Here is a 496,032-nt window from a genome sequence, read left to right as displayed (position 1 = left end):
GTGTTCACTGAGATATTTTCTGTGTCTACCATATTGAAGAAAATAGCACGAAGGGCTGAGGAAGCTTTCAAAGATACAATATCTTCATTTATCTCCTTTTCCTTCACTGGCTCACACTTTAAAGTGTCCAACAGCACTGCTGCTGCTAGTTAAGAAAAACAAACTACCCGAGCCTGAAACAACAACGCCCCCCCAGCCCGGCCAAACACAATGCACAAACAAAAACCCAACTCCTTTCCCACCAAACCCCACGTCCAAAGTGACCATTTTGGCTTTTTTATGACTTCACGTCCTTCCTGTCTTCCTGAAGATATGTGACAATTTCATATAAAAAGAAAGACAGCAGTTTACTCTTTATTCACAAATATACTTCATATTTCCCCAGAATTAGAAACAGGTCTGTCAAATTGTTAAATTCTTTCAACAGCTTGAAAAAAATCTATTTCTTGATAAAATCATGCTTATATTTGCAGTAGCTTTTTTTTAATTTAAAGTTTCTTTCAGTGCAAATGTTAATGACATTCCTTAAGTAATATTCCCTATGCCCTTCCTCTGAAGGCAGGGAATGATCAGCTTTCTGAAGATGATGACTTTGATCTTCAGAGTAAGTGACCCTTATTTTTTTTTTCAACTTTTGTACCTCATTTTGCTGCAGATTAATCTTATCCTGTTAGCAATAACAGCAATCAATTAAAATTATCTTTATTCCTTCATTTGACAAATCTGTTTGGTCCGCTAATGCTTACCATTTGAGTTCAGCAGTTAGCTCAATCATCAGATTTTTTTAACCAGGTTGAGATGATATTTGTAGCCCACTGGGATAAACTTAAGGTATTAGGTTTCAAGCTTGTCTTTTTGGCTGGTATAAGAAATAAAAGGCTGAAAATGCTGCTTTGTTTTTTTTATCTAAATACGTGCAAGAGTTTAAATGTGATTGTAAGTTTCATAGTTTTGTGATGAAAATAACTCTTAGTTATAACATTTTGAGAGGATAATTCCAGCAAAGTCAGCCAAAAGAACCTAAGGTAAGAGAGAGAAAATTGTCCTCTGCTGTGAAAATAGGATTTAAGAGTGCCAGCAATTGCTCGTATCATTATAGTAACAAGTAGGTTTGTGATGCAAAGATGAGTAAGTGCAATTGCTGAAGAAACCAAACACATGGAGCTGAATTCTAGAAAGGTGATGAAAACTTCATGTCCTCAGCAACTGCCAGGGTTGGCCCTGTGGTGGCAAATGTGTATCACTTTTATCTGGGGTTGGCTGAACTGTATGGCCTTGGAAGAGCTTCTGGCTGAAAGCATATTTCTAGCATTCAGATGAATTCTCATACTTTTATATCCTAACTTGTGCTGTATTAAAAAATGTGTTGTTAATAGCTGCAATTATAATGTGATCTGTTGAAACCTTCTCTGACTGATTTTCAGTTCAATTATTTAGAAATCATTTGTCAGGGTGGCACCACATATTTCGTGCTAGAGTGACTGTTTTACAGCTGCAAAATAATTCAAGTGAAGTTGTAAAAATCAATTGGACATCCTCCCCTCCTCCTGATCTTTACATGGCAATTTCCATCAGAGCTGCAAGTCTTGAACTGCCATGAGTTCACTTGAGTTCCTGTCTGATGTTGACACCACTCTACTGTCCTGCACAGTGATCAGAGCTGTTCCCTGACAGTGTGGGGTGAGGAAGCATTGAGTTTTTGCCTGGGTTAAATCTAGTGAAATGCTTCCAGTTCTGGCTCCATAGGGCAGTTCTGTGCCTTCCAGAGCCAAAATGGGATTTCTGATGGGCAATTGCTGTGTTTTCCTTTCAGTAGTCCCTTTTCTGCTAAGTAATCATACGCAGACATGGAGTTTTATCAAGTGCTCCATGAAATTGTTCTCAGCTTAGGAGTGAGGTTGTAGTTTGTGAGAGCTGTGTTACGGATACATCACAAGCTTTCCCCTTCTTTTACTGTTACATGTGGCTTTAGTTTCCCTTTGCTTTATAGTCTTTCTATCTCTAGTAGATAAATCTTCTGTCAAGGTCTGTCCCTTATCCAGTGCAGCCTTTCCTGTTTGCCCCATTCCTTGCTTTATGCTTCACTTACACATCTAAACTCTCAAAGATATTTTTTCCATTGCTGATGCAACCTAATCCCTCCTTCCTCGCCCTGTTATCTAATGCTAAAGTATTTTGGGACATTATGTAAAGTCTGTTTGTTTCACAAAGCATACTATGTGGTTGTGTATTAATCACTGGTTTGATTTTAAACACTCCTTGTCCTCACTGTTGATGATCTCGTGAGCAGCAGTGGCTGATCCCCTCCAGCATTCAGCAGCCAGCAGTTTCAGGTAATGTTTTAGCAAGGTCTGCCTGTCTGCAGTTTCTGAAAGTGATGCCTTGCTATGTTTCCAGCAGTGTCAGCAGTACATTTGTAGCAGGACATACTTGGTAAGCCACAGAAGACAGCTTGAGAAAGTCCACAAACCTGCCTTAAGATTGTGTGACCTCTGCTGGCTTACAGAGGCTTCAGTCTTTGGATTGATTTGGATTTCTCTCTGCACTATTCAGGTTCTGTGATTAACCAGCACTGACTGGTAAGGTATGCAGAGGTATAGCTGAATTGATTTGCTGCAAATTACTGAGATCCACAAATGGTGCCTGACCTTCACTAGAAATGAACTAATATTAGTCTAACCTGTTTTGCTATCACATAGACTATTACTGGAGTTAAAAGAGGACAGTTTATAAAAAGTTCTGAAACACTGAAATTTGCCAGAAGTAGCCATTTTTATCTTGTTTCTTTTCCACCCTACTCTTGCCCTAAAGCCCAGGTTTAGTTTACACCCTCTGTAATGTCAGCCATTTCAAGATGCAGGTAGTCTGTAATACACAATATAGTGGAAACAACAAGAGCTGCAACAACCACTGTTTAATGTTGCTACTCATGGGCCCTTAAAATCATTTTTCAATTCTCTTAGTTGAAGAAGGAGCCACTCAGAAAGAGAAATCCTTCCTTGAAACAATTAAGACAGAGTTTTGAAAGTTATTTTCTTTCTTGTTCTCAGTGCTCTGATAATGAGACTTTCACTATCTGGCTCCCTTATTTTTAAAAATCTGATGTCCAAACCAAAAGCATCTGTGGCACCTTAATACTTGTTCCTGTGAAAATACTATTTTAGCTTCTCTGCCTCAGGGTATGTACTTCATTATGTAGACTACTTTCAGCTTCTGTTTTATTAGATGTAAGCCCCATCTATTTCAATGATTTTATGACTTTTTGTTACCCCCTGCTGTTTATGGGATGTGGTTTTTTTTGTTTAAATAAAGGGCTTTTTTCCATCATAACCCATCATCCAGATTGATGGTGTGAATTCATGGTTGTACAGTCACTCTAAACTGAAGCGTCCTGCTTCTCAGTGGGGAAAAATGTTAGGCCAGCTAAGCTATCCAATGTAGGACTGCCCTTTTCATGTATTTATGTCCCTGTGTTTTGTGAGTGGAGCATTTTTCTCTTTTTTTTTGTTTGTTTGTTTTGTAAGTTTTAAAAATCTAATTCTGCAGATAGCACACACACCAAGAATCTTGTCTTGCAAATCAGTGGTGCTACAGGATAAGTAATTGACCAATATATGGAGTTTTAGTCATTGTGAAAGGAAATATGGCAAAATAGTTTAGAGTGAAGCTGATGAGTCACATAAAATCCACAAACCCCTGATGCTCTGTTTTCAATTATTTAGCCTTGTGTTTAATTTTAATATACCTGCCTTAAAAGGGTGTTATTAGCCTGAAAGTTACATTTGGAAAATAAAAGTTTTTGAATGGGATACTTCATGTAATAAGCATTGAAATGAGACATTCCTGAAAAAAAAAAGCTGTTCTATTTCATCTAGGTATTTACTATTTTCCTGAAAAAGATCAGTAATTTCTGAAAAAGAAAGTACCCTTTAAAAGCCTCAAGCTGGCTAATGAAAACAGGAGCTATACTACATAATTGCTCATTGTTCAAAGTTGTGCTTGTGGATTTTTTTTATGTGTAGTACAGCATGTAAAGTGATTAGAGAAAAAAATTATTTCTGGTATGTGAGAGAGAATGAGTGTTTATTTTCACAGTGTGCTAATAAAGCAGTGCAGAAACTGCAACAGAAAAAAAGCACTAAAAACTATTTCTTCAGCAACACGTGGATTATGACTTGTATTTATCAAATTATTATTTTAAAATCTGAGAACCTGTCCCTTGATGCAAACTTACACATCGAACACCTCTGACACTCTATTCATTTTTAGAGTTACAACATCTCATTTATAGTCAATTCATGCTGTATATAGCACTGATTGTTTTTCTTGCAAGATTAAGAGAAGAGTTTTCAACTGTCTTCCTCAAGGTCACAAGCCTGGCAGTAAATTCTTCTCTTGTGTTTTTTTTTTTTTTTTTTTAATCATGAAGTAGTTCAATAACAAACAAAAAACCTTCAAAGAAAAAATATAGCACACAAACGTGCTTAGCATTATGAAAATCAAATGATATGTATTCTAATACAATTTCTTCCATAAGACAGAAAGTATCAGCAAAATCCATGGTGAGAACTTGCAGCCCTAGTGATGACTCTAAATCAGCAGCTGCCAGGCAAGGTATGGAAAAACAAAGTAATTGAATCTTAAAATAATGTATGTGACAGTCTATAATGCAAAATCAGTGGGATTCCAAATATTGGTGGTTCTGAGGGGATTGAAAAGTATTGCATATTGCTTATTTGTAGATCCAAGATTTCTAGCATGTTAAACTCAGACACCTCTTACGGGCTATTTTATAACAATCACTCTAAATTGATGAAGGCATACTAAGCCTTGTATGGCCACGGACCTTTAGTTGAGACCAGACAATAATAATCTAGTCTCTCAAGTATGCAGAAAGCATGAGAGAGCATCAGGCTCACTGGCTTAGTGTCAAGTCCTTCTTATAAAAGGTATGACTTAAAATGGAAAGCCTTTGTGACAGTTTATGCAGACTAACTTAATGTGTATAGCCTGTGCAGACAGTTATTTTCCACCTATTCATGAATACACAAGCTAGAATATTTGGCTTTAAACGTAGAGGGGTGCAGAGAGTTCTTTTGTTTAGTCAAATAAATACTTTCCAATATTTAACCAGTTTTAATTTATGGGGAACAGATGGTTTTTCTTCATTAGTAATTGTTTTTCCAGAAGATAACCTTGTATTAAAATTTGTGAGGATTCATGAGCTCTTTATTTTAAGCACTTTGTTGAAACCACTCATTTTTTAAAAAAATAATTGAACCAGGAGATTTTTTTCAAGCTTCCATACCCTGTTAGTTTCTTATATTCTGTTTTTTTCTTAGAGGCAGAGACTTTCAAACATGTTGTTGCACTCTGCCTTGGAAGAAAGTCTGTAAGTGCTCCTAGGATGCAGGCACAACAAAAGCTCACTAAAACTGCCTCTGCTTTTAACTCAGGTAAGATGCAGTGGCATCGATGAAGATTTCAGATGCAAGTCCTGAAAACTTTTGAATCCACCTGTGACTAAAATTAAGTGTTCACAATTTCATGAAAATGAAAAGGTTTTGGTTCTGGTTTGAGACTAGTGAATGGTTGGATTTTTCTGTCTGCATCCTTGTCCCACTAAAACTGACACCTTGCTCCCTGCTATAGGAGCAAGAACAGGAGCTGAAGCCCATCACACTTTAAATGCCCCTGTCAGAAGCATATTGTGAAGTTCTATCTAAAGTATATTCAGTATTTTGAGTAATGGAAGCAATAGCAGGCAATTTTAACCCCCATAACTGATATGCGGGTTTGACAAGGTTTTCACAGCAGAAGTCACTGTTGTATAAGCCTTCATGGATCCAGTGCTTTTCTCATTATGGAAACATGTACAGCTTGAGTAGCATTTTCCTTTTATGACATATTCAGAGCTCTCTGCAGTCCTTTACAGTGTATTCATACAAATTTACAGAGGAAGCCCTCTAAGGCACAAGTTTGACATACCAGTTTCTAGTTACTTGGACCTTGAGCTTTTAATTTTTAAGGTCGGGAATTCAGTGATAACAGCATATTTCTCACTGACAAGATGTACGCTTTTAGGTACCAGCTTCCAAAGTTAGACTTACAGAACTTCCTTGTGCTTGATGAGGCTACAGAGTTGCATCTTCTTTTGTTTAGCCACCAGAGTAAGCAATACAGTCATTAAGTTGTCAACAAGCTCCTCTGCCATGTGTTGCTGTCTTGTACCCAGCCTATGCGAATCGTGCCAGTGCCTCACGAGAAGTCTCTACGTGTCTTTCCTTCTGCGAGCTGTGCTGGGCCGTGACCTTTCACTTTGGGGCTTCTTTATTCAGGTTACAGATGGCACCTCTGTGTGCAGGTTTTGAAGCTCTGTGTGCCTGTTGCCAGTGCTAACCTCTGCCATGGAAGGGCACGAGGAGCAGGCTCGCTCTGGCGCGAGGAGGAGTGTGGCTGCGCTCCAGCTCTGCCTGCTGTGCTTGCCATGTACATTTTGGGCTGCTGCTTTTGAAGGGACTGAGACACTGACTGTTTCTTGCTTCTCTCATCACCCTGCTAGAGGCTCCAGAGCCCCTGTTTGCTACACTTTACTTGTTCATTTGCTTTGACCCAATGGATGTGCTGTAAAATTACCTGTGCTTTACAGGTGTCTTACCTGTCTGCATTAGTACAAAATCTCATGTCAGAGAGAGGCAATGAGGCAGGGAGGTCCATGAGTGGTTAGCTGTTCCTTCAAATAGGAAAATAATTAAAACAAGCTCTTTAACAGTGAAATTCTCTGTGAAAGGCGGAGCAGCACATTCCCAGATGTGATTGCAGGGGTGGGGGGTTTCAGTGCCTCTGGTTCTTGAGAGAGCTTGTGTTTTATCCCAGAAGATTATAGAATCCTTTTTATGCAGCTTAATGGTTTTTTGCAGATATCATACAGATAGGAAGTTGTATCCTATTTTACAGACAGAAAGTTGCAAGGCAAATAAAGACCAGGTTTGAAGAAATCATGTGGGATTTTTAAAATATGGCTAATAAAATGTTCTAAATGATGCCATAAAGAGGAGAAGCATGTTAGAGCTCTAAGTATGTAGCCTCTCCAGAGAGCTGTGCTACACAAAGCTGTGTGAAGTGTCAAACTACCTTAAGTGTAGCTGATTTCTGAGTACTCACTGAGGCAAATAATTACTCCAGGAAATAACATTTCAGTATCTCGCAATCAGCATTTCTCTGAGTTTATTCCTTGCATCATCCTGCTCCTTTTTCTTCTGGTCTTCCAGAACAGAGTGAGCTCTTGCCCGAGTGCCACTGAAGGCAAGAGCATTTCTTTTGCAGCTCAAAGGCAAAACTTGTTGCTGCCTTTTGTTGTTTTTCAGCAGCCCAACAATTCTGACCTGTGGGGATAGGGGATGCAAACTTTTTGTTTTGTTTTTTTTTTAATGCAGAGAGACTGATGAAAGATAAATTTGTTACTCGGTTGTTTGTGGGGGTTTGGTTTCTAACTTTTTTCTTTCTCTTTTTGGGTTTGTGGGGGTGTTTTGGTTTGTGGGATTTTTTTTTAAGTAAAATTGAGTTTCTTCAAGTATAAAGCTGGGTAGTCCCACATAATTCATGTTGCCATGGCCTCCAGCCAGAGTTGGAGCAGTCATCAGTTAGTTTTAGCCTGGAGAAGAGCAGAGAGGGACACAACTCCCTCTGTCCAACAAGATGTAAATATTTGGCTTTTCCTTTTTGTGAAATATGTAGAACAAAGGGAGCAATTTGAAGGAGAAAGGTCTGGAGCGTGTTGGTTCTTAGCTTGTTAATGCAGTTTGTTCTGCTCTACCACCACTTGGTGCTAGAAGATCAGTATTTGTTATGCAGCTGCTGTGTAGCTCCAGTTTTACATACAGGACATCTAAAAGGCAGTTGAATTACAGCCTTGATCTCCAGCAGGCTCTGTGTACCAGCATCCCATCCCTTTCTTTGCTGACAGAAGGGAGTCCATGACCAGGAGCTGCATGGAGCTGTGCAGGTCACCTCTCCAGTGCCCTCCTCACTGTGCTTGCAAATGGGGTGTGCACCTCCCTGACCTTCTGTGGTCTGTCCTTTCTGCCCAGAACAACAAGCACTGCCTGTGCAGCTGCTGGGCTGCAGCAGCTTCAAACACAGACTCAACCTGTGGCACTTGTGACAATGTGAAGGATGTTAGACTGCCTGTGTTTATTGACCTTCCCAACAAAGTCATTTCCCCCTAATACAAAGGTATTAATTACACACAGGGAGAAACATAGTGACTCCAAGGTCAAGAGATGAGAGCATGCAATCTGGAATTTCCATCACAACTGATTATGATTATGCTTCAGCTATTAACAGTTACAAGGTTGCATTTGTTACGTGGATGCTTGCTTCTAATTAAAGAAAATGCCTATCCTTTAAGAGCTCAAGAATAAATAGGTTCCAATTTTTATCTTCAACTTAGTTTTTCAATAGCCTTTTCATATATGAATGCTAGCTTATTCATTTTCTGTGCTAATGTGGTTTGTGAATTTGTTGGATGAATTAAGGACTGCATTTGTGCTCACCTGATACCTTTAGAGACAAGCTTTGCCTGCAGCATGAGATAAAATGAGATTTGTAGCCCTGTCTTATTCTTTTCTTTGTCTATGGTGCATCTCTTTTCCTTATTTACTGTCTGTCTGTGTGGAGGTGCTTCAGACAGTTAATCTAGTCAGGTGAATTTAACATTGATTGCACAAACCAAAATGGACTGTGTGGATATACTCATTCAAGAACAGAGGCTTTTTGAAGTAAGTTACACTGCAGAAATAAAAGCTCTTTGAATTTTGATTCACATTGCAATGTGAGATGTGCAAGTGCTTCACTTACAAATAAATTCGAATTACTTTTTCCCAAGTGACTCTTTGCAAACACAAAGGACTTGGTTCCCTGTACTCCAACATCTTGATAAAAGAATTAATCTGTGTTTTAATCCTCACCCCAGTACTGATGTCTATTGTAGCAGAAAGATATGCACAATTTCCTATATAGAAAATATCCTGTTTTCACCAGTAACCTTGCTGCTTTATTTGTGTTTCAGTGGTCACATTTGTACTCGTTGCCTCCCTTCCTTATTGCTCTCCTATTCATCTTTTTATTATTTGTTATGGTTTGCTTATAGTGTAGATGGAGTACTATTTCTTTATGCAAGTCCTTCATGATGTATATTGATAAGACATTTGTGAGAGCAGCCTCATTGTACCCTGTTAGCATTTGTGTTTCACGTTCACGTGCAGCTTTTCAGAGCCTTTCTGTAACTGCATAAATGAGACTCCCAACCGAGAGCAGTTCACAACATCTCCCTTTGGCATAGTAGCTGCCTTTCTATTTTACCTGAGAGTCAGTGAATGTACTGAGTCTTGGATGAATATGTGCATCTGAAGCTACAGTAGTTTAGATGAAGATTGCACGGGATTTGTCAGGTGTGTGCTTCCAAAGACCTGCTCACTTATAGCTGTACATATTTATCATATTTATATTATGAGGCAGTTTTCTGCCAGTCACATAGCTTTGAAAGTTTATCAGGTAGTTTTTTTCCATCCTTTTCAGAGGCCTTGATGTGTATCTTGACTAGAAAAAGCTAGGATAGGAGCCTACAGACTCCTGCATAGAGCTGTTCTGTCTCTAAACAACAGATTCTTTTTTTTTTTTTTTTTTTTTTCAGAGCCAAGGTTGCATTCAATTTACTGGAAGTGGTGTTGAAAGATGCAGAAATAAGGAAGGGAAGGTATGATAAGGTACTAGGTGAGGATTCAGAAAATTGTCTCCCTGTTCTGGGAAATGATACCTTTTATTAACCTAGGCAAGTTGGTTTGATACTAGGTATTCTGTGAAAATCTCAGAGCTGAAAGGAAAGGAAAAAATATTACAATCATAATGACCTTGAACTGGAATAAATCTACCTCAAATTCAGAAACTTTGCCCCAGGTTGTCTATATCTTCTGTAGTGTGTTTTCTTCATGGGCCATCTACACTAAGGAGACACACCCCAAAGAAGCGTCATTCTCTGTCTCACTTGGGTGAAGAATAACACCACTTTTCTTTCCTTGACAGTTTCTTTGACTTCAGGCTCTAGCTTCTGATCAGTAAATTTGTATAAAACCTTGGAGAAAGAGGTTAGGATCTCATTTGTGACCCCTGAGCAAACCAGATAGGAAAATTTCCAGAACTGTTATACATGGAAGAAAGCATTAATGTAACAGCTTTTAGACAGCATGTCTGTTTGGTGAAAGGAGGGGGCTGGAGCTGCAACTGAGACACAAACCAGGGAGTGTTATTTGTTGGTCACAGAACATTCGGTGCTTTACAGTGCCCAGCTGAGTGACATGAGAGAAGTGCTGGTTCTCCCTGCTCTCCTTCCCCCATGCCCTTCTGGTTTGAGCTCTTTGTGAGTCCACAGAAATGGTCAAATGCATTTTCATTGCACTACCAGCCTACATCTATCATGAAACTTGAGCAAACAAAATCACTGCATTTGGTGCAGAGAAGAAACCAAAGGGCACAAGTGCCACAATGCAGTTTCTGATTTATGGAGAATAGAGCATTTTGCAGGTACACACAACAATTAATACATAAATGGATAAACTGCAGAAAACTGGCTAATGGAATATATATAAATGAATTTAATGCAAATTTTCAAGCACTTTGGGCAATTAATTGTGTGCCTATCCAGAATTTTGACTGCACAGATAAATGTACTGATTGCAGAGCAAATGTGTCCCCCTTCATTCATTCTTCCCAGTAATGAAAATAGCATTTAGTGACGTGGGAGTTGGATTTGCAAGTACCCAAGCAGTGAAGGCTGAGGTCAGGCCTGCAGTGACAAGCTTTGCTGCCAACTGCTGTCGAGTGGCAATATTGACAGCTTGTAGCATCACTGGAATACCCATCTTGTGGCTGTTCCTGCCAGTATCATGAACTTCTCACAAAGATGTTTTATAGCTGCAGCAATTGTAGGCACAGACTGGGAAAGAACCCAGGGCTTTCACCTGTTGCCATTGCTGTTGTGCTGGCTAAAATCAAAGGGCTGCGGTGTTCAGGGAAGAAATCCAGAAAAGGGAGCACTGCTGCTTGAGTGAGGGAAAATCTATGCTGAAAGAAGAGCGTCCGTGTTCCAAGAGCTTTGTAAGACAAATGAGTGCAACTAAACTATATGCCTGGGGCATCTTGTGGGTAATTTTGGACAGTAGGTGTTTATTTCAAGGAATGCTTCCTCACCAGGAAACCTAGGGCACTGCAGGAAGGAGCACTGAAATTGCTGGACACAGGTCATGCCTGAGCTCGGCCTCCAGGCTGGCCATGGGTACAGATGTCTCTTTCTTTGGGGGGCTCCTATTGCTTATTTACTTTTATTACTGACAGCTGCTCTCTTTTGCAAGTATGATATCCTGGTCTGATATTCTGGCCAAATTCTAACTATAATCCTTACCGCCTGCTTGACTCAAAATAGCCCATACATTAAAATGTGTCATTTCTCTTCTAACTGAATGTGGTGTTTTTAAACAATTTCCATTTTTCACCCCAAATATGGCTCTTTCAGCTTTGGATGTTTCTCTATTTCTAGCTTGTTAAAGTACTTGGAAGGCATTATGCATTGCATGCATAAAGACAAGCTATTATAAATATTTAGCTAGCTAAAGCATTTGTGATTTTTTAACTTCAAAGTTAGAAGTAAATGAGGTATTTGTAATGACTCTTGTATTTTTTGCAGAAAGTTATCTAAGTCAATCTTTCACAATAGCTTAGGACTTTCTGTGGTGTGCCAAAATATATCCTACCTCAGTACCACTGGGATTCAGGAATTGTACCAAGTGTCAGAGAGGCTAAAACCAAGACTCATGCCTGCAATAATCCTAAAAGAATCCGACAAGCATCAGTGCTCTGTGACTGAGTGGTGCTGTTTGGGGAGGGTCATTTGGTAATTTAGTTTTCCTTTTTATTTGGGGAAGGAAAGGTATTCCAGTGGACTGCCTGTTTGTTTTCCTTTTTCTCAAAGGCTCTGGGTGATCTCTACAAGGTTGTTCAGCCTCTCCAGGCCTTGCTCTTAGGACTATAAAATAGGAGCATTGGTACATCCTTTCCATACAGAAACATTTTCTGGATTAGACTGTGAGGTACTTAGTTCTGCCTTCTGCAAAATAACTGGATAAATGTTTCTTAATTGTTAATATCCTCTTAGCACAGTACAACAAAGAACTGAAAGTATATTTTCTTTTAAGAAAGTGGAGAATTTTATCTATGAGCAGTATTCTCATCTTACCAGTATTTTAGCAAGGAAGTTTGAAGAAATCATGGCAAAGAATGTTTGTGAAACAGCTAATCTTAGACAAATAGAAGTATTTAAAGAAGGCAAATGTTGAACTCTAGGACAACTGTTTGCAAAAGCAGTCTGGTTTCACTCTAATGGAAACAGCTCACATGAGCTATTTATCAAGTGGTTTGCAAGACTAGGGTTTAAAAAATTAAATTTTTTAGTCTTTAGCTTGAAAACCTATTGCAGAAATCACTTAGAGAATATTAGTAAATGTGAGAGTCAGAAAATGTTCAATAGCAATTCATAACCAAAATATTTTTTCTAGTTTGTTAATCTCCTGGACCAGTAGTTCTTTCTAGATGTGACCTTTACCTTGCAGTCAGGCACTAAGAATGGAACTCTGAAAAGGAAGGTATTCAAGATTGTTTTAAGATTATGGAGAAGTTCCACTATAAAAGTCTTTTTGGCTTCTCAGACCAGGTTTAGATCATAAGACATATACACAGGGTGGCACAAGCACTGCTCAGTCTCAAAACCATCCTTGTCTGCCCCTTTGTGCTAAAGGCATCACAAGCCACTGCAGAAAGCATTACACATTTCCATCATGTGTTTTTATTTTATTTGGACTGGACTTAAGCTATGTCCAGATGCTCTTTCAAGATGCTGTGGCTTTTGTATTTTTTACTGAAACTGACCAGAAGTGATAATTTATATCTTGTAGAGCTGATGACTTAGCACTTTCCAAGTTAGATCTGGAGCCAAGCTCTGCAGTAATTATTCTGCAGTTGATTTCTAACAGACCTTTGAAAGCTCAGTGTGGGGATGGGTGAGGCACAGAGGCAGTGCTGCAGAGCCTCTGACACTACAGCACAGGGGGTCACTAGCAGTTCATGCAAACTCCAAATCTCACCCTTGCCCTTCTTTTTCAAAAGAAGCTTCCAGTCTGTGATGGGAGTGACTGGTCTTCCTCTGTAGAAAGCAGATCAAGAGTAGAACACATAGAGAGTTTGCTGAAAAGATGTGCTAAATTCTTTGCAACTTAGTGCATCACATTTTGCTGCTCCTTCCAAAAACTGAAGGTCCATAATCACATTATTCAACGGCCTGAGGATCTCTACATCTGCTTTTCACTTACAAGTTTCACTTCTTGATTATTCTTTTAAGCTCATAAAACAATGTGAGTTGAAATGTATTTCAGAAAGAAACAAAGGTGGAAAGCACGAGGGAGTCAAGATACTGCTCAGACTCCAGGGGTATATGGACACTGCCTGCTAGGTGTGACGTTTATCTCTGTGGATTTTACCTAGCTCTTTTGTGCTTGAGAGAAGATGAAAACAAGGGAGAAGCAGTTTCTAGCCATACTTGTGCATAGGAAATAGTTGCCTGCCTTTCTGCCTCTGCTGTTTGCACCAATATTTATTCCACAGTAGTTCTGCAAGCTTAATTTGTCCCGTAGTTCTCTTTAGTAATTTCTTGGGAATGCTATTTCTTTTATAACCTGACAGCTTTTAAAGGAGGAGTTAAAATCAAACTTTAATCAGGCAGAGTGTAAGCCACAGCCTTCCCTCCTCTCCCAGCCCCTCAGTCAGCTCCCACACAGGGTCCCTGCCCTGCTGAGCCGTGACCCTGCGAGTACACAGTTGCTTGTAGGAACAACACTCTCCAAGAACTGGCTATGTGCTGTCCAGCATCTCATCATGACTCAGGGAGTTCTTCAAATCTCCTTCAAAGATCTACTCCTTCCAGGACTATTTAAACCTCACCAAGGTCACTTACTACAGTGCCATGGTAGGCAACCAGGTGTGGATATGAGATCGTAACTTGCAACAGCACCTACAAAAACAATTGACATACACATGAATATAATAAATGATACTGAGAAGGCTTAGAGGACATCTTCACATATACTCTAAGTAGTAGATGTATATGCATTTTCTGTTTTCTGCAAGACTTGAGATATGCTTTGGCAGCCCCTTGGTGCTCCCATCTGTCCACTGGGAATTGAGCTGCATGAAGTGCTTTGGGAAGCTGATAGTGCCTCTTGCTTTTGAAACAGATCATTCAGAATGTCAGATGCAATTTCATGCATTTCAGGATAATGCAGGGTCTGGAAATCAAACTGTGATTGAAAAGGTCTTGAACTGTCTCCATGGAAGTCTGTATTGAAGTAGTCCTTTTCTAAAAATAAGGAAAGAAAAAAAGAAGAAAGCTATGTAGTGTTGTCATTTCCAAGTTATCTCAGGTGAATATCCCTTTTCTGACGCAGAATTATCTCAGCCAGAATTGAGAAATAAAAGCTGCCGACACAAAACCATCTCTTTTTGGCATATCTAGCAGAATACTCTTCACTGCCCTCTCACCAATGCATTACCTCACTTCCCCTGCTCCTGTTGCCTGAACACTGCCTATAAAGCCTGGCTTCTAGTGATATGTATAGATTGAGTGGCATGCTTGGGCCTTGGTGTAGAACTTCTGAAATAATACAGTTTATCCAAAGTCTTTCTGCTGGATTTAATGACTGATTTTCATTGCTGCTTTGTTTCCTTCCACTGGCATAAGCATTTTAGGATTTTGTTTGTTTTCAAGTCGATCCTCCCACCTGGAGTATTTACTTCTGTTTTTCCAATAGCTGGGAAATGCACTGCCTCATTTGTCTGCTATAGTTGGCCCTTATTTCCATCCCTCCATGCCAAACACTGATTTAATTTCTCTCTTCTTGACCTTTCTTGTCTTTGCCCTGGGAAGATCTGGTGACTTGTTAATCTTTGCTTCTAGTCTTGTCTGAGCTGTCAGGTAAAGGAGGGAGTAGATGTTTTTCCCTCTTCATAAAGGGTCTTGGTAGATATTGCATATACCCAAAGACTGGGTAGAGAGGGTAACCTTTAGTCCTATTCACTCCAGAAGTGTCACATTTTTATTCCTCTTTTGGTAGATATTTCCCTGTGCAAGGATACACTTTTGCAGAAGACATGCCTATTTGGCCACCTGGCTAACCTAATCAAGTTTTCCTCTCATTTGGGTTTATTTAGTTGAAGCTACCACGAGCATGCTTCTGTCAGTCATCTTTGACTGCCCCAGTGTATGTAGGCAGACTAAAAGACATCAGAGTTCATTCAATTTGCAGTTGAGATGATGGTATACTCTGTCTCAGGTCTCTTTCTTACAAATTCCTGAGTAGCTCATTTCCAAAATCATCTCTCTTGCTGATGGGACAGGAAGAACAAATCTGATTTCTTGGTTCAAGGCCCACCACACAATTTTTTTTTCTGACCCTCATGTTGCAGACTATTTCCTTGTTTCCTTTCTTGGCAGTCTCCTGCTTTGTGGTCTAGCTCCCACAGCTTCTGCTGGCCAGTACCTCTGAAATCTCCCTGGCTCCGAGGCAGTGTCTGCCTGGCTACTGCCTCTGTCTCCCACAGAGGAATGTGTGTGCAGACCACTCTTTAACTCCTGGGCCACTGCTTCCCATGGACACAGACACCAAATCCTACCATCTCCTGGTTAGCAAGGCAGCCCCTGCAGAGCTCTCTGCAGAGACAGAACTGCTGTTTTCAGTGCTCAGCTGGACTTCTACACCTGTTCCCTGACCAACGCCAGAAGTGTGCTTAGATTTACTAGTGATCTACCCATTATAGCTCTTTACATCCTTTATTATGGTACTTTAATGACTTCCATCTATCAAAATATAGTTGAGATTTCCTTCTCTTCCATATGTGCTTAGGCTTGACAGGAGGGGGAATATCACGCGCAGGCAATAAGCCTGCCTTGCTTAGTGAGCTGAATAATTAGTAATTTACAAACTCAGTAAACAGTAAATGTGCTCTTGACCTTCCACTTGCACCAGCTGCCTGATGAGGCACCCAGCTGACACGTCCAGCTGCCTAATGCCTTTTCCTTGTGCAAAGCCCCCTCCGAAGCTCCTGCTTGCTCTGTGCTGGTGTTTCAGAAGGCAGCATGGTACTGCCTACGCTGCATTGTGCTTTCTGATTCATGCTAATCCCCTCATCTTCCTATGGAACATTAAACATAATCACGATATTGAAAATGAAGGCGTTGCAGATTTAAAAGTGGGATCTGCTTAACTAAAAATAGCATTAAAGCAAACCCTGTCCTTCTGTACTGAAGGACTGGCTGGTATTTACAGTGCTGTAGAGTCATCAGACTCGAGCATAGGAATAGGAAAGAATGCCAACCAAGAGGGACCAGGAATTAGAGGCTTGTTCTGGTTTATTCCAAGATCTGCTCCTCCTTAACTGGGTGACCTTGAGCTTGTCATGTGGTGTGCCCCAACCACCATTTATTCTTCCGTAACGTAGCTATAAGGCTGGTTTTGCAATGCCTGCGTGTGAATGAAAGAATTTGTATTTCCAGAGTGCTTCAGGAGCCTTAGAGCTGTCCTAGTGATCAGCAGGCAGCCATAGATATAGTCACTTTTTATTTCTTTGAATTCTAAAAGAAAGAAGTTTTTACAATAGAAAAGTTGAAGTCTTTCCTTGGGAAGAAGATATCTACAGTGCACCTTCCAATTTCCAGCTCCAACTACCGTGATTTCAAGATTCATTTTGGACAGGACTATGCAGTTTGAAGCTAGCCTTTAAATACTGCGTACCAAGGCAGCTACAATGGAAGGAAAACACTGTTCTTTCTTATCTTATTCTCATTTAGCTCTCTGTGCTCCAAAACTTTGCTGGTTCCTTTCATACTTCCATGTGATTCTGTCAAAGTAGTACTGACATTCAAAACAAAACAAGTAGTACTGACATTCAAAACAAAACAAGACTATTTATGTTAAGAACATTTTGCTTCTCAATAGATGAGTTGTATAAATGGTGCAGCTCCTGAATGTTTTTCCCCTTTCTAAAGGATTCACTGTTTTCGCTAATGTGTAATTTCAGAGAGGCTGTTACAAATTTAATGTTGAAATGACCTGGTCAAGAGCTAAAAGTATGCTAATATTAAATTAAATCAATCTCTTTCTTTAGTCCCTTAATTCTAAAAGCTGAAGCCCTAAGGAAATCACCAAGTGTCACCAGTCTTGCCAATCTGCTTATGCATCTCACATTATCAAGTTTTCTTTCCCTTCACTCTCCCTATCCTCTGCAGTTGACTCAGGCATTTTTTCTAGGTCTTAAAAACCTATTTAAAACTCTACATCTTGCCTCCCACACTGTCCTCTCTATAGTAACAAGCAGCTACAGTCTGTGTTCACATGTCCTGTGGTCTGCTTAGGGCCAGGGTCTACAAGCTTGTCTGGGTGTGGTACCTGTGTTCAGTATGTCAGGACAATCTAAGTACTCAACCTTTTACATCAAATCCAGTGAGAAATTATTGAGCATGATAATTACTGCAGGTCTCATTAGCATTGGTGAGCCAATTAAAGCCCTATTCCATTAGATCTTGTTCCTCTTTTCATTCTGTGAAGTAACTAAAAGAACCCATGAAGAAGTTGTCTTTCCCTTTTACCAGAAGTAAGCAGTCTTTGATAGACATCTAGGGCTTCTAGGGCTTTCAGAATATTTGATACTAGCCCTTGGCTGAGCTTAGGTAAGTCTCCTGATTGACTGTTTTACCTTAAACCACCAAGGTACATCTTGCACACTCACCTCTCAGCTTCCAACTGAGACTTGAGCCTGGGGAAAGCTGAAATGTTAGGATATTTCTGCCTTTGGAAGTGCAGTGAACAGAATGCAACTCCAGACAGTCAAAACAGTGTGAAAGATAAGAATTGTGCTAACTGTTGTCATGGACAACCCTACGTTGTGAAGGAATAAAACTGCTATACTTAACTTTTACCTTATGTAGAGCCAAAAGGAGTTAAGGTCCAGGCAATGCTTTTTGTTGTGACTTGCTGGCTATTATTTTTGGAATGGCTGCCTGAACCTCAAGAAGATGGTATTGTAAACAAGGTTGTGCTTTTCTCATTCTTCTTGTCCACATTTAGACATGGAGTGAACTATGGTGATAATATGTGTTTGGTTTCTTTGTGTCTATGAAGTTGTCATTTGCAATCAGGTGCTATTGTATTTTTGCTGTCATAAAATTGCAAATTTTGAGAGGTCATATTTCATTTTGGGTTTTCTACTGAGGTTTATTCTGGCTTAGGTATTTCTCAGACATCTATTACTGCTGTCATGGCTATAAAATAGAGACAAGGATAAGCAGGCTACAGGAGATATTTTTTGAACTCAATGGAATTAATATTTTTCTCCTATCAGGCTGGATCTGCTCTCTTGGTAACATACCCATAGTAATAAATCTGGTTCTATATATAGCCACAGACAGCAGCAGCTAACTAAATTGCATATAGACAGCACAGGCACGGAATCCAGGATCCACTGCCTGAGAAGCTGCAGGTCTCCACCACTGCTGTTCAAGAAGAGCAGATCATGCTCTCTTGGTGACTTGCAGTCCATCCTCCGTGCAGGGGACACTGTGACAGGCACAGGGAGAGGCACACGCTCTGGCTGAGCTGATGCCACCGAGCAGATGCACACAGAAGCAGACATTTACATAACAGAAGGTGGCAGAACTTATGTAAACTTGACGTTTTATCTCCAATGCACTCAAACATACTCTTGGGTGCTGCTAGCCGAAATTCTGATTTTCTGCTTCTAAATAAAAGAGCATCTGTTTTGAATATTCTAGAAAATGATTCCAGGCTACAAGACAAATCCAAAAAATAGCTGCTCCTCTAATTAGGATGCTGAATGCTTATCTGTTTTTCTTCTTCCTTGTATTAAGTGGTCTCATTGAATTTGGTGTTCACTTCCATTGAAAGCTATCCAATAAATCAGAACGGAGTTGTCAAACATGTACCACATTTTAAAGAATGGTTTATGTATTAAAAATAAAACAATGCACCTTTTCGTGGCATATAATGACATTTACATAAATGGCATGATGAGCATAATGTGGGATATGGCATTCCATACTGTGCTGTGACTTGCCATTTTAGTGTTCAAGATCTAGCAGATATATTCAATAAAGAACAGCCTTTATTTTAGGGAGAAATGTTGAAAATAACCCACTGCAGTAGGATTTTATTTTATTTTAATGACTTTCAAAGGTCAACATGATTCCACAGCCATGTAAAGGAAGTAATTAAAGAAATTTTTAAAAATTCCAACACTTAGTCTTTCCAAGTAGAGATTGTTTCCATGCAGGCAACAATGAATATTGCTCATTAAAGCTACAACTGGAGTATTCTATTAGAGATATGAAAGCTTATCTAAAAATCTGGTTTTATCACATCAGAACTTAGGAAGGTTTTGAGACAGTTGTTGGGAGCAAACTGTTGATCCAGGGTATAAAAGGAGCAGTCAGGGAAGATAAAAGGCATTGCTGAAAAGCTAAATATATTGGCTGCATTACTATTCAGGGAAAAGGTGATCAAAGAAATTCTTTTACCTGTACTTTTTTTAAAAACTAGGCATTAATTGGAGACATATTGAAGATACCATAAAAGAGGTGTTATTTACAGAAATCCTCTTCTCTCTTAGTAAAGAGTGCCAGGATTTAAGATTATTTACCTTCACATTCAAAAATATGTTAAATTAAAATGGTTCATGTAGCAACGTGCTATGTTACCTGTTCCTCAAAGTCTTACCAGAGCCAGAGCCTGGGATGTCTCTGCCTTGGGTCCAGGCTGCAGGTTGACTGCAAGTCTGATTTGCATGCTAGGCAAATTACTAGAACTGTAATAAAGAATACAATTAGTCGACACAGGTAGCTGAAATATGCTGGAGAAGAGGTGAGAGAAACTTTGTAAAAGGAATGGCACAACCTCACACCTCTCTGTTTATTCACACAGTCAAAGGCTTCGTGAGATCAGAATGCAAAATGATTAGGGTTTTGGGAAAGCAGGAAAGGAGATTCTTCATGAGGTCTATAAGGGCAGCTTAGTAACCCTGGCATGAGAGGAATAGTTCAGTTCTGAATTAAGAACAAAATAACAAAACAAAGGGGACAACTCAGTGCTTAGTTTTCCATCAGAAGGAGGTTGCCAGTAGCCTATTCCTATGTTATCTGTAAAAGAGAGAAAAAGTGACTTGACCAAAGTTCCTTCAGGGTGATCAGCTCAAAAGCCAACTACAGGGAATTGTAAGATGGCAAAGCAATTTATAAAAAGAAAAGAAACAGATGTGTGTGTAGCTGATGTGATTCATAGCTAACCACTGAATTTTGCACGTGTGTTCCCTGCACATACGTGTTGGTGTCACATCACTGCCACCCCTGCAGACCCAGGAAACTCCACAAGTGGCTTCCTGCATTTTGGATCCCCAAGGCTTCCTGCTCTTGGTTCAATGAGGCAGCAGGTAACTGAGAACAGAAACACCTAATGGAAGAAAGCAAGGCAGGTGAGTACAAATTTGTACAGAATATATCCTGTAATGGTGAGCCCAGCCCTTTGCAAAGTGAATCCAGCCAGCTTATATACTGCTCTGCATAGCTCATAATGTCCATGAAAATCCAACATGGGCAGCAAAAGAGCAGAGCAGCTCTCATGCTTTCTGTGTGAGAAATATAGCCATCAATGTACAAAAATAATTGTTTGCATACTTTATGTCAGCACCCTTGTCAGTTTGACAATGGCTTCAATTCTTTATCTGGTTACAACATAAAAAATAAATATTTTTTTGCATTGCCATTACAGACTCCAATGGTGGTGCTGTGTTTTTGATGATAGATTCTTTCCAAGGTAGCTCAAGTTTGGCCATAGCATTTGTTCTGGCTCGGCTCATTGAAAACATATCTTACTAAAATAGACTGAAGAATAATAACAGCAAATGTATGTTGCTGGTTATTCTGCAGTTTTGTTGCGTTTTCCCTATCTTTGGTTAATGGTACCTTTGGCATCTCCAGCTGGCATCATTATAAATGATGCTCCATAGCTGCAAATGGCCTGGGCTGAAGAACTGTACATTTTATCACTTCATTGTAATAACAAATTTACTGTCACCTTCGGAGAAATAAAAAGCTGAATTTCCAGGAAAAAAAAAAAAAGTAAAATATTTCACTCAGGATAACAAATGAAAAGTGTACAGAAACTTTAGCACAGAACTGGAGAATATAACTAGCATGAAGACAGGAGTAGTTTGCCATAATCAGTGCCTTTCTCTTACAGGGCTAAGTGAGAAATAATTCATGGCTAAGAGTTTGTCAAAGCCAGGAAAATAATTCACATTATAGGCATTTTTTTCTTCACAAGTTCCCATACATGTAGATAGCTCCTTGCATCTTGCTGGGTGCAGACCCCTGTCTGAAACAGGGTGTGTGTTTACATATACAGCCATCAGATGGGAATTTGGATGAGATCTCAAATGGCAGTTTCCCTGTGAGCTTGTGTAAATCTTTATTCCATGTTTTTTTAGAGACTTTGAATTTCAGGAATCCCTTGTGGGGACTCATTTTTAAGAATATTTTAACATTTTTTTCATTCCAGGATCTACTATAAATTTTAAAAATACATGCTATTTTGTGCATAGCTGCATTTGGTTACATCAGCTGTAATATTTTGGGTGTTTTTCCAGAGTGGGTGACCATGAAAAGGGGGGACATTGCACTTTTGGAAAGCAACTGATGCTGATAGCTAGGAAGTTTTGAAATTCAGTATCTTCATGTGAACAAACTCAAAATCCCATTCTTCATGCTTATAGAAAGCAAAAATAATGAGCTAAAATTTAAGCATCTTTGCTTAAACCATATGACAAATGGCTAACAACATACATTTTTTATATACATGTAGTAAAGGTCATTTGCTTCCCTTCCATACATGATACCTAATCAAAATAGATTTAAATCAAATTAACAGAAAACATGTTTTAAAACATTGTCAAGGTCCAACTGATGACTATGTTATTACTTAGCATTTCAGTAATTAATCTTGATTTAGCTAAAATAGGTTTGTCACTGACCTTTACTAAATTGATTTACTATCCCAAAAAGAGAGTGTATGCAGAGATTTACACTCAAATAATCATGTTCTGCACATCTTTGATTTGATTGGTATAAATGCTTGCTGAGATGAGTTATTAGATGGGAGGGGAATGACGATTCAGCAGCAGAATGTGTGCATGTCAGATGTGAGCCGTGGAGCAGGCAGGCTGGGGACATCCCACAGACTCGGGCACTTGAATAAAGGCTGAGCACTTGCTAGCAGCTGTTGACGTGGCAATGGAAAATACTGAGGGTTCCAGAGATTACAGAGCTATAATTTGGCCTGCAGTGAAAGTAAGCAGAAATGCTCTCTGAAAAGAACTCCTGTTGTAATCAATGAGGTTTTGCCATTAGCTATAATGAGAAAAGCTAATGGGTATTTTTCTCTGTGTACATTTTTGCTCAGTAAGTATTTTAATGAGAGATTTTTATGCATAGTAGTGTATGAGTTTTTTTACCAAGATAGAATCATATCTGGTAAGCAATACTTCCAGCTGTAGTTAAATCTTCATTGTATTTAAAATCCATCAGAATATAGTATCTATTAGAAACACAAGGAATAAATGTTCCATAGTTTACAGTATATTTCAAATCTATTAGAATTTTGGAATTCTGCTAGGAATTTAAAGTGCTGTTTTTCATTTTGAGTTTACTTCACATTCACAGATGTCATTGTTTTAGGGACCATTAACAAGCCCTCTAATTAATTTCATGCTATGTAATACACAGTATAATTAGCAGAAAAACATTGTTCCCAGAAGGTGTGATCCTGCTTTCTTTTGAAATCAAGAGAGGACATTTTGTTGTGGCATTAGATCCTACTACTGAAGCATCCAGAATAAGGATAGTTAAGGTTTATAACTTTCCATAACAATTATGAAGCTCTGTGCCAGGACTACTGTCCATATAAGCACTAACTCCATGAACTTCATGGAGCAAGACTAATTCTGATTGGGTTTGGGGGGAAGGTGGGAGGAAGGAGGAGAGGGGTATTCTACCATCAAATGTATTTTCTATGGGGTTTTTTCATGACTGTCTTTGCAGCCAAAATGACTTATGGTAAAAAGTTAGATTCCTCCCATCCCTTGCTAATTAGCCACACAGAGAAATAAAATCTTTAATAGGTTTGGAGAACTTAGTTTCATGTGGCTCAAACAGAACACTTCTTAAAATCCTCTCTTGCAGAAATGTGTATCAGACCGTAACAGCATAGCCTAAGCTAAAAAAAAATATTTGACAGACAGGGAAACAAGGTTTCATGTTAAATTGATCATGGTGTGTTCTTGCTTTACTCATTCTATGTATTCTCCCCAGGAGTTCACTCCTCCTTTGGACCCTTTGGATAAAATTTCAGTGTGACTTCCCTATGCCCAGAAGTTTCCTAATGGTGTGGATTTTCAGATCAAGGAGAAGCATGCATTCTGGGCTCTTACTGTTTGTCTTGAGGCAGATCAGCCCACAGACCTATCCCAAATCAGTTTATCATAGAAATTGCTTATTTCATGGTGACCTTTCCCAAAAGACAAGCAAAAATGAAAAATTATTTAGGATATATTTTTTCCTTATAAGATTTACTGCATCTTTACTGATGACAAAATAGCAACATATCCCCTACTCTCATGATCTTTTCTCATCTTTAAAATATCTCAACTATGTGTAATATTAATTTTCATTACTGCTGTCACTATGAGATAAAATGAATGCTATCATTCCTAACTTACAGCAAAAGAACTGAAAAAAGCAGTTATTTATTCTAAAGCTGTTCCCTGGTTCTGACAATCTATTTTCATACATACAGGAATAGGATTTTTTCAGAGCACTTAATGTTGTGTAGCATTTCATGGGTTAACAGAATAATTAATATCTGAAATTTACACCTCAATGTTGAATTCTAAATGAAAATAGCCCATATTTTTAAAGCAGTCACTTGGACAGAAGGTCAATCAGCAGATGTAAAGGTTTAAAAAAAAAGTCACTTAATATGCCTAAGTGAGGTTTACAGAATTCCTAAGATCTAAGGGGGAAGAGTTTTATAGAGAAAAATCAGAAAAAGAAACAATGGAGAAATCATTTAATTGCCTATTTCCCCAGCTGCAGTGTAGCATCTTCCTTTTACATTTTCATTCCAGGATTATAACTGTCACACCACATTATGCTTTGCAAATGCCTTCAAGAATAGTTGCCACTTTGTAAAAGCACAAAACATTTAGAAAATACTACTTGAATCACAAAACTTTGTAAAAGCACAAAAAATGTTGAAAACACTACTTTAATCACAAAGCTATTTTTCTTCCGCCAACCCCAAACAGAAACTGATTCAGTCTTTATTCTGCTTCTGACAATAAGAAGCATTCTGAAAACAGCCCTTCCAATGACATTTTTCACTGTAACATCCAAGTTGTTATATCCTCTATTACAGCATGATGTTTAAGTGGTTTTTGAGAGAAATAAAAAAATGTATAAATGATGATAATTAAGGTTTCTGAGGGATAATCATTGGAGAGAGACCCCAGTCAGGCAAAGAGAGTGTTTCTTTATCGTTACAGTAGCTATTTTCTTCTTCTACCTCTTCTTGGTAGATATTTTCCTGCTGGCTGATGCTTAGCTCACAACCTTAATGCCACTATAGGATTCTGTAGGATTTGGTCTCCTATGCCTGCAGCTGTTTTCGTGCTCCAGAATGCATACACATTCTGTCCACCCTTTTAACAGCTAAAGTTTGGAGTAAAGAAAGTTAAAATTCTTTTGATAGTTACCGTATCTTCCCATGCCTGGTAATTCCTCCAACAAGCTTGCACTGGATTCCATTAGTGAAGCAGAAGTATCTCTTGACAATCACAAAATATAGTGAACAACATCACTTATTTTTTTTCCTTAAAGTTACCAGTTCTGAGTCTCCAGCTAGAGGTTCTGCACCAGAAATATAATGATTTCACCTGCAGTGGCATCAGCAGCAAGCATCAAATGAAAAGAGATTGAAATAGAGAGCGAGTGCTTCTATTTCTCATTCTCTTCTGTGCGTGTCATCATGCTGCCATTTCAGATATTGAGATCACTCAGCCTTGACATGAGAAAAACTTGTCTCTGAGGACAAGATGGCAAGTGAAAGAGCAGCTTTTAGACTAGTCTCTTGAAAACACAGCCTTGCAGGCAATTGTGAAAATTCAGCATTTGCCTTCCCCAACTTAAACATTTTCCTTCTTCCAACATGTAAGTATACATTCTTCCACCTTGGAAATAAGAAAGAAACCCCAAATTTTCAGCTTTTTTGAGGATATTTGAATGATCCAGCCATCCCAGTAGCTACAGTACACAAGCTGGTAAAAACACCTGTTTCAAACACAGTCTGATTTGTTTTAACCAAACTTTGCTGGCACTGAAAACCATCCTCATAGAATTAAGGAGCTACATTCTTGTGCATCAAGAAGCTCTAAATGTATCTTGGGTTTTATTTCCCCTGCACTTTTACTGTTTCTATCAAGAATCACTCACAGACTTTTAACTGGCATAGTAAAAAAAGAGAAAAGAGAGAAAAAGCATTAAATGGAGTGAGGTTTCCTATGTCAGACGAGAATTTGGCAAAGTGGAGCTCTTATTCATTCTGACAGTTTTCCTGGAATCCTAGGTACAATCTTAAAAATCTCAGCTCTGTTACCCATCAATAAAATGGGGGAAATTGTTCTTTATCTTTGTTTCACTGTGATGCATTGAAGACAAATACATCTCAAATTTTAAGTTTCATAGATACTTCAGGAATGGGCAACACGGAAGAATGAAAGATAGCAGCTTCCTCAAGAAAGATGAAATTTAACAAGTTTAGCCAAGGCAAACTCTTAAGCAGTGAGTAGACAACAGTCTGACCTGCGTTGGTGGATGATCTCAAAGTGTACCAGCTTCCTAAATAATCCTTTCAAGCAAAGTTTTCCTTCCTTTAAGAGCTTCAGTAGGTGCCCTTATGTCCTTTGAATCTTTACACTGTGACTGTTCTGCCGAGCGGGTCGCGCTCGGGAGCAGCTTTCTCTTTGCACATCAGGACTGTGTGATGTGTAGCACCAGCAAAAACTCAAAACATTTCCTGTAGCTGCTGTTACTGTCCCTCCCTATGTCTGAGATGAAGATAGGAGCAAGTTTCAGGATCACAGGTGTGCTTTGCATGTCTGCCCTACTGCACAGGGATGATTTTTATTACATCTTAGGTTAACAGATGGTAAAGGAGAAAGATAATAAAGGGAAGTGCAGGGAGACACAGAGGGTTTTTTTGGTTTGGTTTTTTTTTTTGCCTCTACAGAAATAAATTGAGACCTTCTGAAGATCAGAAGGTTTTGAACATTTATTTGAGACAGAATAGAAATGTCCTACTGAGACACTGAATGATTTCTATCCAGACATGCTGCTTCTGTGTTAAGTTTCATCTATCAAGGTCCTTGACAGTGTTTTGAGAACATCAGCTATAATGAGATGAGTTTAGGAGATCAAGGAAGGACAAAAGTTCTGAGAAAAACTGCTACTGAAATTTTTGAAATTCTGAGTTAGAGTAACTTTAGCCATTAACTACCTCTTTTTATTCCTATTAGATCACAGTTGAGTTTTAAATGGAACAGCACAAGTAGGATCACATAAATCACATTTTTCCTGTCAAATTGGTTTGATTTCTTTTTGGTGTCATGTAAGCTTTAGTTTATTGTTTCCTTTATCATTTTACTAGTGATTGCTGACTGAAGAAGGAACTATATTTGTCCTTGTTAGGCTGGTGCCAAGCTAGAAATATATTACTGCTGCTGTCCAGAAAGTTGAACAAGAAATAAGATGTTTGTAAGGCATGGCAGGGGTCTTGGGAAAACACAGTCAAAATTTTCTTGTGTATCCAGGTTGAAGTCACTGGTTGGAGAATTTGTCTTTCATCTGTTTCAGTACCTTCTGTCTCTTGCTGAAATCAGGTTTGCTTGCTGTGTAGATAGAAATGCTTCAGCTACCTCTTTGAAATTTCATAATTTATTTTCTTTGTGGTATTGGACAAAAACTTCTGGTGGGAGTAGGGAGTTGGGGCAGCTCTTAAAGGATCAGCTCCCTCAGGGTCACACATATCTCTGCTCTCCCTTTCAGTTACTGCTAGATGAAACTCGTAGTTAAAATACCAGGAGAAGAAAGGTTCCAAGACTTTGATTCCCAGTTTGAAGTTCATGATTCCCAATAAAGGTAAATATGAAGGCAATGATAGCAGCAGCAACTTCTCGAGGACAGGCTGTGTGCTTGCTCAGGTGGAGCTGTGTCCTGTTTTTCTGTTACTCAGATGGCAGCACGGTAAACACCCTGCTTTGTGCCAGCCTCTCCTGGTGTAGAAGAGGAAGGGATTGCTGGTTTTCCAGTAAAAAAAAATGTGATGGGATGGAATGTTTTGCAATTCTGCAAACCTTGGAAGCAATTGACCTGCACAAGGACAAATAATCAAAATATCTTGTTTAGAGTCTACTTAAGAGTTATTAATGATTAAGAGGTTCTCTAGATAAATTCTTAATATGCCTAAAGACATTAACAACATAAAATTTCACCCCATTTCAGCTGAATTTTTTTAGTCTTTCCCTGCTTTGCTTCTCAAGGCTGGGATCCTGATGGCCATGTGGAACTGTTCTTTTTATAACCATTATAACTGTTTTATAACGGTTCTTTTTATAACAACATTTAGGTTTTGAAAAATCACAACCATGAGTTCCTTCAGTCTCCTGCATTGTAGTCTGAATTCCTCCTGGCTTTGTTAAGGGTCCTCTTCCTCTAAGCTTATTATCCTGTTAGCTGTTTTAATGTGTGCTCACTGCAGCTTGTTACAGGTTTCTCTGTGCGTTGCTCCTGGCTCCTGTTTAAGACTTTACCTCAGTCGAGGCTTCATCAGCACAAAGCAAGGTGGAATAGCTTAACATGTAATGGATCTGGTCATTTCATGTATTTAAGATCATAAAATTCTGCTCACCAAGTTGCCTTATTTTTCTTCTGTTTTATTTCAGAGTTTGAAAATGAACCTTTCTAAGCTCTGATTTATAGTTCTACAGAGCTCATGTTGCCAAGACAACTATTGTAAATGTTCTCTTCTGGAAAAACCCTTGTAGACATAAGAAGCTTTCCCAGAGATATCATTCAAGCTGAAATGTTGTAAAATGAATAGTGAATTCACTAACATTTTTCCTTACACTGTCCATTTAATTGACAGAGTGGGGTTATTCCCCATTCTGTATTTGCAGTTTGTCATTCTTCATCCTCGTTTGAGTAGCATAAAGGAAAAGAAAAAAAAAAAGTCTTGATGTTTCTTGAGTTAAAAAGGACCGGGAAGTGTTTCTGGTCAAATATTTTAGGTACTAGAAATGCATGTTCTCTGTGTTGCTCTGACATCAATTATGAGTATCTTCATAGGGAAAAAGCGGAGGAGGCTTAATTTCTGGCAGAAATATGTTAGCTGCTAGAGCAACTAAAGAAATTAGCAAGATTGTTGTTGGGTTGTTTTATCAATTTCTGGATTTTTTTTTCATTATTTCATATTTCACTTTCTCAGCGCTGCATAATGCAAGGTGTCTAGAGGCAACAGTACTGACCCTGGACTGATTATTCAAATTTGGAAGCTGTAGAAAAGAGAGATATAAGCTACTACCTTAATTTTACCAATGGAGTCAATTAGACCTGTGCTTCAGTTCATTAACATTGTCATGGGTCTTTAGTGTTCATATTTGTTTACAAAAGAACCAAAATCACATTGCATAAATATTACAGGATCCATACTGAATAATTTAACGCTGCATCTCAACTGTTATATGAACAATCATAAATTTACATTGTGGGTGTTAATGAAAACCATGGGAAATAATCCATGTAATATTGTGAATGAAAACAGCTCTGTTTCCATCTTGAGATGGAGTAGTGGGGTTATTCTACAGCTGATTTTGGATAAATTAAATCTGTAGATGCACAGCACAATCTCCTCTTGAGAGAAGCCTTGGACATTGCATGGACACATAGTGAGGAGTCACAGCTCACAGGGGAGGAAAGAAGTTGAAGAACACTGCAGGCAGCATGAAACACTAGAGCAAAGCTTTAGAAATAAATTAATATAATAATAAAAAGTAATGCATTTTCAAACTCAAACTAAGCTGCATAAACTCAGCAATCTTAAAAAAAAAAAGTGTGTGACTGACTAGTTAGCATCTCCTAAGCAAAGCTGTTTGAACTGAAATGTTTGGCCATTACTCTATTTTCAGTCAAGGTAGGGAACACAGAAGCTATCCACATAAGCAGATTCCAAAGCATTCTATTTTTGCAAATGGGTTAAGCTGCAACTGATAAATGCACAAAGGGCTTTAGTTCTCCATTTATTGTTTCTTTTTCACAACAGCTAGTTTCAGAAAGCCCTAAAAGAGCTTTCAGAAGTAGAATGAGGAGCTGGTGGGAGCAGCCATGAACACATGCAATCACTTCCTCCCACCAGCCCTCCAGAGGATACAGAGTACTGGGAAGCTCATTTCAAAAAACTATCATTAGCCATGACTTTTCAAAAAGGCACAAGTTTTTACAGATATAGCTGTTCTTGTTCTAAACATGTTTCAGTCATCAGAATTTGGAAGATAAAGAGACATCTGAAAAGCTGTACAACATAATGGCTGATTAAAGATGCTGCATCCCCAAGAGCATGTGAACACAGCTAGGACAGAATTTTCTTTCTTTTGTGAAAACACACACCAGTTCTGCATTTATATAAAGTAATGCTTTGAGGTGGATAAAAAGAGGTTCTTGGCAACAGAGAGGTCTTTGTGGAGGAATATGTTACTTTCTGTAGAGTTCCATCAACATATTCAAATTTACTTCCAAGAATCTTCCAAGAATTAGCATATTTTTTTATAACTCCTTCTCAGATACACTGTGTCACTTGCTCTCACAGTTCCCATTTATAACTGATATCACATGAGCGTCATTAAGACACGGAGCAGAGCCTGAGTTGGTATGACACAGAATCACATATATGGGCACAAACTTTCTTTGGCAAGTAGTTTAGAGATTTTTTTATTATTATTTTTAAGATAGTGTATCTATGCTAAATATAACTGCAGTCAAAACTGAAATAAATGGGGGTCCTGGGTCTCATCAAGGTTTAGTTCCATTCCAGATCATGTTGGCAAGAGAGCAATTTCCCAGAAAATTGTGAAACACTTTCAGCCACAGGAACCATGAAGCCAGACACCAAACTCAAATTTCTTTCACAGTAAGCTGTCCTCTCATTTGAAGGTAAGAACCCAGTCTTTATTTCATGCAATTTTCTTCAGTCATGGTGGGGAGAGCCCAGATCAGGCTGCAAAGCCTTATGGTAGGTTTCCACCTCCATCTCTGCACAATCACTAACTAGGGTAATTTACAAGTTTTATTTATTAAGCTCTAGGTGTGATTTCTCTTGACCCCTCCTGTTTCCTTCCTGAGGCACATTATGATGAGGATATTCTTACTGTGGTGCTGTCCTGTGACCTGTGCCATAGGCAAGGAATAGATGTTGTGTGACTCTCCTGAAGTAGGTATCTCCAGCATGGTTACCTGAAACTGGGAGTGCTGCTGGGGTCACACAATGCCTGCCTTCCTGTCCTGTCCTCCTGTCTCCTGAGAACATTGCCAGCACTGCCATCCCTGCATCTCACACACAGAAGAAGCAGCCAGCTTTAAACTCCACAAATGAAATACAGCTATCAACAGAGCTGTGGCAGACTGGAGCTCAGTGTGGGCTCACTGCCTGAATATTTATTTAGTTTCTGGGCAAGTTTTCCAGCTGAATCTGTCTGCAGCAGCTACATGGCTAGAGCTTAGCTGTGTGAATATGTGCATTAACCTGCAGTACAAGCTTGAGAATGAGCTGCAGGGAATGTAGAACAAGATGACTGGCATGAGCACAAGAGTATTGGGTGCTTTTAGCTAACCCCTCCCTTGAGGTGTCCTCCAGTGATTATGTACTAGACTTACAAGTTCAAAGTTAAAGAATAACTTTCAACCAAAGTAAAGAGACTAAAGCAATATGATAGACTGGGGAATGATGCAACTTTGGATTTTCTCTGATGGTTCAATGGCTCAGCAAATCTGTATTTCTGTCATGTACAGGGTAAGATTCACAGTTTATATCCCCAACAAAATGTTGAGAACATGAATCATACTGAATCTTGCAACTTGAGGCAAAGAGAGAACTCCCAAAGCAGCCATATTCCAAGAAGAAATAAAGGAATATATAGCAACCTACTACTATCACAAGTTAAAATAAAATATATCATCTCTAATGAAAAAAGCCCAGTGCATCCAAATAAAAAGCGATAATCAACTTGTAGATGGTGGCAGACTCCATAAATCTTATGACTCCATAAATCTATGGCTGCAGTACAGTGCTGGGTGGCTATTAAATATACCACGTTACAAATTACGGAATGCAAGACCTGGTCCATGCAGCTATTTGGATACCAATGCTAAGGGGAGGGGACAGCAGCCCTTAGGGCAATTAGAATCTCCCAATGGGCTGCTAATGCAGTTGGAATCTTCCTCTTTCCTCCTCTGCGCTCTTATTTCTTCTCATTTCTCAGGTAAGTAAAGTTCAGGTAAGTAAAAAGGTAATGTAAGTAAAAAGCTTAGGGAAGTAAAAAGTTCATGTAAGATGAGAGATTCCTTAGATCTACCACACAACATGTAACAGAGTTAGGGATTACAACATTCCCTATGGCTCTGAGGTATTACTGTCTTGTTGGAGATTTTTCTTCCAGATATTCCAACAGCAAATGTTTGCACAGTGCAAGAGATCAGAGTGATAAAATAAATAAACATTGTCCAACTGAATCTGGAAAATCTCAGCTGCTTTGCTAATGTGTGCATGTGTATATATGTGAATATACACACACTACATTAACAGGAAGAATGTGAAATGGAAGCCAGGGAGGTCAGTGTGACACCAGCTGTGCTGCTGGATCTTTAGCTGACTTCACTGAGTGAACTGCCTCTCTACAACCTTTGTAATTTGCCATGGTCTCCTTCTTGCTCAATTAGAATTTTGTAAGGTGCTTTTGGTCCATGTAAATCTGCACCTGTTTGAATGTATCACCTTGTGTTCCCTATGAGCACTCTGTGAATTCTTCAAGACTGAAGTAGGATGTAAAATGCTACCCAGAAAAACTTAAACCAGCACTGTCTATACAGTGAGTGTGGATTCCAAGGGGCTTCAGGGAGTACTAGGTTATGTATTTGGACTGCAGGGCAAAGGGAGAGTTTTGGAATAGCATGATGACATCTAGATGTCATCTTATCAGCTCTGCAGAGACCCAGGAGCTCTGTGTATTGCACTAAGGGCATGGTTGAAAGCCTTGTTAGGAGATGGCAGAGTGTGAAGAGCTGTAGTGTGATCTCCTTAGCTGGCATAGCTACAGAATCTATCAGCAGGAACATTTGTCATACAGATTTTGTATCACAGTATAGAAAATGGAAACTTTTATTTTAGTCTGAATAAGTATTATTCTTACAGTAAAGAATCAGAGTTGAAGTGTGTGTCCCCTTTGGCAAAGAGTGATCCCCTAGTCTAAAGAGGTTAGGAAAAAAGATATTTCTTAAGAAAAAAAAAAGACATCCTGTTCACTAATAAATTTTGCATTTTCTTTTTCATCTGCACGGAAGTTTATGAAGCACTAAAATAGTTGTTAAACAGAAGTGCTATCCAGATTTTGCAGGGCATTGCTGCCTTCCTGCTGCCTTCCTGCAAGCCTCAGTACAAAAGGAAAAGCAGAGGAACCTGGTAACCAGGAACTCCTCTCAAGGTGGAGATTTTGAGTCTGGATACCCTTGAGTCCAGTCATGGCCCCCATACCTTGCTGCATTCAGAGCTGTGGAGGGGTAAGCTCAGAGCTCTACCATTGTTTCTTCTCCTATTTCACTGTTATGTGAGTCTTGGCTTCATCTCCAAACTCCCCTCAGCTGCAGTGGTTGTGTGAAAGGGAAAGCTTTGCTAGACTTGTGCCAGGCAGCAAAGAGCCCTCAAAGACAAAGAGAGAAGTTCAACTTCTCTGTGTTTGATCTGGATAAGCTGATGCAGCACAATCCGTGGGCAGGTCTCCAGAGCTTTTCCCAGCAGAGTGTGCAGAGTGGAGCTCAGGCCAGAGCAAGGCTGACAGCCAGCAGTGCAGGGAGCTGTTTGGGCTGCTGCCTTCCTTGTGTCTGCCTCAGAACAAGCTTTCAGCCTTGCTACAGGTGCAGTTAAACGTGGATGACCAGAACATACTGGTGTGACTGGGAAGGAAGTGGCAGAAGAAAGCTTATTGAAAGTTTGTCTAATTTTTCACACATCAAAGACTTCCAGCAGCACTGAGGATTAATTATCCATCAGTTTCCTATGAATGACATAGGTTTGTACTACATGGGGTTAGAACTGCACCAGCAGACAGCTCATTTCACATGCTAATAGCCTTTAATATTCTTCTGTCATGTTTCACAATCCAATTATTCATTTATTTAGCAAATAAAGCTGAAGGGGAGAGGGAAAGTGTTATTTATAGAGAATCTTAGCCACAGAAGTGGCTTTTATTTTAGAAACTGCCCCTTTCTTTTTTTCTTCATTGACAGCTGTTGACACAACTGGTATAAAGCTTAGGAGGGAAGGGTCTTACCCCAGCAGGGCATCCTGCCATGAATTCCTGTGACCTGGCTGTTCTACTCAACCAGGTCCTTCCATAGGCTCTATTTGTAGGCTCCCTCCTCTCTGTAATTCACCATGCTGGCAACATTTGTGCAGGCATTTAAGCACTTTATTTCCTTAAGTCAGATTTGATTAAAGTGACACATCAGAGACACTTCCTGCTGTAGTCCTGTCCTATGTATCCACCTGTTTTAGGGCATTCTATCCTTTAGCTGGTCTTTTGTTATATGCATGAGGTCCCAAGAGTGAGTTTCTTATTACCAATGGAGTATCCCTCATTACCTTTCAGCTCATGTCTCCCTTTTAAAGTACACTCTAGCTTTTTCTATTCAGCTTCACTGCACTGATGTGTAAGCTGGGTCCTCTTTGATAACTGTTCCAGAATAAATCAGCATCTTTTCCTCTCTCTGTGAGAAGGGAAGGGGAGAAAATTGAAGAAAATTTTCTAGACAGGAAAAAAGCATAGCAGATAAAACTTGAGGAACAACTTACAATGAAAACCTGAAGAAAAAGAACAAGGCAATCCTGTTATTTCCTTAAGGTGCAGCCTGCAAGCAAAAGTCCAGAGATATATGTCCTGGACCCAAAGTAAATAAAATCCCTTTTCTTTTCCCTATTTTGTCTTATTTTTTTCACTGGAGAGGAGAATTACTAAATAAGAAAACATATTTCTTTGCTATGTAATGATGCATGTAAAAAACAAAGGAGTAGAATGCAGAGAATAGGAAATAAAATATGAATGTTAGCTTTATAGGACTGAAGGAGAAAAACCCTGCAGGCATTTCCAAAGCCTCTTGCTAATTACTGTTATTTCTAGCAGTTACTGAATGCATCCAGAGTATGACCATTGCTTGAATTCTGCTTTTGAATTATTCATCACTTTTACTTTCATGTAGAATAACTATTTGCAGTCTTTAAGCCTTTAATTTTTTTTTTTTCATTTAAGCATGGAAATTTAGGGAGGACCTTGTGATTTACAGAGATGTAACTCTGTTAAAAACCTTGCCTAATCAGAAGGGAGTATGAGAGACAGCAAATAGGAGTATGTCTGTAACTGTAGCATACTTCATAGCCAAAATGGTCAAGAAGGTCAAGGGGACACAGAGCCAAAAAAGAAGATCTTGTACAGGACAATGTCAAGGCCAGGAAGAGAGCACAAGCCTATGGCCCTTGTAGCTCCATCCCTTACATGTGTGTCCTCCTTGCATTTGACCACTGGATAGTTGTTAAACAATGAAATTAATTTTTTTCCCATGTATTCAATTTAAAGCTGCTGCTGGCAAGATGGAATGTCAGAACAATGTGAACTTTTATGAAACTCTTTGTATGTATTCCAGAAAATGTTTCATTAGCCTTCAAACTTTTCTTTCTGCCTTTTCATTTTCAAGCTCCACATGGAAGTGGTTGTTGGTGTCTCACAGCCTTCTGTTTTGCAGAAAATGGGCTGCCATTCTCTGTTCACCTAGCTTTTCATAGACTGTTTTCCTAAAGAAAGGCAACTTGCTGGGCTGTCCTTGTCTGTTTCCTGCAATTGCTGTCTCTCTCAAATCACTTTTAAACAGTTGTCTGATTTCATCTTCATTTGGGAGAAATGCAAAAAATCTGTAGGAAAATGAGATTTCTACAGATGAAGGGAAATACACTGGGCTGGAAAGAGAGGGGAGATTCTGCTAGTGCTCTGGCTGAAGGAGGGGGCTGCAGGATGAAGCTGTCCTGCTACTGGTACCCAAGGAGCTACTCTCTCCTACCTATGCCCTCCTCCTGTTATTCCCACTGACTACATTTGGATGGCTTACCAGGGAGAAAGAAAAAACAAATGGTGCAAGTGCTTTTCACATGAGCAGCCACCATTAGCCCTAGAAAACATTGCTGGATTCCACGTAAGTAGAAGTACAGAGGGGACACAATTTTTCTCAAACCTTGATTTTTTATTTCCATTAAACTGTTTTCAGTTATTTAGAACTGAAACATTTTTGGCAGTTTTAAAGCTATTTTATTTCTTTTTATTCATACTTCATTTCTATGAAGGGAAAAATTTAAATAAATAAGGTGAAAAGAAACAGAAAAAACCCCAAAGTTAATGTCATAGTTTCTGCAATTTCCATTGAAATATTCCCCTCAAAAAGTGTTCCAGTAATTTACAGAAGAACCTGTAGTCACATAATGGTCTCTTTCCTCTCATGGTTCAATCCATTTAATTTCAGGAGACTTGTTTGGTCAACCAGCTTCTTCCTGAAAAATTACTATTATTAAGAAAGGCTAAAATTTTTACTTTTCTTCCAAGAAATGAATTGGCAAGCTCTCAAATGATCTGTCTTGACTATATTGGTTTGTACTTCCAGTTTTTGGTTAAAATATCTGTCTTGTTTCAAATGGGATATATGGTAAAAGCCATGATATTTTATTTTCTGCTCTGTAGCTAATGATGAAGCATCCCTAACATCTGAATTTTTTCTAGCAGAAATGAAATCTAAATCTGTCAGTTAATAATAGCTCTCTCAGGGATTTGAGGCTTTTCAATCCCTTTACACAGTCTTCCCTCGTATTATTTTGTTCTCTTCTCTTGGCAGGTGTTCTGAGGCTGGGATTTCACTTTTAAGGTACTGTGAATAGTGTCTGTAGAATCTGAATGACTCCGGTTTGCTCATCTAAAAGGAAAGCTAAAGGCAGTGAGGCATCCTGTTGTATTTGTTTGCTGGGAGAGATATGCTTTTTAAGATGGATAAGATGTGACAGGGTGTCCATTAGGGCTACCCCTTTTTAGCCTCCTTTATGGAATGAAAATGTCTAATGATGTTAACTGCTGTTTCTGACAGGGGCCTAAAAATCAAATATTACATCTTGGACTACTTGCAGAACCCTTTTCAAACACATAAAATGAATAATCAAATGTGCTCTGGAAAGAGAGAATAATTTGCCTTTATTTTCTAGAGGAGGAATGTACTTATACATCCTTGTAAAGATAAAAGAAGAAACTTGTGGTTTTAAATTAGATCCATTACTTGAGGAACAGATATCTCTGAGTTTGAAATTGCATTGTGCAAAGAGCCCAAACACACCACACAAAATACAACCCAAATGTACAAAATGACTGAGGATGATATTTGCAGCTCTGTTTTTTATGACACAAGAAACCCTGTGAGAGAAAGTTTTTGTTTTGCCTAAGGGAGAGTATGTAGGCTCAGGGGAGGAGGAGATTGATAATCACAGCTAACACTGTAATGACTCTTGCCAGAAAGTAGCTGGCTCCACAGGGTGGTAAGATTAGAGTCTTTCCTTCTGGAAGAGCAGGCAATGCACCAGAGCTGAACTGCCCTGTGCAAGTATGCAGTAAAAGCTCAAGCCTGGGCATAGCCCTGGCACTCAGTTCCTGCTGCTCCAGCTGGACAGGCAGCTTTACTGTCTCATCACCTGCTAGGTGGAAATGAGGTTTTGTAGCTTTTCCAGAAAAGTGCAGTGCTGGCTGTTAAGACCTATCTCAGTTCTCCCCTTTCCTTTTGGACAGGAGGAAGAGTGAGGTCTGTAAGTGAGCAGGCTTTTTACTGGCAGCAGATGGTTCAGGATGTAAGCTCACATCCCTGACCTGAAGGGATTTGGTGATGGGATGTAGGAATTGTCACTCTCAGTCATTGCCTCAGTTCAGATCTAACTGTTATTTCTGAAGATTTGACATCACTGACTCAGTAGTTTAAAGTCTGAGGTCCTCTTGGGGATGATGTAGTGTTGAAAGTTTATTTCCTAATGAAAGGGAAAAGCCAAAACCCAGCCAACCAACAAACAACCAACAAACCAACAACCATCCAAAAAAAATCCACCAAACCAACACAAAAAGGAAAAACACAAAAAAAGACTTTTGTTGTCTATCTCAAATAAGACTGGGTGAAAAGGTCTTAGAAGAAGACTTTTGCTTGGGTGGGGAGTAGCCCACCAGGGCTGTCAGTACTGCATATTTTCAGTAGTGACACAAAAGAGCTTAACAGAGCTTACAGATAGCAAAAAGTATGTTCAGACTTTTTGCAAGTCACTTGAGAAACTTGCTTGAAAACCTCATTTCAGAAGGTTTTTCTATACTGCATTAATAATTAAAATAATAAGGAAGGCAGAAATCAAGACATTTATACCAGTAATACTAGTAACTTCTGCATTTTTCTTAAAAAAATCTGTATGACTGGACAGCACTACAGTGATTGGCATCAGTATGATAATTTATGATATATTACTTCAAGCTTGCAAGTTTGGGGTTTTGGTCAGTTAATAGAGAGTGTCCATCTGACTCCATGCACATTTTGCTTTGGTAACAACTGGTCCCTGATTGAAAACCTTATAATAGAATGGAGTTAACTGAGCCAGCTAAAATGCTCCAGACTTCCTGTAGCACATGGATTCTCTGTTCAGCTCAGTGCTGTACTTCATCCTTTGCTGTTATATTTTGTGCTGTGGTATGTCAAGTAATGGGAATCGCATAGGCCGGACGTCACCGCATTGCTGAGATGGTTAAAGCCTGAAACTGTTGACATGTCTTCTGAGGAACAGGCCCCTTTGAAAGCAGTACCTTCTACCTGCTATCTGGTCATATTGTGTCTTCTAGATACAGTAATGTTTTCCTTACATCATCAGCTGAGAACCTCTTTTTGGGACTAAGGAAACTAATACCATTTGTCTGCTTCGGATGCTAACATCGATTACAGGAGAAATGGAGGTAAGAGAGAACCAATCCATAAATTCCTTTGAAGAAAGAGAGAAATGCTTTATATTTCCAATGGGGAACAATTCTTCCTGGGCAGCAATTAAGATAAATACTCTAATATTGTTTATATAGGCTGTCAGATAAAGTCCTTGGGAGCATATATTGAGCAATTGCTCTAAGTGGAGCATTTGTCATTAACCTGAGATGCGCTCTCTGGTTGGTGTGGCTTGTGTTGCAAACTGAAGACTGAGCCTAAACTGGGGTCATAAATTTTCTGACTCTCTCCTGTTTTGAAAGTAATGTGGTCGATAGCTGGGAGAAAGCCATGTGGCTGAAAGCTGTAATTGCCTGCCTGGCACAGAAATATCATCTCTCCTTAGGTTAGAGGCATGCAGGGAGGGGAAGGCAGGCTGCAAAGAGTCAGAAATGAACTAGCCAGGGGCAAGATCTTAGCCTGAGAGCTTAGGGTGACTCTGGCCAGCTGGGACTGCCTTTTCTTTATCTTATGTGGTTGTACATACACCGCTGCTACAGCTACATTTTTTCCTAAATGTGGCAGGGCAAGAGAGATTAAAAATGCCAGTGTGAGGAGCTCTGCTGTTCTCACCCAGAGCCTTGCTTATGAGGCAGAGTGGAGAGGGAAAGTCTGAGATTCTCTCTTTTGAACAGACCTGTCACAGCCACTTATGCCTTGTGTTAACAGCCCATCGACCACCTACTGCTTAACACACAAGGATTAGCAGGGAAATCCTGACACCTGCATGGATTAGGGTTATACACCAGGAATAATTCATTAAAAGCTGGTTGTCTCTTGACTGTGAAACTGCATGTGCTGGGTCAACAGCAAAGCCCACCTTGTAGCATGAAGTGGAGCATTAGGCTTACAAAATTCCAAAGTCAGAAGAAGAATTCAGGATGGGATTTCCACTGCTATTAACCAATTAAACTAATCAATGTTTAAAGGACATTAAATCAATGGATCAAGGTCTGTTAAAATAAGCAAAAGCATTTTTACATGTAGGCTGGTAAGACTGTCTTTATTCTTATTTATACAAAATATAATTCAATATGGCTGAAGCAGAGAGAGGATCTTGCCTGGAGGGAACATGCTGACGGCCTAGTGCCTCAGCTGGATATTCTTTCTAGTAGAAATATGTTGACTGTCCTTTACTTGAATAGAAAATGCACAAATCAGTAATGGAAAAAGTCCAGAAATTTAGCAATGAATAATCAATTGGGCTCCTTCTTATTCTTATGGGCGTCTTATGAGACCCCTTGAACTGATTTCAGAGGAGTTTACAGGAGTTGTTTCTGACAGTGTCACAGGTTTTGCATCCTGAAGTGAAGGCACTCTGGGAAACCTTATGCTAATCATTAATGTTAAACCTGTAGAGTCTCTGTCTCCATTTCAGAGGGTGCCCAAACACAGCATGTTGTTTACCTTCAGAAACCGATCTTTTTGGTGCACATCTCACCTTCACTAACAACATGGGTTGTGTAGGCTTTACATCCAAACAGCCACTTTCCCCAGCTGAGTTAGCATGCACTGTGTGCCAAATGCAGACCTGGAGATATCACAGGAGCCCCACCCCTGCAGCCATGCTGTAATGCAAACCTCTTGGCATTTCTAAAAGAGCAGTTCCACATATCAAAGCATGCTTGTCTCAATTTGTGTTCAGATTTTCTCATCTGCTGTAACAGCTGTCCCTTAAGTAGCACAGAATAGGCTCTGCAGACAAATCCCACCATGGGAATTCTCCTCCAAGGGAAATCTTGCACTGTGGTAATTAACAGCTCACATGTTCAGAGTGATGCATGCCAGGCATCTCAAGCTGGGGAGATGTTAAAGGAGCCCTGATAGGGAAAGCTGACTGGCTTCAGATTCGGGTGTAGGACAGCACTGTTCTACATAACTCTTGTACATATGCCAGTGCACAGGAGTTACAGAGGAAGATGCACAAATGGGGTGTCTGAATGGAACTGAGAATTGGTATTCACAACTGCTTGGCTTCGATTGGTTCTGTTCCTTTGTGTAGCTTACCTGGCTGTCTCATTATTTTCCAACTGTGAGTGAGGGAATATTTCTCATACTTTTACTTTTCTACAGATGTTGGGGGTCACAGCGAGGCTTGGATTCATGAAATCTCTGTTAAAGCTTTACTGAAAGCTCTAGGGCAGGGGGTCTAATTTCAGGATGACCTCAACTTCTGTGTCATACTTTTCTTCTGATAAGCAAGTGGTGAGGGTTTTTTTCCTATTTTTTACTCTGTTCAGAAGCCATTGTCATAGCAACTTCCACTTGAGTCGTATTTAGGTGGTTACTATTCAACCTCAGGGCTATCTATGTAACTGCTCTGATTTTACCTGAAAAATTAAATGATTCTTAGCTTTAGGGAATAAACAAACATCATCTAAAAAACCATATTTTTATGGTCACACACTGCAAAAGACGCTACTGCTTCTACTATGATATGATAAATAACCAAGTAGGACAGCCTCATTTAGAAAGACTTAACAGTACAGAGTTAATCATTTTCATTTTTGAATTTTAGCTTTTCGAGAAAGGGACCATAACTGAATTATAGTTATATCTTAATAAAATGCATAATACAAAAATCTAATAAAGGCCAAAAATCTGAGCAGCTCTCAAAATGGAACAAGCACAATCACCCTAAAACAGTGCAAAGCCTCAGAGAACTTAAAACACCTTGTAAAATTTAAGGGCTCTCCTGTCTCCCATCTATTGCTACTGCTGCAGCTGCTCCTGCAAAAGTTTCCTTCTGCAGAAGTTAGTTTTAATATCAGTTGGAAAAGGAGACTAAAATATTTTTGCTATGATCAGTCCAGATGAATTTCACACCTCTCTAACAGAACCAGCTAGGCCAACAGCAGTGAAGTCACACTTAATCCTTGTTTTGAGGGTTTAAGGGAAATGTAAACCCTGTGCTGGTTCTCAGCTAAAGAATTAACGCAGGGCGAAATCTGCCCCTCTCCTTCAGCTGCTGGGGGGAGTCTTGCAGTAAACAGGAGGCCGCAAAAGGGAACGCAGCACACAGCACTTTGCAAGCGCTGGAGCTGACCCAGCCGGGGCTCCCGCCTTACCAGAGCTGTGGTGTGCTGAGCCCCCAGGACACGGGCATGTCCCGGTCACGGTCACCGTCCCCGTCACCGCTCTGCTGCTGCGCCCAGGAGCTGACGGGGACCAGCAGCACCCACGGCTCCCGGAGCTGCTCAGGCCCGGGCTCGCCTGCTTGAGCTGGGCCTACAGCAGGGACTCTGGCATGCCTCTTTGGGCTAATTGGCTTGACAGCTAATTAGAGCTCACGAGCCCGAAGCACAAAATAAACATGACATCTATGCTCTGCCTTTTGTAACGCCGGCATTTCGCTCATTTTGGTGAAGCCTATTCATGTCACATAGATTGAAATACCTCGTTGATCCTGTTACCCATATGACTGCCCTGAGCACATGGTAATGCCTCTCCTAATGCCAGGAAGCATATGAATTACACAATTTAAGTCACTGCAGTGTTAACACAGGTCATCCCAATGGGAGCTCTACCATTTATTCAGAGATGTGGTTTAAGGATTGAACTAAAACTATTATTATTAAGTGGAAGGACACACATATGGAAGATTGTTTGCTGAGCAACTGTTCCAGTGAAGGTTTGAATTGGATGCAATAAGTAGTGAAAAAGGAATAGCTGCTAAAAATGATGACTGAAATGATGATATTTTAATTCATAGGAAAATGAAAACATGAGTGGCTGATTCATGAGTTATGGAAAGAATAACCTTAATACAACTGAGCTGATTCTGCTGCGCATTATGAAAAGAGCTGCCAATTTTCACTCTATACTGCTGAAAGATAAACATTGTCTTCACTGTTATTAGAAAATAAAACTACCAAAAGTAAAATAAAAAACAAAAACAAAACAGCCCACCCCCCCCCAAAAAAAAAGAAAAAAAAGAAACAAACCCAAAAAAACAACGCAAAACAAAAAACCCCAAAATATCCATCAATTTCTTCATAATCGAGCTGTACTTTTCCAGGTGTAAAGAGAATGCCTGAAAAGGAAAAGGCTGACCTGAGGCGTCCACATCCAGTTTTCATGCCAAAACACAGATGTACTACATTGCTACAATACATATTTGTTAGTTTGAATTGAGTGCCAGAAAGTTTTTGGGCAAGTGGGGCTGTCTGTTTCTTCTGTGGGTGGTTTGCAGACCCTGCACAAAATTACACAGGCATTGCAGTTGTATGTAGGTTATTTTGTTCTGTTTCTGCCTTCCAGGGAGGCTTCAGACATGTAACATCATCTTTTGGGCTGAGTCTGGGCAGTAAGTATGATTATTCTTTCTTATTCAATTCATTGTTTAGGAGAACAGATGAAGCAAACCTACCTTTTTAGATGTAATTCTGTTTCCACAAGTGAAAGTGTCACCACATCAGGTTCATTTTAAACTTACAGTTGGTATATAAATTATCAGAAACACTGCAGCCTGTACCTTAGCTGTTTATGAAAGATGCAGATACCACAATGACAAACATCACAGAAAACATTACAGTTACAAACCCACAGAACTTTTCTCTACCTATGGGTAGAGAAAAAAATACCATAAAGTATTGTTTTAAAGTATCCAATTTCTTTAGTAAGCTCATGGAAAAGAAAAGGAGATGCAAAATAGAGCTTTTTTTGCATGAATGGTAGTTACAAAGCACTTCAGTATCTGGTCCAATGAGATTCATCCTGATTAGGACATCCAAGTCCCATTATAGTGCAAACCGATAATACATCTAGATATGCTTTATATGTAGGTATGTTTAATGCATCTTTCCAATCAGGATTCTAGGAAGAAATACTTACCAAAATATTTATCAGGGATGTAAAAGCTCAGGCAATAAGGGAAGAATCAAAGACTTTTTATGGGAAAAGAAAACCCTGAACTTCGTGTTTCAAAGGCAATGACTGCAATTAAGTATGAAACAGCACCTTTCATGCCAGCAATTCACTCTGCATGAGTTTGCTTGGCCAGAAAAGTGCAGTTTGTTCTTAAAACTAGAGGTAGAAGAATGCAATGTTCAGTCTGGGAAGATTTCAGCCATGTGTTGATAGGGTAAAGAGTTGCTAAGGTTAATAGGAAGAAAAGGTCCCTATTGGAACCTATGCCTAAGGTTGAGAGAAAGGGAAAAGTGCCATTTTCTTGGGTAATTGTTTCATTCACAAAAACAGAGAAAAAAAGCATATGTAAGAACCCATGTGGAAGAGCATGGGGATGAAGGATGGGGTAGTTGTGATTCAGAAAGCATTTTAAGTCTTTTATAGAGGAAAAATTACCCTAATTTTCCTTGAATTAGTAGGCAGGAGTTCCCATGAGCCTGGTTCATTCTACCATTGCAAGAAGTAGGGGAGGTGATATTCAAAAGCCACTTCTTTCACATTGCATGACTCTTCCTCCTGGGTTATTTCAACAGGATTTTCAGTTCCCAGTCATAGGATCATCACAGACTATTTGCCCCACATCCTTTAATACAGGATTCCATTGTTTGTAATGACATACCAGCTGCTATGCATTTAACCAGTTCCTAAGGAAATGAAGCATGTTTATGTGTCCAGTTCTCATGTAATACAGTATATTATTGATTTTTACCTACAAAACCAAAACCACTGTGTCTTGGGATTACATATGTTAAGAATGAGCAGGCCTGAAATTAAATAAGATTTTTAGTGACCATCCCTTACTAAAAGTAGTAGGTGCATATCTCAATATTTTACATGGCATTTTTAAACTATATTAGCTTTTAGACTACTTTTCACAGTCTGTATGATTTCCTCATTATAATTTCATTCTCATTGAAAATTATAAACTGCTTATGATAAAGACTCTTTTGAGCCTTTTGTTAAGTGTCTCCAATTGAGGGAAAAGAAAAATATGATTCATATATACAGGAGGATTCTGGGGATCCATTTCAGGACCTGTCATCAACCTGGTAGTAATAACAACAACAACAACAACAAAATTATTATTATTATTATTATTGTTGTTGTTGTTGTTGTTGTTGTTGTTATTATTTCTCCAATGATTCTGCAGTGCTCAATTCATAAGCAAAAACCTCAAAACTTCATGCCAGAGATATTAAAGGAAGCAATCTCTATGTCTGCCTCATTAGAAGGAGTTGCTCAGGAACATGTTGTCCTTCCATACAGATTGCCCCTGTAAGGCTGCCAATGTCAGCAAGACCTTGGGTGCATCTGTCATGCTTCTGACTTTAGACTTGATACATGCTCTTCTGTGCATTTGCTCATGAGTACAAAAAAATTCTTACTTTTTCTTTTTGTGAGTTTGCTCCCTTTGCTTCTTGCATTATATGAAAACAAGCAGCTGGAATCAGAAGACAAAGTCTCTTTTAACTACAGAATTCTTTTCTGATAATTGAGTTAATATTGCAAGTCAAATTTCTTATCTGAGACTTCAGGTCCTGAATGTACTGTGTAAGTAAAAAAATAAATTCCTTTAAATATACTAGCTAAACAAAATAAGGATTTTGTAACAGTACTTGTATGGATTTTCAGGGCCTGTTATTTTACTATCTCAGTGTACAAATGTCTTTCAGATACTTTCCTTGAAAGGTTTCTTCAGGATAAGAGTGCCTGTGGTACTGGTGGCTGCTTGCATTGAATTATTTCCTAGTTCACAAGGTGGTCAGTGACAGATTTCTTCTCACTGCTGCTCAGAATATCATTGCAGCAGGCTCAAATGCTCAATTTTGTGCAAGAGTGATTCCCTATTAAGAGTGTTGACTCTGTCCAACAGATCTTGTGATCCTTCCTTTAATGGCTGCTATTGTCTTTCACCACCTCCTATTTGTTTTTAATCTGCTTAATGTATGCCTTACCCTGCAGTGCTCCCAAAGCTAATAGTTTATAAGACATCTCAATGTAGTAGGGCTACATGACTTGCATAAATCTACTAAAATGGTGACCTATTGCATATTGCCTTCAAAATCTAATAAGCATTCAACTTTGTTTCTCAGCCAGCTGGCAGACCTTTGTGATATCATTGTGATTTTATGATGAAACACTGATGCAAAGCAATCAAACAGATGCAAAGCAATGATAACTAAAGCCAGCTAAACAGAGATAACAAACATGAACCTAGAATGAAAGGTGAAGCAAAGGTTTATATAGAGCAGCTGAAAAAACATAAAGAAAATGAGTGTGATGGCAGCCATGGCAATGCCACCTTGGGGTCCAGCCCATTCTGCTGCCTTTTGCCCACATTTGTTCTGATCACGTGCTCAAAAAGGACTGAGCATTAACACTGTTTAATGTCTGTGTCCATGGGGGTATCTGGAGTTTGCACAAAAGTGTTTCTCTGGTCAAGACCAAGGAGCTGAAATGATGAACGCTGACTCCAAGGCCTCTGTTGGAGCTCTAGAAGTAATCCTCCAAATGGAACCCAGTCCTGCCACAGAGGAGGGAACCAATCGAAGTATGCATGATCTGCAAAGCTTACATTGTAAAATGTGTGAAAGGGAGAACAGCTAGTTGACAAAACAGACATTTTCCCTTCTGGCTTTTGGAGTTAATGAGAAAATGATAAATAATCTTTCCTAGCAGTCCTGTTTTTCAAATAGACATGCTACTGCAGGAGAGAACCAGAGATTCTCTTCAAAAATAGAGATGAGAGCTTTGTGACCAATGATATCCAGTAGGCAACGCTTGGAATATTAAGTCCTCTTTTTTCAAAAGGTAAGGAAGAAAGCATAATGATAAATGAAAAAAAAAAAAAAAAAGCCATGCCTCATGCCTTGCTTACAAATGTTAATTTGTCCAAAGAGGATATTTCAAACGTGAGCCCCCCAGGACAGCAGGGACACCTGCATTCTCATCAGAGTTGAATAGTTAATCACAGAACTGGTTCTCAGACGTGACAGGGCTCAGCCCCGTGCTCATCTCCTGCTGGGAGGCTGCCTCCCCAGCTAAGCCTGGGCATGGAGGCTGTGGCTTCTGAATCTGTCACTCACAAGACTGCTCCAGCCAACCTACTTCTCAGCCCCAGACTGCTCCAGCCAGGAGCCCCTGTGAGGCTCAACCTTGCAGGTTTCACAGAGCAGGTTCTGCTACAGAACATTGTCACTCGCAGTGACATTTCCCTGACTCAGTAAAGGCAGGGAGGAAATGTACTGTAACTTTGAATTTAGGTTTTCCAAGTTGTCTAAGTCATCAAACAACTATTATTGGGATAAATAACAGCCATTGTATGTCTTTTTACCACAAAAATGAAATTGATGTAATTCATGTCAGACATTGACATTGTGCTTTGCTGTGTAATGGGAAGGTGATGTTGGATTTGAGATTTGGTGAATGCAGCCTAAGTTTATCAGATGGTTTACCAAATTGAATACCTCTACAGGCATCATCTTTTTGGACAGTGATAATATCTGCTTTAGGATTGAGCCAGATTTGCCATTGTTTTTAACATTGATCTGTAAACTAATGTGGTTTAGAGTTGGGAAAAAGGAATTGCAATGATATTAAGGCAATAATGACTCGTAATAAGATTTAGCTCAGCCCTGTCACAAGATAACTTTCTTCAAAACTCCTAGCAGTCAGATGTATTCAAGGACAAGTCAAATTGTTTTAATGCACATGGAGTAGGGAAGAAACTAGTGTCTCTTGTGGGAAGGAGTGAGCTATCTGAGAAAAAAGTGATGTAATTAATTTCTAAATCCCCCTACAAGACTGAACTGTTATACACCTGCTGAATTTTGTGCACCTCTCAGACTTAGCACTTTTCCTTTCCTTTTTTCCCTCACTCCATCTGTTCGTATAGCACCTGTACTTCTATGCCTCACTGACTCTCCATCTGTTTCTAGAATTTGTATCTTTCTCCCCTGCTCATGGCCCTTGAAATTTATAACAGAAGTAAGGAGACATTAGGAATGAATGCCTCAACATGTTCATCTGACAAAGTCTTTACACTAATACTTTCAGTTCCTGCCTGCTGCAGGAACTCAAGCCTGTTCCTGCCATTCCAGGGCAGCTTTAGACGATTTCTAATAGCCCACCATCTGGTTCCTATAAGAAGTTAAGCCTCATTTTCACCCAGCTGCTGCTGCTGCTGCAGTTTGTACCTTTGTCCATGTTCATTCTTCATTAGAGAGTACGATCCAGCAGCAGGATCGCTGTAGACCACTGTGACCTGGTTTCTTGCTGCCAATGACTGACTGGCTTAGCTCATGCTATACTGACAAAGTAGGTTTCACTCCCAGCTGGATGATACTAGCCTGGAGAAAAAAAGTATTTCTCTTTCTGTGTTGGTATTGGCCATTTACCAAGTTTACTCTCACCTCTCACTTTGTTTCACAACAGACATATTAAAAAAGAATTAAAAAGCTGCCATTCAGTGTGAAATATAAGACTAGAAATTGATCCTCTAGTACATTAAAACTACAACACATTAAGTGAAGATATATTTGCATTAATGTCTTTAGTTACAAAACTCAAAAAATACACACACATAGGCATATTACTGCCAATGCTATTAAAGCAACCCACACACTAATGCTCTACATTACAATACTTCAGCAGGAAAGAGAAGCTGAATAAATGGATGGCATTTAGCCCTTCAGAACTTCAGAACTCCAACCATATTTTAATACATAGGATCTTAAACAAAGTCCAGCAATGGTTAATTATAGGGTGGCACTGTAAGTTCACCAGCCACATGAGAGTTAGTTTGTGCTCCTGTATCATGTATGGTCTGGTATGATGAGGGTTTGGTTACAGCTGTTGAGCTACTGCTGGAAAATTGAGGGTTTGGCACTTTTAAAAAGAACAATCCAGGATCCATGAAAACTAGGAGAGGTGCAGATTGTAACACCATTGGTGTTGGGGTGAAACCAAGTTGGACCAAAAAACAGGTGTTTTCCAAACTAAAAGTCATACCCATTTCTCATTGTACCCTCTGTCAATCAACTGACTATCAAAATGGAAAATCTTCAGGAGTTATTATTCCAAAGGTCTGAGCCTCTCTGCCATTTTTAGTTTATCATAATGCAATTCAATCTGTCACTGAATGTCACTTTGCTCATGTACACTTTGCTTGTAATGCTTTCAGTGTAACAAAATATAGTCACTCCCACCATTTCTTAATCTTCTGCTGGTATTCAGGCCATTTTAAGAAGGTGACCTAGTATCATTCTCTCAGGCATTTAGTTAATCTGGTGCAAAAGAACTTTAAATAAGTAGCTGCTCTAGTCTGTTTTATTGGAGAAGACATGCAGCTTTGCACAAATCCCCATGCTGGATGCCTGAGACATAACCTGGAAAGATATGTGCTTATATATTATTCATAAGTCATACTTTGAGCTTTTAAAGGACCTTTAGCCTAATGCTCTAAAAGTGCTGTAGAGATATTTACCCCCCACAATATCCGTTGTACAGACGTAAACACAGGACCCGTGGAGTACACGTAACTTGCTCAAGGTCACAGAGCAAAGGCTGCATGTGCATCTTGGCCTAGAGATTCTGCTCTAATAGCTAAGCTACAATCCCAAACCCTCAGAAAACAAGCAAAAAAAATCCCAAAACATAGTAATTTTCTGTGGTCTGGTAGGACTGGCTGAAGTGAGGTATACTTCAGACAATTGCAAAATGACCTTACCAGGTAGGTAAGTTTAAAACTCAATTTAATTTTATATGGAATTATAACAGTAATGAAATGAGATTGAACTCAAATGAATAATGAGTTCTAAATTGAGGAATGGTGTGATAATGCTTTCCATGGTTCAATTAGTCAGCCATCTGTAGTACTTTCTACTAATAGTTACATTGCCTGGTTTAGAAGAGATTTAAACGCCTCTGTCTAGTTTTCAAGAACATGTACCCATTATACAAGAGATATTAGGCATATAACAGGAAATGGTGTGTACATTGACCCACATCCAATGGATCTAAGTTTAATATGAAGACAGTCTGAATATTCAAAATTCTGGAAAATAACTGGAAAAAAAAATCTGACTGCAGCTGAAATGACCATGCATTTCCTGTAACCAGCTACTCCAAAACCCTATCTCAGACTTGAATATCTTTTTTGCCTTCAGTGGCCATTTCCATCATGAAGCCCCCATCCCCACCAGGATGTTGCCTGTTGTGTTCTCACTCAGGGGTAAGGGTAGGGCTGTCTTCTGTCACACTGCAGAAGCATTTGAAAGCACTGATTCCTCACGTACAGCTTTATCCTCAGTAAGGGATATCTTTTCCTTTGTACCTTGAGTTTATAAGGATCTCATTCTTCACCAAGGAGAGTTTAAAAAGCTACTGAGTTTGGATATTTTTATTATTATTAGACTGGGATGCCAAGACAAGATGTTTCTGTGCTGCAGAACTATTGGTCCAAGGTGAGAGCTGGTTAACATAGTAGTTTTGAAGAAGCTGGAGCAAGCTGAAGAAGGTAAGCAAATCTGTTCTGATTGTCCAAAGAAGAGATAGCTCTACCTCTAGTATTTCCTGGAACCTGATATTATTCCAGAGAACACTGAAGAGGTTACACTCCATGTTTAAAAATGGTTAATACTGAATTTATTAGTCTGGAAGGCAGGATTTTTTCTCAAAAGAGAAGTTAAAACATGGAGGAAGGTTGGCTGTATGTTTTAGTTTGTGTTAGAAAGCACTTACTGTACCATCCAGGAGAAAAGGCAGTATAAGCCCTCTTTTTTAAGAGAAAAGGTGACATAATCTATGTCTTTACTGATATTGATAAAGCCTGGGTAAATCTTTTACTTTGTGATTCATGCAATGCATACACAAGTGTGTTGCATTGACACATCAATTAGGATTTAAACACATCTTAATTAGTTGCCAGTGCCTGTCACTGAAAGGGCACTAACCTGATGCACAATGAATGAAGTATATTGCCTAAATATTGTCTATGAAAATAGTATTTATTTACATCAATGTTAACCTGCCCTTGGTAAACTTTTACTGTCCTATGGCTCTATCGCAGTTAGTTAATAATTTACTCATAATTACTTGCCTATAAGAAGCTGAATCTTTCATGAAACAAAAGATAAAGTGTTTCATGAATGCTTTTTATGTAAGCAGGGCGCATTTGCTTCTAGGAAAGCAATTTAGTAGTAAGCTGGTTTTGTCCATGGGACAAAAGTACCCCTGAAATTCTAATTTAATCTTTCTTGTTTTAACATGGCATGAATACTGTATGGCTAGAGCTTCTCCAGAATGACACTTATATCACTGAGGTAGTGGTTATTCTATGTAATATAATGTTAATATAGCTGTAGGGTTCTCTAGCACTTAAAACAACGGGGTTTTTTAATTGTGGGAGATAAACTCATTACATGGCTTTGCATTTCACCTGCCTTAATCCTAAGAGACATGGAATGATTATACAGCTTCATCTCTTCACAGACCTTGAAAAGTTCTAGGCTACCCATTTCTTGACACAAAAAGAGAACACTAGAAATTTGACATTGTGGACATTCAGAGAAAAAATAGTTTTGATGATAAATTTGGTAAAGTTGATAATTCCAAGTAACACTTTATAATACACATTTATACATATAATACACATTATCATAATAGGTACAATTTATGAAAAACAGATCAAGTTCAAGTTCCATAAACATGTGTAAACATTAGAAATATTCTAACCATTGCAGTTGTGAATAGACTGCATAGATCAGTTTCTAACATCCTGAGGGTAGGAGAGCAATAATGTATTCTCACATGTATAGCAGTGAACTTCCTTTTAGGAGAGGACACGCTGGGAAAACCTGTTGTGTGAGATAAAGTCATAAAATCATAGGAGTGTATTATCAGAGACTTTGAATGGGGCTTGACTGAGATGGTGAATAGGTGGAAGGTTTGTGATCAATGTGTCTCACAGTGAAATACAATTCAGTATTCCATTGCCTAAACCTTCATGTTAATTAATAATTAAAAGTTATCTGCAGAATATCTGCCTGTGAACATTTATGAAAATACTTTATTATGCTTTTCTCCAAAGATATTGCTCCACTTATTACAAATTATCCTGTGTCTAACTACTGTTAGATATGCACATGTGAATTATTATTAGATATCCACCTGTATCCTTCATTGCTGCAGCTACAGACTTGTATTCAAAGGCAAAGCTGCACCCACTGCCTAAGACACAAACAACCCATGCCTCTTCTCAAATAACTTATCATAGTTTTGACCATAGGTTGAATTACAATTAGCTTCTGAGAGGAAACAGAAATTAGCATCTGCCCATAGATCAGATTAAATTAAAGCCATGAACATGAGTTCAGCATATGAAACTATTCAGTCAATAAAGCTTCATTTTACCATTATTATATTGCCCAGAGGCTGCAACTGAAGGTGAAAACTGCACTTCCTTTATGTCAGTTGCCATTAGGTATCCCAACATTACACTGAATTTAGCACAGGAAAAAAAAAATTTGTTGCTGGAAAATACTTCATTTTTAAGGCAGCTTTCATTTTGGCCTTGAACTCAACTATTTTGAATTCAGCCTGAGGGTATTTTGTTTGATAGCTTGCTGCAGGCTTAGTACTGCATGTAAGACTGCTGCATTAGCAGAGCTCTGACATTTGACACTTATCTGTGACTAATGATACATATTTGAGCCTTAGCAGCACCATTGACTTGTGAGGGGACATATTTGAATCTATCCATGCACCACTGACTAGTGAGGGGACATATTTGAATCTGTCCATGAGAAAACAGAAAATTATATCTTTAGAATGCTATTTCATAGATTCATCTTTTATCAGGAGTATAAAAAATGTCAGTTAATCACTGATCCTTCAAAAATTTTGACTAAGTTGGGTATTATTTTTTATTATTTTGTTAATTGAAGAACATATAGTTCTAAACAGCAAAGAAAATGCAAAAGCTATATTAATTCTGGAATTAAAGGTCACCTTTCGCATGGTAGCAAATACAGCCCCAGTAAGATATACATGCTGATGAAGTCAGCAAGCAATTAAGGACATGACTCCTACACAACCTCTTCAGCTTACTAGTCACTTAATCATACAAGGTGTCGAGCCTTGTCACCCTGGACCTAAAACACATGCTTAATTTTAAACATGTGACTCGGTTACAGGACTCTGTGAGATTACTTGTGCATAACATTAGACACCTGTTTAAATGCTTTGCTGGATCAAAGCAGGAATGCTCAGCATTTTGCAGGATTGCGTGTTAAATGTGTTTTATCTCATCCTCGTATTGGAAAAACTCTTTGGTGGATATATGTTTACGTAGTGGGAAGAGAAAAAGTGTCCTAGTGTCTTCTGATTATGGTGAGATTCAGCTTTTCAAACCTTACTGTATGGGCTGATGTTTGATAATAAAAGATTTATTTTGTTCCAATTTATTTTCAGTTGAAAATTGCCAATTCTCAGCTATTTACCTCCAGACAAGTGTGAGAGACAAGAAAGCAAAGCAGGTCATTGCCAACACTGCTCTTCCTGAATGATGTTGAGGCTATTGTCAAAAATAAACATCACATTCCTAAATGTGAATATATCCTGGGGAGAGCAAAGTGTAAGTGTCATAATGAGTTGCAAAAAAATGGCGTGGCTGCTTGTAAACATATGGTCTCCCCTTTACGGTTTTAGTATGATGTCTGATGTCTGATTTTTCAGTGTTAAGCAGAGTTACACCCTGTGGATTTGAAATTAGCTAGTGCTCAGAGCTGTTCTTCTCAGGGGCTGGTTTCAGAACACACACACACACACATCTTCACATTTTTCTTGGTTTTTATGATTAGCTGACTTTTATGAAAATTTCCCTTGGCCTAATAGGAGCAGAGCAGCAGTACTGTCCTGCTATTGCTTTGCTCCTCAAACCCCTTAAACTGTACACAACAGATTCTGGAGCCCTGCAGTAGGTTAGGGCTGGTGGCTGCTTTCGGGAATGACTGGCAGAGCTTCCATTGTAGGGGCTCTGACTCTGACAGCAGTGACTCACTGCCAGTGCCACGTGGCAAAGTTGGCTGATGGACTTAAAAAAGAATCATCCAATGCAAACAGGCATCTGCGGGTTTGTATTTTACAATGATGCTTTTTTTTTTGCCTCCATAGCCTTTTAGTTATGCCTTAGAAGGATCTAGAGTCAAAGCCAGATGGTTCCTAGAAGCAAGCAAATAAAACTACCTGGCCTGCACAAGGCCAGTATGCAAGATACCGAGTAAAAAGAATGGAAAATTCTTCTAAAAGGAATGGAAAATAAAAGATGAGGCAATAAATATTTAGTTCTCCAGATTAAATCCATTAGAAAAAAATTAGTTATTTGTCTTTGTGATCACTATGGCAATATCTGAGCAGTTCTGGAATGCTGTGCTTGTAGATAGTAGCTATGGCCACAGCATGAACACTTGGAAACTGGGGGACACTGACTGCTCTGTGCTGTTATAGTTATGTAATACACAGGAGATAGATATAGATATATACACACACACATATGTATTTGCTTCACTGCTATAACAGTTGCTGTATTGCTCCATTAGAAATTTCTGGGCCTATCAGGAATGACTAATGGGTGTCAATATTTATACAAAGAACTGGAGAGCTTCCACAAAACCAAAAGAAGGAAGTCCTGGCATTACCCTGATATGTTTGCAGAGTGAGGCAGCTGTCCTGATTTGATACAACTGAAAAAACCCAACACAAACCATGGAGAAGTTTTACCCTGCTTCTTCTTACTGCTCCCCTGCAGTGGTTCTTTGCACGCTACTGCACTTCTCTGTTGTTCTGTCATCACCATTCAGCAGAGGGTAAAGAGTTTGCTTCTACTCTCTGGTTTGGTCATCAGGACCCACTCAGAAGAAGGGGAACTAATGCTTTAAGAGAGATATTTTAAAGGTCTTTTTATGTATGTGATTTATTTTCCATTTTCCTGACTGCTATTTCTGTAGCTCCTTTGTTAGTCTGTGTGTTAACAGTGACTGCTACTATTCTGTCTTCAGAATATCCTGGTATCTTCCTACTTTCTTCTCTTCTGGCTGGAAGGAAATCTCATTAGTACAAACAGTAATAAACAGGCTCTGGTTTGCGGGAGTCAAGAGTGCTTGTAAGTGTGTGGATTCATATTTATTAAATGTACTTACAGACCTCAGGCCGTCCAACATGGCTTAATTAATATCACTTCAGAGGTCATCATTTTGCTGTCACATTTTTTCAGATTCTGATTACATGTTCATATTCTGTTAATGCATAAACCATACTAATTTTCCAATAAGAAGTGATCCTACTGGCAAGAAATATCACATCTAATCAAAAGCTATGTGATTTGGGAAACTTGGTAAGAATGAGGAAGTATGTATGGGTCTAACTCTTAAGCAAAATGCAAGGATATGAAGAATTGCTTTATTAAAATGGTAAAAAAAGCCCAAAGAAAATACTCTATGTTTGCAATATTAATTTGAATTAAATTTCTATTCATACCATATGGATTAGCATGAACAAGGGATTTTCTTTAATATATTATTTGGCTGGATTGAGTGCAAGGGTTCCAGTACTCTGGAGATGATCACTCTGAATGACTGGGTGACCCATTAAAGCATTTTGCTGAGGTATGCCTTTGTCCTGCCAGCTGGAGGATTTTGCCAGGGTTAAGTGCCAAAATAGATCTCAATACAAAAGTTTTAACTAATTCAAGGAAATCGTTACATAACCTCACTGCCAAGAATAGTGTTCACGTATACAGTTACAGAGAGATGTGATGAGGTTGAATATATTCCTATTTGCAAAGTACTTTGATAAGAAGCTGTTACAGTGTGCAATATATTATCATGCTAAATATGTACTTCAGTCTTTGAATAGGGATTGGGCAGATAGAAAGTAAACTAAACAGAATTTTCAATTAATATACGCTGAAATAGGTTGTCTAAATTCTATGAAAAAAGCAAATGCTGAAGATAATAATTTGCCATGTGCAAATATATAGTTATGTGCATATTGGTATAATCACCGGCTAAAATTTCCTCTTTTGAGTTTTTAATACAAGGACAGTAGATCCAATGTGTTTTACATCAGCATCTCAGACAGCAACCATTTTGCATTGCAACAAGAATCCCAGAATTATTTCATGATATGATTTTGTTCCAGTATCCATCTAATCACTACAAATGCATTAGTTTTCACTTTGTTCTCAAGAAAAAGTAGGAATAGTAAGGAATAGTATTAGAGTGAGGCTCAAAATTAATTATGCAAGACATCTGTGCTTATATCTGGAGTCTGGTTGACAGCGGGTCTCCAGCATTTGAAGTCAAGACCAAGTGCCCCACTGACCTCAGAAAGACAAACCTAGCCTCTTGACTAGAAGTACTTTTATTATTATTTTATGCTATTTCTGTGTGTAAGTGCTTGCCCTGCCACAGCTACTGATGTTACATAAAACTCAATGGTGTATTCTATAGGGACAACAAAAATGTGAAGGAGGCTGTTGGACACAAACCACTGGAACTCTGGGGTTTTTTAACCTTGAATGTATATACCTTTACTGACCCTTAAGCTGCCTCTTTAACATTTACTCTGTACCTTTAATCAAGGTTCAGGAAGGCTTTATATATAACCATTTAACAAATACATTGTGCTAAGCAAGTTTAGGGTATATATAAAGGCTTTTAGCCTTTTTTAATATAATTTCCCTCAGGTTAATAACATGCAAATGTTTTCTGTCATTTACCTGGATTCAGTGAGACCATATATGCCATTAGGAAGAACTGGGGAGTACACATTTATTCTCTCACATTATTCTTCTTAAGAAAAAATGTATTGTTTGTATAATGTAGTCATCATTTAGAGAACACATAAATCTTCACACTGTTACTCCATTCATGCGTTGTTTTTTTTTTTCCCTAACTGCCATGCCAAATTAATCCCTGGTGCAATATTGTGTCACCAGTGAAGCTGTGCCACTTGCCTGGACTCTAGTTTTAACTGAAAGATTTATCATTCCAGAGTTTCTTTGTCTTCTGTACTTAGTACATGGATCCTTGGAAACCCTGACTGCTTTGCCATTACTGCCTCTTTTCTTTAAATAGTGTATCTTTTCCTTGTTTTTTAATCATGGTTTCTCTTAATGGAATGTGTGGAAAGTTTCCTCATATAAGCAAAATAAAAAGCCCCACTGTGATTTGCACTTGACTCATATAGGTACAGTTATGCAACTTTATTTAGCTTGTTATGTTTATTGCACTTTATTAAATAATTTGTTATTGATAATGTGGAATTGAGCAAGTTGTATTATGATTAAATGCAATAGCTTGTTCTTCCTCACATATTTAATTGCTAAAATCAAGAATGCCAAGGGGTTTGGGAAATTGATGAACAGAGTTGGGGGTTTTAATTGCAAAGATCCAGGACTGATGAATATTTTAAATACTTCTGTGATACTCTGCACAGAATATCCACAAGAGGGAACTGTTTTACATAAAGAGGAGTCATTCCCTTGCTGCTAAAACACTGCTTTCTGGAACCAAATCCTCCTGAACTACATTGAGTAGGCATGATTGTGTCCTGGACTATGCTACATGGTAAGAACAGGAAAAACACAGGTCAGCACAGCGTTTGTTTTGTTCTGTAAATAGTACTGTTAACAAAGTAAATTTTGAGCTCTTGAGTTGAAATATTAAATAGACAACTAATCTGAAAACAAATCCATTGAAGTTTTCTGTTTGTTTGGAATAGATCTCTCCAGGATGCAGAGCTTGAAAATCTTGTTTAGTCTGAAGGCAACATGAAATGGAGTTGTTGCCTCAGTAAATGAAGCATACAGCCCCAGGGGGCTTTCTCAAACTCTGCTTTACAGAGCCTGCACTGGAAAGCTGGCCTTTCTTTATTCATAAAGGAGCAAGCTCAAATGGGATTTAATGGAAGGGATATTCATTTAAGGATCATTTTTACCTCTGACTATGAATGGGTGAACAAAATTCAAAGTTACCTACTTGGCTTTGTCTTTTGCAGATATTTCCTAGTAAGGAAACTTTCAACTGGTAAGGTAAGTCTCACCAATTGATATCAATATTTACTTTTCAGTGCGAGTTTCACGGTAAATATTTGTAGAACTGAGCCATATTTATGTAAATAAAAGTTTTGTTTATATGGATAAAACAAAAGGTTTTCCCCTGGATATATAGAGTGAAATTTATATACTAGGACTCCTACTGTATGTGTTGGTTGGTTTACAAATAATTTTTGAGCACCAGAACTTTAAAGCAGCCTTTAACAAGTGATAACAATAAATCTCCTATCCTTGTCCAAATCTACAAGTAAACTCTGTGTGAACATGTTTGAATCAAATTATTTGAACATACAGACTACATTTTGTGGTGCACTTGCTCTGCTTTAGTCAGAGTCTTTAGGACCATCTTGGCTATGTGGGGGTACAGTATTATGGGAATGATATTTTAGAGGTGCATGATGATCCTGTTTGAATCTGGAGTGCTCGTGAAAACAGTGTCTGCACTGCTCAGCTGCAGCAGTGTTGAGTCCAATAAATACTTTTTAACTCATACCTTCTGAATGCATAAAGCAAGAAAATGGATTTTCAGACTCCAGCCTATCTGTCAAATCTTCCGGGCCCTCTCAAACAAAGCAAGAGGGGATGTGTGCCACAGCCATGGCTTCAGAGACTCAGCTCTTGTTATCTGCCAGAGCAGAGTATGGAAGAAATCCCACCATGCAAAAGCCTTCCCTGGGATATGCTGTGCGGCTGCTCTTCATTGTCCTCATCTTTCAAGGTGCACAGGGTTGTAGTTTCTATTAGCTGTAAAAGTGCCTGTAAGTACCCGGCACTTCTGAAGATCAGACATCAAGTGCCTGTGTTACGATGCTCCTGCCCTTGTTCCACTCCTGGTGTTTGCTGATGGATAAAAGGATCCCTAGGCGTGTGTGCAGCTGTGAAAAGGGTGCTCCTCACAGGATTGCCGAGCAATGACCATGAGGACCAGGTGCTGAGCCCAGGACCCAAGGTTGTGCGATCCTGTCATGGCAACACTTTGCAGTCCAGGTGGCTCTCTAGCTGTGGGGAGGGTTGGTAAAGAAAAGCCATGGGAGGGAGCAGCAGCTGTGGCAGTGCGGTCTGGGCTTGCATGTGGCAGCTGTGACAGGCAGTTTCTTTTCAATCTGACTAGTTTTCTACATCTAGAAATTCTCAACCAAATAGTTTCCTGGGAATGGCCTGCTTCACGTCTGCTTTGTAACTGAATGTTTTTCTCTGGGAAAAAGTAATGTGGCATATCTCTTACCTGTATACACTTCTGTATCATTATCAAATGCCTTCTCTATTCAGAGGACCTATTAAACCCTTCTGGGAAAAGGAAGCCTTTTCTTGAAGGAACAGACTGGAGGGGCAGACTGGAAAGAGACATCATGATGAACTCAGGCACAGTGGTGTTATTGCCTGAAAAAAGTGGGGGTGAAAGGGTTAGAGAGCCCCATAAAAAGCTTTGGGAACTCATAAAATCTCATTACCTTCACTTAAGTAGAAAACAGAAACAAACAAGCCCCTGGCAGATGCAGAAACAGACACTACTACTACTAAAGGTTAAGAGATTACTATTTCATAATGGTGGTTCTCTGCTGGTATAGCAACTAGATAAGATGGGGGAATGTCACGCACACAAAGCCTGCTGTATTTTACCCTTGGAAAGATGTCAAGAGGATCTGCATAATACTTTGTACAGACAACCCAGTGAGCAGACCATGTGCCAAACAGAGATTTTGATTTATGTATAAATGAATACACATATAGACATATGAATTTCTCTGCTTTTCAATGTGAATCCGAAAAAAAAGTAGGAGATGACTATCCAGATTTCCTTGCTGGCTTTCCCTTTCACCCCCATCCTCCCCAAAGGTGTCATTTAAAATTGCTATTTACATTCCTAAGGGTTAAATTCAGGAATGTTCTTGGGATGTGCGGCAATTTACGGCGTGTTTGCAGAGCATTTGCGGTACTTGCCCGTGTCAATTAAAGACAAGCCACGAATGCCTTCAGCGGAAAAACCCACGCCGCGGTCCCCGATGTTTATTTCACGCTCCCTTAGCGCGTTTCCATGCCAGCTCCCCCCTCCCGCGCCGTGCGCATCCCCGGGCACCTGCTGCTGCAGCTCAACCGCCTCCTGCGAGCCCCGAGCGCGCCCCGCTCCCTCCCTCCCTCCCTCCCCCGCTGCCCCCCGGCTGCAGCCCCGGGCCCGCCGCCCCCGAGGGCGCCCCTGCGGAGGGGTCGCGCTCTCCGCGGTGCCGCGCTGCGCGGCGGGCGAGGGGTGCGGGCGATGGGCGCGGGGGCCCGGCGGGGCTGCGGGGGCCGGGGCCGTGACTGCGCCGTGCGTTGGCCGCTGCGTCATGACATCCTCCGAACCGGCCCCGCGCACGGCCGGCGCGGGGGGGCCGCTGCCGCCTGCCCCCGCCCCACCGCGGCTGCGGAGAGCGCGGCGCGGCGGCGATGGACGCGCCAGGGCCGGCGGGACTTGTTGGACCGGCAGCTCCCCGGCGCGGCCGGACACCGCCTCGCCGCCACCTGTGAAGCGCCCGTCTCGGCACACAGCGCCCGTCTCGGCACACAGCCCCCGCTCCCGGCTCGCCGTCCCCTCCGGAGCGGGCGCTCGGCGCTTCGGCGGCGCCGCGAGCTGGACCGAGCGGGCGCGGAGCGGGGAGCGCTGCCCATGGGGCGCCGGGAGCCCGCCTGAGCCGGCGCCCCCACCCCGGCGGCAGCGGCAGCGCGGCACCCCCGGCCCGCCCGGCACCCCCGGCCCGCGGGGCCTTTGATGCGCTCCCGGAGCGGCCGCGGCTGCGGGCGCGGGGCCGTCGCGTCCCCCGGCGGCACAGAGGGAGGGGCGGGCGCCGGCGGCGCCGCTGCGCGTGTGGGAGCAACAGCCTGAGCGACAGCCGGGCCCTGGAGGGAGCTCCCGAAGGATGGGCGAGGAGGCGGCGGCAGCGGCAGCGCACGCACAGATGGGCCAGCGGAGGATGAATTAGGAGCCACAGGAGGCTGCTGCTGGCACCGAGGGGGGAAGAAGAGAGGAAGGGGCTGGACTTGAAAGAGGAGGAGGAGGAGGAGGGTGCGCGGGGAGGGGGTGACTGAGTATCGCTGATAACAAGTTAAAGACTAATAACAATAATAAGAGACCACCTCTGGGAGGATCCGCGGCGGAGGCTGAGTGAGGGATCCCCGCTGAGGCCAGCGGGGTCGCAGCGCTGGGTATCTCGGAGAGACGCTCAGAGGCATCAGTTTGTGGTGGTGGTGGATGATTTTTTTTGGGGGTGGGCGGGGTAGGGGCTGTGTATGCGGGAGAAGGAAGGGGTGGGAATCTGAGGAGGAGACTATATTTTTATTATTATTTTAAATTTTTTTTAATATTATTTTCGCCGTACAAAGAGGACGCTCGGAATTCACCGGCCTGTCGGCTCCCGAGAGGGATCCGGGAATTGTGCGGTCGCTTTTCTTCACCTGCTTTTTTTTTTTGTTTGGTTGGTTTTTTTTGTTTTTTGTTTTTTTTTTTTGTTTTTTTTTTGTTTCGTTGGTTGGTTTGGTTGTTTGTTTGTTTTGACTGGGGGCTTTTTTAATTTTTATTACTCTCCTTATGGTTCCCCGCTGAGCAGCGGCGGCAGCAGCAGCAATATGGCTGGTGATGGGCTTTTTGGGGGGCGCTGGCGGCGGGAGGAGCTCTCGGAAGCCCCTGCGCGCCCGGCTCGCTGTTAGCTATGGCAAATGGCAGCGGCGGCGGCTCCTACCCGGGCGGCAGCGGCAGCGGCATTAGAATGAGTAACAATATCAACGCCAACAATCTCAACACAGACTCGTCCTCCTCCCCCGTCAATGTGCCCAAGATGGATGCGCTCATCATCCCGGTGACCATGGAGGTGCCCTGCGATAGCCGCGGACAGCGCATGTGGTGGGCTTTCCTCGCCTCATCCATGGTTACTTTCTTTGGGGGACTGTTTATCATCCTGCTGTGGAGGACCCTCAAGTACCTGTGGACTGTCTGCTGCCACTGCGGGGTCAAAAACAAGGTAACTCCCCCTTTCCCTTCCCTTCCCCTCTTTCTGTCGGTGGTGGTTTGGTGCGGTGGTGGTGCTGAGGAGGAGCAGGAGCCCAGCCTCGTAGAGCAGGACACCTGGGCGAGGTGGCTTAGGGCTGCTGATGGCACTGTGCTGGCTGCTCTTGGCTTAGGGCTGCTGGGAGCTGCAACGTGGGCAGTGTAGCTGGAGGGTGAGGTGGTGGGTGCAGTCCCGAGGCGCCTCCCCGCTCCCCCTTCTCGTTTTCCTCTGGTGGCACGAAAGTTACACCTGCTGTGCGACACTCACCCTGCCCGAGAGGCACATGCTGTGAAGTGGGACGGGGCAGATCAGAAGTTTATGTGCACCCTTGGGGCCGCATGCGATGGGGTGGGAGCTTGCATATCCTGATCTAAACTCTCAGTTGCCATGTGGAATGAGAAACTTCGGTAGAATTGAAAGGGTCAATTTCTCACTCAAGTGAATCTTTATAAAGCTAGTTCCATTCCCTGGGAATCTTTGACATTTCTGTTTGTTAAATTAAGTGTATCTATCTGGAAGTATTCTGTACATTTGTAAGTATTCTCTTAACCTAAGTGTGAAGTCTTTGAGGCAGCCTTTCTGCCCCTTTGGTTTTTGCTTATTTCCAGCTGGAAGAAAGCATAGTATGTGAAATAAGTTCAGTTTCTGCTTTGAAGGGTCTATTTTCAAACCAAAGCTAAGAACTTGCTCAAGTCCAGACTTTCGTTTTTGATTACGAAAAATGAGATCCAAAGTGTTACCACTCTGTATTGTGAAAGTGGATTTTGACAGACCCCAAAATAGACCAGCAACTGGAGTTTCTCCCCTTCCCTTTTCACATTTTTTGAATTACAAATGGAATAATATCTGCTTCAGTTATTCCTGGCACACAGACACCCACAAAAACACACACACCTTTTAATATATGGTTGCTAGGTTGCTGGTTTGCTTTGACGTACAGTGAGCTGTCTTCCCCTTTCTCCTGTCCCCTCCCCCCTAAACACACAGCACATTCACCAGCTCTGTGGAGGGCCCAGCCTTTAGGGGAAACCAGGAACAAAGTTAGAGCATGAGAAGTTGATGTTTGTTGTGTAGTTTGGGTTGCCTAAATGAACCTCCACATTCCAGTTGGAAGTTAAACTCTTACAGTGGGCTTGGCCTGTCTATGGAAGGAGTGATTGCTAAAGTTAAGGAATAAAAGCTTTTAAGTCAGCCTTAAGTGTCAGGAATTCTATCAGGCAGCACTACTTTTCTATAGGCTTTTTTTTTTTTCATTCAAAACCAAACCTGAACTTTCTTAGAGAGGTGCTAGCCAGATATGATGACACAGCTCTAATGAATTTGTGATAATAAGATACTGTTTCCTACAGCAGTAAAAGTCAATTTTCAAGGAAGGGTGAGTAGTGAAGACTTAAGCTTTGGTTTTGTTGTGTATTTAGCATTTCTGCCTCCACGGAATGAGACAAATGTACAAAGGCTCTGAGGGATCTTGACGAAAAAGAAAAATCTGCGTGTTATTACCTTGTTATTACCTCATGCTTCTTCCCTTGAGAGAGTAAAAAGTTAGAGGCTTGTACGCAGACTTCTATGCATGGTTCCTTGATGGGTGCTGTTGATCAGATAGTCCCACCACTGGGACACAGTCAGTTAAAGCAGATCAGTCATTTCTTAACCAGTATAGAAAGATATGTGCAAATTGTTTTTAAAACCTCTTGGGCTAAATGTGGCAGTTTAGTAATAGGCTTTGTTGAGGGGTTCAAACACTTCCAGTCCCAACAGTTTGATGTACTATGGCTATGGCAGGTTGTAAGATTTCAGTTTATTTCATCTTTGAGACTGAAGTAGTTCCATGAATGTCACTCCCTGGGGCAGGAGGATAAAGGGCTCTGCAGGTAGGGGGAGATATATGTCTCCTTTTAGATCCTATTTGTTCCACTTACAAGGATTTTCAAGACTCTGGCAAAGAAGAATTTCAAGGGCTGATCCTGCATTCCTTATACGATAAAATGGGGAATTGGAGGGATTTCTGTGTATGCAAGGACGTTAGTTATAACTAGTTATTGCAAAACACTTTTCTAGTATTCAGGGTATAAAGGCTAACTGAAGGAACTGGAATTATCTGAAACTTTGCTGTTATCAAGCTCATACTTTGTTGCTTGGTGAGTTGGGAAAAGCTGCCGAGGCTGCTGGAGAGAGCTGTGAATGCGTATATATGCTGTGTTGACTCTATTTGGCCTGATATAAAAGCAGTTTTGGAAGAAGTAGCTCCTCCTACTGCAGGATTGAAGAAGTTTTCTGCATGTTAGGAGCTTTCCTTTCCTCTGCTGCCTCTTCTGCTGCTCCACAGGTTGCAGGGGAGTTGGGCTGTCCAGCATCATCTCCCTATCTACATAAAGAGCAGTCCCAGTGAGAGAGCTAAAAGAAATCTTCCTCATGTCTACTTTCTGTGGCCTCTTATTGAATAATTCACATATATATGTGAATAATTCAGAGTTACTCTGCTGACACTCATGTCTGTATCTGTTATTGCAAAGAACTGCAAAAAAGTTTCGTTTTTCTTCTCCCTGCTATATTCTAAGCATGACATTGTATTCCATGAATTTGTTGATGATTGTTTGGGATGTAAAACTTTTTATGACTATGTAGAAGGATTTAGAGTGTGATTTGTTTGGAGTATCCTGCTCTTCAACTCATTTAATTTAAAGCTGGAATTTAAAACCATGATATAAACAGTTTATTACTTTGTGGTATGAAATTTCATTAATTTTTTTCCCCTTGGAGATAAGAAAGTCAAGATACTGTAAGTCAAGAATATGAAAACAGCTAACAGAATCATCAACATTGTCCCTTAAAATTCCGTGTCTAATTTATGTAATTGTATATGAATAGAACATGACTCTTAATCGTGTACTAAAAATGATTGTTGAAGGTTTAGGATTTTCATGCTCCATGCTTGCTTTGTGAATTGGCATTTAAAAAAAAACTGTCCAGAAAATGTAAATCTTTACCTTTGTTGTCAGTTTCATGTCGTGTGACAGTCATTACTATCAGAGCCCTTGTATTTCTTTATTTAATATGGTATATAATTTTAGATGCGATTTTTCAAAATTAGCTACAGTCTATTTGCAACCAGCCTTGAAAAATGCTGTTTTTCTTCTCAGTGTTTACATCTACATTTTTAGTAGTGCTTAGATACTGCTAAAGAACTTGTCTGGTCATTGTTTGTTTTTTCTCCCTTGACCAACTAATTTCTGTTTGTGTATGAAAAGTAGAATGTGAGATTAAACTTCACTGGGTTGGACACTGACATTAGTTGTTCTTCTTTGTGGTAACAGCAGAAAAATAAAATGAATATGCATGGTAATGTACACAGAGGGGCTAAATGCATATTGTACAATCTATAGGTCTTTTGATTATATGGATTTGCCTCTACATTTTCTATGCTCCTGGAGGGCATTTTCTGCTGACATTCTGTTATGGCTTTGGACAAACTCTAAAACCATGAAGAAGGAGCAGCGGAATGAGAGAGTACAGGTTTGGGGCACAGTCAGCTCCTGGAGCTGGTCAGTGCAGAATCAAATGGAATTTGTTTCCTTTTGAAGAATATGATACCAGACCCTTTATTGCTGCTCCTTGGGTCCCCAGTCAAGGGTGCCTCTTACAGACCTTATGTCATCGGGCTCTGGCAGGTAGAATCCTTATTGTGATGCTTTCAGTGTTTTGGAAGAGCTTTTCCTCCCCACAACCCAGGACTTGTACACATATCAAATGAAATTATGATTATAGGTAGCAGTTGTTAGCCTCAACTTAAAAGCCCTTCTTTGACCTTGGTCTACAAATTTTTGAAATATAGTAAGTTACGCAGTGCTTTTTACTCAGTAGAAACCAAGCAAGGTTCACATTTGTTTTGAACAGAAAAAAACGTGGTTTTGCTGGAAATACAATATTTGCAGAAGTCATCTTTGAAAAGTTAAGAATTTCAACCCAGAATTCTAGAGCCTGAGAAAACTTGTAAGTGGAAAAATTTAAGTTGTCCATAAAACAAGCAGCATTCATTCCAAGCTGGCTCTAGCGTGGGCGAGGCTTGTTGGTTTCTGAGCAATACCTGCATAAACGTCCTCTCAAATGAAGAAAAGGATTTGAGGCACGCTCTGTTGAGGAAGGTTGGAGTGTCCACTGGAGGACACATGTGGACACACAATGCAGGAGAGCCCTTCATTTCAATCTGTGCGTGGAATCCTCACCTTGACTCTGGCGAGGATGAGCTGGGCAGCAGCGTGTGGTGAACAACTGGGAGGCTCAGGGGATTAGCGGGAGCTGTAACGCATTTTGTGCTCGGTCACATGCACGGCCTGGCTCAGGCCTTCCTGTCCCATGGCTGTCAGGTGGTCTGCACCCAATCCCCCCCTGAGAGCCTCCCCAGACAGGTTGCCAGTTGAGAGGTGGCCGTGGTGGAGAGGCCAAGGTCTGAGACAGAAGGTGCTCGCAGCCCTTTGCAGGTGGCGTTTCTACACGCAGGGATGGGCGCTGCTGTGGAGGGGTGCATGCTGCTGCTTTCATGCTCTGAAAAGGGAAGGTACTTCTGGCTCTCTGGAGCTTAGGAAGGATTTCTCATTTTATAAACACATGCTAAAATAGGTTTCTGCATGCAGAAAAGAGAATGTGTGGACAAGGATTTAACCCGTAACCAAACATTCTCAACCAAAATCATCATACTTATTTTCAAGGCTCTGCAGCACATACCTTTAAGGGGAACATCTGCATGCAAAAAGAACTTGAAAGTCTCACGTTTGCAAATCCGTAAGTGCTGGTTGAAAACCATTAGATTTCACTTTTTTTCCCCCCAGTTTAGCTCCATAGAAGAAATGCTTGTAATAGCAAACAAAAAGCTTTTAAGTAACACTGATCCATGTACTCAGTTTTGATGCATTGGGACTTCTGATTGCAGAATGAGGGCAGTTTCCAGCCCCAGAGACAGAATCACTGAACATTTAGAGAGCACTAGCCCTAAGTATAATCTCTGCAGGGACGGGATCTAATGATTATAATTAAAACCAGCAATGATGGTACTTGTATGTCCTGTATTAGTGAAAGAAAGTGGATTGTGAATCTTAGTCATTGAGTGTCCTTCCTGGGACAAATCCTACAAAGAAGCTGTAATCTCTAGTCAGGTGCAGCACAGAGCAGCAGTCAAGCATTCCTTCTGAGATTGGCTCTCCTGTGGAATCCAACCCGGAGTGACAAAAGTTTATATGAATTTCAGGGCTGGCTGGTGATAATTCCTCAGCAGGATCAGGGTGTAGTTCAGCAGCAGCAAGGCATCTTGTAGTGTGAAGTTGGTAGGGCAGCAGTCGCTGTGGAGGTATAAACGTGAAAATAACACTAGATGAAATTGGGGGACAGGGTACCCTTTGGTTCTACTAAACATACCTTGTCACGTTGCATAAAACTGTGTATATTTTACATGTATGAAAATTAGGAATTATCAGAAGTCTGAGGAGGGCACAGTGAATGCAGCTTGTGGAGGTTTTCTAAGGGAAAGATAGCTGAAACATTTTGTGTGGGTGTTAATGGTTAAAAAATATTTTTCTCCTGCACATATGATTTTAGTGGCAGAGGGAAAGGAGCTACACTTTAAAAAGCTGTGTTTCTGTAATGGGTTTATATGCTAATATATGGCTGAAGGTTTAGAATCTCAGAATAGCTTGAGATGGGAGGGAGCCATAAAGATCACTGAGTCCAGCTCCCTGCTCCTTGCAGGAATACAATGCCTGACTGGGAAGTGAGTGCAAAACTCTGTTAGATCACAAGACTACACTGGCATTTATGCAAAATTACACAGGGCTAAATACACCAGTTCCAAATTAGACCTCCTGGTTTGTCAGTGTGGGCACTTTGTCCAGGACACACAGGTCACCCTGGGTGAGAGTGGAGGGTGGAAAAGCAGCAGGGTCTGAGTAAATGAGAAGGAATGATACCTATCTTCCACGCCTGTCAGAGGCATACTGGTCAGGAAGGGCCCATTTTGAATCCTGATGGTATTCATAGCCTGAGAATACATCGGGTTTGCATCTTTGAGAGGAACACTTCATTTCCATATATAGTATCCATGGTTCTGTTTAAATGAATGTGCTGCCACTGAAATGTGTTAAGTTCCTTGCTTTGAGATGATATATTGCCTGTATTTGTCTGTTTGAGAGGTACAGAAATGAGTGAGTTATCCAGGGTCTGTTGAAATAGAGGGAAGCAGTCCTAATAACTTCAATGGCTTTGGACTCAGGCCTAGATGTTCACAGTGTCCTAGATGAATCAGATTTTCAAAAAAAATAATATTCTAATATTAACATTTTAAGCTTTTAAAAGCTTTTTTCTTTTATCATAGCAAGTTGTATTTACTTGGTTTATGGTCATCATGTCTGAGATTTCAACATTAGAAACATAATATTTAAAAGTCACACATGGTATGTTTCTATTCCAGTCAAGAATTATACCTTCTGCCAGGGTCCCCTGGGGAATCAAAAGTTGAGTGCTTGAATGGCTGATAATAAGGGCGTCTCTCCTGCAAGCTGATGTTTGCAATGGTAAATATTGGCTCTTTTTTTAGAACTGCAGTAAGGGCACATTTAGTGGAACTGGCAGAGGTCCCTTGCCCCATGGATCACCTGCAGAACAGACACATGTGCAGCTGCAGCCCTGAGTCCTGGAAACCTTTCTGCATGTCTTGAGCTTCACTACCTAACTTAAGTATCAGAACTGGTAACATAGAGTGGAGAAAATACCCTAAACTAGGACACAGAAATGGGGAGGAGTACTGTAACCTCATCAACAACTGCAGCATCACACAGACAACTGAACAGCTTATCACTGTAACTGTTAAATACAGGTCTACCATGTTGTTTTTGTATTGCTCTTTATAGAATAAATTTATACTACAGTTTTGCTTCCCCTTTGTCCAAGAAAATCATGACTAAATATTGGCATACTTGGGTATATTTCATTCATTTTTCATGGTATCTTTTACATTTTTATCTAATGCTTAGCTCTTCTTTTTTTCAACTAAAAAGGTGACTCACTTTTAATATGCTATTACTATTATTATTAGTAGTAGGGAGATTAGCATTACTGGTGTTGGATTAATTTTCTATTTTAAGTATAGGGAAAACATTGATACAGATATGTCAAAAAAAAAACCTGTTTGAAAATGGTGATGTTAATATTGCAAAAATAAAGAGAAATGTATTAGAACGATTCTTTATTTAAGCATCTTGTAAGTTTTCTAGTATAAACGCTGTTCAGTTTATTTTAGGTGGGATTAAGCACAGATATTCTGTAGGACAGAAATTGGAATGGGTTACTGGGGCACTCTGTGACCTATGGTGGTCCTAGTAGGTGCAGAGCACTTTAGGTGCTTCAAATAAGGTGAATCCTTTTGCTAGAAGTGATTTGACATCACTTTTTTTGAAAGTGAGTTTGCAGATCAACAGGCAGAAGGTTTGTGATGTTCTTACATTTTCTAGGTTATCATACTAAAAGTATTCTTTCATAAAGAAGCTGACAGACTCCACTTGGGTTTTGAAGACTGAAGAACAAAAATCTCCTATTCTTTTTAGTCACAGGAACAGCTTAGGTAGGAGAAAATACTGCAAAGTCTGTCTGTATGCAGTGCAAATCTTTTTCCCCATGAGGGATCTTTTTAATGCTTTGATTATGCACTTTTGATAGATTGGTTTTGTTATATGGGAAGTTTTTCCAGCATTTGGTGTTAGTTTTCTTGTACTATACATATATATATATATATATATATATATATATATATATATATATATATATACAATACACCTAAAGGCTTCTGATTCCTTCAGGATCAGAAACAGGGGACTACTAGCTTTATGTTTGTATTATTTTCATATTATTTAAGACTCTCAGCTATAAGTCTCCTTCTTTTCTTTCACCCTTTGTGGGTCTGGCTTCTGGTTTAAAGCCATACAAACTTTTACCTGACTAAATGCTGGTTTTCCTCCTTTGACACTGCCTTAAATGTGTAACTTCTGGTGTCTTTTTGTTAGAAGAGCTGAATTTGTATTACAGATCTCTTGTTCTTGAAAGGAAACAATACAAAAAAAGTCATGGTTTTGATATTTGCAAAAATAAGTTTGGTTGCTTTGCTGGAATGTGTCCCTAGGATATAATAAAATTTTAATTTACAAAAGTGGAAAATGCTGTCCAACGTGTGGAGCTTTAGCTCTGGCTGTATGATGTAAGTGATCAAGTTCTAATGTTAACCTGGATGATATGTACAATAGGAAAACTGTGGTATCTCTGTGTAGACAACTGAATGATTCTGGGAATGACAGAAAAAAGTGTCTGCTTCTTCTTATTTCCAATTTGTGGTATTATGTTTGTTATTAAGTTATGCATAATTTTTAAAGAAAACTTACACAGCAGTTATTTAGGTTAATATATGGAACTCGCATCACTTGCACAAAACAGCTGTTTGGACATCAAAATTTCTATTTAAGATCTTAATAAGATCTTAATCTGAATTGATTTCAGTCAGTTTCAGTTCATTTCAGAAAAAGGTATTGTTCTTGAAAACTTTTTTCTCTATATAGATGTTTGTTCATTAACATTTTTTTTTAATTTAATGTTGACTTTGCACATCATATTCTGGACTTGAGTTGGGTTTACTTAATCCCCTGGCTTCTCTGTATATATATAGGGGAAGGTAGTCAAGTGTTTGTAAAGTTATGCACTGTTTTAAAGCTCCATAAAGCAATACTGTCTCTTGCATTAACATCTAATAGTCTTAATTTTAATTTTCTTTTAGCTAAGAGGTTGATACATACCTAGTAATAAAAAAAATAGATATTATAAGCTGATTTCTCTTGGAAATAACTATAATAAAAATCAGGTTAAAAATAACTTTTCATGCTCTTATTTAAAAATGTTATAATTTCTGTGGCCATAGTTGCTTTAATAAAACTATACAAACTTTTGTCTTTATTGACTGTCCACGTGATTCTTTGTCTTTGGGTTTTGTGTTCTTTAAAGTTTTCTTTTTACTTTTTTAAACAAAAAGGCAGACACAGAATGTCATAGGCTTTTCTGTATACTTTTTATAGAATAATCAGTTTTGAAGATTTCTGCTTGCAGCAGCTGAAGGGTACTGCAGAAGGGACTCCTCACTTGCATCAGGTGCAGCAAGAAAGCAAACCTCCTGAGTTACTAATTGTTAAAATCCTTCATTAATGATCATCCAGGGTGTTGCTGAGTCTTGTTGAGAGGAGGGTCACATTGCAAAGTGAGTTGATTTAAGGAGCGTGGGTGGGTGTGTTGGAGGTGACTGGGTGATTGACAGAGCTCCAGACTGTCATCCAGCATTTAGCTGTGCTGCTCCTGAGTGCTCTGAGATGTAGGGGCACAGCAGCTTGGTTTAGAGTATGGCTGATTGCATGATTATTTCTGTGAAGGTGCCTAAGCTGCGTTTTGTGGTGTTTGCATCTCTATTATGATTTGGTATGAAGGTAATGTAAACCATACCTCATTTGATCTAATGACTCTTGAAGTTAAGTTACATCACTTACAACTTTTTTTAAACACAATTTTAATCCATCAGAGCAAGTGAGGTGTTTTGTCACAGCAGAATTTTTTTTTATTTATTTAGTCTTCCAATACTGGACTTACTGTCCTGAGGTGCTGGTTTGACAGTGCTAATAAATCCAGACTTTAATACTGTGAGACTTGTTGCAAGGTACCTCAGCAGTGTTGACTAGTAAGTAGTGGTAGCTCCACATCCTAAACCTTTCTATGTGTTTTAAGGCCTTTTCACTGAGTAGAAATGCTTTAATGGGTAAAAACTGAATGCTGAAAGGTTTAAAGAGAGAGGTTGTTCCATTATTGCCGTGCTAAATATTGATTTCATGGTGTCCTCTGCAGGATAGGGTTTTGTTAACTCTAGCATGTAGCTAGATAACTTTTGAAAGTAAGCTCCAGCTTCCCGGCATGGTTGGGTGAATTCCCTTCAGGTGAGACTGTGTAGGAAGATGAGCTCCATCAGCACACCTGATCTGCTCCTCCTGTTCATGGGCCTGAAGTCCCTGCAGCTGGGTTGAATTAGTCTTGTGGGTATAAATGCTGAAGTGCATTTATAGGTTCTTCACCCCTTTAATTATATTGATGGTGGATCCTGAATGCCTGGTTTTACATTGTCAGTTTATTTGGGTTAATTGGGCTGCTTGCTACTAATTACTGAGACCATCAGGTTGAAGAATTAGGTGATGAAAGCCACTGAGATTGGCTGGGTTGGTCAGAGTACAGCGTTAGCACCAAGGCTGTGGGTTCAATCCCTCTGTGGGCCATTCACTGATAGTTGGACTCAATGATCCCTGTGGGTCCCTCCCAACTCAGAACATCTGTGACTCATTCTTTCTTTTAAACAAGCCCTACCCTTACAAATCAATTATTTTAAATTTAAAAAAAAGTTTAATTCAATGTGGATCTTGTAGCAAATGCTACATTTATAGAAGATTTTTTAAAATAATCATTATAGTCTGCAGAATTTAATTTTAGGTGGTTTTTGTTTGTCCTCTGGCTTCAGGCATTTGATTAGATTATGTAGTCGAGTTAGCATCTCACTGGACTTCTGAAGGTGAAAACCTAAGATTCTTGTTTAGTTTATGTGACATTTGGAGCTAAAGCTGTGCACATGCTTTAATATCAGAGATGCAATACATCTGCTACAGAGACAGACTTTGGAGAATTGGCATCTCTTACAAGTGATGCAAGTTGGTTTGTGTTTTGTATTGATACATTTTAAGTAAAACTAATTCCTGTGCTATGTGTCAATGCTTCTGTATCATTTAAGTTCTATTTAGAGGGCTAAAAAGCTTAAGTTTTTTGTAGCATTTTATGCAAGTGGGAAAATTCATTCTTAGACTTCCAGGATACGATTGTGAAACATTCCACCCTGTATAAGGAGCATTGTGCCTTCAAAATTTGTCTTAGCAATTTAGAAGATCTGAACTATTTTTCTGTTGTAGTATGCTGAGGCCAGCTGGTTTTGCAGGCTTAGTTGTGCCACATCCTCTTACCAGCTTTGGCCAAGGGGCAATGCTCTGCCCCATGCATCTCATGCTGTAAAAGCAGATAATAAGGAGAAAGCCAGGAGAGGAGGACTGTCAAAGAACTGATTTGTCCCAGCCCATGTAAAGCAACCTAGTGATTAAGATAAGCAGATGATATAATTATCCATTCACCCCTTTTGTTAAATTTATGAAGGGAATGTAGTTTATGAGTCCTTTAGGGCAGTTACTATTTTGAAGACCTACAGGTAGTTATAAGTTGCCCTGCTGATCCAAGTTCTTGTGTAGATTTATTTTTTACATGAGCAGAGAATAGAAGGAATTTTAAAAAAAGCTTTAATTTGGGTGGGATGAAATTTTACCTGTAGTATATTGAGGAATTTTTAAGGAGAGAAAAATAATGTGGTGGAGGGAATGAAGGCTGGTGACAAGAAGGAGGGATTCTGTCTAGTTCAACAAGCAGTGCATGGTATTCACTTTATATGCAGACTCTTGGAATATGCCTGCTTCATTGCCATTAAGAAAAAATCAAACACAGTCTTAGAGTTCCCATATCCACGTTGGATTTAAAGAATAATGTTACTTTTAGGCTCTAGGAAGGTTCCCAGTTAAACATATGCTTGTTGGTTTTACTATTTTTAGCTTCTTTGAGCACGTGTTCTCCTGAGATATTTATTTGTGGATGTTGTATTCTGTTCTTAAAAGGAAAATCTCTGTCTAGATTCTTTTTCTGTATCCAAGAAAGGAAAGGACCAGGGTTCTTGTCCGTGCTTTACTTCTTGGAAATCCTAGGAGACAGGGTAAATTAATTAAATCTAAAATGGATCCATCTGGTAGTGCTAGCAATGCCAGGGGAGAACAGGTGAAAGAATCTGAGCCAAAGAAAACATATAGTGCATTATATAACATGTCAGGTTCTTTGGGATATATTGCTATCAGAAGGCTGATCTTGGTGTTAGGCTTTTTACTTTTTGTTTAATCTTGTTTTTAAATCAGAGGGTTAAGGGGGTAGTTTGAAATGCTTTTTTCTGTTCCATTGCTAAAAAATAACTTTTTTCATTATTAATAAATGGCAAATGTATTTAATCCAACATGTGAGAAACACACCATTCCCTTTATGGGTTTGTTTGAAAAGAAGTGGGTTGACAGCGTTTGAAACAAAAATTAAATGAAGTCAGTTTCGGAAAAATCATTTATCTTTTAAATTTAGAAAGCTGTTAGACAAAACAAAAATCATGGAAGGTATGGTGCCAACTCAGCTTTGCCCCCAAATTTGTATAAGAAGAATACAAAATCTCTATGCAGCCTTTTTGTTGCCAAAATTACCTCATTTAAATTCTCAGCAATATTTTCAAGGTAGTGATTGCATCACTGGGAATAGGAATGTAAAAATGACTGTAAAAATTGAATTGTATTACCTGTTTTGGGAGGCATGAAAAGGTAAACAGTACAAATGCTGGGAAGAAGTGAATTAGATTAGAGAAGAAATGGCAGTGAGGAGATTAACGGAGGAGGGTGTCTGCTCGCGGCTCCGGGTTTTGGTTTGGCAGGGCTCCTCAGCACACGTTCCCATTTTATTATGGCACCACTTTGACATGATTTCTGTGCCATTGCCTGTGCTGTGGGGTGAGTGTCTGAGAGAAGGCTGCTGATGTGCAGTCTCTGGGGAAATCTGTTCACCGGGGCAGGTGCCTGGCCCTTTTGGCGTGACTTTGAAACAAGTGGAGAAAGTAGGCCATAGAGCTTTTTGGGAACTTAGGAGCTTAGCAGCTAGATCTTTATCCAGCTTAAAAAAAAAATCCATCTCATTATGTACCTTTAAGTCAAATTCCATCCTTGTCTATAATTTTTTTTAGCATCCTCTGTTCTTTTATTTCATGCTGCTTAAGTTTCACCTTTTTTTTTGTAGTTTAAAAATCCCAACAGCCTCTGTGAGAACACGTCACATGCAGGTTGGAAGGAAAATTCTTGTTGGTCTCAGTTGAATTTGCATCTCTGAAGTGGAAGATTTTAGGTGGTTTGTAAGATTAACATAAATGTTGGTTGTCTTTTTGTAGCAGAGAGAATTTAATTCCATTTCTGATAAATAATTTTCAGGAAAATATACTTTCCCCTAAATTGGAGTACTTTCAAAACACTAATACAGTTTCAATAGCTAGGGGAAGGAGAAGGATGATGCAGGAGCAATTTTTTTTTTTTGGTCAGGTAAGAAGTATTTTAGCTTTTAGTCTTATATTTTATTTCATCTTGTAATGTCAAAACCAAAGGCAGTTAACAGCTTGATTCATGCTGCTTTGTCAGGAATCTTATTTTGACAAGTGTTTATAGTTTTCAGGAGTTGTTTCCATATTAGAAGTTAATTTGTTGATCTTAAAATTCTGTGTACATCAGTTCTACTCTCTGCTGAGCTGTAGTATCTGAATGTTTCCATTTCTAGAGTGTGGCTATATAAATATTCATGTCAAGTATACATTTTTATATATATATATATATATATATAAAATATGGCCAAATCTGTTATGAAAAATTACACCAAAGTTTAACTCTTTTTACAATGTTTAATCTCTGGAATATATTGTGGAAAGCATGCAAGAATAGGAGATTACATATATTTCTCATTTGTAGAAGTATATAAATTCTGCAAACCCCCTAAATCAGTTGATTGCATGACAAGTGATGTAGCTGCTAAATGACTGTAGAAACTGTGGTCAGCTATTTAATATGTTTCATTGGTTTTAATAATTCTTCTGTTTTCTTCTGTAACTGCAGATTTGTTAGGAATTTTGTGTGGTTTATTTGTGGAAGTAGCTATTTCAGCAGACACACTAGCACATTGGAACAGGCTTGCTCACTGAGTGATGAGCCCTTGGGAAATTTAGCACAGCTTTTGAGCATTGGAATGAAAGAAAGAAGTGGCAAGCTGAGAGCAATACAGATCACAACTGGTCTGTAAGAAGACAGTGAAAAGAAAACGTTGAATATTATGTAATTTTTTTTAAGTGCCTGGTGCATTCATGCCTTTCTAGGCCATTGCTACGCTGGGTTTTTTTATCAGTGTGCCTGTTGTGTTGTGGAGTTCCCTTAACTCTTCAGTGCAGGGGTTTTGGACTTAGCATTTTAATGCTGTTTTCTTTTATCTCATCTGAAATCTATCCTCTCAATACACACTGGGGTATACATGGCCATAAATTACACAGAGACTATAATTCCCTGTTTCAATGTTGTTCTTTCCTCTGAGTGAGCCATTATGATTTGGAGGCCTGTCGCTATATTGACTGTAATTCATAGTTCCTGGTTAGTGGCCAAATTTTGGCAAAACTGATTAGCAGAAGGCAGAGAAGGTTTGATACAGGTTCTGTATGTTTACATGAGAAATACATTGGTGATATCTCAGACTATTCTACTTTGCAGAGAGAGGTCTGAAATAGTTTTTTGCAATAGAGCAGGCTGATGTTCGATGTTACTGCGCCTCCACAGTGTTGGCCAATTGAGTTGTAAAACATGAAATCACAACATAAATTAGCAGTCTGGTATTGAAGATGGTGCTCTCGGGTTTTTTTTCTCCACAAGAAGATTAGGTATCTCACTTTGTTCCTGTACTGTCCTCCTTACAAGCCTAATGAGTACTTCCACAGCTAAGTCTGAATGAGACCAGGATTAGGCTTAGTCCAGGAAGGAGGTCTCTAGGTAGGAGCTGGTTGATCAGTGTAGCAGAAATAACCTGTGGCTTAGCAGAGCTCTGAACTCCTGGGCTTCTATGGGTGGTGAGCTGGCTGAAGTGTGGCTTCAGCTGGAGCTGCCAATGTGCAGCCTTGCTGAGCAATCACACCCTAGCTAGTGCTTCATTTATCCAGGTGATTTTCTGATTACCTGGGTTCTGTAATAATGTAGCTCTTTTAACCTGTTTGTAAGTAGCTTTTTTACTGCAGAACTTCAGTAGTAAACCTTCATGGTATATGTATTTAAAATACAGCTCACTGATGGGATAATGTCTAAACCAGAAGTTTTCTACTTTATACTTTCCTAGTAAAAAAATCAAGGTTGAGCAAATTCCTTTAGGCAGTGCTACTTAAAAACTACTGGTAGAGTACCTGGAGTGGCTTTTATTTTTCAATAATTTTTTAGATATTAATCCACAAATCCCAGCATTCTCATAACTGGGGTCTTTGTGTGTGGCATTTATACAACTGTACAGCCAAAACCATTCAAAAGACTTTATTTAGCACAAATTTAGTATTTCTTTTAATTTTTTTTTAATCTAAATTAGAGTACTGTGGTACATTGCATTAAGAGATACCATATAAAAAGCTTTGTTGTACTGCTCTTGTTCAGGACTTCACAGCAGTTTTATTTTTTCTTAGTGGTTAATGCTTCTAGGAGTAATTCTACAATTAAATACTTTTATCATCATAGACTTGAAATACTTGTTTTTGTACAGCTGAGTATCAGTTTGTTTACCCAAATTTTTCCTCTCTTCACCCAGTGCTCTGTTCCTTCTGCAAAGAGCAGCTATTCCACGACTTTGTATAAATACAATACACTTTTACTGTATTGTCTCTATGTAATTTTGGACAATACACGTCATGCAGGGCTGGTGCATTCTTCCGTAATTTATTATGATGTGCAACTTAGTGTTTGTGTACAGATCCCTCTGGTGTTCTAATGGTGCATGGACGCTGGGGATAAATGATAAATTCCAGGTAATGTATGAATCATATGGAAAAAAGTGAGATATGCTTGCAGGACTGGAGGATGGTGGCTGTGGATATCCATCTAGTCTGGGGTGCATCTTCCTTGGCAGCCTGTATATTACTTTGTCTGAGGGATTGTAGGGCTTCTTATTTTTTCTATTCCTTTAATTATTACTCAGTAGGGAACCTTCTTGACACTTTGATATGAAGTTTTATTATAATGCAGACTTATTTTAAGTCTCAATATTACCACAACTTCCCCCACAACCCCCAAGTGGAACTTCAGCTCTGTGTAGGTTTTGCTAGAGGAGTCCTGTGGAGGCTCTTGATATTGGGCTCACCAGCTACAGGTCTTTCCTGGGAATTGGAAGTAAAGGAGTATAATACAGGTGTTTTCTCATTCCAGAAAAGAAATAACATTATGTAGATTTACAAGGTTCTCACATTCTTTTTTTTTTAAATGCATCCAGCAAGTATTCTCAGTCATATCAAATCTGAAGTTGTACTTGAGTAATTTTATCTGATCAGGACTGAAGCACTTGTTCCATGATGTTCTGAGAACTCTCGGTTCATACTGAAGGCACTGTCAGCTGAGGTTCTTAAAACAGTATGAAATTCTTAACTGCATAATTTATTACTGCTAGGGATACAAATGGGCCAGTGCCAAAGCCTGAATTTAGATTCCAGTCCAAGAATTCAACGTAAATGTAGCAAATGCTTGGCCAGAGCTTGGTCCCTTTCCAGCACTCCAGGTCCGAGGCCATTCATTGTCATTGGTGACATCTCAGCATTTCAGTGTTTGCTGTTTAGTTCTGTAAGTACTGAAAGCCTCCCAACAGCAGTCTAAGGAGGTTAATGAGTTTAAAAACCTAAGATTGCCAGGGGTTTGTGATCCCCAGAGTAGACTTTTTCCAGAGATGAAATTTTCTCATCATTTTAAGGAAAATCTCGGAGTAACAGATTTTCCACAGAGATTAAGAATTAATGAAGGAAAAAAACCCAATCCCCAAACAATTCACAGCCAAAAGTACTTTCATGCCTTACAGGGCTGTTATTCTCTAGTACCAGAAACACTATTTTGTTTTTATCTACATACAGATCCTGGAGGTTAATGGAAGATTACATGATGCTTATATGATTATATTTTTTAAAATTTGTGTATTAAGCTCTGATAATTTCCTAGGTTTGTATATTTTCCTTTAAAGCTTATTTTTATTGAAACAGAAGTGTCTCTCAAGTTTAGGATAGATGTCTCAGATTTTGATTAGCTATAATTAATTTCCCTTTTTTTTTAAGTTTCAGAGAGTCCTTGCTAAGAAATGTCAAACAGTACCTGCTTAATTATTTGTTCTGTGATCACTGTAAAATAGAGATCTAAACCAGCCACATGTAATGCAGCAGCAGTTGCCAAAATTTCAGTATGTTACATAGGAATAGGAAGTTAGAGCTGGGCACAGTACATCTCAGAAAAAATGTGTATGGATGTGAAGAACATCAGTCATCAGTTAAGTGGAGCATAGCAGTTGTGTATGAGCACATGGAAGCACTCCAGGAAAGAAAGAGGAACAAGAAATATTATACTTAACACAAATTTGGCTTTAGGTACTTAAAGGTGTTTACCCACAATGAAATTTCTGGCAAGAAGCTCAGAATTTAAAATAATCTCAAGCATAAATGCACACGTGTAATTACTGAGAGCTGTGAATGAACCTAGAAAAGAAGCAAATTCTGCATTTCATTGAAAAGTTGAATTTTGGAGACTGTGAGGATGAAAAATGTCAGACCACATAAGAGCCTACCAAACATTATTCATTTCTCCACCCACATCTATTCCTCATTCTCTTTGTGCCCCATAAACTCTGCCTTTTCAGCTTCAGTGAAGGCCTCCTTTGTCTGTGTTACTCAAGTAAGATCACTTTCTTCTTTACTCTTGTGTGCTCTTCTGAATGTGTGTATTGTGTAACTTTGTTCAGGAGGAGAGGGAGTGACAAAAACCTGCCTGCAAAAAACTGAGATCCAGGGGTTGCACTTCAGCATCAGCTTATGGAAGTCACACAGGCAAAGATGTGCAGATCCCACATCCCACAAAACGGAGGGGTGCAGAAGTTGTGTGGAACACTGGAGAATGCTCTAGCCTTGGAAAGGGAAAGTAGAATCCTGAATGGGCACAAGGAATGGCCTGAAAATATTCCTTAGGCTTCAGTAAACCAAACAATATGAGAAATTATGTTAGTCACAGGCCTGATTTATGGAAGGAGAAATTTTATACAGAGAAATTCTTTACCTTTTGTTTTTGCTGCCTGCACAAGGAAGAGATTGAAACTTCAGCAGGAAAAGAGCAAAGAGTAGCAGCTATGAACCTTCATGGGGTTCAATGTTTGAATTCAAAATTCCTCATTTAAAAGATGAGGAGCAGAGAGGGCAAAAAACTCCAGCAGGTACCACGTTGTTCAGGATGATGAATTGCAGTAGAGGGTGGGAGAGTTGGATAGAAGTTGAAAGTTAGAATTGAAAAGTTGCTAGAAAAAAAGAACTCTTTTTACATTTGCTTGGTCAATGTCCAGTATCCTCTTTTTATCCAGTGTAAATAGGAAAAGTTTGTGGCACGTCACTATTGGTTTTGGTTTGTTGTCCAAACTCTTATTTTGCTGACTTGAGTGGCAATTTAGCGTTTTGTCCAAAGTCAAAATATTTCTCTCTGGTTTTAGAAAAACAGTTCCTTAAATAGATTGCCACTTATGTTTCTGTGGAGCATTTGAAGGCTAGTGGACTGCTGTGAAAGTTCCCCTTTTTTAAGATGAGCCTCAGATACTAAAGGAAACAAATATTTGTCATAAAATGAGCATAATCAAGTCCACAACAGGAACAAGAAGTTTACTTGGTAGAAATGGAAGATGAAATTATGTAATTGTTGTATGTCTCTTGGAAAAACAGCTTTTTAAATGACACAACTTTGAAAGGGCAACAGTACAAGGAGGATATTTTTTTAGTTTGAGTTTGATGGAAGGGCTTCCTAAATACAAATGACCTATGTAAATTCCAAGCTAAAAGCATGAGCAGAATTTCTTGGGTTTTATTCAAGCTTTATGAAAGAAGCTAAGAATCCAGTATGTCACAGAAAGCAGAGAAACCTGTATGATGCCAGAGTGTGTGCTGCTGGTCCTACTTGGCATGCCTTGGCTTTACTAGATGATTGGAGTTTTAATAGAAGCAGGTAAACTTGGCACAGCTGTGGTCCCACTCTGTAATACAAGCATCACAGTATCTTCTTTCCTGTTAATCATAAAGGTCAATGCCTTTTACTTCGAAGTAAGGTAATTTAGAAGTCTGGTATGCCTTTTGATTCAAATATCACATTTTCTGGCAACTGCTGAGTTGCAGAGCTACATAACTTAAAGACTTTTCCATGAGAGATTTTCATCTATTTCTGTGCTCTACTACCCGTATCAGTTACAAAAGATAAGCACAGAGTGAATGAAAATTAAGAGGTGACCTTAATTAGGCACAGGCTTTGAGTCTTTAAAACCCATGGTCTAAGAAGTGAAAGGTAGATTATATACTTTAAAAAGAAAATTATGGTGCCATGGAAAAGAAGTAAAAAGGAGTGGAAGTTATGAAACCTGCCTTGTAGCCTTACTGTACGGAAATTCTCAGGTCACAGTTTGGAGGCAGACACTGAAGCTGTAGAGGGATGAGATTTACACCTTAATGGTCTTGAGCATGTTTCTGAATGAATCCCAGATGGCAGAAGTGCTCCTGGCTCCTTATCCCTACATGGATATAAGCATGAGGTAAGTTTTTCCCCCTTACTTACCCCCCTCTGAGCGTGGGCTAAGTTTTAACTCTAGGTCTGCAAGTGTCCTGAGCCTCCAGAAACCAGTCTGTGCACCCAGAGCAGCTGGCTAATATCAATCTTCCCCCATTTCTCATTATAACAATTCTGGTGTGGTGCCATCTGCTGTTCTTTGGAGACCAAAAGATAAAAAAAAATGGCACCTCTAACATCTGTAGCCCCATGTAACACAGTCTTTGCATGTATTGGAGAACATGAAAATGGGTGCTTCTATTGAGATCCTTCCCAGCACAGTGTGTCTTCATGGATGAGTAGCTACAGCTTTTACCTAGATATTTGGTTTAAGTGGGATTGTAGAATGTTGTATTTAATTTTTTATTAATGTATGAGATACTAGCAGCTGCTAAATTTGTAGGTATATCTAAATATTGGCTTATTTGTTGAGACATGCAAAAACCATACCCTGTCTGAGACAGGAACTGAGTTGTGGCACTCAGTGTAACTTCAATTGTCTTCCCTCAGAAACTTCAAATGGGCTTTTTTGCATTCAGTCAGGCTCATAGTACGGTGGGAAGCTGAAGCTGCTAAAGAAAATAGGGAGAAAATACAGTCTTAGAAGAGGTGGTAGTACTAAGTACCTAAAAATGATCAAATTGGGAACTTGAGACCTTTGGATAATACCTTTCCCTCTTCCTTAATTAGAGGAAGATGGGTTAATCTAAATAAGAATGAAACCCTGAGACCACACACAGTTATATTCAGAAAATAAGAAATCTGAGTGCCTGGACTGGTATTTAAATTTTTTAAAACACAACTATCTCAAATATAGATCAGATCCAAAACTTGTAAGCATGTTTTGACCACAGTCCACTGGTGAGCAACTATCACTGTTGAAGGGAACATCCACTTTATATTAACTATAAAAAGCCTGAAGGCAGAGGTAGGGTGTTAATGGTTTTTCACCCCCTCTGGCAGTGCAGTGCATTGGGCAGTGGGTGGGTTCTGCTGCAGCTGTGAGCAGCTCAGGGATTTGTCCCCGTGCCGCTGCCCCTGTGACGGCTGGCACCACCTGGGGAAGTGTGCCGTGCTCTGCTGTCACGGTCCAGCATGGACCAGGGGAAAACAGGTTGGACCTGTACCTGGGAGAGTGCAGTCTCAGTGTTGAAGACTTCTCAGAATGTAGGTGCAGCTGCAATGCAGAAACTCCTGGATTATGTGATTTATTGCTCAGAAGGCTGTTTGGTAATATAAGACCTAGCCAAGAAATTTAATATCTTTAGGCCCATGTCTGATGATCACATTTTGAATTCTTTGTTTTTGGAATGGCAGCCAAACAATTCTGACAATGTCATTGCCATTATGTTTATCTGGTTTCCTCTCAGCTTTTAATTTAACTATTTTTCTAACTTCCTTTGAGTTTTTACTTTATAATTTCTGACAAAGTTCTACAAAATGGATTGAATGTTGTCATTGTGCTCTGATAAAGTTGTCTGTGAAGGATAGCTTCTTTCTGGCTTTCAAGGGACCAAGGTCTATGGAATCTGCTCTCTTATTGGCATTGTTCAGTATTTATTTCTCCTTTTTTAATGGCATCTTAATTGGGCTTTTTGCCAGCTTTATGTAGGAAGGTAACAATTTATAGCAGACTTACATCATTCTAGTAAATGAATTGTAATTTTATTCCTATTACTTACCTTTTTATAATATTGGAAACTCAGACTTTAGAGTTTAGAGTTTACTGCAAAAACACAGAAGGATTTTCCTTGGCTCTGAAACATGTGCACCTTCTGTATTCATAATTAACGACAGGGATAAAGTGCAAGTAGTGAACGTTGAGAGGGCTGGCTTATTTGTGATTTGCCATTTTGATACATTTACTTAGATTGTATTTTAAGTTCATGCCAATTCCTTCGTGAAACACTTGCAGCCTGAAGGCTCAAAAATCTCTCTCTGCATGCAAGTCTTCTAAATGTCTAAATTCTATATGAATATTCAACTTGTCTATCAACTTTTGCTTCTTGAGTATGATTTATGTAGGAGAAAGTGAAAACTTTCCAACTCTGCTTTACAGATTTTGTTGGCTATAATTTTCAAGTCTTAAAGCTGCCTTTGTTAGCATGTAGTGAATTACCTGTACTTGGAAATTCTCTATCCAGCATTGGAAGATGCCTTACAAAGTGCATGTAAATAAGAAAGAAGAATGTAAACCATAAAATTTTAGACAAATCTTCAAGTAGACATAATTCTGTTTGCTTTTCTTGAGGTTGATGAAATTCTTGCAGGCAAAAGCATTGAGTTTGGATCTTGGTGTTTTGGAAGAGAATTCTTCATCTGTTCTTGCACTTGTGATTATGTTGTATATACCTGCACCTATGTGAAGATCTTGATATTGTAGGCACCAAAGCATATTAGACTGTCTTTGAAAACTCTTAGAATGAAGCCCTGGTTTTGTTGGAGGTAGATTTTCTTAACTTCAGGGAAGGAAACATAATGATTTTTACCTTTGGTTTGGCTCCTCCTTGCCCTATTCCCTGAGGCAGCTGTTGAAGCTGCCAAAAAGCACTGAGTCAGAGGTTTGCACTGACTAGTCTGCTGTCGATACAATATCACATTTGCTTTGCAGAAGTGCCAGCTTACAGAGTGGCATTTCCTGTTGGAGTGAGCAGAAGAATGGCAGGAGACAGAATTTACACAGCTGTCTAATGAATATGCTAAAACGTTTTGAGTTATTTTAAAATGTGGCTCTGAAATTCCCCATTTAGCTTATGCAGTTGTGAGGAAATAAATGCAACTGCCTACAACGTGGTGAAACACTTCTGGAAGTTGCTTTTCCCAGCTGTACTACTACAAGGTCACTCGCTGAGCCTCTGCCTGAGGGGAGGGAGTAATTGGTGTCTATGCAAGGGTTCATCTCACCCTGTTCTCTCTTTTAGTTACTCTGTGTTCTCTAAAATCCTTCCCATGTTATCCTTCCACCTTTATGAGATAATTACTTCTGACTTGGAAATCCAAGTCCCTGACTTGGAAAAGATGGCACCATTGGTTCTGCTTTGTCTTGACCGGGCTTATTGGGTGCTTTTTCCAGTTCTTTAGTGACTCTTAATGAGTTGAACTCCCCAGTAGCCAGAGGGAAGTGCAGGGCAGAAGACCTGCATGGAGACAATATGTGGATGTATAAACAGGGGGAGTGTGGCCAACCTCGGGGCTCTGCCAGTGCAAGAGAGGACAGTTTTTAGTGACCTGGGCCAGATTCGATGAAAGGCAGCTGAGGGGAAAGTGCAGGATCTGAAACAAATAATGCTGAGGATGCAGACTCCAGCACTGGTATTACTGAGGAGCAAAGTGCTGTAAGCCTGATTGTGAGGGAACAAAAATGTGAATGCCAGTACCACAGCTAATATGGATCTTCAGATTTTGCCAGGATAGCAGGGCATGTGTGAATGGATGTGGGCAAAAGGGGAGCAGGGATGTAATGCTGAGCAGGGAGGAGAGAGCTGAGTAATGGGGTGATTTTGCAGCTGTCATAACAAAAGATACACTGCATAAAGCTATGAAAACAAAGTTATTGGGTGATACAGTGCTGCTTTTTGCAGAGTCTGTATAGCCTAATTCTGCATGTACTGAATCATAAATGCTTGCACGCTTCATGGAGGTTCTTGTGTGATTCAGCTAAGGAATTCTGACCCAGAAGTTTCTCTAGGTACAAAATATGAAATAACTAGAAAGAACTGAAATAAAGCCAATTTAGATATATTGGTTGTTTTATTCAGTGCAAGGGGCATTTACAAAGTATATGAATGCACTTTATGCTGTAGAATTAATTGTTCAAGCTGTTGATATTAGTGTTCCAGAAAAAAGTCAAAATTGTGTAGACCTTTAATTTATATACAAAAAACCACTAGTGAGACTATTTATGTACATTTGATTATTAATGCATGAAAATAGCACTAGTTTATGTTTTCTTGAATTTGTCCTTATTCATGTCTCACTTTTGCTTTCAGGATCCAATTTCACAAAAGTTGCAGAAGCAATAATCAAAAATTTTATTTTAAAATGGTTGAAATTTATCAGGTTTCATGCATGAGTGTGGAAGCTGAGTAATTGGATAGCAGGGAAAGAAGATGCTGTGTGATCTTGGACTTGCTGCTTTGTGGAATATGCATCTCCTACAATATATACTTGTCTTCTGTAAGCTGGTTTTTTTTTTCCTCTAAAATTTACAGGTATTACAGGCTGAGGTTTTTTTCCTTTTGTTTTTCTGTATATATGTGGCACTAGAATATATGCAGATGAAGCAAAGTTTTCTTATTGCCAGCTAGGGAGAGACTTGCAGTGTTGTGAGGATGTTCCTGTTTTTCTGCTGTGGTTTTGCATTTGATCACCTGCCATGTTGCACATACCTAGGCTCTCTGTGTAAAATGGTTTGATGGGGCAGTGCTTGCATTCTGGGCAGGATAACCTGCAGCAGCTGAAGGGGCAGTGGCAGCCAGGATTGAGGTGAGCTGCCAGTTTTCCATGGGTTGTGAGTACCCTGTTGTGTCAGAAGGCTCCTCTCACTTTCTCTGCCTCAGGACTGTTCCTGTGCCTGCTGATAGCAGGAGGGGGAAAAGGAGGCATCTCGACAGGCTTGGAGCCAAAGCCATGCTGCCTCCACCTCCATCTGCATTCAGTTGTCATAAATATTTCCTGTATGAATGCAGCCTCTTTGGTCCTATTCCTTCAATCTGGATGTAAACAAAATGTATGGGATGGAACAGCATTGAGGATTTCCTTGTCTACCCAGCTGGAAAACCACATCCATTCTGGCATGAGCTGGAGGAAGCTATGGGCTCACATCCTGATGAGGTTTGAGTAATTGGTTGGGAATTTATAGCCTCCTTCCTTATTACGCTTGAGGTGGATACTTGTTTTATTCATCCTCTTCCATTAGATCCCAGCTTGAGTCAGAGGGTATGCACAGAAATGCTGGCTGTGATTGGTTTTTGGAGACAGTGGGCTGTTGCAAGCTCTTGCTCCATTTCCTATGGAATATTTTTTTTTTGCATATTTTCCAGTTGAAACCTATTATACCTACAGGGGTGTGTGAGTGTGGGTTTTGATTTATTTAACTGTGGTCATACTTCTGATGACTCTTTCACTGTCTGCAGTCACTGACACATTGACTCTCCAAGGTGGAGGGGTTGCTTCTAGTGGTTTGGACAGCCCTAAAAGTGCTCCTTTTGTATATGCCTATGCATTCTCCTGTTTCAAAGGGATAATGCCATGTGCAGCATACAGCATAATCATGTTGCTATTCCTGTGCCTCTTTTTAATTTGTAGATCAGTAATTTTGAGTATATAGGTGCAAACATAATGAGAAAATAAATTAACAGTAATAGGAAAGATGTGAGTTACTTATAAATAAATTATCTTTTCAAATGTCATGCAAGTAACAGGGGAATTTTTGCACACAGCATGAATTTCTATCTGCTTTTGCAGGGTGGCCTACTTCTTCGAAAAAAAAAAGTTTTTAAGAGAGTTTTAGCATTTAAGAGCAGTAGGGATCTTTTTATATATGTGTGTAGAAGTAATTGCTAATCTAAACTGTGAATGATTGGCAGATGATGAGAAGAAACAGTGTTCTAAAGTTTAAATAGCATCAATTTCTCACTACAGCGCATAAGGAGGACCACAACCAAAGTAATATGACATAAGTTGGAGGTTTTTTTTTCTATTTTTATTAAGTCCATGCCTGGGCTGTAACTCTTCACCACTGACAGCAGCACAGAATGTGCTACCTGTTTAAATTTCTTGTCATGGCATAGATGAGCAAGGAACAAGGAGAGCGCTGATGGCTGTAACCTCAAGTAGAGCAGAATGTAGAACAGGGTACTAGAGATTTGATCTATAGTCTCATTTCTAGCTGAGAAGAAAAGAAACAGCATGTCATAGATAATATGACATAAAAAGTAAGTTAAAAATATCTTTTCAAGTACTTAAATAGCTAATACCTGTACTTGAAACTATTTGTTTTATATGAAGGCCATTTGGAAACACAGGGCAAATGCCCTGTGACAGGATACCAAGGAGAAAAGTAATCTCTAATAATAATTTAGAGTACTAAAAGTCATCTGAAAAATCTTCCGTGTACATACTGCTAACTGGGACTACAGCCCTGTTTTTTTTATCCTTTCTGGAGCTTTCAGCACCTTTTATATCTTCAGCTGAGTAGCTAAGATATGAACAACCACAAGACTTGGATCTTGGGGGTCGAGAGTGCAGTAGTGAGGAGCACCACTCATTTATTGACAGCATCAATATTAGTTACCAACACTGTAATTCTTGTTATATGGAAACTGGAATGAGCAGCATTTTTGTATTTGAATGTTTTCAAGTCTTCAGTGTGTGTGCACTATGCTTTGGTCTCTTCAGAGTTATTTCTGGTTTTCTTCCAGGACAGAACTTTTTAGGAGTTTGCTGTCTGTGGGGTATGTGTATGGGGTTTTTTAGTGCTTTTCTTTGGTTGATTGGTTGCTTTTGTTTTTGTGGTTTCATTTGTTTATTTATTTTTAAATTCCTGACTTCTGCCTCAAGATTCTTTTCTGGGTTTTTTAATAATAAAAGTTATTCCCTTATAGACAGCTCTGTTAGGGAGAAGTCTGTAGCTGGTGAGCACAAAGTGTGTGCTGCTGGACTTTTGGTTAGCATCATTAACTTTGTAATTTTACAGCTAAGAGATTTTGTTCCTGATGCTGGGGTTCAGCCTGATGGGCTGTCTGGAAGTGGCTTCAAAGTGCTGTTAGTTTTCTGAAGTGTTAGTATTTTTTTTAGTAGTTAGTATTTTGTTAGTATTCTGTAGTTACCTCACCATAGTGTTCCAGTGAAACAGCAGGACAAGGCAAACTGAGAATAGTGTGGAACAGCTCTGTTTTCAGAGCTCACATACTATACTGTGGTGAGTATGATACACTCACACAGACTGGCGTGGAAGAACATTTTTAATTCCCTCAGGAAGCAGAAGTCACTGTGTAGTCATCTGGCAAACTGCTCGAGTTCAGATGACGGGGCTGTTGGTTAATAAATCACCAACACCCCATCAAGGGACCGTGAAGATGGGGAAGAAAGTGCAGTGGAGGTGAATCACAAGGGCCCCACCAACAAACATTTCTTAGGTGGAAAGAATGTGTGCAGTGGTGAATCACCAGCTCCACCAAAAGTCTGTGTGTGCCTGTCCTAATGTTTGTGGGATGACGAGTACCGGTAATGAAAACCTCAGTAAGTAAAAATCAACACCTCTGTAGAACACACTGTAAGGTTCTGGGCCAGTATTTTAAACCTGAATTTGTTCTGTCTAACTACAAGAAAATGTACTTTTAAGAGACTCAGTTTTTTGCTCTCTAGTTCTTAAGATTTTTTTTTTTTGAGGTATCATTTTTATCTGCCCAGGTTCTCACCTGTATTTTTGGTGTCTAAGGTGCTGTGGTTGATTTAGTGGCAATTTGAATAAAAGCCTTCACATTCTACATTTTTTTCTCCATTCAGTGGAGTAAATCAAAAATGTTACCTGATTTTTTGCTCTATGATATTTTAGCCTAAGGTTGACAAAAACATTATACATGTGGTGATAAATATAAAGGCTGATGTAATTCTCACATTAGTCTGTTTCAAAGTAAAAGAGACTTGGTGCAAGAATTTCCTAAGTAACATTAGGATTGACCAGATAACTGCATGCCTCCAACTTCCTCATTTCTCCTCTGTGCTTCATAGATCACCTGTGCTCCTTCCACAATATTGCTGCTTCTCACCTGTCCCAATCAGTGGCCATCTTCTAGTCCTAATAAGGTGTGATCCGTAAGAGGAATGCTTTGTCTCGGCAATCTTTATTCATGGTAGTTTCTAAATTTTTAATTTCCAAACATATTGGACATTTGAGTGGCAATAGTGATGCTTGTTTCAGTTTCCAAGAGGACTTGCCTATAGTTAAATGGGGTGCTAATGGAAGTTAGGTAAAAGAAACAAGGATTTACCTTATGGTAAGGTACAAGGTCTTGGGTATGTGAAACACTAAAATTGTTCATTAATTATTGTTGAAATTGAATAGACCTCATAAATGAAAATATTATATGATTTGAAATTACTAGCAAATGTGCAATCTAGACAGCATTGTCTTGGAGCATTGTCTTGGAGCATTTGTATGAGGAGAAAGCGGAATTGGCCTTAAGGGATTTTGTTAACTAACTGAGCTTTTCCAGCAAGAAATATGTTCAAAGAAAGTGATGTTTACATGTCTATATACTGTTTCTTAATGAAAAAGAAAACCCAAACAAAGAAGAAAAGAGAAAAGGAATAGTTGCAACCTGACCAGAAAATCTTCTTTCAAGAGCAGTGTGCTCATTAGGAAGGGTGTTTTTTTCCCCTGATCTTGGGGATTGTTCTTGGAGCACAGTGGAGAATGTAAGGACTTGAGGAATATCCAGGAATTTGTGATGGAAGGATGATGAATGTGGGGGGATAGAATGTAAGAAAATAAAGTTAGTGCAGAAGGTAATCTCACACCTAAGGAGTTGCAGCTGTACCAATCACCAAAGATTAGGAACAGGCCTGCCCTTAACAGGCCACAGCTGTGTCCAATAAGAAGACGAGTGCTACAAAAGAGTGGGTTAGTGGGTGAGGGGAGAGCTGGAGTTGGTTGGTTGTGCTGTGAAGGGAGTGCTGGAGTTTGTTGGCTGTGCTGTGAAGGGAGCTGGAGTTGGTTGGTTGTGCCGTGAAGGGAGCACTGGAGTTGGTTGGTTGTGCTGGAAGGAGCTGAGTTGTGGCTGTGCCGTGAAGGGAGCTGGAGTTGGTTGGCTGTGCCGTGAAGGGAGCTGGAGTTGGTTGGCTGTGCCGTGAAGGGAGCTGGAGTTGGTTGGCTGTGCCGTGAAGGGAGCTGGAGTTGGTTGGCTGTGCCGTGAAGGGAGCTGGAGTTGGTTGGCTGTGCCGTGAAGGGAGCTGGAGTTGGTTGGCTGTGCCGTGAAGGGAGCTGGAGTTTGTTGGCTGTGCCGTGAAGGGAGCTGGAGTTTGTTGGCTGTACTGTGAAGGGAGCTGGAGTTTGTTGGCTGTACTGTGAAGAGAGCTGGAGTTTGTTGGCTGTACTGTGAAGAGAGCTGGAGTTTGTTGGCTGTACGGTGAAGAAGAAGGAGCCAGTGCTGTGAGGAGCTGCCCATGAGACATCACCAAGAAGGTATTGAACTTTTGCAATAAGATGACAACAGATGAAGGCTTTGCAAAATGCTAAGATGAGTGACTCTGGTAGTGAGGAGTCCTTGTTGTTATAGAGAAGGGTTTCTGATAGCCTCAGGGACGTTGTAACATGGTGTTTGGGCTGTTAATGCCCTGCCCTGTTCCAGGGGGAATTCAGGGTGATGACCTCTGGGCTGGAGCTGCTCAGAGGGGGCTGTGATGTGTGCAGGCTGTGGGAGCTGCTGAGATGCTCTTGTGAAGTGTGCTGTGCTTTGGCCAGACATGTGGCATATGTTCCAACCAGTGTGAACTCAGTATCTACATGTCAGTAGTGTTGACTCTCCTGCATGTGTGCAGTGTGCCAGGAATGGCTTGGCATTGCTTGGATGGAAACCTCTTTCATCTTGAGAGTCACCTGTTCCAGAGGCAGCTGGGGAGTGATTCCAGCTCTGGGAGCACTGGTGAGCTTGTGTAAGCTGATTCCTGTGTGATTCCTGGCTGATTCCTCACCCAATAGCAGAGGGACTCCTGGCTTGTCTCATGTCTGGCAAGTGGGTTACACTTTGGAACAAGTGGAACTGCTCTCCCTGTCTCAGCAACTGTTTGTGGCAAAATGAGGATGTTGGAGAGGAACAGAATTCCTGTACTATGCTCTTCCTTAAAGAGGTGCTGCACATGCAGAACCTCTGTTTCAGCTGCTCTTAATATTTGAGTAGTGACCTTTAAGTAGGTGCTGCTTTCAGGGAGGTGGTATGAGCACAGCTCACACACATTGATATGCTTGCTTTATCTATGCTCATGTTTACATGCTGACTTTATAACTTGCTCATGTACATAATATATCTATATCTGCTTTACTTACATAAAAAAGTAGTGTGTAGGGTATTCCTTTTTGTAATGGCAAGAGCTAATCCTATTAAGTGTACTTAGCTTCTTCTGAAGTGGGGTTTTGTGATACCATGCTTACATATCTTTTGAGTATTGTTGAGGAGAGAAAGCTGAAGAAAAGCATTTCTATTTGCTTTTTAAGGAATAGCTGTACAGCATAAAGACAACTTGTGTTTATTCTTTAAAAAAATATCCCCCAAAGTCACAGTTACATCTTTCCCTCACATCCTATTTTTCCATGATCACAACTCAACTTTTTTTTTTTTCATTTTAAAGAACTTGCTTAAAATGCCTGCTAGTTTTTTGAGTGACTGTGTAATGGATGTCCAGATCTATATATCAGAAGAAAAGTATTTATTTTCTTTAAATAGAAAGAAAAAGAAAGGTGTGTGTGAGTTTTTTGACTTTATATGTATACACACGCATATATACACAGTTGGAAAAGAAGTATTATTTCTAATCTCATATGAAGCAGACTTTTTCTTTCATTCTTCACCTTTTCAATGATGTAGAGTGTTAATTTTCGTGTAGTGATTTGCCCCCACCCAGTCACTTGGCAGTGAATTGGTATTGCAGCATAGAAGCCTTCAGCTGTGTTTCAGTGCACAGGTTAGCTGATAGGAAAGCTCTTTTCAAAGTCGGTGCAGGTGAAAACTCATTGTGAATAAGTGGTGAGTTCATGTTTGCATTCTTTTTGCATAAACTCTGGTTAAAAAAACCCCAAACTATGACACACATTTTTATATGTAGAGACATATACATGTAGGTCAAAGGGAAATATTGGCTTTTTAATAGCTTGACATGTTGACATTTTAATAAGACTTGTAACTCTGAAATTAGCATTTGTTTATTTTAAGAGAAGTGCTGGGAGTTGATTGCTGCAGGAAAGGGGATTTTGCAATTCCATGTTCTCATATGGGCTTTAACACAGGTAAAACTACTGGAAGACAATAAGTATTGCCATTTATGTGAAGCTTTTTTTGGCATATTTCAGTCTAGGATCATAGTAAAACCACCAGTGTATATCACAGGCTACTAAGTGGCAGATGCCAGATAATGATTCTCACTTGTTGCTGCTGATTTGAACTGATAATCTAATTCTGATCATATTTTAGAAGGGCACTATCATGCTTTTTCTAGAGCATGTAGTGCATCTAGTGCTTTTTCATTAGTCTTGTAGATCTAAGAGAATGAGTGATGCAAGAGATGGGAGGGATTTTATGCATTCAAAAGAAAGAACAATATTATCTAGCAGTTTCAGGTAAAATGTGGAATCCAAGGTTCATTTGAAGCTCATCTCAATTAGCAGTGTTCACTTTTGCACTTTTAACTCTAATGGTTTAATTTAGTTTTATTCAAAATGTAACTCCCCAATATCCTAATTCAGGATGCTGTAAATAGGATAGCTGCCAGTGCAATGCCATCCCTGACTTCTCACTCCTGTTTCACTGGGGTTGCTGTTTCTCTCAGAACATCTTGGCACTGGAGTTCAGCGTTCATTTACTGGTGCTGCCATGAAATGTCATTTAATTCTTGGCTTTAATGTAACCATGGTTATTAAAACTACCTTCAGAATGCTTTTGGAGATACCTACAGGTCACTGGTGTTAGTCCAGCTAGCTTTCATCCTGAATGTAATGAAAACAGTGGAACACTAATGAATGTGATTCAGAATGAGTAAACCCCTCAAACTGACCCAACAAAGAAAACACAATATGAAATTTATGGCCACACTGGCATGTGACTGTAGTTAAGGAGATGAAAATTACACAGTGTAACTGTGTCTCATGCATATAATATGTTCTCTTAACATTTAAAAAATTAATAGAGCTAAGATGTTTGGATTCAATGCATTTAAAGCAGTATAAGCAGTTTGATGCCACAGTCTGTATCCCTGTTGCTAAGAACACACTTTGTAATAGGCTAACAGCACAAAGAAGTCAAAAATGCAGGTAGATTTGTACTTGTGAGAGGTTAACTAAAAAAACAGCTGTGAATGTGAGTAACCTATGAAATGTAAGAAAAGAAAATGCATGCTTGTAAAACAAAGACTTTATCAGGATTTCCTCACCTCAAAATGGGTTACCTGGACATGAATCAGAGAAAAGCAGGTTGCTGCTTTATGAAAACTGAAGTGCTGTTCATTTAATGGCTATGCTGCCAAAGACCTGGTTGTGGATGAGGGTTATGCTGTATGCTTGCAGCACTGGCCACTGTCATCCTTAGAAAAGTGATCTATAATATGCTGGTTAATTTATTTAAAGCTTTGGAACGTATTCTGTTAATACTATTTGGCTGACTTTCTGCAAGTTGCCTTGTAAAGCAGAGTAGGGAAATGGTGACAGCTCCTCCAAAATACGTTTTAGTTTTTTGGCTAATGTTTCATGTGTTTAAGCCCTGCAGTTTTTTTGGTTTTTTCTCCTGGAAGTAATAAAGATTTTTTTTTTTTGTTATTTTTCTGAATTAAACCAGAGACTTTCATGTTATCATGACTTTAAGGCTACTGAAGACAATTTCCCAGATATCACCAGTGCAGAAGGTGACATGGTCAGATTGGATGGTCTAGAACATCAAGCTCCTTTAGATTATAATATACAACTACAAAATACAATTGAAGTGACAGTCTTTTAATTTATGGCTTTCCCCTATTATTGCAAAGATGTGTAAGGCCACTGTCACTGGTGGAGTGACTATGGAAGTGAAGTTTCTCTGTAGCCTAGCTGAATATAAACATTTGTGCTGCCCCGGCTGCCTTCAATTTGTTCTTAAGAATCCTTCATTTGATTATGTGACTGATTGCCCTGGTGGATTATCTCTGGTCAGCTGAAGACTGTACCTGAGCAGCTACATGAGACATGCAGGGAGCCTCTGAATTGTCACTGTGGGGTATTGGTAAAATATTTTGTTTTATTGAGAATAGGACAGATTATCTCTCTGAAGCTGGTCTCTTCCCTATAACTATCGATAGCAAGCATATTTTGATGATGGATTTGGCCTAGTTCTTGCACTGAGTTGAGATCAGGGCTCATTAAAGAGCAGGATTCCTAATTGCCTGTCAAGTGCATCCCGTTCTGTTGTGTTTTGAGAGTTAAAGTCTCCATCGCAGTAATTGGTGCTTGCTCCCAGCTCAGTTCCCTCGTATGGTTGTCTGCCAGTCACAACCTGCCCTGACAGCTTTTGCTGTTTCCTGATCAGGCATTGTGGAGGGATTCAGCTGGTATTATCAGTTCCATATGTAATGTATGGCAGGACAGAAATTACAGATAGTTGAAATTACATTTTTACAAAAACCTACTTAATAAAGTGGATTTGTGTTAGAATGCTATTCTGGACTGGCTTTTAGCTAATGTATTGTAATGGGAGTGCTTGAAATAATCAAAAGTTGTCAAAAAATGCATCCACCTTTAGCATAACTCTATCATAGCAGCAGTGCCAACCTTCCCAAGAGCCAACAAGCAGCAGCAGCAGCCCGTAGCATTAGAGCAGTTACAGAAATGCTAATACCTGAATATCAGGAGACTGTTACTAAGTCAGAGATGCCATTCTTCAAGGTCACTTCCAGGGGCTTCTTTGTGCCTCTTACAAATCATTACCACTTACAGTTAAGATCATCTTAGGGGGGAAAATGAGAAGGGCTGATCTGAATCAAAAAGGGAGGTAATCTAGAGAAGCAAGACTGCTGCTATTAAGAACATAGATTAAAACATATCTCTACTTATATTGTCATTTCATTTAAGCTAAAATAAATATACATTTATGTATATATATATGTACTTACTCTAATAGCAGCAGCATTTTTGTTTGAATTGTGAAGTCATAGTCTAATTAGTACACAAAAACGTTAATGTTAAATGTCTTCTCTAAGTGGTTTGCAGACCAATTGGAAAAGGCACATAGCACAAAGGAAAAGATCAGCAGGAAGGACAGTGGGATGGCAGACAACTGGTGTGTTGTGACCACTTGGAGTTTTGGAGTGGACGTCTTTGAAAAAGAATAACCTAAGGGGCAGGGAAACAGAAAGAGGATAAAAAGAAAATCTTTGAGAGACCAGGCTGGAGAGAAGAGACAGTACCTGAATCCTTTCATTGGTGCTGTGATTTGGGGCTTTTTCTTGATGTCCTGGGAGGAAACCCCAGAGATGGACCAGGACTTGGTGGTTTGTGCTGGGGGAGGATAGAAGAGGTAGAAAGGCCAGGTCAGAGTGGGCTAGCAGTGCTGGCAAAAGAACAGGATGAAGCAGTGGCCCCTGCTTCATGGCTCTCAGAAGTTGCTGCTGCCCTCTGTCCATGAGCCTCTTGGTCACAGCTGTGGTGGGCAGAGGCAGCCTGGCTTTGCAAGGTCGAGCAGTCAGTCATGGCTGTTCTGCTGCTCCCATGTGTTTGCTGTCCAGTGCAATTTTTCTGCTTTATCCCTGCCTAGAATTGACTCTGCTGGAGGAGGTTGCTGTTCAAATTAACTTAGATGCTACCAGAGGCCTACTGATAATAAAGGATTAAGGTGTGTGTTGAAAGAGTGCCAAGTCTACTTTGTTAGATTGTAAAAGCAGGCAAAATTCTGTTTGCAAAAAATGACTGGAGCGTGCATTGTGGCAAATGTGTGGCTTCTGCTGCTGGAATTTGAGCATAGTGTGCTGATGATAGTGTGACTAAAAAGACATGAATATTTAAAAAGTATTGAAAAGAGATAGGAATGAGATTTGTAAGTGCGAATGTCTTGAAGTCAAAGTAGGGAAGCTTTTAAAAGGCAGAAATGGGATTGCTTAGATATCAAACTGGTTTTATTGTATGCCACTTTGATACTTGAAACAAGCTAGAGAATTCTCTTGGGGCAAAGCTGGAACATCCAGGCTTAGTGAGTGAAAAATAGTAATTTGGTTCTTGCCATGGTCAGACCTGCCTTGTCATATAGAGTGTGACATAGTGAACCTCAGCTGAGAATGTGGTGGTTGTACCTCCTTTCCACTCAGTTTCTAGGAGATTCTGGATGTAAGGTTGTACTATGTTTTCTGTGCCTGGTTTCTTGGCTGCATCATGCTCACCTGTTGAGGAGAGGTGTCCTTGAGTAGCAAGGTAAGTATCCACACAGAACCAGCTAATCACTGCAGAAGGTTTGCTGCACATTCTAGTGCAGATCCATCCCTAAATCTTTGGTGCCTTTTGCACAGGTCACCTGGAACAGGAATATTACCAGTCTGGCAGGAGCCCAGCTGAGGCAATAACATGCATCATCAAATACTTACATAATGCTGTCACTGGAATAGCTAATGTTTTTTTTTCTTGTTATCTGGTCTAGCTCCTTGCATGACATATAGATTAGTTTTATCTGCACTTTGTGAAATTAGAAGTAAGAAAACCTGAAATAAAAAGTAGCTTATCAGCTCCTGTTCTGCAGACACAGAAATGAAAACTGTGTAAATATTGGCTATGTTTCAGCATCCTGTATTAGGAAACATGCCATGCAAATGAGTATGGGGAGAATGAATAGGGGATTGTACTTTTAACACAAAAGGGCTGAGGGAAGAGACATGGCTCTGCATGAGTACAGCTGAAAGGTGCATCCAACTCTGCCAGTGCAGCATGGAGCCTACTTTTAAACCTATACTGTTTGTGCTGCACAGATTTTTAGGTTTGTAGGTTCTCAACTATGTAATGATCAGCAGGTCCAGCTCTGTGTTTTCAGACAGAATTCCCCCCTCACTTTTTAAAAGCATTAGCATCCTGCAGTGGTAGAGAGTATGGTTGTTTGCCAGTTTATGCACTGCTGTTGGATCAAAGATAAAATTACCAGTCAATGAAATAGGAAGTCACTTTTTTGGTGTTCTAGCTACTTATTTGGTTCTCCTAATAGATTTTGGTTTTTTTAGTGTTGGGAATAGTGTTTATGAGCAGCACTTGTCACTGTCTGGGTCTCTCTGGTTTATGCATTGTAATGGTGCAGAAAGTCATGCCTTTGAGCACATGGTTCCAATAGATTCTATTTGTGTCACTATATAATTGTCTGTAAAGTGTGTGCTAGTGATCTTTATACTCAAAATTTTGTGTAAATATAGGGTGTTTTGAACCTTTTAATATAATGAACACCTTGAGGAAAGTGCCTTTTTTTTTCCCTTTAAGAATTTAAATAAAGTTTTTGAAGATGGGTAGAATTAATCAATAACAGTACAAGGTACCTAGATCTATGGACCAGATAATAACCTGAAATGGATGTTACAGGTTACAAAAATAGCTCTGGGCCTGATTAAGTAGTTTTCCTTAATGGAAGACAGGCAACTAACATCTTCTGACCTTCAGGAACAAGCGGCCTTGCTCAGCTTTTGCAGAAAATATCTCACAATTTATAATTATTTTGTTAGATACTCAAGAAATGAGTATGTTCTCCGTTGTTGTGAAGCAATTTTGAACTCAGATCTCTGACCTAAAGTTAGACTGCTGCTCTTCAGTGTTGCAAATTGAAGTGAGGCAGTTTTGCTCCCTGCGATCTCATCATGCCAAACCACTTCTATTTATACATGCACACCATCTTTAGAAATTCAGTAGGGCGTTTGTAAGGAAATGCCTGCTGCTTTGGCAGCTGGGTGGGGAGGAAAGGAGGTACTGAACTGTGTTTTTCTGCAGACCCTGTGAAATTACTCCTGGTGGGAGACCTGTGTGTTCTGAATAATCAGACTGCCTGCCTTTGCAGCAGTTACAGGTGGGCCTGGAGCTGGTGGGGACAGTGTTGCTAACTTTAAACTAGACAGCCTGAGTAATCACAGAAATGTAGCTATGGCAACACAGAGCTCTGCTTGGCCTAGGCACTTCTTCTGGGCCAGTTTTGGAGCCCATGTGGAACTCCAGGCTTTCATAGTTACGCTCCCAGCAGTACTTGGCATAGATGGTTTTAAGTTAACTAGATGCATCTCCTCCTGAGAGGGGTGTGGGACTTGCCCACCATTTGGGATGGATCAGTCAGGCTTGCTGAAGGAGAGCTGTCCATGCTGGTGTCTTCAGTCAAGCCTTCAAGGTAGTTGGAATATTGATAGGTCTATTACTATGTGTATATGACGAGTTGTTGGGACGAGTGTGTCTGGCAAGAGGCCAGACAATCTTTTTGTGCAGTGCAGCCTTTGGTAGTCTGGGTCTGATCAATCAGCCCCTTTGAGGGGAAGGAAGACTTTTCTTCCCTGAGAGCAATGAACTTGTTCAGGTAGAACAAGCTTCAGGAGTACTAGGGGGAAGCAGGGACACAGCTGGAGAGATAGGAATTAGGGATGCTCACAGCAGGAAGACCAATCAAGATAAATTGTGGTGAAGAGGGACCTTGCCTTCCCCTAAGAAGCAGACTTAGAGAGCCAATTATAACACTCTAGTCAGAATGTGGATCCTTGTTTCAACTTGAGAAACAACCAGGAGTGGATCAATTAGAAAACGAGGCTGGCAAATGGGTCATGTCCTTTCCTTTTCCCCATCTGCTGCAGCAGATGTCTATCTTTTGCCTGTTTGTTTTAGTTATATTGAAGCTTTGCTATAGTAGTTTTCATCCTTTTAGCAACTTCCAGCAAGTTCACTTTTGTAAATATAGCCCTGAAGTAGAATCCATGGAAGCAGCCAAATCTCAGTTCGGTTATATTTGCCTCAGCTGTCAAGTACTGTTGAAAGAAAGGAAGAGAGTGCTTAGATCCATGTTGGGAGAGCTACTTGAAATTATTGGGAGCAGTGATGGGAAAAGCAACTGCCTTTGGTGCTGGTGGGGAAGGAGCATGCCACTTGGTTGATCTTGCACTGTTGTTTTGCTTTCAAGAAAGGGTGATTGAGTTCTGTCTCAAGAGAGGCTGGACTGATCCTGGATCTTGTCCTAATGATCTTCACTTAAATGTTTTCTTGTAGCAGTAATGTCATCTGCAGATTTGTTCAGCTATCACATGAGAAATACAAAGTGCAGTGTTTTTTGATAAATTACTTTCCACTATATACACAAAAATAAGAAGTCCCTAGTTTATAACTATTTTCATTTTATTGCATCTTCTCAAGGGATACATGGACATTTTGTTTTAGTTTTCCTACCCGACTGGGAAAAGAAACTCATTACTTATTCAATTAAATTAGTTTCTATAAATTAATCAGGAATAATTGTGTTTATATGGGCCAAGACTTCCTCAAGGGGGCATTAAATGGGTAGTGATTTAAAATATATTTATTTAGAAATCAATGGCAGTGATTTGAAGCTACCAGTTGAAATGAGTGTGGATGGCAGTAGTGCACCAGTTTGTCAGATTTATTACAAGAATTGTGATAAATCAAAGAAATGTTGTTAATTTACTTTAACAAAGAATAAGCAAATAACAAGCACAGTAGGTTTGCTAAGCTACAATATTGAGTCTTCTTGAAACTATTTAATGAAATACAGATCTGATTTAGAACTAAAGAGTATAGGTGGGGATTCATCCTTGCAGAACAGCAAGCCTGCAATCCTAATTGAGACCGCAGTGCGTGTCCCAGGAGTCCAATTCCACGCGTATAACTGCTTTCTGTGGCAGCTTCTGGCAGTGTAGCTGTCCTGTTGGGTGAGTGTGTGTGCAGATATAAAATATCTAAAGCTCACTTATGGAAGTCAAGCTGTGATGCAGCAACGATATGAGAAATTCAGTCTCATGTCCTTTGTTCAGAGAGTCGAGTTACATCTGCTACCTGCTGTTTTGTCTGTCCCTTGCACTGGACACGTAGCTCTTTTTCCATCTGATCCTCATTCTTCTTTTCTACTCTCCCTGCTATTTTTACTATCTGTCAATCCCTCTCACTGTTCTGCCCTGATTCTTTTGGCTGATGGGATACTCCTCTAACAGTTATTTTTTTGCTGTGTAGTAAGTAAGACTAAACCCAAATGAAATAATTTGAATTGGTTTGTATAAACTTATATGCAATAAATACACAGTTTAAATTATATCCAGCACAAAACAGAAAATATAAAAGAAAAAAATCAATAACCTGATTTCTGGGGCAGTTTTTAATCCAAAATTTGTCTAATCCTTTGACTTTACCAGAGATACTGAATATAAGTGAGTAGCTTTTTTTTTCTTGTGTTTTATTTCTTTTACCTAATCTTGTTGTTAATATGTCTTATTAAATATACAAGACAAAAATGGAGCAAATAATTTGATTATTACCAGTTCATTAGGCTTAAAACATGAATTAGACCCAACTTCAGCTTAGAGATTCATTCACGTGGCTCACACTGAGGTTGGTGAGAGGCACATGCATATTCACAAATCCAGAATTTGGCTTTATGCCTGAGATTTTAGTAGACCAGTGTTCAGTGAAAGCTCTGAGGTAGTAGATCATTTGTTATTTACAGCAGATAATGAAACATTACTCTGATTTTATTCAAAACTTTGTTACATAAAGTCCTTAAGTTGGTAGACCAAAATATACTCTTCCTATACATTAAAATATAAATTAGAAGAGGAGCTGTCACTTTTGCAAATGATCAAAGATCTTGTTTAGAGGTGTTTTAGCTGACAAAATACTTGCTTGGACTTGGTGTTTCCCTGGTGTGGCATTGGATCTGGCTGTGTCTGAGTCACAGGTGCAGTCGCCTTGCTCCCAGCAGCTGGCTGCTCCAGAAACGCCACTTGGAGCTGGAAACGTTCAGAAATATTTCACAGTGTTCTCGTGGCGAGAAATGCTGCTCAGCACGTGAGGTTTTGGGCTGGAGGGGCTGCCAGGAGCTTTCCTGAGGTGAAGCCTGCCCTTGGTGCGCACGGCTGGCACGGAGGGAGCCGCTGCAGACCCCGGTGCCATTCCCTGCCCGGGAAATCTGCTGCCCTTGGCCCGGGCAGGGCACTGGCTTGTCCAGGGCAGCAGGCACTTCTCTGCATGCATAGGGCATCCTTTGGGATGCACGCTTTGGGATGCTTCCTTCTGGCTGCACACTTGTTTTTCAATCACACAGTGTCATTTAACAGCTGGTTTGGTTTTGTTCTTTTTTTTCTCTCCTTTGCACTGGATTTGAGCATCTCTTCTACAGTACACATGGTAATGGGGATAAAAGTAAGGGCTGAGATGTGCCAGCATGGTCTTTCTAATCATTACTTTTGAAATAAGCTGTTGATCAGTGAATAAAATCTTCTAAATTGCTGTTCCTGGGTTAGCTCCAGTTTAAAGGGGCGTTGGTCTCCCTCCTGCCAGGTATGTTTTGAGTGACCATGAACAGGTGGTACAATGCTTCATCATCCAGTACTGTGGCCGTGTTACCCACATAGGTGCTGCATCATGTCTCATTACAGTCCACATATCATTACAAGCCATGCACCCACAGCAGCAAAATTGCATCATGATTTCACTATAAAAAAATAGAGCAAATTGACTGGGGTGTGATGGGGAGGTTTGTAAAAGCAGCTGATTACCTTCAGCTCTTATGCAGGCAACTGATTTATTTTTCAAAAAAAGGCCTTGTCTTCTTGCTGCAGCCAGAGATGACTTCATTGCTGAATGGCTTTAGTCTTCTGTAGGTCTTCATTTAAGGAGTTTCCCCCTCCTTGTCTGCACACTGGATAGAACAATGCCCTAGAAATCAAAAATAGAAGTTAGTGTCCCAAAGGCAATGTCTGTCTGCCAGCAGTATGTATGACTTGTTTGGTGGCAAGTGTTTTAGAATTATGAGCATGAACTCATTTGGAAAAATGTAAAACCTGATCTCTTCTCCTAGATTTAATGCTGTCCCTCTTCCTTTATTTTTATGCTTGTATTGTGCCCTATGAATTTTAATTCTTTTAATTTAGGTCCTGTGGCAAGTGCATCTGTGGAGCTTCTTACCCACAGTCAGGTTCTCTGCCGCAGATGTTGACAGGCCTAGCTGTTTGCCTCATGGAGATGTGCATCCTGCTATGCATTTATATTATAACCCAAATCATCCCTTTAAGATACTATTCTCAGTGCAGCTTTAAATATCTTCAGGGTGTCTTGAGATCTGAGAAGATCAGGGAGATCCCTAATTCCCATGACCCCACCAGTATTTCCATTTAAAATGGAAACATTCTGTCACAGGTTGAGCTTGTGGGAGACTGGAGGTGACAGGGAATTTGTGATTTTCTTCTAAGATAATTCTCTTTGGGAAAGAAAAAAAAAATTTTATGGATTATTCCTTGAAGCCCTATTTTAAGTAAAAGTGTTTCCCATTTTCTTTGTGTAAATGCTTATTTTATATTTTTTATCACCATTAGATCAGGAATTGGCCTCTTAAAAAAAACAAAACCAAACCACCGACCACCACTTGTATACCTTTAGCACAATCTGACCCAACCTGATGGAGAGGCTATAATGCTGCTCCCCCTAATGTATGACATGCTCTGTGTCCCTCCTTGGATTAATGACTGAATCCACAGCTTTGTAGCAAGTGGCAGTTGCTGAGAAACCGTGCCAAGAGGTGGGAATGCTGGATCTTCAGTCTTCTTGCAGAGTACCGCGTTTCAGGTCTTAGCTGGAGGTTTGGGGAGGGAGTGGGAGCTAAAACTAACGAGCACCCATGGCAGGACTTCCACAGAAACAGGTGGTGATAATCTGCACCGAGTTATATTTCCAAAGTTACAAACTGAGTAATGACAGATAAGCTAGAATTATTGTTGAGGTAGGAGTGCTAGACCAGGAGGCAGATTACTTACATGCACAAGTTAGTTTTGTAAATCGAGTAGGTATCTCACAGGCCATAAATCTCAAGAAAACTTGTGTTCTGCCCTTTCATATTCTTTCTGTATTTTCTTTTGAAATTAAATTTGATCTTAGTACTATGATACATTTAAAAACTTGAAATTATATCATGTTGCTACTCTGCTAGTTGCTTGAAGTTGCTAGTTGTGTATTAAAATATATTAAAAACCTGCAAGCCAACCTTGTTTTCTTACCTCAGGTGCATGGCTAAACACAAAAGCAGGAGTCCTTCCAAAAAACTGCTCTTCAATGGAAATGCGATTCACTGAAATTCTGAAGGAATTTAAAACCCTGAAATGAACCTGTTTTTCAGTTATTAAATTTACCATAGCACAGGATCTACCAAATAATTTAAATTCATAGGTTGATTTAATTTTGTCACTACAGCTGAGACTTTTTTTTTTTAAAAATTAAAAATTTAAAACCAAGACTTGTAAGACTGCTTCCCACCCCATCTCCTTTTCTTATCTCAAGGTAAACTGGAAAGATCAAGTATCCATTACAATTCAGGCTATTACTATGTAAAGCCTTGTGTGTACACACACACACTTCCATCTCCCACTGAAATCTTGTGTTGAAGAGATTTGTTGGTATGGGAGCTATAGGTGTACATCTTTGTTGTCTTTATGATTTTTACAGTATACTTTTTTGGATTCTTTCATTATTTTTATCATCAATAGGATACCATTCTATTCCTTTTTATGTTTTTCTACTGACCCTGTTATAAAATAAAATTGAGCTTCCACATACCTTTCTGTAAATTCTGAGGTACTTGGAAAGGTTTCACTAGCCTGAACAGTTAAAGCCAAGTGTAATAGCTTCAGGGATGCCAGAGTTTAAAAACCAAGTATGCTGAGGTGATGTTTTTTTAAAGGAAACTTTTCAAATTTGCCTGTTCAGTGGTAAATTAAATTTTAATATAAATTTGAAGGCACAGAAATCTTTTGTGCGTGCATTGTATTTTTAATGAATACCTGTGAAGTTGAAAGATTGCAAATACATAAACCTCCAGAGATTTAATAGTTTTGAAAATGAAACCTAAACTTTTATACAAGGTGCTATGTGTAGTTCTACATTTCATGGTGAACCTGCACATTTCTAATGGAAGGCTGGACAAACCCTGTCTTTACACTGGATTTTTTTCCAGGATTCATTGAAATCTGGGTTCACTACCTGCGAAAAACGTTGGTTTGCAGGGGAATAAATGACAAACTAGAGTACTGAAAGTCTTGAGGTTTTGTTTTATTCATCTGAAATGTTTCCTTTGGGCAGAGCTGATTGAAAGAAAAGGAAAGGCTTAGACAAGAGATCTCAACTACAGCTGACTGGCAAACAGCCTGCACATTCAACCCCAGTTTATGGATTATTGATTGCAGAGGAGATGAAGTGCAGCTCCTATTCTCAAGGCAAGCAGACTGCCTTACACAGAGTGCAGCTTAACTTTCTTTCTTAATTAGTGTGGAATACATAATGTGTGTGGAAAAAAGGAGGTCTTGTTAACAGGTCAGAAGAAGTTACGTTAGCCTGTGTATTGCCTCTCGTGATGAAAGGAAAGTCAGGAAAATCAACCTGTCCTTTTTTCACTTAGTTTATTTAGGTAAGTTTCTCTTTATATGTATAAATATTGTGTATATACATATTTTTCAGTTGAGTACATCATCAGGTTTATAAAATAAGGGGTTTATTACAGAAGTCTAAATTCACTTCAACAGAGAATTTCAAGGAGCTGAAATATTATAAACAGAGGTGGCTCTGCAAGGAGTAGACAGTGAAGCTTCATTAAACACACCCCCTTCCCCAAAGAACTACCAACAAAATAAAATGCAAACAACTCTCACCTGATCCCAGCAACAACTAACCAAGGTCTAAAAATGATGCTTTTGAATTTAATGAAAAGGAAAACAGATTATGAAAATGGCACCTTGGGCAACATTTTGTAATCATAAACATTTGGGCAGTCTATGAACATAAACAATTTTTACTCATAGAGGGAAATAGTATGGTATCCCCTTAACCCTCTAAACTTAGTCTACTATGAAGCAAGTGCTTGTGTGCAGTTATGACCTGAATATGTAATACTCTACATGCCTTTTTCTTTTCTCCAGAGCAGCCCCTGGGATTTTGAGTTAAACTTAATTTTCATATCTAGTTGGCAGAGAATTTGTGCAGAAATTAAATTAGAGAGCTCTGCTGGCTTCTGCTGTGTCTGCTGTAGAGCAAGGGAGGGAATGTAAAGTGGATGATATGAAGAAGCAGAGTTCCCCTGATCTGGTAATGCCATCATAGGCGGGTGATCCTTAAAGGAAATCTTGAGTGTTTTTCTTCTATCTTCTTGGGCAAGGATTTTGCAATCCTGTGTTTTTGAAATTATTTAGGGCGCTAAAAAGGCCGATTTGTTTACTGCCATTATGATTTCAGAACCCAGCAGGTATTACTTGTACAACTTAGTGAAACGTTATTTGTATTGCTGTAAGGAAAATTCTTGAACATGAGAAATAACATAGATGGATGACTGAAGTGCCATGTGGCAAAGGATGGAGATAGAACATAATACTTTGCAGTTCAGGTGTGAAAAATGTGAGAGCTTATTTAGTCAAGGTGGATATAAAACAAACAAAGAGAAATCAGAAACCAGTACAAACCTTCTTTTTTCTCATAAATGTTCATCACCAGGGGAAGGATGAAATTAACAGAGTGCTACAATGTAATCAGGATGGGAGGTGCTGCATAATAAGAAATACGTTTGAAGTTGTCTGTCCTAGGACAAAACCTTAGCTGATAAAGAAAAAACTTAATTGGTTGAAAATATAGGAAAAGGTCAGGGAGTCATCTGGAATTTATAGAAATCTTTAGAAAAGATAGTTGCATTATTTTGCAACATCACATTTTTAATTTGATTATGAATAATGATTTGACTTCTGCAGGCCACTGCTGTGGGGGAGAAGGCCTGTCAGGGAGGTTTATTTGCTGTCTGAGAGACTTGACAAGGACAGACACTGCATTCTGGTATAAACCTAATTTTGGTGTTAAGTCAGGAATAATTTGCTAAAGTTTACTGACCTATAGGAACGTGGAAGTGTGGTAAATGATTTGTTGTGTGTACCCTCAGCAGACAGAAAGAGTGATTTTTGTGATTGCAGGTGTCCTGCCTGCCAGCCAGAGTCACCACAGTGCCAGGGCGGGTGTCCCCCTGCCAGGTGCCCTGTGATGAGCAGCAAGGGGAGCTCATGGACTCCTTCACAGGGCCAGTGGAGGCCCTGGTCACCTCACAAGGGTGTGGGGTGGCTCCAGCTGGATAATCATGTTCCTCCTGTGATCCAGTGTTTATGCCAAGAGAGTGGCAAGCATGGGCCTTTTTAGACCTTATACTGCTTGCTAAGAGTGAATTGTGTGAAGAGTTGATATTTTAGTTTGAACATTTTCCTTTCAGGAGCAATTAAAACAAATGGTGGCATAATGACAGTCACCACAAAGGAGTTTGCAGACATGGGAAGGGGATACTACATAGGAATACTACATCAGGGCAGTTCTTTGCTCTGGTTTAGGACAGAGGCCTTTCATTAGGATGTTATGTGTAGGTACACTGTGGTGATTGGGGTGGGGCTGGGCTGAGCCTCATCCCCAATGGGCTACAGGTGTGAGCAGCAGGTGAATCCTGTTGGAGCTACTGAGCCATGGAGTGCCCAGGGGCACTGACCAACCACCAAAGGGAACAGAGGGCACACAGGTGCAGTGCATCAACAGGAGGGGATAAAAGGCTGCGCTGAAGAACAAGAGGGGCCATTGCTTGCAGCTTTCTGGAGTGCAATGATGTTACTCTGTATGGGCAGATACCTGAAGCCCTCTGATGAGGTATGGTGTTACTGTGAATGGGCTGAAGCTTTGTGAAGTTGTGCAGTGATACTCTGTGTGTTGTGGCTGTCTCGACTGTGTCATATGCTGTGACAGTTATGGCTATGAATGTTTACTCAATTGCCCTCTTTGAATTTGGTCTGTGTGTTAGCAGAGCGTTTCTTTTCCAGAGCAACCTTCTGATTTTTCTGTATTGCACTGATTGTATGGGCAGTGCTTTTATACCAACATGAAAAAGCCACAAATTCTTCTGTGAACACCTTGTAGCATAATGGTATTGAAATAAAACTCATGGATGTAATTCAGAATATGAAATCCTACAATACAGTAATGGAAAAAAAAATGCTGTTTTCTACACTGTGTGAGATATTTGTTGTTTATCTTTAGTACACTGGAACATCAAAAAAAATTTGCAACTCAAGATAAGTGAGGACAGCAGTTCATAGCAAGGATATGTATAAAATTGGATACTAATGCAGATAATGCTTCCTAAATATATCTGGAGAAGAGTTCTTCTAATGCTAGTGCTAAAGTATTGAGTTGTTATATATTGTTCTATAATTAGTATAGTAATCTCTATGGATGATATATGACCCAGAATGATTTAGTTCTAGGTTCAGTTTTGCCTATCCATTCTGTGAACCACTGTCTTGATTTGGGTTTACCACCGACTGTCCTTCTCATCACAATATGTGCATCTAGAGCTGTACTGCCTTTGCTTGGTGAATGCTGTGATAGTCAGCAGAATACATTGTTTTGAAGGCTCTTTTTTTAAGGTAAAGCTTTATCTCTGACAAAGATTGACAGCTGATGAAACTACTATAATGAGGGTTTTACTTCCACTGTCTGTGCAAATGTATCACTGAAGTTTACTTTTCTCATTTACCTGTGGAAGTGTTTACCTCTGATGTTGTTCCCTTGTTATCTACAGCTGTTCCTTTCCTTATCAAAACAGCACTGGCTTGTGTACTTTGTATTAATGTAAAAAAATCAAGTTGGTGCAATAAAGAATGGTAGAAAGGCAAAGGACGTACTCCTTTAAAATACTCAGGGTCTTATTATTTGTTCTGCAGTGTTTTCCATGGTCACACATGGCCTGTGGAATACAGTCTGAAAAGAACTGGTGAGCTTTTTTGCCAGCTGTTTCTCATTATGTCCTCAGCAGACTTTTTTCTTCTCTCTGACATACATGTGTCAGGAGGCATCAGTAACCACTATTGATGGATGGGGAGAGTTGTTCAGGTCTACATCATTTGGTTGCTGCATGAACAGCCCAGCTTGCAGCACTTTGCTAGGAAGCATTCCAGGTGCACTTGTCTGTGCTTCCAACAGAATGAACATGAATTCACTCATTTGGGAGTAGTTTAGAATGATAAACTTCATGGAGCCTTTTTTTACAGTACTGCCAAGGTGCAATTAACCACTTGAAGCATCTCGAAGGTCACTGGTGGTTTTCTTGAGGTTGGAGCCTGTCATTCTGCATTTTGTCAATTCCTGTTTGTTTCTGCTACCATCCCCCTGACTACACAACAATATGCAAAGCCAGGCTTCTTTTTCTCTTCATAAGGTTTGGGCTGTTTATTTTAATAAAGCAGTGACTGCAACTGCTTTTTTTTTCCATGTATACTGCAATAAATATGTGACTTTATAGGGCACAGAGCAGAAACCATAACAATGTATGTAGAATTCTGGAGAGGAGGAGATGAACACATTCACACAGTAGCAAAGCCTTATTCGGCACGTAGACTCATCCAGATAAATGAGTCATAAGCAGGAAAGAAAAATAAGAATCATAATCAAAGGAAATTAGTTGTGGAAAGGGACATCCTAACTCACTTGCTGATTGAGCTTGTCGTTGTTTGTCTTTTTAGCCTTGGCAACTTCTTAATTTTGTTTTACAATTGTCCTTATGTCGTGAAGGAAGTCTTATTTTTAGTTCCAATTTTGAACCTCAGATTAAAAAGGAAAAATACAGGCAACTCACCCCTGCCCCCAAATAGTTAAGTATAAAAGCTTGTGAAAGGAAACCTGTGTAAGAAATGTAACATACAAAGAAAATAGAGGGTAATTTTTCTGAATCTCATAGCTCACTTCAAAACCCCAGAGAGCTTTTCTTTTATTATCATGAAGTATTCTAGTACACATGCTGTTAATTTGTATTTCCATTCTTTAGTCTTTCTGGCCTACAGACAGAAAATTCCCTCACATTGCTTATCATGCTTTCCTGTTTTGTTTCCAGTAGCATGAGAGCTTCCCTTTACTTGTGTCAATTTAATCTAGTTTACATTAATGTATTTGCTATAAAGTATTCAAATAACTATTGAAAATCCTTTAAGCTCTACCAAAATGGAGAAGGCCTGATCTGGAACATCTTTGATAAACCAGTGTGACTCATCCCTGCTGTGACAGCTTCCCTCAGAAAAGCAGTTGAGTGGAGAGATTCTCTGGGTTTTTTCTCTTAGATTAAATGATGTGCTTTAGAGACCTGTCTGTAGTGATATTTAGTGATTCTTTCAAGGCTTTGGGTTTTAGACTCATATTTGAATGGCAGACCAGTGGGAATGGAGGTGCTGCAAGAAAAATTAGCTATGGCCTTTGAGGAGAAGATATTTTGTCTTGTTTGAGAATACTGAAACTTGAATGTGATCTTGAATATGAATTATGTTTTTTACTGATAGTTTGCATAATATTTAGGAAAATAAGAGTATTGAACCATATTTCTTTCAGGCACTAACATCTCCCATTTATGTAAGAATTAGCTCACAGTTGCTTCCTGGAAGCAAAAGAGTGATGTCTTTAAATAAGCTTAAGAACAAAAGTGTTGTCTATAAACTAGCTGAAATAAAAATATAAACTGAACCAATAATAAGTAAAATTGCAGCTAAAGGAACAGAATTTTATTTGTTTAGGGATTGACAAGAAATACTTCAAGGTTTTGAATGGATGGTTTTGTGGATGTGCCATTTTTCACTTTGTGTGTTCACTGTATAAACCCCTGTGAATTGTTGTCCATGTGTGAGCACAGAGACTTTTCTCTGGCCTTCCAGTTAAATCCATGATTGGATTTTGCAGCCTGTGTGTATAACTCTACCCTGTCTATGTTTTCTTACCAGTTTGCAGAGTACCAGCAAATAACCTACCAGGTCTGTAGTGAATAACAGGAATAGGTTATCCAGTGGTGGAAGTTTCTAGTGCACCTTCTATTTCACTCTGACAGTGGTTGTTAGTTTTTTCCTCTTGAAGTTGCACCACTTCCTAATAATCAGCTTTACTGGAGGACTTGCTTCCTTGTGAAGAATAAAGCAACTTTCAGGACACTTGGAGAAGATTTGCAAGTGCCACACAAAAATGCCTCAACTAAGAATCAGAAGTTTTTTTCATACTCTTCTTGTCATTGAATGATGCTTTAGCTCTTGTTCAAGCACTCATTAACTAAATTACATTAAATGACACTGTTCAGGGATGAGATATTACTTAGCATGGCCAAAGGTGATATAATCTAGCCCAAATGCCAGTTTCCAGTTTGTATCAGCTGGACAATAATAAAAATGAAATAACTTAATTGGTACTTTTGGGATTTGCTGAAAATATGCTACAGAGGCATGCATTGAACTGTATTCAAAATAGCAACAGAAATATCTGTGCTGTCATATTTAAAATTTGCTTTGGCTAAGGGACTGACTTTTCCCTTCCTTCCCCCCCCCCTTCCTCTTGGCTTCTCCCTCTGAAGCAGTATTTGGGTTTCACTGGGAAGCATGCACTTTATAATGGTAAATACTGTTCAGTGTGACATTTTTTCAGGGAGATAATGTGTTTGGGAGTGTCTCCTTCCAGGCCCAATGACTCAGAAAGCTCTGAAAATATACCATGATGTGGAAAAACTCAGAAGCATTGCAGGAGGAATTGCTGGTGACTAATTTAGTGACAAAACAGTGGGGATCTGATGCATTTTGTGCTCGTGGTTGATCTGTGCTGTAACTTATTACATCCTTAGTGTATCTGATGGACACCAGTGTGATTTGGAATAGCTGCTACTCTTCTTACTATTTGTTACCTCAAAGTATATATCTGATATGCATACAATACTAATAATCAGTCTTTAATAATCTTTTTTAATATCCTGTCTGCTGTATGTTTGCACAAATTACACTGAAACTTTTGTCTTCTGTAAAATCTCTTTATATTTCAAGATTAGAGATTATTTATGTTAATTTAAAAGTCAATAAAGAACTTGCTGATAAAAGTTCAAGATCTGATACTTTAAACAGAAGAAGAGCAATATATCCTTATGCAGCACATTCCAGTTGAATATGAAGGCATATAAAGACCCTCAGTTCATCATTTTATGTAATTTAAAAACCTCAGAAAAGTGGACAGACTGGTCCAGATAAACATATATAGTATTGAGATGAGATCATCTTGTCTAGTGAAGAAGGACCCTACTCTTTTGAAATAGAAGTCAAGATCCATCTGTCTGGCCAAGTTAACCTTTTAGGGGTTTATGCCTATTGTAGATACATTAACAAAGATGATGATTCCAGCCTGTACCTTTTGTTTTTGGAGGTCCTGATGGGAAAAAAAATCTTTTCTGTTTCACAGCTGGGAGATGGCGTTAGGGTGGGTTTCATGTTTATTTCAATGTTCCTGAGACACTTACATTTGAGTTGAATTTTCTTTGTCTACAACTGTTGAACAGACTCTGGGAAATAAGGATCCTGCAAACAATTGAAAGATAGGTGAATAATCATAATAATAATAGTGAATTTATTTATTGAAATAATGATAGGGATGCAGTTCAGTAGTAAGCACCAGTGAAATAATTTTGAGAGCGGTTTTGCAAATCTGTACGCTAGAGAAAGGTCTAGAAACCGAATTGACTGAGAAGTACTACCCTGAGACTACACCTGTCTTGAGTGGCTTTCAGGAAAACAAAATCTTGACCTTAAGCAGTACCTCTTAACCTGTGAAGGTGGTAGGTGGAACGTTACTAGAAATGCTGGAGTTTGGCAGAATCAAGGAAGTTAAGAGTTCTGGAAAATATCCAATTAGATGGTTAACTGTCACCTACAATAATAGTGAGACATTACTTTAGATGTATAAAAGCAAAGTGGAATTAACTTCACTCTTCCTGGGCTGTTTTGTTTCGACAAAAGCCATCTGTGAAAGAACTGAACAACAAGCCATATATTTTGTAATGAGAACATCTGTCTTGGATAAATAAAGATGCACAGATACATGTCTGGAACAGGGAGTGATTTTTAAAATTTGATTGCAAAGCCTAGGTATGTTGAGGTTTTAAAATCTGCTAGAACAATCTCTTGACCTTGGATAGTACTTTCTCTGTTAGCTCCTTTAATAGCCTCAATTATTAGTCATTTCTGCGAGAGGCCTGTGAGCCTGGAGAAGTTGCCATTTATTTTGTTAGACCAAGTTAGTCGTAAATGAAAAATAAAATACAAATCTGTTGGTCTAGTAGGTCCTTTTTAAAGGACAGCACTCCCCTCAGAATTCTACATGTCACTGAGAGGAGCAGCACTAGAACTGTACAGTGAGTTAGCTTAGATTTAGAACTGCTGTTTGACTCTTGAATTGCAAAGTAGTATGGGGTCCTGATTTTGGCTGGGATTGAGTTAATTTTCTTCTTCATAGCTGCTACAGTGTTGTGTGTTGGACTTAGTATGAGAATAATGTTGGTACCACACTGCTGTTCCAGCTGTTGCTCAGTGGTGCTTATTTCAAGTCAAGGACTTTTCAGTTTCCCCTGCTCTGCCACCAAGGAGGTGCACAAGAGTTTGTGAGGGAGCACAGCCAGGACAGCTTTGGCTGAAGTGGCCAGAGGAATATTCTCCACCGTGGAGCATGGTGCTCTGTGTATGAACTGGGGGGACTTGGCTGGGGGGTGCCAGGTGCTGCTGGGGCCAGGCTGGGCATTGGTCAGCATGTGCTCAGCAATGGTCACCTTCATCACTCCTCTTCACTACTTTCTCTCTCTCTCTCATATCTCCCTTCTCTTTGTTATTGCTCCTCTTGCTGCTGTTACTATTATCATCATTATTTTTGTTTTTCCAGTTCTCCTCCCCCTCCCACCACAGGGGAGAGAGAGGTGTGTGACCAAGTGTCTGCATGGAACTGAGTTGCTGACTGGGGTTAAACCACAACACATGAAAATAAAATGGAACTTGAGGTTTAGAAAAAACAAGGGTTGTTGCTTTTACTCTTTCTGTTTTTTTCAACTGCCCATCAGCAGTGGTGCCAGACAGACCAAACATTTAATTTTTATCTAATTAAAAATGAGTAAATGTCATCAAGGAAAAACTTGCAAGAGGCAAATAATGTCAACTGAAATAAAAATTTCTCATTCAGTTATAAATAAGGTATTAGAGCTGATGCACATACTGGGAGCTGAAGAACAGAACATGCAGAAGATACTACCTTGGAGGTGCCCTGATATTTGTGTGCTTTTCACTACTGCTGCAATGAGAGACCAAACCCTGATGTAAATGTCCCTGGCCAGTCCTTGGGGGCACCCCTGGTAGCTGTAGGGGGTTCAGCCTCAGTTCATGGTGACTTTAACATAATCCACCGCAAGATGGTGAGGGTGCATGGCATATTCTTTTGTTTTCACTTCTAAGCTGCCTAGAAGATACTGGTATATTAGGAAGTGAGAAAGCCAGCCTAATAGAGGATGCTTGCAAGTTACTGACCTTCAGCGTTCCCAGAACTGAAGCCAAGCGTTTTGGTAACTGCATTTCAGTACTTCTGGTGAAAAGGGTCTGGCCTGCCTTAGGATTTGCTCATGTTAGATTCTCATCTGAAAATGTGTGTTGCAATTTCCAAACAACTTGCTCTATTATTAGTAGATTTGCAGTAATCCACCAAAGGAAGTAGCTGCAACATGTTGGGAGTATAGAGAACTTTATAAAAGCAAGACTAATTAGAAAAGAAAGTAAATTAATAAAGGAAATTTCCATGTTGACAATTCAAATTGTATGGACTTGACCTAATTTGGATTTTCTTGAAGTCAGTGGTAAAAGGTATCAGAATGGGCCAAAGCTGAGTCCCTTAGGAGTCGTACTTCTGCAGAAATTTAATTTCAAGTTGTTTCTAATTATGACTCTTCTGCATTTTTGTGCTCAATCCTGATTTTTGTAGTCCCTGTTTAGCAGAAGGCACAGTCTTGGTGTAGCTGGGATCCCAAACGTGCCAGTTGTAGAAGGCAAAGCAAGAAGAAATCTGGGTAACAATGAAATAATAGATTTTTCCCTCTTGCAGTCCTCATTCTCACTTTCCTGACATAGTGGGTAAGAGGGAACTTGGGGATAAAACTAGAGGACAAAAACTTCCCTGACTGGCATGGTGGTTTCATTCCTGAAGTGGCACTAAACACACTGTAGCTCTGTGGTACATGGTAAGGTTTCATAGTATTATAATTGTTTTATTTATTATGAAAAAGCTTTTAAGCATGGTCAGGATTTCTATGGTGCTGTCACAGAACAGCTGCATACACATTACAGTGCACCCTTTATCAAGGTATTAGTGCTGTTGACCCTTCAGTTGCAGATGGCTTTTTCCTAAGAGGCAGCCTTATTCTGTCAAGGTAATAGGATACTGGTGATAAATCCATACTGCTCTAGTAATACAGAGTGATCATTAAGATACACCACACCTGCAGAATATACCATACCTTTGTATTGGTGGGCTTCTTACCCCTGCTGTTTGGAACTGTGATGGTGGTTTACCTCTCTGTAAGATGTGAATCAATTTCTGTAATTATAAGCAGGTTGGTTGTTTCCAGGAGTTGGTACAAATGATGTTTTGATTCAGTAAAAGCATTATGCATATATATTGGCCTCAAAACATTTGACTTGTGGTTTAAATGCTATTTAAGGGCTCAGGAAGGGCTCCTAGGATGTATTAAAAAAACCCTCAAAAAACAGTCTAAAGTTCATAGTGATGACAGCTGTTTTTCAGGCCTGTTGAATGTCATATTTGAGTTTTGGCTAGTGCACATTAACCATATTTGTGTATTCCTATGCATGCATATCTGTAAATGAGCCATAGGTTGCCTGGGTAACAGAACAGAATTGGCCTTCTAAATACATAGAATTATTTGCATAAAGCCATATATATTAGAGAAGTTTATTTTCTGCATTAAAAGCTACAAGAAAAGTTATTGTTACATTTATTTTTAGATTTAATAATCTTCCCTTTCTCTTGCTACTCCTCATGAGGTTTTCATCTTTGGTGTAGTATAACTACAGTAGTAACTTTTCGTAGCTTAAGTTATATTAAATGCTGATAGACTTAGTTTAAATAAACCTTTTCAAGGTGAATTTATTACTTTGGCAGTGCATCAGTGCTGGCAGTCCTGGAGACCTGACTCTCCATGTCTGTTCAGATGTCACCTCCCTACACGCACGTCTTTATTCTTTTCAAACTTTATATTCTAACATTCTGGACAATTCCTGTGGTTTTTCAGAATTTCTCTGAACATGGCATTAATAAAAGTTTCCACCTTTGAGTGCAGTGTGAATACTATTTTCCTTATTTATTTAGGAAAAAAGTTAAGCTAATTTTGGACTGCTCTTGCTGCCTGGTCTAGATTGTGCTGATCAGTTTCGTGGAGGGGATGATGAACTGTTCCTAAAACCCTGAGGTAGATTCCCTCCTTAGTGGTCAACCCTACCAGATAATTCTCCATGATATTTTGTTTTCTGCCTGTCAGTTGCTGTGCTATATAGCATGTCAGTTCTCACTTTTGATCTTTTCAACTGTTGTCCTTCACCCCTTATGGAAGCAAGTGAGTACTAACTAGCTACCAAATGATTAAGAAAGGGTTTTTTAGACTTGGCAGTCTAAGATAAGGGGCAAACAGAGAGAACACAGCTCACCAGCGATGCCATCTGGAGAACAAAAAAGGTTTAGTCCTTTCAAATCTCCTGGTGACTTAGCACATCTCTTTATTGAATTGCAGGTTTGACACAGAGAAATAAACTTTCTGCCAGTCTGTCTGTTTCAGAAGTCTCTGTATGGCAATGGACTTCATTAGAATAAATGTAGAGAGGAACAGAAAAGATCTTTATAATTTAGGTAAAAAAGGAATTGTTGAAATCTCAATAAGCAGCACTTAAAGTGCCTGACAGAGTAGGTGCCACAGAGAGTTCTGAATTTATCCCCTACTGTATCTATGTCATGTAACACATGCAAAAAATAACTCTAAACACTTTTGGACTGAGTTACACATTTTCTGGCTTGTTGGTTAACATATACAGGTGGTAGAGTCTGACCTAATTTTCTGTGGTGGATAAACAATGTAATAAAACTGGAAAAATAATTGATTTCCACTGTATGTCAATTCTGATGTTTTACATAAAACTTGTGTGTCACAACTTGAATTGTGATATATTATTTTATTTTTGTTTTTTTTAAACAGCATCTCATTTATTTTTGGGTATGTAGATTACCAGAAAAATTCTTGTAGAATTAGTTTGTAAATCTTCTGCCACAGTTTGTGTTGTGTACTTTAAGTTACCTTGCAAATATATGCATGAAATAGAATTTTATAGTCTCTCTTGTACTCCTTCTTTTTCTTTGACTATACAGCTGATAGGCCAGGTATGAGTGGCAAGTTATACAGCTCTAGAAGCAAGTTCTAAGTTTTAGGCTCGAATGTACTTCAGCTGTTAAATACAGTGAAATTATAGCTGTGATTGAATAAACTATGCCATAACAGTCCAGACTTTATTTATTAAAGTTATATTAAATTAATTATAAATTAAATTATAATAGTAAAATGTAGTCTTGCAGTCAGGAAGATGAGAGGGGGGAGGGGAGGAGAGTAAAAAATGCAGCTGCTGCAGTGGCCCAGCGAAAGATAAATTCCTGGAAAGGACAGGGGATGTTGCAGAAAAGGGAAGAACAGGATGAGGTAACAAGCGAAATGGAAGAAAAATTCTCAGCAAACCAGAATAGGGTGAATTAGGGGGATTTTTTTCAGGAAGATAATTTTTAATTGATGGAAAACCCCAGAAAATGTAATTCTTTTGCGTCCTATGTGTGGCTGGGTTAAGCACAGGGGAGGAACATTTCAGTGCAATATAATAACTCAAGCCTTTGTTCCTTCAGGCCTCTTTTCTTCACCTTGGGCAGTATGACCATTTGGAGAATTTTCTGCTCCTCTGAGTTGTGAAGAGCACAGTGAAGAGAAGTCTATTCATAGCAAAGTTATTATTCATAGTTAAAAACCTGTGTTTACAGAACTGCAGGGCTGTTGGCTGAAAGAAGAAGTTTAACTTTGCATGATTGACCTGATCAGTTTTCAACAGTAGAAACAAGCATTGCACACTTCATACTGTGTGTATTCGTACAAGTCCGGATTTTAATATTGAAAATAAAATTTAGGAGAATAAGGATAAAATCCTCACTAGCTTTGATACTTGAAGAGTATTTACTTCTCTTTTAACCATGCTGCATACTTTTATATGTATCATTACCACACCATGGACCTGCTTACATTCTGTCCTGTCGATAGGCAGCAGCTCCATACTTTTTATTTACTGCTTTTTCTGAGGAAGCCTCTTGCTTAGGATTTACAAGAGCTTTGTGCCTCACTTGTCAGTGTCCTGATGGAAGACAAGGCTTCTTAATGTAGTAGGCATCTGTTTTTTAATGGCTTTCAGTTGATAAAGAAAAATCCAAACTAGATTTGTACTGTGTATTCACAGCTTTAACTGGTGGTTGATAATTTTTTCTCCCTCTCCTGTTCCTCTGACAACAGGAGATGGCCACGAAAGGTACTGCTGATAAGATGTGACGCATGTTTAATGTGTAACAAAAGTGCCCTGCAAAAACAGAGATTTAGGAAATGTCTAAAGATTTTGAAGTTGCCTGAGGGACAGCCCTCAGCATGGCAGGATACAGCATGTTGGTGGCTGGAAATCCAGCCAGGTTTAGTACAACCAGGCAGGCAGAGATTAGCTCAAAATGAAAAAGGGAACAAGCCATAATTTTCCCTCTCCAGACTGAGACCTCTACTGAGAATTCAGAACGCAATGGGAGAAATACTTGACACATTTATATATAAATCTGTAAACATCTGTATAGATGTTTATAGATTTCAGAAGTGCAAGTAAAGCCAGCGTGGTCTGAGAGAGCTGCCCCTGCTCCCTGTGCAGTGGAGCTGCAGCATCTGTGGGCTGAGGGACCAAAGGAGAAGCAGTGCCGTGCTCTTTGGCTCTTCACTTCATCTTTTAACTTCCTCCCACCTCCTCCACTTAAAAATGGACCCTGAGGGGGCGGAGTGGAGGTAACCTGGGCATCAAATACAGTCGTGTTTTTAAGAAAAGGAGTCTTTAGCAATGCTTGCAAACTATATCCTGATCATAAGTCTAATCTAGACTTTCCGAAGTGCTGATTTCACAGAAATCTTTGGTAGCTTAAAGGTGGGTTTTCAGCACCAGATTTCACCTTAAATCCCTGAAGTGACAGTGATTTCAGAAAGAGACTCTACATACCAAAAGCCAGATATTGGCTTTTTGTTGGCTCTTGTGCTTAGTGGGTATAGTATTTTGTTGAAATGTTCAGTTCCTTCCTAAGGCTTATTCTTTTGTTATTGTTATCAACAGGAATATTTGTCCAAACCTTAATAATTGACTAAGCCATCAGTCTTCACTTGGATAATTCCACTGAATTTAATTGAAACAGGAAACTTTATATCAGAATGTTGTATGTACAGCCACGGGCAATTACATGTAAATTACCATGCAGTGACTTATTCACATAAGGGAAAAACCAGGCTATGGCCTAGAAAAGAAAAAAAATCATAGGTTAGTTCATATTAAATTTAGAATGCATTTCATTCTCTTAAGTGTAGGTGTGAGCATATTTTATTCTGCTTTATTATATAGCATACTGAAATCCCTGTGGAAAAAGTTGTAATACCTTTGCCTTGGGGCAATTAGGATGCCAATTATATCAATTTTTACTGTTGGTCTTCCTATTTTTCCTGTAAATGCTATTCTCTTTTTCTCTTCTGTGTAGTTAGTTCCCAGCTGTTGCAAAGAATCTTTTCCTGTCCCTTTGCATTAATGCATGCCTTAAAGATAGTAAATAGGCTTTTCAGACTAGTTTCTTCTGGCTTAGAGACAAAGCATATCAGACATTACTATTTTTCTTTCGCTGTTCCTTGAGAGGGCTGCTTATTTCCAGTTGGAATAGCTGTAAAAGGATTCCTGACAAGTTGGTTTATCATGCACTATTTCATCCATTACTTTGAGAGAACCACTTTAAGATTCAAACCTCTCCACAGGGTATTTCACACGTCCAAATGAATGATGTGGACTGTTGGGCTGCATAACTGTCATCCTGCTCAGAGATGCAAATTGTACTCTGAATTTTTCCTTACTTGTTTAATCTTGTTCTCTCTTCACCAGTAACTTAAAGATTGAGGCTTGTATGAACCGCTTATTTTTCTTAACACTCTGTCAGTTAAAAGTTGAGTGGACAGAGGGTGATAGTTTTTTGTTTGATGGCATCTTCTGTTTTTCTGTATTGTGTTTGTATTCCTTTTTTGATGCAACAAAACTCTTGTTAAGACACTGGTTAAGAATGTGCAAGATCCAGGATAAAAGGCCTGATTTTGATTTAAGAGTGAAAAGTTCTTTTCCTGTTCTCTTGAAGGAGGGATTTTACTGGGCCTTGTGTTATGAACAGTCACTAGTGGGCGAGATATTCCACTTTTCATTCATTTCCATATATAAAATAAATAAGCAAAACCTCAAATGCAAAATATTTAGAAGTATTAGATCACTAGTAAATACCAGATTACCTCTAAAGCCGTTTGATAGAGATTTTTCAGAGCATTTGTGCTGGTCAGGGAAGATTATGTGTAGACCTGCTGCACACACCAGTTCCCACAGCTGATGGAGTATTTCTGCCTCTAGCAGTGATACTGCTCGAAGGAGAACAGCAAAATAAGTATTTCTCCCTCTAGGCCACAGAGCAGGCAAGAGCACAAAGAATAGCCTGCATGTCTGGTATTTTGGTAGGCATGGACCTTGCCTAAGGATTTAGTAAAATATTAGTAAACAGAGAGAAATAAACAGGGAAAGAAAATCTATAAATGATTTTGTTTGCCCAGCTCATATAGGAAAACATGAAATGGTGAAAGTGTTTCAGTTCTTGACTTTTTGTTTTGTTTTAACTGTCTCAAAATAACTTGGTATTTGCTCTCTGTGGCTGAGAATGGACGTCAATTACAAGTTGTTTGTGAGTTCTGTAGACAGTGGTCAAGGACAGTAGCTTGTGTTGTGAGCACCTTCAGCCATAAATATCATTGTCTGGTTTGTATGGCACCGTGGCAGAGATCTCTCGATGTTGCGTTGCTGCTGCCTCCCTCTTCTCTCTTCTTCCTCTCACCCTTCTTTTTCCTGTATCTCTTTGACTCCTGGAGAACCAGCTGCTCAGGAGATACAGGAGGTGGGATACTGTAGGCTGGTGACTTCACCTTATTCAGAGTAGGCTGTGGTTAAAGAACCTGGAAAAAAAACCACAAAAGGCATTTTTAGCTCACTTTTAAATTTGAGGCTTCGTGATCTGCATGAGCCATTTTATGCGGTACACGAGAGTTGGAAAAAAGTGGACTTGCTCCAATTTTTATCCCACAATTGTGTGTGGGTAAATTGTCCCAAAGAGAAACTGTAGGACAAGGAGAAATAGATAAAAATACTTACTTTTTTTGAACTTTGCTTTTAAAGTTTATTTTATCTATGGTTGCTGGCTTTCAAGAGAAAGCCAGGCATGGTGCACTGTTATTGCCTTATGCTGTAGTAGCTGTGTGCTGAGCTGCTCTTTGCATGTAGGAGTCAGTATATTCTTTTACAAAATTGCAGTTGCCTGTGGTGCTTAGGTGAGTGCACACACAGCAGCCTGAATTAGATTCAGATAATTAATTTATAATTTAAATGCTGTAATATTGCCAATTCTGACTTAAGTACTATCTAATATTTGTCTGGTTTATAACATTTACCAAGTGGTAAATGTGAATGCCCCTAATGAAAACCTCTTTTCAAAGAGCCTTTTTTGCAATGTCCTTTTTGAATGTGCCTGTGTAGTTTTATGTTGCTATATTTTTTTAGCTAACAAAATAGTGCTTAGTAACAGTGGCCAGTATTTTAGTTTATGCAGAAATAAAAAGCCATTGAAGTTAAAAGTCAGCAAGTCTAGGTCTATCCTGTTTTACCTTACTACTCAGTGTCAAACTTCTCAGAAAGGAGTGAATGGAAGAGAACTGTTAGGCTTTTTTATAGCTGATCTATGAGTATTTTTGTCTTTAATTTATGCAGTACATTTTTAGTTGTATTGTTCTCAGATCATAAGCTTTCAATAGATAATAACTGCTAGTGTCACAGGGTTGGGTTTTTTCCACTCTTTCTCGTGTTGCCAAGATAATAAAAATACTTCCTCCTTGGTATGTCTGTTTGCAGGGAGGGTCCTTAAGCTGTTTAATTCTTAAAAATGCAAAAATGTTAGCATGTTTCATGACAATGAGCTGTTAAGTAACTAGTACAAGATGTTAGTTAAGACTAGCCCCAAATGTGCTATGATTTTTTTTTTCTCTGAAGCTTAAAATATTTCATGATGAGGTAGAAGGAAACTAAGGGTGGAGTAGGCATTGCAGGTCTTCATATTTGTTATAAACTCTGCCATTTCTGACAGTGCTTACACATTTCAGATAACCTTGGATTACTGTTTCCACTCACCAAGCAACTGTTCAGAGCAAATTCATATTTCTTCTGTACCATATTTGTGTGTGTGTACATAGACATATGCTGTATTGCTTGTGAATGTGCATGTATGTACTCTATGTATGAAGTGAAATTCAGAATTCAGAGTCTCAGCTAATCATAGTGAGTTCAGATGCACAGCTCAGCAAACCTTGGCCCGTTGCTGCTGGAGATCACAGCCATGTGACAGCACTGGCAGGCTAGAGAGGGAGACAGGTATGGATGGAGGCTGATTTGTCCCACTTTGAAGGAAAGCAAGAGGAGACACATTTTCTCCTTGGAGGAACAGGTGTTATTTTTGTATTGTAGTGTAGCAGAACTGGCTTTACATTTTTACTAAATTTAACTTTTTCTGTGCGGATGTACCAGGCCCTTGACAGTTTTCAACATGGGTAAACGTCGAGGCTGCACAAGTGAAGGAGGAGGAGGCACATAGCCCCAGCAAAGCTTATCCTGGATTTTCTGACAACACGAGCAAGTTTGGCTGTGCTCTGAATAATGTATATTGGTATTGCAGACAAGACTTGCAAGATGAGATTTCTGTATGTAGGTCACATCTACAACAGGAATGCTGTAGCCTTCTAGGGCATTGGTATGCTCTCCTGGCAAGGCAGCTGCAAAGCAGATGTGGTTGTACTGCACAGCTGTGTTCTGTACTCACCACTGTGTGTGCTGCCCAGGCTCCTTTGCTGCTTCACAGCAGATCCTTCCCTAGCAAATTGTCCTAGGGACTCTGCTTTTTCATGTTGCAATCAGTGTTGAGTGTAGTTGCCATAGATCTGTCATACAGATATTGCTGTTGTCTGAGCACTGTGTTCCAGGCCTCTTTAACACTAAGCCAGTTAAGTACTTTGGAGGGTTTTTCCTTGTTTTTCCCCTGTTTAGCTACTGTGTTAGCCCAGTGCTTTCCACTATGCTGTGTCATGGGAATATTTGTCCCGACTTCTGGTAAAGATACTTGATATTTCTAGTTGGCTGGGCTAGTGCTTCTGACTTCCTTTGGATGTGTAGGGAGTTAATCATGAAAAGGAAGGAAGAACAGGATGTTTCCTATAATGCTGCTGGCCAAGAGACCAATAAATTGTTTCTTCAGCATAATGTAGAAATAACTTCAGACTGCTGGGAGGTTAAGTTTTACAACAGATGGAACCATGTGCTAATGGTATCAAATACTTTCTGCTTCTGTATTGTCAGATGGCTACTTTAAAGTGTTGAATGTTAGGTATGCCAAAATATTTCTGCCAGTTTTAGAAAGTGAAACTTCTGATTCTATTTTTTTTATATAGTTATTTCCATGTTCCATAACAATACCACCTGCAGAAATAGTTACAAGGGAGAAAACCTGAAGCGTTACCAGGTGTGGCGCATTATTAATTCACGCGGTGCCCTTGATGTGTGCACAGAGCTCACCTGTGAATGAGAGCGGCCTTGCAGACCGAGGCAGGGGATAAGTGGCCTAATCTGTAGGTTTTTAAAAGCGCTGCAGTGTCAGCAGTGCACGAGGGATTTAGTGTGCAGCAAACACAGAACACGTCTCCAGGCTAAAGAGCCGGGCAGTGGCAGGTAAGCTGATTGTCTGTGGCAAAGCAGAGTGGAGCTGCTGCTGGAGCTGCAGGAGGTGGGGCTCTGCAGCCAGTGCATTTCCCTGCCTGCAGAATGACTAAAAGATGAGAATGGAGAGATCTCTGCTGGCACCATCTGTGATTCACAGCCACTTCATGGCGTGCTCATTGCACTGTGGGAGTAGACTCAAGCTGGCAATTTTGTGGAAAAGGGGCTGCAATGTGAGGGCTAATGCAGAACTTTGAGTCACTTCAGCTGCATAACAACAAATGGCATACATAATTACTTGTATTGGCAGAGAGGGGCTTCTGCCTTATTCTCTGACTACATTCTACTAGATTATGCATCTTAAATATTTTTTAATTGTTTAGAACAGAATAAATTAATTGCAGAATTCTATCACTTTGGACTATTGGTAAGGGATTTTTAACTGAAAGTATCCATCTGGATTTAACCCAGTTTCTTTCTCTTCCAATTTATGAACAGACCGTGCTTTTGGCATTATGACAGACTTTAAGCGAGAAGCTCTTTGAAATCTTGTAGAACAATGTAGCGGTGGTGGCCAGCCTGTGTCCCGTGGTGTCATTTACCATCTTCAGTTTCCAGTGGTTGCCAAAATACCTGATCAGCAGATAGGTGATTCACTCTAAGTCCTCTTTTAGCCTTATAAGCAAATTCCTCTTTCCAGAGGATTGCTAATAATGAGGCTTCCTGCCCAAAAATGGGCCAGCATAATTCAGAGCAGGCACACGTTTACTTTTTCCATTTCACGTGGACATGAAATGAATCATAAGATGCCATGTAGATGGAGTATTCCCACTGCCATTCTGCCAATGTTTGTTAATTTTATTTTTACATTTTAATTTTGAGGGGTACTCTTTATGCTTGTATGTTCACTACTGACTTCTCTCTCAGCAAATGTCCCCATTTGACTGTGGGATGGTCTGGGAGACGTTGGGAACTATGAATGCTCTGTGCTGCTGAGACCTTGCCAGTCTCATCTCAGAAGCCATCACCTCGTGACACAACCTCTGACTTGCTCGTTCAGTTAGGCAGGGCACGTATGCCTTCTGAATTCTCAGCGTGCTGTTTGGGTTGTTGGTGCCCCCAGGGACTGCCAACAGCCTGCTTCCACTGCTTCATTGTCCCTGGGAGGCACTGGCAGTGTGCTTTGTGTGCTTACTTCGCTTAAACCACTACTTGATCTTAGACATGCCAAAAGTTAAAAATATAAGCTTGTTGTAATAAATTTATTTGTGATGTTCCATGCAAGGTATAGGAACTTGGAATTGGGATAGCAATGAAGTGCAGCTGTGTTTCATCTCAAGGTTATTTTCATAATTGCCTGAAAAGTTCTTGGAAACTGGTAGAATGACAGCAAAATGTGCTTTGGGAAGTAAATCTTAAAATCAGATCAGAAACATGTTTTCTTTGTCTTTAAATATTTTAAAAGATGGTTAAGGTGCTTGAAGTAATTTTTCTTTCATGTAGCTATAAATTGTACTTTCTTGCTATTCAGCATAAAAATACTGCATTATCTTGAGTTATTAAAAAAGACTGCATTAATTCTAAGTTTATTACTTAGAGCATTTGATTGAAACTCCCAAATTATTGGCATAGAGCTTTGCAGAATCCCAGCTGGACAATAACTGTCCTGTTCAGCTCTCCAACAAACAAATACTTTGCTTAAGCCTTCAGTGGGAAATCAGCAAAGGGCTTCTGTGTTCCCCAGGTATGAGTAATGTACAAGTGGTACAATATAGAAAGGAGAATGGCTTCTAACTTCTCTGTTGAATAGTTTAATGCCTGATAACAGCTATCAGAACCTACCAAGTAATATTTTTAAAACTACTATTTACAATTTCGGAGACTTCTACAGGGTATATGCTTAAAATGAATATGAAAGGATTGAACTGATAAGCTATGAAACATTTTGATCATTTTGTGTTGAGTATTTAAGAATAATTTCCTTTTTACTCAATATGAGATATTCTAGTACAAAAAAGTGATGAAGCTATACAACCCACACTGAAGCTGGATGATTTTGAATAAAGGATCTAGCAGAGATAATGGTCTTAACTTTAGTGGAGGGCTGCTTCCCCTAGATAGTAATTCAGACAGTTATTTCTGTCACAGCTAGCTGAATGGCAACATAATTCTCAGTGAAACTATTGTAATTCAAACAAGTCTGTGTGTATTGAAGGATTCAAGATGGAAAATGCATATCTGTTTTTGACTTAAGGTCAAATAAAAGTTGACAAAAGCATGAGGATAGAGGAATACTTTAGAAGTTGTTAGATGTTGAGGAAAATGTAATCAGCTGAGACCGGTTTAGTTTTTCCACTTAATGTAAGCACTAACTGCTGCATTAAAGGAAGTATTTAGTGCATTTTCCTAAAAACTGCAACACGTGTCTTTTCCAAGAATGTGTAGATCCATTTCTTTGAGATGAAAGTTCTACTCAAAAACTACTTTGAAAGTATTTTTCAGTCTTTTTTACTAAGAAGCAATTAGTTTGGTAACAAACAGTTAGTGTCCCTCTTTGCTATGTTCTAGTCAATTGAAACTCACTGCCTTCCTTAAAGTGTTTCAAGAAAATGGACTAAATTCAATGAAGGCATTGCTTGCCTTGTTGCTTGCCTGGTTTTTTCCATTACGTTTCACTTCCTCAACACGGGACCTTTGGCTTTTTTCTCTTTTATTACCTTGTTCAGGGAAACTTCACTCTTGTGAAGTTAATTCTGATACCTCTTCTCTTAGTGTGGTCTGTCTTCCACAGAGAGTCAGGTCAGGCTTTATTTGTATCCATCTTTGTGAACTAGTTGACTTATCTCTTTTTGATTTATGCTTAATGGTAGTGTTCTCTTCCCATCTACCCCAAATTGATTTGTGAATACTTAATTGCCTGTTATCTAAGGTATAGCAGCCCTTTGAGAAAGGATTGCTATGCTTTATGCTACATAAAGTTGAGCATTCTAAGCATAGAGTAAAATGAAAAAGAGGTTGGGTTTTTGTTACCCCTTGAGTAACTCTCAGGGCCATGAGAACCTGTGCCTTCTGGCCAATATAATCCAGAAAACGAAGTGTGTGCATGAAATAGCTCACCCAGTTCATCTGTAGGGCATGTAAATATGACTTGTTTTATTAGAGTTTCACCTTCTTCAAAGCAATGAACATTATGATGGCAAAGCAGAGGAGTTAGAGCTGTAAGTGTTGCTCTGATTACCCCTAAAGGCTTTATAGGGGAGAAAAGAGACTAGACTTAGTAGGAAATCAAATTTTTAATTTAACTGAATGGCACTCTCCATTCAGTTGGAAGAGTAGATGTAGTTGACTAAAAAAACCTCAATATCATAATGATATTGCTATTACACATGCAATTAGGAGGCCACTGACATCAAGCTTGCTCATTTTTTTGGGACCTCATAGAGGCCAGTTGGTAAGTCTGATTTTTGTTGCTGCAGTGATTGGTACCTGTATTAGACTGGCAAAATTACTTTTCCACATGATTGAGTAACACAGAAAACTGTTAATATTTTCCCTCTTTCTCTTCCTTTATTTCTCTGGTGATGGTAATGTAGGCACATTCTGTGCATAGTGAATTTTAAGCAGTGCTTGAATGTGAATTTTGGAAGTGAAGCAACTGGGGACAGAAGCACACATTACTGTTCCCTTGCAAGTGTTCTTGGAATAGCTGTCAAGGACGAAGCACACAGCTCCTTCTGGTGTCTGGCTTCTGTGGGGAAGATTTAATTTCAAGCATTCAGGAGAATGCTGCTTTAGTGAACAGTTTGGATTTTTACTGATGGCATTATCATTTGGTATGCATAAGTAGGATGTTTTAAGTGGGATCACTGTTAAGTTTCCTTGCTGGCTCATGACCGGTTGTTGCTAAGAGATGTTCACACGTATTTGCTGTGTGAGGGAGTTCATCTCTGTTATGTAGATTTTGATAGCACGATCCAGAAAATATGAATATGCTAATGATTGAGCAGTGCAGAGTGGGGGAAGAGCATGAAGCTAAAAGCTCTAGATTTTTTTTTTTCCAAAATTAGATTCTGTAATAATTTTATGTTGTAATTACAGCCATTTTCTGAAATATTTCTCTGGTCTTCTGAAGCAGAGCTTTCTAAAGGGTGGTGAGGTCATGATGCACACCAGAAATCATTACTGTGTGGGAAGGTGGCATCCAGAATGGCTGGTGGTGTGAGCCTTCAGCACTGGTGTGGACTGAGCCCTTCAGCAAATAATCCTTCCAGGAATGGTTGGTATATTTGTGTTGTGGTAGAAATCCTTGATGAGGTGCAGTGAGGGTGGGATATAAGGGTAGGGTTTCTCTTACCTAGGGCACAATGTTTTTCCTCTGTAAAGTGCATCTGAACCCCCACTACTTCAGTGAGCATTGCCTATTGATTTCCATGTCTCTGTGCTTCTTATTAGTGGGTGGCATCAGATGGTGAAAAATGAAGCGTTACTGGAAGCGTTTCTAAGTAGAGCTTAGGAACTGTGGGGTTTTAATGGCGTTTGGAATCGGAAGTGAGAAAATAAGATGGTGATGTCGTGCTTTCCATGTTTTTTCACCTGAAAAAACAAAACCATAAAATTGTGGTGTTGATGCTGTTTTTAGAGGGTAGAATTTGTTTACTTTTCTGCCTGCAGACCTATAAATCATGTTGCTGATATGAATTTCAGTAGGAATTTCTGTGGCCTTAAAACCTGATATTTTTCCATTTTCCTCAATTTAAAGATGAGCTGACATGGTTTATTTGAATTGGAACTACCCTTTTAAAGAAAATGTTTATTATGGCAATAATGATGATTCTTCACAGTAGTAATTTCGATCATAATGGATAATGATTTCACTTTTGATTGTTCAAGTAGGTAAATATTGGTGTCCAGAGAAGTAAAAACCAAGTCTCCCAGCACTGACCTTTTCTAATTGACGCATAACATTTTTTTTCAAACTTTTTTTTTCTGAGTCATCAGAATACCTTTTCACTTCTCCTTTTCACTTTGAAAATGCATTCTTTCTGTTTTTATAGATATAAATGTATTCAGTTCCGGCAGTCTGGCAAAGTAATAGATTTGGTATGTGAGTTTCAGGTAGAGGAAACAACTTTTTCATTGAAGAAACAGATTTCAGTTTCAAGCTTGGAAGAAATCATCTCAGATTGCACCAATACTGTTCTAATTAGGAAGAATTACCTTGGCTTTCTGTCCTTAATTGTTCTCCAAATGTCAGATAGTAATGACCAACTCAATACAGGCATAAAAATAACTACATTCCACTGGTTTGACTTTGAAATAATCCTGAAGTGCTTTGACTCTGGAAATATTAAAAGTAAAAAAGGGCAATGCAGAGCTAGTTGATGAACAACGTGCAATAGCTGCAGAGGTAACAGGCAAAAGAAGAGGATTTCCTCAGCTAGGAAAACATTCCAGGATAACTTAGAAGTTGGGCAGTGTTTCTAAAAAGCAAATGAAACGATCTTGTTCTGGGCTAATTGTGCTAAAATTTCCTGAAGCTTTAAAAAAATTGTCCTCTTGTGGAATTGTGTTAGAACAGAATAGATTTTGGGTGGTGAGTAGACCCATCAGCCTTGCATCCCTTTGAAGCTACCTTCTGATGGGAATTGTCCAGTACCATTTTGACTGTTCAGGTTAACTGTAACAGTGATGTAGAAAAACACCTGAAGTGCTATTTTGGTTCCGTATGACTGGGAGACTGGAACATCTTTTTAAGTTTTATTCTGGAAGGTGAATGTCCCCTGCAGCTGAGCTGTGTGTTGGGCAATATACAGTGGCCATGGTCTTATATCTATCCTGGTATAGGTCATTTGGCTTTTACATGGTCACGGAACAATAAGTAAGCAACTCCTCATGAGCAGAGTTGGAACAGGAGAAGTCTGGATTTCAGTCCTGCAGTCCTTTGGAGAAATAGCCATGACATACTCTTTTGGTGATTGCAAGGTAAGAGTGCAATGAAAACAAAGGAAAGTTTTGTCCACTTCAGTCAACCACATTGCTTCTAATCTTGTGGAGGGTCCTCAAAATGTCTTCTCTAGTTCTGGCTTAACGTGAATTTCAAGTCATTTAAAGGCTCAGCACAACCTGAAGAGTTGTCTTGGTTCCCCTGGTGTTTCAGGCTCCTGTTTTGTCCTGTGCTGGGTGATTTGTGTTTGTAAATGCTTACACAAGCATATGTCCTTCGGTGATTCAATTACAGGCACCAGAAATACTGGTTGCTTCAAGTTCCATACGTGAGACATCATGTGGTTTATTTGACACTTCTGTATAAAGTACAGAGAACTAGGATGGTTGAGCTCCGAAACCTTGTCAGTAGTGCAAGATAGGTGATGAGTGGTAAACAGATATCTGAGAGCAGTTAAAGGCCCAATTTCAGAAGCTGTCAAAGGCCCTTCAATCTAAATTCCTAACAGAAAATTTCCAGCGTTCATCTTGGTTATGTAGTAGGTTTTGAATGATTGCTGGTGTGGAATGCAGAGTAACATTCTTATTTAGTAATGAGGCTCTCCTCAGGTCTACCAATGCAACAGCATCTGCCTGTAAAATAATTTAAAATGGTATTTAAAAAGAGTAGGGGTTGTTGTTTCTTTTTCCAGGGACCAAGGAAACACTTGTTTTGTAAAACCTGAACAGTCATTTGGGCAGTATTTTAATTTGCAGTGTTTTCCTAAGGGGGGAGAAATATAATAGAGGCCATCAGTGCAGTTCTAGCATGCAGACTGTGCAATGCTAGCTGCTCTCCAGTAGATTCCTAAGGCCAGAGTCTTTTTATTGCTTAGAAAATTGTAACTACAAGATTCATTTATTCCTAATATTACATCACCTTTTCAAGATATTAATATTGTCTGGCATTTTTGGCCAAGATTAACCATGTATATCTAGACATAAGATAAAGCCACAACGGAGAATGTTAGTGGTGGCAGTTAAATGTAAATGTAATAATTCAAGGAAATGCCTTTCCAAGGACAGCTCTGCCTGTGCTTGATACCAAATGTGGAAGCTCAGTAACATTATGGTACAAGATCAGTTTTTGTCAGTGTGGAAAGGCCTTGCCCTGGAAGGTCCATGGGCAGATTTGTTCTTGTGTTTGTGCCTTGAGGTACCTTGCTGTGTGTGCTTGTGCCTGCAGCCATTCTGTTTGTTGTATTTGATTGCCTGTTCTGCTTCCTCTCACCTCTCCCTTTTCAGCTGCACTGTTACAAACATCTGTCCAAAGCTACTCCAGAGCCCTCACCATTCATCACCAAGAGTAAATTATGCACTCAGTAATGTCAGCTCCACCGCAGCATCCTCCTGGAAGCTAATCTTGAGTTTTCGTATCTTTGCCCCCAAATATTACAAATGTCCTTCTTGAAAGTTTATATCATATTTATATCTGTCTCCTGAACCACTATTTCACCAAGGCTTCTTGTTTTCCTTCAGAAATACTTTCTGTGTATGTGGTTTTTTGTCCCTATCTTCCTTTAAACAGATCCAAGGCTTTGAGAGCAGCTTATGGCATTAGATGCTTTTAAGCCGCTTTAACGCCTTAGATAATTTTGCATTTCCCTTACTTCCCTTGTTCCATAAAATAAAATGCTCCCCTGACCCCAAAACCAAAAGCACAGTTCTGAAGTGAAAAAAGGATATGTGATAATGGATAGATACACTAAGTACAAAACCCTTGTAGGCTTTTTCCTTTCTCTGAAGTGTATTTACTGTGGCCCTATATTTAATTGGTCTGAATTTTGTTGCTAACTTCAGATCTCCTGGAAAAATATACTGAGTTCCCTCATATTAGCTAATAAGTACTTTATTTAATTTAAGGAAAAGCTTAAGGCATTTTAAGGCAGTCTTCTCTTGCACAGAGTTGGTTTTAAAAATAAAACAATTACTGTAATGGTAGCTCTGTGAAGGAAGTCAGCAAGTAAGCACACAGGAAAAATATTTTGTATATGCTTGATATGTTATTAAATGTACTCTGTCTTGTTGCTCAGCTAAAAAGGGTGACTTAAATTGAGGGAAACTTTGGCTTCAGGTGTAGGGGAACGATCACAGATTTGCATTTTGGCCAATAATGAAAAATTTAACTTGTTTAACAGAAAATTGAATTACGTGGAAAGGATAGAAATAAGGAAGGACCTGAGGTGCTGCTGAAATTACAGAAAAAGATGAAATCAGTTGAGATTTTAGGGGGCAGGGGGAGGCTCTGCTAGAGTAGGTTATTTAAAACTTCAGACTGTCCTAAGCTTTGCTATGCGAACAGCTATTACTGTGAGGCTGATTTTCAGCAGAGTGAGAAATTGCTTTCTAGTGTGGGCTATACAAAACCTCTGAGAGTCTTCCATAGTTTTTGATAGCAGTTAAGAAATAGCAGGAATTATTTTTAGTGTTCTGAGATCTGGACATAATATTTTAGGTCCTGCTGAACTAAAGATAGAAATTCTACTAGGTCAAAACTGTGGCAGCAATTAATTTCATAGTCTTGCACGAGGAGGAAGAAAGGAAAGGTATGTGAGGGAGCAAAGTAGATACAGCTTTAATTTGCTTGTCATATCCTTGAGGCTATGCCACAATAAAAAACTCATTGTGCATTGTGACTCTGTGAGTTCTACATCATGTGAATTACCAAGTAAGCTATTTCCCTGTTGTGTCATCTTGAGGACACATTGTCTAGCTATTTCTGGCTTCAAAGCATTTTGCAAATGGGAAAATTTTGCTTGCTCACTAATGATTTATTGTCTTCTACTACAACCAGGTTAATCTGTTTTTAAAAAATCTGTACAATTAGCAAGTAAACAAACAATGTCTTGACTACAAAGATGTAGAATTTTACTAAAGGAAATCATATCAGGCTGAAGTGAAATTCAAAAATTTTTGAGGTGTAGTCATGTGTTTATTTCTCTCTTTCACTTCAAATGAGAAAATGATGTAAGAAAGTATTATTTATGTTTTATTCTCCATGAATAAGAAGCTTTCCATACCTTCTTGTAAATAGGTCTTTAACAGAGCCTAAAGTGATCTGAACAGTCATTAGGATTTAAATTGTGTTCTTTCACTTGTGTCTGCCAGTCTAATTACAGATTCTAAAACTAAAGTGAATTTTTCTTAGAATTCATACCTGAATTTACCTGAATTATCACTAGAAGTAATAGAAGTAGTATTTAAGTACTGAAAAATTGATAGCTTGCTTGAGACAAAAATATAATTCTAATTTTGTTTTGAATGGTAATCAACATTCCCAAGCCTTCAGTTTTACTGTTTTTTTATATCTTAGGGTTCATGCAGGATTGTTTGTTGAAATATATACAAACTGTTGATGAAATTGTTGATGAAATATATACGGGCTGACACCTTCAAGTTTTTTATATGAATCCAGACAAAACTGCTTTTTACAATACTATGCACATTTGCGAAAACTTGTGCTCTTATTCCCTGAGAAGTCACTAAACTCTCAATAAGAGCTTAAATTTCTAATAATTTCTGTTTTTGCAGTCTGATTAGCAAATCTAACTTGAAGGCTCAGTAAGCTACTCTTTCCATAATTCTTGATATAGGCAGTACTATGATTTCTGGTCCTTTAAGTTCTAGATACATAAAAACCTCATTTTTGCACTGTTTTACATCAGTCAACTAAGTCAAAGTGGTCCACAGGAAACTTGCACTAAATTAGTGATGTCTGATCAAAAGTGAATCCAGGACCAAATTTAAGGAAGTACTTAAAAATTCACATTTCTGTTGATAGTAAATCTCTGATCTCTTGAGTATATTTGGATCGGAGAGGATTTTGGAACTTTTGTTCATCTCCTCTCCCCTCTGATGTTACTTTCTGTGCAATATCCATAGGAAAAGCAGCTGTACCAATACCTAACTTGTCTACTTCAAATGTTGGTCTAAAAATGAATGAGTACCAGGCAGCTAAACAGTGGTATTAGAAACCTTTGCTTTTATTTCTAATTGGGACAAGAACAGAATTGCTGCCATAAATTACTAGATTCCTTGGCTGGTGGTTTACTTCATCTTTTTCAGTAATTTTGGACCTGAGAGTGTCTGCAGCAACATTTTCCAGTTCTGTGTGTTTTGGCACCTCCAAGGAGTGCAGATGGATTTCTCTGGCACCTGTTGTTGTACATTCTGCCTCAGTAACATCCAGAAGGACTGATGTAACCTACTTGAAAAAAAGTAATGATGGACTGTGTTTTTCATCACATCACAATTATCCTTTCATTGTGACCCAAATGTGACTGAGGGGGACAGTGTAGTGGTGTCAGTGCAGGGAGGAGGCTTTTCAGAGGAGCATGCACTTCCACATGGTTGTGCAAACATACTCCTTAGTGTGTAATGGAAGATTTCAAGCTCAAGTCCATTCCAGGCCCAAATGTTGACTCAGAGAAAGGGGTCTTCTGTCTCAACCCCACAAGGCTGCCTGTTGCTTCTCTTTTAAGCATTTAAGTAAAGACTCTGCTATGTAATCTAGAGTGATCTGAAGTTTTTTTCAGTTTTTTCTGGATCAAAGAGATGGGCTGTGTTGTTCCTGTCTGATCACATCTTTTTGCTGCTAAATTTATCTGGTATCCTCAGAAATGTGTACGTCTTGCAGACCTAATTCGATACTGCATTACTGAAGAATTTTTAATTCTTACAATGGCTCAGGCTGTAGTGAATAACTCATTTACTACTATATTAAGGATATCTTCTACTACAGAGACTTTTCTGTACCTGTTTTTCTCTCTTCTCCCTTTTCCTCACTTTTTCTATAGCAATTATTTGGTGTCTGGCAATGTGCTCAGGAAACTGCTGACCTGAGAGCCTGTATGGTGGTCCCTCTTGTCACTTAATGACACTAGAACCAAAAGCAATTACAGATTTCTCTGTAGGATGCCCTTTAGCTTTACCCTAGTTTCCTTACTCCCTGTCTCAATTCCCAGTCAGATCCCACTCTTAGTGCATTTCCACCCTGGTCAGGTGTGTTTCCGTCACTGAGGCTAAATGTCCTTCAAATGTAGGCTTGCTTTAGAAAGAAAAAGAACAGTGGTCATAAATAATTCTTTATAAGTAGGTTGTCAGTGTGACTTCTGAGTCTATTAGGGCATTTTTGGGGTTGATCCTTACAGTAACACTGGACATAAAACCCATCCTGGAGAAGGAGTTTGTTGTCCTTCAGCTGCCTTTTCTTCCAGAGACATCTGTCACATGCAGGGCATTAAAAATAACCTAGCGGTTAATAGCCATCTCAAAATAACAGCCCAGAAAGTATTTAGGAAAAAAAGGAAATGAGAACTAAAATTATATTTCTGAAAAGTGCCACTTAATTACTGATTTATTTTAACTTCTGGAATAATTTCTGCTTGGCTGCCTATAACTGGTTTTAGCCAAAACCAGTGTGTCTAAGCCTGTGGGTACGTTTTTAGAGCTACATTGAGCTGTCAGCACAGAACCACAGCCCTGCAATAACTTGATCATGCTTTAGTGTGCCATCAGGCACATTTTTTTTCTGTACACACCAAGATTTTAAAAGCTGTTTTAAATATTTCTTACATACTACTGTCATATTTTTGTGATTGTGTTTCTGCCAGTCATGGTGAACTCGAGTATTTAATATGAGGCAACATATCAAACATTAAACATATTCTGTAATAACATAACTGTAACACCAAAGTCCGGTTAAAAAATCCAATATCCAGAATTTGAATGATGCTAGTTATAGCATGCTTTTCTATTCAATGAAATTTTGCTTAAAAATACCAATAGAAAAAACCCCAACTTTAGAAATAATAAAGAAAGGTAATTTGTCTGCATTTGAACAACCTTCCATAGGAAAGAAAACCTGGTAAGATTCAGCACCTATACCAGCTGCTGTTCCTGGTGTAACTGAAGATCTAACCATAGCTGAATTTTCATTTATGACTTTGTTGGAGTGTTTCCTCTGCCTAGGGTGAGAGAGGTTAAACTCTATTTTGAGACCGTACAGCGATCTGTTTATTCAGTCTCTAGCTAATTCTCTAGGGCTGAGACAGCTCACATCTTGGTGTTCTCTGTATATAAATTTGAAATGTCTTGAGAAAATGTATGAATTTCATTGAGGAGCAGAGGTAGAAAATGTGTTTTGCATCTGCATTCTTTTTTGGGATAGATTTAATATAAGTGCTATTGGTATTGTGTGTGTGAGAATATCTCATGTGTCAGTCACAGAGGATCAATGTCCTATGGTGCCAACTGGAAAATATCTTCCTGTACTTCTGCCTGTAGGTGATAGTTTTCCAGTGTACTAAAGCTCAGATGATGCTTATTTTTAAATACTTTATTGGAATCTGAAATTCAGTTTGGTTTGGATACCCATTGAGGGCGACCATTAATCTAGCAAGGAAAATAAAAGCATGGAAATTCAGTCCTTTACCAGTTAGAAAGTCAAAAAAGTCACGTGGTAGTCACTATTGATGCACTTTGTACTCTGGCAACAGATCCTTTTGTTATTGGGGTGAGGGTTGAGGACAAGTTTTTTTCTGGAGTTTTCAGCAGTATGATACTGTGATCCCTCTTCCACCTCTCTAACTCTTGCACTTTGTGTCACTTCTGACGTCCCAGCTCTTTGGAGTGATTAAAAGAAAGGATGTAGCCACTGTTGATTGATGGTCTCCATTTCTTGCTAAGTGAAAAGCACACATCTTGCCTTGCTCCACCCTACCTTGTCTCTAGAAAATTAAACAGTGTTAGCAAAGGCCATTTATACCTAATGGATTAGTGTCTGCTTGTTATCACATCCAAAGAAACAGATGTTAAATAGTGCTCCAAATGATAGAAAAAAATCACTTTCATTTGGAAGTATTTGAGAGTAAGATTTATTGTGATATCTTATGAATACTCTCTACCAGTTCTTTACTATGGAGACTAATGGAATGTGAATATGGGAGTTAAAAAATTGCTTTCTGATGTCATGAGCTGTAATTAGCTGGCAGAATGGGCAAGGTAAGACCATCAAGCCTCCTTAAGAGGAAACCAAAGTTATGCATCATGCCCTGCACTTCAGTCTTCAAATGTGCAGTTCTCGTTTAAATGATCTATTTGCTGTGAAATGTGCCTGACTTCGCATTAGCAAGAGTGGCCTCTGGTAGACTACAAAATGTATATTGCAAGGGAAAATGCAACTTTACTTGTCCTCTGTGAGAACAAGAAGCTGTATTGTAAAGATACCTCCTGAGGCTCTGTGAAGATCCTTCCATTTCCTCATTCCTCTGTTTCTTGGCCTTTCCACAGAGGTTTGCATCTAGAAGTGCCTATTGTTCTCTGTGGCCTGGAGTGATTAGCTAGAGATTTATTAACTATCTCAAGCTACTAAATAGCTCAAGCTACTCATTAACACTGATGACTGAAAGGTTAAAGTCTTCTTCAGTTTATAGCATGTCCCCTTCAAATGAATCTTGCGCTCAGGAAGATACAGGAAAAAAATATGTTCTAAGCCTAAAACCAGTTAAATACAGAAGTTTCCCTGTTCCCTTTCCCTTCATTAGTAATTCTAACCATTCTCTAAATCCCCAGTCTTTTTATGAGGTTTCTTGTGTATGACCAGTGCTCCTTTATTTGTAATGCCTGTATATAAATTATAAATAAATATGTATATATCAGGGATGCACATTCAGAACTTCAGTCAAGTCACCTGTTGGTTTTGTCAATCTTTTCCACTGTACAGGGAGTTTGGTCAGAGAACAGGTTGAAGTTCTTAACTTGTAAAACTAGAGCTATTGTCAAGAAAGAAGGAGTAGGTGACATCAGCTGAGATCTTCAAAATGTATATTGTCTTCAGTTGGATTTCCTGCTTTTTAATGCACTGTATTTCAGTATGCTCTACTTTTAAGACCTGACAATTAGTGTTGAGGTTCTGGAGCTTTGCCATATGGTAAGATTCCTGCTTTCTGAATTTACTTTATCTCAAGAAGTAAAATTAATCTGTTTGTATCTGTATAAACTAAAGGTTTAAGTTTGATATTGAGATGTGCAGACTAGTTAGGAGGTTTATTCAATATCCCTAATGCTGCTTTGATGTTTCTGTCAGTGGATTAAAGACAGGTAACTTATGGAAAATTTCTTACACTTCTGCTGTCTGTTCAAAGCCATATGTTTTGTTTTTAGTATTGTTTTAATATTCTTCAAAGGAATTTATGTTCTAGATTTTTATACTGGATAATCTGCATGGGGAAAATAATAGGTAACTTCTCTCTGCCTTGAAAATAAATCTCTGCAAAAGTGCAACATAGTATAGACATAATGGTATCAGTGACCTTTAATACATGCTCTGGTTTAAATAATTCTAATCCCAAACAGAGTTGTAGTAGGTTAACAAAGGCTGCTGATACTTCCTCTGCAAGTAACACAATGCAATAGTCGCAGAAATATTTCATCTGTTTATGATGTGGCTTAGGGTTTAGAATGATAAAACCATTTTCCTGTAGTTTAGTTGATATAAAATGCTGTACAAAACAACATCTGTAATGTGGAGTGTGATGGAGGTTTTCAAAAAATAAGATTTTATGTTTCTCAATAGTGTCCCTAATGTAAGCAAAGGAATAGAGCAAAAACTCGAGCAGAATGTCACAGATCAGCAATTTTTTGTTGTTACACACAGGCTAAACCAGCGAGGAAAAATCCAGTTTATGAACAGGAGGTTTCCCTCATATCCCACTGGACTACAGGCCATGGACTTCTGTAAACCCATTGCTTTTGGAGGAAGCAAATTGGAAATTTTTATTGATGGTGTGTGCTAAGAGCAGTACGATGCAGGGCTTGGATGTAGTTCTTTCCCAGTAATCTGTCTGTTAATTTTTTGTTGGTCAAAGTTACCCTGGCAGTGCTCAGGGCTTTCAGAGAAGGGATAACCTGGTGTGGCCCAGATTTGCCCAGCTTAAATGCCATCTAATGCCACCTAAGTCCTTTTGTCTAAGGTTTCCTCCTGGCTACGTGCCTTTGGAAGCCTGGAGCCAGCCAATGAGAACCAACAGGCATGGGGCCTATTGTGGAATTATATGGGATTAAAACTGTGTAAATCTGAGCCATTGCTATGCTCTTCTGTTTTTTCCCTGGGTGTACCAAACAGCATCAGCCTTATCTGAGGGTGGTATGCAGACCACAGACTGCACCGTCTCAGTGAAAATGCTGCTGAGTCTTGGAGTGTCATTACAGCCACTGTTCCAAGCATTAACTTCTCCAGCAGCACCTGAGGATGTTCTTTTAGTTCCTGCTTTGGGAGTGTGGAGACAGATTTGCTGGACACTTCTATGATGCAGGCAGTGTTAGGAAGGACATTGTTTACACACACAACTGGCTGTTGAAGTGGAAAATACTCTGTGTATAACAAATTTTAAGATTATTTTGCCAGATATATTTTGAAAAAAAATAGTAAAATCTATTTTATTTTATTCTGTGGTTCTATTCTTGAGCCTCAGAAAGCACCAGGTCCTTCATACTTGGTTATGAGGTGCAAGATGTTTGCAGGAGTAGCTGAATTGTAGGTGGAGTCTTATTTTCTTTGCCTTCTCTTGTTGCTTTTGGAGTTGTTTTTGGTGTGGAAGTTGTTCTCTTTTGGGTTTTGGGGTTTTTTTAGGGATCTGGTACTATCTTTGGTGGGATTCTGAGTAAGAAAACAAGTTTTTTATATCTTGAGTTTTGAGGGATAGACTTGCAGAATTATATCTGGATATGCTCTCACAAGTGTTTGTTTCCTGGTTGCAATGTTTTGATTCTAATAAGAATATAACCTGTACTGGCTTACTACTTTGTGAGTATTCATGCTTAATCTCTGAAGCTTTATGACTGTTCTGTCATTCTGTATTTTAAAGAAGCTCGTGCTTGTCTTGTCCAGTTCCTAGGCCCTTCACTGTGCCTCACAGCATGGAAATTGGGAAGACAAAGGAGAAGCAAGTGCAAGGCCCATTAAAGTTCAGATCGTTATGTTATGAAAAATTTAACAATGGCTTATCAAAAATTTAATTCAGTCTGATGAATGAACTGCACAAATCTAGAATGAATTCTTTGCTTTGATTAAATAAAATGGAGGGACTTAAGAATTCATTCCAGTGCTGTAGGATAAAGTGCTTTTGGACTGTCATAATAAATGCAGAGCTCTGTCTTTCTGATGTAAGTTATTGAGGACGTGCATGTTCTTCCTCTCTTTCTTGGAATCAGATCAATTTAAATTAAAGCTGAAATCTGTCAGTGGAGGTCATTGTTACTGCTCTTGTTTTCAGTAGTAGTATTTGAAAAGCCATATGGAAAAAAAAATTATGTTTCTTAGGGAGGGGCTATTACATACAATTTAAAAGTATTTTCATTTTAGAATATGTGCTATAAAATTATTGAATACCTTAAAATTCAAGAATTGATGCAATTATTTTGGACAATTGTGTATGTATTTAATATGAAGTTAGCAGACTGCTAATGGAGGTGGAGGTCATTTCATGGCAGTGGTGCACTAATAGCTGTATGAGGTGCATCGTGAATCCTTTGAAGTGTAGCAGTGCTGTGGAAGGATAAAGCTGAGGATATGTATCCCCCTTAAAAGGATTATTGCTTTATAATGTATTTAAACAGTTAAATATAGTTATTTAGAAATTTTCATCTGATTATTTTGTCATTAATTTAGATCTAGAATATGCCTTCAGAGAATATATGAACAAGCATAGGTTTTTGAATGACCTGTATGGAATGCCTTGTTGCTGATAATTAAGTTCCATGTTAAAGCTGTCAGGACCATAACTGTTGCTAGTAGAAATTGCTTTCTCAATCCCTCTATACGTGTTTTTTTATAGGCTGAGGTACATTTGAAAACTGCTGAGAGCTAAATCTAGTTCACCCATGGGCTTATTAGATAACAGTTCTGCAGATAATGTGATAAAAGTAGACTAAAAGTTAGTGGTTTTGGTATTGGCTTATGTGGGGTGGGACTGTTACCATCTTGTCTGAGATGTTTCATCACTGTGGAAATTGCTTACATCATAGAAGGGGAAAGCAGTGAGAGCCTGAGAAGCCAAGCTAGGGTAAGATGTGCAATTGCTGTACAAGGAGATAATGGATGGTAGTCAGATGGTAATGTTTTCAGAACAGATACTAGAGGTAATTGAAAGTTTGGGCTCCTTGAAGCAACTTAGCTGCACGTTTTACTACTGCCTGATCCAGTGGTGAATTTGTCAGATATGTCTAGTTACCAATTCCATCCAGTTAGTATTAACTGAAATAGTGTTGTGGGGTGTTTTCTTTGGTTTTGCTTCATTTTTCACAAAGATCATGAAGAAACATAAAATAAAACCTGTTCAGCCCTATGGGTATTGTCATCTCTGTCCAGTTTGTTCTTCTGTAATAAAAATGAGTATTTCTGAATGCCCACTGCTTCTAGTGAATAGAAAAGGAAGGAAGAGATTCTTGTAGCATTATGCAGTTTCCATTCTGAACTGCAAAACAAACTTGTGAATTTTTAGTGGTTTATGGCACTGGTCTCCTTTGGAAGATGATGTCTATTAATTGCCAATTAATTAAGCAGTATGTTGCACTCCAGGTGATTCCAACAAGTTCAGGATTCCAGATTCTCTCATTTAGTCTTGCTATCACCAGAACCCTATTTTGTTTTCCATGGCAGCAAATGAGTTTCCCTCATTGCTGAACGGAACCTTGACATACCAAAGTAATCACTGGATTATTAATATGCCAGATTAAAATTAGGTTAATCAATAAATCACTGTAGATAACAATGGGGTAGAAGAAAAATCTATGTCAGTACTTGGAGAGGGGTGATGATCAGGACTTAGAGAGGAAAAGATTGCTCCTTGGAAATAGCAGCATCTGTGGAATGAAATGGGATCAGAAAGGTGAATTAAGTGGCCTTCAGTATCTGGAGGCAAGGGTTTAGGATTAGGAATCAGACAAGCATTGGAAATCTAATGAGAAAAAGCTCTTGCTGGATAAGAAATATTGATGACAACAGCTGAGTTTAGAAATGCCAGTGAAATTACTTCTCCTTGAGTTGATAATACACATTACTTTTTAGCATATTGCTATACCTCTTAAAGTGTGATTAAAGTAATTAATAAAAAAATATGTCTGCTTATATGGGTTGCAGTAATTGCAGTATATGTCTATAGGCTGCCAGCTCTGAGTGACATAAACGAGCTTTTCTGCTGAGTGTTGTTGGCAATCAGCTCTTCGTGTACCTTCAGTACCTTTGATCGAGTTCCAAGAGATTTTTCTGTACAATACAAAGGGTATTTTTTCTTCAGGACTAACTTGATGAGCAATCTGCATGGCAGGAGAAGCATTTTGTGTTTCCAACAGAAAGTTGGCATTTAGAAAAAGCAAGTCCAAACTATTGATTTCAGAGTCTGACTTTGGGATGCCCATTGTTTGATATTCATCTGCCACTCTAGACAGCAGTTCTGCTACATTTGGTGATGAAAATTAGGAACACAGATTTTTAGAATTCTTTATGATGTTCCTTCTGTCCGTCCTCTCTCACTCACTCACTCACTCATCCCTAAAATTCACTGCCTTTTAGATAGATTGGTGTGGAGGTTTCAGTCTTACTATGCTGGTTCTGGATTTTGACAGCTCATAGGATCTGTACAGGGAGATCAGAGGTGAGAGGCTCCAAATGTCTTCAGCAATATTTAAATATAGGAATAATACAACCACGAGAACGTTGTAGATTTTAGTATTTACTGGATAGAAATTGATTTGTAAATAGACAAAAATAGGATTTTTAAGAGTGCTATTTGTGTAAGAAAGGAAAAAATTCCTATAAATCAAATGTCACTTGACGGCTATTGTAGAAGTTTTTTGACTGTAGCAATCACACTTTGCAATCCACAGATGTCCATAGTTATTTGAATTCTGATCTTAGCAGAATAATTCCTGTTATGTCCCTTGTCAGAGACAAATTACTCTCTGAGATGAGTTATTTTGCTTGACAGCAGCTCACTTCCACCCCATACCTAAAGACGTAATTTGAGACTTCTGATCTAAATTGAATACTTAATAGCTTGTCACACTTACTATAAATAAATCTCCTTAAAGGCCAGCTAATGTAATTATTTTAATTAGGAAATAGTTTTAGTATGATTGCTCTCCTTTGTTCTATTAATTGCTCATCACTGGCAGAACTGACTCCATGTTTCCGTAGTCCTTGATACTTTGTCACTTTTCCCCTTTTCTCTTATTGTTCTGTCTACATCAGCTACCTTCTCAAAGTTACAGACAAGTGGAAGTTCTGAACTTGTTGCTGTGTTGTCTGCGTAGAATTTTTTTAATATTATTATTTTCATTTTTTTAGGCCTCAAGTCTTAGCCGTGGATTTTCAGCAGCTGGTTTTCTTACCAGCTTCTTACTCCTTTATCGTTCTCTTGTGTTCACAATTTTGGTTAGAAAAATAGGCAAAACCCCCTTTTTCTCTGTGCCTCAAACACTTGTTACTGCTCCTCAGGTGGGCCCGCCTCATGTGCTTCCCCTTTGTAGTTCTTGGTCATCTCAGGGGAGTCATAGGATGGGCGGCCGTTCACCCTCTACTTCAAGAGCTATGCCTGAACTCCAGTGGATTAGTTTTACAGCATCTTTTGTTGGCAGTGTACTATTGCCTTGTGTACTAGCAAACTTTGTCAAAATTTATTAGTAAAGCAATTGGCAAGAAGGCAGTGAGTCTAGATAGAAGTCAGCTTTGTAGTTTCTGTCCTGAAAGTCCATACAGGTTTCTGTTTGATATTTAAGAAGAAGGGTTTTTTTGTTTTCTGCTTGCCTCTGCTCCCCTTGATCTTTCCAGAGGCCGTCCTCGTATTGCTGGAATACTTTTCCTCAAGCTCTGCTGATTTGAATTTTTTTTTAAATTAAGGTAATTAATGCTAGTAAATTATGTATTGGGGAGGAGGGGGTGGGGGGCAGGGCATGAAGGTGACCCAATTCTGGGAAGGCAGAATCTGAAAATAACCTTAAGGCTTTAAGAAGGAAAAATTTAATCAGTTTTTATAATTAATGAATGTTCATGCTCTGGCAATATTTCCCAGAGGGTACTTAGAATTCAGATTTTTGAGCTCTGTTTGCATCTTGTATAAGAGTGATATGCTTGCAGTGCTTTTTGTTTTGTGCGTATGAAAAGGAAATTTCAGCATCTGAGAAGATGTGACATTTTTTCGGGCGTGTATAGAAATATGAAGGATGAAGGATAGAAAGCAATTGGGTTCTGCTGTGTATTTGTGTGTTATTGTTATCATTCCTCTTCTGCCTTGTAGTCTCTGCAGAGAAATGCTGAAAGAGCTCAGTGCCTGACCTCTGTGCTCCAGAGCTTTTCCCTCTAAGTGGAACATTGAATGAAATTAGTACAGGAGGACGAAAGCTTGTTTACATGTTCTGTTACTAGGAAAAACCCAAACTGCTAAAGATGTGTGCATAGGGATTTTGAGGGGTGAAGATGGAAAATGTACCTTTTTTACTAGAAGAAAATTAAATTTACAGAACAGCAAACTATTGGTTTAACTCAGAGTGATGTTAGAAGTAAAGCAGACCATAACGTCTGTAGTTAGTGACTTTTAATTTTTAGTTCTATAAGGCTCATCCTGAGGTACTTAAAAATCTTGGAGGCTGTGGACCAAAGAGGTAAAACTGACTGGAAGTCCAGAGTGAGGAAGATGGGTCATACTGAGCAGCATTTACTCGCTGGGTTGTACTCACCAGTGCTTTTTCTGTGAACTTCCACGTCCAATTTTCTTGAACTATGCAACCCAAATATTATTTGACTGAAATTTGAGTACAGTATTTCCTGTTTGTTTGATTTTCCAAATTGCTAGAGTCTGGGGGAGAATTATCTTTGAAAGAGTCCCTGCTGTTTAATATCTCTGAAGAAAGTATTTTTCCCTAATCATGCATCTCAGTTACTTACAGAGTTTAAGTTTTTTTTTTCAGCTTTTAGTATTATTTAATTTTATTCTGTAGAAAGATGAGAGATGAGGAAATCTAGTTGTTACTGTATGGTACTAGACGTGAGAGACCTCACTTGAACCTCTGTGGTGTCACAGGCTTCTTGGCTGGCACTGGGGGAATCTTGCTGGGTTGGTGCCCTTTGCAATTGAGTGATTCTATGGTCTTGGAGTTCTGTAAAGAAAATGTGGTGAAGAACTCTAGAGTCACACTGTAGCAGAGGCCTTCCTAATGGTCTCCAGAAATAGAATTTATCTGATATTTGGACAAGTAATTGATCATGGAAGCACTGCTTCCAATTTACTCCTGCAAATAGTTATCTGATAACAACTCCTTAGAACAAGTTAATTTGCATCTACAGCAGTCTGCATGAATGGCATTTGTACAGGAGACTTTTTATATCCCTGATGTGAAATGTAAACTTCAATAAAGCTCTTCATCTCCTTTTAACAGTAGCCTGTCCTTTGGAAGTCTTTATAGAATGATTTTGGTAAGTTTGAAAGATGCTGTCAGTTACTACCAAGAGGCCTCTTGAGGAAATTTTATCTCCCTGGGTGGTTTTTTTTTTTTTTTACTTTTTTGGTGTAATTTAAGTCACTGATAAGTTTTATCTGGGTTACTACATCATGATGCTTTATATTCCCATTCTCTCCTTGACTGGCAGCTAAAGATAAGATTGATGACCAAGATACTGAATGTCTGGCAATAAGGATGCTGTGAGTGCTGTGTTGTCAGAAGGCAGAGCTGAGGAAGGAAACCAATTCCCTCACTAATTCACTGTGGTCAAATCTGGACACAGCTAAACTCATTTAAAAGGATGGGTGAGGAAGTGAATTTTCTTTCTAATGAACCTGAAAATAATGAAAACATTGTTAATAATGCATAGATTGAGGTTTGTTTATTTTTCTTGCATTTTTAAATTAATATGTAATCAAGTACTGGTATGAGTGGTTCACAAATCCTCAAATGTAGAGAACTTTCTGAAATCTGGATCTCTGCCAGGAGGGGATAAATATTGATCAGACAATATATGTTGTTTTGTGATTACTTGAATTTTGTATACTATAGAAAGGAAAAAAAAATCCTAAGGCTTGGCCTAATTCTTGTCTTATTACCAGTAACCATCTCTCACCTTTACTATAATATGCAGTCTATGCTTTTGTTTTTTTGTACTTCATAATCTGATTTTTTAAGTTTTGTTTTTACTGTTAGAGAATGATTTTAATGAAGTGCAAGAGGAGAAATCCCATTTAAAAAGTGAACCAATACCTGAATAATTTCATCACAAACCATTTTTTCCATCTCCCCTATGTGGTTTGGGAAACTTGGCATGCCGGAGTGTGATGTGAGGATGGGAAGGAGCTGGGATGCTGTCAGTGGTGCTGCTGGCTGGCAGCCTGCCAGGGCCCATTCCTGGGCAGGGGTTTCCAGGTGCCAGCGGGATGCAGCCGCTCTCCGCCAGCCCTTCGGGGGACACTGCCAATATGTTTTGATTGCTCTGCTCTTTTGTTCTTATTTCCTTTCCTGATGTTCTTTTTTTCTTCCTGCCTCTGTACTGTAATGATGACAGTGTGATAACTTTTGTGAAGAATGATTTTAGCAAAGTCTGAGTGCAGGAGCAAGTCAGTGGCTGTTCGTGCTGGGCCAGATTTGCCACTGAAATACGGGCCAAGAACCAGTATGTCCTTGTTCAGCAAGTCTGTGTCGTAGCACGTATTCAGTTACAAAGCAATTGCTTTTCTTTGGTATTACTAACTTTAAAAAGTACCTACTAAACTCCCCTTTTGCTAAAGAGAATGTGAAACCTTCATGTATGAAAAATAAGCTATTTTATAACTTTCAAGTTATTATTTGAGGCCCTTTTGGGGTCAGGATGCTAGAGCATATGATGCCACTTTCAGGATTTATCCAGATTTTCATGATTTTGTTTCTTGAAATACTTAAATATGCTATAAGTACTGGAGTTATGTCTATGGTTTTAAATACTCCATATGAACTAAAAGAGAGCTTTGAAGTGCTTGTATTTTTTTACTAGTGGAAAGTTTAAAGAAACTTCAGGAAAATGAGTCTAAAACAGTTTTACTAAAAATCTGCTAGAAAGTAACTATGAAGAATTGTTATGATACCTAAAAAACTGAATTGTGGTTTGTGGTGATACTAGGAGACTAGAACTGACACTGAGATGAAAGAAAGGCTGGCAAAAGAAAGCTGATTCTTAGGAAGGATACTATCACATTTTTATCAGTAGCCAAATTAAAATTAGCAGTATCTCCCTATTTAGTACCATGTTTAGCAAAACATGCTTCATCTGTGCTATCTCTTAGAATGTGGTTTCTAATCCAGTCATTTCGTGGAGAGCAGGAGAGGGAAGCAAGAGACACAAAATCTATGGACATGGTAGTTTCATTTACTTACCTACTCTGTATGTGTTCTGTGAGGAGCAGCTTCTGTTCCACTCCAGGTTGGTCAGAATCCTTCCTGCTAGGTAGTTTCACAACCTCCTTCACTGTCACAACTGTGGGTGTTGGGCAAAAATAATAGATTATGTTGTCTTTTTTTAAGCTTAACTGCAAAAATCCAAGTCAGTTTTGTCTTTGAGCTTGGTCCCTAGACGTGGTTTTCACATAAAAACTGTGTATAATGGGACATTGGTGAGCAGGCAAGATAAGCTGAACTTGGTGGTGTTAAGGGTGCCACTGTAAGGAATTCTCAATACTTATCTTTCATTATCTTGGCATCTTTGATATACTATACTAATGTTTTGAAACATTATTTTCATATGGTTTTTACTTTGGCATACTGAAAGTGGTTTCCTAGCACTAAGACTAGCCTTGGTTCCATTTACTTAGTGCAACTGATTTCCTGCGAGTCAGAATTACTGTTGAAGTTTATTTGGAGATGTTAAGCGTCAGCAATCTTTAAGTGTTGCTGCCTGAAGATGTAGACTGTTGCTGGAGAACTCTTTAAGCTTCTGCTGCCCATAAAGGGCTCAGCATTAAGAAAAGATCTGAACACAGACATCAGTAGAGGCACTTGGCCATTATGAAGGTAGATAGCATTTCAATTCCTGCGTGGAGATGGAATAAAATAAATCTGGTTTTATATGCCAAGTGACACTACTGTAGCAATGCAAATGACAGTTTTGATTATAACAGTACTTATTTACAGCAGAATTAATTTCAAGTATTGTTTCGTTTAGACTCTGAAGGGAGCTCATCCCATTTCTCTAGATAGTTTATTTTGTCATTCTAGTTTATAACTTCCATTGCTTCCTTTAATCCTCATTAAATCTAGACTGTTGTGTAATTCTTCTGTGCTCAGTGACTTGAAAAGTAATTTTCAAAATCAATTATTATTATTTTTTTAAATTAGATACAGCTAATCTGGGTAAGTAAATGATGCATTTCATGCTAACACTGATAGGACATGACATAACAACCTGTTAAGTCTACTAATGCTGAGAAATTAATGCCTGAATTTGCCCCCTTCTGTAGTAATAAATTATCTCTACTATTAGTTGACCTGAGATTTAGTGAATTGTTCTCAGTTCCATGTGAATTTTAATGGGAGTTAAGAAATCCAAATATCTCTTTCTTTGAACACAATCAATGTCATTATTCCTATGTAAAGAAACCCTTATAAATGTAACAGTAAAAAGATGAGGCTTTTATGATTCTGCAGGCAGCCATGGCACAGGGGAGTAGGTTTGGCATCTCTGTAGGATTATTTCACTCATCACAAAGTAAGGAGTGTTTCCCAGCATTCTGTATTGACCAACATGTGCTGGTAACACACACACACACAAAAAGCTAAGCGTAGCTCAAATACATGTGATCCTGACCACCTTTCTAAGGCAACAGAAAGGCTTGGTCCTCATAACTAGTTTGACTATCTGTTTTTCTGTGGCTGGAGGCAAATTCTTTTTCTTTTTTTTTTTTTTTTCTTCTTTAAAAAATAAATTTCTCATAATCTTTCTGCTGTCAGTTGTGTTGGCTCATCTAAACCCAACTTGCCCTTGCTGTTTTAACTGGGAACTTGCTGTTTTAAACTCAAGTTGGATGAATAAAATGCATTAACTCAGAAAGTCTGTATTGTCAATCCAGTTCTGAAAAAAAAAACTTGTACAAGAGCTCTGATTAGCAAGTGAAGCTACTTCTGTCTAGCAGGCAGGTAGTGTGTCACAGAGGCAATCAATCCATATGTGACTAAGAATTACATAGAAATAGAATACAGGAGTTGCTGATGAACAGAGGAATACAGAAATGTGGATATAGTCAGGGATGTGTCTGCATGGGGTGCTCAGTGGAAATGCAATTTTCCACATCCCTTCTTGTTCCTGTGCAAGAATCATTTTGCAGGGATCTGTTTTCGTGGAATTCTTTGATGAATTTAGGCTGAGTGGAAAGGGAGGGAGAGAACATTGAAATATTGAGATGTTGAAATAAGACCCCAAATGGCAACATCTGAGTCTCTAAAAATTCCCATTTCTCTGTTGTGAATCCTAATTTGTCTCTGCTGGATGTTTGCCGCTTTGGATGGCACTCTGGAGAGTGCCAGTCGTGTCACCAGGTGCCTCTAATTGGATTAGACAGTCCCACTCCTAGCCCTTTCCTAAGCAAGATTTATCCTGGCTGCCATTTCAGAATATGATTTCTAACTGTTTTTATATTTAGATTGGATGAAAGCTGTGAGATACCTGCAAAATGGAAGGGGCTTTGATCCTGTCTCCCTTGCAATATTTATATGGAAGAAAAAATGGTTTTTAGAGCTTCTGAATCACAGGAGCCAAGAGCTCAGTTGGATGCCAATTAAATCTCTCCTGTCTTGCTTTCCTGTTTGCCATTTGCCCTTGTTTATGTGGACAATGCAGATCCACATGGTGCTTGGTGAATAAGCTCTGCTATCTTATTTATTGTGACACGTACTTAAATTATTCCGTAGTTAGAAATATTAGAGCAAGGTGAGCAGAAATTAACTTCCATGAAATTTGTGATTGCATTTTTTAACGTGAATGCGTTTTCACTGCTGCTAATAATATATTTTCTGGCTTTTAATATGTGAAATTAACCTATAATTCTGGGTTAATTCCTGTGCTTAGAAATTCAGCAGTGTTTCATTTATCACTTCATAAGCTTGTGTACTGCTTGAAGATTTCAGAAATCTCAATTACATTTCTAACTATTTAGCTGCTGGGTGCACATTTATTCTGAATAAGTGTTGTAGAATTTTTCCTTTGGGCGTAGCCTAGAATAAATTTTTTCATCTATATCATCCTTCAAAATGGTGGGAAGGGTTATTTCTGCATTCTGTTTTGTAACAGAATTGCTAGACTAGTCTTGAAGGACTAATGCCCCCCAGTCACTTAGAGAACTGTTCTTCTTAGGTCCCCAGATGAGAGTCAGAATGTCTTCCACGATAGATAGATGTTTTACTTTTGCCTTGTGACTTCATGAAATCTTTAGATATGTGAGGCAAATCAACTGCAAGCATAAATTCATGATCTTTTCATCTTACTTCCAAAGTAATTTTCAGCCAATGAATGGTCTTGAATGTTTTTTTCTGACGGTCTTTTCTCTTTCACCCAAGAGAGGTGAAACAAATATTTGTAATTTAAAAAAAAACAGAAGTGAAACAACCTAACACCCCCCACCCACCCAACAGGCTCATAATTGATTAACAATTTCCTAAAGTGCTTGACCTCTTTTCTTCCCCCAGAAGGTATAAGTTTAGCTATTTCCATTTCTGGAAAAAAATTTAGACTACTTAAGGCATTACCAATTGAAACCTCATACCTTTGATATGTACAATATTACATGTATATATGTTACAATGGTAATTGTTTCTACACCTTCAGCTAATATTGATTCTGTGGCAATAAAATAGTAGAAGTCTGTAACTGACCAAGTCTATAATCTTGGAAATTTTCTGAAGGGTCTTCAGGCCATTCTGCTAGAAACACCTGGGAGATACCTAGAGCTTGGAAACAAGGTCCTTCTGATACATTAATAAATGGTGACAGTTGTGAAACTGGAAAACTCCTTAAATGTGGTTCTGTTGTGAGGAAGGCAGTCATGACTTGTGTAAGTATTAACACACATGGAGTAAAATTCTAGTGAAGCTAGTGCAGTTGATAGGATTTATATGTGTTAAAGGCAAAGACTGTTGGATCTTTTCCTAGTAATTATTTCTAAAATTAAAAAAAAGGCTTTATTTGAGTGTCTTATGTTGATTACTAGAAATCCTGAAATAAGGTTTCAGTGGAGAGCAAACTTATGTTAGAAAAAGAAGCAGGGGGAAAACCCCCCTCAGCCCCCTAGGGTGATCAATCTCGTGTAAGAATTTTTGTAATATTCCACTTCTGTGATATTCTCCATTTTGCTCAAGACTTCTGATGCAAATGTAAAGCTTTTTTGTTAATTTGTTTGTGAAACAGTAAGAAGAAATGCATGCTATCTTGATCCATTTGGGGAGGGCAATTGCCAGAAGCAAACTGTCTTCTAAATCAAATATTAGTCTGTGAGAACACATGGTGGAAAATGGGTGTGTGAAGTTGGGTGTGAGTGGGTTTTTAGGTAGGTTTTTATTTTTGGCCTGTCTGGCACCAGCTCTCAACCATCCTTCAGAGAGCTTTGTTTAGAAATAATGGCAAAAAAAAGTATTTCATAAGCTACCAAATTTGAAAAGCCAGTAAATGCTAAATGGGGTTTTGTTTTGTGATGGATGACCCATATAACATTGTGTGGCTTGTCTTTAGTTGTGTCATTGATTTAAATATGTGTTAAATGTTCCTCAATGAACCTTCATCGAAATGAGTTTTACATGTTGCATTTCTGAATTGAACGGTAGTTTACGTGTTTGAAGTATGAAAAACAATAATGAAAGTTTTTGTTCCTGCTGTGCTCTGTAAGTCAAGCTGCATTTACACTGAAAGGGATATAATAGTTTGTTTTTTTCATACCCAGGCATGTTTTTTGTCTACTTGACATAAATTAGGAAAACAGCAAGAACATGGGCAAAGCTAACTGTAGAAGGTGACGCTATGCTCTAACTTTTCATCATAGCAAAGTGGCTTTGAATTCTCTTTTTTTTTTGTTTGTTTCCTTTAAATACTTAGGAAACAAATCGTAAACCACCAATTGACAGGTATTGCTCATTACCAGTTCTCTTGGGGAAAGCTGTGACTGAAGATGTGGCAATTCGCCCCTGCTGCTGCAATGTAGCTGCATGGTTCTCAGAAAAATACTCTAATCTTTCTTAGCATCTGTTCTCTTTTTTAAAAAATTTATATTGGGATATTTCTAGCAAGTAGAACTGTACATTTTTATACTTATTTAGAAACTTGTCCATACCATGAACCTCACCTTGCATCTCTTGGGCTTAAGTTGGCTTTTTCTTAACCAGTCATACAGAATGAAAAAAAAAAATCGAACTGAAGCTCCTATTTGTTCCTTGAAGTAATGTTTCCTTGGGTTGAAGCCACAGAAGAATGAAAACTGAATGGATAGACAAAACCAGAATTACGTGAATGAGATTACATGCCTGACCTAGTTTTCTTGGACTGCACAGGCTTGAATGACTGCAGTAGCAGCATCAGAAAAATAAATCAAAATGTGTAGATATTATTTTATTTTTTAAAATTATGGTGATCTTTTAATATTCTAATGCAACAATCACATAATGTTGTTTGGTTTAGTTATTTTATGTATAAGCTAATAATTTTTAATATGAATTTTTCAACTAGTCCTCTTGTTTCATTGAAGCACATTGACAGCCAGATTTAATGAGACACAGCTGCATCTATTGGTAAATTTTGCAGGCAAGGGCTACACTCCTTAATGTTACCTGTGAAGAATGAATTATCATTTCATTGCTCAGCTAGACTGGAATGGACAGTATCTCAAAGGGGAACACACAAGGAGTACTAAAATAAAACCCCAAACATCAAACAAATAATGCAGTTATTCCTTGTTACTGGTGTTATTATTATTTTTTTAATTAGGATAATTGAGGCCAGGTTTATAGACTTCTTTGAACTTATTTTACCCACTTCCCTTGTAAAGACTGCTGTGTATGAAAAACCAGGGCTACTGCTGTATGTGCTTATTTTTTATTTCTTTTTAAATTTTATTGGCATTACTCCTCATTTATACTGCTATTACCACAATATTACCACATACAATATTGTTCTAGAAAATACATGTAATGCCAGAAATCTAAACTTGAATAAACTGAAAACTGGGACATATTTTTGGCAAATAATGATGTGGTTTGAGGACATTTTATCTTTTTTTGATGACTGTTAGAAGAACAGAGCCAATATAGGAGATAATAATTTGCAATTATAATTCCCAGAGCTGCTAAAGTGTACCTTTGTTAGGAGGTATTCCATAACCACATAGCATCTGAGCCAGGAAAAGAGCTTTGTTATATCATTAGATTTCTATGCTTCTGTGTGGGAAATGAAATTTCAAGTGTTTTCAATACACGTGTGTAAGCATGATCTAAGTGGCACCTTTGAAAGATCTGAACTTCTTGACATAAAAAAAGAGCAAGTAGTGTAACAGTGAACTAATTAATAAAAAGTTCCAGCTTTCTATGATAATTTTGCTAATAATGAGTGTAGAAAAGCAATAACTGAAGGAAGTAACATGCTAGTGAATGGGGAATGTTTGGATGTGAATTATTTGTCAGTTGTGATAATTTTCTCCCTTCAAGGGGTTTACACTTTCTGTCGTGTTCTGTAAGGCTGTTGGTTCTTTGTGTCTTTTGTGTTTTTAAAACTTTTAAGTTTGTGAAGGATAGGTATTATGTATAATTATACAACTTTAAACTGCGTCAATTTTCAAAGCCCTGATTGTGCTTGGAGATCCCAAACACAGTTGGTTGACATTACATTTGGTAGTTTTTCAGTTTAGGAAAGAAAATCAAATACTGCCTGTTGTGTAGCATGGGACATCTGTCTTGCCTATGCCAACTGAAATCCTACTTGGAATTTATTTTTCTATGTGTTCTTTGGCTTCTTGTTGTAGTCTTTGAATTGTATTTCTCTGCTGGTTTTTTAATGGGTGATTTTTATAAGCATCAGGAATACATTATTTTAAACCATATATTAATTTTTGGGAATGCTGTGTTTATATTTAGTTAGAAGCTTTGAGGCTAGCACCAACACACCCTACTGGATGACAGAAAGGAATTTCTAAAGGATCATACTATATTTGCTTTTATATAAATCCATAGACTTTCTCTAAGCAATTATAATTTATTTTCCTAAATGTGCCCAAAGGTGGTTCTTAAGCTTCAGCTGTGTTTCCCATCAAACAGCACTTTCCTGGAAACGCCATAAAAGAGGTGGAATTCCAAAGACAACAGCTGAAAAAAACCACCTTACCTAAACCTATTTCTGGGAAAACCTCTACAGAGAAAAGCAGCTTTACAGATTTCCATAGTATTTAAATAAGCACAGACTTGGAGTTGGTTGGTTTCTTCATAATGGTTACTTGGTGCATTACATAGCTCAGAAAGCACTGCAGCTGCCTTTTGATTTATCTCCAAGCATACTGAAAAGAAAGAAAGGAATTAAGTTAAATTCTCTTGATTCTATTCTGTGCAATCTTCCAACCACTCCCATTTTTGTAAAAGCACACCTTATTGCAGTTTAGGTAGTTTCCCATCTTGGAACCCAGCACTGGAATTCACAGTTGCCCTAAAGTCAGTGTCTTTGGGAAATGTCTGAACTCTCTTGTGTTACTGTTTTCTTGTTCCTAAAACAGGAATAATGCATATCTGAGAGGAATCTCTGTCTTTCAATTTAGTTAGTTTTCATGTCCTTACCTGAGGACAGTATGAAAGGCAGTTGTACACTGTGATTAAAGCATATTATTTGGTGGGAAGCAGTAAACTTGCCAGGAGGACGCTTGGATGCAAGTTTCTGTAGATTTCTTGATTCCATGTATTATTTGTGCAAAATTGTAGGCAAAGGCTGTATTTTGGTTCATTTTTCTCTCAGGTTTCAGTCTTGTGCATTTTTAGATTATGTAATGTTAGAGCTCCTGTTATTTTTCATCAGAGAATCGCCATAGAGACATTGTTTTACCTTCTGGTGCTATGTGGATGCATCAGAATTTTGTCTTTCAGTTAAAATTGATGCTGATTTTTCTGAAGGTAAAACACATAAAATCTGATGTGCAAGAAGGAGAGTATAATCTTCATGATAGTACAGCCAATTTGAATATGCAAGGCTAAGTCTTTTATTAACTCATCTGTCTTTATCTTCCTTATGTATATGCCAAGATGATATTTTCATACAGTATATTTAGTTTTATTTACTTGTAGGCAGAAACAGGCTTTGAATTTGGGAAAGCAGTATACCTGTTTTCTGCTTTAAACTCCCATCTCCATATTTGTTTTACAATTCTTTCAAGGGAATTTCATTTTCAGTTAACTTCATGTACAGAATCCCAGGACAATAGTATTCAGTCATTTCTTCTGGTGAATTTTGTAATTAAAATGCAATACAGCAGTTTACAGTGTGCAGTAAAGTGATTTTTTTATGTCAAAGACTATACTGTTATGACTTAGCCCTTAAAATAAGAACCAGTTGTGCTGTGCATTATTAGGCAGTATGAGCTGCACAGACCTTTTGTGAGTGCATCAGAACCTATAGGGAGTTCTGAAAATAAGAAATAGTGATCTATGGAATGAACAGTGTTTGCTAAAGTCACCTTTTCTGTCATTCAGAGCTTTCCTCCAGCTTGTGCTTTATATGGTGAAATTGTCCTAACTTGACTTCTGGGAAGGAGTGATTTTTGGGTTTGCAAAGTTCAAATGTCAGAGTATTGGAGGGACAAATGGGAAGAGATAGGATTTAAGTGATCTCCCCCACCCCCAAATCTCCATAAAGAGAGCTGAAATGTTGAATTATTACAGTTTGACATAAAAATAGCTCTGGTTGCTAGGCAATGATGATCTGTTCTATAGGAAACCAGATTTGTGTGGCCCAGGATCTAAAATTGTATGCCTATCGTGTATGTGTTTGTTTCTATATGTATTGAATGCATGTGTGTGTACATATATATGCTTGCTAAATTCAAAAATTTGTATGAACTTGCCAGTTTGCATACACTAGTGGGTTGTTGGTTTTTTTTTTTCCACTTAGATTTCATATGTGAGTATAGCAAAGGCTTAATTGTTCCAAGCCCTCTCATTCTTAACATGACTGGAGTGTCATGAAAACGGGAAAAAAAACCTCCGTAACTTCTACATTCCAGTATTTTAAAAATGGAAATTTAAAGATTTCCATTTTAAAAATACTGGAATGCAGAAATTATGGGTTCTTTGACAGTAAAATATTATAGGTAGTTCGTTGTATATAGGTGATGTAAGAACATAGAATCATAGTACAATATGGAAATAAAAATACTGTGGTGATATTTCAGTGAAGATAAAAATGTATTTGAATTAAACCAGTAAGTTTTATCTCCTTAGACTTGCTTTTTGGTTTCATTCCATTTTTTTTCTCAATTTCACAACCATTCATTTTTTTATTATTGTTTTTGTCTGATTCACTATTATGTAATTATCATGAATTTGATAGATTTCAGTATATTTTATGTTCTTTGAAGTTCGTTAAAGGTAACATTAGAAACTTGGCTTTGACTTTCCTGTGTTCTAATAATACAGGGACCAGCCAAAGCTTTAGTTTCCTCAGCCACCTCTTAGGCTGCCCTCTAGAGCTGTTCCTTCATCTCAGGCAGTCCTTAGAGCCAGCTGGGTCTGAATTAACTACAGTAGCAATACTTGCTGCTCCTAGGAGGCTGAATCTCAGCCTTAATTGGCAACTTCAGTCATGTACATGGAGCAGTATGATTTCTTCAGTGCTTATTTCTCCATCTGCAGAGAAATGTGCTGCTGTTCTTCTCTCGTGGTTTTTTTTAGAATTGCACAGCAGTGTGAACCCCCACCTCAAACCTAAATACTCTACAGACACAACAAATTATAAGAGGATTTGTGTAAACAGGAAAATTAAAATTCCTTGTGGCATACTGATTAAGCCAAAAGCATATCTAAATTGGGTTTGACAGTGGCAAGAATAAGAGCTAAAATAGGGGCCTGTTTTGCACTTCATAAAAGGGAAGCATAACAATGGGTGAGGAGTGTGTCAAACATTGCAGAGGGGCGGAATACATATTTATCAGCCTCTTTGAACAGAGTACTTGAGCTTCAGTTTCATCTGCTGCTATAAAGAAGCAGTATCAGAGCGTGAAATTGGCAATCAAGTAATACATATGCCATAGCCAAAAGCGAAACAATTAGCTGCATGGATCCACAGTTTATCTACTGATTCTATTGCATTTGCAGCTCCAAACTTGATGGTTTTTAACTCACTGAGCAGCAAAGGCAGTAAACAAAACTCATTTGCTGAAAAAGTATTATTCTAGCCTGCAGCAGCAACATAGCCTTGTAACTTTGGTGGGCAATATGGTGCATGTAGCATCTGTAGGGAATGGTAAATCTGTGGCTCTGTAGTGTAGGCTAAAATGGACTGACTCCTGTTAAAATCAGTTGGAACTTTGTCTGTACTCCAATATATATCTTCATTTGTGGATGTGTTAGAGAGAACAATTCAGAAATCTGTGTTTAAGACCAAAGCTCATGAGCAGTGCATGTTGGTCAGGTTTGGATTTTAGTGCCTTTAAGAAGTGGGAGCATACTTTATGATCGTTTACACTGTGAACTACAAATATGCTCTTCTTACGTAGTGTTGGATTTTATAAAGTATCAACATATGTTAAAAACCCCAGTTTGAGTCCATTATTTTTTCTGTGCCTCCTGGTAAAGTTAAATCAACAGAAAATTGCAATGCTGGGTAAAGAAAATGCCTTTTTTTTAAATTACAGAACCATTTATAGGTGTGGCATCTATAAATTATGGTCTGTGGCATAATAATTGCCTAAGAAATCATTGTGTTGCTCAAACGTTATATATTAAGTAAGGAAATCTTAAGGCTTTAGGCATTTTTGCAGGCACAGTCATTTTGCTAGACTGTAATAAGGTGCACAGCATGCACTGGATCTCAGTTAATAACATTTATTTATAGTTTAAAGATGTTCCCTGTAGCCATGTTTTTGTGCTGTTTGTTTGCTCTTGTGGGCAGTTACAAAGCAGCATCACTGTTCTGTGAGAACAGGCACATATGGAAGGCAAGTCTTAAGCTCTGCCTTTCTAATCCTTATGAATGGGGCTTTAATTCTGGGAGTTTAACCTATAATCAGTGGGAGCCACAAATTCCAGTGGAAAGGATCTTCATTTGGCATATCATGGTAACAGCCAGCTGTCCTTCAATTACAGAATTACACATTCTATATCAGCCTTTTAAAAACAGAGTTAGAGAATGTTTCCCCTGATGTTTGCCTAAAGGCAATTTAAAGAAGGAACATGTGAAGGAAATAAAAAAAAAAAAGAGCACTAGATGTAATGCACTTGTCATGTGACTTTTTACAGTAATCGGGTATAGGTATTCCTCTTCTGTATCTTTTCCCCCCAAGATGTTACAGCGAAGCAAATTTTACAACAATCAAAACACACACGTGTGCAGGCTAGATTGTGTTCATAGGCTTTGTCATCAGCTTTCTTCTGGTTTTTTCTTTTTTTAAAATTTTTCTTCTTTCTTTAGCTCTTTTTTTTCTACCTGTAAACTTGATCATACAAGGAGGATATTCCTTGACATAGCCATGTGTGTAACTTGCAATTTCTGACACAAAACATGTGTTTCTATGTTGTGCTAAGTGACTGTAATCCTTTTAGCTGTACTGATTCAAAGTGTTTCCTTTCTTTATGAGGGCTTCTTTGCCCTGCTTTTTCCTTTTGAGCAGTTAAACCATGGCCAAACATTATTGTCAATAATCTAAGTAAATAATTCCCTTTTACATAAAGGGAACATGATTAACAGCTTTGTATCAAAGATAAATATTGCCAAATATTCTTTTGCAAATGGTAGCCAAGAATGGGTGCCTATAGAAGAGTATTTAAGTAAGGCTGGTATATATAATTGTCCCTCCTTTTCCCTCCAGACCTTCAGCTGTTTGCCATGTGAATGGTTTTTGAGACCTGTATAGTTTCTGTGTGGTAAGCACATCTCTTTTACTGCAACAATTGTTGCAGTACCCAATTAGTACATGGCTACTTTCTCTTCCATGAGCTTGTTCAGGGTCTTACCAAACCCAAACAGATCCAGAGCAGTAACCTGCAGTTTTTCCAACCGAATCTAGTGCGGTGACCAAAACCATTTAATTTTTATGACTAATGTTGTAGTTGTAAAGGTTGATACAAGATCAGAAATTATCCAAGATGAATTTCAGGTCAAAGGTAAGTGATACTAACATTTTTCAAAACAAAATTTAAACCTTGTGAATTTAAGGGGCTTTTCAGAAAATTGTGTTTTATGGGTGATTCAGAGACACTTGCATTTCCATGTGTGGGAGGAGAAATGTTTGGTTTTCCCTTGTTCAGACTAAAGGTATGCAGAAACTTTATCAGTGATACACAACTGCTTGAGACTTTCAGATCAAAATCTTCTTTACTACACAAAGCAAATAGCAAATCCTCAAGGGTTGCAATCAGACTGAGTAGGAAATTGCTTATTTCCTGCCCTTTTCTACAAGTCTGCATCCAGTTATCATAGGAAATCTGTTATCTAAGGAAAGTAAAAGTGGATGGAAGACATGGTATTGCTTAATCAATAAAATCCAGCTGTTCTAACCTTGGGGTTTTTGCTCATCCTACATGAAGGACTTTCATAATTTCATTATGTAAGACTAAATAAGAATTTTTTTTTCTGGTAGATCAGTATTTATAAATTCATTTTCACGTCACTATACTGTACTTGCACTTCACTATACTAGACTACTTTCACTCATTTTCAGGTAAAGCTTCCTGTAACCTTTAGCTTATGTTCCTATTGATAAAATTCTGATCACACTTTGTGAAGGGAGATGAGAATTCTTCTGGTAGATTTTTGAGCACTTAGTCAAGTGTTAGTTTATCAACTATAACTACATTGTATGATACAGTAATTTGTCACAATTGTTGTGGCAATTTAAAATGGTAACAAAATTTTTTGTGTACGTATTTTACTAGAGAAATGTTCCTTGATGTGCAAATATATTCAGAAGGAATTCAAGGTACAGCTAATTATAGAAGAGGTAACTTTCAAGAATATGTGCACTTGGCTGGTTTGTTTGTTTGTTTCACAGCAGGTCACTGAATTGTTCATCAGAGGGAAAATTAAGTGGTATCACAATCACTGTTCTATTTATTTAATAGGTTCCAAAATAGCATAATTTTTCTTTCCAGTATATGTATAGAAAAAAGGAATAAAAAAGGTTGAAGAATTAATACTTCTTCATTTTTATGATCTCTGAGCCATATGTTGTTGACTTTATGGTTAACAAATACAGATATGAAGTATAATTCAGAAGTGTGTTTGAAAGTGCCAGAAGACTATAAAAACTAATCTGGGATAGAATTCTGTATGTTCTGGAAATTTCTTATGTAATTTTAAAGAATGAAATTCAAACAAGTTGTTTAGTGTCTAAAAACACTGTATTGAAGTGGCTCTTCAGTGTTTTTATATATTTTTTGTCTTGCAACGGAGTAGCTGTCATTAAGTGGAACAGGAATGCTAACTGCAAAGCAAAAGGAAATCAACAATAACACACACACAAAAAAAACCCCAACCACAAAACAAAAAAACAAAATGCCAACCAAAAAACCCTAAAGCCCAAAAAAATTAGGAAAAATGAAAATAATGTTGTAATACAGTTAAAGAAATTGTACTGAGTCCTAACTGGCACAGTAAGAATTAAAAGACATGTAATTTGGTGTTCACAGAGCTATGGTTTCCCATGGTATGTTGATTAAGAAATAGGAAAGTACTCAGTAGTAGAGCTTCCAGTAATGGCCTTCTCTGTTTTAGAAACATAAATTTCAAAAGTGTTGCTCCTAAATGTTAAATTAATTGCTATCAAAAGACTGTTGGAAAAGTTCCATGTAGCTTTTTATTTGTTGCTTTAAACTGTTTCATAGCTATTGAAGAATTTTTTGCTGCTGCTTGGACTGTTAGAGTAATGCTTCAAAAATGCTGCAGGAGATTTTTGTATTCTGTGGTGAAATGTTTCCTTGGCATTGTGCGAAGGATGGGGCATATCACCTTTGATCTTGCAATCCAGTGATTATTGTGCTAACTGGATGCAGTACTGGTTAATAGTGATAGTTTAGCTTGTTGAATGTTGAATTTTTAGCAAAGCTGAGGCATGAGTTGAGATCTGACTATTCAGGAATCATAGCAGCCTGTTCCTGATTCTCTTTAGTCTAATGTTCACTTCTTACTTTCTCAGCTACCAAAAAGAATAAAACACAAACTACTTTTGTATCATTCTCAGCCAGTGGGTTAATCTTTAATTAAGAGATGTTGCTTTTGTATATACTGTGAGTCTCTGAAGTATTGAAGTGCTCTGTATTTAGTTCCGAATTATTAGCTTCTGCTTCCTATACCTCTACACGCAAAATAACATTATGTTTGGAATGTAAGTTTTCTTTCTATTTTCCATAAGGCTGAATTTATTTTCTTTACAGTCTGTAATATCAGTTCTTTGGGTAGAAAAAGAATGAAGTGTAGTCCTTTGTATGGCAGGCAGGAATCCAGGTTGATTTCAACTGCTGTATGCAGGAGTTTCTTAAGCATCAGCTAAATACCAGTTCCTTTTTTTTACTGAGAATATTTCAGATACAGTTGTGCTAAAAAAGCATTATTCAGGTGGAAATGGATCTTCTCATAACAAGAACAATGTTTTCTTGGGCTTAGAAGACTAGGACATGTGGATAAAGCTCCCTTCCTCGTTTATGCACTTCTGCTGTACTGGGGAGCTGTCCATTTGCTCTTATTTTATTACATTCCAGGATTGAGTTGCTGGTGGCAGACACAAGGAGTTACTCAAAGAATTAAACTGACAATGTGCCTTCTAAATGGCAACTCCATTGCAAGAGATCTTATGATGAGACACAGGCTTAAAAAAGCACTGCCAAAACTTGGTTAGGAGCTAGCTTGGGGTTTTATGAAGACCCTTTCGTTTAGTGAAAGGGAGAAAAATGAGGACATGGGCTAAATTTACCATCCTGAGAAGTAATATCTTCTAGCCCAATGGAAACTAATTAGAATAGGAAATTGTCAAAGGATCCAGACTATAAGTAAGGCATTTTGTGTGTACACCAAGTACCATGAGGTAATTTTTAAAAATGACCGAAAGGACACACAAAAGATGTCTCAGAATTAAGTTTAAGTCTGTGTGTGGTTTATTTAGCAAGGCAAAGGATTCTGCTTATATACATCACATGAGAGACGAAGGCTCGTCCTTTTATTAGTGCTGTAGCTTAAAACATATAACCTGATTTCACATAAATAATGATCATGGTATGAAAACTTTTCACTTTGAGGCCATAATTAATCAATCTCAAGTGTGCAAATGAGTTTGTCAGGTTGTCATCCTAAGTTCTAAAATACTACTTCACTTTTAAGGGAGGCACTTCGTCCCTTAGCTTTTTACCTTTCTGGTCCCCAAATGTTCCTTGGTTGTAGAATGGAGTGGAATTCCCAAATTGTATTAGTAATTGCTGTGTGCAAAAGCAAGTTCCAATTTTACAGAATCAGTGTTTTGAGAGAAGCAGCTGAATGAAAATGAGGGATTTTTGGTATTCAGTTAATTGTAATGAGGTTAATGTAGGTTGTGTTTATTCACGGGATTAGTACAGTAATTTCAGTTTGGGGGGGAATGCTGTAATATGTACACACACATTGTCTAACAGCATCCAGATCTGGTTCCCTGAGCGAATTCTTGGTAGTTTCAAGGTGTTTGCTACAGAGTAGCAAAAGTAAAACATTTCTTTTTCAAAATATAACTATTTTTTATATTTTATTATATTTTTGCTTTTCCTTTGCTGAGCATTTATGAGGAAATAATTTTATTTCTATTTATGTTATATTTTCAGTACTATGTTTTTCTTTAAAATGTGATGTTATAATTTGGGTTTTTGTGCCTGTCAGAAAGATATTTGTAGTATTTTTTTATTCCTAACTAAGGATGAGCATGCGTACATACATCTTCATTGACACAGAAAATAAAATCAGGCTTCAGTGTATTTTTCATTTATATTTTGTTTTGTTGTATTTTTATTTATACAAGAAAATTCTAAACTGTATTGGTGTTTATCTTGTACAGTTATGGGACCTAAGATGAATTATCAATTGGCTACTTTTATTTGGTCTAAATGCAGCTTCCCACATACAGAAAACTAACCTTTAATTGAAACATGATAGTATGTCTTTAAACTTGTTTTGCCTACAGATAACTGTTTTCTTTTTTTAGAAAAGTTAAATGAAATTAGCACATCTAAAATTAGACAGCTCAGATGAGAGTAACATGTCCTAAGAGGTTAGAGAAAGTAATCTGCATTGATTAATACATATGTTTCTGAATCCCAAGGCTACTGTTCCCATTCCTGTTAATAATGTTACAGAATCCTGGTTTTTCTCATCCCTCTTGCACAAAAGGTTGTGTTACTTGCTTAGGCAGATTTTAGTTTGCTGTTCAGCTTCCTGGGTGTCAGCTTTGTAGTAGCTGCTTACGCTGAGCATCAAATCCCCGTGCCCCAGGTGATGGTGCCTGGGCTGGAGGGTGTGAGCAGTGACCTGGGGTGGTGCTGACCCTGTGGCAGTGATTCCCACGCTCACTGGTGCTGCCAGCAGAGCGTGTCCTTGAGTGGGCATGACAGCATGTCCTGAAGGAATGAGTGCTTCCACATATTCCAAAAATCAAACAAAAGATCAGATTTATCACAAACATGTGTGCAGTTGTTCTCATTACCTGTTTCTAGCTGGGGAAGGGAATTCTGTAAAGTAGAGGGCTAAGTGGAAGACTGCTAAAAACTATGAAAAGTCTTGATATTATGTAGTAAAATTGGTTTTAAGTAGGAAAGAAAATTTTTGTCATTGCATCGATCATAATAGAGTCATCTTTATTTTAATATAAATTCTTAAATGTTTTCCTTTGCCTTTTGAACAACTGAATCCAAACCCCACTCAACTGACCAAACCAAAGTAATGCAACGGATTCTGTTGATGCTAGATCACAATTACTTGGTTTTTTTTTAAATTGGTTTCAATTAAGAAAGAAATGAAGCATGACTAATTTAAAAATAGAAATGGTTTCTGAGCTATGTTTGAGTATTTTTGTACATGTTAATTGGCTGTATGTATTTTGGGTTTGTGCATGTGAATTGTTGTGTGTGCTGGTATAGTATGTGTTATCAATTTTAAGAGAATATTCAGCAAGGAGGCAATGAATAATGCTTCTAATTACAAATTGATGAACCTCTACTTGTGAGATAACCTTATTTACTCCCTTTGACTCAGACATTAAAGTGTTTAGAATGTGATAATTTTTTGCTTTGGTCATGACTAATTCAACACCAGTCTTAAATTGTTACCTATTTTGACTGTAGTACCACTCCTCTTCTGAAGTAATTTTTTCATGGAATCATAGAATGGTTTGGGTTGGAAGGGACCTTAACCCAAAGCAGATGTATATTCATGCTAGCAACAGATATAACTAGGCAAACCTATTGCGATTTTCTTAGTATTGCAAAAAAAAAAAAAAAAAAAAAAGAGAAAGTGATGTTAAAACTAGTTTTCCTATTTGCAGCTCTGATATAATGACCAGAAACTTCAGTGAAACAAGTAACTCTTGTTAATAATAGATAATTACTAATTAGAAGCCTATGGAATAGGTTTTGGTTTTTTTTAAATTTTGACATTAAAATACACGTGTATTGGTGGTAAAATCAGGTTTAAAACATTGTATATGAAATAATAAAGGCTGGTATGTGTAAAATTATTATTACTTAATTGAACACTTAACATTAATATTACATGTTAAAAATGTCTATAAGGTCCTAGAGTGTGAATCAATACAGGTGATGCAATACATGAACCATAGCTTGCAATTTTACATTACTGGAAAGTGGAGGAGGAGTCATAGCAGAGTAGTCAAGAGAAGGGGAATTATGTGAGCTTGAGTTGAGAGGGAAACAGATTTACCCAAGCTAAAAAGAAAAAGTTAAAAAGTTTACCTTTACTTCAGCTAGAGAAACAGGACAGAGGTATCAGTCCTTAAGCCTTACATCTTTAACCCCTATTTATGCAGATATTCATTTGTCAGTTCATTTGTACCCTGAAGACAGACTGTACATCTTTTACTGTACATTGCTGACTGAAAAAAAACCAAAAACAACAAGAAACCAAAAATAATAATAGAAAAAAATCAAAACACCAAAAAACCCCCCTCCAAGCCAACACCCAGCAAAAAAACCCACCATATGGAGTAACTTATAGAGCCATATGTTTTGTCCTGTCCCAGTGGGAATGTGTGTTTATAGTTTCTGGCTCAGATCCTTATTGATTCTTATGAATCAATACACCTTTATTGTTTAGGTCACTGACTTGGCGTTTCTTTAAGTAAAAACAAAACAAAAACAACCCCAAAAAACCCCCTAGAAACAAACAAAAAAAAAACCCCAACAAAGCAAAAAACCCAACCAAAAAAAAAAAAAAACACCCCAACAAAAACCCAAGGTAACCAGCCAAAAATCCTCCTGGTTTTGTTCTGTCACTAGCTAGTTTTGTACCCTGTCTATTCTAATAATCAGGACTATAACTTGGATTAGACCATCTGGTCCATTTGTTGATAAAGCTATGTTTTGGTTGCAAAGAAACATAGGAAGAGGAAGAAGGATTGGCTCTATGCTTTAGAGATAAGTCTGCATGCATTCATAAAAGTAAAAGCCTTTGTTTTTTCATCTTCAGGGACTTCTGCACAATTTATAGGTTCAGAGGAGCTTGTGAAAGATTCAGAGTTATTAGAGGTGAAATTTTTGGATGTCTGAGTATGTTTGGGTAAAAATACTGATAGCATGAACAAATTGTTTTCTGGGGTAGCTTTGTCACAACATGAATATTGATGTAGGCTGGTAAGTGGAGAGGCCCTCAAACAGCTCTTTTGTCTCTCCAGCAGCTCAGTCCTTGCATCAGGTTTGTCTACTCTAAAATCTTGTCCTAAGCCTAGAGAGTATCCTGGAGGGAGAGTGTGTGTACATAAGAGAGTGAGTTAATTGTAAAACCAACAAACAAGAACCAATCAAGCTCCAACAAAACAAACCCCCAAACTCACACTGAGGGAAGGAGGGAAGAATTTTATTACAGTGAGTTGGAATTTGTGTTATACAAGTATGTAATTCTGTCATCACTTTTTCTCTGTGAAGTATTAGATTTATTTTTATACTTTTCTACTGTTTTACTTCAGCCATCTCATAAACAGCCTACCTAACAACAGTTTGAATCTGGCATCCAGCAGGGCTGACATTCTCATAATTGATATGCCTGTGTTGATGAAAAATTTCCCCCACTTAGGTTCCAGCAGAACACTCTGATTACAGGGAGTGCAGAGCACAGCAGAAAATCATACATTTTTTAAAAATGTATTTTTTTAGATGATTGATGATCACTTTATTAAATATCACTGTTGCTAAGTCTCTGAGTAATGAAATTAAAACACTCCTTTGAGATACAGAGTCTTTTTTTTTTCCCCTGCTAGCCTTTGTTGTGTGTAATTGCTTAGAACTTTGTGTAAAACATGCTTTGTTTTATAAAATATTAGTACAGATTGGAGTTTGCTTAGTTTATAGTTTTCTGTTACTCCTGTGGTTATATGCATGAGAAGAAATCAGTGTAGGAAAAGATTTCTGTGGATCTGAGGGATTCCACCTTCATATTATAGGTAATAGTAGTGGGCTTTTAGAGGAAATATAATTGTTTCATCATTTTTGAATCTCATAAAAAGTGAAAAGTGAATGAAGTTTTCAAAGTTTTCCATATGAATTTTTAGAACTCTTTCTGTTCAGCCAATCAATAACGAGGAGACTTTGTTTCCATGGAGAGCCCTTGAAAATGTATTTGAAGTCAGGTTTTCTTTAAACACCACAGTACAATAATCTGATATGACTTAAGGAAGAAGCTTGCTTCACAGAAAGTTCATTTTATTCAGCAGAAATCTTTTGCAACCTGGGGTGGGGGCCACTGGATGCTTCTAGGCCATGGTGGCTGCCAGTGTGGACATCAGGTAAAAACTACACAGCAGTTTTGGTTTATTGGGCACTTTACAGGTGTTACTAAATTGAAGCATTTGAATTATGCATGGTACATCCCATGGTCCCAGTGAAGACCTAGAAAGTGACCAAGAAGAAAAAACATCCTTGAATCATTTTCTTCAGTTTTAGATCTGCAGACAAAATGGGATTTGTTATACATAAGACTCCAGCTTTTGTAACCTGCAGATCCCATTTTCCTTATTAAACTACTTTGTGAGGATAAAAGCCATACTTTCAAACTCAAAAAAAAAAAGAGCTGATCTTACAGTTCATGCTTTTCCTCCCCAACCCCCCAATTTCCTTCAGCTGAATCTGAAATGCAGAGATATTATTTATTTCTCAAATGTATCCCCTAGTTACATGTATTACTTCAATGCCTTGTTGCTGAATAAACTAGAATCAGATATTTGGAAGATGTGAATTACTTATGTATGAATCAGTACTTTTTTTTTTCCCCCTAAGGCTTAATTAAGCCCTTTCTTCTTTTAAGAAGTAGTTAAGGTGAAATTTTTAATGTCATGTGATACTTGCATAGGCTTGTCAATGAATCTCATTTACAGATAAATTATGGGAGGGGGCACCTGGATCTTGAAAAGCTGTGTTAGGTAATTATGCAGCACAGTAAATGGAGAAAGTCTCTTATGGTAAGAGACTTATCCATGGTAAATGGAGAAAGTTTCAAGCTGATGAGTAGGTTCAGTAAAACACATCTTGTGAATAGTGCATAGTGTGACAACCTGCTTTGATGAACTCTTCAATCTTTATGCTGCTGCAAACTCTTTATCAAAATAATTAATATAAAATTTAAGAGAAAAAATTGGAGTTCCAGGCCCTGTAATAACATTATTACATTGCCACAGAATTGCAAGATATAAACAAGCAGCATTCAAGATTGAAATCTCCATAGTAGCCTTAACTTTATTATCTGTCATTGTAAACTTCTGCTCTGATTAAGGTCAAGCAAATTAAAACTCAATACTTTTTGATGATTTAACAGCAGTTGTACTTTCATTTCCTCTTATTCTTATTTAATCTTACCAAAAGAGCTAGAAATTGAAATTGACCTATCCTCTCACCTCTGTTCATTACCTTTTCTGCTCAGGTGACAATAACTGCCTGCTTTGTCATGCATAATTCATAGGCAGAGTGAGTGTTCAGAGGGAACATACTTTTGTAACACATGCTGTATCTGCAGCTTTGATAAATTTTGAAACCAAAAACTGCAGACTCATGAGACAGAACAATGCCTGCCTCACAGGCCCTCTGCTACTCATGCAACTCTGCCTGGGCTGCTTCTGAGCACTCAGGCCTCTGAGGAGCTTCAAAGAGTTGCTGTTTTCATTTAGAAAATGACCTATTCAGAGTAGGAGCTTCACATAGAAATTTTGGTACAGGCAGATTCAGTCCTCCCTTGGAACAGGATGCATTATGAGAGCCAAGAATGGATACAATGTATTTTTATTTTCCACTCGTTCAGCTTCTGATTGCTTAAAAAGGCAATGTTCAATGTCACACATCAATTCCTAGCATTGCATCACTGCACACAAGAGCAGGGGATGATCTCTGTGCTGCTTTAAGTTATTCCTGTTATTTAAGGCGATGAAGTTAAGAAAGTCAAAGAGAATTCACTGAGGTTGTTCTCATTCTCTATAGCATAAGTAACAATTAATGGAGATGTATTATGCAAGTCAGAAATGTATCGATCTTTTTCTCTCTGCCTCAGATTTCAGTCAGTATCTGTAAATTTGGAACAACTGTGTTTCCTTGTACCATAAATATATCGGGTGCTGTATTTGTAGTCTACAGGTGTTGACATTGGATAATTTGGGTGCTGCTAGTTACTGTCTAGGAAGTGAACCAAAGTAATATAAGCTACCTAAAAGAAATTTAACCTGAAAGAAGAAAAAATTCCTTGTAGATTAAAAACTTTTGTCTGCCATTTATGCATGGGAGTAATGAGATTAACATGACATAAAATTGTTTCCATAGCAGTGGGTAATAAATCAAGTCACATCTACTTGATTAAATAATAGCACTTGTACATTTTTTACAATGTGACGTAACTGGTCTTTTAGAGGGAAACGCTGAGTCTAATATAATTATTTCAAAGTAATCATTAAAACAGTTGGCAAGTAAATCTGCATTTTCAATATTTTGAGAAGTAGAACTGTATATCTTTGCTCCAGATTCCTGCACATTTGTGTGCTCTCTGACTCCCCCCTGCACCAAGTTCTTGCACTCTGAAAGCTGCATGGCACTCTGTAATCTCAGAGTGAGAAGTGTTGTGTGCTAGTAAATAGTTTTAATTACTTAATTGGCTGACCTGCTGCTCTTCAAATATTTATGTGCTGCATGCTGGAACTTATTTTCCTGCATCAGGATAGGATTAGATATGGATTTATATCCTACAGAGAGCTGCCTTTAATTCATTGTGCTTGCCTTTATGATTGTAATACAATGAGAATAAATGTTATGCACTACCCTTGAATCAGAAATGCCTTAGAGATGACTCTTTTATCGAATTTGGCAGATGACAGAATGCTTCTCTGGCAGTCTTCAAATTATTGTTATACATGTGTTTTATGATATTACCAACCTGTTATGTTTGTGAGTCTCTCAGGTTTGGTTTTTTTTTGTCCCCTGCCTTTCTCCTCATCTTTTATGCTGTAATCTTTAAAACCTTCTGAAAAATCATAAATCTATTTATAAAAATGTATATGCAAATAAAATTCTATTTGAGGCTCCCCATTGAGGATTGCCACTAAAATATTGAAAACTTGCTATTTTACGTATAAAGAAAACTCAAGTGTTTAAGTCCATCCCTTTTATGTGAAAATGTTTGATTTGAGTCAAATGAAGTTCTCAAATTCCCGTCAGCAAGTTTTTGAGGAGAAAACCTGTTCTTTTTAGCGAAGGAAATGAGTGGTTAATTCCTTTTATGTAAGGACCAATATTCTTTTTTTGGAGTAGCTATAGTACTTTGTGTTTTGTCCTTTAAGCTGGGCATTGCTTATCCTAATCCATGGATTCTTTGTGATTTTTGGGCAATAGAAGTGTGATTTTGAACATGTATTTCACAGAAGAGGGGAAGAATTTCCTACTGCAGTTCAGTCTAGATATCTTCTCTTGGATACCTCTGATAGCACGAGTGAGAGATGATTGGGAGGTTAATGCAGTGAATGAAAACATCCTGTGTGCTAGAAGGTACAAACCTCCCTTCTGTGACTGAGCAGGATGGAGAAAAACAGCCAACTGACAAGATGCTGTGAAGTTTCACTGCACTGACAAAGCAGTTTGAAACTAATTTTGTAAATGGTGCTTGAGTATATCTTTTAGTGAAATAAACTTTCTACTTTTGGAACTTTTTAATGGGTTATTTAATTGACTATTTCTGGCAGTGAGTAGTTATTTCATTATTTTTCTTACTGCTGGATATATCACATAGTCATTTTGTGAAAACTATGCTTGTAATCTAGATCCTATAGATGAGAAAAGATTTACTAGTCATACTTCTCTTAAAATTAGAAAAAAATAAATGTGGTTTGTTTTCTGTCTTTCATTCTTTCATGGCAGTAAAAAAAAGTGCCAAGAGGTAATGACTGAAAATCTTGGAATTGCGTATTACTTAATGCTAACAACAACAACAAAATTACAAGCAATCAACTAGAGTACTTCCTGTAATCAAGATAAACAAGTTAGGTAATTTCCCCACTGTTTCTTTCTTCTTTCTCATATTTGAGACTGTTTTCTCCCATTTGTGAAGCAGTTTGAGACTTTTGGATAAATCCTGAAAGTGTTTTGTCATCTATGACAGATAGATATTTCTCACTGAATAGGATATAGGTAATGCAGCAGTTTTCATTTCATGACAACATCTTTATCAATTTTATTTTCAATTGTGTGCTTACTTTGATTTGCCTTCTGTTAGGTGAGAGGAAGCAAAAAAGGAGGATACCAGAAAATGTATGCACCTTTTTGTCCTTTATTCTTTTCTATTCAGGAACACTTGTCTGTATTTTTAATAACTTAGTGCCATCTAAAGTTGTTTCATATATTTTTGCAAGTTTAGGTTCTATCATATTTAAGGCTAATCTACTTAAAAGGATTTTCAAAAGCATATTTTGAAAGAATGATGTCAATATAAGGCTTGAACCACAGAAAATACAGTTAAAGACTAATGCCTTACATAGGAATTGTCTAATTTACTTAATGGACATATTTCTGTGGTATGTGGGGACCAAAGAATAATGAAAAGTGTCATTTCATTTAAATTCAGTGCCCCCATCAATAAAGTGAAATGCTTGTTTGCCCTCTTGCCTGCTACTTGGTAATTGAAAGGGCCTTCAGAGACTATTTTAATGTGGTAATAATTTGGTCTTAGTAGAGAAAATTAATAAGAAATGCTCTGTTAACTATAAAAAAGGAAAATAAATGTAAAGGCTAGGTATTAGTTTGACATTTTGTGAAATATTTTCAGGAGTAATTTTAACCTGTTCATCACTGACTTATCCTATTTTTTTATTTATTTATGTATTGCAGACAGTAAGTTCACTTGTTACATAATCTTATGACAAGTTCAGAGGTTATTTATTTCTAAAAATGTGGTCTGATACAGAATCAGAAGCTACAAAAGCAAACTTAGTTCTATTTTTATCAATAAATTTACATGAAATTTTTGCCCAAAATTCTTAACTTATAGTGAAAGCTTACATAACTATTGACATAAACTCCTGCTAAATTGAACCAATCATGTTTTTGAAAAGCACTGTTTGTCTATTTGAACAAAAAGTTGCAGTGACTTTCTGTCCTTTTTCATTTCCCTATGTTGTCTGGAGTTCTTAATTGCTTCTCTTTTACACATATCTTAGTGTTTAATTGTCTTATATAACTAACCTAACAGCTTTTACCAGTAACATCACTTAGATTATGTCTGTGTTGTCTGTCTTTGTGAATATCAAGACACTTAAAATCCTACATGTATTTATCTTTTTAAGATCCCTATGCAACAGAAACTGTTGTTGCTCTTGTTTTATAGCTGCAGGGTGGAGACATGAAGAGGTTAGACAATGTGACTGAGGACTTTCAAAATTTGATAACAGAACAGGGACATTGAGCATGCCTCTCAATTACTAGGCTGGTATGGAAATCTGCCAGACAGTTTTTCAGTTATTTGAAAACACTGTTTCACATCAATGAAAGTGTTACATCATAACATTTCCATTAATGTGTAGAAATGTTTAATCTTTGAAATGAATCTTTTTGTACTTCAGATTTCAGATAATGTAGGTGTCTGCTGTTTCATATTCTTAAGTGAGAACCATACCCGGGAGCTCTTCATTTGACAGACTGGAGAACTATTTGTGGAATCATGGGTGGAACACTGTATTTTGCTAGTCTAGTTTCTCTTGTCTCTCAGGTCAAGGTTTTAGAATTAATCCCTCTACTGCAGCAATTTTTGTCAGTCAAAGCAATGATGTGAAAAGGGAATTCTGTAAGAGTAACCTGTACCAGAAATATGAAGGTCGCAGGACATGAAATCTGTGAGCATTACTGAAGGTTTGGACAAATGCAACAGAAAAGCTGGTCACTGCCAGAAGAGGAAAAAAGATTTTCTGGTGGTCAGCATAGAAAGTAAGGCTCTGGTTCTAAGGAAGGACTGGCAAGGTGCTTCTTAGAAATCTTGGGAATGCAGAAAACAGAGTGTAACATCTCAGTCTTAAACTAATAAGAAAACCTTTGTATTCTATTTTTGACTTATTTTTCTTCATCTTCCAAATTTGCAGACAACAAATTTATATGGCTTGTGAATATTTTATGAGAGCAAAATGCTGGGTTATCTTATCAGCCATGTTTTCCACAGATCATTCTGGTTCTTTTATTCAGTGAAAGGAATAATGTTTGTCTGGGTATCAATAATTAATCTTTTGAAACAAGTTGAACCATAGCTACAGTATGACAACTGACGTCAGTGTAACCTAATATGCAAAGAAATGCTGTGGCTAGGCCAGTTTAGAAGTACCTCTTACCTCACATTAGTTAGTTTAGCCTTTGCTTTCTCTTTTCTTACAAGTCTGACTTAAAAGAGGTTTGGAAGTCTCCATAAAGCTGTTCATTTCTCACATTGCCATTTGTTTTCTTTATTAATATTCCAGTGAAAACTTGTGTTTCCTAAACTGCACTAGAGCAGGTGAACAGCTGCAGGGTGGTTTTTTGTTTTGCTTGCTTTTAGCTCTGGATGAACTGGTACTCAGTAACTGTTTAGATGGAGACAATGGATGGTAACTTTATCTGACAGAAGGCCTCTGCCATGGCAATAGGTACCTGAAGTCTTTACACTCACTGTACATTGCCCAGCTTCAGAGAATCCAGCATAATATTATGGTTTTATAGAAATTTAAGACCCCTGTTTGGAGATGTGAAAGTGGTGAGTGGACGTATTGAAGGACATGAAATTAAATTATTGATAGAAGTCTTTTAAACACAGTGTTTTAGACATTTGCCCAAGAGAAAGGAGAAATAGTCTCATATGCAAAATTATTCCTCTTCACATAGCACCTCTTGGGGAAACAGGTGAACGAAAAGGAAGGAAAGGTAAATACAAATTCCTAATTTGTAAGAATGGCATTATCATAGTGTTGTTGATTGATTTAAAACATTTCATAAAATGCCAGGCTCTAGGAATGCAATGCTGTTAATTTAAGGGCAGTTAATAGAGATAAAATTGTTATTTGCTGGCATCATTATCTAAAGCAGCCCTTTCCTAACTGCTCCAAGTGATGTTTTCTTATTGTATTTTTACTGCATACTTTAAACTAGGAGCAGCTGCCATTCTGACAGACCCTTTCTCATCTCATGTTATCTAGGGTGGAAGTCAAAGGCCAATACTGTGTTTGCTTCATCAGTGTTACTGGTTTTAAACATCTGCTTAGACTGAGCATACTACTTTCTCTGGAGTGATGTGGTCATGACTCATTGCTCTATCTCATTGCAGGTGATACTTAATGATTTTTGTGTAATATACATCTGGTTACATGTTAGGTAAATGAGATTACCAAATCCTTTTTTTTTGTTTCATCACACTTCAACCCAGGTATTTTCCCTCACATTATTGACTCCCTGTTTCATGTGTTTTAAAACATATTTTAACAAGATAACAAATTTTTTCAGTACCATACATCAGAGACTACTTTTCAGGTTGTGTTCATGTTGTCCTGTGTTTTAGGACTTGTAAAAAGATTATTCTTAGATGGTGTTTTAAGGTTTCATAATAATTTTCTGATTTTATTTTGTGTTGTCCTGAGTTGGATGAGGTGTCTATGCAGTGGTTCTATGTTTGTATAGGTATTTTAGAGGTGAAATGGAAAAGATAGGACTATGCTTTGAAAACTGTTGCCTGTTTTTGAGTGAATTTTGCCTTTGAGTTCTTCCTTAAGGTGACTGTCTTCAAGAATCCCAGAATTTATGTAATCTAAATCAATATTTATTGCTGAAAATAGAAGACAAACCATTGAAGTTTCTGGTCCAGGTCTGTGCCAAACCATTGGTGGAACACTGAGTACTGATTCCTGTACACACACCACCTCATCATGCTAGTTTCCATTTAGTCATTAAGTTCAGGAAATATATATTTCATAATATACTGCTTCTCACTTAATCTACCTGCATGTTCCTGCCATGAAGTAATTAAAATAATGAAAACTGGTTAGCAGAATGGGTAAGGATCTCTTACTTGTAATATTGAACTTGTAAATAATTAAGCATCTATCATCACTGTCAGGTTATTACTTTAAGCACCTTTTTCAGCTGGTGGTGTTGGTTACTCAGTGCACTGGGGTGAGGAAATAGCAATCAAACAAGACTATACACTTAATAACAGGACTGAATTTTTTTGTTCAGTATAAAAAAAAAACAACAGCCTTTAAACCTCCTTTAGTGATCACTGCACAATTGCATAATGACTTGGGGATAAACTTTTCCTAATACTCAGCTGCCAATTAAGTAAGATAAAAGCTAGCCATGTAGATGAAAAATATAAAATATCCCAAATGAATACAAATATTACATAACAGCAACTAATCTGCATGTTAATTATAGCTACAATAATGGCAGGAGCTAGGCTGATCATGACAGTCTGTTCCAAATCATACTTGGCAGGGGATTATTATTTTACTTAAATTTTAATTAAGAAATAATATGGGTGGGAGATTTTAATAGAGGTGAAATAAGTAGCATAAATACAGAAATATAGCCATTCAATGCATTAAAGACTTTAATACCTTTAGAGAATCAAATACTGAATAGGTTTGTCATGTTTTACTGCTCTATTCTATTGGCAACCAAAAGTCAATACAGCAAAAGAACTGTAGGTTATGAAAACCTTTTCAAAATATAAAAGCTACCTTTCTCCTTCAATTAAGTAAATTGCCTACTATTTCATTGAGTGCTAGGAAATTTTAAATTATTTTTATATCTTATGAGCAATCACATCTATTGACAAAAAGATTGGGGATAAGGAACATGTACACAATCAAAGAATTTTCTAACCTTAATACAAGTTCAATAAAATTGACTTCTTTATTCAGCTTTTTATTTAGTGGTCTGTAGTTCTGTGACTTTCTGTAGTGAGGTCTGTAGCAAGGTGTGCATCTGTGCTCTTTTAAGCAAGCGCTGCTGGGTGAAAAGATCAAAAAAGACTGTGGCTTCATCCTGGCTCTGCCAGTGGCATCTCCAGTGACTGAGTTAGGCATCTAATCAACACCTCACTTTCTTATCTGAGAGGAAGAGATAATTATCCCTCCTTTACTATGAAAACCACATTAATTCATTCAATAGAAACTTGTACAGAGTATGAAAGTTCACTGTGCAATGCATAGGAGGACCATGGAGCAAAATCTGGTGTGAAGCTTACAGTTCTGAAAGATAAGCTCTAGCAGTTAGAAAAGGCAGAGAAGCTGGTGGGAAGAGAGAAAGAAATGTCATGTGTGGTGTTTTAAGCAGTCTGTAGCTGTCAGGGCTGTGGGGCTCCCGTGGGCCAGGGGCCTGCCCAGTGCCATGGCTGGGCTGGTGGGACAAGGCCTGGCCTGGAGCCTTCTTGGGCCAGCCTGAGACAGCAGCCTGTGGCTCGGGCAGGGGGAACTGGCTGTGGCCTCACCAAGGCTGGAAAGACAGGGCTGTGGGAGCCCTGGATGGGGCTGAAGGGGTGTCCTGGGTCACAGAGGGCATCTGAGTCAGGGGAGACCCTGGGGACAGCAGCTAGGACCAGTGAGGCCTTGGAGATATGTCTAGGCTGCTTAAGCTTCAATGCTGTTTGGAGTATAGAGCCTAGTGTTCTCTTTCCTGGTTTGTAATCGAAACCTTGATGGTGGTGAAGGCATTTCTTTGGGTCTGATCTCTATGGCTTTGGGTCAGTAGTTGGCTCCAGGCAAGCATTGCTCAGCTGGAGACGCCTCATTCCGAGTTGTACCTCGTTCTGTGTCGTACATCGCTGCATGAGCTCATCCTGTAGGTTGTGCTCCATGCGTGTGTGTGCGGCACAGGATATGTATTTCAATGCCAAGTGCAGAACATCTGATTCACTGTGTCCAAATTTGTCAGTGAATGAGGTCCAGCTATGCAAATACAAAGTAATTTTAAACTTATGTTGCATTATTTGCTTGGGAAGTGTACTGAATTACTGTTGTAACTGAATAATTTGTTATTATCAGTATAGTAACATCATACTTTGCTGTAATCGCTAGTAAGAACATGGAGCCTGCTTTCTGGGAGGGAAACTAATAGAGAAAAAAGAATCTGATTAGCTAATTAAGTTGCAGTGTTGAGCTTCTCTGAAAACAACTGTTGGTCTCCGTTTAACATTTTTAGCATTGTTCTGCTGTTCATTGCTGACAGATTCAATGACATTGCTTTATTAGTTCAGTGTTTCTCTCAGGAAGTTCCTGTACCCTTGTGTCCAGCTGTGTCCTCAAGGCCATCTCACAGCTATGGGTTTTGACCATCACATGATATACTTCTGCTGTAGTAATTAGCACATAACCACCATTTATACAGCATCTTTGCTTGTATAAGGATATCCCAAAGGGGATTAATGGCAATTGATTTCCTGCTTACTGGCCTACAGACAAGTAATCTATAAACAAGATCCTTCAAGCTGTTGGTCTGTGCAGAGTGCTTGGAACACTAATGCAGATCTAGTGCTCAGGACTTGCTTCAGTGCTGAATTTTGCTGCCTCTCCTATTTTTGTTTAGCATAACTTGTCAAGTGTTCAGCAAGTCATTAGTATTATGCTGTCACCAAAGTATCACTGTGCTCGTGGCACAGTGGTACTTTGCATGCAGTATGATTTAAACACTGTGCAATCCACGCTGGCTTTTCCTGGCATTTCCCTTGATGTTTGTGCAGCACCCATGACTGTAGCACATCCCAGGCAGTCACAGAGCATGACATCCTTGCTGCAGCATCCATGAGAGACTGATATGAATTCCAGTGTGTGTTCCTCATCAGTGAACTTGGTGCAGCTGAGGCTCCTCTAATTTCTAGCTCTTCTTTCTGTGAGAGCCACTTACTGACAGAAGAATTCCTGTGATATATTAAACACTTGCATTGAAACACAGGTTCACTGATAGCGTGGCAGCTCCCTGCAGATTCTTTATGATGGATTTTGTTCCCCTCACACTTCATAATTGCTGTCTTGTTACATCATGCTTCTCAGTGAAAGTTTACTCAGATAATTAATTCTAGTGATGGGAAATTAAAATTATACATAAATTACATTCACACCTAGTATGCAGTATTTTGAACTGATACATCGGAAGGTCTTTCGGTGTATGTCTGACAAATTCATTTGTATGTAACTCTGTAATTGCATACAGGGTTGTTGTCAATGATGTTGCTTGCAACAAAGTAACATATTGTATATTTAGTGCTAAGTATATGTTTTGAAGATGTAATGTCAAGGAGAGTATTATCTAGTTAGTCTGGTACCTTATAGAACATTTCTGTTTCTCTTATTTCTAAAAATGTGGCCAAATAGGTTCTTTGTTTCACCTAGTAGGGATCCAGGAAGAGAGATTTTCTGGTTTTTATTACTATTCTTGGCCCCACCTATATACTGACTTTCACTGTCAAATTGCTAAACATTAACCCAAGTACTTACTTTTCAGGAGGCCCAGAAGATCAATGGTGGTGGAGATACACAGGCAGATGGAGCCTGCAAACCAACAGATGAAAAAGAGGAGAATGTGGCAGCAGAAGTGGGATGGATGACGTCTGTGAAGGATTGGGCAGGAGTCATGATATCTGCCCAGACATTAACTGGCAGAGTACTTGTAAGTTTTCTCTGATTTTCTATGTTTTTATTTTAAAGGAAGTACTGTGTCCCAGCATTAGTGGAGGATTTTTGATTGGTTTGTTGCATCAGCACTGAGTCAATCCCAATTTTCTCTGCAAAATAGCAGACTAGTTCCCACTGCAGGAGAGAAGCAGAGACAGCAAGTAAGAAAAAATGACTGCCAGTCCACTCCCCAGCCTATTTCACAGCTCTGCCCCATGATTTTGAACTACAAACAGTGAATTTATTAATTTCATATAAGGTGTTAAAACTATAGACCTATTTTATCTGAAAGTAAAATTGTACCTGGAAGAATGGAAGCAAACTTGGAAATTAAGCCCAGTGTTACAAATGTAGAGAGTGGTCAGAACTGTAAAGCAAAGACAAGATTGAAATGACTATGCAACGAGATTTGTGATAAATTCAATAGACTAATAATGATTTTATATTCCCTTTATATTTTTCTTTATTAGTGTAAAAATCCTTCAGACCTGTGAGCAGTTACATATCAAATGGAGACAGATGATGATAATGTGTGGTTTAAAGGGAAAAAAACTTTTTCATTTTTCACTTTATTTAAACATAATTGCTTTAGAGCATTGTCAAATAGTAAAATGCAGGGGCTTTCTGTGGAGTTCACTGCAGTAAAAAGTGTCTCCTATGTAATTTGGATTCATTTTCTTTTTAGAATGCATATACTTATAAACTAGAAGCTAAAGTGATTAAAATCCCATTTAAAACTTCAGAGAATCCCAGTGAAATTTTGTAACTGGTTTGAAATATAATCATCACTGAAATATAATGTTCTTGGTGCCACAACCTTTGAAAATGGGACTTTTGCTCTTAAACAATGTGGATGGGAATTTGACATGTGATTTAAAAATGTGTCCATGTTAAATTGCATAAGCACGACTTGAGAATGTGCTAATTGAACCCATGCAGTTCTGTTTGCATTTGATGTTGAATGGCATAAATATAAATAACAGTAAAAGGTACAAGTTTGAATAAAATCTGTTCAGGAAAGTACTGATTTACTTTGAAGTGCTGTAAAATGCTGTAGATGATGGAAGTATCAGATTTCTGAGGTGAGTTTCTCTAAGAAGAATCAGACACATTGATAATTAATCTCAAGATGCAGGAAATTAAACATGTTTATGAACTGATTTTGCTTCCTGAAATTATATCATTTGAGTAAGAAGAAAAAGATTTACTTAATTAGATGGAGTATTTGATATACAGAATGAAGTCATATATATATATATTGTTGAATTTGACACAGTTCAGTCTATGGAAATCTGTAGACCCTTGACTGGCTTCTGAGAAATTATTAAAAAAGGGTAGAGGGCCTCACTACTCATTTGGGGAAAACCAGTGGATCTTTCATTATATAAGTATTTATAGTAAATTTTCCTGGGAAATACAGACAGGTATTTTATGCGCCTTCTGGTTTGCTTCCTTGTGTGTTTTGGTTTTTTTCAGTATTTTTCACAACTAGATTTGTTCTTGTTGCTTCTTATTTACTTTTAATTTCTTTTTTTTTTTTTTCTGAATGAGAGGACTCAAATTTTTAGTGTTGAGGAGGAAAATATCCCCACAACCTCTTGTGATATGTAATAGTTTTCTAGCTGCCAGAGTGAAATTTAATAGTTCAGAAATTGTGGGGTTTCTCACTGTTTACAAAGACACAGTGGCTGTTATCTCCTTGCTTTAATGAGAATAGGAGCTCAAAGGATAATTTGGTATTTGACAGATAAGAAATTGGACAAGCAGGTGTGATAGGTATACATATACATTTTTTGACAGTGTTCTTGACAGTATCAGCTATTTCACCAGCTTTTCAAAGCAGGAAGAGAAACCTTCAGTAAACATGAGTATGCAACATGTCAGAATTCAAATATGAAGTTTAATATGTTTTCTCAAGGATAAGACAAGTTCTCATAAATTTCTTTTTTTTTCTTTCTTTTTTTTTTCATTTTGGATCCCTCTCATCCTGGAAATGTCCTGTAACCAATCTTCTTGTGAAATTAACATAGATTTTTTTATTTTTTCTGGGCATGTGTAATATTCTTAGGATGCAGTTAATCGGAATAGGCCTTAATTTAGAGTAAAATATATTAATTGGCTAGAGAATAGGAATTGAATGCATGCTTCAGTGATTTAGTCTTTCATACTCATAATATTCTAAGCCTTTTACAAGTCCAATATGGCATTAGTTTTGCAGCAGTGAAGCACATGCATTCTTTGATAAAACAATTTGTTTTGCTCTGACATTACAATTTTTCTTAGATAGTTATGCAAGGTTTGGTGGGACTTACAGAATATTCTAGTCAGGCAAAAATAAATAGTGCCATATCTTCCCTTTAGCTGTGGTCTAGGTTTCTGAACTTAAAGGAGAAAAGGGAAAGTCTTTCTCAGCTTCTAGATCTGACTGTGCACAGGCAGGAATCACAAGATGTTCCATGCCCTGAGTGATATGGTGTGGTTTTGCTGGTGGCCCACCCCTCTTTTTTTTTCCCTCCTCTTTTTTGGTTTTGTTTCCTGCTGCCTTTTTTTTTTTTTTTTTTGAAGTTATTTTAGTTCTTGGAGATGGAAAGAATTACGTATGTATTTTAGATTATATACTATTACATTTGTATAAAATTTCCCTTTTCCTCATCGTGGTCAAAAAGAGAAATGACATAAGGATTGAAGAGCAGATTCTTCCCTAGCTGGGGCATTTGTAGCAGGACAGTGCCCAAACTGCTGGGCATGTACCTTGCAGTGTGTCAGTGTAACTGCACAGATCTGATCATTGCAGATGCTCAGACATTATGAACTTCTTGTCAGTGTTTGGCACTCACCTGCCAGCTGTTCATGGGGAATGGTTTAGATTCTGCTCATCCCTATTGAGAAATGAACTTTGTCTGTTTAGTTATTTTTAGTCTTTCATAGGCCTTGGTGGCACATAAAGGAATCCAAGGGATGAGTTCTAGATTGCCTTAATTTGTGACAGTGATGGGGGCTATTTCCAGGGTTTCCATAGGAATAGGAACAATGTTCTCCATGTAAGTTCATGAGGTAATGATAATGGAATAGAGTAGGAAGTGTTGACTAAGTCTTGTTTGTTTCTATGGTAACTGCAGCTAGTTTAAATTTCAGTTGTGCATTTTCTGAATATTTATTTATTATTGACAATAGTGAGGGGGTTTTTTGCAGGCTTTTTTGCTCTGGATTGAGGGTGGGATTCTGCCCAGAGTCTAGTGAGAAAGTTCTTCTATTGCACATAGGTCTTTAAAACTACACGTAGGTGCTACATTTAGATGTAGCGGTTCTGATTGTTGCTGTACTTTTTATTTCTGGGGAACTGCTGTAATTTCAGTGGATCTTATACTTAAAGGAATAATGCATACTGCATGGTGGTTCTTGGGGTGTCCTCTGCAGGACCAGGAGCTGGATACAATGATCCTAATGCATCCCTTATTTCAGCATATTCTATGATTAACATATGCTAATCTTAAATTTTCTTTTCTCTGAGGTTTTTCATTTAGTTATATGGCTAATCAAACATAAACTGTATTTTTTCTACTCGATTTTACCAGTTTTAAGTACTGCTATGTGAAGAATGGATAAGGTTAGCATAAGGTACATGAACTGGTCATGTAAAATCAAATGAAGAAATGAATAAACAGTACATTTTATAATGAAATGGCATGAAATACACTCAGAACTGGACTTAAAACATTGCATTTGAATTCTTAACTCAAAAGGTGGAAAAGTAGAAAATTAGTGTATACATAACACGTACAATTTATCTTAATTAAAACTCCTTATTTTTATAGGCCTCCTTTTTGTAAGCCAGATCTCACTCTAGCCTAGTCTACCTTATTTTCAGTCAGGTTATAGCTGCTGCTATGGAAGTTACCCATTTTAAAGTTATCTTCAGGCTTAGGGCTGTGTTGCAGTGACTTTCATGACCTTTAGATAGTTGACCATGCTTGCAGAAACCATTCTAATAGTATTTAAAACCATGAGGCTTTTCCTTACAGCGGGAATAAATATCTTCTGCTAAATATTTTTGCAAGTACCACTTCTTTTCTTGTCTAAATTAAGGTATGCATGGCATTCTGTCATTGAAATGAAGAAAAGCAAACACACTTTTAAAATAATGTATTAAGTTTTGAATGGTGTGATTATTTGGAGAAAGTAATGAAAGTGTTTTCTCTTCAGAAGGCAAACCTGGTTTAGGTCAACTTCTGTTAGACAGTGCTTCATTGGTGAAAAATTGGTCTAAGACTGCACTATTGATAACCTGTATTGCTGTATATCCATGTCAGACATGAGTTAAGGGCAAGTCTTTGCCACTTTTTTCTTGCATGAATCTAGCATGAAAGTGTGTAAATACAGAAATGTGCCTTGTTGTGATGCTGTGCTGATCCTCATGATCAGTGTGTAGTACAGGGGAAATTTACCTTCCACCTGTGGGTCACTGACAACAGCCAGCTATTGAACAGAAGATACTAACACAATTTTGCATATTTACAAAGCTTACTGGAGGAGACAGATGGCTTCCCCTAAGGCATTTGTGCTGTTCCTATGTGAAGGGCTGCTCTGATGATGCAGTTGATAATATTGGGGTTTTTATGTGGTTTTTTTTTCCTCTTTGTGCTTAATGTATTTGAAAAAATAGTGCTTGTAATCAAAACACTCATGTGATAATGAATATTTTTGAAGAAAATTCTGTGTATGTTTTTGTACAGCTCTCCCATAATTCACTGTTCTGAGGCGTAGGGTAAATGGAACAAACTGCTAAGCTTGTGGTAAACAGAAAAATCTCCATTTTGATGTTCGGCAAAATTTTCACACAAAATATTGTCTATCAAAATCAGTTTCCTTTTCCTTCTTACCTATTTTTTTTTGTTTTTGAAACTGTTTTTAGGTATTTCTTGAATATTCAGAGGTTTCTTGAGGAATATTCTCAACATATCCCTCCTGGTGTCAGTAGTTTTATGTGGCTCCTTAAATTTGCGTTGCTTTGGCACAGGAGATTCCTCTCTGCTTTAATTAATGCTTTGTTTTAGCTTCAAATGCTGCATCAGAGACAACTTCAAAGCTTACTACCAAAGCTGCAGGAAGTCCCACTTTTCTTGTGAAGTCTGATGTCTGTACTGGTAAGGTTTGGAAGGCTTGGTTCAATTGAAGTAGTAGTAACTCTATATTTGCCTTTCTGAAAAGGGAGCAGGTAATCCAATGGTAGAAACTAGCATGGAGAACTTGTCAATTAGAAGTGAAAATCAGGGAATATTAACTGCTTGTTCCATATGTTTCAGCTAGAAGCTGGAAGCTCTTAGAGCCTTCCATAAATCCACAGCAAAATGCCATGAGTTTAAGGGAGAAACTTCCTTGTCCTCTTGAATGATCTTGCTCCTCCTTCCTAGTTAGAGTCCTCATCCTGCAGACACTTCCCTTCAGCTTGGGATAAAGATAGGAGAAAATATTTTGGGTAGGGACTGTGGGGAAAAAAGGCAAAGAGACAGAACTTTTCACAAGTTTGAAACAGTCCTGGTGGCTCTTTGAGTCTCAGGAAAACTGCTTCTATTCATCAGAGCTATCTAGGATAGGTGAGTGAAAAGGCAATTTCTGCAATGTAATGCCATGCCTTCTTATGAGCTATGGAATTGCTAACTGTGACTGTGAAGAAGGAGTCACAAAACTGACTTAATTGAGGCAGGGTAAATATAGAATGAGAAAGGAAACAGAATCTGATTTTTCCTCTATTTCTGGTCCAAACTTAATAAAATAAAAATTTCAAACACAGTGTACTTGTTAGTGCTTAGAATGGGGATGCCACTTGGGAACTAAAAGTGAAATGTGGAACCCAATCCTGCCTTCTGTAGACTGCATGCAAACTAAGCCATCCAGTTCTGTCAGATGCCCACAGTCCCCTCATTGAAAAACATGTAACTCCTACAGACTGTTAAAAAAATCAGTTTGTGCCTGTCAGGGGTAAAATCTTGTAAAAATTACTTCAGTAGAGATGAGTAGATTTTAGTGAGCCATCTGATTGTTGTGATATACAAAATGTGATCCTGTCATGAGCCTGCTGTAGAATACTAAGCTCTTGGTTCTTGTCAGCCATTATATTTAATCCTGTAACCTGTATTCTGAAGGTGAAGGTCCCTTGAGAAAGTATAGCTATGTATCTTGGTAACAAGTATGGGTATATTGTCAGCAGTTTAGTAACAATGCAAACTGTTTGTAATGTTCCTGTCAGCTGTTTAAGTTTATATTTTTTCCTTATTTTTTTTTAATCTGTTCATTATAACAAGCGAGAAAGTCTTCTCTTGTGAGTTGGGATGCTTTGTTTTGGATTTTAAAATCGAGCCAACTCAGATGCTGGAAGGTTGAGTTCAGCTTTAGAGTGGCATTGGGACAGTTGGCACTTGATCTCTGCGGGCTGTGAGTGTCATTGGACTGTCTGGACAGTGTTCCCTGCTGCCATTTCTTGTCCATGCTGCAGTTTGGACCCCATGCATATGGGAGATGCACCAGTCAGTTCTATTGTTTCAGCTAATCAGAGAGTTCTGCTCTAAGAAATTCAGCACGATATTTCTTGAGAATTATGGTAGTTTGTTCAGATTTATTTTTTCAAGGCTGCAGGTTTGTGGTTTTTGTTCTCAACCATGGCCAGAGCAAATTTTGTCATTGGTGCTTATGTCTGATTTGCTTTAATGAATATGATCAAGCTGCACACTGTCAGACAAGGTTTGAAAACTGCTTTGTGCTATACTTAGAGGATTTTATAAGAATATCAATGTAGATGAGAATCCAAAGTTTTTTCCCTATTACAAAACAGCAGCATAAATCATCATGTCATGCTAACAGAAAAGTATTGCAGAAACCCATAGGTATTCTCATAGCAATCTTTAAAAAATGGTTGTAATAATTTTCCTATAGAATACATTTTCTGATTTGCCTTGTTTTCTCTCATGGTAAATATTGCGAAGATATTTTGGATGGTTGGTGGTTATCAATTTGCTGTTGCAGATGGCTGAAAAGTGAAAAGTAACTAAGAATATCAAGTTACCAGATTGATAGGTTTACAGTTGCTGTTTGGTATTTTTAAGTACAATGGATAATTTCAAGTGTCTCTAGGCTGGAAAAGGTTGTCAGCCACTGGCTTAAAGCTTTTGGAGGAGTTAGCTGGGCAGAAAACTCTTCTCTATTTGAGGTATCATCTAGAGGATTCACAATAGATGGAGTGGTCCGTAGCAGAAACTTTAAATTCCTAAGCATTTTTGGTCACTCTTCAAAAATAATGGGAACAGTGTGAATTCAGTAGCTGCAGCATGTGACTGCTTGAACTTTGTTTGACATGTTTTCTGTTCTCACATCTAACAGCAACTTGCATGACTTTGAACATGCAACTAAACTTTCTATTACTCCTTTGTTTCTGTGCATTAGAGGATTCAGATTAATTACCCATGCTTGTAAAAAGCATTGAAATCAGCTTTTAAAATTAGTGAAATCAGAACTTTTTTTTTCTCTCCCAATACACATTTTCTGCTCCAAAATACATTTCTGTCCTATGTAGTTAAATCAATGTAGTAATATGAAATGCATGTGTCTGCTTTATATAAATTTTGTATATTTATACATGAATGATTTTTACTTCCATATTATGCATTTGGAGATTGTATACTCATGTATCAATTTTTTTTACTATACAGGTTCTTTTCCTTAGTGTTTTCGTTCTGCACTTCTGCTTTTTTAAAAATTTCTTTTGGGTCTGATAGGTGCAGACAGATAAACAATCTGAATTTTTCCTTGCCATTCAGTCCATTAGAATTATTATGTATTCTCTTTTGGAAAAAGCCTTGGGCATCAACATTAGTTGCTTTTGGTCTCTTTATAGTTGATGTCTCTTAATATGAAAGATCAATTTTTTAATGATGCAGTTCCATTGGATATCCAAACCCACTGTTTTATTTCTACAAATGAAAAGCTTGTCTGTGTGAGAGGTTTTATTTTACTTAGAGAATGCATCTTGTAGTGTAAAAAAAAAGTTAGACCTTGTTTTATAAAAATGAAATTATATAACTAGTTGAGTTATCATGAGTTAATTCAATGCTATGGAATTACAAGAATAAGCATATGATGAAGCCTGAAAACTTTTAGTTTGCCACAAAGTAAGTGTTGGATTGAGAGAAGCTTCAGTCTTGTCTTACCTTCTGTAGCTAAGAATATTGACATCAGATCCTTGTACTTGTAATGAAATCTCTACTTGTCTTGTTGATTTTTCAAGGAATAGGAATATATGAAAAAGCTTGGAAAATCTTCAGCTTTGTAACACTTTCATAACTAGCATACTAATTGAAAATAGCTTTATTATCTGCTATTCAGTCTCATTTACAGGTACAGTGATGAGTATGTGTGGATCCTCTTTCCCATTTTGTTTCAAATATGTTAATATTGCAACAACTTCTGACTTGGCATGAGTATTGGTATTTTAGTGTTATTTAGGTGTTTATATAAGAAGGCCCATTGCTTTTGTCAGTAATACAAAAAACATAGAAGAAACAGTTTTAAGTTTGGTTTGGTGCACTTGGGTTTGTTTTTATGTCTTAGGTTTTTTTGTAATTTTATTATTAATCTCTGCATTAAATTAGGCATCACCATTTGATAGGGTTGGAGTCAAATTTCAAGACTCCCAACCTTTTCTCAGCAAATCATGGCAGCATGAGCTGTAGAGGAATATTATATGTAGTTGCCAGTAAAATACTCTACAGAGAGAATTTTGCTAAGCAAAGCTCTGTGTTTACCTGATGGAAATGCAGGTGGGTGGAACTAATGACACCATATTTCTCTAGATTTTTTACATTATTCCTAATGAATATTTCAACCAGTTCACTTGATACTAAGCTAAGGCATGCTCTTTTGGTTTTTTTGATGTGATAGCACCTGATACAACTTGAATACTGTAAGATGAACTACTAATGGCCTACTGGTGCATCATATCATTTATTCCAAATGAAGGAATTAATGGTTTTTGTTATCAGTTCAGCAGGTTTATTCTTAAACATTCAAAATGCTTGGTCCTTCTTAATTCTTGCCTATCTTTTCTCTTTGTACTGAATGTGTCAGACTATACCAGACTGGGAGATTTCTATGGTTGTTTAAAGGATTCTGCTTCAGATCAGGGATTTTTAGTCTGAAATGCAGTATAGTCTCTCATGCTTTACCCTTAAGTTGAAACAAACAATAAAAAGTGTGTTTTGAGAAACTGTGCCTTGCTCTCATCTCTCAGGTTCAAAGACCACCTTTGCTTCTCACATTTCCAGAGAGCTGTGTACATGCCTATTATTTCCTAACATAATACATTTTCTACAACATAATACATTTTCTAATGTATTTTCTAATAACATAATACATTTTCTAAGTTTTGTTCTTGTGGATGATACAAAGTCCTTTGATTTCTCTAACAGAATATATCATTATGTCCAAGAATTTTCGTTTAGACATTAAAGGAATACAGTAAGTGCCTCCTGTACCTGTTTCCTGGTCTTTTATGCTGGATTAGTTTTGGCATGAGAGATGTGAAAAAGTGACTTTTTGTTATAAAAATGAATAACTGACTACAAAGAATTTAGCTTCACCTGGGCAACAGTCATTAAATATTAATGCATATAATTAGTACTACTACATCTTGTGCTAGTTGCAGATATTATTGACTATTTATTTGGTGTGTGTGTGGATGTTTTATACTTTTTAGACTGGAGAAAAGGTAAACCAGTTGAATTTTAAAGCCTCCATGTAGAAAAAGTTGACAGCAGTATGTCTGCTGTGATAAGCAGTTACACTTTCAAGAACTGTAAAAACAAAATACATGCCTTTATTTGCTAGCAATGCCAAAAATATCTAAAAAGCATAAATTAGCTGACAGAAGTGTCGACAAGTGTGTTATTTGAGTTACCTTCCTCTGCGTGCTGGTTTGCTTCAAAAATACGTAGTGTGATTCTTTGTGAAAATGCTAAAAAAGAGTTCAGAGGAGAATCTAAGGCACTGTAAGACTGAAAGCATATTGGAACACAAAGTTAAATTCATTTCTAGCTTCTGGGTCGAGTTTTGGTCTTGTGCTTAACTGTGTAATTTAATTGAAGTTAGCTCAGTCGATCCATATTTACACTGCTTTAATTAAGGACAGGTGTAGATGGCTAAATTTGAGGATGAAAATAACATATATGGAATAGCATGTTCCTGTCAGAGAGCCAAATGAAGCTTTATCAGAACTGCAGACACCTGTCTTCCTACGAGAAATTTAAAGAGAATACATGTGCAGGCCCATTGGTAATGTAAAGCTAATTGTGGATTTTTTTCCCTAAAGGAAGATTAATAGGTTTTAGAATTAGAACAAAGCAGAAAAACTCTCCTGCCACAATCCTCTAGGGAGTTTCTAGGCTCAAGGTCAGATGCTGTTGAATAGAAATGAAATTCTGTCCAAACTCCCTCTGTCAAGCCTTTCCTTTGGCAGGACCAGATATGAGCATAATATTTAATGGTAGTGATAGTTAAAGTTTGAGCAAAAATTTGGCTGAAGCAGGTTCTTATAAATTTGGGGACATTCTGGTTTTTATATGGTTCTCTATAGCACTTGCAGTTTTCTAGACATCTTTTCAATGTTGGGATACTGTGCCTTATTTGCAGTTTGTGTATGTGAGCTTCAAGATGGAAAACTGACACTGGAAATTTTAGTACAACTTTTAGACTTGTCAGTGAGGTCTTCTCTCTTGTGTTTGACTAGAGAATTAGGTTTTTCCCTCCCCCACCGATGGAAGCCTTGCCATTTTTTCCTTGGTAAAATTCTATGAAATTAGTGAACCAATTTTTTTCCCCGTTTCTGTTGGAATGGAATATGAACCAATAAGTTTCAATAAAATATAATTTCTGATACAGTCATATAGTAGTGCACTTTCTGCTGAACTGAAGGTCTGTTAAGTTTGTACCCCTGCTTACACGGAAATGCATCCGTGTGATGGTTGTTCCCAAGGACATAAGCATCTCTACATGTTGTACTTGTATTATATTCTCAAAAGACAGCAAAGGAAACACAAACTCCTGAGTTGTGTGTATCTTCTGCTGATTCCAGTGGGAGCAGGGACTAGACATAATATTAACTTATTTAAACTGTATGCATAGGTTTTAAAGTATGGGGATTAGATTTGGTTAATGGTTTTGTTAGTCTTTTGAAACAGTACTTGCTCATTTGCACTACAGTGTGGCAAAGATACCTGCTCTAAATGCAGAATTGGAGAACTTGATTTCTTTTTTGAGCTTTTCTTAAGGACATTTCTCTTTACTGCCATGCTGATTTCCTTTAATGTGGCATAGATAAATCCATGTTTGATAATAAATAAACAAAGGTGAATTTTATTCTTGCAATTTAAACAGATTTAGATTTACAGATTTAGACAGACTTAGATTTATTGACAGATTCAGTGTTCTATGAAAACTGTTAAAAACCACAAGGTTTGTATTAAATTGTGTGTACTTTCCTACACTGCATGACATTATCTATGGGTCTATAGATAAGATTTTTTTTGGTAAAGTATTTTAATGCAGCCATGTAGAGACCTTCATGCTGCTGTATAATAAAGCAAGGTCAAGGGAAGTTATAATGCAAAGCTTAATGCTTGGGGTTTTTTTCTTCATCTTAATATTTTATTTTTATAGTTGCAGGAAACCATGTTTTTAATGTGACCATTGCAGCGATAAAGTCTCATAGTATTTCACTGAATAGAGACAACAGTTAGAAGTGAAAAGCCTTTATTGCATGGGAGGCACATGTCAGCTTAGTTTATGGTAGTTGGAAAAGGAAAGGGAAAATTTTTAGGGGTTTTTCTTGTCCTACTGTACTAGAGGCCCCCTGCCCCCCCCTCCATTTAGCCAGGTTAAGCCACCCTTGTGGGAAAGGTAATACATTTTATACTGAAAGCATTATATTAGTGTCAACATTTTCATTTAAAATCAATAGATCTAGTAATGTTTTAATTAACATAGTAAATTGCAAAGCATTTCTTTGAGAAGTACTTTGAAATAGTTACATGAAAAGACTATCAATCCAGTGTTAATATTATGAAATATCTTGACAACATAATGATTTCAATTAACTCTGGTTGGAAATTTAACTTGTACTCATGTAAAAAGCCCGAAAAGAGAAGTTGCTTAACATAAATTCTGGCAGGTGTGTAGTAATACTCATCTAAGTTATGTGGATATAAGACATAACCTGGAAACTGCTTCTTGGTTGAGCCAGCAACCTTTGGCTTTCCCCTGTAACATTTTATGTAGTTACATGCTACCATCTATGGAACACAGTAATCCATTACATTTTGTTCAGTTGGATGATGAGCACAGGCCACTGAGCCTCCACTTGAGAATCACTGACTTAGCCATTTTTAAAATTTTTTTTTATCCTTTTTTTTATTTTTTTTTTTAATTCTGTTTTTGTTTGCGTTCCTCTATCCCCTGGTACAGTACTCAAGATTATGGTGGGTAAAATGTACTTGAGATGTCCCGCTACAGGTGCAGTTATTTTGACAAAAGTTGTCTTTCCAGAAGAGTCTGTAAGAGCAAATCAGTTATCTAGTACCAATTTTTTTTAAGCTGTAAGATACTCTGAGATATGACTCATTCATTAGAAGAATGTTTCATTACTTAACTTTCGAATGCTAGCATGGAAAAAGTGATCAATTTCTCTTGCTTCTTTCCATTTTCACACAAACACTCAGGTTGGGTTTTCGTTTGAAGAAATGTGCCATGTTCAGCAGTAGCGATAAAGTCCTTTTTCTTTTCCCTGAAAGACAGAGATAGTGTCAGAACCATGATGGACAGGCTGAAGTTTCATACGAGGCAGAAATATCTACCACCTGAAGGAAAAAAGAAAAAGCCCAAGAATAAAGGTTTTCAACCAATTTAGTTCTTCCCTCATAAATCTTCTCATTTGTGCTTGGAATGTAAAGGCTATGCTTATTATTTATGTTTTTATATGTATTTATTTATTCTATGAGTGCTCATTTTTCATATCAGTCTTACCTAAAAATGTTGAATGAGTTTGCTGTACTGATATAACAGAAAGCTCTATTAGTAGCTCTTACTGTTTTACAAGGCCCTGTGGGCAAAACAAGGTCAATAAAAGAAACCTCGTCTAGGTTTAGGAAACAAATGCATAAAAACTGTAACATTTCCATCATGTCTCATAAATCAGAGCTAGGCTTTCCTAAGCATTGCAAAACCCAAGAACATGAGCAAGTGCTTTTCTAGAGAGCTTTCAGTTTGATTAAGATGCAAAGAGGATATATGAGAGCCAAACTCAAATTGTGTAATTAACGTTGACCCAGGCTGTTAATATCCAAAATCAGAACTGAATATTGATTCACTCTGCCTCATTATTGAGCAGTTCATTTTGTTATTTTTATGATCTTACACTACATCAGTTCCAGAAACTCATGACTACAGTTAGTTGTTTAATTGGTAAGACTGTTTAGTCAAGCTATCCTGTTTGGAAGAAATACCCCATTCTTTTGTGATTCTGGCTGTTTGTCTTGTAGTAATGAGGAAAAAGGCTTTATGACTTCCTTTTATTTTGGAGAAGAACTAGCACTGAGAAATAATATCTGTTATACCCCTTTCCAGCCTTGCAAGGCAGAAGGAAAATTTGGGCATATTTAGCATCGGCTTCCTCTGCATCTCAGATGGCTTCTTTATGATTGTCTGTGCATGAAGGTGACTTGGATGAGGGGAAATGCCTTGGGATCTATTGTGTAGACAGGTTACTATAGAGGGTTTTTCCCTTGGCCCTTTCAGTTGAGGTAACCTGCTCTCAAATAGTATTACCTTTAAATAGCATGCCTGGCCAATTCTGTCAGATTGTATTAGGAAACTCTTGTTCTACCTCTGTTTGGAAAAGAAGAGTAATATTATTACATAACAGTTGAAGTAGTTTCTGTTGTGTGAGTGTGAGGGGGGAAAAAACCCAGTAAGGTTAGCAAAAGATATTGCTAATCATACTATGCTTAATTTCTTCAGCTTTTAAATATAAAAAAAAATCTATCCAAAAATTTTATTAAAAAAAAGCCCACCCAAAAACCCAAACCAAAATGAAAATAAAAAGCAGCCCCAAAACCTTGAACACTGCACCAAAAAATTTCAGAGCATGGACCAGTTCAGAAATCAATATGAAGGTAGACTCCTTAACTTTCTCTATTATCCTGCTGAACACTTTAGGAAGAAACTTTAAGTGAACTTCATGCTGCTTGTAAATAATGTAGTAGTTAGGTAAGAGTTTTAAGCAGTAGTCATTATGAACATGAAGTGTAAAAATTCCAAGATTACCTGTCAGGTTTTCAGACCTACCATTGCCCAATTAGTTTTGTGCTGTGTTGTGAAAAGCCTACCATAGGATGGATAGAGGCTTTCTACAGTGAGTGTGTGATGATAGAAGAATCAGATTCTTATATTGCTTGCTTTGCAGTTTTCTTGGGTGTGTTCCCCTCCTTTTTTGTTATTGGTATATAAAATTTCCCTTTTTTATCTTTCTATACTCTGTTTTTTATCAGAATATACTTTAATGCTGAACTAAATATAGTGGAAGTGGAAGTAGCTGTCACCTTCTATATTGTATTTATGTGGGTATGGAGACTGTGGGTTTGACTCTGCACTTGCCTAGAATTCCAGAACACAAAACTTCAGTTTCTGGATTGGATATTGCAATCTAGTTTTAATGTGAAAAGAATGTTTTTTTGTAGTGTTCTTCATCACCTGCAAAATGTTTTACTCAATTGCAATGCCACTTTACTAGAAAGGCTTGCTGCAAGGTGTGTTTTGAAGGGGATTGAAAACCATGTCATTTGACTTCTGCTGACTACTTAAAAGGAAAAGTTTAAAGGTAAACTTAAAGGAAAAAAACTTTAAAGGAAAACTTAAAAGGGTAATGTAGGGATGGTTCTTCTCTTGACTTGGTAAAGAAACAGACTTAATGCCTGCTGGTTCTGTTGTTGTTTAGCTGAGATACTGGGATTGAAGATAATAGAAATATTAGTGGTCTCATGCACCTGTTGAATTTTGTACCTACTTCAGTAAGAACTTATAAATGTTCTCTAAAAGCAAATTTTAACTATGAACTCTACATCTGAACTGAGTTACTAAGTAGCTTCTTATATTTTTCAATATACAAATTTTCATATATATTTGTTTATTCATCTGTAAATAAGAGTAATGGTGAAACACTGGGACAGGTTGCTCAGAGAAGCTGTGGATGTTGCATCCCTGGAGATGTTCAAGGCCAGGCTGGATGGGTCTGGTGAAACATGTCCCTGCCTATGGCAGGATAATTAGAACTTGATGATCTTTAAGGGTCCTTCCAACTCAAGCCATTCCATGGAATATTCATCCCAACAACATGTAATACCTGAGAGCTGCAGCTATAACATAGTCATGCTCTTGGAAGAAATTCTGGACTTCTCAATAAACCTTTTATGATAATTAAATTTCTTTGATCACTTTCTTATTTCTACAGAACAAGCCTTTTTAATGATACCATCATTAAACAAAGGTATCTAGTTCTGCAGTCTAACGGTTAGCATTGTAGCAGAGCTCTGGTATTCAGATGTTTAATTCTTCATTTGTCCCTTGACAGGGTTTTGTCCTCATTCATGTTTCCAATTTGCTGACATTTATCACAAGAGAATTGTGGGAGGGTTTTTTTTCCTTCACAAGTAAAGACTCAAGATGAGCAGCTGCTAAGTGATGGTTTTCATCATAAAAAGGCAATGTAATGTCTCTTATACTTTTGACACCCTGTGTTCAGATGGTACACCAGATTAAATATTAATATTGGACACTGTTAAAATAGTACCACATGTAAAACAAGACAAAATAACAATTCTCACAAAGTAGAGATTGTTTGGGGCACTTAATTCACTCATTTGCCTCTTTGATTTTAGACATATGGATAGCAATAATAGCATCACTCTGTGCTGTCATACCTGCCTGTATGCTCAAAACTGATTAGACACTGTCTTGTGTACTCATCCAGATGATCAAACATGTGCACTTCTTTAGTGAGATAATTCTGTAATTTAATAGCTTGGAGCACAGTCTGTAATCCTCAGACTCTGAATTTTATCTGCTGGCTAAGGAATTTATATATTACCTATACCTTGCTGCTAAGCAGATTCAGGGCTTTTACATCTTTTTATCTTTAATTTTTTTCTGTCATGTTTAATACTGACATTGTGATTACATCACAAATGGTACGTGTGCAAAAATATCCTAAAAGTCTTAAAGGTTTTGCATCTTTTTGAAATGCAGGTCACTTTCAATTTGTTCACTTTTAATGCTAATCATGAATGGAAAATACAATGTGACAGTATAAGCTTTTAATTTAAAAAAATCTTCGCATGGACTTACTTCTAATTCTGCCAGTGTTTTTGAAAAAAGTGTTATAAGGAAACCACTATCCTTGGACAACTTTGTGAGACAAAACAAAGATGCATGGAAAAGTATAACCAGCCATACAGTTTGTATGGGATTTATACAAGAGTCCTACTAAATGCATTTTGACTGTAGACTGATTAGCCTTGTTTATATCTCTAATGCTCATATCCACTCCTTTCCTTTCCACAAAATATTATGAATTATAATAAATGGAAGTAAATCTTAATTGTGTATATCCCTGAATCCAAGGAATTGATGTTGATTTAACTTACTTGACATTTAGTTTAATTTAATTATGTGAAGTCTCTGTTGGTAACTAGCAGAGAGTGTACATGGTTGCCTCATTATCTTGCTGTGATAGTGTGTGGCTGTTGTGTTTGCTCATTGTCCTGATGCTTGTTTACTCAGGGCCCTCAGGGAAAACCATATTAAATAATTTTGTGATCATTTTTCCAGAAGCAACTACAAAAAAATCTTAGTGTTTTCCAGTTTTCAAAACTGACAAAAGCCAGTGAAACTTAGCTACTTTATAGCATGAATTCAACACAAGTGGATATATTAGTTTGGATTTGGAAACCCCACCATAACTTCTTATGAAACAAGGATTTCTAGAAATAATATCCAGCTGAAGGTTGATATTTTCATATAGTATCTAAACCAGCATTAGAACTTTTTTTGGCAGTCACTGAATTGCAGTGCTTTAGTGTTCTATGGGAAGCTGCAGCAGTGTGCAGTAGCCCCATGTGGGTGGCATGATGTGGGAACAGAAAGCTGTAGCTAATGAAAAAGTTAATGCTGCATTAGTTCCTGCATCAGAAATCTGTGCCAGTGTACCTGGCTAAAATGCTGTTAGCCCACTGTGACCATTGCCAGTCTGGTAATTTCTGTTAGGTTGCAACACAAGACAGAAACTTTCCACAATTGCAGTGTGGTTACCTGGTATTCTAGGGTGACTCATGACCTAGGGCAGTTCTACTGATACAATACTTTGTGTTCCCAGTTATTGAAGATAAAATTCATACCAGTCTGTCATGAAGTGAATGACATGAGTTATTGAAGAATCTTCTGGTTTTCAAGTGAGCAATATGACATGATTCTAGAACAATTAGAGGCACTCAATCAGCATTTGCTACACACACATCTGTAACAAATGGGGTATGTTAATTAAGGTGGAGTTTTTAATTTCAAGAGCCATAAGGAGCCATATATATACATATCTATTTATATAGCAAAGCTCAATCTATGCAACATATCTGAACAATAAACTTGTGGCTTGAATTTGGTTATGAAACATGCTCAGAAAGCAAAGCATGTTGCACAGTTTGCTTTTGAGGAACTAGAACTTCTTGCTGTCCTGACCAGAATGTCACCTGTGGCTCATTTGCTTTTAGCCATTTCTTGGATATATTCAAGTAGTCTTGATCTACAGCAGGTATCTTGTATTAGAATGTGATTAAGAGGCAGACCAAAAAATTTCTATCAGCAACTGATTTTTTTTTTAGTTCTAAGATATGTAGCCCTAATTATGCTTGCTCACTAAAGGGTGGGAAGATAGTGGAACATAAAACAAACAAAAATATAAATATTGTAAATGAGTGCAAGAGGTGAGACCAGCCTTTCAAACAAATCAGGATGTGATTGAGGACTGTGGCACCAAATTAATATTGCTCCCAGAGATTTTTTCTGTGATTTATGGAGATTTGTTTTTTGGTTTTGAGCAGGAAAAGCAAGTATGCATTTGTCCTGCTGTGCTTTACTGTGATCTTTCTGAGGAAACAGTGCAGTGTTTTCATGTACATTCCCTAAGTATGAATTTCCATTCAGTATGGCACTGTTCTGCACACCCCCCAAAAAATGCCCCAAAACCCACACCCAAACATCAAATCCAAACAAGTTCTCATTTTACATTTGTGTTGGTCATGCAAGTTTGAAATGACAGGAAATTCTAGATCTTGCCTAGTTTTCTTCACGATGGCCTAAAGTGGACTCTATTCTGGATAAATACAGATGAGTGTCATGGTCATAGGATGCAGCTTTGTGACTTCTTGTGGTTGTTTAAGGCAACATATCCCTGTCTGTTTCTGACAGCTGTGAGGTCAGAAAAGGAGTTTCTTAGTTCTTTTGCTTTCAGCACCCTTGAATGATGTTTTCTCACATATCACTGTACTATCACTTCTTATGGCAGCCTGCAAAAATGATTTTTGAGAAGAGCTTTTCCTTTTTTTTTTTTTTTTTCAAATTGAACTTTTATCACTGGCATAATGCATCATCCCAGTAAATGCTGTTTATTCTTAGACTGAGGACTCATTGGACCCACCCCATAAAGGACAATAAAGTTCAGGGCGAGTAGTGCTCTCTTTCACTTGAACATGGTTTTTGTGGACCTTTCTCATAATTTTATAGCTTTTGTCTTGACTTGCCCAAGACCAGAATAGCAAGAGAGAGCCTCAAACTGAAAGATGTGTTTTTACAGATGTCTTATCTAAAATCGTGCTTTTTAAAAATAGTGTTAGCTTTTCTATTAATGTAAAAAGTAAAGATATGGTTAGGCTAAGAGGGAATTCATCCCATACTATTTAGACTATGATAACCTGGCTAGAATTCATCAGGTGTCTCTTTCAGTAGCTATAATAAAAGGAAAGCCCACCAATTAAACTTTTAAAGGAACTGAAACCAGCAATGAGCAATGTAAATTGCTCCTGTTGTAGTGCCTCATGTTTCTGTTGGTGAAAGATTAAGTCTGTGTAAAACCTGTTTAGAGTAAGATAAAGCAGGAATAAAAGGGCATATGAAGAAATCAGTGGAAAAACACAGGCTAGCAGGACTAATCCAGATTACTTCTTGCCTACAAAGTATATGAATAATAGGTATGATCATTTCTTACTGGTTTTTGCAGGGGTTATTTTGTGATTAGTTGGCAGCTGAAATTCCTACCAGCAAGAAGGATCTCCAAGGAAGGGAGGGTTTAAAGACATCTTGTCCTTTTCAAAACTAGTGAAAAACATTTTTTGGAAACTGGCCAACAGTGTTTCCAACTCTGTATTTTACCACATTTTGTAATTTTATATTTTGAACCAGGAAGTGTTTTGCCCTAATAGTTGAGAGTATATAATCCTAGGGCTCAGTATTAGGAATTTCTTGTTTGCAACTGGTGCAAGTGTTCCTAATGGCACAATAGCCATTCTCTTCTCACTTTCAGATGGCTTACAAAAGAGACAATTCCCTATTTCTATGATTTCAGGATTTTGGTTTCTCTTATATAATGGACTGTCAACTACTCATTTTGGTTTTATGACTTAAACCACCAGCTCTTTGCAGATCACTCAAAATAAATCAATTGCTTCTATATGATCTTGAAACGTCCCTCATTACTCATTCGTGTGAGATTGTCTTTTAACATCACCCTAGCAGGAGCATGTTAGAGGTCCTATATTAGACACAGTATAATGTGCTAAGTAGTGCATTAAAATGACAACATAAGTGGTAGTTGGGAGCAGTATTCACTATTTCGGAACAAGTTCAGTTTGCTATTGCTGTTTGTCATTGAGTGAGTGCCACAATTTGATCCCTCGGTTTTTTGTCCCTCGTCATTGGCACTGTTGACAATGGTTTGGCACAATGCAAAGAGGTTCATCAGAACATTAGAGCACATGGAAGTTCAGGAAATACAATTCTCTGAAATGTGCATGCAGTCTCTCTGAAAGTTAGCCCCCTTTTTCAGTATGGAACTCTCTGAATGTTTGTCGTCTAATTCTGATATTAAAAAATAATTTTATTTAATCTAGCACTATGACTATATTAGGTCTGAGGGAGCAATGTTCCACTCTTGACATGCTGGTATACATGTGCAAATCATCAGATGTCATATTTAACTTGGTGAAGGTTTGGCGATGCTAATATTGCTGTTCTTTCTGAAGATCTCAGGCAGGCAATGATAATTTTAACTGCTGGAAAGTGTTTTTAGGAGAGGATGCTTTAGGACTGTGCTGAACAGCACTAAACATACTGGTAGGACAAGGTGCATCAACAACTAATAAAAATAAAGCAAGCTTCCTCAAATATTCAATCTTCTACCTTTATTTTATCATTAGTTTAAAGCAAGAGTGTAGTTGCTTGCAGACATCCAAAGTGAAATATCTTTGTTAAACTGCATGCTGACAAGCATCTTAGTACATGGAACATAATAATGAATTGCTATCTGCCTGCAGAACAGCATTTCCTTACCTCTATATCAGTTTTGGAGTCAATCAGGGCAATGTCCTAAGAGCTGGGGTTTTTAGATAATACCCCTTATGAAGTGCAAAACAAGGTCAAAACCAGTAAATGAATAGTGACATATTTTAGAACCACCCTTGATAAGAAGGCTTTTGTGTATAAAAGTTCTCAGAAACTGGGCTGGGTTTTGAACTCCTGTCTCTAATCACATAAAGATTAGGGCCCATGGAGTGAGCAAACCTGTTTTGATTAATGTAACCTCTTTTGTACTGATTTCAATGTTGAAGGTATGAAAAAAGTTTAAAATACCACCCAGAAATTCCACCAAGATGCCTTCAAACAAGCTTTTCTGTGTATAACATAAGGACTTCTTCCAAAACTTGATTAAACTGCCAGACTGGATACTATAAATATTGGTGATGTGCTCTCAGTATACTATGAATAGTACTGATCACATCACCTATAAAAAGACTTAGCAGTAATGTAAAGCATGTGGAAACAAAAAAACCCCAAAAAACCACCTAAACAACAACAACAAAAAACCCATAGAAAACAACTGCCAGCTGCCTTAGGTAGAAAAGAAATATTCTAAATTGTTTGGCATTTCTCTGTTATTTTTAAAATTCCTCCTGAAGATATTGATGTTCTCAGGCACACAGTAACTGGGAGGAGATAGGAAAGTGACCACTAAGCCAATCTGATTAATTACATGGTCCTTTTCTTATTTAATAGACCTGATTTTACCTGCTGGTTAAACTGATGTTACTGTGTATGTGGATTGCATAATGCAGATGTAAAGTTATTGTAATTAAATAATGTTTAAACTGTCTGCAAAGGGTTAGCTGTGGCAGTTCTGTATCGTAAATTCAAGTGAAAAAAGTATTTCACTGAGTAGGAGGACAGACATTTTGATCAGAAGGTCATTGTCCTATTAATAAGGAATTAATAGGTTTTCCAAATGAATGACTTGTATTTTCAATTTGAGGAGAGGTGAGAGTACGAGGTGATAGAATTGAGGTTCAATTGAGAGTTTAATCCATGTATCAAGAACCTTTGTCACTGAAATGATGGTGAATAGATGAATTCATTTACAAAGTGTAATGAGTTCCTATTGCGAATTAATTATCTTGGAACTTAGTTCTGAAACTGGAAACATATTTGACCCTTGAAATCAATCTTTCTTTTTCTCCCTTCATACCACCAGAAACTAGATAAAACTTCATGAGTTCAACATGATGAAAGTTAGTATTGATATTTTAAAATCTTTTTTAACACATTGTAGTGCAAGTATGGACAATGTTCTTATTCTCTTTCTTAGTTCTAGTACATGTCTGAATTCTGACTGCAGTTCTTCCTGAATATTGTTGACTTTTAGTTAATATATGTGGTGGTTTGTACTTTTGAGGGAAGGAAGGCATTGTTACATCCTAATGTGGTTGAGCACCTGGAAACGTCAAGAGAAAAGCCAAGGATGATTTTGGAATTTAAGGCAGAGAATAACAGTGAGAGGATAAAAGCCTCAGATATTGGCAGGAAAAAGAGGAAAATCATGGGAGGAACAGTGTCTGTCACAGAGAGAGACATTCAGAATAACAGACTAAGTGGCAGTGCAGATTATATGACTGGATTTTGTTATGTGAATTGTGAGGCAAATGACCTGGGCTGTTGCATCAAATTAGTATATTCCTAGAAAGTAAACAGTATTTATAAAGTAGGAAATTTGGGGTTTGTGTGTTAATTTATTTTCTGTCAGTTCATATCTTTGCTTCCTCTTTTTTTCTCTTGTGTCAGTACTGTATTGAAGGGCAGTTATAGCTGCAATTGCTGTGAGTTCTTTATAATCTGTTAAATGCTTTAAAATTGGTTAATCTTAAAAAGACAACCCACTAAAATCTAGATTTTTTTCATTATTAAATAGTTATAAAAATTAATCTTGTTCACAGACTTTTTAATATCTTCAGTTTTCCCTGTAAATTGCAGGTCGTGCTCACAGAAATTCAATCTAGATGACAGGCGAAACTAATTTTCAGTATTGATTGCAAGCAATCTTTCTAATTGTAGGATAGAATACACTTCAGTTCTTCAGTTTTTCCAAGATTCTGTAAGAAGTTGAATGAAATTTTATGCTTGTGGCTGCTTACGCAGTTGGTTCTTGTTGATTTTTCAAGGTTCAATATTGCATAAATGATTAATTTCACTTTGTATGTAAGCCTCCAAACTTCAGAGCTCTTCCAGAATATTCTCTGAAGGGATACCTTAGACCTCATAAGTGGTAAAAATGTCATTAATCCTATCTTTGCCAAATGCATGAGATGCCTTTCTAGATGTGTAGTAGGTTTACGAAATAGAAGTGTTTGATTTTTCAAAGCAGGTTAAATTGTATCGATGAATAGTCAGCCTGTGTAACCTAGGAAACTCACTGTGCCAGTTCTTCAGGTCTTGTTCTTCAATTGTCTCCTGAGTCACCACCTCAGTATCACGTCCTCTGTCCTCATAGTTCTGAAGTCCATATAGAATAAATCCAGTATCAATTCTTTCAGGGTTTGCATATACATGTGAGTAACTGGGAAGGAATAGGAAACTATGTGGTTATCCAACCATGCTTTGTGGTGAGGCTGGTGATCGTCTGCCCTACTAAATCTGTCCCAGTTAAAAATGTATGCAAACACTATAGCTACTTTCAAAGAAGAAAAACCAACCAAACAACCAATGTACAGAAACCCCTGCAAAAATCCCCGACCCAAAAATCAAAAACCACAACAAAAAAGGCCCTGATTGCAGCTGGTGGTTCTTCAAGAAAAGAAGATATCCTCTCATCCATTATGTCACTGAAATTATTGATTAATTTCAATTGAATTTGTTTATGAAAGATGTTCCAGAATAGGTCTGCTTTTCCTTGGTGATTGATGTGATAGCTAAGCCACTGGCATAATGTTGGTGTTTGAAGCAATACATTCCAGCTGCCCTGGGGGTGGTGCCCGTTATGATGACCATGCCTTTCACTACTTTACCCTTATAGCTACTCCCTCAGTGGTCTGCCAAACCCTGCTGCACCGTGTTTTGAAATCTGCCTTTGTCATAGAGTTTCCACTGAAGGAGCAGAACCTGAAATCTAAGAGGATGAGCACTGGAGCAGTAAATCCTGTTCTGTTGTGTGCAGTTTATAAGCATCTCTGGCACAGATCACTTTATTAAAGCAACATCTGCTACAAGCACAGTACTTGGATTAGGGAAGACAGCCATTTGCAGCCAAATGAACTCTTAAAAATAGAAGATATTTAAGTTTGACAAGGATTAATGTTTTATTAGCTTGCTAAATTCTGAAGGTTTACAGTAGCACTTTCTGTGGTTGTTTTCTCTGGATGCTCTTTATATTTAGTCTAATGTAAGTGTGATCTGCATCACCAGTTTTCTCAGCTTGCCTTATAAGATTGATTGGTCTTATATCTGTCTGTTCTCTGTCACGAAAAATCATGAGGTTAGAGATATGACGGCAGTGTTTTTCCCATTAGAGAAGCACTTAAAAAAATCGTTGGGAGGGCCCGTCTCTTCAGACACTTCTTCCAGATCTACTGCCACTGGAACATCTATATCCAAACACAACAAGCTTCTATTCAAGCCTCATCAGTGTCATTGCTATTCTTTCCTGCCACAGGATTCTTACTGTACTAACTTGAAATACGGACGGTTTGGTGATTTCCATACTTCAATTAGCTTCTCATTCACACCATTTCAAGCTATTGGGACATAGTAGCTGATTCCAGTGGCAACATCTGCCCATTGACTAGAGCAAGCAAATTATTTTGTGGTTTTGTCTGGTCCAGCATCTACTCCTTTTAATATCCTTTGCCTAGTCAGAAAACATTCAGGTCTGTTTCTCAAAGCTTCACTCATGTAAGTAGACTTATAAAGTAAGTGCCAGGGAAAACTTGTACCCAAGTGAAGAAAAAAACCCACTTTTTAAGTGCATTTTAAGAAATGCAAGCTGCCCTGCATTCAATACAGTCAGAGAAACCTTATGGTTCATATTGTATTGATTCAGTCTGTTGGTTCATATGGTGAAATAGACGTAGTTTGAAGACAAGCCACTGGCATGTTTGAATGTGATGTGTTACAGTTGCACTGACTGTATGGTGCTGCTTAAAGGCCCAACCTTGAGACTGGTGCCAGGTAGAAAGGTCAGAAAATTGCAATAGTAAAGATCAATCGCTGCTCTAAAAAGATTATGTTTAAACAGACAGGGCAATTGAAAATTTTGAAAGAAATCTTTATGCAGAAAGCTGCAGTGCTTTGCTTTTAGGAGAGACCCATAGCAAGTGCAGACAGAACAATAATTCAGTCCTTTCTGACATTTTTCCCAGACCCATTGAAAGATATCCATACTGAACTGGTAGGAGATGCTTCCTCTTTTCATTGCTCCTCCATTTGCAGTGAGCAAGGCACAAATCTTTCCTTTGTGACCCAATATCCATTCTTGCTCAAGAGATGTCTGCCAAATACAATTTTTTTGTGTTTTGGTGGCCTTCTGAGTTAATGTATTGCTAACATGGTGCTATGGACGTGTTTTTTTCTAATTCACTGATTTCATATCCTCATCTATTAAATGGCTGAACTTCAACCAACACCTCAATTTTCTGAGAGTTTTTCTCCTTGTAATAATTTTTTTGTACATATTGTGGTACCTGGAGTCAAAACCCCTTTTTAAAATTTTTTTACTGAAGGACAGCTCTTAATGAAAAGATTGAGCAAAAGCTGTTTCTATCCTCAATATTTGTTTACTGATCTTCCCTTTCCACTCGAAATACTTAAAATAGTATGAAATTTGGAGACACATTTATTTCTTCCTTTAGAGTGGGTTTTTAAGTGATATTGGTCAAGATGTTTGACCTCTCTGTGTGTCTTTCCCCCTCCCAAATGTGTGTTAGGGCATTTCTACCTTGTGGAACCTGCTATTTCACCTAACTAGTGATTAGATACTATGGTAACAGGGGCTATTTAAAGTAGTAGGATACTTGACTTGAAAATGGAATGGCTTGTGTGAAGGCAAAGCTGTAGGACTGAAAGAAACATGTTAGAACTGTAGGTGATTCTTTGGGTGCCCTGTCGCTCCCTTACGCAACCATTTTTTTTTTGCCTTGAAAAACTTCTTGTGTTGATTACTTAAAATTTTCTCAGAGACTTAATAATTATTTCCCCATTAAGCCAAGTCTAGAGTGCAAGTTGGTATCTGTTCAGAAGTACTTCTCTCTGGTTTTCATGTTATTTAACCTTTGTGCTCTATTTTTCCTGTGTCCTTCCAAGGTATTAAAATGCTGTCTGTAAAATTATAATCTTAACAGTTGAAGAATCCTAAAAAACTAAAAATGCTCATTTGTTTAAATATGTACTTAAATATGGACACTCCCCAGTGTGATCCCCAGCATAACTGTGACAGAGTGTTGTGTAAATGATGGTTTTCTCAGATTTAGGTTTATAATATTAACTACATGCATCTAAAATGGTTAATATCCAGGCTACAAAAAAATGAAGATGTTTCCTTAAGAGCTTTTGTTCACCTTAGACCCAAGAGGAGTGATTTCTTCATAGCATGTATGTTTTTGTATGATCACCTGATTCAATTTGGTTAATTACTCTTACAGAATAGAAGTGCTTCAGATACTGTGGAGTCAATAATATATTAGATCTCAGAATGTTTGAAACCAAGAAACACAAATGTTATTTTGGATTAATTTTACCTAAGTGTTTAAGACGTTCACTGTAGATGTATCTTGATCCTATACAGTCTATAGTCACTCTTTATAACTCAGCTAATCTTTCTTGAACATTATACTGGAATATGTAGTGTGTGAAGTTTGCATGGATTATCCTGATACTTTTGGACTCTGAGCATACATACTTGCATAAAAGCTTTTGAATTAGGTACAGAAACTGTGCTTTAAGCCTTTGAAAACATGGTTCTACTGGCAAAGTACAGTCAAGGGTAAAAAGTAATACTAATGGGTATAGTATATTTTCATTTTGAAGGAGATTTATTTTGTGCAGTGGTTGAGAGCTATCCACTGGTTCCAATTGTGTGGAAATTTCTGTGTCAGGAGGGTCTCAATTACCAAAATAATTTGATAAAATCCTTGCTGTGTGACTGTAGAAGAAAAATATTTGCCTCTCCTCATTTCAGAAAGAGGGAGATGGTTTAAATGTCATCTGTAGAATTTTAATCCATTGAATCTACTTTTGTATCAATTTATTTTTTGGGAAATTTTAATTTAAGACATTTATCATATCTCCCCCTCTTCCTGCCAGGTATGCTATGCTAGTGTATTGATTGATATTTGATATACTAGTTAGTGAATCATACACGAAATTAATACATCAGTCATTATGTCAAACAAGGCATTAATACCAAAACATTCCTAATAATTTATCAGTTAAATAATTAAAAATGTCAAAGTTGACAACCTACAGAATTTTTTCAAATAAATTTAATTGTGTCAATAGAGTTACCTCGATCTGGTGCCTCAAAGTATCAAAATATATTTACATATATCTTATAGTAATATTTTATAAAATGTTACAGAATTCCCTTGATTCCTTGTTCATTGGGAACAGTGGTTTCTCAAGGCAAGTTTTATGCTTCATGGTTATGTAAGGCACAGGATTTTGGCTGTTAAAAGCTGATTAATAATGTATAGTTTAATGAGCAAAATAAATAAATGTTAATTCTGTCAAATGTCATAGGAACAGTTGTCATACCTGAGGTGTTGATCATGCTTACTAGATTTCTTCTTTTGCCTTCACAAAATTTAGATGCAAGACTGGGCTTACCTCAGCTTGTAAAGCATAGCAGAGTTCTTTATAGATGTCAAATGGTAATACATTTTTTTGATTGGAAGAAAACAATGATAGACTTCTCTGACTTGCAGAATTTTGCTTCATTATGTACTTTAGTGATTGCTTTTATTGAAAGCCCTTGGACAAATATATACTCGTGAAGAAATATCAACGTGAATTGTTGCACTGTTTGGCAGATTTCAGCCCATTTAGTCTTCTCTGTTAAATTCATAGCTCCTCTTTTAAGTGAGTAGCTATTTCTGGAACATACACAACCATAAATTTATTACATAACAGCATAGCTCTTATTATCTGAAAACAAATTTAGTTCACAAATAATAACTTTTTTCATGGGGCAAACATAAGCATGAAAAGCATGAGAACTACAAAAAAAGCATTTTTAATACAGGTTGTTCTGGTGATGGGCCATAACAGGGAAAACTAATGAATGCCTTGTTATGGTGTGTTGTTGATAAAGATATAAGCATTACACTGTATTTCATTATTATTCATTTTAGTCCCTGTTAAGCCTTTTTCTTTATTTTATAAATTCTTTTCTGTTTCAAAGAGAAGTAAGTCAGAGTCCTGAGATAGCTTAGAAAAATAGAATGAAGCCTCAATAAGTGTTGAATGTTCTGTTGAGGAATTAAGTTAGCTGGCCTGTGAGCTACCGAGCCTCAGCCCTCTAATCCATGAAAGCCCAAGTTAAGAGCTTCATGGCATCAGGACAAACTCTTGGTTGTCTAGTCAGACATTGAATCTTAATGTGCATTAGCATTAGAAGCTTCTATAGGATTCCATTTTCTGAACAAGCTTCTTGCTTGAAGTACACTACTCAGAATTACAGATGTCATCAGATCTTAATGTCATTGATGAAATGAGCATTCAGCAGTTAAATATATATAAATAAAATAATATATAGTATTATCTAACTCTTTTGTAATCTTTACTCTCTAGATTATGAAAACGTCTTCAATAAAGATTTTTTCAGAATTTAGTAATAGACAAGTTTATATCTTTTTCTGGCCTCTGAGTTGTAGTCTCTGTTATAATTGTAGAATATTTTTTCTTCTGATTAATGTTTACCTCAGCTGTGCAGGAGTACAAGACTGTCTATGAAGTCAGCATCATTATAGGTGACTAGAATTAGATAACGTGTAAGCATTTGCTCGCTGTGAATTATTTTGTTCCTTGGCTCTGAGATAACTTCTCTCAGCAATTTCTGGTAGTTTCATATTGCATTTACATCTGATTTGGAGCCTGCAGCGTGTGATTGAGCTGTGTGATTACTTCAGCACACTGTTAGAACTGGAGAGGGCAAGCAGCATTCTAAGAACCTGTGTTTTGAACTGGTGCTAGGAGACATAGGGATACTGGAGTTCTGCCCTTCAGTTGAATTTTTTAAAAAATCATACAATTTAATTGAAATTTAAGTATAAACAATCAAGTGAGGTTAAAAGTTCTAGCATGAACTGATTGTAATTATGTAGTCTCAGTCCTGTCACCACTGATTAGACTACCATATCTCTGAATGAGGGAGAAAAAAAAAGAGGAACGAAATGTAAAAACAGTGGGGACAAAGGCTGATACAGATGGCGGTTTGGCATCTTGATTGAATTTTGTAGCCTTGTCCTCAACCTCAGAGGACCTTTCTGAAGATGCACAGGCAGAAGCTGTCACTTGCAGTGTTGGTTGGAGTGGTAGAAGGATGACTGGCTGGAATTGGATGGTTCTGGAAACAGTGATCAGTGGGCCCTTTTGCAGATGAATTGTTTCTCCCTGATAGTTTAGATGCAATCCCTTGGTATCTTATGCTTGCTAATAGCAAAATAATGGCTTGAATAATGAGTTGATCTAAATTATATAGAAGGGAAGCCCCAGAAGAGAATTTGGCTTAGCACCTTCCAAAATTGACAAGGGAACAGTATGGAATAAATAGCTTATGTAACAATGTCTTGTAATTATACACTTGTTTCAGCAGATGGATGTGCTATTTTGGGACTGAATAACAACTGAACATTAGCTCTAGTAACTTGCTTTTTCAGTGATGGCAATCTGGACAAATGTGCTGCAACTCCAAGAAGCTAATGCAGCTGGTGGAGGCAGATCTCTGCGGGCTGGCAGCCTGCTGTGCTCCAAGCCTACACCTTTAGGGATGACTCACTTTTTGTTCCTGTTCATGCTCAAGGCAAAGCATTGATCTGATCATGGAGTAGGAGTGGACAGAGTAGCTTCTTTCTGTTTTATCTGTACATCTAAAATACCAGACAAATGATCAAATATTAGAAAATCCACCCATGTGTAAGTGTTGGGTGGAAAGCCTACACACACTTAGGTATATTTTGTTGTATGATAAACCTAGCCTGAATGACTTTATCCAGTTCCACTCACATCATCACCCTATATATCTCTTACTACTTCTCTGTAAGAGATGAAGTTTTCTAGCCTTATTAGAGCTCAGTATGGGGAAATCATTGCAGATAGCTAACTACACACAGTTTATCTTTCCTTAATTTTATACCAGAACTTCTTTCATTGTGTACACCCTATATGGTATGAGTATTTTCTTTGTTTTTTTTTATGTTCTGTAGTTATTAAAAGATAGTATCTCTTTGTGTAAGTTAGGAAATTTAGAACTGTACTACTTTTTCTAGGTAACACAGTTAAATAAAAACCTGGTTTAAATTTATGTTTTCCTTTCAGTTTAGATTTTCAAACATGGCATTCAAACACATAAAAGGCAGTCCTAAAAGATTATTATTATTATTATAATCATCATCATCCTCCTCCTCATCATCATCATAATGTCTGAATTTTAATTCTGAGATATATTTCAGATTTGTTAAAATACCTTAGAGTCTCTTTTATATGTTTCAAAATGTTTTCATTATATGCAGCTCTTAGAAATGAGAATCCATTTATCATTATCAAATATTTTGCAAGTGTTACACAGGCAGATACTCTAAATGTAGGACTGTCTTCTGTGCAATTACTTTCATTCCTTCTTGATGTTTTTTTTGATTCATACACAAATGGCTTATCTTTTGTTTCTTGGTTTGTTTGCATTGAAAAGTAGAGTTAATCTACAGAGGCACAAAAAGACTACATAAAAAGAAAACACATTTCACCCTTCTGTTTGTTGAATACTGTATGAGAAGAGGTTCAATATTTAATGTGTTAAATTGCTTTGACAGTATCTGCTTCTAGGGTCTCCTTGCAGGTGTGTTTTGCTTGTGTGCTTAACTGGCTCTGTAATTAGAGCAGTTTGAAGCTTGTTCCATACTCGGAGCTGCTTTTATTTGGGTAGGGAAGCCAAAACTGTCATAACATGTGGTTCATAGTTACTTTCCATGGACCGTCAGAAAAGCACTTGGGAAAAAAACCTCTCAGAATTCCTCAATAGGCCAAATCCTGTTCTTGTTATTCTGTTGCGAGAATAACAGCATAGCTTGAGATGTGGATGAAGTGTGCAGGTGATTTTAGTTATTGAAGTTGATTTTTTTGGATTTTAGCAGAACTTTTTATATGTTCTCTGACGGTATTCTTCTGGGAAAAATGTCCAGCATGCAGCTATACAGGTCTGTAGCACACTGAGTGGAGAATTGGCTGATGAGTTGGGCTCAGTGTTACAGTAAATGAGGTTATGTAGGACTGGTGGCCAGTCACCAGCAGGGCTCCACAGGCTCAATTGTTTATAGATCACCTGGACACAAGAATTGAGTGTGCATTGAGTTTGCCAACAGTACTACAGTCGGAGGAGCCGCACAGAGATCTGGACAGACCAAGAACTGGATGTCAAGCGACTCTATAAGCTTTCAGTTTAACAAGAGCAAGTGAGGGATTCTACACCTGGGACTGGGTAGTCCTTGTTATACATCTGAGGTGGGGGCTGAGAGGCTGGAGAGCCTCACAGAAAGAGATCTGGGAGTTGGGGTTGATGGCAAGTTGAATATGAGTCAACAGTGTGCCCTGGCAGCCATAGGGCTGACCATATCCTGGGCTACATCAGGCAAAGCATTGCTGGCTGGGTGAGGACAATGATTGTTCTGCTCTGCTCTGTGCTCGTGTGGCCTCACCTTGAGTGCAGTTTTGGGTGCCTCAGTATTAGAAGGGCATCCACAAAGAGTGTGTCCAGAGGAGGAGTGTGACAAAGATGGTGGAAGGTCTTAAGGGCCAGATACTTGAAGAGCAGCTGGAGTCACTTGGTCCCTTCAGCCTGGAGAGGAAAAGGCTGAGGGGTGACTTAATCCCAGTCTACAGCTTCCTCAGTAAGGGGCAGAGGAGGGTTAGGTGCTGGTCTCCTTTTTCTGGTTATCAGTGAAATGGGATGAAGCTATGTCAGGGTAAGTTCAGACAGGACATTGGATTTTGCTCCTTCAGTGAGGGGGTGGTCAGTCACTGGAACATGTTCCCCGGGGAAGTGGTCATGCTCTTAGTCAGATGATTTAGTTTTAAATATTCCCATGAGGATCAGGGAGTTGGAATCAATGATCCTTATGGGTCCCTTCTAACTTGAGATATTCTATGATTCTGTGATATCCTGGTAATTCCATGTTTACTATATTACCATATTAAATGTACTAAAGATTTTTTCATATAGTGTATTCTGACAATTTCCACTTACAAAACACAATTTTCAGAATCAAGCTGTATTCTTTGTCTTCAGTTTGTGTTTTTGGCATGAGAAGAATAGTCTTCCAGTCTTTCCAGAGAATTAAAGCATCTTTCCTTTCTGTGATAAGCTATTGGGTGATTTCCCAGTATTTAGGATGGTTTGGGACTTCAGATGCTTTTACACACATTTTCTTTCCCCAAACCTTTTAGCTCTTTAGTGGGCTTTAGTGAGTCTTCTATTCTACTGAATCCTAGTATCAGCTTACTCTTTTCTTAATCTCAAAGTATGTAATTGTGCCTGTAATTGGAAATAGACTTGGGTGTATAAGCAAGCTCTATGTGTATTGATTATTATGAAGTCTAATCTTTGAACTAATGTTGCATAAGAAATTAAGCATAACTAAACTGCTATCTGTAATGGAGATTTCTAGGATTCTTAGATTAATACCTCTAATTGAGCTGCAGGATGAATTTGCTTGTCTTTATTTTTCAGCTTCAGTGTTTGATATTGACAGTCATTACAATAAATGTTTTTTTTTTCGCTTTGTCCCAGTGCTTCAAGGGGAGACACCATTATGTGTCACCTGTTCATCAGTCAGACAAACCTGCCTTCTTAGAAAGCAGTTAAACAGGAATGCCCTGAGTTTCATCTCTGCTTAAAAAAACAGCCGGCTATGACTTTTATATTGCCTGGAATAGGTGTTTTCCTATGTACATATGTTGTATGTATGTATATGTCATGAAGCTTGATTAAATAATTCTTTTAACTTAAAAAGCGGGTGGCAAATTGAAAATTAGATATTTGATGTTGTTTTTATAAAGAAAATTAACTATTAGGTAATGATGCAAGACAGCCCCATTAAAAGTGGCTTACAAGCCTTAAGCATGCCCAAGACAAGATGACAGGACTGGTCCTGCCAGAAACTTTCTCCAAAGACCTTAATTTTTACTGCTTGGGAAGAGCTTGCAGTACCTAACTGGAAACTCTTAATCAGATGAGTTGGGTACAAATAGGTACAAAGCCAATACCATTAGCTAAAGGTCTCTTTTTCTGGTATGTAAATCATGCCAAAGACTAAAATCACCTGATAATGCCAAGTACCACAGTTTCCAGGGATCCTGAACTTCCAAAACAACATCTTGGTTTGATTCACAGTATTGATATAAGTTACAATTTTTCTCTGTATATGCTGAAGTACTCCCACAGCACTTCAAACTTAGTTTCTTCAGACAAGAATAAGGTATTTGAATGTCAATTTCTAAATTCACTTACGGGTGCTAGGCTTGTATTACATTTACAAGGGGAAATATGCATCTGTTTCCATGTTTACAGTACAGCTAATATATAAGAATAATTGAAACAGGAAATAGAGGCTATTTCCTGTTTCAATTATTATCTGACTATAAGAGATCAATTACTACAGAATTTGACAATTACTACAGTAATTGTCCTTAATGGGTCTAGGCCTGAAATTATTTTTTAGAAAACAGCTCCTTTAATTTGATTTAATTAGTTTCTTGGTCTGTAAGAACTAATAAGGCCTGGGAATCTAATACATGCAACAAAGAAAATCCCCACAAATAGGTATGATTAAAATAGTAATTCATTCAAAAGTCTCAAAACATGTTTTAAGATGGCAAACTACTAAAAATTTGTACAGCATTCTTTGTTATAAATTAATAACATGATAGTCAATGAAATTAAGGATAGAATTGAAGTTACTAATTCTTCTGGCTCATTTTTTGGTATTTATTTTTTCATGTGGCTCTGGAGCAGAGCCTTAATTTCTTTCCATTTTTCCTGTTTTTGGCTAAGACAGCTTAAGGAATGGTTGTAAAATCATCTGTGTCAATACCAGCCTCACAGAAATCTTGATTTCCCTTCCCTCATAGATTACTTGAGCCAAAATAAGCTGGCTAGTGGATTTTGAAAAGTCTAGACATATGCCACAAGCAACTTTTTTGTGGTCAAAATGGGTTTTTTTCCTGTAGTGAATATATAGCATCTCTTTTATAGTGCATTTAAGTCTGTTTGGCATGAGATCACCAAGAATTTGATAGGCAGAACTGTATGATATGTCTAAATGTGCAGCTATATGTGAGGAGGACTAGTCAGTATCTTGCTGATGTTGAGGAGACTCAGCCTTCTGGACTTTTGTTAGTTTGTTTTTGCAGTAAATAGGAATTAGTTGGTCTCAGTGCTGATTCTAACCAGGGAACATATCACTGAGGCAATTGCAATACTATTTAGCTTCACTTTGATGTAAAGGAAAGGAATTGTAGAGGAAATTTGTTTCACATGACTGACAACTTAAATGTTTGGTTTTGAAGCTGAAGTAAGTGCATGGATTCTCCAAATAGGAACAACATGGAGAAAATTTTCTGTGCAAGATGGGAATGAATTTGACGGGGCTCCCTTCACAGGGCCATTTTGCTGCTGGGTTTGACAGCAATGTCCCCCAAAAGTCCCCAGGCTCCCACTGAGACTGCAGAAACTCCCAATATAGTAAGCTATGTCAATTTAAATACAGCATCAGTGTGTTTCGCATCCTTTCACAGCATGCAGACACAGCAGCTGACATCATGCATTTCCATTATTTAGGTCTGATGTTCATTGCATGATGTGCAAAGAGACACTTGGCATTCAAAACTCATGAATAAGTCCAGGCTGCTTGTTCTGTTCTGCACATGGTTAGTATGGACATTTTATTTAAATTTGTGACAAGGAGGAAATCTTTGCAGATGTTTACTTTGACTCAGTGTTGTATTGACAGAGATCTTTAGGGATATATATATATATATATATATATAACTATGTACATACCTAATGTCAGGAAGCTAGATGCAGACATCATACTATTTTGCATTCATGTTCTTCCTTGTTTAGTTAATGTAATTTTAGAAAAATGAAAGGCACAGCAAAGAGGACTAAAGGCCTTATATCACAATACAGCATCATGAGGACTCTGCTGCTCAGTAACTGCTTCCAGCCATCTCTGGCTAATTTGCATGATTTGTGAGGATGCTTGTGAAAAGGTTGAGCACAAATACCTAGTCCAAGATTAGCTGCAGATAGGCACTAAGCTCCACCAGAAAAGCTTCCTTTCATCACTCATTTGCTTCATTCCTAAAAACCAAGTTAAAATTTTGCAGGTGTATATATATAAATATTTGTACTCTGTGTTCCAAGGATTGACATATTTCCTCAAGGGAAGGCAGTAATATGAGTTTAGTGAGTGGATTTAATGGAATTCACTTTCTCCATACACTGACCATGTGATTTAAAAATCAAAGATGGCTTTCATCTATGAATAATGATTAGTGAAGAAGGTAGGGCTTATATGAAATTTCTAGTTACCACATACGAGTAGAGCAGGTGGTTGCTAGAGGCAATGAAGTGTTTACTGGACATTTTATTGTGTGAATGATTTTTAGGCTGTGCTTGACAGGCAGATTTTAGCTTGCCCTGAGCTTTAAAAATCCTTGAGCTGACAACAGTGGTGTTACCAGTCTTAGCAAGATGAGCCTCATAAATATTAGAAGAACCAAGAAAACTTTCAAGTCTTTAAACGTGAAAATACTCATTAGGGTGCCATTGCTTCTAAACTTTAGTTATTCTGTTTCAAACTTCCCTAACTTGTTTAGATACTGAACTTGTTTCTTATCCAAGTATGTTTGTGATTAGCGTTTGCAGCTCTAACTCAGTTTCTCTTTGGATTCTGCTAATGCTGTTTTCATGTAGAGGTCACTTCACTGAGCATTTTCTATAGAACTTCTCTGGAAGTCAGTCTTGTTCCTTGTTTTTCCTATGAAATTTTTCTGTCATGCACAGTATAAGACAGGAACAATATAATTGTAAAAGTATTTTTCCTTGGCTTTTGAAAAAGTCTATCAGCACACAGAATAACCAACTTCTATGCAAATTTTTGGCACATCTCTTTGGGGAAAATAGATTATCTTTAAGTCTTTATAAATTGGCAAAAGTTGTTTATGAGCTGGTCGATGAAACCCTTTTCCGTTTAGTTTTAAAAGTATCTCTAACAATTGTTAAATGCTTCTGAAAAACCTAGTCCTTTTTCTACTGAGGTTCAAATTTCATATGTACATATGTTTGTTTGTATGCTTTTTGTGTGTATAAAGTTTTGAATATCAGATTACAGTTAGACTTTATAATTTCTACCCTTTACAGTTTAATAAATCTGTGCCTTATCTGGTATTCTTGGAATGAAGGAATGTTTCAATCATTTATATAGCCTTAAAATTCAGGACAGCCTTTAAAAAGTTTCATTTTAAAACATGCTCTGATTTTCATTCAGGAAGTTTGCTGTTATGATTCAGAAAATGACTATTTCTTTTGGAATAATTTTTCTCTATAAAATGCTGCAAAACCAGGAAGTAAGGGTCTGAAGTATTTTCTCTTGCCAGTGTGCTCCCACCTCACCTCTTTGTGTTATCATTCAAATCAGATGCTTTCCGGAGAACAGTGGAGATAATTTTTAGTACTAAACCCACAAATTGTTAACCTAATCTGTTGAGTGGAACATACCACTAGCACTGAGGAAGATACAGCATGCATCGTTCAAGGTACCACATTTTCATTACTGTAAAGAGGAGGGTTTTAAGTAGGAACTACTGCCAACTTGTAGAGTAAGAAGGCTAGCATTGGTTATTTTTCTCTTTTATTTACTTGGGCTGAATTTACTAACTGCATGTTCAGTGTAGTAATTAGTAATGGAAAGGTTTGATTTAAGACTGATTTTCCTGCCTTGGTCACTGTAGCAGCATTGTCCCACTACATGGAGTCTGAAAGCCAAAATTAAGTTGGAACTTGCTAGTGCTAAATATAAAATGGAATCTAGCCAAAATTATTTGTTTGCTTAGTTTAGAGAGACCACTAGTCTGTGATCAGAATTCTTACTAACTATATATGCTTCCTAAAGATGCACATGCTTTAGTATAATAGCTTCCCAAAAATAAAACTCATTATTACTGTGCTAGCAAGATAAGCCTCAGGCCAGTGTCATATGTGCTGGCACATGGGGTAATCTCTTCATTGTTTTATGACTGAATTGTTTGCTGACTGATTTACTTTGCAGTGATGCTCCACAAGTATTCCTAAAAAATTAAATATGTTTTTTTTGTTGTTGTTTTAAAGTAGCTTCCCTACTTCATTAACATACTGAATGCCCAGTGTAATTACCATACTCAAAAGAAGTATACAACAGCTTTTTGCTGTCTCTACTTCATGGAGAAATCACAAACTGCTCTTGTGTTGAGTCACGTACTTAATTCTATGAAATGCTGAAAGTATTGTAATAAGCAATAACTGTCTTCACTGCTTGTCACCCCTAAGGGAAATGGAAACAAAATCCAAACCACTCAGTATTATAGGATATTTTTAAAAGAATCAGGGAGCGCCACCTCCTTACTCTTTTTTTTAGCTGGTAATATTTGCCACTCAGCACTAGCTTAGATAAGTGGAGATAATGAACTTCCTAACACATTTCATGGTATATAGTGAACCAGACAGATGCACTGAGGGCAGAAATGCTAAGTTAGTTGAATAGCATCTGCAGGAGGCCAGATTTATTAGTTTTTAAAAGCCTGAAGCTATTCTGTGCATTGCTTTGCAACAAAGCAGTGTTTCTCTGTCTGTGCACTCTCATGTTTCACTCTAACCTATATAGCAGGATTTATTTCTGGATCATGTAAAGAGCCTGGAAAGGCACAATGCTGAGCTTACAGGGTTTGAAATGAAGACAGATCCATAGTCTGTCTCACACACTGTTTTAATTGCTTGTGATTTATTCAAACTTCCAGGATCGCCAAGTTACTTCTTGTGGGATAGATTTTAGAAACTTTTTAGATGTTATCACTGCTGTCATTTAAAGGCATTATATAATTTCTGTTGCCAGATAAAACATGTTTTAGAGGTACATTTTTCCCTGAGGGTCAGTGAGAGTGCAGTTTGCATTCAGTGTTCCCAAATTCTCTCAAGTACTTTGTTGCTATTGTTTTGTTCGTGAGCACCCAGATAAATGGGGTGTGATAGGCAAAAAGAAAACATAAAGATAAGAATATAAAGCATAAAAGAAGGAAATCCTTTACAGGAAAGTAAAAAAAAAAAAAGAAATCAATAAAATCCACTCTTTTCTATGCCATAATTTTTATAAGAATATAACCGTGCATTTTAAAATTTGACAGTTATAAACCAAGATTTAAGAGAGATTTGAAATGGATAAGGGATGTTTCCAACAGACTTGTTCTATATTTGAAATTCTTAATGGAGTTCAAAACTGTTAATTTCCAAACACTATGTTGCGAATAAGGAGCCAAAAATTATCTCATTGGTGCTGGCTGACTGAACCAAGATGTGGCACTAACTGGAATGTACTGAAAAGTGAATTTCTAGACTCTTGAATATTGTTGTTGGCTGTTGGGTCTTGTTAATGTGACTATATAAAAAGTCGGTCCATTTTCCATGAATCCTTGAATGACATCATAGTGAAATTGAAGTGACTGACAGAGAAAAAGCAAGGAGCAAAAGAACAATTTAATGACCTCGGTGGATTTAGGACCTGATCCAAAGCCAAATGAGATCAGTAGAAAGATGTCTGTTGAGCTCATTGGACTCTTAATTCAGATCTTGAAATCTTGAACGTAAACAGTGTGTTAGCCAGTTCAGGTGTTGCAGGATGCAAGGAAAAGCTTATGGGAAGTGTACTTTATGCTGTGATTTAAGGTTTTTTAAAATTTTTGCTGTCTTTTGAACACATTGCCTGACTGTACCTCAGAACTTCCAAGGCAGATCAGGAAGATATAAAAGAAGGTGGTACACAGACTGCATGAGTGAAAGAATTTTTAGCACAAGTAAGAATTTCATGGAACTAAGATTGCTTTGGAAAACATGGTAAGACAGATGAGAACTATAAAAAAGGAAAATGTGATTCTGGCAACCACATCACTTTGAGTAGTGCAAATAAATGTGGACAGAGAAGGCTTGTATGTGACTAGGGGTTTTACCTTGCTCTTCCCTTTTGAAGATGAATAGATGTCTTTAGGGGTTGGTTGTAAAAATGAATGATAATTGCTTCTAGACCACTAAGGAAAAATACTTCAAGCAATGTATTTAGAATAGTATGTTAAAATAGAATGCTTATCAATAAGGGATCTCTTTAAAATATATTTTGGTTGAAGACTGTACTCTTAGTTCTGTGTGGTTCTATATTGTCAGTGTATATGCAAAGTTACTCTATAATGGGGAATAGCTATATGACTGAAGTAACTGTGACCCAGCAGTGTTGCATTTTTAGTAAATCCAAGCACATGTACCTGGTTTTTGGAGCTTTCATGTAATGGATGTTCAGTTCACTGCAATAAATAGGGTATTTAAATTTTCTGCTGCCATTTAATTTATAAGAATGACCTTCTGAGGGAACTGTTTAAACCTTCTCCATTACATTTTACTCTCCTAAAGTTTTTCTTCCATTGGTTTTTCTCAAATAAGAAAATATATCCATGTATGTGTATATCTCCATATGCATGGAACAGTGTAACTTTTTAAAATATTTTGATTTATTTTTTTGCAATAGAGGGTTGTAGTTTGAAAGCAGCAATGGCTTTTACTTCCAGAAGCACAAAAAATAACATGATAATGCTTTCCAAACCAATTTATAATAGCAGGTATGATTCAAAAGATGCCTGAGTCATAGTAGGCAACCTGTTCTTTTTTGCCTTGAGAAATCTCATTGAAATGTGATGGTAGGCACGGTATCAAGACAGATTTCTGCAGCTATCCAAATTTATTTTTTAAGTAAGATGGCAAGCTAAAAAGTCCACATCTGTGTTATTCAATAAAAATAATAAAGCTAAAAAAAAAATACAGCTGACGGATGGCATAGTCATTATGGAGATTTCCATCATAGTTTACAAGCTCAGGCATGATTTCCAGGTTATTAGTGCCACTCAGGATCAGATGTTTGTTTTTTGGCCACTGACATGATGACCCCATCTTCTTTTTTGTTTGCTTTTTCCATCTTTAAGGAGAAGTGGTCTGAAATAACATTCATGTATCTCTATACTTCTAGTTTGTGAATAGCAAAGTTACATTTTCCTCTTCTTAGGTTCCCTCTAAGAAAATATAGTCATTAGCACTAACTTTTCTTAGAAAGGACTCTTAACTCTGTTCATCCATCTAATTGGCCAACAGCTGTGAGACCTCAGTGTGTGACAGAATTAGCAGCTTTTCAGAGTTGAGATGGCTCACAACATGGTGTGTGTATGTACCCATCTGTTCTAATGGATGTATAATATCCTTGGACAACATTTTCAAAGGAAAGAGGTAATGCAGCACCTGCCTCTTATTCTAAGAGAAACATTTGCTGGATAGGTAAACTGCTCTTTTTAATACTGTGACAATGGGGAGAGGATGAGAAAAACAGGAGTAAAGCTATATTAACTAGCTCACTTCAGTGGCCGTTTAAAAACGGCCCAATTTACATGTTCTGATTTGTTATCTGAGACATCTTAAGAGTATGAGCCTTAAAGAAATGAAAGGTTTTTTAAAACATAAATATATTATTAGTTTTAACAAATGAGATCCCTAAAGTCTTGATTCCTAAACTTTTGATTATTTTAGTTAAAAGTGAGAACAGGATCAAACACCTTTTGGCCATAATCAGTGCGGATATGCCATCTTAGCAAAAGATAGAAATGTTTATCTTTGGACTGTATATTATTTTGAAATGCCCTTTTTTTTGTTTTCCTCTCAGTTCAGAGATTGAACTAGGCCAGTAACTTGAACATTGATTTTAGCCAGTAAGTCAGGTGATAAAAGAAAATAAAAATAAATATTTGAGTAGGATTAGTTATGTTACAGATCATTACCTCTTTTCATCAAAGTAGTGAGCGAGCCAGATGCTACACTTTTGAGGAAAATTATAGCCTTTTCTGAAGAAGCAGAAACTGTTGAATGACTTGTCTTTTTACCCTATTTTTTCCTTTACTTCTGCTTTTCCTCCTGCATAATTCTATGACTACGTATGTAGAGTGCAAATTTCCAAAGATAGTCAATTTTCTGAACTTCTTTCTACTGAGAGGGAAAACCCAAATTTTGCCAATAAAACCCCCTGAGCCTCTGTGTAAATTCTGGGTGGACAGTACAGTTAACAATGTTTGGCACTCTTGCAGGCCAGTTCGAAGTATATGCTTGTTTGCTTTGTTTTGATTTTGCTAAAGTTTGAGGTGGTTTAGAGCTATTTTTCTGTTACTAGTTCACAGATTTAGACAAATAGTACCATATTTCACACAGTTCTAATATCGTGTAGTCTGTACCAGAAGAGTCTTCAGTGGTTTTTTTTGTTCTTTCTTGCTGTGACATTAGCCACTAGAAATTCTCATTACACTTTGTTCTCATTAATCAGGTTGGTGTCAGGGACCTTGCATCTGTTTTTTATGTAGACATGTCACGGTGTTGACAAATCACCTTATAAATGTTATAGCAGAAGTGCTGAATGGATTTTAATGAGAAGAGATTCACTGGGGGGAAGGAAGTGTTAGCAATAGGAAAAAATAAGTAGGATTTCATCACAAGTATGCAGTACTTTGCCAGAATCCCAAACACCTTTTGAGGCTGGGGAGTTATGGGGGGTAAATGTGCTCACATCACTGTGAAGTCTCTGACTGTCATTGGTTTTTATTATGTAAAACACAGTAATAGTTTAGGCTTTGCACATTTTGCAAATGACAATGTATAAACATACCATAAAAAATTGGTCCTTTATCTGCAGAGCTTATGATCTCTGATTGCAGCTGTCAGAACAGATTAGATGAATGAATCCATTTTTTCAGCCTAGATACAGAAATGTTTAGAAGTCCTCTAGATACTTGTGAAATAACTGCACAGCTTTCAAGTACTTAGAATGGTGCACTAAAAAAATAAATTGATTTTGTCCACACTCCATTTGTTTTTCTATATCAAAATGAATTATCTGTTCACAATGTTTGTGTTGAAATATTTTTTTGCTATCTTGTGATTTGTTATGTTGGAAGCATGACACTTGGGCTAACTGGTTGCATTTTTTTAAAATATATTTTATTTTATAAACCATGTTGTTGACCTCCACATTTCTATGAATAGATTCAGTGAAAAAAAAAAAAGCATATTAAAATTAAGGTGGTCTAATGAATTTATAAGTTTTGTCTTGAAATAGAATAAGATTATAATATGTACCCTTTAAAAAAGAAGGACATATCACATCTTTTAAATAGTTTACTGTGAAAAAATTAGAAAAATGTTGTCCTAAGTGTTATGCTGACTATTCATAAGAAAATTAAGGACTATTCATTTTTTGTTATTACTAAGTGTCAGTTCATCCATCCTTATTGGCATTTTATAATCTCCATATATTTTAGAGCTTTCCATGTCAATCTAAATTATTTTTCATCAATGAAAATAATTATATTTGCCTTTCAAACCTGGTCTTTTAGGATATATGAATGATAGATTGTTTTCATCACAGAACGCTTCATTAAAGAAGGCTTTACATAAATATATATTTGTGGAAAAGGTCACCCACAAATGTGTTACAAATATGACGGTTTTATTGTATCTCTAAGAGTATTGGCTTGTTTTTTCTTCTTAAAACTTAATTAAAGATATATTCAAGAACCTCAGGGCCAAGCTTAAAAGCATGGTCTCTAGCTAATTCACACCAGAAGATGACTAAAAAGAACATTGAATTTGGTTCTAAAACAAAGTTTTTTAATAATTGATGCCTGAATTGTAAGCCTTGTACATTTGGGAAGGGTAATCTGAAAATACTCATTTTGTTTGCCATACAGTACATTTGTAAAATTAATACCTTTATAATGCTGTCCCTGTCATGTGATCATGTAATAAACTCATAGGCTAAATTGTGACATTTTAGAGATTGAAATACACCTTCAGTAGTTCAAAGGTAAGAAGAAATAGAAAGGGAACAGAGAAAAGGACATCTATGCTCTAAGTAACATATTCTGAAGAAAATGAATAACAGCTTTCTACTGTGTAAAATTCAGGTATTTTTTGTTCAAGTTTTTAAAGCATATTTTTTTCTCTGCTAAGGACTTACTATGGTCAGTCTTGCTTAATAAATTTGTAGTTGTTGTTTCTATGTGCTCTTTCTCGTAGAAGAGAGCAAAATAGATTGAGGAGACAAACTAAAGTCTTCACTGTGTTCTGTGTAAATGCCAGTGCTTGCCTGTACAACATCCAGGAGGACATCACTGGTGGAAAGGCTTCCCAAATAGTGCTTAGTGTATGCTCAAGTTTCACTTTTCTTCCTGAATTGATAATTTCCTACAAGTCCAGCAGAAATCAGTCAAGTTTCTCAGCAACTCCGGATCTTTGGTCTCTTTTGTTTGGTGTTATTCCTGCTCTGTGGTACCGTTGCTTTTTCTGTTCAGTTGGTATTCTCTGTTACTCAGTCAAGCTTATTCTTGGAGTCGGGAATATGCAAAATTTATTTTGAAAAAAAACTTCTTAAACCCCAATAATTTGAAAGCCTGTGCATCTAATACTTTTTGCAGGTTAAACTTGCTCCTATTAATCAAAAAATATCTTCAATGAGAGGCCTTAGAGATGGAAAGTCACAGATAACTTCTTCATATCCACAATTCACCTGATCAGTGAAGCTGGGAGTTGTAGATATGGCTTTCTAGACTGTTTGAGTCACCTGTTCCATTTGGATCCTTTGCCCTTAGAGCTGGGCTGTGGATTATTAGGAGCATATCTGAATTATTATTTTTTTTCCTTTAAGTGCCCATTAAATAGAGAACCTCTGCCTGCTGTTTCACCTATTGTACCTCAGTAGCTTGTGCCAGGGAGCAGCAGGGCTGGCTGCCTTGTTGGGAAAGGGAGAGTGGCAGGCAGGACCATGCCCGCAGCAATCAGGATCATTCATCCCTACCCCCAAAATAATTTCGTTATTTTAATGGCATCAGATGATAGAATTAGGCATTACTTTGATTTTTTTTTCTTTCAGGCCAATTACAGTGATGGGTGCTTTTTACTTAATTAATAATTTTTGAAGCAACCATCCTGCTGAGATCAATTTTATGAGTTTTCTGTTTCTCTCAAGGCTAAGATTATCTGAGTCTGCAAAAAAATGCAGAGATAAAGGAGGTGTTTGTATTCAGCTGCTCAGATGATATGGTCATGTTGCTCAGTCCTGAAGCAGGACTGAGACTCAACTACCATTTGTGATAACTACTTGAGAAAGCTCTCACACCAAGCTGCTTTTCAAAAATTTTGCAAGTCTGTATGCGGTTTTTTGAACTTGAACCTATTACAGTACTAAACAAAATATTAGTTTTGTTTTCTTTCTGTAGTACAGTCAGGGATCTGTGGCCTGGCTGAAGTCTGGTAATTTCACATAATTTTTGTCTCTTCTTCCATGTCTTCCCAGTACTTAGCATTATAAATTATTTATCCCTGTGCCCTATTTAACTTCCTAGCCATCAAAGGGTTTATTTTTCTGCACCTTTTCATGGTAAATTAACTTGTTTAGAAACAAGGTGATTATGCAACTTCTCTTATGTGTCTGTTTTCATCAGAAGACTGACACTCTAAATTCATGCAGTTAATCCATGGCAAAATGTCTTTTTTTCTCAATTCCATTTGCCAGGATACAATAGGCAACAAAGAGGTGGCAAAACTATTAAAATTAGATAAACATTATTATTTAAATCTGTTTTATGATTTCTTTAGATCCCATCCCCCAACCTCTTAATAAAAAGCAAAGCTAGAAGATGAACAAAAAATCTAATAGTGGGGAGAGAAGGTGATTGTTTTCTTTGGTGTGGGCTTCGTTTCATGCTGCACTAAAGCATGAGGCCTATTGCAATTAATAATTTGAAAAGGAAATGTTGAATGGGACTAATGAGTGTAATTAGGCTCTATTAGTAACGTCAGAAGTTGCATATGCATTAAAGGGAAAGTACAGTCCTGAGTTTTAGTCCAGCTTTCCATTCAGTGGAACAGAGCATTGCAAAGTTTATGATATAGGTTCCTACTGTATGTGGGTCTTACTGAAGGAAATCAAACATGCCTATCCATATGCTTTAGAAAAAACTGGTTGAGAGAGTGCTGTTGTCCTTGTACAGACACCTTTCCTAGATGAATGTGGCATTTGTGTAAGACAAAGGTCATAGTTTGGCATGAAACAAGACTGCTTGTCTACTGTAATCCTCTGCAGATAATGCTTTAACTGTAACTCTTTAAGATCCTGCTTAATCTCAGTTTATTTTGGTCCAGGTCTGTTTATAAGAATTTTAACCATGACCTTACAGCCTCCAGGTAAAAAGGCTGTTTAAAATTAAAATAGACTTATGTTTGTGATCATTTTCAACTACCAAAACCATTGATTTTAAGAGAACATTTCTACGAGAAACAACATCAGGCATGTTGCACATGGCAAACTGCCCACATTACTGTAATGACCTTGAAAGTGATATTATAAAATACATCAGAAAAACTTCTGAAATCTTAATTTTCAGCTATTATATCCTTGTAACATTTTGTAGTTTATCTGAACTTGTACTTTTTTTTGCACTCTGGTCACCTCAGTTTCTATTCCATCCTACTGATCATTTTCTTGGTCTTGAATTTCAAATTTATGTTAAATATATGCTTGGTTTTTTCCTTTAAGTAGTTACTTCATTTTTTTCTTTTTAACTTTTTTTTCTTATAAACATATTTAAGAGTATTCTGCAGTCACCTGACTATGCAATTTGGTTTATTATGTCTTTTTATTTGAGAATTTTGTACAATTCAGCAATGTTATAGTGCTTATAAACTTTATTTACTCTTCAGATTAACTGGGATAATGCTCTTGGGCACATGGTGTGATTCTTGGGGTGTCCTGTGCTGGGCCAGGAGTTGGACTTGGTGATCCTGATGGGTCCCTTCCAACTCTGTGTATTCTATGATTTTGTGGTTGTGGGCTGCTCATTCCCCTCCACTTGGGGACTCCACAACTGATTATTATATAGCTGAGAGAACTTCCTGAAACTTTTGCAGAATGAATCCTTGCAGGAGTAAACTACCAAAGAGATGAGATTGGCTCTGGTTTTATTTGACTGAGTCTTGAAAGCCTTCAAGGACAGGGATTCCATAATGTCTCCAGGAGAGCTGTTCCTGTTGCACTGGCCTCCAATGGAAGCCTTTTTCCTGATGACTGGCAATGGACATGTTAGGATGATATTCAGTTTTTTGGTTAAATTCTGCATTTCAAACAATTACTGTATGTTTGAAAAGTAAGCACAATGTAGTAAGTACATGTTCACTACTGGGTCATTCTTCTTGTATGCATTCTGATTCTATTAATGCAAATGTCTAAAGAGTTACAGTAGGAAAAAAAGTGATTAGATGGTAATTTCAATCCTGATTAATGCATGTTTATCCCTTCAGTATATTTATGTACTAAGCAAAATTATCAAACTCTAGAAAGCTAGCACTCTCCATTATTCTCAAGTAGTTCTATTTTTTTCCTTCGTTTATTTTTTTGTAATATGGATGAATGAGTTGTTGAATTTGGTTAAATGTTGTGAGTATGGAAATCTGACAGCAATTAATGACTTAAAATTCCCTTGGCAGGAGATGGAGTGTGGGTTGGAAGCAGAGCAAAAAAAATTGGTCAGAAACATAGCAGGGTGAGTGGAAAAAAACACAGGAGATTTTGTAGAATGAACAAAGGAGGAAAGAGATGCCAGTTAAAGTGAACACAGAATCAACATCATATTGTCTATAGGGGCACGCTTTTAAAGCTTCTAGAAGGATTCTACCACTCCTCTAAAAAAGGAATAAAAACACAGGCTTCACCTCATTTAAAGTAAGCAAGTTTTTAATTAGCTGAACCTCAACAAAAAATAAAGCAATAATGGGGAAGAACAAAGACTCAGAAATTCAGATTGGTTTCACTGTTCTGTAATAGCCTGCAAGAATTCATTTTCTATTGAAATGTAGGTATAAATAAATTTTACATTTTTTTAGACTATATTTGAAATGTGTAGTATTTTTAGTATATTGGAAGATTGTTTTCTTTCTTGTTCTTCTGTGGCCCATAAATTCAAATTCATTGAAGCACCCGTAAACTTAGCAACCAAACTTGGGATATGTGATTGTGCATTTCTCTACGTCTATGAGAGAAAGAATTCTCAAAAGAGACAATCCTCATCCTCATATTTACCTTCTCAAAATTTTTAGCAAAGGAAAAAGTAGTATTTCTGGTGTAAGCAGAGAAGATGAAGAATGTGTTAAAATATTGTGTTGAACAAGTCATGTCCTGTAACTTTGTGTACTGTCAATCTTTGTCGTGTAAGTGAAAGCCTGTAAATCCCTTTGTTAATCTCATTAGCTAGATAATTTCTTAGTTAATCACAATTAGGTCTGATTCTGAGTATCTATATGATGCTCTATATTGCTTTATATGAAAATATGCTCTATATGAAAGTATGAAATATTTTTACAATTTAAAAATTGGGGTTTTTTTAAAATATCTTAAACTCAATATAAATATCAAATAATAAATTTTCATGGCATGCCACTGATATGAATATTTTAATGAACATAAAATTATTTTAAACAGGTGAGATTAAAAATGGGGGAATAATAAAGGAAGGTGTGACTCACACAAACCAAAAGTATAATCATTTCTAGAATGAAAATTGTTCTCTTGCTGCTCTGGAAGTTATTGTACCTCATTGAACCAGAATGTCCACACCTCCTTGTAAAATCAGTTAATGAATTACCAAACCAGTTTTAAATTGGAGTCAAAGTAATGTTAATCAAGGAGACCTGCAAATAAATTTGTGAGTTTCCATTCATGGATGAAAAAAGCCCTTCAATACAGAGAAATGCTAAAGACTAGTGTGTGACTAGAACTGGGATCTGGGAGACGTATTCATGATATAGTGCTTAGAAGTGTGGACATCTGTCAGGGCATGCCAGTCTGAAATACTGTAGCATCTTAATTTTTCTAAAATAACTATTTCTCAGTATCACAACTATACTATTCATAATTCTTCCTTTCTTTTATACGTTTCGAGTGCCAAAACTGTACAAGTTTGCAGCGAACATCCATGTAGGATTGAAAAAAGCAACGTGCACATCTGTCCCCATTCAGACTTCATACACAATCCTGCAAATAGCTCTGTTTCAATGAGAAATTTTATACGTGGAAGTAGTGTTTCATGAGAAGGGTGACAGACCTCAGCAGCTGAGTAATGCTTGTTGCCTTTAGTTTACCCAGTAAACTCCCACATTGCCATTACTCAGTTTGGAAAACACCAGGAGAGTGCTACTTGTACATCTCTGATACATGTTCATTAACCCAGCACAGATGTTATTTTCAAGGCAGAATGAATCAGCTTTGTTCTTTAAAGTATAATTGGTAGTACTGGGGTATCAAACCTAGTTTTATGAAAATCAAATGAGGTACTTCTGGCAATAAAGTAAGGGCAGATGGAGCTTATTATACATTTGATGTCTGACTATTTATCTGGTTTCTTGGGAAGTTTGTGTTGTGTATGATGTTGCCATGGAGCTGCTGATCTTCATATAGCTTCACTTTATGAAGTTGGCTTGGATGTAGCCTTGGATATGATCTGGTTTATTGACATGTCCTGAAAATGATGTCTCCTACTTAGGTTATTTGTACAAGACTGGATTCTGTATCTATCACCACGTTTATTTGTCAGTGATATATTCAAAAATTCAAGTCACACTTTGCTGTCAGTCTAGACACAGTAGAGATCAAAATCTTCCAGAGCAGGTTGCTTACTGAAACTGGAGGAAAAAGTGTGGTTGATACCTAGCTGAAGTTATTTTAAGAAGATAAATATTTTCTAGGAATAAAATTATTTTGAGGGAAATCTTTTTTCAGCGCTATTCTACTGGGTACAGCTGAATATTAGCACATACCAAGTGCCAGGCTTTATTAGTGATAATCTTCCCCCAGGGTTTTGTGAGAACTGAGAGCTTGTATGAATGTATATCTCCATCTTAGAAGCAGTAGAGAACATGGTTATCAGATCAGTTAAAATCAAAATACAGTTTTGTCTTCTAAGTCTTAAACTAGTCTGGACTTTAATGCCTTGCAAAACAAGTATCTGTCAAAGCCCACAGCCTGTTTTACTTTTTTTAGTTAATGGAAACATAGTCTCTTTTTTTCATGTAAAGTTTGCTTTTTATTGTATGTTCAATGAATTTATCCTTATCCTCCACTATTTTGAATAATCGTGTAATGGCAAGTATTATGCGATATATGTGCTATGTGTTCAGCCAGCCTGCACGGAGATTAAAGGCAGGACAAGCAGGTTTGCCAAGGAGCAGTTCTGGCCAGTTAACAGCCTGGGGAGGCAGGGGCAATCTCCCTAGACATTGTCAGCCGGGCAGAGTCAGATCCTGCCCTTTGTCATGCCAAGGGCAAACCTGTTCAGAGTGTTTAGATACATGGAACACAAAATCTTATTACCTAAAAATCTATAGAACATCTTTCAGGAAGAAGAAGAAAATGCGTGTGGAAAATTGTTTATGAGGGATGTTTGAAGGGAACTGGGGTTGTTTAGCCTGGAGAAGAGGAGGCTTAGAGGTGACCTTACTGCTCTCTACACCTTCCTGAAGGGAGGTTGTAGACAGGTGGGCTTGATCTCTTCCACCTGCCAGCAACTGATAGAACAAGAGGACACAGTCTCAAGCTGCATCAGGAAAGGTATATGTTGGATATTAGGAAAAAGTTTTTCACCAAAAGAATAATAAAGTACTGGAATGCTCTTCCTAGGGAGGTGGTAGAATCACCATCTCTGGATGTGTTTAAAAAAAGACTGGACATGGCATTTGGTGCTATAGTCTAGTTGAGGTGTTAGGGCATAGGTTGGACTCGATGATCTTAGAGGTCTCTTCCAACCTCATGATTCTGTGATTCTGTGTTGATTCTGTGATTCTGTGTTGTAAGGCAACAAAAGAAAGGAGAACAGGAGCTGATAAGAAATGTACAAACAGAGGAGACAAAAGAGAATGACTGCCTCTTCCCTTTAGTTTGTGGAATGTAATTTAACAGAACAACAAAGGTTGCTAAGTTAATTATGTTGGTATGAGGTAAATTTCTGTACTTGTCTTGCTTTTAAAAGTTTAATAAGGGTTTGGAAGATACTTGATAGTATACTGAAGTCAGATACTGCTTAACAGGGACATTACATTAGAATACAGTTGGCTGTTAAGTATAAATTCAAGTTGGATCTATCAGAGGATTTTTAACTTCAATGTCACTCCAAAAATCATGAAGTCAAAATTAGTTTCTCTTTGCCCCTGTAGCAGCTATGCAGAGTAGATAAAAGGCATACACTGCGGCAGAGGAGATACAGTTTTGTTCACATAATACAAAGTGATCCTTTTGCTACTGATGCTACTAATTATACATTAATTACCTTGTTATGCTGTGACATCATATTGGAGCTAAAAACAATGAGTCAAACCTGATAATGTACTCTGTTTTGTTGCTTATTCATAAGATACTTTGGAAGGTTTATTTATTTTTCTTGCCCCAACATCACTTTCCAGTGTTTGTTAGGAGAACAAAGCACTGAACACTTAAACCTGTGAATTTTAATGAGTTCCTTTGCAAAGTGGAAACTCACCAAGGAAATTAGTTGTTGATAGTTAGTAAATCAGCAAGGCCCTTGAGGAGATGATATATTTCCAGATGGGTAATACTTTAGCAGTAATAATCAGTTTCATTTGGAAACAAAGTAGAGATAGTAAAAGAATAATGAGAGTGGTGGAAATATATGTCAGGCAGGTTATTTTTGTGATGTCTGACAAGTTGCTACAATTAAAGTTGCATTTGATACTATTTTATTTTGCACAAAGCAGTAAATAATTTTCTTACTCATCAAGTAACATTTATCTATTACAATACAAAAAAATTCTGAAATAAAATAAAATTTCAAATGTATTTTTGAAATGGTTGCAATAACACTTTGATCTTTTTTATTCCAAATAATACAGAAAAAAAATCATGCAGGTTACATAACTTTGGTTGTGCCAAAAGTGGGTTTTAAAAGAAAAACTTACTGGATGGAACAGTTTATCAAGTTGACGAATGCAAAGGGACAGTACTTTCCTACTGTAAAATTTACCTTTAACTGAGGTTTAAGTAAGCTTTCAGAACAGAATGATGCCAATAAGTTGTCTTTATTCCTAAATGGAAAAAAATAAGCAACAAAACAGAGTACATTATCAGGTTTGACTCATTGTTTTTAGCGCCAATATGATGTCACAGCATAACAAGGTAATTAATGTATAATTAGTAGCATCAGTAGCAAAAGGATCACTTTGTATTATGTGAACAAAGATAAATACTGTTCGTTCATTTTTCAAGTGTTACAAGTGTTGTTAAATGTAATTTTTTGCTCTCTGTGTATACCAGTTAGGCCTAGTGTGTACCAAAGCTTCATCTGTTAAGATATCTGAGCAAGTGTCTTATTTTGACACTGATTTATATCATATTTGGCATTCAAATTTAGAACATTGCTTGTATCTTGTTTATATTTAATATTGTCATATTATTCAGCTCTACAGGCATCACCAAATTAGAAATCCAAGAAATCATATAAAACTCAGGAAACCCATACAATAATCAATGAAAAAATGCAATATAATTTAGCTGAAAAAAGAAGGAATTTGATTAAGAAGTCTTTGTTTTGACTGATTGGTTTTAAATGGCAAGTTGCTTCTATATGGTGAAAAAACCTCAAACATATGAATGTATTATAAGCCTCAGTCCATGAAATTGCAACTAAAGGAGCTCTTAAGTTCATGGCTTATGCAACTTTATTGCAGTGATGTTAAAAGCTGACTAATGCATATTAGCTGTGATAGATCATTAAAGAGCTTGAATTCGTCATCACAGTGAAAAATAGGATAATGAAGATGGCTGAGTGTCAGTTGTTGGTTCAAATTGAGTTTGATTTGGTGCAGGAAAAAAGACAATCCAGGTTCTCTTAAGTTCATGACTCAAAGTAGGACTTGCAGTGAGTTTTAGTCACACATACAATGAGCAGAAGAATTCAGAATAACTATGAAGCTACTCTTTTTAAAAAATGCTTGTATGTTTTCAGAACAGGTTCAGTTTTCATACAATCAAGCTCAATTGTGAAGTTCAAACATATAGATCTCAGATTCAAAACACATCTTCCTGCACAAGGACTAGCAGAGGAAAACCTGGCTCTTTAAACAGCTTGCCAGGACAATTTTTAAAGTACACTATTCATGCAAAACTTGCATGGCCTACTTGTCAACTATGTCAGTCCACATGGTGTGAAAGAAATAGTGTGAAGAACATGTACATTTTATAAACAGGTGAATTCAATGTGTGGGATTTTAGAGTTAAATAGAAGTTAATGTATATGGTGTGCATATTATTTTCCTTCTTGTTTAGGTCTGTCTGTGCTTTGCTTCCTGCCTTTTCCCTGACACAGCCTCCACAGAGCCCCCACCATCACTGATGGGCTCAGCCTTAGCAACAGCAGTGCTGAGTGTAGGGAAACCTCCAGCAGCTTCTCAGAATTCACCCCTGCAGCCCCCCTGCCCTGCGACCACAACCAGGTCATGCAAACCCTAGGGAGTTTTATAGCAATGGAGATCCTAACCTCCCATGGACAGTCTGAGCTTAAAATATGCAAAACCCCATTAATTCTTGTGGTTTCCGCTACTATATCAGAGTGTTCTTAAAAGTAATATTTCAGCATTTACTTTGAGTTCTGCATCACAGTGAAGAAGCTTCAGGAGCTTGAATTGAAGGCAGGAACTTGTGACCACTAAAATGTTTTCTATTGTAAAAAAGATAAAAGTATGGGCTTTTCATCAGTCTGCTGGAGACAGTATTTTGTGCATGTGAACAAATACAGAATAAATGAAACTAAGATGGTAAAATCCTCATACTTTATGTCAACATGAGCAAATGCTGTTCATGTACTGAGAACACTTTGCTCCGAGATCAGACTAATAATAGTTTCTCTTGGTTTTTTCTGTGAAAAAGGAATAGCAGTGTACTTGAGTAACATACATTTTTCATTTTAGTTTGTATATACACCAGGAGACTGGAGAGTGAACATCAAAGACATGATCATTGATCTGGCCACAGAGTTTAAAAGCTTCTGGACAGAATGAGAACTATTTAATAACTGAGTCATTGATGTTAAATACTGGATTTTAAAAAGTGGTGAGGTAATAACTTCACCAAACATTTTTTAGTCCCAAGATTATTGAGGTGGAAGATGATTGATATTAAAATCTTGCTCCATTTTTAGAAAGTGGAGGGGATAATAGAATGGACCATTTAACAATAAACACGAACCACAACAAACAGGTGCTCTATTTATTCAGTACAGTGGTTATTTGCTTCTAATTCACTCAAGAACTGGTACAAAAATAAGCCTGTTTGGTTACTGTGCAGCTTATACCATACACTGTCTGTGGCAGAGTGTCTGTGCAAAATCTGTGTCACCTGTTCTAGCAAAGTCTCTGTTCATCCCCAGCAGCCTTTCCTCATGCCCATGTTTTATTTTGTGGAGTAGCCCTGCAGCATGGTCTTGTCAGTAGTGACATCCTACTCTAGTTCTTAGAGTTAAGAGAGAGCTGCAGCTTTAATTTCAGTCCTGTAAGCACATATGACTGTGTGCTTGGTCTTCCTGGTGTCTAATACACCTGTAGCCATGATAAGAAACTAAACTATGGATTGAGAAACTGCTTCAGCAAGATATCTCCAAGGAATGAGTCAGTGCTGCTGGCAGTGGCATTAATGAATCAGTACATGGACTTCCTTTCAGAGTCAGCAGTCTGCCTTGGCACACTTTTACATGGGTCTTTGTTGTAAGATTGATCAGAGGCGCATTCTGGGGTTTTAGGCAATCAGCAAATGGAATTTTAACTTAGTGTTTGAAATTACAAATGCTGAAAGCTCTGTCTTCCAGCTCTGCCTGAGAGTCAGAAGGAAGCATGTCAGCCAAGCTGTTGAGAAAACAAATTATTTGTTAGCATTAGGACTTGATAGTCTTCCTTCTTGTGCAGTGTCATCACTGCAGTATAAATATTTCTCATTTGCAGATTTGGTATAAACACTTTTCAAGTGTTATTGCCATTTGTTAAGTGTCATTGGACTGCTTTTAATAATTTTCTTGTTTTTTCTCACTTTTTGGTCCTGTGTATAGGGCTGTAATTGCAGTGAACTGCTTCAGAGGAGGGAGGAAGTCATTGACAAAACCCAGGGGTTGATGAGACTTTGGTTTGATAGAAAACCAAAATAGGCCACTCACTCACCCTGCTGGTCTTTCTCTTTTACCTGCCAGCTTTTCCTTTACTAGACAAGAGCAGTGTCTTTAGGGGAGGCTGAGCATCAGAGCAGTGGGTGTAGCACAGTGTAGGAAAGCAGCTGGGCCTACAGCTGGGAGAGAGAAGCTTCTGTCCCAGGCTAAAGACTTAAACTCTTGTTACAGATAAAGAGGTGCTAAAAAGGTAATCTCATTGACATCTGCTTTTCAAACTTTCTGTTTAAGAATAGATTCTAGAGAGGTGACCTATTTTAAAATGGTTTTTGAATAAAGCAGCATTGGACTGAATCTCTGTAGGAGCTCAATAGTAAGTAGAGTTTCAGGAGGCAGGGAAGGAAAAAAGAAAAGGGTTTACACTTCAATGGCATAATTTACCTTACAGGAATCTCAGGCAGGTTCTGCAGTACTTATTCAGAGAAAACCACTTTGTCTTTCACAAGGTTTGCTACTGGATGTTTTTTATAGTTCATGAAAAATATATTTTTTTTTGCAATACTTAAAAAACCTTCAAATCCATTATGTACTTTAAACTTCTACCCATTCTGTAATGTTAAAATGTCAACTAAAACTGCATATTAACATAAAGACATGGAGTCCTAAGAATATCTCTTATAAATTTTTCACCATGACAGCCTGGTAGTTTTTTCCAATTTTTTCCTACATGATTGCCTGGTAGTTTTTCCAGTTTTGGTTTTTTGGTGGTTTTCAGAAACGCCTTGGAAAGAGACTATAGCTAGGCTGAAGCAAGCATGCAGAAAAGGGGAAAAATTATGTATCAGCTGGCATTTATGAAACAGAATATAAGCTGAAGTTGGATGTTCCTCATTCTCCACCCTCTTTTATGCCTGTGAATAAGACCACACCATAATGAACTTGGTGGCCTTTCATTCTTACACATTTATAAAGGACCCTATAAAGCAGGTGGGAAGGTAGGTAATTTTATCAAAATGATGTCTGCATGAAAAATAAAGATTCTGATGAGAAATACTATGGGCTAGCAAAGCCAGATAAAGATGCAAAGGCTATGGGCCCAGAGGAAAGGAGGACTTTGAGAATGTTGTTTATTGTTGTTTTTTTTTTTTTTTCTAATTAAAATCTTCATGTTCTATGATAAGAATAACAAAAGCCATGGTACCAGAGGGTGAAACTTAAAGGACCTGATGATATTGTCACTAGCAATAGAAGAAGTCTGCTGAGGTAACAGTTGGTTTCAAGGCATTTAGTGGTCACTGCTGTATTTTTTTAAAAGTAAGGGTACTGTATAAGGCTGTTAGAGAGTTACGTTTGAAGTTGATTCTGCAGGCCTTTGGCCACATAGAAAAAGGCTCATAATAAAGCTTTCAGTTTTAAAATTATAACTACATAGCAAAACAGAGACGGCAGTGAGCAGGTTGGTTGAATAAATCAGTCTTTGCATCCTAACAGAGAAACTAGTCTTTCCATCCTACCACTGAGAAAAAGCATTCCCTGCAAGAAAAGGTTTGTTGTATAAAATAGCTTTTACATTTGCTTGCTGCATCATTTGTTTTCTGCATTGGTCTTTAGTGATAGTTGCAAATCACTGATTTAATTTCATACCTCATGTAAATTTCCTATCATTTGGTAGATAATGTTGAATCATAATTCCAGATTAACAATATTCACAACATGCCATCACCTTGACAGTGGCAGTATGGAAATCACCACTGCTTGTAATTGATGGCATCAAAGGCCTCCTTGTCTTTCTCTGAAATATCAAGGTCTGCATATCAGTGCAGTCTTGTGAATCAAGATTTGACCCAACGTAGCATATAATTATGCTTATGCAAATTTTACCTAATATAAAGAGAAAATATGTATGAATGTTTTTTCAAGTTGCAGAAACAACTGTATGAACATTGGTTCCATGTTATTCCAAAGCCCACTGAAAATTGCTTTCTTAGTGTGAGTGAATGCTTACCCATAAACCAAGATCACCACAACCCTGACCAGTCTACTTTAGGTTTAGCTGCTCCCTTAAAATTGCTAAATTTTATTTTCTAATTATGAGGAGAACTTACATCTCATGATCAATGGCTTTATCAGATAATTAATTGGCAGGCTTTTCAGTTCAAATTAGTCTAAAAACCAGAAGAGCTCACATTGTCTCTTTTTTTGTTGCTGTCGGAAATTGAGAGGTCTGATAAGAATTATGTTTTGACATAGCCTCTGTAAAACTATTGAGGTTTATGCCTTTGTTTAGAACTATCAGACTTCTTAAGACTAAATTACTAAAAAGACTAAAAATTAGTGAGTGCTACAATTTACAATGCTCAGACTTGCTCTCTATAGTTTTCTTTTGTACACTAATTAAAGGCAGCTTTTTGTATTCACGCATTTTCATGTATAGCTGGATGATTAAGTAGGCTTAGATTTATTCCCAGTGATAAAAAGTCAATATTTTAATCTTCAAAGCAGATTGGTAAGAGAGATTTTCCTATAGCTATCAGTCAAAGCTATCAAATTTGGCAAAATGACTGAAGGACAAACAATGGCAGAGAAAAAGGAGGAAAAAGATGCTTAAAAAGGTGGCTTTCAAAGCTACTGTGCTCTTTAGCTCTGTCGCCAAGTTTCCCCCTTCCTATATCACGTAGTTTCCTTTTGCTCATTTTCCTCATTGATGGTCCTGTGTTTGATATCCCTGTTAATTGTCACAGAAAGCTGCTCATATAGTTGACATTAAGCTGTGCCAAATGGCTGAGCAGAGAACATGACTTGAGGAGCAGTGAGCTCCTGAAAATCCTCGTGTGAATGGCCGAAGGTTTAGTGGTCCCCATTAAAAAAGTCACGTTGATGGCTACCTCCCTTTAGAAGTCTATGAAACAGTTATGGATTTTTCTAGACTTAGAGTAGAAGTTGACCAATGTATTTGCAAGTATCAGAAATTGTTATACTCTATGTTTTGTCTGGAAGTGAAAGTGCTAAATTTCATTTATTATATTATATTACAAAAGGTTTAAGAGAAAACCCGCATGAGGTAATGGTACATGGAAGATGAGAGTTGTGATGTTGATACTGCAGCAGCAAACTCCTTTTGCAGCCTGTCAGATGCATTTAGCAGTGAGTCTTTTCCCTTCTGTGTCTTGTTTTCATGTTTTAAAGTACACTCTTTGACAAGCATTCAAATCCTCTGTCGTGTGCTAAATGATTTCAGCATTCTTGATTCAGTCTTTTCTTGAATGAAAATTTACTAGGCTTTACTGAAGCCAAGAGCTTCCAGTTTTTCAAATACATGCACAGCTGTATCTACCTTTGCTGTATGTGTGAGTCTGGTGACTAAGAACCTAAACAGTTCAAATGGGAGGTTACTTGTTTCTGTGTTTGTGGAGTTCTGCTGTTTGAAAATTGAGAAATAGTAGCAGGAAATCTGAGTAACACAAAATCTGAAAATTTAGCAATTTGTTCAATTATAAAACCTTAGCAAGGAGGAGTAACCTCTTTCTCTATTTCTTCTTTGAACATTTATTGGCATGACTGTCTGTTGTGTAGGCTGCATGTCAGACTAATGTCAAAATAACTGAGGAATGTGAGGATTCCTTTTGTCTGCCATACAATCTAGTATTAATTTTGAATGTATAAGGTAAATAATTTCATTAAATGTCATCCTTAAAGTGATTCATTCACAAAGAAATGTACTTCTTTTCAGTAATTTCTTATGGCATGGCAGTAAAGTTTGAGCTCCCTTTAACAGTACTGTTAATATGTATAATATTGTACAAATGCACTGTGAATTGGAGGAAGAGGCCTAAATTCTCAGAAGGTCCACATTTTGGACTGCAGTTTTTCTTGAAAACTTGTTTGAGTGGTTTCCTTACCTCAAACCCTTTACTTCAGCGATATCTTTCTGATTTTAGCATTTTAAAGACACAGCATTTTGTTTACCCTATTGTATTATTCTTTTCTGGTATTTTCACCACTATTCTTTGTTTTCTGTTTTGTATTTTCTTTGACTGTTTCTTGGATGTTCTCCTACTTTGTTGTCAGTTACAAAACTGAATGGTAAATGATGAGGAGTATGGACAAGAACTGTGAAATTAGTTTTTGTGGTTTTGTTTGGTTTTGTGTTTTTTAATTTTTATTATTATTTATTTTTTTTATTTTTTGAACAAATACTTTTAAGAAAAAGTATACTGCCTAATAGATAATAGATAATTGCTTAATTCAAAAAGACCATGTTTTCCAGTATTTTCCTTTTTTTCTTTATAGTTTATTGATTTTTCAGTTCTGTATTGCAGTATTCCAGATACAGAGGTGGGTTGGCAGACGACTACATTACATTTTACTGGTAAATAGATTTATTTGATTTGAGTTGATTACTTTCCCAGGTGTTGCACCATCATATAGTTAGATTGGTTTATAAATTAATTATAAAGAATTTGATTGTGATTTTTGGGTAATATCTTGTCTTTTATTCTGCCCAGGAATTAGCGCACTTTTGTGTTTTCCAAGATGTTCCACGCACAGGTGGAGATTTTTTTTGTGTAGGCACTATACCAAAAAGTGCAGCTTGCTGCTTCATCTCCCCTTGATCACTTTGTTTAGCCAGAGGTTGGCCAAAATATTGTTAGAACAAAGTGCTCCAGATGAAGTTACCTGGTTCCAATTCTTCATGTGGAGATAAACCCCCTTTTGTCACAACTGAAGCACAGTAGCATAGAAACAGAGAAAAAAAAGCACATGCTGCATTTCAAGGTCTGACACAAAACCCAGAGGCTTCCTTGGGCTGAGCAAATGGCATGGGGCTGTGAATTATCAGCCACCAGCACACGTGCTGCTCTGGTGCAGTGCAGGGTGTGACAGGAGACCCTTCCCTGAGTTCTCTGGCCTTTGTGCAGTTCTGCAGTTGAGCTGGCTGGTTTTCATTTTTGCAGGATCTGAGTGACAGGTCATCAGTGGTTTCTCTAGAACAACATGCCAGCAGGCTTATTGGCAGCCTTTATCTGCAGTGGGACAGTGAGGAGCTTGGAAAGGAGAGCACTGACATCCCCAGTAGTTGGTGGGTGATGGTCACCAACACAACACTTTTGCTCAGCGTGGTTGTAGAGCCAGTCACACATCCACTGGAAATCTGTGAGAGCTATTCTTCTGCCAATGTACAAAGAGTGATTTTGACCTTAATTAGGTGACTGCTAGCTAATCAGGAGGAAGAACCTTTTAGGTTGGGGGCAGAAAAGCCCCTCAAATATGCAGATATTTACGGACATATAATGCCATCCACTTAGCTCCAGATAGTGGCACATTTTGATAGAAGGTACTGCTATTTTTTTGACTAATGATACTGAATTGGAAAAGTTGCATGTGTTTTAATTGGTCATATTGCCAGGAACTCTCCCAGCAAACCTAATTAACTTCAAGTTGCTGAGCACCATTAACAGATGGGACTTTTTGTCTTGTATTTTTTCACTAATTAGAAAATCTCAGTCTTTTCACATTTATAGATTTAACAGAAGTTTTCATTTTATTGTCAATATGTCAGTAGAAAGTTGAGAAAAACCCCAATCTGTATCAAGAAAGCAAAATGAAGCTGAAATATTAACATACATTGAAGCATGTACAGAACAGATGACAGCAAAAATGCTTTTGAAAAATCTTTCCTCAAATCAGATTGGAACTGTGTGTGGAAAAGTATATAGAAGTTATAATTTTTTTTGTTTGTTTGTTTAAATTTTTTTTGTTTGTTTAATTTTTTTAATATATTTCTGTTTCTGATGTCTACTCTAGTAATTCCTTTATTTTGATTTCACAGCATTCCTTATAATAAGCAGTCTGCTCAAATGAGATGTAGTCTGTTCAAGTCTGTGCAAGAAAGCTGAATCTTTTATTGGAGAGAGAAGAAAACGGAGCTTGTGGCAGGGAGACTGAATTTGCTAATTCTCCTTAGTATGGTTTCATTCAGAGATGTTTCATATTCTATTCCCAGTGACCTATTACATCAGTTACTTACTACAGTCATGAGTAGTTAGGCAAGCTCACAGTGATTCAGGCCTTTCCCATAGCTTTTAATTGTACATTTCAGATATTCCCAAACTACTGCTCTGATGCATAAATTAGATATTTGGGAACTAAATATATGCCTTTTTTTTTTTTTTTTTTTTTGTTTTTTTTTGGTAACTCTTCTCTGTTTGCTCTTATCTGTTTTCTGTCCCAGAAATAATGTTATTTCTATAGTTCTTATCAATATTATTCAAGTCTGTAAAAAGAGATGCATTACATATGATCTGTATTTTTAAAGATATATTTATGATAAGTACAGAATTTTAGTAATAAACTAAAAACTTTATTATACTGGGTAGTGACTTAATGGTACCAAAAGTATAGTTCCAGAAAAATTGGCAAAAAGTTTATCATAGAGTTACTGACACCTTTCTACTTAAATAAAACCCTTTAATGCACAAAGCCCCTTTGCTGTCATAGGCAGTGCTGCTGCCACTGATGCCATGTCCTGTTTGGGGTCTTGGTGGTTACTGTGGCCTCAGGAGAGGTCTCAGCTGTGCAAGACCCACTGCAAACACCTGTAGTGAGGGGAGTGGTTGCCCTGATGAGTTTGACATGGAGTATTCCTGCCAAATCCAAGCAAGAGGGAGAATTGAGAGCCTGGAGAGGTCAAGTAATATGCTTAAGTCACACATCATAAGAATGGTAGGACTAAGGACAATAACCAAGACTTCTGATTATTCATGGTCATCAAGCAGAGCTCATGCTGGACCACTTTGATGCCTTTTGGTTTTAAAATTAAATCCTTGCTATGAATTTTCTGACAGAAGTTTATGGAGAATTTACTGTCTACTGGTGTATCAGGTAGTCATTTCTCACTCCCCTTCACCTCCTCTTTTGGATAAACTCAGACTTGGAAAATGTAAGCCTATATGAGCTTTGCTGAAGGGGAAAATTTATATAGCAAAAAATCTTGTAAAGCTGACAAATTTACAGTACTGTTTTTATTGTGTGCTGATCACTAAATTAGTTACTGTAAAATTTAATAGCTGATGAACTTTTTTGTTAACTCCTTTTTTGTAATAGCAGTAAACAAAAAACTAAATCGTAAAATGTCACTGAAAGGAAATGACTTGCATGTAGAATCTTGTAAAAGATTTTCAAGTCAGGGTTTCTGAAAAGTTTTTAATGTGGCTACAAAAATTGCAAAATTTGGATTTAGTGTTTTAGTTGCTTCAAGCTCAAAATGAAGATTTAGTAACAAAGAGTAGCAATTAAGTATCTGAGTTAGCAATTAAGTTAACTCAGTAACTAAGAGTTGGCAATTTTAGGTAAGATACTCTGGATCTTCTATGGTCAAGAAGGTCTTACTTTTGTTAAATTGCAGAGATGTGGGTACATCTCCGAGAGTCTACAAAGTAATGCTGGGATTGCCAAACTAGAAGGAATTGATAACTTCTGAAATGTAACTTGAAGCAGGTGGGTCTTTGGATTTTTATGGTTCTCATTCCTAATAAATCTGGACAAGCAAATTCTGTCTGTCTATAAAAGAACTACAGTTTATTTCTTATTTGATGGTTAAATGACATTTGGGGTTTAGATTTAAGGTATGAGAATTTTCACCCAAGTTAGATCAAAACATCAGGCTATTCACATCTTAGTAGTGCAAACAAAAGTTTAATGGATCATTGAGGCTTTAGCTTTATGTATACAGGAACTAGGAACTAATTAGTGTTCTCCATAACTAATTATAAATATAAAAACAAATGTAATTTTATTTTAAAATCATAGTTGATAAAACTGAGTATCTTATTAACAGACTTTACTGTGTGAATGTAGAAATGAAAACCAAGTAAATTTCAAAAAATATTAGTGACTAAAAACCTAGTATATTCTAAGGATTACAGTAGCCTTTGGGTAGAATAATTTAACCATAGAATAAGAGTTTGAAAGAAACATTTTTGAAGAACAGTACAGAACAGATTGTCGTCAGAAAAAATAAGAACTCTCTGATGCCCCGAGGTGTTAGGGGTTACAGATTTCTGAAAGTGTTTGGTTTTTTTTTCACTGCATACTTCCTATTTTAATACTTAATTTTGGAGGAAAATAAAAAGAGATGATTATTCCTTTTTGATTTTCTGCTTTGCCTCTTGAGTTCTATGCTATTTTGTATTAATTATGTTTGGATAATTTAATCTTGTATAAGCACGAATTTGCCTTTGAAACTTCAAAGAGTTCTGTTTCAACTTTCACAGAATGTTCAAGTGTTACAGGGTATGAGAATCTGAAGTTCCTGCTCTAGAGTCTCTTCATTAATAACTGTAGCCCTCCTGTCTAATGAACCAGCCTTCTTGCTTTCCCTTTTTTCTTCAACAGTGCAGTTTTGGAGTTGTAGGGGGAACAGTGCCACCCCTTGGATCATCCCTTTGTTACATGGGCTGGGGCCTGAGCTTATTTGGGACAGTGTTTCTCGGAGTTGGTTCTTGCCTGCAGTATTATTATGTTGTTACACCCTTATCAAAACTCTCCTTTTTTTCTTTCTCTTTTTTCTTTTTGTATTTATTATGGATGCCTAAATTTTGACTGCAGTCAGAGCTCTTCTAGAGCATCTTGGAATCAGTCAAAACATTTTTAGTTTTCCTTAGATGAATTTTATCTGCAGTTTCTCTGACTCTTGCCATAAAAAGGCATTCTACTTTTTTGTTTAAATCTGGGGCTGGATTTTTCTATTCCTTTTTTAATGAAAGATTTAGGGATATGCAGCAACTATTCCATGTATTTCCCCCTCTTTTCTTTAATCAGATTGGTGTTTATTTTTAATTTGTTAGTAAGTGCTTAGTCAGTATAGATGTTAGCATATGAGTTCACATTTCTCAATCTTATACAAACAGCAAGCTATTATAAATTAAAGGATTCTTTCCTTCTGTACAGAAGGGTTATAATAGATGTGTAGCAATTGCAATGTTTTGGCAAACACATTGAAATAATAAACAAAGGAAGCAAACTTCTTGCCATGGCCTAGTTAACCAGAAAGGCAGTAATTCACATACATACGTGCTTTTCCTTCTCTCAGATTTTAGTTGCTGTGAATTTGGGGTATGGATCTATGTTTGTGACGCCCCTCTAGCCTAGTAAGGTCTCTAAAACAGATATTATCTCCCCTGGCAATCTAGGGAACACTAGAGCAAACTCAGTAAGTGTCATCCTGGGTCTGAATAACCAGGTTACACTCCACGTTCTTTAAATGGGAATACAAAAAACTTGCATCTGAGATATTATCATATAGCATACAGGAGTTTGGGGTTTGTTAAAATCTTTTTTTTTTTTATTTTACTATAACTTTAACCTGATTGGTTCAGGGTCTGCTTTTCCCACACACTTGATGGTTTCAATTTCAGCTCAACTCCCCTGTCACTTAGCAAAGGAAAAATGTGTTTCTCTGCTAGCAGGAAAAACAAATGGAGTTTCATATTCCATTCTCTTCTGATACCCTTTCTGTGGTTCTTTGAGACATTATGTATCATGTTAGGTATGTGTTTCAAGGCAAGAGAAGAGAAAATAAGCCTTGGTTTAAAATCAGGTGTGTATATAAATATATAGATATATGTTTTTTGCATTTTAGTGGCAGTTACATGAACTGTCACAGAACATCTGAAAGCCTTAAGTGTTTTGGAAGGTCACACCCAGAATCTCTATAACATTGAGCCAGCATAGTGATGATTAACAAAGGATTGGCTATAACTGAAATGTAAGGCTGATGCAGTGTTTTGCTGGGTTTGCTCTACAGGTCAGAGGAAATGACTGAAAGTCATAACTCGAGACTTGCTATGTGAAAAGGAAAAATAAAAGTTTTACAAAGCCCTTGTGTGCTTTGTGAAACTTGAATGAATAAGAAGAGTATTTATAGAGTCCCAAATGGATTACAATCTCAGTTTTTAAATTTTCATTTCCAGCATTAAGTGGCCATCTCAGCATTCTGCAACCCAAAACTCCTACCATAGGGTAAATCTCTTTTGTCCTGTGGCTTTTTTTATGGTTGTTTTTTCTTCTTTTCTTTCTTCTGTTATTTATAGATTGTTTGCTTTTTATTGTTTTCTCATTGCTGTTTTCTTTCCTGATTTTTTTAAAGAGATACCTATATTTAATAGTGGCTTTGAGGGTGCTGTTACTATAGAAATGATTCCACAGAATGCAGGATAAAACATTACCACTAATACTTGACTTTAAATTATTTGAAAGTAAATAGCTGTGTTTAAAACTGGTTTGGGAAAAAGCAAAATTTTTGCCAAAATTGTAAGCTCTGTGTTCTCAGAACACTCAGCACTCTTTAAAATTTTGTTTTTTAAAAATGCAGACTTTCCTTGAAATGGATTGATAATAAATAATGGAGCAGATTTGATTCAGATTGAAACCATGATTGTATCTAGCTTGGACTATTCCAACAGGTAGGGCAGAGTGTGCATAATAATATGATTCCCACTATCTTAATTCAGAGGAAAATGGGCCTTGGGATGGCTGCTAATCATAATTTGGGGTATGTTGTCAGATAACAATCCACAAGTTCTATTCACCACTATAATTTCTTGTGATGGCGGGACTACTACCAGTTGGTGTGTGTTTAATAGCTTATTTCACCTTGCAACACCTGTACACAATGAAAGAAGATTTCAACTCTAGATGTTAACACAACTATATTAGACTTGGGTAGTAAAAATGTTATTTCAATGAATTTCATGCTTTGATTCTTGAATTTGATGGACAGATCTCACTGGTTCAGGTGATAATGCATCAGACAAGACAACAGATACTTGTACTCAGGCAAAATACTCTTTTTCAAACATTCACAAAGTAAAAAATATTATGGTCAGCAGGATATAAAAGTAAGAAAAAATCATTTAAGCTTTCAGTTGAATAGTTATTTTAACAATTAGTATTAATTATGTAATATTCATACATTAATGACCATTTTATTGAAGATATGTACATTTTTGATATTGGCCATGCAGAACTTCAGAGTTTGGTTATGTAATAATTATACCTTGCTTCAGATGCTGCCTTTACAGCACTGAGTGACAGCTGGGAGCAGAGCAATGTCTACACTGTTTCAGAAAGTCTACTTAGAATGAAAACCTTGTGTGTCCCCTCCTTGCCCTGTGATCCTCACTCAGGCTTGTTCATAATACAGCAGCTTCAGAAAGAAGTCTGAAGCCTGTATTGAATCAAGATGTTTTTATTCCAGTACTCATCTGTAGCTTTAAATGTTAAGATTGTCAACAAAAGTCATAACTTTTATCATGTGCTGCATCAAGTTTTGCTTTAAACTGTTTGACAGTTCACTGTAGCCCCTATGGACATGAGTGCATTCTTACGGTTTTCCTGTGGGTTTCACATCCATGTATATAAATGGAAGTTTGGTCACTCCTGGTTTTTGTACCAATGAGCAATCCTGAAGAAGAGGTCTGGTAAAGCCAAATTTTTCTGTCTCTTTTTAATGCAAGAAAGATTCTATGATAATATATAATGTTTGAAGCTCAAGTAGGACTAATTTCCTAAAGAAAATCAGAGCTGAAATTAAACTAGCTTATGATTATTTTGTTGTCTTTTTTTGTTGTTTTTGTATGTAAAAGAAGAAATGGTTAATGCTGTTAAATAATTACTCTTTTCTTTTCTTTTGTAGGTTGTCTTAGTCTTCGCTCTTAGTATTGGTGCTCTTGTAATATACTTCATAGATTCATCAAAGTGAGTATTTGAGTACATTTTCCTTTCTCTCCTTTCCTGCAGCAATTATACATCTCTGAATTTCTCCATTCATCTACTTCAAATCAGTGCTTGATCTCATTGCCTGAGTGCAAAGAACTCTATAATAGCAAAGGTTCTACAAAAATAACTCAAGAATGGGAAAAAAAAATTACATAAACTGAATTGAGCACAGTCACATTTGATCTGTAGAATGGAGAGGAAAACTACTTTTGTGTATTGAGATTATACATACTCTTGCAAAATTACAGTTTTTATATTCATTACACATGTGCAGAATCTTTCTTTCAAAATCAAGACTAGGGTAAGAAATAAAGACTAAAAATATTTGTCAGAAAATTGCAGTTTGGAGGAGTAAAAAGCATCTGGGGAGAGTGACAAGAACACTTCTGAAAACCTCTGCATGAATTAGACAGTATGAGCATCTCTGTATTTCCAGCTTCTGAGCGTGATAGGTTTCTACCACCATAAGGTGAACTACTCATGGTCTGCAAAGCATCTCAGTATTTTTTAGGTTTACTCTGATGTAATCATACAGTGGTGTGGTTTTGGCCAGGCAGAAGAAAGTTTTATCAGGCTGTGTGGTGGTTTGATACAAACAAGATAAGTCAGACCATATTCTGATACTGTTCATACTCCACTCTTGTGTTCACATTGAGCTGGGCACTGTCAGTGTTGTAACAGGCACACTGGTAGCCTAACACAGAAGAAATTAATAAAAAGGAACTTAAAAAAATATTCTTCCTTGAATACAGTTCTTTTGGGAGTGTGATATTCTGAAGAATCAATAGCAATTTAAAGTTCTATGATGACATGCTCATGCTTTCTCTGAGCTAGTTTAAGGTTTTCCATTATTGCAACTGTTAAGATTGTACACCAGAGTCAGTCCATGTGAGCCTGCCTACTGTCTGTAATGGTAGTAGTAATGTTCTAAACCAGTCATTCTGTGACTCAGAAAATCAGACATTCCACTGCTGACATCTGTACGTCCCGATATTTGGGATGTGGTGGCACCAGCAAAAGGCATTCTTGGATACGTGGATGCCAGCTCTGTATTGTGCGAGTTTGAAGCCATAGATGTGTTAAGGATAATGCAAATAACTAAAGCAGAGGTTTTCTTTGTGGAGAGGAGCCACGTGGTGGGAAAACTCAAGTTCTGTCTTGAGCTCCCTTGAAGTGAGGACAATTGGTTTTCCTTCTTAACATTGCAATGAGTGTTTCTGTTGATTTTAGCAATTTTTCCTTAATATGTCACCACTGAAGTATGTAAAGTGGTTCCTTCCTGAAGACTTTTGCAAAACTTTTTAAAGCAAAGTGGCAAAGCTCCTGGATACCTGATATTTCCAGGTCAAAAGTGTGGAATAGATTAAAACCTGTTCTTACTTATGTTTCAATTTCAGATCAAACTACAGCGATGTGTCAGGGTAATTGCTTTTTCTGAAGTTAATGGAATATATGATGAATTTTTGGCACTGCATTTTTGAGTCTTTGATTCTTTTCCTCAAGAAGAGCAAAGCTGACAACATGGGAGACTTGAGCTTTCTTTGGGCCACACAATCCATGTACTACTACCAGCGTATTGATTTCTTGATCAACAAGTGGTTTAACTGGGCATTTCTCTTGGCTTTCAGTCAATATTTAAATTGTGCTGCAGTTTAAATTGAGGAACCTCAAGTTAGCATACTGTAGTTGCACACTTTTTCTTCAGTTTCTCCTCCTTTCTCCCGTCTTACTCTTTTTGAGTTCTCTACCCACATCTTGGTCTTTTTGGTGTTTTTTTTTTTTTTGTAAATTCTTAGTGGATTAATTCATGTTAGAAACACCCCATGTATATCCCTAAAGTGAAAAGTTCTGCTTAATTTTATTCTGCTGACCTGACACCCATTTCAGCAATGCAGAATCAAATAGAGTGTTATATCAGTGTATTTAAGCTCTGCAAGTGCATGCTTGTAAAAAGTCATTCCTTTGAGAATTTGGTCAAATTATGTTGTATGTGGATGACTTTTTGAAAGGATTGTGATTCCCTCGAGGAAAACAGTTTTCTTGTGCTTCTTCTATCTCCTGTGGTGCCTTTGAGTTCATTTTTTGGCTGTTGTCTTTATTATTTAGGGTGAAGCAAGTCTCTTTTACCTATGCTAACAGTTAGACTTCATGATTCCAACCCAGGTGATTTTGTCTACTTGTTCAGTAGCAATTTAGCTGGAAACATGTCAGAGATACTATACTAGAACTTACTTACCAAAACATTGCAAAATGAAAAGTCTGATTTCTTGTTTTGGAGGATTCATGCTGGTTTCTTGCCATTGCATTGGAATAAATTGGGAAGGAAGGATGCATTGGAAATCTCTGTATTTTGTTTGAGAAGTTTCCTGTGTGAGAGCACAAGGAGAAAAGTGTCATTAGCAAATTCTCTTGGAAAGTCTTACTAGAAATTTTTTTCCCCCCTGAAAGCAGCACTTTGTGTCCTTAGGAATTCTCTTGTGGGATCATTTGAGGCTAAGTTGTGATAGTGTACTGTGTTTGGCTTTCCTGCTTGTTTGCTACTGCTTCCGTGTTTTGTCTTTTGAGAGACATTTGATTTTGCTCAGCAAAATCTTCTACAAAAATACTGCAAGCCTGGTGAGGATTATTCATTCAAATTTATTACAGATACAGTGTTACTGCCCGGGAGAATTCACATCTTCTTCATTTGTGTAGTCTGTGTTACCCCTTTTACAGACATGTATGAGGTATGAAGTTTATCTGAATAGTTCTCTAAGTCCAAGTCTATGTAAACATAAACACTCAAGTGGTTTTAGATACCAATCTCATTTTCATTACAAGTCCTTAAGCTTTTCCATTTTAACTGGAATAATCTGCAGAACATCTTTGATGATTCCTTCTCAGTTTCATGGCCCTTCAAGGAAACAGCAATTTTAATTTAATTTGTAAATCAACAATGCTACATCTGAATTTTAAGTGGATCTCATTGGCCTGATGTATAAAAAAAATGAAGATGAGTCTGATAGGATCAGAAATCAGTTAATAGAAAAAGCTCAGTTTGAGCTTTGGTTTTACTATAGCTTTCAGGTTACAGTCTGTTTTTTGGAATGTATTATTCTTTCAATTTGCAAGACATAGAAAAGTAAAATATTGATTTTTTTTTCCCCCTCAAGTAACCAGTTTAGGGCTATGCTGTATCATTTTGCTGAGGACATCCTGTGCAGTTCATAGTTCTGTACTCCCAAGTATGTATTTACCAGTGTTTTGGGTGTGCACAGATTTTACATAGCCTTTCAATCTTCATATTTGAGGAGTTAAGTAAGTAGGACTTCAATTGTACTAAACTTTATTTTAAGCCTTCCTGCTTATAGTGAAATCTACTCATGCAAAAGTATTTTAATTATGTTTATAAAGTTTGCCTTAGTACACTCGTTAATCCACACTAAGTGGCTACAGGAACATTCCTTCATGCTAAGTACACAGCTGAATTAAAACACACACACACACACACACACACACATATATATATATATATTTTTTTTTTTTTTTTTGTGATGCATGACTAAGAGATGTAGAAGTTGACTTAAAATTCTGGGATCTGGTTCAAGGAAATGCTGTTAGATTATATTTACCATTGCTGAAATTGCTAAAACTTCAATGGTCTGTGAATTGGCAAGTAGCTTAAAACAGTATTATTCCCTTATTATTCCCTGCATTCTTGTGAGGGGAGTCTACCACAGTACCTTGCAGCTGGTGGCATTGTAAAATTTTAATATTTTACTAATTTTAATTTTGTTAGCACTGCATCTGTTTCTATGAGCTGATAAATTTTGTTCCACACTGAAGGAAATCCAGTTTATATGTGTTCTCTTCACCCATTTTTTACGTTAAAAGGGAAAAAGAAACTTTTAATTCCTCTTAGTTATATTAATTGCTCACTTGTCAAATGGAGTGATAGGTGTAATTTTCTGATTCAGAGAAAATTTACCTTAAATATATAAGTGAATTTCTTGTAAGTATTTATTTTGAAGTAATGTGGGTTTTAGTATTATAACAGAATTGTAACTTCAGTTGTTCCTACTGCTGATTCTCAGCAAATCACAAAGTTTGTGTTCATCAAGCCTCAGTCCATACTCTTTAAACTGATACATCATTAAATAACATTTTTGGTCTTAAGTATTTTAATTTTATCTTTACTGTGCTTGTAGTCGGTGCTGAGTGTACACCATTATTGCTTTAATTGAAAAGTGATTTCCAGAAGAAAGCCTTAGTTGTGACAATGATCTTTAATTTTCTTCACTGCTCTGCAAATTTTGCTGGGAAAGTGTCCATAGCTAAGATTCATTGCTTTCATTAGCATGCTGCAGTGGAAGCCAGGTGGGTGAGCAGCTCAATGCATGGCCTCTGCAGGCAACTGAATACCAGGATGATTGAAGGTCTTTGTTAGGCACAGATGGTGTTAATTATGAGTCAAGTCCAGCAACAGCAGTGATATGATTATTATAAGGCAAAAACCAAAAGAAACAGGCCACAGTGGAGGGAAAAAACCACCTGGTAATGATTGTCCATGTGTTACTATGCACTTGCTTCTCTAGGACAAAGGGATTAGGTATGATTATATGTCTCCTAGTTTTGTTGTTAGACGTTATCCCTTAACCACCAATCGTGTATTGTCTTGAATTATTAAAAAAATCTGGATGTAGTGAGGCATACTGAAAAATTAGATGCATGATTTATGTACTATCAGTCTCTTAGCTCAGTGTTTGCATTCATTCTCTGACATGTTCAGAGACCTTGAGTTTGGCAAATTATATGCAGATAAAATTTGTATAACACTACCTGAACAACTCCTCCAATTTATTTAGAAGATTATAATAATGAATAAAGGAAATTCCTCTGTATGTGTTTATCACGTTAATGAAATAACATTGGATTACACTGATTTTTGCTCATGGTACAGAGTCTCTGGTTAGGCAGTGTGGAAATATTCTGAGTTCTCTAGACAAACCACTGTAATGAAGTTTCTGTTAATCAATGCCAGTAGTTTGTGTTTGCTAAATAATGAAAATGAATTGTTGCAAATGAATTAAATGAGCAACACTGTGAATGATAAAATGGCAAACAAAAATAGAGTTCTTTCATAATAATTGGCAAATCAAGCTCTGGGGAAATTTTTGGGTATTGTTTTTATCCCTTGGTGTTCTACAGAAATTCTTAGTAATTGTAATGCACAACCTTGATGATGAGAAATTCCAGTGGGACTACTTTTCTGAAGTGTTGGGCCTTGTAAAAGATCCCAGTAACTGCCACTGAGTACCATTGAGTGGAGTTTGACTCTCTTTTCTTAATACCTGAAGGAGGCTCTTTAAAGTGTTTATAGGTTTTGGTAAGATTATTTGAGCCTTTGTCAGAAGAGTCTCTCAGCCCTCCTCATATGACAAGGCTCCAGTTCTTTAACATCTTTGTGCCTTTCTCTGGTCTCACTCCCCTGTGCCTGTATCTTTGTGCTGGAGACACATTTCCTAAAGCAGCCTGGAAAATGCTGCTGACCTTTAATGCAAGAGCCCATGGGTGGCTTAGAGTGAACTTCTTGACTCAGGTCATTTTCTGCAAAGCTGCTTTCCAGCTGCAGCCAGTTGCATGCCATGCTAAGCAATCACAGAAGTTCAAGTTTGGATAATTTTATTGTACCACAAATAAGTCAGTAATCTGAAATAGCAAAACTTTGTACGTGCAGTGATATTTACTGACTTTATTTGTATGAAAATGTTGCTAGATAGGCCTTTAAGTAAATATCTGTCACTTAAATTAATGTGTTTATACTGAACACAGCAGGCTTAAGAGTTTGATCATTAAATAGCTAAGTCCTCACTTTTTCATAAGCAAATTCTTATATAGTTTAAATTCTTGTCATCTCTTAGACAGATGGCAGTACTGTATTTCAGGCATCAGATCCTTCTTTTTTAAGGGTTAGGTGGAATGTAGTAATGTTTTTTTTTTAAACATTTGGCCATTGGTTTTTCCTTCTCCAGTTTCTAGTTAATTGGCAGAAATCTGATTTCAGTCTGGGCAAAAATCTGTACCTCTGGCACATTTTTAAGACAGCACTTTTTAGGAGAGTAAGACATGCTGCTCGCTCAAGTTTCTCTCTTTGAAGAATGAATGGAGGAAATTAATTGGAAATGGAGGTCTGACTTAGGCTGTTGTCAAATTTGAATAACTTGTTAGCTATATTTATATTAGAAGGCTTTTTCAAAGAAGCAGGATTTTACACTAAAATGTCACACCCTCTGGTTTAGGGAGGGCAGACGTGGCACTGTTCCAGTAGGGAAGTGGAATGGTACTCATACTCTCTATGGTGTTTGGAGCCATGATAAAATCTATATCATTTGTGACTTTGCAAATTTAGTTTGGAACTTAAGGAAAGTTTGATAGCTGTGACAGTGGGGAAATATTGGAAAAGAGAACCATAGGATGATCGTGGAGTTTCCTGCATGACTGCTATTTGGCTTGTGCAAGTTATACTTGGTGGTGTTTTGGTTGGTAGGATGTTGGAATATCTGATTATTATGTCTTCTGCAATGTAAAGCTAACTATGTAGCCTGGGAGGCTAGAAGGAAATTAAGACCACATTGTTGCTCTGAAGATCTAAGCCTGCAAGAGTGCCAAGGGTGTCTATACAATTTCAATCTTACAGGAATAATTTTTTGACTATAACTGCCATGGAGAAAAAGTGAGCATTTTAAACCTTCATCTTTTGTAAAACAGTTTCTTACTGATATTATTATAAACTCAGATACTCTCAGAAGACAAATGGATCCAAGCCCAGAGAAGATGTGTGATCCTAGCTCAGGGTAGACTTTTTTTCATAACATGTTGCTTTGCAGTTCAGAGCCACAATTACTTAGATAACATTTTGGTCATTTAGTGTGACTGGTCTGTGAGTGTTTTGGGGTTTTTTTTTGGTTTTGTTTTTTTAAATCTAGAAGCTGTGTGTAGACATACATGAATGTTTCTGACAATTTCATGTTAGATGCGAGCATCTTATTTCGTATCTGAAAATTAATAACAAATACAACAAATAGGTAGTACCACAAGGTAGAAAATTCTTTTTCCCCTACTGTGTTCCAAGTCCATTCTAACACTTTGTGACAAGTGGCATTTATGGCAAGTTGAGTTTACTGCTTGTTCTGGAGCTGTTAGCAAGAAATAAATTTCAACCTGTATGTTTGGACATGGATGTTATAATATGCTTTTGAGTCAAATTCTTTTCTCTCTGCTGAGGGGTGGTTTGGTTTTGCATGCTGTTGTGCTTCATGTGGGATACCGGAACTCCTTCAAGTGGGCAAGGCTTGACAAAGGCTGTAGCAGATCTTTGCCTCACCTGGCAGGTTTTCTCCAAGCAAGTGCCTGTTGTTAAAGGACATTTGAATAACACTGGTATTCAACCCTCCTGTGTGCCAAACTGAATCTTTCTTTTCCAATGAGTTGCTTCTGCTTGTGTGTACTGAGAAATCCAAAGGCATCAGGTTAAACATCAGGCTGAAAAAGAACTGCAAATTGACAGCTGCTTCTAGTTGATTCCTGGCAGTCTTCATTGATTTCTAGTTCTGTTTTGGGAAGATTATTCCCATCTGCTCTAAATTCCATTAGCTTCTGTAGGGCAGGATCTCAAAGTTTGATTTGTGCAAGAGTAAGGTCTTTCACCTGGAGGTTCATCTGAAGGCAGATGTCAGGCATACTCAGGCATGTTTTGAAAGCCATACTTCTAAACGATGTTTTAAGTTAAGGAATTTATCTTCTGCTGCCCTGCTTGCATAAAACTTGCATTAGTTTTGATACCATATGCAATTCATATCTCTGCATGAACTCAAGTTTCTGAGTCCAGTGAAACCTGAGTGTTAAAAGTTATGTCTGTTACCTAAAAACCCCTGAATCAATGTCCTTTAAAAAATTCTACCCATGACTATGGGTAAAAACCGATTGTAATAGAACATCTCAGTTTCTCATTCCTGTGATTTGCTAGTCTTTTAAATTTATATTTATTTTGAAAATTATATTTATGTTGCAGCACTACATGTTATGCAGCATCTGAAGCCCAAGCTTGCTTGCTGGCATGAATTACAATTTACTAATTATTGTTGTCTCTGAATAATAATTTACTGTTTCTTGAGCATCAATAAAATAAGCGCATTGACACTGTTATGCTTACATATGCATTTTTTGGATAATGACTTGGATCTGACTTAAGAAATATGGATAAAAATATTTAGATTAGCATTTATTTGCTTAGATTTAATAGCTTAGGTTCCGGTAACTTTCACTGCAAACAAGTTCTCAGGAAACCTGCCCCATGTTGGTTTTCACCACCTACACAACAATTTGAAGGTCAGTTTGTGTAAGGAAACTGTATAAATCACATTTATGGCCTGCTCAGTTTCACTTCTCTGTTTTCATAAACTCATACCATGTTGCTTGATGTGTTCCCAGTATTGCTACGGGAACATATTCTTAAATTACAATTAAAATTCTTTCAAAAACCCCACCAGTGTATAATTGATTTACATGTTAGAATCTTTCCTTATTTTTTTCCCGCATTCCAAATGAATGTCTGCATTTTTTGTTTCATCTCAAGACATCTGACAATGCATCTGCAAATATTTTGTCCCATGGTTTCTTTCCCTGTAGACAGATTAGTTGTGCACACTGAGCTAGAAGCATTCCTCCTTAGCACTGGACAAATTCCCAAATCTATATAATCTAGAAGAGGAGATAACTCAGCTGAGGTTTTAAAAATACCAGACCATAATGCTGTTATCAAAACATGGCTTGCATAGAAAATTGCTTTTTAGAGTGGAGTTAAATGTATAATCAGCCTTACCCCTCTGCTTTTTAAGCTACAGATACAAATAAAGATGTGACCTCTTTTGCTTATTTTTCCCCTTCCTTTTCTCCTGACAGCTTGACAAATTGTAGCTTTTGGGACACCCCAGTAGTTGATGAGTCATTTCTGCTTAAAAATAGAATTCCTTGCAGCAAGGACACCCATTCCACTTTTGACGCATGTGTCATTTCTGACAGAGTCACAGGGCCAACTGTGCCATGCTAATTAGGCAACCAGGAGGAAAAGAGCTCTCTCTCTTCAGTAAATACCAGAGCTGGAATCCAACAATACTGAAAAAAAAAAGGGAAATCCCATATAGATGAACATGAATACCTGCAGGCTTTCCTCCCTTCCCTATTCTTTGTGAGCATTTTGAGTCCTTTATAGATCCCTGGTGCAATGTAGCAAACATCACTGTCTCACCTTTCTTCTGTGCCACCCCCTACCCTTTTTTTTTATTTTATTTTTTTTAATCCTCAAAGACCTGACAGAAAACCAGCTTCACAAAGGGAATTGTAAGGTCTAATTACTGTGCACAGAAGAAAATTTGTAATGGAGCATTACACTATTGTTATCTTTTATCAGTGAGGCACAGAGATGGTGCTGCACGAGAACAGTGATAAGCATTAGTCAGCTGTGTTCAGCACCAGGTACATGTGATAGAGTACCCTATACAAGCCTCAATAGGAGAAAGTACTAAATACAAATGTGATTAATATTAAAATGGCAATTTGTGGCATTGTAGTAGACCTTGCTCACTTTTATATTCATAAAGTTTTTTATTACTCTTATCAAATCTAGTGCAATTACAGGGAGTGGAGCAGGTTGTTCTTTAGCAAGATTTTTAGCTCATGGCATATTCATTCGTCTGCTGCTGATGGGAATTATTTGGCCTTGAAACTGGGGGACAACCCCTGCAGTGGGACAATTATATGATGCATAAAACCCTATTGCTACAATGATTTTTCTTAGACATTTGAAGATTTGTTTTTCTCACAGGTTTTGTACTTTGATAAGCATTAGAAATAGTGAATTTTATGCCAGCTCAACATCCATAAAGTAATCAATTCTTACAATTCAGGAAATGGCAAGAGTTTGCTGGAAACTGTGATACTATAAGGTTCTTTAAGAAATGTAAGTCTGATGCTAATAGCCCTAAAAGATACTGCATCAGCCATATGTTACCATTTTTAGCCTTTTCATTTGCCATCATTTTGAGCCTAATATTTTCTCAAAACAACTTGATTTTCTATTTTCATGTAATTATTTAAATTTGCCTTAACTATACTCCATCTCTGCTGAAAAATATAATATTTCAACCAAGGTGGCTCAGTTTCCATCCATTCCTGTAATAAAAATGGAATTCTAAGAAGAACATTATATGGATTATATGAAGTATCTTTTGGTATTACTTATTTTTATACTGTTAAGCAGTATTAATTCTGAGTAAAAGGTGACATGTATCTGAACTCAGATAACTGATGGCTGGTTTGCTATTCAGAGTCATGTTCATCACAACACTCATGGGTGACTTATATTTTAAAAACCAGAAGTAGACACTGGTGTCAACAGTCAGTATACTATTATTTACAGAATATCCATTCATCGCTGCAAATAATCTTTCTGCATAACACCAATACTTAAATTCTTGTAAAGATCTTTGCTAACTTAAGCTTAAAATTTTCCCACCTCACATTTGAAATTTGGTGTCAGTGATTTGCATTTTGTTGATATGATGAAATTCCGGTGAGAAATAGGACTCATAAACTTGTACGAAAGTCAATAAATAAAAAAATTACTATTCTTAGCATTAGCCAGATTACTAGTCTCTGTATAAAGTCAGATTAAATTTTTACAGTATTACACTTTTCCTGTAGATTGAAGCATTGCAAAAATTTGGTATAAAATTAAGGGAGTAGAATACAAGCAAAAATAGAAAAGACTGGAAGTAGGTTCAGGATTATCTTGGTTTACCTTAGTTAAAATTAAATTGCGGCAGGGTATCAGGGATATTCTTTTAATTGAGAATGCTAAATGAAGAAAACATCCTGTTGAAATGGGTTCTATTGTTTATTGACTTTGGAAATTTATAAAGATGAAATTAAGCTAAAAATTAAACTCCTACTGAACCACTATTGGTGATTACTTATCTCTAATAAAACTAGGACATACTTCACTTTATTAAATTAATTCTTAGATGCATATGAAGACATTATGGTATGTTAGGTTAAGGATTTCTTAAATAGTTTATTTTTTAAATTCCTGTGGTTGTAGACTGGGGAGAAGGCTAAATGAGATTGTGAAATACCACTGGTTCTGGAATTTGAGCCAAAGGGCCTATTCTGGTCATTTTGTCACATTTCTCAGTATAACAGTTTATTCAGTGTTGTGCTTTAAACAAATGTCTTAGGATCAGAAAGATACATAGACTTAATTTTAAAGATGTGGTGTGATACAAAGTTTTCCATTTGCTGGAGAACTACTTGCAGTGGTTAACTTACCTTGATTTTAAAAATGTGTCTTAGCTTTTAATCTAGATCTTTGACTTTATCTTCCATATATGTCTTTTTTTTTTCCTGTTAGTGATATTTCCGCTAATGCTTTGTAGAGCTATTTCTAGACTTGTTAAAATCACATTTTAATGCCCCTTTTTTGGTATTAATTTAAGAAGCTCATTTTCAGTTTTATAAAATAGTACAAGGTCTTAGACTGAACCATTGTAGCAGGTTTTTGGGTTTTTTTCCCCCTGAACTCTTTGGTACTTTTATTTCGTATGTGCCATTTCAGTTTGAGTATTTTGCAGTCCGTATTGGGTACTACTGGACATAAATTTTCAATGATTTTTGAGTGCTTCATTTCAATGCATACCTCCATTTTCTTTTTCTCCTCTAGCTATTTATGAAAAGCATGATATTTATTCATGAAAGGCAAAATTAATGTAGTGCTCTCTGCTTTTACTGCTGCCCATTTAGTCAATACACAAAGTATATCATGCTATTAGTCATGAAGAAAACTTTTCCTTCAGTTCGCATTGCAGAAGCTGCGTATTATTTGAACTGATGCCCAGAATTTAATTTCTTTCCAACTGCTGAAACCTGTCTTCAGTGATAGCTGTATTCATGCTCACATATTATATGTGCTGGTTAGCATATATTGCATAATGCTGTATTTTTGTGTGTTTGTGTAGAAATAACCATTCTGAAAATGGGTTCTTAAAACTTGAATAGATCTGAATAGTCTGTGCACATAGATCTGCACAGTACTTTTCTGTAGTGGCTGAAATATTCTCTTTGTTCCCCCAGTTTGTCTCACAGCTCCTGTAATGTACAGAATATTAAGAAAAAGTCTTTGATGAATAGAACAAAAAATGTGTGTTTCTGTTTCTTCTGGATATTTTCACAGCAGTAGCATTAGTTTTTTACTGCTTGTAAAAGCCTGTAAATAGAAAGGATAGAAGGATAAAAATAAATCCGAGTTTTGGGGTTGGCCTACTACAGAAATGCACATTGCATCAATTTTTAAAAATATTTACATTTTCTAGTCTGTTTTGAGAAATATTAATTCCATCTGTATTTTATTAGTGCTTTGGTGCAACTATACCTACCTAAAGGCTGTATCACTGCATTAAAAAAAAAACTTTAACTCCATTTCAAAGCCCACTAATCCTACACATCTTTGTTTAAAATATTAAGTTGACAGAAAGCAGATACAAGTACCTCCCTCCTGCTTAAGGCATTCAGTAGTTTAAATGGAATATAGACTCATTGCCATTTATGTCCTGGAAAATATATCCTGTCGCTGTTCACAACCCTGTGTCCTAGCAACAGTGTTTGGAGGGAAAAAAAAACAACAACCAAAAACCCACCCCTCAAAAACCAACCCACACAGCAAAAGTTTTCCAAACAATACTGCTTATATTCATTGATCTACATCCCATGTTACATTCAGTGATGACTTGTATGAAAGAGGAAAACCTGTTTTCTCTGTCTTAGTTTCTGTAATGCAGTGAGAGCTTACAGTAGACTTATTTATTTCTATAGTTTGATCTTGCTGGATGAAATGCACAACATGGAAAAGGTATGCAGTAATTAGGAAATGAATTCATATTGATACAGAAAGAATTGTGGTTTGGGTTTTTTAATGTTTAGATCAAAAATGAGAATAACAACAAAAAAAAATATCCCTGGAACATCTTGATGTGAGTCAGTGAAGCCAAAGTTCCCTTCCTCTGGTTACTCAGGCTGGGACTTCCCAAGGAACTGTAGGGAGTCTATTTTCTCTTCCTCCTTGTGACACTGCATGCATATCAAGCATTGCCTTTTTTTTTTTGGGGGGTGGGGGGAGATGTTTTGGAACCTTCCTTTTTTTTTGTCACTAAGAAAATAAATTCAAAAGAAGTATAAAAGTATTTCAGATCTTGCAGTGCATACTGTGCAGTAACAGAGCACCATCCGGCAGCACTAATTATTGTTATGTGAAATACTGCATTGCAAAGAATCATCACAGAATCTCAGACAATGCTCACTTGGAAGGAACCCACAAAGATCAAGTCCAACTCCTGGCCTTGGACAGAATCATCCCCAAGAGTCACACCCTGTGCCTGAGAGCTTTGTCCAAACACTGCTTGAGCTCTGTCAGGCCGGTGCTGTGACCTCTGTCCTTCTATTGGGAGCTGTTCCAATGCCCAGCCACCCTCTGGTAAAGAATCATTTCCTGATATCCAACCTAAACCTCCCCTGCCTCAGCTTCAGGACATTCCCTCAAATCCTGTCACTGTCACCACAGAGCAGAGATCAGTGCCTGCCCTTCCTCTTCCCACCAGGAGGAAGTTATGACGGCAGTGAGGTCTGCCCTCAATTTCTCCTGTCCAGGCTGAACAGACCAAGGGACCTCAGCTGCTCCTTGCATGGTGTCCCTTCAAGCCTTTCACCATCTTTATTATTACCCTCCTTTGGATTCTGTAGCTTAATATCTTTCTATATTGCAGTATATGATATGGTAGGAAGTAGGACAGAAAAATTATTTTTCTGATCTCTTGAAGAGTGGCTTTAGAGAAATGTCTGTGTCAAACATGTATTTCCTGAAAAACTGCAGTGTTTATTGGTTCTGCCACATGTTGCACTGTGTCTCCCACCTTCCCCCCTTTTCAGCCATTTGGTTGGACTTTGCTTTCTTAGTGAAAAATAGTAATTTGGACATGATTTTGATGGGATTTGTTTTCTCTTTCTGAGATTTCATTGTTTTTAATCATCCTCTACTCTCTGCCTCATACCATACTTTAGAACTAGTCACGTAAGTCTGTGACCTTGATTATCTGAAGCTTCTTGATTTTTGAAAAATAAGAAAATGAGTAATGTTACTTTTTTTTTTATCAAGTAACAAGAGACTTAAGTTTTCCTGGGTCTAGCAATGTCAGACATATCTCATCTGCAAAATTAATTAGGTAAAATCAGAATTCAAGTAAGTAATCTACAACAGATTGACTTTGTGTGAAGGTATAATTTCCACGAGGTACATTGATAAGAAGAGTGAATAAGAACCTCCTCTTACCTATCCCCAATATGACCATCACTTATGTATTTATTTACAGTTTTTAACTGTCCTCTGTGGCCACTGGCCTATACATTGGTGTGTGCAAGAGAGGCAAGATGCCATTTACTGAAGGTGAGCTTCCCAGGACAGCTGACAAGTTAGGGCAGATCAGTGTCCTGAGGGGGTCCCAGAAGAACAGCTGTTCTTCAATTAGCCACTCAACAGCATTTAGACAGATCCTTATTCTAGGAAATATTTCTTACATCATTTTAATTCTAAACTGTGGTAAATTGTAACTACACCAAGCGAAGTATTTTGAAGACATCTGAATTCTGACTTTGCTCCATGTACTCTTGGAGTACTGTAAATGTAAACAGATTTCCACTATGATAAATGTGGGGGCTGGGTGTGTGATTTAAAAACAGAGTAAGCAACCTTTCTGATATTTCCTTTCTAATTTCTTTATCAAGCTTCGAATAATTTCCACTTTATAGAGGGGAATCCTGTCAGATACAATTTCTTTTTATGGAGATTGCTTCTTTTTCACTTATTCTCAGGGCAGCTCATACTCATGTCACTCATAATCTCAATTTTCCAACAATCAAATATATTGGCAGATTGTGATACAGGTTTAGAAAGCATAGTAATAACTTAGTGGACAAAAAGATATGCATCATGGTTCTATTATGAGATTGTAGCATTCCCAAAGAAATTATTAAAAGAGGTAATGTTGCTGAGGCATTTTTTGTTATTGTCAGACCAAGAGCTTAAGAAGCATTTGGGGTGTTGGGATAATTTTCGTTATTAAAGATACCTTATGCAGAAGATGTAGGTTGGTTTTTATTTTTTTTTCTTTTTCCCAGTGGAAATTACTTGCTCCTAAAGCAAATAAAAAAAAATGTTGTTTCTAAAATGAGCAACTCAGCCTAATTGACTAAAACCAATGGAAATGAGCATGCCAAGCATGCTAGGAAATGTAAAGAAAGACAGAGAGTGATTCTTCCCACTATAAAATATCCACATTTGATTTTTGGTGGTATTACTGTATGAACTTCCTCCTCCTTTGGCAAAGGAAAAAATTATCTTGCCAAGTCTAAAAGGCCTGTTGAGATTTCAGAGCTTGCAGATGACTAAAAAAAAAAGAAAAAGGAATCTGTAGCAAAAGTAATTTTGGAATGTTGAAGATGGGAGAGAGAGGAGTAGTCTTAAGGCTGTGGGTTGTATGGAGTTGTTTTGGCTTGTTTTTGTGTTCGTGTCACTGCTCATTAGGTTTATTGTGCTTATGTGGGAGTAAATCTGTTAGTATAGTTTATAAACCCTATAATTTTAGAGAGGTGATTTTTTTTAAAAAGTGTATTATTATTTTTATACTGACTTGGTTTATGTGCTCTTAATAGTAATTAGTGTCCCCATAGGAAAGTAGATATGCCTGGTAGAGAATGAAAAGTAATAAACTGGAGCTAGTAATGAGCCAGAATAGAAACTGAAGTGGTAGCCTGGTCTTTTTCTGTAAGCATACGATTTCTTGATCAAAAATCAGCAGCCAGGATACCTAGTGGAATTATTATGCTGGAAAAAATCTTAAAGTTTTAAAATTAAATTTTGGGAAGTATGTCTAGTGATCTGTTTACATGTGCAGATACTGTGTGATAAGTAGGTAACTACATTTAGTATTTCACTGGAAGAATGAAATCAAGATCATTTATTGTCAATGTATGACTGGTAATTTCTTACTGAAAAAGCCCACAGATTTAGTATGCTTCATTTTCTTAACTGAATACATGTAAATATGTATATATATGAAGCTTATATATAAGATAAAATTAGCTACTTCCTGAAGTTGTAAAAATTTTAGATGTTAGATACAGGTATCTATTTTCATAGTTTAAAATTTTTCAGTCTTTGTTGAGCATGTTACATTTGTTTTATTTTTAAACAGCAGTTGGATTTTTAAGTCATATTTATGGTTGACTGTCAAACCAGGTATATAGCATTTATGCTTCGAAGGATTGTATTGGATTTTATTTAGCACAGACAGTTTCGTGAATCAAATGTTTGGTTTTCTCTCAGTGCTAGCATTCAGGTCTCTTTTCATTGAGTCTTCCATATGGAGTGTTTAGAAGTATTGTTGACCATCTGATAGAAGCAAAACAAAGTAGGTAAATCAGAGTTCACATTGTTTCATTTTTCATAATGTGTGTCTGAGCAGTTTCCTCTTAGTCCCCTTACAAATGTAACAGAAAATCTGGAAAAGGTGTTGCTTGAAGTTTTTAAAATTTTATTTCTTTATATATATTAAATGTTGTGTTTGTCTTTTTCAGTTTCTTGATATTATGGTGATTAGATCTTTAAAGAATGTTGTATTATTTTTTCCCATTAACCATTTAAAATTAAAGAACACAGCTTGTTAATATATGAATAATAATATTTGAGTGTTCTTATCTTTGGAAATAATTAGTTCTATTAAAATATTACTCCTCCTAAAAACCAGTAAATATTTTACCATAGTGGAACATTTGTGTAAAATGAATGACCCCCAGTGGTCATGTTGTAGATTACCCTCTGTCTTTTGCCACTTTTCCTGACAGGAATAGAAATGGAATTATTTTAAGTGTGACATCTTTGCTAAATGATTTTTATTCTAAAGAATTACTTTCACTATGGAATTGCAGCAGTCTGTCCTGAAATATGTGTTTTAGCATCTGAGGAGAACTGCTACACACAGATAATAATGAAAAGACAACTCTGGCTGGAAACTGTTTTGTTCAGAGCCACACGTGCAAAACCAGGATCTGCACTCAGTTATATTTAGGCTTCTGCCAAATATATTTGTTTCTTCATGTTTTTAAGAGACATCACCTAAAGGTCCTTCTAAAGCAAAATGTAATGTCATCAAGAGGACCTTGTTGTAATAGGCAAGTAATTTTGATATCTGCTCATCATAATTAAGTGTTAATGTTTTGAATTATGAGATATTATTCTCTTTATAGTTATCTATATTAATCACAGAACCAAAAATTTTGTCTTCAAAAATCCTTCCAGTAATATAAAAGGAATATTTTGTAGTTCTGATTCAGTTCTAATCAATAGGATTTGAGGATTATTGGCCTCAGCTGGGGATTGGGACCTTAGAGGCCCCAATGCTATATACTGCATAAACAGATCTTGGCTTAGTAGAGATTTTTTCCCCTTTTTAGCAAGTTTTTTATTTAGTAGCTTTGTTATGTGTATTTGTTATATATGTTAATATCTATGTTAGTCTACTTAAAGTATCATTCCTTGAAATATAAAAAATATATTAATGATTCTAGTATTATGTTTGTGATTCTGTTTTTTTTTCTTTTGGGGACTTAGATTAAGTACTTCAGCATATTGTGCATACTCTTTTTTCTCTAGATTTGAGTGTATGCATATGAATGTATGTGTTTAAAATCCTATGCATTCTGTAGGTAGTCACTGAACATGAGTAAAGCAAAGAAGGTTCACAGCTACTCAGCTCTAAATCAGATTCAGACTTCAGTCACGAAGAATGATGAGACTGAGGGTGATAACTTGCCCTCCTTTTTCAGATATTAATGAGCCCCATTTGTACTGAATTTCAATTCTCAGCAGTGCTGAAAGTAGCAATAAGAAAGAACTGCAGGTAAGAAATACAGTTTTAAGAAGCAGATCAGATTCTTTAGCAAGCCCAGGCTCAGTTTCTGACAAAAATGGAGGTGTCATTCATTGCTGCATTTTGCACACTGTCCTTAGGCTGCTTACTCCCACTCATGCCAGCTGCCAGATCTTTTCCAGCCCCCACTCAGTGTCTGATGTAGGTTTTTACATCAAATGCTAGTGGAATGAAATAAACTCTATCTGGACCTCAGTGTGATTCAGGAGACTGGTATCTGTTAACACAAAGGGAGACCACTTGAACTCGTGGAACCTGAAACTGATCTCAAACAACATGGGCAAGGAATCATGATATAAACATTTCATGATCATTATGTAACTCGTAAGGGATTCTCTAACATAAATTCAGTCAGTTCAAAGACGGTAATGTGGAAGCACATTATAGACAGAATTAAATTCTTTAAATCCATTTTTCTAAAAATAGATGGTTGAATGGAAAGATCAACAGAAAGGTGATAGATGCAGCAAAAATTAAGAAACAGACAGCTAAGCCCTAACATGTTCTGTATGAGAAATGCAGAGGCCCACATAAACAGAGGGAGGAAGTGTAGAAGTTTAGGCCATTGTGTTTAGACAAAGACATACATCCATAGTTTGGCCACAAAGTAGGAGAAGAAAAGGTATTTCAGAGAGGATGCATATGTACAATATTAATCACAGTTTAAGAGGATTGAGTGGTATATTGCCTGTTAATGTATGTGTTGTCAGTATTTATGTCAGTTGATTTATGTATTACCAGTGTGAGAAGGAAAACATTATACATCTTTGTACTAACCCAGAAAAGGATAGCAACCCCTCCTCACCAGTTCTTTGTTTACAACTTGAAAATTGTTATTATGACAGGTTAGGAAATCAATGTTAAGTTGACATGCTGATATGTAAAGTGAGTTCATTAGGTACATTTATTTGTACTCCTTCATGGAGTATATTTTCTGTCATACAGTTTTAGTATTTATTACAGTTACCACAATTCTCTAGAGAGTCCTTTGACTTCAGGTCTTAGAGATAACTATTGATGTTATAGACAATCTGTACCTGTTCTGTACATTAAAGTTATAGTGATTAAGTATATAATGCAACATTTTTGGGTTCTTCCTAGTCAATTGACCACTGTATAAAGTAAAAATCTGTGCTGCTTATTCTCCTAATTGAATTTAAACAGAACTGAAATGAATCAGTTTTTGATGCAAAAATTTGTTAATTATTCTCTTCAGTGCTGTCCTCATCTTTACTAAACTGAATTTACAGTATAGCAAAACTACACAAATCTCATCTATGTTAGTAGTAGCATCAGAAGCCAAAAAAAAAAAAATTGCCAGACCTACAATATTTATACAAGCTTTGATAAGTGAGTTGTGGTAATTTTATTTTACTACCCAGAATTACCATGTCTCTTGGGGCCACTTAGTGCACCACAGTGTGCTGCTGCTGTTATAGAAATGCTGAATACGTATTTACAAAAGTGCAGTAATGATTTGTCATCTTCATAGATCTCAATACATATGCTTGATAGATTTGGAGCATCCAGATCCAAAACTGTGCTTATGTCTCATCTTTAGTTCTTGGAATGCTCTGTGCTCTAGCCAGAGCATGGAAGGTGATGTCAGGCAGGGTGGGTTAATGGCAACCCAAAGGAAAGAGCTTGTGCTAGGAAAACATCCAAAGGAGTGGGGAAAGTCTGATTTCCAGACTTTATAAACTAGAAGGGCTCAGACCCTAAGAATCAGTAGGTATTTTCGGGGAACATTTTGTTCCAGGTTTAAACAAGACTTTTATCTTTCCCAGGCAAAACAAAACCTCCCAAAATGCGAGTTATTGGGAAATTTAACCTTTATGGGTATAACACAGAGGCTGGTTGTTATAGGCTGTGTTTTGCCTAATTATTTATCTAATTGATTTCTTTGTTTTTCACAAGGTCTTTGCACAGAATTTGCAGGAATCCTTGATAGACAGTTTCCTTAGCTGGTAGTTTGCATTAAGTATAAGGTTAGACATGATTTAGAAAAAGAATTAACTGACAGCTTATGAAGAAAACGGACACTTTAAAAAAAGGTGATTTAGTTTTGGTTTTATGTGACATTGACAGCACTTAACCTTTGATTTCCTTTGAGGTTTTCGGTCAAAAACCAATTGAATTTCATGGTTGCTTTTTCCCCCAAAGCTGTGAGACAGCTACAAAAATTTGCAGGGGTATGCCAGTTCAGATTATTAAGTTGTGCTCTCACATTTCAATAACATAACATTTCTTATCTGGAGATCCCCTTTTAACTCTGCTTCTTTTTCATGTGAGAGGCCTTGTCACTTTCATAAAAACATAGTAAGTGTAATGCATAATTTTCTCTTTTTTCATTAGTACTAAAAAAATTTGACCATTAAAATGCAAGTAAGGGGGAGAAAAAGGGCTAGAACAGAAATGCACTATTTTTTCCTTTGGGTTTTTCACTTTTCAGGTATATTCTTTATCTTGGGCTGCATCTTTTGTAACAGGAAAAAAGGAAAGAGAAATGGTAAAAAGAGTTGAGGAATCAGAGAAGTTCCTTGTCCTTAAGGATCCTTTTAATTTAGGGTATGTTCCAGGAGAAGCAGGCTGTAGTGGCCAGGGTTGAATGCCAAATGGCCCAAAGTGGCCCAGCACCTCCACTGCTTTCATTGTCAGTGTCTTTCCCAGACTGCCTCACTCATCTTATGTTCTGACATTTCTTTTGGTTTTCCCAGCTTTTCCTGCTGTTCCCTAGCACTTCCCACATGAAGGAAAGTGATCCCACATCACATCACAGTGATCCATTTCTCCCAGTTGAGTTTAATTTGAAGCTGTCTGGAGCTTTGGGAAGAAATGTTTGAAGCAGTCAAAAGATATTTAATTGGTGACTAGAAGCATACATGCATGAGTAATCAAATTAGTTCTGTTCAGCTTTTTTCATACTGGAGAATATTTACCATTTCAGAGTAAAAGAAAATTGGTTATAGACAAAAGCTTTGATGTGGTCACTTGCAAGAGAAATGGGAACCTTAAGTGAACCCTGGCACATGTGTGAGACTCAGGCTTTAAAGCAATTCAGTAAAAACATGTAATCACTCTGGCAGATGCAATTTCAGTGCTGTCATGAGTAACAAGAATAGAAACTAAATTCTTCAGAGCTGTAAAACCAGAAAGTTCATGCTGATACTTTTTATCTCTCCCCTCCTAATATAAGCAGTGTAACAATATAGTTGGAAATCAAATCTGCTGTATTTAGGAGCTTTTTACAAAAAATTTTACAGCAGCTGTCAGCATAGGAAATTGTGTATGTATATATATATTTAACGAGCAGATTCATACTGAGAACATGCTACTGTAGATCTACCTGCTGATTTAAGTAATGGTCTGAGTTCTTTTTATTTTTTAATGTTATTTTACAGGCTGTGTATTTTTGAATGTTCTTCTACTTGTAAGGCCTCATGTTCTTTCCAAAATGGTACCTGTCTAAATCTGAGCTGAATGGCCCTTTTTTCAAAAGCATTTGATAGCATTATTTTTACATATAAAAGGGATATGTTTTATCTCTTGGAGTAATTTACAGGTTAACTGAATTGTAGGTTTCTGAAATCTCATCCATTATGTTAAAAACAAACAAACAAAATCCCTATATTTTCTTCAAGTTTTTGTTCTTACTTTACTGCTTTAAGCACCACTGATGGAAAAATGAATCCCTCATACTGCACATTCCTGAATCATTGTTTAACATGGCAGTTTCCTTAAGTCCTTTTCTTTGTGCACTGCCATGTAAAGTTTACATTTCTATGAAAGTGTATATAGTTTGAAATAAGATCAATATCTGATTTTCAGTAATTCATAATAATATTGATCAATCATTTTGAGACTGAAAAGTCTTTATTTAGATAAGTACTTGTGAAAAAGCTACTTTTTTAAAATAAGCCCTCTTCTTCAGTTTCTCAGAACTGTTTGTTCACTTTTGATTATATCAGAAAATAGGCATGTAATTAATTGTGTAGCACACTGTAAACTAGAGTTTATTTATGAATTGTTCCTTTTGGCTCATGTAGCCTCTAAATATTTTATCTTTTCATTGTATTTGAGAGTGGAATAATTCTGATGTGGGGGAATAGTGGATAATTTTGCTCTAGTAAGAAGATATTTTTTATTGTGGGACTAGCATACTGCTACTTTACTGAGAAGAGAGTTGACCATATCAACTGATCTAAATGCAGCTGATCAGACAGCTATGTACATTTCTATTCATAACAGGATTAGATAGCATATTTTTTTAAATGAAACACAATTTCCATGCATTTGATATCCATTTGGGCAGGGCACACAGATGTTTTCATTTTGCAGACACCCACTATCTTCAAGTTCAGCATTTCTGGGCTGGAAATTATACTGGAACATTTTCTTATATATGTTCAAGTGCTATAGAGAAGCACCTAGGGGATTTCACAGGTTGCCATGAGCCTCCATGCTGTAAAGTTTATTAGTTATAACACTGTGGTTAAACTGCCAAAGAGTCTAGCCAGGGATACAAGATTGCACCTTCTCCAGCTGCCAAAGAATTGTCATCTATTCATGGGCAGGTAGGAAGGAACAGTGGTCAGTTTTAGGGGCTTTTTTTTCTTTTTTTTTTTTTGCTTTTCTTTTTTTTCCTTTTTCAATCAAACCCCTTTCCACAAGCAAGTTGCATGCATTCATTTTAAAAATGAACACTGAAGCAAACTTAGAGAACAACCAGTGCACTTTAACAGTGTTTGAATTGCTATAATGGGCCTGCCTGCATAATATACATACTGTATAACTTTGGAAGGAAATCTAAGAACTGAACAACACATGCATTGGCTCTTCTTGACAATTACATGTGATGACATCTGTTGACAAAGTATTGTTAGCAGCAGAGATCAGAGAAACGTGGCATGTGAAGTCAATTGTAGCTGCCAACAGCTCAGATTGTATTACATGGCAGGCTTGAAAATCTCTATTAGACTCTGCAGAGTGTCAAAATATAGGTAACTTGACAGGGTTGACTGAGAGGTTTGTGTGTAGAGTCAAAGGATTTTCAACTGCTGAATTAAGGGCAGATGTTTTACAGTGAGAACTTCAAAGCTTTGGAATTGTAGCAAAGCTGTTTACTGCAATAACAGTGATGTGAGTCCTTTCATTCTTAGGGAAGCTTTCAGGCTTCCCATTAGCTCTCTGGCTGGCACTGAGAAGGTGATTGCAAAGAGAACTCAGTTATTCCTCTTACAGTAAGCTGTCATTGTGATGTAATATCACATCCAAGCTTCCATGCAGTCCTAGTATGTAAAATGGTAATATGGGAAAAAAGTTGAAAGAAAAGATGCCCCAAACATTGGCTAATGTCTTTGTAACTGATTTCTGCTAACAGATGTTGATAATAATGTGTTTGATTCTAAAAGTAGGACTATGTTAGTAAAAATGGGTAGTTGAAAGTCTGACTTCTTTTTGGGCTTAAAGCTGAAGTGTTTCAGGAAACATAGCCAAAAATTTGGTTTCCATAGGTTTTATTCTAATGCTTGCTATTTAGAGGTTAACCTACATTAGATTGTATCAAGACTCAAACTAAGATGCTAATCAAAACAAAACCCCAGACAAACATAAAAATAAAAATCAGTATGCTTTTCTGCAACATTGTGTTAAATTTTAGCTTTCCTAAATTGGATGATAGTAGTTAAATCTGTAGAACCAACATTGTTATGAAATAATTTTTATTTTCTGTGTAGTAAGCAAGCAGTGGACCTATGATCTTTTGTCAGTCTTCTCCCAAAAAAACCATGACAATTTCTGCAGCCTAATAGTCATTTCATAATTAGTCATTTCATAAGTAGTCAATTCAGTAAGACATTCATAAACTGAGTTCACAATATTTTGTTCCTAAATGTATTCCTGTTATCAAAGTACCATTTAGAAATTTACCTTTACTTTCCTTTCTTTTGTATTATTGTCATCTTTTAATTTTGGGATAGTCTCTCCTAATATTTGTAGTGCAAAAATGCACTCACGTCTAAACTACAGGAGAATTATATTGCTGTGTTTGTGGACTTCCTCTGCAATGGGGCAAGGTACCTTTTTATTAAAGAATGGATCAGGAAAATGCAATCCCATTGTTCTATCCATTGTTATGTGTGGTAATGACAGGTGTATGTTTGTCAGTGCCTTCAGAATACATAGGGAGTGTTATAGGAGTGGCATTATCTTAATGCTACATATTTTTGTAATTACTTTTTTCTTTAAAATAACACCAGATAGTGATTAACAAATAAAATAAAACAGATAAATGCTCCTATTGAGTTTTTTCCACCTCATTTATGTCCTTAATGTAAAAACCATAATGTTGTGTTTTTGTTGTCCTTTTTTTTCACTGCTTAAAGCCCTGTAAATTAATTTTTAGTGTGGAAGTCAATTCAGAGAGCACTTACTGGGGAGGAGAGATTAAGAAATCAATTTCACAAATAATACTTTGCAGCATTTACTTAAAAGTAAAAGCAGCAATTTTTAATCTTGTGGCTCCTGGCCAACTTTCTATACATAAGCCTGTATATTTCCATCAAAAAAAAATTCCCTTTTGGCTCTCAGCCAGTAAAATTTTCTACAGGGTTAAATATTCACTTGGCACATTTAGGCCTTGGAAGACTTTTGTTCTGGCACGCGCCGGCGTTGCTGGGTTGAGAGGCTGCCTGGAACCGTGGCTGCGGCAGAGCTGCTGCCCCAGCCGCTTCCCCTGGCTTCAGCTGGGACCTCCTGGGTCCAGCCCCAGCTCCCTCCTGCCTTGCCCTTCCCCTGAGGATCGGGACCCATTGCTGGCAGCACTTGCAGCGGTGGCCAGGCCGTTGTGGCGGCAGGGGCCAGGTGGGGGTTCCCGAGTGCCGGCCGCTCCCCAGTGCCTCGCTGTTCCCTGAGGGCCGGGCTGGAATGGCGCTCTGCGGACACCCAGCAGAGTCCCGCAGGCCCTCGCTGCCCTGGCCTTGCACAAAACAGGGCGAGAGTGAATGACATTTGAAAGGCGCTCCTCGGTGGTAGTGAAAATAAATAAAATAAAACCTAGATTAGATTCCCCGAGAGCTTGGCAACAATTTCCAGTCATTTCAGCTGAGAGAGGTGGAGAAAAATGAGCTTCTGTTTCAAAATCTGGTGATCAGTTTATAACCGAACTTGTGAAGAGGCACCAGAGTGCTCTGCCTGAGACTTGTTAGAGAATCTGTGGAGTCTTGGTTGCAGAAAGCAGTTAAAAATGAATTTTGGGAGTTATTCACAGATCAAGGACATCTTAAAATAATTGCTTCCTTTGAAGCAGTTAATCCAAACTTCATATTAAATTGTTTAATCTGTCTTCCTCTCCAGTTTGCTCTTAGTTCTTTCTTTAGGCATACCTTTAAGCTGTAGGTAAAACTTCTAGGTAGGGGCAGTGCCTTTATGGGGCTATTAACCAGGCACAGAGTTGGGTTGTTTTTTTAATCCTTGAAAATCTCCTAGTATTTTTTACCACATTATTACATACGTGTACTATTCTATATTATAATATATAGAATATATTTTATGGTTTTGTGGTTTTATGCAGGTAGAACAATTATAATAATAATTCATACTTTCATCAAGATGTCATGTAGTTACATTAACTTGACAAATAAACTGTAGTGTACTTCTGTTTTCTTCAGCACTAAGCATTTATATTGGAAAAGCTGAGGTTGTGAGCTTGGCAAACAGAGGTCTGTACATCAAAAGATAGGAAGGTTTCCATGTAACTCCAAAGCTTTTAGGTAATTCAGGGAGAAGAGTAGTAATTTTTCTCCTGTGCTGTGTTTGTTACTCTAAACACTGTAAGTCCAAGGTTCTAGTTGATTGTCTTTTGGGTAAATAGAGGGTAATATATAGAATATGATATGAGCTTAGAGAAAGATGAATAACAAATGGAAGGAAAACCCCCAGTGAACAATCCCAGCTCAGTTTTAGAGCTTGAGGAAGGATGCACAGGCAGAATGGTTTGGGGAAAGGAAAACTCAATTTGCTTTTTAATAATTTGCCTTACCTACAGAATCAGTGCTGTATTTTAGGGTTTCATATCAGTGTATTCTTTCTTTCTTTGTTTAGTACTAGGCAAGCTCAAGTGCATTATCCCTGGTGATTTTATCTGTCCTATAGCAAAACTGCAGTTTTGATTGAATATTGTAGCTGAGATATTTCTTTGTAGTTCAGATTTCAGTCATAGGTGTGTAGAAATATGTGTGTTGAATTACAAACATAGGAAATGTAGTCTTTTATAAGATCATAGCAAAAACCAGCAGCTGTACTGTGAGCTGATTTTTCCTAGTGGTGTTTGGAAAAGCAATCTCAGATAGAACAGACAGTAGATTTTCAGTATCCATACATCATGTTAATCATTCCAATAACAGTTGGTGTGATTACAGAATGTATTTAATGGATTTTAGCATCGTTGTTACTGGTAAGCCTGAGGCCTGTGCATTTTAACCTTTAGAACCTTTCTGTAATTTGTGCTGCATAAAAAATGAGAAAACAATCTCTTCTCTCCTAAACCCAGAAATAGAGTAAAAGAATTTACAGGTGTACAGTGACTTTGTATACATTTTTTGTGAGCAGTTATTGCTAAAACACCCCAGTTTCCATTTCAGTTTTTTAGGAGGTTAATGGATAATAGTTTCTGCTAGTTAATCTGTGAGTAATGAGATCCTTTGGGTTCACATGAATGAAATATGAAGATTGAATGTTTTAAGTGTCTGTTTTCTCTTTATACAACACTATATTTATCAAGATTTTGTCTTGGTAAATGAATAGTAGGCAGAACTGAATCACAGTGAGTTAGTAGTGTGACATTAGGAGTCTTGATTTTGTAAGAATCTGTAATTTTTAATCTACTTTTAGGAAGCAATGCTTTTTCTATCTGTGTGAAGATACAAGTCCTTTAATGTAGTAGTACTTGTAGCAGCTTGTAGTACTTGGTTACAATGAGAAATGTGGGAATTTCTTCTCAAGTAGTTCAGCTGTTGTATGTGTTATATATGAGCAAATTTGCAAAGCCATAACTGATAAACATGATGTTCTGGGAGCTGGCACAAGAACCATGATTTTCTCTGCCAACGGAGCACTATCATGGTTGCTTACTACTCATTTAAAATGATAATCTCCCAATATTTTGGGAGGGGGAGGATTCATGTTGTGAGGTGGAAATACGAATAAATTTTACAGCAGATTGATCAAAAGTATCTTTCTCCACATAGATGTGTTAACTCACAAAATTTTTAATTGGTGCCATAAATGGCATTTAAACACATTTATACCATGTTTTAAGAATTATATTTAACTTGGCTGAGCCCCTGGTCAACATTTAAATGTTAGACCTGCCCTGTAGCTATTATGAAGTGTTTGAATTGAAAAGGAAGAATGCTTGAATTATAAAAATATTGGGTGTGGTGCTTATATTGAATGCCAAATATATGTACTGTGATCACACAGAGCATTAGATATATTTACTCCTTTCCCAATTTATGAAGAGAATTTCACAAGAACTTTTTAAGACAGTAAATTTACCTGTCTGTAAAGTTGAGAGCATGACAACTGGATATAATATATTAACAAGGGTGCTTTCAGTGTATCTTCCTTTATTCTACTTGCTCTTGAAAAATTCTCTCAGAAGTTATGAGGAAGGCAGAGAAATTAGTAAAACACATTTTTTCTTTAACACTCTTTCTATGTAATGGACTGGTTTTCTTTGCAGATACATAGAGTTATGTAGGTATATTTTTATACTTCCAGTCACTAGAATTTCTTCATTATTTTCTTGTTCAGAAAAAGGCTCCTCTACATGTCCAGCTCCCCCTCCTGCCAAAACCCCCTGGCCTTACCTGTGCAATTTTGCACACTGCATTGGTTAGTTGGAATAAGTTGGTGGAGTGAATGCCTGCTCTCATCATGGAAATCAGACAAAATTCCCTTCTATTTATTTTGTAAAGCTTGTTGAAGACCATTACTGTCTATTTGTATAAATCTTGTTTTTCTCAAATATTTGTTGAAAAGTTAGGGGGCAGTTTACAAAACACAAAGCAAAGTCTACACCAATTGTTAGGAATTATTTTGTCTCATTGATCTTTGCTATGGAGAGGGACAAGCCCTATTAAAAGAATTGTTGAAATGATTATTCTTATTATTTCTTCTTAGTTATCATAATCAATCGAGCTGTCAAGCACAAAACACTTCACATTGTAGGCCAAGTCTGTGTTTCTCAGCTAAATAATCAATCAGTAAATTGAAAGCAAGGTGCTGGGATAGGATGATGCCAGCCAGTGGTACAACAGCAAACAGAATACTGACAGCCTTTTGGAAGTTTTGCATTGAAGCTCAGTAATGGCTGATAGGTGGTTGAGTTTGATTAATACACCAGAAAGGAATTTTCTGACTCTTCTTGCTACATATATAAAACTTGGGTTTATGGAGAAAGAGAATTTTTGTGTGTAAGTCACTAACATTGAAACGTAAATTGGAATTCTTCTGTATTGATTAGGAGTGTCACTAACAGTTTTATTGGGTTTGGAGAGACAGGAATGAACCTGCCTGTGTAGATTAATCAGTGAAATCACCTCTCAGGCAGGAGGTAAATGAAAATAAATTACTTGCCTGCATGATATCTAAGTCTCTGGAGACTGCTCTAATATCATGTGTGCCTCACTCAAAGGCTGATCCCTGATGAACATTTGGAGCCTTCCTCTTTTCTGTGCACAAATGAAAAACACCCCTCACCCCCAGGACTGAATGCCTAGAGGAAGAACAGAACAGGAAATTAGGTCCAAAATTTTAGTAAACAAGCAGACAGCTACAGGCTAGTGGTAAAATACCACAGAAATGGGAGGGAAGAAATGGAGTATATTTGGCAGTGACAGCATTTATTTAAAGGCAGATTTTTCATTCTCTGAGTTTCAGATCTAAAAATTGGCAGACATTACACTGGAGATTGCTTTTTCTCAACAATCTTGAAAAGCAGTCTTTGGAATGATATACTTTTTGGCATTCTCAGAGAATACCAAGAGGTGATACAGTATGCAAAAGCAAAGTCTGTGAGGTACATACAAATGCATATGTAGTACTTAAAAAAACCCTTTCATGAGAGAACAGTGCAAAAAAACCCAAAATTTTCCAAGGGAACATTTCCATGCAATCAAATGTGGTAACACACAATGGAAATAGACCTTAGCATGACAGCAGGCTTGCTAAGCAAATTAATATTCTGAGTATTAACTTCATGCCATGTGGCTCTAAGATTTCATGCAGGTGCATAGCTGTTTATGTAAATCTTTTTCCTAATCATAATAAAGTCTTGAAAAGGTATTTTAGTAGAGAAAGAGAGGGATTCAGTGGTGGTTTATTAAAATAAATAAAGATCTATTTCTCTTTCAAACTACTGATTTGGGTGAAGAATTAAAATTCATAACCAAAAGAAAAACAGCAGGTGGGAACCTGGAGTTTGAAAATGCTGGTACCACTGTCCTGGTATGTTGATCAGGATATCAGTTTCACAAGTATTGAGAAGTTTATTCATAGCTCAGGCAGAACTATTAATAGAGACACGTCCCCTCTCTGTACCTCTGCACTTCCTAAAGAGTTGTTGCTTTGCTGCAGGGACCAAGGGCAATATTACCCCTGCAGCAGCATGCTGTCACTGTGGAGAGCGTGACACAGCCTCTTGTGTGACAAAACAGAGAAAGGAATTGACTTCTCTTGTATTTAGAGAGGTATGAAACCAGTCTATCCTCTACTCTCATCATTCCTTGAAAATATTGTGGGGAGTAGGAAGGAGTCCTTCTCTTGTTTACTTGGGTTCATCTTCTGCCTCCTCTGACTCGATAGCTCATGCACACTCCAGAATTTTGGTTTGAATGATGGGCAAAGCAGCCTCCTGCTGAAGAGAGAGCAGAACTGGTTCATTTGCTCACTGTCTGTGCTGCCATCTGAATACAGCTAGTAGTTCTATGAGGTTCATATGCAGTTAGGTTCTTATTCAAAAGAGATAAAAAGAAGATAGTGTTCCAGCTAGGAATTTGACTGTTTGTTGGCTGAAACACATGAGATGGAAAGGAACCAAAGGGTGTGGGGATTGTGGCAATGAATGTTCAATAAGATTTGGGCATGCCCTCAGTGCCTTCATTGTAAGTTCTTCTAAACCTTCTTGTTCACTTTCATGTCTGTTCTTAGAAATGAAAGTCATTAAATTGAAGAGTCATCTAAAATTAAGGTATGCTTTATATTTGTTCCTCTACAGGACTTGGTCAGCCAGCCTTATCTATTTGTAACTGGCAGAGAAAGTATCAGAGGAAAGAATTTAGGCTTCATAGCTAATGTTTAAACCATCTGTAGGGATACTTCAAGTACACTTCCTCGTGCTATCAACAAAGGCATTTTTTCTTTTTTCGAAAAAGGGCATCTTAATGTTCAGCTATTACAAGTTTTAATATTTGTTTCAGCAGTCTCTGGGGTTTTATTATATTTAAAAAGGGCTTAAAGCTATCAGGACATTTTTGTACAGGCTAATTTTCCCTCCAACTTCCTGCCACTCATTTCCCCTTCAAGGAGTCACATAATCTAACTTAGAATGAAATAAATCTTACAGTGATTTGCTGTATATGAATCATTGGAAAAATTGTGTCCCTTCAGTCCATAAAGGAATTCAAAGTGAAGAGACACATCCTAGACAGAAGTTCATTTATGGCTCAAGTTGTTGCATCTATAACGAATCTAGATGGTGGTGGGAGAATAAAGGAGGAGTATTAACCTGTAATGAGAGCTTTTTACCTTAACAAAAAAATTGACAGAAAAAGTCTCTTCACGAGAAAAAAAATACATGAAAGCATGTTTTATACATTTTAGTCATATTTTTCAAAGGTTTGCTGCCATTCTCACGCTGGTTCAATCTAGGACTCAGAGAAAGACTGATCTTCAGTATGAAACGTGCATCTGAAAGCTGAATCCAACTTTTACCCAGTTACTAATTTCTTGGAAACCTAACATCCAAAAGAAAATCTGCTATTCATTTGAAATTTCACATTTCTGAATAGGACACTAGTATGGAAACTAATATGGAAACACCATTACCCACATTTACACTTTTGTTTCTCTAAGGCATTGTAATGATGCAAAGGAACAGGCAAGGACAGAGTTCATCAAGAGGTAGCCTCATTCATTGGGTAGTATTAAAACCTTTGAAAAATATGAGTAAAATGTATAAAACATGTTTTCATGTATTTTTTTATTGTGAAGAGACTTTTTTTGTCACTTTTTTTGTTAAGGTAAAAAGCTCTCATTACAGGTTAACACTCCTCCTTTATTCTCCCACCACCATCTAGATTCCTTCTAGATGCAACAACTTTAGCCACTGGATTCTGATATCACTTGCTGTGTCCTTCTTTTCCCTTTAGTATCTCAAAGCTCCCTGGTTATATCAGCACTCTACCCTTGCCAAGTGTTTGTGTAGATATGGTTCTTCCAGAGGATGTGAAATGCTTTAACTTATTTTTAAAATTCCCTTTTGCAATGTTTACTTTGGGAAAACTTTTAATCTTCCATTTTTTTTTCCTGTAACATATTTAATAAATTATAAAATGAACACATGTGCAGTGATTGTGCATGTTATCCCAAACACACATTCTGCAATGCCAGAGATTTGTGCCTCTGCTTTAACATAGCAGCTAGTAATATTTGTTGTGCTAATTCACTTATATGGAACTGCTGCAAGTATGGAATCACATTAGAGAGAAAATCCTGGGCAGACAGGGGTAGACTGTTGTGTGGTCCTTAGATGGTGTTTATGGGAAGAATTAGAGCATTAGGGATATAGTGGGGTTTGTTTTTTTTTTGTTTTTTCTTTATGTGAGAGAAACTGGCTGGGAAGTGAGTGAATTTTGGAGAGGAAAAGTAATGGGCTTGCTTGAGGTGGGGACAGAAGTGAGGTAAACAGCTACAGCAATCAGGATAGGCTGGTGTTATTCCAGCCTGATATGAAAGGATGACTAAGTACGTGCATTGTGGACTCTTTTAGCATGATATCTCAAGGCTTGTCTCAAGGCACTCTTAGTTCATAGGAAAGAAAGCTTTTTTCTCTAAACCAGCTCTCTGTCATAAACATGAATGTCTGATGCAAATTGAATAAGCTTTGCTGCCTAGGGAAAATTTGAAACTTCAATGCATTAGGTTTTGTAGCTAAAATCCAGTGGCAATGTAATTGTTCAAATCACTACAGGTTAATGGATATGAATCTAGTCACTCTGTTGTTCCAGGAACTTGCTTATGACCATCTTCAGTCAGATAGTTCGTAAGTCTTATTAACTCACTTACCTGGTTAAGTGAAACCAAGTCCTCAAAACAGAAAGCTACAACTAGGAATTGGATCCCCTGTTTTGTCAAACTAAACTTTCCCAGTATTTGCTTTATCAAAAGGAGTTTTATGTTCAGGGGTTGAAAGGAATTGACTCCAGGGCTAACTATCCCAGAAATTTAGTTATATTTGATAGTTCTGGTCATTTATTTTAAATAGTACGTTACCCTTCATAATGATTAGGTTTTATAATTTGCAACAGACTTGTATGAACTATGTGTAAAGTTTGTTATGGCTTTTGGCTACATCAAAAGAGAGAAATTCCTGCTATTTTAGATTGTAGATTGTTAGGAAATAAATTAGTTTGATAGCTTCTCTCCAGCTGAAGCAGGGAAACTTTTCTAACATGAAGTTGATTCCTAACTACAATCTGAAAACAGATGAATCTCTTCTTACAACTAATAGCTGAATCTTCGAACGAGCTGGTTTTGTAGCAAAAAGTCACTGTTTGTAGGACAAACTGTTGAGTAAAGGTATGCTAAACTGTGATGTAACCTGATCATTGGAGATCCTCACACTTGGAGCTTCTATCATGCTCTGCTGCATTAGTAGCAGATACCAAGGATATGATTCTTCTCCCTTTGTGTTTACTGTGTTATGGTCATGTTTGCAGTGATGACATTGTAGAACTCAGACCAGCTTTGTGTTCTGAGTCTCGAGGACTGCTCTGTCAGAACTAAATGAAAGATTACTGGTGTATTGCTTTTTTGAGAATAAATTTAAGGACTGCTTTCCATCTTTTTGCTGAGTCAATGCTTTTCAAGTAAGATAAGAAAGATTCTTCTATTTCCACAACAATGGGAAAGTGTAATATATAGTGTGTATCATTTGTGCTGTGATACGTGCATATATGTTATAGTATATACTGTGTATGCCAGAATTCCTGTTACTGACTGTACAGTAGCTGTTTGAATGGTACACTTTTGAAGTCTGTGTTCCAAAATTTTTGGGCTCCTCAACTGCTTGCCTTAAACAATTTACTGGATTTCTGGCTTTGTCAGCAGTGCTTTAATTGCTCTTGATTAAGTAACCTTCTTCTCAGGCGATAACATTTGCATGCACTGTGTAGCAGTTTGTAAGGGCATATCTGTACACCCAAGAAAATATTCACATGTTTATTATGCAATTAATGAAAGATTCTGCTAGCCTTGTTACATAGCACACAGTGGCCAAAAGTATGGTATGAGTCTTGAATGCAAGTTCTGTTTCTTTGAAAAACTTAGAAGTATTTGTCTGGAAAAAGAATGTGAATTTCACTATGTAAGAGTGGTAATATTGGAGGTTTTATATCTGGAATGAACAATTTAGAAATTTTTTTTCCCTGTCGAATTACAAATATATTGACCAGTTTCTCTGCAATTATTCTAAGATATTTCAAGAGGCCAGAAAATTACTTCTACTGTCAATTATTTGATTTTATTGTAATCTAAATTTCTGTGACAATTTACTAACTAAAAATTAATATTTCACAAAGCTACTAGTCTATAAAACAAAGATACCAAAAGTAATTGTACTGCAAATGGAATAATAGATTCTATTAAAAATCTTATACAGTAAGTGAAATTTAGTTTTCTTGTTAAAGCTCTTTTTTGATGTTGTGTGAATCGCTATCCTGCATAAGTAGTTTATATATTTGTGAACTGTGCTAAAAATAGAGTGATGATATACATTTAGAGGTAATTAAGAAAAATTGCTTGAGAACAATATACATATTGATAAACATGTAAAATCCTTTTGTAATGGAACACACATAATAATATGTTACAATGTTACAAAATCATACAATTATCATCACAGGGTAGCGCCTCAAGTGAATGCTGCAATAAAATAAATTACCTTCTCAATCAGGTCTTTCTGAGCTCTCTGGAATGAGGCTATGCAGTACTTTGCCCAATGTACATGATTTAGAACAGGCTAGGTGGTCACTCTGTAATTCCAGTCATGTTGTTATGTTCAGTGCAACTGTGAAGGTGAGTAAGGTAAAGGCCATTCAACACAAGTTCTGAAAAAAACCTGCTTTATCCAGCAGAGATGTCTTTTACCAGAAAAGCAGCAAAAGGCGACCAAATAAATCACCCATATCAATGCATCCTTTATACTGTCCATATTCATTTAGTTTGGTTGATTGTGCATTCAAATCAGTGAAGCTTGTGTTTTTTGGATCCTGTGCACTGCATTGAAAAATTCACCACTGCATATCTGTGTGTTTATGATCTTTAGTTATTCATCAATTATTGAACACATTCGACATTTTGAAGTTGCTCTGTATCTCATTATTTCATCTTTTTTTCTTCAAAATATACTGAAAATTCAGGTTTGCTTTGAAAGCTCAAGTGAAATTATTTTGAATGAAATAACAAATGCTTATTTAAAAGAACCAATTGGATTTCAGACTGGTTACTGTAATTTATAATTCCTCCTCCCTCTTCTTCTTTCTCATCCTTTTTGTCCTCCTTTCCAAGCATCTTCTCCCCCATCCCTGAGTAATACTGGTGCTATGTACAGTATTTTGTTTACAGTAGTATAAACATTCTCAGCCTGTGACTTCATTGCTGAAATAACTCACCTCTTTCATATCAACTCTTACCTAGGAGCCGTACAGCAGACTCATTGATGTAGGTTTTTTTCTGCATGGCAGCCCAGGCCAAGCTGGTTTCATTGCATGATGCAACTTCACCTTTTTTGGTTGTCTATGGGATTAATTATAATCTATTCTTGTATTGCCTGTGCATGCCAATGTGTTTACATAATGATGTATACACTGAATGCAGTCTAGAGCATTAAGTGCATGAAATGGAATTAAAAACAAAACCCATAACATTAGAAAGTTTGGGCAAAAGTAAATTATGCTTATCACTAACTTTAGTTAAGCTATTATAGCATGAATAGGACATAATATGTATCAGGTCTATGTATTTAAAATTTCCAGCATATTACAGTAGTTTATTGACTAGAGGGACAATTTTGGTGTGGTCAAGATGTGAGGAGGAAAGGATGTACTATCTACCCTGTTGTGACAAGGACTGAGTGGTGCCAGTAGTATCAGAAACACAAACCTTTCCCTGCTGTCAACTTCAGCAGCAGGTGACAGTGAAAAGAGGTAAGATTGTAAATAATAATTTCTTGAAATTCAGAATTTAGGAAGCGTTTTAACTTCAATAGGTTTTTGGGTTTTTAAATTATAAATAACCTGGAAAATAATTTACAATTTACAAAACACATGGTGACATTTCATATGAAGAGTTGAAATTTCCTTTACAAATGACATTGTGACAATTCTAACCAACCTATTATTCATATGTTCTTAAATGTAGTCAAATGAACCTTTCATCAGCATGTTATAAGATGTGATTGAATTTTTATCCTATTCTTTCCTGATAAAATGATGAAACAGCAGTCTGAGAAGTGACTTGAAACATTGTGTCTGAATACAATTTTTCTAGTGCTGCTGATCAGTGCAAATGTTTAGTGTATGCTTGGAAGTTACAATTTGTGCACTCTTTGGTGTCAGAATTAATGCACAGATTTCAAATTAATATTCATCTTGATGAACAGGTACTATTGGTTGTATAAATTTAACTTTGAGGGCCTATAATATAAAACGTTATGATATTTGAAAAATGGTCATAGAGAACAGGTATATATACAAATGAAAATATGCTCTTGGTGTGTACATTTAGGCAGGTAACTTAATGAAAACATAAATATATTCAAAGTAGTACAAAAAGGAAGTAATTTCTACAGCTGTTGTCATGCCACCCACGTGCTGATACTATGCTTCCCTAAGAATGTGTGTTATTCAGGATTACCTAGGATTTAATTTTTTTGTATTATTCTTAGAGTCCATATAATGGCAGTTACTTTTTTTCCCCCTGTTACAATGAAAGAAAATTCTGTTAGTACTCTAAACCAAGTCATTCATATATCTACACAGTAACATGAAATTCTTTCTGCTCTCAGTACAGATGGGATTACTTTACCAGTCCTTTTGACTTCTCAGTAGCTCAGTGTGTAAGTTCAGTTACACACCTGTTCTCCCATGCAGAGCAGCCAGGATATGAAGGTGATGAGTGTTACAGTGCAAACCATTTTGAGAGGTGTTAGGAAAAAAAGGCCACTATATGTTAATTTTTAGCTCTACTATAATCCTCTTCTTATATTGATGTAAAATACTTTTATATCAGGATTCTAATAATTGATTTTGCAACTGCTACACCTGTAGACAGTTTCTTATTCCATCTGTTAATGGACATAAAGTTACTGTTGTAAAAGAAAGACATAGTGTCATTAATCTGCCTGAAAGCAGCCTTGCCTTTCCCATTTAGAAAAACCACTGGGTGAGACTGTCACTCAGGCTTCAGGCTATTTTTTTCTGAAAAGTTTAAGTATTTTCCTAATTTCTTCTTTGTTTAAACTACTTCTATTATTTTGAGAAGTAAATGTGGCTATTCAGTGAGTCTTTCATAGCATCAGCATTTTGCCTTAAGAATATGGTACTTGCACTTAAGCCAGTGGTGGTGAATAATCAGGTCTCACAGCTGCAACAGCTGTGACACAAGCTTTTCTGAGAAGGAAAATTTACTAGATTGCAGTTATGTAGATGTGGAAATTAAAGCACAGCAGAGGAGCTTATGGGAGAGAAATGTAATAATGTGTTTGACTGGTTAAAGGTACATGCAATTAAGACACTTCAGGGGTCTAGGTTACAAAAAAAAAAAAAAGAAACTGGTAGAAGGAATTTTCATGACTGTTAATGTATATTAGGAGTGAATGTGGCCTTGATTGTGCCAGAGCTGGTTCAAGGCAGAGGAATTTAAACAGCTCTACTGTAATGCTCAGGGTATAATCAAAGCCATCATGAATGTTTACTCTTGGTAGTTGAAAGGTTTTTTGCTTCAAGTCATCTGTTCAGTATTGCTAGGAAAGTGTAACAAGTACACAAATACAGGCTTCCTTGTGGCAGGTTACAGGGATATACTACACATCTCATAGTTTGGAAGGGGAGCAGCTGAGCTGCGTGACCTGAGGTACCCTAAATTTACCTTAGGTGTTAATTGAGCAAGGTGCTTTAAAGAGCCTTTATACTGATGGCGTAGGTAAGGCTAAGAGGTCCTCAAGAGGAACAAGAGGGACAATCTGAAATTATGAAAATTTGTTTGGGACTAAAATATCTTCCAATTTTGTGTAGATTTTTGGAAGGAATTTACATGGTTCATGTTATGCCTTCATTTGAAATAGGAAAAAATATATCCTGCCTGGTGTAACTGTGTATTAGGAGTGCTTTAGAATTACTATTAACACAATGTGACTAGGTTTCTTTGGGTTACTAATAGATTTGGATCATGCTATTAAATAGCCTGACCAAAGAAGCTGATCAGTAATGTAATGTCAATTTTCTACCACTTTGCAATACTTCTGACTTATATTGCTCATTTACATTTTACATTGTTGTTAAAGCCAAATAAGATACCTTAGGCTGAAGTTTATTTCTACCCTGTAAGACTAGAGAGTAGCCAGATATTTTTCATCCCAGGGAGGGAATTCTAGAAATGACAGACAGATGAATGGACTGTAAGCATTTTACACTCCAGTTTATCTGGTACTCTTGTAATTTTCATTAGAATGGTTGAAATAAGACTAAATTTCATAGGACAACATTATTTTTTTTAACTTACAGTATGTAAGCTAGCAAGAAATGTATGGAAGGTACATTCAAAATCATCTGTAGGAATCAGTTATGCATATGAAACAGAAAATTAGAGCTCTGTTCTTTGCTAATATACAAAAGAAAAAATATTAATTTCTAATCAAAGAGGATAGATGGAGAACATTCTAATTTTCGTTCATTGTATGTATTTTTCAAATAATTCAGTCAGACGAGGGAGGATTTTAAAAGTTGGATGACAGTATCAAGAGAATAATCAAAGACACTGAGATGGGGGAGTAATTGGAGTTGGAAATGCCTGATAATGGTGGGCTGTTGAAAACTGAATCTGAGGAAAGTGGACAGCAAATGTGAAACAGATAGTTTTAAGAGATGGCAGCTGCAAACAAATAGAACAAGGAGTCTCAGGAATTCATTCTTGATGCAAGGTAAGAGTAGCTATAGATAAATTTATTCAGACACTTATCTAAGAGTTCAATGGTTTGTAGGCCCTCTCCTAAAAAAAGAGGAAATTTAAGAAATATCTTGTATATAGATCATTCTATTGATTCATGCAAATGCAAGGACTCTAAGTGGTCCATATAAGCCAGGCTGAAAAGTATTTACTGTTTTAAAATTCTGAGATTCACCATCTCTCCGAAAAATCTACTCCAGTGTTTATCTGTATTTTATAAATGAAAAGGTTTTATGCTGCTGGTATACTTCTCATTAACTTTATTCATTTCCATTTGTTAGTTCAATGTCAACATGGAAAGAAGAGTAATATTCATATGACTTGCTAGCATTTTCATGTCACCAATTATTTTCTCTTTTCTGGGGTAAGCAGCTACAATTTACTACTCCTAGATAGACTTTGAGAGAAACTATTAGATAACAATGAAAGAAGAAGTAATAGAAAAATAGTATTATATAGAAGAGAAATTCTCAAGATTGTCAACTTTAGTAAATGAGGTATGCAGTTCAACCAAATCCTTTCATAATGCAATCAGTACAAGAGATAAAACTGAAGTGGCTTATTAAAATTTGTCCAAAAAAAGTAAGGTTAGTTGAAAGAGTATACTCATATTTTTCTCTTTGGGATGTTAGTAGTCTCGCACAAAATCATTTTTATTAAAATTAAATACTTTTTATTTAATTAAAAATGTGATCCCAGGCATTTTCCTAGAATTGATTTGTCATCAGGGAGATTGTTTTGTCAAGGTAATGTCATGCTATTTTTAGTTGCCAGTGTTCTTAGCTCATGATGAACAATGAAGGAGTGTAACGCAAAATAAAATAATAAACTCTTTCTACTTGGTTCTATATGTGGTTCTATACGTGGTTCTTAGCAAATTTTTTCAAATTAATTTATCTTAGGATGAAAATCTTACTGGTGTATTTTACAGGAAAGCACCTGCTCTGTCTTTTATACACTACTGAAAGAAGTCAGAAGTTATGGAGAAGGATTCTAGGCCATTCACTTAAGCCCATTCTAACACTGAGCTCCTGGGTGTTTTGCTGTTCTTCAGGGACCTTCCTTTCCCTTCTGTTTGAAAAATTAGAAAACACGCATACTGCAGATAGTAGTGAATAGCCACACATCTTGAGGAAATTATTATTTTGTTTTCAGAGTGAGCAATTTTAATGCATTTCTGTCTGCATATCCCAATAATTCAATATAAAATTATAAGCAAAAGTTTATTGTTATCGTACGTTATTTTGTGTTTGGGCTGAGGAAATTAGCTCAGCTCAATTTGATTTTGCTTGAGTGCTGTAGAACATTGGCTTATGTTTTACTGGGGAGTCTGTGAAGAAGCATGATGTGCTTCAAATTAATGGAAAACTTGAAAAAGAGAGATTGAAACTGACAGCATTATGCTGAACTTTACAAAATTTTATTAATTCATTTAGGTAAAATAATTATTGTCAATGTTACTTGACTGTCACTTGGTGTGTTGCCAATTGCAAATAGCTCTGTAAATTTGATAGTTTTAGATGGGCATCAGAAAGCAGACCTTTGTTCTGCAGTTGTACCAACTAAATTTGCCTCCTAATTTTGTATGTGAATGTGACACAAGTTAAAATTAGGAGCTTCTTTTTTCTTTCCCACTGGAAATCCACAACTGTCTTAGTTTCTAAATGGATTTAATTTTGCATTTAAAACTGCTGAGTCACAGCATTTAAATATATGTTTAAATTTTAAATAAATTTCAGTCAAAGGGGAAAATAAGAACAACATAAACTCTTAATCCCCATTCTTTATGACATGATGCAGAGAAGTGAAAGGATCAAAAGAAAAAAATTCTCTGGTTCCGAGAAAAATGTTTACTAAAAGACACAATTGTGCCAATTTAATACTTATTGATCTTGTTTTGTTGGTTTTTTCCTACTGATATTGGAATTTTTTTTGAAGGAGGATGGGGAAGCCTGTTCATTTTTCCCCAGATTAGTCTGAGAGCTTGCCAAGGTTCCCTCCCAAGGTATTAGGGAGATTGCAAAGAAGGACTTAGTTGTAGAAAGCATTTGCAGAACAAATGAGTCATGATGCATTTGTTTAATTAGGTTAGAAATAGAAGGGTAAAATTCTAATGCCAGCTTGTGATCTGTCAGACTTTAAAGAATAGTAGAATATGTTGTAATAGAAATTAGGAAAGGGAAGTAAGGACAGACATTTCAAGTGTTCTTGGGACGCTTTTCTCTGAAAAGCAGAGTACTTGCAAATTATAAAGTGTAGGTTAAACACAGTGTAAGAAATCTTGGAAGAGAAAATGTTATTCAATAGTTTTATTTTAATCAGATTTATATTTTACTTATTTTAAAATTGAACAAAGAGGATTTTGATTGTTGATGTAGTTCAAAGACAGCTTAGTGTGTATGAGCCTAAGGTCATCAAATATTTTCAGAAGGAATGTGAGAGGTGCAGATCAAAGTGAAGAGGGGAGTCCACTCCACATGTAGACTGCAGAAATGGAGATGGAAACACACAGAGTAAAACAGAGTAATCCAAAATAAATTCATCACATGCTGAAGTTGAGGGGGGTTTGTGCGTGGAAAGACAAATATGATTTAATCCATTAAGGAAAGGAGGTTCAGAATTGAGAATTAAAAGAAAAGTACTTGGCAAAGTACTCTGGGATTTGACAATGAAACACTTGGGAACAGAAAGTTCACTCACTCTTTTTGTGTGTAGGAGAAACAGCGATGAATTTAGATGTAGGGGGTTGAGTGGTCAAATAGGACTTAAATGTAAATAATATGAGAAGATACAGGAAATGATTGCAACATCATTCTCAGCTATCAGGCCATAACTGTCTACAAAATTTGGTGAGAAAGGGATTGCTTCTCCCTCACTTACTAGCTCCAGGTGCACAAAACCTCAGAAAAATATCTCTAAGCAGGGATGTCATGATCCCATAGAGTTTTATGGACCCAGATCTTCGGTCTGTGACAGCAGATTATGAGGCACTTCTCCTACGGGCCAAGGGGGTCTTCACCTTGCCTTCACCAGTGCCTTGTTCTGGTGATCCAGCTGTCTGTCCTTCCTCCTTGGCAAAGAAACCAACTTAACTCTGCCTGCACTTCCTGCAGCACTAACTGAAAGTGCTGGCAGCAAGAGTTCCCCAGTGCTGCCCCACGTCCCTCACAAGGGGCAGTGAGGTAATTTAGCAGATACTTGTGGTCAAAAACTTTATTGGTGCTATGACTCAAAAAGGGCTTTCTAAACTGAGATGCATTTAACCAACATCTTGTGTTGAGAAGATGAATACAGATACAGTGAGAAAATAATGTTTTTCTTACTGTGGGACTCACAGGGTTAATAAGTGAGGAAGCCACTGAAGTAAGAAAAAGTATGTTATGCTCTCTGTCCCTTTTAAGATGTCTGACATCTTTGATTCTAATTTAGTCTTGGTGATTTGCTTTAATTATGATATTTGTTCCCCAAGGTATATATTTGATGGGCATCTGTGCTATTTTGCTATTTGTTCATGCCTGTTTCAGTAAAGAAGATTTTAACTGCTTATTCCCTTCTGGGCTGTGTGACTAAGCCATAAAGGAGTAAACCCTTCTGCCTTGAATGAAAATTGCTTTTACTAAATGATACATGTGGCTTTTCTATAGTTTTACTTTAGTACTACATCACTGAAACAGAGTTTAAAGTCCTAACCATAAGCAACTCATTTTTCTTTTTTGCTGTACTGTTCAAAATATGTATTAAAGGCGTATAAGCAGACACTACTATATCAAATTTGTGCCAAATTTTTTTACTCTAGACTTCATAAAATTTGGTTCGCTCTAGAAGTAAATTTGAGGGAATTCAGTATTAAAGAGGAGCTTCCAGTAAAACAAAATAATTTGAAAAAAATCCCACCACTTTAAGCAGTTTTATGTACAAAGAAAATTTACATGCCCAAATTGATAGATATTAATTGCATTGAAATACAATTGGAAGTGCAGTGAGTGGAGTGTCAAATGATGCAATACTAATGAACTTCTAAATATTGAGTGGTTTATCTTATTTATTTATTTATTTATTTATTTATTTGTATTTTTTATGTTTTAGCTGTATCAACTGGTATTTCTGTACATAGCTATAATTTAATTTTAAAATTTACTCTCCTCAGTGGACATTCCTTCTGATGGAAAGTGCAAATTTTACTGTTTTTTCATACAATGTTCTTTTGTGCAGTCTAAAAACTGTCATGAATACAGGTAATAAAAACTTCTTGATTTTTCATATGATCACTACTTTAAATTTTATATTTTATTTTATTGATAAGAAATTAAAAATATTTTTATCTTGTTTCTCTAATGGATTTGGCTTTTCCTTCACCATTCAGAAAGTAGATTCACAAAAATTAAAATTGTAAATTAGGAAAATTCTCTGAATTTCTAAAATTTTCAATAGTTTCTTAAAATTCTGAAGTTGTAGCAGCTGTAGTAAGATATTAACATCAGTACTTAATTGGTTGCAGTAGAAGTAATTTCTTCTGTGGCGATTTATGGAAGTTTTATATACATATCTTCAAAACACTTCACAAAATGCAACTAGATTAATACGTCTTAAAATAAACATTTTCCCTTTTTAAAAAATAAAATTATACACAGGTAAGAATTAGCATCCATCTTAGTCTTTGCATGCCTTGTCATTAAAAAGTAAGAGAAATAAAAAGGCAAAAAACCATTAGGAGCAGATAGACACAATGTACCAAAAAATAAAACAGTCCACTTCCTTACCTAGGAAGAACTGTAAATTGCATACTGTATAGTTATTTCAGGTGCTGAATTGGATGTACAAAAGCATTCCCATCATTGTGGGGAACATTTAATGTAAAATTGTCCAGACAGCTGTCTCTGTGATTGCAAAGCTGGTCAAAAGTCTGAATGAGCATGGAACTCCTTCTCCTTATTCTGTGTGGCCATGATGGCAGTGGCTGCGCTGGGACAGAGGTTGTTAGTTCTTACTAAGGCCTTGATCTGAAGTTTGCAATGGGCTTTAGAGCTCCTATCAAGTGGTGAAAAGATACAGTAAAACCACTCAAGTTATTTTCAACTCTGTTGCAATTTCAAAAATCCTGGAAAAATCTGAAGGCTTCTGTGGGAACTTTCATATTAATATACTCAACAGAAGAAATTTCAGAGAACATTAAAAAGCATTTTTTGCTCTCTCCCACTCGTTTTATGACTATTCAAGGAGTAATTCCAGTAGAAACATTTTGATGCATTAGAAACGTTTTAAGCCAAACAGAAATAAGCAAGAATAATAAACAGATTATATAAACTGGTGGCAAAAATAGTTCTTTAAGCAGCAATAGGGTCTTTTGAATTGAAGTGACAGGTGGTACATCATGTGATAAAAGTGTCGTGCACAGTGTTGGCTTCAATGTTGATTGCAGCAAAGCTTTAAGGATGCTGGGAACACCTTGTCAAAGTTTTGCAGGAAATATGTAAAATTAAATGGAATTATTTTGTTACCACTCTTGTAGTCACTCTTGCTCACTGAAGTAGTTTATGCCTATTATAACTGTACAACTGGGCTTCATAGCTACTAGTTTTGTTGTAAAAATTGTATCAATAATCAAAGATGCTCTTTCAAAGTACTTATAAATATTGGAGAATCATAGAATCATTTATTTTAGAAATGACCTTTAAGTTCTCCAATAAACCATGTCTCTAAGTGCTACAGCTATACATCTTTTAAATACCTCCAGGGATGGTGACTCAACCACTTCCCTAGGCAGCCTCTTTCAGCGTGTGACAGTTTGAGTGAAAAATTGGTCCCTAATTTCCAATCTAGCCTTCCCCTGACACAGCTTGAGGCCATTTCCTCTTTTTCTGTCACTTGTATTCGGGTGAAGAGGTCGACCCCCACCTTGCTACACCTGCCCCTAGGAAGTGGTAGAGAGTGATACGGTCCTTCCTGAGCCTGCTTTTCTCCAGGCTGAACAGCCCCAGGCCCCCTTTTGCTCCCTCCAGAGCCTTGCCCAGGTGTTGCCCTTCTGTGTTTTACCTCAGCCCCTGGCTGTCTTGGAGTGTGGGGCCCAGAGCTGGGCACAGCACTCGAGGGGTGGCCTCACCAGGGCTGAGCGCACAGGAATGGTCCCTTCCCTGGTCCTCCTGGACACACCATTCCTGTTTAAGGCTGGAAGCTGTTGGCCTCCTTGGCCACTTTGGCACATGCTAGCTCACAGTGAGCTGGCTGCTGATCAGCAGCTTTAGGTCCTTTTCCCAACAACTTTAGAGCTGCTCTTCTCCAAGCCTGTAGCACTGCGTGGGGTTGTTGTGACCCAAGTGCAGGACAAGGCATTTGGCCTCATTGAACCTTGTACAATTGGCCTCAGCCCATGGATCCAGCCTGGTCAGATCCCTCTGCAGAGCCTTCCTACCCTTCAGCAGGCCAACATTCCCACTCAACTTGGTGTCATCTGTGAGCTTACTGAGGACTCACTCAATTCCCTTGACCAGATTATAGATCAAGATATTTGCTACACTCCTTGGGCTCAGCCATCCAGCCTGTCTTTCACCCAGCTAGTCCAAGCTATGAGCAGCCAGTTTCTCCAACAGAATGCTGTGGGAATTGGTGTAAAAAGCTTGACTAAAGTCTGGATAGCCTTCACAGCCTTTCCCTCATCCACCAAGCAAGTCACCTTAGAAGGAGATCAGATTGGTCAAGCTGCACTGCCTTTCATAAACGCGAACAGGCTGGACCTGATCCTGTGGTGTCCTACATGTGCTCTGTGCTGGCTGAAGATGTTGTGCCCCATGACCTTCCCCATCACCAAGGTCAGGCTGACAGGCTTGTAGTTGCATGAATCCTCTTCCTGATCCTTCTTGTAGATGGGTGTCATATTTCTTAAGTTCCTGTGAGGTGGGACCTCTCCAGTTAACCAGGTCTGGAATGATGGAAAATAGCTTGGTGAGCACTTCTGCCACCCCCCTCAGTTTCTTTGGGTGGATTCCATGCAGCCCTTTTGATTTATTCTAAATGGTGTAGTATTTTACTGACCATTTCCCCTTGGATTGTGGGGGCTTCATTCTGCTCCCCATCTGTCTTCCAGCTCAGGGCACTGGATACCCTGAGAACAGCTGCTCTTACTATTAAAGACTGCAAAGCAGGTATTAAGTACCCCAGACTTCTCATTCTTTGCATTATGTTTCCCCCACGTCCAATAAAAGATGGAGATTCTACTTAGCTCTCCTTGTGTTGCTAATGCATTTCTAGAAATGTTTTTTTTTTTTTTTAATTTTCTGTTATGCCAGTAACCAGATTTAGTTCTAGTTGGGCTTTGGCCCTTCTAGTTCTCTCCCTGCATAGCCTCACAACATCCTTGAATCCCTCCTGAGTTGCCTGGCCCTTCTTCCAAAGATGATGCACTTTTATTCCTGAATTCCAGCTAAAGTTCTCTATTCAGCCAGGCTGATGGTCTTCCCTGCTAATCTTTTGACACCTAGGGATCGCCTGCTTCAGTGCGTTTAAAATTTCCATCTTGAATCATGTCCAGCCTTCCTGGACTCCTTTGCCCTTCAGGACTGCATCCCAAGGGTCTTTCTCAACCAGCATCATAAACAGACCAAAGCCTGCCCTCTGGGAGTCCTGCTGGCCCCCCTCATTATTTCAACAAAAATCAAAATCTATTGTTTTGTGATTGCTGTGCCCAAGATAACCTCCTATTGTCACAGCAGACACCAGTCCTTCTCTGTTCAGAAAAACAGCTCTGGTGGGGTTCCTTCCCTAGCTGGCTGATTTACCAGATGTGCATGCCAGTTGTTGGAGTATTGATCCTGCCACTTCTTTTAGGGGGAGGTGCCCATTGCATTTACAGTTCCATCATTACTGTAAATTTTATCCAGTTATATGAAATCTTTCCTCTCATTGCTAGTATGCTATTTCATTGATTTTATCATAGTTTCTTCTGTCTTTTTGTGGTATAAATGTATGAAACCATGCATGGAAGGGGAGTAAAAACAATTCTAATAGTCTGTTGCCTTTTTCAGAAGTGAAACCTTTGCTGCCCTAATGGGGTGAAATCCCATAGGATATGCCATATGATTTTAATATAAACCAAGAAGTTTTATTACTATTATTACTGGTCCTGGAGACCCTTGTGCACTACTAAGAAGTACTTGCAGCACTTCTGGTGTTCGGAAACTTGGTGTAAAGACAAGTTTCAAGTTGGCTTTCTGCAGAATTGTGCAACGATAAACATTAGTGACCCTATTTTTCTACCAGCTCGGATGTCAGCTACTGGTGAGAAGAAAAATAAAAAATCCAAACTGAAAGTTTAATTTAGAATGTTTAAAATCTTTTATAATCCATCTGTGAAAAAATGGATAATTTCTTCAGTGTCATGCCCTTCTGACAAAATCATCATTTGAAATAAAAAAGAAGGATGCTGTGTTTGTCTTTGAAATGGACAACTTAAATATTGAAAGAGAGGGATGCTCTCTGAAATGAAGGAAGTTTAAAGGATATGACTAGGAGAAACAGTGGTTTTGCTATTAGGTGAACAAAAGTCACAAATTAGAATTGTCATCCATTGGGCTAAGTGTTTTGCCGAAAAAAAAGATTTATTATGCATTAGATAATTTGTCAGATCTTGTAGGTTTTTGTAAAGGATAGTGACACAAAAGTAGAGCTGTTAGCTGCAACCTTAGCTGACCTTAACTAAAAATTGCTCTCTATCCTGGTTATAAGCCTCTGCAGTCCATTAGTGAATTTCAGTGAATTTCTCCAGCTTTTGCAGGAACCTAACCCGGAGTTAAGGGTTGGTGCAGGGTTGTTGGTTCGAACGTTCCTCTGTATTTCCTGTTGGTAGGGTGCACCGTGACTCAGTGTGTGGCCTTCCTTATTTTGACAAAATCCTTTGTTCTCATTAGTGCCTTACAGAAAATTATCCAGTTGGATTCTCAAATTACATCCAGTGTTTTTGTAGCTAAAACTGTGTTTGTAAATATGGGCTATTGTCTGCTCTCCTGTATGTTAACATATGGCTTCTCTTCCCTTCTGCCTGCTCTTGTAAATCAATTCTATTTGAACTATAACAGAAGTGTCTCATAACTTCAATGCCTTTCAAATAGCCTTTGAAAAACAGTTTTAATACAATTTCCTATAGCACTGAAGCTTCTTAAAATATGAAGCTATTTTACATCAAGGAGAATTTTGCTGTATACATTCATGCATCTAGAGACAGGAGAGAGCATGCTGTAATTAACTTGTTTGACCTGAAATGTATACAAGGAATGGAAAATCTGGCTGCATGTGTAATGACCTGGTAGTCCAGGTAATTTCCTTTATGCCTTAAGTTAGGTACCTGACATTCATAACGCATAGAATCTTGCTTGTTGAGCAGTCTAGCATTATATTTGCAGAACTACTGCTATACTAACTGGTATTACATTCATGTTCAGTGATTTATTTGATCTAGAAAGCCAACAAATTTCTGCTTTTCTAAAGGGAGTTTTCTAGGGCTCCAAATGTTCAAATGATCTATGTTCTAGTTTCCCTCTATTACACTTGTGATGAACACATGATCATTTGCAATATATGTGTGTATATATATGTATATATGGTGGGACATTATGTATATATAGTATATACATCAACATATATTGGGACATGATTTTCACTTTGGTCTATGACTACAACATTGGACTGTGGCTTCAACAACCTGTTTTAGAAACCTTACAAATAAATCACTGATGATACTTATGGAAGCTACCACCTTCCTTAGATAAAAGTATATTTATAAAGTACCAGTTTGTATAGAGCAAGCTTTGGATCTGTCCCACTGTCAAATAGAGCATAAAATAAGAAGCTAAAATTTGCAATGGCTGCCTGAGAGACACAAGGGTATTTTAATTAACCTGCATGCAGAAATTAACCCTTAGAGTACTGCTTCAAATTCTTCAATTTATTTTGTTATTTAATTTTACCAGTGGGCTATGCTGCTTTTCTACTCAGTTCATAGTACTGTACATAAAGTACATTAAATGGCCATACAAAAAAAAAAAAAAAAAGTGAGAAAAAGAAAAAAAAAATCCAATCAACTTTTTATAAACAAGGGATTCTACAAGACTGAGTACTCCAGGTTGCTATTGGGTAATGTATTCCTAAGCAACTATTTTTTTAAAGGTTTTATGAATTAAAAGGATGTAATGTTTCACTCTACCTGTGTACTTGTTAGATTTCTTCCTAAAGTATCATAGGTGTGTCCTTTAGAAAGAAGTCAGTTCTTTAAGGGTTAATGTGGGGTTAAGCAATCCTGAGGTATTCTCCTGCTTGTCCTCTCCTAAAGGTATCTGCATGTTAATTCTCAAATATTACCTGAGGAGGTGAATATGAATACTGTATGAATGACTAACTGAATGAATGAAATAGTTCCTTTGAAATGCTTGCTTGTATCTAGTAAACGACTGGAAAACAGAAACATGATTTCTGGATCAAGGTCTTTAATGAAATGCAAACAATTCTCAGCAGAGTAGAAACTCACATATTGACAGTTTATTCTGATTTCTTTGTCTTTCAAATAGCCCAATAGAATCCTGCCAGAATTTCTACAAAGATTTCACATTACAGATCGACATGGCTTTCAATGTGTTCTTCCTACTCTACTTCGGCTTGCGTGTAAGTAGTGTCTCTTTGGTAGCAGGAGGCAGGGAGGGAAGGCAGCTGCTGTATATGGAGATTGAAATAGAGATTGTATTTTCTTTGAAAGAAAGACAATATCTTCTTTAATGCAAAGAATATGACCATGGTTTTGAAATGTGTAAGTCAAAGTTTTAAGACAGATAAATCTGCTCCGTTAAATATCTTCATGATACACTCATTTTTTCCCTTTATTTGTATTTTAACATTTAATATTTATATAAAGCAAATGTTTCAATTATTTTTTAATTATTAATCAAATGCAAATGGCAGTTTCACCTTATTTAAGCACATAGGCAAGTTCTGACTATGATGCCCTTGGCATCTAAGCTTGCCAGTTTCCCAGGGCCAATTTTGTATTCAGGAGAGAGAAATGACCACATGCCTGAAGTGCTGCAGTCCTGAATTATGCCTTGTAGGAGTCACCCTGCTCATCTCCTCTGGACTTGTAATAATGGGACTCTGTAAACAGCTCTGTATTGAGAAATTTGTGAACACCAAATGCATGATAAGACTACCACCAGCATATTTGGTATGCTGGAACAAAGGTGATATACTTCCAAATACTTTACAATTGCCTACACTTTTCTAATATTACTGATACATTGTCAACAAATGTGGAAAAAGTATTTTTAGCACAGATACTACAACTGATAACGTAGATGATCTATCTCTCTAGTTAGACCTTTAATTTTAATCTCAGTGTTATTATCAAGAAATTCGCAATACAGACTTTTTTCCATGTTTTGTCTGGACTGACCTAAAACATCAGTTACTAAATTAACTTCTGGGTTTAATATTTTAGAACAGATACCTGCCAATCAGATACCTGCAGCATGATAATAATCTGATTCTTTCATCTCTTCCCCTCTTTTTTTTTTCTTTCCAGTTTATAGCAGCCAATGACAAGCTATGGTTTTGGCTAGAAGTTAACTCAGTGGTAGACTTCTTCACGGTCCCTCCAGTGTTTGTGTCAGTATATTTAAACAGAAGTTGGCTTGGTAAGTAAAATAGTTTAACCTTTAAAATGTTTGTTATAAAATTACTTCAGCTTTGCACATTTGGGTGGAGAATCTGTTGATCTTATGTCATTGTGTAAATAGAAGAATGTTTCCAAAGTAATTTTCAAAGTGAATTTTAAGCAGAAAGGTGGATTTTGTCAGAAAAAGCACTTACTATATTGGTTTTGTTTTCAACTCTTTAGTATAATCTCCTACTCTAGGTGGTGGAGAACTCCATTTTGGAAGTACTGTGTAACAGTAGCCTGCCTTTATCAAACCATGAATTTGATTTGTCTCAGCTCACAACCTGAACAGATGATCTAGATCTTTCATTCACTGAACTGGATTGCCATGGATCATTGTCAACAATGAAATCAATGTATTCTCATTGCATTTTTTAAGCCAGTGTGGCTAAATTTTGAATCCACTGAAGTGACTGATTTGGGAGATACATTTAGACACTTAATATTTTTGCTGGACTGCTGGGAATGCATTAGACAAGGTATGCCACATGTAAAAGGGAATGCAAAATGAAATAGAGAGGACACTCAATTAAAAAACATCCACAATGTGCCAAATGGAGTTTCTTGGACAAGTGTTACATGCACTTTCCTTTGGAAAAATGAACGTCAAATGTGAGTTTTTTATTCAGAGAAAACATCCTAAAAATGGCATGTCTTTAGACAACATATGAAACCTCACAGTTTGGCAATTCATTCCTCCAGAAATACAGGCACTCATTGTCCCTGAAAACTGAAGAAAATACTTATATTAAATGTTTCATATGGAAAATAAAATGAACCAGAGGGTCTTCAATAGTCTTTTAACATTTTCATCTTAATATAGAAGTGCAAAGATGCAAAAATTATTGATGAAATTTTTTTTATGGAAAGAGATCAGTAAATTTATAACCACAGTAAAGGTCATATCAGTGGTTATTAGTATGCCAGGGAAGAAAGCAGTAAAATAGCCAGAAAAGATCACTACACATCCTCATATGATTACTCTCTTTATCACATATCACTTCTGTCATACATGGAAAACTAAGTAAGGCTTTTTGAAAGAGAAAATGTCATACAGCTCCACATTATGTTAGGAAATAAAATTTAAAAAGAAGGTATGTAAGTAAAAAACATCCTTATCCTTGAAAGAAAATTGCCGATTTCAGTAGCTATAACTTTATCTCAGATTCCTTGCATTATGTGAATTAGATTTTCACTCCTGTATGGGATGTATCAGAGTTTCCCAAAAACTTTGAGATTGAAATCCTTGGAGATTAAGTCTATCTGAGAGAATAAATAGAATCACAGAATCCATTGAAAAGGAATATGAAATGAGAAAGTAGCAAGACCACAAACTCTGGGAAATGAGGCAGAGATAATTATTTGGAATGAATACCCTTCATGAAAGTGACTGCGTAATTGACTGACTCACGGTGACACAGCAATCCAGCTAACGGTACTGACAGGGATAATGAGAGCATTTGCACATTTAGCAGTTTCTGCTGCATGGATTTCATAAGTTTTATGTCAGTTTTCAGGAAGAGTTGAGCACTCATAGGGTTGAAAGAATTTCCATATCTCTTAATGACACCAATGTCACTTTATCTTGATTTCTTGTTTATAGCCCCACTTTGCCTGTTTCCTTGTGGAGTTCCCCTGAGACATGTATCACCTGCTGAGGCAAAAAACTGATGTGTTTTTTAATGTAGTCATCTTAGGAATAACATATTTACAATGTTTTAGCTTTGCACCTGCTTCCAGAGGGGTTTTCATTTTAGGTAAATCATCCTGAGTGAAATCATTCGCTAATTCAAAAATGTGAATTGTTTGGAAACCTAACATAGCTTTAATTTAGACCAGCAAGGTATTTTGAGAAGCTGTGATGAAAGAATTTTTAAGTGAATATATCAAAGCGTATTAATGATGCCTCTATATTCCTTTTTACACCTTTGAAAGGGATGGCCAAATTTACTACCTGTAGAGCTCAAATCATATGCATAGGTAATACCTTGGTAGGACTGAGTGTGTGAGTAGGGGGGAAGGGAGTGTGTTTAGACCATATTATTTAGTTTCAGGTTAGATGGCTACTTTGCCTTTTTCTTTATATAAATATTGTAACTGAGAGAGATGTCCTTCTGCTGAGGGGGATTCAGAACAAATAAGTTGTGGGTTTTGCACAAGTTGTCCCCATGTGTATGTAGGATTAGCAGGGAGGTTTGCCTTTTAGTGAGGCAAAAATCATTCAACATTGGCACATTTTAACAATTTCTTAATGATTTAGCAGGTTTCCTTTGTACGCTTTAGATTTCAGGATCACTTAGGAGCCAAAATAAAATGCACCCTCTGGAATGTATTGTGCATCAGGGTCTTTCCAGTTTATTTCATTATTGATTCATGTCAGTCAGCTGTAATGAGTTCATTGAAGTACTTGGCAGAATCCAAGTTCCCAAGTGGCTCTCTGAATGCCCAATTCTGCAAGAGCTGTCCTGCTTTAGCTAACTGACTAGTATCCCTATAGACCCACAGTTTGAGCAGTATTTTAAAGAAACCAAACTATCCTAAATAAATAATAAACTTTGCCTTTGGAGCAGTAATTGCTTACAGAAAGATGAGAAGCATAGCAGAGGACATGCTCTGGATGTATCATCTGATCCCATAGAGAAGTGGAAAGCCAGTGGATTTTTTCTGTTCTTATGCCAGCTCAGAAATGCCATCATTCACCTATTAGGCAGCTCTTAGAAGCCTTCTCCTTTCCCTGATACTCTTTTGTATTCAGCTGTTCTTTACATATATTTTTGCATCTTGAAATGCTGTATATGAATTAAATTTTCAATCAGTATTCATAGAGGATGTTTCAAATCTAGTCTTCTACCTGGATTCCAGTTTGCAGACAACATTTGCTATTGAAAGGCAGATCAGATTGTACTTTTTCAAAAGTTTTCTAGGAATATCATTATGATCAATGTCTAAAGTAAAGATGAAGGCAAAACAGCACTTCAAACCTGCAAAATACCAGATTTTTAGGTTTGGTAAAGCTTTCAGAAAAGGTTTCTGTGGTATCATTTTTGCATGCAGAGGACAGCATAAGAAGAGGAAGCACGTGAAAGAGTCCATTTGGTATATGGAAAGAGCTACATATTATTGAAAAATTGGGGGAAGCACAGATAGGAAAGAAATTTTTAATGAATCTGTATAATTCAGTGATGTATAGTGCTTTATCATGCTATATAAAAATTTCTTATGTTCTGACTTGAAAACTGTACAGATACGAACATCAGTGTGTTTTTGGATGCTCATTTTCATCTAGATCCCATGACATTTTTCCAACACTGTTTTGCAAACAATAACATTTGTGCAGATACTTGCTCATGAGCTACAGTGTGCTTTATCAAATCCTATGTATTGCTTGCACAACTCTGTACAAGAAACTTTCTGATAGTGGTAGACAGTTCTCCAGGTGCAGGATTCTACAGAGTGGAGAGACTCTTCCCAAGGGAAGAATGATTTACAGGTGATTTTGTCAGTGAACTTTAGCCAAATTATTTCCGTGCATTGCTGAGTTTGTGTACTTTTTTATAGTTTAAGTGAAGGTAGGCTAAAAGGGTTGTTTGGCAAAGATAATTTGCAATGGGAGAAATAATGGCATGGTAAATTTTGTAGTTTGGTTGGTTGTTTTTTTTAACCACAAAGTTGTCATAATTTGAGTATCCTAGCTAAGTTTCAGATTCAGAACTTTTTTCCTTTGGGTAGGTTGCAGTCTGAAAAATTGGAGAGTCCTACAACAAGTGAATGTCTTCCAGTTTTATTTAGTAAAGACTCAATAACACTTTACACACTTAAAACCCTTATTCTGTATTCTGTGATAGCAAAGCCAATTCAAATAACTGAAATGCCTTTAATAATCTACTTGTATTCTTATGAAAAAAGAAATATTGATTTTATGATCTGACTGTATTGAGCTAAATTGCCTTGATAGTATTGTTAGAGGGGGATTTAACATAAGAAATATGATCTTGGCTTCACATTTGCAAGAATATGTGAATGAGAAACAATCAGCCTTAGATTGTGAGATTAATACAAAGTTATTAATACAACATAATATATGAATTTTTTAGTGTCTTATTATTGAATCACAGAAATTAAAGATGAAAAGGTCTTTTAAACAATCTTACTTCCTTTTTCTGACCGTATGTTTCATCTATTCTACTGTACAGAACATCAAGTGATAGAAACTGTGTGATTCTTATAAATTCTATTATCAGGAAGATTTTTTTCTTCATCCTTATTCCCTGACATGCCTTTTAGTCTAAGTTGCTGCTGATGCTGTACTTTTGTTCTCAGAAAATTAATTAGCGATATATAGTGGGGTAAAGAAGAGAGGCAACAGATGCAAATATAGACACATGCAAAGCATAGAGAACAAATCTCTTGAGGTGGTGATTAGTGCAGTTTGGGAAAGGGATCCTTTTTTCCAGTGTTTGTTCCAATTCTGTCCAGGTCCTGTTCGAGACATGTCAATTAATTTTGGATGAGACTTGTGGTTTCAATATCAATGCCTGGTCAGAGAAGAGTATTTCCAACAATCTGATGGAAATTCAGCTTTCTTGTTGAATCAGAGAGTGAAATTGGTTTAGAGATAGATGACTTTGGTGAAAAATCAGATGTGTCTTATTAAGGTAGTTAAGGTGATGGTGTGAAGCCTTCTGCCCATCCAGCAAGTATTTGTCAAGATGACGCTTTGGCTGAAAATTTGTACATGAAAACATTTGTTGCTTTCTACATGAAAGCCCTGTAGACTTTCTTGCCATAATCTCTACAGAACAGCTCAGCCTGAAAGCATACTTGAATCTGTAGAACACTTTATTCCTTTTGGAAAACTTAGGTAGTTTAATGGAATTTAGTTACGCTGACACAAACAAGCCCTCTGATAACTTGGTTATAGGGAGACCACTTTGACTTCGCATTAATTTACTGGATTTTGGTGCATCTACAGGTCTCAAAGCTCCCTTGCTCAGCACCTTAAATTTGCAGTCATTTGCAATGACTTTCTCAAGTGTTGTGCATTTCTGCCATCTGTTGGTAGAATCTTTGAATGCACATCCAAATTCTACAATATTTCTTATAAAACTAGCATCTTTTATACAGCTTTAATGTATTTTTTTGGTCATTTTGCTTAAATTATGCATTATTTTATATATTATGGAAGCCAAATTCTCTAAAATTTCTTGGAAGAATTTTATTTTATGTATGTGTGCATGTTTACTGCTTTTATATAGGGTAACATTTCTTTCTACACTTCAAATGCCTTCAAACAGGTATCAAGGAATTTAATTAAAAGAGTTTTGAATGTTCAGTGTGCTTGGTGATTTGTCAGTAATCTGTCATTGAATGGACTGTATCACATTGGCATTGTATTGAAGACAATTTTTTTGCTTTTTTTCTAGACACCTTAATCAGTTCAGGTTTCACAGAGCATGTATATTTTGATAGGGCCCCAGTTAAAATAATACTTTCTTCCCAACGGGCATTTGAGTTGCTGCAATGTTAAGACCAGAAGGTAACCTTGTGACAAGTATTTATTTGGCTAATCCAGGACAGATTTTTATGGATATTGTTGCATTCGTTTGTGACCATACTCTTCTCTCTCCTCCACTGATGAGAAGTCAAACAAGTAGCCAAAAGACACTGGAGCAGAGCAGAAACACAGGGACAGCACTGGTTTCACGTGTCATTAGTGTCTGTCATCTGACATGCATAGAAACTGTGTTCTTGCTTCCCTACCTCTGTGATATCAAAGCAAACAGGATGATTTAAATCAACTGCTCCCATTCTGCCTCTGTCTGTGAGTGGTACTTAACATTGCGCATAAAAGTGACCCCAATAACATTCTGATTTCAATTCTGCTCTGTTGGGGAGGGGTGATAGGCAGGGAGGTATCTTGATTTTTTTTTTTTTTTCCATGAGTGAATGAGTGGCTGGCTTAGCCCAAAAGTAGTCCTAGTTTTTGAATATTGAGAAGCTGTTGAAAGCTTCTTAATATCATAGCTGAAAATAGCTATATAGCTTTAAAAAGTGTTTCCTACTGTATTTGCCAGGCTGGATGGACTAACTAGACTTCTTTCATCTATAACCTGACTGAGCAAGAATGTACTTTCAGTGGAAGAAAAAAAATTATCCAGTCCTAAATTTACAGTTAAATTCACGCACATATTACCTATAAATGAATGCATATTGTTTGTTGCCATCCTGCTGTACATGATTCCAAGCCCTGTTGTCACTAACTTACTCTCTTCATTACCAAGAATTTCATCCTCATTTACCATTGCTTAGCATTATAAGGCAGAAGATTAATAGAAATATTAGATAACTTAGGTCAAGAACACATTCCTGACTAGACTTCCAGGGAAGACATGCCAGATATACATTTTAAGACTCCCTGGGGCTTAGTCCATTTAATGATGCCAGTCCATTAATGAGTACTCATGACATAATGAATGCCGAGTAAATTACATCAGTATTTATAGCTCTGTCACTCAAACATGTCATTTAATGGAAAAGCAAATGGCATATGATGCTTTTCTAAATGTATACTTAAAAATAATTACTTATCTTGACTACTCAAATACTTTGTAGTAGAATTCTTGTTTTGTCTGAGATTAAGTAATAGGCTCATGGTTGTTTCTTTTAAGCTTATGGAAATAACATAAACTTTTTTATTGAACTTCTATAAACTACATGTGCCAGACTTGCCTAGAACCAACTCTAAGTAGCCCACAGAGTTTTAAAAACTATTGGATGCAAGTTACCCAGTACATGATGACTTAGAAATGTCTGGCTTAACAGATGTGTTTATTTGCATTCTCCTTAGTCTCCTTAGTCACATTAGGAAGGCAAGTATGCAGTCATTACATGATTGGCTTTTTCTAAGTTCTGAAATAAAATATTCATGGGAAACTTCTGCTTTTTCTCCATCATTACTGAAATGCCCACCATGTTTCTAGTCATGCTATGCTACGATTGAAATTCTTTGCAATGCAGCAAGTCTGTGGTTGGTTAATATATTTCATAAATGTTTTATTGTTTTTGTGTTCTGCTGTTTGTAAATGGAAAAAATATATTAGTGTTTTGGACTGGATTTTTTTTTTTTTTTAAGAACAGTAAACATTATTAGTATTTTCATCTAAGTGACCTGAATTTGAATTCCTAGTAAGATTTCCTTGCCATATAACCAACCCTCCCTTCAGTGAATACTTAGTATTCTTTCAGGGTTATAATACTTAGAACTTCTACAGGTATATTAATGTTCTTCAGCATATGTTTTTCAGGTAGTAGGCTGTAAGCCAAGCTGTTTTTATGTATATTTCATACAAAGGAACATAAGCAGCCAGACTTTTCTTTAGCTTGGTGTAGCCAAATTATCTATTGTCATCGTTGCTTGGTCTTCTATGTCATGTTTTTTCTGGACATCAATCCATAAATATTAAAGATCAGTCTGCCAGATTTAGTGATTGAGAAACACAGAATGCTATTTTGTTGTAGATTGACTGCTAAATTCGGAGTTGTTTTAATAATGGATTTTAACTTTGCTCAGATTTAATTCAGTCATACTCCTCTCTAGGATAATAAAAGGATAGTAAAGCAAGTATAAAGGATTTATGCTGAAAAGCAAATCACTGCAATTTCCTTTAATAGCAAAATATTTGCATTTCTTAATAGATATTACATAATTTTCTTCTCTCCATATCCTTTTTCTGTCCAGTTAAAATATGTTCTCAATAACTAGATGTGCAAAAACCAGACTATTTTCCTTTTATCCTGCTTTTTATTATCAGTTTAATTACTTCATGACTGTATTTGGATTCTCTAATGGTTTCAGTGGTCTTTCTGACTCTGTAATTAAGTTCTTCTGCTTAAATAAAGGCTACCTGGACTGTTGAGTTTTCTCTTTAATCAGATGTGGAGTAATACTGTAAGAGGAGAGAACTCCTTCCCTTGAACTGCTGAGGGACCCCATAATTATTTATTCTGTCTTTGGGCATTTGTGTTTACTTGAATGAGGGGCAGTTAAAAATGCTTCTTTTAGTGTCACATTATCATCAGTCAGATGATTTCTAAATTTTCTTGAACTATCTGCAGCATGTAACTGACTTGCACACTTTCTTTAATGGTAATATGAGAGATTAGATTGGTTTCTATTTTTTTTTAAATTTGACTGGTTCTTATCTTATGTCAGCTGAAAGACCAGTTCAAAATAAAATTTCATGTCTTGGCTCCCAGGTGGTATGTTAATATGTATAGTTCCTTGTAGGCATTCAGTCTAGTCTTTATACACTATGCCATAGTTATTCCCCTGATAGCTTCATCCATTGGTTTTTTGGCTGTATTTTTTAAAATATTTTGAATCTGTGTTAGTTTGTTGCTGAGTGGGATCTGCTCAACTTTGAATTTTGAATGCTTGTTGTTTACAAGCAACTATATAAATAATATAATTGATATCTGCCTAAATCCAAAACTACAAGTCCTTATACCTAGAACATGACAGTTTATATTTTGGCATTTTTAACATGAGTTCCATGATTCCTTGTTGCTCTTTTTGATCTTTGGCTCATTTTGCATTTCTAATTTCTGTGACACTGCTCAAAGGAACTATTTTACTTTATAAACCATGGACCAAAAGTACTGCAGTGTCCGTGTAGTTCTCATTAATTCAGCACCTAGTGTGCTCTAGTGTGCTCTGTGGTGCGTGAGTCTGGGTTTATGTGGAATTAAGAAAAGATGCATTATTCAGTTTAAGTAATTAAAAACCCCAAACTGCATATCTGTGTTCCTCCTGACGTTTTTGCAAGACTGAATTAATCAAAGGCAAATCCTGTTGAGACTGGAATTGATATAAACTGATGCAAAGATAGTTGGGCTTTCACTAGAAAGATTAGAAGTTAAGAATTCCATACGAGACTTGAGAAAGTTCTTCTGTGTCTGTTTTTTCTGAATATCAAAGGGCTCTGATGGAACTGATGTACTCACCTGAGACTGGAATTTTATTTAAATCTGATCATTCATATCCTTCCAGTAATCTTTTGGCAATTATCTCACTCTACTTTATAGATATGAAACTAAGAAAAGTCAAGAGAGAATTTGATTTAAGATTTTTCACTCTTGTTATCATTCTACATTCAAAAGGGGAAACTTCATTAATATGGTCATTTACATGCACTGCTTGACCATCACCTGAGAGGTCCAAACCCCACCGGGATTAGGAAAGATGACTTCTGGTGCTTCAGTGCTCCAGGTGTCAATATGAGAAGAGCAGTTGGTGAGAGCCTGCTGCTGGCAGCACCAAGGCTGTGGGCTTGGTCCCTGTATGGGCCATATACCTGGGAGATCCTGGTGGGTCCCTTCCATCTCAGAATATTACGTGAATCTGTTAAGTTTTGACCTTCCTGCTCATGTGACATTTCAGAATTAATAGTTGGATGGCTGAAAATCTGTTCCTTTATCCACTATTCTGTCTTCACAGTTGCAGTATTTTGCTTTACAAAGTCAGACAGCATATAGAGAGGGAAAACTTGGGAAGTGTTCTTACAGCTGAAATATTTAAGGCTTTTTCTGAAGTTTTGAATTGCAGGGTATTTATATGGCAGTTTCATACAATATTGACTTAAGTCAAGGGAACAGTATCCTTCATAGTTTATCACATTATGCTACTTGTTTCACATCAATTTTTTTAATGCTTAACATTCTCAAGTACTTGTGTGTTGATACTTTTTCATTATACAGGGTTTACACTTGATTCACTGCTGACCCACAGATATTTAGCCTTCATTAACCTTGTTATCACCTTAATCAGTGTTTAGTGTCATACTATCTCCAATTCTAAATGAAAATAGAAACACATCAGAGCAATCTGTAAAATGAAGGGCATATTTCTGCACCACAAAAACATCTCTGAAGTTTTTGACTCTTCCATAGCTACTTGCACTGCAGTAGGCTCACCTAATGGATTGCCAGAAAGTTTGCCAATAAATCTAATGATACTCAGAGGCCAAGATTTACAGATTCTTTACATCTCCATCCTTTGGGAACTTTTTTGTTGCTTTTCTTAGTTTCTTCTGTTCACGGAACTTTTTAATTTGTAACAGTGTTAAAGAAGACGCTGCTAAACTTGGGAGTGCATTTTTGTTTCATTCAGGCATTTAGTTTTGAATTGTTTATGTAAATGTCAGTACATTGTATTTATAAATTTTATATAGTTATTAAAGAGTTTTCTCTAAATCTATCTAGTGAACTTCTCTGCTTTGTTATGTATAAAGGGATATGAAGTGAAAAAATTATGTTTTTCTTGGTATTTTAGGTTTCACATATCTAAGCTTAACTTGTCTTCAAAATTGCATTACTGGAAGCACGTTTTCCTATGATATCTCCCCAGATGTGCTTTGATTCAAAGCTGAATGTTGGAAAAGCAGTGTATTTAACTTCACAACTTCATTTGTTTGTTGCTAGTAAATATATAACATGGGGCAAATACAAAAAGAGAATAATGCATCTCTTAATTTAAAAATAGTATTAAAACTTAGAAAAAGGAGGGCTTCCACTTAAGTAAAACTGCTATGAAACTTTCTTTCTAAAGCCATTTTATTGTTGCAGTTAGAGGTGACTTATACAGGGAAATTATTTTGCCATCTTTTAAAATCACCTTTTATAAAGTAAGGCAGATGGAACTGTGCTACATAGACAGGTTTAGTACACAGCATTTTGTTAAGCACTATCCTTCAAGGAGTGCTGGTTTTATTCAAAACAGGAATATTGAAGCATCACTGTGGATGTTTAGCTGAAATGAATCAGCTGTCTGTTATCTGAAGTGTGAAGTTCAATTTGAAGAGGTTTTGCATTAAAGTTGGGACATCTAGCAACCATAATCTTCATAATCAAAAGTAAATTGTTGTAGTCCCTTAAAAGCACAGATGACTGAGAGCAAAATGCTTTTTTGAGATTTCTGAGGTACTCAAAACTCTCCAGTCGTTAGTTCTCTATTATCACATAGTTACTCTGCTTCTCTGTAGAAATTATCTGTCAGCTTATTGCCTTCCTAATTGCTGATTGTATTTTTCTTTGATCAGCCCCACACTATGTAGAACGTTTTCCTACAAAACTGCAGGAGTTTTTGTGAATGGGTGAGCTCATGGTGCACTACAGAGCTACACTGGTGCCTTTCCAAGCCCTGTGCAGCCAGCAGTTAATGCCAGTCTCATTCATCCACCCTGCAGCCCCTTGGCCATCCAAAATGTCATTTGCTTGAAGACAGGGAGTAAGGGCAGCTGGCACTAGGCTTGGGCGTGTGGATCATACCTGCAGAGCCCAGCAGAAGGTTTTTTTTTGCTGAGAGCTAGCTGGAATATTCGTAGCCAAATAGAGCACTGACATTGCGTGCTGAAAGTGACGTGAGGATTATTTCCACATTTTAACAGTTTGCACAATTTTACTTAATTCTGTTCTGGGATGCTTTTCTCTGAAGTTAGTCAAGGGAGCCAGTGAAGTTCTAGTATTGATTGCATTGTTGTGACAACAGAAGAATGAATCACAGCAAGATAAATATAAATTCCTAATATGGTTTGAATACCTTCCACAACCTTCACATTCATTTATTTATTTATTTTTCTTTTTCAAAATGCAGCCTTTGAAAATGTTTCCTATTCAACATTCATCTTCCCTGATACCAAAAATCCTATGTCCTGAAGGGGTTCTTACCAATGTATGTATGTTAGGGCTGCTGTAGGTAATGGGTGTAAAAGTTCAATTTTTAATTACGGACAGAAGTGATTAGTTAAATATGTAAGTAAATAAATTCAAAATATTTTATTAGAAAATATTAAAATTTGTGTTGTTGATATATAATTTATAGATACTGTATGCGATTTCATTATTTGAAATTTAGATACTTATTAAAGCATAATTAATGAAGTGTTTCTTAATGGCTAATGTGGTTGGGACAGTGCTAACTTTGAAGAAAAAGTTATTTTCATAGTGGCTAGTGTGCAGGCAATATATATCATGATGGAGTTTCTACATGTGTAATATTGTGATTATAAATTAAAAGGAGGTGGGATTCTTTATATTTTCTGTGTTGTTTCACTTTCCTTCCTATTGAGAGCACAGTGCAGATATCAGCACTGTAAGAGCAGAAACATCTGGAAATATCATCTGAATTCTTTCATGTTCACTCTCACCTGGGAAATTAATCTAGAGAAAATTTTATATCATTGCATGTGGGGCAAATCCTTTTAGAAATATGCTGCATTCAGTGGAAAATAGCCAATGATACATAGATGTAAGGAACAGAGTTTTCTAGGAAAATTTCAGACACTTACTTTTCTAGGCACGGGCTCTGATCTACTCTGATAGTGCACAGAAATTTCACTATCTTCTCTTGTTGATTGGGCAATATCAGTCTTTAAGGGAAAGCATTTCTGTGCACCCAAAAATGTGAGAATTTTCTTCTCAGTAGGCAGATTACAGATTCTATGTCTAATGTGAATTTGAAGAGAAGAGTTTTAAATGCTCCTTCCTTTACTGGCTTTATTCTTGACTCACTCTTAGTGATGAATTGACACTTGCAGTTCTCAGACCTCGTATTTAAACATGATGCACTGCTGAGGAGGTGAAGACTATTTTTTAGTACTGATTGGGCTGAAATAAGCGCTGCTGAAACATGGTGCATGGATCTATACAACAATTGTGTTTGCAGAAAGAAAAACACCATAATCTTTAATTTCTGTGCAATTTTATGACTAAGTTCTTAATCCTACAGCTGGTCTGAAATACTCTGTTTATTGTTTGTACAATATAAATTTGCACAATATGCAAGGAATCATTCTGTACATTGAGTTAAAGGCTATTGCTTTACCAGGACAAGCATAAATATTTTTTGAATATTTTTCATCTATCTGGTCAGAAAATAGAATTAATATCTTTTGCACCTGGATCATAATCACATACAGGATTTTGTGGTGTATCATTTTCATAACTGGTTTCTCATAATAATCTGTATGTATCTGCTCATATCCATTCTTGGACTATTTTCTTTGTGCAACTCAAAGGCTAAAGAGGCTCACTGCATAGGATGCATTATATCATAGCAGTTGATTAGAAGTGAAATACTTGACTCTTTGTCAAGCCCCATTTCATAGCATGCTCCTTGTTTCTTTGGCAGTTATGGCCTGTGCCTTGTGACTCACGGGAGCAAAGACAGGCAGAATTGCAAGGCTTTTTTTAAATCAACCTCCTGCAGCATGAGTCAGGCTTTAGATCTGGCCTTTGCCCTTCCTTTGCCTTTGTTCTTATCATTTGTTCTGCCCTATGGTTACAGCCTCTCAAAATAGCATATTCCTGATTTTAGTGCAATTTGTTCCTGATGAATGCCAGGGAAAATTATATAAGATGCTAACGTGTGATTTTTCAGGAAGGGAAACCTCTTTATATTGAGTTGTAATGGTCACTTTAGAAAGCAACCTCCAAATTTCCAACGTCCTGGGCAACCTTCTTTGCAAGATTAGCTTGCTGGGGTTTAACCTCTTATTTCAAGGGTCATTTTGGTTTTAGTAGCACCATCAGTAAAGTGTACAGTTAATGCTTTTCTCCCCAAATCACAAAATTAAAAAAGGCATATTTTCCATCTGTTTTGAGTATGGAATCACAGTATCTGGAAAGGATTACACAAATGTAATATGAAAAAAATAGAAAAATGAGAGCTGAATAAATTATTTTCCTTCTTAACTCTTTTTTTACCCACTAGGTCAATATGAACACTGGTTATTATTCTCTTCATGGTTTCAATCATTGTTAAAAATGGCACCAATGTCACTTTGGTGGGATAATACTTCTTTTGTAATATAAAATGTTTACAAGTTAATGCTCCCTGGTTTTATGCAAAGATCTGCTCTTCATTTACCACTGTGCTTGGTTTATGGAAGATGACACAGTTGTTGCCTGAAGTGGTGTAAAGCAGGAAAATGAATGTTTATATATTGAGTGACTGGTTTTATTCTTGCTAATGCCAAGCTTTCTGAAAATGGTTTAATAGCTTAAGACTTTGGGACTAGGAGTTAAAAAATAAATAACTACATGTAACTACATGCGTTTTCTCAGGAACTCAAGGTTGGGTTGTAAATTTACCTTCTAAATAATTTAGTGAGATTAATGAGTAGTAAATTCTTGGCAGAATGAGCATTATATTCTGGTTTTGTCATAATCTATAGATGTTGCTACAAAGCTGTACTAAAAAGTAGTTGTTGACCAACCTGTAGAGCTTTTAAATTCAGACAGAGCAGGTTATTCAGTTGATTTTTTTTTTCTATGAATAATACTTTCACCATTTTTGAAATAGCAGCAATGAAAATTTTATGGGCCATTTTGTGTACAGCAAATGGCTTTTACATTGTTCTTTCAGAAGTAGCAATTTAAAAGAGAGGAAAGGTAGCATGTGGAGAATTCTGTGTTCACTTATTGTAAATTAGATTAAAAATGAATTTTCAAGGAGAGAATAGTCACAAGATATAACACAGTTATTTTTCTCTGCAGCAGGTTTCTCCTTGGCAGGTTTCCTTGTGTTTTGTGGCTTTTTGCAGATTGAGGTTTTGAGCACAGCTATAAGCAAATAGCATCCCACAAAAGCACAGCAAATCCATCACCCGTGTCTAACCTGTGGTTTAAAGGACAATAATTTGATACCCACTTCTACTCACTACATTGGTTTTCTGAGGCAGGATCTAATCTTCCCTTGCTCTCCTTCAAGATGATATAGCAAGTCCTTAGTCCCTGCATAGCCAAAGGTAAAGTGGAGCTTAGCTGCTGACAAGTCTTGCTTTCTTCTCCTGCATTTTTAAGCTTAATAGCTTCACATTTGGATGGACTTTGAAAGCAAGTTGTCATTCAATCATAGCAGTACTTCCATAAGCATGTAAATCTATTTTTGTGACAAGTTCAAGAAGGGTCATGGAGTGATGTCCTTCAAGGTTATGCTTCTGTAGAAAATATGAACAACTTAACTTGTAAGTAGCTTGAATTCATTGAAGGCAAAATAGGTTGTTAAAAGACATTCTAGAGCTCTTTATAACAAAATGTTTGTTGATTAGTTTGGATTAAATACTTCAGAGCAGACTGCAAATTTTCAGGTACTTCTGATAACTCAGGGCTTAGGAGTTTTAGGTCTACCTCAGACCAGGAGGCCAAGGACCATGTCCTTCACAGGGGTAAGAAACAGTGATAGTCTACTGATGGCACCACCTTCATGTGCTTAATTGGACTCCAGACTTTCACTCAGATGTTCATCTAGGCTAGAATACCTAAAAGGTATTTTTCTGGATAACTGAAAAAAAAATTAGTCTACAGACAACAATTTTCTGCAATCTAATTTTACATCTAATATAAAAAAATTGACCAAGTAATAGATTGATATTATAGATGGTAGCAAACTTTAAATGTCACTGAAAACAAGAAGCTGTCTTGGGTAATTGAGTTGTAGAACAAAGTACTAAAAAACTAGTAATTTGGAAAGCAGAAATGTCTGCACAGGAAGGTAATACCAGTAGCTTTGTGTGGCTGGCTGTGATGTTAAGAATGCTTCTCAGCACAATACGCCATCATCCTGCTGCTGCTCAAATTTATATACATTTTTTTAAACTTGTCGAGCAGGTTTACTTTAGACTTAATCCTAGTTTGTGTCATTTAATTTATGTTTTCAAATTTTGATGTATACAACAGATTAAGCAGTGCACTGACCGAAAAGAAATTGATAAAAAACTGGCTGTGCCAGGAAGCTGAGGAGTTTAAAGAATACTGTCAAATTGTTAAAACCAAAATAATAGGTTATGTAAACTAAACAGCTTGGCTCTTGCTATTTATTACTTAGGTCCTGTTTTCCTTTAGAGACATTCCAGGCTTTCAAGGTAAATGGATTCTACACCCAAACATTTGCTGTACTAAGTATAAAGTACACTAATGATAGGTTTAAAATTGGAAAATAACAAGATTATAATACTAGTCAAGAGGAAATACAGAAAGAAAGGAAAATAGTGTGCCTTACAAAAAGTTAAGTAAGACATGCATTCAGTTTGAGCTGTACAAGATGTGATTAGGAGCACAGATAAGTACTACCCCATTCAAATCTTTTCAGTTGGACAGGAATGATTCACGTGCTCACAGATAAATCTTGGATGTTTGTCACATGCAGACATAAACCCCATCCCTATAGACTGAGTGGAACCTGACTGTTGTGACCAGTGGGAACATAACCAGGTTGTTTGTAAGAACTTTGTGTTTAAGGTTACAATGCAAAGGACTCACAGAAGTAGTTTGCTTCATTATCTGCATGTTACTTATAATTTGAAATTTCGGTGTACTACAATCCCCTTTATATTTGGCAGTCCACCCCTTAATAACATTTCCAAAATGCTTTGAAATCCTGTGTATTTCATATAAGCACACGGTGCAGCCTATTTTTGTGTCTGCTTTGCATTGTACTCCAGATGGCATTGCTATATTTGTGGGTCTTCTGAGGCCAAAAACAGGAAAAGAAAAAAGAAACGATAAGCATATTCCTCAAAATGAAGATAGCTTTACACAATGAAGTTTGTGTATTATGCTCAAAGCAGGAAAAATCATGAAGAAAATCTATCATATGTAATGGAAGAGGATGATTACTTCTGATTTGTAGAGCTTTATCCATTGAACAAAGTGGTAGTTGACTGAACTAAACTCCAGTTTTGTGAATATTCATAGAGCAAGTCTGCTTGACAGAGCTATGGACTATATTATTTGAGCTTGTGCTTGATGGCTAAATTGTTTAGTTTTGAATTCTTTTTCCTTCAGTAAGATAGTTGTCATTAACTGGGATTGGAGGAGGGGTTGTTGTGTTTGTTGGTTTTTTAATTTCATCTGGGATAAATCCTGTAAGAGTTGGCTGATTATGTGACCTCTGCCTTCTGCATACTAACTTTAACTGGAAAACAGACATGTGAGCTTGCCAAAGAAACTAATACACAGTAAACAATTCCCTTTATGTACATATATTATAATAACTATATTCTTTGCTAGAGTACTTGTTCATTCCAAGTGAACAGCATCATGTTTGTGGGTTTTGAATCAATGGGTGTGGTTCGTTGATGTATCTGAAAGAAGCTTATGTGGTAATATCCGGATAGAAGATGGCTTTTAAGCTCTAATACATCTCGGATCAGAGGAGCATCTGCACTGCCTGCTTGCTTCTGTGATTTGTTTTGCCTATCCAGTTTGTGATAGCCTGTTTTGTCAAGCTGAGTTTTGTATTTGAATTCGTTCTGTTTGTTTCAAGCTAACGGAAATGAACTAGATTATACTGCATTATCTTTTGATAACAACCAGTAGAGGGGAACTTTATCTTGTGTCCAGTTAAACAAATCTGCTCCCAAAGAGAAGTTCTGTTAAAGAAAGGACTCTGAGCTGTCTCTCCGTGTTGACACTGAATTAGCAAAAGGAAGGGTAAATATATGACCATCTTTGCTGTTAGTGAGTGCTGTGACTGAGGACTCCATCACAGTACTTTCCTGCAGTGCTTCTGGAGCTGAAGATACAGTCATGATTCCCAGCAAGATTTTAGTCTACCATAACCCTTCTGGGGGCACGCGTACAGAAACGTACAAAAGTACTAGGAGGCGTAAAAAATCTCATGGAGAATTGTTCAAAAATGGATATCGTGTCAAACCTGGACATAATATCCCCGAAAAGGAAGAGCAGCGCACTTTGCGAAACTCCTTGGTGTCTTGTTATAGGGTCGGCTCATACTGGGGTAAGGTACAACTCTGAACTTTTTCTTCAGAACTGTTATGCTGTCTCTGGTGCTAATATTACTGTATCTTCTAAAAAAGAGATTCTGTTTTATTTTTCAACTTAAAAAAAAAAGCTGCAGTATTTCAGTTGCTTTGTAGGAAGAATTTTTTCTCAAACTTATGCAATGTACTCCTCTCTCCCCAGCAAAGGGGTTCATTGTTCACCTAGAATCAAATAATCCAGTCTTTATTGAAGGATGGAATGTAATATTCTGCAGTGTTGGTGTTATCAAGAAATTTTGGTTGAAACTGCTGTCATTTAAAAGGAGTATTAGCAAGTTGAAGGAATGTGCAGCAGAAAGATTTATTCTAAACTTGATTGTAGTTTTACTGTCCTGGTCATAGAGCATTGATTTTTTTTCATGCAGCAGGCTATTCCCCCCCAGTTGTACTATTGCATAACAGAGGTAGGGAAATGTATAAAAATATTTTGTCTGGGTTGGTTCCAAGGAATGACAGATCCCTTTCTTCCCATTCTATTTCTTCTTGTCATTTTTCTTTGAGCTTTCATTTTCAAGCCCATCTACAGGGAGTAAGATCTCAGAAAATTCTGCTGCACTCTGTGAAGATGTTCAGAATGGGATTATTTTGCATCCTAAAAGTCATCCCTCCATCCTGTGTCTCAAAAAAGGTTCCTAAATATGTATTCTGGGGTATTTTTCTGACTTAAGTAAACCGTGTGGTCTTAATGAAATCTATGGTGGAAGTAGCCATTGATAGGTTTGATGAAGATGCTGTTCTGATAAGTGGGTGAATGCTTTGTCAGGAATAGAAGTGGTAAATAGAATCTCTGTGTATTGAACCCTTACACCAATATTTTGGACATACTATTGTCTATTAAAAAAAAAAAAAGCAGCCTAAGGCAGTAAGATGGGCATTGCATATCTCATTTGTGAGAAACAGTGTAATGCTTGGTGCTGCTCTTGTCAAATTGACCTCTCATGTTGAATGAAGAAATATCCCAATTCCTGTTTCTATTTATTAGAATCTCATTTAAATCATATAAGTATAGTTGTCATGCCTTGCCTTTCCCTTTAAAGATTTAAAATGGGAAAATTCTAGTTTTTTGGGGGGGAGGGGGTTGAGTTGGGGTTTGCAACCTGTAGCTAATCCTGGTTGCTTCTGTATATTAATCCAGGGGAAAGCATCAGTTCAGCAGAGAGAGTGCAAAACTGTCTGACAGACAGGAGAATACCCTATTGCCTTTTAAGTCAAATAAAGCTCTAAATAATACTGTTTACTTTGCTCTATCTATAAACTTTACTTTGCTGTAAAGTTTATAGATAAAATAATTTTCGACTGTAATTGTGTTGCTACTGGCACATAGTCTCTTGGTCCGGGATCACTATTCTGTTCTAAAGAATCCATCAATTTTGGTGGGTCCTTAGTAAAGAGTCAGAAAAAAAGTACTCCTGCTATATTCTAGATGTAGCCTGGTAGTTCAGCACGGCATATTCTTCCTATTGAACAGATAATTGATTTCTTTAAAACTGATTTCAGAGGTTTTTGGCAATATGCAGCCTCTCCTAGTGACCATTTTTTACAGATTTTAGGTTGAACACCATTAAATAATATTACACACATATTTTATTTCAGTGTATTTTGAGTGTATTTTCACTGTATTTTTGAGTGTATTTTCAGTGCATTTTGAAAATGGTATGTTTGCTGCACAGGCAACACAGTAGCTGAACAAATATTTTTGCAGTAAGAAAAGAATCCTGTGGAAGAGTTGAAGGTTTATTTCAATCATCATACCTACAACTCAGATTATTGTACTAGAGGCAAAAACTATTGATGGAAACACTTAGTTTCATATTGTTTAAGGAGTCTGTTCACATTGTTTATAATGATAAAAGTTTTTTCTGGTCTTGATATATATGAATATCTTAGCTTTGTTCTGGATATTGTGGCTGAAATGAACTCCAAATCCTAAGCATATTTTAGTCATCCATTTAGAAGCAGAAGACTGAGAAAATCAAGAGGTCCTTCTTTTATTTTACCTGTGTATTTTTTCTCTTATTAGAGAGATTTTCAAGGTAAATTAAATATTTTGGTACTTTTTTTTTGGTATAATTTGTAGTATAGCAGGTTATATCCTATTCTAATTAGATCCCATAAGAAAATTCAAATGTAAAACTCTTTGCCAAGAAAAAGTTAAGTTACCTGATGAAGACAAAGTAGCAAGCACTTCCTGAGCATTCTGTTTAGCAGTTTACAATTAACTTTAGCAGACAGGGTTATGAAATGTGCAAAATTAGAATGGACTTCACTGTAATTCATAAGAAACTTACCATATCTCAACTCTTGTGAAATCATTTAAATGTAAAACAGTTTTGTAGGTATTTCATAAGAAAAGAAATTCTTCTTCTCCACTTGTATAAAACACATTCCCAAATTTTGCTAAGGAAAGAGAGCTGTATACATTTGTATATGTAGCTGAAACAGCTTTGCGAAGGGGGACCTTTTCGTTAGTGCTCCTATGAGTGAATTTTGCTTTCTATTTTTGATGCATAAACAAATACCAACTGTTTCTATTCTTGGTAAGGGGGTAGACCTGAAAGAGGTAACATGCTCTCAGTTGTGAGACAGTGGGTTTGAGTGCCCCCTCAGCAAGTGTGCAGAAAACACCAAGCTGAGTGGTGCAGTTGGGGTGCCTGAGGGGGCGGGATGCCGTCCAGGACCTGGACAAGTTTGAGAAGTTGGTCTGTGGGAACTTCCTCAGGCTCAACAAGGCCAAGTAGAGGGCCCTGCACCTGGCTTGGGGCCATCCCCAGCCAACACAGGCTGGGTGAGGAAAGGGTTGAAAGCAGCCCCTGCAGAGGGCGGGGGGTACTTGGAGATGAGGAGCTGGACATGAGCCAGCAATGGGAATTTGCAGCCCAGAAAGCCAATTGTGTGCTGGGCTGCATCCAAAGCAGCATGGGCAGCAGGGCAAGGGGGAAATTCTACCCTGTTCTCCATTCTTGTGATCCCCACCTGCAACTCTGTGCCCAGCTCTGGGGCCCTCAGCACAAAAAAGGGGATGCAAGACCTCTCCGTGAGGAAAGGCTGAGAGTTGGAGTTGTTCAGCCTGGAGGAAAGAGGGATTTGGGAAGAGCTTATTGTGGCCTTTCAGTGCCTGAAGGGAGCAGACTTTAACAGAACCTGCTGCAACAGAGGAAAGGGTAATGGTTTCAATATAACAGAGGGCTGTTTAGAATACAAATAATGAATTTTTTTACAATGACCATGGTGAAACACTGGAACAGGTTGCCCAGAGAGGTGGTAGATGCCCCAGCCTTGGAAACATTCAAGGTCAAACCAGACAGGGCTCTGAGAAACCTGATCTAGGTGCTCATTGCAGGGTTGCTTGGGCAAGATGACCTTGAAAATTTGTCCCTATCCAAACTATTGTATGATTCTGTGAAAATCACATAAAATGAAATACGTATAGGAATATAATAGGAGGTCTGTTCGTGCCTAGGAAATTTCAGGATACTGGAAAGAATTAATTTGCCATGTAATAATTGCTTTGGCTTTTATAATTGAAAGCCAGCCCTATTTTGTAGTTAAAATGTCCAAACAAACATTCTAGTGATTTGTTTTTCTTTTTCCTAATTCTATTCTCTGAAGGAAATGTTTAATAATTGTGTGGGCTGCAGCAAATGCAGGACTTCACTTATAATAATTTTCTTTTTCCACAAAAAACACATTGAACACAAAAAACACATAGTATTTTTCATCTATCATTTGATGACTTGATTATTAAAATATAACTTAAACCTTATAAGGATTTGGAGATAGAGATTTTATTGCTAACTTAGATGTTTCTCAGGTTTCTTTCTGAAACATAGCAATGGTTAACTTGATCTTACCATTAGCTTCAGGTGCAGTGCAGGATGTTTTTACTCCAGCCATTTTTCATAAAAGTTTATAGGGAGCGGAGTGAGGAAAGCAGCTGGGTGAAAAAGAGCTGGAGGGTTTATGATAGCTAGTAAGGATCCTCCCCTTCCCTGTCTCACCACATCCCTTTGGATAGGAGTAACAACTGTGGGAACTCCTGGAAGTGGAGCAGAGGGATGTGTCTCTCACAGTTTCAACAATGTGATCCAAAGTTATCATTCTCTAATTGCAAATGTATCTGACATTTGGCATTATTAAGCTTCATTTAATTGCTTTTCATTTAGGTCCCTGAATCCATTTAGCAAGTTGTGATTAATTTTCAGAGTTACCCACAGTCAGTAATTAAAAAGAAACTTTATATCCATATAACAGACAGGAGTGTACTTTAACACTACTTAGGAGTCTTAACAGGGCAAAATATAAGAGCAAATACTTTATTTAACAACTTTCCAATAATACTGCAGGAAAAACTTCTTGATTTAAACACATCTTGCCACATGCACCCTTGTGCTTCAGGGGAACCTCTTATTCCAGTAAGATGATGAAACTTCTGACCAGGTTTATATGTTTGCCAGGATCAGTATTTCCTTAAGTTTCTAGAATAAAAAGTGGTTTCCTGCACTGGAGTTGGGTAAAATAGATGTCAATAATGAGAATCTATGAGAAGAAACTGCTCTGGACCTTCCTGTAACAGTTGCAATATCACATTACACAACTTTTATGTAACTCCTGGCTGTACTCTCTAATAAAAATTATCCTTCATGCTTTACTTTAATTTTATAAGCTGTGCATATGTACAGTACAGAGTGTACTTTCATTCATATGCCAAAGATCTGCAGCCAAATCATTTACTATCAGCATAAGACTATTTTAATAATTTAAGCCCTTAATCTTCTCAATTAGTTTCTCTTGCACACACACTCTTTGTCTTACTGATTTTTTTAGTTGTCTGGGAATTGCTATGCACGCAATCTGATTTCAACATAAAAATGCTATTTATTTGTAAAAATGCTATTTTAAAAATAGTGATGTATAATGTATTCCTGTAGTTATAGACTGATGGAAAGAATTGTGGTAAATTTGCCATTTTTAAGAGAAAAATTGTGATTTCTCTGTTTTCCTGCATGAGGTTTTTGAAACAAGAGTGGAGATAGGGAGCATTATTACTATAAAAGATTTTACGTCATTAAGATTTACCAAATTTAATCAGGCATATACAGTCTACTTTATCCAGGTTATCAGATCTCTTGCCCATGATCTGTTATTTTTCACGAAGCAACGTGGGAGCTTGGAGGACTGAGATGTTTCAGACCTGCCTGTGTCTTTGACAGCCTGAAAGAGAAGGACATGTGCACTGCAGCTGCCAGCAGAGACCTCAGTGAGGTTTTTCCCCCTTAGCTTTCAGCCTGTGTGTCTCCTTCCATTACTTCCTACAAAAATTAACACTTTCTGGTAGGATAAACCTGTTATTAGGGAAATAAACTTAAAAAAAAATTGAAAAATACCTGTTAAGGATCCTTGAACAATTAAATATGGAAGAGCATTTCAAAGGTATCTGGCATTTTGTATGTTACCTATGTTGATTTAATTGATCACTGTCATTGTGATATGCTGTTACAACTTGAATTATTCTTTACTATAACTTTGTTTTCTTTTACTGCAGGTTTAAGATTTTTAAGAGCCCTTAGACTGATACAGTTTTCAGAAATCTTGCAGTTTCTGAATATACTTAAAACAAGGTAAGACTTTTTCTTGGATGCTGATTTAGTTGCATTGGTGACAGAATGTAAATGGGTTTGATTTGGGGCCCTAGTAACATATGCTTTTCTTTTCTGGAAAAACCCCTACACTTGTTATCTGTTCTTTAAGCCTTTTTCTGCTGATGAATGATTTGTCAGTGACAGCATCTTTTGCTGTGTCGTCATTTTAATTGATCCACTGTTATGTTTGAAACCGAGCAAGGTTATGTGTTGATAAATTAAAAGCTCAGTGATTTACATCTCTATGTATTGATTAAACATTGCTTCTTTTCATATAATCAGTTATGTTCTGCTGTCTTGAAAAAACTGAAATCAAAATTCATTCAAAAGTATACAGTTAAAAAGTATTTTGAGACATTCTCATTGTGGCTCTTCCAGTTTTTTTGAACTAAGCATCTTTTTTCACATCAAAATCATTAAATTTACACTGAGGTATCTTTATATTGTGTTCATTATCCTTAGTATTTCTTCCATGTAATAATTAAAATATTCCAATTAACCTTCTGGCTTACTGCTTCTTTGGCCTATTAATAAATCAGTGTTGTGCAGGAAAAGCACAGTTTTGGACAAAAGATCATTTTGAAGGAAATAAGGAGAAACCTTCCCATGCCTTGCAGTTGAAGACATATTGTTTTTCATCATTCTCTAAAATGCTGCAGGGGAAGTATTGACCACAGCTTCCAATAATTACTGTAAAATCAATTCCATTTTGAAAACTTCCCCTCTCTGCACCAGTTGCTATAGATCTGTGAGGGCTTTATATGCAGGTAAATCCATTCCTTGCTGTGATAATTTGTAGCAATAGGAAAATAGGTACTGAAATTTGTACAGATTTAGAGTAAACAGCTGTTTCTTCAACCCTTAACCTTGAAACTATTCTCTGTGCTGTAAAATTCTCACACTATCTGTCTTTAGTTACTGGAAGGAAGAGATTTCTGGTCAAACAAAGACATCAAGGAATGTAAGGTGAAGTCCCATAGCTCAAAATTCTCAGTATGGTGAATGGAGAATAAGATTTAACATGGAGAACAACTCTGTCATAAGAAATGGCAGTCATTAGAGAAGCCCCATAAACTCAAAGATGTTGGATAAAAGCTAATAGCCCCTCCAGTATTGGGGGATTTGTGAAATTCCAGATCCATAAATATGTGCATTAATCACTTTCAAGGTACTTAGACCTGCTTTATTTAAGATTGACCTGTTCATTGAAATAGCCTTTCTCTGGGTCAGAATTTACTCTTATATTAGATATCATAATCTCTGTTATTATTTATACAACTGCCAAAATATCTATAAACCTCAAATGTTGATTAGTGAAAGCCTGTAAAGCAAAACTTTCTTATATGAGTGTTTCAGTTTAGTCAGTTAATTCATCCTTAGCAGTTCATCACTAACATCATTTATTTAACTGAAAAACTGTCACTGCCTCAAAACAGTTTTTTATGTCTCTCCCTGTTCCCGGTAATGCAACAGAAAATCATGTCTGCTCTCTTTGTCATCTTACTTAATAACCTGAAATGACCTTAATAATTTGGAATGTCAGCAATGTTCACAAAACATTTTTTTTTTATGGATGTGTCAAATTAAAACAAATTAACAGATTACAATTTGTTTTATAAGAGTTTCTAGTTACAACTGACATAAATTTGATTGTGTAAGTGTTTGGGGTTTCTTTTAATGTCTTGTATGAGTTTAGCTTTTAGAAAGCAACAAGCTAGAAAATTCATTCATTACTGCTACCTTCAGTGAGAAATTTCATATTTTCAGTGTGTTCTGAGTACCATCAGAGCTGCAGTTCACGTGCTGCACACACATTTTCTGTGACACTACCAGAATACTATGTAATTGAGAGCTTCTGGTTCTGAATTAATTTGCTTCCTAAAAAAATAAAGCGTGCTGAGCCCTTGTGATTAATGGAGAATCTTTACAAAATTTATACAAGTTAGAGCAGTTAAACTACTAGTTTCAACAAATCTAGTATTATTTAAATAAAATTTACTTCCCTAAATGCAGTCAGTGATTTCAATTGCATACTGTGGCCTTAGACTTTATTATTACTTTAAAGGCTTACACAGTGTTGTATGCTTTTTGCCTGCTACTGCAACATTATTTTGCTCAGGGATGGCAAAAAATCTTCTAGAATTAAGATATTTTAGCATTTTTTGCAGTCCACTTCTAAGGTTTTACTGAAATTTTTTGACATTTTTGGATTTTTTTAAACATAAAGACCAAGAGTCAATAACAGAACTTGAATTGTTGAATTGGGAAATTTTCTCCTTCTTTTCTCTTTTCTCCAATAAGAAAAAAATTTACTGTAACCTCTAAATGAAAATTACTCCTGGAATTATTGACTGAGATATGAGGATTAAAGGGATGTGTATTATTTACACAGTGAGCAGAAGGGCCATTCCAAAAACTGGATCCAGTGAAAGAAGGTGCACAGTGCAAAACCAGAGACAGTAAGGAGAATAGTAAAGTGTTAGGTGATTATTAGAATATCTGAAAAAAAAGCTAAGTATATTTGAAAAGCTCCTGTAAGACAAAGCAAAATTTTACACTGGCACTTTAAAAGGCTGTACTCTGCCAAGGACCCGTTTGTTTCCCTAATTTGAAATTAAATGTATTTCACTCAAGATTTTTTGTTCCCTTGTTTTATGAAATTGAATTCTACAGTTTTCAGTTGAAAACTGTATTGTTTTCTAAAATTTTTCAAAAAATCTGCAGGGGCTTAAGCAGGGCTCACAGTAAGGGATTTTGCACAGATGTTGGAAAGAGCTTAAAGAGGGAGAAAATGTTTATGACTAATCCTTCATCTATATTTAGACTCTGGCAGAAACACAGGGAGTATTTCATAGAGGACAGACAAGAGACAGTGTTTAATAAATCTTCAAAAATAAAATGTACCAAACAAGTCATGTAAATAGTTACTATTAATGGGTGTTACAGTGATATGAAGAGACCAACAGACACATAATTTTTTATCAGGAACATCTTGTGTTCTAAGCTCAGGTGAAGGATGATATTCAGCCTTTGATAATGGAGCTTTGCATCAGCATCACTCCTATGATTTTGTTTAATCTAGGAACCCATTGGTTAGGGTCCTGTGCTATAAATGAATGTTACCACTAAGAAAATTGGGAGTTTAATCAACCATAGTTGAAGAAAGAGAGAAATAGGGAGTATGTTGATGTTGGTGAACACTAATGACAAGACTGCTGATATTCTATTTTATTTTTGAATACAGTATTCATTTCGTCTGTCGTATTACCCAGTCATATTCTATTTCTTGTACTCCCATATGTCTACTAACTCTAACTTCTAAAATATCTTTTAAGGACCTGTACTGGTTAATTTTACAGGTTATTTTGTTCAGAAAAGGATGCATTTTTATTGTCCTTAAAGTGGTTATAAACAGAAACATTAATTCTACCACAAAATTACCACTGCTAACACTGATAGTGATTTTTTTTTTCAATTTTTATAGTTTTTAATGTAATGCTTTAAGGATAATTGTGGGGTCTTTTCTGAGGTGTTACCTTCTTATAAATATTTGCAAAAGCAAGAATAGCTAAGATTGTTTAAACACAGTCATACATGGACAACAGTTCCTCGTGTTTCTGTTGAATATCTTCTTAGGACAGTGATTTTTGTAAAAGAGAGCAGGTTTTATTTGTATTTCCTCCAGAAGATTTTAGAGTATGGTGTTTTCCTGCGAAACTGAGTGAGGTCCGTGTTTCAAAATCCCTTCTGGCTAGAATAGGGAAAATAGCACTCAGTGCAACTAAAAAGCATTTGCATATGTTTTTGGTGAGTTTAAATTATACCTTTTTCTTTTTTTAGAGCAAACTGTGAGTGTTAAGTATGAAATACTCTAGTTTCATGTGAATTTTCCCTAAAGAGTTCCATAGGAACAAGCAGAATAATATGAAAACACTTAGGACTTTACACAGGAATTGTGAAATACCTTAGTTCTTTAATCTGAGAATCTGTTTTCTCATGTATTTTTTATGTATTTATGTGTGAATAATTCTGAGTGTATAGCAGTGAAAAATGAAGATGTGAGTGTAACAGAGAGGCAACCAGATTATCTGTGAAAAAGCATTATTTATTTCTATTAGTTTGTTTTTGACTACTGATGTAGCTAAGGTTTCTGTTTGCCTTTCTGCTCTCATACATTGGGACTTTCTTTTCAAGCTATCTAAATTATGAAAATATGAACTCTCGAAAGGAAAAATAACACATATACATAAACTTTTGAATAAGTTTTTAGGGAATCTTCCTTTTGGGAAATAATGATCAGGTTCTTGAGTCTAAAGTTTGCAGTTGTATACAGGTACCTATAAAAATATGTGACAAATTCTAGTCTAAGCTCCTATTTGCTTTGTTTATTTCCAGTAATTCCATCAAGCTAGTGAATCTGTGCTCTATATTTATCAGCACGTGGCTGACAGCAGCTGGGTTCATACATTTGGTAAGTGCATTTGCAAACACTCGTTGACTTTTTCTGCCGGACCGCAGGCTCCGAGCTGCTTTACTGCTGGCAGCGCGCTGCTCTCGGTAGTGCCGTACCCCGTCGGTAAAGTGCAATAAGGGGGCATCCCAGCCCTCCGGAATTATGAGCTCCCCGCAATAATGCCAGCTCCCCGCAATAAGGAGGCACACCAGCTCCCCGCAATAAGGGGGCATGCCAGCTCCCCACAATAAGGGGGCATGCCAGCTCCCCGCAATAAGGAGGCATGCCAGCTCCCCACAATAAGGGGGCATGCCAGCTCCCCGCAATAAGGAGGCATGCCAGCTCCCCACAATAAGGGGGCACGCCAGCTCCCCGCAATAAGGAGGCACGCCAGCTCCCCGCAATAAGGAGGCACGCCAGCTCCCCGCAATAAGGAGGCATGCCAGCTCCCCGCAATAAGGGGGCACGCCAGCGATACCCGCAATAAGGAGGCACGCCAGCGATACCCGCAATAAGGGGGCATGCCAGCTCCCCGCAATAAGGAGGCATGCCAGCTCCCCGCAATAAGGGGGCATGCCAGCTCCCCGCAATAAGGGGGCATGCCAGCTCCCCGCAATAAGGGGGCATGCCAGCTCCCCGCAATAAGGAGGCACGCCAGCTCCCCGCAATAAGGGGGCATGCCAGCTCCCTGCAATAAGGGGGCATGCCAGCGATACCCGCAATAAGGGGGCATGCCAGCGATACCCGCAATAAGAGGGCACACCAGCTCGCCGCAATAAGGGGGCATGCCAGCTCCCCGCAATAAGGGGGCACGCCAGCGATACCCGCAATAAGGGGGCACACCAGCTCCCCACAATAAGGGGGCATGCCAGCTCCCCGCGATAAGGAGGCATGCCAGCTCCCCGCGATAAGGAGGCATGCCAGCTCCCCGCAATAAGGAGGTATGCCAGCTCCCCGCGATATGGACGGTCGCCCTGCCCTCCGCGGAGGCGCGGCCGGGGCTCTGTCCGTCCGTGCCCCGGGGGCGGCAGCGGCGCGGGCGAGCAGCAGGGGGCGGTGTCGGCCCGGGAACGCCCGAGCGAGCCGGGCTCGGTGCGGAGCGCTTCCACCGGCTCCGCTGCAAAGCTGCGTCCAGCTGGGCAGGATCGCATTCCAGCTCCTTCTTTTCTTGCGGTATCAGTCGTCTAATGTTCGCCCTTGTAAAGGTGCACAGCGGTTTTGAGTGTTTTAATTTATGGTATATTTCTCATTCACGTAGAAACGTATTTTAACACTCCTCTGGGCAAATGTAGCGTTTCAATCTAAAACAATACCTTTTTTTCCTAGTTTTTACCAAACAGCACAACACCCCTTAAATACTATGTCAACACCAAGGGAGTTCTGTTTTCTAGGATTTGGAATTCTTTTCCTTTATTTTTCAGCAAAAGCTTTTCTATTCTACTGAAGGAGTACTCAAACTTCAACTTTTTACTATGGAGCAGATTTTAGATGGCACACTCCTTTCCCACTGACAAATTTATAGTTTTGTCTTTACAGTGGCTGGCTTTTTGAAAAAGCAATAGCATTCCACTAAAGGTGCCAGTAATACCTTCAATAGAAACATAATTTTTAAAAACAAAAACTTTGAGGAGTATAATTGCATTAAAACTAAGATTTACTCTGAAAATATTCTGAACACATTTTTATAAATGAACTTACCAAACTACATGAGTAAGTTACATTATTTAGTGGTGCCTGGAAAAGATACTTCCCATAAATGATCTGAGTAGCAAGGCTGTATATACTGGCACAAGAACTGCAGTGCTCTATTTGGCACATGGTCAGGTTCTGTATTTGATGAAAATAAATCACAGGAAAGCATTCAGAGTTTGTATTATATGCCAAAGTATATATCTATATACACACAAAGGCACATGCATATATGGGTAGAGTTAATTTGGGGTTAATTAGAGTCAGTTATAATTAATATAATTCATTATATGTTTTCTTGTACATTGTAGGTGGAGAACTCAGGGGATCCATGGGAAAATTTCCAAAATAATCAACCGCTAACATACTGGGAATGTGTTTATTTGCTGATGGTTACAATGTCCACCGTTGGCTATGGAGATGTTTATGCAAAAACAACCCTTGGTCGCCTTTTCATGGTCTTCTTCATCCTTGGGGGATTGGTAAAAATTCTTCTTTATGTTCTTCTTAGTACTCCAGTTACCTTAAAACTTGATCCTCTATATCTCAGTGTTGTAATTAAGGGAACAATATCTGGATTATTAAACTAAAATTAATTATAAAACATTTAAATATGTTTAATATGCATTTTTTCCTGTAGATAAATATTTTGGCAGAGCTTGTCAAATTAGTCCAGAATTAGTCCAAAATTAGAATTTTTCAAATCCATTTAAATGATTAATGCATGTGAATACATGAAGTGCCTTAATATTTCAACATAGAATGTTATTTGTAGTCCTCTACTTCTTGGTGACTGGCTGTAGAGCATTAATGGAGGTTGCTATTGATATTTAAAGGCACTTTGCGGTTTCAGAGGTCCTACCCACCCTTCTGTGTTCCTTCCCAGAATTCCAACAAACACTGTGGCTTTGGACTGCCTTAAAGAGCAGCTTGCCTGATCCAGATGATGGCAAACCACACTCCCTTTAATTTCAAACATCCTTTCATGTCATGTAGTACAATTTTAGCTCACAATTTATCACGTATCCTTTTATAACACCAATTTCTCATGTTCTTTGTCCTGTATGTAAATAGCACCCAAGTTACTGTTTGTCTTGCCAATTTTTCCATTATTTGTCAGTGTTAGTAATATTATTACACTTGTTGCAATGTTCTCTAAACTAGCCAAGTTTATTTTAGTATTTACCCTGTACAAGGTAAATGCTATGTGGGTGACTTGTAATGTATATTGTGCCCATACACACATATGTATATTGTTACCTTACCCTCATCCATTGGTTTCACATATACATACATCTCACAGAGGTGCTATGTATATAACCAAGCTTATGAATGCCATATATTGGACACACACAGATATGTATGAGCATTACATATATGCATTCTCATCTCTGTTTATTGACATGTGAAGACAAAGATCATGTCAAATGGCAGTAGCTCTTCGAAGTATCCAGCCACAAGGAAGCTGTTTGTTGGACAAAACATGGCAGAATAATTTTTATTTTCTCCTCAAAACCTTTTTTCTATCACATATTATTCCAATCCTTCTAAACCCAAGAACTTTTGGAAAAGTTTTTTGAGGGGGGCTGGGGGGGTGATTTTTTTTGTTTCTTGATGGGGAAATAACCCCTGATTTAATCTTGTTTTTGTCTTTTTAAAATTCTTACAATGGGGGAAAGAGTCTGTATTTGAAACGGAAATGTTACAGTAATGATAATACTTGACTTTGTTTTTTTGCAGTGGGGCTTGGATAGTTTTTTCCCCCCTCCCCTCTTCAGGAAGAAATAGACATAACTGTTTTTTGTGGTTAGATACCAGTTTGAAGTAGTTTTGTTCTTGTTTTGTTTTACATGTCCATTTTTCCTCTTTTGACCATTTTCTTTATTTATAAGGTGTGTACCTTCTCTAAGACCAACTTTTACATTGAGCCCTCTTGTTTTGTTTGATAAGAAATTTTTCATTTTTTTAAATTTTATTTTTAAACAACTGCATAGATCTACTTCTTTTGCATTTTCAGATCTTAAGAATATATATCTTCTGAAAATATTCATCATCCCCCTTTCTTTGGCCTCTCTTTTTAGTCTTTTCTTCTGTCTCCTATCTTCTTCTTAGGCCATGTTTGCCAGCTACGTCCCTGAAATCATAGAGTTAATAGGAAACCGCAAGAAATATGGTGGTTCCTATAGTGCGGTTAGTGGAAGAAAGTAAGTATCCCAAGAGGCTCTGCTGCCTCTGCTGCAGTAGAACACTCTCTGCATGCCATTTTCTTTTTTTTTTTTTTGTGTTTTTGTTTCATGCATGTAGGCAATGTTTGCTCGCTACGTGCCAGAAATTGCTGCTCTCATCCTTAATCGGAAGAAATACGGCGGAACTTTTAACTCAACCCGAGGCAGAAAGTAAGTCCAAAAAGACCAGGTGTGGTTGTGGGACTCTAAAGAGCCCCTGAAGGTGGTAACAGCTGACTCACAGCTTGCAACGCTGTGTTCTTTGACATCAGATGTTACCACTGGAGAGTTGTCACACTGTAATTAGAGACCTGGGCTGTGCTATGGTACAAGTCACAACATTTTGTCCCTTCTTCAAGAGAACCTGGATTCCACTCAGAGTACACTGACACAGCTTGTAAGAAGTACTGCTATTACACATGCAGTTAACTTCTGCAGCAAGGGTGAATTGTCACTTCACCATTTTGGGCATCAGAATATCATGTGGTTTGTCTCTTAACTAAGTGACAATGATAACTAGCATGGTTTTCAGACAACTCAGTTCTTCTGAAAACCTTGTTTTACTGGATGCAAAATAGGAGATAATATTTACCAGTTTGTTCAGTTGGACTGACTATGTAGGAAGTCTAAGAGCCCTGTTTCTCAATGTTCAACCAGCAGATTCAGATCTCATACAGCTTTTTCTGACCTTCCATGGATATTGCAAACTCTCATGAGTTTAGAATCTGTGACCAGGGATTTTAAAGCAATTCTCTTCCCTGTATCACATTAAGCATATCTGAAGAAGAGCAGGCAGTAACCTTAATATCAAAACAGTATGGTAAAAAACCAAACCTAATATTTTTAACTGGTGGCAAAGGTTAAATTTTATTTATTTAAACATTACCTCATTACATTTCTATTGAAAGCCTGCTTGTTTTTTGACCAAGTTAAAGCTAGCTCTTTCTGGCATTCCCAGCTCCTGGACATGCTGGGATAAAGCCTTTACTGAGCTAGCTGTCCTTGGCAATGTAGAGGTACAGCACAATATCACCTTTAGTGTTGCCATCCTTCATTTCATTACATACCATTGTGACATCCACTGGTAGAGTATATTTGCCCTAAAAGTCTAGTCATATAGAGAGTCCTTTTCATATGACATAAATAAAGTACTGCAGTAAATTTATCTAATGAATTGTCCTTCTTACTTTAAGAAGATAATTTTTGCTTTGTTCCTTTCAAATCATCACCGATGCAACATTTTGTTGAAGTGGATTATGGATTTATTGCTCCTCTCTGTGTAACAGAAAGACTGTAAATGTCCCACAGAGCTAATTCTAGAGCACTTTTTTATCACTGTTTAAATTAATCAAAGTTTTAAAATTAGATGTAACTATACAATTTTTTGTTCAAGAATACTCAAGCAATTAGATAGTAAACTTCAATATGTGCATTATGATACCCTCAAGTGTCTTAGGTAAACTGTAAACACTGATGTTGGAAACTTTCATCACTTACCTAGACAAACTAAATGCCTTGATTTATTTCTGGGAATTAGTAGTATTGGTAATTTCCCAAAATATTTATTTGTCACAGAGGCCAGAAGAGTTTCATATTTATATTCATACTTGTTTCCTCAAAGAGAAGTTTTTCAAACTCAGAACATATCCCTCTGTTTTTAAAGCTCTAAAGGAGTTACAGCAGAGGGGAATATGGTTAAAAACCTGTTTTGCAAACAGGGTTTGTTCCTCCCCTTCTACATTGTCACTAGTACCCAGCATTGCTCAGATGTCTCTAAATTTGGACCTGATCTTCAGTCAGAACCCCACATCCTGAAAAGCTCAACTTCAGATTACAGGCTTCTGCTAGCTTTGGGGCGTGCTTAATTTTATTTTTTCACTTTTTTTTTGGTCTTTCTTTGTATGCACTGTCTGTTTTTATCTCACTCTGTCAGTGCTTTCTCTGCTGATCTCTACTGCTCATATAATTTGTTGCTTGAAACTCATCTCTGTCATCAGCATAAAAACTGTTGAATTTACTTTATGCATTGTTTTCTGGTTCAATTATTAATTACTAAGTGGTTTAAAGATTCCTTTGCTCATGTGGGTCTTTCATCAGAGAATCTAAGCTTGAGAACTGCACAGTAAAAAGCCATTAGGACCCCTTGTTTGATGTTCCTTTTGCAGTCAGTAGAACAAGATTGATGAAATGTTATGTTTGGCCAAAATTGAAGTTTTCATTTGGAATTCAGTGTTGAGAGAATGGATTGTCAGAACCAATAAGTTTTCCTTTGCTTGGGATATGGGCATGTGGTAGTAATTAGCAGTATAAGGTCTTTAGTTGAGCAACCAAGCATAGATTCTGGCAGCAAAAATAATGAGAAACTACAGTTGTTCTATTTCTAATGTCAGAAAGTTTCCAGATTAAATACATTTCCAATATGAAAACAGCTGAATTTTGGTGAAAGATATAGTTTCAGCCCTTGAAACAGAAAATGTGTGTATTTTTTAACTCTGTACACAATAGGTAAATACATGGAATCTGCTTTGTTACATCTATATATGTGTTTATACATTGTTGTGGTTTAACCCCAGCTAGCAGCCATGCCAGGAAACAGCACAACATGTTGCCTCCTGAACCTAGTGTGTGTAATAACATGATTATTAAACATTTAGGTCAGAAATTAAAACCAGTGTATGATTATGTATGTTGTTTTGAGTTTTACACTAAGTGACTTTAGTAGTACGGAGAGTCTTGCTATGGAATTGTAACTATAAAGGAGCTAGTATATAGGCATAAAAATTATTGATACAAACTTCACTAACTAAAGAAGAGAAATAACAAACACATCAAATTTGAGCTCACATTTCATTTTGCTTTTCAGCCAATAAAGTCCCCAGAGGATTGTAAACTATACAGGATTCATTTTGCATAATAAAGAACCTTATTTTTGTTTTAGATGAGACCCATACATAGAAACTTTGGAAATAAAAGTAGTTTGTAGACAGTTATCACTGGTTAAACTTACTAGATAATAGCTTCATTTAGTTGTGAAAGTCCACAGGGATTTTTTTAGATTTTAAATTGAGTTATAATTTCTGCTTTATAATATTATTGTAAGGAGACTTCTGAGAAACAGGAATGTCTTTCATTGAAGTTTCATCTTCAGCTATTAAATGAACAGCAGTACTTACTGTTGCATTTATACCAAAATACCTATACCAATATATCTATACAAAATTTATTCTGTATTTGCTAATTTACTTTTCAATCAAGATTGTTCTTGTTCCATTTCTGTATTTGTGTGTGCATACAATCAGACTGGATTTTAACTCTGTGAAATATTTTCCAGTTGAAGGTATTAATTTATTGTAAATCAGCATGCACAAAGCTCTAGAAAGCATATGGAAAGAACATTTGTAAACTGATGAACTCAGCCTGGATAGCTTACTGATTTTTTCAGTCTTTACATTGAATTAATGACTTCTAATTCCATGGACTAAATTATTTCGTCTTTTTTATGCAATCCTGCTATCAAATCTGATGCAAAGTCTCTATGAGGGCAGAAAGCAGAGCACAGCTTTGCATGAGCAGGTGTGGCAGAGAGAGCACTGACCTGGCTGAGCAGGGAGGTTGGGCCAGAGGAGCCACTGTGGTCCCTTCCAACCTGACCCATTCTGGGCTCTGGATATGTTTATATAAACTGCTTGCTTTGTCAGCATTGTACAGGTTTATGCTAGACTTCAATACAGATTTAAAAGATTTAAAATTAGTTATCCAGACGCATTATTGTAGTTAATATGTAAGATTAAAAATGCATTTTAATGAAATCACAGTCCTTTACTGTAAAAGGTATTAGAACCTCCTGTTTCTCTTCTCTCATGATCTGCTCTGTTTCCCAGAGATTTCTACAGATTTCTTAAATTTACAAGCCATAAATTACCAAACCATCAACATATCAACAGGAATAATCATCTGTTAGAAATTCCTTCCAGAAGGAAACATGGGATTCAATAACTGAACTTCACAGAGGAAAATAAAAACTGTAGACAGATAGATATGGTAAACAGAAAGACAAACAGATAATTTAAGTTGACAGGTCATATTGAAGTCATTAGACATTTGAATTTCATTACAAATTAGAAAAAAGAAAAGTTTAGGCTTAACCAAAGAAAAGGTCCATTTGCTGCAGTAATGAGAGGCATAGCTCCAAAGAAAGTGACATTAAATTCTTATATTAAATAATTTGATGCAATATGTAAGATATTATTTTTTCAGTGGGATGAGAATGTAATAAGAGAATGTGACATGGATTACATTATGATCCCAGGGGTGTCTCTATTTCCCATCTGCTAGCCATTCTTCCAATCCCACTTTTTCAAATGAAATTTCACTTAGTGATAAAGAAAATCTGATGAGTGTTAAATAGACTGACAGATAGAAGAAATAGGAGAAACTTCTTTTTTTCAATTTTGTGTGCATATTAAACTATATCCATTCTTTTGAAAGTAAGAAGGGAAATGTGGGAAGTGACATATAAGAACATTATGACTTTAAAATGTGTATTTGAGGTCTCATACCACGTTCCATTCCTACAATAACATCGCTTCTTTTATATTTCCAGTTGAAGTTTTAAAAGTTCCTTTTCTCTGCTTAAACTTTGAAAAAACCCCCTTGGATTTGGCACCAAATAGCAGTAGATGCTGTTCAAATTTTTACCCAAGAAAGACTGACTCTGTTTAATACATCTGCTGATCTACCGTATTCTAAATACTGTACAGTACATGGCATTCCAGGCTGTGTAATGTGAGATGGCAGAAGTGATTAATTGTTCAGCAAGTTTTAGAGACTTCTTGCTTTCACTCAGGTTCTGTTGCAGAAAATTACTCGTGACATTTTGGGATGATTTTTGTGGAAAGAAATGCACTGGCTCTGCTCATGGATGAAATGCTCAAAAATATGAAGATCCTTTCCTAACTCCTGCATTGCTTACAAAGGATTTAATTATTTTTTGACTCATTGAGCACTTAAAAAACATGTAAGATGATTTGAAAATGAATAATAATGGAGAAAACAATGTATTTAATAGAAACTACTTTCAGTTGAATTCAGAAGTAAAAACAGGATGGCTTCTATGTGCGATATCTGCCCCACAAAATGTTACAAAAATGAAATCCAGGATTTGGAGGGATTGGGACAGTCAGTTAAGGTCTGTTTGCAAGTGAGATGCTAATGCTGAGGTGTAGATTGCCCCTGCATTTAACTGTAAGCTTTCTAGTATGGGCTCCCTGTGCGTGCTATTCAGTAGTTTTTTTCTGCTGTTTATAGTAAACTGCTCACTTTTGTCTTCTGGTGATAGACATGTGTTGTGCCTAAATGTTGTGGTATTTTTCATAAAAGCAGAAATACTCTAAATAATATTGCCATTCATACTGAATGAAAGGATGAATATTCATTTTAAGCTGTAGTGGAAGTCCCTACTAATCCAGACCCTAGAAGAAACAAATCACTGTACTTTCATTTTATTATGACTGTTTTGGAGGTGTGCATCAGAGAAAGAATATTAACTTTTAAATTAGTTTATAGAGAAACATTGCAAAATTCCTTAGGCCATGATCATAAAAATGCAAGATAAATTCATCTAGCTGTAGCTGAGCAAAGTTTAAATAAAGCAGGCCAGAGTGAGTCATGTAGGATAGCATGCCATTGCAAACAGACTTGGATGAAAGCTCTAATGTGGAGTTTAAACAAAGAAGTGTGCTATTTATCCTGGATTAAAGGAGCTGAAATGCACACTTGTATTGGTCACAAAGTGACTTAATATTTGCATCAGATGAAATTTCAAATGCCTGACATTAACAATTTCCTGTTGGTGTTAATCTGATGTAGGATCCAGTAGGGTTCCAGTGATCTGTACTGTGCTCCACTTACTGAATGGAGCTTTTTGAGAGCTTCCTGGTATTACCTGATCCCTTTTTCTTTATTCATTAAGGGAGAATCCAAAGGCATGGAACCTGGTGGAAAGAACAGGTATTTTCTGTCAGAATTAAGCACAGCAGCTGCACAAATACGCTCTAGTTCCTAAATAGCTGACAGTTGAAGCTATCAGGTCCAATTTACAGAAATTAAAGCTACCTGAGATATGTATTCCCCTACTTCAATTACATCTCCTCTGACAGTATGGCCTTATGCTTGTACATCTTAATAATGACATATTTTAGTTTCTGCAACACTTCCCAGTAACTACAACACTTTTTTGATTTTTAATCCTTCAGGAATAAAGAGAATAATAAAAATCCACTTTTGGACAAACAGTTGCAGGAGAAAAAAATGTTCAACTTGCTTGACAGTCAGTTTGCTATATCCTTTAATATATTCTATATCTATAAATATTCTATATATATAGATATAGAATATATAGAATATATAGATATATTCTATATCCTTTAATATATTCTTGTCTCCTTTTAACTAGGAGATTTATAGAGCCTGATGGGAGAATCAAATTGAGAAATTAGCTTACAGTTTAATTATTTTTCTACTGTACTCATTGGCTTCGTAAGAGATCACTAGAGGACCATCATGTTTGGGCTCAAGTCTTCTGTGAAAAACAAAGGGAAACACTTCAGATTGTGGCTGCAGAGCACTTACTACTCTAACAGAGTTAATCTGAGAGGACGGTTTATGCTGAAATAAGAGAAAGACACAAAAACACACACGAAGTTTTGAGCTGAATTATCAGAATCCTGAGTAATCTTTGGTAAATCATGAAAAGCACAACCATTTAGAAATGTACTGTAAACTGGTACGTTTCAGAATGCATATCACTAATAGATAAACAAGCAGACCACATATACAATCTCTATTGACATTTTTTGACTTTTTTTTTTTTAGTAAGAAAACATGACTGACATCCATCATTTCTTTGAGCAAAACCTGTTGGACTTAACAAGCTGCAGCCTGCTGTTGGTATATAAAGAGTTTAGATGGTCAGTAAACAAAGGAATGACCAGAATGCTCAGCAGAAATACCATGAAAAGATCAAAGCATATGTATTTGATATCAATATCATAATTTTATAGAGGCATCTAGAGCAATATGCACCCCATTTCCTTTAGTTACTTGACAAGTGAACACCAAGTATTCAACTGAATACTGAACAGAATTTTCTAATTATTACTGTTGATTTATTAAAACAGACTAGTTGGAGTGAGTCTTTTCAGGTTCTTTTTACTTATTCCAGTAAAATGGATGTTTCTTGCAAAATAAACAGGCAAAAGATTTGCCTTTTGTATCGTGTCCTGTGAAGGAAGAACCATGCAAAGATCCTTTTTAAAGAATCCCATTCAGAGCGGATCTGTTTTCATTTACAGTGCTATTTACATGGTTTAAGTGTATGTTCTCAATTATCTCATGCCAAAAATCTAGATGTTTTAACTTTTGCTCATTTCATTGTGTTCCTTATGAAAGTTTGTCTCCGTAGTAGCTTTGCATCTTCTGTCTCCATTTTTGTTTACTTTATAAGAAGCTGGAGGGCTTTTAGTAAATGGATCATTATGTCAATACTAGGGTGGGAAAAATTAGTTACTATAGAGAATTCCAATTATGTAGAATCACAGATCAAATCAACTGTGGACATCTGTGCCAGTTCTTCATATTTGAAATATTTTCATATTTTTTCATATTTGTCAGATTCGTTTTGAGAATGCTAAATATATATGGGAGAGGGTGGATTAGCCTATCTTTGTTGATAGAATATGGCTCCTGATAAGCTTTTGATTCTTTGTAAAAGTTTTATTTTGCAGCCTCACAATCATACAGTATGGATTCCCACTGGTATATTAAACCAGTTTCATATCTGATATGTGTACCAATGACAACTACTGCTTAACAAAAATCTTAGTCCTCCTAAATACCTATCATTAATAAAAATGTCTAAATTCTTAAATCATGTTTTTCAGTATGGCAAGGGAATTTATAAATTTTGTTTATAAAGAGTAAAAAAAAAGAAATAATAATAATAATTTGCTAGTTCTGAGGTTTTTCAGAAAGAAAAGCTTAATGCAGAAGTTAGATATTTCTCTTGACCAAATGAACTTAGTTCTGTGTCTTTCTACTAACCAACTCTTTTGCAGGAAACAAAAGACATCCACTATGTTGGCTTTACTTTCTCAATGCATGAAAAAAATGTGTTTAAAAAAATTAAAAAGTGAATACAATGGTTACTAAAACAAACAGAGGAAGTTATAAATCTTCAAATCATATACAGGACAGATTGGAACATTATAAGTTCCAACATAAACTCTTCAAGTTTTCTTAAATAATATACCTAATAACTCTCTATGGGCAAGTAGGAAATCTGTTTTCAATTTCTTTTACTTCTAAGCAAAAATATGACTTACGTTAAAGGAGGATTTTTTTGATGGGAGTTTTCAACCAAAATTTAATGCAAGTATCTTATCAGAAAATATTCTTTGAAATCCGGGAGGTTTTGTTGCAGTCACTGTTCAGGACACTGCCCCACTCTCTATAAGAATAGCAAAGAAGAGAAGAATAGATTGTGTCCACCTCCAAATCAGAGTATAAAAGGAAACCACAGTGCAGATGTCTTTTAACACTCCAAAAACAATTACTCTTGATACCCAAATGCAAGAGTTTTTGGCAGCCAAATGTTTTCCTTTCCCTGGAGCAGATTGCTGTGAGTCCCTACTCAGTGAGCGTCATAACAGGATTGTACCAAATGCATCTGCTTGTAGCAGGAACTTTTTGTAGCAAATACCCTCTGGAGGTATCTGAGGGCATGAATTACCTTGTAATCTTTTGATACTCTGATTGATAATTTCTTCTGCTATACAATATTTTGAGTCGCACAGCCATACTTTTAAAATGTGGACTCTAATGACGGAAAAGAACCCGTATTAAGTGAAATCAGCCAGGGAAGTAATAAATTTTCTCCATAGGAATGCAGTGTATCAGGAGAGCATTCAGTAAGAGACCCAGCTAAAGCTAAAAGCACTGGATCTCTACAAAGAACCTCCCCTACAATCAGGAATTATTTCTGCTATCAAAAGCTATAAGCTATCTAGATGGAAAGTTCAATTTCTTAATTAGTAATAGTTGGAGACATTTGAAGAAAATAATACCCATAGTTTAAAATCAGTCATCTTGGAAAACATGCACAGACAGTATAAGGAATACAAATTATTATTTTTAGCTGCTATTTATAATTTCCCTGGGAGTTGGTGAGTTTTTGATGCTATATGGGTTTATAGCCAGGAGAAGTCTGGAATACCACCAGACAGAAAGAACTTGCCTCTACGTTAGTGTAATGTAGTGTACCAAACAGTCTGTTCAGAGTTCACATCAAGTAAACTACTAAGGTTTTAAATATCTCTTCAGAATCTGAAGCTTCCTGAGGTTTTCCATTGCTGCTTTATGTGTAACAATGCACTAAGTCATACCTGTACACCTCTGGCAGCTCAGGCTAGTGACCATCAGGGAAGCAGGGGCAGAGTCCTGGTGGGGGCAGTGTAGGTATGGTTCTCCCCTGTACCCAGCATACTGCAAACCCTGCCAAGCTGCAAAGCTTCCAGAGGAACCTCCAGAGCATCCCTTGGCCAAAGGAGAAAGGCTAACCTGATATATTTTATGTCTTGTTTTCTGATACTGTGCTTACCATCTCATAAAATGGAAAAGCTTTAACTTCTGCTTTTGTGGTTTTTGCATTTGCAGTCCAAGGACATTTATTGCACCTAAAACTTATGTTAAAAAAAAAAAAAAAAGCAAAGCAGAAACTATGAATAGCAAGTTTAGCAATAAGCATTCATGTATCAAGTCCTATGTTAAATACAAACTAGTGTGGCCAGAGTCTCTTGTAAACTTCTATTTCTTGCCTGTTAAATCAAGTGAAACAATTGAAATTTTAGATTGTTGCTATTTCTAAAATTGCCTTTGAGTCCTGGTGATGTCTAAGTACTCATGTAAAAGGAGTTATCATATTTCAAAATAAATGTTTAACACACTCTGCTCTGCCAAAAAAGTGATAATAGTAAGCAATGACTTTTTGTTGTAAAGTACTCTCCTTCTAGGATTTAGGGTAGGATAAAGATTTCTTGCCACTTATGGCCTGTAATTGGAAAGCTTTGTACTACCTTCCTTGGCATAAAAGTTTGCTTCAACTATAGAAAAATATTGAATCATTTTAGGGAGATTTACTGTCGTAACCCAAAAATTTAAAGAGTAAATTGCATTAGAGGAGTTAAAAATATTGAGTAAGATGTGTAAAATGAGGAAATATGACTTTGAAAGGGACTGGTTAATACAGTGCATAAACATATATATAACTGATCCTACTTATTGTTAAATGTGTTATACAACCTGGGCAAATGGCTTTACAGGTGATAGTGTGTACATGGATGTATTTGCAGTTGCAAAAAAACCTTTTGTAATTTGTATTTTTCTTCTCTGACATCGTGGAATAGGATCTAGAGAAACATCAAGAAGAGACTAATGCTCTTTTTTCTCAATAAGTTATCATTTCCATCTGTGCTTGCTTGCTTGTTTTAGCTTCTTTGCAAGATTAACTCTGATTTTTCTGTAACAGGCACATAGTTGTCTGTGGTCACATAACACTTGAAAGTGTGTCGAACTTCCTGAAGGACTTCCTGCACAAGGATAGGGATGATGTCAATGTAGAAATCGTCTTTCTGCATAAGTGAGTAATCTTTCAACATTGGTCTTATCATCTCTTACTAAAACTTATTAGGTTAAGCTGGGAAGACAGAGAATATTTAAAGTACCAAATAACCATAAGATTAATATTTGCATTTATGTTTATTAAAAATATGTCTTGAGAAAAGGGTTTTTTTTCATGCATTTTCCTTAACCCTGTACTAAGCATATTTGTTTCAAGCAGACAGACTTCAGACCCATTGTGTTGTCTGTGAGCTACATAGCTAAATGCATAGTTGAAGTGGGGATCAGGTTATGAAATAAAAAATATTGAAATGGAAATAAATACATCCAAGATTGTTTTAGTGGTAAATATTCCTAGGGAAACTGCCAAAATACTGATAGTTATATCAGTAAAACTAATGAAAAACACTGTGTGTTGTACAAAGTTATGAGATCTGAAAACACCTTTTCACCCTGGATCTCTATAGGAAAGTGCTTATTTTAAAGTCCAGAGTATTTATAGAATGAAAAATGTAGGTGCAGATTCAGTTTTAATATAACAGATACTCTACACATGTATTGACAATAGAAACTAAATTCTTGTTGTGGTGATCATCAGTACTGCTCTTTATTCCATTAATATACACATAGCAACACACACATAGTATCTTGCCTCTTTCTTATGTGGAATTTGGAAAGGTGTCTTAATGAAGTTGATGTTTCTTTCATGCTCTACATGATGTGTAAGTTAATAATAATTTAATAACTATTACACTGCCAAATAGCCATGCCTGGGAGGAACTGCTTGAAAAAGCCACATGATAGGAGACAGTATCTTTTCTGTTCTGTAATGGCATCTGTTTAGAAGAGTTTCAACTTATAAATGTTCTTTTTTTTTTGCATTCAACAATGCATTCTGCACTTGTTGTCAAAGAAAATGATTAAAAAGTTAAGGATATAATTTGTGAGTGAAAGCTGAAAACTAAGCATCAGCAGTACGTCCACAATTTTTCATCTAGTCCTTTCAATTTGAACTAGAGATGACATCCTCAAGTAACTACCTTATTTTATTTTATTTCCTCTCCATGTAACAACAAGTGACTGTGAGAGGAAATCGAGGATCAAGTTTTCCACAGTGAAAATGTGTGGTGATAGGAATCAGGAAACTGCACATTCACATGAAATGAGTTTAGCACCTTGCTGCTTGTTTGTGCCTGTAGCTATTAAATTCCTTCTGTTTTAATGAGTGGCACTAGGAAAATATTTACGAGGTTGGTGCCACGTTATGTAATTGACTGTAATCAATTTAATTTTTCTTTTGTTTCTGGCAAAATAAAATGAGACAGAAAGTCATGGCATCATTATCTTTGTTTTAATTGTAGCTCATAGAGGCCTCAGGGTCGCTGTCTGGTTTCTTTTTCTGATTTTTAGAGATCTTGCATTGAGTTGTTCTATTCTACACTGTCAACTGTTGTGAGAATGGTAGGGACATGCAGAGGATGATTGTGGTACTATATAATTTCTGGGTAGAATGCTGGGAGAGGATGTTTTCAAATGCTTGCACCCATATTTCTGGATTCACATCCCTTGGAAATGTACACGCAGTGAATGTGGAGAGTAGCACCAGGTGGGCCAGGAGCACTGCAGATACAAGTAAGGCAGTGAAAGCAATTTAGTGTTCATCTTTTAAGTAAGGCACGCTGTTTCCATGCCACAGAAAAAGCATCAGCAGAAGTCTGAATATCCAAAACAAATAAATAAGTGGATTTGTAAATGCGGGAATGGAGCAGTTATGGAAATTGGCCTCTCATTTGCACTTGTGTTTTCTTCTTCTTTCCACTGCAGTATCTCCCCTAACCTTGAGCTGGAAGCTCTTTTTAAACGACACTTCACTCAGGTGGAATTTTATCAGGGTTCAGTCCTTAATCCCCATGACCTGGCGAGAGTGAAGGTAACAGCTCTGTTGTTCTGTTCTGCTAACTGACCTTTTTCTAAGTACTCCTTGCATTATTTGGGAAAAAAACCCAGACACTAAAGCCCTTCTTCATGTAACCCCAAAAGAATGTTTTTCCATTTCCATTATCTTAAGTATCTATACTGGTAAACCTTTTTTCCCCATATCTTTAGATCTTCAAAGCTACAGCAACAGTGACTTAAGATACATTGTCTGCCATTCCATTGAACACTTTATGAATTTTTCATTGATGTTTCATTCAAAAGTGTATTTTACATTAATATTTGATATAGCAAGATATTGTCTTACAGTAATTGCTTAAAGTGTTGTTGTCTTAACTTCTCAGAGCAATTTAAAAATATTTTTTCACCCTCCAAACCCTTTTTCTGTTGTCTAGAATCCAGAAAGAAAAATGCAAGTTAAGATTTTTGGTAGATAAAGTTAGATAGTTTTACTTATTTAGATATTTATTTTCTAGAATTTCTAAATGGTAAATTATTTCATTCTCTTATAGCATGAAACTTTAGAAAAAAAGAAAATTAAAGAAAAATCAGGTTGTCAGATACATCATTGACTTTTTCATTTCTTTTTCTTTTTTTCCCAATGGAATGTAGCTGGCTACTTAAGTCAAGAATATTTTATTAGTACTATGTAATTTACACTTTCTGGAATACTAATCATGTCTTTTGTCCATTTTGACTGCAGAAATTGCTTAAGATTTTTGTAGGCTACTGCACACTGTTTCAGTTCATCAGAGCATGTCCTAATTATGATCATAAAATCATGTGTTCTTATTTTGTGTTCTGTATTCCACCCTTCTTTGTGTTGATATTTGGTTGTATACACTGATAAATACTTTTGTCATCTGCTTTGAGTTCTGTAAAGCTCAGGTTTGTGTGAATCTAGAGCTGTGAATAGATCAGTTGTCCTCCTCTTGCTTTCTAAATCCAGTGCTCAGATTCTAAATCAGTTCAGCCACCTCTTCCTGTCTTGAATAAGAAGGTACTTAAATTCCCAAACAAAGCTGCAGGGACTTGTGGGAGCACTGTACTGATGCCACAGGAACTTCTGATGGATTTAAAAGTCTAAATTCCAGTATCTGGTTACAAAAGATTAACATTACCACCTTTGTGGCTCAGCTGATACAGAGTAAGAGTTGTCAGTGTAACTGCTGACCTGCTCTGGTCATCATAAGCAAGTTTCAAGAAATTATCTGTGTGCACAAGAATGGTCGTAATCACTGTCATGAGCTCATATTAGCCTAGAAACATTTTTGATTAGCAATTTTGAGAACTGGCACTCACACTCATGCAGCCAGTGCTGGATTCCCTGATAGTTATGAGAAAGGAAGAGCTGGAAAGAGATGTTGCTTTATATGTTTCCTTTTTCTTTGGTGTCTCAGATAGAGTCAGCAGATGCGTGCCTAATCCTTGCCAATAAATACTGCGCTGACCCAGATGCTGAAGATGCCTCCAATATTATGAGGTAAACTCTGCAGTTTTTAATACCTTTTTGGTCCTTAACTCTGATTAGCTAATTTTATATCTGATCTGTTGCACTCAAAGAACACTGTAGAATTTATTTTTTTTTTTGAGGACAAAATAAAAGATCCTCACCAAAGTCCAGAGGTGAGAATACCTTAAATTCCTACCTCCGCTGTTTCATTTGCTTTAGTGTGTCAGAAGAGACACTTGGAGCAGAGGCTTTGTCACTCTTAGTCATTTTGCAGGAGCTAGGGTTTGAGTATTTCTAGCTGAACACCGAGAGGAAGGGAATGCAGTCAGGTTGTTGCAACAATACACGCATGAGTGCATGCACTGCAGGGGCTGTGTCAATGATGGGGCAGAAGCACCTTCAGTGCTTCATTCCTGCTGCTCTGTGGTGGAGCTGCTCCTGCAAGTAGTGCACTGCTCAGGGGATAGCAAAGATACAGGGCAGTTTCTGGTTTTTTTTATGCTGAAGACCAATCATTGCTTGTTTTGATTGACAAGGCATTTACAGCATTATTAGGGATCATCAGATCTCCTCCTGCTTTCCTTCTTGTAGTCTCTGAAGGGAGATTAAACAGTCAGTCAGTAGATGGCAGCTAGAGTTACAACAAACCTAAGCCATTCCATTTTTTGTTTTGTTCATACAATCTTAGTTTTAATGAGACCAGTCTCCTTTTTAAAATTAAAATCTCAGTCAGTGATTGATTAAAAGTTCTCTAGTATTGTTCTCTAGATTTTACTGGCTTGTCAGATGTTTACATGCTGTGTATTGGAGGAAGGGGAGAAATAAAAAAATGCTCTTCTGGGAAAACTACCACTGTGTGAGAAAGACACAAGGCTAAAATACACCTAGTTTCATTTTAGAAACATGGTTTGAGTTGCAATACAAGAAACTTTGTTTTGACGTTGATGGCATAAATACATTACAAATATTCCAGTCACAGATTGATGCATTCTTAGTAGATTTAATACATTTAATGTAATAAAATGCAAAAATTTTTAATGTGAGTGTGGAATTCTCTTGTGTTTTGTCACAATTTAATTTTTAAAAGTTGAATGTTTAATTGAACAATTTAGCAAGAAATGGAAAACTAGAAGAAAGATTTGTAAAAATAATGCAATTTTTTTATGTTTCCTGTTCTAGCTTTGGTATGCTTAAAAGCACAAGCCAGACCAGTAGTTTACAAGATACATTCTACAAAACACCAATGAAAATATTTATGGCATTCAGTCTTATGAAACTGATGATTCCATAATAAGTCAGATTTTTTTTCATTGTTTCATCTTCTTTTTCTACCTTTAGGTTTTAAATACAGGACTTTTTTTTTTTTTTTTGGTTGTTCATCTCCTTAATTTTGCTCAATTCTTTTTTTATAATACAAAATCAATCCATGCATTTCTCAAACAATTTTCTTTCGAGCCACTTAAAATCTATACACGGTTGAGTATATTTTGGATTCATTAAGTAACTTAGAATGTGGAAAATGTGCAGATTATGAAAGTAGCCCCATGTTTTATAGATTCTGCATTCAGTTATCAGTTTTATATTGGTCTTTGGATTAATCCATCAAAATTAATAAATTTGCCTGTGTAACACAAGATCATTATTCAAGCTATTTAGATATGATGGGTATCTACCAGCTATAAAGAAATAAAACGTGATGGGGTAGAAATTAATTTTTTCAGGCATTTATCATTGGGAACTTGCTCAAGTATGTTGATTCAAAGGCACGAAGATAGTCCCTGAGGATGAGAAGGATGTAACAGTTCCAACTACATTATTTTCCTAATGGAATGAGTATCTGAATAGTGCTGCTAAAACAAGTCTCTTTTTCTGCAAACTCCATAAGGGCAAACTGTTCAACTGAATATTTCCTGAGGCTTATTGCTCTCTGGTACTAGCCACTAATTTTTACCTCAGTTTGACTATGTGTAAATATTTCAAAGGTCTGACATCAATCAGTTTGGTTTACAGGCAGATGAATAAGGGGGTGCAGTTTTAATTGTGGGACTTCACAGCATGGTAAAATAGAGGTATTGGATGCATTATCCAAATAACCTATCAATTAAAAGTTATTTTAATAGGTTTTTCCTTTTCTTTTTAGAGTTATTTCCATAAAGAATTATCATCCGAAGATAAGAATTATCACTCAGATGTTGCAGTACCACAATAAGGTAATGTGATGGCCAGTGTTTCTTCTCAGAGTTTTTTGCTGCATTTGCGTTCACTCAAACATAATTTTTCTAGTCCCAGTAACAGCAAGCATTTTCTTTCCAAACTAAAACATCTTAATAAACCTTGTCATGTAATCCAGTTACAAAGTGTTTTAGTTTTATTTATATTTGCAAGGGACTTTATAAAAATCTTGACATTTATGAGTTGCCTAGGATCTAATTCTCAAAGCTAGTGTCCATAGTCGTTACTGATTCCAGATGACCTTTCACCACTTCAGTTCTCTAAATTCTGCTCTTATTGTCTTACTGGAGGTTATTGTCCTTTTTTTTTTTATTCCAGCTTGACCGTGTAGACCTGAAATTGCCAAGCAGTAGGTATAAAATAGATAAATTTGTGGTTTTTAATATAAAACATAGCCCAGTTGTGACATTTGGTACTAAGAATATTGTCAAGTTCAAAATGATAAATCCACTTTGGAAAGAAATTTGAAAAAAATTTTTACGGTAAATTTGTGACCCTTAAACACAATGAAGTCAATTTATTCAATCCTGAGATGAGGAAGTCCATAAACTGATGACTAACAGGGTTAGGAAGGATATATCAGGTAACACAGTACTCATGTGTGGCCTGCTTCTTTTATTAGCTCTGAAAGAATCACTCACTGCCCAGTGTTTGAGAAAAAGCATGACTAGGTAAACCTTCATTTGATGAAATACACAATAAATCTGGCACTAGGAAGGTTTGATAACAACTCCTTATACCTGTAACCTGTTGCTAGAACAAGAGCAACTACTGTTGCTTGTTATGTGCTCTTCCTTCATGTTATGGAAGAAGCCTGTCTTTTTATAGAATAAGAGCAAGGAGTTTCTCTGCTTTAAACGGTCACAGAGGGGAAGTTTTGTTTTTTAAATACTGCAGTTTGTTTGCTATTCCGATGGTTATGTCTTCAAGAATAGCTTTTATCAAAATGCTGAACTGTGGAATTAACTTAGGAAGGGGAACAAGGAGGAAGGACTCTGTGCTTCCTTGTATCTACACAAACATACAAGTTTCATGTCAGAGAAAATCCAACAGTTATACCAGTAACTGAACAATATTTGTACTTATCTAAGTTTGCAGTTTCAGTACAGCAGGTGTGTCTTGCTCAGTTATTTTCTTCATTCTGTCCTTGTAAATAGCATTCTTAGAAACAAAGGGTTGTTTTTTCACTGTCAAAAAGGGGTTGGTTTTTCACAAGTACTGTTCTTCAAGGTGGAAGAAAAGAAATAGAAAAGATAGAAGTTGTATACATTTTAAAATTCTAGTATCCTTTAAAGGTTGCAGCCTCACATAATTGTAATCTAAGTTGTATTAGCTTCCTGTGTATTATGTGTGTTCCTCATCAGTCAGATGGTAGCTCAAAGTGCTGTGAAAGGAACATGCAGAAGGGAAGGAAAGCTTTACAACAATTCTGCTTGTTCAGGTGTGAGCATGGACCTGACAGAGTGCCACAGCCAGCATGTCTTGAGAAGTCTAGCATTTTATCTGTAGTGGGTAAGAGTGGAAAATTGCTCAGCATAGAATTAAGCTCTGAAACACTTGAAGTGCTTCTGTCTACTCAGAAAAAATCCAAGGTATTAATAGAGAAAATCATTCAGAACTGTCTTCTGTTTCTGATTCTTAACCTGTGAGATATTTTGTTTGTTTGTTTTCCAGGCCCATCTACTAAATATCCCAAGCTGGAACTGGAAAGAAGGGGATGATGCAATCTGTCTTGCTGAGCTGAAGCTGGGTTTCATAGCCCAGAGCTGCCTGGCACCGGGCCTTTCCACAATGTTAGCCAACCTCTTCTCTATGAGGTCATTCATAAAGGTAATGCCTTCCTCATTAGAACGTATTAGTCTGCTATTCAGCTTGTCAGAGACTGGAGTAGAGAACATGACTCAAATGTGAAACAGATAGAAGGACAATAACAGATTTTGGAACACCAAAACAACCAGCACACAGTTCCATGCAAATTTTTTGCTGAAAACTGGGCAATAAACTAGGTTCTATCAACTTGTGGGGTTTGTTTTTTAATTTTTATTCAGCAAGTGTCTGGCCTTTAAAGTATTTTCCAAATCATCATCCATTTCCAGGGAGATATTTTTGGCATTTTATGTTTTTGCTTGATTTTAGACAAACCACATGTTTGTCTATTAGAAAAGCTGCTGCTGCTAAAACAAAAATATGATTTATCTAAGTGCCACGTAGCAACAAATTTCCAGGAAAAAGGGACTGGTCATTTTCATCTTTGACATCAAAAGACTACTGGACCTCTGACTGTGAGTAAATAAGGAGCATATGTTAGAACTGAGGCCCAAACTTCCCACCACATCATTCATGTGTTTGTTCCTTCTCAGTCTGAGCGCTCTTTTGGACTTAGATTGCAAAATTATAACCCAGTTAGACTTCTGTGGCAGCTGTACTTGTTCACTGGACCAGGGCCTCAATTGCAGCAGCCACTGCATCCTTCCTGGTGCATTTCAGGGACACTGATTCCAGGCATAACGGGTGTGCAGTTTCCAGTCTGATGAGTGTTCTTAGTGGGATGGGAAACACTGAAGTGAAAGGTAGGCCATGGTCCACTTCAACTTCATTGTGCAAATAAGCTAAAAATAAAAACACCCTCATGTCCTCAGATTAGAAAGCCAGGACTGTTCTCTTAGAGGTGCATATGTTGGTGCCGGACAGGGAATCTTTATTTGCTTCTTATAAAATCCTGACATTATTATGAAGGTATCCTTAGAAGACAGCAGGCTCCCATGAAAAAATATTTTATACTATTACATTTAATTAAAAAGACCAGTTTTAAATATGGAAACAGGTCTGGGCTCTGCACTTTACTGCCTGCAGTTAGAATATCTTCATCTTTATTCATGTTCTAAAAGAACCCAACTGAAAGAAAGAAACAAAAAGTTGTTTTACTTCAGCAAACCTGGAATCTGTCTGTGGCTCTTCAACATATTTCCAATTGGATATTTATCCTTTCTATCTGTATCTCTTATGAACATCATTCTCCTTGCCAGTCTGATCTCTCTCACTCCTGCCTGCTGTGGTAACCCAAGACTCTGAGGAGTGTCAAACATTTGTGACAGTCACACTGATGTATGCAAATTACTGAGGCAGCCTCTTATATAAATTCGAGCTCTGCAGCAGAGTTCATGTGAAAAGTTTGCTCACCTTCTGTCTTTCCAAAATCAGAAGGGGTCAGTTTTCTCCTAAGGAGATCCAAATATATGGGTATCCTCAAAGTCTCAGTCTTAATTCAAGCTATTTTAATACTGATTTTAAAAACCAGCGAGAAAATTCACAAAATGATGACGTGTACAAATGTCTGACTGTGGGGGAACTGTACTAGAAATACACACATTAATGGCCTGGATTTTTATCTGAAAACATTTAAAGACATCAAATCTTGGATATATACAGGTACCATGTTTCCAGAAGTTATATCTAACCACTTCTGCCATTATCTTAGCCAGGTATGTTTTCTTATTTTATAATACGTTTTATAGTAGTTCCAGTACAGTTACAGATTAGATCTCATTAGATGAACAGTTTTAAGCTGAAGGCTCAGCTTTGCAAGGCGTTACTCAAATTCCATTTGAGTATTTCTTTGTAGACAGAATAAGCATAAAAATAGCAATAAATTTGATTTGGGGGAAGCTGTCGTTGTCAGTTTTGCTTGTGTGTCTGATTATATACAGTTATAAACAGAGTAGTGTGCAGAGATAACTTGTATGACTTCAGATGTCAACTTCACATGGTACTGGGAGGAAAAACACCGTAAGAGAATGCATTAAGATTGCAATACTCTGTTAATCCTGGTTAAAAATATTTTTGCCACATAATTAAGAGTGAATTTTCTAGGCAAGTGAAATGCACGTCTTTGCTTCCAAAGATCTCTGACTAATTCAAAATCTGAAGCAAATGAATGTACAAGAATTGGGACACATTTCTTTATGTGACTCTAATCTTATTGGTGATAACAATAGGTTTGTTTATTTAGCTAAAAGGATGATCTTTCTCATGTCTGTCTCACTCTAAAAACTTGAAAAAGAAAACTTATTAAATAGTGGCTGTGAATCATCAGTGCATTGTAGGAGGGCAGCTACATTGATTAGAAATGCTGAAGAGGACTCTAGTGAAGAGAAATATGTCCATTCCCTAAAATAACTTTCATCCCATTTCATTAAGAACTTTCAATTTAAGTACTGTCAGACCTTCATAAATTCCTTAGGTAAACATTATTAGTGGAGTCTCTCACCAGTCACGAGATTGCCAGGAAAATGTATGGAAACTTCTGTATTTTTTAATGAAAGCTTGAAATGTGGGTTTGTTCCGCCTCCATAGCATGATTAGAAAGTGATTTAATGTGCCATAAATGTTTGGTCAGTCAAACACAAATGAACATGATTGATGGTGACATTGCACACATTTAACTCATTATGTGTTACTTTACAGCAAAATTATTTGTGTAAACAGTCTGCTCAGTGTTAGAAGTAAAACAAACTAAGAAACCTCAAAATATTATATTTGTTCCTAATATTTTCCTTTTGGTTTTAGCAATGTAAGATCATATGGAATCCTTTATATTCTTTTTGGCACCAAACTGAACAAAAAGAAAATCAGCTCGAAAAGATTAATATTCTGTAAACATTTAAAGACAGATAGATTGCACCAAACTATATGTAAAGGGAAAAAACCCCACAAAACATTACACCTGTAAACTTCATTTTAATAATCCAGTCTTCTTATAACATAGACTGTTACTGTGTATTAAAAAAGGAATTTGGACTCTTTATTAACTTGCATAGTCTGAGAAAAAGATGGAAATACTGTACTGCAAGTTCTGTATTGTTTGAATTAGCAAGCGCATACCAGAAGTCTGTCTACATGAAAAACATTGCAAAAACCAGATACATGGAGTAATAGGCAGAAGTGATTAAATTTTGTACAGGCCAATCCTACAGGCCCATCTACAACCTACAAGCCAAGTTAGTATTGTTGTGTAAATTAATAAAATGTGGAATGTGGTACTCGAGTGTAACACAAGTCCACAGCCAAATTAGTTTTGCCTTTGCTCTATAGGTAAGGCAGCCCATCCACCTCATTCCAAATATCAGAATTATCTAGAGCTGTCGCTATTATCCTCTAAGCTATTTTGAGAGCAGGAGTGTTTTGTGGGCTCTTTCAGCAGCTTTTGCTCACACCTACACATATGCAATGCCCACTTTACGTTAGTTTTTTCGTCCAGGCTGAAAGAGAGACATAATAAAACCACACAGATCACAGATTCATATCAGCTGGATGCTTACCTACACTGATGGAACACATCAACTTGTTTGCTCTTTGTTTTTGACCACCTAGGCAGCCTTGGAGTATTTCTAAGTGTAGAACTGGAAAATGAACAGTGAATTCCTTGACATGTGGGAGGGCTTTAAAAGGGGAGTGAGGAGGAAATGCAATGTTTAAATTTATTGTGAGGTTCTTCAGGAAGCTGCATAATAAACTGATTACATGATCCTGCTCACAGGACCTAGATCAAATATTAAATGTCGCCTGTTACCAAACACATTTATCTTCAGAGATCATGTCAAGATCTTCCTGACTGTAGTGATTTAAAATCATTGATTCTAGGAATTAAAACCTATTGTGGTTTAAAACTGTTTATTGTGTGTACATAGTATCAGTCCTTGTGATAAGAGTGTATTTGTCTTGGGCTAAAGTCTATCGTGGGACTGAATTTTCAGTCAATCATTTAAACAGATCAACACCTGTCTATCCTTTGCCTCATGATTGGATAGAAATCTTGCCCTTTTTTTTATATTTGAAACTATTAGAAGTAGAGCCTGTACACCTTTCAGTTCAAATCCAACAAGGCCAGAATCTTAAAAAGAGTAACATGTCATTCTATTTCAAGGATGCTCTCTCTGCCTTGACCCACTACAAAATTCTACATTAGTACTGATGGGGAAAAGTGCATAAATCTCATTTGAAATGAGAACTAATCTCAATTAGCATATTTGATGTTTTATAAAATACAGTCTTTTTATACAAATTTTAAAAATCATCCGTGCATACGGAAAGCTGTAGAAATAGTTGACTGAGATTGTAAAGTGTTCATAGTACAAAGGATATTTGTTAGCCTTGATTTCAACAGACAATGGAATTGAGTAAATAAGTAGTTGATAATTTATAATAATTAAGGAAATGCAATTATAAGACTGTAAATCTATGAAGCTTCACTCTATGATATGACCACAAGAACTGCTTTCAGCCAGTTACTTTTCTCTCAGGAGATGTAAAGTCTGCTCCTTTCACTGTGCTATAAAGGAGCTGGATATCCACAATCCTTTGCCTTGCAAATAGCAATGAATAATCCTAGGTCACAATGCAACTCAGCATTTGTTCTCTGTCTTGATAGTGATGCTTAGATCTTGGCAGAAGAAATTATATAGCATGATCAGGTTCAGATACACTCAGTCTTTCATGTACCCATCATTACACTGAAAAGCAAATGCTATGAGCAAGAGTTCTTTTGGAGCTACAGAGCTCCTGATAATTACAGTGCTGGGTGTAGGGCTGGGTGTATTAAAGGTTTTCATTTTCTTCTGACAATACTAATGGCTGTGCTTGCGAGAGCTACATCACTTTTTCATATCTCTGTCACCATGTCTCACTAGGAATTGATTGTATTATGTAAATATATTTGCTGGTAACAATATTGTATCTATCTATAAGATAGAGGAGAGAAGAAGAGTATCGTGACTTAAAAAGAGATTCAGATGAAAATTACATTTCTTCTTTTGGATTGCACTGTGTAATTTTCCAGCTATTCTTCTTATTGAAGAAGTGGCTAATTGAAGCAGTGGCTAATTTTTTTTATGACTATCAGGAGACAGAATTGCAGCGTGACTTAGGGAGAGATAATAATATTTGCAGTACTAGAGAGGAATCAGAAAGATAGAGGTTGAAGTTGTTTTAGTAGTATGGCCAATTCTGGATAGGTTCCATCAGTTACCTAAACTTTAAAATATCGTCACAAAGGCTTAAAGTAGTGAAGAGCATAATGACTCCTAAAATATTTTTCATGAAAGATACCAGGCAGGTGACCATCTGTCTCTTTGAAATCGCTGGGAAAATGTCATGGTTCAGGTGGAGATAAAACAGAAAGGTCAACTCTTGCAATCATCTTATAATAATATTTTATAGCATCCCTAATATCAGCAATTCTTTAAATTCTATAATCAACATTTTGTGGTATCCTAACAGATCATATCTTAAACTTTCCAATTACTTTACAAAGTTTAATGTAACACTAACTGGTATCTATGGAGGTTGATCCTTGCTTTGGGAATGTTTGGGTTTTTCCAGTCCTTTCTTGGTCCTTGACTTAGGGTGAGTATTTAACTATGGACTGATCTGGAGTTCCTTCCTCTAAATCAAAATCGTCTGCCTAAAGAAAAGAAAGCAAGGAAAGAAAGTCAAAAGGGAGATATGTGATGTATTTGTATATTTTTTTCCAACCACAGGTGGTGTCAATGTAAGAAACAGCCACAAAATAGACCAAAAGTTAGAAACATGCCCTTGCTATCATGAGTCTTAGTTTTTTACCAAGCCTGGACTTTATCTCTCTTCTGTATATAGAGTTGCTGATCAGCAACATTTGCAAGCTTCCTATAAATAAAAGGGTCATAAAAAATGTGATATGGTTTCTCTGTGTGTGGTGGGGAATTACACAATGCAAATCCCTTTTACCATCCCACATGGCCTCTGAATAGTGAAACAATTTCTGTGGAAGAAATTTCTCCTGATTGTTTGCAGCCCACTTGTCAGGCTGTATAAGATTTGGAACATCTCCATATTGCAATTTATTCTTTCAGTGGTTTACATCTCCAGAACTAAAGTAACTGATTACTTGGCAGCCTGTCAACAGGAGGAGGGAATAAAACAACAACAAAAAACCAACCAAAAAACCAAAACAATCAAACAAAAAAGGCAAAACCCAAACAAATAAAAAAAAATCCTAAACCCTACAAAAACACCCCAAGCAAAACAAAAAAAAAAAGAGGAAAAAATCATTGTAACTTACATTTCACCAGGTTTCTTAACAAGTTTCCGTCCTCTGGTTCTTTAGAGCATTTTTTTGGAAAGAGTTTGAAAGAGTGCCTTTTGGCTTGTTCAACATGAGAGAAAGACTGATGAATCCCAAATTAATAATCAGCCCGTGGAATAAAAACACAAAGTTATCTAAAATACTATATTAAGTCCTGTCAGAATATTCCTGGAATGCTGAAATTTGAAAACCTGAAATTTTTTGGTCCAAGAGAATCATAGAATCACAGAATATCTTGAGTTTGAAGGACTGACAAGGATCATTGAGTCTGACTCCTGACCTTGCACAGGACACCCCAAGAGTCACGCCATGTGCCTGAGAGCATTCTCCAAACACTGCTTGAGCTCTGTCAGCCTTGGTGCTGTGACCACTGCCATGGGGAGCTGTTCCAGTGCCCAGCCACCCTCTGGTGAAGAGACTTTTCCTGATATCCCATACCTCCCCTGAGGTAGGAGCTGTTCAGCCTGGGTAAGAGAGGGCTGTGTGGAGACCTTGTAGCAACCTTCCAGTATCTGAAGGGGGCTGCAGAGAAGCCAGAGGGGCGTTCATTGTTATGAACAGTAGTGATAGGACAAGGAGGTAGGTAAAAACTTAGAGGAGAAATTTAGGCTAGATATTTGGAAGAAATTCTTTACTGTGAAAGTAGTTAAACACTGGAATACCTTACCCAGGGAGTTTGTGGATGCCCCAGCTTGGGCAGCATTCAAGGCCAGGTTGGATAAGGCCTTAAGCAACCTGGTCTAGTGAGAGCTGTCCTCCCCATGGCAGGAAGGTGATCTTTGAGGTCCTTTCCAACCCTTAACATTTTGTGATTCTACTATTTTTAAAAAGAGAAAATTAGGAAACTTTTTCCTCATGCTCTCTACCATTTTATTTCACCCCATGCTCTGTGTGCTTGACAAGAATTCAGTGTATTATTTTTTCATATGATGTTTGATTTACTGACTACAGGGACTCTGTTTTGGGGTTTTTTTTCAGCATTCTAGAAGATCCCTTACAAACAAGTGATGTTAATTGCCATAGCAGTGTACTGATTTATGTGTTAAAATCTGATTCGTGTTTAAGCAGTTGTTTTTAAATTTCAAAGAAAGCTGTGGTTTTTACTCAGAACTCTGCATTTGTTTCTTTGGTTTTAGATTGAGGAGGATACGTGGCAGAAATACTACCTGGAAGGAGTTGCAAATGAAATGTATACAGAATATCTGTCTAGTGCCTTTGTGGGTTTGTCCTTCCCTGCAGTTTGTGAGTAAGTACAAATACATTTAATATGCAGAAATATTTACCTTCTTGTAAGAGAAATCTAATTTTTTTGCATGAGACCTTTTCACTCTAATGTGAGGACTCTTAAGTCCTAATGTTGCTACATCAAATGGTGTCTAATAAAATAAACATTAAAGCAATCGCTGCATGAAAGAATCTGAAACATTGTAATGCCTGGTTTCAGGAGACATTTGTAATTAAGTGATTGTAAATTAAAGCATAAATGTTTTTTGTCTTGAAAAAACTCATCAACAATCTTTTTAAATTGAGTAATTTGCTTACAAGTACTATCCTGTTATTTTTCTTATGATTCCCATTCTTTAAATAGTGGTGGTCAACATGACCATCTTGGCTTGTGTTCTGTTCCAAGGAACCTATTCATTAATTTAAACAGATGTCATGGAGTCATATAAGCAGTGTGGCACCCAGAGCTCTACAAAAGTGGTTGCAAACCATTTGCAACAAGTAAAGTATGTGAGAGAAAAGATAGGTCTGTTCAGTTATGAGAAAGAAGCACATAGTACATAACCATAGTGCAAGCTTGATTTCTGGCTATTGAAAAATGCTTAGCCTAGAATGAGTCTGTGAATGAGAGATTTGTATGCAAAAGGTTTGTATAATAAGTACTCTGTCTACACAATCAGGTTAGTTTAGCACACTCATATTTCCTCTTTCTTCCATTCTTAGAGGAGGAAATAGATGGAGAAGTAAAATACAATCTCTTATGTAAAGGATGAGTATGCTTCTACTCCTCTAACTTCCCCACCTTTCCCAATTTTAACAGGAGCAAAAACATGGCATAAGAATGAGGGGGAGACAACTGTTAGACAAATATTATCCATTTAGAAATTGTCTAGGATGTAGCTATGACAGAGCCCAGTCTTCAATTTGCTGGTAAAGTTAAGGGGTTTTCAATCCATCCTTCTACTGTGTCAGCCAAACTCTGTTGAGTTTACTGAGGGGAAAAGTTTTTTAATATAGGCCACTAAAGTTTGTGATTTACTGAAACCGGAAATCTCACAACATAATGCAGAAAAGTGTATTATATTCAGAATGAATAGTAGTTTGTGCTGAATGAATAGTATGTGCTGAATGAATGAATAGTAGTGTGTTAGCACTAGCTACAGTAATGAAAATTAAATCTCCACACCAAATCATTTTTAAATGTGTCAAGTTTCTATATGAGTTTGTAGGAAGATATGACTGAGACTGTATTTGACACAAAGCTGACATTCATTTATCTGTGCTGGTAGAATGGAGATAAAATAATCAAGAAAGAAAGGGTGCTTATTGAGATTTAGAAAGAGGTCTCCTCAAGCACTTTAATTAATGAGTTTAGTGCATAGATATTCTCATTAATGTAAGAATTGACTGCTCAGTTTCCAGAAAAAACAAAGGACAAGGACAGCAAAATGTCCATTGCATTGGTTTGTGAAGAGGAAAGTGAATTAGCAGATAGTCTTAGTGTATTCAGCCACCTGTGAAATATACAGACTTTGAGAACAGGTCTTGTAGCGTAACTTTTAAAATTCATGCAGTCAGTGACATTTTAAAAGTCTGAAATTAAATGAAATGTTCTGGTTTCTCAGGTTATTTGTCATAAATGCAAGTCTAGGAAAGTGATTCTTTTGTAAATAGGCTGCCATACAGTCTGGATAACAAGAGTGTGCAGAGACAGTAAGGGTGGGATACTCAATATTGCTGAAGAATTTCCAGCTTCTGATGTCAACACTAGGGTGAAGAATTAGACGGAAACAGAAGTTAATATCAGTCTGCAAGTTATGTTTATAACTCCACGTGTGTGTACTGTGTGAACGTATTCCAACAATATATTTTGAATATGTGAATGTAGTTCCTGATATTCTGTGCCCTTGGATATTGCTGGACCAGGTGTGAATTATGTTGATTGAAGATGACTTAACCAATCTGTCTTCCACTAGTGCAGAGCCTCCTGATATTTAATAATGTAAGGCTAACCTTCTCCCAGGTTCTAGGCCTACCACTCTCTACGCCAAAATGTTCCTAATGAGGCCAGCTATCTCTGTATTGACACTCAACCAGTGGGAGCAGCCACCTGCCCATATGTGATGTTGGTTGTGAAAAGGCACTGACTCCTGGCCTCTTGTCTTGCTGCAGGCTGGTGTTTGCGAAGCTGAAGCTCTTGATGATAGCCATAGAGTACAAGTCGGAGAAGCGCGAGAGCAGGTACGGCCTACGGCACCAGCCTGGGGAGTGCTCGAATGCACTGTCAGCAGTTTTGCCTGCTTTTTTTTCCAGAATGAGCATAGCTATTCTTTGAAACATTTCAGAATGTAATTAGCATGCCATCGCATTGCAGCATTTCACATAGGACCGAAAGGGAATTATTTCTGCCCTCTTCCTCCCTAAAAGTAACCCAAGTCAGAATGTTTAGTAAAAAGTGCAGTAGTACATATGTCTCATCTCAGGAGTGATTTTATTTACGGAAAAGCTTACAATTTTTGTGTTTACAGCATATCACTTTTAATCAGACATCCAACATACACTACTGAAAAGAGAAAAATGGAAAACAGATGTGATATCAAAATTCATTATAGCTATGTGTATTTTCAAAATACAAATTTCATTTAAATTAGTTTGAGGGAACCAATTTAGATATGTTACAGGATAAACAAATATAGGGTAAACATAATATTTAAATAAAATTTAAGTATCTGTTCTCACAAAACTTACATGAATAACATAATGAAACTGGAAAAGATTAATTTAGCCTTGAAATTACAATTGGCTGGCTACTTTCATTAACCAAAAAGAAAAAAAAAATCATTATTCTTAGTACAGATTCACAGACAGGAAGTGTTTCTTGCATTTTTGTTTTTGTGCAAAGGTTCATAGAAACATGATTGAACATTGGAGTCAATCTTCCATCGCCTTGTCCATTAATGTTTTAAACAATATTCATTTTTATGTAACAAAAATATTGTAAATGTTCTCTGAAACACTTTAAAATATATGGCAATACTAACTCTGAGAGGAATTTGATTCTCCTCTTGCAATTACATTTTGTACTGCTGTAGTAGACCTGAATAGATACATAGTAGTTCATCTTCTTTTTGGCCACTAATTGCCTTTTTGTGGCCAAAGGGCACTTTTGGGGACAATTGCTTCTTCTCACAGGAGAACCAATTCTATCAATTGAACTCATTCTGCATTTTCTGGGGTTTTGAAAGTTTAATACTTAGTATTAACTTCCATAATTTTTCTTAATTAAAAAAATCTATAAAACCTGTGTTAGAAATTTGATATGGAAAAAGCAGTGTTGCAACTATTTAGGAGCATTTCCATGCCCTATAGTTGATTTTGCTGGATTCTTCCATATATTATTAAATGAAATGTGAAGTGGTGTATGTACTATTGGATATAATTTTTGATCACACTATGCTGATTAAGAAATCCTTTTTTTTTACTATCAGATTTTTTATGCTGTATTTAGCTTCTTTGGACTCTTAAATTACTTTTCCATTGAAAGACCTCATTCTGCATTGGCTAATGCAAAACAAACAATCTGTTCTTCTGTCTATGAACAATTTAATCTTTTGCTAGAAAAAAGAAAAATACAATAATAACAGCAGTGGAACAATTTACCAAATTTTGTGTCGTCAGTATTAAGAAATATTTGGTTTCTGTTTTTCTCCTAACAAATATTGGCCAGCTTTATGTTGCCATTACTTCAGTTGTCATTTACTTACATAAGTGCTAATATTGCAGTCTTTTACAGTAATAACAGATTGTTCTTGGCTTCCATATCATTCTTTGCATTAACTTCAGTGGAAGTTGGATTGAGTTCTTAATCAAAAGGTGATGCAGAGGATCCCACAAAAACTAAAACAGTGAGATACAATCATATATTTCTTACTTAAAGCCACACAGGTAACAGCTTGCAATAATCATTACAGTAGGGGAAAAAAGAGCCTAAAATTGCTGGAAGCAATACTAACAAAGAGATATTGACAGCTAGATTTGTTGAATATGTATGTAGCAAGAGGAAGATATACAGGGTAGATAGTCACATTTTCTTATAACCCTGATCCACAGCAATATCTGCTGATTATATTAACCAGTGACAATTTTATAGTCACTGTTTGATCAGTCACAGAGCTACCTGCAGCATATTACTTTTCTACTTGTTCCCGTGCTCTTCAAGTCAAATATGTTAACTAGATATTTGTGGTTTTCTGATCTTTTAGTCAAACCAGAAAGGTAATGCAACAAAACTTCAATTTCTCACCTCCTAAGTATACTTGCATTTCCATGCATCTTATTAAATGAAAAGGTGCAGAATTAAAATCAAAGTTAGAATTACACAGTTTAGAAGCACAAGCCCTTTTTGAACAATGTAAATTTGTCATTTGTCAATTATGTTTATTGATACTGATATTGGAAATATTTTATTCTGTTCATATCCAAATTTCTTCCTGGTAATTCTTCATAAAGGAGAAGTGGGAGCTGGCTATGGATATTCAAGTTTTCAGTCTTTTGAGAGTGACAGAACTAGATACATGCTGATTTATTTTATAATTGTACTTTGCATTTGTGTTTTGTAGAACTACTATGGAAGAAGTTTTATATAATTTAAAATTTAGAGAAACAATGTTAAATATAGCTAAAAATTTAGAACATTATGTAGATGGCACCCTTTCATGAAGATCTAGTACTCTAATTCTGTTTACTGTAGGGAATTTGAAATCAATAGTAATTAAAAATTATCAGAACTCTATCCAAGCTGTACATGTTAGTGGCAGTTGAGCTTCCTGCCTGCAGATGGTTTTTTCTTCATTTTTCCTGACTGCTAATAAAGCTACACACAACAGAAAGCACACCTTGATAACAAGTTTTGTCAGTTTAGGTAGGTAATTAATAACAATTATGATTTTACAGAATTGCTTGAAAGCTGATATTCAAGCCTAAATATAATTAATATAGTTATAAATATAATAAATGTATATTAGTTTTCCTGTCATGGATAGAGTATCTAGAGTACGTTTATCGTTTTACGCAACTGCTTCTCATCAAGGTATCTTAAAGATTCATTAAAAACCCTATGATTAGATTTCTTTCAAACCTTTGCATTTATATATTTAATAATATTTAAATTATTTCTCAGCTATCAAAGAAATCTCTGACTTTACAAAACTTAATTTAGAGTTTCTGACTAGCTACTAAAGTCTGCACTCTAGTAACTCCAGCTCACGATATGAGTTAACCATTCCTTCATCTCTAATTGCTTTCTGGGAATGTTATAACCCGTGATTAAGAACAGGAAGCACTTAAATTATTTTTTGTCTCCCTGATGCAAGCCAAATACTATCACTTAAAAAATATTCTTAGTTTATTTGGAAAGGTTTTTCTTTTTTTGTAGAAAAATGCAAAGGAAACATGGAGAACATGAACCTGAAAATATCCCAATGTGAAATATATAGCAAAAAATAACAGTTCAAAATTCAGACATTCAAACTCCTCATCTGAAATCCTTTTACAGAAATGTCTGCCTTCCTTTCCCCCCTGTATTTTTATTCTACATAACTAAGCAAGAAGGAAAGCCTAACCAGGATTCTTCCCTCCTGCTCCCCATTTATACTCCACTTGTAAAATTTTCTCTTTGTCTATCCATATATTTGTTCTCATTCTCAGCAGAAAAACCTTTAAGCCTTGAAGACTTTTAAATAAAGGGTTTTTTTGCTTTTGCTTTGGTGTCAGTTGATTTCTTATCAAAGTGTTTGATTTGCAATTTTTTTCTTGTCGTTTGCAGAAGCCGAAAGCGGTATGCCCTCTTCGTTACCTTTCCTTCCAACCTCAATCCTACCTTCACTCCTTCTAACTTCAGGACTAATTCCTTGCCAAGAACACAGGAAGATAACATCTTTGTCTATCTTTCTCTGTATATACACACACATATATACCTATACATATTCATCTATCTATGTGTGTGTGTATATATATCTCTGTGTATATATTTATATATGAGCCCCCAATCTCAAAGAGGAGAGAGAGAACAGCATTTTGTCTCTCCAGTGTTTCTTGTGACTCACGCACTAACTTCTTTGCAGGAAGTACAAAATAAAAGAGGATTCATTTTTTAGGCTTTTTTTCCCCTTTGTGGAGTCATTGGTGTATCAGATCATTGCATTTGAAAAGCAGATTTCACTGTTAATCTCTCCTGTCCTCATTTTGACTGTATCATGACGATGTATATTTCGTCTTTACCAGCCCTTGTGCTGCCATGTTGTTCATATTCACACTTTCATTGATGTCCTTCTTTCCCCAGAGTCTTCCTTCAAAACACGTCTTACAGTACAGTAGTTCATGTTCTCTTGCAGTCTCATTTTCCATTAACAGCAACCAAATACCTGATTCTTTGCATTTCTGGTCCTGTTTTGAGTCCAGTTACTCATAATACAGTACTCATTAAATTTTTTGTACTGTTCCAGTGAAAGTGCCATGGATTATATGTCACATTCATTTTAATGACATTTATTAACTCATTTATTAAGATGTTACTGAATGTATTTTTTTCTCAGCTTTGTAGTTTTTTTGAGATGGCATGTTTTGCATTTTCTTTGGTGTACCATGCTGTGAGTCCCTCTCTAGTCTACATTCTATCATGCTGCTATTGGTTTGGAAGTTGATAAGGCATGCTCTTTCATATCCTTGTCTCTCCTCATCTCTCTTCCCCCAACAGCTTTTTTTTTTCCCCCTCATTACTTATAGCAGTCTGTCTGACTGTCAGTGATGGTCTTTGGAGACCTGCTGTCATTGTCCAGACATTTCAATTTCCGTCTTCATTGTACTCTTCAAACTCTATTTTCTATGTCTGTTCTGTTGTGTATGTTGTATGTGTTATGTGTATTTAAGTTTTAGTCTTATCTTCCTATAGTTTCTGAGTAGATGCGTGATAAGAGAGGTGGCTTCCTGTCAGTTTGGCATTATTGATATGATCCAACTGCAGAGAAGTTACTGCAACACTTAGCATCTCCAAGGATCTGTAGCTGTTGCACCTCTACTTTGCTTCTTGCTTTTAAGTATATCTTATCTTGTGGTGAAGGCATGTTAATGCTGGCATGATGAGCAATATGAAGAGGTGTTGTACCAGGTGAAGTTGCTTGCTCCCAGAATAAAGTTTATTGTTCTGCCTCATTGTACTGATAACGAATCACTTCTGGAACCAGAAGGAATAATTTAATTGTTTTCAAGTGTATTGAGTTCACCATCACTATTTAACTAGTTTGGAGTATGCTAAAATAAAGTACCTCATGCACATCCTGTAGACCTTGACTTAGGTGCTGTTGTAAAAAACTTAAGTCCTGGGAGCAACCTTTTATATGCTTGTAGTAATTAAGCTTTAATATACTGTAGCATGTAATGTGCACTGTGTCTTTTGCCTTGTATTCTTTTCAGTGTCTTATTAGATTTTGCTGTGTAGAGCATTATGAATTAATGTCAATGATAGAGCCCAGAAGAAAGAAGCAATATTTTATGAGTTACAATCAGTGTGAAAACCGGTATGTGCACAACTCCCACTATGAGATTTGTGCATTTACATTCACACTCCACTTGAAAACATACCCTGAAAAAAATATTATTTCCAACTACTTCTGTAGTTGGATAAATGAGTGGTGTGTTTTAAAAGGCCATTATGCTAATAGTGGTACTTTTTATCTGGGCATAGCATGAAACAATCAAGAATAATAGTTGTTTTTGTTTAAAAGTATAGTAGCTCTAGTAAACAGTACCACATAATTTGTTTTAGATAATGTATTTATAGTACTTAAACAATATTATATCTTCCTGATTACTAGATGATATTGCTACTGTTTGAGTTGCATGGGGAATGGTACAGTACATCTACCACAAGATTTAAAACAGAATTGTTACAGCTTTTGCCATTCATTTAGTCAAAATTTTGGTGTTTGTGTTTCATTTATTTCAACAATTGGTCTTTCTTTTTCTTTAGAATAGGTTGATGGCAGTCACACAGGTAGCCATACAGCTGAAAGCAAGCAAACAAGAAAAGAAGTAGGGTTACTAAATCAGACAGGTTTCCTTGATGCAGGGATGAACTGTTCAATTGGTCTCTGATAATAGGTTTCATCACACCTGACTTTGTCAATCAAAATGTTATATGTCTAATCTCCTATTAGTTATCCAGACTTAGTCCATAATTGCAAAGGAAGAAAGTTCTTGAATGCATTAGAATTCGGTCCTAAAATAGGTGAGATTAATCCCACCTTTAGTGCTGTCTAAAATGTATAGTTGAAATTAAGACCAAACAGGAATAGTACATAACAGAGGCATGGATAAGGAAAATCCTTAAAAGGCCTCTCCTCATCCATGTCTCTATTGGTTGACCTTATCTGTGCTTTCAGTTTTTAGTCCTCATGTAGTGCTGCTAAAATTACCCTTGCATATTTGCTGTGCTGTACTTGCTGGGCATCCCCACGTGCCTTTCTCAGCTCAGTTTAAAGACTTTCACCACGCTGTTCCATATTATTAAGATCCCTCTTTTGTTCTTCTCAGAGAAGGCTGACAGTTATGCAGATGACAGATCTGAGTGTCAGCTACTGTACTACCATGTCTAGATTAAGAGTTCAAAGTTCCATCCATTCACAACTTCAGCAGTAGTGGAAGCCTCCTCAGTTTCAAGCTGTGCAAAGCAAATTGTGGAGCCATGCCCCTTAACAAGTGGCCTACCAGTAAATACTGCATAATGTTAGTACTGCATAATGATGGTTCAGACTCTTACACTGACTGGTTGCTTTTTCCATGGAGTTCACCTAAAAGATGGCTGAATAGTCTAGAAAGCTACAGGAAACATTTTTCATCTCCTACTGAAATCTTTTGTATGCTGATAAATTATTAGAAGTAATGTTTTAAATATTTTTGTTATATGAAAAGCTATCAGCTTTCCATAACTTTGTAAAAGTGTTTTAGACCAAGAAAGATAACTTGAGTGAAATATGTGTGCTATTTGAAAGCAGGAGACAAAAATCACCTAAGAGCAGAAATTAGTAAAAAATAAATAGCTGGAGGAATTAGTCCCACCCCAAATGTCAGTTCAGAAATTGTCTTAACAGTTTGCGTCTCCAATTATTAGGTTCTCCATCAGGTATCTTTACATTCAAAAAACCATAGAAGATACACAATTAGTAAAGGAAACCTTAGCTTACTTTTAGTGCTTTAAAGAAGATATAATATGGTATGCTTTAGCTAGGTCAGAATATTGGTCTCTTGTGCAGTCAGTCATCCATGCACTACCAAGAAAGGTATTGAGCAGCACTCGTGTTCTGGAGTAGTTTCAGATAGATAAGAATGGATGAACTGATATTTTCATGTATCTGTATTTTATTGAAGGTAGCATGTATACTTAAAATATCAGAAAGATACAATTCAATAAGTAAGTTGGGCACAATTAACACACAGTGAGAAAAATGAACAGATAGCTGTTCTCCCCTGTCATATGAAAAAGTCATCATGTCCAATCTGAAATTTTCATTGAATGTAAAGAAAACCATAAGCATTTGTCTAGAATTTCTGTGACCTTGTTTGAGTTTTTGGGTTTCTTTTTGAAACTGTGTATCTCAAATGTGCACTGATTTCCATTTGTTTTTCACCTGCTAATATTTCTATCAGTCTGGGAAGACATTTTCAGCTGTGTAGATAATATTAATGATTCTTTCCTCTGCTTTAAGTGAGAGATTGGATGGGGCTTTGAACAATCTGTTCTAGTGAAAATTATCCCTGACCATGACATGAGAGTTGTAATTAGGTGATTTTTAAAGATCTCTTTGAACATAAACCATTCTGTGATTCAGTCTGTGATTCCTAAGAGTCCAACTGAATTCAAGGGTGATAGCTACATTTTCAGTGTGGGACATTTTCATTGCTCTTAGGTGCATGACCCTGCATCTAGTCACCAAGTGAATCTTTAACAAACGGGGTGACTTTTGCAGATAAGTGTAAAACACTGGTTTCCAGAGGGCATATTCCATTCTACAAGTGGCTTTCTAATTGTAATATTATCAAAAAGTAATGGAACTCACTTCTCCTGAATTTATGGTGGTGAAGTACATTAAATTCCCATTGAACACATTAAATCATATTTAATTTACATGGCTTTAATTGTCATGTGTCCTTAACATTCATGTGTGAAGGAGCAAGCAATCATGTGAGCCCTGTCATGAAAGGTTTTTTCCTGAGGGATGTATTTCTGGAATTGCAGTCATTAAAGAAATGATGACTACATGTTTTTAAGCTTGTTATTACTTGACTACTTTGTGAGATAACCTAAACTAGAAATGTTATAAAATTACAAAGTTTGATCAAGATCCTGCAAGTTTCTAAAGTTCTTGGCCTTTCTTGCTTGGTTTCATGAGCTGATTTAGGAGATAAAAATCAAATTGTGCTTTATGTTAAAAACATGTATTTGGAAAAATCAGTGTCATTTTCAGTAATGTTTTTTCTGATGTGTGGCACAAAATGCATATGGATTAGCTATATATATTGCTATTAAACCTCTTGAGTTTCTCCTTTTTCACCTTTTCCTTTGTAGCCTTGGATATATATAAAAATGAGACATTAGCTGAAGCTGTCTCTCCTAAAACTCCTATTTAGTTTACCATGTACTTGTATTCTCAACTATGGGGATATATATGCATATTTTCATATTGAAAAAACCCATGCATCTCTAAATAATTGATGGATGCATTTTTCTTGGAATACTCAGAAGACTGTTTTGTTTTTCTCTGTGTTGTTTGTTCCCTACATTCTGTTTTAATTCAAAACATTTTCCTTGCTGTATATATTAGAGTGAGTGCTTATCAAAGCATAACTTCAGCTAAGGCCACTACAGGTGTCATAAGAAATAATTGAGTTGCAGCTTTAATAAGCTGTGCATTTAATGTATCCATACAGCTCAGTAGAAATTGCTCATGATTTTGCTCTGGTGTGTATATAAGCCCAAAGCTTTATGAGCTTCTTCTGTAACTCTTAGCCAGTAGCAATGATGGGGCAAATTAGTTTTCATTTCCAAAAGAAGCATTAACTGTGATCACATCCATATTTTGTGGTTATAAATACATTGTATTTGTGGAAAGAGGTATATGTGAATGAAGTATAAGGTCTGACAAAAATAAAGTCTGTACACTGACCCATGTGAATTGATTTAATGTGTCTCAGAAAACCTTGAGATACAAAATCATGCTCACAATACATTGCATCCTAAATGAAGCCAGTTACTTCCAATTTAAGACTATGTTCCCTGCATCTCAAAAGAACTGCTTCATTTGTTTATTACTTCATCAAACTTTAAGTGTCATTATGAGAATTGAACATTTATAGATCTAGTGGTTACCTCAGTTTGTGGAGTTTGGGTTGTTGAGGTTCAGGTAGAATTTTTTTTCCTCTTTGGTATGGTTTATCCATATCCAAGAATTGTACTGGGGGAAAAAAACAGCCTGGGTCCAAGAAAAAAAAATGTCTTAATCTTTTTTCACTGAATAGCTGTAACACCTATGTGACTTAAGGATCAAGTAAGGAAATAAAAAGTATTTTTCAGATAGAGCAGTACCCATTTGTACCTAAGAAAAACAGCCAACCCAAATTATATTACAAGACCTTACATGTTTTATAAGGAACAGTATAATCAATACATGAAATTAGCCTCTATAGAAGATTTTTTAGTTTAGCTGCTAAATTCTCAGTTTAATGGCAGGTTACTGCATACTAGCAGGCAGGGAGGAGGGAAAGTGGAGACTAAGATGGCCAGTACAGCACTCTGCAAGTGCTAGGAAGTACTTTGTGTGTTCAGGTGACAAAAGCTTATGCAGGGAAAGCTAAATCTGCCAGCCTATTTTTGACCTGAGTAAGTGGTTTCATATGAAGAAATTCTTATGTAGTTGTTTCTTTTTATTTTTTTCTTTTATCTGTTTTATTCCATCTTAAACCTGTGAAAATGCATTTTAAAACTGCATTAGGTAGAAGTTTTCATTGCAACTGCAGCCATTAGGCCCAATTCACTAACAAGGAAATGCTAGATATGACAATAGATGATACTAGTTTAGCTGTGTAACTTTATTTCATCCCATTTATCTGTGTGTGTAATACAGGTGTTCCTTATATCATCACATTTCATTTTTTGCAAATATTAGTAAAGTATGCTGTGGAAATTGAACCTGCTTTCTGTGGTGATACCTTCCAGTTCCTGTAGTTCCCCTCTCCTTTTTATTTGTTGCAAAGCTTGAAACTGTGAATGAAGGGAAGGATATCTGGGTAGATGCTTTTTTTGAGATTTAATTTCTGTTCCAGCTTCTGACGCAGGCTATCTGTGTGAGCAGGAGATAATAATTTAAACCAAACTTTCTACTGCTGATCTCTGATTAAGTATATTCATTATTTTGGGAATCAGAAGCTTGGCTTTTGGAAATGCTGAGCATTCTCACAGCAAAAGTTCCTAGAAAGTCTGTATGAGCTATGCAATGCTAAACACTTAAAAAGATTTGGCCTATAAGCATCCCAAATTAATGAGTACTATATCTCATAGTTGCTTAATCTCTCCTCTGTAAAATGGAGTAAAATCTTCATTCTTCCTGTCAAAGAAATTATTTATGAATCTTTTGCATGCTGTAGTGATGAACATTGCAGAAAAACACACAAGAAAAATATGATGCTGATTTTCAAGAGAGATAAATTACAGGAAGCCATGGCTGAAGTAATGGCAGTAAAACACCACTGAGTGAAGTCTCAGATTGTGAGAAGGAAGGAGTTTCTGGGTATTAAATTAAGAACTGTATCTTAAGGTCTATATAAAGGGGGCTGAAATATGACTTCGTGACCAACCTTTTACTTCTGAACTCATGAGCATTTTATTTTGTGGCTTGCATATTCTTGTCATAAGATGTTGCAGGCATGTGGAATTACACAAAAAAAATGTGCACATTATTAATCTTTCAGATATATTATGTTGTCATAATAATTTATTCCTAATGTGTAGAGAATATTTAACATATTGAATAAGAGATGTACTGAGATCCATTTTCCCTCCTATCAATTGCCTGAAAGACTTTGGACCTTCAAATTTTAATAATGTATGTCTGTTCAGCATTGTGCTTTATTTATTTATGTGTATATGTACTTCCCTAAAATCAATCTTTGCTAGATGGACAAGTGTTTCAATTCCTGGTAGTCTTTATTTACTCTAAATTACATGTGCATACCGTTACTACATTTTGAGTTACAAAAGCTGAACTTTAATAAAAGACAAAAAAGAGAAAACTTTTGAAAAGCTATATTAAGTTTTAGAGTCAAAAGCTAAGATACATCACCCATGAATAAAACTTACTGGAGAATATATTTATATTTATATCTATCTGTATATTCATATTTAGCTTGGTGCTTTGCAAAACACCTTTCCTAAAGTCTTGATTTAAATTATTATCCAAATAAAGATATTTCATAGACATGGAGTACCTCACTTGTTGATACTAGTTCCTTTGTCAAAGTTAGCTGAGGCTCTTCTGTCATGGTGGTTGGGTTATTTTTGTTCTTTCATGGCTGCATAGCAGTGTTTTAAAAATTTTCTATTCATTTTATGTTTTTTCAGCTGTCGTGACTGGTTGTCTTGTACCATTCCCCTTGAGTGTATGTGTGTATTTATTATTTTAAACAATAACATTATATGTCCAGATAGGGGTCCCATTAACTTTCTTATTCACTAGAAATTGGCAAAAATTTGCATCCAAGGGTTTAGTTTCATAAGTGATATTTTTTGTTGTTATTGAGCAGTGGCTGAGGGTTTTTTCCTTTTCACCATATTATGAATTTGTCACCACTTTGCATGACAGAGCAAGCAAACAGCAATGCTCAGGTTCACACTTCACATTTCTGAGAGGACTTTGCGTAATCTATAATTAAAGCAAAAAGATAAGAAAACAGATGTAAGCACTTAGATTATGTGATTATAGGCAGAGGCATTTGACTGTCTCAAACTAAAGTTTTTGTAAAACGCATGTGAAACTCTTATTTGATTGGAAATATCAAGGAAGAATGGCTTAAAATTTCCTTGCAGCCTTTCCTAACTAGTGGGTCCCCTATAACAGAATCAAATAAAGCTAATTTGGAAGATTCAGCTGAAATTAATATAAACTTATTGTTTTGTTGGTTTTGTTCTTGTTTCACTGAGCAGTATATTAATCAATCCTGGAAACCATGTCAAGATTCAAGAAGGTACCTTAGGATTCTTCATTGCAAGTGATGCCAAAGAAGTAAAAAGGTAATTAAAATGTTTTTATCTTTGAATAGAAACAAGCATATTTAATTTCAGTTTTTTTCTTTACATGTAAATGCTTCACCTAATTTTCGTTATCATCTGTTTAAAAATTCGGAGGGGGGGTTGAGTTGTTACTCCTGAACCACCTATGTGCATGTAGTTTTCCTAAGTCCCAAGGAACTGAAATTTGCCGCAGATATGAAAAGAAATAAAGAGACTGGGTTTTTGAGTCCTCCTAGAAAATGTGAAATATTTTCATTTGTTTTCTCTATACTTATTGTGTCTCAGAGGAATTACTATGAGAGAGGAGGACAAGGATGACAGTTCTGTTAGATTCTGGTTTAGAGGAGTTCTAATCTACACAGACTTTAGCAAATTCTTTATGCGAGTTAGCTGCTGTGTTTATTCTGTAATTGCATTAGCAAAATAATATTTATGTTCTTGTCATTTTTCTTTAATGGAGCTACAAACTCCACAGCCTCATAATAATAAATCAAACTACAAAAGTGCATTATATCCATTGCAGACAACTTCACAGAGTCAATGTACCTGGGTGTGCTAGATTTGGGATGAATGCAAAGGAGTTTTGTGATTTTCTATTGAGGACCAAATGTATGTAGTCTTGTTTGTTAGGATTATATTATGCTTGGAAGGAACAAAAGAGCAATGTGATAAAACAATTTTTCAAAGAAAAATATTTATTGTCCCCATAATTAAAAAAAACAGAAAAAAATGAATATTTCCAGCTGAGTGCTTCCTCATAATTTGTATCTTTGTTATGAATCATGCACTCAGATTTTTACTGATGTTATCCATGAGTTTGGTATTTTAACTAAATCCTATACTTAAAATGATAAAGTATTCAAATGATACTCTTTATTAAGTTCCAACCTTTTAGGATTAAATACAGTGAAATAATACCTAACCATGCCTACTTGCCGTGCATACTTAAAGAAAGTCAAGACACCAAAACAGTGAAATTGGAGAACTTGACTTCTATTTTTCTTGAAAGAACTGAGATAGATTTTGGCTAGGTGAAATGTACAGAACATGGCAGCAGTGCTCCTGTCCTGTCACATCTCCAGCACCATCTCTGGAGCCTGTACATCCTGCACTGCCTCAGGGACTCTGCCTTGCAGCATTCTGTTCTTTTCCTCTCTGCTGCTTTTCTCCACTTGAGCATCCAGAACTGTCTGCACACTGCTTTACTGAGCTGCTAGTTTTCTTTCATTTATAAAGCATTTTTACACTCTGCAATGAACTTTTTCTCAGACTAAGTAAAATGGCATAATATTTTAACTGCTAAGATTAGGGAGAAGTTAACTGTGTTATAAAGGCGTTTAGACAAATTTTTCACATCATTCATCTGCCACGTTTCATTTGATAGTGAACGTGAAACAGGATTTCCAATTCTGTCTGGCTTTTGGCAGAAGGCTGTGTTTAGAAATGTTCTGCCTCCCTTGACACGTTTCTTAGCTGCTCTGTGCAAAGCAAATGCTTATCAGATGTGTTTCTACTAACAAAGCCAATTATGAAAAGTGTTAATTTCACCCTTTGAGCGATGAATGTTCTAAAATTGAGATCTTTTGGAGGAGAAAAATTATTTTTTAATGAAGCATAATTAAACATGCTTTATACCTGAAATGCAAATTAAATTATTCCGGCTTTGTTAATGAAGACATTTCAACCCCTTTAAGCTAAAGTTGTTCATATTTATATATCCCACAATGAGATATAACCTACAATGTTCAATTACTCTTTCTGTTAGAATCATTTTTGCATTTTGAGAAGAATAGTTTCCCATAAGAAACAATTACACCTACAAACAGTTATGCCAAGGTAAATAGCTTCACATAAAATGTTGACTGTTTAAATATAATACAAACTACCTGAATTGCATCTTCATTATTCCTTGTTCATTTACATGTTAACACAAGTACCAGAAATCCACATTCTTCAAATCCACTTAATTTACCCCAGTTATCTAGAATAATTTTATTACAGCAATAACTCCAGGTATTTATTCTTTACTTTGGACATGGGATTGAAGGTACTCTTTAGGACAATTGTGCTGCAGTGAACTTCAGAAACATGGTCTCTATCAATGACCAATATCCAGTTCATGTTATGAAGTTTTTGTGGTGGACTATTTGTGGTAGTTGATTCTTCTTTACAGCTGGACTGGAGAGAAATTTTAAAAATTCGAGGCAGTTTTCTCCTCCTGGCTTACATCTTGACATCTACTCATGGTTTGAAAAACACTTTCTTCTCATTTCCTTGGAAGTAGTTGATTTTCTTTTTGGTGGAATGTGAATATCTTGAAGACCAGAAATTTTCTGCAGCAAAGTATACATGCTCAGAGAAGATGTTTTCCTTTTACATTTTACATCTTGGAAATACTAAGGCAATTTCACAGCCTGAAAGAGTAATATTCCTGTAAGTTTCTTAGAGAAATAAAGTGTGCTAGGTTTAGGACTTACATATTCCATTGGTAGCTTCATGTTATATTGATTTTAGAAATGTTAATAGCATTCAGTGAGGTCTCCCTGCAATTTCAATTTGTATTTGAACCAATATAAAGCATTGATGTGGTTCATCTCTTCTATGCTAGACCCTGCTATCTTTCTCATGATGGGTCACTTAACTACCAGTATAGTTCCACCTGCAGTGGCCATGCTATAGTTAATCTAGAAGAAATAGTAGTAATCATCCTGGCTGCAGGGCCAAAGGCTGTGTTTAATCAGAGGCTATATATAAATATTGGTTTGGTTTTGTGGTTTTTTATATTTTGGACTGTAGATAGTTTTGTTTCAGTGGCCTCCTAATTGTTATAGCAATCTAATGTTCTCATACTGTCAGCAAAATATATGGGTGTCATCTGAAAATTTGCTGAGGGTGCACTTGATGCCTCTGTCTGTGTCATTAATGAAGGTATTAAATAACACTGGTCCCAGTACAGATCCTTGAGGGACACCACTTGTAACTAGTGCCTGGTGAGACTCTGAGCTATTGATCACTACCTGCTGGATGTGTCCATTCAACCACTTCCTAATCCACCCATGGAATCCATCACTCCAGTTTGGAGAGAAGGATGTTGTGGGGGACCATGTCAAAGGCTTTACAGAAGTCTGGATAAATGACATCTGTAGTACTTCCTTATCTGCTGATGTAGTCATTCCATCATAGCTGGTTGGTCAGGCAGGATTTTCCCTTGGTGAAGCTGTGCTCCCTGTCTTGAATGACCTCCCGGTCCTCCATGTCCCTCAGCAAAGCTTCTGAGAGGATTTGTTACACAATCTTTCCAGGCACAGAGGTGAGGCTGACAAGCCAATAGAGTCATTGTTTCTACCCCTATTTAAGATCAACATACAGTGTCGATCATACAGTAATGATCAAATGTCCAAGCTGAAAAATTGGCACAGGGTGCTAGACAGTCCTTAAAAAAAACCATCCTGGTAGCCGATGAAAACAAAAAGTCTTTTTTTGTGATTAAGTTCATTAGATGCTCTTTCTTCTAAGATGAACAACAAATAAACTAATACAGTGTGGCATAATTATCATACATTCTTCCAATTACTTTTCAAATGAAAGTGTATTAAAGGAAATACTAATTTGGAGCTTATAGTTGAAATTAATGGTCTTGCAGCAAATATTTCCTACTTTAAATGTCCAAACATTTGCAAAGATCAAAGTAAATTAGCATTGGTGCGTTTCCTTAATTGGTCACTGCAACAAGATGAAATATGGGACTAATTTCATTTATATGGATTAAGAAATGTGTCAGTTTGTCCATTCTGTCTCTCCAGGGCATATTTTTACTGCAAGGCCTGTCATGATGACATCACGGATCCCAAAAGGATAAAAAAATGTGGCTGCAAACGGCGTAAGTAATATTTCTATCCCTCCCTTCCTCTCCTTTTCGTGAACTGTTCAGCCCTGAAGAATACCTCTACATGCATTTACATGTTTTACACAGTGGTACAGAAAGGCTAAGAAATAAATGCACAGCAACATAGTAAGTGCTATTTGGGTTCCTGAAGTCCATATGTTTTTGTTACACCACTCACATCTGTGTCTTCATTAAAAAGTAAATTAAAGACCAATGCTAACAAAAATTGAAGAATTAAGTCAAGCTAAATTTAACTGTGGAGGTTTCTGAGTTAAGAATTAGCCAACAGTGAAGTTTTTCTCTCATTCATAACATGCAGATTCTGCAAGAGAAAAAACTAGGGAATTATATTTTATCATATAGCTATTGAAATTTTTTTCTTTTTAAATAAATGAACAGTTTTAGTGGAGGAAAAGGTTGTCTGGAAGAAATTAAATATTAGCACCACTTACATATATCCTTTTAGCTGTAATGCTAATATTAGTTTAATTAGATTCTTAAACTGTTTGGACAGTTTTTAATGAAGAAATAATTGAGTGTTTGAATGGAGATGAGACTTTGCATCTGAATTTCTATAAATATGTAGCAATTAGCATTTTACCCATATATACTTTGAAAGGACCTTTTTCAGGAGCTATCACAACCACACTTTGACCAAAGATGTGTTTGACCCATGCATATTTGTAATACCAATAGCAAAATTATTTAGGAATCAATTTCTCATTGAATATATAAATATTTATGTGCATTCCATGGTATCCTGCCATGAAAAAGATAATTCAGTTTAAAAGTATTGATTAGGTAAATTGAGAGATCTCAGAAGGGTTTGATCATGCCTATTTTACCATTACTTTTAAAAGGGTAAAAGCTCTCTTATTTATAGCTTCAGTCTGCTATAAAAAAAGCTCTCTTATGTATAGCTTCATTTATTAGTGCACTGTTGTAGAGGATGGAAGAAAGCCTAAGCTGAACATTCTCTGCCTTTTGGAGTACCTGAAATGGATGAAGTCTTGAAGATCATTTTCAAAAGAAAAAAAAATATCATTGGAGATTTTTAAAAAAACTCCTCTTCTCCAAAACACCACAAGTGTGGAACAATAGCATGATAGGGAGAAAGCAGCTGGAACTGACAGAAAATGGTATTTATCTTCCCAGTAGCCACAAGGAGAGCAAAGCACATGGAAAGCATGCCTGATGTGGAAGGAATGTATGCATTGCCTAACATATTGGAAAAAAATTGTTCAAGAACAGTTTATCCATGTGAGAATGTGACCTTTGAACTGCTGCCAAAGCCAATGAGTCTGCTGAGTAAGTTCTGGTAAAGCCAGTTACAGATGCCTCAGGGTGTCTGTGACTCTCATGAAATCTTTTTTCAAAATTACTCAACAGTTAAAGAGAAATATGTTACCTGCTTAATTTTATCTGGTTCTATCAGGAAAAAAAAAAACAAAACAAAAAACCCATTTTATTTCTATTTTCTTCTATACTCCTCCTTCACATGGTGTATGCTTTTTAAACATGTCCTGCTTAAAAATTTACTAAATCCCAAAGATCTCTCAGTTTAACATGAGACCTACACTTTTCATTGTCATCTGCTAGAAGATAGGGAATCAGGAACTCACATTGTAAAGCTTAAGAGCCCTTTATTATTATATGTTAATGAGAATCAAGGTAACCTTCTCAGTACTTTGAAACCTGGGAGAAAAAAGGGTATGACCCAGCCAACACAATGGATATTACCAGCAGTAAGGCCTTGGAGAGGCAAGAGTAACAATTTCTGTAAGTAGCATTTGGAAGGGTTACAAATGGCATGGTCACACATATCAGTCCAATAAATGAAAGTTTGTTGGGCAGATGAACAAACAAACTGAGTTAGTGAGGCAGAAGGAGGAGGTGGCTGTCAGAGCTGGTGCAGTGAGCACTGAACACTAAGGAGGGAATCCTCTGAGTCAGGTGAGGAATAATGGTCAGTGAGAATAACATCTAAAATTTCCTTTTCAACATCTCCCCTCTTGTGAGTCTGCCCTCTCTCCTGCTGTTTCTTAGACACACAAGGGGTCACAGATACCACGGTAGCAGGCAGCCTGTAGAAGAGCTGAGAAGAGATTTCAATGAGGAGCATGCTCACAAGTACTAGAAATAAGGCAATTGCTTTTCTTTTAAAGAGCTGTCAGAAGAAAAAATGAAATGAAAAATTTCAATAGTAATTAGTCCTTTTTGTTTCTCAAATTTTGTTGGCAATTTTGAAATCCCTTTTACGGGACCTGCTTTTTGGTTTTGGGTTTGTTTTTAAGGTAAGTCTTTAGTCCAGAATGTTATTTGCATAAAATGTTTTAGCTTTCAAAACACTAATCACTTTTGAAAAAACTTAGATTTGTTATCCATCTGCAAATGATGCAAATCATTGGTCTTAAAAATACAATTCTAACCAAAGCAAAACATAAATTGAGAAAACTTTCTCCCCGTTGAGTTAGCAAACTATCAACTGCGATGTCAACATGTAATACATCGCTATGCCAATTTGATTTTTGACACTGCATGCACATGAATCTATATAGTTCTATATGACAAATACATGCTTTAATGAGCGAGTAGCATAGTAATTAGAGGCAGCTAAATGTGGAAAATATGTAAGATGAAAGGAAAGGTTTATAAAAATATTGACACATTCAGGTGAATTAGATGTGAAAGAAATGGAAAACTCAATTATGGTGGCTCTAATTCAAGCAGTTTCCCATAATATTTAACTCACATTGTTTAATAATGCATCTGAGGTTGCACTTCAGTTTAGACACTTTCTGAATATTAGCTTGGGGTATTGTTGGGGTCTAAACGTGAGTCTGACCTACATAGCCATTTGTCCAAACTCGTTAGGCCTAATATTAATAATTCAGAGCAGATCAGTACATTTCTACAAGGCCAAGGGTAATTCATGTAATCCTGCTTTCCTTTTGCAGTTTCTTTGCCATCCTTTTCTCCTTACCCATCCCACTCCCTGAATAACACATAAATGCTGATGGCATATTGTCCAAAGAAATACTTGTGTGGAAATTTTATTCACAGAATGTTAATTTTTTTTAATGTTTTCAGTCTCTTTCCTATTCCACTTAACTGTAGTTTTTGCAGCAAGAGGCCAAATATATGTATATATTTGTATAAAACGCTGCCACGTTGGGATGAAATCTCTAAACTGGATGACCTGTTCCTCCTGTTTCTTTCATTTTGTGCAACAACTGTGGTCTAATTCTCTATATATTTTTTCCAGTGACAGTGCTTGCTGTGAACGTTGGGGGTTGAACCCCAGAGGGGACAAATCATGTGTACATTGATGTGTTTGAAGGAATTTCTTGTAATCTATGACAATTGACAAACTTTTGATTTATTTTTCCTCTTGCTGCCTTGGAACACGGCCCCTACTATATTTTAACTGCACACTGATAGTGATCTATTGTGAGTAAAAATGGGTTCCCTGTAGCCCAGAGTGCGGTCCAACCTGTCTTTCTCTAGCAGAGAGTATTTTTGTTCAGTATTTTGGTTCTTTTCTTTATTTATGTTGCATGTAGCAGTGACGTCATACCCACAAGTTTCTCATTGTTCCCACCAATGGAGATTAGGGTGACGTTGAAGAAAATACAGCAGTTTTCCCTTCTTCCACCTATTTGCCCCTTTTTTTCTACCAGCTTATTTTTATCCCTAAATGAAAATTAGATCTTGGCAGTAGTATTTCCTTGAAATTATTCTAGGGATATCTCATGAATTTTTAGGGATATTGGTTAGGCTGGGGTAATAGCCACTATAGCACTCTTTGCCTGGTTCAATACAATTCATTTGTCAGGTCCCTGTTGAGGTTTTCAGTAATGGTCAGTGAGAATAGTCCTTTCCATTGCACAGCTGACACAAAGAGTAGCACAGCAGTCTTTTACTGTCCTTATCTAACTTTTTTCTCCCTAATGACAGAAAAAAGTGTTATGGGAGAAAGCCAGACAGTGAATTAAAAGTGGGTTTTAATGTATAAACACAGAGATAACTTCGACAGGAAACAAGCTGCAGTGATTATTTTCCTGAGCTTGCTGGTTTTGACACTACTTACATAAGTAGACACACACTGACTTTCCAGGGCCTTAGCTGTAAAGTTGTACAGTGGTATTATATCTAGAATATGAGCTTTATGGACCACTTCATGTCAATCTAGGTCATACCACTTGAAAGCGTGCAGGATCTATGAAGGCTCTCATCAGCCACTTTGTGTGTACACTCATGGTAAATACAGCATTTGGGACATGGAAAGAATTTGCTCATAGAAATACAAGTGCTGCAAAGAAATGCACTGGTTATAGGGCAGTGTTGGGATTATATGGGCTTGTTCTTTCAAAGAGCAAGGGGGATTGAGTGGCTGCAGTGCAGCATTACTGTGCCATATTGAGGCTGTAACTTTACTGTGTAGCTGCAGCTATTCTAAGTAAAGGAGGCCTCAACATGCAACTTCAACATTTTACCACATATTCTGAATTTATTGTGTGGAAACATCTCAGGTCTTAATCAGGATTGAGATATTTTCCTCCTCCCAGCTATACACACTGTAGGATCTTGCAAAGAATGAAGGAATAATTTATGCTCTTGATAAAGTTCTGGCCTTCTTGAAATTATGGTGGCCTGCATTATCATTATTTGCTATTTATTTTATTGTGGAGCCTGCAAACTACACTGAATGATTGAGATCCTGTTGTGGAAGAAAATATTCAAGGATAGAACAGAAATTTCTTCAAACATCTATTTTTAGCCAATAGAATGACACAGCAGAAAGATGAAGCAGCAGGCAAAAGCAGATTGTGAAACTGGTCAGCATGATAAGAATCAGCAGTAAAACAAATTCTATAGATGAAATGGTGAATCCCATTGACTTTGAGGCAAAATACTAGAAGTAATCTGGATTTATCTGAAGCAATGTATTTATTTAAAATATGTTCTTATGTTGAGACCTTTGTGAACTAAAGAAATTCATTAAATGGTAATAAGTAAAGAGTTTCATGCGGTGAAAGAACTAGAAAAGAAAAGGTCATGTAGTTTTGCTTTGGTTTTTTTCCATTTCCCCAATAGCTTAAGTTTGTTTAGAAAAGTAGTTTGCTTTGAGAGTGCACTGGCTGGAGAGTCTTCTGTAAGGTAATGAAGGAAAGGTCATGATCAGATTTGAAAATTAAAATGAATTGGTCTATAAATGTGCTATTACATCAAAACCCGAGTCATTCTTATATCTACTAAAATAGGGCAAGTTGTCCACTCAGGTCTCCTGCTGTTTTTTCAGTTTTGGCATAGAACAGCACTTTGTGAATTGGAACAAACAAGTAACCAGTTGTCATTGATGGCAAAAATTGCAAGAGAGTGAGCAAGCTCACTTGCTAGTCTTGAAGTTGACTTGTAAAAATTAAATAATGGAGAGATAGATTTTCCTGTTGCGTTAAGGTGAATAAATTCTCACCAACAGTTTAAGGTACTGCTGTATTTTTCAGGAAACTGAAACTGTGCTGGGGGAAGTCCTGTCTGTGTGTCAGTCTCATGATGCTAAGCTGGCAGGCCATCACTCCAGCCTGGTCGCCTTTAATGCTGATGATTTTTCACTCACAGTTTGGATCATGAGAACTTGACGAATTGAAATAACAGTGTGCATTTCAATTCTGAAGTGTCCTGGGACCTTTTTATACCTTTTTGTACCATTGGGTGGTCAGGAAGGGAAGGCTCCCGATCCTGCTCCTGAGCAGCTGCTGCCTGAGAGAGATCCACTAGATGTCCTCGGAGCTCCACCCTGGCTGCGCTGAGCGCCGGGAAAAGCGCCGGGAGCAGCACCAGGATAGGGGGCACAGCCCGGGGTTCACGAAAAATCAGGAAAGAAGAAGGAATACTTTGTTCTGCTTTCTTTAAAGAAAGAAAAAAAGGAAAAGTTAAAGGAGCTGTTCCTTGACATTTTAGGTAGAGAATAATCTGCAGTTTCCTTTGCTTATTTTTGCAGCTGGAAATATTTCCCATTACCGTTCGTGAACTCTAAGTAACGCTTCAGATCCAGACAATCTACACATTTTAACTGTACTTTTTGACTTTTTGAGATCAGAAGTAAGGTCTTGTGAGAAGCTTAGACATCTGGGGAGCTATTCTTTCTTTTATAGAAAGGAAGGCTACTACCTTCTGAGAAAAATTGCATCTGGAAGTTTCTAGAAGTATTTATTTAGTTTCTAAGCAATTGAAAGAAACTTTGCTCTCCTTTTGCTCTTAATGAGTAGTTCATATGTGCCTTGTTTTGTAAATTATTTAAGCAGCCTTAACTTAATGTCCATAAAAACTTCCCCTGATATTTTTACTGATTAGTTTTACAAATGTTGTGTGATTGTCATCATATAAAGTACAAGGATCTGTCTTCTCTTTTTTTTTCCCTATTTATTACACAATTGAAAATAGGAAAGCAGTTTCCTTTATGTCCCAACTTTTGTTTTCACCAGTATCAAATTACAATTCTATTCAACATTTATAGCACAGCTAGGAATAGAAATAAGTTGATTCTTATGCAGGTCCTACAGGTGTCAGATAAATTTAACACACACACACACACAGGCTGTTCTTAAGGTCCCCCTGTCTCTCTGATGATTCCCATTTTCTGTTAATGTTTATGGAAGTTTTATAGAAAATGGTATGTGTGTGGCTGAACCATTTAAAATCATTTCTGTGCTGTCTTTGATCTTGTCACTAGTCATCCCTACTAATAATGCGTGTTTTGTTTTATTTGAAATAAGTATTGTATTTGGTGTGAATGTAACTGACTGTATAAAAGGAATGAAGAGTAACAGCATGTTTTCTTTCCAAAAGTTATTGCTCTGATATGCAGTTGCTTATATACTTGTTAAAATCCTTGTGGCAAGTCCTTTCTGCTGCTTATATTTCCAGGTCCAGGCCTGTTTCCTGCATGTTAATGATGTGAAATATTCAAGTGATGCATGATCTCCAGAACAACTGACAATAATAGTTAAAAACAGTCCCTGAAGGGTATTGCTTTTGAGAAACGCCATCATGTCCTTCCCCTATTGAAGAGAAGGCCTTAAATTTCCAACTTTATTGGTTTAAGTCTGATGAAAATGGTACAAAAAGTTTTCCTTCCTAGCCTTCTTTGCCCTTAAGGATGATTTCTTTTTAATTTCCATAAATTTGTCCTATCCTCTTATTGACTGTTGACAAGATATGGCCAGAAGTAAATGAGAACCAGGGACTGTTACTAACCAATGACGTAGCAGTTGGGAATTTCTGAGCAGTGTGTTTTGCTACAGCATTTGATTAGAAAAAGTCCTTCAAAACAGCTATAATTACAGCAAAATGGGCCTGCTTTTTTAACCTCACCTACTGTCAGTGTGTCTCACAAATACCCTTTATTTTTCTTTAATTTCCTTAAAAAATAAGAAAGTAGGCATACTGGAAAGACTGTTACACTTTTGGTAACCTATTTCACTTTTCTTTTACTGTCCAACTTTTCAACTTTAAAGAATGTGTTGGGAAGAGTTAGAGGGAAAACACGGGAAAATGCTGTTTTGAATTTTCTGTGTAGTTTGAATGTGTATGCATTAAAGCTGCCGTGGAAACCTTCTTACTAAAAGCCAAGCTCTGAGGAATGATGTACTATGCAATGAACAAGCCTGATGCTGCATGATGAATTTCTGAACAGCTGTAAGATAACTCTACTAGGATGCTAAAAGAACATGGCATTAGTCATGTGAGCAAAGTTTTAGAGGAATGGGGTCGCTGCTGAAGAGATCACTCATTCATCTCCCTCAATGCCTGTTTTCCACAATCATAATGTTACCCTTGCTTGACAAGTATACTGTATGGCAAGCCATCAAGGCCTTAGAACAGGACTTGACCCATCTGAGTGATTTCAATCCCTCTTTCCTGGTGACTGTGGGATTAAGAAACTGGAAAAAAAAATTCTTTTAAATTTCATGTCATTACCATAATGCAAAAAAAGACATCCTAAACTGAAGGTACAGGCCAGAGAAACATTACCTTTTTTCTGCCTTTGCTTTTAAGGTTTTGTTTTTGCCTGTCAGTGTTGTTTTGTTTTTAGTATAATTGAGTCAGTTCAATCTAAACCATTACCAAAAGTTGGTTCAGTGCAGCATGTGAAACAATCTAAATGGCCTTTGGATTCCTTGAGACGTAAACATACCTGATTCTGATAACATACAAAATTCCAGGATGGTAATTATACATGCATTTATAAAATAGGATGCTCTATATTTCTAGGAATACGTAACAAGGACATTCAGATGACTGAAAGATAAAGATGTTCTGTCTGACCTGGCACTTGTTTTGGACCTAACGCCTCTTGATTGACTTTTGAATCCAGAGCAGAAACCATGCCAATGATTGGCTCAGCATGTTTCAGTGGACCAATGCTCTGTGTGCTTTTGGTGATGCCTTATTTGTGAACTGAACTTAATGTCGAGCATATTTACCATTTTTAGTTTTGTCTCCTATATGGGCAAATTTTGGTATTCTGTCAAGAGTTAATTTGAATTCCTGAAGATAAAATGTAAGAAAAATTAATTTTTTGGAAAATTTTATTAATATCTTGTAATTCTTTATTAATGTATAATTGATTGCAGTAAAGGTGTTCCTTGGCACAGTTTAATACAGAAAAAATATTATAATACATTTAAGAAAAAATATATTTTTATATATATGTGTGTATGTATAATGCATACGTGTGTATGAGTGTGTGTATGTAAGAATTTATTTGTATGTGTGTTTCTGTGTGTGTATACATACATACATATATTTATATATGAAGAAATCTCTGATTTTTTCAGGAAACAGGATAGGCCAAAGTACCTAATGGACTAGCAACTTTTGTTTTCATTTTAATCCAATGTTATTAATTGTGCCAAGGGAAAAGCATATTCTTATTATTCTGTGCTTTTACTGTGTTCTATTTTGATCCAAACACTTGACTGTAAACAGTAATTTTTCCCCATGACTGCGGTCACCCTCTAAGACTGAACAGAAATAAAGAGCAATTAATCTTTTGCCCTACTTTTAATGTACAACCAAAGTGTTATCAATAATCTCATTGCATTTTTTTTTCCTGGGTCAAGACTGTTAACATTAACTAAGGCCTGTATTAAATCCCTTAAATTACCTTCCAGCTGCCTTGTTATATATATAACCTTGCCATTAACCTGCTGCTCTTCCTCTCCTCCCATCCAACACATGGTTATAGCCAAGATGTCCATCTACAAGAGAATGAGACTGGCATGTTGTTTTGATTGCGGACGCTCTGAGCGTGACTGCTCTTGCATGTCAGGCAGTGTACATAGTAACATGGACACCCTTGAGAGAGCCTTCCCACTTTCTTCTGTCTCTGTTAATGATTGCTCCACCAGTTTACGTGCCTGTAAGTTTTAACACCAACACATGCTGTTCCATGTTTGTGGTGTCTGTGGTATCATCCCTGTCTTGTGTCGTGCATTGTAGTTCTGTGAGTTTTTAGTGGGCTGATGCTTTTTCAAAAAATCAACCCCAAATTTGATCACAGCTCTGTATTTATATTTCTGTTTTTATTTTTAATGCAAAAAAATGTAAATCATTATTTTGCTTTGTGTGCTCTTTATGAAGCATCCTCTTGCAATAGCCTTCAGGATCTTAGTAGTGCAGTATGGTGACATCTTTTCTATTTAATTCATACAATACAAATAGTATTAATTAAGCAATAAGTGCTTTGGTGGAGGACCAGACCTTTGTCTAAATCTGTGACTGGTGCCAAGTGGGTACCTTTAATAATATTGGCACTAAAGCATCATACAATGGGCAGTGAATAAATATACAGGATACAACATAGTAGCTCGAATTCTATTCTATGCTGCTACTTTTGCCTTTAGTTTTGTTTGTAACTCTTCATTCTCAGTAAAGCAAGATCTTCCATCTAATACAGAAACCACGGAAGTGTTTGTACTTTTTGTAAAATCGGTTGTACTTTTTGTAGCGCCTTTTTAGAAAAACTAGGTTGGTGCAAATCCCTGGTACAAATGTTTTGAAATTTAATGTAGTGTCTGTTCCATAGGACAGTAACATTCTGGAATGTGCCCTGGAAGCTCTTTTGAAAGATCAGGGTTGAGAGTGAAAAGACAGAGAACCTAGAACAATTCTGCATGGCCATTAATTCTTCGGACAAGCTGTAGGGATTCCAAAGCTTGGATTATCAGTGTGATGTCATCAACTGAGGAAGATTGTTAAATGGTTTTTTGTGTGTTTGTTTGTTTCATTTTCTTGTCCTCTTTAGTCATTCTTAACAGGCAAAACTATGTCTTGGGACAGGAGCTGTTTTCCTTTCCCTACCCAAATGGCAAAGGAAAGCTATAAACTTATCCAGCTACAGCTATGAGAATAGATTGGAGTTTTGATCAGGAAGCATGTCCATTTTCCAAGGCAAGTCATTTTGGACAAAAGTGCCTTCTGCTGTGAAGACTAATGTAGATTTTGGATTATGCACCTGGTTGTCTTTTGGTACCATATTGCAGTACGTAGCCCAAGTGCTGAATGATTTTGCTTTAACTATTTTGACTTATGAACTATTTTTCCAGTCACAAATATAAAAATTCTATAATTGTTACATTTCTTTTGTCTGAAGACCACATTCATTAAAAATATTCTCATAGGATTTCTTGGAGATTTTACCAAAATCATCTCTCTCTGTGTATAAGCACTCTGAACATCCTAGCAATCTCCTTGCTTGCAACTCATGTATCACCATAAGGTGGATGGTTCCTAGTTTTAAGTCCTGTTGTAAATCACAGGACTTAAAACTAGGATAAAAACAGTTTTATCCTTTAACGAGAATTTTATCAGGGTAAAATGTAGTAAAGCATACTTTGTTAAGAAAAGCAAACAAGAAACCTTCCTGTGTTGGGAATTGCTGCAGGCAGTTTTTTGTACAGTGTAACAGCCTCAGTAACACCGTGCCTGGTAGAGTTTGTAGAGTACAGACTGGTACAGAGAGTTTGTGGCTGGGCCCTGGCATTGGTGTTAACAGCAACCAGATTAGGATAAATTAATATGTCCCCTGCAAGTGGATAAAATTTCTGCCATTAGCACTGTTTGGCAAGGAAAGAAAAACTAATTTGTAGGTTTACCATAGCTTTCAGGTCCACTTAAGACTCTACAGAGGCAGATAAAGTAAACATTTTTGATTGTGTTGCCTGCTGAGCCAAAACCCTCCACAATAATGGTATTATTTCCAACAAAAGCCAGAGCTTTTTGGGAAACATGTTAGAGCTATGTTATATTTTGAAGGATAAGTGATATTGACAGCTTTGAGGATTTTTAGCATCCTATCCTTCATGGGCCTTTTCCCCCCTTCATCACTCCTTCAAATCAAAAGAGATCTCAGTCTTCCCCTTGTGAGGCTAGTCACCTTTGACTGTTAATAATAAGTACAAAAATCAATACCAATTCACACTCTTTGCAAAGCAGCATAAGCCTTTCTTTTCCAATTAAAATATATATATGCACGCAACGTTGCACTGGCAGGGCTTCAATAGAAATCAGTGCGTTTTCTTTGCAGTGCACAGGGGTCGGACGATGCCCATCTTGACAGAGCTAGTTAGCTCAGAGAATGGTGGGGAGAGTCAGCTTTTCATTAAATATGAGCAGATGTGAAATGTAGAGTGTTTGACAATTAGAAATGGCAGCAGCAGGGCCCCAGAATCAAAGTGAGGTCAGATTGGTGGATCAGATTACCTCTCTTACATTCTTTAGTTGTTCTGAAAATCATTTTAAATTAGTGTCAGTGGAGCCATGATGGGTTTTGCCCTTTGTCTTTTATGCTATGACTGTATTGTTTCCCCAGACACTCATTAAAGGTCATTATACTATTACAGGGCTTGCTTTGGTCGTGGTGCCCCAGTTGAGTTGGTCTGCTTCTACAATTGCTTAATGTACTTCTTTCTTTCCTTTTTTTTTAACTTTTGATTATAAAAGCGGGCTTTTTTTTTCCAAGGTAAATAAAATCATAGACCATTGTATGGAGCTTCTTGAAACAATGAGTGGTTTTTGTAGGAATTAATGCTGTTTCTAAAAATCGGATGTTGAGTAGAAGATGTCAATTTACATATTCTGTGGTGTACACAGGATTTAATTTTCTAATTGTATAATCTGCAGAGAAAGTAACACTTGCAGTGTATTTTCCACTGTGAATGGGTGTCTCTGTTATTATATTGTTTCTACTTCAGTAAATGAAAATTGGTATTATGATTAGGTATAATTACATTAAAAGAGCTTTTGAGTTTATAGGCTGTTTTCTGGAAAAATATACTGATAGTTTTTCTAAATGTAAGGAAAGAGAATTTTAAGTCTTTTTTTTTTTGTATCTACATTTTTAAGGGTTTAGCTGTATTTGGTGGATTGCTACACGAATAGCAAATGGTCCAAATACTTCTTGCATTGGAGACTCAAGTCAGAGTGAAGAGAAGCATTTAGCCACTGAAAAACCTGGGGTGGTTTATGCATTGAAATTATGTTATTAGCAAGTGTGATGTTTCTGCTTAGGTCTGTGCCAAGTCTTGGGGGGTGCCATTCAAATGATTAATTGATACAGACAGAATCTTAACCTGAACCATTTATTTTCTGTGTTTCTCCATCACCATATGGCTGTGCTTCTCAGGAACATGAAAAGTTCATGTTCCTAAAGGAAACCTTTCCTAAAGTTGTTGCTGCACCCACTGCCATGGGAAACTAAATTTTCAAGGATATTCTTGATATTAGGCCCAGACGTATCTAATTGAACTTGTAAGAAAACTTGCTTTGGCATGCTCTGGTAGTTCTGAGAAGCTTTATGGGAAGACTTTTGCTTTGGTGAATATAAAGGATATCTGGAGACAAAAGAAAAGAATAGTTATTGCTACATTTTGAATTTAGAGTTCAGCCCAGGCTCTTAGATATCTTACATGGAAAGACCATGGTAAGAAAAGTTGGAAAAAGTGTAACTTTTGAAAGATGGAAAGCATGTATCTCCCTCTGTGCCAGACCAAGTTTAAAGCCATATATTCCATATAATCTTCTAGTGTCAGCACATGTTTTATTCTGTACAAACAAGTTAGCTGCTGAATGTTTCTCAAAGGACCAAAAATCACATTCTGCAAGGTGAACATTTTGGGTACCAAGGTTGGTAAACTGTGCTGAAACTATAACTGGTGATGGGACGGACCTTAGCAAGTAAGGCCAAGATAAGCTCAGCTTCTTCATTGACCTGTTACTTCAGACCCTGCCTGTGTGTCTTTACAGCTGAAAAAGCCAGATTCTATACTGAGAGTTGAAATGACGTATAACTCACTGATTTATCCAGAGAGAGAGATACGTAACAGGCATGGGTCAGTGTATCTAAAATTCATCAGTTGTATAAATATGCTTGGGCTTTTCTAAATGGGTTGACAATTATTAAGTCCCAGGTTCTTGAAATACTGGCTGAAAAGCCAGCATATTCTATTTCTCCTAGAATGCGAGAGAGCATCCTCTGCTTTCTTTTCTTTTACAGCTTACTTCTTATGGAATGACCCCATCTCTGTGTACTGGACAATTGTTGTATAGGCTAACTTTTTTTTTTTTTTTTTTTTTTTGGTGAGATTAATGAAAATGGAACATTAGAATGAGACATAGTGCTAGATAAATTCTTGGTAATTCAAAGGCAGAGAGAATATAAATAATAACCCCAAGAAAGGAACTGTGTGTGAAATACTGATTTATGTAAAACCAGTTCCAGATACTGTCCTTTTTAGGGTGACAGATTTTTACTTCAGTTAGGTTGGTTTCCATGCATTCACTGTTGTATTCCTGATGTTTCTTCAAAATAACTTTACAAGACTGTGTTTTTCCTTTCAAAATAATGAAAATAATGTAATAATGGGTACCTGTGTTTATTTTAGTTGCCAGTTTGTAAGAAATAACACTATTTTAGACAACTCATTAGATACAAGTCCAGTACAACTGAAAAGAAATTAAGCATATACATCTTAACAGTTGTTACTGGGGCATGAGGGGAATCACCTTCCTTAGCCATCTTCTGAGAATGAACCACTGTTGAGAAAGCTGGTATTGCTAAACCTGGACAGTGGGGTTTTAAAGCCCATAGAACCAAAGATGCATTCAAGTGTTTCACTAAAGAAGATGGGATGAATTGACTCAATAAATGCAATCACAGTTTTAACTAGCATTCAAGAACTGCTTGCTGGAACAGTGGTTTCACTGAGCCAACCCTTTGTGTGCCTTTCTTGCCCTCCGATGTCCAGCGCTCCTCAAGGAAGTGATCCCCTCCTTGATCCAACTGTACCTTGCTCTGTACTGGTGATAGTGACATAGAAACAGTGACCAGAATGGCTGGTAAATGGCCTCATGAGACTCCAAGAATCTATTCTATCACTTTCCTCACATATATGAGTGCACTGTGACTTCTGTATTTCCTTTTCAAACACTGAAGAGACAACATTAATTGCAAAAGGGGAAAAGTGATAGGAAACAATAGGGATTTTGCAATAGGTGACTTGAACTGTGTATTTATGCTCTAAGACAAAAAATGAATCTTTTATTGTTCTATATTTTAATAGAATCTGAGTGCTGCTAAATTATTTAAGCTTCTTTTGGGCATAGTCTGAGCATATAGGTGAGTACTGAGATGTAGAAATGCTGTAGTAGGAAAAAACCCAGAACCCTCCAAACTAAGCTGTTTTCAGAAGGTAGAATGGTAAAAATGAGACAGCCTGGCTCATTGCTAGATAATATAAATAATGAGGCATGCACTATTCCAGGTGAGTTTTGTGATGCAGCATATACCCCTGTGCTGATGAGAGTAAGCTCTGCCCAATTTGTGATGTCTGTAACAAGGAGATGAACTCTCACATCATCATGGGTTGGAGGCACTGCTAAGTTTAGCATTGAAACCTTTGAAAAATTGGGATAGTGGGGGAAGGAAAGATCAAAGAGTCTGCTTTTAATTTCTTTAGGCCTTTATGTTGAGTAGTGATTCTTGCCAGGGTCACAGGAAGGGACTGGTGAGTGGTTTGCTTTTATGGGTACAAGCTAGGAAAGATGCTGTCTGCATCCTGTGGAGTGAATTTAGCAGAGGGCCTTATGCAAGGTGACATGGAAATTATGTTTGCATTTTTAGTTCCTGAGTGTGGCTGGTTGTCACGAAACTCACCATGACAGTTTCTTACCACCAGGCAGCAGATTCTTCCTGTTACCTCCTTGGTGTGGGACAGATGCTGGCCAGTTAGGTCTCCTTCTCTGCTGCTTTCCAGCTATTTCAAGCGACAGATGCCAGAGCTGGCTCGGTTTCAGCTTGAGCATTTCTGTCATAGCCCTGCCTTGAGCCCAAATTCTGACCTTTACTATATGAAGTAAAGTATTTATGAACAAGCAGTGGCTTGATCCAGAGCAGGCTTAGAGCAAATGTCAAGTGTCAAGTCAGTCTCCTGCCTCCTTATACCACCTGCATTAGGAACCTGGATTAGACCCTAGACTACAGCATTGACTGCCTTAGGCTTTATGGGTCTGGAGAGACATAACTTATTAACAAAGAGTTATTAAATTTTTATCAGTTTTATAGCGCAATGTAAATGCCTTCTATGAATCTACATTGTATTCATTATCATTTAAAACGTTAATTAAGTCAAAGTTGCATTTAATTTACTTCTAAATGTGCCTTTGGGAGGAAGCTTTTTAAAACAGCTGTAGAATTGAGAAGCTCATTCATGCTGGGAAGTTGTTAGTACCATTTTTCAGGATAGGTCCCCCAAATTGATTGCCATTTTGACTCTTAGCTAGTTTGTGTGGATGTTATTGGGCAAGGTCTCAAATTAATGCTGAAACAACAACAGCAGAAAACTATCAGCTCATGCTCATGCCATAGACACTTTGATATGTAATTCATGTCCTCTTCCAATTACTTCAAAACTAAAAAAATTGATATGTAAATCCTGTACACTTCATAGTCTTGTTATAATTTATTTTCCTTTATATCCCTATTCTTTGTCTCCTTTTATAATTCAAGGAAAAAATGTGTTCACCAATTTGGAATATTTCTCCTCAGATTGAGAGAAAAATAAATCCTCCATTTTATGTAATCTGAAGGTATTGTAGTAAATAGAAGGAGGTGCTCATTGAAGTATACAACAGACCAAAATACTGTTTCAACATATAAAGTGGAATGCAGTTTAGTATAAAATCCCCTAGAATGAAAGCCTTTGCTTTATGTATGGCAGTGTTTTTTCTTTTGATGCATTTTGATATAAAAACAGGAGAAATATGGAAAACATCAAACACAGTGGAACCATCATCTGATTATTCCATGGGACCCCTAGCATATTTAATATGTGCATACCTGTAATCAGGTTTGCAGTGACATTAGTAGTCACTAATATGAGTGACTAATATAAGTTCCATACTTCTAGAACCAAAAGCAGGGGCAGCCAACCTATTTCTTACTTGGGCTAGGAAAATCTGTTGAATTAGAACAGGAGATCTTCAGATTTTACCAAGGTCAGTGTGGGCTCCAGCAGAGTGGATCAGCTCCCAGTCTGAAAGTCAGAAGCAACTTACAGGACAATTTTTCTGGGTCTTTGTGTTTTCTACTGAGTACCTAGAACCTTCTGAGGTATTTGTGTATTCCAGGAAACACAACCTCATGAATTATTTATGTTCTGCATGAAAAGAGGAGATTGTTTTCATATAACTCCATATGAGGTTCTTGAAGTGCCACAACACAAGTGCCCATGCTGTACTATTGCTTTGATTGGGGTTATAGTAGACAGGAGGGGGTTGGACAGAACATATGAGGAAAAGTCTTAATTTATTTTTAAGAAATCATAAATACATTTATTTCAGTATGTAAATTCTTAACTATGTTGATAATATACTTTATAATAGATTAAAGTTCAGTCATCCTTTCACTGTTTGAGACTATTCACCATCTTCTTTTAGCATTTTTAATAATATGTTTATAATATTTTAATAGATCTTTCCTTATGATACTTTACTTAATATTGAATGCTGTAATTCTGTGATTCACTTATTATCAAAGATTTTAGGAAGCATAATGTGTGCTACCTCACACAGACATGCTTCACTGATACTGATCAGATCTTGTTAGCACAGTACAATTATTCTCAAAAGGAAGGGTGGAGAAAGCATTATTAGTGTGTAAGATGTGTCTGGTGTTATCTGGTCAAACACTCCTGTGTGTATTTTAGTTTGACTGGAAATTTTACCTAGGCAAAAATAGGAAACAAAAGTGCTGCTAGGCAAAGATCCCAATCTTGACTGTGCCACTGACTTACTATGTGACTATAGTTCTTCCCTTCAGAAAATGAAAATACTGTATTCTCAATCTATTATACTATATTACATTTTCTGCTGAGAAGTGCTTTGAGATCTACATTTTGAAGTCCTAAATATAAGTCTAAATGTTGTTTTGACATAGGTATTCCCCTTCAGGGGCCAATTTTCTGATTTTATGATCTTTGCTTAAGAATGTAGATGCACACAGCAAGAACAAGAGAAGAGTGAAATGGGGTACAAGACAGAAAGAAGGTGTGGGGAAATTACCATAACTGCCTTAGGGCTGTCTATTTTAGGGAGGTTTAGAAAGGGTATACTATATGAGAGGGCAGGAGTAACTTGAGTTTATCTGCATCAGCAGAGAAGTATCTCTGCTGCCATATTTTTAAAATAATCTGAAGTTTTCAGCTGCTTTTGAACTTTAATTGGAATGCAGACCTTGTTTACTTTGAGGAACTGCTGAAGGAAAACCAAAAATTCATTATAGCATCTTTGATCTTTGTCCTGCAATTTCCTTTGTTCGTTCTTGCATAAAAGATTTTGCTTGCACTGTGCATGTTCCTTTCTCCATTCCCATGTTCCTGACATTATCTTCACTCTCACTTCATGGTGCTGTATGTTCCCTGACACAGCATGTCTGATAATATGGAGAGAGGTTTTACATCACCCTATGCTATGAAGGAAGACTGGCAGCAGGAAACGGAGGCTCTGTTTTTGAGCAAACTCTTGCCAGAAGGAACCGTCAGGTGTGCCATCTAACAATGGACATGGTTATTATGGCAGACCTGCTTCTGTCATACTTAGATGATCCCATGTGGGATTGGTCATTAAGTAAAAATAGCAGCTTGACACAGACAGTAATTTGTAAGTCAAGATAAATATTTGCCTAGCTAGTAAAGTTTTATTGGCTGATATGACAAAGACTCTTCTTGAAGAGAATAAAAACAATTGCACTTTTTGAGCCTAATGTAGAGATGATGCTTATCCCTCTTCTGTGAGCAATATGTGGTGAATCCATAGGTGCAAACTGATAGCATATTTCATTAGCAGGCATTTGTCCAAAGATTATTTGTTTCCTTGTATTCATGCTTTAGCTCTATTAGAATTATTCCTGATCTACCAGAAGATGCAAGGAGTGCCAGGTTCTCTGTGATCAGTCAGTCACAAGATGGGTGGCAGCAAGGGAGTGATACAGTATTTATTTAGAATTGCAGGGTATGGAAATGACTATAATTCACACAATGAGACAGCAGAAGGATGAGAAAAAGTGAGATGCACTGCTGAATAGAACAGGGTGTACTTTTCTGGCTTGCACTACATACTGTCCTTTCCAACATATGAGACATGTTTTGCAAATATTCAGATGACATGCTAATATTTCTCATCAATAATGGACTCTTAACAATTTTTGTATCTTGTTTTTGACAAGAAACACTGTTTTTTACTTGGTTCTGAACAAAGCAAATGAGCTTTCCAATGAGTAAAACATAGTTTACAAACTCTTGGATGCTAGTAACTGCTTTTGGTGTTCCACAGAAAAAAGTATTTACCCTGTTGTGTGAGGTTGCACATTTTGAGTTCTACTGACATTAAATTTTAACTTTTGACAAATTACGTCTTGTGAAAAATGAGACATGAAAGTGTAATTTTTGTTTCATTTTATGAACAAAATTCTGCAGAGAATTAAATCTGTTTCCATTTCAATCAGTTTTCTTTTTTTTAGAAAGATCTAAATTTTTCAATAGTTCTTAAAAGATGGATTTTTTTTCCACCAAAACTTGTGTTCTACAGGAAAGTTACTCAAGGAAAAACAAATAAATAGATAAATACATATATGAAGAATTTATTTAAATATGTTTTGATTACCTGTGTTCAAGAGTCTCCTTGCCCTGAGTAACAAGATATACCTTACTTATTTCTTCATTCAGAAATAGGAGAAAAATGAGAAGACAGTAGGGCTGGGACAGATGTCAGTCTCAGCAGAGCTCTTGTAATGGTAATCATAGTGCAAAGATTGCAGAGCCTGGAGTCAGTAATGTGATCCTCACTATTTGACAGGATCCTTCCATACAAGGAGTCCAATGTGCAGGCATCTTACAGTTCAGAGAGTTACATGACTCAGCAGAAGCCCTTGGTTATGTTTGGAAGAGGAGTAGATGAACAAACAAGTTGCAGTGCCAGGGAAGACAAGCCAAGAATCCAATCACACAGTCTGGACTTGGCTCATCTTACATCAGTGTGAAATTCTGTAAGAGCAGGGATTGATGTTCTTCTAACTCGCTGACACCAGATCTTCCTGCATGTTAATTTATGAAGTATGAATTCTGTTCTCTATCTGCACTTCAGTATGCCATTATCATAAAGGTTATGGCATTCTTAGAACTACCTACACCTGAATTTGCCTCTTTCAAGTATAGGATTAGTTAAATTTTTGTTTCAGATCTCCCCTGTTACCACTACCACATGTAGTTTTCATTAGAGCATGATCTGTGGAGAACTTTCTGTCTTTCTGTTTTTTCTGAATAATCCCTGAGAATACTACCTCCTACTTCATTAAAGTGCCTACTCTGTTTTTGGATTCAGGATTTCTAGTGTTAGCATGTCTAGTGGCTGATCAAACTTAAAAGGTCTTTTTGATTGACTGATTGAGTCTTTGAATGCTACAGCTCATTCATTAACAGCTTTACTGGTACTTCTGCTGCTAAATAGCAAAATTCTTGTTTTGCATTTAAAATTGTAGCTTGAGGGCATGCCAGAATCATATCTTCAGGTTTGTATATTCTGCCTCAATACTCAAGATCCACATACTCCTCAGGAAGCATCCTGAAATTGTCCCTTGGGTCTCAGAGATTTCCCCAGCAGTATCCTTGAGTTCTGCCCATGAGGAACATAAAATATGTCAAAATATGCATTTGGTTCTAACCTGCCCTTAGCATATAAGTCTTTTGTGTGCCCTCTTCTTTCTCCTCAAACAGGACAAAATAAAACCCTCAGAGGTAGAGCTCCAAGCAATTTGATTTTGGAAGATGACTTTCTTGACAGCTGTCAGCGTCCCCTGAGCATAGGATTTCTGGATGCTTTCAGTATCTGACTCTCAAAACATCTGGCAGCAACAGTATTTCCAAATATATTGGCATCTGTGGCATTTGTGTTTGATATAGTTTCTTTTAGGGTAGTAACTGACTTGTAAATCTTATATATCAATTTTTTCTTTGTTGGAGAGAATTCCTCAGCTCCAGGTGATTGTAGAGTTCATTGTGAAGTTGGTGTGATAATACAACAGAAATCCTGGCAGTTCTGTGGTTTCCTGCAGAATCTTCATTCCTTTTTTTAAATTTTATCAGTCTTCTCTCTTTCTTATCATGATACTTACTTTGAAAAGGGATGGCATCTGTATTTAATTTTAGACTCTTAGTGTTTAAGTGATTTTTGTGCTGAGCACACCAAGTGCTCAATAGAACACGACTAAGTAACCTGCTAATTCAACACCTTGACAATCCTCTCCAAAATTGTCCATTGCTTTTTTTCCTCTCCTCTTGATTCATTGGACTGTGTGAGAACAGTGAGGGTGCTCTGTTGAGCTCCCTTCTCTTTCTTTGGTAATGCCCATATTCTCATCAAGGTTTGGTTAATGAATCCAGAAGTACCAAGCACAATGCAGTTGGGTTTCATGAAATTTTCTTTCTAAAGCTGTTCCTCATCATGGGCTGTCATGTGTCTGATCCTTGTCATGAGCTAAGCAAGGCTGGCATCTCTCTGTAGCTTTAGTATCAAAGTGAAAACTAAAAGGACAAAACATATGTAATTCTTTTTTTTTAACATTAATATCAGATTAGTTGGGTAGATTCAGTATTTTTTTCTCTGTTGCTAGCCTATGTAATTTTATGCCATTATAGTTGGTCTCAAATGAAATGAATGTGAGATGGCATACTTTCCCCTCTCACAGTATTTCAAAAGAGCTGAACTCTAGTTGCTGCAGAAGATTCAATCTTATCAGTAAAGTAGGTTTTTTTAATAATAGAGAAATTATCTGAGAGAGTTCATTACAGTGTTTTTTTTATTTTATATGGAGGTATTTTGAGCCTATTCAAGTTGTGTTTGCAAAATATGATCCTTTCTGTATACATCCATCGTTTCGAGTATTCCTTCTATGAGAAATCAAAATTATGATGTTAGTAACATTGTTATTAATTGTAAGCATTAGATTTCTTAGCTTATGCTTTATTTTCTACCCATATGGGGTGGATTGCCAGCTCTTGCTTCCCATAGCAATCAATTTTGGCCAGGCTGCTTTGAGATTATTGCAGAGGTATGAGTTTTGGAGTTTTTTGTTGTTACTGTTGCTGTTTTATTTCCTTTTTTTTTTTTTTCTTTTTTTTTGGCCAGTATTTACGTAGAAATTATGTACTGTACTGCCCTAAATTTCCATAGCAATTGATTGTATTTCATCTCCATTTTTGCTATCACTACTTTTGCTATTGTTTTGTAGATTTAATCTTAGTTATTTCTATCTTGGTTATTTTTTTTATTAATATATTTAACAAGTAGTATTTGTCTTTTAGATGCATTTGTTAAAAGCAAGAAAAAAGCTTCAAAAGAATGAAGTACATTGTGGAATTCACTAAAGTAGGGATCACTTAGGAAAAAAAATACTCATTTCTTAGTGTTATAAAGAGTATTTACCTGCGTATCTGTAAGTAATAAAACCTGCCTATGTGACAATAGCCTTTTAATACTACAGGTTCAATCTATTTGATTAATTCTAATGTTTACCCTGTGACTTACAGTACTTTGCATAAAACAATTTCTTTGTTAACATTTCCTACTTTTATGAAAGCTATAATTCAGCTAATAGAGTATTGTTAAACTGCAACCAATCTGCTAAAAATCTCCTCTGGTAACAACATTTCTATGTATGAGAAGAGCTGAGAAATACTGCACTATATTTATGCATGGATTTGGAGACAGGAGAACAGCACTGGGTCTTGAAACTCCCTGTAACCAGCAGGTGGTGGTGCTGGCTTAGAAATCAGTAGTGGCTGAGGAGCCTGCAAGAACTTCATTATGAATTGCTTTGCTGAGGAAACAATTTTGTAAAAAAAATATTTCAGGTGGCTCTTTTAAATGGTATACAGTTTTTTGCCATAGAGGTGTGTGCAGTGTAAGCACTTGTCTCTAGAACCAGTGTCTATGTAAATAGGCTCAGCATTTTATACTTTACATATGAAATTATATGATGGCCACACAAATAACAGGAGTGTGAAGACCTCCATCCCAGAGGAATGCTACAGCTAAGTCTGAAAGAGTATTGAGGATCACTGAGCCTGATTCTATGAAAATTTAGTAAATGGAAGTTCTTCCACTGATGTGGGTGAAAACTGAACAATGATAAGAAAGCCAGAGTTGAATGTTAATATTTCAGTTCTTTTTGTTCAGAGACACAGACATTTCTACACCCTTTTTTTCAAAGATAAACACAAGCCAAAAGAAGTTTAATGGTATCAAATTTTACTAAGTAAAAAATAGGAAGAAAACCCCAATTTATCAGTCACATATTAACCACCTAGTTAAAAATAGAAACAACCTCAGCCAGATCGTCTCAAGCGTGTTTTCAAAAGTAAGGCGACTCATGGGGAAGCAGAGGAAGAATTGAAAAAAAATACATAAAATCGTAGAATTTAAGAATACAATCTCTTGGATTTATAAGCGTAGGAAAATCTTCACTGTGGTATTAGCAGGGACCTAGATTGTCTTTTGTAATGAGCAAGGCTAGATAAAATTTTATTTCAATTTAAAACTTTAGAATATGTAGATTGAAATTACTGGAAATATCTATTTTTAAGATGTTAAGGTAAGTTGGCACTTCTTAATGGAAAAGAGAAGTAATAATTCTAATTAGATTTCTGCAGGATGAAATCTACACTTTCCAATATTCACAGGAAGGAAACAGTTGCAGCAAGACTGAGCTGGAATTTGTGGAGTCCTGCTCCAAAGGCATGGAAATATCGCTTTCCTGTGCACTGAAATACTCTGCCTGACAAACAAAATCTATGCTGTAAATATAAGATTTCTAATCCCAAGGAGTAGAGCAATCACCAAGGACTCCTGTCCTTACTTTTACTCATAGTTACTTCAAGGCATTGTATATTTTTCTTTGAATTTAATGGAGCAGGGGGAGTATAAACAGTAAAGAGATCGTAGGCACAATGATGAGTAGCCTTTCAAATTTAGATTTTTCTTTTTTTAATAGTAGCTTACTTTTTGTCCACAAGTACAACTTCACCGTTTTCTGCAGTGACTGATCAGATTGTGTTTTTAGTCACAAAGGGGAAACTTCCTTAACTTTGTAAAAACAAGACAGATTCCTTCTGCAGTTTAGCAGAACTGCATAACTACAGTGTGCCCTTGCTAGTGTCACAGCTTCTTCCTCTGTGTCCCTTATAGTTGGTGTCAAAATCTTCTTTGAGGCAATAGGACAAAGGACCATACAATTTGGGTTGCTATGCATTGAAACAAGGACAGTCTGTGACAATGCATGGAATATTATAATTTGCTCTGTGTTGCTACTGCTAAAGTGTCTCCCAAAGATGTGTCTTTTGGCTTTACATGTCACACCTTGGGAAACTGTCAAAGGACTGCTCATAAGGAAATCAGTGCCCTTTAATTGGCACTTTTTTTTAAAGGAAGGGAAATAGAAACACAAAAATAAAAAGGATGTTACAGTTATTTAATGTTAGAGGCACACGTTCATGTCTAATAAAAAAAAACCCACCAAAGCACTGTAATAACAGTATCACATATGAATACAGTATATTTTTATGGAATGTATTCAAAATGTACTTTTCAAACAACAGTAGCAACATCGCAGTCTTACACTTACTAGGTCTGAGAAAATTAGAGATTAACAGCCACAATTTCACATCATTTGGTCATTTGAATTCTAGCAAGATCTGTGACTAATAAAATCCTTTAAACCAGAATTGACTGCAAGTGAGCCACCCAATGCTGTGTAACCCAAAATCAGTGGTAAAACTAACTCCCACTCAGGAGATTCCCAATCCTCTGCCTGTAGCCATGGAGTCATCAGGTAGTCTGTTAAAATGTTAACAACCGTGTGGCTTTGAGCAGTCCTTTTGTACTTTGCTGTGCTGCAGACAGCAGCTGGGGCTCTAAAATCGTAGTTCATAGCTGCTTGTGACTTAGTAGGAAGCACAGGATCTGAACAGCTCTTTTCTGACACTTGGGGTAACATTTTCTGTAGCTCCTCCTCCATGCTAAGAGCAGAACAGCTTGTTATAATGAAGTAATATAATTTAAAATTCAACTCAGCATATTGACACTTGCCGTACCAATGAGACACTTAGACTTTCCTTATTCTCCAAAGTGCACTCTGAAAAGACAAAGTTAGTTCCTTTCACTTTGATGTTTGTCTGGAGAACAGACTGCCCTGAAAACAGACCATGTTCTGGTTTAAGTTCTGCAGTTTAGGGACATCTCCATTTCTTCACCCTTTCCCAAAACAAACTTACTTATCCAAATAGTATTCTGTATGGATATGGCTTAGTGGAGAGTCTATTGGACAATTAAATGGACAGGGAGGAAAAAAAAGTCCACTGAAGCTTTGTTTTTTTTTTTTAACTTTTCCTTTGACATTTTTCCAATAACAGTTTAATGACTTGAATAAACAATTACAGAGTGAATCATAATTTGAAAAGGCAGTGGAGAATGAAGACTAAAAATCAAGAAAAATGTATGAGAGAGTACTAAAATTTGATTTAGAAAATATGTTCAAGGTTCAATGGACCTATGACTTAGTCTAAATATAAATTAGCATTTTATTAGGGATTGAAGTAGCTTTTTTTCTACTGTGCAAACTTGGCAGGGAAAAGAGAAGATATTTGTTATGTACAAATAGTGTCCTATTGTCTGTATACCTCTGTATTGGAACGAGAAATCAGATCCATGAAATCAGAAGCCTTTCTTCTCAAAATTGCACACACCAATGTGTGTAAAATGCTGTTTATATGGGAAAGGCTTGCTTCTCATTTATGACAGCATGCATGAGTTATGAACAGCTCCTGATCTAAAGTCCACTGAAGTCTGTGTAAATGTTTTTTCTGACTTTACTGGACTTTGGATTAACCACAATTTGGAAAGCCTTAAATGACTTTGCTTGCTGAAGTCATAGTAACAGAGAAGTGATAATAATTAATACAGCATTCATATTAGTTATGTTATTGAATTAAACTGGAGGAGCAAAGAAAAAAATACCATATTTCTGTGGTAACCGTAGGGAATTTCTCTACTCTTAAAAACAAGCACAAATGATGTAAATCCATACGCCAGACCTTTTTCATGAAAAGATTCAAGTTAGAGGTTTTCTGGGTTTCCAAACTCCTTTGTAGTCTATTTTTCATCCTATATACAAGTTACTCTAAAAGATCAGGAATTTCAAGTCTGTATTGATTTCACTGAGTATCAGAGCAGCCATCTTAAATTAATAACAGGATCCAGCATGGCAAGATTCCACATTTGCTATTAACTGTCCTTTTTTCAGCATTCACAGAAAAGCAAAGATGAGAAATATATCTGTAGCTGAGTTTCAGGTCTAAATGTGGGAGAATAATTAAGACTGAAAGACCATGTATTATTAATACAAAAATTAAGTATTGGATACTAATGGAAAGAAAAAGGAAAAAAAGAAAAAAATAGTAGACGCAATGCATTTGTCTTGAAATTTTATTTGCCTTTAGCCAAAAAGTACAAGCCAGTGACAAAAAGAGGGAAAAAAAAAAAGAGAAATATTTCTTGATCTGCAATTTCAAAGAGAATGTCTCCTGTAAGCACCATTCAGTATTTGCAAAATGTTGTGATGATGCATTCTTGACATTCTTGGATCTTGATGTTTTATCCACTTTAAGTGGCAGACACTGCAACCAAAAGCCAGCTTCACCTGCTTTTCTAATGGTGTTAGTGTTTAGATATGCAGTGTATCTTTTTGTATTAAAAAACCAGAATGAAATGCATTTCCCTGAGTATGTAATGCACATAGAAACAAAAGCAGCAATCCTGTTTCATTTGAATTACCATTTCAGACACCAAACAAACCCTGCTCCACAGTTTCTAAAATTAACATTCTTGTATCTCATCAAGCACCATTATATTGTAGTTTCTAGTCAATGATTTCATTACATCTGTTACCACCAAAAAAAAAATCAAGTAAATTTGTTAAATAAATAGTTCACTGGCATAAAATGATTTTTAGAGGATGAAAAATATGGGGCTTTTTTTTTTTTTCCCCAACAAATAACAAATGTTTTGATTAAATCATACTTCAATACTATGCTAAATTCCAACCCCAACTGATTTGGCACATTTCCTTTTTTAAAGTACCTTTGATAAGAAATGCATTACAAACTCATCAGTTTAGCTTCCTGTTAACAAAGAGACAGCAGCCGTCTGGATTATTCTAGATCCGCAGTGAAACTGCCACACTATGTATGCTCAAAGTAAAGCTGTGCAAGTTTGACAAGGGGCAGATGAATCCAGGAGTTATTGTGCAGGGGTTTAAGTCTATGCGGCAGCTGACGGTTGAAATAATCATCTATACATCGCTCTGAGCTAGCTGAGGAAAGGTTGAAGCTGTATATTTTCAACATATCTAGCCTAATGGTTAATCTGTTGTCTTGTACAGGGGGTGCTGGGTGGAATCACAGCAATAGCTGACAGTTTGGAGGAATTGCTGTGGGTATTTTCAGTTGCCTGATTCACAAAGTGGTAGGTAGAAAAAAGTCTAAACAGGCTTGTCATTGAATGAGTCAAGTCATGCTCGCTGTCATTCCCATCAAAAGAACTCTGGTAGCCAAAAGCTTTATCAACATATTGATTATTTGCATTTAGTAATACAGGGCTGCAGCTTGTCTTCACCCCCCCCCCCATGAAAGCTGAGCCAGATTGCAGAAGGGTGACTGCTCCTTTGGAGGTCAGCTTGGAAGATGTTCAGGAGAAAGACATCGGTTAAGTTGGGGGGAGAAATAAAATACTTCTTCGAACCAAGATAGTTTAACTGTTAGGAACACTCTCTGTATTTCTAATGCTGGATCTGACATATCTTCACAGTGACATGGCATTACTCACTACAGAGATTAAGGGGGTGCAGTATGAATTAGACTGAAACAAAAATGAAGTATCTGCAAGTGACAGCTCTGGCTGATGGCTGACTATGAAGGAAAACACTCTGCTAGTGTCTGGTGAAAAACAGTGCTGAAAGCCTAGCAGCTGATAGAGATGGGGGAGGAGAGGAGCACTGGGTATCAGTGGTGGTTGTTTAGAATGTCTGGTTTTGGTCAGGATATTTTTTCTCCTTTAAAACACATTTTCATCTTCCCTTCCAGGCAAATCATGCTGAAGCCAGTTTCAGCCATTTTGTTGAAAGCACTGTACTGGTATTCTGCCTTGTTACATTTAAATTAAAGCTCAGCCCAGTTTTAAGTTATGGCAAGTGTGTGCTCACAAAGAATAAATAGAGATTGCCACAGGCATTAGTTTAACTACATTTGTTGTTTTAAAAATGTTCAGGGAGTTGCAGATTGCAATTCAAATTATCTTCATTATAATAAATAAAATGTATAGAAATAGAAACAGGCATGATTCCCTAACGCAGTCTGTAGGCAAGTGTATATTCATTGAGCTTGAAAGGGAGTTCCTGAGGGTGGGGGTAAGGAATAGGAATATATGCAACTTCAAAATACCTTTACGATTCCATTAATATATCACATTTTATACATATTATTTTTTATCTCTCTAATGCTGACAGGCTTCTTGGGCAAAATCTGCACAGCATTTATTAAAAGTAGATTGTGTTCACCCAGGGTGCAATTAGAAAATACTACAGAAAATGGAATTTCTTACCCTTACTCTACTTTTATCCTGTTCCTTACTGTTTGCCATTCTCAGAAAGTAGTTTAAAATTTGGTCTCAAAATGGCTCTCAAAATATTCTTAGGTAATAATCATGCCTTATGGATACATGAAAATGTACTGAACAGTTCTAAGGAACAATTCTAAGGAACTTAGGCAGCATAAACAATGCAGGCCTGTGACTGTTTGCATTGGAAATAAAGTCATATGTCATGCTACATAAAAATAAATTAATCTAACTATGACTAGAAAAATAGTCCTGTTTTAGTAGACTTGGTGGTGCTAAATTCATCCCATACTTAGTAAAGAACCCTGGTGGATTTGGAGGTTGTTATTTGCTGTTGCACAGTGGTACGAAAAATTACCCCAATCCAGACAGTTTGATTGCCAAACCTAGTGAGGCAGTGACAATATGTAAGGATGTATTTAGTTCCATAAAATTAACAGCAATCTTTGTTTCCCAAATATGGTTTTTATGGAAATCAGCCCACATAATAGTGCAAGAACCCAATCAGATTTTAAAGAAATTATTGATAAAAATTAACTGTCTTTGCTGAACAGGGGAATACTCCCTAAGTGTTTTACGTTCTGCACACTATAGTGTTTATCTGCTGAAGATGACCTTTGTTTCTCACCTGGTTGTACAGAACTGCTTCATCCAAAAGCTCTATGCTTGCTCATGTAGTTCAGGGTGTATTCTGACAGCCCCATGTATGTGGCACAGCATGCACCTTCAGACTATTTACACTAAGAGTAACCAGTTTCACTCTTCTGTGGTAAAAAAATATGTGTAATTTTAGGAGGAATGGAAAAAGAGATTATCTCTACCAGAGATAGGTCATTCAGATATTATTCTGTAATCCTTGCTTTTGAAGACTGAGTAAAAAGATTTGGGCCATAAACTATTGGAGAAAGAAAATCATCCTATGTACAAAGAATTTCATGACTCGTCCACTGTGGGTCTTCTTCCACTTTGATCTAAGCTCTTGAGGCAGGAGGTTAGAAGTCATGGGATGAAACCAGTAGTTAGAATTTTTAAGTCTGGAATAATTTGACCAAAAACAATTGGCAACTTGTTATGCCCATGCTCAGTGATAGTACCTGTCCACACTGTTGGAAGTAAGGGGAAGTAACTTAGTTTTTAAGCAGCTCAGTCTGCCTTCCTGCTGAACAAGATCATGTGGTGCTGTTAAATATGATGCCATGCTCCAGATATGAAGCCATACCAAAAGACAAGTATTTTTGTTCTGACACATGCTGTGCCACCACAAGCACAAAATCTTAGGAAAGCTTGAATTTGTCTGCATGGAATATGCCATAAAACATACATTGCTATGGAAGGTTATTGCTTAATAGTCAGGTCTGGTATCTGAAACCATCACTTACTGAACTCCAGAAGAGACTGTAAAAAGATTATGGTGTTTCTTATAACTTGATTAAAGGGTTGATAAGCTTAATAGATTCTGGTCTTCTTCCATTTCATGTGAAGATACTTTGATAGAGGATGTGGATTTTTAAAGATTATTTCCGGTATTATTATCTGCACTTTAAAAATAGAACTGAGTTGATGCATATCGAGGCCTTCAAATACATGCTTGACCAGTGACATGTATAGGGAGATAGTTCTCTGCAGATATATTTCATCATCCTAAAATTATTTCACTTGGAGGAATATCAAAAGTAGAAGTACAAAATTTGATAAAAAAACCCAGTAACTCAGATAAAATTGATAATTTTCATGTAGTGTATTCAATATTTTTGTCTTCGTGGCATTATTGCTAATCAAAGATATATGCTCTCCTCTGATGATTTAATATACATGTGAACTCTGGTGTATTATTATTATTATTATTATTATTATTATTATTATTATTATTATTATTATTATTATTATTATGTTGCTTCTATTAGTAAAAATCAGAATAGTATCATAAATTAGTTTTTAGTTCTTTTCTCACTAATTTTTGAATCTACCTCAGAATAGTAGCAAGCCATCAAAAGGTCATTGAATTGGAATGGGTGCTTTGCCACCAGCCTGTTCAACCTTGTTAAAAGGTACCTTCAAACGACTCTTAATGTAATTCCTATAGACTCACCCTTTCCGTGAGAGAGACAGATTTTGTGCTTGAAGAAAAATGGCAAGCATGGAATGCTATTTTCTTATCTTTCCTGTTACCAGATGGTGTTTCTAGCTGGTGGTAAACTAAACAAAGATCCCAAAAAACATGCTGACCTCAAATACTTTGCCTCTAGTCTCTACTCAGTGTTCTCCATAGAATCTTTAAGACAATTGAAACATATATATATATGTTTCAATAATAAATAATGCTGCAAGTTTATCAGTCCGCCAACTACTCCCTACCTAAACTTCTTACTTTATGATACAACCAACAATAAGGTCTTAGCAGCTCTGTTCTATACCTTCTTGTCTATACTATACTCATTCAGAATGAAACAAGCATTAGGAGAAGATCTTTATTGCGTGTTTTTACCAGAAAAATATTTTGTTGTTGGTTGTTACTGCAGGTGCCATTTGTTAGAGGTATTAGTAGATAGGGTAGTGTTTAAGTAGCCTTGATATATTATCAGTGGAAGACAAAGAATCACAATTTTAAGCTATATCCATATTTAGGAAATTGAATTTCTTAACTTTCTTTTCAGAGGTACTATGTATGACCTCCTGAAATTTACAGTATTCAGCTCTGTTGAATACTCAACAATTTTTATGTGGGTTCCTTAAAATCAGTTTAATTCCATAAGTGTGCTTGCACAATTTTGAAGTGGTGACCTTATGTTTTCTATGATTCCTTATTTATTTTAATAGCAGCAGAGTGTTTTACCTCCCCTGTCATTTTCAGTAGTTTCAAAGAAATAAACATCTTCCACAGATAGTAAATCTCAAAGCCCTTATCAACATGGGGAAATAAGTATTACCTCAGAGATACTTACCCTAGGATGGGATTATTGCTTAAAGGTGATAATATTGTTGAATAATCCTTCTATAAGTATTCTTCTATAAAGAGTCATTTTTAGAGGAAAAAAAGAAAAAACAACATAAGAAAGCTGCAGGTATAAACCTTTATTTTTGCTGTTGGAACTGATACCTTAAGCTTTAATGTCTGTATTTCCACATAATATCAAAACTGATTCATGCCTGTGGTTTTAAATATTTTTTAATATGAAGAAATTAATTTAAATTTTTTCTTATTATTTAGAAGTAAAGAATGCAGCTAGATCAAGTTACCCAAAAGGTTCATATCAGTTCAAGAATGCAACTACTAATGCATTGATTGATGCCAAGTCCACTGAAGGAATCCCGGAACCTGTTCCACTTGTTAATAACCGTAAAGGGAGCCTCTTCCTACCCAACAACCCCTCGCTGCTGCACCTTAACTTACTGAGTTCTGTTGAACAAGGAAAATCTACCTACTGTAGATTGCAAAGGGCACTCAGCTTGCCTGTAAAATACTGCTACCATTCCCAAAAGCCTGGGTTGAACCAAGATCTCCGTAGGTAGCCCAGTAGTTGGATGCATAAGGCAATACAGAATGGTTTGTGCATGGTTTTGCAGTCTGTTTTCAATGTGACTATGACATTACTAATGCTCTGTTAAGTGCTTACAGATGTGGGTTTCTCCAGATGTGGTGATTAATAAGTTAATCAAGATAGCTAGTCAACTAATGTTTCTGGGTGGTTTGTGCTTTACCTTTCAAAGGATTTAATTGCTTTGGAGCATTTACATGCGAGGCAGAATGAATTTACCAGGTATCCCAGTTCATGTGATGTTCAGTAAAATCAATGTTATTTCAAATTTCAGCTCTTTTTGGTGTCTAAAAAAGCGTCTGTAAATTAGTGCAGCTAGTGACCTGGGAGAGGGAGTAAAGGAGACAGTGTTGTTTTAAAAATAGTTAGAAAATAACAAAGAAAAAAGTTATGAACTTGTCCACTGTTTTGGAAGACTTACCCTTTGTTTTTGCTTTAAAAATGAAATGAGGATAAAAGTCAAGTAATGTGTTGCTTCAGATGTTCAACTCCACATTATGGCTGTTAAAATTACCAGCACATCTTAAACCAATTCATGGAACATTGTCTGGAGGTTATGTCACTGAAATAATGAACACTCTTTACTCAAGAATAAGCAAACATGTTAAAACATCAGTGTAACTTTAAATTAAACTCCAGCGTAAATCGGAGTGTCTGAAGCCTCATTAGACTCGCCTGACATTTTTTTAGCATTGAGTCTTCCTGAACTGCAAAACTCTTATTAGACAAGTGAGCTCTGGGTTGTTACAGCAGTACAATAAGTGTTATACTTAGGGATGTGTAAACAAGCTCTTGAATGTTATTAGAACTCAGAGGCTGAATTGAGTTCCAAATCTATAAAACTCTGTGTCCAATTCTTGAACTTCCAATTTTCATTAAACCGGTAAAAAAAGTCTGTGTAACATAATATGGCTGTAGTATACAGCCATATTACAAACCCTGTACTATAAAGACATAAAAGATGGCGACTCATTAACAAAAATAAACATACAATATCAGAATTTATTTGTCATATATCACAGCCCTGCTGTGCCAATATGTTTTTCTTTCATAAGAACAAGCGAATTTAAGACTCCCTTTTAAATTAATGCAGACACAGAAACCATGAAACTAAAATATTTAATAACCTTACTGAAAATTTTGCTAGATCCACTTCTTTAAATAGGCAGGAAATTGATAGGAGTATCTAAAGGATAATAATTAAATACGTTTTATCCTACTTACTACTAAGAAACCACTTGTGAATTATCACTGCAACATTTTTGGGAACGAAGCCATATGTAATAGTGTCCATTAGATACAATTCACGTATTTCAGCTTCATGTGTTCCCTTCCCCCATTCCTATGGAGCTGTGTTGCTAAACTGCAGATGCCCTGTAAACTCTGCAGAATTTCAATGAAAAATAAAACTTGATTTTCTGTCATATGATGAATCTAGATCTACTTCCTTTGCTACAATGAGAATAAATGCCTTTCTTGGTTAAGCAACAAATTGAGATCCTCAGAAGGCTTTGCTAACAGGAATTAACTAGTGAGCCTCAGCAACCTTGGGCTTTGCAGGCACCTGGTGACAGTAACATAATTTGAATATGACAAGCACGTATCCAAAAAGGAAGCTTATTTATTGCAGATGTGGTACTGATACTAAGTGCAGACTGTTAGAAATGTACTTCTAGAAGTTGTTATTTTGGATGGTTACAAATAAGGCTTTGCTTTTAATTGGGCTGCAGGTTAGCATCTCCTGGCAGCACTGCAGAACATAAATGTTGGACCATATAGTACAAAAGCATCCTTATTGTATTAACTTTCAGAATTTGAAAGGATCAGGAAAGAGTCTTATTAGCTAGCTGAAAACCTGGAAGAATATTATTTTTTAATATTGTTTTCTCTTGTGCAGAGAAATATTTCTGGTTATAATATTATGTACAGTTCACTTGTGTTACTGTAAGATTTTTGCCTATGGTCCTGATGGATGTGTATCTTCCTTGAACTGCTAAAATTGTATAACAGCACACTTGTGGTGCCATACTGCATCTCTGGACAAACATTCTGTTAACCCCATGGTAACAGATTAATTTGAGTGAAATTTAGAATTTTTACTCCCAAGAGAGTAAAACAGATCATTTGTTGTTTTCTGGACAAAACATTTTGCATGATTCTTGTTCATTTGATCTTTTAAGTGGTGGAACTGAATATTTATATCCAGTAAAGAACAAGAGAGCACAGTGGATATCTTGAAAGCTATTGTCTGTGTGGAATAGCATGCAAATAACTTTTTGGTAGAGAAGTTTAAAACAAGACTAGGCCATTTCAAGAGAATAATTTGAAGAGGGTGTTCTGAAAAGCACAAACACTTGTGCTTTTTTGCAATCAGAGCTGCAAAGATATTACCAAAAAACCAATTTGGTTTATGTTCACTTCATGGTACATGTAGCTAAATACTGAAGTGATCTAGTTTAATGTGTGCAAACTGTCACAGAAAGAAAATTTCAATTTGTGTATTTTTGAGAATTTTCTGTGGGCTTGTTTATTTCTCAGCCAAATTTGACTGAGAGGCATTTAACTAACCATCAATAAGCATTTACACTATAGGACTTTGATTTGGAAAAAGAAAGAAAAGTCAAATGAGAAGAAAATTCCTTTGTCTTTAGGGATGCTGCCTAAGAAGAGAAGAAACTTAGTGAATAAATCATTATTAGACAGTCAATGTTCTGATCTAAGTATTGTCTTTTACAGCACTCTTTGGCACATTTATTTTAGGATTAGCTTTGTTTGGTTGCTTTGGTTTGTTTTTTTCTCTTTGCAGAGCTTTCTTTGGTTGTGACTCCCTTGTTCTACATGATGCCAGGTCATCTAAAAGCAAAATCTGTCTTTTCAGGGCCCAGCCCTTTGGTCTTGACCAAGGCAAAATGAAGTTCCCTAGCAGGCTTGGGCAAACAGACAGAGGTGATAGGCTGGAACACAGTCTGTAATAAAATAGTGTCAGAAGAGAGTTACAGCAAAAGACTATTGTTTAATTTCTTCACAGATAAGTCTGCTGCAGGTGACATATATCCCATTTTTGTTGTTTTTCTTATGTATCTTATTGCAAGTAATATTTTTTTCTCAACCTCTGCTTGTGCACTGCTAAAGTGTACTAAGCTCTTTAAATATAGCAGCTACTATTACTGCTACTGATGTCTTTCCTTTTAGCTTTAAAGTAAAAGCTTCCTAGGCATCAGTTATATTATCTTCTAATTAATTTTTCAGTTAACAGTAGGATGGGAAAAAGTTTATTTTTTCTTCTTTGTACCAGAATAAAGTAGCATTAGTATGAACCTGAGAAAGCAGACATGAGTTTATTCCTTTTGATAGTACATGTAGAAGTTACATACAGATTATCAAGTGCAGTTACAATCTCAAAACTGTAAAGATGGTGGTTAATTCTTATAGATGAGTTCTTAGGAAGCTGCACTTGTTTAAGCAATACATATTGTGACATAAGTTATCCAAGAGTAACTTATGACTGACAAAACTCTAAGTGATTTTCTATCTGGAAATCAATCTGTCCTTGAAAATGCACCTCATCCTCATTAAAAGATTGCATAACACATGCATTCTCTGTTATGCAGGTATTGTCTCCCCACTTCCATTCAACCTCATTCTGTTCACTCCTGTTAAAACTCCGTTTTGGGAGGAGAGTAGAGCGATGAGGTCTGACTTGTGCTGGAGATCTGTGCACAATGGCAGGCTGCATTCACATTCCCAACTAACTGAATCATTGAACATCAAGGCATTGAATATTTTACATCTCTTCATGAAGACTCTGTTGTTTGGCATGTGAGGAGCGAGAACCAACTGGTGTCTAGTTCATTAGCAAAAGCAGGCTGGCAGCTGTTATGTTGATATTGAAAATAGTACTTTATCTGTCTGGGAATACAGCAGAGCACTAATTCTATTTTTCTGTAGCGCAGATTAACTGATAATAACTCTAAGAATAACCCGAATGTGGTTCCCCCGCCTTTGTTTTTTGAAGTATGAAACCAATTTGAACACCTGTGTTCAAAACCCTGGTATTCTTCTCTGCTTCTCCTTCAAACCAATCTCTTCAACTAACATGTATTTGATTCTTATTACTGTTGGCCTATGTTAGCAATGAAGTATCAGTGCGTGAATGGACATAGAGTGTGTGTTCTTTGCTACTTCACTTGTATTTCATATTGCACTCAGAGCAGTACTTAATCTCATGAGTTCCTTATATTTCCAGTTGAAGATGAGCAGCCGTCGACACTATCACCCAAAAAAAAGCAGCGAAATGGAGGCATGCGAAATTCACCCAACTCCTCACCCAAACTGATGAGGTAAGACTGAAAAAAACTCATATCTTCATCTCCTTTCTTTCTTCCTTCCTCTCTCCTCCCCCCACATCAAAAATAAGGGGAGGGGGTGAAAAAAAAAGATTGTTAGATGGTTTCTGAAAGGCTGAAGTATTTATTCTGTCAGCTTGTCAGCAGATAATGATAGAGCTGAAAAAAAATTCTGTCATGAAAAACAGTTTGAAAAGCTGTTTGAAAAATACATAGGCTTTAAAGTCTTAGCTGTCACCCTGTCCTGTCCATGTGTAGTTCTTAAACAGCAGTGGCACTAATGATAGCACTAACCAATCAGGGGAACTCATGTGGTTAGTTTGCCTCAGGCAATTCTCTTTTTGTTGGATTCCCTCTGAGTACTGTTTTCTGTACTTAAGGCCATATGTGAGATGTATCATCACAATCAAAAATGAACCTGAATATTACCTTCCTTTTATCCTGTCGATTGAAATCAAATTTCTGTTAATTGATTTAGACTGATGAAAAAGTCTAATAATATATGTACTTGCCAAAGCAAAGTTCAAAACTAACGCAGTTTTAGTCAAGCTAAAAGCACATTAATTATGAAATACAGGGATTTTTAAGAGGGTAGTGTATACTCCAAAAGTGGGTGATGAAAACAGAATCTTGTTAGTGATATTTTCCCCTGTTGCTATGTGTACATTATTTTACAATAATACTCTTTATATAACTATGTAGTTTCCTTTTATAGGACAAATTACCTCTAAGACATTTGTTAAAGCTAGAACTGCAACAAGAAATTATAATCTATTAAAATATTATGTGATTTGCATTCTATCTCACTGTGCTTTGCCTTTTACCTGCTCAACTCAGTCAAAATTTGATCCTGTAGTGGATACAGAGTTTCCAACAAGGCTGTTCATGCTCTGTTTTTGCATATCCTATGTACCCAGGCTAGACCCTCAGTCCATAATTGTATCCATAAATACCATAGCAGAGATTTCCACTCTATGTGTATATATATGTACACATACACAGAAAATGTAAACTTAATTTCATATATAAACAGACACATTCGTGGAATCTGAGATTTATGTGTGTATAACTGTCTGCTCACAGAGGTTAAGTGAAAAAAAAATGATACAAATATATAGTCCTTTCCATAAATAAAATCTCTTATCATTTTTGTTGGCAATGATTTTGTTCCTGTAATGATTCTGGATACAGGTAGGTGATATTTCTCTTTGTATTTCAGTCACTAGACTGGAATTTTCTTTGGGCAGTTACAGAAGCATCCATATTTGTTTATTGTTTCTGCAATATAGGGCATATTCAAGGACGTAACCTCCACAAATCGTCTTCATCTCTGTTTAGACTACAGAACCAAAAGTGAGATTGATTCACAGAGGGAAAATGCACCCAGCTGTGGCTTTTTTTTTTCCCTATTGACCATCTATTTCTGTAGAATGTGCCATTAAAAGTTCTCTGCCTTCCTGTTAGCTCAGCCTTGCCCATATGACACTGATTTACATGCTTGTTTACAGTTTATGAGGAAGAATAAAATGAGCATACTGGCAAACTTCTCATTTTTATAGTGCCAGTTGTCATGCTAGCATAGTTTTCAATTTACTTACCTTTGGACAGTCCTCTTATCTGGTGCTAATTGTTTTAACTGCTTAAAATTTAAACATGTGGAGATTCCCCCCCTCACCTTCTCCCAGATTCTAATTTTGGGGAAGTAGAAGTAAAAAGAAAGAGAAAGGGAGAGAGAGAGAGAGAGAAGGAGCTGAACACACTGTCCCTGTTTGCTATGTAAAGTATGCCTCATTTCTTTGATCTTGAGTAATAATAATTCTGGGGAGTTATACTGTTTTCATATGCTTCAAAGCTGTGTCAAAGTTTTGCTGCTTAAGGGTACTTCTTTATTCTATTGGCTCTTGGGTACTGAGATGACAGGTCCTCTGTACTAGGTGCAGGCTTTTTCAAGTCATAGCCTTCAGCAAAACATCAAATTACCAAATACAGGGTAACATACTTCTACACAAATGCCTTTCCTGTAGATATATTATACCATATATATTAAATACTTTAGTGTTACACGGTACATTTTATGTGCAATAGAAAGTGATGGTTTGAGGTAGCCTTAGGGGTACTTTTTTCCACAAGCAGAAAAAGCTAGTGTATACCGTATCAAGTATGGTTTTTACAGGACTTTCTGCCCGAAGGCCTTTGTAAATAAGTAATGATCAACAGATTGGCTGTGGGTTTTTGAAAAGCATGCCTGTGTCAGTTTGCATGATGGGGGAAGATTTTCAAAGTACAGCCTGCTTTCATTGCCTGCTGAAGAGGGACTGAGGGAGAGTAGTCGTCCTGAGCCTGAGCTGTCTGCTCAGTAGCACATCAGAATTGCTAAACACAGGTTGAGCAGCGAGTGGAGAACTTGCCAGGCTTCCAAATCCAGACATTGTTTTCTTCCTCATCTCTGTTGCTGCTAAATGTATTCTCCAGCCCAGTGTTGGCACCCTCAGCTTCTCCCCAGACCCAACCGTCTCTTCCTTTTACTCTTTATCTACACTGACTTAACTTTGGTCCAAGGTGCTAGAAAAGACAAAGTGGATTGAATCAGAAGAGAGCTCTGTTAAGATTTGTTTGTAATGGTCAAACTCTTTCTTCTCTCTGGAACAAAGGTGGACTGTATAATCTGCTATTTTGTATCCCTGTAAATTACAGAAAGTGACAGGTACTTGCTTTCCTGCCCAGAAATCTTTAGTGCATGTCAGCTAGAAGTACCCAAGAGGTAAATCAGCTAAAGCACTGTCATGTCTGTAGCTGATATTTATCTTTAGAAGTTTTTTTGTAAATTTGCTTTAAAAACTCCTTTTTCAAGTCAGTTTTGCCCCTGTCCCACCTGCCCAGAAATAGCTGGCTATTTTGCAAACTTTTTCTCAGCTGTGGTTTTAGACCCAGAGGACATAGAAGGAGCCTGGAAGACAAGAAGTCTGGACTATGAAAACAAAAAATATGTGAAAAATTCATTAGTAAATTGAAATCCAAATTGTGACTTTTGAATCGTTCTGAGCAGCCTTACAGTTAAGATAATGTTGAAAATGCTGCATAGGTTTTAGATTCCCACAGTGGTGGAGGGTATTATGCTATGAGAAAAAACTCTGACTTCTTGTATTGCTGGATTAGAACAGAGGATGGAAATGGTATCACAGGGATTCCCTGGGACCTCATGACAAGTGGTCTGACCTGGTCGGAGAGTGGGAGTTCTGTAGATTTACTAACACATAAGTAGAAATCTGCATTACCAAATATGAAATGGATAGATTGGAGACATCTTTTTAATGGCACCTTTTTAATGACTCTAAATTACAATATATTACTAACTGATATAAATAGAGAATTGACATACGAATGCTCTTTGTGTGCATCACAGATGGTCTAGACTCAAAGTTAGGAAGTCACTGTTCTAACTGAATGCTGCATCACATCAAATGGCATGAGCAGCATCACACTGATGCAATACTAGAAGAGTCTAATCAATCAGAAACAAATCTTTCAAATTCCAACAATACCTACAAATGCAAATTAACCAGAAAAATACTCAACATTGTCATGACTGCTTTTACCTGCGTTACATCAGCAAAAGTCTGACACATTAAAGGCACAAGGGCAGGATACTTTTTTAAAATAACTGAAACTCCAACAGGAAAAAATATACTCCTCCAGTTAAGATGTGAACACAAGGACACTGTATTACAGTAAAAAGCAAAATTTAAATAGGCAATGGAAGGAAAAGGAAGGAAGGCTGTGACTGGGAGAGTAATCACATATCAGGTATCCTTCATGAGGTGGAGAAGAAAAGTAGAAGTGATCAATGCCTCTGGTATCATGCAGCTGTATTAGTCCTTGTTCATAATCTCAGTTGCAGGTTCTGATGCGTGTTATTGATGAACAGCCACGTTAACTATGAGGAGGCTATGTTGCCTGAATATCAAATAGCAAAGCCAGTTTTTAAAAAAATGTGTCATTTTGGATTCAGAATGACCAGTAAAAATGTGAAAAGCCCTGGATATGAATCAAAAAAGCCACTTAAATGATTGTTGCTGAGCCTCAAGTCTGTACTTATTGCTTTGGTAGCTGCTACTGCCTGAGTGGAATACACTGACTTGAAGGAAATGTCAGCCCAGCCGAGTCAAACTACCTCTTAATGCAAGAACAAATAGCATATGACAGGGCCCAAGGGGCCTGAAGAGCAAACAAATAGTTTGTCCCTGTCCACTCTGGATGTAGTGGTGTAGTTGACATAGGCCTCTAGACAAGTAGCATACTCAGCAAAGGGTCATTATCATTAGTGTCCCTGATCACATAAGAATCAGAGGCATCAGAGGACACTGGGTTTTCAGTGTGTTGCCAAGGAGAATTTCGTAAGCCTGAGGATTTTTTTTGATTGAGGATCTAAAATAATTCCCTACCAAACAATAAAACTTGCTCAGAAACTGTCAAGACCCAGCTAAATGACACAGAAAAACAAGTGAGCTCTTTGGTATACGTTTCCAGAAGCCTAATGAGATTATTTATCTGAAGTTGAGGAGGAAACCCTCCTGTCTTTTTTCCTGAAGTTGTATATAATATTTTAAGTATATGAACAATGGCTGTGCACATTTATCTCCTCATCCACCCACTGAGCCACATACACTTAAATGTACATACACATTTCTGCTAGTGCCACTCAGCATGAATATGCATTGCCTCTGCCATTTTAGTGCTGCCCTTCCATGAAATGAAACTGTGAGCTTTCTCATAGAAACAAAGAAATGTGATGGCAGATCTAGGGAAGCATTTCTCAAGCCAAAACTGGTAAAATAAGTTGACTCTGATCATTTTCCATTACTCCCTTAAACCAGACATGAAGGTAAGGTTTGAAAAAGTGAAAGCCCACTGATGAACTATAATGTATATATTTATGTCCCTCAGCCTTGGAAGTTTCCATTTTGTACTTAAATTTATATTCAGACTTAATGCAGTGCTAATATGCAATGATAACTAAGCTGCAACCCAGCAGATATATAATAGCACAATTTGCTTCTTGATTCTGTTTTACAAGTTCACTATGGAATAACAGGAGTAATTCATTGATTACCCATATTGCCTTACTCCAGTTTTTAACAATACTATAGAATTAAATTATTTAAATGATAGGTGGTAGTATCTGTTAGCATCCTGACTCTCACTACTATTGGTAGACCAGGGACTGGTAACTTTGGTTTCCTGTTTAATTTGTCTCCTTTCCATTTCTTTGTTGAAGGACTGGCTTCTTGAGCTGAAGGATGATAGCCAGGTTTCAAGAAGACTGTAGTGGGTTGGTGCTGGCTGATGTCAGACACCCTCAAAAGTTGTTCTCTCACTGCCCTCCAACAGCTGGAAGGGGAGAGAAAATACAACAAAGGGTTCATGGGTTGAGATAATGGCAGAGATCACTCACAAAATAGACTCACATTAGATGTATTAATTGAATTCATTGCTAACAAAATCAGAGCAGGATAATGACACATATGAACAGACCTTAAATCATCTTCCCTCCACTTCTTCCCAGCTCTACCTCTTCCCCCCAGAGGTGCAGGGAGATGAGGAGTGGGGTTTATGGTCAGTGATCACATGTCATTTCTCCCATTGCTTAGGGAGAGGAGCCCTTCCCTGCCTTCAGTGTGGGGTCCATCCCATGGGAGAGTTCTCTGTGCACTTCTCCAATGTGAGTCCATTCCATGGGCAGCAGTTCTCTGCAAACTGCTGAAATCTGGGTCATTGTTCCACTGATTGCAGTCCCTCAAGGACAGGCTGCTCCAGCATGGCTCCTTCACAGGGTCACAGGTCCTACCAGGAAACCTGCTCCAGCATGGGCTCCTCTCTCTATGGGTCTGCAGGTCCCTGCCAGGTGGCTGCTCCAGCATGGGCCTCTTATGAGGTCCCAGCCCCCTGTCAGGCATCCACCTTTCCCAGCCTGGGTCTCTTGCATGGCTGCAGGGGGATCTCTGCATCCCTGTGGACCTCCATGGGCTGCAGGGGCACATCCTGCTTCACCATCATCTTCACCAAGGGCTGCAGGGGCACATCCTGCTTCACCATCATCTTCACCATGGGCTGCAGGGGCACATTCTGCTTCACCATGATCTTCTCCATGGGCTGCAGGGGCACATCCTGCTTCACCATCATCTTCACCATGGGCTGCAGGGGCACATCCTGCTTCACTGTGATCTTCACCAAGGGCTGCAGGGGCACATCCTGCTTCACTGTGATCTTCACCAAGGGCTGCAGGGACACATCCTGCTTCACCATGATCTTCACCAAGGGCTGCAGGGGCACATCCTGCTTCACTGTGATCTTTGCCATGGGCTGCAGGGGCACATCCTGCTTCACCATGATCTTCACCAAGGGCTGCAGGGGCACATCCTGCTTCACTGTGATCTTTGCCATGGGCTGCAGGGGCACATCCTGCTTCACCATGATCTTCACCAAGGGCTGCAGGGGCACATCCTGCTTCACTGTGATCTTTGCCATGGGCTGCATGGGAACCTCAGCTCAGGTTGCCTCAGCTCAGGTGCCTGGAGCACCCCCTGCCCCTCCTTCTCCACTGACCATGGTGTCTGCAGAGCTGTTCCTCTCACACCTTCTCACCCTGCTCTTCTCTGGCCTCATTACATCTGCACAATAAGTTTTTTTTCCTTGTTCTTAAATCTGTTATAGCAGAGATGTTACCATCATTGCTAATTGGCCCAGCCTTGGCCACTGCATGCCCATCTTGGAGCTGACTGACACTGGATCCTCTGGACGTGGAGGAAACTTCTGGCGGTTTCTCACAGAAGCCACCCTTGTAGCACCCTGGCTACCAAAATCAGGCCATGCAAACACAATACAGTAGTTGTGTTATAAGCCATGGGAATAAAAACAGCATGCGATTTTTTTCCTTTTTGAGGTTACTTGAAGTCTTGGGCAAGTCTTTTTGGGATGAGAGAGCAGGAAAGGAAAGGAGAATTTTCCTGCAGAAGAAAAATACAATTTTTATAAAGTTCAGGGTAAGAGAAGATGCACTCAGATCAAAGCAATAGAAATAAAAAGCTCTTTAGCTATAAACTGGGTTTAAAGAAAAAAAAAAGTATTCCTATAAACATTGACTGGCAACAGTGATAGCTTCAAACATAATGTCACACTCTTCATTTAAGTGACAAAACCACTCCTATATTTAATGATGCCACTTAACTGTGGGTTTAGTTTTTACAAATCAGAAATTATTTTTTCAGGTACATTCTCCTACCCTTCAAAGATTACTAGTTCTGCAGCTTCAGTGGATCTAAATGGGAAATCTTAAAAGACACGTTGACTGTGTGCCTTGTCTCCCCCTCATTAAATTGCTTATGGAAAAGTCTGGAAGTTAACTATTTTGTTACTTTTTTATGTGAGAGGCTTCATACTTCAGAAACATATTTTGACCATGTCCTGAGATATCAAGATAATTTAAAAAGCAAGATTCTTACAGTAAGCAACTTTATATCATTGTTCTTAGTAGTCTTGATCAATTAATGGGAAATCTTCAGTAAGGCTTCTGAGAATAATAAAACCAGCAACATCTGGGCAGAGCAAGAGGCAAGGAAGGACAATTAACACTGTAGCTAGCCCCATAAACTGGACAAGGCACTAGGTACCAACCACTGTATTAGATATAGTCTTCCTAGATTTAGGGGAAAAAAGACAGTATGAGATTGTAAAAAAATGTGAGGATAGCTTCTGAATATGCCAATGAAAGCATTTAGCAGTAAAACGCAGGTTTTCTTTCTCTTGTCACACTGGGTTTTCTTCTCTAAAGCCTGGTGCATGTGGGCACTGAATCCTTACAAATTTCGTTTCTGATTAACCTGTGAAAGGAAAGATCAGTGAGAGTGTCATTAGTGTAACACACAGAGGCAACAAATTCTCATTACAACTTAATGCCATCCACACAGGCTGCAGGGTCACAGGGAATGGCTAATGGTAGCCGACAAATGTTGGGTGTATTAGTCACAAAACATTTGCTGAATTCCATCAGAATGTCGTGACAACCTTCATAGCTAGTCCCAGTGAGCTGCTGGAGTCACTGGAGTTTTCCTGTGACAAGCCGTCACTCTGTCTTGGTTGAGCTTTATAGCACCAGTCAAAGCAGTCAGAGAAGATTGAAGTGACACAGGCCCACTGAGTAAATAGTGAAACATGCAGCACATCATGAAATATTCAGCCAGGGTGTAAAAGCTCTAAATGCTTTTTCAGTTATTAGCACCTGCACTGGCTGCACACATCTAACACTAACAGCATGTTAATTGCCACAATTTGTTAGGGTACTTGCAGGAAAAATTTTGAAGGCATGAGACGTTCTTTAGCGTGTCTTAATTCCTCTCTTACCTTCAGCAAACCCACTCATTCTTCCTAAAATTAAGCATCTGTGTGCATACACTTGCTAAGACATAACCACAAACCCCTAAGTCAGGTAGGAAAACTCAAAATTCCTGAACCCCAGGCAGGGTGTCTCTAAAGACCCTGAATCTTGTGCAGGAGACTGCTGAACATCTTTTTGTGCATAAAATCCAGATATGTCTATCTGAGTAAGGCACAACTACAGACTCAAACAGACACAGGTTAAAGAGGAGTAGTGTTTTTATCAGGTGTGGTTTGTGTTGACTTTTTATATAAAGAGAATTTTATTGGAGGACAGAATAAAAACTAGCCAAGACAATGTCTTACTAATGTGTAAAGACTAAGAGATTACAGTTTATTTTCAGGCAGCCCTGTTTTCAGGGTCCTCCCTGCTGGTCACACAGCATTCTTGTTCCCAGTGCTCAGCACTCGGGGTATTTTCACTGCACACCAGGGAGGGCATGTTGCTCTAGTTCTCAATTGCATGTGTATAATAGCATAAGACAAGGGTGACATAATACAAGGGTATGTTTAACAATAGTCATTTACTGAGGCAGCCCTTTAGTCCTGAATGGTCTTTTCAGTTCTCTCCATCCCCAGTGAGTACCCAAAAGTTTCAGACTCAAAACCTCAGATTTTGCAATGGTTATAACTGTGTGCTAGGGAAGCAGTACTCTTTAAAATGTAATGTTGACTTCCTTGCAGTAGGTTTGCTGTAAGTGGGATTTATGGTTTTGCTTTAGGCTGTTGTCTTCCAGGCAGGCTTTTTGGGTTTGCAGCTGTAGCTTGGCATTTAGCGTCGTTTTCAAGTTTAATTGCACATGAGTGGCATTATAGGCTCTTCAAAACCTTGAAAAGATGGCATTTTGCTCTTCATTTTAAGTCATGCGTATGTAATATCTGCTATAAGAACCAGAGAAGCTATTTTTAGACTGGGGTTATGGATGAGGGAAATTTAACTTCTGTTCCTTTCTTTCCATACAGGCTACACATGTTTTTCCTAGCCAGAAGGACCAAATGCTTTGGTCATTGCAAGTCATAAAAACCAACATCTCAATTAAAACAAGTACTGGGGGTTTAATTGACAGAAAGTGCTTTTCTTCATATGATTTAAATTCTTGAATCAGAGACTTTGCAGCCCTGGAGAACATAATGACTGCAGTGTGAATATAAGCATTTCTGCAGTAACCTGCCAACGTGACTCAAGCACAGCTTGACAAGGCCATCTTCAAGGAGGAGGAGGCAGAGACGCTCTAGAAACATTCAGTCCATGATTTGGCTGTAAGGGCAACAACTGTAATGCTTTGTGTAATATAAATTTTAATGGGAAGAGGGTGTCCAAAGGCCTTAGGCAGATTTGACAGCTTTGGCCTCTCTGTGTGTCTATCTTAATTAATTTTTAGGATTTGCAAAACAGGTTTGGATCATCAGATTAATGAGGGTGTATATGTCCAAAGTAGTAATACTATTTTATAACTGATCAATTCAGTTTTTAAATACATAAGTCAGTGTATCTTCTGATACGCTCAGTAACATCTGAGGACAAAGTTGGACCTAAGTAGCAAAGAGTTTCCAAGGTCCAGAGACAGCTTCAGGGATCACTTTACTGAGAATGAAAGAACATTGATTAAAGAGAAATTAAAATAGTATCTTAGCCTAGAAGATTTAAATTTAATAAACCCACTTACATGGATAACCCCACATATTGTGAAACAGAATGTGGCTAGTCAAATCACAGAGTCCTTCTCAGGCAATAATCCGTTTTCCTGGAGTAAAAGTAGAAAATATTATCTCTTAGCATGTTTTCATGTTGCGTGTTGCCTCCTTTTTGCTTCCTTTAAGGTTCCCACTTATTATACTCCAAGCAATAAAGCAGAGTCTAAACTGTTTATGATACTGCCAATAAATGCATGTATTGATTAAAAAGACAAAAATCGAAAGGGCTTTTAAAAAAAAAAATCACAATTTGTTGCCTAAAACTTCAACAGGGGATTACAGCTGATGATTCACATGCTTTGTTCTTCCCTGAAACCAACTTATGCTTAAGCCTAAAATATTCTAATAAACCTTTGGAAGAAGGTACTTTGAATGTTCCCTGTTAGGATGCAAAGCCCTAAAGAACTATGCTAGGCTTTAAGCACTTTCACTCTAAAAACTGCCTTAAACCTCAAGGCAGTTGACCCTAATTGGATGTCAGATATCTGATACCACCTGCTTTGTTATAACATTCCTTTCAATTTGTATCATTTCTGTGAATCATTTTTGTGTCTGGGATTAGAGTATTGCTAAATAATCACTTGTGTTAAAGCTTCAGATCATTTATTTAATTTTAAATCTCAGAGCAGAAAGGAAACACTGACTACAAAACTAGAATATGGCATTGTTTAAAAATTGATTTATTACAGTTCCTCTGATGAAGGATAGGGGGAAAGGAAAATTCCTTCTTAAATGTGCTTGATTTCTGAAAGGAAAAGATGTGATTTGACTGGTGAACTTTACTTTTAAAAAGTGAACTTTTCAATGCTCCTCTAGAAAAACTCATGAAGAAATGTTCTGTGGAAGTACTGGGGGAAAAAACCTAACCCTGAAACAACAGAAAGAAAAACATTCCTCAATGGAACTCCTGAAGATTCCTAATCTTTTGGCAAACTTTCTTATTTTGAAATATATAGATAAAACATTCCATTAGAAAAAATAGGTGGCACAGAGCACCACTAAATGTAGTCTGAACATTAGTACAACCTTCAAATGGAAGTGTGTTCATGGCTGCAGATCTTATTGTACCACCTGCAACTCTGAGCAGATGGGGAATGCCCAATGAGTGGCATCTCAGCTTTCAGATAAAAGTACCACGGCTGCATCTTGCTGAGGGATGGAAGAGAATGCAGAGTCTATATATTTTTATAGAAATTTTAAAATGCCAACAAAACAACAACCAAGCCCCCACAACAAATGCCTTTGATACAGCTTTTTCATCCCTGCTTCCTACGAAAGAGGGAACACACTTACACAAGGCCTGTCATTATTCACCTTGGAGCAGGAACAGAGACTCCAGGTAGTCCAGTAGGGCTTCCCTGCTGCCAGTGGGTTACAGTGGAATCACTGAACTGTATTCTACTGAGAGAATTAAAAAACTTTGAAAACATAGTGTTTCTTTTTTCCAGATGACTCTGACTTATGTCTTTGCCATGTAGGGCATTGATTGTCTTAAAGCATCAGAAGATTCTGGTTTAAATGGAACATTGTATTAATAATTTCTCAACTTTTTTTGAACCACTTTCTTTGGAGTTGACCCTGAGTGAAATGCATGAAAATTTTCCACTGATTTCAATGGATCTGTAATCAGTGGCTATGAAATCACAGTAATTGATCACCCTGACTGAATTTGAGATTGTACTTTTCATAGGAAGCAAGTGTTGGTTGCATGGTTACTTAGCATACCATGTTCAAGGTGCATTAACCTATATCACACACCATGTTCACAGTCTGCTTTAGCAGTCGATGCAGAAGAGAGGATCTCACCACAGTGTGCTGGTTCAAATGCTTTAAAAGCAGGAAACTTTCCTGTTTTAAGAGCTCAGACCGTATGGGCATTTCTTTAACAGGCTTCAAAGGGCAAAGTGCTTTAAAATTTGGATACCTGTCTCAGAGCACTTAGTATATTCTTACATTGCAAATATTTCTTTGAAATGTTACAATTCTATATCAAGATATTTCAAGCATTCATGACAAAAACCTGAGGTAAAGACTGTAGCTTTCCAGACAAAGCACTATTGAATCATGCTCAATATAAGATTTTAGGGTCAGTTTACCCTCTACCTTGTGAATATGATTCTGCTAATGCTATTGCATAATGCAGTCACTTAGGGGTCTTCACCAGCATGTGAGTGTTGGAGTCTCTTCGTACTTAGTTTAGTGGTTGATTTTAGCATATAAATTAGAGGACTCTGTGTCTGTGCTTAGATGTAGCTATATAGCTATAAGTTCATAAAAATATCTTTTATTTGCTTCTCCTTTCAGAAGCCTTGTGCTTTAAAATGTTTCAGTAGAAACACTTAGAAGGTTATCACAGGTAGAGTTGTCAGAGAAAATGGACATTGTTGTTCGGTATTAAAATCATGTATTCCAGATGTGGGCATTTGTTAGTCAGTCTGCTCTAAAATGACATACTGTTGAATCTTTAAAGGGCTTCAGTTTGGGAAAGCAAAATATGATTGGGCAAATTGCTAAAATATTTAAAGTGCAGCCTGTTAAAGCTTTTACTGTGAAGAGCATCACGTCAGAAGTTGTATGTGGTAAAAGCAAGTAATTGGCTTTCCATACTTATGCCAGTCAGTCAGCATGGGGCTCTGTTCCTATCCCTTCTACTTCATTGCAGATGCCTATAGAAAATTTGATATTTATTTCAGAGGGGTGAGACTGAAAGAAAGAAAAAAACTTGGATGGACATGATGGTGCCAGCAAACCCTATTTAAAATTAAATTGTTATTGGCAGAAAAGAGGATAGAAAGTCATTGAAACTGCACCCAACATTTAAAATTTAATTTTTTGTTTTGGTATGCTGCTTTTGTTTAAAAACGTCCTTATTGAAACCATGTTAAAGTGTAAATACATTTCATTTTTTTACTTTTGTCCCTCTTTGTACACAGCTCTTGGGATATCTTTCCATCCATAATTCATAGTATTTTCCATTTATGCTGTCCTCAACTTGTTTTTCCCCAGGCATGACCCCTTGTTAATTCCTGGCAATGAGCAGATTGACAACATGGATGCCAACGTGAAAAAATACGACTCTACAGGGATGTTTCATTGGTGTCCAGCCAAAGACATCGAAAAGGTCATTTTGGTAGGTATTGATGATGAGTTGTGTTTGAAAAGAGGTTATTTAAACCATAGAACTGGTATCTAATGGATAAATAAGTTAGTCTCTACTGTCACAAAATCCAGGAGCAAGAGTCATGAAACCAAAGCTAGGATTTTGGTTAAAGAATTTTGATTGCATAAATCTTTATGCCCAGTGCAGCAATAAAAATTCATCCAGTATAGGGAATTTGTTTTTCATAATTTTACATATTTGGTTTGAAATTTACATATTTGGTTTAAATCCTTTTAGACAATTATGATTAGAAATACTTGAATGCTTACATACCCCACTTTTCTCATTACACAAGGCAGTAATGATTCTAACACAGGCAAGTGTTGTTTTGACTTACCTCTTATTTATTGATGGTTTATTAATTATAGTTAATTGATTTTTTATTAATTTTGCTCTTTTACAACTTCTCTCTCAATTCCCAATATTTCAAGATGCCCAAATAGGCCAGAGCAAGTAATGCTCCTACTCTGACTCTAGCATGTTGCAGTGAGCCCTGTCTATGTTTGTTTCATTCCTTTAACTGGGAAAACCATCAAACTGACTCAAGTCATTAAAAATAATTAGGAGACCTATCACAGTCTATTTTGAAAGTTTATGCCACTTGTGTTCATGTACTTATACCTAAGAGTAGCAAGTAACTAACCCCAGATCTCACACGCAAAACTGATTATATTTGAAATGAACTCCCTGGTGGATCTTCACTTTGTCGCACTTCATAAAGCTTTTCCCGAGCCTGCTCTCTTAGATTTTCCTGCACTGTGGTATGGTGTAGCCAATGATGGTGACAGCCCAAGTTATTCTAGCAATCAGGGGTTAAAAGCTTGTCTCCAGTTCTCCTCAGGGGTTTCTGTAATAACTCTGACATTGCCTGGAATTGCAATATCAGTGTTTAAATAGCCAAGCAAGTAAATTCCAAATTTTGGAGATGGAGCTTTGAGATGGAGTTTTCCTGAACAGCTTTAAATAGCATCATTTATTTGTAATCAGCAAGTAAGAAGGGGTAGCCCTGCTGTACATTTTGTAATAGAGATAAAAATCCTCCTTTGTGGTACAAACACATTTTAGCTGACAAACTACATGTTGCCCTACACTAAAAAGTGTTCCCCCACAAATGGTGCTGGGGAGTGACACAGTCATCATCTCTATGTTATGCCATGTTAGTTTTTTCCACTACCAGCCTGTGAATCTGCAAGTCTGCCCTGGTTCTTTCTGCTTCACGCATCATCGCCAATACAGTGCCAGCAAAATGATTCCCTACACCTTTTCAAACTCACAGTCCAGAATTTATGTCTACATTCATATCTATGCAAATTTAATGCTGTCCTTAGAGACCACACAAGTACAAATTAGTGCATAATTTGAAGATAATGAGATTTCCCAGGTTGTCTTCTAATTGATACTTGATGATGTCCCAATCAGAAAAGAATTAATTTTTCTGCCCAAGGTCTGTTTTGGCTCTGTGACATTTCAGCAGTATCAGGTAGTTAGAAGGGATTTTTGCCATACATGGCTACTTACAGATTTATGGAGTGATATTTTTTACATACCTGCTTTCAAGACTTGATCTCTGTCTTGTAAAGTCTGAGTATTCCAGATGCATGGGCAGAGGCATGGGACAACTTAAATGCTTCACTTGAGGATTCGCTCCTGTCTTCTGCTGTCTGAAGGGCCAAGCCGACTCTCTTGGTTAAGCTGTATGAAAATCAGTGTAATTTCTCTGGGGAAACTGAAAGCTCATGCAATTTTTAACTGATGAGAAAACTTCTAATCAGAGTTCCCATTCTTCTGACATAATGAACATATCTGCCACATATTCCAATCTTAATTGCACACAACCATGCTTCTGTAATTTAGAAAAATGACTTATAGTGTGGATATCTGAGAGGAAAAATTTGCGTATCGCCACTGGTTTAGTTTTGTTCATTGGCAAAACTTCTGTGTAATGGTAGAGAGTGTACAATTTCTTGGCAATATGGTATCAGTGGTTCTCCAAGTACGTGATGGAGCACTACAATGCCAAGAATGGCTTCAGAAATTAAGGTAATTTTTTCCATGTGGGTTTATTTAATCATCTTGGTGTTTGAGTTGCCTGCTCAACTGAACTAAACAATGCTGAAATTAGTGCAAAAATTTATTCTTTCACTGAGACAAGAAGATAATTCTGGACACTGTTTAAATATTCTCCCTGAGACCTTTTCCTCAGTAAGTCCAACTGGCCTGAAAGTTTAGTGTTAGTCACAAACTTGCACTCGTATTTTGTTACTGAGAGAAGCTCTGTGGCATATAGTGGGCATCCACTGGAAAGCAGAGCAGTGTAAGACATTCATGGATTGCTTCTCAGGGAAGCAGCAGCTTGTCCTTGAATAAGAGCTTTGAATCTAAGAAAGTATGGTCCTCAACTCACAAGATCTGAGTAATATCACAAAGCCCTACTAGGAACACTGGACACTCAACATCTTCCTTTCCAAATTGGCGATGAAAAAACCCATCCAGTGATTTGTCAACTAGGGTATGACTTTGCACCTCTTTTCTGTAATCCTTAGCTAAACCTACAGTACTTTGTAGCCAGAGTCACAATCCACATGTATAGAAACTTGCACAGGACCAGAATTTGCTCAAATACTATGTCTTCCCAAATGCCAGAGGATTTGCAAACAAGAACTTTTTTTTTTCTACTGAGCACATTTAATGAAATATAAATAAGGGTAAAATAAATAGCTGTATCAAACTACTTCTTTGTGCATGAACAATATTGACAGATGTATTTTTCCTGGTTTTAAACTCAATATATGATTTAAGATTCCCTTTGTTTCATTTTTCCCTTGTCTTTTTGTTTTGTTTTGTTTGTTTTTTTTTTAGACTCGAAGTGAAGCAGCGATGACAGTTTTAAGTGGGCATGTAGTCGTTTGCATATTTGGGGATGTTAAATCTGCTTTGATTGGATTAAGAAATTTAGTGATGCCATTACGAGCCAGCAACTTTCACTACCATGAACTCAAGCACATTGTGTTTGTGGGTTCACTTGAATACCTGAGAAGGGAATGGGAGACACTGCATAACTTCCCCAAGGTTTCAATCTTGCCTGTAAGTTCAAAAGCCATATTATTGATACTTTGTTATTTAGGACACCAGCTGGACAGATTCGTATTGACTTTGATCTTAGGGTTTTTTACTTTTGTCTACTTATAGGCCTGAGGACTTAGATTTTCCCTTTACTGTGTCTATAAAAACAGAGCCCTGTGAGACCTTATTAGATGTTATTTGCTGCAGTGTTTGGTTCCTTCTCATCCTCATCGGATGAATTTCAGCTGCTATCAGATGTATTGGCTGTGTTGTGTATTGACCATTCACTGTAGTGCCCTGCATGGAGCTGGTTCTGATGTTGTGATTTCCCTGACAGAATGACAGTAGTTATTTATAATATTGTTTATGGTTTTATACCCACAAAACCTTTGAAAAAATTGTTACTCTGTCTACATAATATTTATATGTATTCATAAAGACTTCCTGTGGACTGGCCTGATTTATAAGGAACACTGCCTTGGCATTTCAGTTCAGAGTCCTGTATGAAAGTACAGAAAAACCCTGACCCTTCTTAAATCAATGAAAAGCTCCAATTGATCTTGGTAGGCACAGCCACTAAAACTGCAAAAGCCCTTTTTCTCCTATATATCATTTTGATTCACTCATATGACCAAAATGTAGAATCAAGAGCTCCAGGACTAACAAATTAAGTCCCCCAAGCTGGTGATCTTCGGTGATCATAGCTATAAATGACATGTGGGAGCCCATGGTATAAGTGAAAGGAAATGCTCAGCATGTTATATAGTAAAGTTAGTTTAGATATTTTTTAAGAATAAAAAATTATAAGTTTACTAGTTCTTAGTAATTTCATTTCAGCAGTTAAAAATAAATAAATCAATGATGGAAGTAACCGTAACTGAATAATTGGGAAAATAGCTATAGAATGAAAGGTCTGTCTTTGCTTTTTGATTAATTCAGACTGTAGGTCTTTGTTACTGTAAATGCAGTTTTAGTGTTAGCCCTTGGCATTTTTCTGTAACCTGATCCAACAGACGGTGTCACAAGATTCTCTGCTGTCACAAAAATTGTGTCAATATCAGATTTGGTCAGTTAATATCCTCCTATTTCTGCCAATTCCTTTTAATTCCTGTCACTGTGAAGGCTAAAGACTAGAGAATCAGAATTAAATTGATAATACTGTTGAACTATCAAGCAGAATAGAATCCTGCCACTGTTTCCAGTATGTAACTTTTATCCATTACTACAATATTTTTTTTGCAAAGTTTTGATTCTGAATTCTGAAGAGGCATAAAATAAATGTACACCAGCTTTACTTTCCCCAGTTTACACCAAAATTCAGAATAGCTTTAGATTAATTTTGATTTGAACAGCTTAAATAGTTAGTTGATGCAACTTTAAAAATACAGAAATTTATAAAGGAATTGTATCTGACATAGTCATCAAGGGTGCTGAAGACCATACAGACTTCATTCCTGTTACTTCCATTTTTTTGCAGCCTATCTGGTTCAAAATGGTGATATAAATTTAAAATATCTGATGTAATTATACTAATTTTAAAATGTACTTAGGGGTCTGAGATTATACTTGCAGGAACCTGTTAAAGGGAGGCCACTTTCATACTTCTCTGTGCTTTGGTTCACAAGGTAAAACTTGATGCTGATATCTGATGGAGATGTGGTTACAGCTGAATATGAAAACATTTGTTCTAGTTTAAAAAAAAAGTGTAATTTAAAGTCTGTATTAAAAGATGCCTTTAAGCTCCTGAGTAAACTCTTAAAAAGTAGGCAAATGCCAATTTTAAATATCCTCAGGCAGCCTTAATTCTGTCCCTTTGCATAAAATCATTAGGAGTGAGCCTTTAATTAATTACATGATTGCATATTATTTTTCCCCACAGGAACCCTGCTTCACTTGGTGCACAGTACAGGGACAAAGGGCAGGATTAAGGTGGCTGGAATAATCATATTCTAACTTTGGAGCAGTTTATAATGAAATCATATCTGTTTGATACATACTGCTTTTCACAAGGTTCCGTGCCTCAAATTATTGAAAATTACTTGGAATAATTAAACTGGCAAACACTGAATAAGAATTGACCTCTTCCTTCACTGTGTGCATTTTAAATTTACTTTTGCATTGAGTACTCCCAGTGGAGTTCAGGAGGTATTCACCATGAATGATCAGGAGATGGAAGACTAGGGTCTTGACTTGATTTTATGAAAATCACTGCATGACACTGGAACAGTTATGTCTCCTCATCATCGGGGTCTTTGGGTACCAATCCATGTGAGGCAGCAGAGTTGAATCTAGTTTCCATTGAAAAAAAAGGAGTATATTTCCTGGATCTTGCAGCCCTGTGATGTAGAGTTAATAATTTGTAACTACAGTTGTGGACTGTTGAATGTGGAAGGCAAGTGTATTTTAAACAAAAAAATATCATGTTAAATGTCATATCTCAGCTTTGTTAACTATGAAAAAAATCCGCAGGCTACCACAGCATTTCATTTTAATGATTCCGTTCTCTGATTGAGGATTGTGGAACAGGGAACGTTGCACAAGCTGTGCCCATTAGGATAAAGTCCTGCTTCTGTTTCAAAGGGTTTAATCACACAGCTTTGAAGCTCAGTGTGTTTTCCTTCTAGAAGCACCAAAAGCGTGCTTCGAAAAGGATTAACCTTTTCTGTATATTGCTTTAGGTACAAAAAAATAGCTTTGTCCTGATTGCATTTCAAATGTGCAGGACACGTAATGCTTTCCTGTTTAAATTGCTGTTCTTTTGCCCAAGACCATTGTGGCTTGGTAGTAGATAAATAGACATTTAAAACACCCCCCTTGTTATGTTCAGAGAGCCAGAGGTTGCCACATGATAGCAGCTTAAATCAAGACAATTTCAAGTCACTGATGAGATGTAGAATGCTGGCATTATTCCTGTTTCTTGTTTGTTAGTAATAGCTTGACTGAGTATTGAGACTGAACCTAAAATGCTGCCATCAGCACCAACTACCCTTTAGATTAGCACACATCTCCTATTCCCTGGCACATAGTTAGACCAGCTTAATGTCAGAGCATAAAAAAGATACTTGTTAAATAATTTCCCAAAGCTCCTTCTCAATCTTTAATTTGTTTTTCTTTTTTTCCCCTCTCCTGCACCCCCCTTTTCTCCTCGCTGTGCCGAAGGGTACGCCATTAAGTCGGGCTGATTTAAGGGCTGTCAACATCAACCTCTGCGACATGTGCGTTATCCTGTCAGCCAATCAGAATAATATTGATGATGCTTCGCTGCAGGACAAGGAATGCATCTTGGCGTCACTCAACATCAAATCTATGCAGTTTGATGACAGCATTGGGGTCTTGCAGGCTAATTCCCAAGGTAAGGACTGCCCTATAATACTTCTCTGCAGTGCCTGCAGGGGACAGGACCTGGCAGGAAGAATATCCCTCACTCAGTAATTCAAAGAGCCCTACATCAGCTTGCTTGACAGTTAAACCTGCTGATTGGTATGATGGCTTTTAAAGGGACAGTCACATAGTTTCTCTGCTACATCACAGAGCACATCTTTCAGAGGAAAAATGAATGAACATGAAACTGGCATTTTTTCTCATTTTAAAATTTTCCTAGATAATGTATAAAAACTTCGTTTTCTCACTGTGGCTTTCTTTACAGGGTGAGTTGCTGTTATATAACCAGTGATAACTTGCAGTTATTCTTTGGAATACCTGAATTCTATCTAACAAAATTTCTTTTTATGTAAAACACATTGAAACTACAGAGAAAATGCAAGTTTTAATAACACAAGCCAAAAAGTAAAATAAAAAGAACAAGAACTTTTAATTTTCTTTACAGCTTTTGCGCCTTCTTGCTCAAGAAGCCACAGAGAATTAACTCAAAGCTGATTTCTTCCCATGGTTTGACATGCACTCATCCCATTTAAGAACACTGAACAAAATCTTTCAATCTTTCCTGAGAGTAGGGGACTGATTCATAGGTTGCCAAAGGCTATTTTACACCATCTGTGCCGGTGCAAAGCAGCTGCAAAGCAGTCATAAGCACCCTGGCAAAGACCATCAGTGTAAAAACAATCATCTTCCCATCCCTGAAGGGTCCTGCAGCTTATGCAGCTGAAGTCCTACCTTTGATAAACCTATTAAGTGCAGCAGTAAATATTCCCTCTGGATCTAGTTCTGCTGCAAATGTAGGTGGAAAGGCTTGTGCTTTGGTCTGCAGTTTCCCCGTAAGCCTGATCTAGAGATAGTTTTCCCTCAAGGACTGTGAGAACTAAGATTAAGTTCAGGTTTTCCTCTTTACACTCTAATCAGGAAATAGGAATTATATGCCAAAAATCAGAGGTTGCAGTGTAACTTCTTGAATATAGAAACTTGAACATAGAAAATTCTTTCTTAGAATCAGCAATAAAATAGTGGAATTCAGTACTGGAATTAAGTTGTACCAGGAAGCTAAAAGTTTGAACTTTTCAAAGTCAAATAGGACAGTTTTCTGGATAAGAAGTAGATTTAGAGAAGAAAAGGAAGAAACTGATTGTTTTCAATCCCATGAATGTTGAAAGTTTCATATCTGTGGTCTGGAAATAACACAACCCCAAATATTTTAGAGTTCTTTCTTCACAAATTTGTGAGGCCAACTTGCTCGCACTCTGATAGCTTGTAGTCATGAGTAGGAAACTCATTGCAGAAGTGGAAGACATGCACAGAGGTTCCTTGTTTTGGTGGTTTAGCCCTGGGATCTGAAATTCTGTATCTCAAAACTAAATCTGTACTTCCACTACCAGGCTAATGGCTATTTGTCAAATCTCTCTCAGTCTCCTGTCACACACATAATTAAAATAATCAAGAATGTCTTCTTGAGCACAAACAGTCTGAGAGAATTTTCTATCTTTGCTTAGAAGTTAGAGACATTTCCAGCACTTGACTGTTTTATTTTACCTCTGGGAGTACACAGGGTCACACCATCCCTCAGTGAGGATAGAGAAACCTGTCAATATCCAGTCTTGTGCACCACATGAACACCTGTCATTTTTTACTCTCCATCCTTGGAGGTATTCAAGGACCTGACTGTATAAAGCTCAAAGCTGATCTGACCTCACAGTTGACCCTGCTTAGAGCAGGAAATAAGACCAGAGACCCTCCAATGTCCTTTCCAGACTGAATTGTTCTGTGACTCTCTAATACCCAGGTTGCTGCTGCAGCAATAGCCCCTGTAGGTCAGGAAGTGTTCACTGGCCATAGTCCAAATCCCTTTAGCCCTTTTAAATGTTGCTGATTCAGAGAAGCAGAGGAGAAATAGGTGAGCACATTTTTAGAAATTTTTGACATTTCTTCAGGTAAATACCGGACTGCATGTTAAAAAATTAAAGGTGACTCTTTCCATAGCTGTTCTGGGGAAACAGGGCATAACATTAGGCAGGTAACCAGCAGCCTGTTTTAATTGGAAGGACTGAATAAGGAGGGGTTCTTGCAAGCCCAGTTGCTTCAGAAAACAATTATCTTCACAGTAAATTCTCTGTTTATGAAATCCACAACTCCTGAATTGGTTCTGCTCCTTTCAGTACCGTAAATTTTCATGAAAGACCTTGAATAAAATGATTAGACTGTCAGAAGCAGTTAGAATCAGTGCATAGCACAAACTTTACTGGAAATTATATGCAATGTGACATTTTTGTTTCTGAAATGCAGCTTTAACATACGGTAGACACAACTATCATGACAATTACATAAAGTAGGTGATTCAACTTTTGCTGGTCAAGAAACAGCATATTAGAACAAACTCACAGATTCTTGCCAGCAATTAAGTACCTTTATTTATAGAGCAAGTTGTCATTTTACATTTGTGTATTGCTTGCCTGAGTTTTTCTAGATCTTAATGCATGATTTTGAGTTAAGACATCCTCATCAATATCATGCTTGGATCTTCTGTGTTATTCTTTTATGTTACTTTTGTTACTGGTCATCAGAAACACTGACATTAGAAAATAGGGAGGTGTGGCAGAAGGTCAGTTGCCCTGTGACAGGATGTTGAAAAGAGAAGAAATAAAACAAAAATATGTGAGCAGTCTAAGAAATGTATGGGGTGAGCTGCAAGATTTTTGGTGAGGAATTTAGCAGTATGACCTTACCCTTGCTATTCTGGCTAAATAAATAGTATTTCATACATATAATTATGTAGTCAGTAAGTGATGGAATCTCATATGAAAACCTGATATATAATTCATGTTTACATTTCTGAAAAAAATGCAGTCATTTACTTGATAAGTTATTGAATATACAAGGATCTTTCTAGTTTGTATCTGTGATTGTTTAATTTCAGCTTTAGGCAAAAGGTGACACCAGTACAAGAAGGGTGCCATAAAACCAGGATGTGAATTTATTTAACCATCAGATAAGCCATAATTGTTGGCAAGTGTTGAAGTACAGGCCTATGTCTATAACTCCTTTGCTTTAAGTTGGTAGCAGGAAGAGAATCACACATTTTGGGATTTCATTCCTTTTTCTTAGTGCTTCATCCTCATCACCTGCTTCAACGCCAAAGTCACTCTCAGTCCTAGGCATATAAAAATGTATTTCTGTATCCATCCAAACATGCCCTTTCCAGCCAGGGATGTAGCTTTGAAACAGAACCCAGGTGCAATCTGAGAGGAAGGATCTTGCAGAAGAAGCAAGTTGGTGGACACATGACAGCATACTTTGCTGAAAGGGAAATTTCTGTAACAATAGGGCTAGCAATTCCCAATGGATTAAGTTAACTGCTGAAAAATCAGCTCTGAATTAATCTGGTTTGCATCAACAAAGGATTTTCTGACTACTAGTGCAAGATAGATGAACTTAAAACACACACAGCAATTCTCATACAGAATTGAAGACTTGATAGTACTTCCCTATGGTGTTATAATATCCCCAGGTTTTCAAACTGGTTGACAGTAATTATCAATTATCTGGACCTTCTATAAGTAGTGCAGCAACATTTTTGTCCTCTGGCTTGCCCATCTTGGGTCATAACTGATCCTGCCAGAATTGCATCTCATCTAAGCACAGTGCTCTGCCTCGATCTTCCACAGAAGAAAAATCCAACTCAAAGTTCCAAGACACAGGGAAAAAAATAATAATCTGGACCAGAGCTACAAATGACCTAGCATATCCAGAGGGGATGGCAGCAAACTATCTAAGTTGTCAAATCTATGTTCATCATCAGCTGTCTGGCAACATACGACCAGATGCATGGCTACACAGAACTGCGTGTGCAAACAACCTGTCTTCGTTAGGAAGAAAAGCTTACTAACAGTTTTGAAAGGATTTTCTGGTCTCCTTTACATAAAATATGTACTTCTACTCGAAAAGAAAAGAAGTTCTTTCAAATTAAACCTGTACTGTTGGAAGTTCTCACGTTGAAATTGTTCTCAGGGCTGTCTGCATTGATCGTTTCAAAGCTGACTGGGCAGCTCTGTAGGCTTGCTAGAGGTTAGGGCTGCAGACTCTAATGTCCTGAAAATGAGCTTTTGGAAATCATCCAGGCAGTTCATTGCCTTTGGGAGACCTAGAACCTAGATTCCAAGGACAGAAAGGCCAAAGTGTATCCCACTGAAGCTGCAGCACACTATTGTTTCATTAAGATTTCTCAGATTTTGAAGTACAAAATGCTGTCTTGGCCCAGCTCTTCACAAAATTATTTATAAACTCAACCTTATTTTTGACAAGGAAGCCCTGTGTTTGTCTTGATTACCTCTTACAGATCTTGACTGATTTCTTCCTAGAAAGATCTGTACGGAGATGTGTGTTTGTGTTGGATAAAAAGGTCACCCCTGGGTACTGGAGATTGGTTTTTATTGTACATTCTGTTTCTCATTCTGTTCCCTCAAACAGAAATTAAGATTATTTCATCAAGAATTATTTTGGAGAGCAGACCAGAGAATATTAGATCCATAGTCATAACATGTGCTCCTCAGTCATAACATTTTTCCAAAGCACCCAGGAGGACTGGATGTGTGATGGGTTCTGCCTTGGCTGTTAAGTTGGGAGACCTCCAGTAATTTTCCTTTCCTTCATTTTGTTGACATTTCCATCCTTTCTTCTTCAAGTATCATCCATTGACTATTCCTATTTAGTTTTTCATGCTTCCTGTTTTTTTCTTAGAGTCCTACTTTGTGGGGATTTTACTTCTTATTTTATCCACCAGATGAACATGGCCCGACACAAAATATTTATCTTCAGTTGTAACTAAAGCTGCTATTTGGCTTTCTTCCCAAAACCCAGAAAGACAATTATACCTAACTGTTTAGAGATTTATAAATACTGTACCAGAGTAGCCTCTGGGTAGTAACTTTAGATATCCAACTCAATAATTTTCTTTTATTGGATAGTGATTTAGAGCTTATTTTGAGTCCTATATAGTAAGAGCAGTACATTTCATTAAAAAACACTTACTAAACAATAAAGAAAAGTGATCTTATAGCTCCAAGCAGGTCTAAAGTACAGAAAGGGGAGGCTGTATAGTAACATTTTGTCCATAGACATTCTAAGACAGATCACAGTACAGCAGTGTAGATGTATTTCAGCAAAGTAACAATTGCAGCTGTTTTCTGAATGACTTCAACTTATGAGAATTTTCCCTAGGAACACTATTTCAACACATGAGAGATCTTTTTAGGGCCCTCATTTACAGTTCTCATAATAGATCCTCCAACAAGAGAGAATAAAGAGAAAAACATGAAGATTGGATGAACTCCTGGGTAATACATTTCATACATCATGGCAGGATTATTCTAGGGAAAATCCTATAAAATCAAGTAAACATACTCAGAATTTTACACACTGACTTCCAAGTGTAACAAATTGCACAAGGTAAAATAGCCCTGTACAAGTTTCATTTCATTTGATCCAGTTCCTTTAAAAATCACTTAAAACTTCATTGTCATCCTTTGTTGGAGCTGTCTTAAACTTTGATTAAAAGGACAGAAACAGACAGAGTTTCTTTAGACTTATTTCACAATTGGATAACTAATTCTTGTATCATTGCAAAGCTTTATGAACTTAGTCTCACAATTTGCTGCAAGAAATTCATTAATAAAATGAATTTGAGATCTGTTTTCCATTGTGATTGCAGATAATATATTATTTTCCACCTCTATCAATCAATAAACCTTGATTGCTTTATTTCTGAAGTGTTAGAAAAAGGCAGAAAAACCATATTATTTGGATTGAAAATGAGAGAAAATTCTTAAATAAGGGGAAAGGATAAATACTGTCTGAAGTGCTTTGTTAGCAATGGTTTTTGCCCTTTCTTGGAGATAACTGTATTTTAATGCTGCTAGAGAAAACTCTTTATAAATTCAAAGCAATAGTTTTATTCCTGAAGGAGAGGGGGTTTAGTGAATGTTGAATCTTATATTTTTTATTTTATAGTCATAAGGTTCAAAGTTAATATTTCAGAATATAGGCTTGGATAATCATAGATGAAGTTAATTTTTAGGTTTTTATGGAATTCAATATTCTGTGGCAACTCCAGCACTGTTTCCTATGTTTAATTTGTTATATTTAATAAAAACATAGGAATAAAGAATCTTGCTTTTTGAATGCAGAAAATCAAACTCTATTTAGCTGCACTAAATAATTGCAGAATTTAAGGAGCTACTTTACCTCTTTAGAAAGCTTATAAGTAAATGTAGAATGTTAAATGTAGATGTAATATTAAAAATAAATAAGAGAATAGTGATTAAAATTTTTTTAATCACTATTAATTTTAATTTTTTTTATTTTATTAAAAATAAATAAGGCAGAAAGTGAAAGATTTGGGGTAGTTTTTAAAAGTGAGCTATGACATTAGCTTTATTCTTTTCAACCCTTCTATTCCTGTGTGTCTTTGTATATCAATGTCTTTTAGACTGCAGAATGCTTGTTATACTTAAACTAGCTCATAATTACCTAATTCATACAGATGTTTTGAAAGATCTCTCCAAGACAGTATCAATCCTCCAGTCACATTTTCAAAAATGGTTTTTTACATTAACATCAGGGTTATTGGCTTGCAGGATTGATGGTTTAGTGTAGGAGTTAGCACCTGATTAAGGATGTTTTTACACTGGTTCTGAATGTTCCTTTTGTTAGCATCAGTTGTTGCAATAATAGTAATAATCCAATTAACAAAATTTTCTACTTGGTTGAGTGATTATTTTTTAGCTAACTGAATTTTAGGTGGTTGTAGTTTGATTTCATTAGCCCTTTCTAAAACAAAGGCTGACCATCCTAATTAATGAAGTTAATAACTGAAAAATGAGATAAGGACCAGACATGTCCCATATCACTATTTACACACAAAAAATAGTCCAATTTTTGAAGATCAGGTCTCTGTGATAAATAACTCAGTATTACCTTTTTGCAACATGCACATAATTTCTTATCCTGCTGAACTAGATGGATCAGTTGATAGCTGTTATTTATTTTATGGTAGCACACTGGAGCTCTAGATGGAATTAAGAGCTTGTTGTCATAGTCCTGATATATACAAGAATAAAATATGGCCTTTGCCCTGGCAAGTTTATAATCTGATGCCTTGCTTGTTCCAAAACTTATGTGCTCAATGTTATACAGGTTAATAAATCTCTCTGACTTCAATGAAACTGTCCACCTGTGTAAAGTTAGATTATGTGCAGGTCTTTGCAAGATTTGGACTTAAATAAACTAAAGAGTCTGTGTGGGAGAGAGGCTTTTCACTTAACTTTTTTTCCTGTGCTGTAAGAAACCAGCTCTGTGAGGACCTTGCTAGGCTTCCAGTCTTCACATGAAACCCTTGACAGGAAGGATCCCTTGCAGCATCCTTCACATTTTTGGTACCTTTCCTTGCAGCTGGACACCAGTGTTGCCTGCTGGAATTACACACACAAAGTAGTTCCCCACCTCTCTCAAAGTTCTCATGGAAAGAGAGAAAAACTATTAAGAAAAGAGGGTTTTCAATTTTATTGCTTATAAAACACTAAAAATGTGTTGGATGAATGACTGGAGAGACATATTCCTTTGATACAATTTTCTCTGGTTTTGAGAAATACTTTAAGGTCCTAGCCCAAATACCTTTCAGTTTTCACAATTGCTTCTTCCTCTTCTGCTTTAAGATATCTTCTGCTTCAGCCAGAGAAAAATAAAACAGGATGAAGGAGGTAGATAATACAGTACATCAAATATGTGATCTCATACTTAAACTATATTTAAGCATCCCAAAACTGTTATAAATTTATGGTAACTCAAATTTATTATTATTTGCTATTCAACATCTTGAAAGCAAACCCCCTATTATGGAGGTGTACTATTTTGTGCATTTCTGATGCTGAGGAATAAAAAAACGCACTCTTTTTATGAGCATTAATTATACACCAGGCAAGGAAGCAATTGCCTCTATGTTATGAAATATTAAATCAAAATGCTTCCTGTTCCCAGATGTCCCAGAGATAAATACAGCAGTATTTTGAAGCCCCACTCGGAGCTGTTTTCCTTGCAAATTTATAGTTTTGTCTCCATTTTCAGAAAACCCTGTTTTATGTGAAGTATAGCACTCTTGGTAGTTTTTAAGGAGCAAACTCCTCTGGAGTTGCCTATGTAGGCAACAACTCTTATGTAGATTGCACACAAGGGATCTGAAGCTGAAAGGCTCCTTTAAGATGACAAATGGGTTGAAAGTGTTATTGTCTTTGATTGCATGCCTTACATCATCTGTATGTAGGAATAAGAGAGCTATACTTTATCTTTAGCCATTTTATAAATATTTAAGTCCTTAGAGTTGCCTAAAGATATTAAAGCATATTTTACAGTAGTTGGAATATAAATATTATATATAGCACAAGATACCAAAGTAGTTTAATGAATTCATAATTTTCTGTTCACTTTTATTGGAATGTGTTTTATGTTCCAAAACTTCCATTTAAAGAATAAGAGACCATTCTGCTCCCTGACAAGATGTGAGCTGATAGTGAGCGTTATCAAGGTTCCCTTAAATGGTGATATGAGGCTGCAATTAGCAAGACAAAAGGGCACATGAGTATTAGAATGTACTGCACCCACCTCTGTGTTTTAACTTTTAAAAAAACTATTTTTAAGAAACCATATGTAAGTCTTTAAAAAACTGTAAGGTGTTTTGCATCTCCCTCTGTGTCTTTTCTAAAAGTTTTTAATTGCATAAGAAGATGTGTATCTAGATCCAATTATACTGGGAAAATTTTTTAAATTTGAAGTTAATTTTCAAAGATAACCAACCACAAAAATTTTATGACATGAAATGTGTAAAAGGTCTGTATTTCATGGCTTTGAATACATTGTATGTTGCTGTTATAATCCTAAATCTTTCAAGTTCCCATCAAATATAAAAAATTCTTTTTAATATTTCACAGTTTAACTATTTCCCAGTAGGAGTCCATGCTGGGTAATGCTTGCTAATTACCCACAACAAAAGTAGACACACAATGCTGGTAAATTACCTGACCCTTTGCATTTTAATGAGACAACAAGGATTTCATGAAGTGATGTTGTTTCAGTGGTTAATGGTGTCAGCAATGTTGTAATTGTAGGCTGAGGCACATTAGCTGCACAACCACATGTAGGAAGGGTTTCTCTCAACAGGCCCTTTGGAGAATAGAATAGGGTATTATCATTAAGCCTATGTCATTTGCATGCTGCTAATCACTTACTTTATTATCTTGTGTATCCATTGTCTTTCTTTAATTGCTCTTTAAATGAAAATTAAAAATAGTTCCAGTGCCCACGATACTTGTGATAGCATCTTGATTATGAAGATAACTTCAAGAAAATGGAGCATATAGATAATATATTGCAGGAATACAAGATAGTTTGAAAGTAATGTACCACAGCAGGCAGCCTCATGAGCATAATTCTGGTGTCTTTCTTTGCTTCACTACGTATTGTTTGCTTAATAAATGGTTATTTATATTCATAAAGGTGATGGGGTTTTTCTAGAGATCAATGTCACTGGTTTTGCTTTACTGTGGAAGAAGATACAAAGCATCAGTATCTAGCAGGCTTTACCTGTCTAATACCAATACAGGAGAAAGCTGGATTTTTGTTCTTTCTAGGTAAATCCTAGCTTGTGATCTCCAAAGCAGAAAAGCAGAATCTATCACCTGCTAGTGATTTGCAGAACTTTGACAGCTTTAGATAAAATTTATAAAATTTTTGGCGTTTTGTTTTCAAGAAAGACCTCTTGATTTAAGTTTGACGTGATTAAATATGAGACAGCCCAGACTTTCCATAATAAGCATTTTCTGAAAGATTGCTAGCTTCTGGTTATCAAGAACCTGCTAGTTCTTTCAGCATCTGCAGGAAAGGATATTCAGGCTAACTTGAGGCACAGCCTTTGTTGGAGAATCAATACCGCTGTGCTTGCTCCTAATAATACATTATTTTTGCAGCTTTTAAACATCTGAGCAAACCAGAGCTGAAAATTAAATTATTAATTTTGTAAATGGTGTGGTAGGAGTTTTTGTTGAAGAAAGTTCTGAACTAGTTCTTGGAATTTATTTCTATTCAACACACCCAAATAAGTTTCTGGCTAATGGAATTTTTGTAGTGGCTTATTTAGAGACAGGATTAAGATCTTACAAAATGTCTGTAATGTCATAGCAATATTTGATCTTTTGCAAACTTTCCTTAGAACTTTGAATCAGATCCTGTGGAAGTATAATGGAGATTCCACTTTTCATGTTGATTTGAAGTTTGGTTGCTTGCTTAATTTTTTTATTCAACTTTAATTGTCAAATACTCTAAATACTAATTTAGGAGCATGATTACTGGTTATTAGTGAGAGGGAAGGGATACCTTACAATGTTTACAGTATATATATTTTCTGTAAGTTTGACAGAGGTTTTTCTTAAACGCATGGACAGGCTGGTAGTATGTAGACAGGCTAGTACACCCATGTTGGGGTTCCTGCTCCAAAGTTCCTGCCAGTCTGCTTGTTCTGTGACTTAGTAATGCATGTCCAAGTGAGGGCAAAGACAGGCAGGCATTTTTGAAACAGCTCCTCTAAAGAAAAGAACAAGAGACTGAAATCAGGCAGTGTAGTGTGGGGCCTGATAAAATGTTACTTATTTGTTTAATCGATCAATTAATAGGACTAACAGCTCTGCAGTTATATTCTTAAGTCATTAGCCACAAGTGTGAGCTTGCTCAAAAATAGTTTATGCTGTAAAGAAAATCAGATTCAGAACAGGGGCTTGGCCATTTTGTTTAAAATATTCAGTGGTGTGTTTTAGAAATTGTGTATATCTGTTGTAAATCCTCAAAAATTTGCAAATTGTTACTATTCTAACTTCTAATTAAATATCTGGCTCTTTAGTGGCAATGTAAGCTCATCTGAGCTAGGAAGACCTATCTTCCATTTTCAGTGGAAGATCTAGACTGAAGTATATAGACAGAGTGCTTCTAAAAATTTGGATTGTGTCTAGATATTTTTAATGGCAACTTGCTCACATGTCACATGTAAATCAGCCTTTACAACTTATCTGCAGATTTATATTTTAGGTTGGCCCAAAATCACCACTTTTTAAACTACTTCACTAGCAACAAAAGCCCACATTGCAACTTGAAGATTTATTCTCAGAATCCTATCAAATAATAATGAATAGACTAAAGACTCTCAGAAATGTTCAGAATGCCTAATTGAAAGGAAAGCTATTTCCACTGATATTGGTACTAATGAAATTAAAACAAGGAAGAAAACATTTTATTTTTTATCAACCCATTTAACTCTATACTAAGCAATAATGAATAGGAAAGTTAATGTATTAAGTGCTTGTAGAGATTAAAGTAGTGTTTAGATTCATGGATGATAATAAGTAGGCAGAGCTGAAAACCAAAAAACCACAATAAACCAAACCAACACAAATAAAACCCTACAAAAAACTGCTGGAAGTTTTCAGGATGACTGTACTGTGACTGGATACTGTAGTATACATTTTATGATTGCCATTTAATTTTCACTACTTAAAGAATACCACATTATATTTTACTGTTATCACTGTCTTTACCAGCTTGTTTGCTAGTTTAATGGGTTTTGAATCCCATATAAATAAAATAAATAAGGAGATGGTGTAGAGACACTTCTGCAGATGCTTCTTTAAATACAAAAGACTGAGCTGTCAGAGGTAAGGAAAACTCTTATAGATTTTAGAAAAAACTCTGATAAAATAATGAGTCATTCTGTCATGATAAGGAATTAATTTTCTTTTTAAGATTAATGTTTGTAAGAGGAGAAAGACAGTGAGCCAAAACAGTGCAGACTTAGCAACAGAATTTTCTCTTAAGAGCAGACTTTACCTCACTGGTTTTCTGAATACTTTCCTTTTTTCTTGATATATTTGAGCAAATCACCTCTTTATTTACACTGCTGACTGTATGCTTTGGATATGGCCATCAGAGGCATGAGTTGCTCTCTGAACTCTTGATTCTTACTGAAGCAAGGGTTTCCACATTTTACAGATGGGGTGAACCCAGTGGCACCAGTGGTATCACTGCTGATCTTCAGGCAGTTTTACTGACACAACCTTAGGCACTATCAGTAGCTAATATATTGCTACTGGTACAGAGTTCAAGAATATTCAATTAGAAAGCTACTTCAGATTCCTCCTGATTCCACAGCTGTGCAGTTTGTATTTGGATTTTTTTAAATGGTGAAGAAAAAAGAAGTAGAAAGAAGAGGTTGTGATTTCTGGTGCTTTCCAAGGGGAAGTTGGTTGAGTTAGTGTTATATAGATTGGTATAGTTAAAATCAACCTGATACTCATTTTCACACGTGATATCTACAAAGATGTCTTTAACAGACATGCTACTCTGAAGTCGTGTGCTACAAAAGGCGGTGTTTCAATGACAAAGGGCATGACTGGGATTTTTTTCCCTATTTATGATGTTCAATTTGGAGTACTGGTAAAAAGTTTCGGCTTGCAGAAAACCTTTGTAGTGGCATGCTGAAAGCTTGAGTGCCAGAATTAAATTCCATGTTAAAACCTCTTTTAAAGAGAATATATCCACACATGAACACAGGATCCATGCTCCTTCACTATGAGCATTTAATAAAGCCCTGACATTTTCAATTTTTTTTTTTTTTTTTAATTCACCTGCCTACTGGCACTTGACTATTTGCATAAGACAACCTGTCCACTAAAAGCTTCTCTAGGATTTGGTGAAATCTGGCAGGACAGGACATGTGCACAATGGGCTCTCTAGTCAGCAGGCTTTGAGAAGTTGCATTTTACAATATAGAGCGATATAGAAGAGGAGCTTTTGTATACTTGCAAATAGATTAGACTGCAGGAAATATGCAGGAGGGCCTGTGAAGCATACCTGCCAGATAAATTAGAGGTGGTCTTGATCTGAGTCCAACCTGTCTCAAAGCTCAACTCTGGGAATTCAGTTCAGATTTCTTTGATAAAATGGGGCTATAGCCTTCACAGTTCAATCTTTGATCCCCAAGACAGCCTTGAATGTGGGATTTTAGTTTTGACACAGCCTGTAGAGAAATTAATGATGTTTTACCATAGGTTTCCAGCTCAGTTCCAGCTTGAGTAATTTGCAAGTCTGCTGGCACTATTTAGCCCTCACAGACCATGAAGTCGACCGTAAGTAAGTCCAAGTTGATGGAAAATCAATATTGCTAGAACAGAGTGACAGATGTTGATTATCATAAAATGTCTGTTTAAGCATTTTGTATGTATCCATTTCCTTACTGCAAACACCTGAATTTTTTGTAGAAGTTACAAAGTAATTGTACTTAAAGATGTGGACTCGTCTGCTAAAGAAATTTTCAGAATACATATTCCAAAAAAGGCTGCTGTCGTTATTACTGTTGCTGCTCAGGGGAGCTATTCAGATGCCTCATTTATTGGAGCTTAATAGATTAAATGTCCAAATTGAGTCTCATGATATAAACCTAATCAAATTCTAATCTACATAATTTTCCCATAAGCAGCAATGGGAAATTTGTTTAATTTATGTTTCAGTAGTTGCCAATCAGATGTTGGACAACACTGTTACTTTTATTTTTCAAATATTTGAATTGATTACTTGCTATAATATCTGTCTTTACTCTTCCTTTACACTAAGGAAAAATTCACTTTTTTTGATATAATGACTTAATGTAGAGTCTTGTCTTACATGCCAATATATCATTTTTAGTGGTGAGTTTTCCATTTTGTTTCTAGTTATTGAATACCTGTCTCTCTAAAATAGGTAATGTAGCTTAATTTATTTGATAATTTTTATTCAGCATATTTATTTTTGCCTGAGGTCTAAATATGCAGAGCTGACTAATGATTAAACTGAAAGGATTTTGGCATTGTTATATACTAGATCATTTTAGCTGCAAACCTGTGCTACTAACTTTGTGCCCTAGAAGCACCTAGTGTAGAAAACTATTAAATAGTAAATGAAGAGTAGGAACAATTAAAAAATAAAATTTATAAAAAACTAGCTAAAAAGGGGAAATTTAATTTTGCTTACTGCACAGAGAAATAGAGTTTCCATTCATGCTGACTTGAGGGAAGTGCTATGGCTAGCAACTACGTATTATCTTGCTTAAAGTGAGAAAAATAGGAAGAAGTGAACATTAAGGCTGTGCTCTGCAAAGTATTAGTAAAGAAAGCCCATTTGTTTTGGTAGTTTTGGGTTGTGTAAGCTTGTGGTGAACCTTGCAGACTAAGGGTTTGGGTAATTACAAGGTAAGATTTTGTGAAGGGAAAAAGATTACTACAAAGCCAACAACAAAAAAACCTAGGCAGTTTCAGGTGGACTTTGTTTTTTGGGGTGTGTATAATAGTGAAACTCAAAAGGCACTGAAACTGGGAAGAGATTTATATAAGTACCTGTTAACAGACCCCTCTAAGTTATACATTATTCTGCCCTAGGCTTAAAATATTACACTTTTTTAATATGTTATGCTGTTCACAATTGAAATGGAATCAGTGTGGTGTGATTCAATGCTAGACCTCAAGATGATGAAACTCCAATCCTTCTCTTGATCTTTGTTTTTACAGCTTAATCCTACCTTGTTAGAGCAGCCCAAGAACCAGCAGGCCTATAAATCATTTACACTTTCAGCACAGGGGGCCACTAACTCATCCAGGAATGGATCTCACACTTTGGGGAGCAGAAACTAGCATTGAACCCGCTGGCCTGTGCTTCCATTAGAGCTTTGATTTGGATATTTTTACTGGAGGTTTCTGTAATTCAGCAGAAAGTGAGCAAAGGGAAATTAGAGAAGAGGACTTTCTTGGCAGAAAGTGGCAGCTGGTTCTGTGTGACATTGTCTCTCAGAGTTCAAAGCTCGAGTGTTGTTCCATTCCCAAAGCATTGGAGGGTTGCTAAAGTTGAGAAAGGTGTCCTTCTTCAGCCTCCACCTTCTGTAGATTTACCTTGGCCTGTATTTGGGCCTGGAGCATCTCTGAAGAGGCTCTCTCTCTCTGAGAGAGCTGGGAGCTTATGTAGTCACATCCGGCCTCCCACATTCCTCTCCTTTTCCAGAGCTTTAGTGATAATCTCCAAGAGATTATTGGATATTCAGCACAAATCACAGTAAAACTCAGAACTGAAGCCAGAATTTAGGATTTCCAGGTTCTCAGGCTGAACTACAGCTCTCTGTCTCAGACCCCATGAGACACTGAAGCTAGAATTGTTTCTAAATTGAATGGCTGTAACAGATTCCCATGAATGTCAGCAGCTCTTTAGCTGCATGACTGCTGCTGAACTTTCCAGGTATACCCAAGGGCTGTACTTTGGAGAATAACAGGTATAGTCTATCATTCAATTGAATTCACAGGAATATTAATGACATTGTCAGCAAACAGTAGCAAAGGATACAACTGTGAGGTCCTTTCTGAGAATTATTTCTTTTTGGCTGCCTCTGCTTAATGAAAATACTTGTCCCATATTTCTGCATGATAACCTGTCGAGGGTGTGTTTGGCAGTTCACCACTTATGTCTTATTCATATATGCTCAAAATATTATTGTTGTCTCATATTCTTTAGGTTAACCAGAGGTAGCTGGATGTGCATGTGCTTTTTAAATTATATTTGAGGACTTTTTAGCATATATCACCCAGTGAATGCCATGACATCTTTCCCCAAAATAGCATTATTTAAAGGGTGCTATCAATTTACAAGGTGTTTTAATAACAAGGCCACAGCCTTTAGGTCTGTCAAGTGATTTTCATTTTGGGATAATGTCTTCTGCCTGCAGAGAATTCCAGTTTAGTAAAATGTACATCTTTGAAAAGGAAGGTAGGAAAAGAAGAAAGGGGCAGAGAAAAAGGGGAAAAGAATCATAAAGGATCCATTATGGTCCTTAAGAACAGAGTATATCTTATAAATGTAGCATAAAATCACTTTTGTGAATATGCCCATCTGGATCTTGGTGGAGTCAGTGGAACAGAAGCAGTGCACATCCACAAGACAAATTTCCCTCTACATTAAAACCCCAGTGAACCTTTATCAGTCCCCTCAGAAAACTCTAAGAATATATTTACTGCTATGAAGAGCAAACTTTCCTGCATTTTGTGGGACATTACTCAGTTAAGTGACCTGCAAAGAAACAAAAATTAGTGGTTTATGGCCAGCACAGTCAGCAGATCATTTGGCCATCAGGCCAGTTGCTCACACATAAGCAGAGCAAAATTGGTGGTTCTTTCAGTGGAAGAAAAAGCATATTTTACCATGACAGCATTCTTTAATTTTGAACTTCATCACAGTGCCACTGTGGATCTCAGAATACCTGCATGTTACTGCTGAGACACAGTTAGTGCCTCCCTGGGAGGACCACGGGTCAGCTGGCTCAAGAGGCACAGAGCTCATGATCCTAGTGCTGCTCATCCCTTTGTTGGTGGTATTTTGTTAGGGACAGTGAGGTTTCATAGCCACCTAGTCATGCTGAGCTCAGAGCAGGAGAGCACTCGCATCTCCTGGTAAAAAGAGCTTGCCTGCTATTACCGAGGAAATTTCCCCTGTGTTCTCTTTCCACAAAGGTGAGAACATCTTTAAGACTTAGATCTTTGCTTCTGATGTAATTGATTGGTTTTTGCCTACTTCTGTGAGCAGTAGTACCTTAGAGGGAGCTGGGAAAGGCTCTTTGCTCAAAGTCAAGACGTTGAACCATCAGCTTTCTGCAGAGAACTGCAGGAGGCTCAAACTCCTTCAGAGCAGGTAGCTGAGGAGAGACATGGGAGTCCCTGCCTGTCAGGGAGGGATGCTGCTGCCAGGAGAGAAGCAGTGACTGCTGACTGCCAGGCCTTACTGATTTGGAGAATGTCAGGAGCCCAAAACCCGTGTTCATCTCAGAGCTGTGATATTCTTAATCCACTGCTTGGCAGTATCTTGTTTCAGAGACAGAGAGGGGTAGTCTGCCTCCTATTGAAGCTTCCTCAGTTTGATAAGGGAGACCTCACTGCTCTCTCCACCTACCTGGAAGGAGGTGGCAGTGAGCTGGGAGCTGGTCTCTTCTCCCTGGTTACAAGTGAAAGGACAAAAGGAAATGGACTCAAGATATGCCAAGAGAGGTTTAGATTGGGTATTAGTGAAAATTTCTTCACTGTAAGGGTTGTCAAGCATTGGAACAACATTTCCTGGCTGCCCAGGGAAGTGCTGGAGTCACCATCCCCGGAGGTATTTAGGAGACATTTAGATGTGACACTTAGTGACGTGGTTTAGTGGCGAACTTGGTAGTGCTGGGTTAGTGGTTGGACTTGATTTTAAAGGACACTTCAGACCTAAATGATTCTATAACTCTATGTTGAAGTGATTATCACTATAGCCAGTGGTGGTGGGTTGACTGTGACTGACAACTAAGTTTCACAGTGAGAAAAAGTTCATGGCCTGAGGTAAAGCCAGTGAACCACTCTCCCAGTACAGCAGTTTAGTACCAGCTGCAGTGACTGCTGGAACTGATATGATTTTGCCTTACCTCCTAATTGTGGGCAAAGAGAATTACCTTCTCCAGAAGTCTCCCACTGTCACTGCTTTTCCTTCCACAGGCACCGTGCTCAGACTTGCACAGGCATGTGAGTTTTACTGCAGAGGTTGCTCTGGTTAAGCAATTGTAGCCAGAGCTCCCCCAGTTGTTTGTAGAACAAGGAGATACTGTGTTTGTAAGATCACAACTATCAGCCCTGTTTTACGATTTTTATGAGCATTAATGGAACAAGGTTTGGGGACTGAAGGAGAAAATGGAATATGAAAAGGAAAATGAAAAGAAGCTGTGAGGAAAGCATGTCATTTCTAAATGAATGCTCTGTGCAGAGGAATTGAATCTTTTCACAGCTGAAAATGGATCTTAAATCTGATGCCTTAGCTTGTTTCAGCTTCTGTAATGAAATAGAGTTTTCCTAATACCCTGTGACCTGAATTTCTCCCTGCTTTATGGGTGCTATTCCTTGACGTACAAACCTGTATTTTCTCAAGTCAGCATTTGATGATGGATGTCAAAATACAGGTCATGTATTATGCATATAGCATTACCGATTTAAGGTGTTTACTTGTCAAGTTGAAGAAATTCAAAAATGTCACATTCACTGAATCTGCACAGCTGTCACTTGTAGTTTTTCATGCCTTTAAATGAAAGTTCTGATAAAGCAGGTTAGTTTCCTGCACCTTTTTTTTTTTTTTTTTTTTTTTTTTTTTTGTTTTCTCTTCTGGAGGAAAAAAAATAGACAGCCTGTGTATGGAAATTAGTTTGTGACTTGGGAGCAGGAATGTGTCTTGAAGGTGTTTGATAGCACACAAAATCCCCAAATATTTCCTTTTCCTGGAAATATTCCACAATTCTTATATTTCTTAAAAGTAAATTTGTAGAAGTGTCTGGATTAAGTACGAGCAAGGAAATTAAATTATCAGATACTTCTCACATCTTTCAAGACAGTAGGATGAAAAATATTAAGGCATGAGTCTATTTTTCATTCAAGGAGAAAACACAATCCCTTTAACATGCTTCCTGCATTTCAGACTGAATGCACTATGTGTGCAGTGTGCAATTACAGAGCTTCTGACAGTCTGTGTCTAACAAAAATGCCACATTTACTTCAATCTTCTGACACCATCCCAGGAAGACAAATATTCTAAGGGTTAGAGAGGTGGCTACAAATGGCCTTAGATGGAGAGTGTGCGTGTCTCTGTGTATGTGCACGTTGCAGTGAAGGGGAGGCAAGAAGAACTTGCACATTTAGCTGAGTTACATACACTAGCTTACTTCAATTTGCTTTTAACTGGCAGGGAAATACTGCTGTGCTCCTACCACCTGAAGGGCCTGATTCACTAGAAGGTGGTTCAGGAAGTGTGCCCTGAGATGTGGGCAGAAATGCTTCAGGAAAACAGGGAGAAGCAGAGCCTCCAGGGATACTCTGAGCAGTACAATCCCTGGAGTGCATGAGAACAATAATTAGGTTTTTTTACTTTTATATAAGTGAGCATGAAAACCATCATGTTGCCATTTTGATTTGTAATTCAGCAGGAGACCCAACTGGGCCTGCCACCTTAACTGCACAGGGAATCTGCAGCTACCTGAGCTTTTTCTAATGCATCTCCTAAAAGAATGCATTCCATAATACAATACAAGACACTGGATCCTGCTGCAGAAGGAAGTGTCACACTAATACCCACCTGTCCTCAGATAGCATTTCCTCCCCCTGGAGTCCCACTTTAGTTTTTCTGCTGTTGTGAGTGTCAGTGTTACCTGTAACTTACTAGGTGGTGACTGAAAGACCTCTGTCAGACTGGTGAGCCCGAGATTCCTCAGGCTTACCAGTCTGACATTCCTGCCACGAAGAGATAAATATTCAAAGGGCCAAAACAGCTCTCAGTCATAGTGCCAGATAGAAGGAAACATCTGCAAACTGAAACTGGCTGGGACCACAACTCCCTGTCACCAAGCTGGTCTTTGTGAGTTCAGCACCACAGGTGGTGTTACATGGCTGACTGTTAACATTTCTGATTGCCTCTAAGAAATCTGCTTTATAAAGATTTTCTATCCACTGGTAATGTTATATAGAATTTCTCTACTGACTTAGGTTTCCCTATGGCAATGTTTTTTGTCTTACAAGCCCGTTGAAGATATCATATCCACTTCTTTTCTCCTGAGGAATTCTTCACAGAATTCCTTTTTGCTCTCTTTTTAAGCTATCCTGTCTGTACAATCACCATGTTGCATCTAGTTTTCTTGTGATAGTCAGAATGAAATTCATACCAGTACCTTCTGCAGAGCTAGGGAAGTCTCTTCCCAGTGATTCTAGTTTTATTACCTGTATATTCTCTATGTGATAGAGACAAAACATAGAGATAGATGAATGGAAGGAGAACATTAAATCCCATTAAATCGAGAAGCCCAGATCTCGTGGTCCTTGTAGTTTAGGGGCAGTTTAAGAGTGATGTAATTATCACTGGAAGAGAACTGTAAGTCCTTAAGACAATATAAACCAGTATGATATGCTAACAACTACAATTTAGTTTAGAGATTTCCTTGTTTGTAAATTGGTCCCCAAATTGAAGGCAAGGTATCATATAATCTTCCTCTGAATTTAGTACCAGGTGAATGTATCCATGAATTTAATGGAGTGAAACAATTTCCACACTGCAAGAAGATAGTGAATTTAAGTCAGGAATTAATTTGGCTGTGAATAAGTTGAGAATAAGTGTATGGAGAATTCAGCACTAGTGACAAAGGACCAAGGTCTGTCACCTGGATGTCAGGTGTGAAGTCAAAGAGGAATGTCTTTTTTTTTTCTTTTAAGTGTGGTTTAAAGTAAACTTGGCTCAGTTTTATTCCTAGCAGACAAATACTTGTCTAAAAATGCTGCCTTGATATTGGTCTATTGGTCTATGAAACAATAAAGTCACTTTCTAGCTTTACCATCACTTCTGCAATGACCTTAAATGAGCATTCACATGTTTTCTATATTTTCTATAGCTTTACTGGAAAAGGGGGATGGAATGCATTAGTCAGTCTCAGTGGTGAATTTCCAGTCCTGCTATTGCATGGGCTTTTGTATGACTACCCATTTGTCAGTACTTACAATCAAAATTCAAAAGGTTTTGCTTGGATATTTTTTGTTTGAAGGAAAAAAAAAGCAAAAAAACCAAAATAATAAACAAACAAAAACAAAACAAAAAAACAAAACAAAAAACCAAAACAAAACAAAAAAACAACCCAAAAAAACCCCAAAAAACACTCAATGTCAAGAGCTCCGTTTCAAACAGTAGACAATCTGGCTGAAAACAGTCTTTTTTAAAGGTGAATGTTGCTGGTCTCCTGATTTTTTTTTTTCTGTGACTGCCTTCCAACATGTTTCTTCTTCCACCTTTGTTTCCTTCAAATTGTCACTCTTTCCAGTTCTTTTCAAGCAATCATCTCACATACCATTTGAAAACCTGTATCTCTTTCCTTTCATCCTATCTTTTTGTTTTGTAGACTGGACCCTTCCATCCCAGTATTACTACAATTGTAATCCTCACAGAAATGCATATTATAAATGGTACACATCAAAATTACAAAAACCCTACCATGTGTGGGTGGTAGTGCTGTTGGAAAACAGTTGGATAATTTTAAATCTTGATTTCTGCTCAAGCCTAAAACTGGCTAATGGAAGCAGTTTGTTCCTTATGGTTGAATTACCTTTTACAAACAGTACTGTTTAAAATCTTAATTGCTGTTTAAGCAAAGGTGTTTGCTTTGGAATGTTTTTTTTTTTGCTTGTTTGTTTGGGGTTTTTTTTGTGTGTGTAGTTTGTCCTCTGTAAACTCCCTCTATTTTTCTCTCTTCTTTTCTTTTTTTTTTCTTTCTTCCTTTTAGGCTTTACACCTCCTGGGATGGATAGGACATCTCCAGACAATAGTCCAGTCCATGGCCTTTTACGTCAACCCTCCATTACAACAGGAGCCAACATCCCTATTATAACAGAGCTAGGTAAGAAAAGCTAAAATTTATCCTTCCATATACATTCCCATGTCCTTTTCTCACTTTCCTTGTTATGTAGATACAGAAAAATTACCCATACTGTTACATTTTCTCTTTTGATAAGTGTTTTAAATTACTCTCTCTAAAGAAAGTTTAGTAACAGTTGATTCACTTTATTTGAATAACTGAAATATATTTCCCTCTTTTGGGTTTTCTCCAATTTCTTAAATAAATAATCTATCAGACAAGATGTTTTTTGCATAGTGTAACAAACAAGCAGGGGTCTTTGGGCTAAGGTTAGAAAAGGAAAAAGGCCAGAGTAAGTATAAGCAGATATTTCCTGTGCATTTGATCAATTGTAAGAGGCCATTTGTTTATTTCTTCATGGTCCAAAACTGTTTAATCATGTGTAACCAAACTCTGTATAATAGTATGAGATATTTCACTCTTGAGAATATGATGATGGTAGGTAACTAGACTCTGATTTCCACTCTGGCTGTGGGTATTTATGTTGTCAAGCGGTGTGATGTGAAGTGCAGAAGCTGTTCTGTTTCTTTCATGGCAAATACAAACTTGATTTGTGGTCCTTTGTCCTTCTGTTTTCTTTTTCAGTTTTATTTTTTAGAGCCTTACCTGTCTTTTTCCCTTACTTTATTCTCTTTCTGTACTTTCTTTCCCCCCTAAATACTTTACTTACTAGCTAAGCCTGGCAAACTTCTGCCTTTGGTTTCAATCAGTCAGGAAAAAAACAGTGGAACCCACATTCTAATGATAACTGAACTGGGTAAGAAGTGCCTTTTTCCTTCACATCACTGTGTTATTTTCTGTTGTTGTTCTTACTGTCATCAGCTTTTCCTTTATTTATCTGGCTGTATCAGAGGGGCTACCCTCATGGCACTGCTTTGAATGTGTTTTATTTGTGGTTCTGGTTGAAATTGACTGTCTTGTTCTGGTCTTCTTAATGATTTTTTTTCACGCAGCATCAGTAAACCTTTGATCACACTCGTCTGACCTGCCGGCTGTTTTCATAGCACCTCCTCACCAATTCATTTTTTTTGGCCTAAGTCCTCACCTCCCTGGCCCTCACTCTCCTACACCAATTTTTCTCTCCTTTTCTCTTCTTTCTCTTTCTTTTTGTTACTTCAGCCTGTTGTCAATTTGGTGGACATGCCTTAGCAGCTTTTCACAGGAAGTCCAAGAAGAAGTAAAAGATACCAGAAAAAACCCCAAGCATCATACTTTCCCTCAAGCTATTTTTTTGTTTATTTTGTAGAGTTAGGCTTTTTCTCAGAAGCTCAGGTTTTGAAGCTGTAGAGGAGCAGCCAGGCTCCTGTGTGGTTCCCTCTCAACACAGAGTGCTCTCACCAGCCTTTGGAGCAGCGTTTGATGAGCTTTTCCCTATGGCACAGCACCACCCATTTGCACCCAGCTATCCTGGCCCACAAATCCCAGTGTGCTAACTTGCATCAGGAATATAAAGATATTGAGGATAAACACACACCTGCAGAACTCATGATAGATTTTTAGTAGCTCAGGAACTGACCCCACGCATGGCTAGCACGGTGTCAGGTGTTAGCCTGCCAGATGGAAGTGGAAAAAGAGTGCTACTGTCAATAGTGCCTACTCTCAACTAGCAAATTAAACTGAGGTACAAGCTGTTCAAAAAGTACATTTTGATACAGCAGGCTTTCAAATACTATATTGCTTAAGAATCTACCTAAATTGATAGGTATTGTACTAGAAAAAGAAGTATTGTGGATCCTGGTGTTTTCTTGGATGAAAGTCTTCTGATTCCTAGGGCAGAACATTTCTCCTATTACAGTACTAAGGTATTATGCTTTAACAATTACATCAGGGAGTGCAAAGGCAACATTTTTAAATTCTCTCCTCATCTCTTTTATACAGCTATCATGAGGCTTTATCTGCAGTAATTAATGTTTTGTAAGTTAAACATAGCAAGCACAGTAGTATAGAGAGTTTGGAAAAGAAGTGGATGTACAAGAAAACTATATGGGAAGGATTGAAACTGTATGAGAAGGAAGATCAAAATAGTAGGCAGAATCATTTCTGGCTTTAAAAGTCCAGAGCTGAAATCTGATCAAGTTAACAGCAGTTCTCATGTTATTTTCAAAGTTTGCTGGGTTGGCTCAGGAGATGTGTTCACAGGAGGAGTAGGGATATCATCAGCGTATGCAGTTTCAAATGCTCAAAAACTTTTTCATTTCCCTTTCTTGCATGGGAACTGAAATTAATTTGTCATTTAGTAAGTTGAAGGGTATTTCAATGGCATAGCTAAGCAGTCTGTGCTTTCATGCCTGAGGGAGACTAATATGGAAATGAAATATTTCATGAAATACGATCCACTTGATACACTGATCTCAAGGAAACAACTATTTTTAGTTGGAATGAGTTGGAGGCAGAGGGCTTAACTGTGACAATGAAATGCCAGAGAAAGTCAAAATGACAGATACTACTTTATTTGTGCTTTTCTCTAAAACAGCCTGATTTAGATTCTTTTTCACACGGGCTAATGTAGAATTCGTGGCTGAGAAAGTGAAGTTATAGAGACAAATATTTGAACAAAAGGTAGTGCTGCGAGAGAATAACTGCTCATTCATTCAGATAGATGCATGTTAAAGGGACAGTTTATCCTCTTTTGAGCCCTAAGTGCATTAACACCACTCCAGCAAGAATCACAGCAGCACATCTAACAGATGCCTGTGGGCTCTATCAGCATTTTATTGACAGCCTCTATTTTACAACGGGGTTCTAACTTTGTATCTTGTGATAGCATTTCACATTAACTGTACATGCATACAGCCTCAGCCACTGTACCCTGCCAATATACCAAGATTGTCTCAATATACAAATTTATCATAAATCTCATTTTGAGCGCAGGCAACTGGTGCCACGAAGCCGCTTTACAGGAAAGGGATAGGAACCTGTCAAGAACAAGAGTGTCACCTCTTACAAGCAAGATAATGAGCAGCAGATTTTTAAATGCACATTTTCACATCCATCTTGATTTCATTTTCAGTGACGTCAAAGACACAAGTCTGTGTTTCCAGACATATGCCGTTTCTTTTTCTTTGGCTGTGTGATGTGTAAGGTCACGTGCTGGTGACCCAGAAACACCTTTCATTTCTACTCCTAATATTATTATTGTTATTTTCAGTAAATGATTCAAATGTTCAGTTCTTGGACCAAGATGATGACGATGATCCCGACACAGAACTGTATCTCACGCAGCCTTTTGCTTGTGGAACTGCCTTTGCTGTCAGCGTGCTGGACTCTCTCATGAGCGCAGTAAGCAGACAAATCTTTTTCATTCCCTTCCATCAGACTTGCTGTGAAAGAGAGTGAAGGTGGAGAATCTTTTCCAGAGGTAGGCAGGAGATGTTTTTTTCTTAGGTGTCAAGAGAATTTCGGAACCTAAGCTAGGTTATTTTCTTAGTTGGACGTGGAGACTATAACTGAGATATCTAGGACTTCTATGAGTCCACAATTTTATAAGGAAACAGTCTCATGTCAGGTTTTAAGGATCATGCTTTCAAAAAAAATTGTCCCTTCTGCCTAAAATCCAGACTCAAATTCAGTGTGTCAGTCCCTGTGCTCACCATTCTTGTCAGACAGCATCAACTGTGTTTTGAGCTTTTAATTTCCTGTAGCCGTGAGCAATGCTCCGAGTATGAGTGCTGGGGGACACTGATAGAACTCCACAAAAGCCATTGTACACATCTCATGAACTCTGTTTGTGAGAAGAGAGGTTATCCTCTCTTTTTCATATGAATTTTCTTATTAATCAAAGCTTCAGTGCATGCCAGAAACTACAGATGGTGGCCTTTGGTTATATCTACATTGGGGCTTTTGTTTGCAGCCTGAAGCAGTTCTGAAGCAAACCCCTCAGTCATGCTCTTTTCATCCTCCTCATACTGGCCAAGTTTCCAGACCAGTCTTGCTCTGTGTGAGCTACACTTCATTCAGAGGGACCTTAAACTCTGCTAGATATAGCAAGGATGTAGTCTTTTTAAAATCTGAGCATGGGCTTTCTGAGCTCACTATGGAATAAAGATCCATAGTGCTGGGAAAGGTCTGTTGTAGACCCCAAGTAATACTGTATATGAGCAGATGGGTTTCTCTAAAGGAGCCAAGTCTGACCTTCACCTGAATTCAGAATGAAACTTTTTTTGCTTTTAAGAAAAATTTATAGTGATCTTTATGATTTATTATTTTATTTGTATTTCATATTTATGTATCTGTATTTTGTAGTTTTCCCTGCTATATTTTCCATATGTTCCATCCGCAGATAAATGAGTCTACACAGATAAAATGTTGTTATATATATTATTATATAATTTATATATTCACATTATAAATGGGCATAATTTAACATGAAGATTCCAAATGTTACTTAGAGCTGTTTATCTACTCCCATTATTATCAAAGCCAATGTCTCTGAATGTATTGTTCAGTAGGGCACTTCAGAATCAAGAAAAAGTAGGGTTAATCCTTCTGGTTGCCACAGAAAGAGAGTGAGATACTGTGGACATCATTGCTTCCTTGTGCAAAGGTGTCTCAAGTAAATAATAGTGATGCAATAAAAAATAGGTACAGCGTGCCTGTTCAGAAATTTTAATGTTTTTAGTTATTGCTAGCTTTTATTAACTCTTAGTTTTGGGCAACATGCCCCTCTGTTTTTGCAGTTCCATTCTATAAAAGTTCTTTTTCTAAACATTTTCACATCTAAGTGGTAATATTTTGTGTCAGGGACAGTGCAGCCTGAAGCCAGAGAAATGTGATAACAAGAGTAGAAAATTCTCTACTTAAAAAAAATACTAATCAAGAAGAAAGGCAAGGATTCAGTCAGTTAGAATTGTTCACTATCCTGTCTTTTCTTTCACCAGTTTTCTGATCAGTGGCAGTATTATTTTCTCTTTATTCCTCAAAGGCCCAGCAAGGAGTTGGAAAAGTACAATTCTTCCTGACCACTCAGAAAGTGTAAAATGTGTGAGATGTTTTCCCTTTACTATCCATATTCTCATGGGGAAGGTGTGTTATCCTTTTACTACTTTGCCAAGGAAGAGTGTTTCTCACAGAAACTAATCTGTTTTCACTATATTATTTCTTACCTTTCTTTTTTTTCCTAAAGTACACTTACTTTAGCAAACAGTTTCTATTTAATGTGTCTAACTTCATACTTTCCAATATGGGAAAATGAACCCGAAATCCTAGCTAAATTGTGAGATCTGTAGGCATGCTTTCATCCTATTAATTTCACAGGAATTCTGTAAGAAGTATATAATGTGCACTCTGCTGCCTTTTGCCAGCTCACTTGGAGACAAGTATATAGTTCATTATTCTATCTATTTAGTGATTCAGTGGGTTTTACTGCTTATTTTTGATAGAAAAATTTCAGTTCATGATCTCTGTTGATATCTGTAATGAAAATTCCTTATATAGTGTACAATGCAAATTTTCATTAACTGCTTCTTTAAGAATGAATCTCTTGTACTGGGGTTTTGTAGTAAAACAAGTGTAAGAAAGATTAGAAAGTTGAATAATAGCCATGAATGCAGTATTATTTCTGACCTGTGGGTCATCTGAAACATGCATATAGATGTAGGTATAGGGAAAAAAAGCTACAAAATATATTCAAATTAATTTGCTTAAGTATTTTGTTATTGGACAATAATAATAACAATAATAATTCTACAGTATTAATCAGTATTAAATTAAAGTTTTATTTTCTATAGTTTTATAATATTGGAGTAGTGCACTAAACCCAACTCATGAATCGCAGATTAGAAAATATGGTAACCTTGTAATTCAAGTCTGAGTGCTGGAGACCTTTACATTCTGCTGGTTTAGCATTATTTCTGATAAGATGACAGTACTGGACATCTGGACATTTTAAGTTTGAAATTTTTTGATATTTTCTTATTTCAAAGGTGAAATGCTTAATGTAGTTTAGTTTTCAAAGTGCCATGCACTGGTCATCTACACACAGTTTGGCTTTGCAGCAAAGGCAATATTTCCCACAAGCCCAGGATTCACAGTGCAGTAGCTCAAACACCATTGCTTAGAGGACAATAACCAGCTCAAAACCTGCACTGTGTTGTTGATGAGTTGGTAGCAGTGATCTCACCAGGTTTGGTTCAAGAGCTTTACTGTGCTCTGTGGGAAGGCTCTGGGCTTGGTTCATGTTTTAACTCTGGCAGTGGCTATTGTTAAAGTGCTCCAGCTAATCATTACTAGGTCTTTGAAGAGACATCTACTGCCATCAGGTACTTAAATGATATATTAATATTTATTTTGTCATAGCATATGCAAACCCAGAGAAATAATTCACATTCTCTGTCAGTCTCAAGGCAGCACCACTTCTGGAAAGCGGAGCATGCCTTTCACCAAGTGAAATGTAACTAAAAAGTGTGGGATTGGAAGCATCTTTTAGATTATGTAACTGTTTTTTAAAAAAGTTATCTTCAGCTATAGAAAAGTTATATGGCAAAGGAGCAAATATTTGAGCAGAAGGGGCTTATTTCTGGGTCTTGTTGAGATAGTTATTCCATAAAATCCTGTACATGCAAGGAAACCAGTTTTCAACACACAGAACCTTCAAAGGTTTGAGCAGTTGGCCTGAGAGCCAAAGCTTCCCTGTTCCTCCTTTTGGCACTGAAGACACAAGAACTGCAGCAGTTCTGGCAGGCTGGTGTCCCTCCCACACCTACACTGCAACAGACCCCAGGTGCTGCTGGAGACGGGGATCTCCAGCACCAGGTGATACCACTTAACATTCACTACCCTGGAATTCATTTGCTTGTGCCAGAACTTCAGGTCTTGACTGCTTTCTGTATTACCAAATCCTACTTTTTCTTCATATAAACAGAAGTACACAGAATGGAAGACTGGAATCAAAACAGTTAAAAATAACTTTTCATTATGTCCTGTACTCAAGAATTCACCCTCATGGATCCTCACAGTCTTATTTATACGGAAAAGAAACTGTTCTAATCTTTGATGTGAACACAAGACTAATTTTAATGCAATTCTGTTCAGAGAATTAGTAAGCAGCATCTTGTAACTTAAAGTGTTCCAATCTTCTTTAAAGCTTGGACAATAGTTTAAGAATTAATAGATTTTCAAATGGTGAAATCCTCTTACTTATTGTCTGGTGTTTATTCTGTCTCAAAGACCCTTTTGTTATTGGTATGACTTACTGATGTTAGCTCAGTCATTCCTCAGATTTGGATATATACTATTCCTTCAACTCAATGAGAAAAGCAACTTAAAATATTTGTTTGAAAGTGAGGTTAAAAACCACATGTGGTGGAGGAGGAGGAGTCTTCTTAAAAGAAATTAATTTAAAAACCCACTAGCAAACACAAAAAAGGCAGATATAGTTTGAAAAATGACAATTTTAGTGTAATTATAAATGAAAGGCAAAGTGCTATTAAAGTTAAAGCAATATTATTAAAAGATGTGCTAATTTTCAGTTAAATTTTCTGTAGAAGACCAATTAGTTTAAAAGACATGACAGCATTAACTGCAAAACATAAGCACTCTGGTAATTATACTTTAAAAATGATTGAACGAATGGGAAAGCATCCTTGAAACATTTGAAAGAGCTGCACTACAATTCTGAAGCAATGGCTAGGTGGCACTGCTAGCTCAGATATCTGTGTCACAATTTCCTTGCTATTTACCCAGTTTTTGTCTATGATGCATTTCTTTTTTTCTGTGTTTAGAATACACCTATTTCATACTCTCATTCCAGATGCTGATTAAAGTGGTATCACACACATGTCCAATGTAGGGTTTGGTTAACAACAATAGCAAACAAGTATTTCTTCAGATTTGATGTACACTCAACAAAAGGGATTCTTTTCCATCACTGGAAAGTGCTTTGTTACTTTAAGTACAACAGCACCTTTCCAAAGACATTCTGTAGATCAGTTTCTTATAAGTACTGGCATATTCAGGCCATGTACCCTCCCACAGAGCAAGTAGAAGATCACTCTCAAATTAATTTCAGCGTATTATTATTCCAAAGGAAATGGATATCAGCTAGTTCAGCTTTTCAGTGTTTCCCTAGTTCCAAACTGGCAATGCGGAGTCTGATTTTTGTGACAATCAAAGCATGGGCAGACAGCTTTTTCTTGAGGAGTGCTAAATACTTTAGTACAGAAGGAAGTAACCCTGTTTAGGGAAGGTGAGAAGTTGCAGCTTCCTATTCACCCATCTTTTCTTGCTTATGGTTGGACATTTTCTGATCAGATGCAATGCTGCAGCAGTTTGTCCTGAACCTTGGAATATTTTCTCCCAATGATTGCAAAAAAAAAAAAAACCAAAAAAAAAAAACCAAAAAAAAAAAACCAAACCCGAGAAATATCTTTTAGCTGCACTCATCCATCTGATTGAATGGTCCATCCACATCAGTCATGGTGTGAAACCCAAATTAAGCCTCTGTTCCACAATAAATGCTGCTTCCTTTGCTAATAAGGGTCTTAGCTTTGCCTTAGAGGTATAGCACAGTGGAAAGAGTTGCCAAAGAGGGTGACTCTGATTTCATCTCAGGGACATCAAGAAAGAAGTAATTGCAAAATAAACAATCATGGCTGAATGTCTTCTCTCTCTCACAGTGGCAATTCCTATTAAACATCATGTAATCGCTCCAGACTTACATTCCTGCAAGGGGTCACATTGATTTTTCTATAAGTTAAGAGAGGTTTGAGTATTACACTTGAATTGTTACCCAGTGCACCCACATGTGTAAGAGCTGATTTGAGATCAGCTCTTGTTTTAGACTGGCTGAATCTTCATGAACCTCTGCTTATGTCAGACTACTCCTTACAATATGCTTTGTAGCTAAAATATGTAGTGCCTTAACCAGGTTAACTTAAATAATTGGAGTTGATGAGATGCAAGTATTTGCTTTAGGGCATGTATAACAGTAAGAATACGTTCCCCATTTTAATTTAGTCAACAGGTGAATGGCATATATGCCTATGAAAATAAGCAGAGAAGCTTGAAGTTAGGAAACTTCAATGTAAATTGAAAAACATTGCTGCGTAGAACTCATTTTCTTCTGTTTTATCTGTCATCTCCAGCAAACAATGGAACTGAAGTTTCATTATACAAAGAAAGAATATCAAAGCAACATGGATAGGAAGCCAGTTTTGCTTTTTGATCTCAGGATAAAATATTTCAACCTCTACCTCAGTTTACCCATGTATTAAATGCAGTTACATTATATGGCTAGAGCAATGAATTTCATTGAAAAGTATTATTTTAAAAGTCTTACCTTTAGACAACAAGCACTGTTGGAGAATTCACTATTCATTTTTACTTGGTTGGATTGCAGGCATTTGTTATAAGTCCTAAATTCAACAAAATCCAGAAATCCAGTAATGTCAATCCTGTGTACTCTACAGTGAGCTCATTTTTTCCTTTTATGTTCCTTGCACTTTCAAAGCTTCTGAAAACTCAGACATTGGTGACATTATAAGTGACAATCTTTCCTTTTTTTTGTTCAACATTTTTTTTGCCCAGTACAATACATTGCAGAGGTTTAACTGAGTATGTCTGAACTATACCAGTATACTTTTAAGTGAACTTGAAAGTCATTCATCTGGATTTAAATTAATATTTTAAATACCCATTGTTTGCCTGACAGACCAGCAATGCTACAGATGCTGGCAAAATGTCAGTGTGGAGTAAATCTTCCCTAATAAACCACACTTACCCTATACCCTAGAGTTTTTTAAAAGGACCACCAGGATCCCCAACTCATCATACATTTATCTGGAATGAACTCAAGATGTTTAATTGATACATGCTTATGTCTGAACACTGTCAAGTCTCGTAATAAGATGTTTAGTACAATACATCGGTTAGACTGCTAGAGTCCAGCCACAGTAATAAGTAATGACATTTGCAGCACAAAGGCAGCTCCCCAACGAATTGGTGACAAGAGTAAAAAGGCAATCTAGCCTGTGTAAGCTTTAAATGTGGTCTGAATTTTACAATTACATGTCCTAAAGCCCATTATGAGACATGAGGGCGATGAGAAGGAAAGCAGTCATTGCATCACTACTAACACCAATTATAGGAAACAGAAATCATTCAAATTTTTGTACTTTAATAAAAATCAGCCTGAATTGGTGTTTAAAAGAAGGATCTAGTATAGGAGCCTAATGGGAAAGAAGAAAATAGAGTAATTGGAGGCTGCTGTCTTTTCACTTTCTATATAAAATTATTTGAAGAGACAGCCAAGAACTTTAAACAGCAGAAACCCGGAAAAGTTGTAATTTGGATGTCTTCAGTTGTGACTTTAATGGTGTTTGCTTAAAGAGCTTTCTTTTATCTCTGCAGACATACTTCAATGACAATATCCTCACACTGATACGGACATTGGTAACAGGAGGAGCCACACCAGAGCTGGAAGCACTGATTGCTGAGGAAAATGCATTGAGAGGAGGTTACAGCACGCCCCAGACACTTGCAAACAGGGACAGGTGTCGAGTTGCTCAGTTGGCTTTGTATGATGGGCCATTTGCAGACCTAGGGGTAAGATCATGAGGGAAATGCAGAACCAAGGCTGGTCTGTGCTCTATTAGCTGTCTCTCAGACTTGAGTGAAAAATCTATCTCAATAAGCATATAATTTCTATTATTGAATTTAATAGGGCTTTTGGATTGTTTAAAAATTTATAGCACAGAGTGCCAGGTTTGCTCTTTACCTTTTTAAGAAGCTGTATGACTGCCCAGGATATTTCATACATTCATGCCTGCATATTTCATACAGAAAATCCTGTGGCTCTTCTTCATTGTCAGCTAAAGAGATGGATGAGCTGATATGGATGATATAACCATTATAGCAATAATGAATTCTAAATTTATTCAATATGTATAGATATACCTTTTTTTGGGTGTTGATAAGCTTATTCAGTGTTTTCACAGAGCTTCCAGTTCTTGAAATCTGCTTATTAGCTTGAAAACAAAGGTTTGTAAGGTGTGGTTTCTGCTGGTTTTGGATGAACTAAAATTCTTATGAAATCCTCATCTTCTGATAATTTGACTGCACTGTTCTAAGGGTGAAGTAAAAAACAAACAAAAAAAATCTAAAATCCCAAACCAAATAAATAAATGATCTTTTAAAAATAGTGCATTATATAAAACTAAAATATCTAGAAATGTTTTCTGGACCACATTATGAAATCTTGAGGTAATCCCAAAGCACCCACTCTGCTTTGATGACGATGTAGGATTTGATGTTTCTTAAATGAACCCTGTGTTGACCAGCCCTGTCCAAAAAGAACAGAATGACCTTCACAGAAATGACAGGGAATCCCAGTTTAAGGATGAGGGCAAGAGTGCACAGATAGAAGCCTACAGCCTTTCAGATGTTGTAGCAGTCTAGTTGCAGCTGAGACTAGCAGCACATCAAAACTCTTTGGCAAAACTCATCTACATTTCCACAAATAAAATAAGCAACACCAATCTTTTGAAGGCTGTTTCTCCAGACCCTCAATTGCACTACATCTGTGAAGGCAGAATGCATCGACACTCATGATTATTAAAGAATCACTATTTGGATATACAGATGAGCAAATCTAAACTTATTTTTTGCTAATCATATATTTAGTCATTATTTTACAGCAGCAGATAATTTATTATCCTTTTAAACCCATTGAACTCTAATTTTTGTTGTGCTCCTCAATTTTTTTTTCTGGATGACAGTATGACTGCTGCCAAGAAAGGGTCAAAGATACTAACAATTTTAATACCACAGTTAATGTAATTTGTAGAATATTCATTGTCTGGTACAAAAATTTAGATTTCCAGCTTTAAGCAAATCACTCTCTCTTTCTAATTTGCCATTATTTTATGGACTAAGGCTCTCCAAAATAACAATCATCACTTTACATATTTACTAATTTGAAATAAAACATTTAGATTATTCATTTCTTTTGGTAAAAGGCTCTCATTTGAGACAAAGAACAGACTGTCTATACATTGTCCCTTTTTTTATAAGTTCATACTGCACGACCTGTTCCCTGACATTGTGTTAACAGAGCAAAGAAAGGAAAAAAATGTGCTGTTCTCTTTTTTTTTTTTTTTTTAACCTCCTCTCTTTCCTCTAGGACGGAGGTTGTTATGGAGATCTGTTTTGTAAAGCACTGAAAACATACAATATGCTTTGCTTTGGAATTTATCGATTAAGGGATGCACATCTAAGTACTCCCAGCCAATGCACTAAACGGTGAGTCTGGTCTTTTAGAACATCTCTGCTTCACTGCTCTTCAGTCTTCTCAGCAAGGAAAAGCCCAGTGCCTGTAATAAATATAAAAAAGAGCTTGCTCCGTTTTTGCATAACTTTTCCACAATCCTCTTTAAGGATTTCACCATGATTCTATCTGACTTTAAATCATAAGCTGGATATCACAGTGTAAGGTGTCAGCTGATACTACTCAAAAATTTTTAATTAAATTTTCAGAGTGCATCTTTAGCTTGTTTGCTCTATGATGATCCACTGTTTGCCTGCAAGGAAAGGACTTCAGTTCCCTTATATGAATCAACTCGAAGTTGTGGGATAATAATTTAAATTACAGTAGCTAGTCTTTTTTCTGAATGCTCAAATAATACTCCTGTGGGCTTCCCATCAGTACCATCTGTGTCTAAGCATAATTTCTTCCAGTAAATGGAAACCCTTCTCTTGGTAGACTACATTTTTACTTCAGTAGCGCCAAGCCTGACCTTAGTGCTTTAAATAGAGCAGACACATTTCCATCTTTGCAAACTGAAGGCCATTTAGCAGCTTGCTTGAAATGTGTCTTAATTAACTGCTTCCTAGAAATACACACACAGACCCATACCAGAAGTACCACAAATCTACCATCTGTTACTGTTTCATGCTCTACAGAAAGCATCATTATTGGGTGAACATGGCAATAAACAGCACTGCAGCCCACCAAAGCGGCTTCTTCTGTAAGAATTTGAATAAATTGGGTAGAAAAATTGAGTTGCAGTTTAGATTTACACTGTAGTTACTATACTTGGGATTATTTGTTGGCGTAATAAGGGACTTCTGTCCCTGAAGCAGCTAAGCAGATTTCTTATGAGCATTGAATTAATTTGAAAAGAAGTCATGAGCTTTATGTTCAATTTTTACTCATTTCTTGCTTGGACAGAAAATGCCAATTGCCTTGCTCAAGTCTGTTTTTCACATGCATGAAAAAATTTAGCAGCTGCTCTATAAGTTCTTCATACCCTGAAAGGCCATTAGGTGAAGGTGGGGATTCTTGAAATTGAGCAAGTTCTTATTTCAGGCCTGGGATTTATGCTAAGCAATAAATTGGATTCTTGGATGTGCAGATTTCTCTTTATAAATGCTCTTTGAGGCCATGAATGTACATGTGGAGTGAATGAACAAAATTAACCTTGCTATAAAGTTATTGATGTATTTTCCTTAACTTGTTTTAACTACAGTCACAATCCAAACCAATAATTATATCCCTTGTTCTATTGACTGTATTTAAATATTTAATAACTATGTAAATATGTATTTAAATGTGATATGTATTTAAATAAGCTGCATGTGAAATCCTCCTCTCTCTGCCTTTCAGCCATTCTTTTAAATACTGTTTGTGGTGGGTATGGTACTTTTTTTTGTCAGTATATAAATATATTTGCTAGAGTCATTGCATTATGGTGCAGCCAGAGAAAGGAGCATGATTTCTATGGTGGTTTCTCTGAAAAATCATTATGTGAGTCACTTGAAGAACATCATTCTCAGGAATTTTGTCTGTCTGAAAGAAAACATTAAAAAAGTGACAGCTGACTTAAAAAGGTCCTAATCTATAGTGGGAATTATGTGACCTAAAACTAGGTACAAACAGAAATGCAAAAATTTGGCTAAGTGTTCCTGAGCTAACAACTCTAGAAGAAATTTTTTAGTATAAATCTAAACCTATTTTATTTTTCTTTCTTTTTTTCTGTCTTCCTTTCTTCCCAGTTATGTTATCACAAACCCACCATATGAATTTGAGCTTGTGCCGACGGACTTGATCTTCTGTTTGATGCAATTTGACCACAACGCTGGCCAGTCCCGAGCCAGCCTTTCTCATTCCTCCCATTCCTCCTACTCTTCCAGCAAGAAGAGCTCATCAGTTCACTCCATCCCATCGACAGCCAACCGACCGAACCGCACCAAGAGCAGAGATTCCCGGGACAAACAGAAGTATGTGCAGGAAGATAGACTTTGATCTGTGTATCTGCTCCCACTGTGTGTGAAACCTGCATTCACCACCCATTCTCCCCGGTTAATGTTTCCAGCAGTAATGTTCCCTGTTTTCCCATGGAGTTCTCCCTTTTTTGTACACATATTTTGCATATGTATGACAGTGTGCATGTGATTGTCATTTTTATTTCACCACCATAAAACCCTTAAGCACAACAGCAACAAAGCAGACGGACCAAAAGTTATTTATGATGCTAGGGGAGAATAAAAAAAGAATTCCAAACCCATAGGCACACTGAAAACATAAATAACTCACTGCAGTTACTCTACATATCCGAAAATAGAGTATATTTAACATGAACACTTGCTCTTGATGTCAGAGTTACACAAAGAAAGTCATTTAGTGCAGAAGTGTTGATGTATGTTGCAGTAGGTTTTTTTTAATACTCATATTTACAGGAGCTCATACATTTATTTGAAGCTTATAAAACTCTCCTATTGAAAAAAAACAAAAACCATGCAAAAAAAAAAAAAAAATCCCTGCTGATTTTTCACTCTCAAGGCTTATATTATATAGGGCTTACACTCCTTGTATAGATTATTGCTAGACATCTGCTTTATACCAAAGCAATATCAGGGACTTTTCTGCTTGTTTAAGAACTTTCTCTAAAATACTAGTCTTTTGGAGATGGTGTATTTTCCCTTTAACACTGAAATTGTCGGGGCATGAAGTTTTACAACTCCAATGGTTTAATTTAAGTTTAGAAAGAGTCTAATTGCATATTAAATTATTATTCTGTCTATTTATATTGCCACATGAATAGCTATATTTTCTTTCACTTTTGACATTTGGGATAAAAAGCCATATGTATCATAAATATTGGATGTAAGTCATTAAAAACTGCCTTCTTGGGACTTTTACGTCTTTAAAAGGTGAATTAGTCACCTTATGTACAGAATAAATAATGTTCAGAAAAGAGCAAGCATTTTTCTATGCTTACATATCAGATCTCAAGGGACTTTGTTCCTTTCCCCAGATGGTAGTTTAACTTTTCCAAGTTAGCGTTCATATAAATCTTCCAACAAGAGTCCTAATATGTGAAGAACCTCCAGAAATCTTGCTGCATGTTGTACCTGGTTTTTTCAACAGGTGCATGCCAGTATGCAGGAATACAGGGAAGATAACTGAGTGCCTTTAGATCTCTCCCATTTGGGGAGAAAAGGTGCTGTGCCCCACACTGTTAATGAGGAGAACAGGAGGGTTGGGTTGGAAATACTCACAGTGCTGAGGCATTGCGTTCCGTGCACTTGCCAGAATTTAGTTCTTGCAAATTGTCACCAATGACACATGTGGCCAAAAAAAGTTGTGGCAGGGAACTAAATAAAGTAGTGGAAAGGAACCTGCCCTAGACAGCCATAGGAATGATAGTTCAGGCTTGCTTTTACTTTTTTTTTCTTGGTTTAAACTTCAGAAGCCAATGTATATTTTGAAATATACAGCTAGCTCTAGGTTATGGAGGGTTTCCGAGGGTAGGGAAGGCAGAAACACATACCCTCTTCCCTGGCTATCCAGCAAGAAAGCATGCAGACAGAAAAATATTTAGATTTGAATGATTAGCATTGTAACTGCCAACCCAATCAAGGTGCTTTTATGGTTAGTTTTGTCTTCTACCTTCCCCTTCCCCAAGCATGATAATTTTGAAGATTTGCTTGCTGTGTGAATTGACAATAAAGCCAAGCACTTTTACTGACAAAACCTGGAACCGTGTAAGTGGGCTACAGAGAATACCACTGTGCAGTGCTGAGCATAATGATTGGAATACAGTCTATATGTGTGAGTGTGCATTCAAACGCAGCTGTAAGTCCAATCAGTGAAATACATTGCAAATTATGGTTGCTCCCCTACAAATGAGACTATTACAGTTGCTCTTCATCATAAAGAAAAATTCACGTGTTCCTTTTTGCAAAGAAAGTTATCGTGTTTTGCCCTCAGAATATTTATTGCTACAAGGATGTGCCAGTTAAAGTGCTCAACCAGAAATATGACAGTTTAAAAGCATTGTAAAACTTACATAGCTTACTTCTTTTTCTAAAGTGCAACAAGGATGAATAGAATGGGCCAAGGTATGAAAATTAATGGTTCTGCATGACCTAGCAACTGCTGTGGGTTTCCCTCTATAACTTTGTCCTTGTGAAAACTTGTGAAATTAAAAAAAATAGTTACAAACCTTATTCAGTTATTGGTTTGTTTGTTTGGTTGATTGTTTTGTTGGTTTTCTTTTGCCTTTTTTTTCCCACCAAACCAGAAGTAAAACTGGCTGCTGCTGCTGCTGCTGTTTCTCAACCCTGTTTTGTTTTTTTCTCCTCTCATCTGCTTGCCTTTCTAATTGCACGTGTCCTTTTGTAAACACCCAGGTTCCTGCTCAATGAAGATGCCTATCGTAGTGCAGACATTACTTTAATTTCCATTCCTCATTCCAATTTCTTTCCTACCTTCCCCTCCCTACTCTCCTATTCCCCATGTATGTACATGAGCATCTTTTTATGTTGGCAGAATTGATTGAAGATAGTTGAGAGCAGTTACACATTTTGGAAGAATGTTAATGGCTTTGACACCAAAATGCTTTTCCATTAATGTTTTATCTGTTTTCCATTTAGCAGAGAAAGAAGGGTGTTAATATGAAGCCACTTGTCACATGCTACATAATGATCTTTATCCAAAAAAATAGTATTTGTATAACAGTGCAGCTCAAATAGAAAAGACATAAACAGTGCACATTAGCAAAGTAACTTGCCTACTTTGTGAGCAGCAGAAGAGGAATATCTAATATAAATCTAAATCAAATCTAAATTCTTCAAATTACATTGAGTCTACTCCACCTCTGTCCTCTATCCCAAAGTTAGAATTCTAAAACTTTTGACTTTTAGTAGTATTGCGTATAATTGCCACTGCTGACTATAGTCAGATTGATCAAATACTTTATTATAGTGATGAAGGTTTTCTGATATGGATATACTAATGGAGGTTGATCATTATAAGTAGAGAAATACTTAAATCAACTTTATGTTGGTGTTTATATTGAAAAGTAAGAGGAAATCTCCTGTTCTATCCCAAGTCAGAGAACCATAGTAAAATGGTTAGTTTTTGAAAGTGAAGAATTATCACCAATGTCAGGAAGTGACATTTTAGGTTTTTAAATGAAGGTCTTGCCATTTATATCAGTCTCAGCATGGTTTCAGCATGCGAAACCAAATTCTTAGTGAGCTTAAGTGTTGACACAAAACCATGTCTAGCAAACCTGCAGGTTCTTGTCATGGGTTCCTATTGACCGAAACAGAGAGAATCAGGCATTTTCCAGTGAAATTCCCATTGTCAAAACTAAGAATTTTGGTAGTTTAAAAAATAAAAAATCAAGAACAAAGTCCAGAACATTATCTTTGTCACAAAACTTGAGTTGCCCTGGAGGAAAGTAAAGTTCTTCATAGAAAAAATAGTTTATTCTCTCTTTCCCTGCAAATTTCTTACTGCCTGCTAAATGTAAAATATTCATCTGCCAAACAAAGAATTTCTGAGCAGGTGGGTAGAGAAACTTTCAATACTTTTCTTTCTCATGCAGGAACAAATTACGTGGAAGAATTTTCAGCTTAGTTATAAACAAAATGGTTGCATGCAGGGAGGAGACACACAAACACATACATGCAAACTAATTTGAGACTGCAAGTGTCACAGAAGACAAAAAATGCATGTTTTAAACAGTTGAAAGGTAACCTGGGATTATGGTGAGAATACAAATATAGTAAAACCTTTGTGTTATGTTTGGGTAGTATTTTCTTTGCCTCTGCTTAGAAGAGAGGGGGTTTCACAGTGACATTTGCTCTAAGTTGCTACTCAGTCCAAAATTAATGATAGAAATTTTAAAGCACCAGTACAATGAATCTCTTGGAGAGAATTGCTGCAATCCAATACAACTTGAAGAAAACTGTATTTTGAGCTTTTTACTTTGGTTATTTATATCATTTCTTTTTATGCTGCAGGGAAGAGTGTTACACAAAAACAATAATTTTTATTTATTTGTAATAAGAGCATTGAGCCTTTTGAACCCTCCTGGATGCACTGATGCTGATAGGCCATTACAAACATAGGTGTTTGAGAGGAGAGTAAGTGTTTTCTGCCATCTAATACATTCAGTTACTAAGCTGTTCCAACATCTCTCAGGTGATGCTGTCAAAAAGAAGCCTGTCAAATAGCGTAGGAAGATCAGGGACTTGTTTAGCAGCTCCTAAAAAATAAGGTAAAAAACTATGCCTGTTGTCACTATAATGTAGAAACATTTCTGGTAAGGATCAATATGCATATTCCAAAAGGGAGAGAAACAGACTCAATATGACAGAGAGCTTAAAAATACTTGATGAATATAGCAATATTTAAAGACTTTAAAAAAGGGGGTTTCTGAACTGATGGAAAAAGTAAATATTGAAGATAAAAATCTGTGGTAGGACTCTGGAAGACATACCAAAATCAGGCTTTAAGCATAGCATAAAAGACTGAAAATTGTGTAGGGGCTTCAAGAAGAACATTTAGTGACTGGGAGCAGAATATCATAGTGGCCAAGAGTAAAGATCAGGAGTGTTAAGCTCACATTTCAAAGGTAAGTAGAGAGTGCAATGAATTTGCACAGGAGATTCATCGTTATGTAGTCAAAGATAATTTTGACAGCAGAGAGGAACAGGAAAGGTATAAAGCTGGAACTAAGCATTGCATGCTGGAAATGATAATGCTTGGGTCAAGGTTTCAGCACTGGCAAAAAGAAATCTAAACAGCAAAAGACATTAGAATCTACTAGCTTCTGCATTCATTATTAATGTTCTGTATGTATTACTTGCCAGGTAAAGGCAAAAGGAGCCTGGGTGGTGTCTTTTTAAAGAACAGCTCCCTATATAGGAGTTCTATTTAAAATTTAACACATAAATAAATAGCTTATTTGGAAAATTTTAGGGAAAGTAGGGTATTTTGAAGTGCTTTACACTGGCTGGTGAGAAACACAACACAGTTCTGATTCTTAGCACTCATACAAGCCTCCCCTTACTTGCTACAACTTGAATTAACTTGCACCAAGTTCTGTTTGTAAGGAAAGTTTTGCACCATGTGTTAAAAAAAACAAGGTAGCAATGAAAGTTCACGGTGCTTAACTTGCCTCAAAATCATTTTAAACACAAACCATTAGAAAACTGTTAGTTTGAAATTGTTTGTGTGATCTCACAAGGCTTTTAAAACATGATAACCATCACACTTTACACCTCTCTGAAAGGTTAGTTTAATCGTAGATCACATAAAATTGGTTTCCACAAATGCATAATGGTTCATGTGTCACACTTGAACTAAATGGTTTTTTAAATGGAGCTGAAATTATTTTGATGTGTACACATTCCCAGACTTCTTTTTCCTACAACCTTTCTTAAACCGGCCGCCATCAGGAATCATTCCCTTAAAGTCTCATTAATAATTCAGATGTTCTGATTACTTTAAAAGATCTATGGAATTGAGGCTTTTTTTTTTTTTTTTAACTGCTTGACAAAAAGATAAATGAATGTAGAAAGAAACGGTAGGAGTCTGGCAAGCTGTAGATCATCTCTGAACAGATTGTAACTTTATCATTCTGTCAGGAAGAATAATTTAAAGCACTTAATCAGTTAGCTTCAGTGTGCAGGATGTAACATTATGAATTCCTATCGTCCAATCTGTTCAAATCAAAGGGAACTTAATTATAATAGGTGAGAGAGAGGGAGATGGGAGATTAAACATCGTTCAGACTCAGGCACCTTTAAGGGGGCAGGGAATTATTTAGTCTGGTCACAAATGAGTGGGATATTTTTAAACACAAGTGAAAAGCATTTTAGAAAATTACAAGAAAAACAACACAGTAGTTCCATTTCCCTTCAGTAATAAGCCATTAATAAGTAATATAATTCCAGGGTTGATTTAATTTTTTTTAAAATGTGTAAGAATGGGTAGCAAAGGTTTCAATGGGGAGTGGGGGTTTGGCTTATAAGTTCTAAAAGTCCACATAAAGCGGTTTAATTTGTTATTCATGAAACTGACTGAAAAGTCCAGTAATTCTGGGGATTAAGCTACTTCTTGAAAGACTTTAACTCCAAAGGTCTTTGTTTATTTTTGTGCAGTTGTGTCCAGGTATTTTTCCTCTATTTTTCTCAGCCTTTCAATTTATTTTCTCTCCTTTACCTCCTGAGCTTTTGTGCTCAGTCCTTGGGTTTCTAGGTGAATTTTGCTTTGCTAATTTTAAATTATTTATTTATTTATTAAAAAAATTAGCATTATTTCCCCTCCTGTGTTGATTCCAGATACTGCAGCATTTCAGTGGTTAGAAAAGTAGCAGTTTATATTATGTAAGTGAGGCACTAAAGCTTCTGCAGCATTTTGGATTCCCCATTGGACTGGAAAGTAGTGCATACATGTAAGAGTAGCAGCTCTGGTGTGACACACTTTGAACCTTCCATGTAATAATGAAATGCCCAGAACCATAAGTGTCCTCTGCTCTGCCCACCCACCTCTGGGATCTGGGGAAGGAGGACAAGAATGGAGACAGAACTCTGTTCACAAATGCTTGTCAAGGCACAAGTGCACCTAATGGCCATTAGCCTCTCTCTGCATCAGGAGTTCCCAAGTCTTGGAATAAAGTTATCTTGTAAGGTTGCATAGCTGTCATTGAGAAATTACAGCAGAAAATGCTCTCTAAAGGGTTTAAGAATTTTTTTTTCTTTTGTGAATTTTAAGAAGCTTTTGTCCATACTTGCAGTGGAGCAGTGCAACATAGTGGTTACAATGATGAACAGCTGGGAAAGGGCTGCAATGCTGCAGCCTCTCAGCATCCTCCCACATTGCTCCCAGCCCACCTTAAAGCCGCACCATAATAATTCCTCCTGTGTTCATGGAAACAGGCACTGCTCAAGGATAGAAAAGAAAGAGCTTCCTCTCTAATTTTCCTTTAAGTCCTTACTTCCTTTGCCTTTGCTGTCACCTATCTGGACTGATCCATTCAGGATTAGCTGGAGCCCCTGCCACAGTCACCTGCAGTGTCGGGTGTGTTCCCCACCCCATTTAAACCCTAGAGTTCAGCACCTGTGTTTCAGAGTAGGGATTTAATGCCCACCCTGTGCAGCAAGGCTGCTCTCTGGCAGCAGGAATACAAGTCCTGTTTAGTCTAACACCAACTGCAGAAAGTTCTTTATGTTCTCCTGCATGATTTTCTGGGCCAGCAGTAGCCACCACCCCAAGGCTGAAATGGTTCAGAGAAGTCTCCTCTTTAGGTGCTCCTCTGTGCATAGACTCACATGCTCTTTTCTGTATTACCCTTATCCCAGCTGCTCTCCTTGGCTTCTTAGTTTAGACTTTTTTTTTTTTTTTTAATAAATGAATCACCTGAGCATGGGCAAAAGAAAAGAGCTCTCTTACATCCAACAAGCAAACTACATATTGGCAGTTTTCTTTAGCTTCTATTATCAAATCTGCAAGCGTCATCCTCCTTTCATAACTGTATTTTCAGAGGTATTAATCTAATGCACTGTACTGCTAGTAATTGGTCAAAGTCACCTTCTATTGATCTCTGTTTTCTATAAACTTTACTGACTGCTCCCTTTTTCTTTTTTTTTTTTTTCTGATATTTCTGTGTATGTGTGCTTCACTAATTAACACTTTCATTTTTCCCTCCTTATTCTGTCTCTACCCTTTTTGCTCCTTAGCAGAAAAGAAATGGTTTACAGATGAGCCGGATAATGCCTATCCCAGAAACATTCAAATCAAGCCCATGAGCACTCACATGGCCAATCAGATCAATCAATACAAATCGACAAGCAGCTTGATACCACCAATACGAGAAGTTGAAGATGAATGTTGACTCCTTCGAAGCCAGAACTATTTTTATAAAGCCTGACAAACTTCATGAATGGTGATGTGACATTTATTCCTCTTACTTGCTGAACCACTGATGGAGAAGTTAAGAAGGGCACGCTTAATGGGAAAATAAAGTAGACAGATCTTTGTTTGTCTGCCTTTAATATTGCTTCCACGTATTTTGGGAACTATTTCATTTATAAATGAACATAATCAAAACTAGTCATGTATAGCCTCTAGCATTTTAAATTATTTTTATTTATTAGAAAAAAATATATTTTTCTTTTTTTTTTTCATTGTTAAGTATTTTCCCTTAAAAAAATGGCATATGTGGCCAGACTCCTAAGAATTTAAAAAAACCCAACAAACCCTCAGTCTTTGGCTTAAAGGAGAATGATGGTCACAGTTATAAGGATATGTAATTATGGGAGAAAAATGATATATTTACAAAAAAGAAAAAAGGTCCAACTTGTATTTTAGTAAATCAAAAAAAAAAAAAAACCCAAGAAAAAAAACCCTACACTTCACCAAAATGTTTCTTTATCAGAAGATGTGTATTTTGTTCAGCATTGACACCAGCTCTTAATAAATTGAACTTATTTATTTTCAGAGTTGAAAGTCATATTTTTGTACATGTAACATTCTTCAGAAATAGTCTTTGTTTTATTAACACATATAGATCATCTTGGCTGCCAGTTGTGTGAAGGTGCAGTAACTCCCCTGCTGTGCCCTGCCCCTTCTCACAGTGGCAGCCCCGGGAGCACGATGTGACACAGGCACAGGGAATGTCACCACCCCAGCAAGGGCCATGGACTTACAGGGCCCTGCTAGAAACGGCAAACCTGGCAATTGCACTTCACTTCCCATTAGCCATCAGCAGTTGCTAATTTCAGGAAGGCAAGCTTGGCAATTCTTCTTCTTTTGCCATTATTACAGTGATTTAATCCAGAGTGCATAAAATAGTGCATGGAAGCATCAGTTATAAACCATCTAATTTACCACATTTTGTTACTTCAGAAGTGCTGATGGCCTTTCATTGGTCTGAGATGGTAAAAATTCTTCCTGATATGTACAGAGATTTATCTCCAGATCCTTGCACTTTAGTAAAAGCTCATACCCTGGTAAAGGGCACACTGAATCTCCTTTTGGTTAATTCAGATTGGGATAAAAACTGGTTTAGCTCCAGCTCTACAATCTCACAACATGCTGTCCTCAGTTAATTCCTACAATGAGCAACATCTTATTTTAGCAGTTGTTTTTCTGGTTGTTTTTTTTTTTTTTTCCTTTTATTTATTTTTACTTTGCTGGGACACCACACACAAAAGTACAGTAAAAACCAAATAAAAATAATAAAAGTGATGAATGTATTTATTATGATAACATGCAAAAGGCCTTTGATGGGTGCCTTTTGTGTCAGCAGTTTCACAAAGTTGCCAACAAGCTTTATAGCCATCAGACAAAAATGTGATGTTTCATATCTGTGCTGCAGTATCCACCCACCCAAGCATTTATGTTCTAAATGATTTAGTTACTCTCTCTATCTCAAATAAGCAACATCTGACACAATTGTGTGGAAACAAAAAAAAAAAAAAAAAAAGGAAAGGCTGTGATAGTAGGGAAACAAAAACCAAAACCACAAAACCAGAGTCATCAGGAAAAACAGATTTTCATTGTGCAAGTTAACTTTAGGCTTTGTAATTTTGCAGAACTGTTGAACACCACAATTAAACATACCGTGGTATTTTTATCATTAGAGAAATATCAGTGAATCAAACAAATACAAAGCAGATGATGAATTTATTGTGAAAACAATGATGTCCACTATGTAATCCAACATTTAAGCCAAACTATCTCAGCTTTAATGTTTGTCCACTGGCTGCAGTACAAGTATAACCATACTAACACCTAATAGGCTTTATTCTGGAGTGACTTCTTGGACTGTGACTATTTTGTTGTTACATTTTGTAGAATAGCTATTTAAAGACAATAATGAGAATTGTTAATACAGTATCTGTAAAATTGGATTGTTTAAAATATTTCACTCTCCTACAGAGTAACAAAACAATACAAGCAGTTTTTCATTATTACTTAGGTGCATGTTTAATGCATTTCACAGTCCCCAAAAGAGAAGATAAATTCCAGTGAGTTCTTCCAACATATGCTGCTTCAGCTAGTGACACGTTATAATTTACATCCAGTCTCTGCATTGGGTCATGTTAAGCCTTTTCTTTGAAGTCAGTGCTCCTTTTTCATTTATGAACTGCATTCATATTACAACCAGAATGAAAAAAGCTGGTCCTGAGTACAGGAGAATTGTAGAAATTTGTGTTCAACCTCACCAAATGCATATGAATTTTTATTTCTTTATACTGAGAAGACTGGTATTTACTATAGGGGCATAGAACATTTTAACTTATACCTTATCATATAAAGTGTCACTTCTGAGTGTCCTTCCTTCAGAAGTGAACATTCACTGGGTAAAACAAAATAAATAATCAAATACAGCACCCCTACATTGCTGAGGTTTGTGTGTGTCTCTGTCCAATTTAACAGTCACACCCCAAAATCCCGTGCTATTGTTTGTAAATAAAGGACAAGACCTGAACACACTCATGAGCTCTTCTGGCACAGAGAGCACCATATGCAATGGTTGATAAAAAAACACCCACAGAGAGCAAACAAGACAGAGAGAAACAGGTGGAGTTATGGGTCTACATTTCCCATTTACAGAAAAGCTAGAATCAGTGATATTTTCTTACTCCTATTTTTGATAATCAAAGATGCAGGACTGATGTCTGGAAATTAGATGGAGGAACAGATAGAAAACCAATTGGAATCTTCAATATTCAGCCATTAAAAATTATAAAGCCAGCACCAATAAATGGATATATGAAGTTATATCAAAGCTGGGAAAAAGGCTGGGAAAGGGACAGCTGACAGACCACATGATGACTGATACAAAAATAAGTTCTTGGCTTTTATCAATGACTTTTACCCCTGTCTCAGAAGGCAAAGATTTAAAAAAAAAAAAAAAAAAAAAAGTGGGGTGGGGAGGATTTCCAGGTTTTTGGTGGTTTTTTTGGTTGTTTTTTTTTTTTGTGGGTGGTTTTGTTGCATTAATTGCATGCACTACTGATACAGGCTATAGACTGTTTTCTTGGTAACTCATGTGTTGGATAAATAGTGTGTCTGTGTGTGTGTGTGTTTGCATATATACATGTCCACACATGCACACACACATATATATCTATGTGGGTACACACAGATGTGTATGTGGGTACAGACACACACATGTACAGGGGTGTGCAGGTATTTGATAGATTCATCACAAGAAGCTGACATAATTTTTATTTTCCATGAGCTGGGGTGAAGAAAGGCACAAAAAAGAAGAAAATATGACTTGCAGGGTAGCATATGGACGAATTTTTCCCTGCTGTTTCCTCTTGGTTTGACCAAAAGCCAGCCATCCTGGTTAGTTTTATGAGAGATGCACTGAGATTATCCTGCAGAGCCTTCTCTCACTGCTGCAGCTGGGCTGTGCTTCTGGCCCTCCTCACACCCCTGCACCTGTCTGCTCCCACACTGTCAGAAAGTCTGCTGGCTCTCTCTGTTTCATGGCCATTGTTTTAATTTGCCCCCTGAAGCCCATGAGCACCAAGATGAAAGGATAAAACTATCCTCTGATCGATTTGGTGGCAAGTGCCAAGCACAGCAGAAGTTAAGGTATAAAGTAAAGAAGATATGAATAGTCTAAGTGCAAATTTTAACATCTTGATGTGATTGTGTAGTTCCTTCTAAAATAATAAGTATATGATGTATTTGTTAATAGGGAAAAACAAGATAAAAACATTTCCTTGTACATTTTAAAAGCATTCTAAAACTGTCACTGACGTTTTAACACCTTGTCTTTCAAATCAGCATCCATGGCCCAACAGCAGGGAATACATAGGACAGAAAGTACAAACCTCTTGATCTCGGCCAGGCATGGTCAACTGGATATGAAAAGAACTAAATGGCCTCAGCCAAAGGCAGGACAGAACAAATGTAGTTTGCAAGGCAAGGTATAGGAGACACTGCAAAAACATTTAGACTTCTATTATACATTGTTGGGTGGTAGTGGATGAGGTTGGCTATTTTTGGCCTGCAAAGGAAGATTTTGCATTTCTTGAATTCTTCATGTAGTAGAAGGAGAAGAAGAAAGTAAAATAGTGTGTTCTCATTCAGGTTTTGCTGGGGCTGCGTGTGTCTAAACCACAGCTAACAACTACTGCAACAATTGGTTGCATAAACTGGTGAATAAACATATATGACAAAAAAAAGAGCAATAATTTATAAATGGCTAATGATTTGTGTTTTCACTGCTTGGCCATTCACTGGTCAATCCATAAAATTGTTAACAGCTGCCCTGGATTAGCTGACTCACATGGGCACAAACTGAAACACAGAGCAGGTGCTTAAATGGTTTTAAGAAGTGGATTCCTAAGGGCTCCTGGATCCCAATGTATTTGAAATGAACACATATTGAGGTCAATGTGTGTGTGTGTGTGTGTGTGTGTGTGTCTTGTTTTTACAGCTGTTATCATTGTGAATTTCTTCAGCACCAAAAGAAGTGTGTGTCTCACCTTTCATTTCTAGTTTTGAATGTGATTAAACAAAGTAACCAAGAGTGTGAAAGGCGATGAACGGGACAAAGTGAAAACACAAATCTGTTCCCAGTGTTGCAGTGGATTAGCCTGGGAATATCTGTCAAAGTCAATGGCAAATACATAAAAAATTCAGAGGACAGGAGAACTCTTTATAAGCCTTCTGGTTTTTTCCTTTCTGTGGCATCTGAAACACCAAAATCCCCAACATGCAAACAAGCACTTTTTTCATTTTAATTTTTTTTTTTTTAATTCTAAAGGTTCTTGAATAATCACAGGCTTAAAGGAAATATTTTTAAAGTCACTATATATGCACACCAGGTCTCCTGATATTCCATTTATAGTATTTTCATGCTGAGCAATAGTAGTGGGTGTGGGTTACAGCCCCATCTGAAATAATGAAAGGAGTGCAGTGGCTCTTCTGCTGTAGTCACTGCCCAGAACGGTGTGTGGGCCTTTAGTCTGGATAAGTCTGTGCCAGCATTTATCAGAGCTATATTTCTGTCAGCAATGTATCTATTCTGCACTGGTCCCCTTTGCTCCAGAGCATGCAGCCACGCTGAGGCTGTGCAGCCTCTGAGCAGCACTCTGTACACCAGGTAAATGCCACTGGAGCCAGAAGGGAGGACTGTGGCTCTGAGGTATCTGCTCTGCCCAGTGGTGTGGCACTGGTGACTGCCAAAAGGAGAAGGGGTAGGGAAAATGAAGAAAATATAAAATATAAGGTATTTCTTTTATTACTTTGGTTCTAATTTAGAGCAATATCTAACTTAGGAAGCTAAACAGTAATGCTGCATCTAATTAGAACCTTTATGATGTTGAGACAAGGTTTCTTACTGCTTCAGTCAATGCATTTTAGAGGAGATCTCTATAAAGTAAAAAAAGCAAAGAACCCAGAACACAGCATATAGGCAGTTCAATAAATGTAATAAAACCCATAGATTTTTCAGAAACAAAAAAGTGTGGCATACAAGCATTTTGTTGACTGGATGATAACTAGTAGGAACCAAATAAGAACATCAGCAGAAGTTATCTCAAGCAGTTAAAAAATTTCTGCTTCTGCCATGGTCCTGTAGCTTGGGACACACATGCTTAGCCAATGCAAATACTCTAACCTCTGGCAAGAAAAAAAGAAAAAAAAAAGAAAAAAAAAGGAAAAAAATATATTACTTTGACTTTCTCATTTCTGTATGTTCAAAACTGATGAAACCACTTTCTTCCTTTGGAAAAAACACACACATGCAAATACATATATACAATATCTTCTGATTGTTTCACATGTCTCCATTAGTTATAGTTTGGAAGTGGAAATGCTGAGGGGGTACACTGAGAACCAGCTAGCATCTTAACTTAAAAGTTCATCAAGAAAAAGGAGTATGACTTCATCACTTTACTTTTAACATCATGGGTTGGTGAGAGAGAACAAATGCTGGTGCTCAGAAATGATCTACCTGACTTTGTCATATGTAATATCCAGTGAAAAATATATCGTCCTGTAAAAAGGGTTTGTACATAACTTGTACATGGTTTCATTTTGTATTTTTCTCAGATTAAAATTTATGTATTTGTGTTCTAAAAGAAGGAGATATTGCTGTGGTTTTTTTTTCTCTTCTAGAAAAGTTTGCAACTTGTATCACCAAGTCATAAATATTACAGCATTCATGAAACCAATGCTATTAATACTTTGACTGAAGACTAACTCAACAGACTTCCTCTCTTGCTTACACTCCACAATCATACTCCTTGCTAATAGTAATTAATATCAGCTGCAATGGAGGATGCTGTGGGTACCATAAATAAGTAATTCTGCACTAGCCACAAATGGCACCCTAACACCAGCTGTGTAGCCAAATACAGATAAAGTTGGTATAGTTTAACCACTTTACATGGTTGAACAGACCATTTCATATCACCTTTAGCTCTGATGGGTCAAGTTAAGATGGATTGAGAATTTTGCTAAACAGCCCAGGATTTTCTACTTTCTCATGATAATTACATTTAAAAATTATCTGCAAGTTTTGGACTATGTTTCCATTGCAGGGAATTAGGTATCATCCTACATGCAACTGTATGGTTTTAGGCTTAAAAAAACAGTCTCCTTTTGGAATCTGTAAGATTGTGTGCATGTGGCTGGCATTCTGCGAAAAAAAAAACCTTGTCATTAAGGCTGATATCATTAATCTCCCAAAAAAGTCCCCCCCCCCAAAAAAAAACCAACCAACCAAACAAAAAAAAAAAACAACTAAAAAACCGACAATCTAAAACAAAGAAAAAACCACTCACAAAAAAAAAAAATTAGTCTCTTTTCAGTCCTCCCTTACGTACCACAAATCTGCCCTTTGCCATCTGATGCCTCTAGGGAAAATATTCTATTTTAAAAAAGGCTGAAAAGGCTGTAAATTTTCTCTTACTTCAAAGACAGAAGACATTCAGACCTATTTCTAAGTAAGGGCACTCAAAGACCCTAAGTTTGATTCCTGGCTATAGGTACTTGACTGACCTCTCTAAAAAGTACTCCCCTTCCCCCATGCTCTAGGTCTTAAAACACAGATTTATTAATACACTTTTTTCAAAACATTCATTATGCTAAAATTTTCACCTACCTCAGGGTCTAGTTTGCCAGGTTTTACTTTCCCATTTTTTTTCACCAATGAGACACAAGTGTCCAGTAACCTGATACATTCTGTCAAAAAAAAATCTTACAGTCAGTGGGAGAGTGAGTTCAAAGTATCCCAATGGAGATGCTGGAGAGATCATTAACACTCCAAAGCACTTCTTAATTTTTTTACAACTTTATTCAATTTCCACTTTCTTTTCCTGCTTGGAAGAAGAAACTCCTCTTTCCAACATCCTTGTCTTCTTAGGCTCTCTCTAACTCTCGTTGGAGTCGTCTGTCTCTAACGAACGACTTGGAAATCAAACCACAGTAACAACTTGTAAAATATTTTATTGCATTTGAAGCCACAGACTCTTGAGAAACTTTAAACATCTCTGTTCATTTTTCAGTTCATCCCCTCAAGTCTTATCCAGTAAACTCTTTTTTTAGACATCAGATACAATAAAATACATATATGCAAAAGCATTCATTGCAAGATACAACACAAAACAGATTAACAAATATTGGTTTTCTCATGGATCAAAGACTTTACATGTAGGATGCATAATCCATGTGTGCAGACTGAATTAGGTAGCCCTTCACTCGAGGTGAACAGTTTGAATGCAAAGCTTTTGTAAAAGTCAATATCATAGTTGTTTAATGTTTGGAATTAATGAAAGCAGGACTGTTCCTTTACTTCCAAGATAACTCTGGTGATACCAGAAGCCAAGAAAACCCATGATTTGCACATATATATTATTTTCCCACCGAGGAAGAGAAGGTTTCAAAGACAACTTTTCTTATGATGGACTTTCTGAAGGGTGCTGTAAAATTCATTTCTTATCCCCCCACTGTACATGCTTGGACATTCGTGTTCTGTCTTTTCATAATACACAAGCTTCATTGCCTCTTCAGCTATATTCTAGTCAGATAATGAAAAAACACGCTTTCATCATTCTGTATATGAACATAGTTGCTATGAAGTTATAATAAACATGTGCAAGACAGTGGAATTTAGGAAACCTGGAAAGTTTTCAGGTGAGGCTACCATGAAGTCACCCACACTGATGAACTGCTTCTTGAAATACAGGTTAGAGAATCAAGTCCAAGCAGGTTATGAAAATTATCAAATTATTTAAAAACTTATGCACTGACATGGAAACCTGAAAGAAGAAAAATAAGAGATGATCAGGTGAGTAGACTATTACATGTGACAATTGAGCTGGAGAGTTTTACTGAGGGGATATGGACACAGACAGTTTGGGTAGCTGGGTAACCCAGTCATTGGTATGGATGGCAAGTATGACAAAGAAATCCCTTTTGCATTTACCAGTTGTATTAGAATTCCTCTTTCCTTGCAGTGTTGGATCAGTTTCTGTAAGGATACATTACTAGGTTTTGCAAGTATTTCTCATACTTGGACTCTGCCCGAATAATTTGCAGGGAAGATCAGGGCACCAAGCAATGAAACTCCTTGCAGCCATTTGATACAATTTGTTGCAGCTGGGCTTTTAAGAAATAGTTTTGTTAATGTGTGCTCAAATATCTGCAGGGTGTTTTTTAGGGAAACCATCAATCTGGTCTTTGTAACCTGCTTTGATGTGTGTAATCTCACTGAAAACTTTGCTCTGGCCAGAAGGAAACCCACTGCTTTCCAGCAGCAGGGCAAGCTCCAAGGATTATTGCCCTTTCTAATTCACATTCTTTCTTCAAGTCAATTATTACCCTCATGCACTTTGCTTGCTACTAGGAAATCAAAACTGTCTCTATAAACAATAGGAATATCTATTCTTGTTTTAAATTATGTTTCTCATCCACTTTTGCTAAAAATACCCAAGATAGGCCTGGAAATCCCTTTCAGAATGAAAGGGATCAGTCAGTGTACGACATGCCCAACATGCATAACATGCTTTACTACTGCAAATAGTAGCTGGTACTACCCAGCTAGCTATCCATGCTTAGCTTTATCGCCTTTAACATTTAGCTTTGTAGTATATGGTAGTTTTAATATTGTTATGATTATTGCTACTTCCTACCACTATGATACACATCAAGAATACTGATCAGAGAAGCTCTCTACAAAACAGAGAGCTTCTGCTGGCACAGGATATGAGTCCTGGAAGAAACTGATGTAAATTTGATTCCTTTACCTTTAAAGTATCATGGTGTTCTTCACAGTGACCACTGGGGAATTTGTACATAGTCTGGGCTTTGACACAAGCACACAGGGCTCCTCCAAAAACAAACAGGAATGCTTGCAGTCCTGGTGACAGCTGGATCTGCAGGATAATTTGTACAGTTATTAGCTGGGAGTTATTTTCTATAGAGTCCCTTGTAGTCCATTCAGTGCTGTTGGAGGCTGCAGGATCAGCTCATCATCCTCCAGCTGTTCTCTCATTAATACACCTCTGACCTGGAGGCCTATTCTGAGTGGGACAGAGACTCTCTAGTCAGTTAAATCACCTGTCTCTTGGCTATGCTGTGAAGACATAATTATCAGGATTAGACTGAGACCATTAATTTAGAGCAAAAATAATACTGTCTGTAAGATGTTGAAGATTTAAATCCCCAAGACTCAGTAGCAGAACCCTGGTAAAGCCATGTTGTTGGACAGTGACCTATTGCTGTGTCCAGGTCTCACAGAGAATATTTATTTCATAATGCCTTTAGCATGCTCAGTAAGCACATGCACCATGTTCCTTCCAGCAAACAGCAGCTCTTCAACATAAAATGCCTTTTGAAGGCAACTGAGTCTTGACTGCCTATGAAGGGAGACTAATGTAACTGGGTAACCAAGACACTTCAGTTTAAGTGGAATGACTTTATGCCATGTATTCTGTCATGCCTTTATGGAAGAGCAGTTCTGATATACTGCAATGAAAGACATTTTGGTAAGGGGGATGGCTTAAGGCCACCTTCTTTTACAGCTCACCTATCCAGGGAAATATAGTAACATAGAACATGAGCTTTTGTTTTAACAGAGTTATTTTTCAATTTAGAAATCGGAAGAATCTCCAAAACCTTTGATACATATAATCTTCCATGCCTCTGTTCCTTAGACTCAGCCCATGGCGCATAGCTGAAGGAGCAAACCTTTACTCCATGTTTAAAGTTAACCTGAAATTTAATTACATGGAATCTGCTATTGTTTATTTGGAGCAGTTAGATTTCACATGCTCTGCAGATTAAAAGAAAGTTCTGAACCCCCTAATTTATGAGACCAACAAAGAAATAAACATTATTCAAAATTGTTAAGGAAGAGGGTAAGAGAAGCAGAAAGCATATCTGGCACATCATTAAGAAAGGATGTGTTGGAGAAAGTGGAGTGAAGAAGGGAGAGCAAATGACCAAACATTAAAACAGAAAAGCACAAGTGCTAAATCAGGAAAGGAAACCAACTGAAAATATGAGGATGGGGGGGGAAACAATGCAAAACAGTTCATGGTGGGTGCAGAGTGATCAGGCCAAAGCTAATGAGCTTTTTCTCACACTCTGAAATCGACAGATCTACCACGTGCTCCAGCGAGCTGTGGTTGCTTTCCATAGCAAGGCAGATGACTTTTTATCAGATGTGTCACTTGGTGAAATAATTGCCAGCAATAATGGTGCAATAGCAGCATACTCCGAGCACAATTTATCCATGTCTGTTCTATCTTTCAACTTCAAAGCTTCTACTGCCTCACAGATCACATCAAAATGACACCTCTGTCGTTAATGACAGTGGTCTAATGCAATACTGAGAAGTCAAATCACTTCTCCAGATAGGCAGAATGCCTCATACAGAAACTAGGCATGTGCACGGGTCCTGACATTCGTATTCAGATTTGTATTTGTGGGGAAGAGGGTGGGTTTGACATACAGATTTATTCACATTTGCAACGGCCTGTTTTATAAAGCACAAAATTCACTAACATTAGAAAGGAGTGGGGACAAGAGTAGCATGCAGAGCCTTAACTTATGCAAAGTGAATGCCTGGATGTAGGAAATTTCCCTTTGCACAGCCCACAGCATGTGTTACCCAGTGTCACAGGTCAGAGATGCGATTTGTCTTTAAAGAAAGAAAGAAACAAATGATTCAAATACAGAAAAATGTACCTTAAAATGCACACTGTCCTTGTAGGCAAATGCACATATTTTTCTGGATCTAGGAAGAAAACAAGCTGCCGTGAAGCCCCTCCTGGTGGTCATTACTCAGGTAAAGAAGAAAGCTGGCAAACTGCAGTTATTAAAAAGAAAGAATTGTCTGTTTATTTTCCAGTGCTGTTTGAAAATTACCATAGAACAGTAAATCTCTAAATATGAAAAATATGTATTCTTCTTACATAGTATACATAAACACACATGCAGCCAACATAGTGGCAGGGACACCATTTGTTTAAGTTTCATTAAGATGTGTAGTTAAAAGCCTTATTAAAAGGTCCATTTCTCACTTCAGTGAGTTCAGTGAAATTTATTGCCTGAGGGTTAAGTAATGTTTCAGAGGAAAAATGAGATTTAGGAATATTTTCATATGTTACCATCTTTTCCAACAGAAACATTTCCTATAATGGCTGCTTGGATGGAGGGTTCAGACTTCACTGTATGTTTTCACAGTGCTTTATATATTAAAATAGACAATCAAATAAAATAACCAGCTCTCAGCTTCACCTCTAAGGAAAAAGAAAAGGGAAAATCTTCTTTGGGTAGAAAGCAAGGCCAATTTTTTGTAACAGATTTATTTTTCTCAGTTATTATTGCTATTCCACAAAGAAGCTTAGAAGGACTTAGTTAAAAAGACAAATAAAGAAAGGGAAATAAATGGGAAAGGAAAATTTTCTCAAACCCCACATTTTGACCTGTTTGGATGGTGATAAGGAGAGGTTCTATGGCAGCCATTAGCAGCGTACTGCCATTGAATGGCTCTATAGTGTAAATTACTGACTACACATTTGTGTGCTTTGTTTTGTGCTGGTGGCCTTGTTATTCACTGATTGTAGGCATTTTGGAACAGTCTGACTGGAAAATCAGTTCTGTGAATCAGATTTTGCTTCTAGATTATGGGCTAGGAGACTGCTTCCATGAAACTGAAAATCCTCATGGGCTGGGGAAGTTTACAGAGGCATGAAGATAGTGTGTACATCTAAATATAATGCACTGAAAACTGCAGTGTTTATCCAGTGTTTTGTTGCATTTGTTTTATTTTTATTTTTTAATTATTTCTCTTAAAGCTGTAGATAGGAGACTGCAGAGAGATTGACACAGCTCAGGTGCTGCTGCCTTCTTCATCAAGGGAACAAATTTCAAGCAACATTTATTTCTTGTTTCGTAAATATTCAATGGCAGCTCACTCATTAGGCCTTGCTTTGGGATAAGGAGGAGGAAATTGTGGTTTGACTTCTTCTGAAGAAATTAGAATGTTTATTGATGCTCTTACTTTCAAGCCAGCTTATTTAAGCAATAACTTTATTGAAGTCTTAAATTTGCATTTTTCTAGTAATTTTCTAGAAAATTTCTAAAATTTTCTAGAATTTTATTAATTCATAATTTTTGTGTTAATTTATGTCCATGACCACAGACCCTTTCCTTCCCCTCCCAAACACCAAATTTGACTCATGTTACTGTGTAATAGCTGAAATCAGTTCTCTTCTCTTTCTGTGCATAGACTTCTCTCTGTCAGAAATAGCTCCCAGTTGTGCTCAGACAGAGGGGTAGAGCACATTTCTCCAAACTTGCCATGACCATTACTTTGCTGTCAGTCAGCAATTTTTGGTGTTGATTTTTTTTTCTTAAACTGACCCACAGTTTTAAAATTAAGAGACTGTCTATGATTTCAATTTGATTTATTACATTTTTTAAAAGTTTATTTACTTCATTTTTGCCTCTGTTGGCTTTCCGTCTATTCTAATTTTTTCATAATGTTTCAGCAGGAAGAAATACAAAAGCAGGAAGCTGGAGCAGCAGCAGAGCATTTCCCTTTCCCTCTTGGTCAGAAAATTCTGCACAAACTGCACATCAGAGGTGGCTTAAATGAGAGAGTCTCTCTGTGTATTCACCCTTATTTATGCTCACTGCCTTTCTACTGCTTCCTCAAGCAATAAAGGTTGCCTTTTGTCCAAAGGAGCGACCACCTTTGGTGGTAGCTGCTGGAACAAGTATTTTTTTTTTATTCATTTCAGGTTCTAGATTACATATATACTAAAATTGCTGGGAAAAAAAAACCCCACTGGATGTAAGTTTGTCGTAGTAGTAAGCTTAGAAATGCTTTTCTCCCTATGGTGGCTTTGTGAAACTAAATACTCCTCAAACCTCTGCCCTGTAATCAGCCAAGGACCCTAACAAAAAAGCACTTTTAGAAAGTGCAAAGATATAATAGTCCCAAGATGAATCTGCCCTACAGTTCCATTTTCTGCCATACAAACGTTTGGGAGCTTATCATTGAAGCCACATTAGTCTTGATTTAAGGTCTTTTGACACATTATTACAGCACACTGCCATCACTTCACACCTGTCATTCTGTCAGTCAGAAGAGAGGGAGGGGAAACAATTTTGATGTCAATCAACAAATCCTTCGGGAGGTGTAACCTGTTAAGACATATTACCCTTTGCCCATTGCGATTTACAGGCTTTGAATTTAAAGGACATATGCCAGAAATAATTAAAGACTAATCTTTATTGTACTCACTTACGAATGAAGGCATTTAGTACCACCAGCACATTTATATTGTCCAGAAGAAGAAAGAGATAGAGGAGCAGAGTGTGATACTACAACTACTCTTTCCATTTCTATTAATCAATTGTTCTGTCTGGATGTTAAAATCCCCTGCCCTCATGGAGCAAGGTGGCCTTTCCTCTTACACTTGTATTAATGTCCTAGCAACATACAGATGATTCCAGCAGGATGCAAGATATGTAACATTGTTTTTGAATCAAAAGAGTGTTTTAAAAATAGGGAGAAAAAAAGGCATGGAATTATTGAAAAAATTATCAAGTGAAATAGGGAAAAAAAAACCAACTAAACCAAAACAAAACAACTTATCCTGTCCTCTACATCTTAGTGGCTACAAAAATCAGTCTCAGTCTGGAGAACTACAACTTCCATAGGCATGGCTTTGGATCACCTCGTAACTACTCTGTTGTGATTACTTGGAGGCATCAAAGGAGTGATGTCAACCTCAAAATCTGAATTTAGGATCTAAATCCTGAGTTGAAGGAGGCTATTTTTTCCCCAAGCTAGGTTTTCAGAGTGACACAGAAGAAAGAAGCATTTACACAGCCCACTTGTTACTGTTCACAACTCATCTCTGGAAGGAACATCTTGTCCTTAGACTGACCTTAGAGCTACAATCTAAAGGAAATAACAGCAAAACAAGAATAGCTATGGAGTAAATAAAATAACAGGCAGGGACTATATAGTCTGGAGAGAACCAAAATAAAAAAAATTAATTATATTGTAAATTTTTTTACACTACTGCACTGTATTACTATACATACAGCTTGTTTGGGCAAGAAGTTGGGTGGAATTGTGGAAGCTCTGACTTGCAGCTGCCACCACATGCTATCAAAACCCTGCTGGAAGGATAGTTTTTCAGTTTTTCTAGCTAATTTAAAACAAACTTTGGGCTCATTGTCCAACAGGCAAACCCTGCATCACTAACTCATCATCACTGAACATTTTCTTGCCTCTTCTTCCAGGTGTACCTCCCTCATTTACATACAGACCCACACACGCACAAACACACAGGAAGAGATCAGTGGAGGCATAAACAAGAGAGCAACTGCCCCAGCTGTGCCCAGACCTTTAACACAGCACTCTCCCAGAGAAGCACATTGAGTGTGGTGGGCTCTGCTGACAGGTGGGGTATCACAATCACACAGGTGATCTGGACACACATTTGAGTGCCCTCAATTTGCATTCACAAATAGTTTCCACCAAAAAAAGGCAGAGATTCACATGCAGCCAAAAGCAATGTGCCTACATTTGCTTATTACTTTTACCTGAGGGAATGGAATGGCTTTAGCTGGTAGTAGTGACAAAAGTGCACACTTACAGTAACAGTTCATTTTCCATTTCCTAAAATATGGAATCAATCTCACATATGAAAGACTACACCATCTCAGCTCTCACAATTTGAAGAGGTACTTTGAAGGAGTGGGAAGTTGAAAGACAAGGAAGTTGTAAGGAGAGGTGGATTTTAATTTACCATTTTACACAGAGCTAGGAAGAAAACAAATGATTCCTCATCATTTTTCTGATTAGATAATCTTTACCTCTTTTCACATTTCCATTACACTTTCCTCCACCTCTACTTTCTGCTCTCTCTGGAGGTGGCTCACACATGTCAACCAAACAGACCTTTTTCCTCAAATTCAACCTGCTGGGGCATTCATACACTTTCAGTTTCTGTGGCAACTTAACATACATCAGCAGCTGTCCCTTGACTGTAAGCTATAGTGGAAGCAAAAAACATACTCCAATTTTTACATGAGAAGCCAAGACTCTCTGGGACAGGCCAGAATTGGTGATTTTGGGGAAAATCAGCACTCACAGCCATGCATAAAGCAAAAACCAAATAACAATAGCTAATACAGGAGCAAAAGATTATAAGCTGCGTCTTGTCTAGTATTTTGTGGTAACTGTAACATACAGAAGCTCTGTGTTACCTGCTGGCAGCTGATGGCTGATTCTGCTTTTGCAGAGGCAACATTTTTAAAGCAGCACAGGCAATGGAGTAAAGCTGGTAGAAAATGTGATTGAGGCTGGTAGAAAATGTGAATGAGGCTCTTAGTTTGAAGCTGGTCAGAATAGAACCTTGTCAGCCTGGAAGAGTGCCGAATATGCTGTGACATTTAATCAACTGCTTGACTACAGGCTCACCTTTAGTGTCTGTGGTGAAGTGAACATGATTCCCCTCACCTTGCTTCACATCACACATCACTTTTCAGTGCACTGCTGTAGAGAGCTGGGTTATAGCCTTTTTTTTTCCCCTAAGAGGAACACAGTAACAGAGGTCAGCTACAGTCATGAATTTTATGAAAGGTTTGCTGGGAAACCACATTAAATGGCAACATCAGTCCATACATCAGCCCTGTAGTGCTTTTATTCCAAGACTCTGCAGCTGAGTGATTTGCAATGCACTTGCATTTCATGGCCATCATTTTTAAGCAATGTCATTTGCCTTGGTATCCGACACTTCAGCTGCACCAGAATCCACCCAGCTATTCATGATAAATTTCTTCCAAGAAAAAATCTCCACAAGAAACACTCCCAGGATCCCCAAACTCCAATCTTCAGAAGCCTTGGATATAAAACCAGGCATGGACACCTCAAAATGCAATAGCGACTGAAGAGAAAAAGCTAAGAATAAAATTACTGTCCCAGAATTCAGAAAAGTAAAAAATTTTGATTAAAAATTGAGGTCAGCCGGATGCTATTAAAGCATAAGATAAGGTTTATATCATTAATATGGCAAGTAGAATGTTTTTTTTTTAAAGTTTTTGAAGGAAAACTGACACAATTACTTTTTTCTCCAGAGAAATTTTTTTCCCAGAAATTATATCAACTCTATTCCAATCACAACACTGTGTATTTTTTTGTGTTTACTATTGTAAAATATTCAGTTGCAGAAGTTATGTCATGTCTATCATATCACAGATCCATTTAATTGTCAATATGAAATTGTGTTAAAACATTGGGCCTCTTAATCCCTTCTGAGAAAGAGATTACTTGAAAGGTAACTGTAAACACTCAAATTTGTAAGCAGGTGTGTTAATATTTGAACATCAAGGAAAGACTCTCTATCATCATAAGTAAACTTTAATAAAAGTCTAATAAAAGTCATACTCCTACTGGAATATCTCAAAGTCCTAGACATTAGGCTGTAATCTTTATGGAGATATTTCTTGCATTTTGGAAATTGTCTACTCCATCTACTACATTTAAGAGTGTTCACAACTCAGGAAGTCTGTTCCCAAAATGGCTTCACAAACTAAAGTTTTAAATATCAGATGTCTTTTGACAACAATGCCTACACATGGATGCACAGTCCTCCTAATTTTACTTAGGGATTCTTAGGCCAGAATTCTATGTCTATAAATCAAAGGAAAGAGAGCACAATGTAGCAGGTGTGACAGCAGTACAGCATTTGGCCCAGTATTTAGGAAAGAGAAAAAGAGGGAAATGGTACCCAACAGCTATGGACCCTTAACAGCTGGAAGTAGCAGCTGTTAGGCTTTTCTTGGTCTTCCTGTTTTGACAGACTTAATTTCTATGGCAGAATTTCCAATAATCACTGTAAACGCCTGCAACACCACACAGCCACTACTCTAAATCAAAGCTACTTTACCAGAAGGACTCAAGCAGTCCATTATCTCCACCTCTTAGGAAGGCAATCTGTATCCATGACAGGGAGAAACTGCATGGCCAGACTTAACTCTTGTTACCAGTCATGAAACCCTATTTGCTGCAGACCCATTGCAGCCATGAAAAACTGACTCCCCTTGGATTTGTTCCTGTCTCCACTTTAGCTCAATGGCTGTGCAGTCAGTCTACAGAATGCCTTCTTTCACTCTAGGACCAGGGAGACTGAGTGCTTTGAGCACTGGTTGTTGGCTCAGTATTCAGAAAGTAACACTGCAAACAGAACTGTAGTAGATAACACAGCAAGAATGGTCACTTACATACTTAAAATAAACACTTTTTTTAACCAGAAACCTCATCTATTTGTTCCATGTGAAATATCCCTCCTCCAGGACAGGAATTCAACATACCATCCAAGGAAACTGAGTTAGCTGAATGAAGGTGTTGGTAAGATGGGATCAGAAATCACAGTAAATCTGCTTTCCATTTATGCCTTAAGTTTTATACAAAGAGAACTTATTTCCTCAAATCTTATGTGTATTCAGCCACGGATCAAGAAATATTAATAAAGAATTGGCTGACCTCTTGATTGTGGGAAAAATTAGAAATGCATGTTTGCCTGAGAAAATTGAATCTGATCACACTATTTAAGCCAAAACCAGAGGATGTTGTAAAGGAAGTTTCAGTTCATTATAGCATTTCTCAGATGTTAAACCTTAAGTCTGAATCCCTTCCAGGTCATACCAACATCAGTGGTTGTCTGATGATGCCTGACAGGCACACAAAAAATGAATTCCTAATATCTTAGTTTCAATGCCTAAATTAGAAGACTCCTCATTAGTACCTGTGGTACTTGTTAGCTGTTACCACACAGCAAGGAAAAGCCAAAGCCAAAAAAAAAGGCTTTGGAAGAAAGACAAAGTTCTCTTTTCACCCATTCTCAGCTCCATGCTTGACAAAGAGGACAAACTGATAGGGCATCTACAGAAAAATCTACTGAACAAGTGTCTTGCTTTTCTTTATATTCTAGCAGTTCTGCAGAGTTAGAGAAATGCAGCCTCCAGCTCTGCCAGTGTGATGTTCTTCACAGAAGAAAAAGGAAATGTGCACATCTGTAAATTTCAGCAGTAGAAAAAGTTTAAGAGTGCTGTCACCTCCTCCATTGTATATACAGCTTGGTAAATAAGGGAGAGGGAGTGTGCTCTTGGCAAAACCATTCGGCATTCTGTGCCCAGCCTTCCCTCCTGAAATAAAATACAATGCTCAGTTTTTATCCCTGGTTGTTTGATGTATGGCTCTGTTCTACCTCATCATTCTAGTATGATTCAACAAACATTAGAGAGAAATTCTTCTGTTTAAATCCTTTACTGCAACAGAAGCAAATATCTTACTTTTAGAAAACACATTTCTTAAAGATAAAATACAATTCTATAATACTCTTTCAGATAGATTTGCCATAAGTCAGATACCCTTGTTCAAATAATGGACTATGAACCTAATTTATCTTGTGCCTTCAAGAAGTACAGAACTTGCTCTTATTAAGGTGCTCCATTATGAGAGTCTGTGACTGGTACAATGAATTGTTTTTCAGCTGTGCTGTGGTTGCCATTATAAGTCTTCTGGTTGAATGAAAAGGCAATTAAGGGGGAAAGTATTTAACAAGAAACCAAAACAAAATGATACAGTTTTAAGGACACATCATGATTACAATGACATTTAAAGTGTCATTCAGCTAAAATAAAATAACAATATAGAACTGCACAGGACTCTGGCAAGAGTGACAGGAACAAACCTATTAACTTAGGAGAAAAAAAGCCACTTCATGCTGTAATAATACCTTTAAATCACAAACATTTGTTTCCCACCTCCTTTTCACTTCTCACCAAATTACAAGTGTATGCAAGAGCAAATAAAAGTTTCTTATTGAAATCTATACCTGGATGATTGACATACCTAGATGGAGTTTTCTAATGTTCTGTTTTTAAAAGACAAGCTTCCTTTTAAAGTCTGAGTTTTAAATGTTATCATTCAAGTTTTGAGGAAACTACTAGAGTGCATAATAAATCCACAAAAACCCTCCAAGTTTTTCTATTACTTAAAGGATATAAGTCAGTCCATTGTGAGGAAACAGTCCTTGTGCTATGCAAAAATACAGTATTCAAATATGACAGCACTGGACAGCACTCAATGCTGTAAAAAAAGGTAAGCAGAAGTAAAGAAGAGCAAAGCTGTGAAATGCTTTAATAATGGCTCTTTCTGTTAAAGCTGGATTACACAAAGTACAGTGTAGGTCTCCTGAGGTGTAAACACCTGGGATTTCATTTAGGTTTTGCCTAAAGAGTCATCAAATCAAACCTGATACTACCTGTAGTAAGCCAGTCTTGTGCTTTATTCTGTTTGCCTGTTGACTCCTTTTTGACATTTACACATTGTTTGCTCATTTAATTTTCTGTTAGTTCCAGAAATTCAACCAAACTAGGTTTCAGCAAAAATTCTGGTTTTTATAAAGTTGTGTCTGAGTGCAACTTTCATTCATCTCTGTCTTAGTTTGTGCTGCCTTTAATGACATTACTTCATCTCTTTCCCAGCACCCTACAGGAGGGCTTCTTGGAAGAGTCAGCAAAATCAGAGCTTCTGGTTTTGCTTTGATTTTGCTTCTAATTCAACTGAAGGCAATAAATAACAATTCAAGAGAGTGGCATCTGAAACTTTCTTTCCTTCCCTTAGCAGCAGTATTGCTGTGAAAGGCAGCTACAGAGTACCTATTAAAGTCTCTTTTTCTTCAAAAAAACAACAGAAATGGTAATTAATGAACGAATCTCATGAGCTGCCCTTAGCAGGCATATCTTTCTTGAACAATTTTTCTGGACTTTAGTGTGAAGTCAAGAAAAGTTCCTTCTGGCCCTTTCTGTCCTCTCCCACTCCAAAGCTCCAACCCAGCTGTGAAGTTGCTCTGTTGCTCACACTGAGTAGGGGTCATGTAGGACAGTTCTTAATGACTAACAGGTTTTTCAGGTTTATCAATATGTGTATGCTCATTTTAAAAACCATCTTGCAAAAAAGTTTAACTCACAACACCATTGACAAGAGTTTCTCTCTGTAGATCTTTTACTTGAATTGCCACAGAGCAAGTGGAAGGGAAATTAATTGTGATTGCAGAAGCATCATGGGACCAATTCACATCTGACATGAATCAAATTCCACTGAAAGTGTGAGAATATCTCGGTGAACACTGGGTATGGCATTTCACAAGGAGCAGAAAGAGCTTTTAAAATTATTTGCCTACATCAGGTAAATAATTTAAAAACTAGGGGAGCATAAAAAGGACCCACATTGCTTTAGTCAGAAAAAAAATGCTTTCTATTTTTATTGTTAAAGAAACTACATATCAAAAAAGTGAGGGAAAAGCAAAAGTTTTTTTTTACCCATATTAACAAAAGGATACATTTAAAATGAATTTTTTAATTATGTGAGGAAATAATACACTGTTGTAGCGGTTGTTAAATATCAGAAATTAAAAGCAAGCCTGAACTGCAACCTAGAGTTTTTAGTGCAGTCTCAGAGCTTGGAGAATTCATAAACCAAGTACACCTTCTGACATAACTATAAAATGTGGTATAAAGCCTAGGAAAAAATAGCCATCTTGAAAGGGTAACAGCACTTTTATGAGAATTTCAACTGCACCATGGCAACATCAACCCGTCAAAGCAAATGAAGGGCAGTAAAAGTAAAATTAAAAATGATGAAGGGGACACCAGCTTGCTAACAGCTTTCCAAGCTGTAAAGCTTTCAAATATTATCTCTTCATTGGTTTGTTCAATCACACATGCTGGTTACCAAGCTTTATCATATTATGCATCTTTTCCATCACTGCAGACTGCCAGGTTTTGATGGACCTAGAGTGAAAAAGTAAAAAAATCTTTTCCCTGTCGGTGCACACCCCCCTTTCCCCCTTATCAGTTCTTCTCTACTGGTACATACTGTCTATATAGTGACACCCCTTCATATTAACCAAAGATACAGAAATTATGAGAGAGTCCAAAGTACTTCTGGCCACTTCAGCCTTCCATTCCTGTCTCCTTCTTGCTTCAGCCACATTCCCCAGAGCCCATCCCCACAGCTCTCAAGCCCCAGACTAGGTTTGGCTGCTCTCTCAGGTGGGCCATGGAACACAGCACCCACTGCTTAGAAAGCCTCTCCTCAAAGGTTTCATCACCTGCAAACAGCGATTTCCTAGTTGGCAACTCATTCATTGTCTTACAGTGAATTTGCTTTATTCAGTTCCTTGAAGCACTCTGAAATAGTTTTCATGCAAGACTCAAATGCAAATGTAGAGTTACGTGTGCTGTGTGCATTGAGTTTGAATCTCATATCTGCTGCATAGGCCTTGGCAAAGAAGTAAAAGCTCAGTCTCTCTGATCCATTTAATAGCATCTCACAATAAATATTTCTACATTAAAGAGCCACAGCTTTCTGCCTGGGCCTTTGCTCCTGTGATTCCTCTCATTTTTTATTAGCTGCAACATGATTCATGTTTTAATAACTTTCTCATTTAAAAATAGCATTAAATCAGATCATAAACATTGTATATATGTTCCATTGTCATTAAAAAGACCTTATACTGCAAAAAAGGTGTACTTAAAAAGAACATTAATAAAGTTCTAAGTAGAAGGGGCTTTTTAAATTAAAATCAGTCATTAAAGGACCTCTATCTTTCAAAGCAGAGAATTACCAAAATGTAGATTGCTGAAACTGTAATACATCACAGTTTCTTTTGGGCCAAAAAGTGCAGAAAGTGGACACTTTTATATTTAAGTTGTCATTAATAGAAAGGACATTGCATGCATGCATGGTTTATTTCAAGCCCAAGATAAAAAGAGCTCTGAAAATGTAACTACTAATTACAAAATATCTTTTTTTTTTTTTTACTTTTGTTTGTTTGTTTCTGGAGAGAAATTTTTTTTTATTTTCTCCAACCAGTCAGATCAGTAGTATGACCTCCATGGCAGCATATGGATGAACTCCAAAAAGGAACACTGCAGGTAGTTAGAACTTTATCAGACCCAATGGGGTATAAATGGCCTTTTTTCCTTTTTGGTCCTACAAGGTTATAACCTGGGAGCCACAAGGTATAGTAATTGTAGCCATGTAAGAAAATAATGCAAAGTAGGACAAAGTTTAGAGTAGGGTTTCTACTCCAGGCCAAACCTTGCTAAACTGAAACATTATATCTTCTTTTCCTCAGGAAAACTCTTTTTTTTTTTTTCTGGTGCAAATTAGAAAAATAAAGCAAGTTATCCTCTCTACAATAGTTGATACCTTATGCCTATGAAAACTGATTGTTGCTTATCAGTATCCTGGATCTGACATTGCTGAGCTAAAGGAGAGATCCAGGTGGACCAGGATCTGCTCCTTCAGGATCATCCTGCCCCAGCAAAACTTGCGAGCACCCTGTCTCATTACACCTACTGCACCACTGTCCTGAACACGCCCTACTGTCAGTCTAAACAAGCCTCTGTAAAACTTTTACAGTGAAGCAGAACTGCAGCATGGGCCCAGAGATCTGAAAAGCAATTTCCCTAAACAGGTTACTGAAGTTAATAGAAGTTTGTTGGTATTAATGTATTTGGATCAGAAAAGCTATTGTATTATCTATAATCTATCTAGAGATAAAATTGCACTCACATAGTCAGCACAGTAGCTCTTGATAGGGACTAATATTCCAGCAAGAATATTTAACAAATGCTAATGAATGTTTAATAATTCAATGAATGTTTGCAACTCCTGTGCAAAACACATTCAGGGATGTGTTTCTTTCTGGTTTTCCTTTGATGCCAAACTAGATAAAATTCAACCACTTTTTTTACAGAAGGGTACTAAAAACTTGTCCAAAGATACAAGCACTTACAAAATGTGTATTTTACAACATGTTTCAAGGAAAAAAATATTAATAGATTTGAGATTAAATTGTCTGGATAAGGAAAAGAAAGCATGTTTATTCATTATCTTTAGTAACAGAGATTTGCTCTTATGCAAGTGCCTCGAATATACACAAAAGTGAAATTTATTTTCAAGTTTGGAGAAATCAAACCTATTTTTAGGCTTTTCTGTATGTATGTTTGCTTTATCTTGCTTCACAAAAGAATGTACTCCTTGTGCAGACCAGCAGCTTCCTTTTCTGGACTCTCACCTGGCATAAGCACTTTTTGCCTTGATATTTTTATGTTTTCTAAATCTGCTTAATAGTTTCTAGCATTGAACTGTGCTGCTCAGACAGAATTCACTTGGGCTGGTCAGTTTGTGAAGCTCCTTAATGGTGAAGACTCCACAGACTTCTTTGTTTGCCTGGAACTTCTCTACGCAGTGTCTGGGTTCATACAAGTAAAGATGACTGGAAGTAACAGACTGTTCAAGAAAACATGGGAGAAATATCAATGAGTGGGGAACATCAGGAAAAGTATTGATGAAAAGCTTTGTTGACCATATCATTCATTATTCATTGGACGTGAGAGTTGACATAGATATCACACTGAGAATGGAAATGAGTGTGGGCAGCAGAACAAATAATTAGTGATGCCATTTTCTATATTTAAGCATCTTCACCTCAACTATCTGCCAAGAGGAGTGCCTATTCTGGCACTTTGAGAAGGTAGAAAAAAGCATTTACAGACATAATTGCATCATGCAGCTGGATGCCGGTTGGGAGCTCCAGTATCAACAGAAAGGAACTTGAGAAAGGAACTGGTTTGTGACTTGGTGCAGTCACATAGAAAAGGCACCTGCAGGAATCTGAAACAAAGATGTTGGCATACCAAAAAAGGAGAGATGATATCCCAAGGATCAGAGATTATATCCGCTAATCTCTTGTACTTTTCCTCAAATTTAAGTAATTTTTCTATAATCCTTGAATAAACTTTTGTACTAGAAGGTGGTAAGCACACTCTAAATGAGTTTCAATCTAGTGTTTTAGGCACCCTATTCCGTGCCCTGCCAGAACAAATCTGGAATCAGCAAGGAAAAAAAATCATCTTCAGAATGTTAGCACTGCACATCTGAAACAGGCTTTGAACTTTTATGTTAGACCTCAAGAGATTAAAGTTTTGGTTTTTCTCATTATGCTTTTAGGAAAAATAATCAATTACTTCCCTTCAATCAAGCCCACAGTTCTGTTTGATTTCATTTTCTTATGTTTTTATTGTGTGGTGCCCTGAGACGTTTGTTTGATAAATTGCCCCATAAATGGGGATTTTTACTGTTATTGTCGTTGCACTTCTTAGGTCCCAAACTATACATTGTTGCCACACTAACGTTTTAGACTGTCTGATTTTTCATTGCTGAGAAGGATTGATCAGTCTTGTTACTCTTGCTAGTGAGACCGATATATTTTGTAATTAATAGAGTAGCCTTTTGCAGAGTTCGGTGTTGGACTGGCTGCCTAAGCAGAGCCTTGTTCTCTTTACACACACCTCTGGATTTAGCCAACAATGCTATAACATCAGTAAACAACAAAAACACAAAGTTCCACACAATAGTTCTGTTTCTTTGGTATTTATTCAGCAAGCAGTCCACCTCATCCAAAAATCCAGTGCCCTCTGTTCCCTTTGGTGGTTGGTCAGTGCCCCTGGGCACTCCATGGCTCATTGCTGTCAATGCTGCTCACCTGCTGCTCACAGCTGTAGCCAATTGGGGATGAGGGTCAGCCCAGCCCCACCCCAGTGACTACAAACTGTGCCTACAATAAATGATCAAGTAGCGTAATTTAGATCAGCATTCACACCAAGCTGAGTTTTACTTCACTTTTCTTTACTGAATATGATCTTAGTTACAGAGGTAAAGTCCACAGAAATTCAGTTTAAGTCAATGGAGTAATAAATGACTTACTCAAAAGTAATAGATCAGGATGTGCTCTTCTCACACATGTATCCAAAATCTGATCAGCTCACCTGACTGATATAAATACATTTAAATATTTTTTATTATTGTAGCTCAACTGGGTCTGAAATAAAATTAGTACTGGTGTACTAAATACAGTAAGAAATTTGTGATTTTCTACCCTGGCTCCTTTTGGCAAGAACAGATGGATCTGTTTCCATTTTTCATGCCCTTTAATCCCTTGTGCACAAGTTGTCATCATGTTAATAATTTTGCTGTAGATGCAATTTAACTCCTAGCACTTCTAAGGTTTTTTTTTAATCTTGGTTAATGTAGCTCTTCCATACTCTGGAACCTGCTGCAATGGTGGATGTGCCCAGAGCTCTCTTTTGCATGAGGGAAGTCAACTTCTCACACCAGGGCACTCCAGCATCTCAGGAGAGAACTGCAGTCTTGCAGACTGCCAGCATGCACAGCCCACAGAGGGATACCAGGGTTCCTGCAAAAATACAACTTGTTATGCTCAATAAAACCACACTGCCCCATCACACACATAATTGTGTCTTTGCTAGTCACCTCCTTACATGTGTCCTAATCAAAAGTATGAAAAAAGTCCATAATGCATCAACGATTTGACAGGGAAGGGAAGATAGATAGCTCTGCATATTACTCTGTATTGAGTTGTCCCATTTCATCCTGAAAGGCACTGGAACACAGCCAGCAAGACAGCCAGGAGGGCAGATACAGCCACTAGAGAGATCTTGCAGTTCAGATTTTCAGAAGCAGCTGCTATGAGCCAGGTGCTTACAGATAACAACAACCTCTCTCAATAACCTAATGATTTAATATCTATGTCTATTAAAATATTTTTCCAACTATACAGAAGTTGCCATTTTCATTTTATTCTCAGCTGAGGCATTTACTATTTGGTATCAGTTTAATATGGGCATGTCATGGTTTGACACTGTAGCTAAACACCAGGCACCCATGAAAGTCACTCACTCACCTTCCCTTGCCACAGCTGGGCAGAGGAGAGAATATTAAACAAAAGGCACATGATTTGAGATAAGGGCCAGGAAAAAACACTCCAAGGGCAAAACAGGCTCAACTTAGAAGTACTAAGTACTA

At 37.1% G+C, this 496,032-nt stretch overlaps 1 protein-coding gene and 1 long non-coding RNA gene across 18 annotated transcripts; one reads left to right on the top strand and one right to left on the bottom strand.

Moving 5' to 3' along the window:
- The first annotated feature begins 60,930 nt into the window (after window positions 1-60,930).
- Window positions 60,931-475,681, top strand: KCNMA1 (potassium calcium-activated channel subfamily M alpha 1). Of its 17 annotated transcripts, XM_054515514.1 has the most exons (32): window positions 60,934-61,636; window positions 177,535-177,699; window positions 243,826-243,887; window positions 293,035-293,128; window positions 294,039-294,150; window positions 317,556-317,631; window positions 322,048-322,123; window positions 324,106-324,276; window positions 325,907-325,998; window positions 336,602-336,712; window positions 338,518-338,623; window positions 340,029-340,111; window positions 342,222-342,291; window positions 343,988-344,143; window positions 351,569-351,678; window positions 353,829-353,897; window positions 357,481-357,492; window positions 365,908-365,994; window positions 369,798-369,874; window positions 371,036-371,188; window positions 405,947-406,040; window positions 419,178-419,301; window positions 422,191-422,415; window positions 425,554-425,746; window positions 447,206-447,319; window positions 448,011-448,094; window positions 450,486-450,616; window positions 457,682-457,876; window positions 459,453-459,571; window positions 461,324-461,548; window positions 463,644-463,672; window positions 469,307-475,681. In XM_054515514.1, the coding sequence occupies exons 1-32, from the start codon at window positions 61,328-61,330 to the stop codon at window positions 469,459-469,461; spliced, it is 3,879 nt and encodes a 1,292-aa protein (XP_054371489.1). In that variant the 5' UTR covers window positions 60,934-61,327; the 3' UTR covers window positions 469,462-475,681. The 17 variants fall into 17 exon arrangements, with proteins under 17 accessions (XP_036241985.1, XP_036241986.1, XP_036241982.1 ...); XM_036386062.2 differs by lacking the exon at window positions 371,036-371,188 and having other exon boundaries at window positions 60,936-61,636; XM_036386073.2 differs by lacking the exons at window positions 371,036-371,188; window positions 448,011-448,094 and having other exon boundaries at window positions 60,935-61,636; window positions 469,310-475,681.
- A 1,349-nt stretch (window positions 475,682-477,030) lies between these two features.
- Window positions 477,031-480,877, bottom strand: LOC118688369 (uncharacterized). The gene is made up of 3 exons (XR_004980461.2): window positions 480,792-480,877; window positions 478,847-478,975; window positions 477,031-477,859 (listed from the first exon to the last, which is right to left on the bottom strand). It is a non-coding gene; the product is annotated as an uncharacterized LOC118688369 (long non-coding RNA).
- Between the last annotated feature and the right edge of the window lie 15,155 nt (window positions 480,878-496,032).

Source organism: Molothrus ater, chromosome 8 (assembly GCF_012460135.2).
Source record: "Molothrus ater isolate BHLD 08-10-18 breed brown headed cowbird chromosome 8, BPBGC_Mater_1.1, whole genome shotgun sequence".
NCBI classification, from domain to species: Eukaryota; Metazoa; Chordata; class Aves; order Passeriformes; family Icteridae; genus Molothrus; species Molothrus ater.
This window is presented reverse-complemented; position numbering and strand designations above follow the sequence as displayed.

Excerpts from the sequence above, each read along its gene's own strand:
- KCNMA1 (XM_054515514.1), top strand. The coding sequence starts at position 61,328 with ATGGCAAATGGCAGCGGCGGCGGCTCCTACCCGGGCGGCAGCGGCAGC. Across the intron at positions 450,617-457,681 it reads TGGACTCTCTCATGAGCGCA|ACATACTTCAATGACAATAT; the intron begins GTAAGCAGACAA and ends TTATCTCTGCAG. Across the intron at positions 463,673-469,306 it reads GATGAATAGAATGGGCCAAG|CAGAAAAGAAATGGTTTACA; the intron begins GTATGAAAATTA and ends TTTGCTCCTTAG.